The sequence below is a fragment of the Girardinichthys multiradiatus genome, chromosome 15, assembly GCF_021462225.1.
Source record: "Girardinichthys multiradiatus isolate DD_20200921_A chromosome 15, DD_fGirMul_XY1, whole genome shotgun sequence".
NCBI lineage: Eukaryota > Metazoa > Chordata > Actinopteri > Cyprinodontiformes > Goodeidae > Girardinichthys > Girardinichthys multiradiatus.
In genome coordinates, this window is record NC_061808.1 from 34,778,915 (window position 1) to 35,321,989 (window position 543,075).

General features: G+C 40.9%; 13 protein-coding genes and 1 long non-coding RNA gene across 29 annotated transcripts; 5 read left to right on the forward strand and 9 right to left on the reverse strand.

Moving 5' to 3' along the window:
- The first annotated feature begins 8,287 nt into the window (after positions 1-8,287).
- Positions 8,288-20,040, forward strand: LOC124881503 (probable ribonuclease ZC3H12D). Of its 2 annotated transcripts, none has more exons than XM_047387087.1 (6): positions 8,288-8,437; positions 9,529-9,993; positions 13,849-13,988; positions 16,644-16,878; positions 17,001-17,116; positions 18,792-20,040. In XM_047387087.1, exons 2-6 carry the CDS (start codon positions 9,695-9,697, stop codon positions 19,625-19,627), a joined length of 1,626 nt encoding a protein of 541 aa, XP_047243043.1. In that variant the 5' UTR covers positions 8,288-8,437; positions 9,529-9,694; the 3' UTR covers positions 19,628-20,040. The 2 variants fall into 2 exon arrangements, with proteins under 2 accessions (XP_047243043.1, XP_047243044.1); XM_047387088.1 differs by having other exon boundaries at positions 8,308-8,437; positions 9,591-9,993.
- Positions 20,041-24,249: 4,209 nt separating this feature from the next.
- Positions 24,250-69,086, reverse strand: tab2 (TGF-beta activated kinase 1 (MAP3K7) binding protein 2). 4 transcript variants are annotated; one of them, XM_047387878.1, is made up of 8 exons: positions 68,286-69,086; positions 35,200-35,362; positions 30,837-32,490; positions 28,369-28,529; positions 27,814-27,907; positions 27,493-27,570; positions 27,139-27,234; positions 24,250-26,291 (listed from the first exon to the last, which is right to left on the reverse strand). In XM_047387878.1, exons 2-8 carry the CDS (start codon positions 35,269-35,271, stop codon positions 26,152-26,154), a joined length of 2,295 nt encoding a protein of 764 aa, XP_047243834.1. In that variant the 5' UTR covers positions 35,272-35,362; positions 68,286-69,086; the 3' UTR covers positions 24,250-26,151. The 4 variants fall into 4 exon arrangements, with proteins under 4 accessions (XP_047243834.1, XP_047243833.1, XP_047243835.1 ...); XM_047387877.1 differs by having other exon boundaries at positions 35,170-35,362; positions 68,286-69,082; XM_047387879.1 differs by lacking the exon at positions 27,493-27,570 and having other exon boundaries at positions 35,170-35,362; positions 68,286-69,072.
- A 7,913-nt stretch (positions 69,087-76,999) lies between these two features.
- Positions 77,000-82,789, reverse strand: LOC124882515. Its single transcript, XR_007041920.1, has 3 exons — positions 82,626-82,789; positions 77,154-77,364; positions 77,000-77,078 (listed from the first exon to the last, which is right to left on the reverse strand). It is a non-coding gene; the product is annotated as an uncharacterized LOC124882515 (long non-coding RNA).
- A 10,787-nt stretch (positions 82,790-93,576) lies between these two features.
- On the reverse strand, positions 93,577-164,919 carry cdk19 (cyclin-dependent kinase 19). 6 transcript variants are annotated; one of them, XM_047388200.1, is made up of 14 exons: positions 164,790-164,919; positions 164,570-164,715; positions 150,869-150,944; positions 126,561-126,671; positions 126,163-126,303; positions 112,358-112,415; positions 110,548-110,679; positions 109,781-109,924; positions 109,496-109,565; positions 107,777-107,849; positions 107,115-107,212; positions 106,862-106,940; positions 102,183-102,413; positions 93,577-99,715 (listed from the first exon to the last, which is right to left on the reverse strand). In XM_047388200.1, exons 1-14 carry the CDS (start codon positions 164,790-164,792, stop codon positions 99,590-99,592), a joined length of 1,488 nt encoding a protein of 495 aa, XP_047244156.1. In that variant the 5' UTR covers positions 164,793-164,919; the 3' UTR covers positions 93,577-99,589. The 6 variants fall into 6 exon arrangements, with proteins under 6 accessions (XP_047244156.1, XP_047244155.1, XP_047244153.1 ...); XM_047388199.1 differs by having other exon boundaries at positions 93,577-99,718; XM_047388197.1 differs by having other exon boundaries at positions 126,561-126,704.
- An 888-nt stretch (positions 164,920-165,807) lies between these two features.
- Positions 165,808-176,252, forward strand: amd1 (adenosylmethionine decarboxylase 1). The gene is made up of 9 exons (XM_047388544.1): positions 165,808-166,075; positions 170,590-170,676; positions 171,148-171,274; positions 173,474-173,576; positions 173,727-173,769; positions 174,073-174,217; positions 174,315-174,407; positions 174,490-174,645; positions 176,090-176,252. Exons 1-9 carry the CDS (start codon positions 165,963-165,965, stop codon positions 176,231-176,233), a joined length of 1,011 nt encoding a protein of 336 aa, XP_047244500.1. The 5' UTR covers positions 165,808-165,962; the 3' UTR covers positions 176,234-176,252.
- Positions 176,253-179,744: 3,492 nt separating this feature from the next.
- On the forward strand, positions 179,745-193,213 carry rpf2 (ribosome production factor 2 homolog). Its single transcript, XM_047387382.1, has 10 exons — positions 179,745-179,912; positions 181,499-181,631; positions 183,209-183,246; positions 188,984-189,023; positions 189,109-189,190; positions 189,300-189,376; positions 189,614-189,713; positions 189,808-189,910; positions 190,046-190,190; positions 192,741-193,213. Exons 1-10 carry the CDS (start codon positions 179,890-179,892, stop codon positions 192,924-192,926), a joined length of 927 nt encoding a protein of 308 aa, XP_047243338.1. The 5' UTR covers positions 179,745-179,889; the 3' UTR covers positions 192,927-193,213.
- Positions 193,214-202,502: 9,289 nt separating this feature from the next.
- slc16a10 (solute carrier family 16 member 10) lies at positions 202,503-254,834 on the forward strand. Its single transcript, XM_047388225.1, has 6 exons — positions 202,503-203,021; positions 231,489-231,633; positions 233,247-233,670; positions 244,925-245,068; positions 245,406-245,634; positions 251,716-254,834. The coding sequence occupies exons 1-6, from the start codon at positions 202,685-202,687 to the stop codon at positions 251,943-251,945; spliced, it is 1,509 nt and encodes a 502-aa protein (XP_047244181.1). The 5' UTR covers positions 202,503-202,684; the 3' UTR covers positions 251,946-254,834.
- Positions 254,835-256,580: 1,746 nt separating this feature from the next.
- On the forward strand, positions 256,581-275,466 carry mfsd4b (major facilitator superfamily domain containing 4B). Its single transcript, XM_047388710.1, has 4 exons — positions 256,581-257,085; positions 265,344-265,512; positions 265,686-265,802; positions 273,432-275,466. Exons 1-4 carry the CDS (start codon positions 256,813-256,815, stop codon positions 274,733-274,735), a joined length of 1,863 nt encoding a protein of 620 aa, XP_047244666.1. The 5' UTR covers positions 256,581-256,812; the 3' UTR covers positions 274,736-275,466.
- Positions 275,100-354,040, reverse strand: rev3l (REV3 like, DNA directed polymerase zeta catalytic subunit). 2 transcript variants are annotated; one of them, XM_047388709.1, is made up of 32 exons: positions 353,420-354,040; positions 330,194-330,383; positions 330,009-330,083; positions 327,033-327,193; positions 320,149-320,281; positions 319,978-320,072; positions 319,405-319,509; positions 317,702-317,786; positions 303,309-303,445; positions 302,874-303,002; positions 301,101-301,338; positions 300,810-300,952; positions 295,521-299,277; positions 294,233-295,128; positions 291,732-291,817; positions 291,430-291,555; positions 290,765-290,957; positions 288,463-288,574; positions 288,221-288,336; positions 285,921-286,039; positions 284,550-284,668; positions 284,220-284,361; positions 283,078-283,322; positions 282,153-282,261; positions 281,734-281,940; positions 280,917-281,026; positions 280,305-280,419; positions 280,062-280,199; positions 279,670-279,860; positions 278,913-279,159; positions 278,212-278,430; positions 275,100-276,018 (listed from the first exon to the last, which is right to left on the reverse strand). In XM_047388709.1, exons 1-32 carry the CDS (start codon positions 353,556-353,558, stop codon positions 275,878-275,880), a joined length of 9,018 nt encoding a protein of 3,005 aa, XP_047244665.1. In that variant the 5' UTR covers positions 353,559-354,040; the 3' UTR covers positions 275,100-275,877. The 2 variants fall into 2 exon arrangements, with proteins under 2 accessions (XP_047244665.1, XP_047244664.1); XM_047388708.1 differs by having other exon boundaries at positions 320,149-320,284.
- Positions 354,041-363,931: 9,891 nt separating this feature from the next.
- traf3ip2a (TRAF3 interacting protein 2a) lies at positions 363,932-369,554 on the reverse strand. Of its 3 annotated transcripts, none has more exons than XM_047388365.1 (10): positions 369,493-369,554; positions 369,028-369,080; positions 368,454-368,918; positions 366,975-367,071; positions 366,692-366,879; positions 366,521-366,609; positions 366,373-366,441; positions 366,189-366,293; positions 365,932-366,006; positions 363,932-364,819 (listed from the first exon to the last, which is right to left on the reverse strand). In XM_047388365.1, exons 2-10 carry the CDS (start codon positions 369,041-369,043, stop codon positions 364,673-364,675), a joined length of 1,251 nt encoding a protein of 416 aa, XP_047244321.1. In that variant the 5' UTR covers positions 369,044-369,080; positions 369,493-369,554; the 3' UTR covers positions 363,932-364,672. The 3 variants fall into 3 exon arrangements, with proteins under 3 accessions (XP_047244321.1, XP_047244323.1, XP_047244322.1); XM_047388367.1 differs by having other exon boundaries at positions 369,028-369,061; positions 369,493-369,511; XM_047388366.1 differs by lacking the exon at positions 369,493-369,554 and adding an exon at positions 369,307-369,484.
- Positions 369,555-376,605: 7,051 nt separating this feature from the next.
- LOC124881899 (probable G-protein coupled receptor 139) lies at positions 376,606-380,083 on the reverse strand. Its single transcript, XM_047387807.1, has 2 exons — positions 380,005-380,083; positions 376,606-377,615 (listed from the first exon to the last, which is right to left on the reverse strand). The coding sequence occupies exons 1-2, from the start codon at positions 380,081-380,083 to the stop codon at positions 376,606-376,608; spliced, it is 1,089 nt and encodes a 362-aa protein (XP_047243763.1).
- A 3,228-nt stretch (positions 380,084-383,311) lies between these two features.
- fynb (FYN proto-oncogene, Src family tyrosine kinase b) lies at positions 383,312-475,549 on the reverse strand. 4 transcript variants are annotated; one of them, XM_047387803.1, is made up of 14 exons: positions 475,379-475,549; positions 447,395-447,467; positions 418,310-418,566; positions 410,416-410,512; positions 400,014-400,112; positions 398,794-398,897; positions 398,454-398,603; positions 393,740-393,904; positions 393,267-393,422; positions 391,887-392,066; positions 390,140-390,216; positions 389,027-389,180; positions 386,741-386,872; positions 383,312-384,753 (listed from the first exon to the last, which is right to left on the reverse strand). In XM_047387803.1, the coding sequence occupies exons 3-14, from the start codon at positions 418,554-418,556 to the stop codon at positions 384,545-384,547; spliced, it is 1,770 nt and encodes a 589-aa protein (XP_047243759.1). In that variant the 5' UTR covers positions 418,557-418,566; positions 447,395-447,467; positions 475,379-475,549; the 3' UTR covers positions 383,312-384,544. The 4 variants fall into 4 exon arrangements, with proteins under 4 accessions (XP_047243759.1, XP_047243762.1, XP_047243761.1 ...); XM_047387806.1 differs by lacking the exon at positions 393,740-393,904 and having other exon boundaries at positions 475,379-475,548; XM_047387805.1 differs by lacking the exon at positions 393,267-393,422 and having other exon boundaries at positions 475,379-475,546.
- On the reverse strand, positions 451,632-454,047 carry LOC124881853. The gene has a single exon (XM_047387673.1). It carries the CDS (start codon positions 454,045-454,047, stop codon positions 451,957-451,959), a length of 2,091 nt encoding a protein of 696 aa, XP_047243629.1. The 3' UTR covers positions 451,632-451,956.
- Positions 475,550-508,217: 32,668 nt separating the features above from the next.
- si:dkey-119m7.4 (uncharacterized protein LOC560629 homolog) lies at positions 508,218-533,023 on the reverse strand. Its single transcript, XM_047387108.1, has 10 exons — positions 532,413-533,023; positions 531,493-531,596; positions 531,202-531,356; positions 529,502-529,670; positions 528,991-529,114; positions 523,341-523,447; positions 514,160-514,371; positions 513,940-514,048; positions 512,018-512,230; positions 508,218-510,693 (listed from the first exon to the last, which is right to left on the reverse strand). Exons 1-10 carry the CDS (start codon positions 532,761-532,763, stop codon positions 510,618-510,620), a joined length of 1,620 nt encoding a protein of 539 aa, XP_047243064.1. The 5' UTR covers positions 532,764-533,023; the 3' UTR covers positions 508,218-510,617.
- Between the last annotated feature and the right edge of the window lie 10,052 nt (positions 533,024-543,075).

The window sequence follows — 543,075 nt, forward strand, 5'->3', positions numbered from 1 at the left end:
GGTTGTCCAGTAAATCCCGTATCATCTGCAAACAGTTTTAAATCACCAAATAATGTAAATCTGTTAGTCACCAGCTGGACAGAAGCTCAGAAATCAAACTTTTCATCCTACCTCATCATAACAACCTTTGGAATGAGAAAACATCCTAATCAATAGGCAGCAATTATCATCTTTGTAACTGGTTGTGCTGCTCTAGTTCTTGAAATGGTTCTTAATGTCTACGACACTACAATTCCCCAACATACACAGTTCTATATTCACACCTTTTATGGTACAGCCACAAACTTCAGTTTATTTTAAAGGGATTTTGTGATAAAGCAACACAAAGTTGTATCCAGCCCCCCTGAATAAAGGAAGATAATACAGTATCGTAGTTTCTGGAGCAGGACCACACCTCTTATTACCCAGCATTCTTCTTATACCCACTTCCATTCATTACAGTTCACCATGTTGCTTTGACCCCACCCTCCCTTACCCTCAACTGGACAGCACCTCATCTCTTCCTCTTTTCCATCCCACTGCCCCCATCAGTTTCCCTTGTTGTAGAAAAATTAGTTTTTACCAAGACAGAGGCCGATGATGGTCACTCAGAATCAGTTTATTATAATCTTGCAAGAGAGAAGGATTTTTTACAGCATTGGAGATGTGCTCAGTAGTGCTGCCAAATCGTTCTGACTAGACGAAGCAAAGGTTCTCCTTATAAGCTATAACAGTTTTCAAGGTAACTCTCATGAGACCCAGAGAGACGAGGTCCCAGACATAATCTTAACAGTGTGGCATACATATCATCTCACACAGGTGCAAGGAGAAGGCTGAGATACCATTACTCTAAGACTATATAAGAGAAGAATGGAACAACACTGAGGGGTTCTAATACTTTTGTCAGTTCCTGTAGAGTATCAAAGAGCAAATCAAGCAAGGCACTAAAAATTTCCATAACACCCTGGTGTCTTTCTTTATATCTGTCCACTATTCTTGTTGTTGCGAGAAAAGCTCATTTCCTGAGACTACACTCCTAGGCAGAGACTGGCCAAACTCTCAGAGGGAGCAATCCATCCCTTTCTGACTGAGGACCATGGCCTCAGACACATAGGAGCTCACTCTCCACATGGCTGTGAACCACTTCAGTTTATGCTGAAGGTCGTGGTTCTGAAAGGCCATAAGAACCAGAAGTCCGGTGATCACTCCCTGCCTAAACACAGCTACAGTTCAATGTCCAGACAGTTACAGACAGTAAATCTCCAGTCATTGCAAATATGACCACTGAAATTTTATAACAATACCTTGAAACATACTCTGATTTTCATAAAATGCTGTTAGGCCTGTACTCATTTTCCCATTTCCTGTCAGTAACACAAATCTGCATTGATGCAAGCAGAGCTGTGAGGCAGCCACTCTGAACTACCTGAGTATCTTCAGATTATATCTGGTCAGCTTGAGCAAATTCTTAACATAATGTAGACCATCATTTTATTGAGCCAAAGCTGCAAAGTACATCACAATCCGTGCAAGAAATGTACTTATAATCCTTTAAAAGTAAAGTCATTACAGAGTTAGTTGTACTTTTTAAGTTTAGGGGTGTGGTTTTTTTCTGTATATTTCCACTCCTACAATGCATATCACATCTTTCGCATGAAATTTTCCCTTGACTTCCTGGTTTGTGCAGCCTGCCTTTAAAATAAATGTGCATAATTATGAATAAAAAATCCTGAACAGCAGGTTCCTCACAGATTCCAACCCCGCTCATCTCTTTACATCAGATAGCCTTCATCTTTGGCTCTGTCTCAACAATAAAGAGTGTGTATTAATCTTTATTTTAAAACAGGCTGACCTTCCAGTTACTTGGTTTTCTCCAACCAACCCTATTGATCAGTCAGTCATTCCATAGTGGGTCGCAGGGGAGCTGGTGCCTATCTCCAGCAATCTATGGGCGAGAGGCAGGGTACACCCTGGACAGGTCGCCAGTCCATCACAGGGCAACACACACAAACAACCATGCACACACTCATTCATACACCTAAGGGCAATTTAGAGAGACCAGTTAACCTAACAGGCATGTCTTTGGACTGTGGGAGGAAGCCGGAGTACCCAGTGAGAACCCACGCATGCACGGGGAGAACATGCAAACTCCATGCAGAGAGACCCCAGGCCGGGAATTGGACCCAGGATCTTCTTGCTGCAAGGCAACAGTGCTACCAACTGTGCCACTGTGCATCCCGTACAATGTTTTAAACTGTGCACACAAAGTATGGATCGAATAATTTGCACATGTGCAGGCATGTATCTATTGATCAGTTTATTTTTATCCAACTTTCTAGTTAGTAGTATCAAAATGCTCTGTTGTACTGAGAACCCATTTCATGTTTCTTGCTGTCAGATTTAATGTGATATCATCAGTCAAGCATTACAGAGGCAGCAGCATTCCTAATTGTGTGATTTGTTATGTAAACATGTTAAACTGGAGCTGTGAGCAGGTCAAAAATAGTTTTGTGTGCCACACCGGAACTGAGGAACAACAAACAGCAGCATACACTGAGCTCCTTGAACGCTGTACTTACAGGTAAGCCATCCCATTCTAACAAGTTTGTGTTGTTGGCTTATCTCTAAACATACAGATTCCCAATAATCTAAACAATCTTTTAATTCATTATTTTAATAAAATCTCACTCATATAAACATAGAATTTTATTTTTATTTTAATCTATGACTTGAGAAGGTTTTAAAAGACCCCTAATGCCCGTGTCTTTCCAGGACTTTTGTCTATTTGCTTGAACCACTGCAGGCTGAGCCCTGCTCAGTATGGGTGGCTCAAATAAAGTCTGACTTTAGTTACAGAGCATCTGGGGGCACAAAGTACCTGAACATTTCATTAAGAAGGAAGGTTTATACAGAAAAATATATGATATATCAACAATATAATAAATGCTAATTTAGACAGAGTAAATCTATTGTGTGTTTACAACATCTATTGAAATCTATTGAATACTGTAAATAAGGGGATGCTTTAGTCCTGGTCAGATTCATGGTATTCGTAACACAGTCAGCAAGATTGTTATCTGTAAAAATCCAAAACAGAGCTGCAGCTCTTTTGGGGCCTGTGACCAGAAGTAATCTTTTTCTCTTCCTGATCAAGAAAAAAATGTTAACAAGAAAAATGACCAAATATGATTTCAGATAACAAGCAATAGTAATACATGTGCCTTAATGCCTATGGAATAGGCACTGAGACTACACAGAAAATGAAAAAGAAGGAACATTAGGCTGTTACACTCTGCAGTTTTATTTACAAATTCAAACAGTTACCATTTAAACTGAAACATTCTTGAAAATTTTACTTTCTTGTGAGTCACTGGTCTAATAGTTGGTTGTTTCTGAGTTGGTTGTTTCACAGTTTCTGAGAACTGCTTCACATCTATGTTCACATGGAGTCAACCAACGTCTGGTACCTGTGAACAAGAAATTCCAGCCCAGGATGGATTTGACAACATTCCACAGTTCCTCAGGACTTCCAGCTTTTGCCTCAAAAAAACAACATGACTGATGTCACCTTACAGGTTTTCTAATGGATTAAGGCCCAGAGATTGCACTGGGTAGACAACAATGTTAACATTATTGTTGTGGAACCAAGGCAAATCATCTGCCTCGAGGCTCCGTTTAATTCTGTTTTAGCATACACTACAATTTACTACCAATTTTTATCTCAATAAATCATCAGAATAATCGACAGACAATACTAAAATAATTGTCAGCCAACGAGTTTGGGGTCGTTGTCTTGTTGAAATATCCTTTTCAAAGGCATTTTCTCTTCAGCATCAGGCAACATGACCTCTTCAAGTATTTCGTTGAATTCACACTGATCCATGATCTCTGATATGCAAAATATAGGTCATCATAGTATAAAAAACACCATAATGCCTATGTCATCATACTTCAGAGTATACTGTATCTCGAAATCAGTGTTAGAGGGTCATCTGGCAAACTGTCTAGACCCAGAAAAACAGTCTTTCATTTTTTTCAACATTGGGATGTTGTGGGGCATCTTGACGATATCATGGCTTCACATAGGCCCCTTCTAGTTGTTCCAGTACTTACAGGTAACCGCAAACCTTTTTTGACCATCTATTTAAATTGTAATTTTCTATTTTCTTCCACGTCTATCATTTATTTGCATTTTTTTTAATATGTTTTTCTTTCTCCAATCAACTGTTCAATCACACTTACTCTGAACATTGCCTATAAGGACCCATTTGACTCAAATTAGCAGAATGCAGCAGTTTGTTTTACAGGATGAATGACCACACTTATCGAACTCCACACTGATGTAATTATGAACATGCCTTATTTAATTAATAATGTAATAACACAGAATCAGGAGCATGTATGTCATCGCTGTTGGTGTTTTATCATCTTGTCTACCAGTAAATGTAGCATATATAAATATAATCTATTCCAAGAACATCAAGAAATGTAGTCAGTGATGCTGGTTTACCATTATACTGAAAAAAACTGTAAGGCAAAAGTGACTCATGATTATATGTTTAAAGTGGACACGGCAAGGCAGACGAGGAAGCAATGAAGGCCATGAATGTACCAGAAAATAACATTCAAAACATATAACCAGGGTATGACTTGTGATTTTTATATTTTATCTTTCCATAAAAACATGACATCTGTAGCCATTCAAAGAACAGGGACATTTTTATTGATTAGAGTTGTCAAAGCTAGTTTTGGGACCCCTCCCGGAGCTGCAAATCAGCATGTTTGTGGTCCTCTTCAGAAATCAAGGTAAAATACAAAAATGATCATTTTAAAAGCATATTTAGATTTTTCAAGATATTAAAAAACACAACTATGAACTTAAACCAGATGGTCAGCACCACATTAGCAGAAACATCAGGGAAAACTTGAGAAAGAAAGCAGAAGAGTTTCAACCAACACTAAGAGAAACAGTTAGGAGCCAGCACATTTAAAGCTTCAATAATATCCTCAGTAGATTCTTAAAATGTTTGCTAGTCTAAAATAATGAAGATGTTTACAGGGAGATGTTACCTTCAGATATAAGAGGTCTGTTCATAGAACCTGTTGCATTTTAAGGCTACACAAGGTTTCAACACAGTCAAAATGTAACCTATTAGAGGATAATTCAGAGTGAATTTTGCCATGCACCAACATCTGGTTTAGTTTTTTCTGAAGACCCTCCTACATTGTTTGCTTTCATTCTGTAACTTGAACTTTACTGATGCTTGCTTGGTCATTTTGTAATATGACAGAAGATGAGGTGATAAATATGAGTAGATTCAAAAGATTATGAATTATAGACCAAAAGTAACGGATCTGCTGTTTAATATGTGAAATTATAAATGGTTCAGAGTTTTCTTTCTCTTATTAAACCAGGAAACATTTGGTCACTGCGTTGTTGTCTAAATAAGGTTATCTAATGAATAGGTCACGGTCCGTACTGTGCACTGCAAATAGAACATAGGACGCAAGAGTTGACCTGACCTCTTGGGCTGAGTAAATTATTAAGTAATTTCTTCACTCGCTAATATTTCTGTGGTATTGTTTACAGCTCTTCAAACTTCTAAATTCAATTCAATTTAATTCAATTTTGTTTATTTATATTTCACTGAGTGACTAGGCACTTTGCTGGATAAATAATTCAGATTCATATTCAAAATTTATAATCAAGTCAGTCTGCTTCAATACCATTACAAAGATATATTCAAATCTAACTATATACATCACCATTCGATCCTAGTCATAATACAACTCAGTCTGTTATGGCAAATGGTAAAAAGATACCTATCTAAGGAAGCCCAGCAAGTTGACTGATCATGAACTTTGCAGCAATCCTGCCTTTTGAGCAAAGACTCAATTTTAACAAGAAGAAACCTCCAGCAGAACATGGTTCAGTGTCACTGGCAGTTGAAAGGGTGGAGGAGACACATAAAAACCCACAGATACACTGGCTAAGGAGTACTTTCTGTGTTACAGAAAAAATACAGAATAAGTGGCTTTGTTTAGGAGAAATTCAAAGCTAAACATACAAGCTCTAAGCTAGTGTTACAATCTATGGTGATGAGAAACACAGTACATATTCTCTAGTTAGTGGCAGCAATAGCTGCTTCAGTGGCTTCATACAGGAAATAGACAAGCTAGACACAGAAAAACAAGGCCGGGTGTATCATCTGTATAGAACATGAAGGTACTGGCACCAATAGCTCAGACGATGGCCATTTCCAGGTAGGTGACACAGCAACCCACATAAACAGTCAAACATAAATACTGACTTAATCTCTCAGTTCTTTCTCTCCGTGCCCCAGGCTTCATCATCCACCCATTTCTGTTTTCAGAGATATACTTCTGACTCTTTACTGATGTTCAGAGGTTGGTTTTCTATTGGGTGGCTCATTGGTGTTAATTTTGGGTCAACCTGTCAGAGCACATTTACATTGTCTGGACCAACCACAATACAGTTGTGTTGCAATTTTTTTCCCTCATGCTCTGAGCGGTCCTTATCTGATGCGTCATCTTAAAAAGACCCTAAAGCAGGACCAAGACCTACATGTGGTCACCGTTCCTACAGTTCAGATATAGAAGACAACAGAAATCCTAACGTCCAAACACTGGATGTCCATGGGCAGCTTTTTAAATGTTGGCCAGTTAAAGATATTTATTTAGCCCAGAAAATCATATTAAAAATGTGACTCCTCCATTCAAATGTAGCTTACAAAAGAAGGTTTAAAGTCATGCTTGGTTAGCTCATTTGATCAACCAAATTTAGACATCATCAGGTGTCTTTAATTTGATATCTTTTCAGTTTCAACCACATGCTCACATTACTCATAAAGGTTCAAATGTCTCAAAAGCAACATCCCCTACGTCACGAGTTTATCAGTGCGCCCACGTTTTTTTTCACCATTTTGCTTTTCTTCTTCTCTTGTTCCTCCACAGGCCTTCTAGTTTTCATCTTCACTTCCTTCCTGTCAGCTCCACATGCATGTGACCAAACCATATCAGCCTTACCTTTTCACCTGTTGCCCACCCAGCTTACCCTGAGCTGTTCCTCTCGTTCCAAATGCTGTTTACTTCAGTCTCTTCCATTTTGAATGAAATAGCTTCAGCTCTACCTTCTGTTTGGCTGTAAAAGAACATCTTCCATACAGATGTCTTCACTTTTTGCCATTTGTCACTTAAATGTTTCAGACGAGCAAACACGTTTTTATATCAGACAAGGAGAACCTGAGTAAATACAAGATCAGTTTTCAAATGATGATAGAGAGCAGAGTTCATGGTTCCATCAGCTATGGCAAGTTGTTCAGGTACTGAACCATCACACTACTACCACCATGTATGACTGTTGGTATGATTTTCTGATATGGACACACAACTACTAGCAAGTTGGACTTTTGTCAGGTCAGTCCACAGAAACCTTCCCCAAAGGTCTTTATCAAGATGAGATGGATGAGTTGTTGTATGGTAGCCTCACTTCTGTCAGTCTGGCCCAGGGCAGCTGTGGCTACAATGTAGCTCACCACTGTCAGTGTGATTGTGTGTATGAATGGGTGGATGACTGATTGTAGTGTAAAGAGCTCTGAGGTCTCTTGTATGATTTAAATTGGGGTACTTTTAATTTAGGACCAACTAGGTTTGGATGGAATTTTTTTCCTTGATGAATAACATCATTTGAAAACTGCTTTTTCCTTTTAATCGGGTGATCTTTGTGTGTTGTTAAAATCATCTGAATGATCTAAAACATTTAATGTGACAAAAAAGCAAAAACAGAAGGAATCTGTAAGGGGGCAATACCTTTTTATGTCACTGTTCTTACTGATGAACAGGACCATATATAATTTGATTAATTTGGTATAATTTGGATTTGACTTCTTTCACTCCATTGTTAGTCGTCGTGAAATGGTCCAGTTTAAATAAATACATTTGAATTTAACTGACTGCCACTCTTTGGTTACCAAATGAGTTACTGAACTTGCTGTTTCTGAGCTGAGGACAATATATAGTTGTACAGGTCTCTCTAGGCCCTTCCTAGGTATAAAGGAAATGTTAAAACTAACAAACCTAAAATAAAACACCTACAGTATTTATTAATCTTCTGCCTCGGAATAACCCTGGCATGTTTCCAGGTGCTGCACACTTTTATCCAGCGTTTATTACACTACACAAGGAAGTGCTCGCACACATAAAATCCCTCAGGCTTGTCACGAACTGATCCCAGATCTGCTCCTGACGAGGAAGTAAATTTGCTGAGAGCTCTACCTTGCTGGTTAGAGGCAGTTTTTTCTGTTCCTCCTCTGAGTAATAAGGGCAGCCTAACACATACCGGTGTGTTTGTCAGAACGGCTGACTGGTAGGAGCAGTTCACACACATACGACAGGCAGGACAGAGGGATCCTGCTGCCATCTGGTACTTACCAAGCGTGTAAGTCTACAATAATGTTCTACTTTAGCTGTGTGAAGGCAGTACTCTGCATTTTGTGTGCTGTAAATGGGGTTCCCTTTATTTTCTGTAAGGAATCTTAACTTGTTAGAGCTTGTCATGTCACATTCAGACAAATGGAGAAAGAGGTAGGTGTTTGAGGTTAGGCTGTGGTCTGTGCTGAAAGCTGTCTTACAGAGGGCAAACACAGTTGGAGTAGTGAGGCAAAAAACAGAGTTAATCAGTCTCAGATAAAAAAAATGGACTAGGAAATCTGAATTTCAGGTGAGAGCAAAGGATGTGGTTTGGTGCACTTTGTAGCAACAGTTTGCAAGCACAGAGAATAAAATGTCAGAAAAACATAAAAACAGAGAACCTTTTTTAAAAAGGTATTTTTAGCTTCTAACTAAAACTAAACTAAAACTATTTTTTTCCTTATTCTTTAAACATTAGGCTAACATATTATCGAGCCATCTTGTCCGACAAGGCTGGAGAATAATTGAAAGCTTCGAATAATGATTGTCATCTGGTGTGTTGAGAATCACAAGCATGCTGTTTTAAAGGCGCACCCTTTAGGGGTGATTTCAAATGCATTGTGTTTTTTAACTTCCTTCAGTTGTGACATAGTTGTTCAAATTTTCAGGTAAGAATACTTCTTCCTATAACAGGAAAGCTGAAGGCTGCAGGTTGAGTCACTCAGGGGCTCTCGCCCTCAGATCACATTAGTGTGATCCCTCTTTGTGTGGGAGCTTCAGGGAGTTCCAAGACAGAGTAATAAAGACACTGGTGGAATGGGGGCGACAATGAAAACATTGCTGCCCATGCACATTGTTTCCATTCATTCATGTTTTGGTGGCTGTTTTCAGTGAGTCAGGAGGTAAAATTAGACCAGAGATCACAGCGGACCCCTTTGCTTCCTCTCTCTGGTTGTGAGGGGCTTTCTTTGCTCAATGTGACGTAAACTGATGTTTGCGCTTGCGTTGAAAGTCATGAGGTTGTGGTAACCAGTGCAGATTCTATCGATGCACATAACACCACAATCTGATTGTCTGAAAACCCCTTAGAAACCACAGATGTGCTTCCTGTGTTTTCAGTGACAGAGCTCATCAGTCTGAACCAACAATCTTTGACACCTGTCAACTGTTCCAAAACACAGGCTGTTACCTTGGAGACCACCATCAGCCAGAATAAGGAGGCGAGACGAGGGATTCCCAAGACAGACAGTCCTCAGAAGACGAAGGAGAGGAAGCAGCTAGAGCGATGGAGCGCCAGCAGCAGCATACCAAAGTGGAGCGATTTCTCAAGTTAGGATACTCTCACAATGACATCGTGAGGGTGCTCGAGACCCTGGACCATGACGCCCAGACCAATGACATTCTGGAAGAGTTGATAAAGACCTGTCACACTCGCAGTTATGGCAACACAAGTGTACCAAACAGTCCGAAACTGGTGCCCAGAGGCTGCAGTCCCGGACCCAGCAAGGCCAGAACCGGTCCTGACAGAGAGTCAAACGCAGGCTTCAGACCGGTGGTTATAGATGGCAGCAATGTGGCCATGAGGTGAGTCAGCTAGATTTATCTGTTATTTAAAATACTTACCTTGTGTTTCACTGCACATGTCTTGGTGTATTACTTAGGAGGAATTAACAGCAGCAGTTGTGCTTTAAATTTTACTTTAAAACAAAAACATTAGTTTTTTCATGTCAGTTCGATTATAGCTATTTATTGTCATAAAGTACAACTGCTTTTATTGCTTATCTACTGCTGTATTACCTAATCTACATATTGGCGTCACATTGCCGACAATTATGTGCAGGACAGGTCGTGTTGCTCACACAGTGCAGTAAATATGGTCTTATCTTTAAAGTGATAATAGCAGAACAGAACAGAGAATCACACCCAACACAGTTTCACATTAATCATTGCATTTAATTCTCAAGGATTTGTTTTGACATTGTTATTCTTTACTTCCTCGAAAAATTCTTTATTTGGCGGTGATGCATATAGGGAGCAGCAGTGTGTGTCTACATACTTTAGCAGACATTATCGAACATTAGAATTCAGAGACAGTATTTTGAAAATACATTTTAGTTGGTTTCTATCATCTTTAAACTTGTTCAGTGTGGTTTCAGTTCAGGCATGTGATCAGAGAACACTTCCTCTTTGCAGATGATGTGTTACTCTGCCTTGTGCTTCAGAGCCAGCGTGACATGTCGCTTTCATACTTACTTTTGATCTGACATGTTTGTTCAGGTTTTAAATGTTTTTTTCCATTATTCTGAGAAGAATAATGATGTAATGGCTCCTTCCAAGACTTTGCCTTTTAATCTCCACACTGAGTAATGTGTGGGAAACTGCCAGCTATCCTAATTTTTGTCTCTTGCATCATGTAAGCACTGAACAACCTTGTATTTAGCAACAGTTTTTGATATGGGCAATATGGCCCTGTGTCCAGTTATTGTGTTAGGGGATGCAAAAAACAAATGTTTCTCTTATTGTAATTTTTAGCCATTAGTGAGCAGGTACCAAGCTACTCATTAATAAAGCTGGTATCTGATCTGTGATTTCTACTCGGTTCTAAACGTAATCTGGACTGTGTCAAATCAGCTCAACTTCAAAGTCAAAAATGCTGTTTAAACAAATGATTCTGGACTGAAAAGAGATTATTTGAAAACTTTATGTGAGATTTGTGCAACCTTTGTTCTTAAAGACTGATAAAACCTGGACTGAAGCATTTTACACCAATTACAGATTCTATTCTTGTCACTTCAATTAGTGGAGCCTATTTGTGAAAACAAAAAATGGAAACCTGGAGATTCCTCCAGGAGAGGCTCACCCACTAATGCTGTGCTTACACAAAATGTGAAACACAATAAGAATTGCTTAATAACATAATTGAATGGCTGATAAATCTTCATTACCTAGCTTGATGAACAAGGAAGTTCAAAACTTAAACAGGCTCACACAGAAGGTGGAGGAAATGGTTTGAATTAAAAAATAACGAGGGATGATTACATATTCCTGTAAGGACATGGAGTGAGTCCAAAGAGGAAGAGAACTGAGCTATTTACTCTCTGACTTTTTTCCCAGGTAATGCAGAGAGTTCTTAACTCCACCTCAAGGAAGTTATCCTAAACTAACGACACAGTTGTAAACTTTCCTGAGTAATTCAATTTATCCCAATCATTGGTTTGTTACAGCATGAAGAATTCCTTTAGATCAGGTGACTTATGAGAAACTTAAACAGGCTTTTGGCTCAAACCTAAAAAAAAAAAAAAAATCACATCTTCCAGTTCCCATGATGCAATCAGTTCATGTTGCATAGGGCTATATCTGGTAAACGCCAACTTGTTTTCAGTCTCAGTCCCACCAAGCACTCTCTCAGTAGTAACTTAGATCTCACTAGACTAACTTTCTCACACTTTTGTCACCAATAAAGCTGTAGAAGCAGTTGTGCCACTGGTTACATATGTACAATCAACAAAATTTACATTTACTACACATTTACTACACAAATTTGCAATACAGACGATATGGAGGTGAAAGATTCCCCATTGTAAAAAGGTTGAATGCTGTTTTGAGCTAAATCCTCGATAAAAAAGCTGAAGTTTAGAGATTTTACTCTTTTCAAACAATATACTCACAAGACAATACTGTGAATTTCAATCAAATACATTTATAGCCACAGGTTTTCACTATTTGTCAGCTAACAGTACAAGAACTGAAAGACAGAATTTAAACCTGCACTGATTGTGATGATGAAGCAAAACATTAAGGTATAAACAAACTGAAACCACGGGGAGCTAGAACCTCAGTCTGTTACACTCAATGCTTTATAAAACTTTTAAGCCAACTTGCAGGTTTTTTTAAATTCCACATTTAGAGGAATCACAAACAGCTATCTTAATAAAACTCTAATTTGCTTATTGTTCATTTCCTGCCGGGAACCAATGAGGAAATCATGCTGAAAACATGCTAGCCAATGTAGCATTTGGCAATAAATGAAGCAAAAACCTTCCAAACCTTTTAGAGGGCCGCAGCAGAAGTAATCAGAAAGTAAATTTTTAGGAAATAATTTGTAACAAAAGGCAAAAGAAAGACATTGGCTTTCTGCTGCAGGTGGAATGAGCTACATTTTAGTTAGCACCATTGCTGTGCTTCTTTTAGTTTATTCTCCTTACAAAAAGCTCCAAAACAGTTATTATGCTGCTTAACTAAATAAAATGGCAAAAATAATGAAGAAGAAAGTTATATCTTTAGCCGCAGTAAGTTCACCAAAGGCTGAACATAAAATAGATATCATAAACATGACATTTGACTGCCACCATCTTGTGCTTTTAGATGCTGTTTGAATCATTATGAGACCTATGTCACACATTTGCATCCTAATTTTATTTAAATTATGGAATTATTTTTAAAATAAAAAACCCCGATGGAATCAAAGGAGACACTTAAATACCCACGTGAAAAAGAAGTAAGAAAAAAAGTTGCATTTATATTCAAGAAGCCCATTTAAAGAAATGTAGTTAAAGTCAAGGTGATGAAAACTATTAAGTGGATATAATAAAGTGATTCAAGCCACAATGGTTTATGCAGGGAAGATCTGAGCAGGTCACAAGTAGCTTGCGTCAAATATGATCTTTTTACCTGTTGTAAGCAAAGCAGCTCACCACTTCCTGCTTATGGAAAAAAGGGAAACTCCCACACATACACACAAGTGAACACATACCCACAAGCATGTCTCCTGCATGTAAAATGATCCAGTTTACTTGCTCAGTAGCTCACGCCTGGTAATGTAAGGTTGACAGCTGGAGTCGGTCCAAGAATAAAGATTTCTAAAAACAGAACGACTCTCCTGTGTCGTTGCGAGTGCATGAAAAGATTTAGATTTTCACCAGGACTGAATGAAGTGGATATGTGTTGTTTTGGGTGAAATGTTATCACATGAAATTAATGTGTAAAGCTGCTACATTAATAATGTATAATGTAATGTTATATAATGTAAATGGTTTCTATTTACATTTTAAAATACAGACAACTCAAATGACATCCAGTTGGAATCAGTTTACATCTGGCGCTACAAAGATTGCTGCCAATTGCACTGTTGTTATTCAGTGTTACATCAGTACAAGAAAACAAATCTTCTTTAAATTACAGGCATGTCCTTAGTTACAAAAAGAACCACAGGTTTTAGTTCTCATAGGCAAGTACCTTATTAGAGAAAGCACATGTGAAAAGTTTCAGTTCGGCATCAGATGACCCAAATGTGCTTGGACACAAATCTGAAGCCATTTGTCTTACGACACCAGTGGTTTCCTGAAAGTGTGAGAGGAGGTGTATGTGTGACTAACGCATAAGGAAATGCAAAAGCAGAAGTAGATTATTTTTTGTTGACACTGACTTTTGTCTCCGTAGCCATGGTGACAAGAAGGTGTTTTCATGCCATGGCCTCCGGCTGGCGGTAAACTGGTTCTGGGACAAAGGGCTGCGTGATATCACTGTGTTTGTGCCCCTGTGGAGGAAGGAGCAAACGCGACCTGAGGCGCCCATCACAGGTAAGATCATCTGACTGCGCTCCAGTGGCTTTGTCCAGTCACTCTGTCACACTGAGAGGGAAATGCCACTGTTAATATTAGAAATCCCTGCAAGGTATCTAAACTGTGGAGGCTTTGAAATATCCTGGTCCTGCTAGCGCTGATGGACCACACTTCAATTTGTATCTAAATGCACTGTGATTGTATGCAAGACAGTAATATGTACTTATAACTGAATGAAGGTATGTCAGTCCCTGGGTTTTAATGAGAAACGCTCAAATGAGAAGTGTTCAATCAAATCAGTAAAGCTAAAAATAAATGCTTTTATTTCCCCTTCATATATTTAGTGTTACATGTTGTATTGGTCACTAGTAACATCAAGTAGCGAAAGCTGTTCTTCTATCAGGTCTCCTAGCATTCATCCACAGTCAAGTTCTGAACAAAGTCCGGAGAGTTGCATTGGTGGATCTGGCCGAAATCCACTCAAGCTGAGTGACCTATGCTTGACCTTTTAGTTTGCACACAGCCATCTGAGCTCAGTCATGCAGGGTTGTGCTCCTTTTAGGGCGATGCATGTACAGCATCACTACACTAGGGGCAGCCTCAGTCCGGGAGCCTCTTCAATAGTGGTTCAGTAATGGAGGATGGTTGCTAAATTCTAGCAGAGCAAATGTGTTTCATTCATCCTCGTAACATCTTATGTCCTGACACCTCTAACAAACACCTTGTATTTTGTTGATGTTTTGTTCTTTTGAAAAAACATATAACACTTTGAACATTGCCTGAAACTATAGTTCACAACCAGAAAAGAGTTAATTGCTCCATCTATGATGTGGGTGAGTGTCCATCTCAAGCAATTCAAGAACCTTGGTGTCCTGATATAAGGGTGATGGGACAATAGAGTGGAGAATGGATACATGGATCCAGGGTTTGGTCTCATAGCAGTTTGGGCACTGCAGTGGTAAAACGAATACCACGCAAAAGGCTCTCAGGATATCAGTATACTGTATCTACCTTCAGGGTAACACACACTTATATCTAAGGTCAATTTAGAGAGACCAATTAACCTAACAGCTCTCCCTAATGAGAAAAAAATGCAAACTTATTGTAGAAAGACCCCTGATGGAGATTCAAAACCCGGGACCTTCAGCTGCGCCACACTGCAGCCCGCATAAAAGCATCAGCTTAAAAAGTAAATGCAGCTTAGAAGCAACATAAACTACAGGTTCAGATGATACACAAGTAGCTTTAAGTTATTTTCTCAATGTTTCTCTGTATGTATTACACACACTGAAACACCTGACCCATGTACAGTGGCACTTACCATTCTAACGGGAATGAAATCATGTTACTCAGTGCACTTCAGCAACGTCTAGCTGAGAGCCACGTAAAAGGTCTCAAGAAACCAACCTGAAACTCTAAAGCACGTGACTCAAAACTCAAAGCTTGTGAAATCAGAAAAACAACTTGTTTTTTTCAGTTTTCTTTTTTAGTAAGTTGTTCGACCCCGGTGGAAACAAGTGTACTTTCATGGAGATTGCCCACATCACAGGAAATAATACAGTTTACGGGTAAAGAGGCAAAACAAGCTGGTTAATTTGAATGATTCAACAGAGGAGCTAAAGATGTGTTGTTCATTTAGTATGTTGAGACAGTGCCAACTTTAACTAGTTATATGATGAGTCATAAAAATCAAGGAAGTAAGTTGTACCATCCTTTGAATTGTCTAGACATGCAATGTGCCACTGAGGCATTTAACTGATTACTGCAGGTAAATTCCCATCTTTCCATCCTGTCTGTTGCTTTCATCCTGTTTGGCATCTGCAGCCAGTAAGGGACTCAAAGCGCCTTCAGCAACTTCCACTGTCCTCCGGTGGTTGAAGCAGAACCCAATTTCATACACAATAAGGAAGTGTAAACACCAAAATGAAATCCAGTATGCTGTTTATCTTAGATCATGTGGACAAAAATTTACTTATTCCAGGAAAGTGCTTATCAGCAGTTTGCAAAGAAGCTGTGTAGAAGGTAACTTTATACCCTTTATATTTCCTGCTGTAAAAGGTCGCTGTCAAAACAAGCAGTGAAAACTCATGTAAAGGATTTAGGTCTTCTGGTTCTGAAGATCTAACTCACAGCAGACATTTAAACATGTTAACAATGGCTCAGATTCATCAGCGTTTCCCAGTAAACCAAGTGAGTCAAAGCACTACAACACGTGGAAACGTGGATTTGATAACACACGGGGTAGAGGCCAACCATTTACAAAAGCAGTTCCAGAAATAATTAGCTTCTTGCTAACATTTCCAAGGTAGGAGGATTACTGTTAAATGTTTGTCATCCTCTGCTACATGCTAGAAGAAATCCTGTGACAAGCAGAAAATGTTGATTTTAATCTGCCTCTTGGATAGCCATAATAACAACAAGGAACCTGTCTTCACTGCACTACAGCTGGGGCTTTCTGTTATTAGAGGTTTTGAAATCTTCCTCTAAAGTTGTTTGCATTGGTTAGGGCCAAATAGGCTGGCAAAACCTTTGGAATACATCTCAGATGGTGCAACAGCATAAAACATTTTAGAAACTGAAGTAGGAGCTTACTTAAGTCAAAGATAGGATTTTTGAACAACTCTGCCACAGAGTTTGGCTTTGTACTAAACAGCATTGTCCTGTGTCTCATAGATCAACATATTCTCCATGAACTGGAGAGAAGGAAGATCTTGGTGTACACGCCGTCCCGCTGCGTGAACGGCAAGAGGGTGGTGTGTTACGATGACCGCTACATCATCAAGCTGGCGGTCGAGTCAGACGGAATCATCGTGTCCAACGACAACTACCGTGACCTGCAGACAGAAAATCCCCAATGGAAGAAGTTCATTGAGGAGAGGCTCCTGATGTATACCTTTGCCAATGACAAGTAAGGCTTCCTCAGATGTAAAAAAAAAAAAAAAGGAACCATGTTCTGCAAGCCTGGTGTAGATCTGAGCTCTTCCTTCCCAGTAGTCATTGACCTGACTTTGTCTGTGTGGTGCTGTGCAGGTTCATGCCTCCAGATGATCCCCTGGGTAGAAATGGTCCCACCATTGATGACTTTCTGAGAAAGAAGCCATGGACCCCAGAAAACAAGCAGCAGCAGCAGCAGCACTGCCCCTACGGTTGGTTCATCCCCCCTTTAAATACTTCATTAATCATGTTCCTCATTCTGCCCCATGGAACAGGATTAAAAAACATACCCATACTGTAACAAGCAGCACCAAAACCAACGCATACAATCAACATCTTAGATGGTGACACTTTTATGTAAAAACATGTCAAGTTTCAGTAATGTTGGATGGAACGTTTCTGATTAGCAAAAATGTTCACTCTCCAGGGATGCATGCAAACAAAACATCCCCACATATTTCCACTCAGGGTTAACCATTAAACATTCACAGAAATAGAGACAAAAACCAAACATCCAGTTAAAGCACCACCTGTTTTAAAGTTCCATTTAGTTTCAGGTTAAACTGGGCAACATGTTAGAAATGCCCAATGTGATTGCCTGCAGTGACATCCAGTGAGATGCTTTTGTTTCCAACTCATGGAATTATGGGTAGTATTTAATAACGGGTTCTAGCGATGAACAGCACTGATGCCCCACATTTTTTCCTGTATTATAATTATTTTTTTTATCTGGCATGTGGTTGTGTTAACCCATTCTCTGCTTACAAGGTGTTCACTGTAAATACAACCAATTTTTCAACTTAGTTGTTTCCACATTTTTTAGAACAATCACCTCATTAAAAAAAAATCACATTTTTGAAGTACCACCATATTGAAAGCTTAAAAAAAGATCTGCAAGAAGATGTGAGCTTTTTTGGTTTATTGTGTCATGTCGTAAAACAGAAAAAATGAAAAAAATTAATCAATTGTTGGACTGTTTAAAGAATATAGTTTAATAGTTTGTTCCCTTTTTAATTCAAAAGTTACAATTTCCATGTTTAATGTTGCAAAAACAACAAAAAGGTCAACAGAAATGCCAAGTGGGAATATCGAGGGTTTCTTACAAGCCCTAAATCATAAATCCAATATGGCTGCTTTGCATATAAAATGTATGGATAGCTGGGGTAAAAACTATTTATTTGCACTTCCGATGGTTTTATCTCATGTATTCTGTCGTACACTCCTTTAGTGAACATGCTGCTGTGTTTGAAAGTACAAAATCCATTGTTATTAGCTTGTAATGCTAACTGTAGTTATCCTGCTCACTGAGCCAATCAATTAGCAAGTCCCACTAATGTTCACACTAAGTCAAGTTTTAAATTCAGAATATAAGAGCCATGGGACTAAACGATGAGGAACAGCAATGAAATGTCAATTTAGCTTAGCGTTGCGACCATAAAGAACAAAAATTCAGAAATACAGCTTCGTTTCTTGGTGATATTTTTCTGAATTAAAGATAACCTGGCCAGGATAGAGAAGACAGAAAGAGAGACTTGTTTGGAAGGATTTCATGAGACCAAAAGGTTCTCCAAGCCCAGAGAGGAAGTGTTAAGATTGAAATGTCAAATAAATGTTCTCTGACAGGTGTTCCCAAAAAAAAATATAATGATGTGAGTTCGGTTAAACTTGCATGTTCACCCCCACTGAAGAGCCCTGCAGTTCACCCAGAAAGAAAGATTACAGATGTTACTTTTTCAATTTCATTTTTGTGTAACACTGTGTAAACAGGAAACAGGAAGAGTTCACCACCTAGTCAAACACAGAAACATCCTGTGCTGACAATTTTTTAAAAGCAACATACTCATCTCTGTGGTGTTCAAAATTAACACAGTTCTCCCTGTTTTTCAGGAAAGAAATGTACTTATGGAATAAAGTGCAAGTTCTACCATCCAGAGAGGGTGAACCAGTCCCAGTTGGCTGTAGCTGATGAACTGAGGGCTCTCGCACATCAACCTGAACACAGATACACCCCACCCACTCCTCCGCTTGGAAGCAGAGATGACCTGTCTCATTGCGACCCCTCCATCTGTCACAGGGAGAACAGCATCCTGAGAAGTCAGATAAACAAGAGTCCTCCTTTTTACCAATACTACAGCTTGGATGGAGATGAAGCCTTCAGCTCCATGGGAAGCTCCATGTCAAGGCTCAGCATCCAGGACATGTCCTATGGTGACCTTCTGACCAGCTACAGCAGTGGCAGAGGCAGCTACCAAATGTCTGGCTCATACGCCGGGAGCAGCCCGAGGCTTTCACCTAGCGGACATAATTGCTACCCTCCCCAAAACGGCTCTGTGTCCTGTGAGTATCACATGTGCAGCCAGTGTGGGTGTGGACACCAGAAGATTAGGATGCCTGCCAACCATCACCACCATCATCAGCCAGTGTGGAGCTCCTGCCCTGCTCTGCCTCCACACAACCCGGAGCAGTCTGTTTCTGCCTTTCACAGATCGAACGGCTGCCGGTCCCAGCACTCCTTGGTGCAGCCCAACCTCTCTGTCAACAAGGTGAACAGCCAGGCCAGTAACTTGTCCAATGAGCAGAGGAATGACCTGAGGAGCCGGCTGAGTACACTCTTCCCCCAGGGCACGGTGGAGCAAGTTTTGAATGCTAACCCACACGTCTCAGACATGCTTGAACTGATTAGCCTCATCCAGAACTACAGAACCAGCAACATCTCCTTCTAGACTGCTAACATATTTGGTACATTCAAACAGAGCCCATGTTGGAGTTCTCATCTTGAAAATAGTGAAACCAAAGTGAGCATTTACAGAAAAGATAAATTGTATCTTTATTTGTTAGAAAGTTTGATTTTTTCCATGAACACATTATTTTAAGCATTAAAAAGGAAGTTAGTCTGATAAAACTACATCAGCTATTCCTTTTATCCTAATACAGAAGTGCAATGCACTTAGCTCCATTCCAGCTACTTATTGTAGCAATGAGAAATATTTATTGAAGCAACATGTGTTGTTTTCTCATGTTGCCTCAAAATGAGGAACACTATAGTCTGTACTTTTGTAAAGAATGTCCCAATATGAATATAAACTGTGAATCCTAGTGTTTTTGTTGCACCTTTCAAATAAACGTTTTTGAAGCACTCTGGGTTCATGTTTGTACTGGGCATACAAATTATAGCAATTTTTCTAATCATATCGACCACTCAAAGCACTTTACACTATAGCCACATTCACACTCACAAACACACACACACACTCACACAAATCAGAATGCAACTTGGGTTTAACTGCCCTGCCCAGGGTGGGGCACATTGCCATGTGGCAGGAGAAAGCTGGAATCAAACCCACAACTTTCAGATTGTAAAACGACTATTCTTCCCACTAAGGCACAGTCACATGTCAAAAAATGACAAAACTAGATTATAATTGAAAGGTTAACTCATTTAAGAATTCAATTTAAACAGAGAAACTTATATAGATTTATTACTCACATATTGATATATTTCTGATAATTTTCATCAGTCAAATATTACATAAGACCAACAAAAAAAGAAAAATAATACAGGAATGTTATGTCCTTCACAATCATGGATATCCTCTACAAGGAGGGTAAACCACCAAAGATCACTGCTAATTAAGCTGACTATTTAAGTGTTTTATCAAAACATGATAATAGAAAATTTTGTGGAAGGCAGAAAAAGGTGCCCAAGCAACAGGAATAACTGCTGCCTTGAGAAGAATTTGAAGAATTTTCAACAGCTGACAAATTTCTTATGTTAAATCATTCATAAACCTGAGGCAATATGAGAAGAGTCTTACCTGGGTTAAGGAGAAAAAGAACAGAACTGTTCCTCAGTCATCCAAGGTCTTCTTTTGAGATAAAAATTAATTTTGCATTTCTTTAAAAATCTAGTGAAAGGCTGAGAATCCAAGCTGATTGAGGTCCAGTGTGACGTTTCCACAGTCGGTGATGATCTGAGGAGCCGCGTCCTCTGCTGGTGTTGGTCCAATGTGTTTTATCAAGTCAGAGCAAAGTCAGAGCAGCCATCTACCAGGACATTTTAGAGCAGTTGATTCCCTCTGCTGACAAGTTTTGTGGAGCTCCTGATTTTATTTTCCAAAAGGACTTAGAACTTGACCACACTACCAAAATAACCAAAACCTGCTTTAATGACCATGGCATCACAGTGCTTGACAGTGAGCCCCCCCTAGAGAATCTGTTGAATATTGGCAAGAAGATGAGTGACACCAGAACCAACATTGCAGATAAACAGTACATACAGGGGTAAGAGCACAGTTTTGCTCAAAATATTGAAATGCAGACAACATTATGGGTGACATACCAGAGTTCAAAAGAGGACAAATTGTTGGTGCACGTCTTGCTGGCGCATCTGTGACCAAGACAGCAAGTCTTTGTGATGTATCAAGAGCCACGGTATCCAGGGTAATGTCAGCATACCACCAAGAAGGACGAACCACATCCAACAGGATTAACTGTGGATGCAAGAGGAAGCTGTCTGAAAGGGATGTTCGGGTGCTAACCCGGATTGTATCCAAAAAACATAAAACCACGGCGGCCCAAATCACGGCAGAATTAAATGTGCACCTCAACTCTCCTGTTTCAACCAGAACTGTCCGTCGGGAGCTCCACAGGGTCAACATACACGGCCGGGCTGCTATAGCCAAACCTTTGGTCACTCATGCCAATGCCAAACGCCGGTTTCAATGGTGCAAGGAGCGCAAATCTTGGGCTGTGGACAATGTGAAACATGTATTGTTCTCTGATGAGTCCACCTTTCCTGTTTTCCCCACATCCAGGAGAGTTACGGTGTGGAGAAGCCCCAAAGAAGCGTACCACCCAGACTGTTGCATGCCCAGAGTGAAGCATGGGGGTGGATCAGTGATGGTTTGGGCTGCCATATCATGGCATTCCCTTGGCCCAATACTTGTGCTAGATGGGCGCGTCACTGCCAAGGACTACCGAACCATTCTTGAGGACCATGTGCATCCAATGGTTCAAACATTGTATCCTGAAGGCGGTGCCGTGTATCAGGATGACAATGCACCAATACACACAGCAAGACTGGTGAAAGATTGGTTTGATGAACATGAAAGTGAAGTTGAACATCTTCCATGGCCTGCACAGTCACCAGATCTAAATATTATTGAGCCACTTTGGGGTGTTTTGGAGGAGCGAGTCAGGAAACGTTTTCCTCCACCAGTATCACGTAGTGACCTGGCCACTATCCTGCAAGAAGAATGGCTTAAAATCCCTCTGACCACTGTGCAGGACTTGTATATGTCATTCCCAAGACGAATTGACGCTGTATTGGCCGCAAAAGGAGGCCCTACATCATACTAATAAATTATTGTGGTCTAAAACCAGGTGTTTCAGTTTCATTGTCCAACCCCTGTGTGGGTGTGTGTGTGTGTGTATATATATACACATATACATATATATGTTGTAATGGCTGTATTACACAGTTATTGACAGGCCTGTGGGTTTCTTACACTGGTCTGTAACAATGACTTCCACATGCAGAATATGGAGAAGTGCATTCAGCCAGTTAAAACATGTTGCACTGTAAAATGTAAATATTGTTCACTCAAACTACTATGGTATTCTTTAACTTTATATTGCATTACCTTTCTAAAAAATATTTACTTTGGCCTACAGCATGTAGTACGTGTTTCAAATTGGTCCTTGTTATGGACCATGGACAAACACAGTCTTCACCATCTAATATTAACATGACTGTTAAACGTTTCTAAAACAGCAGTTTCGAACAATTTGGAGGTACAATTGTTTTAAGGTGATAGCAGTTCCTTTGGTCTCAGGTCCAGGCTGACAACTGCTAGCTTTAGTTTCTAAACAAAAATTCCTAAAATCTTATTTATTCTGTGTTCTTATGCCCCATAAAATCAGAACTGAAATCCTCACATGACCCAATTTAACCATCTTCTAGCTGTAACGTAGAAAAACAGCGGGACTAGCTAATTCTTTTACTCAGGTTAGGGTATTATTAGAAGAGCAGACCAATATTGTAATAAATTATTTCTCAGCACTCTCAGCAAAAATAAAACATGTTAAAACAGAGGTTTTGCAATACTACTTGCATCACTGAGTTATTGAGATTAGACGTACAAATACTTTATTTCAACAGATTTCCCCTATTTTCATTTACAGAGCAGGCATATTGTTTTTGAGGTCAGGGTTGCTCAGGGTCCTAAAAGTTTTCAAGCTGAAATTTAGATTTCAGGGTTAGTTTCAGCTGAGTTTTCAGGAATTAAACCATACAAGTGCAGAGGTACTGAGTTAGCTACAGCAGGGAAAATAATGATCGCTCATAACCTCTCAATAGAACCCAAGTAAAAAATAAATAAAAAAATCACTCAACTCCCTTTAAGCCAGACCTAATTACATTGTCTAACTGTGTCCACGGTTTTTAAAATATCGATAAGGAACACGGCCAAGTTGTTTAAGCAATTTATATTCAGATATGATAATGTTGTATCTGATGATTTTAGAAAAGGGCATTAAAGTCTGAAAATAAATGTTCTCTTCCACATTCATATTCCTTTTTAATTCTCCTATCCAGATCAGACAAAATCTAAAATCCAATTTAATACTGTTTCAACTTTTTTATAAATAATATCTGTGAAACCCGGGTGTATTAAGGCTATAGGATCTTTAAACCAGTTTGGACAAATGCTTGAAAAACATCCCCAGACTGGACCTCAAGCAAAATGAAATGAAAACTTTACTTACAGCTGAATAGAGGACTTGGGAGAGTCCAGTTTTTTCTCTCCTAAGCCCAGGTAAATATGTAACTTCTCTGATTAAGTGGTGGTTTAACACAAGGAATGTAACAGCTGTAGTCCATGTCCTGGATATTTTTTGCTGTGGCGTCTCCTGAACTTCTGACTCCAGCTGTATGGGCTTTGCATAACCATCTCCAAGCTGCAGTTATCCCTGTTGCACCTTTTTCTACAACACGTTCTCCTTCCATTCAACATGCTTGGATACAGCACTCCTACCAGCTTCATCAATGACCTTTTGTGGCTTACCCTCCTTGTGGAGGGTGTCAATGACTGCTGAAATAGTCAGCAGTTTTCCCCATGGTTGTTTGAAATGGACTTATGTGATATTCTAATTTTCTAAAAACTGAATTTTGGGTTTTCATTAGCTGCAAACAAAAATCAAAAAAATCTAAATGAACTAAATTACTAAAGTAAAACTACTTTTAAGTGATATTCTAATTTCCTGAGCTCTACCTGTATAGTATTTCCAAAGGCTGGTCTCTACTGCCATCTAGTGGAGAGAGCATCCAGAAGGCATACCAACAACATTCAGAATAGATTTTTTTTTATTTTTACAAATAACTTATCTGTTACAAAGACAGTTTTCCCAGCTAAAATCCAAAGAATATTTTAGATATCCAAATTACTTTTTCCTCCGTTTAATAAAACATGAATAAACTGCCTCTTCACACCAAGGTGCAGATAAAGCTGAAAACTGGATTCTTTGGGTTGGAAAAGGAAGAACAATGATGTAAGTGCTAAAGAGACAATAATTCATCTTCTACTTCTAAATGGGATTACATAATACTAAGAATTTGGTTTGAAAAAAATGGCACTTGAAATTTTACTGAGATTGTCAATATAAATTCAAAAGGCACTACTGCAAGGCACCAGTTCAAAAAACAAGGAAAAGCTTAAAAGTAACTATTTCAAGGTTACTATATCTTAATCACATTGAGTAAACTTTAGAAGCTCCCTCTTTGATAAAAAGTTAAGAGGATAAAATGAGCCAATAAAAATAAGGAAATACAGAGTGGACAATCATGTGCTTACATTGTGAGGGGGTGTAACAATTCTAACCTGTGTATAAGGCACAAGGGTCACAGAGGAATCATTCAAACAGAGGAAAGACACTTTAATCCAACACCAGTTCATTTTTAAACTCTGGAAGCTCCACTCAGGCACATGGCTGCATGGGAACTTCAAATCCAATAGGCTTTTCCTTGAGCACTTGGAAATCAATCTTGGTGTGTTACAAAATGAGTCTCTTCGCACTGAGGTGTAGTTGTCCCCAAACATCAATCCTACATTCCAGTTGTCAGATAGGATGGCAGTTTGTCATTTTCTTTTTCTTTTTTATTTGACACCCAGCTCTTCCACCCCAACCCTAGAAAGTCCCCAATATGTCCTGAAGAACAAAACAAAAACAACAAAAACTTGTCCATCGCCTTTACATCAACAGATCGTACACAGGAAACTCAGCAAATACACAAGCGATGAACGGACCGACACGTGTAGCTTCATGATGACTGTGAGGGTTTTACCAGCTCTGCTCGTCTTCTTCTGCAAAGCTTCAGCTCTCACAGATATCAAGTAAAAAGCTTAAAAATGGAGCATGGTGCTTGTCTGTTTAATGAAACAAACAAAATTGTTGATAAAAGTCTATAAAGCTATACTTACAGGAAATACACGTGATTCATAGTGTGAGGAGAAAGGTTTAAAAGCACATTCTAAAGTTATGTACAGCAAAGAGCTCAAGGAAAGCTTCTGCTTCAATGTACTGTACACAAAGCATGCAACTTGTTTTACCATTTTTCATTGAGCCATGACTAAAAAGACAGAAAGGGGGCACTGAGGAGACAATAATAAGAACAGAAACATGGCAGCAACAGTGGCCGTTTGCCCTTTGGCATCCTCTAGAAACAGCAAACCAAGTTCATGAGTAGTCTTTTTCCTTCAGTGGCTTAGCACAGTTCCCATCACCAGGTCAGGCCATCACGGAGGAAGAAAAAACTCAAATATGCAATAAGGGAAGGGCACACTGGCACCTGGATTGTTAGTGCATGTGTGCAAATGTGTGCTGTCACTGCAGGGCCATGCTCATAATACTGTGAGTGGAAGCAGCGAACTATCCTCAGGGGTAGAGTGTCACCCAACGAGCAGAAAAGGGTAACATGATCCCATTTTCTAAGGTGAGGTATCATCCGACTGTTGGGAACAAACATGAGCTGTAAACACTATCCAGTCAGGCCTTCAGTGGACAGAATTACACTAACCTTAGAGAACAGGAAAGAAAATTAAAAACTGGGAAAAAATAGGCTGCAGGATTTACGACGACAGCCAGCCATCCGTTTTCTCTATCAACCAAAAGCAAAAGGAAACAGAAGTCTTGTCTGCTCGAATCTGTGAGACGTCAGGTGTGCAGAGGAAGGGCGCTGCGCCCCGTTGGCTCAGAAGTGCCGCGGGAACTCGCATTGTTCACAGCGGTTGAGGGCAGGGTGGTTGAGGAAGGTGCAGGCTGTGCAGTTCCATTGGGTGCCCTCATCTTCCTCCTGCTCAGGGGTGGGCTTCACAATCTTACTTCCTGGATCTTAGCGGAGAAGGGAAAAGACAAGGCAATTAACACATTTGGCCTAGGGTCTCAGACATGTGTCATCATGGCTGGTTCAGTGTAGCGTTAGTCCAAATATGGCTTTTTGCATGTAGTACAGAAACTCGTGGTCTTATTTGAGCAGAACACCTTCTTCCACATGTTTGCTGTGTCCCTACATGGCTTCAGGAAAACTGTAAACTTGCCTTCTTATGACTTTCTTTTTGCCAACCTTCCATAAAGGTCAGATTTGTGGAGTGCATTACTAATACTTTTCCTATGAACAGATTTTCCCACCTGATCTGTGGATCCATGTCTTGGTAGATCTGCAGTTGGTCCATCCTCAGATGATGGATTGAACAGAGCTCTGTGAGATGTCCAAGGCTTGGCATATTGTTTTAGAACCTAACCCTGCTTTAATCTTCTTTCTGACCTGTCTGCTGTGTTCCTCGGTCTTCATGGTGCTGTTTGCTTTCCAATTATGTGACTTCTTAAGGCAAATGATTGCACTAGATTTTAATTAGGGATATTCGAAAAAAATGGGGCTGAAGACAATGCACCCCTCAGATTTTTATTTGTAAAAAATGTTGAAAACCAATATTTTCCCTCTACTTCAGTCAGGAGCTAAAATTGTTATTCTACCACAGTTTTTGGCGGTAATATGACAAAAAGTGAAACGTATTGAGGGGTATAAATACTTCTGCAAGGCACTGTACATGCAAACAGGAATGATGATATTAGAACACACAAAGGTGGCTTTGCTTAAAGAAATAAGGAGTTCATGCAAACATAAGTAATTCTAACAAGATGCCAGTAATGACTAGAATGTATCCAGGAATAGCCTTACCAACAGACGAAGTACCTTTGGGTTTGGGTGGGACAGGACCAAGGAATCCAATGTTGTCATAAAAATTATGGATTACACTGGGATTTAAATGTGGTCCTGCACACAAATGGAAACAGAATGGAAGCAATAACTTTTTTATCTCTGATATCAGACTGATGGTGGTGAACATGCACCATCAGTCTGATAAAAAAAAAGCTCGATTTGGGTCTCAATGTAGGATGTTTCTTTAGCCTTCCTCTTGTGCTATTTTTAAGTAAAACTTTAAGATCAACTTAACTGATGTGATTTTTTTGTTACAGAGGACTTCAGCTCTTGTGCGCTAAACAAAAATACTTTCTCATGAACTGTATTTACCAATGAAACATTTCTGAAAGAGGGGCAGCACATCCTCCCTGAACCTCTGTAGGTTGCTTGGCCTGTGGAAGTGCGGTCCTGCCGTGGGGGCAGTAAATCTCTCGTTACCCAGCAGCAACAGGATGTAATTCAGGAAGAACTGCTAGCTAACAGTACTGTGCGCAGAGAAGATGAAAGCAGGCGGCAGCTGTCCTGCTTTATTTAACAACTTACTATCTAATAAAAATGATGTAAAAAACCAACCTTCACAGAAAATGCATCTTCATATTGATTAAACATAATGAGTATTACACAGGAGACAGAGAAGTCAGCGATGCATACCATTTGTTTGAAGGAGATCAATTTCTTTGCTAAGGCAGTCAATGTCAATCTGCAGTGTTCTGTTTCTGCATCGCAGGTTCTTCATTTCATCAATCTGAAGCAACAGAGGAGAGAAAGATTGTCAGCATCCAGAGCTTTGTTTGTCTCAACAGCGCAATATCAATAAATTCACAAATAACGGCTGCATTTACATGTGCCATACAGAGGAAAAGATCTCCTGTTCTTTTGGAAGATCTTGAAAACATTTTTGCATGGCTTCAGAATGAAACCTGAGTGGCCTGTTGCTCTCTTTCTGCTTTGGGTTCATAGTAAACAAAAGGCCCAGGTAATGAGCAGTGTAACAGCTATTTGAAAAAAAACCCATTAATTTCTTCACAAGTCTACTAATCTCTCAACAGAGAATAAAGTCTACAGACATTTTTCCATATTCTTCTATTTCTATACTTAACCAGAACGGGATAATGAAGGAATACAATTTCAGAACCATGTATTCAAAGAAATCAAAGTAGCAAAGTAGTGAAAATAATCTCTATAATGTGTGTGAAAGGATCTTACAGAAGGAATTTGGGAGGCTGAGTTGGACCTCTCCAGCCTTCTCTTGGTCAGGTCATTCTCCATTTCATTAACTTCTTCTTTTAGCTTCTCCAGCTTCTTCTTCTTCATTTCCAACTTATGCTCCAGCCTGTCCTTTCGAGCTATCTGATGAACCAACAACGCTGAAGGCAGAAAGAAAAAGCAACAAATTATCAGAAGCAACAGTTTCATGAAGCAACCTGGCAATGAGAATCAAACATGAAGAAAAGAGAAACCCATGGTGATTAAATGACAGAAGCGAAGTCTAAAACATTCAAATGTCATAATTACAAGTTAAAACACTTCTAACTGTAGTGTTTAACCACAGCTGTGCCAGGATCTAGTCAGGGTTCTTCTACATCTCCCATATTTCACAAGAACAGCTGTATCTATTTATATACCCTATCACTGCCATTCAGATATCACAGGCAGGGTTTAGAAAGCAGCTCTACGACGTGATGCTCGTGGACCTTCCTTAGATTGGTTGTGGGGTTGTAGGGAGTAGTTAGAATCAGTGAACATCTTACCAGCAGGACACAGCAGACACTAATCTCAGTCTGAAGAATAAGCAAAACATTCCCATGGTGGAGTCGAACTAAAAGCTCTACAACCATTTTAGTTCAGAGTGAATTTTACTGCTATAGCAACTTTAAGTTAGGAGCTTTGATCCAATGCTAACTGTGTTTCTAACTGATTTAAAGGGACAGACACAAAGTGCTCCAACCTGCAGGGAGGTGACTCATTGCAAACACAGCTCTTTGAAAAAAAACTGTTGGAACTTTTATTTATAAAAATAAATACAATTATGAAATTATAAAAATAATGAGTTGACTAAAAGATTTTTACTCTCAGTCCAGCTGGCTTAAGAGTTTAATGTGATCTCAGATGAAGCTAATTTTCAATGCAAAATTTCAGGGAGAAGGAGAAGCTGTGTGCTCAATGAGCCATTAAAGGTGATCCAGTTTAAATCTGAATTGTTGCTATGGTGATTTAGGTGTTTTTGGTGGTGGGTAGTCACAATATTACCCAAAGGCTCTTTGCTCAATCAAGTTAAACAAGTTCTAGCAATTTTCAACTTTGGCTGTGTTACTTTATGTGGATCTGAACACTTTGTTAATTTCAAACTGAACCAGTCTTGCAGTGCAACTACATTTCAAACAGGTTTTCACTTGCATATCAGGAAAAATGTTGCGTAACACCAAAAGGGATCTTCTGCTGCCAAACAGTGAGAGATATGATCTCGACGACTGGTGGTAAAAACATTAGTGTTTAATTAACCGTTATGTGGTGACAGGTGTGTCTGTATCAGGTGGCTTTAAATGGGGCTCAGCCAGGCATAACACTGACGATCAATATACAGTGTTTTCAAACAAATGCGCATAAAGTGTTAAGTGTGGTAGTCGCCATAGAGCAAGAGCCAAAGTCAGTGACTCACACACGATACAGTCAAAAGTCCAAAAAAGGAAAGAGCCGTGCGCTGCCACATGTTTGACTCACTACAGGGTCTGTAGTTAGGGGCTGATGGGGGCAAACACTGCATTTACTGTGGAGGACTCACACTATAGTCATCACACTGGTCCTTACTTAGAGAGTCACCTTTGCTTGTATCTACTTTGTGGAAAAGACCATGAAGAACATGCCTCCACCACAGCATTGACAGCAGGTATACACAGTGCCACTCAAGAAATACTTTTGTATTTCTGTAAGTCTGTGTTTTAATGAGAAACTTTTTAAATTATACAAGATAATCTTCTTAGTAACTTAAGCTTCAAGGTAGACATTTAAAGTGAGTAGAAAAGCATTTAGGGATAATAAAAGGGTTACTACAGTTCAACCTTAACACCCGGGGAAAGTACTCTTTAGCTCAGTACTAGGATAGTTCTCAAACAGATTGGGCCGGTCCAATATTGGTGTCAGACTCCATACTGGCACAGGTTTTTTTTTCTTTTAAAATCATATAAAACATAGTAACCTTAGAAGCTGTATGTACAGAAATGTTTCAAATAGATGTATGTTTTTAGATTTGCAAGATTTAAAGCTCCAGGAAGTTCCTGCTGTCAATCTGCTGCTGCAGAGGGAGCATTCTGCTGTGCAGCATCATCTCCTGCAGAGATATTTTCATGTTGAAAAGAAAAGTAAATACAAGATCAATGTTATGTTTTCAATGTAAACCTTTAGTGTGGTGGAAGCTTTCTGAAACTGTTAGGAGTAAGGAGCTCTAGCAGACAACAGGGAGGCTAACGGGCCTTATTTGATTTAGGTTTTAGCATTTATCTGCCACGGATCATTAGGGATTTGCAAATGCTGGCAGCCTTGTAGACGACCAAAATATTTACATCACAGGAAACACACAGACTGATGTTCAAGGTAGCCTTCCTAACCTCAATAATGAAACGGCTCAAACAAAGCACTGGATCAGCATCAGAGGGCTGACACTCAGCATTGCTCACCTTGTGTGTATGCTGCATCCTCGGAACCCGTGCTGAGTCTGCGCGGCTCGCTTGGCCGCTCTCTGTGCGGTGACAGCGGGTCGGACAGATGCAGGGGCTCTGGCTCCACAACGTGGTGGTCTGACGGCAGGCTGAGGAGGTTGTTGGGCTCAAAGGTTGGGGACACGACTCCGGGAGACACAGCTGGAGGTTTATTAGGAGAGACAGTGATTTTAAAAGTATATTTGGTGTTGGGCTGAGTCACTACCACGCGAGGTGAAGAAGCGGTGCCTCCACCTCCCACAGAGGGACGAGTCTTAGGTGGGTGGTGGTGAATGTAGGCAGGCCCCATGCTCACTTGCCCCCCCATGTTCCTGGCTCCCGAAGGCCCCTGTATTTGAGGGTTAGCTGAGATGTAGACTGTAGGAGGGTTTCTGGCTCCACTATCATCACTTGCAGAAATGTAAAACTTGGGCTGGGAGCGGGAACCTGGCGGGGCCATGATAGTCTCCTCTGACGGGGTTGTAGCAGCAGTGGGCGGGCTGGCAGAGATGTAAACAGTTGGCTGGTTGCGGCTTGAGCCGGGCCCTCCGATGGACAGAGGGGTGCTGGATACAGTGGCCACTCCGGTTGAAGAGGAAGATGAAGAAGGGCAGGCTGAGGAGGAGGAGGATGACCAGGGCCCGCTGCTTGTCCGCAGCACAGCTGTGGTGGAATTGCTCCTTTGAGGAGATTCAAGTTTGATCTCAATCTGATTTTTCCGAGGGCCAGTGGAGATGTTCTGGATGTTGTACTGGCTGACAGCTGACATGGAGCAGGGCATGACAGAGGAGGAGGATGAAGGGGGACAAGAAGAGACACTAGAGGAAGAAGCCATGCTTCCACTGGAAGGAATAGCAGGCGCCTGGGGATTAGTGGGGGAACTAATAGGCATGTAGACGTGAGAGGTCCTTGAGGTATGTGAGGAGGAGTGCAGGGGGACAGACCGCGAGCTAGGAATGGGGGAGGGATGGGAGATCTGATAGATCTGCTGCTGGGGCTGAGAAGTGGGGCTGTACTGGGCCCGCCCACCTGGCTGCTGGCTCTGCCGGGTCGTGCTGGACTGGCTAACATACGGCCGGATAAAGATGGAGTTGCCCTGTGGACTACCCAGGCCTGACTGTGGCATACTATGTATGTGTAAAGAAGTGGGGGTGTTGCGGCCTGAATGGAGATTTGGGGCTAGTGTCACTGTAATGGGGTTGAAGCGTGGGGTTTGCTGCGGACCCACACTCGGTCCTTTCGGTCCTAGAGTGTAGAGTGCAAGGTTCTGTGGAGGCTGCGGTTTACGTGATGGCTCCATCACATTAAAAACATTGAGAGTGGAGGGTACCTGCACTGGGGCTGACTGGGGCTCGTGCGGAAAAAAGTCACTGTTGGGGGCCTGGCCTGTCTGGAGGGGCCCGTCACTCATGCTGTGGGCCAGAGTCCGGCTGCCATTCATTCTCAGGCCGTCCTGAACTGGGGCCACATGCACATTCTGAGACTGCAAGCCCAGGTTCAGCTGGGTCATGTGCTTCTGGAGCCGGGCGAAGCTGGGGTCCTCAGAAAAGCTCAGATTGCCGTCGTCACTGTAAAGGTAGCCTGGACTGACCTGGGACAAGTATTTGCAACAGGCGTCTAAATTGTTGTTGCACTGCAACAAAAAGAGAAGAAATTAGATGTAAATTATTGTGCTGCAGTTTGACCTTAAATGGTGTTTACTAGCAAATTAAATGCTAAAAAACATATCAAGTGACCTATTTACAAACATGCTCTCTAACTTAACTGAAGCCTTGAGTCTGAGATGGAGCGCTTTGATTTTATGCAGTTTGCTTAAAAAGTGCATTGCCTGATGTTACATAGAGACTATAGACCCTTAAAACCCACCTCAACAATTATAGTTTCTCCAGATCAGTGTTAACCGCTGTCCATTATGGTAATAAGTTATGACACATGCCCTCAATTATTAGTGTAGTAATATAGTAGAGAGTCTCATCATAGGGATTAAAAATAAACATCAAGTAAATAAATAAAACGCTTAAAGGTTAGACTTTCAGCAGTTCTGGTCTAATTCCAGTAAAGTTACTCTATGTTATCCAACCTGTGTCATGGAACATGATGGCTCTGAAATGAGAGGATGTGGAAATGATTCTGTTATTGACCTTGGAGTCACCATGTAAACTCTGTTCAGAAACTCCCTAAACAACTCTTACCTGGACTCTTAAGCAAAGGTTGCACAGTATATTAAACAATAATAATCATCACAATATCAGTTTGTGCAATATTGCAAAGGACTGCTTTAATGCAGTATTTAGCATAGGGCATGCATTGTCACTCTGCATATGGATAATATATCCATATGCAGAGTGACAGTTGGATGGACTAACTGCCTCTAATTCCCAGACCTGATGAATATTTTAGTGGTGGAGACGCTGGAGCTCATGAAGAACAGTGAGGACATTATGCGTTTACAGAGAAGGAAAAGAGTCAACAAATGTGAGTTATTGTAACCAATTATCACAAATCTAAGCAGGGGTATTGCAATTAAATATTATCCTACAATGGTTCACCTTTATTCTAAAGCTAAACTAAAGCAAATAAAACTAGCCACTAAGTGTATATTAATACCAATATGAAATATAAACAAGTGTTTATAGTTTTAAGAGTAGCATGTTCATTCTGCCTGTCCTCTTTCAGCAGGGTGGTCCAAAGTGTGGCCCGGGGGCCATTTGCACTGATTTTGTGCAGCCCTCAGCTGTAACCCAACAATGACACACATTTGGCTCGCCAGCAAAAGGTGGTTGATCCAAATGGAGACCTTTTATTTTTAACGATGGCAAACGTCTTCCTGATAAATTCAAATCTTTGCACAATGTTAGCAACAGCACAAAGTATTTGTCTTTTAATGACTATGCTTTTATTTATTTCTAAGTAAATAGGACCCATCTATGCAGTGACCTTTACTAAGAAGCAGAGTTTGGTTAAACCACATCAGCTACTAATTAATTAAATAATTAATTCAGGAAGCTGTTTCAAAGGAAGATTGATACAAATCATATTCTTATTGCTCAGAATAGACTAAACTTTTTTGTATTTTCTTTAATCAAGCTTAAATGAATTAGAAAACTGCATGCATTTCTCTTAATAAACAAAACATGATAAACCCTTTAGAGGTCTGGGATCAACAATGATTAGCACATCCCTTTACTACAAAGATTCTGACTACTTTATTTGTTTAATTAAAGTATTGCATGCTTAGTTTATTGTTGAGCAGGTACAACAAATAATAATCGCAGCATAATGACAAAAGGTTTGGACACCGCTGTCTAACAGGATGCACATTATCCTGTTTGACATTCAGCAGTAAAGATAAGTATAATTTAGTGATGTAATTTAACAAACCACAGCCTGATAGAAAGAAATGCAGGTCAGTGATGAGCAGAGAGCATAAATACCATGAAACACACCAACTACTCCATTAACTGGTTTTCATACCTAACTGAAAAGAATCACTGTGCCCATAAATATACCCTGCTCTACTGCCCGTTCAATAGTTACAATGTTTGCTTTGTGGACTCAGTAGGCAGAGGAGCAAAGCAACAAACACAGATGCATCAGGATACATGTAGAGATTCATGCACACAGGATGGTACCTAATCTCGTTTCACAGAGAGGTTCTGAAAAAACATGGCTCATGTTATCTGATCTGAGGTTGCGCCTGGATAATTCAAAAAGTGCTAGCTGTTAGCAGACCGTTTACTATGTTGTCAGATTGAAAGCCGTGAAAGAGGGCGTTTTTACAGTGACCTGCAAATAAATCCAACCAAAAGGCGTCTAAAAAAAAGTTGTTTTTTCAACCTTACATTCACCTACAACTTCTCTAAACCGAGGTTTAGTATGAATCTGTTATGTTCTGTATTCTGACTGAGACAACCACATTCTGATAATAGTTTTTCCCCTCAAGAAAACAGAACTAGCTATAAAATGCTATAATCATATTTAAGGTTACACACAAGCTCACAGACAGAAACACAAAAAGATAGAGCAGTTTATGGCAGGGGTGTCTAAAGTGTGGCCCTCAGAACGATTCTATGCAGCTGGATTTATTGGAGTGCATGTCACAAAAAAAAAATGTTTTTGTGTTTTTAATACAAAAAAAATCTTTGTGTCCTGCAGGTACTTTCAACTTGATGATAAAACATCAGTTTTTATTGACAAATTAATAAATAAGTAAATTCAATTCTACTACTACTTTTATGTTAGCATTTTGTAAACCGAAAGGTTCCGGTGATGGGTTGCGTTTTAAATAATGTGGAATTTTAAGCCTCTTTACCTCCAGAACGCACTGAGAGACGACACCTACTGGGACTTCAGGGAACTTCTGGCGCAGGTCATGCAAAACCTGAATGTCAATCTGCTGGCTTCCCTGGGCCATTCGTATGGTACCAGCTCAGGACTGATTGTTCAGTTCAGCAGACTGGAGCATCAGTTGTGGCAGAAATCCACCCTCATTCTGAACATCTGACCTGAAAATGAGAAAAAGGGAAAAACTAAGTGACAGATGAAAGATAGTTCAAGCAGGAAAAAATATTAAGGGTGCACAATGTTTACAGTTAGTAACTTTAAGGAAACGTTTGCATGGACATTCAACTAGATAGTTTTTCCATTTATAAAAAAACAGGTTGTCCTAGAGGCCATCCATTTAATTAAGCTTTAGAATTTACAAAACAAGATTTCTGAGCCTTGATGAGAAGAGGCTGCATTCATGACAGAGTGCCTCCTCCCCACAAAGCTCCACAATAAAGGAGAAGCAGAGGGAGGAAACCACCTCTGACTGACTGTACAGGAAACAAGCCGTTCCAACTCCCCTTGACATATTAATTCACTTATTATAGAAACAAGGAGGTTGAACAGTAGTCTGGTAGAGACATATTTCTTTATTTAAAGTTCAACAATAAAGCGGTTCTGCAAAACAACTGGTTCCCGACAAGTCTCAAATCTCAAGCAAGCCAATATATCAGCAAGATAAAAATGAGCAAAATCAGCAGATAAGCACTGAACTGTGCTGCTGTGACTGTGCAGGCAGTGAAAAATTTAAATCTGTGATACTAAACTCTCCAGCCATTCAAACAGCCAAAGGCACTCTACAAGGCGCACAATGGTGCACCAGTCTCTGCACTGCTGGATTCATCAAAGCTTTCAGTCAGCAGAGGCTCACAGAGCTTTGGCACCGGACCAGCAGCAGGTTTGAAAGCCAGGAGCTCAGACGTTCTCATCTGCACTGGGGAATCCTTCTCCTTCAGAGGCTGAGTGTGACAGAGCAGATCTGTGAACCTGATCCATGTAAGACACCTGAAATGTGTCTTCCACCACATCTCAGGAGGAACAGGAGCTTCCTCAGACTTGAGAGGGTGTCTCAATAATTACCTAAGGCAGGACAGCTAGTAGTCTTCAAAGTTAAAGAGCAGCCGTTGAAAACTGACAGAAGTTCAGCAATGTTACCTTCATGAAGCCAATGACCTTCCTGTCAGTTTAAGCCACATGGACAATGTAGCAAACTGGTAGCTTAGTATACATTAGAACTGTTTGTCATTATAAGCAATACAGGCTGAAACAGAATAGAGTGAGCTCTCAGTAAATATATAAACTAAATGCATATCTGGAAGCTAGCCAAAACAACCATGGCCTTTTAGGACTGTGCAGTTTCACAGTGCTATGTCTCATTTTCTTTCCAGATCCTAATTTAAAATCCAAACTCAGAGGGGAAATGATCTGATTATAGCACAGATTTAATTTCACTTCTTCAACCATCACAGGGTTAAACGGTGAGAAACACAGAAGCCTGATGTGAAACAGAGCTGTCCTAAGAGCTTGGAGTGCATGTCAGCCATGTTTTCTGTCTTCTGACACTTTTCTCCTAACCACACACTTTCAAAACATCCTCCTGTGGGAGGTTCAAACATGCCAATCAAAACACTGACACAAAAAGCTCTGCCGTATTCTGATCAGCGCTACATGACGCAGAGATACAAACCGCAAGGAGGCTCACTGCAGACCTTAGCTGCAGAAATAATAGGAATTTTTAGGAGACAAAACCCAGGAAGATATTAAAACTTATGATTAAATTGTAAAGAGTCAGACGTGTGCCTCCAATCACACCTGCATCAAGTTTTCATGTAAGCAGCTGTATCCGTGTGGTCAGAGCTACGAGGAAGTCAAGTGTCATAACTGAAAAGTCATGAATCAGCTCTGCAAAACATCCAGCTGCTGCTGATAATAGGAGGAGCAACAACTTAGCTAATGTCAAACAAGACGAGCAGGAAGGAAAAGCGTTAAGAAAGGGAAAGACCTTTTAAAAGGACAGCAACAGGAAGAAGGTTGTAAGAAGGTTGGATTCAGCTGGATGGAAAATAAAACAGACTGAGAGCTCCCTCATCACTGTACCTAACAGTAATGAGAACCAAAGTAAATGGTAAATGGACTGAACTTATATAGCGCTTTTCCAGTCATACAGACCGCTCAAAGCGCTTTACACTAGCGCCACATTCACTCACTAACGCTCACACATTCATACACCGATACGCAGATCGGTAGGCAACTTGAGGTTAAGTGCCTTGCCCAGGGGCACATCGACATATGGCAGGAGGAAGCTGGAATCGAGCCCACAACCTTCTGATTGCAAGATGATTACTCTTCCTACTGAGCCACAGTCGCCATAAAGCCATGCCCTCCACAGGGAATACACTCTTTATGAGAGTTTCTCCAGTTATATAATTCTGAATGAATTTCCAGACAAGTCAAATTGAAACAAACTCATTAAAAATGTAATAATAATGTACTCTGAGTTAAAAGTAGGGAGGGGGGGGGGGGGTTATAAAAGTACATCATACATGCTGCTGATCAAATTAGAACATGTATATGAAATATGTCCTGACAGCTGCACATTTAGTGCTTTGTATATTTGCCAACCACAGTCACTCTAGTCATTTATCAAGCTAGATAGCTAACGGGTTAATACAAGAATATACTCACTCAGTCCGGGGGAGCGAGCTGCTACCTCGACATCCCAGAGTTGCTTATTATATCATTATTAGGACGATCTTGGATGTAGGAAAATCGGTTAATGGCCAGAACTGGAGGATATTTTAGCAGGACAGAGCCTGACCAGTAACTATGTGAGTAAAAACAAAAAACTTCACTTTCTACAGAGTTATTCTGGCCATTCATTCATATATCTATCGGCTGCTAATTTTAAACAGAGTTTAACTGTAGCAGCTATCAGGAAGGCTGAACATATTACAGCAACGTTGCTGATTTGCTTTTCAGATTCCAACCTCTGTGTATTATGGGACATGTTGGACAGATAAATGTTAGTAGCATTTTTGAACTCTAGTATTTAGATTCTGATGGAAATACAGAGACTGATGTTTATAGTTGCTAATGCAAACTATAAATTTCAACTTCAGTTATTTTGTCACTTGGTTTTAAAATAATTATAAAACAGTGGTTTACAACAACTTAAAACTGATTTCGGTGCTGTTCTCATGTTATTTTATAGTTATATAGTAGTCTGTTAATCATATTCTGACTCCACTCAGAAGGCCTGGAAGCTGCAGAGCTGTGGGAAAGATTTACTTGTTGACAACTGGCCCAGTTACAGGTCAAAATGTGGATACATTGTTTCCCAGCCTCAAAAAAACTATAGAAAAAAATGCATACACACCTCTTCACTGTAGGTAATTATAGGCTTGCATGGAAATGAAATGCAGGGATAGACTGAAGCTGGCAGATTAGGGCCTGCTTCCCCCTGAGGGCTGTGGTGGAACAGGGCCTGAGGAGGTGCTGCACAGCCAGCTTTGATAGAGACAAAGCTCCCTTTGCTGAGGCTTTTATTCACAGAACCGAAGCACTGACCTGCAGCTCCATAGTCACTCCTGCAAGGAGAACGCCTGCCATACACCATCAATGAACTCATTCACTCCAGAGTAAATGGATTTTAAAAATGTCCAAAGAAATAAAAATTAAATCAGTCTTGAATATATAATTATCACCAACCTTTGGAAGAAGTGTTGTCTTAATGGCAGATATTGAGCCTGTGAGCTATCCTTTACAGAGTATACTGATTTAAACAAAGATACTCATGCAGTATCTCACAAAAGTAAGTATACCCCTCATTCTTTTGTAAATATTTTATTATATCTCTTCATGGGCCAACATATGACATGCGACACAATGTAAAGTAGTCGGTCTGCAGCTTGTAAAACATTATCAATTTGCTGTTCCCTCAAAATAACTTGACACAGCCATTAATGTCTAAACTGCTGGAAACAAAAGTGAGTACACCCCTAAGTGAAAATGGCAAAGAACTGAGGATCAGATAAAATAATTGTTAATCTGCATAATGATGGCCAAAACTAAAAGAAAATTCCTGGCAACGCAAGGAGAGCATTAATCAGAGAAACAGTCAAGAGTCCCATGGAAACTCTGGAGGAGCTGCAGAGATCCACAGCCAAGGTGGGAGAGTTTGTTGCCAGAGCAACTGTTGATCTAACAATGCAGCCTTTTTGAAAGAGTGGCAAGAAGAATGCCACTGTTAAAACAAAGTCCTGTTTGCAGTTTGTCATAAGAGATATAGGCGACACACCAAACATGTGAAAGAACATGATATGGAAAAAATGCAAACTCTGCACATTGCCCTCAACCTATGATCTACATGGTAATACACAGTGGTGGCAGCATCATGTTGTGGGGAAGCCTTTCTGTAGTTAGGACAGGGAAGCTGTCATGGGTGGAGCTAATTACATGGCAATCCTGGAACAAAACCTGCTGAAGCCCGCAGTAAACCTAGTATTGGAGTGGAGGTTACATTTCTTGCAATGGCAATGTAAATATACAGCTAGAGCTACAATGGCATGTTTTAGATTATATTAATGTGTAAGACCACCTAGGATTAAATCCAGCTGACTGATATTAACAGATAATCTCCATTCTGACTGAATCCGAGCTGCTTTGCAAAGGGATAGGCACAGTTTCAGTCCCATGATGACGAAAGCTGGTTTAGACATATCTAAAAAAAACTTGCCACTGTAACTTCTGAAAAGCTGCTTCCAGAAAGTATTCATTCATGTGGGGCTCAATACATATGTATGACTTAGTTTTCAGCTTTTTATTGTGGAAAACCCTAAAAGCCACGTGTGTTTTTCCTTCCACCAATAATGCACTACTTTGTGCCAGTCTATCACGTTATCTCAATAAAACTCATTGACGTTTTTGATTATAATGTGACAAAATGCGGAAAAGGTCAAGTGGCATCAATAAGTTTGTCAAGCACTGTAATTCTAACCAGTAAGGTCATGTAAATGACAGCTTCAGTGGCAGTAAAAGAAACCTCACCATAACTCAGTTCCAAGGATCAACGCTCAAATTTAGATTTATTATTTTATTTTAGATTTTAAGAGGTTTGTTTCTGAGAATAGATGACAGTCATCTCTTAACAGATAATACAACTATTTAAACATTTTACAATAAATTTTAAAATAAACTAACATTTACATTTTAGTTTTAATTTTAATTTAAAAAATTGCATGTCAAAAAATTATTTATCCTCTTCTCAATATTCTATGGAACAATCTTTACTGTCATTAAGGCAAGCAAACCTTTCTTAAAAATGCCAAGCAGTTGGAAGGTTGGGAGCAAGGTTGGAAGGCCTCCTTGCCATCACCCTAATCTTTAGCTCTCTCCACCAATTCTTTATCACATTCAAGTCAGGACTTTAATTCCACTTTTCCACTAGCACCTGCTCAGCGCGGTTCGGCTTGGTTCCATTAGTAACAGTTATGTGGATCTTTTACTATTTTTAGTAACTGCTTGCTTGCGGTTCCAAGTGAGTCGACCCGTGCTAAAAATGCTACGTCAGAAGACTGTCACTGATTGGGTAGGGGGCAGCATGGCTAGCTACAGCATATTTTAATAACTAATATCTTCAACCGTTAAATCGCTGTACGTTGGGCTTATTTTGTATATGACCAATGCAGCGAGCTAGCATTAGGTAGTGTCAGCTTACCCTCAGCCACTCCTTGGCTTCCATCTCTTTCCTGTACTTATCAGGGGGCTTTGTCTTGCTGCCTGCAGCCTTTTCTGGCTCTTCTTTCACTCCGGGTCTGAGAACAGCCATAGACTGAGCCGGAGGTCCTCCATTGATGTTGTGCTTGTGTCATTCCAAATCACATCATGTTATTTTTGACTGTGCTATTGACAACCCGCCCACATTGAGATGGTTCTGTAAAGCTGACCCAACCCGAGACGGTACTAATGGAAAAGCCTGGGCCTTACTAATTGTTAATATTACTTCTAGAAGAGACATGTTGGTAAAATTAAGACTTCTTTAAACCAAAGTCTTTCAGGGGTACAAACAATTATGGGCTTTTCATTTTTAAGGATTGCAACCACACTTGACCTTGTATGATTGTTTTTGTTCTGATTGAATGAGTGAGGAACCACAGGCATTCCCTTGTCCATCACAGAACATAGGAACGAAGGGACATTTTTCTCAGGACACTAACAAAAAGTTTGAATCCCGAAAAAGATGTGAGCAACTGAATCAAAGTGATTTGCTACTGTATTAATGTCAGATGTCTGGAAAAACAACAGATAAAACTCAACTGTCTTGAATGAACATGCTGTGCATCTTTAAATAAAGTCTTAAGCTTTAGGACAGGGGTTCCCAAACCCCCGACTCTGGTCCAAATCCGGACCCAGAAAGCGCTTTGTCCAGACCGCAAAGCATTTTCTCATTTACTATGTAGATATTAACATTTTATTCCTGCTGGCTGTCGCGATTGACTTTACAACAGGCGCGACGGGAAGCTATGTGGGTCAGCGACATTCTGGTTCACACTCCAAACCAGCTGGTGGCGGTAATGCACCACATCGTTGTATGCCAACTGCCAGAAAACGACAAAGAAGCAGAATCAGAATTAGAATCAGCTTTATTGCCAAGTTCGTACATACAAACAAGGAATTTGACTCCGGTACACTTTGCTCTTTTGTTCTGTTTTTGTATTACAGAATATACAAATTTACAATGTACAATATACACATATCTAATAGAAAAGGTGCATTTGCAACATCTGTATGCTGTTGTTCTGTACTCTATTAAATGTTCAACATAGAAACAGCCTGGGGGAAGAAACTGTCTTTGTGGCGGCTGGTTTTAGTGAACAGTGCTCTGTAGCTGCGGCCTGAAGGTAAAACTCTGAACAGTTTATGTGCAGGGTGTGTGGGGTCTGCAGAGATTTTGGCAGCTCTTTTCTTGACCCTAGACCTGTATAAGTCCTGGATGGAGGGAAAGTCAGCTCTGATTATTCTCTCTGCAGTCCTGATTATTCGTTGCAATGCGGGTCCTTCAATGCGGGTTGCTAAGTTATTAGGTTGGGAGCTCATGCTGGCTAACAGTACAGTGACTTGGTGGTGAAAAGATGAGAGCGTATTTTTGATGAACCCATCTTCTTTTACTCAAAGTGGACTATAAAAATCACACATTTAAAGATAAATAGACAGAAGCGTACGCTTTCCTTTTAAATTCTGTAGGGGGTAAGACCAGTCTGCCTTATATGTTCTGAATCAGCTGGACTTATAACGAGTGGAAATCTAAAGAGACACTATGAAACTAAACATAAGAACTTCAACCAAAGCTATCCGCCTGGGTCTGCCAGCAGGAGAAGGAGAATAAATGAACTGAGGGGACAGTATGAGCGAGCTACACAGCTGATGACACAGTCTGTTACAGCACAACAGTGAGCATTCGAGTGTTCACTATAAGTACAGTGGATTTTAGGAAAACACAAAGCATTTCACTGACTGGGAAATGATCAGGGAGTGCATGTAAGCTGTGGCAGAAACACTAGATGGAAAAGGTCAACAACTTAAGGTAAAAGTTAAGCTAATTAACCTGCCTGCCACAAGCACAAGGAGAGCAGAACTGATCTACCAAGATGTACTGACCCAGCTTGACTGAGCTATTCAAGGTGCGCTTAATATAGGTACTTAAATTGGATTGCACTTTTCAGTTCGGCAGACCATAACATAGACATATGAATAATTGATCAGTAGTTTAAAATAAAACCAGAAAATCTAGTGTTACTTTTTTTTTTATTTAACATTTAATTATTATTCTTAGTTGATTTAAAATGTTCTGACCTCAAAATGTTTGGATGATGAAGGTAGTGGACCTCCTGCTAAATTAGCTGGGGACTAGTGCTTTAGGGTAAATGGGAGAGGTGATGTTAACGTTATAGAATATCTAAGACTGTGATAATTTGATCTTCAGTAATGACATCTCTTTGAGAAGACATATTTGAGAATACATTCACTAAGTAGGCAGTACTTACAGAGGAGCTGAGGCAGTTTTGTTCAGAGGTAAGGTTGGCAGAACAGCAACAAACAAAACATTATGTGCAGAGCCCTAACTGTGCTAAACTCTGGGCCTCACAGCAGTGATCCCAGCTCTGCGGGACTGCCTGCTATGCTTTTAGTTTCCCACCATTTAAACACGGGTACGAGAGTGATTGTGTGGACGCATGTGTGTATGCATGGTGGGGAAGTGTCTGGTGTGTGTGCGTGTGTTTGTGTGCAGGAAATCAGAAATTCTTCAGCACCACAACCAGCAGATGGTGGTTGATTGGAAGCAGGCAAAGGCAACAGCTCTCCAGGTTGGCCAGCCCCTCCTACTGCATTGTGGGAAACTGGCAAGTTTTGGAAACATGGAGGAGCAGCTTGCTCCAGGCCGACTCACTCCAAGCCTCTCTGTATCATCAGCACAATTTACCCAGTGCTTTGTTTGTCAGAATAAACAGTTTTTTCCACAAAGAGAAAGGTCTGCATGGTTGTAACAGGATGGTGTTTATTTGAGAAAAAGAAGGAGAAGTTCTAAGGCACTTGCTGCAGAGCAAATCTCTTCCCAGCTCAGTTCACCATGACCTCCCTCCTGCTTGCTCTGCCCTCCTCTTTTACTCTTTTCTTTGTTTTTCTTTTTGTTTTTAAACTGATTTTTTTGGAGCAACAAAAGACAGAAAATGTTGAGTTCACTGGGCAGCTTCTGAAACTTTGTGTGTTCAACGATGGATCCTACGAGCTACTAGCAGAAGTTCCCATCTCAACCATAAGCAAAATATCTGCAGCTTTTCTGTGTATTTACTAGCTAAAATAATAAGTTATTAAAATGATAAAACATACTGATCGTATTGTTACAGTAAAATGTTCTACAAGCACTTTTAATCCTGTATGATTCTTTGCTTTTGAAGGCTGTTCCTAGGGCTGGGGGCTGGTACAAACTGTGTCTTTGCCCTGGTTTTCCACCCAGATGCACTGAAATAAATTGGCCAGTAACCAGAAGAGGATTATTTTCAGCTTGACTACTGGATGGGATTTGTTTTGTTGGTAAGATTTTGAATGGCACTAGTGGCCATTATTGAACAGTAATTTGACAGGAAAGAGGGAGGAGAGAGAAGGGAAAGACATGCAGCAAAGAGAACGAGACAGGGAATGGAACCCAGGACAACTGCGTCAAGAAGCACAGCATCTTCCCATGGTGCGCCTGCTCCACCAACTAAGCCACCCAGAGCCCCAGCTAGTAAGGAAGCTGGGTGGCTGTTTTTTTTAAACATTTTACCGATCAGTATATCCACAATGCCTTTGCATTTGAGCAAATCAGGGAGGCTTCAAAGAAGTCTATGATTTAAACTGACACTCAGGCATTTGGAGCTAGTTCCATATTACAATAGATTTTGAAGAAAAATCCGCTTCAGTCCACTCAAATCCAATATCAAGTAAGATAAATACAGTAATAACTTTCTAATATTGTTATACTCCAACTCGGCTTTCTGTGGGTCAGCTTTAATATATTTCTGATAGGAATTAGGAAGATGGTGATACAACATTGTAAAATGAGTTTAACTTTTGGAAAAAAAAACTCTCTATTTAGCTATATTGTAATAAAGAGAAAAATTGCATGTCTTGGGAGTATCAACACAGTTAAAAAGCAGAACACAACATTCTTATCAAAATCATTCCAACATGCTTTTCCTTTAAATGGTTTTGCATTATCTGTATCATTTGATTTATGTTTTTGTGTCTTTTTTAATGTAATCATATTTTAATTTTCACGCTCTGTTTCGAACTCTCCGGGAGCTGTACTTGAAAGGTGCTATATGAATAAAATGTACTTATCTATATCTGAAAAATGTGTACCATTACAGCAATTAAACCATTTATATAATTTCTGGAGAACATTTTGCTTGTTTTCACTGGTATTTATATGATATCTCTTTGGTGATGAGCTCCAAGTCTTGGAGGTTGGGAGGGACCCTGATCTTTAACTCCCTCTTATTCTCCATCAGGGTGAGGTCAGGACTTTGACTAGGCCTCTCCAAAATGTTAATATTACTTTTAATCAGGTTGGTAAAATTACGGTTATCACAAGACAAAAATTTCAAACTCAATACCGATGCAAAGAATAACAATAACATTTTCAATATTGAGGTAACCTTTTTTAAAACACAGGGATCAGAATGACATAGCCAATTACAGTGTGACAATATTTTCATGGTCTTAATAGTAGAAAAATATAAGTTAAAAATGTTTTTCTGTACATCAAAACAGTGAAGGTGAAACTATGACTCAGCTGTGCAGTTAATTGGGAAACATTTTGTTTGATGTGGACACGTGGATCTACCCCATTTTTTGTAATGTAAGATCTGATCTATGCAAAAGTATTTAGGAGCAGCCCTGTTCACTTTCCATGTAATTGATGTTCTGCAGCATATTTCCTAGGTAATAGTAGGGTAGGTTGCCAAGCATTTTGACTAGTTTCTGTTGTAATAGTTAGTTTCAGTCTGGGTTCACTGTTAATTAGCTGTTACTTGTTTTATTATCAGCCACATTAGTTGCAAATTTCTTTGCCACTGAACAGAGGAGTCACGCTGGTTAGTTGTCTGCCTCACCACTGTGTACCCGATGTAGCCGTCTGCTGCTGGACTTTCCTCAATAACAATTTAAACCTGCATTTGATGGGGCCTAAGTGTTGCAGAGTTGTTGGGAAACATCTCAGCGAAGGGAACATAGGGTGACTTAACACCACCAGTAACGTTAGCTTATGCTGTGTGGCAGGTTTACTATTTTATTGCTGCAGACACAACTTTAAATTTAGAGAACTTTAGAGACCTCTTTAAATCCCTCTCAAGCATTAAAGCATCAGCGTTTAAAATGCTTCACCAGGGTTGTGTTTGTAGTCACTGCTCTGTGAGCAAGTGTCAGGGCATCCTTCGGCTTTCTATCACAGGTACGCTATTGTCTTTTCCTTTTTGACTAAAGAGGTTCTTCTCTGGGTTTACTTCCAATGTTACTACTAAACTCACTAAGCTCAACGTTTTGATCATCAGCCATGATTGTCCAGGTTATCCCGCTGCTGGGAGGGCAAAGGCTAGGTGTGTGTCAATAATTTTGACAACCCTCCTAGGAACTAATTTTGAAAACAAGGCAAAATCGCAAAAGTTGAACAAAACATTTATTCTAAAGGATCTTCTTGTTTTCTTAATTCTAAAGAGAGGCCGTCTTGCAACAATACAAATAAAGGCTGGGAAATAAACTTAAGGAATATACACAATATAGAGCAAATTTCTCAATGTATGAAGCACCATGCATTTAGGCATTCTATGCTAGCAATCTTATTGATGATGCTTGTTGATTAAAGCAGTATAAAAGGTTTTAGAAGATAAAATGGTGGTAAAGAGGTCAAATCATTAAGTGACATGTTATGTTTGTTTGCAATGAAACTAAGGGTGTATTCACACCAGGAAAGTCCTTTGGTCTGCTTGTTTGGCCCGGAGCAAAAGCAGACTTTATTTTTTTTTTGTTTGGTGCGGTTTGTTTTCACATTGTACTTTTTGCAAGTGAACTATTACTGGTAAACAACGCCACGCGGGTGACGATCATTGCTCCCATTGGACACAAATGACGGGGGCAGGACAGAGCCCAGACCCGGAAATTTAGGAAAACAGCTGTAGACGTGCTGCATATTTGTGCCGTTATTACAGCTGCAATATTATCGAGGGTGAAGAGCAGCTCAGTCAACACAGATTTTGCGACGTTCTATTTATAAGTTTTGAACAGCGTTGAGAATGTGTGCTGAACAGTGAAGAAGACGGTGTGCTCTGCGTGCCTTGTCCAACATGCCCGGTGTTGCAACAATCAGCTGGCCAGGTATGATTTGAGTAGAACTAACACCTTTACTACCGGCTACAGTGGCTTGTTAAGTCCACAGAGACGTACGTTTTCTGCAGTTGGTTCGGATTGGGGCTGGTTCGTATTCAAACTATAAGTGAACCGCACCAGAGTCCGTTTGGAAGCGGACCGAGACCACCTCAAAAAGTGGGTCTCGGTCCGGTTGTTTGGTCCGGACCAGGATTTGCTTGAGTGTTTTCACACCTGCACAAAAGGTCCGGACCAAGGGGGGAAACGAACTCTGGTCCGTTTAAAGCGGACCAAAAGTGGCAAGTGAGCATTTTACGAAGTCAAAAATTAATAAGTTGAAAGGGCGTAGTGATGGTGTTTTCAGCACTTTTTTTCCTTACATTGTGGAAACATTAACTGGCAGCCGATAAGCCCTGACAGAGAATCATTGAGCATGCACCATATAACCTATAAACTCCATTTTCCAAATCTAATTTCAGGAAACATTTGTTACAAATAGCGGTTGCTTTCCATTTTGAGTGCATTAAGCAGGACAGCAATTTCCCAAGCATGTAGATTGTATGATGTTTTCATGTAAAAAGGGGATAATGTGCTTTGAGGAAAACAAATGCACAAACCAATGGCCATCATTACAGTTAGTGCAGCTTCCCCTTCCATAAATCACAAGGAAGGTAAAGGTTAAGCTCAACAAATCCCCGCTAGAATGTGGGAGACTAAGAGCAGAAATGGTAAAAGCTGCTAGATGAAGCAGTTGTTTGACAGTCTGAATACCACATAACCCAAAAAGTCACAAGTCAGCCACGGACAGCGGCAATCCTTTCCCTCACAAACAATGTTAACAGCACATGTTGGCTTGTCCAGCTGTGTTTGGTAAAGGGAAGATATTCTAGAGGAAAAACAACAATGAAGCTATACAATTAGTTTGCCATTAGTCGTGGTATCACTGTAGTTCAGAGGGGAAATAAATGATTTAGCTGCATTTTTACATCTTGTACCCCCCCCCCCCGTGTCATCAGAATGTCACCATCTGCAAATGAGCTGAAGCTGCCAGAATGGAAATAAACACTAATTAGCAACAGGGCTGCACAAAACTAAATGGGTGATGTATCCATTCAGTATCAAGAGGGGGACTTGTTTCTAAAAAAAACAGGGAGGACCTGGTGGCAGCGCATTAATACAATAATAACCAGATTACATGAATAAACTCCAAACTAAGGATAGCTGATTTGAAAAGTTAATGAATGAACAGTTAGCGATCACATTAAGAGTCTGCTGGAACCTGCAATAAGGGAAAGTAAAGACAGTCTGTTACTTCTAATGAAAACTAAAGAACATCAATCAGAGTTTCAACCATCACTGGGTTCTAAGGGAAACACTGAACAGCAACAGCTAATTTAAAAAGTCAGTTAAACGTTCACTGACTCAGAGTCTGGCAATGTTCCTACTCTTAACTGTGCTTCTTGTCATATTACACACAGAGATCTCAACTGAAGGATGTTTGCTAGGAGTGTAGACGAGGACTGTGGTGGTAAGGGTGGGAGGTGAACCTGTGAGTTCCTTCTGTGCATGATTCACAGTTTAATACCATTATTACAGCCATAATATTGTCTACTTAGGAGCTCAGACTCTTTGGATTATCAATACCTAATAGCAAAGCAGCCACACATTTCTGGATCTGTCAGAAGGTTTTAGCTGACAGTGACAATTTTGCAATATGTAAAGTTAATAGGAAGAGTAGGAATTACAAGAGTGGAAGCATCCTTACACCTATCTCTGTGTCAATCTTATTTTTGGGAGGTAGAAGTTAACACTGACTTTTCAGTCAATTCTCAATAACTTGACTGCTAGTAATCACGAGATCAGTCTGCGCTCTGACTAATACCTGGTGTGCTGTCTGGTGATTTAACTATGTCCTGTCCTTAAGATGAAGTTGATAGAAGTCATAAATACCAGACATAACTTCCCTGTCAATCCCATTCCACAGCCCCAACTTCAAGAGGAACTTTTTCACAAATTCTTTCACTGACATACAGCTCTTTCTTCAGGCTCAACAATGCAGAAACACAGGTCTGCATCTCCCACTATCTCATTAATACTTTCTAATTCAAGAAATTAATATATACTTCACAATTTATGTCTGTATTTAAATTGGATGTAATTTTGTTGTAATCATAGTTTCTATGGCCACCACTTATTAAATATTTTCTGCCTAGTTCATAGCCTCTATGCCACCAAAGAAATGGAAAACATTTATCATTCACTCCCTATTTACTCACTCAAGGTGGCCTCGGATTCAAACGGTGACTGTCCAGGCTGCAGCTACAGAGGCGCTGGCAGTGTCGTCCCTCAACTCCCTTTAGGGGACAGTTATATACAATAAAGCTGCTTACATTAGGTAGCTTACTGAGAGAATTGTAAGTATGCATTAGTCATCACACAAAGAGACAGAAAACATGTCCTATAAAGCTTCTCACTGCCAATGCAAATTCTAAATCTGAATAAGGTAAAAAAAAAAAAACTGCTGTAATGAAACAAAAAGATTTGATAAAAGTGGGGCCTTCAAATTGTTACCAGGCCAAAAGTACACTTTCACCAGGTGTATGCATAGAGATGTATATAGTGGTGAAAATGGAGGTATTGCTGTATGCATCCCTGCTGAAGTTTTTTGCTGGATCTCTATCTGCCTGGCTGAGCAGAAAACCCTCCACCGGAAATGCTTCTTGCAGCTGTTAGGAGTATCATTCTCCACCATGAGGCCAACCAAAAGACACATAGCAGCAAAGTCACATGACTCCCCCACTCAACAAATGCCATTCAGTCCTAATCCAGCCATCTCAAAACATTCAAGTCATGCTCTGCTACTCAACTTGAATGATCTTACCAGCAAAAGTAAGTACTCCCAGCCTTTTGCCGCTGCCATAAGGGCAACACTTCACAGGGACCAGGAATAATTAGTCCCTCTATGCAATGAAATAATAGGAGAAATCCCACTGGAAAAGTTGCAGAGTGTTCCTGTTGGACCACTATTAACAGAAACACTGTCCTTCCCATACATGTCTCCCATAGCAACAGGTCCACATGAGTGAATAAAAAGCCTATCAATATGTGACTATGAATATGTGCATACTGGATTTCTCAGAGAAATCGCGTTGTTTTTAGGCAGCCAATATGGCTACGACTACTCCGCTGATGAGAGCCAGTAACTACCAGAAGAATTTGAAAGAGAAAAAATTCACAAAACTGCACACAGTCACGTGATAAGACAAAAAAGGAAACAAAATGAGCTGATAGAACAAGGTATACACCCAATATTTCTTGAGAAATTCTACAAATTTCAGTTATCGTCCTTTTCATCAACCGGAAGAGACGTTCAAACCAGAAGCTTTTTTTTTTTTTTTTGCAGCACTACTAACCAACCTAAAATGAAGCTTGAAATCAGGTCAAATACTGAGAGAAGTAAGGATAACCCTAACCCCTTTCCCGGTTATCAAATGCATCCACAATACAACACAATATTGTTTTTGTGAAACAATCAAAAGAGTCACAAGATATCACAAAGTATTCGGTGAAAGTTCACCCAACAGGCCAGATATATTTTTGGTATGCAGAACCTGGATGCATTGCACCTCAAATATAATATACTACTTAATATTGCATCGAAGCAGTATTTTGCAATGGTGATATTGCAAATATTTGATATTGCAATGTCTGTTGCAATTTGATATATTGCACCACTCTAGTTGCCATAATTTGTAAACGGTTTCTTGCTAATTTGGCAGCATCTGTCGAACACCACTTGTTAATGTTGAAATATGTAGCAGTACAACATGTTCTTTAAAGTTACTTGTTTTATTATTAGCCAGAGCTGCTGATTCCTTTAACACTGAGTAATAATACCACTACAGAGGAATAATATGCTGGTCGTTTTAGCCCAGCATCATTTTTACCCTACATCCACTCATACTCCCAGGGGGATTAAGCTTTAATGGCGCTAGCAGCAGCGAATATTTAAACAAATAATGTTATCTTATGCTGTCAAGCAGGTTTGCCAGATAGCTTGTTGACATACTTCTGCTTTTCCTGTTCTTTCACCTCATGACCAAAATAACTCAGCAATGCTTTTATATTTTGATTAAGGAGGGTTGCAAAGACTCTTCTCCAGATGTACCTGCCATGTGACAGGAGTTTGAAACCTGCAGCCTACTGTTGTGATCATCAGCCATTAGGGACGCTCCTAAAAAATTGTGTGCCAAATTATGATCTGTAAATGCATCCACAAACAGCATGTTCTTTAAAGCTCTTTTTTGAGTTTAATAAAAATCTGATTAGAGGTTGAGGTTATAAGCCTTGAGCAATTAATAGGAATAATCTTGTAAATCTTTCATTTTCTGTTAGGGTTGAAATCCGATCATGTCACCTACACCATATTTTTCCCTTATGGCTAATGTTTCTTGCAGTTCTCTGCTGAAATCTAACACAGTTTACACAAATGGCTCTGTACAGGTCCTTCTCAAAATATTAGCATATTGTGATAAAGTTTATTATTTTCCATAATGTCATGATGAAAATTTAACATTCATATATTTTAGATTCATTGCACACTAACTGAAATATTTCAGGTCTTTTATTGTCTTAATACGGATGATTTTGGCATACAGCTCATGAAAACCCAAAATTCCTATCTCACAAAATTAGCATATTTCATCCGACCAATAAAAGAAAAGTGTTTTTAATACAAAAAACGTCAACCTTCAAATAATCGTGTACAGTTATGCACTCAATACTTGGTTGGGAATCCTTTGGCAGAAATTACTGCTTCAATGCGGCGTGGCATGGAGGCAATCAGCCTGTGGCACTGCTGAGGTCTTATGGAGGCCCAGGATGCTTCGATAGCAGCCTTTAGCTCATCCAGAGTGTTGGGTCTTGAGTCTCTCAACGTTCTCTTCACAATATCCCACAGATTCTCTATGGGGTTCAGGTCAGGAGAGTTGGCAGGCCAATTGAGCACAGTGATACCATGGTCAGTAAACCATTTACCAGTGGTTTTGGCACTGTGAGCAGGTGCCAGGTCGTGCTGAAAAATGAAATCTTCATCTCCATAAAGCTTTTCAGCAGATGGAAGCATGAAGTGCTCCAAAATCTCCTGATAGCTAGCTGCATTGACCCTGCCCTTGATAAAACACAGTGGACCAACACCAGCAGCTGACACGGCACCCCAGACCATCACTGACTGTGGGTACTTGACACTGGACTTCTGGCATTTTGGCATTTCCTTCTCCCCAGTCTTCCTCCAGACTCTGGCACCTTGATTTCCGAATGACATGCAAAATTTGCTTTCACCCGAAAAAAGTACTTTGGACCACTGAGCAACAGTCCAGTGCTGCTTCTCTGTAGCCCAGGTCTGGGGAATGCGGCACCTGTAGCCCATTTCCTGCACACGCCTGTGCACGGTGGCTCTGGATGTTTCTACTCCAGACTCAGTCCACTCCTTCCGCAGGTCCCCCAAGGTCTGGAATCGGCCCTTCTCCACAATCTTCCTCAGGGTCCGGTCACCTCTTCTCGATGTGCAGCGTTTTCTGCCACACTTTTTCATTCCCACAGACTTCCCACTGAGGTGCCTTGATACAGCACTCTGGGAACAGCCTATTCGTTCAGAAATTTCTTTCTGTGTCTTACCCTCTTGCTTGAGGGTGTCAATAGTGGCCTTCTGGACAGCAGTCAGGTCGGCAGTCTTACCCATGATTGGGGTTTTGAGTGATGAACCAGGCTGGGAGTTTTAAAGGCCTCAGGAATCTTTTGCAGGTGTTTAGAATTAACTCGTTGATTCAGATGATTAGGTTCATAGCTCGTTTAGAGACCCTTTTAATGATATGCTAATTTTGTGAGATAGGAATTTTGGGTTTTCATGAGCTGTATGCCAAAATCATCCGTATTAAGACAATAAAAGACCTGAAATATTTCAGTTAGTGTGCAATAAATCTAAAATATATGAATGTTAAATTTTCATCATTACATTATGGAAAATAATGAACTTTATCACAATATGCTAATATTTTGAGAAGGACCTGTATGTCTTATGTAGTCGGAATCAGACAAAATCAGAATTGGCAAGTCAGGCTTATAAGCACAATGGGAATCATTTACAGTCAACAAAGACTGATGATTGCATCCAGGAATTCAAATCTCTAATTTTCCCACATTCATACAACACTATACTGGTTAATGATGAAATTAGGCTTATTTGCAGACTGTATGTTTGAAAAAGATGGTCTGCTTTGTCCTCTTCTTAACTCAAACAGTAGAATATTTTCATCTGTGTAGCCTGGTCTGCTCCCAAAATGTTTCATTCAAAAAGCATAGAAACTAATGGATTCACTTCAAAAGATTCTGTTTAAAAGAATCTTATAATCCTGTATGCAACTCTTTTAGTACAAAATATTGCAAATGTTTTAAACCAAGAGTGGGAGAACAACACTTTCCTTCAAGTCTCATATAGATAAGGTTCTCTTCTGGTTCACTGAATAAAGATTGTGGAGAACCCTTCCAGAGAATGGAGGGTGAAAATAAATATTGGGTTTAACGCAAGAAACAAGTTGTGAATGTTATCAAAATTCCTATGGGAAAGCAACACTTAACCACAACAGACAAGATTTGGAGTTGTGTGGAATTGGTTGTCCACTACACCCTGACAGTGTTTTCAAAGTAAGACAGTAAGGGAGTAGGAGAGCCTGAGCAAAAGTCATGAAGTTACTGATGGGATACCAGAATGCAGGAGATATGCTGAAGGACTGAGCAACCCCTCATACTATTTACAAACAACAAGAGAAGCTTTCTGTGCTTCACCACAGAGGAAAAGTTGGACAAGCAGAATGGCAGAGGACCAGGGACTTGTCTAAAAGATAAGCAGTGAAGCGATACAGCAGCATGCAGCTTTTAGAAATCATGCAGCTAGGAGATTAACCCAATCTGTAACTGTTAATTACATCCATTCTGTGGATGTAGTAAAGAACTAGCAAGGCAACCAATCTTAACTTACAGGGGCCCATATAAAAACTGTTGTACTGCTGAAGCACTATACTGGAACTTCATTTCACCCTCATGAGGTTAACCAAAGTAGTGTTCTAGTTTCAGTCCCAGGGCAGCTCATTGGTGAGTGATTAAGACAAATGCTCTGGTAGACCTGGGCAATGTAAACTTTTGATTCAAATCAAAAGTTTACATTGCCCGGTGTTGCAACAATCAGCTGGCCAGGTCAAAGTAAAATAAAAGATCAGCAGGTAACCTGAATCACTTCAGCCATGAGTGTTGACCGGCCCGTAAAAAATATCCCACGTTTTTCCAAACACTGAACACAATGCACCAACATAACAGCACTTCTCAGTGTGGCTGCTGTTACTAAGGCAGACTCACTGTTGGCTTTGTTTACCGTACGTAATGTGCTTAAAATGAAGTCAGAGGAAGCACAGAGTTGTATGCATCTGTTTACAGGGTAAATTCTGTACAAAATATCGAGACATGTCTGTGGTTAAATTAGGCTACGTTGTTTTATCCCTTTGTGTTGTCTGTCACAAAACATGCACTTGAAAATGTTGACAGCCTTTTTAAAATCTTAGAGTTAAGATAAGGGTCTACATTCTCAAGGAATATGGTTTTAGTGATGCTAATGGTGCCCAACATCTAATAGAAGTAACTAAAAACAACAGACAATGTCAACTTCATAACCGTTTCTTTTTCATTTTTAAATACTAATAAAATCCAGTCTTACAGGGACTGATCTCTCTATCACAGAGGGACTAGAGAATATTGTTAAAGAGAAGCCAGAATCTGCTCAAATCTGTATGGTCAGCTCAAAGCTTCACAAAAAACTGATTTCTGAAACTGGCCTGAAAACTCTGATTAGTGGATTTCTAGGTAAACGGTTTCTGTTTATACCAATACAGCTTTATCATGGATAAGACAGCCTGTTATATCTGTAAAACCATGCAACTGCCGTGTTAAGCCCTGCCCCAACTCTGGCTTTGCAGCAAGCTGTAGATCTACCCACAACTTGGAGACTTTCTTGTCCCTGTGAGACTTGCTTTCAGTCCAGTACATCTCTGCTTGCCCTGCTTGGTCTGCATGCAGTCAGATGTGAACTAGGACGACACCTGAAAAACAGACTGGGCTGGATATGCCACACTCAGACTGTTCTCAAGAAGAGGACAACTTTTTGAGGAGACTTAGGTTCATCAGCAGAAAGATATAGAATATCTTCCACAAGTGAGCTATGCAAGGCTCTGCTCTGGAGGTGTTGATACAGAAAGAAGTGCACAGTGGTGAGGTTTGCACAACATCTTCAAACTACACAAATAAATGTCTACTTGAAGACTTCTTCAAAAGGAGAGCGTAGAAGCATTCATTCTTCAAATAATTAATGCAGTAGCAGAAGGCCCATAGTGAAATCTACCTTTCTTATACTTTTTCCCCATTTAGAGATTTATATTATCTGGCCCCCAAAGTACTGCAACATTTTAATGTCCCCTTGGGCTTATTAATTTCCTTATTATGAAATTACCGCCAAGCCAACGATTTAAACAAATAGCATGTTATGTTTAGAGCATGCACACGTAGCATTAAGTAAGCGGCCTCTGTCGCCTCAAACTATAACTGTCAAATGTGAAAATGCAGTGAAGAGCACGGTTTGTGAAAGCAGTACACACAGAGGAAGCGTTTGTGTCACACACACATATATCCTGCTGCACTGACTTCTGTCTGCAAAAGGAGCACAGAGGCCAAAGATAACTATTGACCCATCTTCCTGTAAGCTGTCACGGAGCTCATATTCAAACAGTGGCTCATGCTGTAACAGCAGTGTGGTTAGGTGCAAGAGGACGGACAGGAAGATTTGTGAATGAAACCAAGTAAACAAGTAACTGAACTCAATTTAACAATTCAATGATGTATTGCTTGTTTGTGACTAAAGATTAAAAAGTCTAACAGGACCTTTTTGAAATCTGAGATATGGAGCTAATTTTACATTAAAGTAAATCCCATCAGACTGTTCACTTCAACAGGAAGTAAGCAAGCTTTCTGAAGCCTGAACTCCTTTTATCCTACAAAGATATTGTTGAAAGACTACATGTCTTCTATCCTAGATTTTGTGAAGGAACTCATTCCCTGGTCTGGCAGTTCCATTGACTTCCATTTTTATATCATAAAAACGAAGCATGGGTAGAAATGAAAGCTTGTAACAATACTAAAGAACTCAAATGCTGTCTTTCCAAAGGTGCCTGTTTCACACACCAGCAGCTCTGTTTCCAATTAGTTTAAATGGTACAGCCAGAGTGAACCAGCCTAGGAGCGCCACTATGTTCTTTTAATTGATGCCTCTGCTACTATCCCATTTCATAGCTGTGTCTCTGCAGAGGCAACCTAAGAAAAAAAATGGTACACAAAAAAAGCTGGTCTTCAGCGACTTCAGTGTTAACATCAGCTTTACAAGCATGATCACAATGAACGCCTATTTTGACTTTAACAGAAAAAGAGTAATTCTATTTCTGTGTAAAAAACTACAATAAATACAGCAATTAACATCTTTAGTCACAACACAAACATGGTATTTCTCTGTGTTTTTTCAAATATTTTAACTTAATGCTAGAAGTGCTCCAATTAGATATGTGGCTAATTTCAGTTTTTTTGTAAAGTTTGGACCTTGTATTCCTGAGTTTTAACCCCCTATAAAATATTTAATTTTAGCCTTCCTGCCATGAGTGGTCATGAATTATTCATATTCTGAACAGGGGTTCTGTCTGACTGTGTGGGAGAAGGGTTGTTGTAAAACAGGGTTTTCATTCTTACGTTAAAACTGTAAATATTATTCTCTGTGTGAATAAATCCAGAATGTTTCATGACAAACAGTGACTGAAAGCCCCAAAGGATAAAACAGGGAAACTTTGCTGTAATATCTTCAGACTGTCTGGTATCTCTCTAAAGTCTGCCTCTGGTCAATTAGCCTTTTTGCCAAATCGACGATACATTCCCAAAGCAAGTGACGTCCTGAGGCAGACAGGTTCTCTTTGTAGCTGAATAAGTCAGATAGGAAACAACCAAAGCTCCAAATGGTTGCAATGGTGAAGGCACCTCCTACATTCTAGGCATCTGTTGGAACAGCCTGAGCCAAGGGCTGACATGTTTCTGTAAAAAACATGGTTTCCGTCAACACAGCTTCTTGCAACTTTTAAGCCTCCTCTGACTTCATGGCCAAACAGTTGTACTGAAAATAGCCAACTTTAAATCTTCTTCCTCAGTAACAACTTCCACACCACCAGTGTTTTCACACAACTTGGTGGCACTTACCTATGATGTGTTCACCAACAGACTTATCACCAGTCAGGGCCATTTAAGATGAAAGTGGACACCAGTCCCCAGCTGATTCCTCTGTCTCTCTACTTAAAATATAACTTCTGGCTATGAGATAAAAATTAAATAAAAAATGGATTTGGTAACTGCTGGTCAACTAGTCTACAAGTTCATTACCTAAGCCCTAAATTGTTATGTAGTGAAGCTTTGTAAATCAAAGAATCTGACAAATAAACGGTTGACCTGATCACAGAGACAGAAGCATGAGGTTGAAGATTATATTAGCATTTTAACATCGTGTTTTTTATGCTTTTTCCAAGCTTAAAAGACTTTCGTTATCATAAGGTTTTTCCTTAAAAGCGCTTTGTATTCCCTGGTGTATGAATGGTGCTATAAAAAAAAATAGCTTCGCTTTGGCTTGCTCACATAACAGGAATAAACAGCCTTCTCATACAATTTAGATTAAAATAAAGACACAATTTGGTGGGTGAATTATCAAGAATCCTTGAAATCGACCATGTTGTAAGACCATATTCTACTGCTAGACTGTAAAGCAAGTTAACACATGCTTCTTGGTTAAGACCTGAAGTGAAACAGGGCAGACACTGTATTTCTGTTGTGACTTCTGTCTACCAGGCTTCTTTTAAGTTTACATATACTATATTGAGGATCTGGAAAGTTTACAGCAATTAGACCTGCCCAAGTTGTCCAAATTGTGGACATCTTGTTTGAGATGATGTGTCTAGAAATATCAAGAAGCTGTAGAGGAACAGAAAGGCATAGAAGATTAACCCAGGGCCCAGGTCAAGGGAACTAGCATGGGGGATGGGTAGTGTGCACAACCATACTGTAGGATGTGGTTATTGCTACCTTTGTTTACCAATACATTTCAAACAGGAAAGTGAAAGAAGCAGAGGGTAAACTACAAGTCCTCTGTTAACTTAATGTCAGTGTAATGTAAGAAAACAGAATGGACAAAGTGGAAATGAATATGGATCTTTCACCAGAACTGTGTCAATTTTTGCCATAAAATGTATAAGAAATTATAATGTCTGTTGTTTTACACATTTCATATATAGACAATAGATATAACTACTGAAACCTATAAAGAAACTCATCGGACTCAGACCCCGTTTACACAGCAACGTTTCCTGGTGAAAACAGAAAGGTTTGGTTGCGTTTCTACTGTTCGCTTAGACGACAACGACGCCTATTTTTTCTGAAAAAGGAAAAATTTGAAAACAGTTTCCAGAATATAATGGTTTGAAAAACATCCCAGTCTCTGCTGTCGTGAAAACGGGTAGAATTACATCTTTCTTAAGGAGAAGCCCTGGCTCGTATGACTGAAATCAGTAGAAATAAATGCACACGCGTAGGCCTGTCGCAATAATTCAATCGTATGAATAAGATTTATTGCATGATAAATTAAAATGAGCTTGATCATTTCGGTTTGCATTCTTGCTTGTTTTTGTTGAGTCTCCCTCTCTTTCTACTAAAGGCACTGGATGACAAAAGGTTTCACTTCCGTGCATCGGTCGCGACTCAGCCCTCCCGCTCTCGTTTAGCATAGGAAGGAGTGGACCCCTGCGTCAGGTACTTGCCAGGCGCATGGTCTCGTTACGTACCTCAGAGTATAGCATGAGAGCCCCATGAGGAGTATCAAGCCAGAGAAACTGCAATTGAGAAACTTCGGAAACTCTGCTGCCGTGACATTTTCTGAGTGAAGCCAACAAGGTCACGCATCAGGTGAGAAAACAGCTAATTAATATGATGACTCGAGTGGTCAAGGGGATGAATTGCAATATGTCAAAATGACATGACCTTCAGCTTTTCCATCATCGCTTAAAAAAAAACATAACGGTCAAAAACGGCAAACATTTGGTTAACGTGACCCCTGCAGTCAATACAACTAACATGCATCTGCACCTAAAACAAGGGATGCACGATATATAGGCCTTAACATCGGTATCCGCCGATTATAGTCATTTTCAGTATCGGTCTGACAAGTAAAACTAATTTTGTTTACCGAGCCTTCATAATTAATTGTATTTACTTTTTGTTGGTTCTTTGTTTAATTTGGATATTTAAAATGTCTTCCAGTTCCAGAGTTAAATGTTCTTTAGAAATTACAGCTTATTGATCTTGAGAGGGTATAGCTACTTGCACTATTATGCAGTTATCATTATATTAGTTGAAAATGGTCTCCAAACGACAACATATCATTTATTGCTGGGACAGTTTAACGTCCAGCAAAATTTGTTATTGTGGCAGGTCTATGCATGTGCCTAACATCTCGACTGCTGAACAGTTTAAAACCCACAGAAAATAAACAATAACAATGCCGGAGTACTGACTCTACTGAATCTAGTGCTCATTTTCAACCCTTTATTGTAAGGAGGAAACACATGTTAACTTTCAAAGAACATACCGCTTACTATTGGCATGATGGGGGAATTACACCATGTTCACCTCTTTACTGATGCTGTGGGAACGGAGACTGTATTTAAAACGTTGCCGTGCAGAGGTGTTAACAGAAATGGAAAACAACAAAAAAAATCAGTTTGTGTAAATGGGACACAAGTTATTTGGAGGTGAAGGCGTTGTTAGGTTAGTTTACCTAGGGCCTACTGCAGGGAGGGGCCCTTAAAAGCACAGAAGTTCTCTTATTATGACCTACTGTTGATGCATTTGAATCAGGTTCAATGTTTGTGAGAGCTAAGAACAAGATTTTGTTTTATGGTGACAGATCTAATGAGACCAACATGTAATAACATAATAACCTAAACAGCATATTAACTAACAATCCAAGGCTTTACATCAGGACTTCAGTGAAAAAGTACCAGCTTAGTGCAATATCTGTGATTCTTTTCAGAGAGAAGGTCAGTTAAAAAGAAATAACTCCCAACGCATAGCATAAATTGGTGCCACACAGACTAATGGGACCTACACAGGTCTGCTTTACAGCTCCAAGCATAAACTGTTTTCCAACTCTTTGCTTCTACTGTTGCACATCATGTTTTCTCCAGCATGCCGTAGGGGCCCGCTGCTGCTCTCATTGCAGAAAGGAATTATATATGCAGGTAATCCTGTTGTAATCAAAAAACACATTTGTATAAATTGTTGATACAACTTAATTCTAGGAAATCCTTTTACTTCCAGAAGATGCACATAGACAAGAGTTTAATCAAATTAAATTTATAAGTCAGGCAGAACTTTTTTGAATGTTTTTTATATATCCATCCATTTTCTATACCTGCTTCTTCCATATTGGGTCGCAGGGGAGCTGGTGCCTATCTCCAGCAGTCTAGAAGCAAGAGGCCATAGACTGCCTGAAAGGTACACCTTCGACAGATCACCAGTCCATCACAGGGCAACACAGAGACACACAGGACAAACAACCATGCACACACCCATTCACACCTAAGGGAACTTTAGAGAAATCAATTAACCTAATAGTCATGTTTTGGACTGTGGCAGGAAGCCGGAGTACCCGGAGAGAACCCACGCATGCACGCGAAGAACACTCAAACTCCATGCAGTAAGACCCACGACCGGGAGTTGGACCTTCTTGCTTCAACAGTGCTACCAACTGTTTTTATACATGTACTAAATATTTTGACAACCTATGTGCTTTGAGGCCCAAAGCTGGGAAACGGTGATTCATGACATCAACACATTTAAGATCCTTAAAACACAAGACTGAAATCTATGCAATATATGTAAAATTCCACAAATGGCAAACAGTCAAAAACAGAGTCAGGGAGAAACAATAATGTGGTAGGCAACCTAAATGGAAACTAAGAGAGGCACTTATCTTTATTTTCCAGATCAGATGGAGATGGAAACACACTGCAGGAGTGGAAAGCTCTTGTTTTCAGATCAGGTCGCTCTGCGTACAAGTACAACAGTAATATGACTGTTGTCTTTTATAACACTCCACAACTTAATCTTACACATTTATCAAACACTTAAATGTTCTCATCAACTATTACCTAATCTCAATGCATCTTCATTTCCTTATCTGAACTGGTTCCTTAAAATTTTAGCAGTTCGTCCAGTGGACAAAACTTGGCTTCTCATTCTGTGTGCTAAACAAACGTCTGAATTACAGATAGTACAAAGGGAAATTTAGTTCATGTTGCCCAAGCTAACTAGTCATGCATAGCCTAAAACTGCTGGTGATACACAGAGAGAGGTCTTCTTTAAGCCCAACATAAGGAATTATCACAGTGGATCATTTCTTTTTTTAAAGTTTCATTTTGCAGCATAAGTGGCCTTTATTTAGTCATTTCTTGAAAGGAGGCAGACAGGAAATGAGGTGGAAAGAGGGGAAAGACCTACAGCACAGGTCCCCGTGGCTGGGACTTGAACCAGGTGACACCTGCAGAGCAGGGCCAAGCCTCTCTATAAATGGGTCGCACCAGCACAGCGTCCACAATGGATCATTGCTAAAGATACATAATTATGTAATTAACCAGCTAATATGAGCTCGTTCTACTCTTGTCTCTCTATAAAGACTAGAATAGCAAAAAGTTATAGGGTCCTGGGCAGCTGACACATTTGCTTAAAAACTAACAATTTTGTAAGTCTATAACTATAAAAAATAAAGTATTACAGAGAGCATCATTATAACTTTAATAAACAATATGTTACATTATTTTTCAGCAGTAAATTGAACTGCTTTTTAGTCAGTCAGTCAGTCAGTCATTTTCTACCACTTATTCCATAGTGGGTCGCGGGGGAGCTGGTGCCTATCTCCAGCAGTCTATGGGCAAGAGGCGGGGTACACTCTGGACAGGTTGCCAGTCCATCGCAGGGCAACACGCAAACAACCATGCACACACTCATTCATAAACCTAAGGGCAATTTAGAGTGACCAATTAACCTAACAGGCATGTCTTTGGACTGTGGGAGGAAGCCAGAGTACCCGGTGAGAACCCACGCATGCACAGGGAGAACATGCAAACTCCATGCAGAAAGCCCCTGGTTGGGAATCGAACCCAGGACCTTCTTGCTGCAAGGCAACAGTGCTACCAACTGCGCCACCATGCAGCCCCTTTTTAGTTGCTCAATATTATTGGACCATATTATAGAATTTCCACTTTAATAATTGTGTAAATACAGTGAAACAGTGATATTTTCACTGAAAGTTATCATACTATGATAATCTCATACTGGCCAAGGCCTATGTCCATCAAATCCACTTCCGTTTCTAATTTTCATGGCTTTGTTTAATTGACCGTTTTAGCAACCTGCTGTGTTAACCACACCAAGTATGTCAGCTGACTCTCACTCAGGACAAATGATTTACTTCTAAATAAAATATACATTTACACTACAGAAGGCAATTGTAATATATTGAATATCCAGCAACAGAACTGAAGCAATTATACTTCTTTAGTTTCCAAGATAGTTGGAGTCAAAATTATACTTGAAATGCCACATCATAGTGAAAGTTTTAACTTGCACATATTTTATGCATCATGCACTGAAAATGACATCATAAACATCCTGTCAACATCTAGAGTTGACTCACTATACTACAGAACCAGTCAGCTAAAGGTGGTCAAAGTACTGAATTACCTCTGACAGAGACAAAGAAATATATCATTCCACAAAGATGGGGGCCATAAATGTTCAGAGACTCCAAACTGTCTACATGGTGTGGGAAAAACTCACTGGCCACTTTATTAGGTACACCTGTCCAACTGCTTGTTAACACAAGAGGCAAATCACATGGTAGCAACTAAATGCATTTAGACATTTAAACATGGTGAGGATGAATTTCAAAGTGAGCATCAAAATGAGGAAGAAAAGTGATTAAAGTGGCTTTGAACGTAGCATGATTGCTGGTCCCAGACAGACTGGTCTAAGGATTTCAGGAACTGCTGATCTACTGGGATTTTTACAGTCAACTATCATTTGGGTTTACAGAGAATGTTCCGAAAAAGAAAAACTATCCGATCTGCGAAGGTTGTGAGGATAAGAATGTATTGATGATGCCAGAAGAGAATGGGCTGATTGGTTAAACATTAAAGAAAAGCAACAGTGGTGTTATAATGGGGTTTCCTGACCCACTTTGCTAATCATTATCAAGCAGCCCATTCCTTAAATGCAACAGACTAAGTACTGTCTAACCATGTCAATCCCCTTATGATGCCAAGTGAACCAATCCTCTAATGATTACAACCAGCAGGCTAAAGTACCATGTCACATAGCTCAAATCATCTTCAACTGGTTTCTTGAACATGTCAGTGACCTTACTTGGCTCCAGTGGTCTCCACAGGCAACACATCTCAATCCAACTGTGCAACGTTGGGATGTGGTGGAACTGGAGACTTCCTGCTGATAGCAGCTGACAAATCTGCAGCCAGGGTGTCGGACCAAAATCTCTGAGGAATGTTTCCAACACCTTGTAGAATCTTTGCCACAAAGAATGAAGCCAGTTGTGAAGGTAAAATGGGGTGTTGTACCTAACTGGGTGGCCAGTAAGTGTATGCTGAAATGTTGCAAACTCTTGAAAACAAACTCTAAAAGATTAGTTGTTGTCCAGAAGACGTTACATAACTCTGTGTTCTCAGATTTATTTACTCCGAACGCACCTACATCTACTGTAATGAGAATACAGCGCATTTACCTTAATCTATGTATCATGGAGTCCTAGTATGTTTAACTTCACAGTGTCTGTTCCAGCCAATGCAATTTAACCCTAGGACCAACCAGGCGCACGAGCAGCATGTAATGGAAGCCTCCTTTTAAAGTGAAGAAGTCAACAGGGGGAGGGGGCTCCAATAGGAGCCTCTCTTCCTGACAGCCACTCAGCTGGGAGGGGGAAGGGTTAAAAACACCAAGCCCTCTTTCGTAATCTGCTGTAATGGGTATGTGATGGATCCTTCCTTTCTACCTAGTTAACTATGAGTTCGCTCTACAGCACTACCAGAAGTGACACTTTAACTAGGGACAACATACACCCACTGTAATAAGTTAACTGAAAAAGAGACTGAGCACCGAGCAGTCTGGAGGTCATGTGACAGGACTTAGCTGGAAATATACTAAACCGGTATTTGCAGCCTTAAAGAGAAACTGAAATGACATAGCAACTGAGAAACCATTTTCCAAGGTTAAACCGACATTGTGGATCGGAACACGTTTTTGATTCACTCCAAGTACACTCGATGCAGTGATCATCTTTCCCTTTCTAAAAAAAAAAAAAAAAAAGAGGTAAATAAATACATACATACAAGTGTAACTTTCAATTAACTTGTTTTTCATGGGTAGCACATTGTATAAATCAGAAATGATAAATGAGTCTTCCTTCTGATTAAATCTTTTTTCCTGAGTATTGGCACAACAAGCCACAGACGTGGTTTGTACTTAAACAAGTGCTGAACTAAGACTTGTTATTGTGCACAAGCACATCTATATCAACAAGCATCAAGGAAACATAGGAAAGAAAGTCTTACTGATCAGCACATTTCTTTTCAGTGTTCATTCAGCCTTTTAAGCAGACACATCCTGACATCCAACTAAAGCAATTAGCAGCCCCTCATTCTGCGCAAAAAGTCTGACTTAGCATTTATCATAAAAGCTCTGAACAGCTACTACGGAGTCTCTGCAGAGTGGCAAATCAGCGAGGTCTCCTGGCAACATGTTTGCCCAGCTACAGGCACACATGGTTTCAGTTAGGGGTCTGCACCTATAAACAGTTGGCCATGGCAGCTTTTTGGTCAGGAAGTGCAGTGTTCCCTGCAAGTCAAGACAGGCACAAGCTGCTAATGAAGGACATATACTCTCACAGTTTAGCTGTTACAGCAGCTTTGGATTGGAGACATTTGGAGTTCGGCAGAAAAATGACTTGGAGCTCCTAAGGAGTTCTGAATCTAGGCAAGGTTTTAAAAGTAAAGGGTTAGTCAGCCTCTGCGGAGAAGAAGGCCTAATTTATCCATCCCTTCAGAGTGTGATTTATATGCATCATGTCTGAAGACATCATATTGACAAAAATTAAACCATAAAGATAATTGAGTTTCCTAACTGGACCTTAAAAAAATAAACAGACCATTTCCAACCAAAATCCATAAACAACATTCAGCATCATCTCAGTGATATCAATGTGAATATGAAGATGAGCTGCAGGAAGAAAACATGAGTTAAGACAATCAGTCAGAGCACAAGCTGAATGTTTCACTAAAACTAGTATTCAAACATTGCCAAGAATTAAAGCACAACGAGAAAGAAATATATAGATTTGATCAAAGTGGAATTATTTTATTTCACAGCCACAATAATTATCCAACAACAACTACATAAAGAAGAAAACCTTTTTTTTGAGGGGTTATTTTCAACCAAAACATTATAATAACTTTCTCGTCTTTGGGCTAACTTAAAACAGCTCATTCTGTACCACCACACCATCCAGCCAGACAGACACTTTCAGTGGTTACACAGGTATAAATAATATGATAAATAAGTCATAATTCCCTGGTAAGGTTATCTCAGGCCAAACATCAATCTGAAAGCACAAAGAGCAACAACTGAGTGGTCCTATCAGTGGCGTTCAGGAGGTCAAAACCAACTCATCCTACATAAATCTAAATCATAACCGTCACATTCAGACAACTAGAAAAACATACGTTATAAACGCCGACAGTTTCACCTATGACAAAATATTTTATTACCTTTGCAACACAAACAAGATTATTTTTCTAACTGCTGTTAGTAACTTTCATATAATAAAGTAGTCAGGTGTTTACATGACGACAATACAGTATTATTTGAAGGTTGTTTTTTTTTTATCTATTGGATCCTCTATCTTTTTTTTGCAGCACTATTGGCCTTTATTTTTTCATTTTCAGTCAGCGAACTAACTAAATAGGGTTGGATAATGGGGGGGGGGGGGGGGGGGGGGGGGGGGGGGGAATACGCAGCAAAGGTCAACGGGTCAGGACTCGCACCCGTGTTGGCCTGTGTCCAAGAACTAAGGCGTCCGAACACGGGTCACACATTTTTACCCCTGTATCATGGCCACGCCCCAAAACTATTTATATCTTAAATTGAATTTTAATTCATTCCAAATGCGTCAAAATGAGACATACAAGCTCAAATATATACATACATTCACCTAAATCTTTTCATAAATGATGCTGAAGGTTGAGGCTGCACAATATATCGCAGACACGTCTTTATCTCAATATTAGTGTGTGCAATATTCACACCAAAAAGGACTGTTTGGAGTGCAATAATAGTTGAGTAGTATATTCCAACTTTTATGAATTTGCATGCTTCATGCTAATGTAATGCTTAGTTAGTAGAGTCTCACCGCAGCACATCCTCACACCGGACACAATGACACAGCCTCAAATATTAAGGTCACAGAGTGATGGATGCACAGATGACAAAGAAAACTAAGAACAAAATAGGCATATATTGCAACTGATATCATCACAATAATTACCAACATCATCACCATCGCAAGATTTTCTAATCTCCTGCAGCTCTAATGAAGGTTCTAATCCACCTTTTACCTTGACAGTCCTAAGACCTATAAACTTCTCTTTGAAAAAAATCTGTTTGATTGGATTGTACAATAGGAACAACGAGAAGCTAGGGAACTCAGTGAGGACCCAGAAGAACTGTAGATTTACCACCAGTTGGGGAGAACAACTTCATATTCCAAGACCAATTTAAACAACTGCAACCAAGTGCAAATTCACAACCCTGACAAGTCTGGAAGATGACAAATTGTCACGGTCAGAAAAAAGTTAGTTAGAATGTTCCAGAACAACCCAGGAAGCACCAAAGCACGAGTCTGTCATGGACTGGACACACTAGAGTGACAGTCCACAGTAAAAACAAAAGGTTTTACATGATCATGAACCAAGAGGATGTTTCCCAAGAAAGATTAAACTGTGTGTACTATAAAGCATGGTGGTGGTGGGATGATGCTGTGGGGATAGTATCCCTGCCAGCGGTACTAGTTATAGACTTATTATAGGAGATAGAACAGGCTAACAATAAACTACTGTAATGTTTTACCCAAAGTCTGTGCTAGAAAACCAAACAATGTAAAGTAGGAGTACACAAGAACACACTCAAATATTTCTCAAATTCTTGTTAATGGATAGTAAAAAGTAACCTTAAGCAATAAATCATTATTATATGTTGCATTATCATTCCATTATAGAAAAGATAGGTTTAAAAAAAAAAAAAAATACGCCAAAAAAACATATATGGCCATGAGGAGTAGATGTAAATACCCGACCTGAACTGTCTATCAGCATAAAACAGAAAACAATCTGTATGGAGACACATTGTACATAATACCATCTCTCACTGTTTGACAAAATTACTTCGGTGCTTAGACAGAAGAACTCCTTGATTATAAGAAAACAACCCAGGCCAGAGAGCTTAGGTAGTTTTCAGTTTTATGATTGAACCTTTCCATCTTGACTAATTTTTGCGAGGTTTCAACAGAGACCTCAGTGGAAAAAGTAGCCTGGGCTAACGAGCTACAAAACATGCATCTGTGTAACACTCTGAGGAGGCGCTAATAATTACCACATTGACCCATTAACACTTTAGTTAAACTTTGAGAAAATGTTTAAACGTTTTTGATTACTTGTTTACTCGGCCAAGAAGGCAGCAGTCTATAAACCCTTAAAGTTAGCCGACTTTGCTAGCTGTCTGCTGGAGACAAAAAGTTTTTCCACAGATCAAACTTTTCTTCTCTGGCTGTGTGGCTCGTACGTAACACCGCTTACCGTGGAAGACGCTCAATTTGTTTTTCTACTCCAGAAAAACGCGCCCAAGTCTTTTAGTCTCGGCTGTCGCTAAATGGAAAAGTATTGGAACTTAAATGGAACTTACCTTCCAGTCTCTGCCGCCGCTCCCCGGGCCGTCTTCAACACCCGACACCGCAGCCGGACCTCCGAAGGGCCGTGGAGCTGGGAGAGGAGAAGCCGTATGGGGTCCAGGCGCTGACTGGGAGAAGAACTAACAACACCGAGGCCCCGGGCCTGTGTCCTCGAAACAGCAAGGAGCGCAGTCAAAGCCGAGCCACAGCCCTCCGCTGTGTGACAGAGACTGCGGGAGAACTTTTTGACAGCTCCTCGTCTTCGCCCCCCCTCCCCTCTGCAGCCCTTCACTTTTCTCTTTTTCCTCACTTCCAGCAGATACGAATCAAAATACTGTCACAGAATATGGCGGCTGCTTCAGCGAGCTGTTATCGCGAGATGAAGAAATTGTTTTCCTTTTTTCCCTAGTTTCCAAAGTTGTGTTGCTGAAGGAGGAGACCGTTCACGGTCGCTAAATAGGCCCGGCGGCTTGCAGGTCCAGAATTTGCAAATAAAAGAAAAACTAGAGGAAGTGTTTGGTTTAGGGCTGGAAGGATGAAAACTATTTTTCTAATGAAGTTAGCTCTATCACCAGCATTTAGCGATCTTATTTGAATTTTATCCTAATTGGTACCTGTTCCAAAACCTGGAGCTGGAATGTTTTAACGCAAATGAGTACATTCATAGAGCAGAAACAGGCAAACAAGCAACAATTTACAGCAGCTTATTTGAAAATGGATCTCAGATTGTTGTGCTGAGTTCTCTACAAAAATTATTATAACTCGGTAAACATATATTAGAGTTACTAGAGTGAATGATTTAAAACATTTTTTACAAATAAAAAAACAAAAGTGCGGTGTGCAAATGTATTCACCCCCCTTTACTCTTAGTGCAACAAATTGCCTTCAGAAGTTGCCCAAAAGATTGCTAATGACTACATAGAGTCCATCTGTGTGTAATCTAATCTCAGTACAAATACAGCTGCTGTGTGACGGCCTCAGAGGTTGGTTAAGAGAATATTGGGGAGCAAACAGCATCATGAAGTCCAAGGAACACAGCAGACAGGTCAGGGATGAAGTTGTGGAGAAGTTTAAAGGAGACTTTGGCTATAAAAAGATTTCCCAAGCTTTGAACATCTCACAGAGAACTGTTCAATCCATCATCCGGAAATGGAAAGAATATGGCCCAACTGTAAACCTACCAAGACAAGGCCGTCCACCTAAACTTACAGGCCACACAAGGAGAGCACTGATCAGAGATGCAGCCAAGAGACCCATGGTGAGTCTGGATGAACTGCAGAGATCCACAGCTCAGGTGGGGGAATATGTCCACAGGACAACTATTAGTCGTGCACTGCACAAATGTGGTCTTCATGGAGTGGCAAGAAGAAAGTCCTTGTTAAAAGAAAACCATAAGATGTCCCGTTTGCACTTTGCCAGAAATCATGTTGGAGACACAGCAGACATGTGGAAGAAGGTGCTTTGGTCAGACGAGACCAAAATTGAACTTTCTGGCCAACATGCAAAACATTATGTGTGGCTGAGAACTAACACTGTACATAACTCTGAACACACCATCCCCACTGTCAAATATGGTGGTGGCAGCATCATGTTCTCTTCAGCAAGGACAAGGAAGGTGGTCAGAGTTGATGGAAAGATGGATGGAGACAAATACAGGGCAATATTGGAAGAAAACCTGTTGGAGTCTGCAAAAGACTTGAGACTGGGGTGGAAGTTCACCTTCCAGCAGGACAACGACCCTAAACATGAACCCAGGACTACAATGGAATGGTTTAAAACAAAACATATTCATGTGTTAGAATGGCCTAGTCAAAGTCCAGACCTAAACCCAATAGAGAATCTGTGACAAGATCTGAAAACTGCAGTTCACAAACACTCTCCATCTAATCTGACTGAGTTTGAGCTGCTTAGCAAAGAAGAATGGGCAAAAATTTCAGTCACTAGACGTACAAAGCTGGTAGAGACATACCCTAAAAGACTTGCACCTGTAACTGCTGAAAAAGGTGGTTTCACAAAGTATTGACTCAGGGGGCTGAATACTTTTGCACACCACACTTAAAAAAATTTTATTTGTAAAAAATGTTTGAAATCTTGTATAATTTTTGTTCCACTTACAATTGTATACCACTTTGTGTTGGTTTTTCAGATAAATTCCCAATAAAATATATTTATGTTTGTGGTTGTGATGTGACAACACGTGGAAAAGTTCAGGGGGTATGAATACTTTTACAAGCCACTGTATTACAACCCCTCTTGGCTGCTACTCTGTTAAATGCTTTCTAGACGTTTCCGGTTAAGTGGAGGGCCAGATTTGAGTAAATTTTCAGTTGCGGCCATTTTGAGGTGATTTACTGAGAACTGCGTCGTAAGACATTAAAAGCTTGTTTAATGACTTGACCCTGCCTTAAACTGCTCCATAATTTCATTGGTGACCTGTCTGCTGTGTTCCCTAGTCTTCTATATATTGTTTATCATGTTCTCTAACAAACCTTTGAAGCCTTCAAAAACATTTACATTTATAATGAGATTAAAGCTCACACAGGCATATTGTGCAATTGGTTACATTTGATTTTTAGGTGTATCAGAGTAAAGAAGGCTTAAACAAATGTATGTCATATTTTCTGGATCTCTTAAAACTTTTAAAGAACAATTTTCCTTCCACTGGGGCTTATGCAGCTCTCTGAATGATTTTGTAGTGACCTAATTCTTGCAAAGCACAGAGAGACGGACAGTTTATTATTTTTTATGCCATAACTGTCACTGACCATTTAAGAATCTTTTTAAAATGGAACAAATTAGATACAACACAAAGTAATGGTCTTCTATTAACCATGCTGTTTGCTTTAGTAAATATCCCCGCAACCATCCAGCGACGGTTACTCAAAAGCAGACTTGGTTGCACCCAATTATTAAAAATGACTGAATTCAGCAAGTCCTTTAAAAGAAGGAGGGACCCATGTTCTGTTGTTGTTGCTGAACCGACGATAAAATTGTTCTCAAGACTAATAAATAAAATATTTAACCCCCCACCCCACCCCACCCCCATCCAAATTTGAAAACTATGCCTTTCCTTAAATAATCCAAATTTATGAGACCCTATTTATGTTTTTAATCTACAGGGATTTACAGATGTACTTTTTTATTTCCCCTAAAGTTTAAAATTAATTCACAATAAAATTATTTTTGCATAAGTATTAAAAAAAGAAAAAGTCAAATCTTTGTGAATTGCAATTGCTTTCAACTTGGTGATTTTGACCCTCGTAGTCTGGACACCACTGGGTTGGAGTCAAATGATTGCAGTTTTGCAACATACATACAGTACATGTTGTAGTCTTAAGAACTTAACAGAGTTATGTATCAAAACAGTGTATGAATTCAGAATATATCTTAACTCAACATCAGGAGGAATAATTCATCAGTGAACTATTGTAGAGTGTTTAATTTGATTCATGGATTGTCTCATGGCAATCAGATTTTTATTGCCAAGAGGTTTAGCAATGTTAGGAAACACACTCAAGCTCCAAAAAGACTCCAATGAGTTATGAATTAAAACAAAAATGAAGAAGTCAATGTCATGATTTTACAAACTACCACTGATCATAAAAAATAATAATTATATTCAACGGCCTGGACTGAACCACTCCAGCAACATAAACATCCAAACAGACTTGAACCTGAAAAGCTCTTTCCAGATCATCATCGTAGGGAGAAGAAGACCAAACATGATGAGCTCCCTCATCGGGGGATTGTAAACACACTTTGCTGAACCACTCAAGCATCTGAAGGGCTGCCAGGTAGTATAAGAAAGTGCTCCACTGTGAAGTGATTTTTACCTTTACATCTGAAGGAATTTTTTCATTTGGTTTCTGCTGGTTTTAGTCTTTCATCTTCTTTTCAGTCCAGAAAAATTTATTCAACAACTGCTACAGCGATGCCATTGAAGGTTGAGCCAGAGTTTTTTTGTCTCAAGAAACCCTCTGATTTTCTCTTTTTTGTAAAACCTGATTGAAAGTAACATTGACATGTGGACTGGTATAACGTAACCTAGAAGATTAAGTTGGTGTTCCTGTTAGGGTTTTTGGGGAATTATTTTAGCATCTTGCAGTCTGCTTTTAGAGTTAACCTACTTGTTACGTAGTTGCATGTAGGCAGTTGTATTGAATGTCCCCCACTTGTGTTTTTGTACAGTTGAATGGAGGATTTAAATCTTCTTTAAATCCCTTACCAGACTCATAAACTGCTATAGTCTTCTTTCTGAAGGCCACAGAAAGTTCTTTGAGTCTCACCATCTTGTTCTCTCTCATTTCAACAGTAATCAGAACACCAAACTAAATCTTTGAAGTTGAAACAGGGAAAACCTTCAAAATGCAGATTAGCAATGTATTAAACATGCGCATCTGATATGATACACCTGTGTGTAATTCTAGCCATTTTAACTGGGAATAACTGTGGAGATGTCCAAAAATATTCCTGACCACAAATTACATTTTCTTAAATTAGCAGCACAGCAGACAAAGATGCCACATGTCGTTTTTAAATCTGGGGTCTTGAGCTGACCACTTCTAAAATGTACAAAAACTATTGTGTTAGATATTAAATTGCTCCAGTATCACCTCATTACTTTGCAAAATCTCATTAGTTTCCGGCGACCCAAACAAAACACAACTTCAAAGGCCTTCTCTGCCCACCATGAAGCCATTGTGTCCTCCAGTTTCCTTTTGCAATGCTGTGGCCAGTTATTTTCAAAAAGATACTTTTTTTTGGTTCATTCTGCAGCGACATCATAAACAGGTGGCCCATTTAACTTGTCTTTTACAAGATAATTGATGTGAACCACATCTCTTGCTTGCTGCTTCTGGTTGCATGAACCCACACATGGGGCTGAGTGAGAAAACAGAGGCTTGTGGGAACCTTTGTGAAAAATCGACTGCACATTTGTTCTTCAGTGAACTGGGTGGAAACGTGGCGTCTCGTGTGTTGGCGTAATGCGGTGACTAACACACAGAAACACTCACTAGGATCGTGCCCCCTGCTATCTCGCAGAGACCGTGACCCTTGACTCTTGAGTTTAAAGCCTAGGGAGCAGAATTCCCCTTCTCTGTGAGCAGTAAACTGTGGGGACAGTGCAGCCTCTTATGCTCTCTGAACACTGCTCTAATTACTTTGCACAAGGCCTACCACACTTTGTGACAAACCCGTAGCATGCAGGGTTTAGTGTCAGCTCAGTGAATCAGCAGGAAAACTAAACAGAATCAAAATTCTTAAGAATTTCCAACTACTTAACTTTGTGAATCTGGCCGCAGCTTCTGTCTAATCCAGTGTCAGTCACCTTTAACAAGAAGCCCAAAAAGGGGGCCTCAATGCCTTGCTGTCCTCACCAACTTCATTTGTGTGAAAACATGCCATGCCAAGATAGAGAATACAGAGCATGGCAAAAGTATTAACATGCCATGAACCTCTCTACATTTTGTCACACAACAATCGCCAACTTCAATGTATCTGCACTGGAATTTTATGTTTTACAACATGCATAATTGTAGTGAAAATAAAGTGACACATGGTTTTCAATATAGCAAACAAAAAACAATCTGACAATCATGACATTCTTTTATAGTCACCTAGTACCAGTTTTGCACATCTGGAGATCAAATGTATTGTCCATTCTTGTTTGCGGAATAGCACAAGCTCAGTCAGACTGGATAGACAGCATCTGTGAACTTGAATTTTCAATTATTGCCACAGATTCCCAATTGGATTTAGTTCTGGATTTAGCTATTGGCTATTTTTTAACACATGAATCTGCTTTGATTGAAACCATTCCATTGTAGCTTTGGCTGCATGTTTAGGGTCGTTGTCTTGCTGGAACGTGAAAGTCTTTTGCTGTCTCTAACAGGTTTTCTTCCAGGAATGACCTGTTTTTAGCTCCATCCATTTTTTAATCAACTATGTCCAGCCATACTCCTACATGGCTTGTGGCAAACATCAACTAGGAATTCCTTTGGCTTTCCTTTAGCAATGGCTCAATTCACACAAATGTTCTTTAAAAGCCAGACTTGTGAACTTTTTGCAAGGCACTGTAAACATACAGTGCCATGCAAAAGTTTTCACCCGCCTTGGCATTTTTTATGTTTTCTTGCCTCACAACCTGAAATTAAAATTGATTCTTTGAGAGTTTGCCCCCTTTGATTTACAGAACACGCCTACAGAACACGCCTACAACTTTGAAGACGTTTCTTTTTTTTTTTTTTTTTACTGTGAAGCAAACAACAAATAGGACAAAATAACAGAAAACCTCTGTGTGCAGAACTGTTCACCCTCCCCTACAGTCAGTACTTTTGCAGCAATTTCAGCTACAAGTCACATCGGATAAGTCTCTATAAACTTGCCACGTCTTGCCTCTAGGATTTTTGCCCATTCCTCAAGATAAAACTGCTCCAGCTCCTTCATGTTGGATGGTTTTCACTTCTGAACAGCGATCTTCAAGTCTAACCACAGATTTTCAATTGGATTGAGGCCTGGACTTTGACGACGCCATTAAACCACTCAAGTGTTGCTTTAGCAGTGTTCTTTGTGTCATGCTGGAAGGTGAACCTCCATCCCAGTCTCAAATCACAGGCACACTGATAGTTTTAACTCATGAATATTCATGGATTTATGGATTTTTGGATAATTTTTCCCACAGCATGATGCTACCACCACCACGTTTTACTGTGGGAAAGGTGTTCTTCGTGTGATGGGCTGTGTTGGGTTTGCGCCAGACAGGGCATTTTCCTTGGTGGCCGAAAAGTTCAATTTTAGTCACATCTGGCCACAGCACCTTTCTCCATTCATTTGTGGAGTCACCCGCATGCCTTCAGGCAAACTCAAAACGTGCCTTATTATTTTTAACACCAAGTAATATCTTTTTTCTGGTCCCTTTTCCATAAAGACCTACTCTATGGAGTGTACGCTTTATTGTGGTCCCATGGACAGATACTCCAATCTCAGCTGTGGAACTCTGCAACTCCTTCAGAGTTACCTGTGGTCTCTGTGCTGTCTCTTTGATACACGCCCTCCTTGATCAGTCTGTGGTTTTAGCGGGCGGCCCTCTCTTAGCAGGTTTGTTGTGGTACCATGTGCTTTCCATTTGAAGATTATGGGTCTGATGGTGCCCCGGTGAACATCAAAGATTTTGATATATTTTTTTATAATGCCACCCTGACTTATTTTTAACAACTTTGTCCCCGACTTGTTTTTAGAGCTCATTGGTCATGGTGTGATGCCTCATACTTAGTGGTGTGGCAACCTCTGGAGCCTTTCACAAAAGGTGTGTTAATACTGACAGATCATGTGACACTGAGATCACAAACAGGTAAACTTAATTCTGTGACTTTTGAAGGTGATTGGCTGGAAAAGAAATGTATAGGGGCTTCATAGCAAAGGGGTGGACACTTATACCAATTTTATGCTTTTTCTTTTTATTATATATTTTTCTCTTTTCATTTTATCAACTTAGACTTCTTTGTGCAGTTCCATCGCATAAAATAGAATAAAAAATATTTAAATTACAGGTTGGAATGTAACACAATAGGTAAAAAGCCAAGGAGGGTAAATACCTTTGCAATTCATTGTACAAAGCATGATGTGCCAACTTGACCAAAGGGGAACATGTGCATTCGACAAAAACAGCCTGTAAAAAAAAAAAACAACCAAGCACGCTCCTCTGATATGCTTTCAGGAGAATGAAGACTGGCCACCCACATTCTTGGCATGGAAAGAAGCCCGTTTCTCACGGTCTGAGAACAGCTTGTCGTGGCTCAACAGTTTAGATTCAGCTCTGCAGTGGTCCTCTGGTCATTGCTCCTATCCTAAGCTAACTTCTTTGCTTGTCTGCTAGCCACTAGCAGAGGGTCATGCCGGCGCTGCTGTACAAACAAGCTCCATGCAGAGATACTGAGGACAGAGGAAATGCGGGCAGAAGAAAGTTGTTCTTTTCTTAGACATGCAGAAATGACAAATCAAACTGCAGCTTAAAACATTCACAGGAATTTTACATATACTCATGGACAAAAGAAAGTTAATTTTTATTTCAGTTTTACACAAAGATAATGACAAAAGATCCTCACCGATTGGAAAAAGTCCAATCTAATTACACCTTGCATTGCTTTAGTTAGTAAGTAGAAATTAGATGATGCTACTAAAATATTCATATGTTACTGACTGATTAATTAACGTGACCATAATTAAAGAAGCAGATGTTGCCAAGATGAAAAGACATTAGCATTGAGCTTAAAGAAAAAACTGTTAATGCCATCTTTTCGGGAATTGTAACAATATTTTCAAACTGTAGTGCCGAGGAAAAGTATTCCTGCCCCCTGGGATTCTTTGTGACCAACACAAAGTAGTGTATAATTATGACGTGGCACTGAAATGGTTTTCAACATGTGGTAAAAATAAAAATATAAAAAGTGTGCATTTGTATTGGACCCCCTGAATCACCACTTTGTACACCCATATTTTGCTGTAATTACAAGTGCAAGTACATCTGATACCTCTAAATGAAATCCATTGCAAACAATGGCCTTCAGAAATCACCCAATTATGAAGCAACAAAAAAACCCTTAGTATCTCTGGAGGAGGTCCAGAAATGCACAGCTCAGGTGGGAGAATATGCTGATAGGACAAAATTAGTAGTTGCGCACTCCACAAATCTGGCTTTCATGGAGGAGTAGCAAGAAGAAAGGCAGAGTTCAAGTTAAACAGGTTTATTGACAAACAAGAAAATGCAACAGGTTCGTCAGAGAATCCAAGTTCTCCTCGTATGTGCACTGAGGAAGAGAGGTAAGTGAGTACAGGTGGCTGGAGGTAATGTGCGACTAGAAATGTTCGAGGACAAGTCTTACTGTTACGAAGAATTGGAGTTTCCAGGGAAAGGTGAGTAACGCCACAGAGACTGAGTTTGACAGGTGAGGTTGTGGTGAGGTGGTGATTGTTCCTTTGTGTTTCCTTACAAGTGGTGTATGTGAAGTTGGAGGGTGGACAGGCAGGAGTCTTGCAGGCAGGTGATCCAGAGGAAAGGTTAGTGCCTTCTTTGGGTTCACAGGTTCCAGGAAGCTGAAGAAGACTCTTGGTTGGTGAGAGAGAAACCACACACACACACAACACAAACCTGTGCTCAGCTTTGTGACATTACAGTCAAAAGAACCTGTCCTGTTTGTCGCTTTCCACAAGTATGTAGGTGACAAAGCTAACATGTGGAAGAAAGTGCTCCAGTCAGATGAAATTAAAAGTTTAACTCTTTTGGCCCACACACAAAATGCTGTGTGCAGTCAAAAACTAACACTGCACATCAACCTGAGAATATCATACGTGTAGTGAAACATGTTGGTGCCAGCATCATGCTGTGGTAATACTTTTCTTCACACATGGAAAGTGGTCAGAGTTAATGTTAAGGTGAATAAAGCTAAATACACTGCAATGCTGCAAGAAAATCTGTTAGAAGCTGCACAAGACTTCAGTCTGAACAGAGCTCCACCTTCCAGCTGGACAATGACTCTAGATATACAGCTAGGACTACAATGGAATGGTTTGTATCAAAACATATCCATGTGTTAGAATGGCCCAGTCAAAGTCCAGAACTAAGTCAAATCGAGAACCTGTACCAAGATTGAACGTCCATGTTCCCAGATGCTTTCCATTCACGGTAACTGAACTTGATCAGTTAATAAACAAAGAATGGTAGAAGTCCCTTGCGCAGAGCTGGTAGAGAGTCCCCATAAGACTTTAAGCTCTAATTGCTGCAAAAAGTGGTTCTATAAAGTATTCACCAAGAGGGACTAAATACAAATGAATGCAGCACTTTTCAGATTTTTATTCATTCAGATATTTCAAGTTTTAAAAACCCTGTAAAAATCTCCTTCCACTTCACAATGATGCACCAATTTGTGTTGTTCTATCACACAAAAGAATAAAATACGAAGTGAAATTTGAGGGCATGAATTCTTCAACTACATGAGTTGTAACAAATCTCTTAAGTGAAGATCAATATTCATGAAACAGGAGGAAAATCGTACTCGTTGTCTTCCGCTTTATCGGGGCCCGGGTTGTGGGGGCAGCAGACTCAACAGAGACTCCCAGACGTCCCTCTCCCCAGACACAGACGTCCCTCTCCCCAGACACCTCCTCCAGCTCCTCCAGGGGGAGCCCAAGGCGTTCCCAGGCCAGCCGAGAGACATAGTCCCTCCAGCATGTCCTGGGCCGTCCCCTGGGCCTCCTCCCAGTGGGACGTGCCTGGAACACCTCCCGAGGAAGGAGTCCAGGAGGCATCTAATATACAGGTCCTTCTCAAAATATTAGCATATTGTGATAAAGTTAATTATTTTCCATAATGTAATGATGAAAATTTAACATTCATATATTTTAGATTCATTGCACACTAACTGAAATATTTCAGGTCTTTTATTGTCTTAATACGGATGATTTTGGCATACAGCTCATGAAAACCCAAAATTCCTATCTCACAAAATTAGCATATTTCATCCGACCAATAAAAGAAAAGTGTTTTTAATACAAAAAACGTCAACCTTCAAATAATCATGTACAGTTATGCACTCAATACTTGGTCGGGAATCCTTTTGCAGAAATGGCTGCTTCAATGCGGCGTGGCATGGAGGCAATCAGCCTGTGGCACTGCTGAGGTCTTATGGAGGCCCAGGTGCTTCGATAGCGGCCTTTAGCTCATCCAGAGTGTTGGGTCTTGAGTCTCTCAACGTTCTCTTCACAATATCCCACAGATTCTCTATGGGGTTCAGGTCAGGAGAGTTGGCAGGCCAATTGAGCACAGTGATACCATGGTCAGTAAACCATTTACCAGTGGTTTTGGCACTGTGAGCAGGTGCCAGGTCGTGCTGAAAAATGAAATCTTCATCTCCATAAAGCTTTTCAGCAGATGGAAGCATGAAGTGCTCCAAAATCTCCTGATAGCTAGCTGCATTGACCCTGCCCTTGATAAAACACAGTGGACCAACACCAGCAGCTGACACGGCACCCCAGACCATCACTGACTGTGGGTACTTGACACTGGACTTCTGGCATTTTGGCATTTCCTTCTCCCCAGTCTTCCTCCAGACTCTGGCACCTTGATTTCCGAATGACATGCAGAATTTGCTTTCATCCGAAAAAAGTACTTTGGACCACTGAGCAACAGTCCAGTGCTGCTTCTCTGTAGCCCAGGTCAGGCGCTTCTGCCGCTGTTTCTGGTTCAAAAGTGGCTTGACCTGGGGAATGCAGCACCTGTAGCCCATTTCCTGCACACGCCTGTGCACGGTGGCTCTGGATGTTTCTACTCCAGACTCAGTCCACGGCTTCCGCAGGTCCCCCAAGGTCTGGAATCGGCCCTTCTCCACAATCTTCCTCAGGGTCCGGTCACCTCTTCTCGTTGTGCAGCGTTTTCTGCTACACTTTTTCCTTCCCACAGACTTCCCACTGAGGTGCCTTGATACAGCACTCTGGGAACAGCCTATTCGTTCAGAAATGTCTTTCTGTGTCTTACCCTCTTGCTTGAGGGTGTCAATAGTGGCCTTCTGGACAGCAGTCAGGTCGGCAGTCTTACCCATGATTGGGGTTTTGAGTGATGAATCAGGCTGGGAGTTTTAAAGGCCTCAGGAATCTTTTGCAGGTGTTTATAGTTAACTCGTTGATTCAGATGATTAGGTTCATAGCTCGTTTAGAGACCCTTTTAATGATATGCTAATTTTGTGAGATAAGAATTTGGGGTTTTCATGAGCTGTATGCCAAAATCATCCGTATTAAGACAATAAAAGACCTGAAATATTTCAGTTAGTGTGCAATAAATCTAAAATATATGAATGTTAAATTTTCATCATAACATTATGGAAAATAATGAACTTTATCACAATATGCTAATATTTTGAGAAGGACCTGTAGATGCCTGAGCCACCTCAAATGGCTCCTCTCGATGTGGAGGAGCAGCAGCCTCCTGGATGGCCGAGCTTCTCACCCTATTTCTAAGGGAGTACCTGGCCACCCTACAGAGGAAGCTCATTTCAGCCGCTTATAAGCAGGATCTCGTTCTTTCGGTCATGACCCAGAGTTCATGGCCATAGGTGAGGGTAGGAACGTAGACCGATCGGTAAATCGAGAGCTTCACTTTTTGGCTCAGCTCTCTCTTCACCACAACCACTGCCTAGGGTGTCCTGGTGCCAAGTGCACTGGTGGACGCCCTTATGCTTGAACATAGTGTTCATTATGGACAATCCGTGACTAGTACAGAAGTCCAAAAACAAAACACCACTCGGATTCAGATTGGGGAGGCCATTCCTCCCGATCATTGAGGAAAATCAATAAGGTAAACTGCAATTGTGACAATTTGATTAAATAAAACAGGGGACACAGACATATAATGGGTCTGACTAGAAACAGGTGGGAATACTTAGAACATTTCTAGGAGTAGACCTGCAGGGATAAACTATCAAGATTAGGTGAGAGCTAGGGGGAAATGCAACTAAAACCAGGTAACCCACACCAAAACCAGACACTTAAACAGGAAACTAACGCTGAGGCATTTGAAGTTGCGCATTAAAGAGTTTACTTGGAAAAGCCTTTAACCAGAGATGGACAGCACTATAAAATCCCCACAAGGTCAAACTGGGCATTGGTCAGAGGAATGGCAAATCCCCCAAGAGCTCCATGTCAGACTCTACAGTCCTCAGTTAGCGTGTTAAATGTTACAGCTAGTGACAGAACAGTTGTAAAAAAAACTGGCCACACAAAGCTGGTTTGGAAGGGTTGGCCAGTGGAAATCCACCACCATACCTTCTATTGTGAGTGATGACTTAACTTGCAGCTAGACTTTACCATATTAATGTAAATTTTCCACAATACCCTGTCCACAACATTACTGTACCATTGCACTTTACATGTATGTGTCATCCTTCTCTTTTAAATCTCAGCATTTAACCCACTGGATCTTTGTATTTGGATTTCAGGTTTTATAGTCCCCTGTTCCCCAGTAAAAGGAAGCAACGATAAGAAGAGGAAATATCTCACATTTTATTTGCATAGTGTTTGATGTACCAAAGCAGTCAAATATATTCCTAGAAGTCAAACTCTGCGTCTGAAGTTCTTAGTTTTTACATAATAGGCAGATCACTTTTTTGCAGTACGGCTTTTAAATCAGCAGACTATGCAACCATTGTTACTAAGGCTTGTCTGGCAATAAAATAAAAAGTTTGTGGAACAGAGTGCTAATTGTTTGGTAACAATTTCAATGCAGCATCGTCTGTATTGTTGAACATTTCCTTCACTGAACAATGCGGGATGGCTTGTTGAAAGCTGCATGTTACAAAGCATTATTTGGGATCTTGGTTGATTATCTAGGCAATGAACCTTCAGCAGTAGAGGTTGGGCTAAAATATACAAAGACCTCCTTTAGGATACATGTTGAGCCAGAATGTCTGATTCCTCCCTCTTAAGTCTTAAGTCACAATTCCACCTTGTATATGTGTATATTGTATATATGTATTTAAGGACATAAAGATATATGCAGAATATATCTTATAATGCAAAAAAAAGAAACCCAGAGAGCAATAAAGCCGATTCTGATTCTGATTAAAGTTATGTGGTGTATTATGAAGACTTTTTGCACCTTTAACTCTTCTGACTGATACTTTCATCATGGTATTAGATGTAGTAAAAAATATATACAGTATTAACCCACATGTTGTTTTCCTGAGATTGTTAAACCATGCAAAGTCCATACATGGAAAAAGAGCTCTTTAAAGTAATGTTTGTTTCTGCTGGTTTAGAACATTGTAAGCTTTCAAAATAAATGCATTTGTGTCTTTCTTCTGAATGGGTTTACATGTCAGAAGACCTTGAATTAGACAGTTGCTTTCAGCTGGAATGCTATCTTACCCAGATTTGTTTTGGAATGGTCTCTTCCTGAAAACTTAAACAATAAGGTTTGGAAAAAAATAGTAGATCCTTTTTAAGACTAAAGCTGGAGTCACACCACCCATGTAGTGCCTATGTTACTCCTGATTCTCATGGATAGTCTGTGTCAGTCTGCATTAGTTTTGGTCAGTCCACAGGAAGAGTTAGCATAAAAGTCTATTAATGTGAGATGTGATGAAAACTGGCAAGTATGTGAGGGGAACCGACCCGAATTCAGTCACAGTCAAACCTAATTTTTTGCTTTTTATTCACTGTCTGTTTTTTTCAATTTTGAGAGAGTGGGAAAGCGAGAGGGAAAAAATGAAAAAAGTTCAACCTTTCATGTTTGGTTTTTAAAGGGCTCAAATGCAGGCAGAGCAATAAAGTGAAATATCTCTTATCTTTAAATAAAAACAACTTACAGTGTAGGCATGGAGGAGACAGAACATTAACCAGATTGGCAGAAACAGGCAGGGTAGCAGAGCGTCAGAGAACATGCAGTCAACAGAAGAAACCAGCAAGACTAGATGAACTAATCAGAGGAAATGAGTTGCAGCTGAGGCAGAGAGACAAAAGGCAGAGCAGCTGAAGGAGGGAGGCTAATTAACATGAATGGAGCAGAAACAGATAGAAACCCAGGGATGCATCTAATAAAATCTAACAGCAAAAAAACGTCTAGATATGTAAAGAATACTAAACAAAAGAGAATGACCTAATAACAAAAACACCTAACAATAAGAAGCATATGGAAATGATGTAAGCAAGACCCTAAGAACATAATAAACAACAACAAAATAAGAAAAATACATACACAGAAGACAATGAAAACCCAACACCTCAAGATTGCAACAAAACATTTATTTAACAAATAATACTTTGATAGTTCATTACTAGTACCCTTTAGAAATTGCTTTTAAGTAGTTGTATTAGTTACATGAGTTTATTTGTACAATTACTAAGGGATATATTAAAATATAAATATAATTTATTCCTCAGTATGCAAGGGAAACAATAGACTACTTCGGATCAATTATTGATTTTTTTGATGACTTGAATAAAAAAATGTAATACGTTATTTGAATTTAGGTGATATTTTAATTGTTTTTATTATACATATAAAATTATACAACTTATGCTTGTGTTGTATTTTCAACTAAAGATACTGTATGTGTGTAAAATCAGGAAAATTGATTCATAAAAATATTAAATGGAGGAGGAAAAAAAACAATCTCAATGGTGACTTACATTCACATTCAGAGTGTCTGGTAAGTTTTCAGCAGAGTGGAGAGTTTATTACCAATTGAAAATGTCAAGGTCTGCAGAGTGTAAGCATCTAGTCATGGTTGGACCCTCCTCTGAAAGCAGACTGGGAGTGAGTGGTGCGATGGCGGAGCTCCAGACTCCAATCTCCTACCCTTAAGGTCAAACTGACTCTCTGTGTATGGGCCGAGTGCTTTCCAACCAGAAGTGCAGCAGATAGAACAGACTCATGCCTGAGGCGAAGCTTAAATGGCTTCTATAAGGCTCTAAACTTTTGAACCTTTACTGAAGTGATCAGTAAAAACAAGCAGCCATCACTGAAACGTTATTGTTCCCTATAGGTAACACTTTTGCTGACCTCCAAAGATAGAGATATTCTGCATTGTTTATCTTATCTACAGGAGACAACTCTCTTAGGATCTTAAATTTGGGGGAAATTGAGACTAATTTTAGGTCTAATAGCTTGACTGAGTCGGGCTAAGACAATAGTTGCTAAGTTAAAACAACTTAAGCCCTCAACTTTAAATAGTATATTTTAAATGTTTCAATAGATTGTAATCACAACTTTACATCTTAATATTTTATGCAAACACTAATGTAAATCTTACTACTTTATGTGCACTAAGCTGACTGAATATGAATGCACAAAATGCGGTGTGCTTGGAGATGGAGGCTGGAGTGCAGAGCTGTTAGCTAGGCATAATTTATCACTGTCCTGCATGAAACAACAGCACTGCTGCCTTCCTTCTAATATTCTTTACCTAAATAACAGGATGAATTATTTATAGCTGCACGGATGCACGCAGCCTGCACACCTGCATGTAAAAGAAGTTTTTTGTTTTTGGACTAGCTGCTTAGCTCACTGTGGTTGGATGTACAGCAGGCCAAAAGTCAGCTAACATGCTTCCTCCCAGACGACAAAGCAGTTTGTTAGCTGCGATTGAACCATCAATCAGTTTGTTACCGTGGACTCTGAATGTGGGCAGGTAGATGGACATTGCTGACCTTTTCTCTGCCATTAACACAGAAATTTAAATGCAAAAAAAGTAAGAGAGACGTCCGCTGCAGGCAAGACATTTTTCATGACCTTTGTACAAAAGTCTTCTTCAAAATATCTGGACTATCAAACAAATTCTCAAAACGTTGGTATTTAGCTTTTAGACAATTTGCCTTCCTGTTTACTGTAGCAACATCAACCATGTTTTGTGTCTCAACAGCCAATATATACAGTCATATTCAATAAATTAGAATATGCATTCTGATGAGGCTCATTTGTCAGTACCTTTTGAAAATAACAACCTTTAGGCAGGTAATAAACATACATCTTACATTTCTGTGTTAAAATGTTTTTTTTTTTATTAGTCTGATGTAATATTCAATCTAAAATGTCCTGTTTTCATTAGCCGCAAGCAGGAAATCATTATCATTAACAAAAACAAAGGCCTGAAAACATCCGTCTGTGTGTAATGAATCAATATAATGCGTTTCACTTAGTGAATTGAAAAAATACATTTTATTTAATTCACCAAGCAAACAGCAGGTTTACAGTTCAAGCAACACATTCAATGAAGGCAGATAAGATGTTTTTCAAAGTTGTAGTGTTTGCACTAAATTTTATGACCCACATGCAGGAAATCTCTCAGAAACAGAATGTGACTAATTAAATTGGTCTTTTATTGTACTTATTACAGGGATCTGTTCTGCTCATTGGACAGCTCACCTGGGAGAGAAAATGGGGATTAACAGCAGGTAGGATGGAAGGTGGGGGAAGGAACTGGCTTATTGTTTCCAGAAAAAGGTATCACAAATCCACCATCCCAGCAGCTGTTGGACTGTATAACCATCACTGCTCCTAATAAACTCAAACTCAGTAAGTTTACATCCCTACTGTTATTTGCACAGTTTCCATTTGGTGTAAATAGTCTATTTTCTTACATTGCAATTTTGCTCTTTCTGTCTTGTCTTTTCCTCTAATTCTTCAAATTATTATTATATTATTATTGTTTTTAATTTTTTGTATCTTTTCTGTGAATCTGCATGATTCTGTTTGTGTTTCACTTTGCTGCTGGTACACCTGAAATTCCCCACTGAGGGACAATTCTATTCTATTCTATTCTATTCTATTCTATTCTATTCTAAGTTAGGAACATTGAAAGGTGCCACTCAGAGAAAGGACTGAGCGTTGAGTTTCCAAGAGCAGTGTAGGAGAACGGACATGCAGAGGACAACCGTGGATGTCGCCTTGATTCCAGGAAAGTGCAGAGAACTTGAAAGGTCAAATGTATCAAGAAAGAAGGGTTCTTCAGGCACAAAATATCTCTGAAATTCTCCCTACAACACCAGAATACAGATAGAGTGGAAGATATTCTCTGGTCAAACCAGTATAGTTGACTATAAGGCATGGTTGTCAGGCAGCTCTTTATATCCTCCATAGGCTGATGAGAAGATGGCATTCAAATGTGAATGATTTGCTCCAGTTCAGCCACATCCAACACTGGAAACGTACAACTCCGAATGAAGCAGATAGGCAACCCAGCTCATTAAATCATCAACCATGACAGTTTTTGTCGGTCTGAATGAAAGCCCATAAAAGCTTGTTGGATTTAAATAAAATAATCAAAATGATGCTAATGTTCTGTTTAAAGCACAACAGAGGCTTTAAACAGAGGCTTTAAAAAAAAAGCTGTCAGGATTTTCTTTCTTCATCTATGAAGACAGGCTTCTAAAATAAAATGTCTTGTGTGGAAGAGCTGTTTGTAGAGCAAGGATGCACTTTTTTAATAACCTCATTGTTCATTTATACATGGAGTGAGGAACAGACATGATAACAAAACCTTGTTAATACATCACTAATTACAATTAAAAAAATAATAAAGTGATTCACCAGAGAAATAAAACACACCAAGATTAACACAAAAATCTAAAACAAAACATAACCTGATCTAAAGGAATTCAAGAACAGATCTGCTTCAGGAACTGCATCTATCAGCATGGAAAGGGTGACAAAGCGTTTTCTAAGCTTTAGGACTGAGTCATTGGCCAGGAAAGGAGAAAATGGAAGAGCGATGAACCTTCTCAGGAGTGGTCAGCCTACCACAGTCTCTCCAAGAGCCTATTAACAACTCATCTAAGAGATCACAAAAGAACCCAGAATATCTAAAGCTCTGCAGGCCTCAGGTGGCTCAGTGAAGGTCAGTGTTCATGATTAAATAATTAAAGACATTGTCTGGGCAAATATTGCGTCCATGGTAGAGTTCAAAATATTTAGTGGACTAATGAGACAAAGAAAGGAAAGGTGGGCATCCCGTTCTGACCCTTAGATGTTTGAGGTTTGGATTTCTTTAATGTCTCTGTTTTCTTCATTCCTTGTTGTTTATATTCTCTAAGTGTTGCCATTTTAGTTCATTGCTTGGTATACAATTCTGTGTGTTCTTTGTACATTTAGATTTTCTCTGGCAGAATTCTCTAAGGTTTTATCTCCATTCTGCTCCTCTGTGTTAATTATTATTTAACTCCCGGCTCTCTCCTTGTTCACACCTGTTTGCCCTTGCTCCACACCCTCTGTACATAAACTGTCTGGTCTTCATTACTCACTGCTGGTTTCTTCCGTTGTACTTCCTTATGTTGCCTCACCTGCTATGTTTTTTTTGTTGTCCCGTTAACCTGCTGTAATTTTTCCTTTTTATTAAAAGAACTTCAAATCGTGACTAATCTGACCACAGAACAGTCTTCCATTTTGCCACACTCCATTTTAAAAGACCCCTGGCCCAGTGCAAACGTCTGAGCTTGTGCAGCTTGCTTAGAAATGGCTTCCTCTTTGCACTGTAGAGTTTCAGCTGGTAACGGCGGAAGGCACGGTGGATTGTGTTCACTGACAATGCTTTCTGGAAGTCTTCCTGAGCCCATTCTGTTATTTCCTTGACAGTGGCATTCCTGTTTGAGGAACAGTGACGTTTAAGGGCCCGGAGATCACGAGCATCCAGTAGAGTTTTACGGCCTTGACCCTTACGCGCAGCGATTGTTCCAGATTCTCTGAATCTTTTGATGATGTCATGCATGGTTGATGATGATAACTTGAAAGTCTTTGCTATTTTACGCTGGGTAACACCATTCTGGTATTGCTGCACAATCTTTCTGCACAACAATGGTGGAATTGGTGATCCTCTTACCATCTTGGCTTCAGAGAGACACTGAAACTCTGAGAAGCTCTTTTTATACCCAATCAGTCTTTCACTACTTTTTATTAAAATAGATCATCAACGTGGATTTTAAATTAGTTTCATATTCTTTCTGATACTTATTTGAAAATTATTATTTGTATGAAACACAATTATGCATGCTACTGTATTAAGGCTAATTCAGAATAATGTTCAGACTTCTGTAACACTGGTAAAATTGTACTTTTGAAAGGACACTATAAGTTGAGAGGACTTTGCAAAGTAAAGATGTGTAACAAGGCCATCAGATTTTCTACCAGGTGAAGGGTGATTCTACTCATTCTGTTTCTGGAGCTCTCCTCCCTCAGCAGGCTGGTGATCGCTCAGACACCGTCTCCACCAGACAGGAGTCTCTGAGGAGTACACCAAGAAATCAAGGTAACATCCCACGCTTGCTGCTAATCACAGAGACAGCATTGGCAACTGGAGCTGCATTACTGTAAATGAAAAAACAAATACAAAGTAAGGGTCTAAGAAAAAAATGGCACGCTGTTTAACAGATACAATAAATCAGGAAAGGAGAATAAAAGTAAATACAAGTTTCAGTTCCAATTGTTAAATTTTTGTTTACTATTTGGGTTATAGTAGAGTATACAGATGTATCTAAATACACTGAAGTATTATTGAAAAGTTTATTTATTTCAGTAACTCATTTCACCAAGTTGAACACATTATATAGATTAATTATACACAGACTGATGTTTTAAAGGCTTTACTTTATGTTAATTATTATGATTTTTCGCTTACAGCTAATGAAAACATGACATTTTTTATTTGAATATTACACCAGGCCAATAAAATAACTTACTGAAAAGTATGTTTAATACCTGCTTAAAGATTGTTCTTTTCAAAAGGTGCTTTCAGTCTGACAAGGATGCACCTGTATCTCAGCTTTACATCTGAAAGTTGATAAACAAAATATTTTATCATATTGAGAACATCAGTTGGACATGCACAACCTGCTAACAGGTTCTGTCTGCTCTGCAGAATTCAGCAAAATCTTTCCACTGATAACCTAATGCTAGTCAGGGTGTCAGGTGCATGGTGAGGGAGGCTGAAGTGGACAGAAACTGCATACAATCTAACAACTGAGAAGCAGTGTACACCCTGGACCAGTAGGGGGAAAATACTGACTGTTAATGGTTTGGCTTTTATGTCATTGGGATATCGTCAAGGTAGACGTAAAGAGTGAGGTTACAAAAGGATATTATTTCATGCAGGTGAAGAGAAGGTTTTAATAATAATTTATTGTAAAAGCAATGAAAGGCTGAGTATTTAGGGAAAAAGCATAGGCAACGGTTTCCCACTCCCAATGAAACAAGTCTGCTGTGTTCCTTGGTCTGCATGATGCCGTTTGCGCTAATGTTCTCTAGCATAGTGAGCATAGTGAAGATTAAAAAAATTAAATGGAAATCCTACAGGAGTGCACAAAGAGATCAGGACATGATGCACGGCAGAGAATAACGTAGTGTAACAGGAACAACGGAGGAACAAGCAGGCAACAGAGAGTAACAGGAGGATCCAGAAATGAACAATCAGAACCACTGAGCTTATTTACTGAGGGAAGGGTGGAGAATGACATAGAATTCAGGTGAGTAAATCAGGGGAAAATGTGAAGCAGCTGAAGTAGTAGGAAACCAGGGAGGCTGGGGGATGGCACTGAGAGAAATAAATTAGAATACACAAAGGACAGAGCAATAAATAACCTAAGAAAACAAACACAAAGGAATGAACTAATATGGCAAAAACCTAAGAACATAAATAAGAAACGAATGATGAAAGCACAAACACCTAAGGATAATAACACTACATTTATACTGAGATTAAATTACATTTACTAGTTACTAATTAGGTGACATAAAGATAGTTGGTTGTACTGGATTATAAATGCATTAAATACAGCAGAGATTTTAGAACAATATCTGGTACCTTAGAGACAACATCTATTCCAGGGATGTCCATTCAGCCTTTTATGCCAAAACCACATTTTGCACACGCTACTCACTGTAACTAATGAAGAAGATTGTATTGGTACTGAATAGGACTGTCTGCAGTGCACAATAGAGATTTGCAGAATTTAAAAATTATAAAAATGTAATAAGAAATAGATTTTTCAGTGTTGTAGGAGTGATTGATTCCATTCAGCTTAGATTATTTCTATAGCACAAATTTGCAACAAATGTTGCCTCCAGGCACTTTTGAAAAAGTCACTTCAGTCCAATCATACAAAGAGATTCCAAGTCAATTACAAATATTCCAAACTGATCCTGTTTATCCATCAATAAAGTCTACTTCAGTTTATTATTGATAGCAGAGGCTTACTGTTCCAATTTTTCTGGGATCTGTTGCACGTCTGAAATACAGAAATGGGCAGACAAGATAAAACATGAAACACTTCTAGATTATATTACCTTCCTTAAAATCAAAGTAAAAAAATATGCCACAGCTTTATTTATTGCAATTTTCATACCGTTCAAGCATTATCTGACTTGAGGTTGTAAAATAAAACTGGAGCTTTAAGTCCATTGTTACTCATTATCAAATTCATTAAAGATATTCAATTGCAGGGTATAATCCATGTGTACCCTGATGAGCAGTGAATTGTAGTTTATTTCACTCAACACATCAGTTCTGCTGCTAGAAGTGACTTCATACAGCATCGGGTGTAAATCCCCGACTGGTGAAAATCTCTGTAAAGTATTAAGAGTTTCGGGTAATTATTGACTGATTTTCAGCACAATGACAAGTTTTTCATTTGTTGAAATTATGTTGTATCCTGATGTAGTCTTAGTCAGTGCAGTCTTGTGCACATCATGCTTTTTCAGTCTGTTACAGTGTGTTGTGCAAAATGCATTATTATACTTTGAAAGTTGCTTGTGATTGTTTGTGAGTAATGATGGTCTCAACATGTAGATTCGTCATCTGCAGAAACCAAAGTAGATGACACTCACCAGAAACACCCCTCCTTGCACCACCTGCACATCCACCCAGCCATCTTGTGGGTTTAAGTCTGTTGATGTACAGGGAGCTTGTGTTGCTGCAGCAGCACTTAAAGTAGGACACAGGATCTATTTTATAAGCACATTCTGCTGAGCTCTCTACATGTCAGTCATAAATTTTTATGGGGTGGCAGCAACACCGGAGGCTCATCCGTCGATGCAAAGCCAAGCCAGAAGTCGTGAGGGCATTGCCAAGTTTTAGCTTGTTTGAACTGGCTTCTCTTTCATTCCAGCAGGCTGTAATGACAGATCTTGATGCCTGATACTTGATCAATGTATCAGACATCATTGTTTGTGATAGACCAACATAAAGTTGTCAATAACTGGGATGTGGAAGAAAGCCAATACATGGTTTTCTATTGTTTTTACACATAATATTTAGGACATTGTTGCATATTCAGCTCCCCTCAGTCAACACATTGTGGAATCTGCCAACCTTTGGTTTATGTCTTTAACAGGTTTGAATATATAAAGAATCATATTTTTGACTCTTCTTTGCAAAATAGCTCGAGCTCAGTCAGATTGAAGAGTATCTGTGGACAGAAATGTTAGAATTTAAACATATTCTCAATTGAATTTCGGTCTGGCTTTTGACTGGCCCAGTCTAATGTATGAATATGCTTTGTTTTATGCTACTCCATTGTAGTTCTGGCTGTATGTTTAGGGTTTTTGTCCTACTGAAAGGCGAACCTCGGCCCCTGTCTCAAGTATTTTGGTTATCTTCTGGACTACCCTCCATTTAGTTCCACCCTCTTCCCATCAACTCGGTCCGGCTTTCCTGTCCCTGCTGACACATGCTTGGTCAAACTGACCTTTTCAGGCTTCCTTTCAACAATAACTCTCTGTTTGCCTCAATTTCATAAAGGCCAGATTTGTTGAGTGTCCAACTGATAGTTCTCCACCTGAACTGTGGATCTCTGCAGCTCCTCCTCTATTAAACATAGCTCTGTGGAACGTTCAAACCTCTGCATATTGTTTATTTTTATTTATTTATTATTGCTGTAAACGTCCCCACAACTTTCTTCCTGACCTGTCTGCTGTGTTCCTTGGTCTTCATAGATGCTGTTTGTTCACTAACGTAGCTCTGAGGCCTGCATTCATGTTGAGATTACTTCAGTAATGTACTACTTTATGTTGGTTTGTCACATAACAGCCACATAAAATTGGTTGAGGTTTGTGGTTGTAACGTGAAAATTAAAATAAGTAAGGCATTATACTAGCACTCAGATCAATCTGACATTCAGTCTGGGGACTTGAGAAAACATAAAAAGAGGTCAGTGATAAGGCAAAGTTTAAGATTTAGTTATCTGAACAGCAGAGATTAAAGGCCTTGCTGAAGGAAAGGGCTTTGTTAAGTATAAACAAAACTTTCAGGCACCCTTTGGGTCACCATGAGTACGTACAGTATAACGATGAACAATATACAATGCCAAACTGGTACAATAATGTCAATCTTTTTAAATATATGCCCTGTGATGGACTACCAACCTGTCCAGGGTGAACGTCGCCACATTGTCCTGCCCTGCAGGACTATTTGTGTATAGAAAAATGGCTGGACTTTATCAAGACAGTATCATATTCTTAGCATTAAGGTCACTGTTATGTACAATTTCAGACAGAACAAAGGACACAAGTAACATTTTGAAAGCTTATTGATGTGTTCTTCCATTGTTTCCCAACAAGCCCCCATAAAATCTGATTAGATGTTTTAACTTTTATACAGCTAATGGCCTCCAGTGTCAGCAGTGACACCAAAGTTTTGTTTAGCAAACTCTGCAGCTTAATTTACAATGTTTTTAGAATATTACAGATATTTACATATTAATGACATGATTGTCCAAAAAACAAGAATGAACTGAAAAAGAAAATATAAGGATGGAGAGAAGAGGACTGGTCCAAAATTATCTCTGATGGATCCTTGTTCTGACTATTTGGGACATGTTTGTTGGGAGGTGAGGTGAGAGCCAACATGGGTCCAATGTAGTGGAACAGTAAAGGAAACTGATGTGAACATAAGACAAAAAACTGATCTACTCCAACCACAGCTACAGGGTGGTACACTTGTTTGCATGAATGCTTTGCAGCCACGCACTGGGTTTGAATCTCTGCATGTGTCATTCTTCGTGGAGTTTGACTGTTCTCACTATGCAGGCGTACTCCCACAGTCCAGAACCATGCATGTCGGGCTAACTGCTCTCTCTAAATTGCCCATATGTGTGCATGGTTGTTTGTTTCGTAGCTATGTTTTTGTATACATTCATATGTTGAAATATAAATAGAAAATTACCCAATCACATGGCAGCAACTCGGTGTATGTAGGCATCTAGATGTAGTGAAGACGACTTGATTTCAACTTCAACACTTGGATAGCAGGTCCAGAAATTGGTGAAAATAACATGTCTCCATCTTGCCTCACATCAACAGTTCAGGCAGATGATATAATAGTGTGGGAGGATCCATAGGACACCTTAGGCGCTATCCCTTTATGACCACATCTTCTGATGGCTACTTGCAGCAGAATAATGCACCAGGTCATGAAGGTCAAACTCATTTCAAACTGGTTTTCTGAACATGACAAAGACCTCACTGTGCTCTAATGTCCTCTAGTGACACCAGATATCAATCCAACAGAGCACCTATGGGATGTGGTGGGATAGGAGATTCATATCATGGACTTACAGTCCATATTGACATGCTACCATGTCAATATGGACCTCTGAGGAATGTTTCAGGCACCATGTTGGTTCTATGTCATAAAGAATTAAGGCAGTTCAGTTAAAATCTCCTCTTGCCCTTTTTTTTAATGGAACCCAGACAGTAAACAGTTACCCTGGGGCGCCATCATGTGGTCAAAGGTGACATTAACATTTTCTAAGGAGTTTACAAAAGAAAACAGGTCAGACAAAAGAGGTTTTTATTATAGAGGATATAAAATAAATATACATGACCTTTTTCTCATTTAACAGTCATTTGTACAGTGACTTTTGGACAAGTTTGCTAAAAGCAGCTAAATAAACATCTTCTGATTTTCCTGCACTGAGCTATTGCTGCCTTATCTATAAACGCTATGAAAGGACAACACATTTAGGCCATATGTAGATTCCAAAGTCATGTGCACATGTACAGGCCCACTCACACTCACACACACTCATACAAAATACAGATAGGAGAGTGGACAGATGCTCCAACCCGCAAAACCCTGTGTTTCCTGCTGCAGCTCACTGGGAGCTTTTTGGGGCATCCAGCAACGAGGGAAACTAGGGCAGAGATTTATGTTGTCGTTTTTTCTGCAACAGGGGCAACACCACTAATGACAAATAAAAGCACTGATGAATGCCTGGCACGACAGGAATGGCAGGAGCTGAGCTGTGTGGGTGGAACATCTGTCCGTCTGTACAAACTGTGAGACAATAAGTGCTAATGTTCTCCACTGGAAAAAAGGCAGGCACATGCAACACTATCAAGAAACAGCAAGAAGAGAAGGAGAGTGGCCTACAGGTGCACCAGACTTTAATAGTGTGCACCGCCAGGAACTTTAGTGTCCAAAGCGAGACAATAAAGAACAGTAAATACTTTTTTAATCGTATCACTATGTAGGTATCTTAGTAACAACAGTGCATTAGAAGACAATTATCTCATTAGTATCTCAATGTTGAAGTCTTAAAATGTGTTTATATACAGCATCTCTAAACAGATTTATAAGTGCGCTTCAGTAATGTGTGGCAATAATATCTGTTAGCAGAGAAAAGACACGCTCAGCCTCCATCAGGACTCTGCAGTCCTCTGAGGTGAGACGAGTCAAAATGAAGTCAAATGTGGATGCTTAGCTGCTAGTATTAAAAAGGGCAGAGAAAACAAACTGAAATGGCAAGTTTGGACAACAAAAAAGGCACCATCCACACAAAGTAAAAGGTGGATCATCATCATTCAGTACTAAGAAGATAGCTGTGGGACTAAGGTGGGATGGGAGCAGGACAAGGTGGAGAGTGATCCCAAACTGCATAGTCACCTTCTGATTGTTACAGAGAGGTGCCTGGCACATATTCAGAAACTAATCATTTTAGAGGAGCTCATGGAAAGGAGCCAGCCAATATGTATGTGTGTATGTATGTGTGTATATATATATATATACACACACATACACATACACACACATATATACACAAACATATATATGCATCATGTGCATCATGGCCCAATATTAACGTCCTATAAAAGTTTGATGTAGGAAAATGAGGACCCACATGGGTCCTAGTTGTGTTGACTATTTTGAATAGTTTTACTCATTACAATTAGAGACCCAGCCAGGAGATATACAGGGTTCCCAATTAGGATACACTATAAGGCTTTCCGTTTAGACAACCCAAGTGGACCCAATACAGAGAACTCATATTGAGCTCAGATCTACCCAACCAGTACCCAACCTGCCTGACCAAAACCCATATGGGGCCCATACACACATGCTGGCAGTGGAAAAGAACCAAGGCCCAGTGTTACAGCTGTCATAGTTAAGGCAGAGGACAGTCCACTAGATGCAGATGTATGAAAATAATAAATATGATTGTATAATATTGATATATATGCATTTCTTTAAAATAGCTCATTTAACATACATTTTAAAAGGAAGTGAAAAGAAGACAAAGGGTAGCACTGTTAGCGTGCTGGAGTCACAATCACAACAGGAACGAAGACACATCAAACATGTGATCTGCAGAAGCTAAGCACAGGTGAAAGCTTTAGTCTGGGATTTCTTTGCATAGGAGTAGTTTGACGGTAACCTGTCACTCACTTGTGCCTAGCGCTCAGTTAATACTTGTGACACCTCGCTTCTTTTGGAGAGAGAAATGTACAACAAAGTGTATTCAGATATCTTTGCTGCAGCTCACTTCTCCTATGAATGCTGAAGGGAGGAGGAAAACCTTCAAATGTAGCTGCTGGTTTTGATTCTCGGCGTCATGCATGACCCAACCCTGCCTCCCCCCAGCCTGTGGGACCCGTCTGCCAGAATGCCACAACAGAAGAGGAGAAACATAAAAACACAACATACAAAATAACTCAACCATACAGACTTCAGAGAGAAAAACTAAATTTCCAGTTTCTGCCTGGAAGCTAAGAAATCTCAGTCAAAACAAGTAAAAGCAAACAAAGCCTAGGGAGACAACTTTACAGATGACATATGGCAATCATGATTATATGCCGAGAGGTGTGAATTTATGATCAGACTTTATTGTTGGGTATTAATTCTATCAAACAAATTTCATAACCGTAAACTTTTTCCTGGTTTCACTATGGTTCTCTGTTTACTGTCAGAGTTTTGTTTGTTGTTCATCACTCTGTTCACCAAATCAATTCCTCCAAATTCCAAGATTCTGTCAACGAACAGACAGATAAACCTCTACCTGAAAAGGAAATTATGTTATGGTTTATTATGAAACGTTTAGGTCACGCTTCAACTCCTGCAGCATCTAACGAAAATGGTTTCATTAAAAGCTGGGGTTCAGTTCTGTTGTCAGCCACCAGGTGTCAGTGTTTTTTCTAATTCTATAACAGGCAACATATCTGGTGGCCTGTAATATTTTGGGTTCACGTCTGTGAGAAGGCAAACACAAACACACCCACAGTCCACTCACTGGGTGCGTTCTTTAATACGGTCTGAATAGCAGCTGATCATGTGACCAGGCAGAAGGATGAAGAAAATGGTCAAGTCGTGATTCATAATGTTCAGACAATATACAACAAAAATCACACTACAGCAGTGTAAAAACACCAAGCATGATTTTGTATCTCACTAAGGCTGTAATGTGTTTACCTAATTTAAAGTAGTTAGCTAATATAAAGCTTTGAATGAGGTGGATTTACAGCTCACCTGGTACTAAGGATGAGGTTATCATTGGGGCCTGACAACAGAGGCCAACAACATTATTATCACCCTGAAATGCAGAGTCACAATAAAGTGGAAACACTTCAACAAACTAAATCTCCATATAACCACTATATCGACTGCATGCTTCAAACTTGCAACCTTCTTGAGAGTTATACTGTGGAAACACAGCCTCATTGAGTTCTTAGTATTATCACATTAGGGTATGTTCAGCTCCAAATATACCCATGCAATGCTCAGAAAAGTCCTAAATACCCAACAGCTCCATCTCAGGTTCTGCAAGCATCAGATAGCATGTTAAATGCTAATGTTTGCAACAAAACAGTAGAAAAAACTAAATAAGAGTAGCTTGCTTGGCAGGGTGGTGTGTAGGAAGCTTCTCTGAAAAAAACATGGCAATGTGACTTAGGTTTGCAAAATTGCATCTAAATGATTTTTGGAACAATGTCATGATATTTAAGACCAACATGGGGATGGCTGGTCATAATACACTGCATCATCTCAGACCAACTGTGAAGCATGGAGGTGCCGGGGTCATGATATGGGCTCCTCTGTATACCTACGTTTTCCAAACTCAAATGTAAGGCCATCTGCTGACAGAATGACACAAAAAAGAAAGGAATCAAAGTGTTGGAATGGTCCAGTCAAAGTCCAGACCTCAACCAGAAAGAAAGTCAGCAGTGTGACCTTAGACGAGAACTAGTCAGAAATAAAGGCTCATTTCCCTCAATGAATTTAACATAATAGAAAAAAAGTTTGCCGAAATTTCCCCAAAATAATGTGAGAGACTGGCGAAGTCATACAGGAGACAAGTCCTTTCAGATATTACTGCTAAAGGTGGTACTCCAAGCTGCTGACATCTTCATAAACTGCTTCTGCATGAGGAATTAGCGTTTATTCAACAATAGCAAAAGGTAATATTTCATGTGTTGTTACTCTGAGGTTGCATTTACCTCATTATAGGACCTGTAAAGACCTCAGAAATAAAGCATGGTGCTCTTACGTCTTAACAACTGCACAAAATAATTAGTCCAAAAAATTATTTAGTGTCAGTCTGGCAGTTTTCTACCTCTACCCTTAATACTAGAAAAACTGTAAATAGCTACAGGTGGCAGCTCTGGACACTTCTTACAGCCACATGTAACTCTAAGGAAAGCTTTCCTTATAAGTCAATACATTAGATTTGGGTCCACCTTATTCTCACACACAGGTTTTGTCAATGATGGACTCAAAGTAATTAAATACAAAACAACAGCAGTGTGGGTCAGACGTTTACATTAACCCATCATGTCCAATAATGTCATATTAATTTTAGACTTTTTACAAAGCAATTTTTACAAAAACTGCTTTTACAAGGCAGGCTTTTTCTGGGTTGTGTGGCAATACAACAAACAAGTTCGGCGTACATTTTCCCAAATCCACACAGTGTCAAAATGACCCATGCTGGCTCAAATAAATACATACACCCCAACTAAAATGTGGTTAAATGTCTCTTGCAAATTCCAAAGAAACCACAAGTCGAGCTTACAGAATATTGGTTAGCTTCCTAGAACTGACTTCACTTTCAGTAAGCAGAGAGCATTTGCAATAGGGTTACTAAAAATGTTTGCCTCAAAATTCACTGAAGTTTTAAACCCTCCCTTAAAAAAGGAATGGCTCAAAAAATAATATTGTATTCATTGTGATAAAAGGGGAATGTAAGCTTCAGAGTTTAAAAGATTAGACATAATAAAATAGTAAAGAACACACCAGTTATCTATAAATGTGGCCAAATGAGAACAATTGTCTAAAATATTTTGGCAAATTAGGCAGAGGAGAAGAAGGCAAAAGCTCAGGTGACAAAAACTCACCCAATGTTTGTTCCAGCTCATTGCAGACAGGTTCAGCGCTCAGTGCAATTCTAGTAGTTTTAAAGGCTTAAAAACATGCAAACAAAAGTCATACATGCACTCACACTCACACACACTCAGCCTAACAATAATAATAAGACCTTAAAAAACAACAACAAAATCTTACATTAGGCATTAGACAGTCTCAAGAAGCATATGTTGGGGAAGGCAGGGTAATTTTAGCTGCCCTGTACGTAATGCGCACGTTACATCTGTGTTTAAAATACAACTTAAAAAAAAGGCCTTCGAAGTTCTGACGATGGGTATCAGAACAAAAGTTCTACCGGCACAAACAGGAAGTGTCCGGGCTCCTGAAACCGCTGTCATCATCATAAGGAACAAACTGCTTATCTCCAAAAGCGCTGGACTGATCAGAATATCCAGAAGGTAGCACTATATAAAGATGACTGCTTGCTTTCCAAATCCAGCTTGAGATGAATGGATCTAAATATACACATTCTATATTACAAAGCTTCCAATAAACTGCGCTTTAATATTTCCCTGCACTGACGTCAGCTCAAAAGCTGACTTTTTCCCCTGTGTGGAACCAGGAGTTTCTGTGTTAGTGTTGCATTTAAAAGGACAGGGTTAACTCCAGCGTTTGCTCCTTTCCTTCTGATCATACAACAGAGATGAGAGTGAAGGTCTTCGTTGCATCCTGTTGCGTAACATGTGTAACAATATTTAGAATGACATCAACTATCAAGGTAAACTTGAAACCTCTAGCAAACAAGCAATGGAACAAAAAATCAAATAAAAAAAGGTGCTATATAATATACATATATGAACACAGCTGCAAATCTTCCTGCTGAGGAACGTTGCATCTATAAGTGCCATGATTCTCAGTCTGCATGATGCCTTCACATCCCTTTTGCGTTTAGTTTTAGGTTGCTTTAGAATTGTTTCACCAGCCCCCCCAGCCAGAACCTTATTTTTTTTGGGCTCCTCCTTGTGTTTGCCTTCATGTTTCAGAAAATAAGATGACATGTGAGAGCAACTTGAAATGGAGGAAGGCCAAGATGGAATGATGTCATCTAAGAATACGGTCCAACCAAGATGAGGAAGGCTGCTGGGTGTTGGTAAAAGATGAGGAGTTGTATCCTCTGCTGGTTCCAGAAGCGGGGGGCAGCTTTAGGACTCTTAGTAGCGGTGCGTCTGGTGAGAGTACTGGGAGCTCTGCTGGGATGATGAGGAGTATCCCATGGTACTCTGAGACTGAGTGGACCCCTGGACGTTGCTTTGGTAACCAAGCCGGGAGCTGGAGTGCTGCTGAAGACAAGCAGAAGATAATAAAGAGAAAAACAAAGTGTTCAACTCTTTCAATCCCCTCCAGTTTAAAGGTTAACTGTAAAAACATCACACTCAGATTTTAAAGATCTTGGGTCTCTTTTTATATTTTATACTGCGTAGGATCTATTCTAAAAGTCTCCTAAAAAGCTGAAAATGGCTTACGGTAAAGAAAATCCAGACTTATAAAACCAAGCATATGCACACCAGCAAGGAAATGCCCCTTTCTAACTCACAGCTGCAACTCAACTTTTGCCTACAAAGTTCCACCTCATGTTCTGCCCTCTACACACACACATTCAACCCTAAATGGTCAAGGCAAAGTGCGTCATGAATGCCAATGTGCATTTAAATGAGCCAGCTGATCAATGTCATTTCATGGTAAACAATGGCAACCACAGAGGACAGAGCAAAGTTCACGAGGGCAGAAATTGATGTGTTGTATGGTGAGGTGGAGTGGAAACATACCATGTTTGGTAGCCATAGTAGTGGTGTGACAAATAAAAGAAAGTGTTGAGTATGACCACGGTATTTAATTGCCTGACACCTTGTCATAATATATCTGTTAATCTGTGGTACACATCATTCTTGTGATCCTCAGGGAGATGAATGTGATGGTGAGAAAACTTAAATAAAATGTTTTGTGGATGTTGATTTAAGATTTAAAGTGGAACTAAACCCTGTGTAAAAGTATAACCCTGCGCACAGACACATTAAAAAAAAATGCCACCAAAGTGGGTGGTGCCAAGAGACACTGAGAGGCGTGTGGGGATGAGCAGGGGGGGGTTAAGTAGGGGTGTGGTCAGGAGGACGAGGGAAAGTGGCAGCTAGCTTAATTTGGTATTTGAAACATGGAGATTGAGCAGAGCGATGCTGGTAGTTTCGCCACGAATAGGTCTTTTGAGGTGGAGGACTTTTCACACCCATTGAGCTGTATGCTAAAAGATATGTTTCTGTAATGGACTGTATATAGCTGAGCTTTACAAAACACCTAAAGGAGAAGTTTAACTGGTACATCAACAGTGAGATTTAAAAATGTATCTTCTTCCTGAACAAAGTCAAGAAACAGCAGTTCACGACTTTCTGTGGCCTTTTCAAGCTCGACTTCTTCATGTGTGTTGATCTAATGGAAACACGGTGCACAGCTGGACGGTCAGAAGAATGAACTCCTCCAACTTTTCATAAATATCTTCCCTCACCCTGGGTAGGAGGCAGCATGAGGTCAAGGAAACAATGTAGAAGGCATTTGTTAGGAATTAGAGAAAGATCAGAGGTGCAATGAGAATCAGATGTTAGTTTTGCTTTTTGGAAGCAGAGACACGGCTCTCCTGCTGTCTCAACATTTTTCAAGTAGGACTTTTAAATATGGACTACTTGGTCAAAGCTGTCAGTTTAAAAAATCACAAAAGTGAAATATAATGTCAGAGTCTGTTCAGTTATCCTGGTGAATTTTATGAAATGAATCCCAGATCTTCTCCCGAAGAAGGCAGTAAAGGATTCCTTCTGGCCGCCACTAACTTGCAAGAGCAGAGATCACAGTTTGGACTAGGAAGACTGATAATAACCCAACACTTATTCTCATGATCGAGTGTCTTAGGCAGCCTTTTATGATATAAGCTGTCACTGTCCAGTCATTTGCTTTATTTAACACATGTGATTAGGCCTAGATGTCATTGCTCTCTGCAGCACTCGTAGATCTCTCCACTTATTGACGCAGCGATAAGGGTCAGCCCACCGATACAACAGGGGCCCGAGTGGAAAACAGTGATTTCTCATCAGCTCTGTCAGCAGAGCAGTGTGGAATGCACCACTCTTATCAGCAGCCATTGTTGTCTGCTGTGTCAATGTTTGTGTCACTCAAGAGTGGCTGCTCCAGCTCCTTACAAAGTGAACAGGTCACTAAGGTCAAAACTAACCAGAATCTCGACTGAATAGACTTTAGGTTGATCATCATTTACAATATGTAAATTATTAGAAAAAAGTAATAAATTGATTGCAACAATGCAGCAGGATTTGCTAAAGCTCCAAATGCCCCCAGCTGTTATGGAGAACTGTCTACTGAGCTCTCTACTAATGTCTGCCGTCTGTCCTGCTCAGGTGCCAGCCAGAGACGGACAGATGACACGCATTTTCAGAAAATAATATTTCCTTTCTAAAACCATCAAACAAGTTTTGTGCTTCGTTAGGCTTCATGTTAAACATGTCAGTAATACTTAAATAGCAAATTTAAGACAGATTTCCTCACTCAGTACAAACCTTTACCCCGAGGAGAGTTGTTGTTATCTTTGTTAGTGTTTAGATATGATGCGTTCACTGAACAGAAAACAGATTGGATTTGTTGTTTCTGACTGGCCAATCAGTGAATAAGGGCCAGTCAAGCATAACATTTCCTGATTGCAATAGCCAGACGATTTTCTTCAGTGCACTCAACTAAAATCTTACAGACCTGATACTCTGACTGTAGCACTCCTGTGCCTGAGGAGGCCCCAGGGGGCCCGATCCGAGGTTTCTTGTTGGGCTGGCCCTGATCCTGACCGTGTTGCATACCGCCTCCGGCGGTAGCCCCCGTGGCGCCGTTGGTTTGAGCCGAGGTCTGCTGGGAGGGGGCCTGCTGAGCTGCCGCCTGCTGCTGGGTCTGGGCCTGGGTCTGGCCCGTTGTCTGCTGGTGCTGCTGGGTCTGGTTTTGCAGTTAAGGGGGAGAGAGGCAAAAGTGAGAGAGCCAAGTAAGTGTAATAAAACCTCAAAAAACTGGACTCTGTGAAATTTGGTTACTGACTCCCAGCGGACCTGCTCGTTTGCTCAATTTTTATCTTTCAGCTTTTCTTTCTTGCACCTGTGACCCATTTTTTCCTGGACATAAATAAAATGACCTGTAAGGATAACTTTGCAAGTGGTTTTCACTTGTGAATCAATTTGTTCTCAGAGCAGAATGATGCACTTTTAATTGTTTGGAAATTGCTTTCTAATCTTTTCCAGATTGGAGGACAGCAACAGTTGCTTCTCCCAGGTCACTGCTGATGTCTTTCTGCCTTGGAATTGTGTTAACACACTTCTCTAGCCCCAGACCTACTCCCCTTCATCAATATAAAAGGTGAGATCACACTGATAATGGAGATCCTTTTAATCACAACCAGTGTTTTAATTTATTATGCTTCAGTTCAGAGCAGTTCGTTTCCTTTGCTGTGTTTGTGTCTGCATATCAAAATTCCAACCTTCCTTATTCCTGAGCAAAGGACTACACCAGACTGGCAGCTGTTTTCTATCTCCTTTCTATCTCCTTCTCAGTACTACAAGACCCTTCAGATTACAGCACAGAGAACTGTTTCTTTAAACCAACAACTTATCTTGATGATTGGCGCATCTTTTCTGCTGATTGTAGTGCAATAATCTCAGCCACCTGCTGCAGTCTGTCAGCATCTGGTACTTTGAAATTATCCACAATGCTGTAAATGGATCCAACCGAGTCCCAAAAGATTCTAGAATCAAAATGAATTTGAACCCTGGTAATCTCAACAAAAGCTGCTGATGCGTAGATCCTGTGGCTTAAAGATGTCAGAATTAGGTAGGAAATATGCAAAAATTACTTATCTTCATTTCAGACGTGATAGTTTGGGTTTTGGGTTCATGGCTGATCACATACACCAATTTAAAAAGAAAATCAACAATATGACATTTTCTGCAGCCTTCATATATGACTACAATAAAATAACAGCATGATCGGACTCTGAAAAAAAGCAAGAAAGAAGCATGGTGTTCTCAACTCAATATGCAGCACTGTTGCATCACAAGAGACCAATCAACCAAATGTATGTAAAGTTTCCAAAATCAGCTGCCCTAATGACAAAGATGCTGATTGGTAAAACTTCTGGTATTTCAGAATGTTAACAGAACAGTAGTGCACACACATGCTTCCTTAGATTTAATCTTTCCCCTACTTTAACGGCTTTTCTTCAGGGCACTTCAAAATGTCCTCAATGGACCACAGGCATGGTGAAAACAACTTCTTGTTTTCACCATGCCAAAATCTCCAAGATATGAATGTTTTTATGACCTCCACAGATGTGGAGTCTCAAAAGTGAAGGTTAGAATGCCTGTCAATACATGCCAAAGTTGCTTTTATATGAATAATCTTACTTTGCTAATTTAGAAAGCTTTGAAATAATCCATGATTATTAAATATAATATATATTATAATGTACTATATATATATACACACAGGGGTTGGACAATGAAACTGAAACACCTGGTTTTAGACCACAATAATTTATTAGTATGGTGTAGGGCCTCCTTTTGCGGCCAATACAGCATCAATTCATCTTGGGAATGACATATACAAGTCCTGCACAGTGGTCAGAGTGATTTTAAGCCATTCTTCTTGCAGGATAGTGGCCATGTCACTACGTGATACTGGTGGAGGAAAACGTTTCCAGACTCGCTCCTCCAAAACACCCCAAAGTGGCTCAATAATATTTAGATCTGGTGACTGTGCAGGCCATGGGAGATGTTCAACTTCACTTTCATGTTCATCAAACCAATCTTTCACCAGTCTTGCTGTGTGTATTGGTGCATTGTCGACGTTTGGCATTGGCATGAGTGACCAAAGGTTTGGCTATAGCAGCCCAGCCGTGTATATTGACCCTGTGGAGCTCCCGACGGACAGTTCTGGTGGAAACAGGAGAGTTGAGGTGCACATTTAATTCTGCCGTGATTTGGGCAGCCGTGGTTTTATGTTTTTTGGATACAATCCGGGTTAGCACCTGAACATCCCTTTCAGACAGCTTCCTCTTGCGTCCACAGTTAATCCTGTTGGATGTGGTTCATCCTTCTTGGTGGTATGCTGACATTACCATGGATACCGTGGCTCTTGATACATCACAAAGACTTGCTGTCTTGGTCACAGATGCACCAGCAAGACGTGCACCAACAATTTGTCCTCTTTTGAACTCTGGTATGTCACCCATAATGTTGTGTGCATTTCAATATTTTGAGCAAAACTGTGCTCTTACCCTGCTAATTGAACCTTCACACTCTGCTCTTACTGGTCCAATGTGCAATCAATGAAGACTGGCTACCAGGCTGGTCCAATTTAGCCATGAAACCTCCCAAACTAAAATGACAGGTGTTTCAGTTTCATTGTCCAACCCCTGTCTAATATAAACTGATTAATGCGTTAAACGTTAATGTGAACCCATCTTTTATTTGAAGAGTGATTGTTGTAGAAACTTATTTTAGTTTATGATCTATCCTCTTTATCCTTTTGGAAAAAAAACCTTGTCTCTCAACATTAACACGGCAACATCTTCATTTTTTTTTTTTTTGCCATTCTGTTGCAGATTTGCTGCTGAGTTTAGGATCACTGCCCTTTTCATGACCCAGTTCCAGCTAAGTTTCAGCTTCAGGACAGATGGTCACACGTTTGGCCCTAAAATACACAGGGGAGGTTTGTGGGCATTATTTTAACTTCCCATCACAGCATCTGTCAATGTGGGATCTGGACTTTGACTGGGCCATTGAAACCTGTTAATTCTTCTGTGTTTTAGTCTATTCTAGATTTGTGACTGTTTGAGATCATTATCCTGTTGCATTATCCAGTTTTTAAACTGACAGATAGATGGACTTTAACAACACAGAGTGAGCTCTTAATGACTGCAAAGTGCCTGACTGCTAGCAGGAGGTGGTATGCTGATGTGTGCCAAACAGCTCTACTGTACATCATTCCATAGAACATTGTAACATACACTACCGGTGAAAAGGTTTAGAAACACTTTCTCATTTAATGTTTTTCTTTATGTTTATGACTATTTCCATTGTACATAGATTCTCACTGAAGGCATCAAAACTGTGAATGAACACATGTGGAATTATGTAGCAAAATTGTAAAATAACTTTAAATATGTTTTATATTTTAGTTTTTTAAAGTAGCCACCATTTGCTGTGATGACTCTCTGAATGAACCTCTGGGAAGTTCTTTCAAAACTCTGGAAAACTTTTAAGGTGACCACCTCAAGAAGCTCATGGAGAGAATGCTAAGAGAGCAAAGCGGTAATCAGAGCGAAGGGTGGCTATTTTGAAGAATCTAAAATATAAAAATGTTTAGTTATTTCACACTGTTTGTTTCCTACATAATTCCATGTGTGTTCCTTCATAGTTTTGTTGCATTTGGTAAGAATCTACAATGTAAATAGTCATGAAAATAAAGAGACCCATTAGGTGAGAAAGTGTATCTAAAACTCTTGACCAGTTGTATAAGTCTTGTAGTGCATTTGAAGACAATTTTGCAAACCAAGTTGTGCAATATTCTATTTAGAGATAATATGCTTTCTCCTGGCAACCCAGCCAAACAATCTCTACCATCATGAACTTTAAGATTTAACATGCAACAACAAGTGGAACATGCACAGTCTGATATAAAGCTATTGGGTTTTCTACAGTTTCTCTGTGCATTGCTTGGTCTGACCTGAAGTTAATTTGAATATATGCATATTCCTGGGAACACTGGCAGCTGTCTCAAACTGTTTCCACTTGTGAATACTCTTTGCCACTATAGAATGATGGACTTCATATGGTTCTCTAAGGTCACTGCTGGTGTCTTTCCTCTCTGGTATTGTGTTAACACACAACTGTATGGCCCAGGCCAGCAAACTGCCAAAACACCTGCTTTTAGGGGCCCTGGGCAAGACACTTCACCCGCTTTACCTGCTGATGGTGTCAGTCTGCCCCAGGGCAGCTATGGCTACAATGTAGCTTACTACTGTCAGTGTGTGAATGTGTGTATGAATGGGAGGATGACTGTAGATGATTGTAGTGTAAAACGCTTTGGTATCCACAGACTTGATAAATTGCTATACAAATGCAGGCCTTGTACAATTTTTATTGCTGATAATTTGTTAGAATTAATTTATTTGAAATAACGTAAATCAAGTGGATTAGGTGGAGTCTTCTGCTTACACTTCAGGAGATGACACTGACCAATCAGTGAGAAACAACTTCATGGTATTCAAGAAAAACAGGCTTCCCAAATACTCTCACAGTTCCCAAAATTGCTATAAAACAAACAGGTTCATGTGACTTCCGTTATTTTAATTGCAATGACATATCAACCATGTATCTGTATGAATTAATCACCTTGTCTGTTTTCTCCTCAGGCTCATCTTCATTAAGAAACTCTCGCTTTGGGTAGGGGATCTGACACCCAGCAAACACACTAGAGAAAAGCACATTAAACCATTAAATAAATATTTTCTGCACCAGCATCCTGTACCAACATGCAGAATAAACAACAGTAAGTCAAGATGAAAGGGAAAGGGGAAATTCTCCACACTTATAGAGCTAAATCCCTGCAGGTCTTGGCAAAAAAGACACATTTACAAAGACTCACTCTGTGGTTGGTAATGGCTCCTCCAGGAAGTAGGGGTCCTGCAGCGCCTGCTCTGATGTGATTCTTTTGGTGGGGTCCATAGTAAGCAGTTTTTGGAGCTGGGGACAGACAGCAGAAAGTATTACATAATAAACAAAGTTTCAGATCCCAGTGCCTTAATGTCCTTAAACTGGGAGCTCTGTATGAAGAGAACAATTCCCCCACTGTTTATCTGATATTTAAAACACAACTGAAAGTCAATAACAGGGTCATTGTTTCACAATAAGCCACAGTGCTGTGGGCCAAACTTTTCTGGCTCCAATTTGAAATGACTGAATTTATGAAAAAACCCATTATTGCCATCCATTTCTGTATTGGAGGGAGCTCTTTCATTATTGTCATGCTATTATTTTAAACTTTTAATATGGTCAAAATATGAGGGCTTCCCAAACACTCACTGCTCCTTGTGGGGACCAATGCCTGGTCCCCATGGGGGAAAATGCTGTTGTTGGGTTAGGGTTAAGCTAAGGACTACGTTGTGAATTGAGTTTAGGTTAGGGTTAGGTATGTACTGGTAATGGTTAGGGTGAGTTTAGTGTCAGGGTTAGGCCATATAACTGAATGAAAAATGAATGGAAGTCAAGGACTGAAAAACCCAAGTGTGTGTGTATGTGTGTGCTTACCAAGAGGAAAACCTTGCTGTCAGGCTTCACTTTATGCTTCTCCATGTACTTGATTAAGCTGCTGTTTGCATACCTGTTAGGATGAAAACAGTGCTGCTATGTCTGATACTTTGCTGAAGAGGTTCTGAGTTCATCAGAGCAAGCTGATATTTGATATATTTGATATCTATTTGATATCTGATATTGTTTTGCTGAGCAAGCTCCAGCAAAACAATATCAGAGATGTGTGGACAGGGATGAAGAAGATCACGGGCTTCAGGCAGAGGGATGATCGGACCGATGGAGGTCTGGACAGAGCCATGAACTGAACACAAGCTTCTCATCCTCCTCTCCTGCTCACAGCCAAACAGACATTCCACCCTCCTTTGATCCACAGGACCCAACGCTGTCCAGTAACACCTCAAATTTTTTATCTTCCACCTCAGCCCTAGACCCTTCTGCTTCTACATGTTTGCCTTCAACCATATCAGAAGATGCTGATGCTTCCTTTGCTTCCCGCTTCCACCTGTGAGTCTCAAGAAGTCAAGTGAAGACGCAACTGGAGAGACTGAATCGGAATAAGGCTGCAGGTCAAGATCATGTCAGCCCTAGAGTCCTGAAGGGCTGTGCAGAGCAGCTCTGTGGGATTCTGCAGCACCTCTTCAACCTTAGCCTGGCCCAGAAGAAGGTTCCGGTGTTGCGGAAAACCTCCTGTCTTGTTCTGGTACCAAAGAAAACTCACCCATCAGTCCTCAATGACTATAGACCTGTTGCCCTGACATCTCACATCATGAAGGTCCTAGAGAGACTCCTGTTGGCCCACCTGAGTAAGCAAACAGTAAACAGCACAGGAGCACCACAGGGGACTGTACTCTCACCATTCCTTTTCACTCTGTACACCTCAGACTTCCAGTACAAGACAGACTCCTGTCATCTGCAGAAATACTCGGATGATTCTGCAGTTGTGGGGTGGATCAGAGATGGACAAGAATCTGAGTACAGGAAGGTGGTGGAAGTTTTGTGGCATGGTGTGGAAACAATCATCTCATTTTGAAGGTGACTAAAACAAAGGAGATGATTGTAGATTTTAAGAGAAACAGGAATAAGTCAAAAACTATTTCCATCATGGGAGAAGAAGTGGAGGTGGTGGAGGAGTATAAATACCTCGGTGTTCACCTGGACAACAGACTAGAGTGGAGATGCAACTGTGAAGCCATCTACAAGAAGGGACAGAGCAGACTGTACTTCTTAAGGAAGCTCAGGTCCTTTGGTGTTTGCAGCAAGATGCTGCATATCTTCTATAAGTCTGTTGTGGAGAGTGTGATCTCTTCTGCCATCATTTGCTGGGGAAGCAGCATCAGAGCCAGGGACTTAAAAAAGCTCAACAAGCTGATAAAAAAGGCTGGCTCTGTTCTGGAGACTCCTCTGGAATCTCTGGAGATCATTGTGCAAAGATGGATTCTTCATAAAATGAAGAACATTATGGAGAACCCTGAGCATCCTCTTCATGAGACTGTCCTACAACAACAGAGTGTCTTCAGTCAGAGGCTTCTTCAGATCTGCTGTAAGACGAAGCGCTACAGGAGATCCTTCCTGCCCGCAGCCATCAGCATCTACAACGGCTCTTTGAGGAAACCTTCATAATGAGCTACAACAACATTTAATTTCCCTTTGGGATTAATAAAGTATTTTTGAATTGAATTGAATCATGATGGTCAGAACATCTAAACGTTCACTCACGTTGTCCTTCTGAAATCCTTCTGCAGTGTGGGGTACTCTGGCATCTTTCTAATGTCTTCCCAGTCTTTATCTGCAGATGCAACATGGAGCAAACACATGCATATGGGTGGTTTAGGGTTAGAATTGATCAATTTAGCATATTCCTCCAACCTTTGTGCCTCTGTATTTGTGTTGCCTGTCCAGAGACAGATTAAACTAAAACGTCACAATGCAAGCTAATGCAGCTAACGCAACAGCGATGGGATGGTTTGCTTGGAGTTGTAGCTGTGTGTTCTTTGTGCAGACCTGCAGGGAACCCCATCACACTGAATATCCTGTCGAGCTGGTCATGGTGGAAGGGGTTACTGGTTTTGATGTCCTCCTGGCGACAGTGGAAGATGGGCTCCGACGTTAGCAGCTCCGCAAAGATGCAGCCGATTGCCCAAATATCTGATGCAAAGACATAGTTTTTAATCTGTATTGTCTTGCTTACAATTTTTTATCTGACATCAGATACAATTCAAAGTTAAAGTACTCAGCTTAATTTGGTTCTAAATTAAATATTAGAGAACATATTTTTTTTGAAAAGGTATCTGTAAATCTAATTGTGGTGATGTGGTAACTGATGTTTTATTCTTACTGTGTTGCTGTTGAATATATAGGTTTCTGTGAGTACACTGTTTAGAAACAAAGGAATGATTGCTATGTAGTCCAACCTTCTAAAACCACAGCCTTAGAAATAAACTACCATAGTCCGATATTTTTTAAAACAATTTTTCTTCGCCAGTAGATGATCCATTTCGGATAATATCTGTTAGTGTGGACAGAAAGTAAGTTTTCTTTATTTGTTAATTACAGTTTTTGCTTCTGCCTTCTATAAAAGGTTCCTCCATCCAGCCTCACTCTTGGTGGTATAGGGCAGATGGATTTGTCTACTGTGGCGATGGGCACCTCCTGGGCACCCCTTGGCTCCACCCCTGTTTAGGTCCCAGAATCATTAAATATGGACAAGCAGACACTTACCTGTTTCTCTATTTCAAGGTTGTTTCACCTGTTGGATAAATCGCACTCACCAATAGCTTTGGTGTAGTGCCGGGCCCCAAGGAGCAACTCAGGGGCCCGGTACCAGAACGTCACCACCACAGGGTCAAGGTCCGCCAGTGGCTTCAGAGGAGAGTTGAAGAGTCTGGCAAACCCCATGTCAGCTATACATGTAAGTAGAAAGGAGATGATGTGCTAAGCAAACAAAGGCATTATGTAACGATGATATGAGTGGATTGGAGGATGCTGTCAGGGTCACTGACGTTATCACATGTGACATTGATCTAAAACCCTCTACAAAACGTTCAGACACATTATTAGGATTGTACAATGTTGCGGATGTCCACTATGACCTCTTTCTACATCAGAAGAGCTTTTAAACTTATAGACACTTTCCTAAAATGCTAAATAAAGGATAATTTAATGTAGTAAGGCACAAAGAAATTGGCTATTGGCCCTTAATATGTGAATGTTCATATTGATTTGTGCTGACTAATGTGTGGCTGCCTAGAAACTCAAAAATCTGATCTATTTCTTATTAGTGAAGGCAGCATGAATAGGCACTCACATTATATGAAGTTGTTACTGCAGGTAGAAGACTTGAAGTTAGCTATTATCTGTGTTGTTGAGCACACAGATGAAAGAAGCTATTTAAAAACTAATTGCAATATCTACAACATGTCAAGCTATATTCAAGCAGAGACAGAACGCAATACAGATAACAGGAAGGTTGAACATCTTCCAGCAAAGCTACTCTGTTTATCCTTCAGAGCCTTCAATCTCTGTCTATTACAGAAAACACAGAGACTGCTGTTATAGTTACGCCAGTCAAGGTAATCAATAACATAATATGCTATTAACAGTGTGAAGCAGGGGTTCTTAGGTCCAGTCCTGAATAGCTACTATGATTTAACTTTTAGATGAATCCTTTCTCCAACACACCTGCATCAAATGGCTGAATTTCCTCATCAGCAGTCAGTAATTCAGCTGAGGTCTGGTAAAGAGCCATTCATTTGATTCAGATGTGTTGGAGAAGTGATGCATCTCAGAGCTACAGGATAATAGCTCTCAAGGGCTGGATCTGGGAACCCCTGGTTTAAAGTATAAACTTTGTAATCACCTTGTCATCGATTTTAAATAGTAAATCCCTTTCCAAATCCCTAATTTACAGTGGCTTCTAAAACTATTTAATGACTGCTTACAGCAGGAAGGCCACACAAAAACAGTATTCTGACGTTCTTACATCTTATATAACAGTTTTTAAGAGAAATTGGAATTTCCAGAAACTGCCATTAAGGAAGTTAATGGTCACACAATTCTGATCGGTACATCTCTAATTTAGAGAGAAAGAAGCAAAACCCTAAAAATGATATATAAATTTCAAGAAAAACAAGCCTGTTCAATTCATAACTTTTGACAACATATAAAACTGAAGATATAAACTTGTTAAGAACAGTCATTTGCTAAGTTCATATCTGCTGACTTGTGATCTGGTCCCTGCACAGTCAGCCCTGTAAAGCTGGGGTCAGTGTGTCCAGTGAAATCCTCCCTAGCAGCAGCGTTACAAAGTCTGGCTGCACTGAGACAACACCTTAGTACTATTAGTGGGAGGGTTTAAAAATAGATTCCAGCTCTGCATCATTACCCTTCAGCAGTCCCTGGCCAGATGGCTTATGTAACACTGATCTGAGCTCCCTGACAACCTCTCAAGGGAAGGGTTAAACGTTGCAGCTCATACACCAGTCAAAAGCATGGCTGACCCACTGGTGATATCAACATCTCTGCATTGTGTTTTAAAGAGATGTAAAAAAAAAATAGCAGCTTATAGAATATTTTTATTACCTATTTTAACTCTTCCTCGTTCAGGACCTTCTCCCATCACCAGGATGTTGGCTGGTTTCTGTGGAAAACAAGGACAACACACTTTAAGCACACACAGTACTGTGAAATTCTGTTTCTGCAGCTAGTTAAGAAGCTCGTTGCAGAAGGAAAGGCCAGACAAGATAAAGCAGTCTTTGACAAGAGATGGGGGAGGATCTTGTTTGAGGGTCCGACACTGGCGACTCAGCCAAGCAGGGTCTGGTACCGCTGACCTTTCGAAACAGTGAAACCAACTGCCACACTGGTTACTGAACCGTGCGACCACATGACCATTTGAGTCAGCTATTTTATGAGGGTGAACCAAACACAGATGGGGAATGAGGTTAAACTCACAAGCACACAGCTATATTCTTCTAGGTTTAGATTAGAAACTAAATAAAAGCATTCCTTTGAGTGTACGTTTTTTTTGTTGTATTTTTGCTTTTTTCACATGAAATGAAATCACAGGTAAACAAAGAGACAGTTAATGGGACACAGAGAGAGATCATCCAAACTCCATTCAGAGGGTCTCAGACACGTTTCAAACTGGAAGCCTTCACTTACAGTAAATTTATTTCCATGCATTTCAAGGTGAGAAGAATTATAAACCCTCTGATGTTGGAAGAAAAGATGCATAACAAAAAATGGCTGGTTTTCATCTGTATTGGCACAAAATGGTGGCTGGCTGGTTGGAAACTCAAAAATCTAACCTTTTTTCCGATCACTGAATGCATCATTTCTGAGTTCTAATAGCTCTTGCTTACAACAGTCTTTGGTTTGAAGTCGTTATTGAGAGAAGAATACAAGAAGTTGCCCATTTTGGTATTAATGAAGTGTTTAAAAATATCCTAGAAGCATTTAAGTTGTAAGAAACTATTTAAAAAGAAAACCTTTGTTTTAAAGAAGCATGTCTGCTGTTTATTTAATGCTGCAACAGACACCGAGACAAGCGGGTGCAGGTCATTTCTCTTGAAATTTCAACTTTTCCAGAGAAGTGGATTCCTAGAAGTGATAAAGAGGTGAACTGACCCTGATCCAACTCCAGGAAGAATGTAAAAAGTACGGCAGAGTTCCTCTGTTTTATCATTTTAGGTTTTAACTTCTCTTTGTCATGGAGCAGGCTGGATTTGGAAATGTTGTCATCCTTTTGTAGCCGTCACAGTTAAAGTAAGGGTCCACATTCTCTAGGGTTATATTACTGCTATTGCCAATATTACTGCTACACTTTTCTAGAATCAGTTTTCCAGATTTTTCTATTTGTCATTATGACATTATTGACACTTTCCCCCAGTTTGGTTTTATTACCTGTTATTTTCTTAAAATCATGACACAACATAGCGCTGAAGCTGGCTTCTGATTGGACAGTGTGGTAAAGGGCTCTCGCAATAATTTTTTGGCATCTGGATAAAATTTATCAGATCCATCAAAATCTATAAAACTGAAAAATCTGGACAGGATTATCCTAAATCAGATGTAGGAGTTTGTGTAACAGTTTGTGATCAGGAATAAAATATTTTTACAAAATTCTTAAAAGTTGATATTTTTTTATGTGAAAGTAAACCCAGATTGTGAACCTTGGTTCCAGTTTAAAATCCTAATGGAAAGCATCTGGAAGCCAAAAAAACAACTACAACAGTGAAATCAGGATAGAAATTTCCATATATTTCTATTTATTTATCCAGTTTTGTGCACTTGCATAAGTAAAAAAAACAATTACTAACTTAAAAACTAACATGTGTAATCAGATCAATTCAAGTTGTGATTTGGCAAACCAAAATAAGGGTTATTATCTTAATATAGATCAATGTGAAAGCCCCAGAAATTCTGATTTTTATCTTTTAGATAATGGGATAAGATCTAAAAATTTTGTTATGCTCAATTTTAGTTTTCACATACTTATCCAAGCATGAAAATGAAAGATTTTAGGAATCCTGATTCTCTGAGTAAAACATGCACTGTGGTGTTTACAGCTGCTAATACTAACCAGAACAACCATACTCATTGGGAATATTAGATTCTAAAAACAGTTTAAAATGTAAACTCAGAATAATTTTGTCGTTATAAAAACGCAAAACCCTATTTAACAGCAAATGCTCTCTTGCACACACGTGTGACGTTGCCTCTGTTTCTAATATAAAGAAAATTAATTGTCTTAACAGTTAATGTCTGAAGGTCTGCATTCTGCATTTCACCAGTTAACTCATGTAACATGAGCTCACAAGTACCCAGTGGTCACAAAATGATCCAGTCTCAAGGAGAAAATCCTGCTGCATGTTTACTGCAGGGAGAACGTCATCAGGTCTGTGTTTTGGATGTTCACAGCTGCCCTCTCTAGCAGGACGACTCAGTATCGGCATCTAATCAAACAGTCTGTTGAGTCTCCCAGGCTGTCTGCGCATCCATGAACCCTCTGACTCGCCAAACACAGACCTGCCTGGCAAACACGCTTTGTTTCTATAGAGACGGCACTAATAAGGACATCTATTATTCACGCCTAATACACGACCCGCTGTGATCAGAAAACACAAAGAGGAGCATCTCTGAAAAGATCAGACAAGTTCAAGCTCACCGGCTCCTCTTTAACATTCTCAGCAGATTCTGTGAATTCATTCTAAGACCTGAGGTGCCTCCTGAACAAACATAGAGCTGAACAAAATCAGATCATGTGGATAACAATTGAACAATGATAACATTGACATAAAAACTAAATAAATGTATCATCATTGGTCCTTGATTTAAATAAAGTACAAGTTGAACAGAAATTATTAAAAAAATGAACCAAAACTGAGATTGCCTTTTGATCCAGGGAAGTTCATTATTTGCAGTTGGTCAGTTTTAGAAATGGATCAGAGGCTGAGGGAAAACCTTCTCTGTCCCGGTGGGGAACTTGGTCCTTAGGGAAACGGATTCCTTTTTCAGAACCATCCACATCTTTGTCTGCACAAATAGGTCAACCAGAAGCCAGAAGCTTACCGACACAACTGATAAACTGGAAATCCTAAAGCTTTTAATGTGGAACAAGCAGCTCCATCAAAAACCAAATGGCAAGGTAATTAACCCCTTCCTGCTTTGTATGTATAACCATATAAGCCTCAAATGGTCATTTCCGGTTTTTACTGTTCCAATTAGTATCTACCTAACATAGAGCACTGTGGTATATCTGGGAGACAGCTTTCTTTTTTACGTTTTCAGCCAATCTGCTGGATAAATGGCGCTTGATCTTTCTGTAGCTATATTTAGTTTCCTTGTGTCTCCTTTGCAGTATCCACACTTCATGCTGTTTGCAGAGATGAAGACAATTCTGTGTCCAGTCAAACTGAACAGAAAACCTGTCGATCAGCAAAGGCACTTCTTTAAATATGAGAAACATTAATCCTTACACTAAAGCGCTTAGTTTTAGTGTGAGGATTGATGTTTCTCGTGTTACTGCATATTTAGACATGAAGTCATGTTAAACTTCATCGTTTCTAGTAAAAACTCCTATTCAGTGTTCACAATAACTCAGTCGCATGTGACCCAACACCCAGATTTAGACAGGAGTGAAAATATGACCTCAATTCAAGCATAATTCTGCTGAGGCTTGTTTGCCATGTGTCTTCAAGGTCAGGCTGAAAACATCTCAAAGGGCTGATGTGCACAAATATCCCAAAAGCCCATCCTGTCCGATTTTATTTTCATAAAGTTGTAACAAGTTGTGAAAAAAACTAAAATTGGCTTTGCACTCGATAAAGGTACTTCTGTAAAGGTCAGACAGAATATGGATGGTTGTTGCTGGGATTTTGTGAGGTTCTCTGGGGAAAAGAGAGAATGTATGGGTCTTAAGTCGTTATCTCTTAAAAGAAATAGTGAAACCTGTAAACTTCTGAGTGGAACACTACTGTACAGCTAACCTGAAAACAGTATGAATAGGGCTGTGGAGAGATATGTCAAGGCCTTAAGAGAGCTGCCATATCATGATTGCCACCGCAATAAAAAAAAGGTTTCGCAAATTTGAAGCAATCTACCTGTTCTTGTGTAGGTCATAGAGAGCATAGGGGGCATTCACACTCTTCCATTGAGAAGGCACATTAATGCAGTTTTACAGTAAACGTGTTTGTGTAACATTTAACCCACAAAGACCAGGTGCAACATGTGAAAGTGCCTGCGACCAACTCTACAGAACAGCCCAGCCTACACTGGGCTAATATTTTTGTAGTCACATTCTGTTCTATGTGAAAATGGTAAATGTAAATGATTTGCACTTATATCCAGTTTTTTTTTTATTTTTTATTATTTCAGGTTTGACAGGAAGACTTGATGTATTCCTGATTCAACAGGGTTTTAAACTCAAGTGAGGCTTTGGATCCACATCTGCAATCAAACATGCCACAGCTGAGGTGGTATTCCCAAAACTAGCTACCTTACACTATAAAACAAGATATTAAAGGAATGTCAAGGAAGCAGCAACATCATCATGCCAAGACTAAACACTGAATAGAAATACTCCCCTAAAACTGTTCAGGGCATGTATTGTGAGGTAAAAACAAATAATCTCAGACGTGTTGCAGCAGACGCACGTAGAAGGCAGTCAGAGTAAGGCGGGACTATTTAAACTACCAAACAGGACCAAGTAGTACATTCAGCAGAACTCTGGACTTTACAACTGCAAGTTAAACAACTGAATATGCAATATGCATATATTGGTACATGTATAGCATGCTCCCCCCTCTACCTGCTCTGGTGGGCCTTTGGATGTCTGTGGCTCAGATCTCCTCCGTGTCTGTCTCAGGTCCAGGGGGGCAGATCTGTGGCTACTCACACTCGCTATTGCATATTTTTATGGAGGAACGTTATGTACACAAGCGAGCTTACACTTACCCCCCACAGGTGTTTAGATTCAGGTGTTAACAGATACACTTCTTTTATAAATATCAAGCAGTATTATAGCGTTAGCCATAATGCTCCACTTGTGAAAGTAAATCTGTCGGACTTCTTCTTGGCACTCGACAATAATTCTGAGTCCTACTCTGCCAGACAGGAGACGGTTAAAAATAATAGTAAGCTCTAGGTGTTTAAATCTCTGTGTCTAGTGATATTTATAGCCCATGGAACAGAAAGTGGTGGATGAGCCACTAGTGGAAGTTCCTAGAAACTCTAATCAACTTTCCTAAAAGTAAAGAGCATAAATGAAACAATGCTTCTGTTACATTTATTCAAGAGGCATTTTTAGGGGTACCTAGATTTTTGTCCTCAGAATAAATATTCCAGTGTTAGAATACGCTACTGCATAAAAGATTGATCTCTAAAGGTTCTCTTCACATCTTTACCAACAAATTTGTCCACCTCTGTAAACAAATACATTTAAAGCAGAAAGAGCAAAAGCTTCAGATTACTGGCTGCAATAAATGTTCTTCCCCTCTAAATGAATGCATCTTAAGTTACTGCTGTTTTAATGTATCAGTCTAAACTTGACCATTTCATAGATGAATTGTTTCTTAGTGACACTCTTCCTGTCTCCTGTCATCCAGGTGAGCAGTGATGCTACATATAGGTCATTTCCATGTAGCAGATGACCTTAACCTGGGTTACCCACTAAGTCGACACCTTAGGAGGGCTGTTATTGTGGGGTTGTCAGCTCCGCACTGGCTGGAAGCTCGTAAATAATCCCTAAGGGATTCGGGTGAAACAGCTTCGGCTGAGGAGGGTGGCTGGATGGACAGCAAGAAAGGAGGTGGGGGGGCGAGTAAATAGACGGATGGGCACTGTGCAGTTGTGCACTGCAGAGCACATGCCTGTTTCCAGACAGCCAGAGCATGCCACACACCAGCACAAACAGAAGCTTATGTAACAATGCTGCAGCCGTGAAGGAAGTGCTGGTGGGAGCACCGCTCACCATGGATACACAGAGAGCTACAGATTACATGTCTGCCGTGTTGTTCCTATTTTCTAACTCTTCAGAGGATTTCTGTTACAGAACTATGTGGCATTTTTTACAAAGTACCAACAACCACTCATGTTTCTTTTCTTGTTACACTGAGAGAGAACTAAACAAGCACCTGCAAGAAGGACAAGAATCTGGCCAACAATGAAAGCTAAAGAGGAGAAATTACACAAGGTAGTGTGAATAGATGGTGGCTACAATGGCAGGAAGCCCTGGCAATGAAACATTACAATAACAGCACTAAGGGCAATACATCAGAGTTTTATCTGGCTGCAGAGAAAATAGTTGAGTGGACGGAAGTGTTGGTGCACCGATAAGACTGGTGTGACCAGAGTAAAACAACCACACTGCTGCTGTGGGAGACAATACATCAAGCAGGTTTCATTTTTATTACCTCACAGTGGGCTTCTGTTCAATCTATTTTCATCCAATTCACAGGAAGTCCAAGACATTACGGATTAGATTAATATATAAAATGCAACATGTTTCCATAGTGTTTGCCTCAGCTGTCATGAAAGTTAAAAACAGATTGACAAACAATGGTAGCCTTCTGGATATTATTGAATCAGTCTGAGGTGGGAGCACCTTGAATTTGGGAGCCACTCTGTTTTATTTGAGCATTTTCCACAGCAGTGATGTGGTGGAGGTGTGCACGGCTCCAGCCACACTGCAGCACAGCCATTAATTTGTGGTTCTAATTTCCCAATGCGGTCGCTGCAGTTTGTTGCGTTACAGGCGTAAGTTACGCACATCATTTTGTGCAGAGCTGTTGGGACCAACAGGAAATGTTGGTCCCACTGCTTTGCTGATGTGACGCTGCTAAAATGAAGAAGCAGCAGCAGAACGAATCTGCTATTATATCTCCAGTAATTCAACTCTGCTACTGCAGGGCTGTGAAGGAGAGCTGAGGCCATCTTCATCTTGTTTTCTCCATCTAACTCAACTACAGTAAATAGAAACTGTCTATCTTTACTGAATACATCAGCTGATACAGAAGGCTGGCTCTGTTGTGGGGATTCCTCTGGAACCTCTGGAGATCATTGTGGAAAGAAGGATTCTTCATAAAATGAAGAACATTATGGAGAACCCTGAGCATCCTCTTCATGAGACTGTCCTACAACAACAGAGTGTCTTCAGTCAGAGGCTTCTTCAGATCTGCTGTAAGACGGAGCGCTACAGGAGATCCTTCCTACCCACAGCCATCAGCATCTACAACGGCTCTTTGAGGAAACCTAAATAATGAGCTACAACAACATTTAATTTCCCTTTGGGATTAATAAAGTATTTTTGAATTGAATTTGAATTGAATTGAATGTGGATGAATTATTCACCAGTTGAAGATGCAGTGACTCTTACAGCACCACTACTGCAAAGAGTACAAAGAACGCACAATATAAAACTCACTTTGATCATTATTTTTTGATCACCAGATATTCCTGCATTACATTTCTCTATGCATACTGACTCCAGCATAAACATGTAACATTGTGATATGGTGCATATCACTTTGAAAGAAAGCTTAAACAACATGCAAATTAAGCTGTTAGTGGATCAAGCACGTGGAAATATCAGAGTACTGGGAACTGCACACTGGAAAGGCTTTCAATAACTATCGACTAGCATGACAGCACATGTGCCTGGCAGCAGCCCGGCCCAAAAGGACCTATAGTCATAGGTTTAGAGCACCTGACTCTGAAACAGAGCCGAACCACTGCAGTGTGGCTGAACATTCCCCATTGGACCACATGTTCACTATCCATGTACAGCTAGAACAACCTCAGATCAGCCTGCTGGAAACAAAGACTTGAACCAAACCAGGACCAGTATCTGCGAGGAACTCAGCACACAGTCCACATGAAGGATCCACAGCTTCAACATGAGGTAATATTCCCACAGGGCAGCATTATGACGACAGTCACCTGTCTACAGCAAAGAACAGACACCTGACCATAATAATGTTGTTTATTTGGAAAAACCCTTTCAGACAGCTAATTACACTGGGGATGCTCCCAGTCGCAGCCTCCTGTTAAACTGTTGGCTGACACTGGTTCTGTTCCAGTTCTGATCAAGTCATTGTGCCTAAGGCAGATATTGAACATATCTATGAATCAATACAAGCTATTTAACTCAGTCACATCAACTGATGGGTGACAGACATGTATCTGATGAGTTTGGAAAATAACACATAAATGTAAAGTCTATGTAACTAACATTACTGTAAGGGTTGTGGAAGTTTATATCTGCGAATGACTTGATTAACTTACTAGCTGGATATCTGAAGAGTAAGAGTCAGCTCATTTTTACTGACAGGCTGTGATTTCAATTTGACCGTGGTTCTTATTACAGTCACTCTCTCTCAATTTTTGAGGTTTACACATCAGGACAAAGTCCACAGTAAGGTTCTGTCCTGTTTAAGACTCATCTGTCACTTTACCAGGTACACACCAATTGCTTGTTAGCACACATAGTGGTTCAGAAAATGGTGATCTACCAAGATTTTCACACACACATAGTTTTACTGCGAATGGTCTAAAACAATTTTAAAACATTCAGTCAGCAGAAGCTGTGTTGATGAAAATGCTTTGTTGACGTCATTTGAGAATGGGCCGACTGGTTCCAGATGATAATAGTGTCAGATATAGCAGCAACATTCAGAAAGGGTCAGAATTTGCCATAAACAACATGAAAGCATGGATCCATCCTGCCCTGTATCAACGGTTCAGGCTGCTGGGCGTGGGTTGGTGGTTTGGGGATATTTTCTAGGCAAATTTTATAGCAACTGAACGTTGTTTAAACGACACAAGGTCCTGACCATGTCCATGCCTTTATGACCACATCTTCTGACGGCTACTTCCAGCAGGATAATATGCCGTGTTGTAAAGGGTAACTCATCTCAAACTGGTTTCTTAAACATGACAATAAGCTCACTGTTCTCTAATGTCCTCCACTGATGCCAGATGTCGATCCAATAGAGCACCTTTGGGATGTGGTGGAATGGGAGATTCACATCATGGACGTACAGCAGACAACCTGCAGCAACTGTGTGATGCTACTATGTAAATATGGACCATTATCTCCGAGGAACGTTTCAGGCACCATGTTGGTCCTATGTCATAAAGAACTGAGGCAGTTCTAAAAAAAAAAAAAAAGGTTCAACCCCACTAATAGCAAGGTGTACTTAAATAAGTGACCAGTGAATATAATTTAATAAAGTAATTATAGCTGCCCATCAATTTGGGAAGAGTTAAAATGCCATAAAAAATTATATCCACCATCTTACACAGAGAACGACTATTCACTATAGCAACAGTAAGCGACCTGGGCACCTTGCAGGAATTATCTGATAGCTGAGGCTTGGCCTAAATATCGACAACAGAATGGTTCCAAACACAGCAACAATAATGGCTAGCAAATAAAAGAATGAAGGCACTGCAATGGCACGGTCAAAGTTCAGAGATCAACACAGATATGCTGTGAGGGGAAGTTGTGAGGGCAGTGCCTAAAATAAAGCCCACAAATCGCTATGAACTGAAATGTTGAGAACAAGGGGTTCCAAAGGTCCTCTAAAAATGATCCAAGTTAAGGTTATACAAAAGATCACTTCCATTTACTGCTGTTGAATCATAATATTTCTTTTCATTATCAAACAGGCGTTTATTCTCTTAAATAGTGTTCTTTAAAACTAATACATCATTTTACCACTGGTTGCAAAAATAATCCATGAGATGCTCTTTCTCATCAACTGAAAGTTTTAAAACTAAACGCGCTCTCTGATTGGTTTAGAATATGTGACAATCATCAGGGATTATTGAGGATTCCATAAGATCTGATCTAAATGTTGACAGAAACAGATCTGCAGACAAAGGCCTGAACTGTTCACCTCAGTCCCCCGACCTCTGAACCCAACTTATCCACAACCGACAGCTCAGCTGTTTTAACTCACAAAGCATAATATCAGTCTGTTGGGAATTACGTGAAGACAGCCTCTGTTCTAACCATCTGACATCAAATCAGTGACGGCAGCAATCAAATTAAAGTTCTCCCAAATAATCCGCTCTGTTTGCTTAATTTCTACTGTAGAAAGACCCAACTGGTCCTTACCAGGAGTGGCAGATGTAGAGAGAGCTGATATGGAAGCGTGGGAGCGGACATGCAGATGGACTGTGGGAGTTTACAGTGTATGAGTGAGAGGCAGGGAAAGGAAATTAGTCCAGTTCTGTTATTTTAATCTAATGTGACAGATCTGTTTTCTAAGAAGCTGCAAGGATCACTGATGTGTCTGACTGTTGGTACTCCTGCTTATATAACACACTTAGATCTCTAAGCTGACTGTCAGATATGAGGCTGCTTACACCTTGAATCAGTTGTTTTTAAGACATCACACTTACACACATTTATTATAATAGCTGTTTAGTACAACACAGTAGAGCTACACAGAAACATTTCACATCTAAATCTCACCAAGCATGTAAATAAAGGAACAAATCCAGCCAGTATTTTACATAAAATATGCAATGACAAATACTTGGAGCAAGAAAATGCACTAAAACAGCCTCCACATACGGATACTCCTTTTCAATAACTATTATTGTTCCAGAGGTTTTAATTCTAAAGAAAATGCACAGGATGAAGGTTACAAAAGAATTGGTGCAGTGCTGGAACTGGTTCAGTAGGAAGAAAAATAGCGTGGTCACTTTACTTTGCACATCTTGTCTACTACCTCAAAGCCGTTAGTATTTCACAAGGTTCATGCATTTGTTTAATTTCATTTTCTTGATTTTGGTGGTACTCTGGATATTTGAATCTATCACCAGCCCTTGTTATAGTTTGTTGGCCACAATGTTGTTCAGTTAATTGATCATGGCCAAACTGAAAATGTTGTGATTTACAGCATAGATATTTCTGTACACCATGGTTGCCGTTATGTGTTGGACTCTCTAAAGGATCGCTACTGTCTACTAGGGAGGACTTCTTACTGTCACCAGCCAGTCATCAGAACTGAACTTCAATCATATAAATACTGGTTAGGGCAATGAGTTTCCAAAACCAGATAGCACATGAAGGAACTAAAGATCTCCCAACTCTGATATTGTGTAGATCAACAAGATGTGCATCAGATGAACCTTCAAAGAACCAAAAGCTATTGAAGAGAAATGGAACAAGATGATCAAGAAGCTCTTACTTTAAAGAGAAAAAGAGCCAAGTTGCCCTGTTGTGTTGATGGAATCAACAAACGACGACAGCAAAGAAGAAGCCCCCCCGACATGTTGGGTGGCCAAAAAATTGAGAAACATGATACAAATGTTTTGTAATTATCGGCTCCTATGAGGCTGTAGTGGAAACTCTTTATCTCAGAGTGGAATGCTGTGGCTGACCTGAGCTAAAATAGTCTGAAAACAGGGGGTAGGGTCGGCTCACGTTCACGGAGTCTTACCGTAGTCTTTCCTCTGACACAGTTTACCACTTCTTACCGATAGTGAGCATGTGCACAGCCCTTTACATCTTTCTCCAAGCGTGCCAACGGGGATGAAAGAAATTTTTTTTTTTCCCAAGGTAGTGGAGAGGTATTTTCAGGCCTTAAAGGGCTTTTTTCCAATTTTTCAGTAATCTGTACTGAGTTATGAGACTTTACTTCCCTTTATAAACCATATTTACAACAATTTGTTGGTATTAGGACTATATTAGGTTGAGGTAATTTGAAGACCTAGAAAGGCCAAACTTGAACTGAATTATTTTTCCAAAAAGGCTCCTAAACCTTTCAGCTTTCAAACCACAAATCAACTGTTGAACTGTGTACTTGTGACACTAGCAATCAGTTGAGTAGACTACCATTACATGTAATAAAACTTGTATGAAAGTATCTGTCCATCTCCTGTCTATACCTGGGTATCCTTGCTGCAAGACAACAGCGCAAACCACCGTGCCACTGTGCAGCCTAGACAAAAAAATATGAAAGCAATTTATAGTCTAAATATATGATGTCAATTAAATAGGTATGATTACAACACATCAATCAACAAAATGGTTTTATTTATACTACTAGTGAAAGGTTTGGACACACCTTTGTCATTCAGTGGCTTTTCCTTATTTTTATTACTTTCATTGTAGAGACAGCGAAGACATCAAACTATGAAGCAAAAATATATAGGATTATGTTGCTAACAAAACGTTTTTTAAATGACTCAAAACATCTTTTATATATATATTTTTTTTTAAATGGCCCCACTTTGCTTAGATTGATGCTTTACACCTGGAATGGTTTTCTAACGGTTTCGAAGGAGTTCCCAGAGGTAGGAATGAAACAAACCACTGAATGAGAGAGCGTATCCAAATATTTGACCTAACCTAAAATTTCGTAGTGTCTCATTTTGTCAGCAGGAAGCATTGTCACACCCCTGCTAATTACCCAGTAACATTTCTATTTATTAATCCAAGTCAACAAACACGCAAGAATTCATTGTGTTAACACATTCATCTCGAGTCCCAGTGCATACACAACAATTTCAGTTTAATCCTGGCAGATTGATGTTGTTTCGGTCAGAGTCTCACAGAGAATGAACCCTCCCTTTAAAAAACAGCAACAAAAGAAGTGGTGTGGGAAGAGAAAGGTGTGAAGAATCTCACAGGAACCACTGGTGTGCTGTAGTTAGATTAGATGTTTGTTCTGCTGCTCACACACAACAATCCCACTCCTTCATTTATAAAATTACAACACACACAGAGACAAAACAACACCTGCACTGTAGCAAACACACAGCTCTGCTGGCTGCGCTGATTCACTGTGACAAACTGGAGAGTCTAATAGTTATTTTGTTTTAGTATTACTGTTTAATGCAGAGACAGCGCAGAGCTGGTTTATGCTAATGGAGGCTAACTGATAGTAGAGTTTCATTCAATTAATTTTAATCAGAAGAAAATCTATTTCTTGTAAACATTTCTTCTAATACAATAATGTGGGGCAATTACACATAAATATTTATATGCATAACAAGGCACTTCTAAGACAAAAGATGGCTGCTGTGCTCTTAATTGAAATGAAGACTAATGTATATGAAGGATAAATATATGAATGCATTTCTAATGGTTCCATTATATTGATGTTTTGGATCCAGCATTCACAGTTTTGTTGTACTCTGACGTCCTTATGTTCTCGAAGGTTTTTTCTTGTCCTTTCCGGTGAATCCATTTTAAATTAGTTATATAAAATTCCTGAACTATATTGGTCTATTAGTTTTGGGCTAAATTAGCCAGCAATGCTAGCTGATAATGACTAACTCGGCCGGGTCAGCATTAACAGGGATATTTGGTGTACATGTGTTTTCTGTAAGCTTTGTTTTTGCAAAATGGATTTCTAAGCTTAGATTTTAAAATATAAATCTAAATAAATAAATCAAATTTTGAGAGTGTTTGTACACAAATATTCTGAAAATTAATATTTTTAGAAACAATATAGCCACCTAATCTACATGCTGTCTTTCACTTTCTTCGTTAAAACCAGAAAGATTGAGAGGAAATGGTAAACTGTGTCCAGGAAAACACACTGCAAATGTTTCAAGGGAATCTTTAGCCTAGCGCTGCTTGAGCCATGTTTTGGATGCAGGTACTGCAAATGCCTACAGGCTCAGCACAGCACAGGTATTTGACCAATTTTGGTGGATTTTCCCAGATGCAGACAACAGATGTTTCTTTTTGGATGGGTTCCTAGTTTTTATTAAAACCTTTATATCCATATTTTGATGACATCATGTCAAATAACAACATCTCTGTAGCGCTGCCACTTTTAGAAATAGCTCCGGGAAGTGAGTGCTTTGGCTAGAGTGTGTCAGCGAAGAACAACTGGAGCAGTGAAGTTAATATAGCTGCTTACCAGATCCCTGTGGAGCACCCAGTTGGCGTGGAGGTAATGGATCCCATCCAGAATCTGATACAGGAGAGATTTCACCATCCCTCGGGGTAGCTGCATGGGCTTTTTGTTGGCTTTGGAGGCGCGGTGGAATTTAATGATGTGCTGCAAAGGTTCAGATGATGGAATTTAAAAGGCCTTACCTCCACCTCTGTGTGTGTTTGGAGGTTACAGGAGTAATTTACTCTAACAGACAAAATGTCTTATCTTTTAAATGCCGCGTGATTTGAAAAATAAAATGCAAACAACAATCCAGTTATGGAACATGTGAACATATTTAATGTGGTCAAGTTACCGTTTCTGTACAAAGAGGGCTGGTTTGGCTGACATCACTGCTGATGCAGCAGTGCAGAAAGACTCACCCACAGATCATGTTCAGCGTAGTCGAAGAGGAGCCACACCTTCCTGTCACTGTGGGACAGGAACACTTTCTGAAGGGCGATCACATTCGGGTGCTTCAGTTCTCGTAAAAGCTGGAACACACACATCAGAAATATGTGAAGAATCTGCAAGGAAATAGGTGATACCCTTTAAAAGTATATCATATATTTGGGTCTTTTGCTCAAATATTGACTTGTGTGACAATAACGCATTCTCTTAAAAATCCGCTTTCTCTAAACAAATTGCTAGTCATGCTTTAATTTACTGAACATGCATTATTTAACAGTGATAATGCAGTTAACCTAGATTTACTACATTGTAGCCAGTGACTTTTATTTATTCATGTTTATATGCAATAACATCTGTTCTTCAGTGCATCTGTCTACTCATACTAGATGAGTGGATTCAAATACTAAAGTTCAGACTTTAAGTAAAGCAGAGTAACAGCTGTGAAACATGGTGCCCCATTCATTGCTCCCTCAGTTAAAATGTAGGTTATTAATGAGCCCAAGCAGCAGAACAAACAACAGCCACCAGGATCCTTACATGCACCTGTCCCTTTCACCTCATCCAGACAGTCTGCGTCTAGTCCTTCATAAACCTTGTAACAAATCCTGTGCCTCGAAGTGTGAAAACTTTGGCTCTGGCTTCAGTTTTCTGTTTTTCTTTTTAATTTTAAATTATACTTTTTAACAAGATTTGCTGATGTGCTTAATGTATTCATACGCCCTCAATCTTTTTCCCCATTTAGTTGTGTTTGATAAAAAGAGATGCACAGTTTTCCAAATGAAAAATGTAATACACATTTGTATACTTACTTTGATACCCCTAATTAAAACTGTCAGAGATAAAATTGAAGACAAGTTTAATGTAAAGCTAAGTAATAAAACATGAACTTTCTGGACTACTTGCAACTACTATATGTGGCAGAAAACCCTATGGAGACACCAAAATCAAAACACGACGATGACGATGGGGACATTGTTCTTCAGAGGGGAGAGGGAAAGTGGCCAGAACTGATGGAAAGATGTCTGCAAAACAGACTGAGGTAGAGGTTCACCATCCAGCAGGACAATGACCCTAAACATACAGCCAGAGCTACAATGGAATGGTTTAGATCAAAGCATATAGTTGCATATGTGTTGGAATAGCCCAGTGAAAGTCAAAACCTAAATCCAAACATGTTCAGTCTCTAGAGGTGCAAAGCTGGAAGAGACATATCCCTAGAGTTGCAGCTGTAATTACATTGAAAGGTGGCTCTACAAATGCTTGAAAAAAAAAGACTACTCTGTGTTAGTCTATTACATAAAATCCAAATATAATACATTGAGATTTGTAATTGTACCATAACACGTGAAAATACTGCCGTATGATAAAACGCTACTGTAAACAGCAACAAAACACTAAATTTAAAGCAGAAACTAAAGACCATATGTAAAAATCAGATTACTGAACCAGGTATGAACACCTTGACATTTTACAACCTAGGCCTTATTTTGATTCCATAGAAATGAGAACCCTGTTCCCTCAGTCCACTGAAATGACTGAATTACATAGACAGAGATTGTTTCATGCGTTGCTGAGAGTCTAGATGTAACAGCAGCTTAGGACATATTGGATGTAAACAGCGAGAGAGCTGCAGAACTGCATCCTGGGTAATGTTGGACATTGTGCTCCACCTTTGTAATGGGTCACTAATTTGAACAACTCTCACTTACTCTGTGTCATTCTCTGACACATCAGTGCAGAATCAATCATTTCCTTTAAGCGGGCTATCATTATTGCAAACTGACTCAGTTAGATGGAAGCTACAACTGGAACACTTTCTAGTGAATCCCATCATGTACATACCTCGGTGTTCACCTGGACAACAGACTAGAGTGGAGATGCAACTGTGAAGCCATCTACAAGAAGGGACAGAGCAGACTGTACTTCTTGAGGAAGCTTAGGTCCTTCAGTGTTTGCAGCAAGATGCTGCATATCTTCTATAAGTCTGTTGTGGAGAGTGTGATCTCTTCTGCCATCATCTGCTGAGGAAGCAGCATCAGAGCCAGAGACTTAAAAAAGCTCAACAAGCTGATAAAGAAGGCTGGCTCTGTTGTGGGGATTCCTCTGGAACCTCTGGAGATCATTGTGGAAAGATGGATTCTTCATAAAATGAAGAACATTATGAAGAACCCTGAGCATCCTCTTTATGAGACTGTCCTACAACAACAGAGTGTCTTCAGTCAGAGGCTTCTTCAGATCTGCTGTAAGACGGAGCGCTACAGGAGATCCTTCCTACCCACAGCCATCAGCATCTACAACGGCTCTTTGAGGAAACCTTCATAATGAGCTACAACAACATTTAATTTCCCTTTGGGATTAATAAAGTATTTTTGAATTGAATTTGAATTGAATTTGAATTGAATGTGGATGAATTATTCACCAGTTGAAGATGCAGTGACTCTTACAGCATCACTACTGCAAAGAGTACAAAGAACGCACAATATAAAACTCACTTTGATCATTATTTTTTGATCACCAGATATTCCTGCATTACATTTCTCTATGCATACTGACTCCAGCATAAACATTTAACATTGTGATATGGTGCATATCACTTTGAAAGAAAGCTTAAACAACATGCATACAGGGAGCTCACCGATTAAGCATTGGTGCTGCCGGTGGGGGGTTAATGACTGAAGCTGAGTTGTCCACATGTCAGCGAACGCACATGCCTTTTCCGATTACCAGTCAATGTAGCATCAAACCATGGTTTGTGTTGTCCTGCTTATAAGGTTTTAAGTAACTTGTTTCTACTTGTGTTGTTATAAACCACAGCTCTGTATAAATAATAATCGTTTGAGCTGTCGGCCTGGTAACATGTATAACATGGTAAAGAGGGTAAGCCCGGTAATCTGTATAAGACAGAGTCCGTCATGCACTACAGGTGCTGCAGCTGGTTCCAACCAGCTTGTGAGTTGAAGTAATTTATTTAGCCTTTTCTGGATGATGAAAGCCTGATTGTGTTCTGTTGTTCTGTCAGTTATGTTGCTGGGTCTAATATGTTCGTTTTGAAATGGATGCAAACTGTCTATATGTATATTACAGCTTGCATATATGTACCCTTGGCAAGCGTAGCGAGGTATGTCATTGTGTAGATTTATATTGTTCTTAATTTTAGTTGTGAGGAACAATGCATGTCATTCTATGTAAAAAAGTGTTTGGTTTTATGACTTGTGGCACACATCATCTGGTTTATTCGCCTTCATTTTGCATTTTATGACAAAGCTACGTCCTAAAGGCAGAACTGTCATGCAGTTTTCGAGCTCGCCACTAGGTGCACGGCCAGTTAGTGAGTACAGTTAAGAACAGATGTAGTTCAAAGAAGTGATAGTTGCCAGAAGCTGAAATGGCAAAGTTTCACTGGCCAGAGAGTTTTTGCTTCGAGAAGCTGGCGGAAAGAGTATGAAACTGGACACAGAGGATGGCGCAGTTCAAGCAAGCACAATGGTTTATGTGCTCAGAAAAGAAGTGGAAAATATTCTGGGCTCCTTTTCATATGGACAGGGGGAGAGTGAAGACGATTATGATGTCGTTGACAAAGTTTGATGCCTATTTTGTTCCAAGATGGAATGTTGTTCATGAACGTGAGCGGAGACATTTATACGCGCTCTTTATGAACTGTCAGAGCACTGTGATTTCGGCAGAAACTGCACAGAAGACATTAGGGACCGGATTGCTGTCCGCAAAATAGATAAGGTATGATCCCAAAAGCTGCAAATCATACTGAACCTCATTCTAGAAATTATGGTACAGAAGGAGCGGCAGTCGCAAAAGGTAAACGAACAAGGAGAGCAGTTCGGCACAATTCAGGAGGTGGCGCAGCATCATGGCAACGGTGCACGTGCAAGATAACGGCGACCACACAGCAAAATACAGAGGCCCAAAGTAGGTGAAAGTAAAAAGAGATGCGGACGGTGCGGGAAAACACCACAAAGCCAGCAGGATAAATGTCCAGCTATCAATTCCATCTGCAACAGGTGTGAGAAAAAAGTACATTGGGAGAGGATGTACAAAAGTAAGCTGGTGAGTGAACTTACTGAGTGTGGAAAACATAATGAACCCTATAACCTGGGATCAGTTCATAGCAAATCACAGGATGATGAATGGACAGTTACTGTAAATATAGACAAAGGTACCTGTGAAGGTTAAGATAGGACCTGTAGCTGACTGCAGTGTAATGAGTGAGGCTGCATATAAAGAACCAGAGCCGAAAAGACTGCTGCAGGAAGCACAGAAGATCCTGAGCAGGTCAGACGGTGATTTGAACTGTTTGGGACAGTTTATAACACAGACCAGCTACTAAGACAATGCATATTCACCAATAGTTTATGTCATCAGAGGTGATAATGTAAACAATTTGCTGAGTAGACCAGCATCGTTAGCAATGGGACTAATAAGGAGAGTGAATATAATAGAAAGATGTGAAGGTCAGGTTGCCCTTCTCAAGAAGCAATTAAAAAGGAGTTGGGTGAAATGGAAGCCAATGGCATCGTAGAAGCAGTAACAAAACCAACTGACTGATGTGCCCCAATGCTTCCAGTACCTAAAAAGAATGGAAAAGCCTGCATATGCGTATAGACTTGAAAAGACTGAATAAAGCAGTTGAAAGGGAACGCTTTATCCTACCAACATCAGATGAGATGACGGCAAAGCTGAGTAGTTCAACAGTTTTCTCATCACTGGATGCAGCTTCGGGTTTCTGGCAGATCCCTCTGGATGAGGAGAGCCAAAGGTTAACCACCTTCATAACACCATTTGGAAGATACTGCTTCAAGCGTCTTTCCTTTGGGATCATAACTGCCCCAGAGATTTTCCAATGGAAAATGGTGGAGACCCTGGAGGGGCTGTAAGGAGTTGCTGTCTACATGGATGACATCATCGTCCATGCCAAAGACATGAAAGAACATGATCAGAAAGTCATGGAGTGATTAGATTCAGCTGGCCTGGAAATGAACACGGACAAATATGAACCGAGGAAGACAGAGCTGAACCTTCTGGGCCAGGTAATCAACAAAGATGGAGTGCAGCCTGACCTGGCTACGGTATCAGCAATTAAGGACCTCAGCCCACCAGAAAATCTCCAGGAGCTAAAGAGAGCTCGGGATGATCAACTACTTGGAGAAATATATTCCAAACTTCACCACAGTGAGGAAACCCTGTATGAACTCCTTTGATTAAAGTCAGCATAGATCTGGGGCTCAGCACAGCAGGCTTCTTTTAATAAAATCAAATAACTTCTTACGTCACCACCCACCCTAGTGTTCTATGAGACAGGAACACTTTAGTTTCTGCAGATGCCAGCAGCTACTGCATTGGAGGTGTCTTGTTGCAGCTATATGGTGAGGCCTGGCAACCGGTGCCATACTGTTCAAAAAGGCTGAGTGATGCTGAAACGCGGTACGCCCAGATTGAAAAGGAATGCTTGGCTGGGATGTGAGCATATGAGAGGTTTGAAACACTTTTAAATTTGTATGCATAATCTTTACAATGCATTGTAAAGAGTATGCATTTTCTGGGTGGGGGAGATCCCCTCCCAGAAAATAGGATTTATGTGAACGTGACAAAGAGAACTTCCTTATCATATCTGACCACTACTCCAGATACTAAGAAATATTACACATAACTTCCACAACAAGCACACAAGTGACATTGAAGCTAAGAGCTACATTTGCGGTTATGTTATGCCTGTCTTTGCATACCAAGTGGTTGTCAGCGATAATGGAACACAGTTTAGCGCCGATGTCTTCAAAGATTTTGCATGTGACATGGACTTCAAACACACAACCTCTAGACCCCATAATTCACAGGGAAACAAACATGCTGAGCGAGCGGTCCAGACAGCTAAGATCCTGAAACAGAAGGTCCCTCTTCTTGCACTCATGATCTACAGATCCTCTCCACAGAGCCGTACCGGTGTCAGTCAGCCAAAGTTTCTGATCGGCAGAAAGATCCAAACAATGTTGCCTACCCTAACCAAGAACCTGCACCCACAATGGCCTAACCAGCAGCACATCCAACCCAAGGACAGGGAGGAGAAAAGGAAGCAAGCCTTCTATTACAACAGACGACATGGTGTGAGACAACTTCCACCCCTGCAGCGAGGAGATGCTGTCCTCACAAGATTGGACAACAAAAGACTTGGTCTAGGCTTGCTACAGGGACAGGTGAGAGTGCCACAGAGAGGTCATACATCATTGAGACGGAGCAAGGTGCTTCTTACAGGCGAAACAGTCGTCATCTCCAGTTCCTGCCTTCGACTGGAGAACAAAAAAGAGCCAGAACTTTCAACAAGTCCACCTGGTCCTACAGTGACCCTCAATGGACAGCTTCGGATGCGGTCTGGTAGAATTGTTAAACCAGTTCAGGGACTGAATTTGTGAATAGGACATTTACATTATCTGTTCAGTAAGATGGAAAAAATTGAGTTATTGGAATTCACTGTTCTTTAAAAGCAATTTGAGTTGGCCATTTAAGCCCTAATGAATTGCACCGAGGATGTGATATGGTTCAAAATGTGTTCTAACCTTTTGTAAAAGGGGATGGTGTCATATAAAGGGTTTTATGACATCTGCTTTATGTCAGGACAGTAGAGGGGATTCACGGGCAAAAAAATTTTTTTAATATGTGGTTAACAATCTCTATTTACTCTATTAAACTTTTACATACCAAATGTTGTTGGCGTTCGTTTGCTACGACTGATTGAACAGAACGGAGCAAGCACGGAGGATATGGAATCTGGGCTTTGTTCAATAAAAGTCCATTGTTGCACAAGAAATTTCTGAGGGCCTCTTTAAAATAAACAGACAAGTTTATTACAGGCTGTGATAGGTTTGTTTGTAGTTCCTACTAATAGTACAGCACCACAGCATTTTTAAAGTCAGTCATTGTTTTGACTTTGGTTTGCCACCCTGAGATTTTTAATGGCCCATGTGGCCCCCCCTGTGAAACATTACTGGGGGCGCCACTTTCAGTAGGTTTGACCTGTGCAGTGAGGAAGTGTGATTTCAGGATTCAAACAGCATGTCGGGATATTTGTAAGGCTATATGCTTTCTTTTCAATGTGTCTGCAATTTTCAGCGATAGAACAAGTGAGAGTAAAAACACAGAATCTTGCTGTTAAACTAAAAATGTCAGTGACTTCCTGCCATACATTTACATATTTGCTCTTCACTTTGTAGCCAAGGGCAACCCTAGTTTGAATGTGGGAGGAGCTAGGAAGGGCAAACCCAGGGAAATAATGCTAGAATTGTACACAAGTTATTTCATTCACCCTCTGGCTGTGGAAGTGGGGTTAGTTTTAAACTACAGCCTTAATCCAAAAGCTACAATGTAGCATTGTGGTAATGGATCCATGGCTTAGTGGTTGTACGGTCCCATCACAGGGTCCCTAACCCTGATGGACACATGCTAGATGAGAGAAGGACTGTAAGTTCAGTCACTAACAGCAGTGTCACACGACAAAAATCTAGAAGTCTAAAGGTCTGTTGGGGATAAATTAACAGACTTGCAGACTTGCACAAGGAAATCAGCTGGTGATTAGGGCAGTAATTTTCCTTTTTATCTTGATCACCTCTTTAAATTTAATCAATGTTTTGAGTGGCTGAGCCAGAGTCCCGACTTGATACTGATCAAGAATCAGGAATCAGGGGGCTAAATTTGATGGTGATGGTAAGAAGACCTTTCAACCACAAAGACTTGGAGTAGGGATGTGCAGTTCATACTGGTCATATTTAATCAGGAAAAACATTTTATAGCAATCAGATTTGTGATTTAGCAAGATAAGGTTAAAATCTGATTACTTATGATTGCAAAGCAAATACAATGGTTGAGGATAAATATCGACTTATTTAAAAATATGATTAAATGCAATTATTATGTGCTGTATACCTGTAATATTTCAAAATCGTTTCTCTGTCTACATTATGAGATGTACAGATTTGCACCTACCGACCACACAAAAAGAAAAAAAAACACCATTTAAAAAACAGTTTTTAAAGTATTAAAGTAAAGGGTTTTTAAAAGTAATGTTGGAGTCCATCCATCTATCCTTGCAGGGTCATGGGTGGGCTTCTCTCCAGCACTTATTGGGCAAGAGGTTGGGTACACCCTGTACAGGTCACCAGTCCCTCACAGGGCAACATGTGAAAAACAACCATGCACACACCCACTCGTTCCTAAGGACAATTTGGATAGACTGGCTAACTCAACATGCATGTTTATGGACTCTGGGAGGCAGTGGGGGTTCTAGACCAAATTTACCAGGGGGGCCAGGGTGGGGCCAGTGTTTTTCATGGGGGCAAAGAATAAAAAATAAATAAATAAAGAACATGTCAATATTTAATCGTTTCATATATTAAGTGAGCCACGGAGAGACTTGTGGCTCTGGAGCTGGATGTTGCGGACCCCTGATCTAGCAGATGAAAACTGTGATCCCATCTCAATACGGCTGAAGCTAAAAGTGCAACATCTTCATTTTTAATTCATTGTCAAAGTAAAACTGTGAAGGTAAAAAATAGAATTGGTCCATGGCACCAATCCGGTACAGTGTCTGTGCCTTCACATATAATCATAAGAAATTTATTTAGTATTATTCTTTCAGCAGAGGGGCCATAACAGGGGCACTGGCCCCTGTTGGCACCTGTCTAGAACCGCCCATGTCGGGAGGAAGTCTAGCACTGTGTTTGCTATACTCCTTATAAGGGGAGTGGTGGCCTAATGATTAGAGATTGCCATTGCCTGCCATTCTGGGTCCGTGAGCAAGACGCTTAGCCCCTGAATGCTCCCCAGGCAGCCCACTGCTCCCTAAAGGATGGGCTAAATGCAGAGGATAATTTCTCCACTGTGAGATCAATAAAGTCTACATTTATTTTATTTTATTTTTATTTATACTCAGGATCCTCTTCTATTGATCCTCGATGTGGTTAATGTTGATGCTATCGCTTCTTGCTGATTTAATATAGTGCAGATGTTTTTCAGACACAGAATAAATATATTTATATAAAAACAAATCTGGAGTAGTGAGGCTGGAGCATAAAGGTAACAAGTGTAATGAAGTAACCTATTTGATAATGGGTAAGTTATATTAGAGTAGTTTTTGTGTTTGTAGGGTCCAGACTGTATACAGGGACATACAGTTACATCTTGACAATCTATTGCAACAAAGCAATTTGACACATTTTTAAATACTTTTTATCATCGCTCTCATTGACCATTCCTTACTTTGAGCTAATTGGAAAGATAAATTGTCAAAAACAGCAGTGGAAACATGCAAATTGCTTGTTAACATTATAAAAAGCATTTGATATAATGCAACTAAAGTGAATAAATGACCAATGACTCATGGCAGGAAGAATAGAATGCTTTTCTAAGATATTCTTCTTTTATAGTTCTTAAAAAGAAATCTGCAGAAACCGGTATGAGAAATCAGCTTCAAAATTCTGAATTGTGCGTCCTTAATAGGTTTGTGCTCATTTTGGAAGAGGAGATGCTGCTAGAGAAACATTACAGCAAACCAACAAAACATTGCTGCAGGCTATAATCACACGGCTGTAATCCAGCCTTGGCCTGAGTGAGTTGGGTGGAAAAATTTTCCATGTGCAGAAAATCTTGTGACTCGCTCTCATGCACTATTAAGCAAAGACCATTTTGGCCAATTCAAATGAGGGGGGACAGAGAGCATACTGGGAACAAACTGGTGGGTGCTCTGTCCAGTATAGGATGCCAATCACCAGCAAGGCTTACAGAAGTAAAATAACTCTAACAGGTGTAAGATTGTAGTGTATTATTATTTAAATCTTAATGAACACCCAATAAACTGTGTAACACACAAATATACAAACAATACAAACTTCATATTAAAAGAAAAATGTGTTTATCTGCTTTCAGGAAACATACGTTTATTTTTTCTGATTTAGAGGACATAATGGGGGATTTCTGATGATGTATGGAGGATGGTGCACAGTCTGGGTTGGGTAAATTCAACATTTTGATTCTATAATGAAAGCGCAGGAAAATACTGCCACCCACTGGCCAGTACAGTCGTTGGTTACCACGGAGACTGGACAGGGAAGAGACATTGCTGACCAAGGAGCCACCCTGATTCATTAGCCAAGTCCTCTTTCTGGTTGACATCAATAAACAGGTCATTACCTCTTCAAGAGTCCAAAACTGCTTTCCAGCCTCTGATCATCACAGCATGTTGATCATCACATGTTGAGTTTATTCAGATAATTTTTATTATTCTATTGTATTCTATTTTTTCCCTGGAATCTCCTCACAGTGGTTTCACAAATATGTTTGCTGCAAGACTGAACCTTTATGCCAATATTGGACAATAAGTCATAAATTATTCATAAGGAACTTTAATACATCACATTGCATGATTCTGCTGAACAATCTCTGAGCAAAATTTCTGCTGTGGGAATGGGAAACTCCAGGGAAGACATACAACAGGGAAGGCTGCAGAAATCCACCCATCTACATTTTTCAAAGGCCAGTTTATTGCTGCACCAAACCCTCCGGATTTGCATCACAGTGATGGAGCATTTGGAGAGAGAGAAAACATGCTGTCCTGCATCAGCCTGTGTCTGTGGACTGATTAATGACTGCTCTCAGGCTGCTGGCCAGCAATGGATCGATGAATGCACAGCAGAGTGCTCCGTGCCTGCCACTGCTTACAGACTGACACAGTGCAGGGAAAATCAAGCTCTCTTCCCTCAACACAGCAATGGCCCTGGTGAAGCAGGCGGCTAGTATAGCAGCAGACATTAGGTGTTATTATTGCATAAAAACCACTGACTAATCTACAGGCTGTAGCTCCAAGTATAACAGTGTGGCACTGGGCAGAAGCAGTAATGCAATAATACATATTACTGACAGATTAAACACATGAAATATGGGATTATGTGATTTTACTGCAACAATGAATTCTTAAATGGTTTACCAAACTTGATCTTCTTAGAGAAGCCTAAATCATGTGTTTAGTAGTCATTTGCTCCATGGTAACCACGTTTTAGGGCTTTGTAACCGCTGCCCTTTACATAAAGCTGCGGTCCTATTTGCACAGTGATGTGCATGCTTAGGAAGAATTGTCAACATAGACCAGAATAAACAAAGCTTCTCAGCCTGGGGCAGTGAAGATAAAACCTCATTATTTTATGTGTCTACCTTTGAGGTGAAAGGCCACTAAGGTGGTGCAGCGCTGTGCAATTAAATAGGAGAAGTCTTTTTAAACTGTGGTCTGATTGGACTTCTCCTAACCTGGAACAAGGTAAGAAAAAACAAATAAACATCTTTCAGTCATGTGTGCAGTGTTTGCTCTGTATCTGCCATGTGCTTCTGGGGCCAGGAGGTAAAAGAACATATTCATGAGGCCAGGCCTTTTAGCAAAACAAAAGCCATTGTGAAAGAACAGGGACATGGCCTGGGAATTACAAAATTCAGGAACAATGTTTCAATTCATGAAGGTCAAACATGCAACAAAGGTTGGTGGAGATGCAGGAGAGGGGAGAGCTGGTGAGAAGACTTTCAGAATAACGATTAAAAACTGAAAGACATTTACTTATACAGTACTATAAGGAAAATTCTCCAGATGTGAACCAGGGCTCAGGTTAGAACTGATTATGAACAGGGACTGGTTTGGTTTTCCACAGCCGGAGAACCAGCTTGAAGCTACATCATTACATTATTTCAAACAATTCTTCAAGCAACTGTCTCATCGCCACTCTGTTGTAATCAGTATTTCTGTGCAGATCAAATTCCTCATGGAGAGTTTATTCAATTCAATTCAGTTCAGTTTTTATTTCAGCTTATTTATATGGTGCGAATTTACAACAACATTGATTCACAGCATTAATAACATTAGTTGTGAATATTTTTGTGGGTAAAAGACAGTTTTCATTTATGTAGAGAAATATACAATTCAATCCAATCATACAGACAGACTGCAAGTCAGTTACATACATTCCAGTTCAATGCAGTCTGGTATAATTTATTATGCCAAATGATAAAACATTTTCTGTTAAAGGAAATAAAGAATAGAATAAAGTTGTCTTTAAATCTTTTAACTATAAGAGTGCCAATATTAGTTTTAAAGGAAAGAGATGCACTCAGACCCACTTCCTGCCAATGTGGAGCAAGCTCTGTACTGGTGGTTACCCGATTCTGTTTCCCCTTTTGCCAGGACGAGGTGAAGACTTGGCTGTACTAATGCCCTATTCCCGAATAGAACCTCTCACCTACACATTCCTGATGATCTGTAATACTGAAACATTAAAAATTAAAATGTTTTGCTTGTGAGGCTATTTTGATGCTAACACTTCAACACAAGGAAGCCAAACACATCTTCCAGTCTGTTCCCAGTCAGTGCTCTCTCACAGTTTCACCTTATGATATTGCTAGACTAAAATGATGTTAGATGATCGGTTTGTGTCTGGCAAACATAGTAAAAAACATAGTAAAAATAAGTTTTGGGAATAGAGTAAACTTTTAAGATTTTTGCTGACAGAATTGTCAGCAAATACATGAAGCATTAAAGTTTGTTGAAAACTCCATTTGCTTCCCTACAGCAGGTTTTGGGCATGACAGTATGCTGACTTTAATAGGCTGAGGGGAAGAATACTTATGTTATTTTATCCTTAGTTCTTGTTTCCCTAAATAATAATGTTTCACACGGTGGTGCGTTCAACACTGTCTGTGAGAAGATGCTTTCATCAATACATTTTCAAGAGACAAACAAATAGATCAACATGATAGCTTCCTTCCTGAACCTATAGCAAAATTAGAAAGTGTTTTTATGTCTTTGCACCTGAGCCCCTCCATCCATTTTAAGCTCCCTCCACCCAATTGAACTCAGCTTTGACCAGACCGATCACCTCAGACAACCGGGCGACTTACACAGCTCACCTAAGCATTAGTTGAACCCAGGCTGTTCTTGTCGCAGAGCTTTAAAAGGGTTGTGAAATCCACTGCACTGAGTTATGCAATCTTTTGTTGCTGCCTACATCTCCTCCCATGAATAGGTGGATGATTAAAAATGAAAGTATCAGATAAACTAATGAAATGTCATATTTGATTTATGTCTGGGGCCCAAGGTTTTAATAAATGCCTGAGTAACCAAACTTAAATAAAGAAACAAAACAAATTATTCACTTGTCAAAAAAGGAAAGAAAGCTGCCGAAACAAGCTCCAGTTGCATAAAACCCCACATTTCTCCCCTGAAGAAACTCAAGAGAATAATTTAGACCGGTCATGAGAATTCAGTCCGTCAAAGTAAATTATTAGATGTAGGTTTTAGCACTTTGATTAGGACCAATACAATTAGGTTTTAGCACTTTGTGTTTCTGAGAATATACCAGACGTGTATAATAATTTAGTATTTCTTCCATTTTAATCTTGGCTCCAAACCATCGCAAAAAACAATGTACTGGAAAAAAAAAAATTAAGTTACTATTTTGGCATATTCCACTTTGCAAGTTTCCTCTTATTTTGTTATATCTCCCCGCTGATGCAGGCTTGCACCTCTTTGAAAGGCTAGACCTACATGATAGGGTTGTTGTGGTTTACCAAGTCAAGGAAAGATGGAAGCAAGAGCAGAGCAACAGCAACATCACCCTGGGAACCCCCACCGTAGACAGAACCATCTCATACTTGGACAAAGTTGGCCATGAAGCAATCAGAAGTGGGTGGAGGAGTTAAAAAGTGTAATCAAGTATGACTAGCACTACTTTAACATATTTTTACTTAAGTATAAGTAAAAAGTAGCCATCCAAGAAATTTCTCAAAGCAAAACGTTTTTGGTACAAAGGCAACTTTGTACCCAGAGAAACTTATTAAAACACTTGATATTTACAAAATTATGTAATCAGAGAAACAAAAGAATAAAGCCTAAAATAAGAAAATATACAAATTAATAATATAATTACAAAATTTAAAAAATCCATAATCAAGCAGACCCAGACTATATTATAATTATGTCACTGGAGTTAATTTGGTATGGACATGTTCACTTCCTGTCCACATTCAAACAATGTTTTAGGGACAAAACAAAAGATTTGGAAAATCTTTCCAAAGTGAAGATTTATTTCGGAAATCAGTTTGTTGTGTATTGGTGTGGATTACATATCCAGAGATTAATATGATGATTCCTTCCCGGTTTCCTTGCTGATATATACTACCGGTCAAAGGTTTTAGACACACTTTCCCATTTAATGGTTTTCTTTATGTTAATGACTATTTACATTGTACTTAGATTCTCACAGAAGGCATCAAAACTGTGAATGAACACATGCAATTATGTAGCAATCAAAGAACTGTAAAATAATTGTAATTATGTTTTATATTTTAGATTCTTTAAAGTAGCCGCCCTCTGCTGTGATTACTGAAATATTAATCTTTGGCTGTCTCTCATAGAACCTCTGGGAAGTTCTTTCAAGACTGTTTGGAAAACCATTTCAGGTGACCACCTCATGAAGCTCATGGAGAGAATGCTAAGAGAGCAAAGCAGTCATCAGAGCAAAGGGTGGCTATTTTAAAAAATATGGTGAGGATCTACAATGTAAATAGTCATGAAAATAAAGAGACCCATTAGGTGAGAAAGTGTGTCTAAAACCTTTGACCGGTAGTGTACATCAAATTTTGAAAAACAAAAAAGAAGGGTAAGCAGAAAACAACTAATTGTGGAAAAATGCTGCCCAGTGCAATGATGAAAAGCTGGTCACCATGCCCAGGACGCTTTACCCATGAACTGATATCTTTCATTGGAGTTCTTCTGGTAGGTTCTCCTCACCACTAAAACACAGCACATAATCCCTACTTTCTCAAAGTCAAATTCATATCCTCTTAAAACATCAGCTCTAGAAACTGATGGATGACAGAAGTGCAACTTTTTACTTTGGGTTCTTCTGAGATACCCGCTGGTTCAGTCAGCTAAGCAGCAGTCTCATACAACAACATCAAACCTTTCTCAAGCTACTGAACTACTATAGTTGAGCACCCACAGTGAAGATTCACCTTAGCGGTCACTAAATACAATAAGGTTTGAAGATCAGATTCGTCTACGAATAGACAGGTTATAACACAGACTCCAAATAACTAGGTAACCATTCCTGATACCATAAGTAAACCAGCCTAAGACCCTTTGTTAGTGCTTAGCTTTCATATCTTTAGGAAAGACATCAATATAGAAAAGAAACTACCAGCTATTCTGCAAAGCCAAAATACAGTGCAGCCAAACAAACATCTCTCCACCCGTCCCAACTTAACTCTGCTGCATGTGGTTTGCCATTTGCTGAACTGTACTGTTTGCTAAACAAAGTGTGGAGGCGGTCTGGGAGCCACAAAGACTCTTTTGTTGAGCCAGCAAGGCAAAGAGATGTTTTTGAGGAAGATAAAATTCTGGTGACTGTGACATTTGAGAAAGAAGGGGTATGAATCACTGAATCCTGCTGAACAGGAGCTCATTACATCTGCATATAATTTAGTGTAAAAGCTCATGGCCGTCACAACATGCAGCTTTTTTAATCATTAACAACATTTCAAGACACACTTCCGCTTTGTTGTAATGTCTGTGCAAACCTAATCTGTCTTAGAGACAATAATGGAAATAAAAACACTGCATCTGTAAACAGGATCTGTTGTCTGTCACTTGTCATCACACCTATACCCACAAAAAACTAGAGCGATGCTTGGAATGAAAAAACTGCCAGAAAAAAACTTGAACAACATAAAGGGCCTGAGTCACCTTAATTGTTTGAATAGCTTTATAGATTTGCTCTTTAAAAAAACAGCCCCTCACATTCAATGACCTTCTGAAAAGCAAAGTATCATTTGTCTTTGTGAACATCAAAATGAGAAGATTCTTAACTGGAAGTTCACATTATTTACAGCGCCTGTGGAAAATATGAATGTATCATGATGCAGATTTAATCCAAAATTGTTTAAATTCCCTTTTCCCCTTAAACTTCTGCACACAAAACCTAAAACTGGCAAAGTAAAAATGCTTTGCTGGAATGTGCACAAATTTCCTTCACTCAATACTTTGCTGAAGCACCTTCACTACCAATCAGTCTCAAGTCTTCTGGGGTAACCCTACAAGCTTGGCACACCTGTTCTGGAGTATACTTTACCACTTTTACCCCAGAACCTCTTAACCTCAGTGAGGTTGGATGGGCGGTGTAAGTAAAACAGGCATTTTTAGGTCTTTACACAAATGTTCAACTGGATTCAAGTATGTTCACAGATTGCTCCATTGTTATCTTGGATGGGGGTTTTTAGCCATTAACTTTGGCTGCTGTCATCTTACTGTCTATGCAGACTAGTTGCCCTTTTCCTTCTGCATAAAAACATACCCACAGCATGATGCCGACACCTTCATGCTTTACAGTAACGATGGTGTTTTTCTCCAGATATGACACCTGTAGTTCATGCCAAACAGTTCCATTTTAGTTTGATCCAAATTTTGTTTCTCCTGTTCTGACAATCTCTGCAAACTTTAAAACGACAGCCATGCCAGCCTGGCCACTTTACTATAAAGAGTTGATTCCAGTGCAACCAGTGCATTACATGGTTGACCCTCAGGATGGTTCTCAAAGCTCCACAAGGGAACACTGAAGCTCCACTTAAGTGACCACTTGGTTCTCTGACCAAGGTCCTTCTTCCTCGATTACTCAGGTTGGTTGAGCGGAGATATCCAGGAGGGATGACGGTTCTGAACTTCTGCCAGTTCTTAGACACAATCTGGTCTTGGAGCTCTACAGAGAGGTTATTTGACTTCATTGCTTGGTTTCCACTCTGTGTAAACTTTGAGACATCAAATGGACAAGCAAGTCCAATCAGTTGGATTTATACACTGTAGGTCAAACTGTATGAACATCTGAAGGTTGATCAGAGGAAACAGGATGTGAATACTTATGTACATGTGATATTTTTGGAGAAATAAGTCTAACCAATTTTGGCTAAAGGTTGCAACATAAAAATAAATTGTGAAAAATGTGAGAAGTAGTTAACAATTTGTGAATTCACTGTACATGTTTGAGCATTATTCCCATAGATTAAACTCATCTCATGTTTGCTCATGTTGGTAGACATATAGAAACAGCAGCTTCAAGAAATAATAGATGATTACAGAAAAGCCAACCAATCTGTCGGCCCACATTCAACGTTGAACTCAGTGAACCACTGACGAACAGTCACAAATATTTTGAAGCCAACTTCAGTTGAAAGCACGATATATTACCCAATAATATTTACCCAAAGAGTTTTATAGCAACTTCACTGGTAAAACACACAAAGATCTTGAGTGTTCTGATTTTTATTAGTTTTTATGTAGATTGAATACTTCTCATTCTCTATGACCTTACATTTTTTCTAACGTTGGGAGTTAGTGGCTCAGAATCAAAAAACAAATATGGAGGTCAAACAGAAGCAAATCAATTTTCTGGGATTGACCTATAAATCAGTCAATCTATCCAGGCTTAAGGGCCAAACCCAGACATCCATATTCCCAGTCACATTCTCCAGGCCTTCATGTGACCACCACCCAGATGACTCAGCCACTCTTTCAGCAGAGCCCGAACATATTTTTATATCTGACATCTAATTCCTTAAGTCATGATTAATCTCTCATCACCATAGGTGAAGGTTGTAATGTAGATGGATATAACTCAGCTCATTCTTCACCATAACAAACCAGATCAATGATCTCTTTTGATAGCAGAAGAAGCCCTGATTCTTTTGTCCATGTCCCTCTCCATTCTGCTAACACCTCTGTTCAAGAAACCCCAATACATCTCTACTGGAAGCAGAGACTCACTCCAAACCCTGAGGAAGCAGTCCACCAGATGATGACCATGCAGGGTTACCACTTTTAAGGTATACCAAGGTTTTCATAAATTATGGTTTCAACACCACTAACATTTCCCATTATACAGTTCCTATAATTTAATGTACTTTTAATGAGATACCTTTGATGATAGTCATTACTCCCCTACGTGAGACAGTTTTGGTCACATCTTAACCGACTTTTGGGGTAAAACATGGTGCCATCTTATTTTGGCCATGTGTCAAGATGTAGCCACCAGGGAGACATTTCATGCTCACTTTGACACCTGACCATTTAAATTCATTTTCTACATTCAACTCATAAATGCTCATTCTCATTTATGAGGTTATGGGATTCTAGTAATTAATAGCCAGCCAACAACAGGCCGGCTACCTGAGCTGATAGCCTGAATAATTAACCAGTAAATAACTGCTTGTTACACTTGTGTTGCTCTATAAGGAGAAGAAGAGCAAAAATAATTTTCTTTGTGTAAAAGGTGCTTAAAAGCCACTAAATTTAGAGGGTGAATAAATATAATATATAACAGTACTGTAATGATCAATGAATTGTATTATTTTATTACCATTAGGAACATGTTTTTTGTGTTTTTGTTTATGTTGTGTTAATAATGTGTGTCCATGAATTTTAAAAGCATTTTACTCAAGGTTATCATTCAGTGAGAATCTCATACCAGCCCATGAATACGCATCACATATGCCCCTTTTCCATTGAAGGTTCCAGCTCCGCATGGCTCTACTCCACTTGGACTTGTACTTCTACCCTGTAGTTTCCTTAACTTTTCCCTGTACTACATTTTCTAAAACCTCATTTCTCCTGGTCCCATGGCCCAATTAAACAGCCGTCTGTCCACATCACATGTACAGGTCCTTCTCAAAATATTAGCATATTGTGATAAAGTTCATTATTTTCCATAATGTAATGATGAAAATTTAACATTCATATATTGTAGATTCATTGCACACTAACTGAAATATTTCAGGTCTTTTATTGTCTTAATACGGATGATTTTGGCATACAGCTCATGAAAACCCAAAATTCCTATCTCACAAAATTAGCATATCATTAAAAGGGTCTCTAAACGAGCTATGAACCTAATCATCTGAATCAACGAGTTAACTCTAAACACCTGCAAAAGATTCCTGAGGCCTTTAAAACTCCCAGCCTTGTTCATCACTCAAAACCCCAATCATGGGTAAGACTGCCGACCTGACTGCTGTCCAGAAGGCCACTATTGACACCCTCAAGCAAGAGGGTAAGACACAGAAAGAAATTTCTGAACGAATAGGCTGTTCCCAGAGTGCTGTATCAAGGCACCTCAATGGGAAGTCTGTGGGAAGGAAAAAGTGTGGCAGAAAACGCTGCACAACGAGAAGAGGTGACCGGACCCTGAGGAAGATTGTGGAGAAGGGCCGATTCCAGACCTTGGGGGACCTGTGGAAGCAGTGGACTGAGTCTGGAGTAGAAACATCCAGAGCCACTTTTGAACCAGAAACAGCGGCAGTAGCGCCTGACCTGGGCTACAGAGAAGCAGCACTGGACTGTTGCTCAGTGGTCCAAAGTACTTTTTTTGGATGAAAGCAAATTCTGCGTGTCATTCGGAAATTAAGGTGCCAGAGTCTGGAGGAAGACTGGGGAGAAGGAAATGCCAAACGTCCAGTGTCAAGTACCCACAGTCAGTGATGTTCTGACTGTCGTACATCTTGCCGACCAAAATCGGCAAGATGTACGATGGTGAAAAGAAAAACAAACTTGAGATTTTGGTGAAGGACTCGCCCAACTATGTTGCTATAACCGGAGATCATTGGACCTCAGCTGGCAATCACAGCTATTTGGGAGTGACCGGACACTTTATTGATGGTGAGTGGAACCTCAACTCATTTGCACTGAACGTCATGAAAACAGAAACCAGGCACTTTGCTGATAAATGTGCCGTACAGTTCCTCAAGGTGGTACATGACTGGGGAATTGAAAACAAGATATCCACCATTGGTACAGACAATGCAGCAAACATGCTGGCTGCTATGAGAACCCTTCCATACGAGCACATCGCCTGCAATGCTCACCTTCTCCAGAGGACCATCACGGTCTGCCTCGATAGTAGTGGGTTTGCCGGTGTACTGGCAAAGTGCCGCAAGATTGTTGGCCATTTTAAACAAAGCCCTGCGAGTACCACAGAACTTAACCAGCAACAAGTAGCACTTGGAAAAAAGAGCGAGCAACTTGTACAAGATGTACCGACCAGGTGGAATTCGACACTAGAAATGGTCTCACGCCTCCTACGCAACCGAGAGGCTGTCCAGGCTACATTGGATCAACAGAACCACAGATTGGTCATGCCAAACGAAGCTGAGTGGGGGAAACTGCAGAGGCTGTAGGTCCTGCTTGAACCATGGAGGTAAGCCCAAATAAACACGTCCATTTTAACCAAAAACTATTGTCACATGTTAGGTAGTTACATTTCAGAACAATTAAATTGGAAATCAGTGACACTTTAGTTTAAATATCCAGCTAAGTTTATTTTTGCAAACATATCCACCTCTGTAGGTATTTGACTGAGCTGCTGGGTGGTGAGGCCTACATCTCTTGCTCTGTAGTGCTGCCTGCTTTTTGCCATCTGGACCGTGTCATGCACATCACTGATGATGATCCAGCCTATGTGGTGAAGTTCAAGAACGGGTTCCAGAGGGACCTGGCAGCACGGCGAGTTGATGCCAATGAGACATGGTTCAAGTTGGCCACAGCACTGGATCCACGTTTTAAGGATTTGAAATGTCTTCCAAGAGAAAAGAGGGAACAGGTAAAGACTATAAGGATAAGCTGGCAAAGCCCAGAAGAGAAGCTACTCTCCAGCCCTCCACAGAGTATGATGAAGCAGCTCAGAAGAAGAGGAGCATTCTCCTGCTGGGGTCTGACTCTGACTCAGAAGAAGATGGAATGATGTCTGGAGAGCTGCAGCGCTACAGAGGAGAGCCCAGCATCAGTATTGATGACTGTCCCCTGCAGTGGTGGTATGCTCACTCAGGAGCCTATGGAAAGCTGTCAGCCTTAGCACGCAAGTACCTGGCCTCCCTGGCAGCCTCCATACCTTGTGAAAGACTGTTTAACCTTGCAGGCCACATAGTACAAAAGAAAAGGGCAGCTTTGCTCCCAGAAAATGTGACCAAGTTGGTCTGTCTCAGCGACTGGCTGAAGAAGAAGAAATACAGGTCCTTCTCAAAATATTAGCATATTGTGATAAATTTCATTATTTTCCATAATGTCATGATGAAAATTTAACATTCATATATTTTAGATTCATTGCTCACTAACTGAAATATTTCAGGTCTTTTATTGTCTTAATATGGATGATTTTGGCATACAGCTCATGAAAACCCAAAATTCCTATCTCACAAAATTAGCATATCATTAAAAGGGTCTCTAAACGAGCTATGAACCTAATCATCTGAATCAACGAGTTAACTCTAAACACCTGCAAAAGATTCCTGAGGCCTTTAAAACTCCCAGCTTGGTTCATCACTCAAAACCCCAATCATGGGTAAGACTACCGACCTGACTGCTGTCCAGAAGGCCACTATTGACACCCTCAAGCAAGAGGGTAAGACACAGAAATAAATTTCTGAACGAATAGGCTGTTCCCAGAGTGCTGTATCAAGGCACCTCAGTGGGAAGTCTGTGGGAAGGAAAAAGTGTGGCAGAAAACGCTGCACAACGAGAAGAGGTGACTGGACCCTGAGGAAGATTGTGGAGAAGGGCCAATTCCAGACCTTGGGGGACCTGCGGAAGCAGTGGACTGAGTCTGGAGTAGAAACATCCAGAGCCACCGTGCACAGGCGTGTGCAGGAAATGGGCTACAGGTGCCGCATTCCCCAGACCTGGGCTACAGAGAAGCAGCATTGGACTGTTGCTCAGTGGTCCAAAGTACTTTTTTCGGATGAAAGAAAATTCTGCATGTCATTCGGAAATCAAGGTGCCAGAGTCTGGAGAAAGACTGGGGAGAAGGAAATGCCAAAATGCCAGAAGTCCAGTGTCAAGTACCCACAGTCAGTGATGGTCCGGGGTGCCGTGTCAGCTGCTGGTGTTGGTCCACTGTGTTTTATCAAGGGCAGGGTCAATGCAGCTAGCTATCAGGAGATTTTGGAGCACTTCATGCTTCCATCTGCTGAAAAGCTTTATGGAGATGAAGATTTCATTTTTCAGCACGACCTGGCACCTGCTCACAGTGCCAAAACCACTGGTAAATGGTTTACTGACCATGGTATCACTGTGCTCAGTTGGCCTGCCAACTCTCCTGACCTGAACCCCATAGAGAATCTGTGGGATATTGTGAAGAGAAGGTTGAGAGACTCAAGACCCAACACTCTGGATGAGCTAAAGGCCGCTATCGAAGCATCCTGGTCCTCCATAAGACCTCAGCAGTGCCACAGGCTGATTGCCTCCATGCCACGCCGCATTGTTGCAGTCATTTCTGCAAAAGGATTCCCGACCAAGTATTGAGTGCATAACTGTACATGATTATTTGAAGGTTGACGTTTTTTGTATTAAAAACACTTTTCTTTTATTGGTTGGATGAAATATGCTAATTTTGTGAGATAGGAATTTTGGGTTTTCATGAGCTGTATGCCAAAATCATCCGTATTAAGACAATAAAAGACCTGAAATATTTCAGTTAGTGTGCAATGAATCTAAAATATATGAATGTTAAATTTTCATCATGACATTATGGAAAATAATGAACTTTATCACAATATGCTAATATTTTGAGAAGGACCTGTAAGAGGCATGAGGTCAGCAAAGCTGCTATGTCCACTGCCTACTAGAATTGATTGTTTCAGCACTTTATTTTTGCTATGATGAACAATTATTTTTGGTATGCTTGCTTACAGCATTGTGATTGATAGGTCTGTTTTATTTATTTTGTTATCTGAAGCAGAGGAAAAGCAACAAGTTCAGTGTTCAATAATTTTATTGTTCATAAAAGTGTTCTTGCCATTTTATATGTTAACTTACAGCATTTTATACGGACCTGATGTTTTAATTTTTAAATTATTTGGAGAAAAAAAAAAAAAAAAGAGCTCAGCAATATTTCTGCCCTAGTGACAGAAACTACAAGTTGAAAGCAGCACTTGGGACTAGTCTCAAATACAGCGGAATGTAAATGGCTAGAACTGCATCTGTTCAAAACAATAAATTACTTCATAAAACCACTTTTTTGTTATATTTCAATCTTTTGATCTACCACAATAATGTAACAAATTGAAATTGAAATATCTCAATCAAGTTAAGGGCCTTTCTCAGCAATTTTTAGGTGAGATTAAAAAGGAGATTAATTAGATCAATTAATTACAGATCATAGTTAATTAATCTCTAAATTTTTTTAATCTATTGACAGCACTAGCTAAAACATCACTTTATTTAACAAACATTATTACTAAAAATCTCCAAAACAAGTCTCTACCTAGGCTTAAGTCATTAACACTAAAGACTAACATACACACAGTTTACTCCTCCCCTTCAATTTATAATGGTCTCTTCCGAAACCTTTAAAAGGTGCTCAGGCCCCCGGGGAATCTTTTAGCCCAAACACCCTACAGAGGAAGAGACAGAGGTAAGTCATTTGTTTAACAATACACTGGAAAACAATTAATTCCAAAGACTGGTCACAATACTGGTATTTTATCCATTTGTTATGTTTATTTACCAAGACAGGTCATCATCAGTACCAGCTGAGAAGAAGCTGCCTAAAACAGTCACAAACTAAGAATAAAAGACTCCAATCTCTTTCACAGTGTAATTTGTTCTTTCAACAATATTCAAAACAGCATTTTAAGTGTTCCAGCATACGTAATGAAGCTATTCATTACAAATGGGTATAGAAATTCTCCTCATCTGTAAAAGAAAAGAATAGAATAGAATAGAATAGAATTAAGCATTATTGTCCCTCAGTGGGGAGATTCAAGTGTACCAGCGGCAAACTAAAAGGCATATGGAAGCACCCAGATTAACACAAAGAGAAAAAATATATATGTAAAAAAATAAGCATAAGAAACTGTACAGTAGGGGCAAAGTTGCAATATAACAAAATAATGCTGTAAAGTAATGTAAAAATTTGCAAAATGTATATGTATATTTGAGCATAAAAAACAATATATTTTTTTGAAACAACTGGCTAATATACAATATTATCTGTATAACATGAAAGGAAAGCGGAGAGTTAACTTTACGCTTCTATTTGTGGCTATCAGATGTCTAAACCTGACCCATCTGCTAATGCATGTCCACGAAGTGTTTTAAAATTCTGATGTTTGACTCCATGAGATTCTAATGAGCAAAGTCTTCTTCAACGATGGAAATCTTCTTCTCAAATTGTCGCCTAAGGCCTCTGTAAGAAAACATGGGACTTACAGCAATTTCTCTGCAGGCTGACATAGATATTCCAGTGCCTTCAATTTGTTTCAGTGCATATTCCTTCTCATCTTTCCTGTGGAGAGAAAAATCAGAAAGTAGGAGCTATGTTATTAGCAGCACAATAGCCTCATGTGAAAATAATCTCACATGATTGCAATAATACAAACATTAACCACACTAACCAGTGTTATTCTAACATATCTAGGTACGTAGATTTTGATAAAATGTTAAGCATACTGAGAAATACACCTAATATATAACAATTCAAACCAGAGAAAATACTTAAAACTCAGTAAAAGGTAATAAAATTTTTATCTCTGGTAAGGAATAAAGGAGGACACCCACAAATTTTTTTCCAATTTAAAATAGCTAAAATTACACAGGTTAACATGATTAGAACACCACTGCTCAGCCTTTTAAAGGAGGCTTGTCATATTTAAACCTTAGACATTTAATGTGGTATGCTAATGATTGTTGAAGGGAGAGTAAAGATCATTGTTATATCCACATAGCTGTCTGAGGCCTTCAGAAACAGGACTGAAGTAGCTTATGAGTCTAGCTGAGGGATTTAAAAAGGGCTTCAATATGTTTAAAGAACTAAATCTTTAATGGCCTGTCCTATTTTTTTCACAAATGTATATCAAATCCCTATTGGCTTTGCAATGTTAATGTGTGCAAAATTGCAATCACAATGGACTGCTTGGATGCAATATTTGATAGGTTATAACATCTCAGGGGCAAACTCTGCTTGCCAATAATACATTTGGACACTTGGATGGACTTTTAGTGTATGATATGCACACACAGACATGGACCTCAGTGACAAAAGCTATAGTTCAAGGGGAATGGCATCTACATTTTAATAATGGATAAGAAAGGAAGAATTGATTAAAAATAGATCAACTGATTGAAATCAATATTGTTAATGCAATATTAAACAATAGTATCATATTTTAATGTTCTCCTAATATTGTGCCACCAAATCAAAAGGCTAACGTTTACTTAAGAAAGAAGTTAGTTGAACTCAAACTGCACGCAGGCCTGACTGCAGCGCACAGCTGGCAGATTTCCCTTTTTTGTCCATTTGCCCTTGTGAATTAGATCTATGCATGAAAATCAGTTAATAAGTGAAATGTGAGCCTGCAGGGCTGAGCACATTCAGCAGGCAAACAGTGATAGCTTGAACTGAGCAGCATCCCTGTGTTTAGGGGCATAGGTTGAGTGGCAGCCCATTAGAAACTGTGCTAAGAGACATAATCAAAGTGTAAACACAGTCTGTGGCCAGCATCCACAAAATACTTGACAGATCAAACATTTCCTGGGGGTTCTCACATCAAACCCTCTTCAGCCTCACTTGCATCTAAGATGAACTCTGTTTAAAAGCAGCTCTCAGGCACACTTGGCTGACACCAACTGAACAGCAACAGACACTCGTTACATTCATTGTTTGGTCTGTAAACAAGATCAGTACACCTCATTTAAGCAAATTCAAATCATGAAATACTTTAGCACTGTGCAGGGTGAGGGCAAGGCTATCCAGAGTTTTTTTCTAGGTACAAAGTGCTTTGTTGTAGTCTGTTGTATTTACTCATGCATGGATAAAAGCTATGAAGAAGCTACACATTTCCTTACAAAAACATAACCTGAGTCTAAGTACATTTATTAGGTACAGCTCAAGCAGAGCAACTTGCAATATAATTGAGACTTTTTTCTTTCCAGCTACTGTAAGATAAAACATGCTGGGCCATCAGAAAGGGGACTAATACTGCAATGAAAAATGATTTGTGTTGCATTTTTAAATTCTATTGAATTAATGCCACATACAATTCAACCTGGCTGAATGTAGTGGCTAATAGTGAATATATCGTGACAAATTTAGGATCCCTCGGAACCTCAGGATTGTAAAGATTCTGCTATCTGGAAAAACTAAATGCAGCAGACCTAAAAACAATGTTATTACCAAATGATCCCCCATCATTTTACAAGGTGTTAACATTTGTCAAAGAAAATGGAAAAGACAAATATTCCAACTTTAAGACCATAGTCAATTAAGAATTATTATTATGACGACTGCTGACAAATTAGTGATATTATAAAAACAAATTCACAGTGAAAAATTATTGGTTTATATTTAACATTTGACGTCATTCAGTGCAATAGTTAAAAAGATTTTTCAGGAAGTGCCATTAGAAAGGTGTCCAGTCTGCATGGGATTATAAGATATAGGTTCACAATAAGACAGAAGACACAATACAAAACCTGACTTATATGCCTTTGTAGGCATAGCCTAGCAAATGGTTATTGCATCTCAAACAGAAAGTAACATTTTAGATGCACTGTAACATTGTAATAAATCCGTCTTAGCAAAGTTTAAATCCTGAGCCACATGAGCCTTATTTTCAGGCACAGCAGTAGCTGCATCAGCAGCAGCAGTACGTCCCTCATCATGTCTGCCTGATAGCACTGGGGATGTGAGATCCTTTGAGTTTGTCTACCTGAGCTCACCTAGTCTAAGCAACATTTACAGGGGTTGGACAATAAAACTGAAACACCTGTCATTTTAATGTGGGAGGTTTCATGGCTAAATTGGACCAGCCTGGTAGCCAGTCTTCATTGATTGCACATTGCACCAGTAAGAGCAGAGTGTGAAGGTTCAATTAGCAGGGTAAGAGCACAGTTTTGCTCAAAATATTGAAATGCACACAACATTATGGGTGACATACCAGAGTTCAAAAGAGGACAAATTGTTGGTGCACGTCTTGCTGGCGCATCTGTGACCAAGACAGCAAGTCTTTGTGATGTATCAAGAGCCACGGTATCCAGGGTAATGTCAGCATACCACCAAGAAGGATGAACCACATCCAACAGGATTAACTGTGGACGCAAGAGGAAGCTGTCTGAAAGGGATGTTCAGGTGCTAACCCGGATTGTATCCAAAAAACATAAAACCACGGCTGCCCAAATCACAGCAGAATTAAATGTGCACCTCAACTCTCCTGTTTCCACCAGAACTGTCCGTCAGGAGCTCCACAGGGTCAACATACATGGCCGGGCTGCTATAGCCAAACCTTTGGTCACTCATGCCAATGCCAAACGTCGGTTTCAATGGCGCAAGGAGCGCAAATCTTGGTGCTGTGGACAATGTGAAACATGTATTGTTCTCTGATGAGTCCACCTTTACTGTTTTCCCCACATCAGGGAGTTACAGTGTGGAGAAGCCCCAAAGAAGCGTACCACCCAGACTGTTGCATGCCCAGAGTGAAGCATGGGGGTGGATCAGTGATGGTTTGGGCTGCCATATCATGGCATTCCCTTGGCCCAATACTTGTGCTAGATGGGCGCGTCACTGCCAAGGACTACCGAACCATTCTTGAGGACCATGTGCATCCAATGGTTCAAACATTGTATCCTGAAGGCGGTGCCGTGTATCAGGATGACAATGCACCAATACACACAGCAAGACTGGTGAAAGATTGGTTTGATGAACTTGAAAGTGAAGTTGAACATCTCCCATGGCCTGCACAGTCACCAGATCTAAATATTATTGAGCCACTTTGGGGTGTTTTGGAGGAGCGAGTCAGGAAACGTTTTCCTCCACCAGTATCACGTAGTGACCTGGCCACTATCCTGCAAGAAGAATGGCTTAAAATCCCTCTGACCACTGTGCAGGACTTGTATATGTCATTCCCAAGACAAATTGATGCTGTGTTGGCCGCAAAAGGAGGCCCTACACCATACTAATAAATTATTGTGGTCTAAAACCAGATGTTTCAGTTTCATTTTCCAACCCCAGTACACTTAAGCATAATATGATTCATAACCCTGTCAGATTTACATTTAAAATTATTTTCACTCAACCAAGAAGTTTGTTTCTGATAGAAATTTAGACAGGCATCTATACAAATTTATGAGCTGGAATCAGTTTGGAAAAAAGTATTCTGTGTGTTGTTTATTTACATCATTAGTTTTTCATTTACATCAACAGCATCAGTAATGAAACTCAAAAGGTGAAAGAAAATAATTTCAAAGAAAGCTGCATTTTCTACAGAGGCATGTTCGCTGTTTATAAAGGACACAGTAAGTGAAGATTTGAAAGATAACTGGAACGCTGAATGCATTACAATGAACTTTGACAGTTTTATCCTGTGGAGAGATTTCTCTGTCATGAAAGAAGCTGGATTTGGAAATAACGGCCGCCTTTTGGAAATCTCAGAGTTAAAGTAAAGATCTGTTTTCTCTGGAGAATACAGAGACTAATGTAGTAATGTTAACCACCTCAAATGCTAATATAAGACGCTTAAGACAAATAACATTAGTGATTTCTTTTTGTTTTAGAATAATAATGGATCCATCCTTTACAGTGACTGTCCTCTCTCGTGCAGCATGACGTCACCTCTACTCCTAACATAAATAAGATCAACGTAGCCATGGAAACACATTTCACCCAGGGGGTGCTGTGGTGACACACATTATTTATTAGGCTTATGTGTATAAATATGCAAAGCACATTTCCTGTCTATTGCAATTAGTCTTAACTGTGACATCTATCCTTGTATCAAATTGTATTTATGACATAAGCATACACAACACTGGTCAAGTTATTGAACTTTTATTCAGTGAGTTTTGTTTGGATATCTTCACGTGTGTCACCTGTCATCCAGAGACCCTCCATACCCCTACTTTCTACGACCTTGATGACCGGTTAAGGCAGGACAGCAAAAAAATATATACTGACCACTGTTAACAGTTCTTAAGAAAAATTGGAAACAATAAATAAAAGCTCAGGTTAGTAGCATTCATCATTTAATGATTGAGAAAGGAAAAATAAGTTGGGCATTTCCATACCTTCTCACATTGTGATATTAGTATGATTGGTTAGGTAAATGCAACAAACAGAAATAAGAAATGAACATTTTATTAAAAAAGAAGAGAGAAAAAGAAACAAATATGTCAACAAAAAATGACTAAGAAGACAAAATAAAACAAGACTAATGTAAAAGTTTCTTTTTAAAAGCACTTGGCAGCAATAGAACCTATTAGATAAGATTAAGATGTAAATATCTGAAAGTGAGTGTTTACAATTTCCAGGTTGGGTTCTTTAGGTTCGTGGAGTTTCAAGGCAAATAAAGTAAAGAGTTTGGAGATAAATACTACAGTGCCTTGTGAAAGTACTCGGCCCCCTTGAACTGGTCAACCTCTTGCCACATTTCAGGCTTCAAACATAAAGATATAAAATTATAAATATTTGTGAAGAATCAACAACAAGTGGGACACAATTGTGAAGTGGAATGAAATTTATTGGATGTGTCAAACAGGTTTAACAAATAAAAAACTGAAAAGTGGGGCGTGCAATATTATTCGGCCCCTTTACTTTCAGTGCAGCAAACTCACTCCAGAAGTTCAGTGAGGATCTCTGAATGATCCAATGTTGTCCCAAATGACTGATGATGATAAATAGAATCCACCTGTGTGTAATCAAGTCTCCGTATAAATGCACCTGCTCTGTGATAGTCTCAGGGTTCTGTTCAAAGCGCAGAGAGCATCATGAAGACCAAGGAACATACCAGGCAGGTCCGAGATACTGTTGTGGAGACGTTTAAAGCTGGATTGGGATACAAAAAGATTTCCCAAGCTTTAAACATCCCAAGGAGCACTGTGCAACCAATCATATTGAAATGGAAGGAGTATCAGACCACTGCAAATCTACCAAGACCCGGCCGTCCCTCTAAACTTTCATCTCGAACAAGGAGAAGACTGATCAGAGATGCAGCCAAGAGGCCCATGATCACTCTGGATGAACTGCAGAGATCTACAGCTGAGGTGGGAGAGTCTGTCTATAGGACAACAATCAGTCGTACACTGCACAAATCTGTCCTTTATGGAAGAGTGGCAAGAAGAAAGCCATTTCTCAAAGATATCCATAAAAAGTCTTGTTTAAAGTTTGCCACAAGCCACCTGGGAGACACACCAAACATGTGGAAGAAGGTGCTCTGGTCAGATGAAACCAAAATCAAACTGTTTGGTCACAATGCAAAACGATATGTTTGGCGTAAAAGCAACACAGCTCATCACCCTGAACACACCATCCCCACTATCAAACATGGTGGTGGCAGCATCATGGTTTGGGCCTGCTTTTTGTCAGCAGGGACAGGGAAGATGGTCAAAATTGATGGGAAGATGGATGGGGCCAAATACAGGACCATTCTGGAAGAAAACCTGTTGGAGTCTGCAAATCTACAATGGAATGGTTCACAAATAAACGTATCCAGGTGTTGGAATGGCCTGAATCCAATCGAGAATCTGTGGAAAGAGCTGAAGACTGCTGTTCACGAACGCTCTCCATCCAACCACACTGAGCTCGAGCTGTTTTGCAAGGAAGAATGGGCAAGAACTTCAGTCTCTCGATGTGCAGAACTGATAGAGACATACCCCAACCGACTTGCAGCTGTAATTGCAGCAAAGGGTGGCGCTACAAAGTATTAACGCAAGGGGGCTGAATAATATTGCACGCCCCACTTTTCAGTTTGTTATTTGTTAAAAACGTTTGACACATCCAATAAATTCCATTCCTCTTCAAGATTGTGTCCCACTTGTTGTTGATTCTTCACAAAAAATTTGAATTTTATATCTTTATGTTTGAAGCCTGAAATGTGGCAAGAGGTTGAAAAGTTCAAGGGGGCCGAATACTTTCGCAAGGCACTGTATATTTAGACTAACAAACTCAGCCAGAAGTGCTTGGCTAAAGTTAGAGGACCATTAGTATAACAAAAAACACTTGGTTCAGTTTAAGATAAAAGCTCCATCTTAAACAACTGGAGAGACATCCCATTAAAACAAGAGTTCCTCATATTAGCGTCTAATAGCTAGCTTCCCCAACTGTTGCAATTAAGAATGCTCAGATTTGATCCATTAAAATTAAATTTAAATGACTGAAAACAAAAAGCTAAGCAGGCAGACAGAAGTGAAAATGAAATGAAACTGAACATGTTAAAAGATCATGGGACTTTATTAAAACTGTATGGGATTTCAGACATTTTAGGTGGGGGTAAATGTGGTTATTTACAACTTAAATTGCATTTTTAATCACATTTTACAAAAAGCTTTAAAAAGTATTTTCTTCGGTTATAATTTATTTATAATTTATAATTTTTTAACTTATAATGTTTTAGTATGGTTATTTGATATTAAATATCCATTTGTCCACATATGTTGATGTGAAAAACAAATCCAAATGGAACCACTACTTCTGGGTCCTGAGCTTTATTTCTTCAGCGAGTATAAATGAACTAAATTAAAAAGATAAACAGCATTTCTAGACTCTCATCGTTCTTTACTTGCTCAAGTTGGCACATTCTTGAGCCTTACATTTCTAATCCTGACTACTTACATGAGAACAACTCCAGGCTGGATACACATGGAGACTATCCATCAATTCCTGTTAAACACATTAAACAGAGTTCACACCTTGTTGAGCTCTGCCATTCCTCTTGTGGGATTAACTTGCTAAAGATGCATATTGCTCAGGCTTTAGCTGTGAAGCGCACCAACGTTAAATAAAAAACATGAAGTATGTTCAGATTACGTAAGAGGCTGGAATAATTTATTCCTGGTGTTCCACACAGAGGGGACAGAAGCAGCAGTTTTCACTTTAATGAGCTCCACAGGTTTGGTCCAGTGGGAATAAGTGATGCTTTCCTTTCCCTGAGCCTCTGACAATATAATCCAGGCTCAAGCTCCATCAGGAGGAACTAACTCCTGATTCCACTGACTGCTGCAGACTTTGTCCGCTCCTATACTGTCACAGTTGTTGACAAGTACTGGCAGCTGAGAATTACCTAAGCTGGAGCTGAACACTGGACTGGCTTGCTGGCAGTGTTAGCAGGCCTCTATAAATACTGACAATGAAAACACTGCAGCAGTTTATTCAGTGACAGATGTGTGATCCGTATGTGTGCTCAACAAAAGCAAGTGTTAAAATTAGTTTGTCCAACAATATAATAATAATCTCACACTGATGCCTTAAAGTTAATTACAATTAATCAGAGGAGGAAAAATCTCATGTTAAGGAAAACCTCTTCTGAGTTCAATTCCCAGGGGTACAGTTATGGAAACCCCTAAGAATCCCTACTAAAAATGTAGCTGTGATTTTTAAAAATTGATCAGATTTTCTATAACCCTCTTATTAGTCATCCACGACTTTGCGTGTCTCGTTTCTTTTAGCCTTAGTCCACTAGGCTGGATGAGGAGCCTTACACAGTAAGCAGGATGGTAGGGGAGGGAAAACAAATTTCACTCTTGGGGACACCAAAGTCTCCATAACAACACTCTCAAACCTTGAGCACTCCAAGGCATAATCAACTCCTTGAAATATCAGGAGAGTTTATATAAATAAATGGATTGTTATTAGGGCTTTCCTCAGGACAATAATCTAAAGATATGGTCAAATCAAAAGAGAAATGGTTCACCAGACCTTCTTTCATCATTATCTTAGTACCCATACTTATATCCTACTGAAATCTGTGGATTGAGCTGAACAGAAGAGAGCATCAGAGTGGACCAAGGATGCTAGATGATCTAGGAAGAGATTGTGCAAAACAGAATACTCAAAGATCCATCTCTATCTGTATGGGTGGGACAAACTATTGACAACAAGGTAACTGACAATCTGCCAATTTAATATAAAAACAACAATTTCTTTACATGGATTTTATTTTCTCTAAGTTTCAAAGTTTCTCAGAGAGAGATGATGCCTGATATTTCCAGGCATTAAGCTATGACTCTCTATTGATTACTGTCCGGAGCTGAAAAGATTATTATAAATCTGGACAGAGTTAAATGAAGAAGCTTAGAACTGATGAGGCAGACACGTGTAAAGTCTGATGAAGTGACCAGATGAATCTGATCGTACAATAATTCTGTGCCCTCATAAATAGACCTAATTATAGAAAACCAGGTGATTCAGTACATTTACTTGTTTATTTTATTGACACTCTTCTTATCCTATCTGCTCATCCCCCTGGAACAGAGTAAATATGGCTCCATTACACCACATGACATTTTTCCATTGCTACAAGCTCTAAGCTTTTTAGTCCCTGGCAAACTGAGGCCTTTTGTCTTGATTTACCACACTGATGGGTACTTTTCTATTAGCTACACAGCTGTTTCATCTCTGTCTGCTGTTGAATATTCTCAATTTCATAGACCCAAAAGTTCAAGTTCATGATCATAATTATTTAATTACTTTTTCCAACCACAGTAATTCCTCAAAGACAAAAGTGTTCCTGGTTTTAAAGCAATTCTTGTAATTTCAGAAATGTTCTTCTTCACTGGGCAAATCCAGGAAGATAAAGATTAATTGCATTTTAATTTTAACAGAATCCTACTTAGAAATTCATACACTCCTGATCAAAATATTGAGACAGGGACAAAAAGGGTAAAAGTATTCGCTTCTCACACTGCTGGATCCTAACCAGGTTTTCAGCAGAGCTTTAGCATGAAGCTGGAGACAACTCAAACTGCATGTACTCTTCAACTTTGTGGTCATCAGTTCATTTTCTTTCCTGATATTGATCTAAGCATATATTTACAGGGAGTTAATCTGAGGAAAGCACAATAGGCTTTAGAAATTTTCCACATTCATTATATTTTGCAATTTTTTTTAATAAAAAGCTGTTCCGCACTGAGTATTATGTAAAATATACTTGCTCAGAGGAAGTTAATGCCGCTCCATATTATCAGGTATTACAGCTGCAGAACAGGCTGCTGGTGAGCTCAGTGTGTTCACTTCTGACCTGACATCCCATCTATACTTTGCTCACAGTGTAGCAACACCTACAATAAAACGCTACCTGCAGCTGACACTTAGCTTTGCAACGTAATAAAGGATGAGCTGAAATGTTTGGATCAGTGGGAAAGTTTCCATCCTACTCTACTTTTAGTCCCAGATGGACTGAAAGCTTCAGCTCAGGACACAGACTGACACTAATGAAACAGCTGCGCAAATACAGCTTCTTAGCGAGCTTGCCAAACCACGATGACGTACGTCTTGACAGTTTGTAAAGTTGCAGCCTGACATTTTAATCAGCAACAGTCATGTTTAGGTTTGTGTAAGTATACGTCATGGCGTGACATTTAACTGGTTTATTATGGATTTTATTTTCACAGTGACAAAGAAATGAACACAGTCTCAAACTGCTGTTTATCGGGTGTGATTTCTTTTAATCGTCAACATAAGAAAGCTGATGTTTATATGAATCAAAAATAGGCATAACAATAATAATTCCTGCTGCTTTCTGCAATATCTTTGAAAGTATTGTGGGAAGTTGATGGAATCAGTTCAAAAGGAAATGAAAACAGACACTGTTGTTTGTAATACTGCAAGACTGAAAGATCAAGTGATTATTATAGAAATCAAGGTCATAGAGGTAAGCCAGACGGTACCTTAGAAATATGTGAAAAAATGTTTGCCATAAAAAAAAAAACGTTGTAAGACATTATGCCAAGGTTTGAAAGTCTCGGTGCAAACTGTTAAATCTCTCATCAGAAAAACAGAAATAGTATGGCACAACCGTAAACCTGCCAATACATGGACGTCCACCTCAAAGAACAGGTTGGGCAAGGAGAGCATTAATCAGAGAAACAGTTACAATAACTCTGGAAGAGCTGCAGAGACCCACCGCTCAGGTACAGTGACTGCTGTAACAAAGCCATAAGAAGTCCAGTTTGGAGTTTGCCACAAGCTATGTAGGAAACACAGCAAACAGGTGGAGGAGGGTACTCTGGTCAGGGGGAGACCAAAATGGTCTTTCTTGCTTTGTGAAAACTGAACGTATTTGGGGATGCTAACACTGCACATTGCCCTGAAAACACCATCTCCACAGTAAAACATAGTGGTGGCAGCCTCATGCTTTTCTTCTGCAGGGACAGGATAGTTTGTCAAAGCTGATGGGAAGATGGGCGGAGCTAAATACAGGACAATGCTGGAGGATAATCTGTTAGAGGCAGCAAAATACCTGGCTGTAGGGTGGAGGTTCATCTTCCAGCAGGACAGGGACAGAGCTACAATGGAACAATTCACATCAAAGCATATCCATGTGTTAGAATGGCCCAGTCAAAGTCAGATCTAAATTAAATCAAGAATCTTTGGAAACCCTTCAAATTTGCTGTTCACTGACGCTCACCATCTAAACTGGCTGAACTTGAACTCCTAAAAAAAAGAGGGGACAAGTATTTCAATATCTAGGTGTGGAAAGCTAGTAGAGTCATACACTAAATGCTCTCAAGCTGCAACAGGGAATCCCATAAAGTATTTACTCAGCGAGGAATTCATGTGATCTTTGAACCTTTCAAATTTCTATTTGTAAAATGCTTTGAAAACCACCTATAATCTTCCTTCACAACTTTTTGTTTGTGGTTGTAAAAATGGGAAAATGTTCAAGTAGTATAAATACCTGTGTAAGGTCCTGTAGATCTTTCATTACCAAAGGAAACAACAAAATTTGGATCTCAGGTCATAATGGCGGAGCGATGGGAAACAAACATGAGCCAAATAAAAGAAATAGACTTGGACTAACAGCTATAGGCTGTCCTGATTTTATAGTATCAACACTGGCACTGAAACGTTTACCAGATTAAGGTCATTATGACCACCAAAGGCCACTTGCACCTGAAATTAGTCAATCACCGCTACAAAGTGGGTTTACTGAAAATATATCTAAACTAACAATTGGTTCCAATAAACAAATCAGATAAAAATAGCATAGATACCTTAACACAATTAAATTAAAAAGAGATGTCACATAATGCAACTTTTAATGACTAATACAGTCTCAAAATTGTTCCTATCTTTCCATGACAAGCATCTTTAGAGCACCCTTTCACTGTTACAACTTGTTGCAAGCATGATTCACAGTCACACAGCAACTTCTGGCAATGTCCCTCAGGAAACGTAGCCATCCCCAATGGGCAAATGCCTCTGGTTCATTAAGATTAGTTTTTTCTGCCGCAGCTGTCTTTTTCAGATCCCACCAGAGATTTGAAAGAGTTCACTCTAGTACCTTCCAGGACTTCTTCAGAAACTAAGCCTTGATGGACTTTGAGACATGCTCGGGATGACTGTGCTGTTTGGAGGTCCAATGACACCCAAGCTTCAGCTTCCTCCCAGGGAGCATAGCATTTTCTCCCAGGATTTCCTGATACTTGATTGAATCTATCTTGCCCTCCACACACTGTTTGTTTCCAGTGCCAGAGGAAGGAAAGCAGTCTCGAAGCATCAATGAGCCACACAATGCTCCACTGTAAGCATGGTGTTCTTTTTGGTTTGCCTATTATTCTTCCTTCTCCAGACATACTGCTGATCCAGAGGCCTGTTTTGATCTAGTTTTAATTCATCACTGCACAGAACAGAACCCAAAACCCTTTTAGCTTTGTTACATAGTTGTGAGCAGATTGGAGTTTACTTTCTTGTGCTTTTGGGTGAGTAGTGGGGTACACCTTGGAGTACAGGCAAAGAGCTTTTCAGCGTTCAGTATGTTCCTTACTTTCTGGAAAACTTTCTGGACAAGTCCCTTAACTTTCTAACAACTTTACCGTCAGCGGACTCAGTATTTAAGGTATTTTATCTTAAGTACACCTGATAAAACAAATGACTCCCTAAGTTAGGTTATCTGAAACCACACCTAGTTTGCAAATATGTGCTCTTATGACGATTTCTGAAGAATTATACTCCTTTCAGGGAGGTGGAACAATTTTGAGTCAGCAGCAGTCATCGAAAGTAGGATATTATGTTAGATTTTGATAAAACCTTTGAATATTTGTTTGATTCAACAATTTAAACTCAATTTGCTGTTGGTGTTAAATAATTTTAGGTGCAACTGTAAGTGTGTTGTATGAGCCTCTTATTTCACATTTCATCCCACAGAACTGGCAGAGTATGACAGGAGGAAAAATAGCTGATCTTAACCTTTTAGAACCTACTGCCAAGTCTGCCATGCTATTTTCCCCTCAATACTGACAGGTCAAAGCGATTCACTTCTTGGCTAGGATACAAATGTCAAATAAAAGCCTACAATGAGGTATAAATTGGGTCTGGATAAGTACTGACGGTGTGGAGTTGAGCAGGAACGTGAGAACACATCTCTCACTTTTCCTTCTGTCTTTACATCCCATCCCAATGATGCTGGGCTGATGTTTTCTGTTTCACAAGGATCGTCAAGAATCAAAGCAGCCCTTCATAATCTACTGTGTGTAAATAAAGCTTGATATTTTTCACTGTTGAAGCTGGGGTCACCAAGACCCGCTTATGTGTCGCTAGCAGTGCCCTTCTCTGCGCTGCAACACACCGAGCTACGTTCGCCGCCACAGCTAACACTTTCAAAGAGATAACCAGCTGCCGTGGTTTTAATGTGCTGTTTGGGGGTGTTGGAAGAGAACTGGAGGAGGAAAGGGAGGAAGTTTTTGCGTGTTTATACGTGAGTGTGTGAGCGCGCGTGTGTGCAAGGGGGACAGTTGGTGAGTGAGTACGTGCGTTACATGAAAACAAAAACACAGACACACACGCACGCACGCACAGGGTTATTGCTTCGGGGAGGTTCAAATCTAACGCTGCGTTCAAACACACAAGCAGGACTCGCGGTCCCAAAATGCATCCTGAGATGGGCTGAATGTCAGAACAAACAATACCGATCACGGTTATCTTACCCGTCTTTGCGCTTAGCTTTATAAACGTGCCCGTAGGTGCCTCGACCCACTTTGCAACCTTCATATTCGAACAGATCTTCGACTCTCTCCCTCTCGGCTGCCAGCTTTGTTTTGAAGTCGTAATCCATTTTAACCCATAAATACGTCTTAAATTACAATAAAATAAAATATTAATTATTACATGCATTAATTAAATAATCTAGTCGTTTTATTCCCCCACCATTTCCTTGTTTGGGATTTTGGTCTGCTCCGCTTAATGTTCACTGGCTCGTTGACGTTTCTAATTGGGGCGCGCTGCTTCCTGGGTAAAGTAGTCCCTCTGGGCAGTCGCCACGCTCGCAAACTCTCAAACTGAAGACGCAAAAAACTACAACCCGCGTTTCTCGCTGCAGTTTAGTGCACTTTGCGTACTCCTGAACGCAGTTCAAAAATGTCTGAGTTTATGGATAGCTTCAGTTGTTAAATTATATATAAATATAATTTAACAACTGACATTAATATGTAGTCTTTGTTTTGTGTTATACAAGTTACGTATATGTAAAAAATAAAAAATTAAAAAATATATATATATATATTTTAAAAAATTCTTTTTTTTTTTACATATGCGTAACTTGTATAACACAAAACAAAGACTACATTTTGAATTCATATCTTGAACGATAAATGAAATTTTAAAATGATTTCCATTTTAAGTATTATTTACTGTTTGTATTTGTTTAGGTATGATAAAATACAGTTTTAAATGTATGCTATAATATGTGATATTCCAAATAAACTTAAGCTGAACATTAATGGTAACCTTGCATGAATAAACAGAATAATATTTTCTGACTTCTAAGATATTTATGTTTCTCGGGAAAAATCATTTTGCGTTTTAAAGCATTGTTTTAGCTTATTTATAATTATGTTATTAACTTCATTTATAGCTTGCAAAGAAAATTACACAACACACATAAAAAACTAAAATTGAAAAAGACAAAAAGCACATTAATACTAATACTATTGTGTCATGTAAAAATACCAAAATCCGTAGAACGCCACGTGAGGAAACCCTTCATTTTGCTATAAGTGACATATCCTTGGACCAATCATAAATCACAAGATGTGGTCCTGCTGCCAGATTGGCCTGACGCAAGAGTGACGTAGTTGCAGCTTTAGTAGAAAAACAACGCACGCACTTCATTCAGTGCTTTACACAGTATGGCCGGCGATATTAGCTAGCGCTCGCTGAAGGTGTTCTCTGTTAAAGGGAAGACGGAAACTCAAGAAAATTAACACCTGGATTGCTTAAAGGACTGTACCTCAATAAATTATACCTAATCGAGGAAGGATTAAATAAGCTGTAAACGTTGTAACTGACGTTCCAATAATTCTGTTGGGTGTCTGTTGTCTCATGATGGAGGATAACGGTGCACATTTCTTCGAGGGGACCGAGAAGCTGCTGGAGGTGTGGTTCTCTAGTCAGGACGAGACCAAAGGGACCGGGGACCTCCGCACCATCCCGAGGTTTGAGTCATTTTACTGTCTCGGCTGTACTGTCAGTCCTGTATAGCTTATTGCGGAAACGCTGACCATGCTTTGGGTCTTCGGCAGCATGTAGCTAGTAATGTGTTCTAAAGTCTTGGCTACCAGAGACTGTCATTGGTTTACCCGAAGCTGGCCTGCTGGGAATCGAAGCACTTTCTGGCCTTATAGCTCCCTATCAGCGTGTTGGCTAACGCCATTTCTGGAAAATGTCACCTCTCCCTTTGCCTGTGCCACTCTAATGGTGATTCATTCATTCATCATACTCTAAGTTTATCAGTTTTGTCCATTTTATTACTTGAAGCTTTTATAGTTAGTATAATAGATATTTGGTGCTGTGTTTAATAGACATGTAGACTGGCAGGTGGCCAAGCGGTTACTAGCTGACTAACTCGTGCTACTTCCTGAAAGAAAACTATGCGAACCTTAAGTTTTGTACAGCTGACTTTATTGGCTGTACAGTCCTAAAATGATATTTACGTGACTCATTCATCCATCACTGATATTAGCGTTTGTCTTTAAGGCTATTTCTCTGCGTCATTCAACAACGAGGGGTGGGGGGGCGCTGTGAGCGTAAAGCATGTGGTCGGCCTTAGTTTGACTCGGTGGTATGGCCACTGCTGCTCTCATCGTCACACAATCAATCACAGGACTGTTTCCTTACAATTTATCAGATACATCCTTTAATTGTGGCTTGTGTGTTTTCTGACCGGGAAATCTGTTTCTCGGGTGATCTCGATCGGGCGCACACACACCGGGAACTGGGTCATCAGTATTTTGTTCTGTTAAAGGCCAAAATCGGGCATTTCAGTCCAATCAAATGCGAAGCTGAACATCTACTTTATAGGGTTGTCAAACATTCCCTAAAGTCCTTGCTTGGGTCACGTTTCCAGCCATGAAGACTCTACCCCGCCCACTCCTCTGATTGGTTAAAGTGTTCTTCTCTCTGATTTGCTCGGTAGCACCCAGCTGCATTTAAAGAAGAGCTTGAAATGTGAGTTTCAGAAAGATCCATGTGAAGGATGAAAAGGGCTGTTGACTCTTGCCCAGGTTCAGTAGAACAAAATCTATTTCTTACACCTGCCTCAAAAGAGTTGATGAAAAAATGCCAAATCTATAGCAGGTTAGTTTTGTCAGCATCTGAGAAAAGGGTTGTGAATAGAAAAGTGATGCACAAATCGGATCAGAATAGGCCTAGCTGACCTGCAGCTTAAATACTGAAAACTGTTTGGTTGTTTCCTCTTATTCATTAGATGCATCAAAACTAAGAATTCTCAGCATTTCCAGCATATAAACACTCCAACCAACAGCATGTGCTCAAATGAGTCAAAGCTACTACCTCCATCAAAGACCCTGCAGTCTCTCCTCGTGTATTACATTTCTTTTCATCTACAGCGACTATGTCAACTTTTCTAGCCATTAACCAGAAAATACACCCCTAAAAGCAGAAAGTGTGTGGCCAGTGGTGGAACCGAGGACTGGCGTTAATTTACAGCCAAGGTGGCAGATTACCGGCTTACAGGGACGCAGTCAGTGGATCAACCACACTGGACATCAGCCAGTGTCCAAATAAGTCCACAAGGTCATCTGATTCACCGGCTGGACCTTGCTCAGATTACCTCCACTGTCATTCCTCAGATCTTATGGCCTGCTGCAAGTGACTGGGGCAACTTTGCTAAAGGCAACATGGGGTCAACTTGAGATCTTTTGAAGTGGCTGCTGACTGAAAACCACTTCTGCACTTGTTGCTTCAGATAGTGAATGCTCTGAAGCTACAAACTTTGGCCGAGTGGTTAACACCTTTTTTCTGCTTTCAATTCAGAAACCTGGAGTTTGTTTTTCTTGTGCTGATAAAAGCATTAAAGGATCTTACCATCTTGGTAAACCATGTCCTAAGTGTACGATTGAACAGCTCCTGGTTGTTACCAGCAGTTTAGTCTTGTCCTGTTTTCTTTGAGGAAATCTGATCCTGCTGAGGTGTCCAAAATAGCCTCTAGAGTGCATTTCAGTGAGAAAGCGAAGCTGACCCTGGTCTCTGGTAACGTTGTTGTAGTGGAATGAAGCTGGAAAACAGGCGTGTTGCAACAGCCTTCCCGTGCCATTCTATGTGAAGTGGCAAACTATTGCACCATCCCTGTAGAGCTGTCACTTTAGTTGAGCAACAGTCACAGATCTTTGGACTTAATATTTGCCAAAAATAAGCAGCAACCAGTTACTTCCAAGCCTTAACTTGTTTGTTGGTGGAGATGATTAGGAGAATCTGGTGAAGATGGCTTTCAGTTTAGTTTTTTTTGTTTTCATCAAATAATTTCTAAGTGCTGTTTCCAGTCTGTGTGGCAAGCAGCTGAGAAAAGTGTTGAATAGTTTCTTCCCCCAAAATAAGAGAAATTCTTTTGAGTCCCTCAAAACATCTCAAGTATCCAGTTTGTGACAGTGAGCCCTTAAGAATGTGCACCAAGGTGTTATCCACAAGAAAACTAGTCATTGTGTGTGTTTTTGTTAACGGCAAACTAAATCTTTAAATGCCACATTTTGTTCACATAATGAGCAAATTAAAGGTGCACCAAGAAATTGTTTGATGGCAGGTATTTGCTCATCTTCCAGCTTAACCAGCTTCTGTTGGTGACCAGACTTCTAAAGTAAAAGGACCAGTTTCTTCTGATCAGTGACCAGGCGCAACAGAACGTTACCAGGTGGCACTAAGAACACCATTCAGTGTGGAAGTCGTTACTGCAGGAAGATTTAAAGTCTGCTTTTTTCATTTTCAGTAAGGTGTTTAAAATGAACTCTATGAAAAAACAGAAATGAGGAGCTTTTTAAAAGGAAACGATTTAAAAGTTTAATTCAGTTGAGGGAGACATGTGGCAGTTACCACGAAGACTGAGTGGAGAACAGCAAAGTTGCTCTACTTGATCCTCTTGAGCTTCTAAATGGAACATGCTGGATTTGGTCTTGTAGAAATTTAAGAGTTTAGGGTTTATGTTCTCTAGGGAATAGGCCAGAGATCAAAAATCAGTTGCAAAATTCAGATCTGTGCATTTCTTATACGTCATAGCTCCACACACAGGCCTGGTGAGTCAAAATCCTGGCTTTATGAGAGATTCATTATCCGTTACATCTATTCCTGTTCAGTCCTGGTGATAGAACAGTGCTGTCAAGTTCAGTTGATTAAAACCTTTTCTCTGGCTAGCTGCACTAAATCACTAACTTTAGAGCAATCTTTCATACTAAGCACAGATGTGCTACAGAGGACAGAAAGTTGCTTTTAATGGGAAGAAACCTTTAACAGAACCGGGCCATCTGCTGCAGACGACTGTGAGGTGGAGCGCAGTTGTCCAGGAGTACTTTCCATGTTGAAGAACAAGCCAATGACAGCAGGAGCTCCTTTAGTGCCCTAGGAGAGAAACATGGCTAAATGCAGAAGCCCTGATGCAAGCTGCATGTTTACAAGTCTTAAATCTTGCCACCTCCCTTAAAATCAACCATCTTACGTTGGGAATTATGACACTTCACCCAAAATTCCTTCTGACGATTACAGATTTGTAAAATTAAACATCCAGGGTGCTGTTACAGGATAGTGGTAGTCTTGGTTGACACAAATGAATGCAAGGTGTTCCAACTACCAGCAGTCCCCTCAGTAAGAGTGCTTTAGAAGACATCTGCTTATTGCTAGTTGGACACATCTTTTTTTTTTTTTTTTTTCTAAACATGTTCATCCACAGTGGACAGCAATGGCCTGGGAACTACATGTTATCCATTAATCTGGTTTAATAAACAATTGTGCTTCACCATATCATTACATTTATTAATTCTAAAGGTTTATTATTCCTGTTTATTGTGTAGAACTATGAAATGTTAAATTTTTCATCCTAAAAAAGACCAGATTCTCCCTGAGAGAGAGAGAGAGGCACCTGCACACACAAACTCTTTTAAGTATGTGTTACTGAGAATCGGTCTGAGATGGGACCATAACCCGCTGAGGGTCGGTAACCATGCAACATTAGCTGCTAGTACATTCCCCACTGAGCTCTGGGCTCTCCTCGCGAGCGTTCTCTAGTGGTCGAGGCTGAGCTGTGAATAGGCCCAGACTGTTCTTCCAAGGTTGTACTGGAAAACGTGACGCAGCTGCTTTTTGCACTGCAGCTGCTGCTCTTTTTTTTTTTTTCTGGAGAGGTGGTGGGAGGGGAGGAGCAGCAGCAAGTAGCAGCCCTCCTGTGTTTCTCTGCTTTACCGACACTGATCTTTAATTTCAGATTGTTTATGCGTCCAACTTATTGGGACTGTATTTTTCAGGCCACACAAAGGCATGTTTTTGTGAACTATTATCCATGCAGCATGGAATAGAACTGCGTAACTTATAAAAACTCAGATATTGGGTTTCTTGTATCGTGATTGAGAAACGTTTTGCTTCCTACATCATATTTTAGGTAAAGGTAGAACTGGAAAATGAAACCTGTGCATAATAATCCTAACCTGTATCAATTTTTTCTTTTTAGGTTTGAGTGGGACAAACTTTTGGAAAATGTGCATTGTTTGATCATAAGTGTGACAAAGACTGACAAGCAGGAAGCTTATATACTCAGGTAAGTGCGGCTTTTCCTCTCCCAACCACGTCTAGCTCAGTGGTGTCCAGTTCCAGACGTCACTGGCTGGTGTCCTGCGTGTTTTGGATATTTCCTTTGTCCAACACACTTAAATCAAATAACCGGTTCATTAAAGGCCTTTGCCGAACCCGATGACATGCTGAGTAAGTCAATCATTGAAAGTCATTGAAAAAAGCTGTTGGAGCACCAGCACCTCTGAAACATGCAGGACACTGAGCCTGGAGGACCACAGTTGGACACCCCTGTTCTAGTTGAATACATGATGCTTATATGTGAGCTGTATGCCATTGACTGCATCAGACTCCACCTGATTTAAAGTTCCTGAGTTGCCCCTGCCTTAGCTGTGGAAGCATATAGTGTATGTGGCAGAAAACAATGATTTGCCTGAAGTATTGTTCTAGATCAAAGGTTTAACATTAGTCTGTTTCTTTCTTCTTCTCTGTGCCACAGTGAGAGTAGCATGTTTGTCTCCAAGAGACGTTTCATTTTGAAGACATGTGGAACCACCCTCTTACTCCAAGCACTGGTGCCTCTGCTGGAGCTCGCCAGGGAGTACTGTGGCTTCGATGCCATTGAGGTTTGACCTTATGACACTTCTAATGTCTAATGTTTTCCACAACTTTCGTGCATAAAGGCCATATTTGTAGAGCGCACGGCTAACAGTTGTCCCGTCTACAGATTCTCCCATCTGAGCAGTGAATTCCTGCAACTCATCCAGAGTAACCATGGGCCTCTTGGCTGCTTCTCATTAACCCTCTCCTAGCCCAGCCTTGGGTTTTAGGAGAATGTTTAAACATTGGGATATTGTTTTAGAACCTAAGTCCTAGTTGTTCATGATGCTGGTTGGTCTCCAACAAACCTCTGAGGTCTTACTGCGGTTTGCACTGAGACGGACACAATTTACTAAATACAGGTCCTTCTCAAAATATTAGCATATTGTGATAAAGTTCATTATTTTCCATAATGTAATGATGAAAATTTAACATTCATATATTTTAGATTTATTGCACACTAACTGAAATATTTCAGGTCTTTTATTGTCTTAATACAGATGATTTTGGCATACAGCTCATGAAAACCCAAAATTCCTATCTCACAAAATTAGCATATCATTAAAAGGGTCTCTAAACGAGCTATGAACCTAATCATCTGAATCAACGAGTTAACTCTAAACACCTGCAAAAGATTCCTGAGGCCTTTAAAACTCCCAGCCTGGTTCATCACTCAAAACCCCAATCATGGGTAAGACTGCCGACCTGACTGCTGTCCAGAAGGCCACTATTGACACCCTCAAGCAAGAGGGTAAGACACAGAAAGAAATTTCTGAACGAATAGGCTGTTCCCAGAGTGCTGTATCAAGGCACCTCAGTGGGAAGTCTGTGGGAAGGAAAAAGTGTGGCAGAAAACGCTGCACAACGAGAAGAGGTGACCGGACCCTGAGGAAGATTGTGGAGAAGGGCCGATTCCAGACCTTGGGGGACCAGCGGAACCAGTGGACTGAGTCTGGAGTAGAAACATCCAGAGCCACCGTGCACAGGCATGTGCAGGAAATGGGCTACAGGTTCCGCATTCCCCAGGTCAAGCCACTTTTGAACCAGAAACAGCAGCAGAAGCGCCTGACCTGGGCTACAGAGAAGCAGCACTGGACTGTTGCTCAGTGGTCCAAAGTACTTTTTTCGGATGAAAGCAAATTCTGCATGTCATTTGGAAATCAAGGTGCCAGAGTCTGGAGGAAGACTGGGGAGAAGGAAATGCCAAAATGCCAGAAGTCCAGTGTCAAGTACCCACAGTCAGTGATGGTCTGGGGTGCCGTGTCAGCTGCTGGTGTTGGTCCACTGTGTTTTATCAAGGGCAGGGTCAATGCAGCTAGCTATCAGGAGATTTTGGAGCACTTCATGCTTCCATCTGCTGAAAAGCTTTATGGAGATGAAGATTTCATTTTTCAGCACGACCTGGCACCTGCTCACAGTGCCAAAACCACTGGTAAATGGTTTACTGACCATGGTATCACTGTGCTCAATTGGCCTGCCAACTCCCCTGACCTGAACCCCATAGAGAATCTGTGGGATATTGTGAAGAGAATGTTGAGAGACTCAAGACCCAACACTCTGGATGAGCTAAAGGCCGCTATCGAAGCATCCTGGGCCTCCATAAGACCTCAGCAGTGCCACAGGCTGATTGCCTCCATGCCACGCCGCATTGAAGCAGTCATTTCTGCAAAAGGATTCCCGACCAAGTATTGAGTGCATAACTGTACATGATTATTTGAAGGTTGACGTTTTTTGTATTAAAAACACTTTTCTTTTATTGGTTGGATGAAATATGCTAATTTTGTGAGATAGGAATTTTGGGTTTTCATGAGCTGTATGCCAAAATCATCCGTATTAAGACAATAAAAGACCTGAAATATTTCAGTTAGTGTGCAATTAATCTAAAATACATGAATGTTAAATTTTCATCATTACATTATAGAAAATAATGAACTTTATCACAATATGCTAATATTTTGAGAAGGACTTGTAAGTTGGCTTCTGCATGTGATCAGTTGCACTGGATTCTATGGAGTAGTATGGGAGTAAAGGGGATTAATTGAAATGCAAACTATATTTTTCAATTTGTTAGTTTTTGTTTTTTTTTACATTTCGACTTTCCATAAAATGTGCCACTTTCTTGGTCTATCACATAAAATCTGAATAAAATATATTGAGGTTTGTAACATGACAAAATGTGAAGAATTTTAAGCCAATGGGGTAACTTTTGGGTGTGTTTGTTGCAGAATTTCTTCTATTCCCGTAAGAACTTCATGAAGCCGGCCCACCAGGAGTTCCCTCATCGAAACTTTCAGGAGGAAGTAGATTTTCTCAGCCAAATTTTCCCAAGTATGTATGTATGTAAGGCAGATTTAACCCATACTAGAGTCCTAAAACTGATATTTCAATATCTCTGGCGTATATAAAATGTGGTGATTTAAATTCTGAGGTTTGGGATTAAGGTTTAAACTGAGAAGCCTGATTTCTTCTTCCTTCCAGATGGTGCAGCCTACTGCATGGGACGTTTGAACTCTGACTGCTGGTAAGTGTCATAATTCTCACAGTCTGGAACTAACTATATATCCAGTGTTGCATTCATCAGAATTGAGTAAGCTCCTCTGCTCCTAATGACAAAATATTGGAGAGATTTTCATGTTCATCTCTGAACAGATGAATCAGCTAGTTGTAGAGTCTGCTGTGTTGCTGCAGCATTTCTGATAACTACTGCATCCTGTACAGCCACACCATGGTGGCTGAAAAGGTCTGTCACTGGGTATTCTTCAATGGCAGCACATTCAGGTGCCTTATCCCTCCGGATGCTCCTGACTGTTCCGTTGCCCTGCAGGTATCTGTTTACCCTGGATCTGCCAGAGTATTGGGAGAACAAGCAAGCAGATCAGACGCTGGAAGTTTTGATGAGCGACCTCGACCCAGCCATTATGGACCAGTTCTACATGAAAGACGGTGTTTCCGCAAGTGAGGTCACTCGTGTAAGTAGTAAGAACAGTAAGCAGGCACCAGTGTTTGTGTTTAGAGCTACTTCAGAGGAACCCTGACTGTCTCCTTTACTCCCCCCCCCCCCCTCAGAGGAGTGGAATTCGTGACCTGATACCAGGTTCTGTGATCGACGCCACAATGTTCAACCCTTGTGGATTCTCATTGAACGGAATGAAGACTGACGTGAGTGGTGATGTTGTCGTCCTCTTTGTGCCAGCTAACGTGAGCATGGCAGTAACATGGCTGTCCTTTTTGCTGCGTGCAGGGAACTTACTGGACCATCCACATCACTCCGGAGCCAGAGTTCTCCTACGTCAGCTTTGAGACCAACCTGTCCCAGACGTCCTATGATGATTTGATCAGGAAGGTCGTTGATGTGTTCAAGCCAGGAAAATTTGTGACTACACTTTTTGTCAATCAGGTGTGTGCTGTAAGGTCGTTTATGGCAGGCTATTTAATTGGCACCAGTTGATAACTAGTGTCATCTGAAGGTATAATTATTACCCAAAAAGGTTTGATCCAGGTATATGCAAATATGACTGACAAATACTTTTAACAATATTAAAAGTAATCCGTGCCTTTTTTTTTTCACTGGCACCTCCTGTTTTAGGTCAGATATGACGGCCAAACTATGACTAGAGTCAGACGTTTCTATACACTGAGATACTGTGCCTTCTAAAACAACTCTGAGGCGCTGGCTTTATAAGCACACCACAAACACTCTGCTCTAATGTGACGTCATTGGATAAACTGATAACAACATGAGAGTAGTGGACCTCCTCGAGTCTGGTTCAATTTTGGGTACAATTTCCAGATGAATGACGGTGTCGTGTTCATCTCTTCAAACAAGTAAACCAAATATAAACAAGCATGAGAATGTCCAGCCATCAAAGTGTTCTGGAGGGGGACGGGTTCTGTTTCCCTGAAGTAAAAGTGTTTAAGGGCAAAATGTGAGCATCCTCCCCAGACAAGTCATCTGGTCTGAAGGGCCAATCAATTCAATTCAAATTCAAAAATACTTTTTAATCCCAAAGGGAAATTAAATGTTTTTGTAGCTCATTGTGTAGCTATAACAATCCACAATGAAGAATCCCAATTATCCAAAAGCTACATGAAAAGAATAAAAAAGATGAGTTTGTTTATGCACTTGTATATGAAGGAAGGAAGGAAGAGAATGTGTCCGAACTGAAGTATGGGGGTATTGTCATCATATTGTGTGCATGTTTTACTGCTGGAAGGTCTGGAACACAGAATAGATTGCATCACGAGGAAAGAACATTTTGTGGAAATATTGACTAATGAAGAAATCAGCCAAAACGTTAGTTTGACCCTAAATGACCCAAAGCATACCATAGTATTAATTACAAAGTGTCTTAAGGGCAATTAAGTTGATGTTGGAGTTGCCATCACAGAGCCCTGCTCTCAGTCCAATTAAATCAAATTGTGGGCGGAACTGAAAAGGTGTTTGATCAAGGGGGTGTACAGACCTGACCCGCTTAGACTAGATCTGTCAGGAGGAATGGGCCATATTTCCTGCCAACTATTACAAGAAGCTTGTGGAAGGACAGCCAAAACATTTGACCAAAAATCATACGGTTTAGGAGGCAGTTCTACCAAATACTAAAGAAATGTATGTAAGCTCATTACTTCTAGAAAAGTAGCAAATAAATGTCAGTCCAGACCTAGAACAGGCAGTGTTTAGTCTCCTTTAATGAGGGGCAGGGGCTTTAATACAGTATGTAAAGTTTGAATTTAATCTGTGTGTAATTGGATCAATGCAATTCTTAAAAACAGGTCCAGGTTTAACTGCATGTGGTCCAATTTGACCGCTCTATTTATTATTTCCCTCCATTTTTCTTCCACAGAGCTCCAAGTGTCGCAGTGTCTTCTCTTCAACCCAGAAACTCGAGGGCTTCAAGCGCCTTGACCGCCAGTTGGCTCAGTTCAACGATTACAATTTTGTCTTTACAAGCTACGCCAAGAACCGCCAGCAGAACCAGCAGAGCTGAGGGTTGAGGATGAAGAAGAGGCGCAAAAAGAAAGGCAGCCTCTCGGGGCTTCACCCTTGCGCCACATCCTCCTCTCTCCCCATCTGCTCAGCGTCTGCCCGACACGCCCTGAGTTTGCCCTCCAGTTTGAGTTGTTTGCATTGTCGTAACTGTGACTTAAGTCTCTTGCATGAAAGCTCTTCTCTCTGTCTCGATATTCTAGCTCACTCTTGCTGTGATCCTGAGGTGCATGTAGAGGAATTAAACACGCACTGTTCGAGGCTGTCCATCTGTACCCAGTACACCGGTCCCTTCCTGCAGGTCTCGCCCCTCATCCCTCACAGACAAGGCTTCCGCCCACACTAGAGTATGGCCCTGACATGCTCAGATTGGTCAGCTTCTTGAGGGCTCAGCATCTCTTATCCTCGAGTTAAAACTTCAGACTCGACCAAAGCGGCCTTCCTCTCCTTCTCAGTCTCTTCCAGCTACAAAGCATACTTAAGGGCTGTACTGAATCATTTACCCATTGTAAAGATCAACCTTCTTCTGGTATGGACATAAAATTCTCAGCAATTTTGTCTCTGTCCGGATGTTTGCACTACTAGTGTGTGGTCTTTGGTGCTGTGCTAGCACTACAGCAGTGGATCTTTGCTTTGCTGGGCTGTAAAGTGTCATTTTCCGCTGCCATCTACTCAAACGTTCCGTGTCTCTTTTTTTTTTCTTCTTTTTTTCCAAGAATCCTCATCATTGGAATTAGCAGCCCCTATTGATTTGGCTTCTTTTTACTAATTCTGCTGGCTCATCATATTTTCCACCGTTGCCCTCGTTGGGTAAATGGGAATGGGCTGATGGGATTTGGCCAACCTTCTTAATGTACGTGTCCATGGAGAAAAGCCTGGAGCATGTTGAGCTGAATGTATGACTCCAGGAGAGCAGCCGCCACTCTCTCAATGCACTCTGCTGACCAAACATTTCTCAGTTCTTGCAGACGTGTGCCCCCCACCCCAAGGCCACACAGACCAACGGGCCAACCCTCCTGGTTGTCCCTGTGTCCCACCCTTTGAATGGGGGAGAGTGAATCAGACACATTTTGCTTAGTTGCCCAGCAAAGCGTTTTTCTCTTTTCGCTCATAGTGTCCCTCCTCTGTCTCTTTCCGCCCCATACAGAAATCTGTAAATGCACAATAGAGGCCCACCAGTCTGAGCATGCCAGGGTGAACCCGGATCATTCCACATGTAACTCCCACCTAAACTGCCATTTTATTACATTTATTGTGCCCAAACATTTTTTTTTCTCCTCCCAATGAATCAATTGAAAATAGGACTTCGTAGCAGTTTTCTTTGTTTAGATCAGTCCTTTTGTCTATTGAGGGGGACATCCTGTGACACTGTGGTGCATGTGACTTCTAGTACCGTGTTGCTTGACAGCGTAGCGCATCTTCCTCATTTGTCTGTGTGCTTCATCTTCCTCCGGTTTCACCAGCTGGAAGCACACGTAGAAGCTGCTGCATCCTGACATGTTGAATGGGATTTTTTATTTTATTTTAGTCTCTTAGATATTTTTCAGGGGTTTGGTTAAATTGTAATTAATCCTGAAGCTGTGGGTGAGGGCTGAGAGCAGACTGGGCTTTTCTTTTTTTTTTTTTTTTTGGTAGCAGAAGCTTCAGTCTGCTTTGAGCCGTTTCACATGTTGGAGAAATATTTCACCGCCTAAAACTCAACCTACTGGTTTGACCAGATCATATGAGAGCTGGAACATGAGCTGTAGTTTGAACTCTACTTGCTGTCCTGAGCCCCACTACACCCCTCAGGACTTTCTACTGCCAGTTTTCAGGCAAATTTCTTTGAAAACAGCTACTGTGGGATTAAGTACATTTTAACTTTTTGGGGATCATTGTTTTTGTTTTTTTGTTGCAGTTAATTAGAGAATTTTATACAAAGCATTTTGTATATCTGCTGCGGACCAATTTTATTTTATTTTGTGTTCAGATGTTAAAGCCAATTCCCCAAACTGGTTTGTTCTGAATTTAAGGGTTGACATTTTTCTAAGTTAAGAATAAATCGTTTTTGTGTTTTTAAAAATCTGATTTTCTCCTTAAGAAAGTCAGAGGAACCATCCCCCTCAGGGTCTGAGAGGGTGCTGTTATCTGGATCTGTCAGGATGTACTAAAGGAGACACTTTGCCGTTCTAATTTCTTTTGCTGTTCTTTGGATGGTCAAGATGTGCTAACTATATCTGTGCTATGAGCTTGATGCTTCAATAAAAGATATTTACCTGTTCACTCAGTTTGTTGTCATATATTTGAAATGTATCCCCGTTAGGTTAAAATTTCAACTAAGTAGTACCTGCAGCCTTGTGTGTGTCAGCAAATAAATTATGTCTTGCTTTACCTTTTTAAAATTAGGTAAATGTAGCCTAAGATGGACCACATATGATGTATTCCTGCAGTGTCTTAACAAAAACTGCCAGAAGACAAACTAGTTAGGGAAGGGTTGTATAATACTTTTCATTTGAGCTTATCAGTTCTTCTAAGTACTACAGGACTTCTGGCTCAGCCCTCAGTTCAAAACTTGCTTCAGCCTGATGAGGTTTATGAATGGCTCTCTAAAGGTCACTCCACAGTATCTTAGTATCTTAACATCAGGAGTCACTAGGCTTCTAAACACATCTCCTCTTCAGGTTTTCTGTATAGATTTGCTCTTTGGGATTATCCCAAAATCACTAACAACTGAGGAATTGAAAGGTTTCATGGTCCTATGGCCGCAAAATAGCCCAAATCAGCCTTCTGCCACTATGTTTACAGCTGTGTGCATTATGTCCATACATGTCCACTTTGTTGGCATCTGTCTATAAGATTGTCTCTGTATTCTAAATGCCTTTATTGCAAGCTGTGCTGTTCTTTCAGACAAGTCATACTTGAGTTTTATTTTGTTTTTTAATTGTCCTGTCATGAATGTCAACACGTGTCCTGTATTCTAAATTATAGCTCTTTATTTTATTTTTACACTTTTCAGAGCATCTCTCTCCTTGGAGTTGTCAGCTCTCTAAAGTGCTTCCACTTTCTAGTATTTATCATTGTAACATATAGTTAACAAACCATATAGAGTTTTTCTTCCTTTTCACAACTATACACTACGTTATGGCGGTCTAACAAAATCCAATTAAAACATATTTGCCCGTTTGTGGTTGTAACGTGATAAAATGTGAAAACGTCCTAGATCAAGGTATTTGGCAAGGCTAATTTTAGTCAAACTAGTCCGAATTAAATAGATTTAACTTTTTATATAAGAGCGGACTAAAGTGAATCATGTGTGTCAACATGATAAACTAGTAAGTAAAATTAATTTAAGACCATACAATACAACGTCTTTCTATTAAAGATCGAGTTACCAACAGCAGTTTTAATGAAAAAGACCATATCGCCCTCTGATGGACAGAATGTGAACTGTTTACTGTTATTCTGACAAACCGGTATTTCTTTGTCTGGGTAAAACTGCGAATTTAACTGCAGTGTTGAGCCTTGACAGTAGATGGCAGTGACACAGATGGAGGATGGATATTAGCCAAAAATGCAGGAGCAAAAAAGAAACACTTCTTGTTGTCTTCTGGTGCAAGGTTTCACGTGGAGGAGCAGCACGAGCGCAGCAGCGCCGAACAGACATTAAAAGGCTAAAAAATGACGCAGTTAGACGGAATAGTGTAAGTAAACCATAAGAACTGTTTCATGGAAAGTTGTTGGGTTTAAATGTGTGTTTGTTCTTTAAAAGAGTTTCCACGTTGGTGTAACTTGCTTTGAAAGAAAGCTTATGCTAACCTGCTCGCCAGTTAGCTTACTCTTGCTGTAATTAGTAGCTAATGTTTCACACCGGTGGAATTAAGACCACATTCAGGAATTGTATCTAATCTCTAGATCCGAAAAATATCGAGCCCAAACGGAAGTGGCTTTACTTAAGATATGTGATAGTTATGTATGTGTCTGACAATGTTTTCTCTAAACGATTGTAATACTTACAGTTATGGCAAACTGGTTTCTAAAACGATATAAGTGGTGAAAATGTATTGTCTTCAGATTTTTATTCAGAACGATGAGATGTGAAGCGCTTTGATGAGTGGTCCGTTAACTGATCATAAACTGTGTGATCTCCTATAAAAACAGGAGTTTTGACAGTTTGCAGGTTGACATTATAGTCAAGTCTGTCAACACAGTGCCAGAGTGGAAAGGGATCAGCAGTGACCTTAGAGAAGACCCTTTCGGCCAAGTGTTGGAAGGTTTGAAGTTGGAGCCAAGTTTGAGGCTCTGGGGATGAGGGTCAGTTTCTCCAAATCTGACGCCATGGTTCTCTATTTGAAAACAGAATATTACTCTCATTGGTTCGAGGGTCTGATTAACCTCATATGGAAAGGTTCGAGCATGTTGGTGTCCTGTTCATGAGTGATGGAAACTCATCGAAATAGCGGAGTAAAAACCAGAAGCTCTCAATTTACCAATCTGTTAACATTCCAACTCTTTTTCATGGTCATAAGGTATTTGATGTTTACCAAAAGAACAGGTTCCCAGCTACCTGGACATGAGCTTCCTCTATAAATTGGCCAGACTCAGCATCAGAGTTTGAGTGAAAACCAGGGGGGGCACTTAAAGTAGAGGCACCGCTTCCTCCACAACAAATGGAGTCTGTTTTTAAGGAAGCCTCCCAAGCACATCCCAGTGGGTGTAGACCCCAGGGCAGACCCAGATCTCGCTGCAGGGGCATTTCTTCTGGGTTGGAAACCGCTTAGGATCACCAGAATTAGCCAGAATGTGTCGCTGGAGTATCCCGGATGTCCCACCAAATTCCTCGGCAGCGTCACTTAACTGGACTAAAGTTGAAGACCAACATAAAATCTCTTTTAACCTTCAGGTTTTACATATCAGGATATAATCACAATGATCTGGTCCTTTAGTATTTTCTAAGATTATTTTGTCAAACCTCAAGTTGGCAGATTTCAACAAATTTCGTGCTGCCAAAGATAAAGTCAAAATGCAAGTTTTTTTTAAATGAAAAGTAAGTACACGTTGACTTCTTCTATTGGATTTAAGAGGGAAAGTAGCTTGTGGATAGTACTTCAGAAAAATCTGATGTATTTGCTAAAAACTGTTTTTTTTATTACCATTTCCTTAAAAATAAAATAAATAAAACTATGAGTTGTAAATGCGTGTTTGCTTAAACATCTGGCCATAACCATAATGCAGCACTCTGGTAGTCTGGTACCTTTGCCTAATCTTGCCTTTCGTTATGTCTCCTCAGAAAACCAAAGACAAAGCGCTCAAAGCGTTTCTTGGAGAGCAGAGCACCCAAACTGATTGAGGATGTGAGGAGCACCATGATCATGAAAGGAGGAAACACCAGTCAGACCATCACTACGGCCCTCAAAGACATAGTGAGTACCCTCCTGTTGATGAATTTATTAAGTAAGTTAAAGTTTTTTACTGTTTTTCTGTGAATTTCCATATTATGAATAAATCATTGTAACATCAACTGAATAAAACTGTCAGAATTAGGCTTTTAGTTGTAGATCTACAGGGGTTGGACAATGAAACTGAAACACCTATCATTTTAATGTGGGAGGTTTCATGGCTAAATTGGACCAGCCTGGTAGCCAGTCTTCATTGATTACACATTGCACCAGTAAGAGCAGAGTGTGAAGGTTCAATTAGCAGGGTAAGAGCACAGTTTTGCTCAAAATATTGAAATGCACACAACATTATGGGTGACATACCAGAGTTCAAAAGAGGACAAATTGTTGGTGCACGTCTTGCTGGCGCATCTGTGACCAAAACAGCAAGTCTTTGTGATGTATCAAGAGCCACGGTATCCAGGGTAATGTCAGCATACCACCAAGAAGGACGAACCACATCCAACAGGATTAACTGTGGACGCAAGAGGAAGCTGTCTGAAAGGGATGTTCAGGTGCTAACCCGGATTGTATCCAAAAAACATAAAACCACAGCTGCCCAAATCACGGCAGAATTAAATGTGCACCTCAACTCTCCTGTTTCCACCAGAACTGTCTGTCAGGAGCTCCACAGGGTCAATATACACGGCCGGGCTGCTATAGCCAAACCTTTGGTCACTCATGCCAATGCCAAACGTCGGTTTCAATGGTGCAAGGAGCGCAAATCTTGGGCTGTGGACAATGTGAAACATGTATTGTTCTCTGATGAGTCCACCTTTACTGTTTTCCCCACATCCGGGAGAGTTACGGTGTGGAGAAGCCCCAAAGAAGCGTACCACCCAGACTGTTGCATGCCCAGAGTGAAGCATGGGGGTGGATCAGTGATGGTTTGGGCTGCCATATCATGGCATTCCCTTGGCCCAATACTTGTGCTAGATGGGCGCGTCACTGCCAAGGACTACCGAACTATTCTTGAGGACCATGTGCATCCAATGGTTCAAACATTGTATCCTGAAGGCGGTGCCTTGTATCAGGATGATAATGCACCAATACACACAGCAAGACTGGTGAAAGATTGGTTTGATGAACATGAAAGTGAAGTTTAACATCTCCCATGGCCTGCACAGTCACCAGATCTAAATATTATTGAGCCACTTTGGGGTGTTTTGGAGGAGCGAGTCAGGAAATGTTTTCCTCCACCAGTATCACGTAGTGACCTGGCCACTATCCAGCAAGAAGAATGGCTTAAAATCACTCTGACCACTGTGCAGGACTTATATATGTCATTCCCAAGACAAATTGATGCTGTGTTGGCCGCAAAAGGAGGCCCTACACCATACTAATAAATTATTGTGGTCTAAAACCAGATGTTTCAGTTTCATTGTCCAACCCCTGTAGGTCTCATGTGTAGAAAGCACATGTAAGATGTGGATCTCGGTATTTTTCTCCTGTAGCCACATTAGTGGGATGTGAACAATTTAAGCAATAATTACATAAAAGCAAACTACTGGCATGTTAAATGATCTCACAGAAGTGTTTTTTTTTTTTTTTTTTTTTTGTAGTATTCCTTGAAGAAACCAAATGCGGTGCTGTACAAAAAGTAAGTGATCCCACAAACCTATTAATGATAGATCCAACACTGTTAGGAGCATAAATCAAACATAGCTGGAATTTCCTAACTGCTTGTTGAATCTTATTGAAGCTGCATGGTTTTAGGAAAAGACAACATTGCAATATTGTTGAATATTACATTGACAATGTTGCAAATGATTATGTACTCTCTTTTAGGGCTGACGCAATTAATCGTGATTAATTGATTATTGAAAAAATCGTCAACTAATTTAGTAATGGAATAATGGTTAACTGGAGTATACAGACTCATGTCAACATGTCATTTGCTGAAAGAACAACCCACTCAGGGCAATAATTAAGTCAAAACTGTACAAGAAATATATACATTTTGCATTTAAGATGAAAAATCTTTGTCTGAAAATATGCTCCATCCAGAACTCCTCAAATGGCATAGCTTTAGCTTCACCTGGTCTCCTATTAAGCACCTTCTTCTATCAGATTAATAATTGGGTAATCGAAAAAATAGTCAACAGATTAATTGATTAGCAAAATAATTGTTAGTTGCAGCCCTACATTCCTTTTCATGGTGGAAATGTCTCCAACATGTTCCCGGATGTTTCTGATCTTAGTCACCTAGGTCTGTATCAGTTGTGGGCAAAAAGAACAGTGACGTTACTCAAAGAGACCATCAAATGTACCAAGGGTTCTTGTCGTGTCTATTTGGATGAAAAATACTACGTAATATGTTTTCAGCAAAGTCATCAATGGCACACCTATTGGTACAGTCCCTTTTTAAAGTAAATATCACTGAGGAATGAGCCCCATTCCTTTTACCTGAAACTTTGCTTTTTGGTCAGATGAGACCAAGATTGAGCTTTTCAGTAACAAACACCTCACGTGGGTTTTGGTGTGAAACAAAAGAAGAATTTGTGGAAAAGCATCTCATACCCATTGTTAAATATGGGGGAAGAGCTATGTTAGTGCATGGCATTATGAAAATGTGTCAATGGGCCAAATCAATACAGAAATGGTTCCAGGCCACAAATTCACCGTCTTCCATGGCCATCTCAGTCTACAACCCTAAATCCTACAGAAAACCTGTGGGCTGAACTGAAGAGGAGTGGACCAGGACTCTGGACGATCTAGGGAGAGACTGAATAGTCAAATGCATTCTCCAACCCTGTGAAATGTTAAAGGAGAAGACCAAGACCTGTCCTGTGCTACAAGGGGATGCATTCCCAGCAGGGGTACTAATAACTGAGCTTCCCTCAATTTTGTTCAAAACAATTATTAATTAACATGGGATTTCTTTTCCCCTGCTGATGAATAAATGTAGGCAAATAAAAGGTCGGATTTTTCCAACATTTCTAGTGAAATTATGCCATTAGAATAAAATATTCATTTTTTAATGCTAAAAACATGTTTTTTTTTTTTGCAAGTTTACAAACTTGTTTGTTTCACAAGTAAGGAATGCGAATTACAAATGACACGACTGCAGTTTGATAATTGGCGAACATTTTGGGGAAAACCTAGTCTGATCCGGAGAGACGGCATCCATCCCACTTTGGATGGAGCAGCTCTTCTTTCTAGGAATCTGGCCGAATTGATTAGTTCTCCAAAACTCTGACAACCCAGGGTTCAGACCAGGAAGCAGGGTCGTAGTTTAACACTCTTCTCTACAGCTTCTGTACTGCTACCTGCGCATTACCTTCTTAACACTGTCTCGCCCACGGCCAAAATTGAATAGATAAAAAAATAATGTAAAAGGAGGAAATCATGAAAATCTAATAAAAATAAACACAACTCAGACTAAAAAGAAAAATAAAACAATTAAATGTGGCTTACTGAACATAAGATCTATCTTTGCTAGATAGTGACCTGATTTGTGACAGATTGATTTATTTTGCCTCACAGAAACCTGGCTGCAGCAAGAGGATTATGTTACTATAAATGAGTCAACTCCTACTAATTATTTAAATTTTCACATTCCTCGAAATACTGGGCGAGGAGGAGGAGTAGCAACCATCTTTCAGTCGGATTTATTGATTAGTCCCAGACCAATCAATAGCTACAACTCTTTTGAATATTTAATCCTTAGTTTTCCTCATCCAAATTGCAAAGCACTAAAACCACTTCTGTTTGTTATTTTGTACCGTCCACCAGGCCCTTACTCTCAGTTTTTAGATCAGTTTTCAGACCTTTTATCTGCTTTAGTGTTAAATGCAGATAAGGTCATTATAGTGCAGGATTTTAACATTCATGTTGACAATGAAACTGAGCCTAAATATAGCCTTTAATGCCATCTTAGACTCAATTGGCTTTGCTCAAAACATTAACAAACCTACCCACCTTTGTCTTCAGTCTCTGGACCTTGTGCTGACATATGGCATTGAGTGTAAAGACATAATAATATTTTCTCATAACCCTGTCCTGTCTGACCATTTTTTAATAACCTTTGAGTTTAAGTTAACCGAGTACTCCACACCTGAAAGAAAATTTCATTATAGTAGATCATTATCAGAAAATGCTGTAACAACCTTTAAAGAATCTGTTCCACTTTTAATTTCATTCATTATCACTGAAAAGCACAATGGAGGGCAATAATTTAGTTTCTTCCCCTTCACAAATTGATTATCTTGTTCATAGTGGTACTTCATCATTGCGTGATGCATTACACAATACAGCCCCATTGAAAAAGAAGGTAATCATTAATAGGAGAATAGCTCCTTGGTTTAATTCAGAGCTGGGTACTTTAAAGCACAATGTTAGAAAATTGGAGAGAAAATGGCGCTCTACACACCTAGAGGATTCCTACTTAATCTAGAAAAATAGCCTACTGTTGTATAAAAAGACACTTCACCAAGCTAGAACAGCTTATTTCTCATCATTAATAGAAGAGAACAAGAATAATCCTAGGTTTCTCTTTAGTACAGTTGCTAAACTTACACAGAGTCATAGCTCTGTTGAGCCATCCATTCCCTTAGCTCTTAGTAGCCATGACTTTATGGGATTCTTCTTAAATAAAATTGATTCTATTAAAAAGAAAATCTTTGACATACTCCCGAAAATGATTACTTCATCCTCAGCAAGTGAGACAACATTGGAAATAACTGTAGAACCTGATTTGTGTTTGGGCTGTTTTGATCCTGTGGAGCTTCCTGAGTTATCAGAAATATTAGCTTCCTCTAAACCTTCAACTTGTATGTTAGACCCAATCCCAACCAAATTATTTAAAGAAGTGTTCCCTCTGATTACCAGCCCCATTGTAGATATGATTAATCTATCTTTAGTCAATGGATCAGAACCACAGGCTTTTAAGTTAGCTGTAATTAAACCTTTACTTAAGAAACATTCGCTTGATCGAGATGATTTAATAAATTACAGACCTATATCCAATCTTCCATTCTTACCTAAAATTCTCAAGAAAATAGTTTCTAATTAAATGTGTGAGCATTTATACAGCAATGACCTGTTTGAAGAGTTTCAGTCAGGCTTCAGAGCTCATCATAGCACTGAAACAGCTCTGCTGAAAGTCACTAATGATATTCTTATGGCCTCAGATAATAGACTTGTGTCGGTACTGGTTCTGTTAGATCTCAGTGCTGCATTTGATACAGTCGATCACAATATTCTCTTAGAAAGGCTGGACTATGCTGTAGGGATCAGGGAACAGCGCTAGGCTGGTTTAAATCGTATCTGTCTGACAGATTCCAGTTTGTTCATGTAAATGATAAATCATCTTTAAACTCCAGGGTTAATTGTGGAGCACCACAGGGTTCAGTACTTGGGCCAATTCTCTTTACTATATATATGCTTCCAATAGGTAAAATTATCAGGCAGCATAGGATACATTTTCACTGTTACGCTGATGATACTCAGCTTTACTTATCCATAAATCCTGATGAGCCCAACCAGTTAGATAGACTACAAGCATGTCTTGAAGACATAAAAACTTGGATGACTTTAAATTTTCTGCTTCTAAATTCAGACAAGACAGAACTTGTCGTCTTTGGACCGAAGTCTTTAAAAAATAAACTGCTTAGTCAATCACTTAACCTAGACGGCATTAAATTGACCTCCGGTAATAAAGTAAAAAACCTTGGTGTTACTTTTGACCAGGACATGTCATTTAAATCCCATATTAAACAGGTTTCTAGGATTTCCCTCTTTCACCTCCGGAACATTGCTAAAATTAGAAATATCCTATCCAGGAGTGACACTGAAAAACTAGTCCATGCATTTGTTACTTTAAGGCTGGACTATCGTAATTCTTTACTATCGGGATGTCCACAAAATGCAGTTAAAAGCCTTCAGCTGATTCAAAATGTTGCAGCAAGAGTTCTGATGAAAATTAAAAAGAGAGATCATATTTCTCCTATTTTAGCTTTCCTTCATTGTCTCCCTGTTAAATCCAGAATAGAATTTAAAATTATCCTTCTCACATATAAAGCCCTTAATGATCTAGCTCCATCATACATCAGAGATCTGATTAGTCCATATGTTCCTAACAGAGCACTTCGTTCTCAGACTGCAGGTTTACTGGTGGTTCCTATAGAGTCTCTAGAAGTAGAATGGGAGGCAATCCTTCAGGCTCCTCTCCTGTGGAACCAGCTCCCAGTTTTAGTCCGTGAGGCAGACACCCTGTCTACTTTTAAGGCTAGGCTTAAAACTTTCCTTTTTGATAAAGCTTATAGTTAGAGTGGCTTAGGTTATCCTGAGCTATCTCTGTAGTTATGCTGCTATAGGCTTAGGCTGCTGGAGGACATAATGACCACTTTCACTCTCTTCGCTACATTCTCACACTACTCTCCAATTTTGCATTATTTGCTGTTATTTCAGCTTTTAACTTTATGCTCTCTCTCTTTTCTCTTCCTAGAAGTTACACCTGGCCTGACTCTGTGTCTACCTGTGACACCTTTCTGGAGAGGGGCATTGTCCAAGCTTCTGCTGCCAACAACTTAATGCTCACCCTCTACCGATGATCCACATGGCCCTGTCTTTCAGTGTTTAACCCTTTCTCTCTCCTAGACATGGAAATTGACTGAGCTTTTATTGTAACTAACTCTATGTGCTCTCTTTCAGACTCTAACCTTGAAAACTGGCTCAGAGTTTATCTGTTCTTTCGTTCTAGGTGAAACAACAAAAGGAGCTACATCCATTAATATTTACTTTTCCTTCCCATAGAAAGTACTCCTGGATCAGTGCTTCTGTGTTCTTTTTGTGTCTCTGCTCTGTTCTCTCAAACCCCCAGTCGGTCGTGGCAGATGGCCGCTCACACTGAGCCTGGTTCTGCTGGAGGTTTCTTCTTGTTAAAAGGGAGTTTTTCCTCTCCACTGTCGCTACATGCATGCTCAGTATGACCAGGGATTTCTGCAAAGTCAACGCCAGTGACTGTCCACTGTCTCTACATGCTCATCCGGGAGGAGTGAATGCTGCAAGTCACTGACTGGATGCAATCTGCTGGGTTTCCTTAGATAGAAAAACTTTTTATCCAATTTGAATAAATAACTGAATCTGACTGCACTGTTCAATGGTTAGGACTAATTGGAATGTATGTACCTGACTTTTGTGAAGTGCCTTGAGATGACGTGTGTTGTGAATTGGCGCTATATAAATAAACTGAATTGAATTTACATTTCTATAGTTAACGTTTAAGTTAAGTTGGCTATATATCAGCTAATAGCTGCATAGCATAACAAATAAATGTTAAATTAATATTCAGCAGATGATTTTATCTTAATGGAGCTAATGTTCTGTGTTTTCAGAAAGAATATAACTCGGCCTTTTGAGGACTCAACCTCTCTGGTAAGTTTTGTCACTGTTATCTGAAGTGCTTCATTTACAGTTTCATTTGTGTTATTTACGGTGATCCTTGTGGGTTCTTTTTCAGGAGTTTTTCTCCAAGAAAACGGACTGTTCTCTGTTTCTGTTCGGCTCCCACAACAAGAAACGGCCAAACAACTTTATATTTGGTAAATTCGGACCCCTGCTATCTGTTTGGAGTGTCGTCAGCATCGAAAAAAACCTGGCACTCTAGTTCAGTGTGACAAATGTCTCATTGGTCCGTTTTGTATGTTGTAGGTCGAATGTTTGATTTCCATGTCCTGGATATGTTTGAACTTGGAATTGAGAAGTTTGTCTCCCTGAGTGAGATCAAGGTAATGGTTTGGTTGGATTTACTTTGTACTATGTAGTGATTCTGTAGGTCTGACTGTGTCTCTTATCTGAGTAAAATGATACTAGAAGATTTCCATAATGATTGAAAACCAGCATTTTGTAGTTAAGCGAAGCATTACTAAACCATTTTCCCTTTGCATTATAGGTGGGCCAAACATTTAGCTTTGCTAGAATGAATGAAACAAATCAAAACATGACGCCTTTATGTTTGATTCCAGACCAGTAAGTTTCCTGAAGGAACCAAACCGATGCTCGTATTTGCTGGGGAAGCTTTTGATACCGACAACGAATATAAACGACTGAAGAGCCTGCTCATAGGTATGCACTGAGCACACTGAAGCAGAGGAGCTCCTTCATACCATGCACTATTCTGCTGAAGTCAGAGCTGAAGTATTTCTTCTTCATCTCCCAGACTTCTTCAGAGGCCCCACTGTGTCTGCAGTGCGTCTCGCAGGTTTGGAGCACATTCTGCATTTCACTGCCCTGGAAGGAAAAATCTACATGCGTAGTTACAGGCAAGAAAACTAAAACGACTTTAGAGCAAATCATGCTGATGTCACACCATGAGCCAAAAAGATTGGTGTATAGCTTTTAGTAAACACAAGAGACTCCATTCTAACAGGGATGTTGATGTAACGTTGGGGCTGCAGGTGTCTGTTAAAGAAGTCTGGGTGCCGCACGCCGAGGATTGAGCTGGAAGAGATCGGCCCATCATTCGATTTTATCATGAGAAGAACACACCTGGCATCAGATGACTTGTACAAGCTGGCTCACAAACAGCCCAAAGCTCTGAAGGTAAATATTGTCTGCATGTTTCTTCATGTGGAGCGTAGGGTGTTAAACCCGCCTCAAACAATTAATAATACAGAAGCATCTCAGTAAATTCAACGGAAATCAAAGTAAAACCAATAAATACAATTATTACACACCCAGAAAGCAGCATAACTACAGAGATAGCTCAGGATAACCTAAGCCACTCTAACTATAAGCTTTATCAAAAAGGAAAGTTTTAAGCCTAGCCTTAAAAGTAGACAGGGTGTCTGCCTCATGGACTAAAACTGGGAGCTGGTTCCACAGGAGAGGAGCCTGAAGGATTGCCTCCCATTCTACTTCTAGAGACTCTATAGGAACCACCAGTAAACCTGCAGTCTGAGAACGAAGTGCTCTGTTAGGAACATATGGACTAATCAGATCTCTGATGTATGATGGAGCTATATCATTCAGGGCTTTATATGTGAGGAGGATAATTTTAAATTCTATTCTGGATTTAACAGGGAGCCAATGAAGGGAAGCTAAAATAGGAGAAATATGATCTCTCTTTTTAATTTTCATCAGAACTCTTGCTGCAACATTTTGAATCAGCTGAAGGCTTTTAACTGCATTTTGTGGACATCCCGATAGTAAAGAATTACAATAGTCCAGCCTTAAAGTAACAAATGCATGGACTAGTTTTTCAGTGTCACTCCTGGACAGGATATTTCTAATTATGGCAATGTTACAGAGGAGAAAGAAGGAAATCCTAGAAACCTGTTTAATATGGGATTTAAATGACATGTCCTGGTCAAAAGTAACACCAAGGTTTTTTACTTTATTATGGGAGGTCAATTTAATGCCGTCCAGGTTAAATGATTGACTAAGCAGTTTCTTTTTTAAAGACTCCGGTCCAAAGATGACAACTTTTGTCTTGTCTGAATTTAGAAGCAGAAAATTTTAATTCATCAAAGTTTTTATGTCTTCAAGACATGCTTGTAGTCTATCTAACTGGTTGGGTTCATCAGGATTCATGGATAAGTAAAGCTGAGTATCATCAGCGTAACAGTGAACATTTATCCTATGCTGCCTGATAATTTTAGCTATTGGAAGCATATATATAGTAAAGAGAATTGGCCCAAGTACTGAACCCTGTGGTACTCCACAATGAACCCTGGAGTTTAAAGATGATTTATCATTTACATGAACAAACTGGAATCTGTCAGACAGATACGATTTAAACCAGCCTAGCGCTGTTCCCCTGATCCCTACAGCATATTCCAGCCTTTCTAAGAGAATATTGTGATCAACTGTATCAAATGCAGCACTGAGATCTAACAGAACCAGTACCGACACAAGTCTATTATCTGAGGCCATAAGAATATCATTAGTGACTTTCAGCAGAGCTGTTTCAGTGCTATGATGAGCTCTGAAACCTGACTGAAATTCTTCAAACAGGTCATTGATGTATAAATGCTCACACATTTGATTAGAAACTATTTTCTCAAGAATTTTAGATAAGAATGGAAGATTGGATATAGGTCTGTAATTTTTATCAAATGCAGCACTGAGATCTAACAGTGCTGCAAAACTTTTAACGTTAAATAAACGTGAAAAGTTTAACGTTTATTTATTTTCTTAATACACTTTACCTCATTAATTTTGTTGTACTTTATACCTTAAATATAAACATCTTTACTCCTTAGACTTAAGAATAAAGGTTTTAAATGTAGATTTAGAAAACAAGTTCCCAATATTATTAAAACTTCACTCAAAACCAGATTAATGCAATATATAATGAAGTAGAGGACAATATGAAGACAGGGATAAACAGCTGTTAACTTAGTCATTACAAAGACAGAAAGGTACTTTGTTTAATTCATTCAGAAACTCCTCATTACCAGGTTTTAATATCTATTATTTTTATTAGAGCATTAATGCCTTTATATATTTCTAATAGGATAAATGTCACATTTGACCAACTTTCGAAATAATATAAATCAGCCTTTAGCAGATTTTTGGATTGTAAATTAAATGTTGAAAAAATAAAAGGTGACTGTTCTGTTTTAATGTTTTTAATATATAATAATTATTAAATGTTCATGTGGTAATTCAACTCAAAAATACTTTATTAATCCCAAAGGGAAATTAAATGTTGTTGTAGCTCATATTATGAAGGTTACTTCAAAGAGCCGTTGTAGATGCTGATGGCTGTGGGTAGGAAGGATCTCCTGTAGGTCTGTTGTACAACAGCCTCATGAAGAGGATGAGACTGGTATATGCAGCATCATGCTGTAGAATAAACCTAAAAAACACAAATATTAACCTTTAGTTTCTTCACCTATAAATGTAGGGTACTTTTAGTGGGTTTCTCTCAAAAGTAGACTAAATTGTATATAATAGGTGTTTATAAGTTTTTATTCCAAATACAGTGTGAGATTTTCTGTGAAGTATCTGTAAATGTCCTCATGGTGGCAGAAGAGGGTACCCCATGATTCAGATTAAAATGAAAACCTTGTACAGGTCCTTCAGGAAGCTGGACCCACAGTAAAAACAGTTCTAATATTAACACACCTGCTCCTTTTATTGCTACAGCCAAAGAAGAAGAAGAACATTTCTCATGATGTTTTTGGGACCACATTTGGCCGGGTGCACATGCAGAAACAGGATCTGTCTAAGCTGCAAACACGAAAGATGAAGGGCCTGAGGAAGAGGAAGGGAGAAGTGGTCGAAGAAGGCCATGAGGGGCAGGAACCCAAAGTGGCCAAAGTGGAGAGCTGAACCTGTGGAGATTCATGGACATCATTTCATTGGCTGCCTTTACCACCTCACAGGAACATGGCCTGGGAGCAGCCTCCAGGCCACTGGAGACAGATATGTTGGTCTTTTGTCATGTGACTGTCAGGATGTCCTGAATGTGTCTAGAGGTGTTGGATGGTTCTGACATCACCTAATTATCACTCTTTAGTCACATTTCAGTCAGTTCTTCTTTCTTTATACAGAGCTGTTCAAACCATAATTTCATGTCCTGTTTAGAAGGAAAACAATAAAACAATTTCTCAACTTTCTTAGGCTTTGTAATTTTATTTGCTTCAATTTAGTTGTTGGAAACAAGGGTCCCTGCTCCTAGAAGAAGTCACCATCAATCCAAGGTGGACCTTGAGTTTTTTTACTGCACAAACATGCTAATCATAAACTGTTTAAAAGAATCTGTAATATTGTAAAATCATTCGCTTTGATTTCTGTTAGTCAGTTCATGCTTGTCTCAATGTAAGGTAGTCCTAAAGTAAAAGCATTGAAAATGTTTTTGGTGTGTTTTGATAAATAGAGGGTTTTTTTAACGTCAGTCTAAATATTTAAGATTTTCATCTAGAAATGGTCAAATGCTAAAAGTCCATAAACATGAAATACCACTTTGATTTAGTGTCAAACCACAAGCAGTCAATCAGATACAGACTTCTGCAACATCTGTAACTGTAACCAGCTGTAACTGGTATATAGCAATATTTACTTGCATTGCTTTCCCTGGACACACCACAGGGGGGCGCCTATTCACCATGTAACGAAGCTTCTTCCTTCCAAAACCACCTCTTGCTTTTGATTCTTTACATTTTCTGCACAATCAGAATATGTGTTTAAGGTACAAGTACATTTTTGAAAATATTTTATATGTAAAAAAAAAAGTCATTTTTCTACCGCTTATTCCATAGGCACCAGCTCCCCCGCGACCCACTATCTCCAACTGCGCCACCGTGCAGCCCCCCCCCAAAAAAAGAATGAAAACCTAAAAGGAGATGGAGCTTCCTGAAGAAATCAGGACAGTAAACCAAGGGAGATACAACAGTGTCCAATCACTGCAGATACTGCAGACTGGAGGCTTTTCACACTCATTTGCAATATGCCTCAGCATGAAATTAAGTTCTGCTTTATCAATGATGACAAGTACTTTCAAATTAATCTTAACGCATTTGCCTTTCTTGCTGATTCAGCCATCTAATCCCTGAACAGATGGAAGCAGGTTCACTGTTTATTAGTTTCTTTTTATAGAAAGGAAAATATTCTTAAATATTTCCAGTAAATGCTCCAGATGGTTTGCTATAAATGTCTGCACAAACTTGGAAGTAGAAAATGGTATGCAGCAATAATATTTCTTATAAATAGGTGGTTTGTAGGTTTAAAAAGGTTTGGGAGCTCAAATTCTAAAAAGCTGGCTTTCCCCTTCACCCATTCTGAAGTATTCTGCAGCCTCTGAGAACTTGTCTCCCAGGATTGTCCTGTACAGGTCCTTCTCAAAATATTAGCATATTGTGATAAAGTTCATTATTTTCCATAATGTCATGATGAAAATGTAACATTCATATATTTTAGATTCATTGCACACTAACTGAAATATTTCAGGTCTTTTATTGTCTTAATACGGATGATTTTGGCATACAGCTCATGAAAACCCAAAATTCATATCTCACAAAATTAGCATATTTCATCCGACCGATAAAAGAAAAGTGTTTTTAATACAAAAAAACGTCAACCTTCAAATAATCATGTACAGTTATGCACTCAATACTTGGTCGGGAATCCTTTGGCAGAAATGACTGCTTCAATGCGGCGTGGCATGGAGGCAATCAGCCTGTGGCACTGCTGAGGTCTTATGGAGGCCCAGGATGCTTCGATAGCGGCCTTTAGCTCATCCAGAGTGTTGGGTCTTGAGTCTCTCAACGTTCTCTTCACAATATCCCACAGATTCTCTATGGGGTTCAGGTCAGGAGAGTTGGCAGGCCAATTGAGCACAGTGATACCATGGTCAGTAAACCATTTACCAGTGGTTTTGGCACTGTGAGCAGGTGCCAGGTCGTGCTGAAAAATGAAATCTTCATCTCCATAAAGCTTTTCAGCAGATGGAAGCATGAAGTGCTCCAAAATCTCCTGATAGCTAGCTGCATTGACCCTGCCCTTGATAAAACACAGTGGACCAACACCAGCAGCTGACACGGCACCCCAGACCATCACTGACTGTGGGTACTTGACACTGGACTTCTGGCATTTTGGCATTTCCTTCTTCCCAGTCTTCCTCCAGACTCTGGCACCTTGATTTCCGAATGACATGCAGAATTTGCTTTCATCCGAAAAAAGTACTTTGGACCACTGAGCAACAGTCCAGTGCTGCTTCTCTGTAGCCCAGGTCTGGGGAATGCGGCACCTGTAGCCCATTTCCTGCACACGCCTGTGCACGGTGGCTCTGGATGTTTCTACTCCAGACTCAGTCCACTGCTTCCGCAGGTCCCCCAAGGTCTGGAATCGGCCATTCTCCACAATCTTCCTCAAGGTCCGGTCACCTCTTCTCGTTGTGCAGCGTTTTCTGTCAATAGTGGCCTTCTGGACAGCAGTCAGGTCGGCAGTCTTACCCATGATTGGGGTTTTGAGTGATGAACCAGGCTGGGAGTTTTAAAGGCCTCAGGAATCTTTTGCAGGTGTTTAGAGTTAACTCGTTGATTCAGATGATTAGGTTCATAGCTCGTTTAGAGACCCTTTTAATGATATGCTAATTTTGTGAGATAGGAATTTTGGGTTTTCATGAGCTGTATGCCAAAATCATCCGTATTAAGACAATAAAAGACCTGAAATATTTCAGTTAGTGTGCAATAAATCTAAAATATATGAATGTTAAATTTTCATCATGACATTATGGAAAATAATGAACTTTATCACAATATGCTAATATTTTGAGAAGGACCTGTATTTATCTCCATTAACCCTGACCATCTTCCATTTCCTTCTGAAGAAAATCATCCCCACAACATGATACTGCCACTTCCACAATTTTCACAGTGGCGATGGTGTTTCCAGGTGTTAGATTTCTTACTTAGTAAGTATGTAGGGCATTACGTTTAGTTTTGGTCATCTCTGACTAGAGCACCTTCCACATCCTGTCTCCCAACATGTCTTGTGGCAATCTGGACTTCCTGCTTTCTTCTTGTCATTTTTCTAAAGGCAGATTCTAATACACTGTTAAAAAACTATTTGTCCTGACTCAGTTGTACTGACTATATCAGTCAAGTCCCAAACACGTAATGCATTCTGTGACTGCTATTTTCAGTAAATTGAGTCCATCTTCTTTGGTTTTTATATTGCTTTAAAAAATGGTTGGCCAGCTTATTATTAATAGCATCCCTGACTGAATTAATGGACTTATTTTATCACATTTTTACAAATGTTTGGTTTGTTGCTCAAGTTTCTAAGTTATTATACTTTAAAATGTTTTTACATTGTTGAAATAATTTAAAACAATATTATTTATGTTTTACTGCAAATTACAATATGAAAGCCTACATTGTTTATGTAGAATTATATAAAGTAGTCAAAATTGAATTTTGTTAAATATGATTCTAAAGGGTCATATTTGTGGAGTACATGACTAACAGTTATTTGGTCAACAGATTCTCCCACCTGAGCTGTGAATCTCTGCAGCTCTTCCAGAGCTACTGTGCCTGCTCATCTGATTAATGTTCTCCTTGCACAGCCTTTAGGTAGAGGACATTAGCCATCCTCACTCCATATTGAGATGATGGATTGAACAGAGCTCAGTGACATGTCCACAGTTTGGCATATTGTTTTTGAACCTAAACCAGCTTTAAGGTTCTCCACAATGTTCTCCCTGTCCTATCTGCTGTGTTCCTTGGTCTTCGTGGTCCTGTTTGTTCTCTGATGTACTCTAACAAGCCTCTCAGGCCTTCACAGAACATCTGCATCGACACAAATTATATTACAAACTAACTAGGTGATCTCTAAAGTCAGTTTATTGCATTTTATTTAGTGGTATCAGAGTAAAGGAGGCTGAAAACAAATGTATACCACAGGTTTTTTTTTATTTGTACACCACTCATCAGTTTCTTTCCTTTTCACAATAATGCATTTCCTTGTGTTGGTCTATCACATAGAATCTCAACAAAATTAATTGAAGGTTGGTGGTTGTATTGTTTTATGTTACAAAATCTGAAAATATTAAAGAGGTGTCACCATTTTTATTAAAACTTAATCTCAGTGTTTTTGAACAACGTTGTTTAAAGTACATATATCATGTCTTCTCAGCATGGTCTGACAGTCATCCAACCAAGTGTTACCCAGAAGTCTGGAAACAGCTTTTCCCTAATAGAGCTGTTTGTCTGTTTAGACAATCCTGCACTGAAGCTTCCATTAGAACATTCAGATCACTTTAATGGTCTATGGTGTGGTATAAAAAACTATCTATCCTCTCGCATTGGTATCTTAAATACTTCATCCTCCGGCACCTGGACTCCACAGGAACCTACGCCAGGATCCTGTTTGTGGATTTCAGCTCTGCCTTCAACACCATCGTCCCAGTTCTGCTACAGGAGAAGCTCTCCCAGCTGAGTGTGCCCGACTCCACCTGCAGGTGGATCACTGACTTCCTGTCTGACAGGAAGCAGCGCGTGAAGCTGGGGAAGCACGTCTCTGACTCCCTGACCATCAGCACCGGTTCCCCCCAAGGCTGTGTTCTCTCTCCTCTGCTCTTCTCCCTGTACACCAACAGCTGCACCTCCAGTCACCAGTCTGTCAAGCTTCTGAAGTTTGCGGACGACACCACCCTGATCGGACTCATCTCTGATGGTGACGAGTCTGCGTACAGATGGGAGGTGGACCATCTGTTGGACTGGTGCAGCCAGAACAACCTTGAGCTCAACGCTCTAAAGACAGTGGAGATGGTTGTGAACTTCAGGCAGAACCCAGCCCCACCTGCCCCCATCACCCTCTGTGACTCCACAATTGACACTGTGGAATCTTTCCGCTTCCTGGGAACCATCATCTCCCAGGATCTCAAGTGGGAGCCAAACATCAGCTCCCTCATCAAGAAAGCCCAGCAGAGGATGTTCTTCCTGCGGCAGCTGAAGAAATTCAACCTGCCAAAGACTATGATGGTGCACTTCTACACAGCCATCATTGAGTCCATCCTCACCTCCTCCATCACCATCTGGTACGCCGCTGCTACAGCCAAGGATAAGGGCAGGCTGCAGCGTGTCATTCGGTCTGCGGAGAAGGTGATTGGCTGCAGTCTACTGTCGCTCCAGGAACTGTACACCTCCAGGACCCTGAAGCGGGCAGGGAAGATTCTGGCTGATCCCTCCCACCCCGGTCACAGACTCTTTGAGACTCTCCCCTCTGGCAGGAGGCTGCGGTCCATCCGGACCAAAACCTCACGCCACAAGAACAGTTTTTTCCCATCTGCCACCAGCCTGGTTAACAAAGCCCGGAAACCACCCTGACACTCTCCCTTTCCCCCACACCCCCCCTTTTTTTGCTGACAGGACACCTGTAACCTGTAACTCTATGTGTTACATTAACGCTCAGCTTGGACTCCTGCTTTACTTGCACAATGATCACCTGCACTGTTGTATTGCTCTTGCATCTTATACTGCTCTATATTTACTCTCACTCACTTAAAACTGTGCACATATATTTATATTATATTGTAGATATGTTTATACTTTTTAATTTGTACTGTATTGCACCGACTACGCCAAAACAAATTCCTTGTATGTCCAAAAACGTACTTGGCAATAAAGCTTTTCTGATTCTGATTCTGATTCTGATTCTCTGATTCTGAATGTGTGCATTTTAGTGAGTACAATTGGGGTAGTGTGGCTATAATGTAAAACGTTTGAGTGGTTGTATCACTAGAAAAGCGCTTTATAAACTCAGTCCATTTACCATTTTAACCCAACATGAACCATCGTTACAGCCAAAACAAAAGTACTTAATATTTTTAGGCATGATTGGATGAAATTATATCTAATAGCTTTAGTTTTGTTGGGGTCTAAAGAAACCAATAAAGATGTCTGAGTGAGAACAACAGTCACATCTGCATCACTGAAGTCATTTTTGCATTGCAATATCAAGTCATAAAGCCATGTTGGAGGATCAGTATAGGTATACTGTAGAGTTCTTCCTTCTACATAGCATTAAAATTGCCCTAACACAGTAAACAGATTTTGCATTGTAGTTTGTGGACAGTTGCTAAAATGATGATAGCTTGTTCTGTATGAAAATATCTTTAAAGTGAAACTATACCAAAGCTGAAAAATACCACCCCGGGTGGAAGGTGGAAATAAGTGATTAGTTACTCTTGGACTATAAAGTGAGAAACTCCAAAGTTTGACATGTTTCCTGATCTGAGCCGACACCTTTTAGAAGTGTCACTGATCACTGGCTTGTCTAAATGTTTCTAAAACATGGAGAAAGAGAAGAACCGAGTAAGGAGACAAGGGACATGTCCTAAATGGAATTCAGTAGTCGGACTTACAGCGCTGTAAAAAAATGATTTTTTTTGCCCCCTTACAGATTTCTTCTTTTTTTCACACTAAAATGTTTTCAAATGATGATTTTCTTTATTAAGGGAAAAATTATCCAAACCAATCAGGCCCCTTGTGAGACAGTAATTGCCCCCTTAAATCAATAACATGCTGTGCTTCCTCTGGCAACACGAACAATCAAGCAATCAGGCTGCAAATGAGTCTTTTCTGCCTGATTGGTGGAATTTTAGCCCATTCTTTTCAGAACTGTTTAAATTCACCCACATTGGAGGCTTTTTGAACATAAATGGGCTGTTTAATGTCACGTCACAGCATCTCAGATCAAAGTACATACTTTGACTACACCACTTTAAAACCCTTAGGATCCTTGCCCTATTGCATCCCCCATGTGTCCTGGAACTTTGGGTAAGAAACTCAAAACCGGACATTATGCTTCAGGAATTTTTGTGGTATTGTGCAGAACTCATTCAATTCAATTCAAAAATACTTTATTAATCCCAAAGGTAAATTAAATGTTGTTATAGCTCATATTATGAAGGTTTCCTCAAAGAGCCGTTGTAGATGCTGATGGCTGTGGGCAGGAAGGATCTCCTGTAGCGCTCCGTCTTACAGCAGATCTGAAGAAGCCTCTGACTGAAGACACTCTGTTGTTGTAGGACAGTCTCATGAAGAGGATGGTCAGGGTTCTCCATGATGTTCTGCATTTTATGAAGAATCCTTCTTTCCACAATGATCTCCAGAGGTTCCAGAGGAGTCCCCAGAACAGAGCCAGCCTTCTTTATCAGCTTGTTGAGCTTTTTTAAGTCCCTGGGTCTGATGCTGCTTCCCCAGCAGATGATGGCAGAAGAGATCACACTCTCCACAACAGACTTATAGAAGATATGCAGCATCTTGCTGCAAACACCAAAGGACCTAAGCTTCCTCAAGAAGTACAGTCTGCTCTGTCCCTTCTTGTAGATGGCTTCACAGTTGCATCTCCACTCTAGTCTGTTGTCCAGGTGAACACCGAGGTATTTATACTCCTCCACCACCTCCACCTCTTCTCCCATGATATAAATAGTTTTTGACTTATTCCTGTTTCTCTTAAAATCTACAATCATCTCCTTTGTTTTAGTCACGTTCAAGATGAGATGATTGTTTCTACACCAGGACCACCTGGTCCATCACCTGGAAGGAAGGTGATGGACCACAAAGCGGTCCATCACCTTCCTGTACTGTGTTTCCATTGATTACAGCAAGTCATCCGGGTCCTGACGCAGCAAAGCAGCTCCAGACCATAACACTACTACCAGCATGTTTAACTGTTGGGAACTCTTTTCTAGTCTGATAAATGGCAATGACTTTGTTTATCATGTTTTTTTGAACTTCTTAAGATCCAATCATGATGTTTAACTTTTTAAGATCTTTTGGCCTGCTTCATATTGTCAGGCATGCTCTATTTAAGTGATTTCTTGATAGTTCAGTACACACAATAATCAGGCTTGGATGTAGCTAGTAATATCAAACCAAAAAACTGTGGGTAATTACAGATAATTTGTGATCTAACATGGAAGGCAATTTTACTACCACATATAGCCAGGTTGGTTTGGATAGCTTTCTTCCCATAACAAATAAAATCATCACTTGACAGCAGCATTTTGGACTAACTCAGGTTATCTTTGTCTGATATTGAGATTTGGTTATTAATCTGATGCATTTAAGTGTAACAAAAAGAAAAAAGCTAAAGAAATCTGTTTGGGAGCAAAAACTTTTTCCTAGCACTGCATAGCCTGTCTGGATTTGCCCAGTCATTTCAGGAACATTAACTGCCAACTGACAGAAGATGAAGTTAGGGAGTCCCAGTTCTCCTTTTTCTGGCACTATTGGCTTCTGTCGTACAGCAATCACACAGGACAGAGAAAGAAAGACATGCAGCAAACGGCCCGAGAGCGAGAATCGAACTCAGGACTACTGTGTCCAGGACTATGGCCTCTGTGCATGGTGCCCATACAAAGTTCATTTTTCTTTTTAAAATTCTGCAAGTCCATAGACAGACAAGTGTCCCGACTAGTGAATTTTAAATAACTACAGTACTGTGCAAAAGTTTTAGTTAGGTGTGAAAAAATGCTGTAAACAAAGAATGCTTTCAAAAATTGAAGTGTAACTCATTTATTTTCATCAATCAACAAAATGCAAATCAATATTTGGTGTGACCACCCTTTGCCTTCAAAACAGCATCAGTTCTTCTAGGTACACTTGCACACAGTTTTTGAAGGAACTCGGCTGGTAGGTTGTTCCAAACATCTTGGAGAACTAACCACAGATCTTCTGTGAATGTAGACTTTCTCACATCCATCATGTAATCCCAGACACACTCCATGATGTTGAGATCAGGGCTCTGTGGGACCATACCGTCACTTCCAGTAAGTCTTGTTCGTTTTTATGCTAAAGATAGTTCTTAATGACTTTGGCTGTATGTTTGGCTTTGCTCACTTAGCATTTTGTAAATTGATAAAAATATATATTTCTGAAAGCTTTCTGGGTTTACAGCATTTTTTCATACCTAAAACGTTTGTACAGTACTGTATATATTCTTGTCATAACATATTTCTACATTTCAAGCCACTAAAATTAATAAAGGAGCATATTTTATTGCATGAATGTGAATATGACTGTACTGGACTGAGCTGTAAATAGAATGAACTGGACAGAAAGTAACAATCCGGTTTGATATGCTGGGAATTGGCGCTATAAACTGAACTGAACTACCTTGTTCTTACTTTTGCATTAAGTGTCTGCTCACTGCATTTCCTTTTGACATATGTGATCTTTTGCAGGCTTGGCAGTTTTTCTATTTATAGTAGATGGACACATAAAAATTTTTGATCGGTAAACGAACTGTAGTAGAAGGAAGAACACTTTGATTCTGCAGGGTGCTAGTGTTCGGTACTTTTCTGATGCAATGCGTGGCTCTTTGAGTCCAATGAGCTGCAGGATGCCCCGGAGCCCCGCCCCTCAGCGCTGTCTATTTATAATACTGCAACAACAGGTTTTTGGCAGTTATTACCCTCTCTGATAGGGCTGTAGAAACCACAGCCTGATCTCGATGAACGCAGCTTCGCCCTAACTCTGAACAAGTCACTTTTCATACAGCTTCAGCTTCATCTCTCTGAACCCTGTCAGAAACTCCTCCAACTTTTTCCTTCTCTGAACTGGTCCATCTTAAGAGAAACAATGACAGATGAGAACAACATGACAGAGGGTGACAACAGAGAAACCCCAGCCGGAGACATGCCCTCAGAGCAGGTCCCAGTGGAGGAGAATAAAGCGGAGGAGGAGAAGCAGGAGAACGGGGAGTACAAAGTGGACTTCTTGGAGAAAACCTCACCTCCTGCGGCGGAGGAGGTCGAGTTCATCCACCCCGAGGGCGGCTGGGGGTGGGTGGTCATGCTGGCATCCATGTGGTGCAACGGCTCGGTGTTCGGGATCCAGAACTCCTTCGGCTTACTTTTCGTCTCCCTGTTGAAAGAGTTCGGCTCGGAGGACGACCCGGACCTGCGCTTCAGAACCTGTGAGTACAGCTTACTGTCAGCTTTCTGGAGTTCTCCGAGAGGTGACTCAAGTGAACGTGGAGACCGTCCTGCTCAGGGAGACACGGGACGTAGTTGAACCAGCAACCTTTATAGCAACAGCGTCAACAAAAGCACTCACTCTGTCCTTCGTTCTCCAGCTGCTGATCTTTATGGCAAATTTCACGCACTTCGTCATTAATGTACTTACTGTAAGTGGGCTAATCACAGCTAGCAAAAAAAAGTATGTCGTTTCCTGTTGAGAGAAGAGAAACACCACAAGTCAAATAGAACAGTGGTAAAAGGTAATATGACTACATGAACTGTGGACATGAGGGGAAAAACTTCTGAAACCACACTGTGCATTTCAGCTTCATAAAGTTAGACATTCTCAAATATTTATTTTAAGCTTTTACTATTTCTTTTCATTACACCGGTGTTTTAACAGCTCTTTAATGGGAGCTGCAGTTGTACGTCATTATTGCCGCAGCATCTATACACGAAAATGGTAATTCAAAGTGTTTTACAGAAAACAAAAGTAATCACCAAAAATACCATGAAAGAATAACAAAAAGTTAAGTATCACATTAAAAGAAACGTTAATTGCACATTTAAAACAGATAAATTGCTCAGATATGATAAATTCTACTCATAAAGTAATGTTTGACCGTCATGGAAAAGCTGCAGCATTCCGTCATATTTTCTGCACATCTCAGGTTTCAGGGACTTGGTTCCAGAGCCGAGGAGCATTGAAATTATATATATATATGCATCTGCTTGTTTAGTTTTGGGTCCTGGGAACACAGAGTGAACAGGTCTCTGATGGTCTAATGGGTCTTGATATCCGACAAGCATGATAAAAACAAAAATTGTTTAACAGACCGTCAATAACATCCTAAACTTTATGTTTTACAAACAGTGGCTACTGCAATGACTTAAGGTCTGGTGGGATAAGATAAATTGTCCCGGTCCTAGTCAGGGCTTTTGGGTGAGTTGCATCAGCCTGATTATATTTATTTATTAAAGAAACCAGTAAAGACACCATTACAATAACCAAACCTACTGAAACTAAAAGCATGGAGTGTTTTTTCTATCCTGTGTGTTCTTGTTTCTAAGATTTACAGGTCCTTCTCAAAATATTAGCATATTGTGATAAAGTTCATTATTTTCCATAATGTCATGATGAAAATTTAACATTCATATATTGTAGATTCATTGCACACTAACTGAAATATTTCAGGTCTTTTATTGTCTTAATACGGATGATTTTGGCATACAGCTCATGAAAACCCAAAATTCCTATCTCACAAAATTAAAAGGGTCTCTAAACGAGCTATGAACCTAATCATCTGAATCAACGAGTTAACTCTAAACACCTGCAAAAGATTCCTGAGGCCTTTAAAACTCCCAGCCTGGTTCATCACTCAAAACCCCAATCATGGGTAAGACTGCCGACCTGACTGCTGTCCAGAAGGCCACTATTGACACCCTCAAGCAAGAGGGTAAGACACAGAAAGACATTTCTGAACGAATAGGCTGTTCCCAGAGTGCTGTATCAAGGCACCTCAGTGGGAAGTCTGTGGGAAGGAAAAAGTGTGTCAGAAAACGCTGCACAACGAGAAGAGGTGACCGGACCCTGAGGAAGATTGTGGAGAAGGGCCGATTCCAGACCTTGGGGGACCTGCGGAAGCAGTGGACTGAGTCTGGAGTAGAAACATCCAGAGCCACCGTGCACAGGCGTGTGCAGGAAATGGGCTACAGGTGCCGCATTTCCCAGGTCAAGCCACTTTTGAACCAGAAACAGCGGCAGAAGCGCCTGACCTGGGCTACAGAGAAGCAGCACTGGACTGTTGCTCAGTGGTCCAAAGTACTTTTTTCGGATGAAAGCAAATTCTGCATGTCATTCGGAAATCAAGGTGCCAGAGTCTGGAGGAAGACTGCGGAGAAGGAAATGCCAAAATGCCACAAGTCCAGTGTCAAGTACCCACAGTCAGTGATGGTCTGGGGTGCCGTGTCAGCTGCTGGTGTTGGTCCACTGTGTTTTATCAAGGGCAGGGTCAATGCAGCTAGCCATCAGGAGATTTTGGAGCACTTCATGCTTCCATCTGCTGAAAAGCTTTATGGAGATGAAGATTTCATTTTTCAGCACGACCTGGCACCTGCTCACAGTGCCAAAACCACTGGTAAATGGTTTACTGACCATGGTATCACTGTGCTCAATTGGCCTGCCAACTCTCCTGACCTGAACCCCATAGAGAATCTGTGGGATATTGTGAAGAGAACGTTGAGAGACTCAAGACCCAACACTCTGGATGAGCTAAAGGCCGCTATCGAAGCATCCTGGGCCTCCATAAAACCTCAGCAGTGCCACAGGCTGATTGCCTCCATGCCACGCCGCATTGAAGCAGTCATTTCTGCAAAAGGATTCCCGACCAAGTATTGAGTGCATAACTGTACATGATTATTTGAAGGTTGACGTTTTTTGTATTAAAAACACTTTTCTTTTATTGGTCGGATAAAATATGCTAATTTTGTGAGATAGGAATTTTGGGTTTTCATGACCTGTATGCCAAAATCATCCGTATTAAGACAATAAAAGACCTGAAATATTTCAGTTAGTGTGCAATGAATCTAAAATATATGAATGTTAAATTTTCATCATGACATTATGGAAATTAATAAACTTTATCACAACATGCTAATATTTTGAGAAGGACCTGTACAGTAATAAGCTGATTTAGTAACAGATTTTATGTTGTTGTTAATATTCATTTTTCTGACCCATTTACACATTGACATTATACACAGATTTAGTAAATGTAATGGTGCGGTGATGCAGAAATATAAGAGTTCCATGTCATCAGCATATCGTAAAAGGTGTTATAACTTTCTTTAAAGTGGGCCAAGAATACAACCTTGAGGAATCCCACGTGATCTTTATTGACTTAGATTTATAATAAACAAAGTAGTGCTGGTTTCCCAAATAAGGTTTTAATCCCAGTTTTACATCCACACTTTAGAAGTAAATTACTTTTAATTATTTTTTTAAACATTCTTATTTAAGGCTGGAATTAATATATTTTTCTGTATTTTCTCCAATCCCCACAGGCTCAAATACGTTCCCCTAAATATTTTAGAAAATGGTGCATTAGATTCTACCATTTTTGTAACTTGTCAAGGCCAAGGAATGAAGCTGGAGTTGTGTTTCTTTTTATTTGCAAGGCGAACCTAATGTATCCTGGAGAAATGTTTTTGTACAGATAAGAGAAAGATAAAACGTTTTACCCACAATTATAAAAGTTTTGAAAGATTGAAGGGGAGGCTTTTAAACCTAAAAATACCATCAATTGTCAAACACGGTGGTGGTCATATCATGCTTTGAATTTGCTAGACTATTACATTATAGAAAGTGGAAGGAATAATGAAAAAAAAAAAATCACTTCAAATCAGCGATTGAATGAATAAAAGCTAGGACAAATTTAATTACAATTTCAATTCAGTTTTATTTATATAGCGCCAATTCCCAACACATGTTGTCTCAAGGCACTTCACAAAAGTCAGGTACATACATTCCAATTACTCCTAACCATTGAACAGTGCAGTCAGAGTTAGTTATTTATTCAAATTGGATAAAAAGTTTTTCTATCTAAGGAAACCCAGCAGATCCAGTCAGAGATTTGTAGCATTCCCTCCTCCTGGATGAGCATGTAGAGACAGTGGACAGTCACTGGGGTTGACTTTGCAGCAATCCCTCATACTGAGCATGCATGTAGTGACAGTGGAGAGGAAAAACTCCCTTTTAACAGTAAGAAACCTCCAGCAGAACCAGGCTCAGTGTGAGCGGCCATCTGCCACGACCGACTGGGGGTTTGAGAGAACAGAGCAGAGACACACAAAGAACAAAGAAGCACTGATCCAGGAGTACTTTCAGATAAACTCAGAGCCAGTTTTCAAGGTTAGTCTGAAAGAGAGCACATATAATTAGTTAAAGTAAAAGCTCAGTCAATCACCATGTCTAGGAGAGAGAAAGGGTTAAACACTGAAAGACAGGGCGAAGTGAATCATCGGTAGAGGGTGAGCATTAAGTTGTTGGCAGCAGAAGCTTGGACGATGCCCCTCTCCAGAAAGGTGTCACAGGTAGACACAGAGTCAGGCCAGGTGTAGCTTCTGGGAAGAGAAAAGAGAGAGAACAAAGTTAAAAACTGAAATAACAGCAAATAATGCAGAATTAGAGAGTAGTGTGAGAATGTTGCGAAGAGGGTGAAAGTGGTCATTATATCCTCCAGCTGCCTAAGCCTATAGCAGCATAACTACAGAGATAGCTCAGGATAACTTAAGCCACTCTAACTATAAGCTTTATCAAAAAGGAAAGTTTTAAGCCTAGCCTTAAAAGTAGACAGTTTGTCCATCTAGAGCCCACTGATGGCCATTGTTATACTAAAAACCACAACGACTGGGATACCTCTCTCTGTCAGACTAATTATGACTATTGGAAAAGAGAGGGGTCATACAGGTAGCAGAAATGGAGTGTGTTTGCACCTCAACCATAACTGAGCCAGTTTAGGCTAAACCTGACTCCATCCAACAGGGAGGGAAGAAGACGGAGGTAAAAAATAAGGAAGATATCTCAGGATAACCTAAGGCACTCTAACTAAGCATTTTCAAAAAGGAAATTTTTAAGCCTAGCCTTAAAAGTAGACAGGGTGTCTGCCTCACGGACTAAAACTGGGAGCTGGTTCCACAGGAGAGGAGCCTGATAACTAAAGGATCTGCCTCCCATTCTACTTCTACAGACTCTAGGAACCACCAGTAAACCTGCAGTCTGAGAACAAAGTGCTCTGTTAGGAACATATGGAACAATCAGATCTCTGATGTATGATGGAGCTAGATCATTAAGGGCTTTATATGTGAGGAGGAGAATTTTAAATTCTATTCTGGATTTAACAGGGAGCCAATGAAGGGAAGCTAAAATAGGAGAAATATGATCTCTCTTTTTAATTTTCATCAGAACTCTTGCTGCAGCATTTTGAATGAATATTTCTAATTATGGCAATGTTCCGGAGGTGAAAAGAAGGAAATCCTAGAAACCTGTTTAATATAGGATTTAAATGACATGTCCTGGTCAAAAATAACACTTTTTTTACAGGTCTAACTGGACAATGATCCCAAACACATGTCAAAATTTGTTTAACATAAAATTTCTGGAATGGCCTTACCAAAATCTTTTTCTGCACATCTCTTCAGTATGAAGGCATAGACAGTATAAGACTGATGGGAGTTAGAGACAAGAAAAGGTCACTCAGGGGAATTTCTGTATCTCCATCTCTGTGTGTGTGTGCAAGTGAGAGATGATGGATTTATCCATGAATAATGTAATTATGACCCTGTAGAGTTCCACTGTGATCATAGCCACCTGTTATTGATGTCACTGATGAGCATGTAAGAATAAAACATCATGGGAAAGCCTCTGGGTGTCTGTTTCCTGAACATTTTAGAGATGCATTGGCGTGCTGCGTCTTGTTACATTTGGATTAGTCTGGCTATACCACTGTCTTTGAAATGTTGAACGTATCCTTACTTCTATTAGAAATTAAGTTACACTGCAACAGAAATGTGAAATTCAAGATGATCTTTTCAGTAAAATGTTGGGATGTTGCAAATTGCCTCATGATTTCCTGGATAATGTCAACAATATAATGTTGCTTTCAATAAGACAAAAGAATCCTGGAATCCCCAGCTCCGGCTGAAAGCCCTTTATACGACTGTTAAAATGTGCAGTATCTCATATGATGACTCGACGCATGGTCATGTGTGGAGAGGCCAATGACACCAGGGATCAAGGTTCTGTTTTCTGTTATCTTTTCAAACCCAGAACCATTCTGGGAGATGTAATATAGAATTGAACATGAGAACAGGACTGTTATTTTTATATTTTTTAAAAGGACAGTCCTGTTTATAATCCTGGTTATAGTATTTTAATTCATTATTATGTGTAAAAGCACCAGAAAAGGGTAAAAAAACAGTAAAGGTTTAAAATGCAACAGAATAAGCAAGGCTCTGTTTTTATTTTATTCAGAGTACCTTTACAAAGAACTAGAACATGTTGTGCCTTCAGAGTTGGTCCAATTTCAGGATCTTATGTAACAGTTAAGAGTGACCTGGGGGACCTCGAGGGTTCATACCTGGCAAGTAAGATTTATACACCTGAGTCTGATAGACCAATAAGAATAAAAATAATTTTGCAGACAGGAAACCAGTGCAGTAATTTTAAAAATTGGGACAAGTTTTGTGTCTTGTTTTGACAGGAATATCTTTATTTTGGATGTTTTTAAGATTGTATTACACTGAGTCTATAATAGACTGTAGGCAGGGGTTACTTTCTGATGCATAACTTTTCATCTTCAGTTTCTGTCTTTTCTTTTGAACAAAGAAGTTATTGTTCTCTGCATTGTGGTCAAGTTTTGATTTCATTTAAATAAAAAAACAACGGTTGTTTTTTGCAGTTTTTATTTAAAAGTCTGTAGATGGTAAGGGATTTCTTGTTCGTCCTGTCCAAATGCAAGCAGCGTTTTTTTCTGTCTGTGCACCACCTGTGTAAAATCTCCAAGTCCATTAAATCGAATGCATCAATCTCCTTGGCAACCGCTCTGTGTTGGAGGTAAGCGCGCATGCGCGCTCGTGTAGCATATGTGAAATCTCTGGTCATAAGCGGTGTTTTCAAGCTGTACTGTGTTGTTGTAATTCAACAAAATAACATGAAACACAACTAGTTTCTCACCGTTTGTTTTTAACTGGGGTATTTAGCAGCGAGCAGACAGAAATGAAACGTAGCGGTGCTCGTTTTAAAGGCTGGCCGTTCACAAAAGCCTCGAGTTCTGAGGGGAGAGAAGCAAAGCAAGAGCATTGAGGCTCCAGCATAGCAGAACAGTTCAGAAACTATTTGGAATGAGGGGAAAAAAGCTATATTTATAAACAGATTCAGTGGTGTTTTAGACTGACTATTGGTAGCGGATCTGATCTTCTTTGTGTGCTCGTGAGTTTTTGCAGCTGTAACTGGTTCTGGATGACGGCTTCATAGCAGACAGCCGTTCTTCCCTCTTCCCGGTACTGTGTACCGGCACAGAATCTTTTAGTGATATGCAGTACCGGACCGTACTGACTCACTGTCACCCCTGGCTGTAGGTACAATGTAGTTCTGAGGCCGTAACTACACCTAGGCTTATGACATGCACTGCCATTTTTAGCTAACACATCCACTGAATGATGTTATGGATACACTTTCACTCAGTGCATGTAGTGTTGCAGCACATGATGAAAAATGAAATGTTCTGTAATTAGATTATGTAGGTATTAAATAATAAATAAAAGTGGCTTGAGAATAAAGTCCTGAGGAACCCCACACCATATATTTGTTTGCTCCGATTTATAATTGCGAAATGACACAAAGTAGTCCAGGTCTTCCAAATAATACCAAGTACAAGGCGCTCTTGTTAAATTTCAGGCTTCTATGCTTTAATGTCTCAGAGGATTAGTTTTTCTCTGAACTATAAAAATATGCTGTAATGTTACATTCAGTGAAATTTGAGCCAGATGTAAAGCTGGCAGTTAAAGCTGTGAGCTTCAGAATTTGTAGTTTTTGTTGAGTGCTGATGGTTGAAGGGAAAATTCATGCACTTTGCTTGTTGTGGACAGTGTAGATCAGTCTTGGAAATGTGAGCTGCAGAGGTTCAAGCACTTGGGGACTTCCATAGTAACATTTGAAATAGTTTGTAACTGTTCGGCACTTTGGCGGAACTCCATGTGCGTTATTTAGCGTGTATTATTTTGAGTAACATTTATTTTTCGGTTGCTGTGACATTGAACAGGAAAGATGAGCTTTGGGCAGGCATTGTTATTGATATTTTTGCAGGGTTCTACATAATCATTATATTTTATGTGTTATTACATTACATGTTGCTGTTCACAGTGGCCCACTGACACGTTTAAAATTAATTTTGCCTTTATTCTGTTGTCCTAAAGAGATATGTAAAATCTCTTTAGGACAATCACTTTATTTATCACCTGATGCACAGGATGTACATCTACAGTTTCAAAAGGAGATTGCACATTATCTGATCAGTGTTTTTCTTTTTTCTTTTAACATCTGTGTGAGAACACTCTTATTTCCAACTGCTCTGCAGTTGTTCACTTTCATCTTCCCGGTCCTACTTTCAGAACTTTCCTTATGCAGAAATCACCAACCCAGAATTCCAAGGCTGCTACATTTTCTTCTGTTTCTATGGTTAATTTTTTTCTATTTCACACACCTTTTTCATAAGGTGATTCAAGCTTTGTTTAGCTTTGAAACACCAGAAGCAGATACAAGATGTACTGTAGTAAAATATTAACACCTTGGTATGAATCTGCAGAGTTCGAGAGCGATCACTGGTGTGAGTGATGTCCAACAGAAATGCAGCAGCAGTTATGTAACAGCATGACTGACACTCAGAGTGGGAAGTCTTGATTTATAAGTAAGTGTTAAGTGAAAAGATAACCGTGCATTTCCGGTTACATGTAGTTATCCTGCTCTGGCTTGCTCACTGACGTAAGCACACATTTACTTGGTGCGTTGTTTCTAAATGCCCTTTCCTGCGTGAAGTACTACTTGAACGTTCACAGTCAACAGGTCGCCTTCCTGTCATGAAAATAGAAAGTCAAAAGGAAATCACAGGTCACTTAACTGGACTAAAGTTGGAACACCGGAGTAAAGGAAGTGCAGTGAATGCCAAGAGGCATGATATAATAAACATAGTGAATCAATGTAATGGAACTGGGGTATGTATGTCTTAGTGATGAATAAAAACATTTGTACCAACAAAAGCAAAAGAGATAAACTTTTTTAGATAAAAATTAGGACGCCCCATTAAATATATAGTTGTTTATGAAAAGATTTTCACATCCCGATGTCAACTGATTTTTTTTTTCTATCTCTGTGGAAAAAAGTGATATGGACCTTGTTTTTACGGATTCAATGAAAAATGTTAATTAAAATGTGTTTTCCATCCGAGGAAAAGTCATGTGACCCTACCCTCTGATAGCTAGTGCTATCCTCTTTAGATGAAAAAACCCCAGTGAGAGGCTTCTTGCAACCATCTACCATCTCTGAGATTGCTCTCAGGAAAGTTTGACCCACTCGTCTTTTAGCTCTGAGATGTTTCTGGGGCTTCTTGCATGATCTCAACCAGTCCCTGGTGGATTTGCTGGTATGTTTTTGATCCAGTGTGCATGTTCCAGGGTCCAGTTCTGCTTGAGCTTATTTCATTTTACAGAGGGTCCTCACTTTTTCCTGAAGTGCCCCCCTGATAGAGATCATGGTCCTTCTGCAGCAAAGCATCCCCAACCCATGACACTTCCACTTCCATTCTTTACAGCTGTTATGAGGCTATTTTTCTGCAAGGCTGTATTTAGGTTTTGTCAAAGATGCCCTCTGTTCTAGTGTCCACATTGTTACTTTTTAGACTTGTCTGTCAAAAGAACAATATTCCAGATGAGCAAGGTTTGGTTTTCATTCTCTCTGGAACGTTTCTTACAGAGCTAGGTTTCCTTCTTGCACACCCCCTATGGAAGTCGGTCTTGCAGCACTCCCTGATTGTACAGGCATGCACTTTTATATCAGCAGTAGCAACAGTCTGCAGTAATGACTTTTAGGGCTTTTTGAGATTTCTTTTAACATCTTGTGATCTTCTCTTGTGGTCAACTTACTTAGGAAACCATGTTAGCAGATGTTTTCAATGTTCTCCACTTGTAGACTATTTTCCATACAGTGGAATGACTGATTTCCAATTCTTTTAAGACCTTTTTAAATCCCTTACCAAACTCATACTTCTTAATGAAGGCCTCAGGCAATCAGGACATCACCAAACTAAATATCTCAGATTTAAAAAGGCCAAACCTCCTTCAAAATGCTAACAACTGCACGTTTTACAGGAAATACAATATATTTTCATTAGTTTTTTATAGGTCATTTATATTACTTAAATTTTGAAATATCCACGAAAGGTTGAGTCTTTGAGTAGGAAAAATATGGCTGTTGAATCATGGTAAAAAAGAAAGTACATCCTCTTTCATTTTTCAGGTTTCATGTATCAGGACATAAAAACAATAGTCTGGTCTTAGTGGATTATAAAATGTTTTAATTCTAAAGTCAAGTATTTTTTAACGCTCTCTAAAATACCATATTTAAAAAAAAAGCCAAAATAAAAAGCATTTTATGGAAAAGTAAGTACACCCTTTTAAAATTGGTAGAAGGCAATGGTTGTTAATCAAAACAATTGTAAGGGACCGTTGTATGCTAACATTGCCAAGGAGAAAAAACATCAACAATGACCATAAAGCAGCAATTGTTGCTGGCTGGAACAATTAGTCAGACTTGTTTGGACGGTTGCCATGAGACAGCCTTTTCTCTGTAGAAAAATGATGGCAGCTTGGCTTAGATTTACAATGTTGGATCTACACTAACCGCATGTTCTGCTAAACTTTAACAACAGAATATCAGCACAAATGCATCATACTTACTATCAAGCATGGTGGTGGAGGTGTCATTACTTGTTTTGAAGCCACAAGATCTGGGCCACTTAAAGTAATTTAGTCAACCATGGAATCCTGTGTATACCAAAGTATTTTAGAGCCAAATGTGAGGGTATTTATCTGACAGCTGAAATTTGGTCCAAACTCTGTTTTGCAATAGGACAATGAATCCAAACGCAGCAGCAGATCTACAGCAGAATGACTGAAAAAAACAGATTGGCCCAGTCAAAGTTTATACCTCAACTTTACTGAAATGATATTTCTGACAGAAATACCCAACAACACTTTTTCCTAATTTCTGTTGTTTTTTTTCTCCTGGAATAACAAATAGTTTGTTGCAAACAAACTATTACTTCATCCTCAGCAAGTGAGACAACATTGGAAGTAACTGTAGAACCTGATCTGTGTTTGGACTGCTTTGATCCTGTGGAGCTTTCTGAGTTATCAGAAATATTAGCTTCATCTAAACCTTCAACTTGTATGTTAGACCCAATCCCAACCAAATTATTTAAGGAAGTGTTCCCTCTGATTACCAGTCCCATTTTAGATATGATTAATCTATCTTTAGTAAATGGATATGTACCACAAGCTTTTAAGGTAGCTGTAATTAAACCTTTACTTAAGAAACATTCGCTTGATCGAGATGACTTGAAAAATTACAGACCTGTATCCAATCTTCCATTCTTATCTAAAATTCTTGAGAAAATAATTGCAAATCAAGTGTGTGAGCATTTACACAGCAATGATCTGTTTGAAGAGTTTCAGTCAGGTTTCAGAGCTCATCATAGCACTGAAACAGCTCTGCTGAAAGTCACTAATGATATTCTTATGGCCTCAGATAATGGACTTGTGTCTGTACTTGTCCTCTTAGATCTCAGTGCTGCATTTGATACAGTCGATCACACTATTCTCTTAGAAAGGCTGGACTATGCTGTAGGGATCAGGGGAACAGCGCTAGGCTGGTTTAAATCTTATCTGTCTGACAGATTCCAGTTTGTTCATGTAAATGATAAATCATCTTTAAACTCCAGGGTTAATTGTGGAGCACCACAGGGTTCAGTACTTGGGCCAATTCTCTTTACTATATATATGCTTCCAATAAGTCATATTATCAGGCAGCATAGACTAAATTTTCACTGTTTCGCTGATGATACTCAGCTTTACTTATCCATGAATCCTGATGAGCCCAACCAGTTAGATAGACTACAAGCATGTCTTGAAGACATAAAAACTTGGATGACTTAAAAGTTTCTGCTTCTAAATTCAGACAAGACAGAAGTTGTCGTCTTTGGACCGGAATCTTTAAAAAAGAAACTGCTTAGTCAATCACTTAACCTGGATGGCATTCAATTGACCTCCGGTAATAAAGTAAAAAACCTTGGTGTTACTTTTGACCAGGACATGTCATTTAAATCCCATATTAAACAGGTTTCTAGGATTTCCTTCTTTCACCTCCGGAACATTGCTAAAATTAGAAATATCCTGTCCAGGAGTGAGGCTGGAAAACCAGTCCATGTGAGACAGACTCCGTGAGACAGACAGCCTGTCTAATTTTAAGGCTAGGCTTAAAACTTTCCTTTTTGATAAAGCTCATAGTTAGACTGGCTTAGGTTATCCTGAGCTATCTTCCTTATTTTTTACCTCCATCTTCCTAGAGCACTTTGACTTTTCAAGGCAGTCGGTCCTTCAAACTGTTCAGCCTTTTCCTACATGCTGACACATCTCATGTGTGGATTGGAAAGAGGAACATCTTTCCATGACACAAGTTAAACCTCACCCTGTTTGTCTTTAAGACAGCACTTTTCCTTCCATGCGCAGCAGCAACACTGCCTTCTGCTATTTTTTTCCATTTATTACTAGCTGTTTTTCTGCTTCCATTTTGGTAACATGTAAATGTAAAGTTATCCTTTTCCCTCATTCTTTAGCCTGAAATCTGTAAAATATTTAATAATAATAATTACTAAAAATTTAAACTGTATTGATCTAACAATAGAGAAATTGTCCTCTGCATTTAATCCATCCCTTAAGGAGCAGTGGGCTGCCATTGTACGGCGGCGGGGGGCATTCAGGGGCTAAGGGTCGGGGCTAAGGGTCTTGCTCAGGGACCCAGAGTGGAAGGCTGTGGGATTCAAACCAGGGTACTTGTGGACTCTCCAGGATGCAAATACCCTGCTCACTAATCCACCACTTCCCCTTTAGGGTGGTCTTTTGGTACATGAGGCTGAATTTGCAAGCAGTTGGCTTTAAAATGTAAAATATATGTGAATGCCACTGTAGTGATATTAATCTACCAAAAATAACTTTATTGATCATAAATCAATGATCAGAATTTATCATAAATCCATCTGAAAGATGAATTGTTGAAAACTGATCTCAATTAAACATTCAAAGAAAAATCAGGAGATTTGTGTATATTTCTTAGGATTAGGGATTAGGAATTAGGGAATAAACATTTAAGATGCCAACCATTTAAACTGAAAAAAACTTGTAAGAACTACCAGAACCTTATGAGGTTCTGTCAAGTTTAAAGAAAAGACATTTATTAATAGTTTATTAGTCTCTCTAAATACTCTAATGTGCATAGAGGAGATAAAATCATGCCGAAACCTTACACCAAAAATAGACAAATGGAATGTAGCTTATAATGCAAAGAGAAAACACGTTTATCCCAGCGTGGAAAGGCTCATCAGCGGCCTCTCTGACTCAGTTGGGCAGCCCTTCTAACTTAGCTCTCTAGGAGTATGTGCTTTCAGGAGAGGAGAGGCCACATGGGACTGATCAACCAGCCCACAACAGACTGGAGGTAATGGGAGAGATACCTCACATTAGACATCCATAGAAAAATGGGTTCTGCCATTTTTCTTCTTTAGACTAGTCCCTGAAATGTCAAATATCTGTCAATGAAGCTAAAATAACTGTGTCATTACTGAAGTTGTTTTCTCATTCAACTATTTAAACATGCCATCATTGCACTGAACAAAAGATTGGTTCACATTCAAGCCTCCACATCAACAACAATCATTATTAATCAGTAAGTTTCAATGCATTCAGAATTATTTTCAAGATGTTTGAGATTCTAAATTAGACAAACAAGGAGGACTTTGGGAATACCTTCAGGAATAAGAAGTTGCTTCTAAACCTTTTGTTCTATGAGGACATTTTGAATGGACCTTCGTGTAGGTTGTAGTCTAAGTCCAAAGAAGACAGTCCTTACTACACCACCCTTGAGCCTTATCAAGACACCTTTATCTGAAACTCAGACCAATTGCGACGAGCAGCACTGGTCTTTTAACTTATCCATTGATCAGTATAATTCCTAATACAGGGAACAATGATGCATCAGTGAAAAATGACTTCTCTGTGTTTCAGTTAGTATCTGTATCTTTACCAGTGTTGTTGTATTTCTCTAAGGTAATTTTACCTACCTTTGGGGTAAGGTCCTACCTAATATCTAAATGCATCATTCATCAATAAGCTGCAAGATAAACCGGCCTCATCATATCTTCTTATTATGGGTCAGTTGAGACAACGTTTATCCCACCTGCCCTGTGTACAGATAGAAAGGATGTCATCAAAAGGTCCAATCTCAACAACCCAGATTAAGTTATCACAATAAATAGTAAGATTTCCTAATGTTCCTTACTGTTTGACGCCAGTAGCTGTAGGTATTTTTATTGTCTTTCTATCTTTCTAGAGTGTTTGCAAACAGAACCTGCATAATTCCCAGGCTTGTTGGCTGCCTGAGGCACCTTAATGTAGGTAGTTACACATTGAAATCCACCCGAGCAGGCCAAATAATGGCCAAACTCTAACACTCAGTAGTTTAATCAAACCTCCACAACAACCCCGCACCATTCCAAACCCTTTGTGCAGAGCCTTGAGACGACGTGTGTTGTGAATTTGCGCTATATAAATAAAACTGAATTGAATTGAATGTGTTGCAACATGATTCTTTTTCATGTATTCTACCACTCATGCTTTTAAAGCAGCACATGCTTAAATGTTGCCGGGTGTTCAGTTCATAACTGAAAGACTTGTTTCAGCTTGTTCGTCTGGCTTTGATAGAGGGGAAATCCTCATGTCTACCTCCTGCTTTGATTCCAAGAGTCAAAGCAGTAATTAGGTGGTACATTTACTGTAGCAATTCTGTAGTTTTAGGTATATGAAACCAAGAAAAGCGTTGGCTTAGGGAAAGGTAATGTAACTCCAGATGTATAACAGCACATGACATATAGTACATGTTATGGTTATGTTTGTAACCAGGCATAAGCCAACGCCACATTACTTATAGATTGTTTAATCTTTGGCTTTGGCTTTCAGAAATATTACCTCTGGTTTGATTTTAGATTGCATTGCTATTTAGGCGAGTTCCTCTTTGGTCTTTTCTGTCCAAAGGTCATCGAACTCCCATAGTCTTCAAGTTCATATAGAAGCATGCTGTGTTGTCATTTATTTAACAAGGTGAGAGATTTGATGCAAAATCGGTGTTCATCCACCGATTAAGTAGGTTGTATAACCAGTTTTATCAGCTGGAGCCCAATGTATTTGTCCTCTGTCAGTCTATAACATTGTTGTGGAGGAATTATGGCTCACTCTTCTCTACAACATTGCTTTACTTCTTTGAGGTTTTAAGAAATATATTTCTGCACACCTCTCATAAGGTCCCACAATAATATTTTCACCACGTTACAGGCTGAACTTTAACTGGGTCATTGCAACACTGATTCTTGTCTTTCAGAGATTCTTTTGTAGGTTTGCAGCTTTTGTTCATATCATTGTCCTGTTGCTCAGTCACGTTTAGGCCAGCCTTCTGGTTTAATGGTCAGATGGCGGTTACATTTGAATAGTTTGGTGTACAGAGGGGTTCATTGTCAGCTTAATGACTTCAATCTGCCTGGGTCCTTTGGATGCAGAACAAGCCCATATCATTAATCCTCCACCACCGTGCTTTACAGTTTGTCTGACATGATTCAGGAATCAGAAATCATGTTTGGTTGATGCTATACATTATGACTAAAAATCTTCACTTTAGCCTTGTCTCTCTGAAGGACATTGTTTCAGGTCTTGTGATTTGTCCAGACACAACTTTGCAAACCTATGCCATTTAAACAGAAAATATATTTTCACTCTTTTTTTGTCCTGTCACAAACTTTAACATTTAACAAGTGAACTGAAGCCTGAAGAGTCTGAGATGGAGCTCTTGGGATTTTTCTTGGAATCTCTCTTATCATTGCAGTCTGACCTTTCATTGAACCTGCTCCTGGGAAGACGGGCAGCTGCCCTGAAAGTTTTCCTTTTGTAAATAACATTTTCCTTTTGCCTTGCCTGAACACAGACCTAAATACTCCACAAAAAATGCACAGTACCCATCTTTCTTCTCCAATAAAACTGCTTACATTTGCTGGTAATCAGTTACTCAGCAGATTTGGTTTACTGCACCAGATTGACACTTTTTTTGCAACTGAGGGAAATGAGGTGTATGTGTTTGCTACATAAACAAAGAAATTTTATAATGTTTCATGCTGTTGTCATCTGAAGTTATTGTTACATATGTCTGAGACCTTCTAAGGACCAAACAATTCTATCTAGTGTTCTGATCCATAACTGCTCAGAATTTAAAGAAGGTGTACCTCCTTAAAGCCATGTTCATGCATGACTTTATCCCAATAGGACATAGTGTATAAAGAGCTATTGCTCCCACATGACAGTTCACCTCTGTTGGCACAATTCATGTTGTCGCAGACTGGAAAAAGTAATTCACGCTCAGCCAATCACAAAGCGGGATGCAGGGGCAGGAACATCCAGTCCATAGATTGGCTTCAGATTGTCAGCCTTAGTGGTCTTCAACATCTGTTACTGGTTCCAAGCCCCTCCCTGTGGGAATACCACATGGGTTTATTGATGGGCCTCGTGCCATAAAAAGCCACACAAAGCCAAAGACCTTTGAACTTACCTGAGAGAGTTTACAGACCTCAGCTGCACTGTTTTAATGATGCTAACAGATAGTCATCTCAATAACAAGGCGTCACCTCACCATATCTTGGCTGAATATTCTTTTCAGTAGGCCACAATGAAAGCATAAAAAAGGAAGTGAGAAATGTGATGCTGATGTTTTGGCTGAGGATGTGACTGTACAGTTGGGTAGAAAATATTGTTTTAGTATCAATGCCTGGGAACGCTGTTGAGATACTGAAACCTAATTGTGTCCCAGTACACATAAACAGGAGGGGATGGGCTTTCTTTCCCTTTGTGCTGATGGGCCACTGCTTTCCTGTCCCAGTTCTTTTACTGTTTCTTAATGTAGAAGCACCAGTTAAGCCAAGTTAAATGTGTCTTTATAGAAATATCTATTAGATCAACTCAAAGAAGAAGGGTGCTCAGTGTTCAATGCTCTTTCTGTTGTTTTGTTTATTGATTTTCATTCCAACGTACCATTGAACAATTAAAAGCAAAATAAGCAGGATGCATAGCTCCAGCAGAGCTTAGCATGTTTGACGCAAACAGATTAATATTTAACTGAGCATTTGATCTCAGGCGAGGGTAGACTACACGTGAGTGGAGGTGAAGGTTGTCTACAGATAAAGTCTTGGGAAGTTTGGATCTATCAGAAAATGTTAGATACTGAGAGTCAATGCTAATGCTGCACAATGTCTCTAGTCACTGTCATCATGCCAATGTGTGAAATGTTGCATTATTTATTTTTACAACTTTTAACATGAACAGACAGCTTCACATCAAATCTTTCCCATCAATTTCTACGTTTGGGCCCATTATCAATGACAAAAAAAATACATTCAGACAAAAAATAGATACAAATATATCATTTGCCTATATATAAAAACGTCCCCTCTAAGATACTAAATAAAACTGAAATAGAAAAAGAGGCACTTTTAAAGAAACTATGAAATATTGCATTTTCACAGCACTGCTTGAATGGAATATTTGGTTGGTAACATTCATTGTATTCTGAAATGCTGTGTTAGTTTTTCAGAAGATATGATGGTAAAAACTGCCACCTTTGAATCTTCAGGCCACAGAATACTTTACCAAAAGTTTTGAGGATTATTAAGATGTTTTCCTGGCCAATGTGAGATGAACCTTCGTTCTGTCAGCAGTGGTTTTGGCCTTGGAAGTCACCCATGCATGCCACCTTGGCCCAATCTCTTACTTACATCTAAATCATGAACTCTGACCTTAACTGAGACAAGTGAGGCCTGCAGTGCTGTAGATGTAGTTCTGGATTCTGGGTGACTTCCTGGAATAGTCAACAAGGCACTCTTTGATTTAATATGGTAGGCCATGAAGGTTCACAACTGTTACATGTTTTCTCCTCTTTTCATAATGGCATAAATGGCTTTGTAACCTTTTCCAGACTGACAATGACTTTTGGTTCTTATGCTCTTGAATTTTGTGATCAGGTCATAATGTGTTTCTTATGAGATTTTATAGCCTACTTCATGACATGTTCAGACATGTTCTGTTTAAGTGATTTCTTGTTTCTACAATTCTGACAGTAATCAGGTCTGGCATGTGTGGCTGCTGAACTGAACCGAAGAAATATGTGTTAATAATAGGACAAACAAGGCCTTTTTCACATTGGGACAATTTCTTTCCCTTTATTAAATTAGATCATTATTTAAAAACTGCTTTTCTTTGCCTGATTATAAAATTAGTTTGATCATCTGAACATACTTTCCTTTCATGACACTGTAGATTTTAGCAGAGAAGCTAAAGTTCATGGAGAGTGGTAGGGACATTGTGATGACAAAAAAGATAAATGGCAGACTGTGGAAACTTGGGGATGATCACTACCAATAAAGTCACTGCAATTCTCAACAATTATTTCACAGTTGTATGTTTTCCCTATTTAATGTTGCCCAGGTAAGACACACACAGCACACAAAATCACTGCTGCTTTTCCTTTGTGTGGGTACGTAGTATTAAATTGGGTGAGACACTAACCAGAACTTTAAATGTGTTCTCTAATTTTTGACGTAAAACAAAAATATAAATGAAATCATAGATTTGTGTTCACTTCAGGAAAATCTCTGTACTATCTAGTTTTGAAACAAATACTTGCATGGAGGAAACATTAATGGAAATGACTGTAATCATTAAGGGGACCATATATCACGGACAGCGCCGAACATACGGACACAGATCCAACATAACAAGATTCAGAGTCATGTGAGAGGACAATTAGTCTGGACTGTGGATGTCTGCAGATAACTGCAAGATACATCATGAACAATACATGCCTTATATTGACTTTACTCACTTTCTATATTTTCTCATTTACCATGGTTCTCTTCATGTTTTTATCAAGTTTAACTTGGCACCAAATATTTTGTATATGACTCCAAATAGGAGTTAATAATATGTGCATCACATATTATTTTGCATGTTTTTAGAAATGTCTATAATACATGACAACTATAGAATCTAGTTATGATATAAATGATATAGTTAAAAATCTTAGCCATTATCATTATCAAATCAATTATCAATTCTTATTTTTTATTTTGAATTTTACTCCACTTTGGCTCCTTTAACATCTATTTAATGTGAGTGAGAGTGCTAAACCTTTAGCCTGCTCACACAGGTGAAGAAGTAAGACTCTTTTTGCCTAAAGATTAGAGGTCAAACCTGGAAATAGCTTACATGTGTGACAAAATGGAATAAAAGATTTAAAAAAAGATCCAAAATAAGCATAAAGTTTATGACACTGATTTGAGAATTATTGAAGTAAATAAAATGTTGAATAATATTATGACTAAAGTTTAGGGCTTGGCAGTAAATGTAAATGAAAGATTCATCTGCTGTCAATTTGGAATTTGAGTTAAAAATTAGGAAATCCTATTTGATTCAATAATTTCGATGTTTGGCATACTTATCTTGAAGTATGTCTCCCTGGGCTTCCTGCTAATGTTTCCTTGTTGATACGAAGCTGCCAAGAATGGAGTTGCTGCCAAAGTTAGCCACAGATAGCTTAGCAACGCTGCTTTAAAGTCTGGTAAATACCAGGAAGGAAGAATCGTGACGTGCTTCTGTAATCTCAGAGATGTGCCAAACAAAACTCAAGTGTTTGTAGAACACAGCAAAGGTTGTGTTAAAGAATTTGAGCATAATTTCTTCATGCTTTTTTCACAGGCAGTGTGTCATGTTACCAAACCATGTCTAAATTGTGAACAGGCAGGTAAAAGGTCAACATCGATCGGTTTTAGAGCTATACCTTAGCTTAGATCATTAATAAAGACCATGCATCATCATAAATAGCTTATATTAATGGTGTCCAATATATGTGCATATATAATAACAGCATTGTTAAAAATAATTATTGCCCTTAAAAAGGAATTGTGTCTCAGGCTGTCAGTTATCAATGAGAGCTAACATGGAAAAATCAGGAACACTTGTGAAAATTAAAACGACCTTACAGAAACTGTAAGTGCTCTTTACTTTGCATTCAGGCTCACATCTGTTTATGGATGTGAAGATACATAAAATCTGTATTTAATTTCAGAACCGTTTTGAATTGATTCTTCTAAATCAAACTGAATTTCTACATTTGAAATCGTCATGTAACAAACAGTTTAAGATTGGGTTTCAGAAGCATGTCAAACATCGGTAAAACACTCAGAGGTTGGTGAGGTTACCTTACCTCTAACGGAAAGATATGACATCACTGTGAGCTTGTTGGATAAGTAACTAAATCCTCTGGTATTTTCAAACAACTACGAGAGCTGGAAAGCTCAGGAACATGCCATATTTAATGCTGAATCACAACTGAAGCAAAATCTGAAAGTAAACTCTGTTCTTGGAGGATCTAGAGCAGATAAAAGGTAGCTGATCAGGTGAATTGATGTAGCCGGCATGCTCAACCAGCTCCAGATAGAAACATGGATGTTGTTCTGCTAAATGAAACAGCATCAACTTAACAATGCTCTGTGAGAAACTTTGGACTGTTAATATCTGCTGACACAGCGTTCTGTGCTATTGATATAAATGCTTTCAATTTGAGTTCGTAAAGCTGAGCTCAGCTAGAACAGGCAGTGTTCTGACTAGCTGTTAGCTCCCACTAATGTGAGGATTTCATTACTTTTCAACTAGCTCAGATGAACTGACATCTTTGTACTAGGTAAGGGAGCAATTTCCTCATTTAAGTAGGGCGGTCTGCACCTTTTTGCACCTGTTATCCATTGCATGTGGAATCTTTGAAGATTGCACGCAACACACCCACTTAGTGCAAGTGCAATTTTTATTTTGGACAAGCAATTTAGTGCCCCCTATTTGGAATGTGTGAAGATTAGGCCCATAATCTAAATACAGCTAACATGCAATATATATTTTCTATACTGACTATCCTAGTATTTTGCCTCTTTCATAGGGGTCCAACCTTTAATTAGGGGGGTCAGAATCCTGCTTGTTCCCCTTTTAATCCCCCCAATCATGGTTTCTCATTAAAAGGACTTCAAATAGTAGGATGACTGTGGTTTAAAACCCTAACATTTTAATTCCTTGGTATACCTTATGGTAACCAGCCCGAGTCTAATCTAAACACATTAATGGTAGAACAGATTAAATTTGGTCAGACTTTGAATTTGTACTGATGGTAATCCATAACTACATCCATAATTGTTTATGTAGACTATTTATACATTCCAGGCCTTTTGCTGCTTGGTTTTTAGTTTTCATCGGTGTAGTTTGTCTCTGATCTGCTGGATAGGAAACAAATCCAGCAAAGACCTGAGACTAGGGCTGAGACATGTCCTTCAGTTGATCCATCCACTTTATGCCACGTTTTCAGCTGGTAGCTCTTTGGGAATTACTTTGCTGGTGGTAAAACTTAGCCTTCCCTAAAATACACAAGAGATCACAAAGGTTTTCAAGGCAAACTTTATTTAAAAGAGGACTTAGGGGACCATTTTTCTGTCCTATAAGTTAAACACCAGACTGCCATATTTGTATACAAAGAGTTAAAACTCTGGCAGAGGTGTGTCTACACGGTTATAGCTTACTATCTGTAGATTCTGCATTTAAAAAGTGGGTGGATGATAATCTCCCCCAATCACCAACCTGCTTCAGCAAACCACCCCTCTCCCTTCCCCCCACATGAAACACAACTCCCATTTAACGTTTTTCATATGGTCCTGTTCCAGCCACAGAACTCCGAAGTAATTCCAAGAATGTATATGAAGTCTTTTCATCTCTATTCTATACTCAGCTAGAAATTACTCTGTGGCTTTCCCAGACCTATTTGCTGCGTCATCAAACAGGAGCTTTCACTTCCTGCAGTACGAGACCAGAAAACACATATCAGACATAAGCTAAAAACACACAAAATGGTACCTCTAACTTCCTCTCTTCCATCCTCTGTTTTAAGCTCTTTATAAATGCTTTCAGCTGCTGATGTCGAACTACAGATGCTTTAAGGTACACTACAGCCCAGATGTGTAACTGCAGCACCAAGAGGCCCTGATGGGGGACATCTGACTGTAACTGAACAGCAGTAGCTGCATGCTCACCTAGTAAAGGCGACTGCAGCTATAAAATCCTCCTGATATTGAATTAAACAGATGGAGACAGGACTGGGACAGTGTAGCTGATAGGTATTATTTAATCAACTCAGAGGTAAGGAAAGACACAGAGTCAGTTTTACTTGCAAGGGTAGCTGTGCACTACAGACTACGAAGTATTAGCCCCCTCTCTCTTTATTTATACATGCTTGGTCACACACAGTTCAAACATCATTCAGAGTGGGGGTGTGTGTATGTGTGTGTGTGTGTGTGTGGGGTCAGAAAGGGTAGGGTTCATGTGTCTTGATTTTAGAGAAAGGAGTGAGGATTGGTGCCAGTCCCTAGATGTTGCTGATAATAGCATAACTCACCCTTCTCTCTTATCTCTTTGTCTATGACATGTGGGGGAAGAAAGCACTTAGAGCAGACACAAGTGATAAACAATATAAAAAGTCGTAAAACCCTAACAGTTCCCCCCTGTTTTATCACGAATAAGTCATGAGTAAATACATGTAAAATGAAACACTCTGTGTAAGCACAAACCCACAGGACGGAAAACAGATTATTTTGTGGGAAACACTTACACGGTCCCTCCGCCAGGCGACCACCAATCATGGCAGAGTAAAACAATAATAAAGCAAAGAAACAAAATGTAAGAATAAAAAGTAAAAGAATTCAAACAAGCCTTGTTCATATCATCATTGCATTTTTCTCACTTCACTTAAACAGCAACTTCTTTCAATTTTCTGCTATAAGGTCATTTTATGAAGTACAATTATGAATACACTCAGGCATGGAAGATATATTCAATTACAACATGTCATCATAATCATCTGCTTTTGGGTTTAGTGTGGTGTCAACATTTACACACAGTATTTAAAGAGTATATGGGTGTTATCACCACTTAAAAGAGTTTGTGCTTTATGACCCTAGACCGTCCTCGGGTTCAGAGGTGAGAAGGTTACCTAGGAACAGCATCTGCTCTTCCAAAAGCATCACCCTAAAAAGTGGCCTTAACCATTAAACGTCTGATAATGGCTTTTACAGCTTCCTCCACTAAAAGATGTTCAGGGGAGTGAGGTAACCCAAAGGTCATACACTTTGGAACACTTAATAAAATAATTTCCATTACAACTCCTTCCTTCTGATACTGAAAGCAAACAGTTTTTTCCTCAAAGAAAACAAATTATTACAACGGCGGAAATGAACACATTTCAAATTTGTGCCATAATGATAGATATCAAGCAATAAACATGAAAGTTAGATAAAAGCATCCAAGATTTCCTCCTCAGAGTCAGTTTCGCTGTCAAAGTGGGAGAAAAGAATTTGGCTGACCCTCGCCGTCCAGGCAAAGGAGCGCCTAGTAGCCACCAAATATTAAGAAATTAAGGAAAATAAGCATCATGGCGCATGTTTGACTGTCTTTCTGTTGCAGACGTCGCCAGTCCATCATCCAGAGAAAGGTTATGTGCAAATGTGTAGAGGTCTTCTATGTGTGTCTCACTGTGGTGTGTGTGCAGTGAGGCAAATGACCTTATGATTTCTAACTTTCAAGCAATGCGATGGCCTTAAGTAGATTCTGAAATAACGTGGCACTGCCCAAGGGATTATTGTGCCCTTGTAAGAACAGTGTTCTTCAACCACCTCTTCAATCACTCGCCAGTGATCAGCTTACAGTTCTTTGTCTTGTGGTGGTCCGCTGTCCTCACACCTTTCAGCCCGTGGATGATCCAGTTGGAAGATGACTTGTGTCCTGGAAGCCAGATGAAGCTGGAGGAGCTTTCCTGCAGCTTTCCTGGGTGTCCAGTAGGATCTGATATGGGCCATTCCAGCCCTGGACTTCCTGTGTTTTCTCCTAAATTCTCTGACCAGAATCCAGTCGCCAAGAATAAAGGACCGGAGGGTGGAAGTGGCTGTTTCTGGTAATGCAGCCGTCACCGTCTGTGAAACTTGAGAAAACACAGTGGACAGGTTTTGACAGTAACAACATCCTACCTTCACACAAAGATTATTATTATTAGACAAATATGACGAGTAAATACAAAATGAAGCTTTGAAATGTTAATTTCCTTTATTAAGGGTAAAAAACTATCCAGCCTTGGACTGGGATAGTCATTAGTGGTCTTGGATGTTAGACTATAGATGACATCTATAGTCAATAGATTCTGATAATGGACTGTTGGGACTGGCTGTTTATTCAAACCTGCCACCTCATGGCATTATGAGCCAAGTGTGCGAACCATTAGCTGTTTCCATCAACTTCAGTTAATAGATGACTCATCAGCCTATGGCTTTTATAGTAGCCCTCTGACTTTATTCACAAAATGGCCTGAGATCAAAAAGGAGCCATTAAACCCTTTTATTGGGTGTTTCAATCTGTCTTATTTAATAGTTAAACCAGTTACTGCCAAATGGGTCTCCTAAAGGTGCTTCTGTACATAGAGAAACAATGGTGACTTAGTTAGCTAAAAATAACTTCAATGGATTATAGCTACTAAAGTAGTTTTGATGGGAATCCACATCAGCTTTTAGATAATCAGGTAATAGGTTTAAGATTTAACAAAGTGAATTAAAAAGTCTTGATGTAAACTTCCAGATAACCAATCAAGTCATTTATTATTATTTGTTTAACATTATTCAGTTTATTACCTACTCACGGGAATACATACACTCACAGGCTACTTTCTTAAGTACGCCTTGATAGTATTGGGTTGGACCGTTGTTTGCCGTCAGAGCTGCTTTAATTCTTTATGACAGAACCAACATGGCATCTGAAACATTCCTCAGAGATTTTGGTCCATATTGACATGATATCATCACAGAGTTGCTGCAAATTTGCCAACTGCACATCCATGATGTGAATCTCTTGTTCCACATCCCAAAGGTGCTCAGTTGGATTGAGATCTGTGGCTGTGGAGGGTGTTGGAGTACAGCGAACTCACTGTTATGTTCAAGAAACCAGTTTGAGATGATTTGAAGCACCCATTAGAAGATGGGTACACTGTGATCATAAAGGTATAGACACTGACATGGACACTGGCAATACTCAGGGAGGCTGTGATGTCTAAACCATACTTATGTGGTACAAAGGAGGCCAAAGTGTGCCAAGAAAACATAGCTTCAGTCTTTCGTTGTTAGCTGTGCCAGAAGTGACGCCTGGTGTGATCCTCTGCTGCTGTGGTCCATCTGCTTAAAGTTTTCATTTCTAGTGTGTTCAGAGATGGTGTTCCACACACCTTCGTTGTAACCAATGATCAAGAAAGCATTTTCACCCACACAGCTGTAGCCTACAGAATATTTTGTCTGCATTCAGATTATTCTCCATATACTGCTGCTGCTTTTTGTGTTAACTGAGCAGGTGTACCTAATAAAACGGCCAGGGAGTGCACTAGATTATGACACTGTTTTAAAAAACAGTTTAAATGGAGGGTCTTGTTTAACTTCAATTAGATAAGAATCAAAGTGAATCCAGTTTAAATGTATGTTAACCACAGAAAATATGGCTGCTAGTCTTACTGGTGTTCCCTCTGTGGTTTATGAACACATTCTGTCAGGCTGACAGGCAGCAGTAGGTCAAGCAGCTTTTTTTGCTGCTGCTTTTGTAATTTCAGGGTAACCAAGTTCACATCACAGTAGTTTCCAGCAAAACCTGTGTCTTAGCAGACAGACCACACTTGGCAACCAATTTAGAGCGTGTGGCTACTGATAGATGTCATCGGGGCAAAAAGAAAACCTAATATTACATTTTTGAATTTCTTTTTGTCTGAAGCGTAAATGCATCTAAATCGAGACAGCCACAGTAGCAATTTCCTGTTGTCTTTAAGGCATGTTCACAGCCATTTATTACATTATATAGCTTAAAGGGGGATTTCCCCACAAAAATGAGAGCAGAATCAACTCCATCGAATTAAGGGTATTTTCCTTATTCTGTGTGTTGTCTGGGCAGGCTTTAATGAGGCTTTGACAGGTTTATTGGATCACAGTGGGAATCTAGAACACAGAATTAGGCAACAGATGCAAACTGAATGAAAGGTGTCCCATATGTATTTTTACATGCACTTCCACTGTACTTCCTGGGAAGTTGTTCCCTCAAAATAACTCATACAAGCCTTCAATAATTGATGTCCTTAATGACAGGGTGTTGTTTAAGTGTTACGAGACAAATTACAATATTACAGTCTAAAACAGTCCAAGTTGTATTTCCCCCTAAGAGTCATAAGTTTAAAAACAATCATACTGTTACAACTGTTTTCATAATAACAGACTACTACCATGAACTATAGTTGATTAACGTCTTCCTTCAGGTGAGCCATCACACCCTGCTGAATTACACTCTCTTCAGAGTATTTAACAAAGTTTATATAGATGCTGTAAAATATAAGTTTTAACTGAGCTGGATTCTTATTGAAACTTGACCTAACTCAATATAGATGATAAATGTTTGAGGTGAATCTCTTTAAATTGCCACAATTGTTTTACTTGGATGAACTGAGTAGAACCAACATTTCTGTGACCTCTGAGCAAATATCAGTCTTCACTCAGTTATATGTGTAATATGAAACTGAAAAAACACCCATCAAATGAAGTGATGGCATTTGACGTTTAAATCATCAAAGATATCCCAAGAACAAAACAACAAAACTAAATAGATAACCGACTGGCTGTTGAGTCTTAGCATGTGTCTTTTAGTTGGGCTTGAAACAGAGGTAAGCTGGGGTGTAATTAGTCCTGTTTTTCTGTTAAGTCTCATACCATCAGTACTGAGTGGGTGTAGCTCTGATCGCATGGGGTGAGATGAGGATTCAGAGAAATTAAAGACACATCAATCAAGCAGACAACAGCCCTGAAACCGGAGTTCTTCTAGGTCATCTCTAGTTACTCGCATATGAAGCAGTCTCCAGCTGCTTCCTTATTTATTCTCACAGGTTTCATTTGACTGAACTTTCATCTGAGAATAACAACTATACATGTAATCCTGAGATGTTTTCCTACCTACAGTTTGCTGTATTTTTAAGGCTGCGTGGACACCAGTTAGTTATGTCTAAATGTGTCACTCCTGACTTCTCCATTTTACTTAATTGGGTTGTTAAATTTCAGAAACACAAAGGGTTTTCATTTTAAAACTCTTTGAGTCATTTTTATTTGTCCTTTTTTTTCATGCTGTTTAGAATTTGCCTTTGCAATGCTAAGTCTGTGCCTTGTGTTTACAGGGGGATCTCTTACAGTGTGACCCTGTGGTCTTTAACCTTAGACTCGTATGGTCCTGCTGACCAAGCATCCCGATGTTTCCTCAAATGGACACAGTTCCAGTTCTGCTAAAATAATCTAAAATGTCCTTTTCACCAGACTTAAAGTCTAAAACATGGTATTAGCTGACATATCTACAGTTTTTAAAAAAAGTGTACTTTTTACTTTCCATCAAGCTTCTTAATTTATATTTAGGGAGGTTTTTTTTATATTTGAATTTCCAGAAGTACACGTCAAATACAATACAATCAAAATAAAACGTTACGTAAAAAATACATATTTACTTACATATCACTTTTTGTCTTATTAAACATGATTTATGATAAAATTGTATTATTTTATTGTATAATCAATGCACCCACCCTTAAAAAAAGCTAACCATAAAACACAGGAAAAGTTGTTCAAAAACAAAAAACAAACGCTCACAAATTATTTGGTGAATTGTATTTCTTGACAACATGATTTATTATGGAGCATCCAAAAAGGATGAATCATTCAGAAGTTAAGATGGGGACATTTTTGTCCCTAAAATCATGATCCGTGGTGTGTAAACTATGGTCATAAAGGGATGGACATGGTCAGCAACAACACTCAGGTAGGCTGTGATGTTTAAAATAATGCTCAGATGGCAATTAGCGGCCCAAAGTGTGGCAAGAAAATATCTGCCACACCTTGACACCACCACCAGCCCGAAATGTTTGTATTAGGCAGGAGCTTTCCATCATTTTGTATTGTTCAATTCAATTCAATTCAGTTTTATTTATATAGCGCCAATTCACAACACGTCGTCTCAAGGCACTTCATAAAGTCAGGTTCATACATTCCAATTAGTCCAAACCATTGAACAGTGCAGTCAGATTCAGTTATTTATTCAAATTGGATAAAAAGTTTTTCTGTCTAAGGAAACCCAGCAGATTGCATCCAGTCAGAGACTTGCAGCATTCACTCCTCCTGGATGAGCATGTAGAGACAGTGGACAGTCACTGGCGTTGACTTTGCAGCAATCCCTCATACTGAGCATGCATGTAGCGACAGTGGAGTTTACTATACTGTTACTTCAGAATGTTTTTTGTCTTACACATTTTAAAAAATATTATTTATTCATATTTGCTCTATATGTGTGTGTGTGTGTGTCTCTTTCAGCATGGGTGGGCTCCCTCTCCATGGGGATGATCTTCTTCTGCTCCCCAATCGTCAGCATCTTCACTGACATCTTTGGCTGCAGAATTACTGCTGTGTGTGGTGCTGCTGTCGGTCTGGTTGGCCTTCTGGCCAGTTCATTTGTCAAGTAAGGAAGCCATGAAGTTTATCAATGCATTGAGAAATGTTCCAGTCGATGTGGATTTTATTTAGGAGTATGAGGGGCTGGTTACACACGATTGCTACACTTTTCAGACTACTGTTTGGAAAAATGCTGTGTCCTTTTCATTGTACTTGACAACTCTACACTATTTTGTTTTGGTCCCAATAAAATTCATTAAAGGTGTTTGTAACGTGGTAAAATGTTCAAAGGTTCAGTGTGTATGAATACCCTTTTCAGGTAATTAGTAATGAGCTCATCCAGGAGGAGCTCAAATTGAATCTGGAATCTGGAAAATAAAGGTTCAGTTGTTGATATTTTCTGACTTTGTTTTATTTCTGTTTAATGTAATGTGCCTGGCTAAATAAGCCTTTAGATGAATTTTGCCCCAGTACGTGCAGTAAAAAGCACATTTAATGACATAAAGCTCAGTTTGATCCTGTTAAGTAGAACTGTTTTTATTTGGTGCCTATTCATTAAAAATAGTATAACTACAAAAGCTAATTTCACACATTAACTGAAACTTACATTTTATTCAGTTCCTGAACGTGAGCTTGGACAGGCAGAAGGGACACCCAATCAAAACCAATAACGATTACAACTTTCAGTTGCTCTGTTTTTAATATCATTATGTTTTAATTAATTATGTCTTTATACCGCATAACACCTTTACATTTCATTGTCATGGAAAGATACATTGCCTTAGGTTAATGAAGCTCCTGCATTACTTTCCTTTGCATGTGATACTGTAGTAGGTGAACTGAGTCAGGCTGACATGTTTGTTACCCTGAGCATTGCAACTCTGATATGCCATATATATACTGCACTGAAAGTCACACAATTGCTACTTAAAAGTTGTGAATAAATAATAATATGACTTAATCTTATGCTGTATTGTGCAGATGTTCCGTCTGTGCTAATAAAGATTTACTCACCTTAGCATGCCGGGGACTTGAACGGCTCCAACTGATGGCAGTCTGACCTACTTCGTGATTAATTCAGCTAATGGTTATTCTGCGTCTTGGGAGCACTCAAAGACTGTGTATACATCATTGAACTCTTTATATATATATATATATATATATATATTTTTTTTTTTTTTTTCTTTGCGGCACTAGAGGCCTTTATTTTCCATTTTTTGACAGTAGGTAGACAGGAAAGAGGGCAAAGAGGGTGGGAGACATTTGGCAAAGGTGGCCAGGTCCAGGACTCGAACCTGGACAGCTGCAATGAGGACTATAGCCTCTGTTCATAGGCGCACGCTTAACCCCTACACCACCAGCACCCAGCATTGAACTCTTTTCCCAACTTGGTCAGGCCTCTTTAAGTATGGAAAAAAAAGAAATAAATCTAGGTGGTAATGCCATGGCAAAGGTAACCTACCTTGTCCTGATGCAGCAGAACAGTGTAAATTTTATTTTCTCTCTACCAATACATATGCAGTATACAATGCAGTAGTGCATCAAAAACATGATGTTCCACCGCATATGCCTAATCTACCTCAAAACGTGTTCTTAAATGTGCCAACAGTGTGACAGCAGCTTTAGTATTGACTCAAAAAGCTTTCCTTTGAGTTGTCTTTTGTTTTTCTTATCCCATAGGACCCTTGGTGTGATGTATTTCACATACGGCATTGTGTTCGCCTGCGGCTGCTCTTTTGCCTACCAGCCTAGCCTGGTCATACTGGGCCACTACTTTAAGAAGCGCCTGGGCCTGGTGAACGGCATCGTGACTGCTGGCAGTGGTATCTTCACCATCACCCTGCCCTTTATTCTGTCAGGCCTGCTGGACAAAGTGGGCCTCCAAAACACTCTGCGTATTTTCTGCATCTTCATGTTAGTGCTGATACTAGTCAGCTTCACCTACAAGCCCCTGCTGCCAGCCAAACCCACTGAGTCCCAAATAGGAGGATTCCGCATAAGTCGAATCTTCAACATGAACATCTGGAAGTCTGTTGGATATCGTATTTGGGCCTTCGGCATACCTGCTGCTCTTTATGGGTATTATGTACCCTACGTGCATCTGGTAAGTTGTGGATTTTACTGACCTGTCCTCATTAATTTAAATGTCCTGTTTGGAAAAGAACCCAAATGGCAGAAACCAACAGTGGTTCTTGGTGAAAATGAAAAACATGTTTGATTTGTTTACCAGGATGACAGAGAAATAATGTTGGGAGGTTAGCAATGGAACAGCAGCTTGAGTCATTTTGATGTGAAAGTGAGAAAAAAGAAGTGAAACCACACCCTCACATATGGTGAGGGGGAGATTGCCCATTATTTTGGTACTTCATTATACTGAATACTAAACTAAAAATGGCCAATATTTAACAGATATTATTAAAATAAGGTTATGTTTGTGCTGCAGTTACAGAAATGTTTTTATTGCATAATAATGCCATCATACATGTCACTGATTTAGAAAATGGGGTAAACATTTATTTGGTGATGTATATATGCATCCTTATGTATGCATGTTGGCTAAAGGGATAATTCATAATTTAGACTTTATGAGTTGGCACAAGGTTCTAACATACATATAGCTGTATTAACTATATATAGCGATATAGCTAATATTTCTGTGTTTACTCATCATGAAAGAGAGCAGATTTTGTAGTTTCTAGCATCTTACAACTCTCCCAATGTGTTGTTTATGTTTTTAACTAAGGCAGGTCTATATTGGGATTGGATGCAGAAAAAGCCTTCGAGTCTGTCAGGTGGAACTTCTTATATAAGGTGTTAGAACAATTTGGCTTTATCAAAACATTTATTAAAACTATACAATTGTTATATTATCAACCCACAGCTAGGATCAAAGTTATTGGGAATCTTTCAAATGCTTTTACGTTACAACGAGGTTGCCACCAAGGCTGCGCCATTAGCCCACTTCTATTTGCAATATATCTGGAACCTCTCAGCCAATGGATAAATGGAATGGAGGGAGGGGGGACAGAAAATAGCCTTATTTGCAGATGATGTATTGATTTACTTATCACAACCAGATAGGTCACTTCCAGCATTAATGAATACAATGGATGAGTTTGGTTTGCTGTCGGGATACAAATTAAATGCAAAGAAAACCCAAGTTCTCTCCTTTAATTACTCACCGGATTTTATGATTAAGAAAATATATTATTGGAAATAAGTTTCAAAATCTCTGAGTTACCTTGGAGTAGTTTTGTCTCCAGCCATATATGAATTAAAATCTATAAACTACGGCCCTTTATTGTCTAGAATAACTTCGGATATGGGAAGGTGGAGTTTAGTCTCCTTTATAAGTTTAACATCAAGAGTGGAAATTATTAAAACTAATGTCTTACCAAGATTACTGTATTTATTCTCAACTCTCCCTGTTGAAGTGACAGACGAAGAATTTGCAGAATGGGATAAAATCATTTCGAGATACATATGGCAAGGAAGGAGACCACGGATTAGATTTAGAACCTTGCAGTTACCCAAGGATAGAGGGGGGTTAGCCCTGCCCTGCCTGAAAAGCTATTATTTAGCGGCTCAGCTAAAACCTCTCCTTAACATATGCAATCTATCATGTTCAGCAAAATGGAAAGACATAGAATGTGCTATGTCACCCATGATACCACTACAAGCCAGTATAAATGATAGCAAATTGAGAATACAACTTGGGGAGGAGACAAATCCATGGTTGGGCTTATCTCTTGACATATGGAACGGCATTATATCAAAATATGGGTTGACAGAGCAAAGTTGAGTACTGAGTTGGATTGCACATGAATCAGATTTCAAGCCTAATGTATCATACAAAACATTTAGTAAATGGGAAAAGGGTCCAAGTATATTTGGGGAGGTGGTTAACAAAAATACTGTACGAAGCTTTGTGGAAATGAAGAACAAATATGGTTTAAATAATAAAGACTTCTTCAGGTACTTAATTTTAAAGCACTATATGGAGAAACTATTAAAAAAGATTAATTTAGTTGAGCTGGAATCTGGGATAATTAAGATGTTTATGCTAGCAAATGAATCAAATGTGGGGGGGGAAATAATTTTCAAATTATATACAGGTTTGGAAATTTTGAAAGGAAGCAACACAATATACATAAAAGTGAAATGGGAAACAGAAGCTAACTGGAGGCTTTTAAAAGAGAATTGGGAGGAGATATGTAGGCAACAGTGGAAAACATCTCGTTCCCTCTCATGGAGAGAGTTTGGCCGGAAGAATATTGTAAGATATTTCATTACACCAGCACAAAGAAAATACCAAGATACAAGATGTTGGAAGAAATGTTATTTTATCTCTGCTTGAAGAAGAAACATGCTGACTTTGAAGTAAACATGCTCTGAGGAGGGTAGTGAAGGAGAAGGGCCTGGATGTTCTGGAGAGCCTCAGGGGTGACTGTTTATTTGGACACCAAGACTTTGTTATTTGAGAGAGATCAGCTGTGTTTTTACAACACTTCTCCAGTTTCAGCTACTCAGACTGGGACACCACAGGGGCTAAGCTGCGGCCTCAGCACATACGCTGGCCTTGTAGCCTAAGCAGCCAACCATCCGCTGTACTAACAGCTTAGCCAACAGTCTCTGTGTCACCTTGAAAATGGGAAGAAGTGGAACAAAAATTCCACCAGTCAAACGGCGCATTTTAGATTTACAGGAAAGAAAGTACTATCAGGTATTAATTGTGCATAATGTGTTATGCAGTTAGTTTTCCACCACAGAAAGAATTTCTTCTTTTTTACTCTGAAGCTTTTGCTGTTTTTGTTTTTAATCTCAGTTTTACCATCAAACAAAATAGATCCAGAGAGTTTGTGTTGAAGGTTACTGGCATGTAACCTAAGAATTGTTTGTCAGTCAGTCATTTTCTACCACTTATTCCATAGTGGGTCACAGGGGAGCTGGTGCCTATCTCCAGCAGTCTATGGGTGAGAGGCAGGGTACACCCTGGACAAGTTGCCAGTCCATCACAGGGCAACACACAAACACTCATTCATACACCTAAGGGCAATTTAGAGTGACCAATTAACCTAACAGGCATGTCTTTGGACTGTGGGAGGAAGCCGGAGTACCCAGTGAGAACCCACGCATGCACAGGGAGAACATGCAAACTCCATGCAGAAAGACCCCTGGTCAGGAATCGAACCCAGGACCTTCTTGCTGCAAGGCAACAGTGCTACCAACTGCGCCACCGTGCATCCCAGAATTGTTTGTGTGTAGCTAAAAGGCTTTGTGCAGATTTGTAAAAACCCAGCTTCTTTGTGTTTATGTAGCAGGATTGTGGTATTCTAGCAGCTAGCCCATAAGACCCGCTGTCTGGTCAAGGGATGCATGATGCATCATGAGGTATTGTTCATGAAAACATGATAAAAACACACACACTGTCAACAGCAAACACCCTGCAGTAATATATGCTAATCTTTCAACACAAACCTCATAAGCATCAGTGCTCTTTTGTACTACTGTTTTAATATCTTTTAAATTAGGAAGTGTACTTGTACTTAACTTCTCTGTGTAAAGGTGCAGTACTTTGCAAAAGTATTCATACCCCTAAACCTTTCACATTCAGTCCTAACACAACCGCCAACACAAATTACATGGAAGGACATGGGTACATGTTTTCTTAATTTGAGTGCAAAACATTATCTGAAAGGTGCGGTGTGAAATAGTATGCAGGCTGTACCCTCTCTGTGTCAGTACTGAGTACAACTACTACTCTAAAAGCTGCATTTACAGGGTCTTTTGGGGTATGACTTGACCAGCTTTGGACATCTAGAAACTAACATTTCTGTCCACTGTTCTTTGCAAAATAGCTTAAGTTCAGTCAGTCTTGCAACAGATTCTCAGATGTATTTAGGTCTAGACCAAGATTGGACCATTCTAATACATGAATCTGTTTTGAACAAACCATCCCATTGCTACTCTGGCTGTCTGTTTAGGGTTGGTTTTATTGTGGAAGGTGAATTTTAATCCCTGTCTTAAGTCTTCTGCCTGTAGCGGGATTTCTTCCAGGTTTATCCTGAATTTAGCTCCCTCCATCTTCCCATGAAATCTGACCAGCTTCCATTTCCTTATTGGAAAAAGCATCCCCACAGCATGATTGTGCCACCATCATGTTTTACTTCCACACATAGCATTTAAAAAATGAAACGGTACTGAGAAATTCAAGTAACATAAATAAACAGTTAAAGTTAAAAAAAAAGCTTTGAAATTTGCTGTGGAAGTGAAACATCTCAATGACGTTTTTTCAGCCTAAAGGGGTAACACTGCCTACAAGAGCAGGGGTGTCAAAGTCACAGAGGAGGCCAAGACTTGAAACATGGAGTATATTGCAGGCGAAACAGGATACATGTGAATTTCAATTCAACATATTTAAATAGTGCTGACTGAAATAAACAAATAGTGCCTTGTCATCTCCAGGCACCTCAAAAATATAAATAATAAGAATATTCCAAGTTATACACAGGAATATTTATTCAGCTCAATCCAATGCTACAAACAGATTGTATGTCAATTACATACACTCTAATTCAATCTTTGGCCTAAAACAATGCTGTTTAGTTCGGTTTTTTGATTTATAATAAGTTTTAAGTTTTATATCTAAAAAAGCCTGGCTGATTGCATCAATACATGGACTATGAAGCAATCCCTCCTACTAAATGAGCATGTAGTGACAGTGGACTGTCGATTGCATCAAGTCATTAACTTTGCAACAATCCCTCATACTGAGCACACATATGGCGACAGTGGAGGGGAACATTTCCCTATAACAAGAAGAAACCTCTAGCTGATCCAGGTTCAGTTTTAGCGGCCGTCCGCCATGCCTGACAGTGGGATTGAGAGGACAGGGCACACACACAAAAATATAGAAGCACTGATCCAGGAGTGCTTTCTATGTTAAGGAAAATGTCAATTGTTAAGGTCAGTAGGAGCTGCTTTAGTGGTTTCATCTAGAAGAGATACACAGCTAAACAGATAAGTTGTGGGGTAGTTTTAAAGTCTATTAGATGAAAAATAATGCATAACAATGTTAGTCGCAGTAATAGCCCCTTCAGTAGCTTTGTCTAGTAAAGAGATGGGGTTAATCCTAGAAAGACAGAGTCAAGTGTATTATCTAGAGAAACAGAACATGTTATAGGCAGCAATAGCTCAGTTGATTGCTCAGTCAATAGAAGGTGGGACTTATATAAAGGACACCAGGCTAGGTGTAATTTCTATTAAGAAAAAATAGATAGAGAACACGAAGTTAATGGCAGCAATAACTGCAGATAATGCATAACTGGAGGGGAGAAAATAGGAGAGTGAAGAAAAGTGGTCAGCGTGTCCTCCAGTAGCCTTACCCAATAGCAACGTCACTATAGAGATAGTTCAGGATAACCTAAGCCACTCTAACTATTAAAGATCTGCATTATGTTGTAGTTTTAGACACTGTAAGAATCACCAAAAAAACTGCAGTCTGAGAGCCAAGGGCTCTGTTGGGATCATATGGAGCTTCATTAGGCTTTTAATGTTTGGTGTGAAACTCGAATACTTTGGATGTGTGCATGAGTAAAATAGCTTCTGTGTGCTGCCTTGTTCATTTTCATCACAGATAATAGGTGCTTGCACAGTATGTACTACATACAGGTATGTACATGTATTTGAGCAGCTTGGAGCTGGAATAGAGGCATCGTCTTTGGGATGAAGGGGGAAAACTGTGTCGGATCAACAGAGCCATACGTTGTCTTGATTTTGCGTGACGTTCTTGATCAATCCAATCCATCCATCAATCAATCTCCATCTGGATGTTTTCAGGTAATCTGTCCATGTCAAAAACAAATGAGTTACACAAATGTGTTGCATTTTTGGCGCTTCCTGTCAACAGATTTTCCCACCTTGGCTGGGGATCTCTTTTGCTCCTCCAGACTTACCATTAGCAACTTGAATGCTTCTTTGATTATTGCTCTCGTTGCTTGGCTTAGGTTAGATGGTTGTCTTGGTAGGGCTGCAGATGAGCCATCCTCTTTCCATCTTCAGATGATGGACTGAACAGAACTCTGAGAGATGGTTAAAGTTTGGCATATTGTTTTACAACCTAACTCTGCTTAAACTTCTTTACAACTTTCTGACTTGTTTGCTGTGTTCCTTGGTCTTCACCTCTGAGACCTTCACAGAACAACTGCATTTATACTGAGATTGATTTGCAAACAGGTGAACTTTATTTACTTATGAGGTGACTTCTGAGGGCAATTGATACCACTTAACTGTATTATGCATGCCACACTTTTCAAATATTTATTTGCAACAAACCTTGAAAAACATGTACAGGTGCTTCTCAAAATATTAGCATATTGTGATAAAGTTCATTATTTTCCATAATGTCATGATGAAAATTTAACATTCATATATTTTAGATTCATTGCACACTAACTGAAATATTTCAGGTCTTTTATTGTCTTAATACGGATGATTTTGGCATACAGCTCATGAAAACCCAAAATTCCTATCTCACAAAATTAGCATATTTCATCCGACCAATAAAAGAAAAGTGTTTTTAATACAAAAAACGTCAACCTTCAAATAATCATGTACAGTTATGCACTCAATACTTGGTCGGGAATCCTTTTGCAGAAATGACTGCTCAATGCGGCGTGGCATGGAGGCAATCAGCCTGTGGCACTGCTGAGGTCTTATGGAGGCCCAGGATGCTTCGATAGCGGCCTTTAGCTCATCCAGAGTGTTGGGTCTTGAGTCTCTCAACGTTCTCTTCACAATATCCCACAGATTCTCTAATGGGGTTCAGGTCAGGAGAGTTGGCAGGCCAATTGAGCACAGTGATACCATGGTCAGTAAACCATTTACCAGTGGTTTTGGCACTGTGAGCAGGTGCCAGGTCGTGCTGAAAAATGAAATCTTCATCTCCATAAAGCTTTTCAGCAGATGGAAGCATGAAGTGCTCCAAAATCTCCTGATAGCTAGCTGCATTGACCCTGCCCTTGATAAAACACAGTGGACCATCACCAGCAGCTGACACGGCACCCCAGACCATCACTGACTGTGGGTACTTGACACTGGACTTCTGGCATTTTGGCATTTCCTTCTCCCCAGTCTTCCTCCAGACTCTGGCACCTTGATTTCCGAATGACATGCAGAATTTGCTTTCATCTGAAAAAAGTACTTTGGACCACTGAGCAACAGTCCAGTGCTGCTTCTCTGTAGCCCAGGTCAGGCGCTTCTGCTGCTGTTTCTGGTTCAAAAGTGGCTTGACCTGGGGAATGCGGCACCTGTAGCCCATTTTCTGCACACGCCTGTGCACGGTGGCTCTGGATGTTTCTACTCCAGACTCAGTCCACTGCTTCCGCAGGTCCCCCAAGGTCTGGAATCGGCCCTTCTCCACAATCTTCCTCAGGGTCCGGTCACCTCTTCTCGTGCAGCGTTTTCTGCCACACTTTTTCCTTCTCACAGACTTCCCACTGAGGTGCCTTGATACAGCACTCTGGGAACAGCCTATTTGTTCAGAAATTTCTTTCTGTGTCTTACCCTCTTGCTTGAGGGTGTCAATAGTGGCCTTCTGGACAGCAGTCAGGTCGGCAGTCTTACCCATGATTGGGGTTTTGAGTGATGAACCAGGCTGGGAGTTTTAAAGGCCTCAGGAATCTTTTGCAGGTGTTTAGAGTTAACTCGTTGATTCAGATGATTAGGTTCATAGCTCGTTTAGAGACCCTTTTAATGATATGCTAATTTTGTGAGATAGGAATTTTGGGTTTTCATGCAGCTGTATGCCAAAATCATCCGTATTAAGACAATAAAAGACCTGAAATATTTCAGTTAGTGTGCCATGAATCTAAAATATATGAATGTTAAATTTTCATCATGACATTATGGAAAATAATGAACTTTATCACAATATGCTAATATTTTGAGAAGCACCTGTATGCTTTTCTTTCCACTTAACAGTTATATACTGTCTTTTGTTGCTCTTTTGCATAAAATCCCAATAAAAAATCTTGAAGTTTGTGGTTGTAACATTACAAAAAAAATGTAAATCAAAAAGGTTCTGACAAATTAGGAAATACAGATAAACCGAGACATCATGAGAGGAGATACTAACACAAGGCAAAAGCAGGATGCATCATATGTAATCAGAAGAAAACAAGTCATTATGCAATCCCAAAAAAAAACAACTGTTAGAACATAGAAGTCAAACAGACCTTTCAGAATAAAGAAGAAAGTATGAAACCAAGAAACTGTCCAGTTGGAATGCCAGACGGATCTGCTTTCTTTGTTTAATTTTTCCCTCTGGGGAATCATGTATCATGAGTTACTCTGCTGATGCATGGAAAGTATGCATACACACACTCTCACCCACTTGGCATCCAGTTAGGCCTGCAGCATTGGCTCTTGGTGTTCAGATCTCTCTGAGCAGGAAACCTCTGAACACAGAGCATCTTGTTGTGGCACATTGATGGAGACAGTAAGTCACCCAGAGGTGGATGCAGATGCTTGTGAGACCTGCAGAGGGCTGGAGGGGGGTGGCTGTAGAGGCTGCAGACAGATAGGCAATTTGAGCAGGATGGATGTAGCATGCTTGGAGGTAGAAATAGCTGGCAGCACACCAACCTTTTGTATCTGAGTGTTAAACAGTAGGCAGGACATGACTACAGTACATTTTCTGGAACAAAAACATCTGCACTCCTTTTTTTTTTTCTATTTTCCTGCAAATAAAAGCCATGTGTGAGCCAAGCCAAATGAGCTATGGGAAATGTGGACAGATTCCTGCTACCAAATGTTTATAAACTACTATGTGTGATCATATCTATTTTTATAAATCAGTTTATTACTATCATGTCATTTCACAACAAAACCCCTCTCAATGCACTTTGCAGTCAGGTCCAATATGTTTTCAGTGGATCTTAAACATCTATACACACCCTTTTAAAACGCCAGATGAGACGATGATAAATCATTTAAAAATGTGTTTTATTGTCAATTCGACATTTATCTTGTATAATTTAGGTGAAAAACAAACAAATCTGTTTGAATTAAGATAAAGATTGATTTGTTGCATTGTTTTTGTGCCAGACATATCAGTTGAAATTATGACCCAAAAGTTCAAATTTGGTTTCACCAGACTATAACACATTCACCTACAATGTTTTGGGACATTTAGGACAGTCTTGGATGTTTTGTTTGGAAGAATATAATTTTGTCTTGTAATGTTACTCCTGAGCCCAGACATATGGAGAATACAGAGTATTGTTGACACCTGTGGTACATAAACAGTACTTGTTGATCATTTCTGCAACTCCTACAGTGTTATCAGCATATTGGCCCCTCCCTGGTTAGTTTCAGTCTTGTCTTTTCATCAATTCTGGATAAACCTCCCGATTTTGCAATCTCATGGTGCATACAGAACATAATGTTGTTGGATGTTGGATTTTTTGTACACTTCTCCTGACTAATACTTTGTACAGTGGGACCCTTTTGATTCATTTAACATCAATCCAAACTATAGATTTAACTAAAGGATGCAGCTGAGCAAATATCAGAAAACATAATCCGGGTCTGCATGGTTCTGAAATTGATGCTGATTTTGAATTGTCTCTCATATATATATATATATCTCATTTATATATTTCTGCATAGATATATGGTCTGCTTGTCTTGTGAAGTGCCTTGAGATGATGATTGATGTGAATTGGAGCTCTACAAATAAACTGAATTAAAAGAAATCAGACAGAGTAAAGCATCTCATAGCTGACCAAACAGCACATTGGTGGACATTATAAAAGCTATAACTGGTTTCTACTTTACAGGAAGAATGGCACATTTTATCTGTTGTATGAACTTTTGTTGGACCACTTGTTTGCTGAATATTGGACCATTTGTACGTTGCTGGACGCCAGCAGGCCTCCTGGCGTTTTCGCCCATTTTGTATACAGGACAGGCCGTTCCTACAGATCCCTTCGGCCCCCGCGGCTGATAAGACAGGGGCGTCGCAGCCCTGAGGCCACCGTCAACTATATAACAGAGGATGAGACGACCCACCATTTGCCTTCAGCTGGAGACTGTGGCACGGTTACCAACATCTGAAGCATCACCTGGAGAAGAGTCCCGAGTGGATTTCATTTATTCTCTCTCGTTGGCCAATGAAGAATTCATAACTGAGGTTTCTGGAATAAGAAGGCCAGAAATTTCACTTTGCCGATCGAAGACGTGAGTTTAACACGTAACTAAAAAAAACACAGAGTTTCAAGGAGATGAATCGCCACCTTGTTTTGTCCTAGTTGACTGTGATGGTCAGATCATATTTTCCCTTTCGCCAAGGAGGCCAGAGGACGAAGATTGACCGCTTTTCCTGAAGTTAACTGTGGACGCATTGTAACTTCCAACTTCCACCCCATTCTCTCTCAACCCTGCTCAGAAGGAAGACAGCGACAAGTAAAACCCATCCTTTATTTATGTTTCTTTCTTAGAAAGCCTGGGCAGGGTACCGGAGGTTTTAGTGCGATGAGATTCACTATTTAATCTAATGTGTTCTGAATGATATGTGCATGTAACCTTTTATTGAAACTTTGATGTGCCGTGTTGGATGCCCGGAAGCCGCTGCGCTACCCAGCTTTGTGTGTGTCTTGCGGGGTTGTTGGACACCTGAGAGTAAGCGCAGGTGCGCTGTGAGACTGGACTGTTATAATAACCTCATGGTGAAATTCACCATTTTCTTTGTCTTCAACCTTACTGCTTACTAGCTTGTCGCCAAAAGTTTTATAACTCTTTGTGTGCTCAGCCCGCGCAGAGTTGGGGGAGGTTTTATGACTGAGTATAACTGAGTTACAGTTGGAGCTGCGCCCCCAACCTCCACTCACCACCACATCCCTTTGTCATATTATCATTTTTGCCATAGCTGCTGGTTTGATCCCACACTGCTGTTTTGCTTTATTTTGTTTAGTTAGATATTTTACCCCTTTTGTGTAGAACTTTGCATGTTTGAGTAGGTGAAGATTATTAAATCGGAAGAGCGAGTGTATCAGGGCTGTGATTTAATAAATATTCACATAGATAAAGAGAAGGCGTTTTGTGTTTATTTTGTGCAAGAGTGATTTATCAGTCAAGATAAGGTTTAAGTTCCACAAGTTTCGGCAGAAACTGTTGATTAAACAGTGACATCTCTGGTAATAGTTATTCATTATTACTGAGTATTTCACGGTTGTAATTATCAAAGGCAATTACAACACCAGAAGACATCTCTGGTCTCGATTTGTGGTGCTGTGCTCCAACAACCTCACTAAATACCAATAAAGTTTGTTCTCATCTGCTTCACTTGTCATCTTTAGATGAATCACGTGCAGGAGCGTTTTGGACCCGACACAAACAAAGAGATCCTGCTCTTGTGCATCGGCATCACATCCTGCTTGGGCCGATTTATCTTCGGGAGTGTAGCAGACTTTGTGAAGGGAGCCAACAAAGTATTTTTGCAGGTGAGGCTGTGTGACTCCAGAGAGAAGGTCTGACCACTGAAGACATCAATAAACCATTGTATTGATCATAGACCCCATGATCATGCAATATTAAAGCCTGATTTATGGAGATTCCTTACAGATTTATTCAGGGATAGGTATTGAAGAGACTTAGCAAAATGGAAGATTTGAAAGGGGAAGACAAAAAGTGTAAAAAGAAATAAACATTTAAATTTTTGAGAAAAACTTAGCAAGAATTGAACCAAACAAATCATAGTACATCAAGCTTTACACAAAATAAAACTCTTGTGACATGGAAAGTGTAAATATAAAGTATTATGAATAACTTCCCTTATAGGTCATTTCATTCCTTATCATCGGCGTCATGTCCATGATGATCCCCTTGTGCCACATCTTCGGAGGGCTGATTGCCGTGTGCCTGCTGATGGGGCTGTTTGATGGCTGCTTTATCTGCATCATGGCCCCCATCGCCTTTGAGCTGGTCGGAGCCAAAGATGTCTCACAGGCTATCGGCTTTCTGCTCGGTCTGATGTCTGTTCCCATGGTTGCAGGTCCCCCAATTGCAGGTAAAACCGAAAGACAAGATTAATTGTGGACATGCTCTGTTGGCTTGTTTAGTATTAAACCTTTTTGCTTGTCTATAAAGTAAACGTCTTCCTGCAGATGTTCATGCACTTTTAACATCTTTGGTGGTATCTTTGGACACCCCTCACTGTTCTGCAAATAGATTGCTTCTCTATGTCAGCCAGAGAAAACTTGTGCAGCAGTCTAATGCAGCTCAGTTATCACACAGCCTAAAGAGAGCAGCGATCCTTCACTCAATTGTATTTTAGGTTTGTCTCCATCTAGTGTCTTTATTCCACCTCAGTTGTTCTAAATTTGAAGACTGTAAAGTAGAAAGATGAAAATGGCCAGTAGATAGTCATGGTGCTGTGAAAAAGTAGTTATATCTTGAATATTTGTTATGTTTTTGTCAGAGAATCAGACAAATTTGAATATCAGACAAAGATAGCCAATGTAAATACAGAATGTTGTTTTCAAATGAAATCATCATTTGAAGGGAAGAAAACTATTCAAGCTGGCCTTATGTGGAGGACTACAAATTTTTTAAACACTTGACTTAAATTTTGATATTCTAATTAATGCCAGATTGTGAGAATAAAGAAATCTGTTAAACAGAACCTGTTTGACAACACGGAGTAGGCTAAAATACCTCAAAAACCAACACATCATGCCCCAATCTCAAGGAATTCAATAAGCAATGAAACACAAATTCATTGACATCAATCAGTCTGAAATGGTTAAAACACCATTTCTAAGACTTTGGGACTCTGGAGCTGGGTCAAAGTATCAGGCCCAGGTGGTCACAAGACAACCAAGTAGGGGGTCCCATGTGATTTTCAGAGTCATTGTGATGTAACCCCTGAGGTGTATGGAGTGCCAAAAGGGACCGAATTAAATACATATATCATGAGATAAATAATTGTACCATGAAATAAACGTACCATTAAATGTTCCATTAAATAATAAATGTACCACTCATTTATTTAAAACATTATTAAATAAATAAATATACCATTCAATTATGAAATACTTAATTAAACAATTGTGTCATATTAAATAATTAAATATATATTTGAAATAATGAAGTTATATAATTAAAAGTTCTTTAAAAAATAAATTCATTTAAAAATACATATAATTATTTCACTCTAAAGATACACTGCCTGGCCAAAAAAAAAGTTGTCACCAAAAAAAAAAGGTCACACACTCTAATATTTTGTTGGACCGCCTTTAGCTTTGATTACAGCACACATTCGCTGTGGCATTGTGTCGATGAGCTTTTGCAATGTCACAAGATTTATTTCCACCCAGTGTTGCATTCATTTTTCACGACAATCTTGCATTGATGATGGTAGAGTCTGATTGCTGCACAAAGCCTTCTCCAGGACATCCCAAAGATTCTCAATGTGGTTAAGGTCTGGGCTCTGTGTGAGAAAGATGTCTCATGCTTCCTGAACCACTCTTTCACAATTCTAGCCCGATGAATCCTGGCATTGTCATCTTGGAATATGTCTGTACCATCAGGGAAAACAAAATCCATTGATGGAATAACCTGGTCATTCAGTATATTCAGGTAGTCAGCTGACCTCATTCTTTGAACACATACTGTTGCTGAACCCAGACCTGACCAACTGCAGCAACCCCAGATCATAGCACTGCCCCCACAGGTTGGTACAGTAGGCACTAGGCATGATGGGTGCATCATTTCACCTGCCTTTCTTCTTACCCTGATGTGCTCTTCACGCTGGAACAGGTAAATCTGGACTCATCAGACCATATGACCATCTTCCATTGCTCCAGAGTCCAATCTTTATGCTCCCTAGAAAATTGAAGCCTTTTTTTCTGGTTAGTCTCACTGATTAGTGTTTTCTTAAGGCTACACAGCTGTTCAGTCCCAATCCTTCGACTTCCCTCCCCATTGTGCGTGTGGAAATGCTCTTACTTTCACTATTAAACATAGCCCAGAGTTCGACTGTTGGTTTTCTTCGATATGATTTCACCAAATGTTTAAGTGATCGCCGATCACGGTCATTGAGAATTTTTTTCCTGAATGATCGTGATAGGGACGATGGGTCCCTACTATCCTTTCTGTTATTAATAATGTGTTGGACAGTTCTTAACGCAATTTTGGTCATTTCTGCAATCTCCTTAGATGTTTTCTCTGCTTGATGCACGCCAGTGATTTCACCCTTCTGAAACAGACTGGCATCTTTTCCATGACCATGGGATGTGACTTTCAACATGGTTGTTAAGGAAATGAGAAGCAACTCATTGCACCAGTTAGGGCTTAATAACTTGTTGCCAGATTAAACATGATTGCCCATGCAGTAATTATCCAATAGGAGGCTCATACCTATTTGATTAGTTAAATCCAGCTGGCGACTTTTTTTTTGGTCAGGCAGTGTATATCAAATAAATACATATAGAGTGAAATAAAGTATTTTTAGGGGGTTGCCGGTCTTTTGGACTGTTATTTTGGGGGTCACAGGTTGAACTGTTTGGAAACCCCTGTTCTAGAGAACCACAGTGAGAATCTTTATCTGTAACTGGATAAAACATGAAACAGTGGGGAACCTTCCGACCTTTTGCTTAACAATCCTTCCAGTGTAGCTGAATTCAAATAGGAGAGTGACCCAGAAATCCTTGGATCTTAATTTCTTAATTTCTTCAAAAAAGAAAAAAGAAATCTTTAGGAAGCAAATATTTTTTCAAAGCACTGCATATCAACCTTGGTTCTGTACAACCTTTTCAATATTGAAATGCATAAGTAAAAAACCTGCAGAGTGTGAACTCATAATATTGATGCAATGGGGTCAAAATTCAAAAATCATATGTCATTTCCTGTTTTTTAAATGGCCCATGTTAGTGCACATGATAATGTGTGCACTAACATGGGCCTCAGTTCACTTGAGAAGCTATGCCCTGTAGTCTTTCTTTATGCACTAGTGGTCATTATTTTCTCAGTGTTTTTTCTCAAAAAAGAGCTGACAGGAAATGGGGTGGAGAGAGGGGGAAGACTTGCAGCAAACATCAACAGACCAGGACTAGAACCCGTGACAGCTAGGTTGAGGACTAAGGCCTCTGTACATGGGTCACAAACTTAACTCTTGCTCCACTGCCGCACCCACGTGTGTGTTCTTATTTCTCCTTTTTTTCCAAACCATAATTCAGGGAGTGTACTAGGGGCCAAATGTAAGGACTCCTTATTTGCAGTGACAACTGTCTATTGATACCACTTGTTGAACAATAAGATAAGGTGCTGTCAGATCTCTTAGTAGGATAGATTACACACTGAATTAATTCTGGAAATAATATTGTGACATTAACTGTTTTTTATGCATTAGCCTATATACTACATGAAAGCAAAGACATGATGTGAGTTAAATGTTGGATGGACCTCTGCTCCCTGCTACAATCCAAAACAAGGTGCTGTTCTTGCATCTGAGTTTGCAGTCGGAGGTCATTTTTGTTATATGTTTAAATTAAATCTATTTCCCAGGTTTGATAGGAACACAAAGAGAAACAGAACCAGGTGTTCCTAACCTCATTCTAGTGTATTAGAACCTTAAATGGTTTTTCTGAGGGTCAAAATCTTGTTTCCATGTTCAGTTAGGACAGTTAGGGGAAGAGATTAGAAAATCATCATGTCTGACATCATGATTCCTGAAAGTCAGAAAACAGAGGTGTGTCTTTAGTGGCAATTGGAACTTAACTTTAAAGGATTAAGGTTAGATTTTTGGGAATTTTGGAAATGTTTTGAGAGTAGGCATGGACTGGTATGTATGGAGGACCGATCCTGCCATAATTAAGAATAATTATATAAATAAATAAATGACTCAATAAAATAATTAATGGGTCAAAAAGTAGTTAGAAGTATAAATTAGTGAACCATCAAATGCAAAAACATAATAAAAAGAAGAGATTTATTAAATTATTGATCAATTAATCAGATATAAATATATATATTTCTATTTTAATCTACTATTTTTATTTAAACCACTAATTTTCAAAACATAGTTTTTTTTCTTGGAACTCTATAGTTTTCCTTTGTTTATTTAATACAAGTGGATTTCTTGCTGTTTTATTTTTCCTACCCCTTTTATTTCTTTAACATTTATTACCACTCTAATATATTTAAAAAAAAATTTTTTCCTTAAAAATAAATAATTTTTCAAATTATTTTAACGTCCTTTTGTTTCTTAAGCACTGATATATTTTCCCCTCTAATATACCCCTGTTGTATTTTTTTACCCAACAGATTTCCCTGAGCCCATTTATTTCCATCTTTCTGTTTTACATTACTTGGTCGCTGTATCGTCTTTTCCTCCTCAACGTAAGGAAGAAATGTAAATACGAATAGGGCGGGACTGAGACAGAGGGGGCGGTTTTTGGAATAATAATAAGATATACAATGAATTTCCACATCAGATAGGAATGAAGTTACATATAGAGATGACGTAGCTTAGTTCTACAAAGATACAATTTTCTTTTATGGTGTTTACCTCCCAGTATAACCTCCCTTCCAGGTTTACCTTTTAAATTGTAACATCCTAATCAGATGTCCCTAAGTTGTCGTATGACAGCAACATTAAGCTGTTGTGATTTACGTATTGTGAAACATCCCGATGCAGCAGTTCATTGACGGCTCTCTGATCTACAGGTTTAACAGATCAATATGTTTCATAGTCTATTTATCCTAAATGTTTTAAATCAATTCAATTCAATTCAAAGATACTTTATTGATCCCCGAGGGGAAATTAGAATTCCAGTACAACCCATCCAAACATAGATCATGACACAAGACAAGGGGGGGACGGGTCACCGAGGCTTTGCTGCCCACTCACAGGCGCTGCCCTTGCTAGATGAGAAAAGAGGCCACATTAGGTAAGTAGAGGGAAAAAAAAAAAATCATATTTCACACTTTATCCTTAGCAGGATACAGTTTGAGATAGCAAAAAACCTCAGAACAAAGAAGCAACAAGTTGACAAAACAACATCCTGCCGGGAACGGTGAAGGTGGTGTGAGGGGGTGCATATGTTTATCTTGAGCATGTGTGTGTGTGCAAGTAAGTCCATGAAGCACTGTCCCAGAGGCCATTGTCCTTGATGGTACCTTGGAATGTTCATCAACTGGCCACAAAGTTCTGAGCAGGTCCTCAGGGAAGGGAGGGGGCACAGGGAGCAGAGCGTCATGTTTACGTAACTTCCAGGAGAGGTTGAAGATAGCCAGCCATCAAGGCCGTGCAGGGGAGCCAGATTCAGAAAAACAATAATTATTTGGGTTTGGCTGACTCTTAATTTTCCGTCAGCCTTGAGAGTCTCGCTGGTGCTTCTCAAAGGCGAATCCAAATGACCAAATTCCTGGTCTTTCGCCAGATCCGAGCGAACAACTTTCTCCAAGATTTATCCCATTTCACCCCTGAGTCCAGGAACCGCAACCTGCCTGCAATCCTGTATAAGGATCACATCCAGTCTGTGATTCGGCTCACGTAACATCTCAGTCTGAGTGTTGATCGCTATGAAGATCCCATCACACATGCCAGGCAGCCTCACAATGGCCAGAACAGCTGCTGACATTCTCCAAATTTCTCGATATGCCAGGTAACCGCTGACTCCAAAAAGCAGAAATCCTGATATCAAACATCCAATTAAATACATATCTTCCACGTCCTCGACTGACAGTATCGACAGACACACAATCCTCCACTTCTGCCAGGAGTTCATTGTGTATCCAGAGAAAAACGTCCCGTCCGGGCAAGTTGGGCTCTCCTTCACCCTGTCTTCTCCTCGAGAAAATTTGATCAATTGCATTGAGAGACCAGCTGACCAAATCCATAACTAAGAATTTGGAAGATATGCAAAAAGAGGCTCCAAAAAGAAGACAAGACACAGAGCTGAAGCAGGGCAGATATGGGAGGGCTGCGCGAGACAGAAAAAGCGTCCTCCTCCACCGAGAGCAGAAAGAAAAAGAAAAATTGTGATTGCTTTATTTTAATTTCTATTTTGCCAAATCAGGCTACATTTGCTACCATCTAAGTAGCACCTGTATATATATCTATGTAACCTCCTGTGTCCTTTTGCAGGGTTCCTGAGAGACAAACTGGGTAGCTATGACATGGCCTTTTACCTGGCAGGCATCCCCCCGATCATTGGGGGGATCCTGCTGTGTCTTATACCCTGGGTGGAGGCCAGGAACAAGAGGAAGCAAAAGAAGGAGGGCCTGAGCAAGGAGCAAGACATCAGCCAGAAGATGATAAAGCATGAGAAGGCTCAGGAAAATGCAAAAAACAAAATAGGAGATTCTGTCCTCTAAGGGCCTCTCTATGTCCACCCAAACAAACTGAAAGAGACAATCATTGGGTCAGTGCTGACTGGCATGTGTTAAAATGCTGTTTCTTTGTGTTTTTAGCCAAAACTCTAACAACTGCTTCCAGTATGATGAAATTCCAATGCAATGAAACATATCAAAGTATAAGTGTTTGAACTAAAGCAGGGATAAAAATGATCCTGAGATCAGAGAAATGTAACCTGACATTAGACCTCACTATAAAGCTGCTCATTGAGGTCTGATTTGACCAAATTACAGAAGTCTTGCCTCGCAGGTTAATGTGGAAAGGCACTTCCCGACACTACCATGTAGCTGTAGCTGTAGAAATGTGGCATAAAACAAGCATTTACAGGGTAAGGGGTTTAGTTTGCTTTCGGCTCTGTTTTCTGTCAGTAGGAATGAATCGGCTACATAAATTCCTTCTTAACTAGTCTAGCTATATCTGTTTGTCTCAAAGCATGCAAGGTCTGCACAGACAAGGGTCATTAATATCTTAAAGGGACATTTGTTAACTAGACAATTGGAAAATCTTGAAGGTTTATCTTCATTTGTGATGTAAACTGAAGATACTCCGAAATTTTAAAGTAAGCAGCCCATGAAATTATAGTTTTGCTGTTTCCATTTCAGACTGGTTTGGCACACATACACAGGTTATGGTGGATAACTGGAGACTTATAAGAACAGCTGAAGCACAGCACAAACTAACCTGGTGTAGACAAAACAGGAGAGCATCATTAATCATCCCTTTTCATTTGGTTTTACAAGTTTTAAAATGAAGTAATGAATTTTGATATATATTTTTAACAGATGCAAACAAAGCAGGAAACAGGAGGAAGCTGTTTGCCTTGTCCTGTCCAAACCCTACATAACCAGCATTTAACTAGCAGTGAAGCTCAGGAATTTACAGTGTTACTCTGAACAATTAGACATTTCTTGTTTCATAAAATGTTGGACTATTCCTTTTATGAATTGAATATTGATTCAGAATGAAAATATTAGCTTGGTCTTTCTCTACATGCCCTTACATTACCTTATGTGTCATTTATTTTTACATGTTCCTTTTTTTCCTGTGATTTAGGCTAAGGTTTTACACATAAACACCGCCTTGCTAAAGTATTCTCACCCTTTAAACATTTCCACATATTGTCACATTGCAACCACGGCCTTCAATATATTTACTTGGGTTTTTATGCGACAGACTAACACACAAGCATCCCCACAGCATAATGCTGCCACCACCAGATTTCACAGTGGGGATGGTGCATTCAGGGTGAGGTGCACTGTTAGCTTTCCACCATAAATAGCTTTTTAGGTCCGATGTTCAATTTTGGTCTAATCTGATCAGAGCAATTTCTTCCACATGTTGCTGTCTCCTACATGGCTTGTGGCAAATTGCAAATGAGAATCACACATTTCAGATTTGAAAGCCCCGTATGATTCTCTCTCTATTTCACAATTTACACACTACCCTGTTTATAATAATGTACATGTAATAAATAACAGACAAAGTCCGGGTCATAATGCCGCTGTCAAACATCCACAGGGTTACCTGCTTGGTCAGAAGATCAAATTATGTTGCACCCCATAAAATTAGACTGAATGTGATGAGTTGGTAAAACCGTTATTATTCATTCACCTGTAGTATCTTATCATTTTAGAGTTCCCCCTTTTGAATGGACGTGTGACTTAATCATTAACTATATGACCATCAGGAGATTTCGCACAGTAAATCAGTAACTTTGTGCCCAGTCCCATGACATATAAGAGAAAAAATATGTCTTGTATTTATTTTTTTTGTTTTGTTTTTGTATGAATTTAATGCCATAATCAACCAGGATTCACCTCCAGCCTTTATATTATCTGCTTAAGACCAACATGTGATGAAATGAGTGTATCTGAAAGTGTGTTTGTCCTGTTTGTCTGCTGTCATACCTCTCTGTGAGGCCTACCTGCTGGTAGTGGAACCATCTGAACATGCCAATCACTGCTCTGTAGACATCATCAGTGATAAGACCATTTCCTGGATATGCTTTTGGAAAACTGAGAAACATCGTTGTTCTGCAGCAATAACATGCCAGCAGATCAAGAAGTGTGACTGAAGAAACAAGGCTATGTCCTAACTTCCCAAAGCTTGAAGCTATGAAGCTCTTTCTGCACACTCACCAGAGATGCCTTTTTTAATGCAAGAAGTGAGAAGTTTATTCATGTTTACCAGTTGGCTCTCTCTAAATAGATATTGCAAATATAACTGATTCTTCAGCATACACTTAGCTTATTGTACCACTATCTGATAGCTTTTGAATTGTGCTGTTTTGCAGCCTTAAATACTCTAACTTCTTTTCACCATACAAGCATTTAGAACTTGTACTGTGCTGTTTATTCATTTTAGTTTCTCATTCTGTTTAGCTGATTTTACAAAGAAGCTAGCACAATCTGTGCCATTCAAAAAGACATCTTTCTAGAAAGAAGTGAAGTCTTTGGGAGGGGGGGTTCTATCTCTTATAAGTCTATGAAGTATCTGTTGTGTTGGGCTCTTATCAGCCCCGATGCTTTAAGCATTTTGTTGTTTACTAATCCTGAATCTTTTGGCAGCCAATCTGACCACTGGCCTTATGCAGAATATATGCTCATATAAACGCATTTGGCTATTCTTTACTATCTTTATCTTAGTTTTGTATATTTTTGTCTTAATTTTGTTATTTTAATGTTCTATGACTGAAAATCCAAAATGAAGCCCAACGTGATTCCCCCACACCCACAGTGCTCTGCCTGGGTTGTACTTCATTGCAAAATGTGTTAAACTATAGAATATTTGATTTCTGTAAACAAAGTCACATTTCAGTATTTTAAAGAGAGTAAAAAAGATGCTCAGGATTTTATTGACTTTTTGCTTTATTTGGGTCCGTGTCACTTTATACTGCATGAAATCACTCGTCTCTAAGTTTGCTTTTTCCATCATATACAGCCATATTCAATAAATTTGAATATTATTAAATTGTTTATTTATTTCAGTAACTCAGCTTACTAAGTGAGACACATTATATAGATTAATTACACACATAATGGTGTTATAAAGCTTTTTTTTTATTATGATGATTTTCTGGTTATGACTAATAAAAACACGACATTTGAGATTAGAATATTACATCAGACCAATTATGACATATTTTCAAAATGTACAGTGCATCTGTAAAGTATTCATGGCGCTACACTTTCTCCACATTCAGTTATGTTACAGCCTTTTTCCAAATGGTATCAAATGAATCTCTTTCATCTAAATTCTCCACATAATACCCCATTATGACCATGAGAAAGAAGTTTGTTGCAAATTTATTACAAATAGAAAACTAAAATCACATTTAAGTGAGTATTCACAGCCTTTACCATGAAACTCAAAATTGAGCTGTGGTGCCTACCGTTTCCACTGATCATCCTTGAGATGTTTCTACAGCTTAAATGGAGTCAATTCTGTGAATGGACATGATTAGGAAACGCACACACCTGTCTATATAAAGTCTCACACAGTGACAGTGCATGTCAGAGCATAAACATCAAGCATGAAGTCAAAGGATACAGAACAATTTCTGCTGCTTTGAAGGTCCCAATGAGCACAGTGGTCTCCATCATTAGTAAAAAGAAGAAGTTTGGAATCACCAGGACTCTTCCTAGAGCTGGCTGGCCGTGTAAACTGAGCGATCAGGGGAGAAGGACCTTCATAAATATATATCTATATATATATATATATATATATATATATATATTTTTTTTATATATATTTTTTTTTTATTTTTTTATTTTTTTATTTTTTATTTTTTATTTTATTTTATTTTTTTCACTGGGAAATTATGGACTCCAATTTACTTCTTCGTCTTCTTCTTATTATTAATGATATATCTGAGGTCGATCATTTGGATTGCCGTATTTCAAGAGCTAGTGAATAAATGTTTTTTTCAATTCGCTTTGGTTTGTTGAAAAGAAACAACCGTTCGCCAAACACTAGATGTCGCCAATTTATTTAACTGCAAGTTTTATAAGGCAAATCTCCAGGTACTTCCTGTAGCTCTAGAGCATTTTAACGCATCAGCTGATATTCGGATGCTTAACACTGACAGATGTAGTACTCTGCTCCGAGTTCAGGATACAAAAGAAAAAAAGTCATTTTCTAAACCGCTTCTTCCATAGTGGGTTGCGGGGAAGCTGGTGCCTATCTCCAGCAGTCTATGGACGGGAGGTGGGGTACACCCTGGACAAGTCACCAGTCCATGGAAGGGCAACTGACGAGAGAAAAACAATAAGTCATAATAAAAATAAATAGAATATTTATGAAAAGCTACATTTGGTAAAAAATAAAAAATACTGAAGATGAGTGCACATAATAGATTTCCTAAAAAAAAACTGTAAAAAGAGCAAAATTTACGATAGATTTCAGATTGACAAGAGAGAGGTGTCTGGGCAAAGGATGTTTAACAGAACGGAATTCGAGCATCATCACTTGAAGCACATTTGGTAGATCTAGGGGACTTATTTAATTACATGAATTATCCATTATAATGGCAAGCATCACTTTCGACTCATACTAAAAAAATCATGTTCCCTCTCCATCTTGGATAATAGACGATCTCTGCAGACCTCCAGCAGCCATAGACTGGCTGTTGATATTTACGTACTCCGCGGCTGCATAAGTGCCACTCAGCTGTCACTCTTCATTTCACGTCGTTCGTTTAATATGACTGCGCTAATTTTAGTGTCGTAGCATTCATCAATACCCAAATAGGAGGTTCTGGTACCTAAAGGAGGTCGTTTAGAAAACTATTTGGAGAGCGCCGGTTGCGACAGTGATAAATATCCAAGTATGTCTTCATCCGTCGTGCACGACAACTTCGCCAAAAAGAAGCACGTTCGTTTCGCTAGCATGGAGGAGGAGAACGACAACGACGAACCGGAGGAAAACACGCTGTTTGACAAGAGGAAGGAGGCTGGTCGGGGGCTGAAGAGCTCACTGAAGTTGGCGAAGAGGAGCAAAAAACCGGGAGGAGACAAGCGAGTGAAAGTGGTCGGCGGAGGAAGCAGGACGTGTGGCCGTTGGATGGTCACGCTCGCGCTGTGTGGGTCATCCCTAGGCTTGGTAAATATCAGCACATTATAATCTGGAACCAACTAAAATATGGTAGCTAACAGCTTGGTTACTTGATAGTTCCATGCATGTGATGGTTTCCGCAGGCCTGTTGTAATTATTAGAATTATTAAAGCTATTTCCACTCAAATATATCAAGCTATCTTTAGGTTGCTTTGATCTCTTAGTCTGACTCAATATTTTTCTAACAAGCACCACCTCAGTAAATACCAACATATTGGCAAAACAGAACAAAAAGCGACAGAAACATTTCCTGTTCATTGGAACTGAAATGGAAATTTCCAAAAATTGAGATGGAAAAATTACTAGAAATCTAAATTCCTTGTAAAAAAGCTAGAGTCGCTCAACAACCTGAGCTCAAAATCTTATATGGCTGCATTGGATTTAAAGATTAGTGAAAGCCACAGGGAAAAACTGTTATTTTCACATCTGACAATTTGTATTGCTTGAAATCTTCGGCATGTTTAAGAGAGTTCCTAATGTAAATAAACGTTAAGAGTAGTGAGGAGGACTTTTGTTGAGGCTAAGAGTGTCTTAAGCAGGGATGATGGTGGATAGACAGAGAGAAAGCAGATATAGATCTAGATACAATGAACGACAGTTAATTAATAAAACACTGTCAACTCATGCAGGGATCCACCTGCTAAACAGCCCAGTAAATGAACACATAAACTTCTATAAAAATCATACATATATTGATAAGATCAACCTTATCATCCCCCTAGGGGTATTAAATAGTTTCAGCGGCAGAACAGATTAAAGGTGCACCTCTAGTAAGATAATGTTAGGAAGGATGAATAAATAATAGAAACAATAATAAATAACTACAAATAAAGAGTGAAAAAAATGCAAGCAATATTGTTCAGAAGAATTGCAACATTATTTACAGACTGTAATATGCTTTCAAAAATAAACATTTAGAAAAAAATATACATAAATACACACTCTAGACAAGATCAAGTACAATAATCTAAACACTACAGGTCCTTCTCAAAATATTAGCATATTGTGATAAAGTTCATTATTTTCCATAATGTCATGATGAAAATTTAACATTCATATATTTTAGATTCATTGCACACTAACTGAAATATTTCAGGTCTTTTATTGTCTTAATACGGATGATTTTGGCATACAGCTCATGAAAACCCAAAATTCCTATCTCACAAAATTAGCATATCATTAAAAGGGTCTCTAAACGAGCTATGAACCTAATCATCTGAATCAACGAGTTAACTCTAAACACCTGCAAAAGATTCCTGAGGCCTTTAAAACTCCCAGCCTGGTTCATCACTCAAAACCCCAATCATGGGTAAGACTGCCGACCTGACTGCTGTCCAGAAGGCCACTATTGACACCCTCAAGCAAGAGGGTAAGACACAGAAAGACATTTCTGAACGAATAGGCTGTTCCCAGAGTGCTGTATCAAGGCACCTCAGTGGGAAGTCTGTGGGAAGGAAAAAGTGTGGCAGAAAACGCTGCATAACGAGAAGAGGTGACCGGACCCTGAGGAAGATTGTGGAGAATGGCCGATTCCAGACCTTAGGGGACCTGCGGAAGCAGTGGACTGAGTCTGGAGTAGAAACATCCAGAGCCACCGTGCACAGGCGTGTGCAGGAAATGGGCTACAGGTGCCGCATTCCCCAGGTCAAGCCACTTTTGAACCAGAAACAGCAGCAGAAGCGCCTGACCTGGGCTACAGAGAAGCAGCACTGGACTGTTGCTCAGTCGTCCAAAGTACTTTTTTCGGATGAAAGCAAATTCTGCATGTCATTCGGAAATCAAGGTGCCAGAGTCTGGAGGAAGACTGGGGAGAAGGAAATGCCAAAATGCCAGAAGTCCAGTGTCAAGTACCCACAGTCAGTGATGGTCTGGGGTGCCGTGTCAGCTGCTGGTGTTGGTCCACTGTGTTTTATCAAGGGCAGGGTCAATGCAGCTAGCTATCAGGAGATTTTGGAGCACTTCATGCTTCCATCTGCTGAAAAGCTTTATGGAGATGAAGATTTCATTTTTCAGCACGACCTGGCACCTGCTCACAGTGCCAAAACCACTGGTAAATGGTTTACTGACCATGGTATCACTGTGCTCAATTGGCCTGCCAACTCTCCTGACCTGAACCCCATAGAGAATCTGTGGGATATTGTGAAGAGAACGTTGAGAGACTCAAGACCCAACACTCTGGATGAGCTAAAGGCCACTATCGAAGCATCCTGGGCCTCCATAAGACCTCAGCAGTGCCACAGGCTGATTGCCTCCATGCCACGCCGCATTGAAGCAGTCATTTCTGCAAAAGGATTCCCGACCAAGTATTGAGTGCATAACTGTACATGATTATTTGAAGATTGACGTTTTTTGTATTAAAAACACTTTTCTTTTATTGGTCGGATGAAATATGCTAATTTTGTGAGATAGGAATTTTGGGTTTTCATGAGCTGTATGCCAAAATCATCCGTATTAAGACAATAAAAGACCTGAAATATTTCAGTTAGTGTGCAATGAATCTAAAATATATGAATGTTAAATTTTCATCATTACATTATGGAAAATAATGAACTTTATCACAATATGCTAATATTTTGAGAAGGACCTGTATAGTCAGAGAAGATGTGAATAAGTTTTTGCTGTATTGTACATGATTATGTCAGCAGCCTAAATGGTCATCTACAACGCTCCTCTGTCTGTGGAGAAATTTTCTGGTGTTCTGATATCTCCTCTGTAGCTTCTGATCACAGCAGGTACCAGAGCTGCTCACAGTCCAGGCTGGTGCTGAAAGCAGAGGGAACGACACATTGATCTGCTGGGAATGCACTTCCAAGTCTGCCTCTTTGCACTGTGATCCTGGGACCAAATCTGCCTTTCAACACTGCTCTATTCTCCTCTACCAGCTTTGCCAACAGCAGGCTATGCTCCTCTGTGCAATTTGGTTTTCTCCACCTTTTTTCTCGTTTTTGTTTTGGTCATTTTACCAAATCAGACCTCTTTGTACAAGAAGGTAATCAGTAAAATGCTGACAGGGGGGTGTACACATTAGTAGTAAATTGGTGGATTGCTGCAGAGAAGGCTGTCCTTTTGGGAGGCTCTCCTGTCTCCACAGAGGAACACATGAGCTCTCACAGAGAGACCATCAGGTTCTTGGTCACCTCCCGGACTGAGGCCCTTCTCCAATCTCTCAGTTTAGATGGCTGTAGCATGATGGAGGCCACTGTGCTCATTGGGACCTTCAAAGCAACAGAAAACGTTTAGTAGCCTTCCCCAGATTTTTTCCTTGAGCCAATCCAGTCTTTGAGGTGTACAGACAATTCCTATGACTTTATGCCTGGCCCGTGCTTTGACATGCACTGTCAGCTGTGGGACCGTTTATAGATAGGGTGATGTCTTTCCTAATCCTCTGAACTGAATTTACCACAGGTGGACTCTGCTCAGGCTGTAGAAACATCTCAAGGATGATCAGTGGAAACAGGATTCACCTGACATCAGTTTTGAGCTTCATGGCGAAGGCTGTAAATGTTTATGTTCATGTGCTTAGTTAATGTTTTATTTTTAACATACAAGGGTTGGACAATGAAATTGAAACACCTGTCATTTTAGTGTGGGAGGTTTCATGGCTAAATTGGAACAGCCTGGTAGCCAGTCTTCATTGATTGCACATTGCACCAGTAAGAGCAGAGTGTGAAGGTTCAATTAGCAGGGTAAGAGCACAGCTTTGCTCAAAATATTGAAATGCACACAACATTATGGGTGACATACCAGAGTTCAAAAGAGGACAAATTGTTGGTGCACGTCTTGCTGGCGCATCTGTGACCAAGACAGCAAGTCTTTGTGATGTATCAAGAGCCACGGTATCCATGGTAATGTCAGCATACCACCAAGAAGGACGAACCACATCCAACAGGATTAACTGTGGACGCAAGAGGAAGCTGTCTGAAAGGGATGTTCGGGTGCTAACCCGGATTGTATCCAAAAAACATAAAACCACGGCTGCCCAAATCACGGCAGAATTAAATGTGCACCTCAACTCTCCTGTTTCCACCAGAACTGTCTGTCGGGAGCTCCACAGGGTCAATATACACGGCTGGGCTGCTATAGCTAAACCCTTGGTCACTCATGCCAATGCCAAACGTTGGTTTCAATGGTGTAAGGAGTGCAAATCTTGGGGTGTGGACAATGTGAAACATGTATTGTTCTCTGATGAGTCCACCTTTACTGTTTATATAACATCCAGGAGATATTTTGTCGATAGCCAGTTAGCAGAAGTTACCAAGGCCACATTGGGGAGCCAGATTTAGAAAAACAATAAATGTTGTGGTTCAGGCAGTTTATGAATTTCCAACTACCTTAAGAGTTTTACTGGTGTGTCTCAATTGCGAATCCAAATATCCAAATTTCTGGTACTTTCTGCAGATCTCATGCGTTTATAAGATTATATCCTTTCACCTCTGAGTCCAACCGCTGCCAGGCTGTGATTCTGTTCAAGAATTGTGTCTAGCTTGCGATTCTGCTCTCTTAACATTTCAGTCTGAGTGTTGATCGCTCTACAGACTCCATCCAACATCGCAGGCAGCTTTGGAACGCTTTGAACAGCCGCCCACGTTTTGCGAATCACTCGATAATCCAGGTAACCACCAACTCCAAAAAGCAGAAATCCTGTTATCAAAAGTCCAAATATGTACACATTTTCTATGTCCTCGACCGACATCGTAGTCAGGCACACAATCTTCCACTGCTGCCAAGAATCCATTGTGTATCCAGAGAAGAACGTCCCATCTGGACAAGAAGAGCGCTGTCTTCCCGTTGAAAAAAAAATGGATCAATTACGTTGAGAGTCCAGCTGACCAAATCCATAATTTACAAGTTTGGAGGATATGCAAAGCGAGGCTCTGAGAAAAATAAAGACAAAAAGCAGAAGCAGGGATCGGCAGGGAGGGAGGGAGAGAAAACCGAGAGCAAGATGTCATCATATTTAACTTGCAAATTATTAATACCAAAACATGGTATGGATGAGTACTATTAACTACAGCCCAGCTACCACCAGTGGTTGTTGTCCACACTTTCAATCCGAGTCTATTCATTGTAGAAACTATGACTGGCTTATAAACTTGTTCTGTGTTTTGCACTTGATTATTTTTGCTTGTTTGAAAATCAAATTTTATTGGTTTATATTTCAACCTGAACTGTTTTCACTTGCTAAAGAAAACCCACTCACAGCTCTTGGATGATATTGTACAAGCTGTAATATGTGAGTGTCAGGTTATCAGCTAGCTATAGGACACTACTGGGTGAATGCAGCAGCGTCCTGCACAGACAGGATTTTCATAGTTGCAAAACTTGCTCTTCCACAGCTCAGACCACATCAGATTACAGAAGCCCTTCAGCATGTACACCTAGGTGTCTGCCAACTGCTGTTTTCTTAACATCTCCACTTCCACTTGGAGAACCGACACATACTCAGCTCTTTGTTCCTACTGCAGCCTTGGTGTTAGTTCTATACAAGTTCATCCTTCACAAGAACTAGTTCAAAGTTCAGCTCCCACTGATTACATCTAAATTAATTCATGTTTATAGATCACAGCTTGTACATTCTGACCTAAATTCTCATTCTTATAATAATGCCAGTGTTACCCCCTTCCACATTCTTCTATTTTTGTTGTCAGAAAGCAAAATGTTCTTGAGGAATAGCTGTCCAGATTTTCTTTGTTTGGACTTTGCATGCTTGTATACTTAGTTTTAGTCAGCTTTTTTCAGAATTGCTTAGCTGGTCCGCTAAAATCAAGCACCTTGTTCCAGAATTACCAAACATTGCAGATTATTATCATTATTCTGGAGAAAGGTTTGATGGACTGGTGAAACAAATATTGAGCTGTTTGGCCACAATGATGAGATTAATGTTTGGGTGAGAAAAGGTGGGGCTTTCAAACCAAAAAACACTGTACCAACTGTCAAGCACGGTAGTGGTAGTATCATACTGCCTGACTCCCCCCTTCTTCTGCTACACACTGAAATCACAAGCTGGAGGGTCGGAATCAGGACACTGATCCCAACCATACTTTAAAACAAGCTAACATGAAAGCACTACAAGTCTATATAAATGAAATCCTGATTCTATTGATGTGAAAGCAAACCAACATGATAAACACATCATCTTTGCTGTTATTTGGCTAGACTTCCATGATGATCGGAGAGAAACATTAAGCAGGACCCTGTTTTCTCTGATTCACTCTGCATCCCAAGCTGTGTTGCCAGGAGCTTCTCTTGAGGGGGATACCTACAGTATGTGTGTGCTGAAGCTAACTATTGTTCAGAAATATTTTCTGAGTTTAGAAGATTAACATAAGAAGAAAATACACTGGTCAAAAAAAATAAAGGGAACACTCAAATAACATCCTAGATCTGAGTGAATGAAATATTCTCATTGAATACTTTGTTCTGTACAAAGTTGAATGTGCTGACAACAAAATCACACAAAAATCATCAATAGGAATCAAATTTATTAACCAATGGAGGCCTGGATTTGGAGTCACACACAAAATTAAAGTGGAAAAACACACTAGAGGCTGATCCAACTTTGATGTAATGTCCTTAAAACAAGTCAAAATGAGGCTCAGTATTGTGTGTGACCTCCATGTGCCTGTATGACCTCCCTACAACGCCTGGGCATGCTCCTGATGAGACGGCAGATGGTCTCCTGAGGGATCTCCTCCCAAACCTGGACTAAAGCATCCACCAACTCCTGGACAGTCTGTGGTCCAATATGACGTTGGTGGATGGAGCGAGACATGATGTCCCAGATGTGCTCAATCGGATTCAGGTCTGGGGAATGGGCGGGCCAGTCCATAGCTTCAATGTCTTCATCTTGCAGGAACTGCTGACACACTCCAGCCACATGAGGTCTAGCATTGTCCTGCATTAGGAGGAACCCAGGGCCAACCGCACCAGCATATGGTCTCACAAGGGGTCTGAGGATCTCATCTCGGTACCTAATGGCAGTCAGGCTACCTCTGGCGAGCACATGTAGGGCTCTGTGGCCCTCCAAAGAAATGCCACCCCACATCATTACTGACCCACTGCCAAACCGGTCATGCTGAAGGATGTTGCAGGCAGCAGATCACTCTCCACGGTGTCTCCAGACTCTGTCACGTCTGTCACATGTACTCAGTGTGAACCTGCTTTCATCTGTGAAGAGCACAGGGCACCAGTGGCGAATTTGCCAATCCTGGTGTTCTCTGGCAAATGCCAAGCGTCCTGCACAGTGTTGGGCTGTGAGCACAACCCCCATTTGTGGACGTCGGGCCCTCATACCATCCTCATGGAGTCGGTTTCTAACCGTTTGTGCAGACACATGCACATTTGTGGCCTGCTGGAGGTCATTTTGCAGGGCTCTGGCAGTGGTCCTCCTGTTCCTCCTTGAACAAAGGCGGAGGTAGCAGTCCTGCTGCTGGGTGGTTGTCTTCCTACGGCCTCCTCCACATCTCCTGGTGTATTGGTCTGTCTCCTGGTAGCGCCTCCAGGCTCTGGACACTACGCTGATAGACACAGCAAACCTTCTTGCCACAGCTCGCATTGATGTGCCATCCTGGATGAGCTGCACTACCTGAGCCACTTGTGTGGGTTGTAGAGTCCGTCTCATGAACCACGAGTGTGAAAGCATCACCAACATTCAAAAGTGACCAAAACATCAGCCAGAAAGCATCGGTACTGAGAAGTGGTCTGTGGTCCCCACCTGCAGAACCACTCCTTTATTGAGTGTGTCTTGCTAATCGCCAAAGTTTTCCCCCTGTTGTCTATTCCATTTGCACAACAGATGTGAAATTGATTGTCAATCAGTGTTGCTTCCTAAGTGGACAGTTTGATTTCACAGAAGTTTGATTTACTTGGAGTTATATTGTGTTGTTTAAGTGTTCCCTTTATTTTTTGAGCAGTGTACATAACCAGCTTGGATTCCATGTTGTTATAGTGCAAAGATGTACAGGTGGGGGAACCTTAGACCCTGATGGTAAGAAGATGGAGCTGCTCTGTAATGGCTGACCTGGTTTGAATACACTTGACTTGAAAGATGCAGGGCTAATTGATGGTAGGTTTATTCTGCCTTGAACTCCTAGGTGTTAGGATTGATTAAAAGCAAAAAGGGATGAACAACAAAACGACAATACACAACAGCTTACAGAGTAGGGGATGTTAACCCTGATTACATTAATGCAGATGTTTCTCCTGCACTGATTACCAGCTCTAAGCATTCCACTGTCTCTCCTCAGGGGATGGGTATCTCCGTTCTCGGCCCCACGTTTGAGGATCTGGCTGCCAATGTGCACAAGAACATCAGCGACATCTCCTACATCTTTGTTGGCCGTGCTGCCGGCTACATTGGTGGATCTCTCATCGGAGGCATTCTGTTTGAGATGATTAACCCTCACATCCTGCTAGGTAAACCCCTCAGCCTCATGTTTTTCTTTCTGGCTGCTGGTGAAGAGATGTGTCAACACTCCCAGCTGCATGCGTGGCGGGTGTCTGCAGCAGCCAGTAGACTTAGCAGCTGTACAACACTGTCCCCTTCTTCCCCAACATTAAAAGTTTCCTCTGACTTTCTCTTCTTCCAGGGATTTCCATACTGCTCACAGCATTTGGGATGTATGCTATCCCTTTCTGCAAACAGGCCCTGTTGCTTGCTGGAATCATGTCTTTTGTAGGGATGTCTATGGGAGCTTTAGACACAGGTAAGGCGTCTAGGGAGCTAAATGCATCAGTGTATCAGAAAATGTACCGTAATTATTGTCTGAGTTCTGATCAAAGTCCAGCTAGGATGAAATCCGATAATGCAGGCTGAACTGCCTTTGGGAATTAGTCTGTTTTTGTATTTTATTGCAGGGCTCTGCTTTAGAAAATACTTAAAATATGTGTGAAATGGAAACAGAACACAGGGAAGTTGCATAAAGCAATATTGTATTCACTATAGAACATATTGAACCAAGTGAATGCTCAAATAGACTATTTTGTCAACAAATGCTTCATCTTTTTTTCTTTTGGAAGGTCTGGGCTATGTTCAGGTCAGCCCATTTACGGGACTCTTCTGCTGCTGTTGTAGAAGGTGCAATTTGTATGGGAGCAGATGTTACTATAAAAGATGCACATGGTGATGACCATGCAGTTGGAAACGAGCTATTACACTGAGTGCTTACAGCATCAAACCACATGGTCCTGCTGTCCTTGGTTCAGAGGACTCTGCACCCTTTGTTTCTAAAAAAAAGACCTTCAGACTTTAATGTGTCTGAACTAATTACGGTTTTCCACTTTGATTCATTTCAATTCTATTTATTTATATAGTGCCAATTCGCAATAAATGCCATCTCAAGGCACTTTACAAAACAAACAGTACATAAAGTCCAGTTGATCCTAGTTCTTAAGCAATGCAGTCAAGGTCAGTTTATTCTTCAAATAATTATTATTTCAATTGAAAACCATTCAAAGTAGTTTTCCTTCTAAGGAAACCCAGCAGATTACATTATCAGTGACTTGCAGCATTCAGCATTTAGCCACGGTGGACAGGAAAACTCTCCTTTTAACAGGAAGAAACAGCAGAAGAAGAACCTGGCTTTGTGTGAGCCACCATCTGCTTTGACCAACTGGAGGGTTGACAGAGCAGAGCATACACACACAAAAACCCCAGAAGCACTGATCCAGGAGTACTTTCTATGTTAAAGAAAAATAAAATGTTAATGGAAGTAGGAGCTCCTTTTAGTGGGTTAATTTAAAATGAACTGAAGCAATATTCTGAAACATGTTCTGGTGTGCTTTCTTTTTAGGATCCTCATGATCAGGATTTTTTGTCTTGGATACCGATCCAAGTCGTTTAATAATTCTCTAAAACTAAGTCCTAGTTCAGTCTTTTGTAAAATCACTGCCATGTACAGTACAGACCAAAAGTTTGGACACACCTTCTCATTCAAAGAGTTTTCTTTATTTTCATGACTATGAATATTGTAGCTTCACACTGAAGGCATAAAAACTATGAATTAACACATTTGGAATTATATACTGAACAAAAAAGTGTGAAACAACTGAAAATATGTCTTATATTCTAGGTTCTTCAAAGTAGCCACCTTTTGCTTTGATTACTGCTCCGCACACTCTTTTCATTCTGTTGATGAGCTTCAAGAGGTAGTCACCTGAAATGGTTTTCACTTCACAGGTGTGCCCTGTCAGGTTTAATAAGTGGGATTTCAAGCCTTATAAATGGAGTTGGGACCATCAGTTGTGTTGTGCAGGAGGTGGATACAGTACACAGCTGATAGTCCTACTGAATAGACCGTTAGAATTTGTATTATGGCAAGAAAAAAGCAGCTAAGTAAAGAAAAGTGAGTGGCCATCATTACTTTAAGAAATGAAGGTCAGTCAGTCTGAACAATTGAGAAAACTTTGAAAGTTTCCCCAAGTGCAGTCGCAAAAACTATCAAGTGCTACAAAGAAACTGGTTCACATGAGGACCGTCCCAGGAAAGGAAGACCAAGAGTCACCTCTGCTGCAGACGATAAGTTCATCCGAGTCACCAGCCTCAGAAATCGCAGGTTAACAGCAGTTCAGATTAGAGAACAGGTCAATGCCACACAGAGTTCTAGCAGCAGACACATCTCTAGAACAACTGTTAAGAGGAGACTGTGTGAATCAGGCCTTCATGGTAAAATAGCTGCTAAGAAACAACTGCTGAGGACAGGCAACAAGCAGAAGAGACTTGTTTGGGCTAAAGAACACAAGGAATGGACATTAGACCAGTGGAAATCTGTGCTTTGGTTTGATGAGTCCAAGTTTGAGATCTTTGGTTCCAACCACCGTGTCTTTGTGCGGCGCAGAAGAAGTGAATGGATGGACTCTACATGCCTGGTTCCCATCGTGAAGCATGGAGGAGGAGGTGTGATGGTGTGGGGGTGCTTTGCTGGTGACACTGTTGGGGATTTATTCAAAATTGAAGGCATACTGAACCAGCATGGCTACCACAGCATCTTGCAGCGGCATGCTATTCCATCCGGTTTGCATTTAGTTGGACCATCATTTATTTTTCAACAGGACAATGACCCCAAACACACCTCCAGGCTGTGTAAGGGCTATTTGACCAAGAAGGAGAGTGATGGGGCGCTGCACCAGATGACCTGGCCTCCACGGTCACCGGACCTGAACCCAATCGAGATGGTTTGGGGTGAGCTGGACCGCAGAGTGAAGGCAAAAGGACCAACAAGTGCTAAGCATCTCTGGGAACTCCTTCAAGACGGTTGGAAAACCATTTCAGGTGACTACCTCTTGAAGCTCATCAACAGAATGCCAAGAGTGTGCGGAGCAGTAATCAAAGCAAAAGGTGGCTACTTTGAAGAACCTAGAATATAAGACATATTTTCAGTTGTTTCACACTTTTTTGTTCAGTATATAATTCCACATGTGTTAATTCATAGTTTTGATGCCTTCAGTGTGAAGCTACAATATTCATAGTCATGAAAATAAAGAAAACTCTTTGAATGAGAAGGTGTGTCCAAACCTTTGGTCTGTACTTTATTTGCTTGAAGTCTGTAGTTTTAAATTGCAGTAATATTACTACATTTCGTCTTTATTACATGGTGTACATCCGAATGATTGTATCCCACTTGTCTCCCTCACCAGCTACGTTCTGGACAAAGTGACCGATATTACAGGTCCTTCTCAAAATATTAGCATATTGTGATAAAGTTCATTATTTTCCATAATGTCATGATGAAAATTTAACATTCATATATTTTAGATTCATTGCACACTAACTGAAATATTTCAGGTCTTTTATTGTCTTAATACGGATGATTTTGGCATACAGCTCATGAAAACCCAAAATTCCTATCTCACAAAATTAGCATATCATTAAAAGGGTCTCTAAACGAGCTATGAACCTAATCATCTGAATCAACGAGTTAACTCTAAACACCTGCAAAAGATTCCTGAGGCCTTTAAAACTCCCAGCCTGGTTCATCACTCAAAACCCCAATCATGGGTAAGACTGCCGACCTGACTGCTGTCCAGAAGGCCACTATTGACACCCTCAAGCAAGAGGGTAAGACACAGAAAGACATTTCTGAACGAATAGGCTGTTCCCAGAGTGCTGTATCAAGGCACCTCAGTGGGAAGTCTGTGGGAAGGAAAAAGTGTGGCAGAAAACGCTGCACAACGAGAAGAGGTGACCGGACCCTGAGGAAGATTGTGGAGAAGGGCCGATTCCAGACCTTAGGGGACCTGCGGAAGCAGTGGACTGAGTCTGGAGTAGAAACATCCAGAGCCACCGTGCACAGGCGTGTGCAGGAAATGGGCTACAGGTGCCGCATTCCCCAGGTCAAGCCACTTTTGAACCAAAAACAGCGGCAGAAGCGCCTGACCTGGGCTACAGAGAAGCAGCACTGGACTGTTGCTCAGTGGTCCAAAGTACTTTTTTCGGATGAAAGCAAATTCTGCATGTCATTCGGAAATCAAGGTGCCAGAGTCTGGAGGAAGACTGGGGAGAAGGAAATGCCAAAATGCCAGAAGTCCAGTGTCAAGTACCCACAGTCAGTGATGGTCTGGGGTGCCGTGTCAGCTGCTGGTGTTGGTCCACTGTGTTTTATCAAGGGCAGGGTCAATGCAGCTAGCTATCAGGAGATTTTGGAGCACTTCATGCTTCCATCTGCTGAAAAGCTTTATGGAGATGAAAATTTCATTTTTCAGCACGACCTGGCACCTGCTCACAGTGCCAAAACCACTGGTAAATGGTTTACTGACCATGGTATCAGTGTGCTCAATTGGCCTGCCAACTCTCCTGACCTGAACCCCATAGAGAATCTGTGGGATATTGTGAAGAGAATGTTGAGAGACTCAAGACCCAACACTCTGGATGAGCTAAAGGCTGCTATCGAAGCATCCTGGTCCTCCATAAGACCTCAGCAGTGCCACAGGCTGATTGCCTCCATGCCACGCCGCATTGAAGCAGTCATTTCTGCCAAAGGATTCCCGACCAAGTATTGAGTGCATAACTGTACATGATTATTTGAAGGTTGACGTTTTTTGTATTAAAAACACTTTTCTTTTATTGGTCGGATGAAATATGCTAATTTTGTGAGATAAGAATTTTGGGTTTTCATGAGCTGTATGCCAAAATCATCCGTATTAAGACAATAAAAGACCTGAAATATTTCAGTTAGTGTGCAATGAATCTAAAATATATGAATGTTAAATTTTCATCATTACATTATGGAAAATAATGAACTTTATCACAATATGCTAATATTTTGAGAAGGACCTGTATGTCCTAAAATAAATTTCTGTCTTGTCTCTAAACATATCACTGACTCCACACACAGTGTTGAACTCCTTACCTGGTTCTCCTGATGATGGCTTGAGGAGCATTTTGCTAAGGTGTCTAGCTAACATGTTTACCCTGTTTTGATATGACTCTTTGGTAATTTGACTACTAACATTTTTAAAGGAAGTTCCAGTTAATCGAGTAAAACATGCAGAAGTTGTCCTTTTTCACAAACTTAGATCTTTATTTTGATAGTCCTAAAATTAAATAATGGGTGTTTCAGCTACTCTTCGTGTAGCGCTCTCTCCTACATAGCCATTTTTCTACTGCTGGGGTCCGCAACCCTTACCATCCAAAGAGCCATTTTTGCCCTCAGTCCAGCTAAATAAAACTTGTTAAAAAACATTTTCAAGTTTTTGATAAATATCCGCTAAAGGAAATGCGTTATAATTTTTAAAGAACCACCATTTTATTTCTATTTTTAGGTTTTAAAACAAAGAAAAACATACAACTTTTGCAAAAACAATCTATATTGGATGTTGATATTTGTGGAAAATAATGGAAAAAAAGTACATAGTTTCCAACCTGAAGACAAGGAAATAGATCTAAAAAATATCACTGGTAATTTTAGTGGTATTCTGGTGTGGAAATTTAGTGCAATTGTTTTAGAGCTGGTCACATAACAGATATGAAACTTAAGCAGGCAGCAGTTTTATTGAAGAGGGAAAATCAGAGAAAACCCAGAGTTGGTAGATCAACCAAATAATGTGTGTGGTCCTTTAACACAGTTGTGGAAGCTGTGAACATGAAAATAGGCTGTAATTTAGTTTTTATTTATTAACTAAGCAAAGTGTGGCTACACAGTTCAGAGTTCAGCACAAACACAAACAGTATAACTGTTAAAAGTTTTTTTTGCAAAATACTTTTTAAGCAGTTGTTTTTTTGGACCACAAATTACCCCAGTGTCAGTCACGTCCTTTCTTGACTTTGCTGTAAAGTTCCTGCAGTTCTCCTGATGAAGCATGGACATTTTCTGACGTTTCTTGAATGTGTTTGTATCTATCTCGTTGCTCCCTTGGTTGTATTTGGTTCTCTCAGCTCCTCATGATAAAACCTGGTAAATAATAAACAACCACAACATTATGACTGCCCTCCTAGGTGCAGGCTGTGGTAAAACAGGCTCATGTTGAATATTTCCTGGTTTTGTGAAGTGCTCAGCGTTTGCAGCTTTGAACTTCTGCTTTCTCTGGACTGGACCACAGCCTCTGCTCCTTAGCATTGCTGTGGTCAGCTAAATGTTTAGTTTTTCCCAGTGATCTGAGCAATGAAACTTTGTAAAAGATGCTGAGATGCTTCTTAGAGCTGAGGACATTTCTTAGTTTAACATGCAGCACCTTATTGGTTCCGTTATTAGAACCATTTCTTTATCCTTCTGCTGATGGATTGTTGGATTTTGAGACCTGGCTGCAGTTTGTTGTGCCAGCCTGAGAGGGGCCTTAGATCTCTGATCTAGGGCAAATTCTTCAACATGATGGAATAAGTAAAGGTCAGTCAAGTTACTGAGCGTTACTGACCATTTCACCTCATTTATGAACTTATACTAAAACTATTGTACACACAGTGACAAAAACACCTAGAGGGACAGATGGGATGCAACCCTCTCATCCACTGGGGTAAACGACACGGCTGAGCTGGGGGGCAACAAGCAAACCCACCCCAGCCTGCCGCGTCTCCCTGTGGGTCACTCCAGAGTAGAAGAGAGTCCAGCACCTCTCGAGGAGATGGGTTCCAGAGGTCCACGCTGTGCGTGGAGGCGAGCCCAACTATTTCTAGTCGATATCTCTCGACTTCCCGCACAAGCTCAGGCTCCTTCCCCCCCAGCGAGGTGACATTCCACGTCCCTAGAGCCAGCCTAAGCATCCGGAGATCGGGCCACCAAGGTCTCCACCTTCGTCCGCTGCCCGATCCTATTTGCACCGGTCCCTGATGGTTCTCCCTGCAGGTGGTGGGCCCACTGGGGGATGGTCTCGCGTTTCTCGTTCGGGGTTGGTCCAGCTGGGTCCCGCGAGGAGCAACCCAGCCACCAGGCGCTCTCCGACGAGTCCCGACCCCAGGCCTGGCTCCAGGGTGGGACCCCGGCTCTGCCGTACCAGGCGACGTCACGTGCCTCGATTTTGTGGTCCTTATGAAGGTGTCTTGAACCGCTCTTTGTCTGACCCGTCACCTAGAGCCTGTTTGCCACGGGAGACCCTACCAGGGCCATTTAGGCCCCAGACAACATACCCTCTAGGATCATTTGAGCACTCAAACCCCTCCACCACGTTAAGGTGACGGTTCAAGAAGGGGTGGATATGTAATAGAGATCATTAAATGGAAATGCAACAAATAGAATTTTTGCCATTTTTGATAAATTATAAGACATATTGGTATATGATCAAAATATCACCACATTCATATACAGCAGATGTTCACCAATCAATAAGCTATGATCAGACTACCAACCATTACCATTTCAGTAAATCTGCTGATTTAGGGTTGGATTTGAATAAACATAGGGCTGCAGAGTTGGTAGCACTGATCAGAATACAATCGTTTTCCCTTGAAAGGCCTCAAATTTGTTATTGACAAATCTATTTTTCCTGAACCAATAAATGCATCAGAAGTCCTGCCTTCATTTTGGTTCTCTAAATGCATCAGTGTGATTTCTCTGAGTGAATTTAATACACGGGTCCGATATATTGAGAAAATGGCAGTAGGCTCCTGCTTTTGTTAATCATGGCTTTACGTGTTTTTTAACAGCACTCTCAGTAAGCTAAGATATGAACTTTACTGATCCCACAGGAAATTGTTGTCCCAGGGTTTCAATACAAGAAACTCCCATGATGTATAAAACAACAATATTATGGAATAAGAGGAGAAAAAAAAAAAAGTCACCAGTAGTGAAAGGTTTATTCCTTCTTCCACCTCTTGTACATAATGTACTACTCTGATAACAGAATTTGTGCCTATTGTTATTCTCAGCATGTTCAGTAAAAATGTTTAAATTTTTCCTGTCTGTCAGGTGGGAATGTGCTCATCCTGAACACGTGGGGTGAGCATTCCGGCCCCCACATGCAGGCTTTTCACTTCACCTTTGCAGCAGGGGCCTTTGCATCCCCCATCATAGCCAAGGTGCTGTTCGGCCATGATGGAAGCACCAGCGCTTCGGTTACACCAACTAACCCTCCTATTGTCACCACAACTTCGAACACTGACACCATGATCCACCACATCCAAGCCAAGAGCATTAACCTGAAGTCCATGTGGGCCTACATCGTGATTGGCTCCTTTCTCCTCTTCATCTCCTTCCTCTTTGTCCTCCTCTACTGCCGTGGCAGCACGTCACGAGACAAACTGCAGGCAGCGCCAGGGAAGCCTCAGGTAGCCAAACACCACTTAACTCTTGTTGTTCTGCTTTTCTTCTTCTTCTTTGCTTATGTGGGTGCAGAGGTGGCGTACGGCTCCTTCATCTTTACATTCGCCAAAGATTACGCCCAAATGCCTGAGACCCATGCAGCTGGGCTCAACTCGCTGTTCTGGGGCACTTTTGCTGCCACTCGAGGGTTTGCCATCTTTTTTGCTGCCTGCTTGTACCCTGGCACCATGATCTTTCTCTGCCTGGTGGGCACCATCATCTCCTCTCTTCTTCTCTGCCTCTTCAATCATAATGTGGCATTGTGGATCGGCACCGGCCTCTATGGGGCATCCATGGCCACCACCTTCCCCAGTGGGATCTCTTGGTTGGAGCAGTACACCACAGTGACGGGCCACACAGCGGCAGCTTTTGTAGTGGGGGCTGCGCTGGGAGAAATGGTTCTCCCTGGAATTGTGGGCTACCTCCTTGGAAGTTTCCCAAAGCAGCCTCTGCTGATGTACCTAACCCTCATCACAGCCATCTTCACCGCCATCCTCTTCCCAGTCATGTACAAGGTGGCCACAGCACCCAGTGGTCAGAGCAAGAAGCTTCGCGTCAGGGACCTAACAGACACAGATGACAGCGAGTACCAACAGGCCCTGCTGGACTCAGGAACCACTGAGGAGGAGGATGAGGAAGAAGAGGAGCAGAATGAGGCTGATCAGTGGAATGACACAGACTTTGAGGTCATTGAAATGGATGACACATCAAGTGCTATTAATTCACCCAGCAAGGGGTCGCCTCCTGATTGTGGCACTGTAACGGGCCCCTCTGCTGCCTCAAGTACAAGCAGCCTGCTGGCAGAGGCTGCTGGTGCAGCGTCGTTCTCAGACCCTGTTCTGACGGGAGGAGACTCTCCCAGCAGCAAGCTGCAGCTAAAAGAGACTGAAAACTGCAGCGCCACCTGCTGATCCTGCACTGAACATTACAAGAGCCATGCTTGTTTTCATTTGTTGCCCAATGTTTCTGTGGAGTGGTTTAAATTTGAACCCTGCATCAACATCAGCTCAGTTTGGGTTTGGCACTCCTGTTGGATGATGGGTCATCTACTACACATGGTTAAAAATACAGACTTGTTCTGATCTGGCTCCCTCTGCTGGGAGCCCAGCATCCCAGAGCTAACAGTTCAGTGCCTTCCTGAGGGCACATCATCCTGCCAATCAGCTGCAGTGTCAAGTAACTTTTGTTGCTCTTACATGAAGAATTGTTTTGTTTTGTTCTTTCATCACTGAGTCACTTACTGAAGGTAAACTCTGAATAACTGAACAAGGCGGCTTATGAATACCAGTTTTTTTATTATATCAATCTCAAACCTCCACCCACAGCAAAGTCAATTATAAACAATCAAAAGCACCTTCAATATCTTCATTTTTTACATTTTTACAAACAGAGCCTGTGTACAGCTGTATGGGACCTATAGTTTGTGCAGGAAACTGGACATGTACATAAAACCATATGTGAACAAAGACTCTCTGTGACAAATTATAATACAGTATTGCAACAGTCCCAGATTGAAAAGAAATGTTTCCAGTTTTTATACTCTGAAGTATGATGAGTCAGATCTGCTAAAATCAACATCAGTACAACCAGTCAGAAGAAACATGGCACCCTTTGAACACAATGTAATAAATGGTTGACTGCCTCCATGGCTGAAGCTTCAGTTGTCATGCTAATGCACAATGAGACTGTAGAAGGATCTGTACAGGAAATATTTACCAAACACTGCAGTCTACGTAAGCATGAAGTAAAGTCGGTTAGAGGTTTGAAAGCAAGCTGTCTTAGTAGTTATGAAGAACCAGTGATGTCAAACTGCTGCAGATCATCCCAGCTCAGACAGCACTCACTTCACCCGCTGAATCAGACACCAGCTTCACTCAGCACTTTATGGAGGTGGCAGTAAACAAACATGACTAACTCTGTAATAAGTTAGTGTTAATTACAAGTAATACTAAAAGAACAAAACACAAGAGTTTAATCAAAGCAGCGTTTAAACAAAGTGAAGCATTAGCTGTTAGCACCAAATCAGTGGGAGCCCTAGATGTACAGGAGCCAATCAGAACTGCTCCAGCAGCTGTCTGAGGTAGGGGGCCTTAGAAAGCTGCCTGTTGACCCGGGACAGCTGGTAGAGGACGGGACAGTCCAGGGACACACAGGGCACCTGCCGTTCAGCACAGCCGCTGCAGTTCCTGCAGATCTAAACACACAAACACTCATCAGGAATGAGACTGCGCAACACCTCGTACTCTGATTTAAACAGCTCTAAACTATTACAACAGAACACAGAGACCGGGTCACTGGACAGTAAGAAGAGATATTTAGTGAGACTGAAAAACAATCTTCCCTATTTAACTAGTCTTCTTTTTGTGGAGACTTTCTCGGGACACCCGAGAGGGCTACATACTGCATCCTGATTGGCTAAACGTAGTGACGTCCCAATTAAACATGTGAACACAGCCTTGAAATAAGTCCAGCTTTTAGTGCAGCAGGACAACCTTTATCTGGACGACATCTATTCAGAGAGGAAAAAAGTCCCAGGTTCTGATTTTAACAAAATCCTTGGTGGGGCAGTTACTGGTTCCCCTGCTGGGAATACTTTGTATATCCTCCTTTACCAATAAGACATTTTCCTACTGATTTTTATTCCAAAATTGCACACTTTTCTAAACTTAAATTTCAATGTTTTTTGGAGGTTTAAAAAAAATTTACAAAGATATAAATACAAAATCTTTATTTCATTTATCACGTAATCTGGATTATTTTGTGGATTCCAAAATTTAGAAAACAAAATGCTAAAATCTAATTCAGATTTTGTAATGAGGTACAGGACCATTTCACAGCCTATTTGGCATCTAGACTTTCTAAAGCCTGTAAATAAGGACTGAATTATTCTTCATTAGATTCAGATCCATTAAATCATATTTTATACACACTGGTGCCTTTATTCAGTTTTGTTTAAAGAAAAAAAACTGGTTTAGTAAAAACTAGAGTAGTAAAGAAAGTAGTAAAGTCACCCTTATTTTTGAATGACTGCATTTGACTGGTAAGTGAAAACCTTGAATATTGATTTATTGAAATGTTAAAATCTAATCTAGTGATGTGTCAAAGAAACAGGTTTGTCATGTCACTCAAAAATAAATCACATCACAATCTTCGGTTTATTATTAGATTTTTGTTGTTTAGTAAATGGAAAAAGGAAAAAAGTCTGGAAAATGAAACAGATTTCCTTACAAAATTAAATACTTATCCAGTCCTGGAAAAAGCTAATTCTAGACTCTTCAACACGAGACTGCATAGGAACCGTGTTTCTAACAAATCAAATGGTTGGAGCAGAGGAAGAGGAATCTTTGACCATTCATCTCTACATAAGTGGAGATGCTGAGATGGAACACTAAGGAAGGTGGATTTTGTGTCTGGTGGACCATTTCTATATTGATGTGGTCATTTTGCAACCTAAAAACCTAAAAATGATCCACATTCAGTTAACTGCTAGTGTCACAAAGATTTGTTTTTAAATGTTCTGGTATTTCAAAGAGTTCATGGTGGTGCTCAGGTCCTTTGGAATAGAAACAGGCCCACAGCATCACAGATGGCTGCTTTTCCTCATATTCATCCTTTGTTTCACACCAAACCCACCTGGAATGATGCTGCAAAGCTCGATCCATGTCCTTTCTGACCTGTGGAGTTAATGTTTGTGATGGTAGAACAGAGAAGACTTTCCTGGCCTCACTCCCAAATAACTGCTTGTCATGTAGACATCATCTAATGGTTGTTATGGAGACTTGGTGACCCCAAAATGCCTCTCTCTTCTGAGGTTCTCTAAAGTGAGCTTTGGAGATGTTTTTACTCTCCTTACCAACCTGTCAACAGTGCATGATGACATATGTCTCCTCTTTGAGCCTAGGCGCCAGTTGCTATAATAACTGAACCTCTGTATCATGTCATACAGGGAACCAAAGTCATTGATTACAAACCTGAACGTCCATCTCCAGTCCTTGAGGGTCACTGTTCTGCAGCTTTTCAGATGCATCTCTGTTCCAACATACTTAAATCAAACGAATGGCTTATTAGTAGATAATTCAGCCATGAGATTTAGGTGTGTTGAAACATCTAAAGGTTGCAGGACAGTGACTCTCGAGGAGTTGGAGACCCTTGAAATTAAATCTCCATTTAACTTGAATAAAAAACTGTGCTGAGCTGCAAGGCTGTAAATGACCTACGTTACACGGATGAAGAAATAGACAGAGGGTTAATGAAATCCAACAAAGAGAGAAGCTGAGGAAATTAAAGATCCTGTTTTCAGATTAGTGTTCATCCTTCTGTGCTGCCCAGCAGTTATTTAGAGGACCGTAGTGCATTAATGGCAGAGAGGTCTTCAGGGTGGACTCACCTTGAGCAGCTGCTCCTGCTGACTATCCCACTGCCTCATGTCCTGGTACAGGGTCACGGCCACTCGCTGGGGGTCGGCTCTGCACCGCGAGCACACCCCCAGCTGGGTCAGTTCGTCACAGACGGGGCAGTGAAGTGTGGTGAAATACTGGGAAATAGTTCCCTTCCTCCCAGTGGGCTCCTCCCCACCCACTCCAGAGGTGCAGGAAGCTTTCTGGATCTGATGAGGGAAGACAGACAAACAACTGTCATCCACCACCCAACCTGACTGATCTCAACATTCCCGGGTAAAATAGGAGCTGCATCCCAGTCACTCTGGCCTTTTTCTTTTTAAACTATGCAGTAGGATCTTTTGTTACAATACCCAAAGTCAAAATCTTGGAATAGAGCAGTCAGGACAGTCAGGATGTTTACCAGCAGATCTGCCAGCAGGTGGCAGTAGAGCTCTGCCACACAACAGCACTGACTTAAAACTGAAAAAAGCATTACAGTTTAATGACTGACTGGATTGTCAGCAGGAAGCAGAAAAGGTTTTTCCTCCTGTGTCTCCGCCCGAGGTCTGAAAACTCTGACAACAATGGAGGCTGGGTTCTTATTTGGTAAGGTTCTGTCTTTTCTGGATGTTTCCATGTGGGTTGAACTGTAAAATGACTGAGTTGTGTTCTGATCTGCAGAAAGAAGCTGAAGCTCTAAGTTGCTTACCCTGGGCAGCTCCTGGTACCAGCTGAAGACATCCACTCCAATCAGCTGGAACAAGCGGCCCAGTGGCGGCAGGATCTGCTTGGTGATGTAGTAGGTGGCGTTGAGGCGCAAGCTGGGGTCCTGCAGCACCTCAATGGGCCGGCGCACCAGCTGGATGAGGGGCACACCAGGCATCCCGTAAACGATCACATAGGGGACTCTCTCGCCCACACGTGGCTCCAGTCGACGATCATACCCCATCATACGCCTGAGAACCCACAGAACACAAGAACCTGATGGGTTGGTCTGTCCGCTGTAACACTGCTGTCTCACTGCTCTTAGAAACAGGATCAGCTCTCCTAGTCTTTAAGGAATGTCATATTTCCTCCCATCTGTCACTAAAATCTCATCTTTTTCACCCATTAGGGGCTGGGTTGCCTAGCAACAGACTCAGGTACTATAAACCAGGCTGCTGCAGGAAGACAATAAGCAGTGTTGGGAAAAAGAGTAGCTGGATTCATGCTGAGTATGAGTAAGAGCCTTTTCTGACTATCCTGCTTATTTCTATTCTACCAGCTTGGATTTCAGTGTCCATTGTTAAGGTTAGGAATATACTGGTAACCCCTAACTATTAACTGGAATATACTCTGGTTAATGGTTAGGAAAACATGCAGTTACTAAAATTAATGAAATTAATAAAAGTCAAATCTAACTCCTAAAATAGTTATAAATACAAGTGTGTGTGTGTTCTGATTTTAAGTGTTTTACAGAAACACACCTGGTGAGCTCCAGGGCAGGCACGCAGGATCCGGGCCGGTATGACCCACTGCCTCGGTACTCCTTGGCAAAGATCAGGTCCTGCATGCTAGCCCGGCCGTCCAGAACCTTTACACACTGACGCTGAACAAACTGCTTCACCTGACTGATGTCCCGCGTCTCAAACAGCAGCTTAATGGAGCGCTCTAGAATCTGGGACACACAGGAGAACAAATGAAGCTGCATCTCTGGAGAAGTTCCAGTCAGCGTGGTCTTTGGGTCACATTTACGCTTCCACATTCCCCTGAATGACACGTTTGCAGATCTAGGAAAACCCATGCAGGAAGGACTATGGCATGGCTGTGAATGGTGAAAAGCACTGTGACAGAGGGGGGAGAATGGTTTTCCTGTTACCTTGGAAACAGCGGGGCATCCATCACGGCGCACTGTTTCTATCCCTTTGGCATCAAACGTTGGCTCTTTTTGGTCAAGGCTCTCGTACATGTAGCCCACGTAGCGCTTCTTTGTCTGCAGCACGCAGGGGAGATACACCTGGCATACAGAAACAAAGTGAAGATCCCGCTGAACAACCCAGATCTAGAGCTGACATCACAGACAAGCTGCTGTCTGTGTATTTCTGAAGCAACTGGAGCTTACCTTTTCAAACTTGAGCTTGACAGGTTTGGGGTTGGTTGCAGTCACAGCCTCGGCGATCTCCTGGCCGATCTTGAAGGCCTGCTCCTTGGTGGCTCCTTTCAGCAGAACAAACATGCTGCCGATGCGAGACAGAGACAAGCATTTCACTGCCTGATCAATGGGAACCTGCAGTCGGATCCACTAAACACGGAGCACAACATGGCTGAAACATCACTGGCCTTTAGAGCTCTGTGATGAAAGCTTATTCTAATCTAAATGAGCTGAAGCTTCTGCTCGACCTCCATCTACTAGCGGCTCCTAACTGGTTTAGAACTGATTGGGATTTATAGAGGAAAAGCATGGCTGCTCATACTGAGCCTGGTTCCACTGCAGGATTGTTCCTGTAAAGGGAGTTGTTTCTTCCCACTGTCGCCTCATGTTTGATCAGGGGGAGGGATTCCTGTAAAGTTGATGCAATCAGCTGGGTTTCCACAAAAATGACCTCGATTGTCTCGCACTATAATACGGATCATTCTGGACTGTGTGCACTGGGATCTGCATATGACTGGACTGCACTGTAGTAAACAGGATTCATTAGAAGTAGATGTTTGACCAGTAGATGTGGCTACATACCTGTCTGTGTCTCCATACACAACACGTGCTCCCCACTTCTTAGTGTCATTGACCAGCTTGATGGCTCTTTCCAGGGTCTCCCTGGCTTTGTGGACAATGCTGTCTCCCACCTGCAGAATTACCAGATCCTGATGAGATTTGTTTTAAACACATTGGCCGACTACTGTCGGGACAAACTGTAATCATTTTGGTTCTTATAGAAATACATTTACAGAGCCTTGTTTAAAGGGATTTTATGTGACAGACACAAAGTAGTGGATAATCGTGAAGTGGAAGGAAAGTGATACATGCTTTTCAGATGTTTTCACTAATGGAAATATAAAAGTGTAGCAAATTGGTCATCATAAATTTGTAGTACTATGTTTTGCTGCAGTTCTAGCTGGAAGTCTTTCGGGGTATGTCTCTACCAGCTTTGCACAAGTAGCAACTGACATGTTTACCTTCTTTGTGAAATATCTCAAGCACAATCAGAATGGATAGAGTGCTTCTGTGAACATCAATTTTCAGCTATTGCCACTGATTGTTATTTGGCTGTAAGAGTGGACTTTGCCTAGGCCATTTTAATACTTAAACATGCTTTCATACAAACCATTCCATTGTCCTGCTGGAGGTGAATCCAACTCAAGACTCAAGGCTTTTACATTATCTAACAGTGTTTGTTCCAGGATTACCATATGCAGCAGAAAGATAATACGTTTCTAAGAGTCTACATATAATGTAGAACAACAGAACCTTCCTGTGTGGTGAGCTCTGGGATCAAAGCTGTCCCTCCTCTCCTCTGCAGGCAGCTCACAAGAAACACTGATGATGGACTTACCTCCACGCTGGGCATGCGTCCGGAGTAGTTTGCTGAGGTGTAGCCGAAGGTGACGTTGGCGATGAGCTTGAGTCCGAGCTGCCGGGCATGCAGCAGCCTCATCAGAGCCTTGTCCTGTTTGTAGTTTTTCATGGACTGCTTCACCATGATCCTCGTGTTGAGGATCTCCTCCAGCATGCTGGGCAGAACGCCTTTACGCACTGACGACTAAAACCACACGGGAATAAACACATGAGTCTTAAACAAACTTCTGACTGGAAAGTGGGTCATTCCCAGACAAACGTCTCATCACACATTTTGACCAGGACCAGGTTTCTGTCTTCTCACAGGGAGTTGTGAGCCTCCCCATGGAGAGAGTTCTGAATAAGATGAAGTAGCTTGTTTTCAGGGCTGTGTCAGAGTATCAGAGAGTGCTGTACCTTGACGAAGGCAATGCCGCTTGGGGACACGGTGATGTCATTACGGAGCTGGTGGAGGAGCTCCGGAGGAACCCGCAGAGATGTGCAGCCAAACTTAAACTCATCCGGCCTGAAAAAGAAAACAGAGACATATATAATCATTTCCACGACCTTCACTTGATGAGCTCTATATTCCAATTCTGCTGCTGCTTTAAACAAGAACAACTCTGGCATGGCTGGGAGACTGCATTTAACAAGACTGAACATATTACAGCAAGGTTTATTATTATATACAGGTATACGTTCACCAGATAATACCCACAGAGGTTGCTGTTAATACTCGATAATGCTATCTGCACTAATGCTCAATATAAAATTCTAAACCCAGTTTAAAATGTCTTTATTCTCAAATAATAGTACAGAATAGTCCTGACAGGTCAGAGATTTACAGAACTGACCGGTGCATCCCAAAGGCACTACAGTCACATCAACAGCAGCATAGATGAGGTCCTGTTTCTCTGTTTTTAATGAATATTAATTCATCAAAAATAATCTACAAGCTAAACTAGGCTAAAACTACAAAAACCATTAAAACTCTTGAAACGGAGATGATTTTATTTCCTCCTCTGCTGAGAATGTGGAGCATAAAGCCTGTCTGTGTCTACCAGACACTATTTTATTGTTATTATTCCACAGCAGTTACAGACATTTGCATTTTGGGAAGAAGTGCTCACAGCTCCTGCTGTTGCCATGCAACAATATTTAGCCAACTGAAGAACTAAAATAACCAGTAAGTTGTGTATGAGCTGCTCTGAGCTGTGAACACCATGCAGTTTGTTCCACTCAACATAATTAGGGAAGGAAGGCGTCAGTGGAGTGAGGCTTTCATGGCAGAAACCTCAGCAGGTTCTGTGCCAGTGTAGGTGTGAGCCTGTCATGTCCTTACGTTCCCAGGCTGTCCACATGGCCGAGGCATGTGGAGAAGCAGTAGTTGTATGCGATGACGATGGACGGATACAGCGACTGGAAATCCAGCACCACCACAGAGTTGCTGTAAAAGCGCGACTCCGGCTCCATCACCAAAGGGATACACTGTGGCGCCCTCTGCTGGGCTCGCTGCTGCATGCTGGGCGTCACAGGGATGTAGTTCAGGGGCTTTGCCACACGAAGCATCATGGACTCAACGCGATACTTAAAGAAGAAGAAGAAGAGGCACAGGCAAGTTTTTAAGGACTGATGTTAATGATTTTATAAAGTCAGTGTTAAAGTTAGTCAAAGTGCTGCTGATTAAGCATCACTTACTTTCAATATTTTCCTTACTGCGAATAAGAATAAGCCAAGCCTAGACTGGTTCATTTTCACTACATACATTTTTAATAGGGACAGGTCAAAGGGCAGTAAAGATAAAACAAATTCTATTACTGTAGAACAAAAACTGTCTAAATTGATCAATTTAATTTCTGTCCCCAGATGAGGAAACAAGAAAAGCTAAAATATTTTAAACATTTACTTTAAAATCAAGTTTTATGATTATATTGTTCATAATCTATTAGCTGCTAGAATAGGACAATATTTGTGATTGGCTGATTAGAAAGTAAAGAAATTGGGATCTTCTTTCAACAGGTGCAAGATACCCAGGGGTTACTTCAACAACACTCACTTTTGCTTTCTTATACATGGTGTGACGCTGCCTCTGCTCACAATATAAATAATTAATGACCGTTCTCTGCTGCTGCAATTCTACTTCAAACTCAGTAAATATAGCCCCACCAAAGACTGGAATTTACTGAATATGATCAGAAGTAGTTTTTACAGGGCTAGAAACTAAACATCTTGCTTTCTGAGTGCAGCGGTGTTTACAAGACATAACTTTACAGAACCAGAGAAGCTAAATGTTTAAAAGTCTTGTATATGCTTGCTATTGGCTGTTTTTCACTCTCCAACCCATCTGGTAAGAAGTGTGCTGAAAGCTGTGAGCCTGTTTAACCCACTGACATTTAAAGCTACAGCACAGAGTGCATGTGTAACGTGTGTCTATAGAGGCTTTCAGGACTCAAATTGACCTTGTGTGTGTTTGTGTGTGTGTACCTGGGACCCTCGAGTCAAGACATGGAGGAACTGAATTCCAAAGAGTCGGGCCAGCTCGCTGGTTCTGCCGATGATATCTTGTTGCTGCAGGAGCTGCATGGTGCCGTGTAAACGACTCACATAATGATCCACCATCTTCCACCTGCAGCGATATGAAGATCAGAGAACATAGCCTGTTTTATTAAAGAACAGGTGATGTAAACGTTTTCACTGCTTCTATTCACCCAATCATGCATAACTAACTCTTAGATACTGAGCTATATAACCTAACTCCTGAGCAACCCCATGAAACAGAGCCTGACAGATGGAGTGTGTTTGATTGTGCCGGACCTGTATAGGTCTGTGATGTGGTCAAACCAGTCAGACAGCGAGCGGGGGCTGTAGAGAGGGAAGCGCTGGTGGAGCACATGGAAGGCCACGTTCTCAAAGCTGTAGTTGTTCAACGTCACCTGGAGGAGCAAGACAATCAGAATGAGACCTTTTCCCTGGGTACATTCATGGAAGGAACATTACCTTCACACAGGCCTCCCTTTAACTATAGGTTCCTCTCATTAATGACAATTTCTCAAAAGATTATTTTTAAATATTTTTACTGCATTCAGGTCTGTGATATTTCAATGTGCTTGTTCTGATTTGTCATAATTTTGATTCTAAAGTGAAAGTAAGACAATCGTAGTTTGGCAATATACAGTATAAGTTAAAAAGGGTGCAGTGAAAAAACATGTGAACACAGTGAAAACATTGTTAACATTTTACACTGTTGTACCCACAAATGTAAATGCATTTTATAGGGGTTTTATGTGCCAGACCAATGGCAGAAGGAAAAGGATACATGGTACACATTTTTTTCCCTAGCTAATAATTTAAAGAGTTGCCCCCAGCTAACATGGGAGGTTCTCTAGTCAGATGAAACCAAAGGTGGACGCAGTGTGTGCCAGAAACCTGACATTGCACATCATCCTGAAAATGCAATCTTCACGGTGAAGACAGTGGTGGAAACACGATGGTGGCACCATCATGCTATGAAGATGTTTGTTTTTTTTCTCCAGCAGATAAAGGGAAGCTAGCCAGAGTTAATGGGAAGACAGATGAAGCTAAATACAATTCTGGAAGAAAATCTGTTAGAGGCCATAAAAACCTTGAGACTGGAGCTGAGGTTCACCTCCCAGCAGGCCAAATGACCCCAAACATACAGCCAGAGTAAAACTGATCAAAGCATATTCATGTAGCAGAATGGCCCAGTCAAAGTCCAGACCTAATTCCGATTGAGAATCTACAGCAAGGCTTTAAGATTTCTGTTTACAGAGACTCTCCATCCCATCTGAGTGAGATTGGGCAATTTTGCAAAGAGGAATGGGAAAGAACTTCAGTCTCTGGATGTTTAAAGCTGACTTCCACTTCATAATTCTGCACTATTTCTTGTTGGTCTATCACAAGGTTGGGGTTAACATGACCTTGTAACTCTCTCTTTTTGAGAAATTGCCACACACTGATCCAATATATTTCAACTCCACTTTGCTGTCTAAAGATGCTTCACATTTCTGTGACATTTAGAACTCTTTCTCATACATTGATTCTGAAAGTGAGCAAAAACTTGGCCCGAAAGAGCTGAGGGATGTAAACACTTAAATCACAGAAGCCTGAATAGAGAGAGTTAGGAGCTGATAGGAATGTGTGCAGAGGCCATGCAGAGAAACCTGCCTCACTCTTCATCACCCTCCACAGGTTGAGGGTGACGCGCCCGATGATGTTGATCTCAGTCATGGTGTCAGCGCCGTACTCGTCCCTCTCAGCAGCAAAGCGGTTCTCCTTGGAGTCACCTGAGGACACGCACAGAGCCAGACAGAAAGATAATTACAGAGGCTGGCAGCCGCCTAAAGCTCTCCACTTAGCTGGAGCACACAAACAAACCCGCTGTCAAGGAGACACACATCCATTCACACAACACACATGGCACCTTCCACATGCTCAATCCCAGGGAAACCCACATTAAGACTCACAGTATGTTCAAACATAGAAACGTCTCTCTCTCTCTCGCATGTACACACACACACACACACACACACACACACACCTCCCAATACTGATTCTAGGATTTTCTTTAAAATGAACGGTGGCTCACATAAAACTCATTCTCTGCAGAACAAAACCATGAAAGTAAACCACACATCCAAGTGCCCATTTTCCATTAGTACCTAATCTATTCGGGTCGGGCCAGTTTAATATTGTTTTTTGATTCATTTTGTATTACAATTAAGTACCACCTCAATATCAAGGCGGTCCCACGGTCCCAAGTGATGTAATAGAAACAGAAAAAACACAACAGCCTTAACTGCTGCTCCATTTATGGCTGTTGTCAGACTCAGAGTGAAAGAGGAAAGTCAAAAAAGGTCCAGCTGAGACCCGAAGCACTGTGCATAGGTGAAGGCTGTGCGGTATCAAATGAAAGGATACAGACTAGAGGATGTGTGACGGTAAGCTAAAGCTACCCTGCTTTAACTGTGCTCATAAGTGCTTTAAGTCCAGCATTAAACAATTTAGCAGTTGAAAATATTAGTTACTAATAATGAAAAAGCCGAATAAGCAAGTCAACCCATAGCAACCCGCTCTAAGTAAGGACCAGTGGAAAAGGGGCATTGCACACGGATCAAATGCACAATGCAGAAATCTTTTCCAGGAACCAGGGTGGTTTTCTTGGGGACATTTTCTTACCCAGAAACCAGAGATAAAATTAGATCAGCAGAGAAGTTTTCACCCCAGAAAACGTTCTGGTAGGGAGGTCTTAGTTTCTGAATATACCCAGATCTGGTTGGAGTTCTGGGTGCTAGACATGTCCTGCTTGTTTTATATTCCCAGCGTATTGTTTCAGTCATCTCCCAGGTTAAACTCTTCTACACGTCACATTTTCTGTTAACTTTAAATTATACAGCAGGACTAAATGGTATTTTTATTTGCAAACAGTCGCCCATGTGATTTACAGGGCTTACTTTCAAATACCTTAACATCACTTAACCTTAGTGGAAATGTTCATTAAATGAATTTATTAAGGCGTAGTGTTGTACTTTTAGTGTCTGAGAGGGCGGAGAGACTAAAAACCCTTTTTAGGGATTTCTACTGGTAATACTGGAAAGTGTAACAGTGTTTATGTTCCAGGACATAAATTAAGACAACAAGATTGTTTAATGGTTAACTGATTTTAATTTTGAATGTGTGACTGGTTAATGCTATTTAGTTATAAAATAATCTGCGAATGCTACAATCTTCTTTTGACTTAAAGGTGATTTTAATTTTTTTCTGGAGTGTAACCACAGTAAAATAATCATATTATGACTAACTAAAGATCTCTCCTCTGGACCATGGAACATGAAACTAGTTCAATTCATTTTTTAATTTGTCACAGTTACACTTATATACAGTTATAAACTGTAATTGATCTGACAGAATAAACACTTATAGTTTTATTACAGCTGAGAGAAAACAGTTTTGCATGTTTGCAATAAGAGGCTTTTTCCTCTCTCTCCTCCCCAAACACACAATGCCTGGACAACATGTCCAGCCATTGCAGATGTTTAATTGTGAAATGAATTGTGGCATGACCCCCACGATTCATTTCACATCTATTACACTCACATAGCAGTTACAATTTGGAGTGACTTTACTTTGGTTTTAAACTGTAACTGCTATGTAACAACAGGGGATTCATGCTGTGTTGGTCTGATTTCACAGTTTTTAATGCCAGTCGAGGCTGTAGGTTTGCAAAGGGGGGTGGGTCCATCTCCTCAGATCACAGCAGCTGAGGAAAAGTTTGAGTTTAAAAATTGAGTTTGCAAAGACAAACAAGCATTCCTTCGTACATTAAAAAAATGGAAGGTGTTATTAGTGGCTGTATTTCAGCCACTAATAACACCTTCAGCACCACTTTCAGCAGCTGAAGTGACCTCGCTGTTCAGAAACTGGAGCAGCTGACCAACAGGCAAAGCATGACCCTCTGTTGTGGTTACCTGGGATGCGGGACAGCTGCTGGCAAAGGTCCACACCAAGTGCAGCGGCACGCTGAAGAAGGTAGCCCCATGAATGCATCTGAACCTCGTAGCCCAGTAGGATGTCTGGGTCAAACCTGGAAGAACAACATGCAAACAGTTTGAAAGAAGGCACAAAAGTCCTACTCCACCTGACTGATTCAAGGAGAGTTCTGTTAGAGCTGTAGCACACACTGTCTCAGCCTCAGAGTATGCACAGTCACCTTCTCATGATGGTGATGATTTCCTGAAACAGCATCTTCTCGTCACTGGCATAGATGACTTGTAGCCCAGAGACTCCTGACCTGACTAGCAGTGGTGCTGTTGCTCTGCGACCTGCAGAGGGGAATCAAACAGATTCAGCAGGTTAATGTAAACACAACCTTTGGTCCACTATTGCCCCTTTTCCACAGGCTCGATTTGGCCCGACTCGGTTCCACTCGGCTCGCTTTGCGACCGTTTCCATTATTGTTATTTCAGTACAGTACGTACTTTTTTGGTACCTCCTTCTTAGCAGGGCTAAGCGAAGCCGAGTCGTGACGTGAACAAACGGCTGTTTACTGATTGGCTGTAGGCGCGGCCAGCCGTAAGAGTCGACCAGCGTAAAAAAAACAACTGCAATTTTCAAACGTGCATTCAAGCGAGTGAGAGAAACATATGATGGAGTTCGCACAGTTATCCGGAAAAGTCACCCCTTGGAGTAACGACGAGGTGCAAACATTTCTGCCGATCATAGGATTTCAGTTTATATTGGAATTGAAGAACCCCAATCAAGCTCGCAAATCCGACACATAATGCTTTAAAGCCGCGCCTCCAGGAGCTGTTCCCTTCAGCAGAGCGAAAGCAGGTCTAGGGAAATGCAACACACAACGTGCAGAGCCGTGCGGAGCTGTTCCGGGCTGGCCAAACTGAGCCAATGGAAAAGGGGCATATGTGTAGGAACTAAAGTTTAAACAGCTCATGGAAACATGTCAGTACTGCATCAACATGATTTACAATCGTCACAAAGTTTGTAATGTTCCCACTGCAGCCAAATTCCAAAAAATCAGGAATCAGATTTCTTTGTGTGGTCGTTCACATTACTTTGAAAATGTTGCAGCTCCAAACTGACCTGCACAGCAATAAGAACAATACGAGCGTCGTCAAGCGCAGCACAACAGTGAACAGAGAGAAAGAGGTGTTACGGTTTAAGTGCACAACACAAGCCATTTCTTGTGTCAGCAGGTGCTGTGTGGGAAACACATGAATAAAAGAAGAGTGAAACTCTTTACTGTTCTGTTTTAGGGAGGTCTGACTGCCAATTCAGCACAACAAACTGTTTGGATGCGGAGACAGAGCCCGCAATGATGTGGCAGGGATGTTAACTTTACAAGAGACGGAGTTTATTCAGAAATTTATCATGTGGAGGGAACCTTTTAATCATATATGTCAGCGCTTCTCCTCTCAAATCCACAGGCAGAAGACTTGATGTATTCCAGTGTAGCGGACTTCGGCAGGGGCGGATCATCACATACTCAGTAACCTTGATAGCATTTTAAAGTGTTTAAACGGTTGTATACGAATTTTACAGTACAAACTACATCCCACATCCAGACTGTTCCTATGAGCCTTTCAATTAGGGTTGAATAAAGTTTGATCTGTTTATTACTGAGCTCTAACGTCTCGCCGTCTCTCCACTGTGCAGTTCTATTCTAGCCTCCCGTCTGTTTTGCTAACTGCTACCGTTTCCTGCTTGGGGGCGGAAAGTTGTGATGAATGCAACGGAAAATGACGTCAACATCACGTCTAATCCTCCTTGGTCATTCCCACTGCAGTCACATTCCAAAAGATAAGATACGAGTTGGATTCAGGACCACATATAAATGTGGCTCAGATGTAACTTGAAAAAGTCAAATACGGACCAGATCTGAACGTTCCCACTTGCTTTAAACAGCCTGACCTGATCACTTGACCCCAAAAAAAGTCAGATTTGGGCCCCATTTCCCTGCAGTGTGAACGGGGCCTAGACATTCTCACTAACAGACTGGTTTTTGTTTCATGACTCAAAGACTGGGGATCACACTGAAGAACTGGACCAACAGTTTAAAGCAGGGGTGTCAAAGTGCTGGTGTCCTGCACATTTTAGATGTGCCTGTGATACAGAACGCCTGAATCAAAAGGCTGAATTACCTCCTCAGTATACATTCAGTTCTCCAGAGTTCTGCTAATGACCTAATTATTGGACCCAAGTATGTTGAAGCAGAAACACATCTAAAAGTTGCAGGACACCTGCCCTTGAGGCCTGGAGTTTGACACCTGTGGTTTAAAGGAACAAACATACCAGTAGGTGGCAGTAATCAAAGTTATTCTCAGAATTCAGACAGGCTGTATTAAATTTTCTGTTACATTCCCCATAAAATATATTAAAAAATCCTGTGGTGCGTCTCCAGCTATAGTCAGGTATAATAAGTACAACACATGATAGACATGATGCTTGAAATAGGGAAGCAAAGTGAAATCCATGTCAACATGTAGGCAGGACTTTACCTTGGCCACAACTTTCATAGTCTTTGTCCACCATGATGGCACCTGTCAGCTGAGTGCTGTCTGCTCCTTGCAGGGGTGCATCAGAACTGAAGCAGTAGAATAAGGCACAAATGGGGTCAAACTCTGGGTCAGGTTCCAGGTCACGGCGGCTTCTTGCGTGGAGCTCCATTCCCATTAACGTTAGGTGCTGGACCTGAAAAGTAAAGACAAACTCTACTTTAAACTAAATATGGAACTTTCAAAAAATGCATATAAATCTGAAGCCAATTAACTATCTGTACAATAACAAGTATTATTTGCCTAGTTCTTGTGTGTTTTTAATGTATTTATTTTCTTTTCCCATGTCAATAGACCACTGATATTGAGCTTGGTTCTGCTGGAGGACTGGAGTGGTTCCTGTCCACAAGCGCCACATTCCTGCTCAGGATAAGTGGTTAACGCAACATCGATGATTCAATGGATGTTGTTGGTACTGAACCTGACCATTTCATTGGGTTGAATTAATGTGAAATAAATGTCAAATCAATTGGACCCATTAGTCAAATAAAGTGTGTTGAGAAAACTAAAGAAACTGAGCCAGTAAGGAAAAGAATAAGGACTCATTGACCCTTTTGGGCCCAATCAAAGAAGCTGCAGGACCGAACATGTCCTGAAAAGCAGCTCACCTCATGCAGAGCTTTGGCATCCTGCAGATTCTGCATGCTAACTTTGAAGCCATATGAGTTGGCTATACTGGGCCCTTCAATCTGGGACTGTTCTTTCTTTGGCACATTTATAGCAGCAAACTGGTTCTGTGGAGAAAACAGGGAGCACAAAAAGCACTGCAGTGACCCAGACAACACAGGTCAATTACAAAAAGAAAAGCACCAGCTCTATAGAAACAGCAGGGAATGATATTGCAGTGTCACACAAAGAACTGTGAACTGATACTTTAATCTGGAAGTCTCACAGACAGATATGCTCTCACCTTCATTTGTGTGGTAAGTAATACTCTTCTCAAAGGATCAGCCTGGCTTCTTCTTCTCTGCTGGAGTCTCGGAGAAACAGGATCTTCTGCATCAGGAAAAGATCGGGACACAGCTTCAGTTCCAAGGAATGTTACCAAGGGAACAGCTGGGTTAAATACAGGCTTGTGCACAAATGACAAAAATCGGATTTTACTTTTTAGTTGGTACCAACAAATTATTAAAAACAAACCCATCGATTTACTGACAGCACTAAGTTCAGAAAAATGCCTAACCAAGAATGAATCCAATTTTCCAGGATTAGCCCTCCCTTTATCCCTTGTTGTCCCACTGATAAATCATCTTCAGTTCTCACCGTTTCTCACCAGTATTAATATGCCCATATGGGCGGAACACCAGATGTAACAGGGTGAATATGTTTTTTATTTCAACTAAATTTCATTAAATGTTAACATTAAAGAGATTATACAACACCATACTAAAATGCTTTAAAATCAGACTTTCATTATACTAATCTTTAAACATTTAGTATATGAATAATTAGTGTAACGACACCAAAGTATGTCCAACTTAATATACTTCCTATATTTAATGAACATATCTAAAGACACCAGATTAGACATTACACTGTTAGTTGTCTTTGCATAACTCTGGCAGTATAATTTAAATGGGCTAATCTTTCTGTCAGCTATCGCTGTTCTTTTTTTGAAAGGATGTTATTAAAACTAAGAATCGCTTAAAATAATGAAAGGAACACTTTATAATCAGAGTATAATATTAAGTCAGTTAAACTTCTGGAATATTGATCAGGTCAGTTCAGTAGTAGAGGAGCTAAAGGAGCAACAATGAGACGAGCCCAGAAGCAGGAATGGTTTTCCAGGTGGAGGCCACATACATTTTCCCCCTCCTCATTTATCTTTTAATGCTTTTCAGTAGGTTTCCATTGAATCAGGGTCAATGTCACTACTGGTAGCACGAGGAGAAACCTGGATCCTACAGAGGTTGAACAGGCAGTCCAACTCCACCAGGATGGTACATTAATACAGTAAGTGCCAATGGTGAAGGTTTGCTGTGTCTCCCAGCACAGTCTCAAGAGCAAGGAGGAAATTCTAAGAGAGCTGAACAGGGCCGTCGGCTCCTTTGTGCAAAGAGGAACAGTACAAGTACAAGTACTACCATAAACCAAACAGAGGGACCTCCAGCAGGGCACTGCCAGGATTCTCAGCAGCGCATTTTGTCACCACTACGCTGAAATTAGGCTACTATGCAAATGTTTTCTGTGGGTTTGGTGGTGGGTCAGTGTTGGTCTGGGGAGACTTATCTATGGAGGGACACAGTGACCTGTACAGGATAAACGATGACACCCTGACTGCCATCAGGTATCAGAATGAAATCCTTAGACCAATTGTTAGACCCTTCACTGGTGCAGGGGGTCCTGGGTTCCTCCTGGTGCATGATAATGCCTGACCTCATGTGGCAGGAGTCTGAAGCCAGTTCCTGGAGGATGAAGGCATTGATACCACTGGCTGGCCTCCACGCTCCCCTGAACTAAATCTGGTAGAAACATCTCTAAGACCTGATGTTTAAGTCCATCCAACAGCACTAGGTTGAACCTCAGACTGTCCAGGAGCTCAGTGATACCTTGGTTAGAATCTGGGAGGAGATTCCCCAGGACACCATCGGTCATCTCATAAGGAGCATGACCAGACGTTGACAGGCATGCATACGAGCACGTTGGGGACATACGAACTACGGAGTAACATTTTGAGTTGCTGTCGTGACATTTCAGCAAACGGGACCAGCCTGCGGCATCAGTTTTAGAGTTTAAAGCCCTCTGTGGGTCGATCGTTTTCATCGAATAATGTAGAATCCTTTTGTTCCTAACATATTACAACATCTGTATAAAGTACAGAACAACAGCATACAGATGTTGCAAATGCACCTTTTTATTATATATGTGTATATTGTACATTGTAAATTTGTATATTCTGTAATGCAAAAACAGAACAAAAGAGCAAAGTGTACCGGAGTCAAATTCCTTGTTTGTATGTACGAACTTGGCAATAAAGCTGATTCTGATTCTGATATTACCCAATCCATATCGGCATGGACATCTAGCATGATGTTTTTTTCCAACTGAGATCTGATGTGTTTTCAAAGTGCTCTTTTAATTTCTTTGAGCAGTCCACATCAGTCTGTATTGAACCATATAATCTAATGGGTTCTGCTGGTTCCAAGTTGCCACATATATTATTGAAAAGGAGAGTTTTAATGGTAAGTGCCTGAATTACCAGAGCTTTAGCTTTCTTATTCTTTATTTAAAACTACAAATTCACATTAGAAGTTGTGTATTTCTGCTGCTTTCAGTCAGTAAGGAACTAATAAAGCTACATCTGTACTCTGTCTAATTTTTAGGTATCATGGCACGGAATGGTAACTGAATATGTCTCCTTACACGCACCTGTGACACATATTGAAGCTAGAATGAAACTTATGTTCTTACTGTCACTTAAGGGTGTGCTGCACACTGGATCCAGATCTTCTGTGCTCCTCCGCCTTTTCCTTAAGAAAGGGGTGCTGTGTAGGTAGTGTGAACTGTTGCTCTCACCATCCCTGTGAATGCCATGGAAAGGAGATGGGGATGTGTCCCCTCCAAGCCTCTCCTGTGAATTAGAGAGCCTGGGTGACAGTGGTTCTGGTGAGTTTTCACATGGCTTCCTGTTGCTGAGACGGTCAGGTGCTGATGGGCTCAGCTGATGAGATTCCTGCCATGGAGGCAGGTCTGGGGATTCTGGAGAAACTGTTTTAAAAGAATCATCATCCTCTTTTTCCTCAGGCTCAAGGCCCTCACTGCTCTCATCAGAAACTGGACTCACTTCTGTAGATTTAGACTGACAGCCTGAATTCATTAGAGGAGAAAGGACTAAAGAGAGGTTGAGTTTCTTTCTCCTTTGAGTTCTCATGCTGGAAATGTTCCCACAATGTTCCTTATTAACTGAGGGGCATCTGGAAACAACTGGCGGCTCAGTTCTGTCAGGGGTCTCCTGCTCCACATCAGCCTTATCCCTCTCCTTCCCCGTCTCTCTCTTGTCTTTCTCCAGGATGTCATATTGTTTCCTGGCTTCCAGCCACAGCTGCACACGTTCACGGCTCGGTGGGTTTCTGCAGGGGAGAAGGATGACCTTGTCGCCGGCTGAGGATGCGGAAAGCTCAGTCTTTTCTTCTTTTGTCTCCAAGGCCTCTGCTCCCTGAGGTGAGGTGATGGTGGCAATGGGGTGTGTCATGACCGAGAAGGCAGTCTTCCAAAAATGAAGGCCCTCCAAAGACAGGTCTCCTCCAAATTCTTTGAGCTCCTTCACTAATCTGGTTCCAACTGTGAGCTTACGGCCCCCGACTTCCCTGGAAAAAAAAGCAGGCAGATATGAGTATAAATCAAACTTAAATCGGACAGAAAGCAATCACAGCTCCGGCACAGAACTGGAGGAAAAATAAAATTAAAATCAACAGGTTTATATTTACAATAAACTTAGCAATAATGAATTCATTAATAAGTGTGAAAATGAAGCATCTTTTAACCAGATATTAGATATTATATGTATTTGTGTCCTGCTTTCTACCACATTCAAATCTTTTCTTGTAGTAGGATGAGGTGTAAATATCCTGTTTTTTTAAGTTACATTTCTTAATAAGTATTTCTGTGTACCTCCAACATAATGTTCTAAACACAAACTCCTAACTTTAAGCTTCAAATTAAACACAAATATTACAGGTAACAGTGCTGCTGAACTTACATAGGCTTGCTTGGGATGTCAGAGGGATCGCTGCAGAAGGGGTCCTGGAAAGTGGCTTCCGACATCTCCAGGTCCATCAGAGTGCTGAGGATCTCCTCCCGACTCGGGGGGGACATGAGTGGCTTGAGGATATGGGCTCCACCTCCAGCCCCCCGCTGATGCTGGCTTGCCCTCACCTGTGACAGCGAACTGATGGAGTGAGGAGAGCTGCTGGGTGTGTTGGATGTAAGTCCATCAATGCTCTCCAGAAGTTCGCTTGTTGGTGAGCCCTCCTGGTCGACGAACGACACTGAGCTTAGAGACAAAGGTATGACAGGGTCAAAGGCGGAGAAGAGAAACTCTTTTCTCTCACAGTGAAAGTCTTGGAAAGGGCTGAGGATGTGGGATTTACAGAAAGAGAGGTCCCACTCTCTTTGTCTTTCTGCTCTTTGCTTCTCAGAATCATCCAACATGAGGTTTGTCGTCGGCTCCCCATTCCCAGATCTGTCAAAAAGTTCAGGACTGGCACGCCTGGCTTCGCACATGTCAGAACCTCTCTCAGTATGGGCCTGGGGAAGATCTTCTAAGCCCTGTGTCTGTGCAGATGGAGTTTCCTGACAGATATCACTGAGGAACTTGACAGGCAAGTTTTTATCAGTCAAAACAAACTGATTGCCACTGTATGGACTGGAGAACTCTGCCTGATGAATAGTGTTTATATCGAAGGTGTAGGCCTGTGGGAGCTCTGGTGACAAGCTGTCCTCTATGAAGTTGTAGCTTTCGAGGCTCGGGGCAGAGGAGAAGAGAAGGCAGTCATCAGACACACTGCCGTCCTGCTTCACTGATAGGTTTGGCTGAGTGCTGCTCATCCTGCTTTTCTTGTTTCTGGGCTTTTTCTCTTTGGGAGTGGTCGACTTTGGGACCCGGGCTTTACGTGGAGCTGTGGAAGGTGTTCTTATGGATTTTGTATGTTTAGCTGATGGGCTTAGTAGCACTGCAGCCTGAGCGAGGGCAGCTGCATGTCTGTCTGTCCCAACCACTTGTAGAGGAAGGGCCTGTCCCTGCTGCCTCTTCTGGAGGAGCTGCTTAAGGACAGCTAAGCCGGAGGTCTCTGGGAAAACAGGTATCTCTCCGTTTTTAGGAGCTGAGGGGGAGGAACTTTTGTCTTTCTGTGCATCTTTAGAGTTTTCCAGAAATGGCTGAACAACTGCAGGAGGCTGAGGAGCAGTGCACTCTTCTGGATAAGATTCTGCTTTTAGACCAGTGGTCTGACAACCCTGCTGCTTCATCTCAACAGGTGCCAACATGCTTTGGTTAACTTCCAAGATTGAGGTCTCAGAGTCCTCAGCCTTCGGTTCAATAAACCGGGTTGAAGCAGGCATCAATGTCACCAAAGCTGACAACATGCTCTGGCTGGTGTTATTGGTGCCTATTGGCTGCTGAAACAGAGGAACATCCTGAGAGGAACTCTCTGATGGAGCAGACCTGCTATCAGAGAATAAGAGCTGGGAGTCTTCTTTGCATAAATCATCCCTTTTAGGTTTGTCAGTTTTCTTTTTCCGGGACCTTCTGGGTAGTGGAGATGCTGCAGGACTTTCAGTTGCATCTTTAGCTTTCTTTCTCTGCCTTGGAATAACAGCAACACTTTTTTTTGATTTCTCCTTTTTGGGCTCTTGTTCCTCCAAGGGCTTAGAAGCAGACTTGCTTATTTTTCCTTTAGAGTCTGTGGACCTCTTAGGTTTGTTTGTTCGTCTTCTACTTTGGGCTCTTTTAGTCACAGATGGCTTTTGAGAAGCAGAACTAAGACAAGGGTCACTAAGTGGATTCATCAGCTGTTCTGAACTGTTCAGAAAAGGGTCACTTGGGGACCAACACCGTGGGGGTGTTGATTCTGTGGGGCTTGAGGATCTGTCAGAAAGATAGCCCAGTTCTACCATGACATCAGCATAGTCTTTGTCAAGGTCATCTGCTAGCTCACAGTAACATGGCTGAGGAGGAGGCAGAGAGGGCAGAACTGGGCGCCTCTGACAGCCTGCAGTCCTTTTAGTTCTTTTACCTCGTTTGATTAGAGGCTTTTTGGGAGAGCTGTTAAACATTTTCTTACTCATAGTGTTGACTCTAACTTTTCGTTTGGGCGATTTTTTGGCTTTGGGTTCTTTGACGGGAAACCTGACAGCAGGGGACTCTGCCACTTTAGGCCAGAAATTCTTGAGAGGGGCCAGCTTATTGTAATGCTCCATTTTATCAGGAGTCAACACAACCAACTGTTCCTCCGCATTCACTTTGGACATCTTCACCAACATGTTTTTCTGTCCTTTGAACCTGTTGATTATAATGTACTTGATAATTATGGGAGGTTCTTTCTTGTGTCTCTTCTGGTATTTGGTCTCCTGCCCCCTGGGAACCTTGCTTGGGTTTTTATAACGAGTGGAACCTGGACAGTCTTCCTTATCACCATCAAAGTTCATTTTCCGTTTAGTCCTCAATGCGTATTTACTCCCTGGCAGTGCTGATGGTTGAGTACAGCTAACTTTGGCGGATAAATCTGAATCAAGGCTCAGACTTTCCCGTGTTGCGTCTTTGGCTTCTTCACAAAGAGAGGAAACAATGGCAGAACTGGAGACACCAGCCACTAAGACCGGTTCTGTCTGCTCATTGACAGTCTTTTTCTCACAGTCCAACTCCTCGTTTATGACTGGCTCAACTTCTTTATTTGGCTCATCTTTATTTATCTCAGTCAGTTTTGGTTGATCCTCTGAAACTGGCTCCTCTGTATCTGCAGTCTGGTAACTTGCAGATGTTACTGAAGAAAGGTCGGAGGTCGGGCTTTGAGCCACTGCTGCTTTGTTCCTATGTCCTGCCATTCCTAACCTTTTTTTAGGAAGTTTTAGCTTTAACTTGCAAGGCTGGGGCAGCTCTGGTTTATTGCATGTGTCAGCCGGCTTTTTATTACCTGTTTTCTTTCTATTGAGACAGTTAGAGAGAATGACACTGGGGAAGAACTTGTAATGGGCCTCCTGCTGGGCCACAATAGTTTTCTCAGTTTTATTTTCTTGGTAGTCTTCATATCTGATTTTGAGTTCCCCAACATCTCCTTCCTCACTTTGCTGGGCCATCTCCTCTTTGTGATCGATGAAATCGCTGTCCTTTATGAGAGATGGGGTTGAGGTGACACTCCTCAGGATTGGGCTTTTTCTCTCCTTAGTGCTCAATTCCAGCTCTTTCTTGGCAGAGCAGGTTCTGAGGTCAGAGTAACAAAGGGAGATGGTACTGTGGTTCTGAAAAATGGACAACCGGTTAGCTTCTACAGTCTCTAGGCTGCTGAACCTTTTCCCGTTTTTTGACACCTTTCCACTACCAAAAGTGAAACCTTCGAGATCACCCTTATCCACAGGTTTGGAGGTTTTTTTGTTATATGCGTACAATGGTCGGATGTCCTCATTGTCCATGCAAATAGGAGACACCTCAGAGTGATTGGCTACTTTGCGAGGAATCGGGTGTTTTACTGGCAAGATGTATGGGATTTCTTTTTTAACCCTAAACCCAGCTGAACATTCACTAGTGTTGTCCTGACTGCTTTTTAATTGAAAGGGGTTTTCAAGTTGTTCCTCCACGTGAACTGGCCTGAGCTCAGGATGCTTGCACAGCAGGATCTTAGCCGACGAAGGGGGCTCCAGGTGGACAGTCTCTCCTGTGCACGGATTTGTTTTCCCCAACAGCTTCTCTGTGACTGTAAGTGAAGACTGAGACATGGAGCCAGTGTCTGTTAAGGAAGAATCTAGGAATACAAAAGAGAAGAGAAGATGCATCATTTAAAGGAAAGAGAATATGAAATATTTACCATAAAACAGTAAAACAAGAGAAAGGTAGGGCGGTAAAGCTGAAATGATGGAGAATAAATCAGTAGCTATAAGATGGGAATCAGAACGTATTCATATACATCATATAGGCAAAAACATTTGCTCATCTGCGTTCAACATAAGAACTTAAGTAACATCCCATTCTTAATCTATTGTATTACCCAACTCTTTGCATCTACAACAGCTTCAACTCCTGAGAAGGTTTCCCACAGGCTTCAGGAGTTTCTTCATGGGTATGTCTTAGCCCACACAGGCACTTCTGAATGTGAGGTCAGACACTGATGTTGGACGAGAAGGTGTAGCTTCCAGTCTCCATTCTGATGAGGACAGTCAAGTTCTTCCACACCAAACTCCCTCATCAATCTCTTTAGATATAATTTTGTGCACTGGTGCACAGTCATGTTGGAACATAAAGAGACCATCCCCAATCTGTTCCCACAAAGTTAGATGCATTAATCTGTCCAAAATGTCATGGTATTCTGAAGAATTAAGATTTGTTTAGCTTTGTTTTTGATTGGTCAGACAGAGGAAAACAGCAAAAATAGTGTGTTTTAACAAAATTAAAATGTTGGATTAACATCAGATTAACTCAATCTGACAGTTTAAACAGATTAATGCCCCGTTCACAGCGGATCATTTTCCACTGAACCAATAAATCTTATATCGAACTCAGTCTTTTACCAACATCAGTATTTGAGTTTCTTAAGGTGCTGTTAATAAATCTTGCTCTGAAAGCTGTTTATAACTTGCTTGTCGTTTGAAGTGTTAATCATCTAAGGTGCTGATATTAGAGCATGGATTTGTAGGGACAAACATTATTATTTGTGTGGTTAAATTGTCTCTATGCGCTATGACCCTTCACAATAACATTATCATCGGAAGGAGACATTTATAATGATGTGATGACATGGCTCCACCTTGTAAAGTAAACCGGCTCTTTTACTGAACCAGTTAAGACTGGCTCTGGTACCAGCCCTGGTTAATATCTGGAACCTCTTTGGTAGAAATGTCGTGTTTTTTAACTAATCTAAAGGTAACTTGTAGTTTGGAGGTCTGTAGCTATTGATTCTGCAGAAATATCTGCACACTCTGTGCCTCAGCATGTGCTGACTGCACTCTGGGATGTTACATGGCCCACCACTTTGTGGCTAAGCTGCTTTCATTCCCTTTCACTTCCACACTAGTATAACGCCACCAACAGGTCACAGTTCACTTTTAGCAGAGTGGAAATTTACCAACTGGGAATATTGTCACAGTGCCCTGTTTTGAACTCACTGATCCCCTGAGACAGACCAGTCCTTTTATAAATGTCTGCAGAACCATTCTGCTGGATTTTAGACACCTGTGGGCATGGAAGTAATTGGAACACCTGAGTCCAATGATTTGGATGGATGAACACTTAATATAGTGTATCTCAGTGCTGAGGATACTTGAGCAGAAGATGTCTCACCGCTGCTTTCGTCTGCTGCCCCATCCAGCTGTGGGATGGACAGGTTGGCAAACAAAGAGTGATTCCCACTCCACTCCATGTCTTCATCAGAGGACTCGTGCTGCTCATCACTCAAGCAGTCCTCTGCCTCCCTAACTCCAGGCCTGTGGACACAGTAAGAACAGAAGCACTGTAAGCAGCCATCTGCCTCGACCAACAGGGTTTGATCATTTTAAATAAAGATAACATCAACAGATCATTAAGAAACCTTTCTTGCTCTAACACATTTTCTCTCTCAGGTATAAAACTGGCCTTGGTGGGTTTGTTCTCCCATGGTGTTCGCTGTCCCACTGCTGTGACATGATCATACTGAGCTCTGCTTCTTCTTTTTCTAGCTCTGGTCCAGCTTCTTCTTCATCACTGTTACAGTGGTAGGTTGTTACACCAGGGAGAGAATGAGACTGAGAGTTCTGCCTTAGTGGGGTCCTGTGGAAACCATCATCTTCCAGGCCTACCAGCAAATCAATGAGGGCATGATCTTGACTGCTTTCTACAGAGAAAAGACGACAGAAATGTACTGAGCAACATTTTATTTGGCATTGTGCTGCAAGTCCACCTTGAGCAAAATAGATGAAAATTACATCAAAATCTCCTAATCAGTTAACTCCATTAGAACATAATGCTTAATGACCTCCGTCACAGAGCAGTTCTACATTAGTGTTTTTAAAGCTATCAATCATTCATTTTGTAAAACTTACTTATAACTTAAAATAAACTGTGTAATTAGTGGATTTAATTCTTTTATATTGGTCCACAGTAGTGTGGCTCCGCTCCTATACCTTTTGTAGCCTCAAGGTCATGTTTAACTACTTTTATAAAATATTACCAGCTAAAAGATGTAATCCTTCTTCACCAGCCAGAATTTTAGTGTTAATTCACAGATTCTCCATGCTGTAAACAAATTCTTGGAATCTGAGTTACATCCACTTAGAACAGGGCTACTAAGAGGAGATAAATACCCAGAGGTCAAGAGTGTAAGCTGTACCTGCATAACTGCTGCAGGCTGTGTTGGATAACTATTTCTGATAAGAACAGCAGTCTGTTATAATAAGGCTAGTTCATCCTTTTGGACTAAATCCTGGATGTAAATCCACTATAGTGAGGCCAAGATTAAATTCATTCACCACTGTGCAAATGGCTAAAACATCAATCTTGTTTCAATTTGTTGTTTTCTCATTAAATTCAATGAGGCCAAACATTTCGAAAATCAGTTTAGTTGCAGTTCACAACTACACACTACGTTTTCTTAGTCTGGCACATAAACTCCTAATCAAATACAATACAGTTTTTGGTTGTAATGTGACAGAATGTAATAAAAGTTCATGTGGTGTGAAAACCTTTGAAAGGACCTGTATGTCTATTGTTGCCGTCCAGAGTACAGCGCTAGAATTGATAACAACAATGTGCACCTGAGTTTCTCAGTGACGCTTCCCCTGAATGAATGTCCAAAAGTCATGGTACTGAAAGTTGAACAAACAAATTCCTAGATAACATAAAGCTAGATTTCTACATGCATTGGAGCTCTGTTATGCAGGTTAAAAAGTTTAATCTGGATGTGTTTAAGAAAGAGACTGGGTGAAGTCTTATTCCTAAACACAACTGTTTTCAAGCCTTCCTTCTCATCGTTTCAGGATAAAGTGAAAAGAAAAAGATGCAGAGCCACATATAATATCAATGCATTAAATGATGATGGATTCTGCCTCATCTCAGTAGGTCTCATAGGTGAACTACCATCAAAAGTCCTCAGGGACAGAATTTTGTGGAATATTCAGCTTAAACTCCACTCAAACATAAAAAACTGCCATATGAGCAGAACAGAATTAAAGCAATATTTAATTAAAGTGTTGGTGTGTTAGTCCCAAGGCAGTGCCAACAGACACACTGGGCAAACACTGAAGAACCACGGACTTGTAACTGCATCAGGGCACAACTTCTAAGGCCTGCACAGATCATTGTAACTCTACAAACAACTGTTTAAAATTCAAATGATAAAAGCAGCTAGCAGTAACTGGTTGGGTACTGTACCTAACAGGGGTGAATGGTTGGACGTCTGAGAGGGTGGCAGAAAAGTCTGACTGTTTTCCAGAAGACTTAGGATTGCCTCTTCATCAACAACAGCCTCTTCTGGGACTTTCCCACTGCTCCTCACTGAGTCTGTACACAGGAAAGAAATACTGTTAGCTTGCGGAAAGTCCACTCTTAAGATCAAAATAAATGAAACAAACTAAAACTGAACTGAAATGACTTAAGATGGTTAGTTGGAGATGTTATCAGTCAAAGACAAAGTCAGCTGTAAAGGCCGCTTTATGATCTTGTGCTTACTGCAGAGATGTGATCTGAAAAGGGCTTGATTTACCTTCACAACAGGAATCTTTACGTTGTTAGACGCCTAACGTCTCAAATGTAGTTTTGTAATTCATGAAGTTGCACTTTTACTCTCTTTTGGGTTTTTCCTCTCACCTGGTTCAGAGTCCCTGTGCACCTCCACAGCATTAGCCGCAGTGCATGGCAGCCCGTTGGGGGTCAGGTGGTCAGAATGCAGAGTGAGTTCGGCTGAGAAACTCTCCTCTTCATCGTCTTCAAACAAATCTTGTGTGCTGAACAAAGAAGCATTGAAATAAATGACACTTTACTCAGATGGGAGCACAAGAACACAAAAACTTCAGTCCTACAGATGCAGAAGATCAGGCTCTCTACTGGCAAATACAGATTTTCAGTTTTCTTAAAGATCTCAAATGAAGATTTTGGCTAAGTCAAATTAATGTTTCTTTCCAAAGGACTACAGCACATAAAGACAAATCTGCTGCAGGTTCTTTAAAAGTGGTGGTAGCTTTGAATCCATCACAAAATGAAGAAATTTGAATGTTATACTATTTATGCATGAAAATATATGTTTTCTATGTCCCTTTATCTCAAACTCAAACAAGGTACAAGGCATTGATGTGTTTATAGTCTAAAAAAAGAGGGAGCCCCTAGTTTTCTATACATTAGGCTCACAGGTGACACACGTTCAGAAATAAAACTGCTTCAGTCCGTGATCTCAATTCTTCGATCGTGATCCATATCTCATGATCATAAGTTAAGTTCGGAACATAGACGGTAAGATGGGACCAGTAATTCAAACAGCTTTGCTTTTTGGCTCAGCTCTTTCTTCACCACAACAGGCCAGAGCAGCTCCGGCATTACTGCAGAGGAAGCCCCAATCTGTCTGTCCATATCCCGTTCCATCCTACCGTCATTTGTGAACATGACACCAAGATACTTAAACTCCTCCACTTGAGGCAGAGACTGACCCACAACCCAGAGGCAGCAGTCCACCTTTTTCCAGACAAGAACCAGAGTAGCTGACTCTCACCCTGACCGCTTCAGACTCAGCTGCAAACTGCTCCAATGCACGCTCGAGGTCATGGCCAGAAGTTGGCTTTTAGTTTTTTATGCATTTATTAAATAAAAAAACAAAGCCCATTTTTTAATATTGACACTCAGATCACTGATCAGAGCCAAAAAAGGGAAAATTGTGGACTATTCGGATCTCTGGCTGATTGATTGGTGCACTATATGCAAATCACTACTTAAAGAAATAAGACACACAGATAAAACTCATAAAAACACATTTGATCTTTGTCACATCATATCTATAAAGTGGACCAATTTGTACATTCTGGCCAAATCTGAGCAACACAGAGGCTGTCTGTTTATCTGTGACCTCTTTGTTTCTGCCTTCCCTCCCACTGTCATGTTTTATTGTCAGTCTTGATCAGGAGAAGTGATCTGTTTAGTGTGGGAGGTCCACATAGCTCAGTAGAGTTCCTGTTGTCCAATGAACTGTTGGTGTGCATATGAGTGAGTGACTCTATGTCGTTTGAGTGCGCATATAGAAAAGGGGAATATGAATGGAAACTGGGCAAGCAGCCAACTGGGCTTTGTATCCCTCCAGATTGCTCTCAGCTACAAGCTGCCAATTGTGCTCCTTTACCCATGCTGCTCCCCTGCAATGCCTAACAATTCACCACTTAGAGGCTCTAAAATATTGACACGTAGACAAGGCTGTAACTCACAAGTAGAACACATTGCTCGGGTATGCACATATAATGAAACAAATGGCTCTTTTAGCTGCTGTGACAATATGGAGTCTGATATTTAAAGATGGCCACACCTGATGAATAAAAGCTTATGCCCAAGAGATTATAGGTTTAAACCCCACACCGAGTGGTGGAGGCTCAGTATGAAAAGTCCCCCAGCTACTGATCTGAACCTGTGCTTCTTCCCCTGGCTGCAGAAATGAATGGGCAGGGTTAGAGGGGTAAATCCTTTGAAAACTGCTGCTGTGGGCTGCTGTGACAGACATGTAAACATGCATGAACACAGGGTCTGAGCCCAGGCAGAACAGAGGAGAAAGGTTAAAATGCCTGTTGATTCAGGCACACATGAAGGGTCCAACAAAATAAAAGAAACATTTTATTTTACAAAGTCCAAAAAGGGGGCTCACTTTTATATAAATGTACAGAATTAGGCACACTGGCTAGTGATGGACCAGGAAATTGTCTGGCAATAAGTATCAGGAAAATTTTCAGCCTGACCGATCAGAAACTCTAAAATCCAATCTGAACTGGAACTAGAACAGCAAATAAAGAAACGTATGCTAAATCCCAGAAGAAAAGTTGTTAAATGAAAAAAGAAAACTAGACTTCTGGTTCGGGTCTCAATCAAAATGGTTGCATAGGAAAGATGTTTCTCCTAAAAATATAAACCCTTCCTGCAGACCATTGAAAGCATCTTTGAAATTTACAATAAGATTGGAAAAGTAGGACAAGATGGAAACACGAGATAGAAGCAAAAAAATACTTTCCATAAATGGCTGAAGGCGAGGACAAACCGCAACACAAAGATAGGCAAGCTAACAAAAAGGATGGCACCGGAAGACCAAAAGGTAGTGAAAAATCCAAGATAAATCGAAACTGATACTACGAGAGATACAGGAGTTTAGACACAAAAATAGGCAACACATTGACCTCAGAGAGGATATTAATAAAGCAAACCAAAGAATTAAAGAAGAGGAAGAGCGCATTGGGGCAGCAGAGGCTAAGCTAGAGAAAATGGAGCTACCTGTGAGAAGAACGCTAAAAACCCAGACAAAAGAAAGAAATCTACATGAACAACCAGAGGATATACTTCGACCATGATTACCAACCCGCAATACTCAACTGTAGCAAGGAATACAATGAAGCAAAGCGTGTGCTAAGAGAGAAGGGGATCCGATTCCAGACCCCATATCCAGCTAAGCTTTGTATCTTTTACAAGGATGAGACACACCTTTACCAAACAGCTCATGAAGCAATGAAAGACATGAAAGACAGAGGCTTTGCGGTACGGGTGATCCCACCATGACAAGATCATTGAAGCTACTGGACACGGAGCCATGGTGCACCGCAGGCAGTAAAAAGACTTTTCCTAAGAAGCAACCTACAGGACAAGATGCCATTATATCCAAACTCCAGGCCTTCAAATTTCAACCCTCATTAACGGAAAAGACCAGTGAAATTAATGTAACTCTAATAATGTCTCAACAGATTTGCTTGTACTTTTGTATCCATTGAATGGCTTACAAGAAATGTACATGTCTCTACCTAAACAGAAAATAAAAAGAAAACTAAAATTAGAACTGTATAGAATATTAGAGGCATTAATACAATTCCAAATACAGAGATCTCAGTTGGAGAACTTTGATCATAATAATAAATCTAGCAAACCTCTTGCAAGTCAACTGAAAAAGAAAAGACAACAATTTCAACAATAACTGACAGTAATGGCATGCCAACTAATGACCTTAAATAATTGAATACAATTTTTAGAAACGTTTACAAAAATCTATACTCAAATAATAGTGATCCTTCTAATTTTGGTGTAGATTGATTTTTAAATAGTATAAATCTTCTTTAATCTTAAATTAAATGAGGAACAAGAAAAGGCTCTGGAGTTACCTTGATAATCTCTCCAAACAGGAATTTTACAGACAAACATTGTCCTCAAGCCGCATAAAGATCCCACACTTCCATCTAGCTATCTACCAATATCACTCTTTAAATCAAGAAGACTCATCAATTTACCATCAGAATCCGAATCAGATTGAGGGTCAGAATCAAAAATGGACTTTATTGCCAAGTTTGTACAGACAAACAAGGAATTTGACTCCGGTTCACTTTGCTCTCAGTGAGGACTTTTTATTTATTTATTGTATATATAACAGTGGAAATAAAGAATATCTTTTTAAATGTACATATACACTCACCTGCCACTTTATTAGTTACACCTTGCTAGTACCGGGTTGGGCCCCCTTTTGCCTTCAGAACTGCCTTAATCCTTGGTGGCATAGATTCAACAAGGTCCTGGAAACATTACTCAAGAGAGTTTGATCCATATTGACATGATAGCATTACACAGATGCTGCAGATTTGTCGGCTGCACATCCATGATGCGAATCTCCCGTTCCACCACATCCCAAAGGTGCTCTACTGGATTGAGATCTGGTGACTGTGGAGGCCATTTGAGTCCAGTGAACTCATTGTCATGTTCAAGAAAGCAGTCTGAGATGATTCGAGCTTTTGACATGGCATGGAAGTAACCATCAGAAGATGGGTACACTGTGGTCATAAAGGGATGGACATGGTCAGCAACAATACTCAGGTAGGCTGTGGCATTGACATGATGCTCACTTGGTACTAAGGGGCCCAAAGTGTGCCAAGAAAATATCCCCCACACCATTACACCACCACCAGCCTGAACCGTTGATAGAAGGCAGGATGGATCCATGCTTTCATGTTGTTGGCGCCAAATTCTGAGCCTACCATCCTACCAGTGTTGCAGCAGAAATCGAGACTCATCAGACCAGGCAACGTTTTTCCAACCTACTATTGTCCAATTTTGGTGAGCCTGTGTGAATTGTAGCCTCAGTTTCCTGTTCTTAGCTGACAGCAGTGGCACCCGGCGTGGTCTTCTGCTGCTGTAGCCCATCCGCCTCAAGGTTCGACGTGTTGTGCGTTCAGAGATGCTCTTCTGCATGCCTTGGTTGTAACGAGTTACTGTTGCCTTTCTATCAACTCATTCAATAACTGTTGGATGAATGCCGCAATGCAGAGCATTCTGAACTTGAGCATTGCCAGAAAGGTTGTGGCTCAGTATCCTGAAAAGGTCTTTGGAGCTTTATCAGCAACTCCAATATGTGCCAGCCTTCTTCTAACAGCCATGCACCATCCAGGGAGATATTTTCCCCCAGAGGAAATCTACCAAGTTCTGATGGAAATAAGTGAAAGTGTACCATCACACTGCTTGGCACAGCAGAACCACATAGTAGAACCACATAGTAGAACAATGTAAGGTGGCTACACCGGTCTTGTCAGAACTAGGTCTAGTAGTTTACCTGCCAAATGCAAAACTAAATGACATCACAGCTTCTCTTCTCAACAGTTTTGTTCTTGAAGACTGCTATGAGAAGCAATGTAACATCTGCTTCTCCAATATTAAAAGAAAAATCTTTCTCAACCATACTGACGTCATAACTCTGCATCTCCAGCGGCCCAACAATCAGGGAGACTTGAGAGTACCTGTGATTCCTAGTCCAACCATTGAAATTCCTTTAATAAACGGAGCTCAGATGTACCATCTGTCTTCAGTCATTTGCCAGCATACCCTGAACTCAGAGACTGACCACTTTTACACATATCTGATGTGTAGAGACCTGGCATTTAAAGCTGATGATGACCATGTAAATTTCACATACATGGACAGTGCAGAAGACCTTTATCAAAATGGGTTTATCTACATCTACAAGAAGTATACAGAAGGACAACACTGAGGAATAACATGAGAAACAACCCAAGTTACAAAAAGAATCAAAAATAAATAAACTGCTCTCATAGCAGACAAAAAAAGAGCCTCCCAAGTCTAAACAAAGAATAATAAATGAAAAAAGCTGACAAAAGCTAATAATAATTTAGAAAAAACAAAATGAATAAAAACATACTGTTTCTTTATTGGAAACAAACAAAATAACTACCATAAAAAGAACGAAAATAAATAATTAAAAATATCAAAATAATCCCATTCAAAAAAGATAAAAAAGGGATTTTGTTTTTTTGCTACAAAATGATTTTTTATATACCAAATTAGAAATAAATGGAACAGAAAAAACCCCACCCCCATAGCAACTAAAAAAAACACTACAAAGAAACAAAAAAGAAACTAAATGTAAAGAGACAAAAAAAAACAACCTTTTTTAGGGTGCACGGTGGCACAGTTCTTAGCACTGTTGCCTTGTTGCAGTAAGATCCTATATATGCTTCCTATCTGGGTCTTTCTGCATGGAGTTTGCTTGTCCCACCCGTGCATGCGTGGGTTCTCTCCGGGTGCTCCGGCTTTCCCCCACAGTCCAAATACATGCATGTTAGGTTAATTGGCCACTCTATATTGCCCATAGGTGAATATGTGCATGCTTTATCTTATTTCATTAATTTCTTAAGAAAAATACTGAAAAACTCTCAAACAAAAAAACTATTAAAAAAAACTACCCACAAAAGACGACAAAAAACAACTTCCTGGCTCCTACTGCCCAAAGAACAATAAAAAAAAAACTGAAAAAAACTAATAATAATAATAATAATAATGATAAACTAGAACATTCCTGAAGAAATTTGAGGGGGCCTGGCACTTGGTGCATGCTTCTCAGACCAGAGCTAAAGGTTCTATGGCTGAGGTTGTCCTAGTGCGCTTTAGGTTTGAGGGTAAAACTGTGAAGAGATGTTTACATTAAAATAAAATGTGTGAAACGATCAAAAATTAGATTAATAAATAAGAAGAAAATAAAAACATAAAATACAAATGTTTGTATTGTTGTATATGCAAGAATATCTTGCATGCTTTTTTCATGTATAAAATGATCCACTGGGATAATTATCTGGCACATAGCCAGAAATTAGACAAAAAAAAAAGCACAGGGGATTTGAAGTGAGGAGGTCGTGGCAGTAGAAGCAGAGAAAAGAGACGCTGCTGTCTGGATTGGTAATGCTCCAAAGTTTGCCTGAAGTTACAATTTTGGGCTTTATGAGGACGTTTTTGTCTCAGCAAAAGCAATAATGGGGACACTGACTTTAAAGCGCAAAACCACAGACTTTTGGCCATGGTGAAGTTTGTTTGGGCTTTGATATTTGAAATTCGTGTTCCACATATTCAGCGGGGTCTTCCTCCCATTTAACTCGATTTAGGCAGTCTGATTACAGGCAGCTGCTCTCTGCCTGCTTCCTCCTCCTGCAGACGCTGGTTCGTTTAAGGACCGCCAATAAATTTCCGAACCAAACGCGCTGGTTCATGGTGGTATTGTTTTGTGTGTTTTGGAGGAAAATGTTTGTGAGTCTATACAGCTAATTTTATGTGTGATCAGCTGATTTAGAAAGTTATTATATACAGCACGCCCTGCCTGCGTGTAATTCAGAAAGCGGACATGGTGACCTTTTTCTTTTCTTTCAGCCTTCAGGCGTGATTTGTGATTTGTAAATACTCGTACTCGTCGTCTTCCGCTTATCCGGGACCGGGTCGCGGGGGCAGCAGACTCAACAGAGACGCCCAGACGTCCCTCTCTCCAGACACCTCCTCCAGTTCCTCCAGGGGGAGCCCAAGGCGTTCCCAGGCCAGCCGAGAGACATAGTCCCTCCAGTGTGTCCTGGGCCATCCCCTGGGCCTCCTCCCGGTGGGACGTGCCTGGAACACCTCCCGAGGAAGGTGTCCAGGAGGCATCCGGTATAGATGCCCGAGCCACCTCAACTGGTTCCTCTCGATGTGGAGGAGCAGCGGCTCTACTCCGAGCCCCTCCCGGATGGCCGAGCTCCTCACCCTATCTCTAAGGGAGTGCCCGGCCACCCTACGGAGGAAGCTCATTTCAGCCGCTTGTATCCGGGATCTCGTTCTTTCGGTCATGACCCAAAGTTCATGGCCATAGGTGAGGGTAGGAACGTAGACCGACCAGTAAATTGAGAGCTTTGCTTTTCGGCTCAGCTCTCTCTTCACCACAACGGACCGGATTTGTAAGTAGTAATATTATATTTCTGTTTGACCTGCTCCTGCCATTGTGGTTCTTAATACTGGCCTAACTAGAGCCAGTGAAAAAAGGCATTCGAGTCCTAAACAGGGTCTGAACAACTGGGCGCTGTACGAAAACTGTACATGGTTTTGGAAACTTTTACAAACCGTGGTCGACAGCCATCCCTTGACCACAATTATGGATTTTAGTACCTTTATTTCATTTACAGTAAAATATAGGATGAATTCCTGCTCTGTCAGTCACACGAGAAAGGCATTCAGAATTCTTTTGACTTCTAGCAAACTGGATGGGTTTGAACACAAACTGTCAGACAAAGAACAATTACAAAAACATTATAGGAAAACAGAGGCTCGATATTACAAAAATGACCTAAAATGTTACTGTAAGCAAAATATATGGCAAGTGGAAGGGCAAGTGAAATATCCGCATTTGGTAGAAAAATCAGCTTACCTGAAAAAAAGAAAACCTTCATCCACTCTACAACATACCAAAACTTTCTTTCTATTGGAAAACAGCATGACATAATTTTGACTGTGTACCCCCTCCTTGAACCACCACCTTAACGTGGTGAAGGGGTTTGAGTGCTCGAATGATCCTAGAGGGTATGTTGTCTGGGGCTTAAATGGCCCTGGTAGGGTCTCCCATGGCAAACAGGCTCTAGGTGACGGGTCAAACAAAGAGCGGTAGAAGACACCTCATGAGGACCATAAAATCAAGGCGCATGATGTCGCCCGGTAAGGCAGAGCCGGGGTCCCACCCTGGAGCCAGTCCTGGGGTCGGTACTCGTCGGAGAGTGCCTGGTGGCTGGGTTACTCCTCATGGGACCCGGCTGGGCCAAGCCCAAACGAGAGACGCGAGGCCATCCCCCAGTGGGTCCACCACCTGCAGGGGGAACCAAGAGGGACTGGTCCTAAGAAGACTGGGCAGCAGACGAAGGTGGAGACCTCGGCAGCCCGATCCCCGGATGCTTAGGCTAGCTCTAGGGACGTGACATGTCACCTTGCTGGGGGGGAAGGAGCCTGAGCTTGTGCGGGAGGTCGAGAGATATTGACTACAAATAGTCAGGTCTCCTCAATCCTGAATTCGCAGATCTCCTCAATCCTGCCATCACGCGTTCACTGGTGGAAGCAGAGGCTCGGGACTCGGGGATTAGACTCTTTCATCACCTAGGCCGAAGTCACCAAGGTGGTTAAAAAGGTCCGCAGAGGCAGGGCTTCGGGGGTGGATGAGATCTGCCCTAAATGTTGTGGCGCTGTCATGGTTGTCACGCCTCTTCAACATTGTGTGGTGTCTGGGACAGTGCCTCTGGACTAGCAGACTGGGGCAGTGGTCCCCTTCATGAGAAGGGTGATCAGAGAGTGTGTTCCAACTACAGGGGGATCGCACTACGCCAGGGTATTGGAGAAGAGAGTCCGGCCGATAGTCGAACCTTGGGTTAAGGAGGAGCAGCGTGGTTTTCGTCCCGGCCTTGGAACACTGGACCAGCTCTATACCCTCTGCAGGGTACTCGAGGGTTCATTGGAGTTTGCCCAACCGGTCCACATATGTTTTGTGGACCTGGAGAAGTGATTTGACTGTGTCCCTCGTGGTGCTCTGTGGGGGGTGCTCCAGAAGCATGGAATCGGGGGCCCTTTATTAGGGGCCATCCGGTCTCTGTACAAGCGAAGCAGGTGGGTATGCTTCCCTCTTGACCTCCCAGGGGCTAGCTTACCAGGTGGAGTGGTAATGTGCCCTCCACACCTTGGTCCTTCCAAGTTCCAGCTGCCACAAGAGTGATCTCTCCTGTTTGGTGCTTGGCAGTCTGCCGGGGGTTGATGCAGACCTCTCTGGCCTGGTGGCTGCTGCTCCTTTACTGACATCCTTCCTTTCTGGTGGGCGTATGGCTGGTCTGGGGTGATGCCTTGTGTCTGTCTGCCTGGGGCTGCTGCAGCCCTCTGGAGCCAAGTGAACCTGTCCTTTGCTGTTCTTGGATACTGTGTGTTGCAGGCTTTCTCGCCTCTCTAACAACTGTGCAACTCCAGGTAACTAACAAGCTCACTTCCATCTACTCAACAGAAACAAAAATAATCTAAATGGTTGAAGGTCATACAAACACGGGTTTACTATTTCAGCAATGTGGCCTGCCTACTCGGATGCTGGATGCAGTCTTGATTTAATAAAGTCAATCACGCTATTTGGGTTTTGTCTTGAGATATTCTTTTTGTAGAGCAAAACTGCTCTGGCGCATGAAGCTCCTCTATATGGTATGCCGAAAATGCCATGACTGGACATGCGAAAAAGAAAAAAATACTGGGGCGCGGCGTAGCAGTAGAGTCCACGACTCATATATGGAGGACTCAGTCATCGATGCAGCTGTCCCGGGTTTGAGTCCCGACCCAAGAGGCTTGTGCTGAATGTCTTCCCCCTCTCTCCACCCCACTTCCTGTCTGCCTATTTTTGAAAAATAACAAAAATGAAGGGCACTAGTGCCACAAAAAAAAAAAAAATCCAATCTGTGAACACACCATACATAAGCACTACCAAGTCATACTGATGACTACACTCAAAGTGTGTGAAAGTCGTTACTGAAGGAAGACTCAAAGTTTGTTTTAAAAACCTCACTAATGGTGAAAATAACTAAGTCAAATATAAGAATCCATTTAAAAGGAAACAGCTTTTTACAGTGGCATGTCTGCTGTTTATTCAGGCTGCCACTCAAGGAGAGAATGAGGAATCAGTACCTACCAGGAAGGTTAAATATATTGCAGCATAGTTGCTCCTTTTAATCTTTTGGAGCTTTCAGTCTTTATCTGACATAGAACAGATAGATTTGGCAACCTTTTGGAAATCTCAGAGGTAAGGTAAAGTGTTAATTATATTTATTAATGCTCCCACACTGGCATTTTCACACCATGGGCGTGCGTGCATACTCGAGCTGGACTGAATATGGACTCAAAGCAAACGTCCTCCTGACACGTCTGGGCCACGTACTTGTACTCTGTGTCACACAATAAACTGCTTGGCAAAAATAAATACTGCTCAGTGGGAAAAGGTCTTTACATCAAACTGTTTTATATGTAACACCGAGCTGGTATCCTGGTGGAGAAGAAACGGGGCTAGGCGCCAAAGTAGTTCATCAAACCCGGTACTAACCATTCAGTAATACTCAAAGTGTTTCTCGCTGTCCATGTCTTCATATCCTTCACCAGTGTATTGTATTCCCCTTCTTTGTCCCAAGTCTGATTTACTAGCTTTATAAACCACATTTTGTTCTTTTGTTTTTCCATAGCTACTAGGCAAATTAGCTCTTTCTTCTCTTCCTCTGACAGCATGGCAGGAAGTGGGGGAATGTAGGAATCTTTCACAAGAAATGTGGGAAATTGGTGGGCTCAACTATATAATCTCAAACATCTGCAGACAGTATGTGTGGAGTCTGTGCTGCTCACAGTACATGCACAGCATGGCAGACTCTGTGGGAACCTTTAAACTGAAACTGGAATTGGCTAAAATTGGTATTGACAGATAGAACCTTTGCAAAGGATGTAGACTGAAAATCCCCCACAAAACTCTAATGGGTTTGTGGCCCAAATAAAAACAATTATTTAAAGTTTTTCAATGAAGCGTCTATACTAGAGTGAGAGATTTAGGTTGACATAAAGATTTTACTGCAGTCTGATTGTTATTCAGAGACTTTATAATGAAGAAAAGGCTCCAGAGAGTCAGCGTGCATGTGCCACAGTCTAGCTCTTAATTAAGCTGTTAGTTAATGACTTTAGAGGCAACGAGGGAGGGAACCCAGCAGGCGTCTGGATATTGCTGCAGTGATTAACACATTTTACCACAAAGCCACACCCCTTTTCACTCTGTCACAGGTTTGGAGAAAAGGAAATTAATTAATTTAATTCATAAATCACAGTCACAATGTTTTCTATAGGATTTAGTATTTTGATTGAGATAGACTTAAGCAATTATATCCGTAAACCCACCACTTAACTGAGTAGAATATTTTTTATTTTGCGGTTTTACAAGTGTAACAAGACTGTATTGGCGAGTTGACTAGTTTCAGCTCAGGTATCAAGCCTGTACTCCGCTGCTTACCAGACTAGTAAGGTTTTTCCTAATTCAAAGTGAGGAGAGATGCTTGTTTGTATTCCACACCATAAATGCTTTTATGTTTAGTGAAATATTTACAAATTATCACATTGGTCTTCTTTGCGAAATGAGAAAATATAGGGGCCTTCAATCATCCATCACTGACCAACTGTGCATAGCAACAGATAGGGGAGGGGCAGCAATGCACCACTTCATAAAGCCTGTAAGAATTCCAGTCACTCCAGCACCTTCCTTGATATATCAACAAGCTGGTAACTGGCCCATGCCTTGTACTGGCTTTAAAAATTAAAGGGGACATATCAAACAAAGTCCACTTTTTGAGCCTTTAAATACAGGAGTCTGTAGGAGTGCATTGAATTTAGTTTCTGCAGGTTTTGCGGAGTTATCTTTATATTATGTTTGGGTCACATTTTTCAGTTCTTTTAGTTTTCTCTATCATCTGTTACGTTTTTCCAACTGTTACGTCACAGCATTTGCTGCTGAACAGCTAAATAAGGTCATAGACTTCTGGCTGATAAATTTCGCGTATCCGCCATTTTATTTCTTGCATTTTTTAGTTCAAGCTCAAGTATGCGCATGCTGAAAGAGGATTAGTTAGGTTCGGTTGTTGGTAGGAATGGGTACCGAATTCGGTACTTTTATAGCTACCGATAGATTTCCGTCGGTACTACCAAGTACCATTCACGTAAAATCAAACGGTACCATGTTTCGGTACCTAAACGCATCATTGTAACACAGAGGGAGTGGAAGAGTGCGAGTTTTCCATGCTGGACATGAACACAGCATTGCCCGTACAAGAGTGAAATGACGTCAGTAGCCGCTGCTACCGTTAACAAAGCCTGGCTGATAGAAACGCTCGAAAGTAAGGCTCCACTTTTCAAAATGTGATGCAGGTTACGCTCGCTGCAATATTTGTGACGCCAAGTGCAAAGCCGGTGGCGGGAATACTTCTAATCCGAGGAAACATCTGTTTAAGTGTAAGATTTTTCTCAAGGCTGAAGAGTGCATAATATTCGTCTGCCTCAGATCTACTTCTGCATTCGGCACCGTTAGCACGCCTGGATCCGCTAGCGACCTGTCTGCAGCCAGCAATATGGGAGAAGGTTTGAATCAACGGAGACGTTACAATACAAACAGCTGGATGTTGTTATGATATATTCAATAAAGTTTATATATTGAGGAATAAATATGTTGAAAAATTTTGAGATTTTATTATTAAGCGAACTAATATTTATTACCACATATACACACACAAAAGTACCAAAAACTGGTACCATTGAGTACCGGTATCGATTCCCAGATAATGGGTGTCTCTACCGTATCGGTTCAAATGTGAAAGGTACCCATCCCTAGTTGGGTTAATACACCCAACAACTAGGGATGATAGGCATCAGAACCTCTTTGAAGTGCCTGGTTAAATTTTCATGGAAATCTACCCACATCAGTGGAGAATTTTCTATTTTCCCAGTTCAAGGACGAGCTCTTCAGCAACCTCCTCCAGTATCAAGAAGGATTTACTGAAAGACTTCATCTGATCAAGGGGTCAGTTCCTTCTGTGTGGAAACGACAGACACAGCAAAGGGGTGGGCTGCAAATAACGCTAAAATGACAACGAATTTTATTTTAGACATGAATGTATTGTGTGTTGATATGACATCCTGGCCATTGTTTTAATAGCAGTAGCATTGTGCCAGTAGCATTTATAGAGACCGCGCCAAAATGAGTTGCTCTCAGACGCACCTCACAACAGGTAAAAAAGGAGCCTGTGGAGCTACAATAACAAGGAATTCAGACCAAAACATTGCAGTTCCACTTTTTATAGACACCACCTGAATGATTTAGGGGTAAAAAGAATGGATTTAAAAGTATAATATGTCCCCTTTAAGGGAGTTCTGACAAACTTGTCTAATTATCAAATGTACAAAAAACCTAAAATAAATGAACATCTCTAGCTAAATAATACCAGTCACAGAAGAAAACATGAAGGCAGCAACAGCAGCAAGGCATAACAGAGAGAGGAAATGTAACAGACAGTGTGAACATGATCAGCATGATCATGTTCTAAGTAAGAAAGCGTGTCACTGTTCCACCTCCTAACTTAAGCCCATATTCAGATGAAAAGCCCACCCGGCAGTGCTCTCCCTCTCCCCTCTGCTCCTATTAGATATCAGAGGTTATTGGATGGAAGCTATCTGGATCTAATAAAGCAGCATGTGCAGATGTAGGGCCAACTGTACTTTAATTTATAACAGGAAATACTTTGAGGTTGTACATTGTCGGGGAAGGAGGGGCATGTAGGTGACCTACGCAACTTAATTTCAACCCCATTTTCTCTAACATCTGCTCTGACTTCACTTTCTCTAGCCTTCCATTCCAGTTTCAGCCGGCCTCTGATCTCCACCCCTTCTTCTCTACACTGAGAGGAAAGCTGGCAGGGCCAAAGGAAAGAAAGAGAGGACATGCTTCATTATAAATACTTAGTACACAAGAAATGTTTGATGTCTTGTGGGAAGGTTTTTTATCAAGCTCGGGAGCATCTTGTGCTCATTCCAGTAATAATTAAATCCAACCTCTACTCTATACGCTTCAGATTGCCTCAGGGAAATGAAACAAAGATCAAACATTTTATTTAAACACAAGACAAAGTAAAGGAAAAGGTGGAGAAACTTACACGTCAAACTTGTTCTCCCTCAGAATCTCTTTTAGTCTCTTCATGAAGGTTTTCTCACTGTCCGTTGAAGGGACCACGCCACGATCTGGAACAGAGACAAAGGAGTTTTTCAGGGATCCTTCTTCTCAGCTCAAATTGTATCTTTTTACTCTGTAATGTTAAACCAAAGTGTACAAATACTGCCTGTCAGTAACAGCTAAAAACAATATGATCCTCGACAGCGACTCTGTATGGCAGATCTTTCTGACCTACACATTGTTTCTGTTCACCGTACACACTGTGGTAAGACCTGGTAATTAGTATTTCCTTTCATTGATCAGAATTGAAACTCAAAAACTTGGAAACCAAACATGGTTAATTTATCAACCTGCTTCCATAGCAGCTTCCTATGTTAGGTTGATGACATTTTCTGATTATTTGGGCCACCAAAAACCTTTTCTTTTTGCAGCACTAGTGGCCTTTAATTTCTTAGTTTCTGACAGAGAGCTACCAGGAAAGGGGTGGAGAGGGAAGACGTGCAGCAAAGGCCAACAGGCCGGCACTCGAACCCTTGACAGCCTGGATCGAGGACCAAGGCTTTCGAATATGGGTTTTACCCCTGCATCACCACCTCGCCCTGGGGCTGAAATCTTAACCTGAATCCAAATTGACTTAATTGTGCAGCCTCAAGTTTGTCATAATTGTTTTAGGAGAAATATATGTAAACAAAGAACTATAAAATTAAAAACTAACCACACATCATCAACCTTCCAACTTCAGAAGCTGTTACTTTAAATCATGATTAATGTGAAATTCTAGTTAGTTGCTCAAATTGATGTGAAAGCCCTACTCTTATTTAGAACATTGCTTTACCATATTGGTTTTTGCAGGCCTTGTTTCTGTACAGTTCTCTTAAGTTCCCACCACTGTATTTCAATCAGGCTTGAGTCTGAAGTTTGACTGGACCATGGCAAAATCTTTTTCCGGTCTTTTTCTTCTTTTTTAGTAATGCTGTTGCAGATTAGCTGATAAATTTTGGGACTGTTGTGCTGTTGGTGACCCAGGTTTGTCAAACTGCAGCTGACAGCCTTAGAACTCTTTGTGTACAGAGGAGTTAATGGAGGGCTTAGTGACTGTCAGGTATCCAGGTCCTGTAGCTGGTATATTGTTTGTGTTGATATACGGTTTTTAGCTTTTTACAAAGTGCTACTGATTAAAGCCAAACATCCTCACTTTGATTTTATGTGACCAACATGTTGCAACATTATTATGAGAGAGAAAATGCTTTCTTCCAATAAGTCCACCAGTTGTTTAGGCTTCTAATTGTCCTTCCAGGAACGTTAACGTGCCAACTGTGGCCTGTGGATTGTGAGATAGAGCTGTTGTTGTTTTTTGTAGGTACGTGGTGAACTTACCTGAACGTTCACTTTTGTAAGGGGAAAAAAAGTAATGGGGTGGTATTGTGTAATGTTGTTAATCTGAAGTTTGAATTTGTCTCATTGAAAGATCTGGTAGAGAACAGAAGGTTTTTTTTTATAACAGTATGTCCTGACAAAAACCAAAAATTGAAAGAAAGTGTTTTTTAAACTGCAATTGCCTATACAACCGCAGCTCACAAATATGTCACAAAGTAAGCAAATGGTACAAAGTGAGGAAGAAGAACACAGGAACACCACATCTCAACAGCAGATGATACTAATAGTTCCCATTGAAGTATTGTTCACCTTGTGAATCAGGGGTTTCTATCTGGGAGATCTGGTTTTTCTCTCTCCTCCTCTGCTTCTCATCCTCCCAAATAGCCTGTAGTCCAGGGTTCCTGCCAATCTGATCTGCAGAAAGAAGCAAAATCAACAGACAAGGTTAGCTAACAGAATCCTTACACTTCTCATTTTTAAACCTATTTCCTTCCCTACAGCTGTGCCAAGGCTAAGGTTAAGGTTAAGGTTGCATTTGACTGAAATGAAAACAGATCCCATTACTGATTCCAGCAGGATAATCGTACCTGTTTGATCGGTGTTACACTGTCTGTAGATAAACAATCAGGCAGTTAAAATGTTCATCTTTGATGACAGAGCAGGTGGTCATAAATACAGCTTTCTCTTTCCCATCATAACGAAGAAAGATGTAGAAAGAGTGAGGTCCGCTGCACAATGATCTTGTTCAGAACTGCTAATGGATGTGATGTGTGGAGGCATTACCACTGATCTGAGCTCAGTGTGCTGAACCTTTATTCACCGTGGGTTTTTCGTCATGACAACTAGCGTTGCAAAGAATAAAAAACATCTGACATCACCTACTTTCAATATCAAGGCGGTTAAGGATGTCTACGGCCACAGCATCCACCTCCAGCTCACAGGTGCTCTGTCTCTCAACATCGTCCAGGACTAAAGAGCTGCAAACAGAGCAGTGTTATCATTTGGACACCTAATAATTTAGTGCAGGCTAATGTGTGAGAAGGTAGGGCTTACCAGGGTAGAGCGTTCTCTTCCCAGCGGACAAAGGTGCCTGCAAGGCTGCTGTTGTTCAGCTTAGTGGTACAGGGGACCTTCCAGGGACTGATGCTAGGATGAGAGCTGGAAGATTGTTGGTCTGCAGCGGCTCCTTCTAGAAACAATACAGATGTATTAAGAAATGATGGTCAAATATTGGTATGACGTGATTTATCAAGAAAGCCTAAAAATCCTTCTTCTTCTATTTCCTGTTTTTTTAGCCCACAGTAGAGTTGATAAAAATGAGATTGCATAATTTTATTTAAAAAAAAGAAAATATTAAATGTATACAGAATATTCAATAAATCGTATTTGCACAAATCTCTGGGAGATCCTCACAGTATTCAAATGTACATAAAGTTGTTGACAGAGCTGTTCATACCAAGTAAAAACACAGTATAAACTAAGTAATTTAATCATTTCAAAATAACTTCTTGAAATGAAATGTTTTAGGAAATCAGGTTAAGGTCATTGTAGATGGTGATGTCTGTTGGCAGAAAAGGGTATCCTGAAGCGGTCTGTATGACAACAGATCTGAGGAAGCCTCTGGTTGAAGACTTTGTGTCGTCATGTTACTCTCTGTCTGGAGGACCTAAACTTCATCCAGAAGTAGTCTGCTCTGTCCATTCTTGTAGACAGCTTCACTGTTGTGTCTCCAGTCCATGGCTACATTTTATTGGTCTATTACATAAAGGTTCAAATGAAATGCATTGAGGTATTTGAGGTTCTAATGTGCAAAGTCAAGGGTTGTGAATACTTTTACAAGACACTGTGAGACACTCAGATAACAGCAGGAAGAAACTGGGACAATTCTCAGTATAAAGATGGGACCAGAGCTGAAGTGATCCCTGATCTTTCTCTAGTCATGCTCTCTCCTGGTGGTTGACCTTTAAACCCCCCTAGTGGAGGCTGGAAGCAGTTGTAGTCTGTTTTTTGTTTGCTTTAAAAGAATTAGAATCAATACACCAACAAAAATGGAAGACTCTGCATGATGTCAACCACTGCAAGCACAGTTGGCCAGGGGGTAACCAGTTAGAGATGTTAACTCAGAGATGTTGACACGGAGGTTTTATTTTTCTAATGTTTGTGAAGCAGTTTGATTAGAATTGATTTAGGTAACAATAGTTTTCTGATAAAACCCAACCTTTTTTAGTTTAGTTAAATCCCTGCTACTGTGTAACTTATACAGAATAAAGAGGCGGAATGATGTTGCCTGACCTGGTTTGGGTTCTTAGGGGGACCAAAGACTCCTCTTGTGGTGGATACAGTTGATTTTTTTTGGACAACTGTCCTCTCTGGTGTCAGATGCTGTGCAGCTTGGAGGATTTTTCCTAATACTTTCTATTTTTGGACATTTGTTATGATGCATTGCCATGGCAACGGGGTTGTTTCTTACAACCAAGAGCAGCTGATTAATATCTCAAAAGCTCAAATAATACTTCAACTACAACCCCAAATCCCTGATGAGTTGAAAAGGAGACGCCGTGGATGCAGAGCAGGAGCTAAGAGAAGAGAGAGACGGAGGAAGTTCAAACCATCTCTTCCGTCAATTATGATGGGCAATGTGAGATCGTTGGGAAACAAGTTGGATGAACTCCAAGCCCTACAAAGGACCCAGCCAGAGTACCGGACATGCAGTATTATGTGTTTTACTTAGACATGGCTGCAGGATCATATCCCAGACTACAGCGTCTCTCTGCCGGGCTTTTTAACCATACGAGAGATTTAAAGAGGAGCGGCAAATGTAAAGGAGGTGGACTGGCAGTACTTGTGAGCAACAGATGGTGTAATCCAGGACATGTTACTGTGAAATGTCATCTCTGCAGTCCAGATATTGAACTGTTGGCAGTAAGTTTTCGTCTATATTACAGGTCCTTCTCAAAATATTAGCATATTGTGATAACGTTCATTATTTTCCATAATGTAATGATGAAAATTTAACATTCATATATTTTAGATTCATTGCACACTAACTGAAATATTTCAGGTCTTTTATTGTCTTAATACGGATGATTTTGGCATACAGCTCATGAAAACCCAAAATTCCTATCTCACAAAATTAGCATATCATTAAAAGGGTCTCTAAACGAGCTATGAACCTAATCATCTGAATCAACGAGTTAACTCTAAACACCTACAAAAGATTCCTGAGGCCTTTAAAATTCCCAGCCTGGTTCATCACTCAAAACCCCAATCATGGGTAAGACTGCCGACCTGTCTGCTGTCCAGAAGGCCACTATTGACACCCTCAAGCAAGAGGGTAAGACACAGAAAGACATTTCTGAACGAATAGGCTGTTCCCAGAGTGCTGTATCAAGGCACCTCAGTGGGAAGTCTGTGGGAAGGAAAAAGTGTGGCAGAAAACGCTGCACAACGAGAAGAGGTGACCGGACCCTGAGGAAGATTGTGGAGAAGGGCCGATTCCAGACCTTGGGGGACCTGCGGAAGCAGTGGACTGAGTCTGGAGTAGGAACATCCAGAGCCACCGTGCACAGGCGTGTGCAGGAAATGGGCTACAGGTGCCGCATTCCCCAGGTCAAGCCACTTTTGAACCAGAAACAGCGGCAGAAGCGCCTGATCTGGGCTACAGAGAAGCAGCACTGGACTGTTGCTCAGTGGTCCAAAGTACTTTTTTCAGATGAAAGCAAATTCTGCATGTCATTCGGAAATCAAGGTGCCAGAGTCTGGAGGAAGACTGGGGAGAAGGAAATGCCAAAATGCCAGAAGTCCAGTGTCAAGTACCCACAGTCAGTGATGGTCTGGGGTGCCGTGTCAGCTGCTGGTGTTGGTCCAGTGTTTTATCAAGGGCAGGGTCAATGCAGCTAGCTATCAGGAGATTTTGGAGCACTTCATGCTTCCATCTGCTGAAAAGCTTTATGGAGATGAAGATTTCATTTTTCAGCACGACCTAGCACCTGCTCACAATGCCAAAACCCCTGGTAAATGGTTTACTGACCATGGTATCACTGTGCTCAATTGGCCTGCCAACTCTCCTGACCTGAACCCCATAGAGAATCTGTGGGATATTGTGAAGAGAACGTTGAGACACTCAAGACCCAACACTCTGGATGAGCTAAAGGCCGCTATCGAAGCATCCTGGGCCTCCATAAGACCTCAGCAGTGCCACAGGCTGATTGCCTCCATGCCACGCCGCATTGAAGCAGTCATTTCTGCAAAAGGATTCCCGACCAAGTATTGAGTGCATAACTGTACATGATTATTTGAAGGTTGACGTTTTTTGTATTAAAAACACTTTTCTTTTATTGGTCGGATGAAATATGCTAATTTTGTGAGATAGGAATTTTGGGTTTTCATGAGGTGTATGCCAAAATCATCCATATTAAGACAATAAAAGACCTGAAATATTTCAGTTAGTGTGCAATGAATCTAAAATATATGAATGCTAAATTTTCATCATGACATTATGGAAAATAATGAACTTTATCACAATATGCTAATATTTTGAGAAGGACCTGTATTTACCCAGAGAGTTCACCAGTGTTATTTTGGCAACAGTTTACGTTCCACCTTCCGCTGTTGCCAACACTGCATGTGATGCCATCAGCTCAGTTGTTGCTAAGCTACAGACACAAAACCCCAATGCTTTTGTGGCAATTTCTGGTGATTTTAACCACGCTTCACTCTCTGCTACACTTCCAACGTTTCAACAGTTTGTCAACTGCTCTACCAGAAAAAACAAAACATTGGATTTGTTTTATGCAAATGTCAAGGACTCATACATCTTTACAGCAAGACCTCCTCTATGCAAATCAGATCACAATCTTGTTTTTCTCTGCCCGAAATATAAGCCCATTGTTCAGAGGCAACCTGTAATAAAGAGGACTGTGAGAAAATGGTCACAGGAAGTTGAAGAAGCTATGCAAGGTTGCTTTGAGGCTACAGACTGGGACGCACTGTGCCAGCCACATGGAGAGGACATAAATGCCATGACTGAGTGTGTAACCGACTATATAAACTTCTGTGTGGATAACATCATCCCCACCAGAACTGTGAGATGCTTCCCCAGTAACAAACCTTGGATCACCAGAAGGACCTGCTTAACAAGAAAAAAAGAGACTTCAGAGAAAGAGACAGATAATTATTTAGGAGTATAAAGAAGCAACTTAAAGTCAAGATAAGAGACAGCAAGGAGGTGTACAAGAAGAAGCTGGAGAGCAAGCTCCAGCAAAACAATATCAGAGATGTGTGGACAGGGATGAAGAAGATCACAGGCTTCAAGCAGAAGGATGATCAGACCGATGAAGGTCTGGATAGAGCCAATGAACTGAACACATTCTTCAAAAGGTTCAGTTCAGAAACAAGCTTCGCATCCTCCTCTCCTGCTCACAGCCAAACAGACATCTCACCTTCCTTTGACCCACAGGACCCACAGCTGTCCAGTAACACCTCAAATTTTTTATCCTCCACCTCAGCCCTAGACCCTTCTGCTTCTACATGTTTGCCTTCAACCATATCAGAAGATGCTGATGCTTCCTTTGCTTCCCGCTTCCACCTGTGAGTCTCAAGAAGTCAAGTGAAGACGCAACTGGAGAGACTGAATCGGAATAAGGCTGCAGGTCCATATCATGTCAGCCCTAGAGTCCTGAAGGGCTGTGCAGAGCAGCTCTGTGGGATTCTGCAGCACCTCTTCAACCTTAGCCTGGCCCAGAAGAAGTTTCCGGTGTTTTGGAAGACCTCCTGTCTTGTTCCGGTACCAAAGGAAACTCACCCATCAGTCCTCAATGACTATAGACCTGTTGCCCTGACATCTCACATCATGAAGGTCCTAGAGAGACTCCTGTTGGCCCACCTGAGTAAGCAAACAGTAAACCATCAGGACCCCCTTCAGTTTGCTTATCGCTGTGGAGTTGGAGTTGAAGATGCCATCATACACCTGCTTCAACAAACCCACTGTCATCTGGACAAAGCCAGCTGCACTGTGAGGATCATGTTCTTTGATTTCTCCAGTGCATTTAATACAATCCAACCTGATTTGCTTTGTCAGAAACTTCAGAAGACTCAGGTGGAGGCCTCAACAATCTCCTGGATCAAAGACTTCCTGACAAACAGACCACAGTTTGTGAGACTGAAGGGTTATGAGTCTAACCAGGTAGTCAGCAGCACAAGAGAACCACAGGGGACTGTACTCTCACCATTCCTTTTCACTTTGTACACCTCAGACGTCCAATACAAGACAGAATCCTGTCATCTGCAGAAATACTCGGATGATTCTGCAGTCGTGGGGTGGATCAGAGATGGACAAGAAGCTGAGTACAGGAAGGTGGTGGACCGTTTTGTGGCATGGTGTGGAAACAATCATCTCATCTTGAACGTGACTAAAACAAAGGAGATGATTGTAGATTTTAAGAGAAACAGGAATAAGTCAAAAACTATTCCCATCATGGGAGAAGAAGTGGAGGTGGTGGAGGAGCATAAATACCTCGGTGTTCACCTGGACAACAGACTAGAGTGGAGATGCAACTGTGAAGCCATCTACAAGAAGGGACAGAGCAGACTTTACTTCTTGAGGAAGCTTAGGTCCTTTGGTGTTTGCAGCAAGATGCTGCATATCTTCTATAAGTCTGTTGTGGAGAGTGTGATCTCTTCTACCATCATCTGCTGGGGAAGCAGCATCAGAGCCAGGGACTTAAAAAAGCTCAACAAGCTGATAAAAAAGGCTGGCTCTGTTCTGGGGACTCCTCTAGAACCTCTGGAGATCATTGTGGAAAGATGGATTCTTCATAAAATGAAGAACATTATGGGGAACCCTGAGCATCCTCTTCATGAGACTGTCCTACTACAACAGAGTGTCTTCAGTCAGAGGCTTCTTCAGATGTGCTGTAAGACGGAGCGCTACAGGAGATCCTTCCTACCCACAGCCATCAGCATCTACAACGGCTCTTTGAGGAAACCTTCATAATGAGCTACAACAACATTTAATTTCCCTTTGGGATTAATAAAGTATTTTTGAAATGAATGTCGTCTCAAGGCACTTCACAAAGAGTTTGGAATGGTATAGGGTTTTAAAGATAAAATCTTACCTTCCTTGGACTGACTTTGAATGAGCAATCCATACATTTATAACACCGTGTTTGAATTATTGTAATTCTTTGTATATAGGGTTGGACCAGGGTTCCCTGGACCGTCTACAGAGAGTCCAAAACGCTGCAGCCCGCCTGCTGACCAGAACTAAGAGTCCTGAATCTATCACCCCTGTTTTATTCCACCTAGAGCCCTGAGGTCAACCGACCAGCTTCTGTTGGCTGTTCCTACAGCCAGGTTAAAGTCCAGAGATGATAAGAGTTTCCTTTGTGGCAGCACCCAGACTGAGGAACAGTCTCCCTTTGTCAAGTCCTCTCAGTCCTTAGGTCAGTTTAAGTCGAGAAAATTGATCTCTTTTCCCTGACCTTCAACAATAGCTGAAATAAGATAAGAAAGATGTATTTTGTTGTTCTCAGAATTGTGAACTTCTTGCAAGTTACTTGAAATGGAGTATATCTTGGTCTGCTACTTAAAGTAGCGGCTTATAATGCAGAATTTACGGTAAATAAATTTTGAATTAAACTGAATCCCAAGCATTTAATTTCTTTCTACCCCCAATTTATCCTACTCTGCAGGTCATATTTTCTGGTACTGTGTTTTTATTTGCAAACAACATGCAACACATGCTAAATAATAGTGTTCTGTGATGTTTGCATTAATAAAATCCTCCAACATTAGTGGACATATTTAATTAAACAAAGCACAGATTTGACATAAAAAGAGCGAGCCAAAATATTGTAAATATAAACTTGTGGCAGAAACTCCAGTTGAACAAAGCACAGATTATGAGAAAAGGGGCAGATCCAAGCAGCTGACCTTACCTTTGATATGGATTGTGCGGAACTTCACAGCTCCCATGTTTATCAGGTTCATGCCATACAGGTTATAATCCATGAAGAGCTGCAGCAGGTAGGGGATGTGGCCCTCATGAGGCTGATAACACTTGTTCATCACTGCTCCACTTTGTAAAAGCTCGCACACTCTGTAAAGAACAAAATAAGGAAAAACTAGTTTGGTAAAAAGGATATTCTGCTATCTGGTGTAAAAAAGAAGCACAATGTGTTGATTCTAGCTACTTCTAATAACCTCAAAACAAGCAGGATGCTCAGCCCCTGAACTGGGACACAGCCTTAACTACGTCTTGAAAACATCCTGGTGACAGGAAAAAAGCGCAAGTATGGGGGAAGCCATACATGAAGGTTTCGTCACCAGTTTGGAGAGTACCACCACCTACTCCAGGAGCAGCGTCTGGATTATGGTCACTTTTGGCGGTACTTCCGTCTATCCAAGACCCAGTTTGAGGACGGACTGTCCCGCGTTGGGGGACGAATGAGCCTCTAGGACACCAACTACAGGCGCTGTATCTCTGCTGCAGAACGCTTGCCCATTTGTCTTTGGTGAGTAAATAAACCTCAGCTCAATTGATAAACAGCCAAATTGTACTGTCCACATCTTCTAAATATAATGAACATTTTTGTGCCTAAACATGTGGACGGTGACCGCCAAAATACACCAGGCAAGAGCTGATATTGCATCAGAATGTAGTATAGAAGCCATACGTATTGAATAATTATGTAATAACGGCTGATTGTGACCTAGAAATCAATCTTGCTGACATATGCATCTGAAAATTAAATACTTATGAATAAAATATTATTTTGTGCATGAACATAGATGTACTCTGAGCATCTGCTTTGAGTTTCATACTTGTATGACAACTTTTGAGCTTGACCAGCGTTTACCCCGCCTGCGTCTCTGGTAAACGCCACAGAGAGCTGTCACCCTTCTAAACAATATTCTCTTAACGTTTAGTATTCAGACAAACAAAAAAAAATGCATAGACTTTTTCTACACATTAACATTATTACCACAATATTGGAACTGAAAACAAGATAAAACTACTGCACTAATTCTGAATCAATTTAACCTCTAATTGAGCTTCAGTTTAGGCTTTCTGGCATTTTTGTATTGTTTATATGCTTTTTGGTCCTTAGGATGTCTAACTTGATCGTATGGGGAAAAAACATAAAGATATGCAGTCAAAACTGCTAAATGCGATCCAAACAAACAAAATACAGAGGTCTAGATCAGAGCGATGTACAGATTAGGCCACTATTAGTCCTATAACTGGGTAATTTATATTCAAAATTATTTCCATTCAACCAAGAAGTTTGGTTTGGATAGAAAACATATTATTACTGATGTAAAAGCAGTTTTACATCAATTTTAAAAAACAACAAACCTGTTTTTATTTACATTTTATTCAAAAATACATTTAGAAAATTATGTGTCGGTTTCTCAAAAATCAGTGTAAAAATCTTTATTGGCACTAAAGCAGTCTGACAAGCATCTTTTTGCTTGTTTCCTCTGATATTTTGTTCATTTGCTTTTGGTGATGAGCTCCAAGTCTTTGAGGTTTGGAGGTCTCCTTGCCATCACCCTAATCTTTAACTTCGTCCACAGATTCTCTATCGGATTCAATTCTGAATGTGCCACTTTCAGTAAGAAGAAACAGGTTGGATTAATGGGGGGTTTTCACATGACATCATCACCATCTTGTGTGGCAGCTGCAGTCTGTTTTCCTTGTTTTAGCGTGATCAGTGAAGCAACACTCCAGACCATTCATTTAACTATAGGGAAAACTTGCTTAATTGTGGGTTGTGCTGCGCGTGGCGGTCAAGACCAACATTCAGTCTATTGTCTGGCAGCCATGATAGAAAATCAGTATGAGAAAACTAAAACACAGTACACAACGTACACAACGTCGACTACTGTGGCTGGTTCGAATATTCAGGGCGGATTTGGACGGCTTGAACCTCACGCCCGAATGTGCAGTGCATATTTTGTGACAGGAAAATAAATAATATTCGTCTACATTTATTGTAATAATAATATTCTGAAAAAGTAGTGGCAGCACTCAGCACTGCCACTCGTCAGTCAGCGCTGTGAACTACTTCAGTTAGCTGCGCTCTCACGCCTTGACCAGCTAGATGTAGGCTGCAATTTACCTTTACTCTTATTCTGTAAATGTATTATCTAGTTATATAACTATTATGTAATAATCCAATAAAAGGCAATATTGAACTTGTGGATTTTTGCGGCCAGTCGTCCTGATTTGCGCTAAACAAACCAACAGGCAGTACTTATGGATCCACCTTGTTGATGACCACAATTTTCTTGAGGTACATTGCCTTCTCAGGAGGTTGTAACAACTCTACATGCTTATCCAGGGTCGAAAAAGTATTCAGTGTTGCAGTGTTGTGAAAAGTGCGAAGCGATACGGAGACACCCAAGATGGTGGACTGGATGAGAGGCTGCGTCTTCAGTGACGTCAATGAAACCCCGCATTAAAACCTGGATCTGCCAGAGGTACAAATATTCGCCTTAACTTCATGAACTTAACACACATTCGTCCCTTAACTATGCTTACATGCAGCCTCTAGGTTGAAATGAGGTTTGTTTCTGCTCTCTTCCACATTTGTCTTCCTTCTCCAGTCTCATCCTACTACTTTCTTCCTTCACCACCTTTCTGTGCAATTTCAGAAGCTTCATTCACATTTTTAAATAGTTAGTAATTCTGATCAATGTGGTAAAAAATCCTTTATAATAGCTCAGTTGTAAATCTGCACACAGACACACTAACTAATCAATGATCATAACCCGAAACTCAGCAATAGATTTCAGTTTAGGGAGCTGCTAGAACCTTACACAAGGTGTAAGGGATTCAGTAACACTGGACAACATTACCTCTGAGGATTCCTTTTGCATTTAAATGCATCTAACAGTAATAACCTCACCTTTTCACTATCTTAGGATTGTACAAGTAGATCTTCATAAAGTGCTTCTCCTTGGCATGATAACCATAGAAAGGCCTACAAGATAAGAACAAAATAAACACAAAGGGTATGGTAAATAAGAGTGTGTGTTAGTATAAAACTGTGTTGATAGTCACTAGTAAGACCAGCAGCTGGAAGACACCTACATGCCAGAGACCAGAACCACCTTAAAGACGTGTTGGGTGCTGGCGGCGGGGTTTCCCATGGCAACGTTGAGGGCCCTGTCGATGCTGAAGGCCACCTGCCGCATGTAGCGCTCTGGCTGCAGTCCACAGCCATCATATGGCACATAGATGTATGGGAACACACCGTGGAGGTGGAGACATGTCTTCTGACCTGGAACACAACAGGAGCATAACATCAGGCTTATGTTTTTTTTCATTCTGTTACCTTTGTTCTGCATGCGAACACTGCAGGCAACAAGTTGAAGTCAAAGTGATATTCACCCTCTAAACCAGCATTATAAGCATCTTCTACTCATAGTTTGTCCTAATCCATCCTAAATGTTTTCATACGGTAACTAGTGCAGCTAGAGTCTTTGGTCCCCATTCTGCTAAAAAATCCTGTTAGGGTGACAGGCTGGGGATGGCAACTTTTCCCTTCTTACTGACCATCACTAAAAAGCTTCATGAGTAAGAGCGAAAAAAACGTTTCTAATGGCAAAAAAAATAAATAACATAACTCAAAGAAAAACAGGTTAAGATTGACAAACAGAGCTGACTAAGGCCTTGTCTAGGCCCTCCAGGCTAGCAGAAGTCCTTTAAAAGGAAATTATTAACCAACATAAATGAATTATGAAAATTGTTTAATATAGAGCTGCACAATTTATAAAATTGCATCTGTCATTGCATTATCCATGTCTGCAATATCTCCACTGCAAAGGACTGCTTGGATGTAATATTCAGTAAAAATATATATTTTTATATTTATTTATTCTTATATTTCAGGTGTCCTACATGCAAACTGTTTATGCAAAATCATAAATTTGTTCCGCTGGATGGACTTTCACTGCCCTTGGTGCCGACATCTGATATATATTTTTAGTGGCAGAAATGCTAAAGTTACAAAGTGTGGTGGGAGCATTGTGATAAAGGAAAAGAAAGAGAAGACTCAGGAAAATGTGGGTTACACATAGTCGGTAGCTTCATCCCAATATTCAGCTATGGTATCGCCATACGCGTTGTCCTGTGCAGCCCCAATTTAAATTCATTTTAGATGTAGAAGAATCCACAGGTGCTCCATGTGTTAACATACAAAATAAAAGTTTCATAGCCTGATAGTTTTGTTACTAGACCAACTTAAGGTTACTACTCTAGTTTAATCCTTTCATGCAGTGGTTTGAAAATAAATTCCTATGTGTAGCTACAATTTTCCATATGTCCTTATTTATATGTGGTGGTCTTTTCTGTAAGTGGGCTCCAAAATCAGATTCTGCTTAGGATCCCATTCAGCCATGGAATGGACCCGGGGTCTAATTTATAAATGTGGCGTACGCACAAATTAGGGCCTTAAACTGGCGTACGTCACTTTCCACACAAAGGTTGTCATCCATAAAAAACAAACTTGAAGGGAGAGTGTGCGGTCCCTCACACAAACTCTGACCCACTCGTGCATGTGTTTTTAAGCAATGAATCAGTTAAACGAATGAATTAAATTAATCACATAATAAATTAAAATGAGCGCTATTTTGGAGTTAATAAACCAATTTAGTATATTTTCAGGGTATAAAATAAATTTCTCTAGGTCTGAGATTATGCCACTAGGTGACACTCCTCAACCCATCTCCTGTCCATTTAAATGGTCACTCACAGGCTTTACTTACCTTGGGATTTTCATCACCCCATCATTAGAAACAATATACAAAGCCAGCTTTGAACCTCTGCTAAAACAGATATGTGATGACTTGAGCAGATGGACCACTCTCCCACTGTCAATGATGGGTAGAATTGCGTCGTCGTCATCTTCCGCTTTATCCGGGACTGGCTGTATCAAGGTATCAGCTGGCTGACTCAGAATCTGTATGGGTAGATCTGGAATCGGTGAATGCAAGCCACGGCCTCTCAAGTCTTCTATTTGCAATGGACTTCTAAGTTAATTAAGGACACAACAGACAATAACATCCTAATTAGAACTAATCTGCAGGCCTGGCAAGCAATGAGAAAGCTAGAGGGTCGCTCTAAAACATTGTCCTCACTAGCTCCACTATACGGCAACACAGATTTTGTCCCGCCCAATTGGATAGGGGATTTGGGATGTGGGAGGAGAACGGGATTCTAACATTAGGACATTTATTTGATAAAGGAGTGATGCTAACATTTGAACAAATTGGACAGAAATATGGTCTCCCTAATAGTCACTTCTTTAGGTATCTCCAAATTCACAGCTTTATTCAGAACCAGAGCAGGTATGACTGACTGTGAGATTTCGCAGTTGGAACAATCTCATCGGTTGTTCGGTATCCTGTCATTTGCTGCCTGGAAAAATCTATTGCTTCATTGGATTGATAATGCTCCGCCTACAATCAAGGGTTGTCATAAAGTGATTTTTGATTTATTACCAATGGAATACTTAACACACAGATCCAAATGTGGGATGGTCGATTTTTTTAAGACTTGGACCCCATTCTTTTATTATGTAGGTAAAAGACTTGCAACCATGATACTAAAGGGGATGCCAGATGGGGAGGAGGAATACTGGCTAATTAATGTTTTTGGAACTTAAATCCCTTTTTTTAATTATTATTTATTGATATGTTGGTGCCACTTCATTGTCATTAGCTTTGGGATTGAGTGTTTCTATATGTATGTGTATGTACAGGTAGTTGGTGATGTCATTCCCTGTGGCCTTGCTGTTCTGTTGTGTGGTGTTAGCTTCAAAAAGTAATAAAGATATGATATATATAATGAGCGACTCGGTCATCCTCTTCTCGTTCCCTTAATGTAGGGAGGAGTGGACCCTTGTGTCAGATACGTGCCAGGCGTCTTGTTACATAGCTCAGAGTGTAACATGAGAGCTCCATGAGGAGTATTTAAGCCGGAGAAATGCTAGTTAAAATTTGGAAAAACAGAGATGGAATTGGTTTCAAAGTCGAACACGACAGCTGCAGTGTGGGAGCACTTTGAATTCAACCCGAAGGAACGTGGTGAAGCAGTTAACCTGTGCGAGCCGGTATGTCGCATTTGTTGTAAAACAGTAGCAACTAAACATGGCAAAAAACCAAACCTGCATCTGCACCTAAAACATAATCATCTGATGCGGTTTTCCCAGCTGGGAAAAAAAAACACAATCACAATGGAGGGTTTATACTGCCAGACTAAAGTAGCTACAGATTCACATATGGCCTGTTGAGGCATCTTATTCAAATGAGGTGCTTTTGTTGTTAGTTTGCACGTTTTGTTTATAAAACTGGCAATTTTGTGAGTTTTTTCTGTATCAGCCTAATGATTAATATTTTGTTTACAGAGACGTCATAATTCAATTTATTTATTGTTTTCGGTTGTCTTCCAGTGTTAAATTTTCTTTAGAAAGTAAAATTTATTGATATTTTAAAGGGTGTAGCAACTTACATTATTATGGCATCATCATTATATTAGTCAAAAATGGTGTACAAACCACAATATTATCTTCTATAACAATAAATTCTGGGCCTATTTATCATTCAGCAAAATTTGTCATTGTGACAGGGAACGTATTTTGAGGGATCACCATAGTTTCCTAGCCCATGATGACAACTGGCTAATATGCCGATTTAGACTACCTAGAGCATTGCTCTTGGATCTATGTGCTGAACTGGGTCCAAAATTGGAGAGAACGACCTGCCGGAACCACTCCATCCCTGTTCATTAACAGGTGTTCCTGGCAACCAGCTCCTACCAGACTGAATTAGCCGACAGGTATGTGTTTAACATAGTCAACTCTGCCTGAAGCCACTTGTAGGAATAACATAATTCCATGAAATTATCTATAAGTTTGGGATTTTGCAGCCAGCGCTAAGAGCAGTAATACCTGTTGTCCTGGATGGCATTGTTAATACGACTAGTCGATACATTAGATTTCCCTACATGGTATTTTTCAACTCTCCATCACACTCGCCAGCATATCCATTTCTGCCTTGGTAAAATGCCGTCTCTATGCTCTGTCCTCTATGGTTGCCATTGTTAACCATGAAATGACATTGATCAGCTGGCTCATTTAAATACACATTGACAATCATGAGGCGCTTTGCAATGACCATTTAGGGTTAAATGTTGGGTGTGTAGAGGGCAGAACATGAGGTGGAACCTTGTATGCAAATGTTGCGGTGCAGTTGTGATTTAGAAAGGGGAACTTCCTTGCTGGTGTGCGTACGATTGGTTTTATAAGTCAGGATTTTCTTTGGCGTGCGCCATTTTTGGCTTTTGGGCATACTTGTCCAGTCTTCATCCATCTCAGTGTGGTTTGGATCATCCACAAAACAGGACAGGTCCAGACTGCAACGAATAATCAGGACTGCAGAGAGAATAATCAGGGCTGACCTTCCCTCCATCCAGGACTTATACAGGTCTAGGGTCAGAAGAAGAGCTGCAAAAATCTCTGCAGACCCCACACACCCTGCACATAAACTGTTTAGAGTTTTACCTTCAGGCCGCCCCTACAGAGCACTGTTTACTAAAACCAGCCGCCACAGAGACAGTTTCTTCCCCCAGGCTGTTTCTCTGTTGAACATTTAATAGAGTACAGAACAACAGCATACAGATGTTGCAAATGCACCTTTTTATTTATATATGTGTATATTTGTATATTGTATATATGTATATTCTTTAATGCAAAAACAAAAACCAGATAGCAACGTGTACCAGAGTCAAATTCCTTGTTTGTATGTACGAACTTGGCAATAAAGCTGATTCTGATTCTGTACACTTTTAGTATAGATCCAACTCAATGTTTTAAAAAATGAGACCCCTGGTGATGGTTATGGTTGTGGGTGAAGGCCAGAGGTGTCATAAAATCATTTAACTTAAAATCTGAGTGAGAGAAGCCCATATTTCAGAATTACAATATTTCTAACAATGAAAAACAATAATAGTCTTGGTCTGCACACTGCTGAAGGAACCAGGCTCAACATTCACTCGACTGATACCCACAGGTGTGTACAAGAAAGAACATCAAGGCAGAACATGAAAGCAATCAGAACTTCTGCCTCTCAGCTAACCTTATTTTACACCAGGGAAATGCTGACTGATGAACAGGATGAGGCAGTACTGAGCAGGGCCCTGACTTTTGTCCAGACTTGTCTGCACATGTGCAGAAACAATTCCCCACAACAACAAACAGTAACAACATTAGTCCACTGATTGAGGAACAGCATAGAACCCTACTGAGGATGGTCTCAGAACCAAGGTGGTACATATAATGTCTTCATGTAAATGGAGCATCTGATCAGGAAATAAACAGTTTTATTACATTTAAGTAAAGTAGTAGTTATTTTAACCTGACTAGATAAGTCAATGATGATCCACTGCAAACTATGACAACTCTCACCACAGGTACAATGTGGCAAACATTAAAGTAGATCCACAGAACAAGTCAAGCATCCATATCAGTGCTTTATTGAATGTAAAGTTATCACTTCAAAGTACAACCACCTTTATATTAAAACAATAAATGTAAGTTGTTTATTGTTCAGCCAGTTTAGAAACTTTAATATCCAGCTCAACTCTTGCTGGAGATTGCTGTTTGTGTTTCTGGAGCGGTTAAATGGAGATGCAGGGTTTAGATGGAGGGTTTTTTTCTTTGGCTGATGCTGGCGCCTAACAACCAAAACAGCCAACTGCTCATATTTGGCATTGATTAATGTTATTTTATGTGGTATAAATGTTTTATTTTCCTCATCTGCCATTTTGTTTGACCATCGATGAAAACGGCGACATCCGTGTACTACGCCTCTGAATTAAGCTGATTGAAGATATTTGATAATTCACAAGCGTCTCGTTTCCAGAACATCCTCACCATGTGGTCGGGAGAAATTGTCCACCACGGAGACATTAAAGCTAGCTGCAGGCTGGAACCCGCAGCAGACTGAAGAACAGTACTTAATGAAGCAACACACAGAGACCGTTACCCTTCCTAGAGTCCTCAAGGGTCTGTCTATAGGTGTGTCTTTGTCAAGTGTTACACTTTTAGCACTTGGCGCTCACAAACACACCTCTATTATCTGCTCAGTATGCTGAAAAAATATCAACCTCATTTATTGGCTGGTTGATATATTGGCCTTACTCTAATAGGTTTATGCACACCACAATGCTTAAAATGTTCTTTACCGCAACTGTTTAACCATATGATTGTGCAGGAGATTATATATATATATATATATATATATATATATATATATATATATATATATATATATATATATATAGATAGATATATATATACACAAAACAGCTTTAGAGACTAATGTGAAGGACAACCATATTCTAGGCTAATGAAGGGAAAGAGGTAGAAATGTTTGATGGACAAAAGAGACAATTTTTCTTTAAAAAAAAATCTTTTCACTGACAGAAGCAAGGCGTGACTGCAGAGGAGGAGAAGAGAGGGACTCTGGCCTGGTCTGAAATGTGGATTTGTCTCTCTGGTGGACACCACCAACGTGTGCTTAGCTCCTCGGCGAGTCACACAAAGGCTGGCCGTGGCACAACGCTGAGGAAGCAGCGAGCACGGCATGCGTCTGTCTGTCCTCCGCCAAGTCAACGAGAAGCAGTTCTCTGTCTCAGACACACATACACACACGCGCAGAGAACAAGCAGCCAATACCAGGTTCTCCTGGAGTTGCTAGGCAACGACACCAGCAAAGCAAAAGCCCTTGACGGACAGTGGGAGAGATAAACAAGTGATTCTTTTCACCCAGCTGGTCAGGAGGTGAAGAAGTGTCAGTGCAGAGAATAACAGAAAGATGGAGATGAGAAAATTAAAAGTATCTCTCCATGAGGGGAAAACATTAGGCAAGGAGAGAAGATGGAGGAATAAAATGACAGCACAGTGCATGTAATCAGGAGGGTGTGTGGGTGTATATTTTCATGTGAGAACGCCTTAGATGTTACTGAAGTAATAAAAGCCAGTTAAAGCAGAGAGGGATCGGACTGAACAGGTTTTTACCTTTAGGACAGAAAGAACATTTGCTGCTTTTTGAGCAGATGCTGATCATCCTGCTCTCATCAAGCTTTGGCCCAAGCAGCGGAACGATATCTTTAAACTATGTGGGAAATTATTCCCACCACAGACTGACACACTGCTTCTGGAAAACAGCAGCATCTACTTATTAACGCAGCAGAACAACCAGCACACGTTTATTCTCATTGTAGTAACTCAAACTAAGAAGTAACAATCTAAGAAGCCTCTGACTGAAGACAGTCTTGTTATATTACAGTCTCATGAAGAGGATGCCCAAAGTTGTCCATTATGTTCTTCATTTTATGAAGCATCCTTCTCTCTACAATTATCTCTAGAGGCTCCAGAGTCCCTGGCCCTATTGCTGCTACCCCAAACAGATGATGATGGCAGAAGAGATCTGTAGCATCTGAAGGACCTAAGCTTCCTCAAGTGCTACAGTCTGCTTGTATTCAGCTTTACTGCTGTGTCTTCGGTCCAATCTGTCTACCACGATATTCATACTTTGCCAATATTTAGTGAATACATAAATAATAATTACATAACATATAATTTACCAGATTTGACCCAGCATTATTCTATCATTCACTCAACCAACCACTTGCAGTGAATTTCTAAGGTACATATGAAGAGTATCTGACTATTGCCTACCATCTGTCCTGGAAAATAGTGACTACACCAAACACACAGACACACAAGCGCACTAAAGTCCTAAGCCTGTCAGTGAAATCAGAAAAGCAGGAAGCATCTGTGTGTGACCCAGTAAATGTATGAATGCAGTTAATGGTTGACAGAAATGGTCATACACCATCACAACAGCAGCCAACCAATAGCTTCTATCAAATGTCCTCAGCACTTGCTTTACTGAATTAAATGCCAGTGGTGTTTGCAGATACGATCCTGTTTAGCACTGATGTCACTCCAATGGATTAAAACAAAGACTTGATGCAGTGAAGTGCCCAGATTACCCTGCTGGAAGTAAGGCTTTGTGTTTACTCACTGAGGGACAGTAAAATATCCGGCATGAGCAGCTAGATAATTAGTATGGTTCAGTGTTTGTGTGTGAGAGGGTCTGTGTGTTGCTCAGCAAGAGAGCATTAAGAGGGCAATGAGAGCAAAGGAAGTGAACAAAGGACGGAGAAAACCCTGTAAATCACAGGCTTTCTAATGGATTCACTGCCATCATCTGCTCTTCAAATGAACTGCTGCACAGGAACAAATATACAGATGAGCAGTTGGCACACGACTTTATGCTCTCTGCTTTGTAATTACACAGAGCTGCATTGTATGACCTCTGGTCGGAGTCAGGCTGGAGCAAGTATGGCTCTGTTGAGAGAGCTGGCAACACACTGAAGCTGATTCATAAAAGGGCATCGTGTGTGTTAAACTCACTTTCTGAAACCACTGTTAATGTCTGCTCAGGTGTAACATAACACCTTTAGGACGGGTGAATTTAACTAACCAAAACTTTTTACAAATCTCACATCTTTATGTCAAAGTTTTTAAACCTATTACAGTAGACTATTTCCTGCTTCGTCTATAGAATTGTGTCTTTTTCATCAAAAATCACTAGAACTCTTGATGCACTGGTTGCAGTTGTGAAATGAAAAAATTGCATGTTTGTTGTAAAACATTTACAGCAAAAAAAAAAAAAAAACACCCAACTTTTCTGCTAGATGTGCTAGTTTATTAAATCATCCATTTTATTTAGGGATGCACCAAGGAATCGCCTGGTTGGTGGAATCAGACAATTTTCAGCTGTTTTCAAAGTCTGATCTTATTCTGAAAAATACTCAAACTTAGCTGTTTTCTGTACAGGTGAGGTGTTTACAGTGAAATCAAAGAAAGCCCAGAGATGTAAGCAATTATTTGAAAGGAAACTATTTTCTACAGAGGCATGTCCTTCAGGTCCTTTAGACTGAACAGAGTTTTGGACCATTTGTTTAGGACAAGGGACTGCATTCTCTAAGGAATACCGTAAACAGATTAAATGTCTTATTTGGTTAATGTTGTCAAAGTAAAAAAATAAAATAAAATCTTCACAGCGATTTGCCATTTTAATAAAGGTAGTCACACAAACAAATGTTCATCACACAAGAATCCTTCTGGCTGGCTCTATCCAGCCTGCTTGTTGGACAAAATGTGGGTTTCCCTTCTATTGTGACACCAGGCCTCTACTGGCTTAATGGTGAAAAAGTATGCTCAGCAGAGATGAGCAATAAAGGAAACCAGGGTGCAGTCAATCTTTTTTGGTTTTTCCCAAAGTTTGTAAATTCTTCAGGTCAAAGGGCAAAGAGCATAGCCTTTAAAGGGCAGCAGCACACATACTACACACAACTCATCAAGCTCTGATAATAAACTAAATCTTGGTGCTGTGCCATTCACAAAAACCCAACCATGGTGCCTCAGAGTCAGCCCCCACTCTGCACTGTTCTGCTCCAGATTCAAGACAGAAACATCTCCCTAACTTTCTTTAATCACTGTGTAACCACCATATCCCAGTCATACATGTTGAGCTTAAAAAGGAAAGAAGTCCACACCTCCTTGCCAGCTATGCCAGACATGTCCCTGGCAGGGCACAGACAGACCACTGTGGAGCCAGTTCTCCGAGCAGAAAGGTTGAAGCTGACCAGATGGTGACTTGGAAAGCACAGCACACCAGATCGTCACTTTGCAGAATAGGCAAGAATTCATAAGTCTTCAGAGATATGAGAAAAGAAACTGGCTACAGCAAGATGCTGGTTAGCGACGGCATGTGATTCTCTTCCTGCTGCTCCATGTCTGCTTGGCTGAGGAGTCTGGATGTAGACGGAGGATGCAGGCTGTATAGCTAGAATTTGCTGAGGGTGGAAGGACTCAGAGGAAATGAGTGGAAGTGAATCAGGAAATAAGAGGAAAGATCTCCACCTTTAATTTGAGGTTACATTCACCTGTGATGCTTTCTCTACATTGAATGTTTGCAAGGTTGGAGGTAAGACTGACAAATACTACAGTGCCAACCAGAGCCAGTCAACGGTTTTATGAGGCCCTAAGCCAGATCTAACGTGGGGCCCCACTTCCAGTCAAGTCCATCACACACCACAGAGCCACCAATATCTATGAATTATAAAAGACTGTTACTGCATTCAACATTCCCAAGTTTCATGAATAACTAGTAAGGCACAAATTACATTACATTAATAATCAGAGACATGTTTTCAACATTCAAAGCAAATGTAAATCCAGGCTCATTCTTCATAAACATAAGTACAAAGTTTTAAAGTGTGTATTCTGTATGAGAAGTTGAGTGCTCTTGGGGGCCGCCAAGATTAGTCTGTTGGTACCAATTAGTCTGTTGGTACCCTTGGTACCAACAGACTAATCTGTTTTCAGAGTGAAAAAGCAAGAGCCTGCACCAATCAGAGTGGTGTTGATCTGTGCAGCAGGAGCATAGCTAGCAGATGAAAGGTTTACAGAACAGTGTTAACTAGCACACTTTATTTACAAATCATGTCTTTAAGAAAACTCTTCATTAGAGCAAAGACAGAATGAATGGAGGAAGAAGTGGGTCTTTCTGGCCACAGCACTGCGCATATCAATACTGAGCCCCATCAGCGTGGGCCATGTAGGCCAAGCACAGCCTTAAGGCAGCAGCAAGCCAGAGCGCACATACCAACAGAGGTGGAGGGTGAAGAAGACAGGCGCATGGCCAAGAAGCAGAGGGTACTGCAGACAGAACAGAAAGGCAGACTTTTACAAATCACTTCATATTTAGCTGCACTGTATATTGCACATAGCATTGATACACCAGTTACCCTTATCTTTTAACTGCCACAAGGACAGTTTTTCACATCTGTTAGTTTCCTTCACTGACTTCTACAAGCTATTCCACGTTTTAACCTTGTATGTCATTCTGGCCGGTACATGCTCCACCCCTCCTACAAAAGGACTCTTCCAGTTCACTTGGATTCACTTTCAATTTGTACTAGATAATGACTGCGACCACCTAATGTTAAGGAATGTGATTGTGGGGCCACAGAATGAGTGAAGGAGGAGAATAAGAGAGACTTAAAGGCACTGGATGGGGAGCTCTGAGTTCAGGAGGTCTGTAAGAAAGGTCTAGGGATTTCAGGGGGGCAGGTTTGACAGGCTGAGGGTAAAGGCCAAAGGAGCTCCAGTTGGAAACACTCCGTCCCTCTGTGCATGTGTCCTGTGGTGGCAGTCTGGGACAATTTCAGGGGCAAGAGAGTCATGGGTTGGAGCAAAAAATGAACAAAATTGAGGTGATTCATTGAAAACAAATAAAATTCACATACCTAGAATAAGCATGAGTCTGTTTCAGGTTTCAATGTATACCTAGGATTTAAGAAGTTTCATTTTTAAAACTGCTAAACATTTTAAGTCACACTGAAGCTACGATTTCAAGTCCATGAGATTCTAGAGAAAATGCTGCAGTGACTTGAGTTTTCTCGTGGCTCAACCTAGCAGCTGCTGAGCATTGCTGATCAGCTGGCTGAAAGAAGGCTATTACACTACTACTCTTACAAGAGAGCCAAATTTGTGTGTTTGGAATAATGTTGTCAAAACAACTGAGATTTCGATACGATACTAAATAAACAAATTATTTAAAAAAAACATATTTGTGTCAAATTAGGACAATTTGAGCAAGAATGGGTCAGTTTATATCTATTTCTTCCAGCAGCAGCGCTGCAATAACAGACTCTCAGCCCCTCCCCTCCCTGAGCTGCTGCTGGAGTTAGCTCTAACCAGGCTAAAATGGCGAGTAGAGCCAGAAAAAAAAACATATGCTAACCTCTCTAGCCGCCAAGGCAAACACAACAGCATTGTACAGAGGCACTTTCTCTATGAGGCAGATGGACAGGAAAAAAAATGAATTGCTGAAGGTTGCCACATGATAGCTGTGCTAACGCTACAAGTAGTAAACCTCCAAGACAACATAAGCTAACACTTAACACAAAATCAGCAGCAGCAAGAATAATTGTTGCTTATGTCAAATCAAATAAATCACATCACAGAACACATTTGTGTATTAAATATTTGTGTAAATACTGAAACTCTCATATTTTTATTCAAGGTTAACATATTGTGGGGCTCTCGTAATGGCCCATGCTTAATCTGGACCAGAATGTCAGGGAACACAAGAGGAAGAGAGATGCAGGCTGTGACCAGAAAACAGGGAATCCAACAAGCTGCAGATGCTGTTAACCAGCACACACACTTGAGAGAATTTACACAGACCACATTATGCAAGGAAAACGAGTTCTAATAGAACTGTTAGAGCTAATAAAGAACAATCTGTTGGTTGATACCAGCTTGTCTGCATCTAGAGACCAGCTCATTAATATATTGATCAGAGGACTGCTATGGACTTTCGCTACACAACAAGAGAGATTTTCCAAGCACTGCCTGCCCTCCTTTTCTCGGCTTCTCGAAATTTGATATTCATGGCGCGTCTCGCTCTCCGACACATATCATGAGAAGTGGGAACGGCAGCTCTGCTGGCGCATTGGTTGAGCAATGCTTGCACGTATGCCTGCTCTCTTTAACGGTACCCTCTCCTCTCCATCGCTGCTATTCCCACTCGCACACCACAGTAGGGATCGCCACACAAACAGACAGCAAACTAAAGCAGGGACGTTGCTGCAACATTAACAGATTAAAGTCTGAAAAACAAACGGGCACAAAAAGAACCGAGAAAAGACATAAGGTTTTAATTTTAAGAGATACATAATTTTGTGTAAGATGGTCACTGAGGCTTAGAGAAGAAGTTCACACATGAAAGTATACAGCATAAAGATTTCATCACCTCATTGGAAAGGTTCTTAAAAGATTCCTAAATATGCAGAATTCAACCTGAAGATGACAATTATACAGTGTTTAAAGGCTAAGAGAGATAAACACTTCCTCATTTATGTTTTTCCCTTTTTTAAGAGCCAGGTTTCCAGAAAGTCCACCTACCCCTTCCCTCTGCTCTCCCTTTTTAATAAGCCTGCCTCAGACTTAGTGTTCACTGCTATGGAATTAAAAATTGATCCTAAGGACTCCAGCTACAGCTACAGCTAAAAAGGCAGAGTTTGATACATATTGGGTAAGGGGTTTTGCTACAACAATGAACTGTAAGGAGGTGAAAGAGTTCACTGACTTGGACAAATACACTCTGCAGCTTAAATGCATGCAAGCTGCTCTTGTAAAGACCTCAGGAAAGAACAAAGCATATTTGCTCAATTACTCTTCTTTTGATTCCAAATAATTGCTCTACAACGCTTAACAAGACTTCACAGAAATAAAGAACAAAAGAACAGCAGTGGTTCTTTATAAACTATCTTCACTGAAACACTTTAAATGTAGTTTAACCACACAAATGTGTTTGTACTACAATTATTTAATTGCATTGTTAGGGCATTTGTGCACATGCATGTATCACATCCACACTTTTAAACCTAATTAACATCAATGTTAAACGGCAGAGCGTCACAGTTTCAATGCTAACCTGCCTCAGCAGTGATTCAGAAGTGTGTTTTTGGACCTCTTACCCCCTCCTTTACTTTCAACAAGGTTTTACTCAGCTGCAAACTTCTGCTGAATTCTCCTGCAGCAACAACAATGGCCTTCAGGGACCACCAAGTGGGAAGCCTTCTATTTGGCTTCCAAGGCTGGCCTCCTCTCTTTTTCCTCTTTGAAGGGCAATGATGCAGGAGAAGAGCCAAGGGACCTGAAATCACTCAACACCATGTGCCAACATGGGCCTCTCTCCACACAGATGAACATCAGAAGACTGGACAACTTTAGTAAAAACCTGCTTAGCAATGGCCTCACTATTAACAAGCAAATCATATGAAATGCTGGCACTTTCATAAAATTAAATTAAAGGAAACATACTTTCTGTTAGTTGCTCCCAAAAGGCCACCTTTCTCACCATGGAGATAAATCAAGACAGGGTTAAGGTTACCCCACTAGCAACAATTCAACAAGGAAAACCCGTAACATCCAGCCTCAAGGCGTTGTGAAGTGTTTAATATGAGTTTTATGCATATACAATAGGATGAATTTTTCATTTGAAATGTAAATCTGCATTTGTATTCTGGGTAAAATACTGCATTTGTGATAAAACACGAGGGTTTTCAAATGACGATTACAGGAAGTACTTTTATTTTGTAAAACCAGAAGTACGGCTCATTTGTGCAACTTCCTTAGTTTAACTGCGGAAAATGTGAGATGAGCTGCTTGTTTATGTTGAGTAATGACCTGAATTCAGCAATTAAAAATTTCACTTCTGCTGCATTATTGAGGAGCTCCAGCTAACCAACAGAAGTATAAAGTTTTAAACTAATGCATAAATATGTCTACACTGATGTGTGATGTAATAAACTCATAGTATGACTCCCACTTTTACTGCATTAACGCAAAGATCTAAAACAAAAATTATAACGTGATCTAATTGCTTTTATCTAAAGAGAAAATTAAAACATTATTCTTACAGATAGCTAAAGTAATAAACCACTGATTCTTGTTAGCAGTAATTTTAAAATAGCATAATTTTAATAAGATAGGAGGCACAGAACAGCATTCAGTGCAGTTTCCACACCATGACATGATGTGTTTTTTTGACAACAAAAATATTTCCAAACAGTGCCTTTGCTTTTTTTTGTGCTTTGTGTTGCTAAGCGACAGAAAAGTCTTGGAGCATTTTCTCAGCTAGCTGATCTGTAGTGCACAGCAAATGATGGGGGAGGGGCAGTGCTACACTAATCCACACAGCAGGAGAAAACTTCGGTCATTACAGCACTTCATCATTTTCCATCTTGTGGTTCAAACTTGAAACAAAAAAATACCTTAGGTCACACTCTAGAACCTGGGTTCAACTTAAGCGTGCATTTGAACACACCACAATATGATGAGGAGTACTTCATTGCCATTTGGTGCCTCTGCACAAGCGATAACACAGCCAAGGTGCTTACTTCAAAACAGAATTACCAGGATTTGCCTTAATGCCTCTCTTCACATCTTTATTTAAATGATGACTTTCAGAAAGAAAAAGACAGAAGCATCAAGTAACTTCTGAAGTAACTGAATAATCAGACCCAATCTGCATGGCAACCGCAAACCATAGGGTCTCAATACTTTTAGAATTACTTGATTCTAAGAAAATCACAAAAATATTTTGTGATGAAAATCAATATATATATATATATATATATATATATATATATATATATATATATACACTCGGCTCCCTTGAACTGGTCAACCTCTTGCCACATTTCAGGCTTCAAACATAAAGATATAAAATTCTATTTTTTTGTGATGTGCAAAACTGATAAGAGACATACTCCAAGTGACTTGCAGCTGTAATTGCAGCAAAGGGTGGCGCTATAAAGTATTAACGCAAGGGGGCCGAATAATATTGCACGCCCACTTTTCAGTTTTTCATTTGTTAAACAAGTTTGACACATCCAATAAATTTCATTACACTTCACAATTGTGTCCCACTTGTTGATTCTTCACAAAAAATTAGACTTTTGTATCTTTATGTTTGAAGCCTGAAATGTGGCAAGAGGTTGAAAAGTTCAAAGGGGGCTGAGTACTTTCGCAAGGCACTGTATATATACATATATACAGTACAGACCAAAAGTTTGGATAGACCTTCCCATTCAAAGAGTTTTCTTTATTTTCATGACTATGAATATTGTAGCGTCACACTGAAGGCATCAAAACTATGAATTAACACATGTGGAATCATATACTGAACAAAAAAGTGTGAAACAACTGAAAATATGTCTTATATTCTAGGTTCTTCAAAGTAGCCACCTTTTGCTTTGATTACTGCTCCACACACTCTCCTTCTTGGTCAAATAGCCCTTACACAGCCTGGAGGTGTGTTTGGGGTCATTGTCCTGTTGAAAAATAAATGATGGTCCAACTAAACGCAAACCGGATGGAATAGCATTTCTGAGGCTGGTGATTCGGATGAACTTATCGTCCACAGCAGAGGTGACTCTTGGTCTTCCTTTCCTGGGACGGTCCTCATGTGAGCCAGTTTCTTTGTAGCGATTGATGGTTTTTGCCACTGCACTTGGGGACACTTTCAAAGTTTTCCCAATTGTTTGGACTGACTGACCTTCATTTCTTAAAGTAATGATGGCCACTCGTTTTTCTTTACTTAGCTGCTTTTTTCTTGCCATGATACAAATTCTAAGTCTATTCAGTAGGACTATCAGCTGTGTACTGTATCCACCTGCTGCACAACACAACTGATGGTCCCAACCCCATTTATAAAGCTTGAAATCCCCCTTATTAAACCTGACGAGGCACACCTGTGAAGTGAAAACCATTTCAGGTGAGTACCTCTTGAAACTCATCAACAGAATGCCAAGAGTGTGCAGAGCAGTAATCAAAGCAAAAGGTGGCTACTTTGAAGAACCTAGAATATAAGACATATTTTCAGTTGTTTCACACTTTTTTGTTCAGTATATAATTCCACATGTGTTAATTCAGTTTTGATGCCTTCAGTGTGAAGCTACAATATTCATAGTCATGAAAATAAAGACAACTCTTTGAATGAGAAGGTGTGTCCAAACTTCTGGCCGGAACTGTATGTTGCATTTGACTGACAATAATGTAGTTAATTAATATAACTTTTACCTTAAGGCTTAACGTTTCAGATATGTTTTGAACAGCGTTAGGAACTGGAATCATTATGACAGCTAGCATGTGGTAGCCTTCAGCATTTCTTTTTATCGAGTTTAAACTCCCAGCAGCAGCTCAGGGAGATGAAGGGGCTGAGTGTCTCTGTTATTGCAACGCTGCTGATGGAAAAAGTGCAACAATTTGGGCAAATAAGAATTGGTCAGTTTATACTGATTTGGACACAAATGAGTATCTTTGAATAACTCATTTTTGAATATTGATTACATTGATATTTTGATTAATTTGACAACCCTACAACAGAATCCATGAGAACGGAGCCAGCAATAAACAGTGGCTCACTGGAGCGTGTCATCCCTGTAGTCTTCAATGTGGCAAATTCAAGTACCTTAAGAGGAGCTGTACTGAGCCTTAGAACCATCAATCTGATTTAATGAACCAAAGCATCAGCAAGGACAACAAGGCAGCCATTGTATGCTCACATACACACGAACCCTGCTAAAGAAGGGGTAATGTTGGAAGCACACCAGCCTTGAGAAAAGGATTAAAGATTTATTTGTGCTTTATGCTTTTGTTTTTCCAGGTATGACAGTGTAAGACGTGTTAAAGGAAAACATGATTTGTGTGACAGGGCTATTACTCAGAGAAGGTGGCATTGTTTGTGGTTGGAGCATTACAAATAGGGGCTGCATAAAGAAAAAAAAAAAAACAGACTGAATTTGAGATAGCATTAGCTGCAATCAATAAATCACATAGCTCCAATGTTGACATGAGTGATACGACTTAACTTGGATTCTTTTGTTTTGTTAAAGTTAATAGAAGGCAAATAAAATGACATTTTACTTAATTTGTGTTGTTGGAAAAGATTTATTCTAAAAGAACACAGAAACATGACATGAACAGTATAACCCAAACATTATGGACATTTAGCAGTAGTGGTGGTTGTTCTTCCATCTCTAACCCCAGTATACAGGTCCTTCTCAAAATATTAGCATATTGTGATAAAGTTCATTATTTTCCATAATGTCATGATGAAAATTTAACATTCATATATTTTAGATTCATTGCACACTAACTGAAATATTTCAGGTCTTTTATTGTCTTAATACGGATGATTTTGGCATACAGCTCATGAAAACCCAAAATTCCTATCTCACAAAATTAGCATATTTCATCCGACCAATAAAAGAAAAGTGTTTTGAATACAAAAAACGTCAACCTTCAAATAATCATGCACAGTTATGCACTCAATACTTGGTCGGGAATCCTTTTGCAGAAATGACTGCTTCAATGCGGCGTGGCATGGAGGCAATCAGCCTGTGGCACTGCTGAGGTCTTATGGAGGCCCAGGTTGCTTCGATAGCAGCCTTTAGCTCATCCAGAGTGTTGGGTCTTGAGTCTCTCAACGTTCTCTTCACAATATCCCACAGATTCTCTATGGGGTTCAGGTCAGGAGAGTTGGCAGGCCAATTGAGCACAGTGATACCATGGTCAGTAAACCATTTACCAGTGGTTTTGGCACTGTGAGCAGGTGCCAGGTCGTGCTGAAAAATGAAATCTTCATCTCCATAAAGCTTTTCAGCAGATGGAAGCATGAAGTGCTCCAAAATCTCCTGATAGCTAGCTGCATTGACCCTGCCCTTGATAAAACACAGTGGACCAACACCAGCAGCTGACACGGCACCCCAGACCATCACTGACTGTAGGTACTTGACACTGGACTTCTGGCATTTTGGCATTTCCTTCTCCCCAGTCTTCCTCCAGACTCTGGCACCTTGATTTCCGAATGACATGCAGAATTTGCTTTCACCCGAAAAAAGTACTTTGGACCACTGAGCAACAGTCCAGTGCTGCTTCTCTGTAGCCCAGGTCAGGCGCTTCTGCCGCTGTTTCTGGTTCAAAAGTGGCTTGACCTGGGAAATGCGGCACCTGTAGCCCATTTCCTGCACATGCCTGTGCACGGTGGCTCTGGATGTTTCTACTCCAGACTCAGTCCACTGCTTCCGCAGGTCCCCCAAGGTCTGGAATCGGCCCTTCTCCACAATCTTCCTCAGGGTCCGGTCACCTCTTCTCGTTGTGCAGCGTTTTCTGCCACACTTTTTCCTTCCCACAGACTTCCCACTGAGGTGCCTTGATACAGCACTCTGGGAACAGCCTATTCGTTCAGAAATTTCTTTCTGTGTCTTACCCTCTTGCTTGAGGGTGTCAATAGTGACCTTCTGGACAGCAGTCAGGTCGGCAGTCTTACCCATGATTGGGGTTTTGAGTGATGAACCAGGCTGGGAGTTTTAAAGGCCTCAGGAATCTTTTGCAGGTGTTTAGAGTTAACTCGTTGATTCAGATGATTAGGTTCATAGCTCGTTTAGAGACCCTTTTAATGATATGCTAATTTTGTGAGATAAGAATTTTGGGTTTTCATGAGCTGCATGCCAAAATCATCCGTATTAAGACAATAAAAGACCTGAAATATTTCAGTTAGTGTGCAATGAATCTAAAATATATGAATGTTAAATTTTCATCATGACATTATGGAAAATAATGAACTTTATCACAATATGCTAATATTTTGAGAAGGACCTGTATTGGCTATGTTTGGTATGAAAGCCATTAGATGCAATTCGTTAGCTGAGAAGCTCTGGGTGCCATGGGACACTTTCAGTTGCAAAGCTGTAGCTCAAAAGCATCTGATAAAAATCACTAAATGTGATTCACAGAATTGTAGCATTAGATAACCCAGTTCAATGATTTCTTATAAAATTGCTGTGTCTAATTTAACACCTCTGGCTAGATGTTTTGTTATAGTTGAAGGCTTTTCCTGGTCTCCATCAGTAAACCAGACTACGGTACTGAAGCATTCAGGGATAAAGCCTCCTCTCAAATATTTCTGTGATTTACACAGACGTGTGCAAATGGCAGAGGGAAGATTTCAGTGCCTGTTTACCTAATAATCTCTCTGCTGTGTCAGCCCTGATTGTGTCTGGACAATCCTCTTTGATACCAAATACCAAACACCACAAATCACTTGGATCCTAACAGAGTAAGGGCACTTTACCAAATCTATATTTCCATTAGCTGTAAACTAAAAACAGGCAACACAGGCAGAAATCAGAGTAGGCTAACTGAACCCAAGTAAACAAAAGGAAGCAAGGACAGTACAAATGGACCACAAAATCAGCTGCTGACTGAAACTGGCCGATTTTCAGCATGATCAGGACTGATCAGTGACCGACCAATCAGGAGAAAAAAAATCGGACCCTTTATCCAGCCAGTAAACGTTCTAAACATAAGTATTTCCAGACCACAGTGACAACAAAACTAATCTTGAGTGTAGATGCACAACACAACTCAAAGTAAGCCATTTTTAGTATCAGTACGGTTCAGAAAGTCAGAAGAAGCACAAAACGTTTAGGAAGCTTTCTAAATGGAAACTGTATTTTCTACTAGTTGTCAGCCATGCCTACAGTTCTTTCAGGCTGCAAGAGAGAGGTAGACTTAACCACGTTAAGTCCTGAAAGGCTAAACAGAGCAAAGCTGTCCATTTCATCCTTTTGAGCTTTCAGCCTGCGTCTCATGGAACATGTTAGACCTGGAAATGTTGGCGGCCTTTTGGAAAATCTCAGAGTTGAAGGAAGGATTATTCTTCTACAATTACTCTACATATATACAGGCAGTTCTGTTTTAGTAATGTTAGCAGTGCTAATTGCTAATATAAACTGCTAAAGGCAGTTTAAAATGGGAACTCTAATTATGCTGCCTTTGTTTTAAAATAATGATACCTTACTTTGCCATAATTGCTCTCACACACACAGTGTGATGTCACCACTGCTGCTACTATAAATAATTAGTGACAGGGGCCTTCATGACAAGAAGGCTAGAAAAAATATTTTGAATACTTTTCTTAAAGATTGTTATTGGCAGGTCAAATATTTACAAGAAAGTGGAGATAAGATATCAACTTAAACTTGTGATTAGTGCATTCCTAAAGGAAGGTAAACAGTTTTATGGACAATGGCCTTCTGTCTAATGAGCCCTTTCAGTCAGCATATTATCCTATTAATAGTTCCAGGAGTAATTCCTTTACATAACATTAAGGGTTACTCTGGAGAGGGAGCTTAAGCCGTCCCTGTTTGGCCCCCCACTCAGGTCGACTGGTGAAGGAGTTCCACTTTCTCTGTTTATACACAGTTAATAAACATTTTGATGCACAAATAAAGAACCAAAGCAACAGGCCTCGCTCTGTTTGAAGGGCCAGAACCCATCAGCAACATCTGGGTCGAGCCTGTGAGCACTGAGTGTGAAAATCGATGCTGGCAATCCTCAAAAGCTTGCAAACACATTAGCAACAGCTCTTAGTGGGGAAGTTTGCTGTCCTCTGAGTCTTTGGCAAGCCTCAGTGAAACTGCTTAGATATGAAGTAAAAACTGATCAAGAATTTTCCTTCACAAAAATTTTTTTTTGCTATCTCCTCTCCCCAGGAATGTGCTTCTATGTAACAGTCTGCCACACCAGCAGGACCACCATTGCATACTTACAAGAAGGGGAAGGGAGGGTGGGAGCAGGAAGTGTGGCATCAAATTACACAGGCCTAATGGGTGGGAGGTGTTCACTGCTTAGGTCAGGGAAGGACAGGGAGCACAGGCCTGGGGATGTAGCCAGAGCCACATGGTGGCTAAAAAACGGGGATTAGCTGTCACAGATCAACCAAAACTGGTCAGGTATTCCCCAGTGCTCACTAGTCAACTAAACTCAATATAAAGACAAAAGAAAAGCATAAAGAGTGAATGGTCCTGATGGGGTGTGGTCTGCATTTCAATGAAGAAAGAATTTTGGAAAATACTGTCTGCTTCACTATGTTCCAGATGGTGATTTTATTTTATTTCTGGGAATAGAGTCATAAAAGGAACATCAACTGAGCAGGAGGAGGATGAAACTGTGAGAATGAGGAGGGAATCAGCCACAGAGAGAGGTGAATCCAAGCTAAATGTTCCACACAAAGGAATGTTAACCAGGAAAACAGATCAAGAGGTGTTGCCATTATTAGAGAATGGAAGCAAGAACATCTACTTGAAATATTTTCAATGCTTTATAAGTGTGGTAGAAGTAGTGATTGCAGAGTTCTTCGAATCTTTTCCTACTATATTCTCCTACATACTTGATGGTGTGTAAAAAAATTTTAAGAGGTCTAGCAAAACATTTCAGGAATTGGCTGTTTAGTTACTAACCTGGTCACACAGATATTGTCACCCACCTAGAGTAAGGAATACTCAGACGTTACCAGATAGATTCTGCATCTTTGGGTGTGATACTTTCTCAGTGCGCATGCTAAGCAGGTTGGCCCTTTCTATTGCCCTTCCTGTCATAGATCTTGTAAGCATTTTTAAGCACAAGGTAAAATTCAATCCAATGGGAAACCAATCATAATTGGGACTCAACTGTTCTAAAAGCTTTATTTTGTTTTGATATGGTGGCAAGCGAAAATCCTTGTTTTAACACAACTGAACTCAAATAGATGCAAACAGGCCCAAATTAGAACCGACACTCTGACCCACTCCATTCTAAATCCTTTAATCCTCAATGAAGATAAATCCTTAGTGGAAGTTGCAATGTAGTGGGCTGATTGGAGGGCATAAGTTTAACTCTAATTTATACAACTGGGGGGCTAACCCAGATAAAAATACAGTTAATTTGTCTTGATCTGTCAGAAAAATTAGGATGAAAAAAAACAAGGCAGTCTGGCAATGGGTGCTGATGCTGGGCTATTATGCAAGGAAATTATATTGTTTTGCAGTGTGTAGGATGAAGGTAACTTCAGTGTTCTACATGGATTTAAAGCTGGGGAGGTTACGTGTCAAACATAAGGGAGATGCCTAAATTACATATTACAAGCTGGTTCGTTTTGTTTCTTTGACATTTCTACAGATGGGTGTAATTAAAGCCTGTATTGTAAAAACAGGATATTCACAAACAAAGGACTCTCCTTTTATTTGATCATGACAACCATTGTTCTAGGCGGCCTGTTACTGTTGAGGTACTGGCTTAACAGCTCTGTTCTCCACATCTGGATGCTGATCGAGTGCTGTCTCCTACATCCTTTTGTATCCCTGCATTACTTATCGGTTTTTCTTAATCGCATCGTATTCAGACTGAATAAAGACGATGTGGCAGCATGCTGTCCACACTCCACAGGTTGCAGTAAGCACAATTAAATCCCCCACAAAGGCATGGACAGAGTTGCTCCTGAACAGCACATGTGTGCCGCTGCTACCAGCAGAAACATGTCCACCACCACACCGTGATGGAGTAGGGGGAGAAAACAAAGCAGCGCCGAGGGGAGGAGGGAGCGGAGGACTAGCACCGCAGCCAGCAACAGCGGTTCATGTCGCGTCGCCACAACGTGTCAACACCCAAACTACACCTTCCTGCCGTTTTGCATACAACACCAGCTAAGTCTTCTTTATAGACGAGCAGTATTGGTGTGCGCGAGAGTCCAAACAGCAGCAACAAGCTCGTTCCACGCGCGTGCGCGTTCAAAGAAAGCACGAGTTTGTTTTTTTCGAAAGGAAGAAAAATGACTGACTAACCTGCTGGCGTTGCTCCAAATATCCGCACCACTGGTACCTTCTTCACCTCACTCTCCCTGAATTCAGAATAACACACGTCCAGGCCTTTAATGGGACTTGCGAGGTAATAGTCTGCGGTGACTATTCGCACGGCAAACATGACTGCCGCGTCCGTCAGAGAAGAAGGGAAAGCTACAAAACTATTGTGGGGGGTCCATAAGATTCCGGGACCTTGTTGGCCAGTCGAAGTCAGCCAAACGGGGTGCTGTCACGGTGCAAAAACGGCGGCAGAGCGGGAAGAAAGCCCAGCTGTGTCCCATTAAAAAACAGCAACAAAGATCCCCGTGTCTTCTGCGCGCCCACAGTGTCACCGCCGTATAAGGTTCGACTTCTGCCGCGAAACCTAAGCTCGACGGCCGAAGGGTGCCGCTGATTCTGGCGCTGCTGCCCGGGGCTCTCCAGTTGCTGGCCCCATGCTGGAAATTAGTGCCGCTTCGTGATTTTAGCTGTCGGTGGTGTTATTGTTTTGAGCCAAGGAAGACCTCTCCCAGGCTTCCGGTATATGGCGTTATCTTTCCAAATCACGTCTCAGAGCTAATCCCAGCCAGTCCTGCTCAGACAGTCCCCAGCTTGTGCTCCCCCTTCTTCCATAACAGGCTATATACAAGACGTTAACTAACGCAAAAATGATTAAGTTGGACACAATGATACAGTACATCCGGTGTATGTTTCAAAAATAAAGCAATGTATCCAAGTCACAAGCAGAGTGTTACAAAGTAGGAATTATTTCGAAGACTTATGGTGTTCAGTTCCTCCACTTATAAAAGTGCCTGGTTTGAACAAATACACAGCAGCCATAGAAGCTCTGTCAAAAGTAAGAGGTACAATTTATTTCTACTGGAACATCGGTAAGGAAATTATGTCACAGCCCCGACGGAAGTACCGATAAGGGCAAATTTCAAAGTTAAGTTGAAAAATGATGTTTATCTCCTGAAGATTCACTATCACCTTAAAAGGCTTCTTAGTTCAGTTGAATCAGTTGAACCGAAGTTTATTCTTCAAATTCTAAAATCATTTGGTTTTAGTGAAATTGTACAAAAATTATTGAAATGACTCATTAGTCTAACCCACACTATAACCTCAGGATTTAAGGTTAGGCTCCCAGACAAGGCTGCCCCGTATTTTCCTGCTCCTTGCTAATGCTTCTGAGTTACTCTTTATTCTAAAAAAAGACGGATTTAGACTAATTATTATATTATTTGGAAATATCCAGTCACACATCTGTTAAGATCCTCAAGTTTGCAAAGGACATGTCAGGTAACAGGATAGTGATGAGTCTGCAGGACAGAGGTTGCACAGCTGGCCACATTGCATTACGAACTACTTGGAGGCTCCAAGGTGGAGCTTAATACCAAGAAGCCTGTGGAGATGTGAACACTGCAAACTTTGGGAGATTGTCAGTTACAGGGGTTGGACAATGAAACTGAAACACCTGTCATTTTAGTGTGGGAGGTTTCATGGCTAAATTGGACCAGCCTGGTAGCCAGTCTTCATTGATTGCACATTGCACCAGTAAGAGCAGAGTGTGAAGGTTCAATTAGCAGGGTAAGAGCACAGTTTTGCTCAAAATATTGAAATGCACACATTATGGGTGACATACCAGAGTTCAAAAGAGGACAAATTGTTGGTGCACGTCTTGCTGGCGCATCTGTGACCAAGACAGCAAGTCTTTGTGATGTATCAAGAGCCACGGTATCCAGGGTAATGTCAGCATACCACCAAGAAGGATGAACCACATCCAACAGGATTAACTGTGGACGCAAGAGGAAGCTGTCTGAAAGGGATGTTCGGGTGCTAACCCGGATTGTATCCAAAAAACATAAAACCACGGCGGCCCAAATCGCGGCCGAATTAAATGTGCACCTCAACTCTCCTGTTTCCACCAGAACTGTCCGTCGGGAGCTCCACAGGGTCAATATACATGGCTGGGCTGCTATAGCTAAACCCTTGGTCACTTATGCCAATGCCAAATGTCGGTTTCAATGGTGCAAGGAGCGCAAATCTTGGGCTGTGGACAATGTGAAACATGTATTGTTCTCTGATGAGTCCACCTTTACTGTTTTCCCCACATCCGGGAGAGTTACGGTGTGGAGAAGCCCCAAAGAAGCGTACCACCCAGACTGTTGCATGCCCAGAGTGAAGCATGGGGGCGGATCAGTGATGGTTTGGGCTGCCATATCATGGCATTCCCTTGGCCCAATACTTGTGCTAGATGGGCGTGTCACTGCCAAGGACTACCGAACCATTCTTGAGGACCATGTGCATCCAATGGTTCAAACATTGTATCCTGAAGGCAGTGCCGTGTATCAGGATGACAATGCACCAATACACACAGCAAGACTGGTGAAAGATTGGTTTGATGAACATGAAAGTGAAGTTGAACATCTCCCATGGCCTGCACAGTCACCAGATCTAAATATTATTGAGCCACTTTGGGGTGTTTTGGAGGAGCGAGTCAGGAAACGTTTTCCTCCACCAGTACCACGTAGTGACCTGGCCACTATCCTGCAAGAAGAATGGCTTAAGATCACTCTGACCACTGTGCAGGACTTGTATATGTCATTCCCAAGACAAATTGACGCTGTATTGGCCGCACAAGGAGGCCCTACACCATACTAATAAATTATTGTGGTCTAAAACCAGGTGTTTCAGTTTCATTGTCCAACCCCTGGAGGTCTCACCCCTCACCAATTTCAGCAAAGAGGCTGATGTGGTGTCATTCAGCATTCTGGATGGAGTAGTTTCATCACCACTTGAAGAGGATAGCTCATCTGAAATCATTTGCGAAGAAGCCCAGTAGAAATTGCACGTCAAACCCCAGTTGAGGAATTTTAACCTAAGATCTTAATGTAGTTCTATTCAGCTGTCTTTAAGTCTGTTTTGTTTCTTTAACTACTGTTGAGTTTGCTTTGGCCATTACATCTGACACCTGAATGCTGCAAAGAGCAGTCCAGACTGCCGGCAGAATCATCAAAGATCAATGTTTTCCAAGGACAAGGAAAAGAGCATGAAAAACCAACCCCTTAGACCCAGGACATGAACTATTTGTAGCACCTGGCTTCAGACAGCTACTGAAAACAAAACCAGCTTTTCCCCACATTCTGTCCACAGTAATTCACAAACAATTAACATGTCCCATTAGGAATCAAATAACATATGTACACATATTGTAAACTATATCTTTACATAAAAAGACATGTAATGTTTTTCCCCACTATCTGAAAATTATTTAGAGTCTACAGGTCCTTCTCTAAATATTAGCATATTGCGATAAAGTTCATTATTTTCCATAATGTCATGATGAAAATTTAACATTCATATATTTTAGATTCATTGCACACTAACTGAAATATTTCAGGTCTTTTATTGTCTTAATACGGATGATTTTGGCATACAGCTCATGAAAACCCAAAATTCCTATTTCACAAAATTAGCATATTTCATCCGACCAATAAAAGAAAAGTGTTTTTAATACAAAAAACGTCAACCTTCAAATAATCATGTACAGTTATGCACTCAATACTTGGTAAGGAACCCTTTGGCAGAAATGACTGCTTCAATGCGGCGTGGCATGGAGGCAATCAGCCTGTGGCACTGCTGAGGTCTTATGGAGGCCCAGGATGCTTCGATAGCAGCCTTTAGCTCATCCAGAGTGTTGGGTCTTGAGTGTCTCAACGTTCTCTTCACAATATCCCACAGATTCTCTATGGGGTTCAGGTCAGGAGAGTTGGCAGGCCAATTGAGCACAGTGATACCATGGTCAGTAAACCATTTACCAGTGGTTTTGGCACTGTGAGCAGGTGCCAGGTCGTGCTGAAAAATGAAATCTTCATCTCCATAAAGCTTTTCAGCAGATGGAAGCATGAAGTGCTCCAAAATCTCCTGATAGCTAGCTGCATTGACCCTGCCTTTGATAAAACACAGTGGACCATCACCAGCAGCTGACACGGCACCCCAGACCATCACTGACTGTGGGTACTTGACACTGGACTTCTGGCATTTTGGCATTTCCTTCTCCCCAGTCTTCCTCCAGACTCTGGCACCTTGATTTCCGAATGACATGCAGAATTTGCTTTCATCCGAAAAAAGTACTTTGGACCACTGAGCAACAGTCCAATGCTGCTTCTCTGTAGCCCAGGTCAGGCGCTTCTGCTGCTGTTTCTGGTTCAAAAGTGGCTTGACCTGGGGAATGCGGCACCTGTAGCCCATTTCCTGCACACGCCTGTGCGCGGTGGCTCTGGATGTTTCTACTCCAGACTCAGTCCACTGCTTCCGCAGGTCCCCCAAGGTCTGGAATCGGCCCTTCTCCACAATCTTCCTCAGGGTCCGGTCACCTCTTCTCGTTGTGCAGCGTTTTCTGCCACACTTTTTCCTTCTCACAAACTTCCCACTGAGGTGCCTTGATACAGCACTCTGGGAACAGCCTATTCGTTCAGAAATGTCTTTCTGTGTCTTACCCTCTTGCTTGAGGGTGTCAATAGTGGCCTTCTGGACAGCAGTCAGATCGGCAGTCTTACCCATGATTGGGGTTTTGAGTGATGAACCAGGCTGGGAGTTTTAAAGGCCTCAGGAATCTTTTGCAGGTGTTTAGAGTTAACTCGTTGATTCAGATGATTAGGTTCATAGCTCGTTTAGAGACCCTTTTAATGATATGCTAATTTTGTGAGATAGGAATTTTGGGTTTTCATGAGCTGTATGCCAAAATTATCCGTATTAAGACAATAAAAGACCTGAAATATTTCAGTTAGTGTGCAATGAATCTAAAATATATAAATGTTAAATTTTCATCATTACATTATGGAAAATAATGAACTTTATCACAATATGCTAATATTTTGAGAAGCTCCTGTATTTAAAGTCAGTCAGCAAGGTATTTCTTTTTTATGACTACCTGAAAAAGGAAAGATAGATTACTTTCTTCAGTCAGAAGTTTACATAAACACAAAATTGTTATGCTTTTAAACAATTTGGGAAAGTGCAGGTGATGATGTTATGACTTTTTGAGCTTCTGATATGTTAATACACAACATTTCAGGTAAATGGAGGCACAACTGTGGAAAACCTTTCAGGCACTACCTCAAACACTGTGCTTTCTCATCCGACATGGAAAAGTCAAAAGTATTTAGCCACAACATCAGGAAGGGAATTGTGGAAGTCTCCAGCTCAGGTTCATCCTACAATTCATGAAGGTTCCAGGGGTTCAAACAGTTGTACACAGCATGGGAATCTCCATCCATCATACTGTTCAGGAACACATGTTCTGTGTCCCAGAAATGGAGGTGTTTTAGTGCAAAACGTGTGCATATACACCAGAGCAAAAGCTAAAGACCTTGTACAGATGCTGGCTGAAGCTGGCAAACGAGTGTTAGTATCCACAATAAACAGAGTCCTGTACTGACATGAGCATACATGTTCCAAATAACAGTATAAGCACTGGACAAAACTATAGGTGAGACGCAGGCTAATCTAAAAAAACTATAGTTTGTGGGGTTTCATGAAAGTTCTGTAGTAAAATATCTAGATACAAAAAGACAAACATTACAAGGAAGAGGTATGTACAGCCTTTGTACTGAGTCAATAATAGCATAAATCAAAGAAAGGCTGTTCCTTCCTAAATGTAAAACTCTGATTATATACAATAACCTGTCCCAAAAATCTTTCCATCCCTTTTCATCAGGTAAACCTCAATCCCAAAATTCCAACTTGATCCTGAGAGGCACAGAGATTTATTTTTTAGATTCCCAATTCCTCCAAAAGTTCTCTTTAAATCCCTTTAAAATGTTTTGATGATATCTATACCTGAAGTAATAATGTTTGCATGTGAATGTAACAATTATATTTTGGGTGATCAACAGATAGAAACAATAGTACACATACTTTATAAATGCAAGATATCCATCAGTTCCTCTCCTCCTAAAAAACTGGTTTGAAAAAACACGAATGTCTTTTAAAGGTTTTTGTGATAGATTAAGGCAAAGTAGTCAATTTTGGTGTAGTGGAAATTAAAATTATGCATGATTTCAAAGTCAGTAAAAAAATTAAATAAATAAAAAGTTAAGAATCTGTAAATGCATTTGTAACAGCCTGGAAGTGGCATACATTTTGAAGACTTGGAACAGAATATCTGTTGTATTTAGGTCTTGACTTTGACTGGGCCATTTAGATGCATGATTATGTTTTAATTTAAATCATTCTAACGTAGCTCTGGCTGCATGTTTAGGAACTGCTGAAAGGTGAATCTCCACTGCAGTTTCAAGTCTTTTGCAGCCTCTAGCTGGTTTTCTTTCAGGATCATCCTGGATTTAGCTCCATTTATGCTAATCAGCTTCAGTGTCCTTGCTCGAGTAAAGTATCCCTGTAGCATAATTGTGCTGCCATGTTTCATGGTGAGGATGGTGTTTTTTTCAGGCCGGTGTGTAATGGTAGTTTTTTCCACATATAGGGTTTTGTGTGCACCTGCAGTTAAATTATTGTTTAGTTTCAATGATAAATGAAGCTTGAAATTATGTCTTCTAACCAAACTGGGCTTTCAATTGTATTCAATGCAATTACACAAAGGTGGACTCTGATTACTAACCAAGTGATTTCTGAAGGCCACTGGTTGCACCGTATGTTAATTAGAGTATGAGAGTTAAAGAAGGCTGAATAAAAATGCACATCACACTTTTCAAATTAGTTTAAACATAACCGTGTATCCTTTTTCTTCTCCTTCAAAATTGTGCACTACTTTAGGTTGGATCATCATGAAAAAATTAAGTAAAGGTCAAAGTTTGTGGAAATACTTTTCCAAGGCTCCATATACTGAAAGAATACTAATGACTTCCTTATGATAGAGGGACCGTTGTAGATTTGGGTCAGAATGAATGTTTCTGATCCTCCACCATATTTCTTTCATCTCATAATTTACATGTACCATACTGGTTGGCTCTAGAGTCTGCTTTCCTGGCATTGCTGCCTTTATGCCCCTTCAGAATTCCACTCAGACTAATGTAACAGCCTGGAAGTGGCAGAAAGCAGAGCAGGATGTACTCGGCACCCTGGGCTCTCCTCCCCACTGGAGTAGTTATCATCCTCTCCAAACAGCTGATTCGGTCCAGTTCATCCTAGGGACATCACATTTAACGTCTTCCTAGTGATGGAAAATGCCTCATCAGCACCCTTACATTGATAGAGAGGGAATCTTAGCCTGACAGAGAGCAGGCTGACCTTGAGTGAGAGCCCAACTCTCCTAATGAGCCAATCAACAAGCATCTGCTCAGGTTTGCCAGCAGCCAGTCTGAGGGCTGAGAGCGCATCTGAGGGACAAATTTATTATCAAACTAATCTAAAAAATATGATATATGCCACTGTTAATGGAATGTTTGGTGGGAACTTTTATCTAAAGTGCTTCACAGCACACCAAGTGCAGTGTTGATGGTCCCAGAGGGAACAGAGCCATTTTCTGCTCAAATAAGTCCTCTGGTATAAAGACAGTGATGGTGATGTAAAGAGGCAAAGACACTTTTTTCACCATTTTTTCCTGAAATGAAAACTGAAGATGTGCTGACTGAATGGATGTTCTCCAGTACATTGATGTAATAATTGCTGCAGAGGTAAAGATCAGAAATAGATAGTTTGGATAACACAAAGACTGTTTTCGCACTAATCCAACCTTATTTTATTTCCATCTTTTATTTAAATGCAACTCTTCTGCTATTTAATAAAATTAATCAAAATAAAAAGTAATTAGATCAATTAGGCAGAAAGTCAGCCTCTTTGTAAAACAAAACATTTGAAAAAGCTTGCTGCACTGATACAGAGGGAATGCAATTATTATAACTTTAAAAAAAATTGGTTGTACTAATCTTACAGAAACATTAAACCACAGGCACCTCTTTCTCATTGCTCTGTAATAGAAATGCATAATAGAAACAAACTTTTGTAAAATGGTTCATTTGCTGTGACGACACATGCAGGACTACCAAAAGTGTCAGTTTCCTTCTCATGCATGTAAAGATTCATGTTGCCACCAGAGCAGAGCTTGCTCAATGTTAACAGCAGGTGGGTGTGAATGCATCTGGAAGAGGCATGGGATGGTATGAGATTATTATAGCATACCAACCTTGACTAGAATTACCACAGTTTAGAAAAACGTTGAGACACTGCGAATCTGTAAGAAGTTGAAGAACAGGACAGCAGGGGACTGGTGCAGATGTATTTTCTCTCATGAATCAACCTTCAGATTGTTTGGGGATGTCTTAAACATCATTTATCTGGAGAAGAAAAGCTAAGAGCTACCATGAGATCTGTGTGGTGCTAACAGTGAAGCATCCAGAAAGAATCCATGTTGGAGGTGGATTCTCATCCAAGGCAATGAGTTAATAATCACAATTGCCCAAGCACACTACCAAGACAAGAGGGATCAAAATGTTCTCCAACAACACCTGAGGAGCGATGTAGTGATGATTTGCTTTTTTTCCTAAACCGTGTCAATTTTGACCAGGTCAAAAGTGATAAGTAAGTTTAAGAACATTAACATTCTGGACCTATAGGCAAAAAACTGTCCAGATGTGAACCCTACTGAGAACATGCGGTCACATCTAAAAAAATCAAGTTTAGAAACAGAAGCTAACACATTGTGATCAACTTCAAACACTAAAAGGATAAAAATGGTTCAGCATCAGTCAAGGTTTTGTCCAAAAGAATATATTTAACAAAACAAGAGAACTACATTATCCAGATGAAGGATGAACAAAAAATCTAAACCAAACATTTCAACCTCTTTACAGTAAATGAATCCACATTAAAGCAATTATATGATGATAATTAACAGAATTTATCATCATCATCATCATCAAGCAGCTAAACCATTACTGGTTGGTAAAACACAAGACAGTCCCCCTGGTTTAAGGTGCATTCATAGCACATGAATAAAGCTGATCTGTTTCCAATCAAATGTTGTGCTTTCAATGCCTGGGGCACTTTTTTGTCTGGTTTGCTGGACCAGAAGTGGGAACACAGTGTTCATTTCAATGTTAGCATGTCTCTTAGCAAGAAACCAGAGTTATCTGGAAAAAATGAAAGAAAATATGCCGCAAAGGGGACGTGAGTAATATTTCCTTGTACAGTCCTGTGCAAAAGTATTCATATCCTTTGAACTAAAAAGTTTGTTTTATTAAAACTCCCAATATGAATGTATTTTATTGGGATTTTGTATGGTAGACTTACACACAGCAGTGCATGATGGTGGAGTGGAAGGACAATAATACGAGGTTTCAACATTCTTTTACAAAAAAAAAATCAAAAAGTGTGCACGCATTTACATTCAGCCCTCTTTACTCTGATATCGTCATAAAGACCAAGGAACACAGCAGACATCAGGGAGAACGTTGTGAAGTTTAAATCAGAGTTAGGTTAGGTTAGGTTCTAAAGTAATATCCCAGCTTTCAACATCTCACAGAGCTCTGTTCAATCCATCGTCTGAACACGGAAAACATAACTGAAATCCTGTGAAAACATGGTCGCCCACCTAGATAGAGTGATAATCAAAGAAGCAGCTTTTTAGGCAGAAGACACTGCTACAGTTTCTGGAGTAATCAATGCAACACACCATTCCCACATGAAACATGGGGGTGGTAGCAGCATGCTTTGGGAATGCCTTTCTTTAGCAGGAACAGGGAAGGTGATCATAGATTATGGAAGTGTGGATGGAGCTTACTAAAAGCAAATCTTGGAAGAAAACCTGGTGGAGGCTGCGAAAGACTGGGGCAAAAGTTTACCTTCCAGCAGGACAACAATCCTACACATGGAGCCCGAGAATCGTTTACATCAAGGCATATTCATGCTTTAGAACGGTGCAAACAAATTTCAGACGTAAATCCAGCATCTATGCTTCCCATCCGATCTAACTGAGTTTAGAATAATCTGAAAACAAACAAGTATGTGTTGTAACATGTGAGTCTGTGGGAAGAGTCTGTGGTCCAGTCCTTAAATGAGGGAAAATGCCTGCATCTGGTAGCTTTGAACACGCAAGATAAGGCTGAGTGGAGTGGCCTGCAAGTCCTGCAACACCATAACAAAGGGTGGATTTATTGGTTCTAGCTGCACTGGTGTTTACAGAAAAACGACCCAGTGTAGATAACACACACACACACACACACACACACACACACACACACACACACACACACACACACACACACACACACACACAAAACAAACATGCAAAAACAGAAGTGAGCAAATCATCTATTGCTAACAACCTGCTGAGTGAGTCCAAGCACAGTGACAGGAGAGAGAGATGAGGTTCAGGATGGAAAATGGTCGTTACAGGTGCCCCATAAACACTGGCTTATCAGAACGCTGCTGTGGAACATCTGGACCGGATGTGTGAGCTGTGGCCTGTCTGCAGATCTGTTAACATGCGGATGTGATGCCGTACTAGACCACCTATTCTTTTCTTCTCTCTCAAAATAAAAATTGTCATCAGTTAGCTCTTATTCATTATTTTATTACAAAGGCAAGGTAAAACAGCAAATTTCAAACACTCCTATTTCTTGTAGTGTTTCCATTAATACATACTGCCACCTATTGGTCAATTATCCCAAACATTTACAGAGTGTAAAGTAAAGCTGATACAAGCTATTAAAATGTAAAAAAAAATAATTGTGTATTTATGGTTCCAGTAAAGGTGTGTTTTGCTTTTTTAAAGTGTTCATACATTACATTAGGGATGAGTGCTAGGGTTAGAGAGCCACAGAGAGCTTTCATGTACCTGAATGGTCAAATGTTTAATAAACAAAAGCAATAAAAATGATTCCACATAAATACATATGTCAATAAGTACTGACGTCTTTGCATTTTTGTCTAGAGGGCACTTATAAAATTGTTCAGCAAAGAATGTTGTAAACTAATCAGATTTGAGATTATAGCTTCTTCTGCTGCCCCTGTTGGTCAAAATCATTCTTCATAAACAGATCAATGATCAATGGTTAAAATTACATACAGTAAATTCTTACATTCTTGGACAGTTTTCATCTATTCTAAGAGTATTGTTTGAGTAATAAAGTACTGAAGGTGAAACAACCACAAAACTATAAATGTGAAAACAGACTAACAAAAGACAAAGATTCAAATGGAATGAGACAGTATTTGTTAATGATGTATGATTCCGTATGCTTAGCTTCTGTGAATTTAACCTGTTTTCCAAGAGTCCGTTTTTGCATCTTCGCATCATCACAAAGGACGAACAGTGAGGGTGAGGTCTGTGCCTCGCTGTGGGATGATGTAGCGCTCCTCCCTAAGCAAACGCAGGAGCAGGTCCTGGGTGTCACTGGGCCAGCGGTAGATCCTGGTGTTCTGCAGCCAGCTGGGCACATGTCTCTAACAGAAATAGAGGCAGCAGAACAGGTCAAGGGGCTATCACTCCCTCAGAGTAATTTTATCTCAGTTGTACAGACTATTAACTTCTTTACTTTTTTTTACATTTTAAAATTAGAATGAAGATGCCATTTGGTCTATACTATTGACAGGACATACCATCATTGCTGTTATCAGCTAAAGTTTAAATTCCATTCTTTGTTGTGGTAGTCCCAAGGAGTCCACTTGGTTCACTTCACTAACTGATAGAAGAGGGGATGGGTATTGGCTTGGTCTGCCTGCTTTACTGACACGCTGTCCATAGACAATGCATGAAGAGTTTTGAAATGAAAAATGGCTTTTACACTGTGAGAGAATATTTCCACCGAGAGGTTATAGCTAGTTAGTATCTTACCTTCAGTAGTGCTGGGCAAACACAATAGCAGACTTCTGCCTTGTTGAACCTACTGTACCCCCTTTTAAAAACTATATAAACCTCTAAATCTTCATGTTGATATTAAATAGTAAATTAACTGGTGATGGTATCACAGAATTAAGTACTGTTGCCTTGCAGGTTCTGGGTTACAGTCCGAACCTGGAGGATTTCTGCAGGGAGGTTACATGTTCTCTCTGTACATTTGTGGGTTCTTTCTGGGTTCCTCCCACTGTCCAAAAACATGACTGTTAGGTTAGTTGGTCTCTCTAAATTGCCACATAGTGAGTGTGCGTGTGTGCATAGTTTTCCTGTGTGTTTCTGGCCCACACACACACGTAATATGATGTTTTCGCTTTTATCTCAGGAGATAGTTGCATGGTGTAACAGTTGTTAGCACTGTTGCCTTGCAGCAGGAAGGCTCTGAGTTCATATCCTAGCCTTCATGCATAGAATTTGTATGTTCAACCTGTGTGTGAGTTTTCTCTGGGTATTCGGAATATCGGGTTAATAGGTCAATCTAAATTGATCTTAGGTGTGCATACATGATTGTTTGTCCTGTTTGTTTTTGTGTTCTGTATTGAATTAGCACACTGTCCATGAAGTACCTTATCCACAACTTGATATAGGAAAGATCTCAGGAGATGCTTAATACTCAGATGAAATAATAGAAAGTGTCACAGAACCTGCAGTTTGTTCTTACCTTAGTTGCATTGGGAAACAACACCGGAACCAGTCTGAAGTTCAGGCAGCCTTGTTGGATGAACTCATTTTGAATCTGTGACAGAGTAAATAAAAAAAAGTGATGATACAGTAGTGACAAGGGTCATATAGGTAATCTACTGCTTGGTTTTGATTTGATACATTAGGAATAAAAATTGTCCAGGATGATTGCAGATTGCCACAAGAGGGTGATGTTTACATCAAATACTGTCTGCAGCATGTGGACAGCCAACTCACCTGGTTGTGAATGTACTTGGTGTGGAGGCCGTGCTCGTCATCCCCGCCTCCCTCCACATCCTCCTTATACTTGGGGCTGATGACCACGATGATGAGCACCGATTTCTGTCAAACCAAACCACACTGTCAGCTTTTAGAAAATACTTTGCTGCAAATATGTTGACAGGCCATAGGTCAGGCTCACATCATTCAGGTAGCGATCCATCCATTTGTTGATGCCCATTCTTCGGATTGGATTGTCAAACATGTCGATCTGTGGAGATTCATGGCAGGTGAGTGTGTAAAATATGTGTGTGTGGATCAAACATTGATGGAAAGGTTAGGAGACTTACTGCTGGTTTGAACCCTTGGCTGATCAGAAACCTGACAAATTTCATGATTTCCTCAGCCGTGTCCACTGAATATGTGATGAAAACATTCCCTGGAATTGAGAGGTGAGTGAAACACCTTGAACCAGGAGACTGAAACATGACAGGCACCTGTTATATCAGGTTATGACTTACTGCTTTCCTCAGGCAAGCTGATGGTCTTCCTGACCTCCCCGGTGACAGCTCCTGGGCCTGCAATAGCTGAACAGTCCACGCTGACTTCACGCATCACATCACCAGGAGGTGGCGCACACTGAGGCAATAATCCACCGGGGAGGACATTTGGAGCTTCTTTAACCTGAGGCCTGATCTGTCGGCCATTCCTGCAGAAAGACAAAAGTGCTAATTCATCAGGAAGACAAAATGCAGAAAGTTTTATATACAACAGTGCTAAAAAAGTAGAAGTCCAACGACGAACTGTTGTTGAGGGGGTGGAGGGTCTTGATTGTGATGACAGTAATTGTTCTGGTGATGGGGTGTAGAATGGCAACACAGTCTCTGCACTGGAGCAGGGCCTGCAGACAAGGATGGCAGAACAAACATGAATCTCTTGTAAAGACAATGTGCACTAATGCCACACAGGATTTACAGAAATACAAATTTTCTAAGAGCTGACATATGAACAGTCTCTGGAGAGTATTATGTTCAGTAACATTGAATTCAGTGTTGTTTTGGAGCAACTATTGCAGTTACAGCAACATGACATCAGATGAGATACAGGACAGACCATATACAGTAGATCCATCTCAAAGTGGGTCTTAACTGAGAGTTTTAGTGTTTCATGACACGGTTTCTAAATAACATTATCAGCAAGGCCAGCCTTTTAGACCCTACTAGCCATGCAGCTCAAACTCCACCTGACCTTGACATACCTCTCTGCCATCTGACCGGATCTTTACTTCTGCTGAGTTAGTGAGAGACTTGTTGGAGTGTGATTGTCCTTTCCATATGAGGACTTGCAGAAGTCTCACGATTCTGTCTTGTGAGGCATTCTGTGATTGGTATTGTGAGACTGTGAGGTGTCAGGGTGCCCCTTTACAAAAATTACGAAAAAGGTTTTTGTGACAAAGTCAAACGTCCCTCAGAAACATGGTGATCTTGGATGAGCAGAAGATGGATGGATACATTTGTAAAATTTGAATAGCAGTTGGAATAATTGTTGTTTTTCTGTTTTTTGGTTTAAATGTTATTACAGTAGGTGATGTTTCACACTGTTTTGTTTGAAACAACCTGATGTTTTTTGTTAAACTTAAATGTTTCACATATCAAAATAAATTTTTGACAGACCAAAATAACTAGAGTAAAAACAAAACATGGATTTCAAAGAATGATTTCATGTAAAAAGTAAAAACAAAAACCATCCAACTCATCTCATATGTGAAAATTTAACAGGATTAACTGAGTCATCACATTAACTGTACCATCACATTAAAATGTACACTCAAGCTGTATTACTGCCATACCTGTAGAATATAAGGTTTTGGGACTTCAGAGAACCACAGTGAGAGTCATTATCTAGAAATGAAATGCGGGGAAGCCTCCAAGGAGTGACTGGCACACCAAAATTACTGCAGAGCGCATCAATAACTTGTGAATTTTGGTACTGATATGTTGAGTCATCTTTGGTTATAATTTTTTTATTGTAATCAAAGTTTTGAGGTACAAATGGACGATTCGAGAATATAATTTGTTTAACAAAACATTGTATGTGTTGGCTTTCTTATTTAAATCTTGACTTGAATTACATATTTACCAATAACAGTAACTATTCAGTCTAGTTGATTGAATTGAATATAGTGTTAGCAAAAAGTTTCTAACTTAATACAAGCACACCTTAATGTGTTTATCCTGATTGTTAGACTGGGCATCAAGTGACATGCACAGCAGTTCCACTGACCTGGTATACAAGGTGATTTGTATCCTGGCACATTGTACTGATCCCAGTTCACGTTTGACATGAGCGGTAATGGGGGCTCCAAGGATTCTGTTTCTTCAAAAGAATGGCAACAGAACCTGTCTGAAGGACCTGTAAGGCCCCTCCTGTAATCGTTCATGGGTCCTCGTTCATAGAATGGCTGTTGCTGTCTGACAAGGTGACCTGGCTGAGCCTCTTGTTGAGGTGCAAAGTGAATGTTAGGACAAGCCTGGAAAGCTGCTCTTTGTTCATACTGGCAAACGCCCTCAGGGAGCCTCCTAGGACCCATCCCACGCATTTCCCCATGAAAGCCATCCTTCTCAGCTTTCCTGCTGCTCTCTTCATGTCCGCCACATTGGTTACAAGAAGGGAGCAAGTCCAAGGCAACACTAGAGACTGCCATCCTCTCATCAGTCTCAATGGGAGTGCTTTGGTGAGAGCAAGGACCTAAGAAAACAAACCAAAAGCAAAACAAGGAATTTGACAGGGAACAAATTTTTGATCAGCATGACTGATCTGCAGGCACAGCAAGACTAAACAACAAAGTGTCACCTACCTTTGCGATTGTCCATTTTCTTCACAGTAACCTACTGTAGGGGAAGAAAGAATCTAAGAGAATAGAACAACCATAGTGACAAACAGATGTTACATAAGAACAGCCATGACAAGAACTGCAGTGACAGAGTCAGGATTAACAAAAACAAACTGCTGCTGCTACTAAATATGTCTATTCCATACTAAAAGTTAGACTATGAACATGGAAAAACCTTTGTCAGGAGTACGTTTACTCTGTCATTAATCTTTGTTACTGAACTGTGTGAAACATTACCACTACCTGTTCAGGCTAGCTGGAATGTAACGTGATCACACCGAGACTTGTACAAAGGTCAGAATTACTGATTTAAAGCCATGGCAGGTATGTCTTTTAGAGTAGAACAAAATCTCACAAGTTTCCTGTGTGGTCCAAACTTTAAAATAAGAACAAAAAACAAGAAACAAAGCCGAATGTGATCGTTCCCACCTTAACTTCAGTCTCCTACTGAGCAGACCTGTTCCGAGACAAACAGGAAACATTCCTGTTTGTCCCTTCCTGGTTTATGCAAAGTTTGCAAGTCTCATGACCCATTTATGCAAATAACATTGGGAAATGTATCCAGTGCTGTCCATCAGGTTGCTTCTTCAGCAAATACACACACCCTGTAGGGCAGACTGTTTGTTTATCATAAAATTGACCTGATTTTGTAAATGGGGAAGAACATTTAAAACGACATTACTACTCAGTAACACAGTGTGCACAGTGTGGAATGAGATTCTCTAGAGTTAATCTTGACTTGAAATACCACGGTATCATGATATTGTTAAAATTTAAAACAAAAATGCACAATATAATCTAACTGCTTTAATTCAAAAAAGCTTGCCAGCTAGCTCATAGTTGCCAACTATAGCTTTAAAACAGCTTTACCTTGGTAAGAGTGATGGGTGGCGCTTCTCAATACTCTAGTACACTGTAGTGCCTTCCTGAGGTTTGCTGTCAGACAATTTTCTGTCTTGCCACAGATGCTGACGTTTTGAAAAGTACATGTTAGGAAGTCTAAACTTGAGTAGATTTTGTGGAACATTAAGTGCTTGCATATCTTCAAAGTTATATACAGTACTGACCAAAAGTTTGGACACACCTTCTCATTCAAAGAGTTTTCTTTATTTTCATAACTATGAATATTGTAGCTTCACACTGAAGGCATCAAAACTATGAATTAACACATTTGGAATTATATACTGAACAAAAAAGTGTGAAACAACTGAAAATATGTCTTATATTCTAGGTTCTTCAAAGTAGCCACCTTTTGCTTTGATTACTGCTCCGCACACTCTTGACATTCTGTTGATGAGCTTCAAGAGGTAGATGGCAGGTAAAATAGCTGGTAGGAAACCACTGCTGAGGACAGGCAACAAGCAGAAGAGACTTGTTTGGGCTAAAGAACACAAGGAATGGACATTAGACCAGTGGAAATCTGTGCTTTGGTTTGATGAGTCCAAGTTTGAGATCTTTGGTTCCAACCACCGTGTCTTTGTGCGGCGCAGAAGAAGTGAATGGATGGACTCTACATGCCTGGTTCCCATCGTGAAGCATGGAGGAGGAGGTGTGATGGTGTGGGGGTGCTATGCTGGTGACACTGTTGGAGATTTATTCAAAATTGAAGGCATACTGAACCAGCATGGCTACCACAGCATCTTGCAGCGGCATGCTATTCCATCCGGTTTGTGTTTAGTTGGACCATCATTTATTTTTCAACAGGACAATCACCCCAAACACACCTCCAGGCTGTGTAAGGGCTATTTGACCAAGAAGGAGAGTGATGGGGTGCTGCGCCAGATGACCTGGCCTCCACAGTCACCGGACCTGAACCCAATCGAGATGGTTTGGGGTGAGCTGGACCGCAGAGTGAAAGCAAAAGGGCCAACAAGTGCTAAGCATCTCTGGGAACTCCTTCAAGACTGTTGGAAAACCATTTCAGGTGACTACCTCTTGAAGCTCATCAACAGAATGCCAAGAGTGTGCGGAGCAGTAATCAAAGCAAAAGGTGGCTACTTTGAAGAACCTAGAATATAAGACATATTTTCAGTTGTTTCACACTTTTTTGTTCAGTATATAATTCCACATGTGTTAATTCATAGTTTTGATGCTTTCAGTGTGAAGCTACAATATTCATAGTCATGAAAATAAAGACAACTCTTTGAATGAGAAGGTGTGTCCAAACCTTTGGTCTGTACTGTATATCGGTAAAAAAAAAGAAAGTTATAATGTTGCCTGGTGTGGAATTCATAGTGTTCTGCTACGTCATGACTAAGTATATTTTTATGGTTCCACTGACAGGTTTATATACTTGTCATAATAAAGCATCAACATGGTTGTGACTTGGGAGAGGTGTGATGCTTAAGTGGTGGGTTTCTTTGATATATCCAAATAATCCATGGCAAGCTGGCTCCTTTGGAGAGAAGATTTTGTATGCTACAGTGTTAAATGTAAAAAAAAGGTGTTATGTGAGTGTTTTTCCAGTGGCTTCATGTTAACGCCAGGGGTTCACAATCACCGCATAAGCCAGACTGGAATTTTTGGACTTGGTGAAAATTTCTGCCACATAAGCACTGCAGCTCTTACATATCATGTATGATATATATGTACCACTGCTACACAATAAACCATGACTTAAACACAAATAATGATAATATAAGCTAATCTCCCCCTCCTTGAACCGCAGAGACATAGTGAAAGAAAGTAGTGGAGGGGTTTGAGTGCTCAAATGCTTCTAGAGGCTATGTTGTCTGGGGCTTAAATGCCCATGGTAGGGTCTCCCATGGCAAACAGCCTCTGGGTGAGGGGTCAAACAAAGAGCAGTTCAGACACCTTCATGAGGACTATTACAATGAGGCACGTGACGTTGCCTGGTATGGCGGAGCCGGGGTCCCGCCCTGGAGCCAGGCCTTGGGTCGGGACTCTTCAGCAAGTGCCTAGTGGCTGGGTTACTCCTCGCAGGACCCGGACTGGGCCAAGCTTGAACAAGAGACGTGAGGCCATCCCCAGTGGGCCCACCACCTGCAGGGGGAACCAAGGAACCGGTGCAAAGAGGATCGGGCAGCAGAAGAAGATGGAGATCTCCACGACCCGATCTTCAGGTGCTTAAACTGGCTCTAGGGACGTGGAATGTCACCTCACTGGGGGGGAAGGAGCCTAAATTTGTACAACATGGGCTCTGGAACCCAGCTCCTTAAGAGAGGCTGGACTCTCATCTACTCTGGAGTGGCCTGCTGGAAGAGGAAGTGGGCTGGGGTGGGTTTGCTAAAGGCAAAAACTTGGGCCTGGGAGGAGTTTGGTGAGGCCATGGAGAAGGACTTCTGTTCGGCTTTGAAACAATTCTGGCAAATCAATCCGGCGGCTCATGAGAGGGAAGCAGTGCTTCGCCAACACTGTTTACAGTGGAGGTGGGGAACTGCTGACCTCGACTGGGGACATTATTGGGCAGTGGAAGGACTACTTTGAGGATCTCCTCAATCCTGCCGTCACACCTTCCCTGATGGAAGCAGAGACTGGAGACTCAGAGTTGGACTCGTTCATCAACAAGGCTGAAGTCACAGAGGTGGTCAAAAAGTACCACGGTGGCAAGGCCTCCGAGGTGCATGAGATCCGCCCTGAGTACCTCAAGTCTCTGGAAGGAGGGGTGTGTACCAACTACAGGGGGATCACACTCCTCAGCCTCCCTGGTAAGGCCTACGCCAGGGTATTGGAAAACATTAACTGACTGATTGAAATCAACAAGTTTTATCCAGCAAACTACTTACAACACACAGGCTAAGATTAGTAGCGACAGAACATGTTAATATCACAAATAGTTAAATTTATTATGCTAACACTTGCAAACCACATACAAAATACAGCTTTGTCATTCACTAAAGTCTGGTTAAACAAATGACCATTAAATAAAGCCAGGATAAAAAAAGTACACCCCTTTAGATTTGCTGGTTTTACACATTGTACAAACTTTTCTCTTCTGACATCATCCTTATTTAAAAAATTAGTAATGAGAAATTTGTGTTTTGTGGTTTTGTACGCTTAGGGTTAGCTTTAAGTATTTTCAAAACCTCATAAAGAGAAGATCATGTATTTGTAAAAGTCACTAGAATTGACAGCAGCTGTACTTTATTTTTAACAATTACTTATTCAGAAAGATCATGTCGCATGTCCAGAACAAGCATCAGAGGGCATAAAAAGTTAAACAATGTACTGCAGGCAACCAAAGCCTCCAACAGTCAGTGATCGACAGATGATGCCACGAGAATCTACTAGACATCACGATTAGCACTTGACAAACTTTGAAGGTAATAGGAATTTGGTTGTGTTGTTTATACAAACATGGTGGGTCAATGTTGGAACTATATATGAGTTACCCCATTCACATTAAGCCAATCTGCATCATGTTGTAAGGAGTAGTTCATATATTATGACCATTACCCTATGCAAGCTGCCTCAGGGCAACCTAAAATGTGACCCTTATGAAACTCTGTGAGATGTTTGTGATAATGATAAATGCATTAAGGTTCAACAGTGATGTGCCTGACTGTCGGCCGGTTGCCCTCACCCTGATAGTCATGAAGGGTTTTGAGACACTGGTCATGTCCCTCATTAAGGATGCCATTTAGGTCACTATGCCTACCGTGGAAACCATTCCACACAAGATGCTGTCTCCTCTGTGGTTCATAGAGCCCTAAGGCATATGGATAACAGGGACTCTTATGTGTGTTTGCTTTTTGTGGACTTGGTCCATAAATTCCCCACACTTGGACAGGTCTCCCCCTGTGCAACTGGGTTCTGGACTTCCTTACTGACAGACTGCAACTTGTGTTGATCCACAACATCTCCTCCTCTCCCATTACCCTTAGCACAGGCTCCCACCAGGATCACGTGATGAACCTCCACCTGTTCACCCTGCTCACATATGACTGCTTGGCAAAATACCCTGGCTGTCATATTGTGAAGTTTGTAGATGACACAGCTGTGGTCATGATGCATCAAGGACATCAATAATTCCGACTATAGGCAGGAGCTGGAACATCTGGAGTGTTGGTGCAGAGAAAAAAATCTCTGCATCAGTGGGGAAGACTGAGGAGGGACAGACGTTTACCTTCTTCTCTGCACTTTGGAGAGGCAGACGTGGAAGTGGTTTCCAGCTTCATGTACCTTGGTACATCTCACTAATGACTTCAAGTGGAGAGGGAACACCTCCAGCCTGGTGAAAAGATACACCACCTCAGGAGTCGGGCAGGACTGGGGAGCTCAGTCCTCACTCCACTCACAGCTGTGTGGTGGAGAGTGTTCTGTGATCCAGTGTCACTGTGTAGCGTGGAAGCTGCTCTGCAGCAGAGAGGAAGGTGCTGCTGAGGGTGGTGAAGGCTGCAGTAAAGACTGTGGGAGGGAGCCTACCATCCACCTCTGACATCTACACCACCAGATGTAGGAACATGCCCTCCTGCATAATTGAAGGACCCCATGCACCCCCACACACACTGTTTGTCCTGCTCCCCGCAGGTAGGAGGCTGAGGAGCATGATAGCAGAACTACTAGAGATGCAGCTTCCACCCTGAAGCTGTGAATCTCTTTAACACTGATGGAGCTCTGCTCTGCTAGAATAGACATTTACATTTTGTCATGATATGTCAGAGGTGTTCAAAGTTGATCCTTAAGGGCCGGTGCTCTGCATGTTTTAGATGTTTCCCTGCTTTAACACCCCTGATTCAGGTGATTGCAGTCAGCAAAAGCCTGTTAATCAGCCATAGAAGGAAATCAGGTGTGCTGAAGCAAGGAAACATCTAAAACATGCAGGAAACCAGCCCTCGAGGACTGACTTGGAATTCTGTTATTTTTGTGTTTTATAAATGATTTGTATTACACTTTTTTCAATTTTCTGGGACCAAAGTAACCAAATTCCATTCCGCACCATGTAAATCGGACAGAATGTTAATAAAGGATCCTCGAATCCTTGAGTCCTTGAATTAATGAAGTATACAGGGGTTGGACAATGAAACTGAAACACCTGGTTTTAGACCACAATAATTTATTAGTATGGTGTAGGGCCTCCTTTTGCGGTCAATACAACATCAATTTGTCTTGGGAATGACATATACAAGTCCTGCACAGTGGTCAGAGTGATTTTAAGCCATTCTTCTTGCAGGATAGTGGTCAGGTCACTACGTGATACTGGTGGAGGAAAACGTTTCCTGACTCGCTCCTCCAAAACACCCCAAAGTGGATCAATAATATTTAGATCTGGTGACTGTGCAGGCCATGGGAGATGTTCAACTTCACTTTCATGTTCATCAAACCAATCTTTCACCAGTCTTGCTGTGTGTATTGGTGCATTGTCATCCTGATACACAGCACCGCCTTCAGGATACAATATTTGAACCATTGGATGCACATGGTCCTCAAGAATGGTTCGGTAGTCCTTGGCAGTGACGCGCCCATCTAGCACAAGTATTGGGCCAAGGGAATACCATATGATATGGCAGCCCAAACCATCACTGATCCACCCCCATGCTTCACTCTGGGCATGCAACAGTCTGGGTGGTACACTTCTTTGGGGCTTCTGCACAACGTAACTCTCCCGGATGTGGGGAAAACAGTAAAGGTGGACTCATCAGAGAACAATACATGTTTCACATTGTCCACAGCCCAAGATTTGCACTTCTTGCACCATTGAAACCGATGTTTGGCATTGGCATGAGTGACCAAAGGTTTGGCTATAGCAGCCCGGCCGTGTATATTGACCCTGTGGAGCTCCCGACGGACAGTTCTGGTGGAAACAGGAGAGTTGACGTGCACATTTAATTCTGCCGTAATTTGGGCAGCCGTAGTTTTATGTTTTTTGGATACAATCCGGGTTAGCACCCGAACATCCCTTTCAGACAGATTCCTCTTGCGTCCACAGTTAATCCTATTGGATGTGGTTCGTCCTTCTTGGTGGTATGCTGACATTACCCTGGATACCGTGGCTCTTGATACATCACAAAGACTTGCTGTCTTGGTCACAGATGCGCCAGCAAGACGTGCACCAACAATTTGTCCTCTTTTGAACTCTGGTATGTCACCCATAATGTGTGCATTTCAATATTTTCAGCAAAACTGTGCTCTTACCCTGCTAATTGAACCTTCACACTCTGCTCTTACTGGTGCAATGTGCAATCAATGAAGACTGGCTACCAGGCTGGTCCAATTTAGCCATGAAACCTCCCACACTAAAATGACAGGTGTTTCAATTTCATTGTCCAACCCCTGTACTTAGTGCCTGGTGACCTTTACTCACTGTTTCACTGACAGTTGGATGTTCCAGTAACTACCTGGTAACACAATCCCTCCACTGGTGATGCCACCATTCATCTTATCTAGTGTTCATGCTGAATGTGCCAGCATGTTGAAATCTGAATGATTTGGATTTAATTTTTGGACCTTATCTCGATGTTTAAATTTTCTCAGTCAGCGAACTAGAGCAATGGATGAAAACCCATGTTGGCATTATCATGGCAACTCAGTCAGAGGGAGAGAGTCTATGAAGGCCAAAATCCATTTGAATTTAGTTGTTTTCTATTCTGTCTGTTTGAGACTGGTTAGCACCACAGTCATAGGGTTGGTGGATGGTGAAGCTCTATGATTTACAATTGAGAAAACTTTCATAGTAGTGTGGTTCAGGAGAGTACTCAGCTCATGGGTCTTTGCCTTGCAAGTCATGGTCTTAACCAGCTCCTGTCGGAAGCGGCGGCTGACCATGCAGTAGAGCAGAAAGTTGGTGGTGGAGTTGAGGTTCTGTAGCATGTTAGCCAAGTCCCCAGCTACATTGATCGGAATGCTGTAGTCATTCCTGTTGAAGTTTTCACCATTGTACCTGGTCCTCAGGATGCAGTATGTGACAAAGCGAGGCAGACTAAGTACAACAAAGGCTGCAGAGACAGTTCCCAGAAGGAAAATAGTTCTCTTCATAGGACCTCTGGTGTTCTTTCCATACATGAAACGACGTTCCTCCTTAGTGAAGAGGTTGCTGGCCCGGCAAAGATGGTACCCAATGAGGTAGTTGAATATGATGACTAACACAATGGGGACTCCTCCAGAGAGGAAGGTAGCTATCCACACTGTAACTGTAGAATAAGTGTGATTGCGATATCGACACCGAGGGAGTGTCATGTTCTCTCCATCTATGGTTAAGTTTGCAGGCGTGACAATGTTGATCCAGCCCATTGGCACGGACACCAGGTGGGACAGCAGCACAATAGCTGTACAGATCATTTTAGTAACCCAGGATTGAGAAAAGTTCTGTTTGGAAGCTGTGCTTCTGAGGACGAGGTAGCGTTCGATGGTAAACACCACCACAATCCAGGAGGAGCTGTAGAGAGAGCCGTACTGTAAGAATCCAAGAATACCACACCATGGGTAGGAGTGCCAGAAGGGTTGCAGGACCCAGAAGGTCAGAGTCAGGTCCAGAAGTATAACCCACACCAAGTAGAAGGTGTCTACAATAGCCAGACAGCTTAGGTAAATGATGGCTGTGTTGGACATTCCACATTTACGAAAACAGATCATGTAGAATGTGAAGAGGTTGGCTGGAAGGAAACACAAAACCAAAAAGTCCCATGATTGATATCAGCTCATAAATGTCTGTTCTTTTATTTCTGGAATTCTGTTTCCCTTGTATTCAAAAGCAGTTTGTCTGGTGAAAACAGCTGCCTTACTGTGCTGATAGCCATGATTTCTTTACAATTCTTTACAATTCTTCAGTCTGATTGCAGCTTCTCCAGCATAGATTTATACTATTTTTGTCATGTTTTGATGTGCTGGAGGGTGTTTTGAAGAATTTCATTCTTAATTTCCAATCAAATTCTTTCCACCCTGGACTATGGGTGGTCTCATAACCCTTTTCACAAACCTCCTCTCATTCCCCATTGTCAACCACAACATTCATTCCTGGTTCCCACTTTTGCTTTAAATCTAGAGAGTTGTCAGAGAAATGTATTTGTAAATGCTTGTAGATATTTTCCTCTTAATATTTTCCTCCACATATTTTATCATAAATCTTTTTAAAGGTGATGGGTGTTGTTTCAAAGTAAGCCATTCCATGTGTGATGGAAGGTGATCCCTTAGTTGCAAGTACTGGTAGAACTGCTTAGAACATTGTCCATATTTGTCCTGTAGCTGATTAAATGACTTAAACGTTTCTCAGTTAAATAACTGATAAACTGTTATTAATCCTTTCCCTGCCGATCTCCGATACCCAGAGTCCAATTTGTTTGGAAAAAAGTCAGCAATCTTAGCTATTTTCACTATGCGTGATATTGTAATAGGTGCTCCTATTTTCTTCCTTGCCAGGGAGAAAACCCTTTGAGTACAGACAACCCATTCATTTTCGTTTTGTAGATCCTTCCATTTCTTTCTCTCTCTCCATAAGTGGCATATTTTCAAGAGGCACCAGCGGGCAGGTATTGTTCTCCAAACTAATGTAATTTGTCTTCTCATTCTGTACAACCCTTTTGTCCACATTTGAGTTGTGCTGCCCTTCATTGCTTTCTCTATTTTGCCTAGTAGGGAAAAGTGGAAAATCTGCCATCTAGTCAAGTTTGACTTTATTTGTGCGATTAGTCTACCATAATTTATGTTAAACAGCTGTGATATTTGTGATGTAATCATCACAACCAAATACTTGACTCATTTTTTGGACCAATTGAAAGTAACTTCTTTATCTTCTTTATCTATCTCTGTTTGCCATTTGCCCACCAACATCATAGCCTCTGACTTTGTTTCATTAACTTTGTTGCCTGATATTTCCCCAAATTCTCTTAAACTGGTTATAAGCATAGAGATTGAACTCAAAGAGTCAGAAGTATACAAAATAACATCATCTGCATATAATGACATTTTATGGATCACTCCTCCTGCTGTTACTGACTTCTAGGGTGTGCCCATATACTTTCTGCCAGGGGCTCAATACTAATGGCAAATAACAGGGGCGAAAGGGGACATCCCTGTCTAGATCCTCTTTTCAAACCAAAGTACTTTGAGGTGTATCCTTTTACTCGCACTTTGGACGTGGGTCCAGAATATAGCAGAGCAATCCAGTTAATGAAATCCAAATGAAAGCCCTTTTTTTTCAGTCAGTCTGTGCTCCAAGTATTGCCAGTCCACCCTTTAAAACGCTTTCTCAGCGTCAAGGCTAAGAAGCATTGAAGGATCCTTTTTTTGTCTTGCCACAGAGATCACATTTAAGGTTCTTCTAATATTGTTTATCTGTAGATGCCCCATATAAACAGTGTTTGGTCTGATGTTTCTATTGTGTGAATACATTTTTGAATTTGCTTTGCCAGTATTCTAGTTAAAATTTTCACATTGCAGCAGAGCAAACTTATTGGTCTGTAAGATTAACAATTTGTGGGGTCCTTGCCTTCTTTGGGAATTATAGATCTTATTGCTTCCGACCAGGACTTTGTGGCTGATATTTTTTCATTAAAAATCCTTTTATTATTTGCCCTATAAATTTTAGGTTTTATTACCTATAAGCCATAATCATTAGAATAAACAGGAAAACACATTTGAAATACACTATGTTGCCAAAACTATTAAGTCACCACCAAATCAATTAATTCTGGTGGCTGCAGGTGTATAAAGTTTGGTGTGGATAAACTTGACAGGCCTGCACAGAGTTCTGACCTCAACCTTATAGAACACTTTTGGGATGAGTTAGAACAGAGGCTATAATTCTGGTTTTCTCAACTAACTATGAACACACTCCTAAACCTTGTTGAAGATATTTATGGAATAGTTAAAGTTGCTATTGCTGGCAAGGTTGAGTCCTTCAACATATTGGACCTTTTAGATTAAGAATAAGATGTCATCAAAGTCAATGTACATGTAAAAGTGGACAGAAATACTTTTGGCAATATAATGTATATCAGTCTGTGTGTAATGAATCTAAAGGCTATATAGTATATAAAGACAAACCTGGAATACCCACGATGCAAAGTAAAGGGTAGTAGATTTTCTGCACAGTTACAAACACAGCAACACTGGCTTCTTCCATCATTCATCCACTTCGTACATGTAACACCTGCAATAAAGCCATTAAAAATACATTCATTAAATGTAGTCCTTTTATACACATAGACACAATTTACATACTAAATCCCAAGGCCAAAGTTTTTAGATGATTTCTAAGGTCTTTGAAACAGTTAATATTACATAGCCTCTTGCTGAGCCATAACCTAAGAAACTTAACGAGGTTATATATAAAACATATTTACTTAATGACTCATAAAAACATTTGAAAAAAATATTATTTTTCCTAGTGTTGCTTTCATCTATATGTGACTAATGAGGAGGAAGCAGAGTAAATTCCCATAGAAATATTTTTTGCTTCTACTAGGGAAGCTCTTCTGGCTTTGTTACACAATACCAGTAGAAAAATAGGCATTAATATCTTTATCATTGCTTGGTTTTCTTCCACCATACTTACTATTCATGGTTCTTTTCAAATCATCTGAACTAAAGCTGGCTAATCAAACAGAAAATATTATTTATTTTTTATATTCTAATTGTTTTAAATCAGTCAAACCTGTTGGACCTTGGGCGGTGCTCCTTCAAGCTATGCAGATGCCATTAAGGGGTCTTGTACACAGGTGCCTCCAGGCTGATTATGGCTCCATATGTACAAGGCTTTGTTAAAGAGAAGGAGGGATCTAACAGACTGAAGGGCCCAGAAGGAGGGATTCATTCCCTTTATAGCTGAATGGAAGAATATGTTCCCCAACTGATGCTAATTGCTAGATCACATGAAAAGGGAGAGAATGATGGAATCAGCCATGTGTTCAAGGTGCATCATTTATTTGATCCTGTGCTTGATGGGTGTTTGGTGCTGAACCACTCCCACCAGAGCTTCTGGTGAGCTAGTCATATTTTCCCCAGGATACATACTTGTCCTTCTTCCTGACCATTGTGACTAAAACGAACAAACTTCATAAAATCTAAAACATAATGAAATCTAAAATCAAAAGCCTCAAATCAATACCATGGACCATAGTCCACATAATCCTCAAAAGTATCATCCCATTAGGTCAAATATTCAAATTTTAGTTTCTTGTTTGTGAAGGAGAATATAAAAATATCAAGTAGGACTGATGCCACTACAGGGATCAAAGCAGTCGTGGCTTTGCGACTCGATAGCGCAGGAAATAGAAGCAGTTTCATCGTGTATGTCTGGGATGTTGTGTAGTCCTACAAATACTGACAGGAGCTGAGGAGGACTTTAGGTCACATTTAACAGTGAAAAAATCAGCATGAGGATAAGACTGTCTCGTTTGAATTGTATTTATTTCTAGTCAAGATATTTATGAGAGTAATCAGGAGACGTTTGGACAGATAGAAAAAGAATTAGAAACACAGCTTTGCTCTCTTGATCAGATGGTTTGTTTAATCAGGGAACAGCTGCCCTGTTGCTTGGTAAACTTTGACTTTTGGATTGATACTGGTACAAGGTGTAAAGAGTGCACCCACAGCCCATTAAACAAGGTAAATCAGTTCAGGACAAACAAAGGAGGGAAAATTCCCATTTAGGGAAATGAAACACATAACACTTACAGCAGAACTTGAACAAATAAGGTCTGGAGATTTACATGATCAGTATAATTTTCGTATTACTTCTTCTATTTCTTAGTCATTTTTCCAGCTCCAAAACTGGTAGAAACCCCAGTTAGTGTATTCTGCAACTATAACTGGGTAACAAGCCAAGCCATCATTTATCACAAATCTCTTCCCTTTATGTTTTTATATTAAGAAGAAAAGAAAAATAGAAATTGAATTTTTGGTTTATAGAGCTGCGTTCACACTATTTCCTTTTCCTTTTTGGTATATCTAAAAGCGAACATCTACACATGAGCGTAACAGATCTGACCTTTCACATGCATTTTAAATATCCTTGTTTTGCTTTTAGATAAGTAACAACTTCTTGTTCCACATCAGTGGCGTCTCCAAACCTCCAGAGCATGAATGGTTTTATAAGCCTTGACGTGTTATGTTAAGCAGAAGTCCGGTCTGAATGCTAGTGATTACACTTATCCCTTACATCAATTGTTTTATTTACCAACTGAAAAATATAGCAAATCCATTTGAAATAAACCATGATTAGTTAACTTCAAATAATAATTATTGTGTTAAACTCTGAAGTGATCTTGTCTTGTCATTCAACAAAATGATTAAATGTTGAAAATCGTCGACTCTTCCTCAGAAAGCTCCCATTGCAGTTTTGTACCTGAATGCTGACCCAGCAGACCCAGAAACAACATCAAAGCCAACAGAGAGTCCAGTCAAGTCTGAACCAATCCTGAGCAGTTTGTCAGATCCAGTTGCTGTTAGTGTTCTTGTGTGCATTGAATGCTTTGCTGGATTTGACAACTTTTTGCGTGTAGTTTCTGCAGAGATGTATGTTTTTCCTCCTGCTGGAGGCTGGTGACTATCTCCAGGGGCCATTGGGCAAGAGGCAGGTGGACAGGTCGCCAGTATCATACCTAAGAGACCAATGAACCTAACAGTCATGTTTTTGGATTGTGGGACTATGAATCTTTATTGGACAGTTTAGAAGGCAGGAAAAGGGAGGGGGGGGGCAGACATGCAGAAAATGGCCTGGTCAGTAATAATCAAATTCAGTTTTATTTATATAGTGCCAATTCACAACACATGTCATCTCAAGGCACTTTACAAAGTCAATTCAATGGAATCATACAGATTTCAAGTCGGCTACAGTGACTTGAAATCTGTCACTGTACACAGCTGTTTTTAGAACCCAAAACAGCTGCATAAAAGGACTAGTCTCTGTATAAAGGACTCAGAAGTTCAGAAGTTTAAATACTACACCTTGGGAAGTCAGAGATAATGACATCTTAGTTTGTAAGCTTGTGATTACTTATTTTAAAATATCTGACTTTAATGGACCACACATCTGTGGGTGCGTTTAATGGCAACACCTCAAACATGGATCAAAATTCCGCCAGACTGGGAACTTTACGCAAATACTGAGAAAAAGTATGTAAGCTTCTGAATTTGAAGAAAGTTACAAAAGATTCTCTGAAACATTCTTTGTCTCTGTTCTGTCATTTAGCGAATAGAAATTATTTTGGTCATTCTAACTAAAATAAAACAGAAGAAGTTTAGCCTGATTTAATTTTATACAGTGAGAAAAACCTGATGTTTTTTTTTCAGTGTAAATACTTGGTTTCAACTGTAATTCCAGCCCACAAAGTCATAAATGAGTCTCAGAAAGAGTGTAAAATGTTTATTGGTCTTTTCCCGAATTCCAAACGCCAAAAGTCACTGAATTAACAAAACAAGAATGTTAAAAAAATGGAAATGTCAGATATAAAGGAGCGAGGTTAGCCACACTTAAAAATCATTCAGCTGTACAACTGAAAAATGAGGAATATCCAGCAGTCATCAAACCATCTGTGATGAGACCAGATCTTCTCTGGGCTGAATCCCACTCATTTCTACTAAGTCCACTTTCAGACTTCTTCACAAGATACCTGAATTGGTCCCCGAGCTTTTCCTGACTAAATATTACAATGACCCTTTAAAGAACCACCTGAAATAAAGACTTGGTACATAATTTATATCATGAAATTAGAAAAGGGGAAGTAACTCAGCAGGTAAACTGGTTTATGATCAGCTGCAGTCCTGAAGTAATGGATGGATGGTGTGCAGGAGAAAAGTTGAAGAGCCTTGGACCTCTTCATAAATGAACTTCTCTCAAAAAAAACAAACAAAAAACAAACACGTGCAATAGACCAAAGTACTCAGATGAGTGAGAAGAACGTGCAAATTCTTCCTTGCTAATCACACGTGGCCCAAAAGGACAAAAGGAAGCAATGTGGCTGGGTGGGAATGCAGCGAGCTTGCTTAAAGAAGCTCATATAAGACAACAACTGAATAAATCAAAAAAGTAGGGATGATGTTTTATGAGGTTTTTTTCAGACAGAAAAAAATGAGAGAAAATATACTATGGCATCAGATTTTAAAAAATAACACTGGAGCTGAACCATGCACTGTTTGGTGCCTGCTCAGGTGCTCGTCATTCCTCTCTGGTATTTCCATTATTATTTTTGTGCAGGAAAAAAATAAAATCTGGAACAGAGGCGGACAAACTAAGACAAGCTTTTCTTATTTACAGAGAATAAAGATTATTTTTTCGCATGAGCACCCCCACTAGGTCCAGTCTGTAAGCTTTCATCTGCAGAGTTCAGACACCCAGCGAGTCAGAGAGTCAGGGGTTTTTTTCAGGAATGTGGATCTGAAATGCTCGAGCTGAGCTGAGGAAGCTGAACAGATTCCTAAAACAAAAAAAGGCTGGCTGCTCCACAGTTTTTTTTCTTATTTAAATACAGCACTTCTTGGGCCAGTCCTGCCCCAGCCAGAGTCATCCCGAGCCCTGGAGGGTTGCAGGGTTGAGGGGTGGGGTGGAGGGGGTCAGCAGGTGGTTTTTGGGGTCAGCAGGTGTTTAAAGATTATCCCCAGGTTGGTACTGAGGCTCGGTGGCTGTGAAGTAGTCCTCCAAGAAGGCCTGCAGGTACTCGAATGTGGGCCTCTCCTCTGCGTCCTTCTTCCAGCACTGCAGCATCAGCTCGTGCATCGAGATGGGGCAGTCCTGGGGGCACGGCATCCTGTAGCCTCGCTCCACCTGCTCCAGAACCTCACGGTTGTTCATGCCTGGAAATCAAAACGAGAGCAGGGGGTGAGTGAGGGCAGCCACAGGCTCCAGAACAGATCAATAGCAGACGCTTTAATGTTTGTTCAAACTGAGCATTATCATGTCTCCTGGGTGATCTGATTGTGTGCGTAAATACACCCCCACATGGGCACTCATTGAAACCTTCAAATCAGGTGTTCAGAGAAGCAATGTGAGAAGAAAACAGTGCCAGGGGAGGGTTTATACTGTGAAAAATTATTTTGTGTCTCCAAAAAACAATTTAAACAATCAAACACGTTTTATATTGTAAAAATATCTGCAAAACTAACAAAAACTGATTCAGTAAAATCATTGGACAATAATTTATTTTTAGGTACAAAATATTCAATTTACATTCTTTGCAGGACAGTGATGTGGCGTTATGTTTTAAATTAGCAAAGCTATAACATGCAGCTAGTCAACTCCTACAACAAACTATTTTTATGTTGCTAATCTTACATTCGGGCTTGAATATTGTTGCTGTTAACAAGCTGTGCGCGCTCCTGTGGTGTTGTCAGCCTAGAAACAACACTGACCAGCTGTCCTGTGTGTGCACCGATGGCGGAGGGCGCGCGCTACTTTGAACAAAGCTCTGGCCTCCTACACAGTGGCCTATAAATCAATATTTTGATTAAAGGCCAAGCAGGATGTAGTCTTTGCCTCACTGGGTCCTTCTGCATCACAAACACAAAGCATCTGCTCACAGAACAACTTCAAACTCAGCCTTCTGCATGCACAATTACACACTCAGAAGCCCCCTGTTCAAATGAACAGAGGAGAAATAATCTCGTCAGGGCAGAGGGTGCAATGGCAAACCTGCTGCTGTGAATAGTGACAACAAAGGTTAACTGTCCAGAAAAGCAAGATGCAGAATGGAACCGAAGGGAAAAAAATCAGCAACTGGACCATTCATAATTACGCAGTATAACAACAACTGCATCTTTCAAGCAACACAGCAGAGAGGATCTGTTTTTTCCTCTAGTTCCACTGGGGGCAGTAGCAACTTGACAGTAGCACACGCAATTTCCTCATTTAAGTAGGGTGGTCTGCACCTCTTTTGCAGCTGTTATCCATTGCATGCACAATCTTTGAAAATCGCACGCAACACCCCCACTTATTGCAAGTGGAGTTTTTATTTTGGACAAGCAATTTAGTGCTGCTTTTTGGGATTTTTTATGATCAGGGCCATAAGTATTTAATTTTTGTCTCATCTGACCAGAGCCTGTTTGCTGTGGTCTCTCCATGTCTTGTGGCAGGACAATGCACCTTAATCAATGAGACCGTTTCTGTCCACCAGTGACTTTGATTTGCGACAGATGTTGGAGCACAGAATGGGAATGGTGCGACAACTGAGCTTGTTCTAGCTGCAAGTTAGAAAAAACAGTGGGATGCTAAGTACCATTAGCATGAAAGGCGATAACAATGCATTTCTTTCCATTTTATGTGTTCAGTGTCAGGGATTGTTCTTGTTTTATCGTAGAAACAGACCTAAAGGACAAGCAGGTTTCCAGTGAATGATGTCTGCTGTGTGTGGATCACAGCTCATCAGAGCCTTTTAATGAGCCAGTAGCTGAGGAGCTGTGTGTGTTAACCTTCCTCACCTCTCCCTGCAGCACAGTCAGTCCAACAGGATCATCACCACCACCCTACCTCCCTCCTAGCATGAGATACACACAGCCAGCCCTGGGACAGGCTGTGATGTCTTCCTCTCTCTGTTTCTGTTAAATGAAGCTGTCTCACAGGCCAGAGGCAGCAATTAAGTGTTATCTCTCAGTCTTCTTCTGGCAGTGAGACAAAGCTTACTCAAGCTGAAAAGAAGCTTTTACTGCCATAAACAGCAGAAAGGGGTGGATGGTACAGTGTGTGCTTTGGTAACAGCTCTGTGTTCTGTACAGCACAGATTTTTCCTATTGGGCCATTTAATCAACACGTTCAGTGAAGGTGGAGCGATGAGCTGGGCCCTCTCACCTGGGTAAGGCACGCGGCCCTTGGTGACCAGCTCCGTCAACAAGATGCCGAACGACCACACGTCTGACTTGATGGTGAACCTGCCGTACAGTGCAGCCTCCGGGGCGGTCCACTTGATGGGAAACTTAGCTCCTAAAAACAAAAAAAGATAACAGATTATACAAAAATAAACTTCAAAAGTAAAGTTTCTCAATTTTAGCTAGGACCATCTGCCCTCTAATGAAGCAATTTGCACTGATTTAAGCAAACAGAGTAAAGACACTCAGTTTACACTCAGACAGTAAGAAATTGATATAAGAACTCCTTCTTTTTACTGACACACACAAGAGTCTGTACAGCCTGGAAAGGTATTCACACCATTGGACCTATCAATGTAGCTTTTTATATTTTATCACATAATAACTACAGACTCTAGTGTATCTTATTGGGATTTCATGTCACAGAACTCAAACACAAAGTATGAAAAGGAAAAGGATGAATGTTTAAAAAATTGGTTTACAACCTGTTGCATGTTTTTGTTTTCAGCTCTCTTTACTCTGATAAATAAAATCCAGTGCAACCTACTGGCTTCCGATATCACCTGGGCATAATTTAATCTCAGTATAAACACAGCTGTTCTATGAAGGCCTCAAAGGTTTGTTTGAGAAGAGCAGAGGTGAGACAATCTGTTGGCACAATTATTAGTCGGGCACTCCACAAAATCTGACCTTTATGGAAGAGGGGCAATATGAAACTCGTTGCTGAAACAAAACTATAAGACGTCCTCTTTACAGTTCGCCAGGAACCATGTAGGGAACACAGCACACGCACAAATAGATGAGACTAAAATTCTACTTTTATGCCTACATGCTTAATTCTGTGTGGTAGAAAACAGTGCACAACAGCCTGAACACAGAATCATCCCTGCAGTATGATGCTGCCATCATCATGTTGCACTGTGGGGATGATTCTCTTTAGTAGGCATGGGGAGGCTGAGTTAACGGGGACACGTATGGGGGTAAATACGGGAAAATCCTGGAATAAACCCTGTTAGAGGTTGTAGAAGACTTGAGAGTGAGGCGGAAGTTCAACTTCTAGCCAGACAACAAGCCTAAACATACATCCACCAGTCTATTCGTTCAGCTCGCCAAACCATCACAGGGCAACACAGAAACACAGGACAAAATCTAGGGTTCAGACAAATGTTTAATCAAATAAAATAAATAAATAAATAATTGTAGATATTTTCCATGTTTAAAGTCAAAAATACTTTTTTTGACCTTTGCGTTTTTTTCAAAATACTGAAATAAAAATGAAAGTCTGGAAACGTATTTCTTTTCTATACTAAATTTTCCTTTTTCTTTTCCAGGCTTGGAAAATGATTTTCAACACTGAGTCATAACCTTGATCTTCACTTTTCAGTTTTTATTTGTAAAAACATTTGAAAACCATGTGTCATTTTCCTTCCACTACACTAGAGAACCACTAAAATCCCAAAACATACATTAAAGCCTGTGGCGGTAATTTTACAGAATTTGTTAAAGTTCAGTGGAAGGCGTAATTAGCAAGGCACGGTACGCTTGCAGAGAGGTAAAAGAAGGAACAGGCAGACAATAATAGGGCATAATTTTCTGGCAAACGTTTAAAAGAGCTCATTCAACTGCTGCAATGTTGGACATAAAAGTGGGCCAAATTTCTTCCACAGTCACAAGACACACTGATGACGTTCCAGCTGCATAAGGAGGTTGTACAAGCCCAGGCTCTATCTCTGTTTAATAGACATGGTGTGGAATCTGCTGTGTGTTTCTGCACAGTTGATGTCCGACTGAAGCAATTTGACATTGTTATTTCTTACAGTTTCCAACATTCATTCAACCCTCCTAAGGTCGCATACAAACATGTTGGCCTGAACGCCAGCTTGCAGCATCTGTCAGCTGCAGAGGAGGCCTGAGTCTTCAAGATGATGACTCCAATCATAGCCAATCATAGTTTGATTCTCAATGACAAAAAATACTTGTTACTTCTTCTTAGTTAATCCTATTAGAAGACAAAAAAATATCTAAAGCTCCATTAACCCCAGATAGCAGGCGAAAAGCCTTTTAAAATCAGTTTCTAAGGGGAGGAGGATGTTCTGTTTTAGTGTTATGGTGAGCAAATATTGAGATCTGGTGGCTGGTTTACTGACTTTTTGCATTAATGTGGATGTGCTTCCCTTTTTATCCATCTGAAAGGATTTTCTCCATGTGATCTAATGCATTCAGGCAGCATTAGTGTGTGTTAATGCGAGAGAAGCAAGGGAATTCCCACCTTGTCGAGCCGTGTACTCATTGTCCTCGATTAACCGGGCCAGTCCGAAGTCGGCAATCTTGCACACCAGGTTGTCCCCTACCAGGATGTTAGCGGACCGAAGGTCTCTGTGGATGTAGTTCATTCTCTCGATGTAGGCCATGCCTGCTGCCACCTGAAGCACAGAAAAAATGCATGGAAAAAGTTGAGTGGAAGGAAAAAAAAGTCTAGTAGAAAAAAGTACACAAGCAATGGGGTTAGCTGCAGCACTGAGAGGATTGTGAAGCAAAGCACATTCAAGAGTTTTGGTGAGATTCAGAAGTTGTGGACTGCAGCTGGAGTCAGAGCTTCAAGAACCTCCACAAAAGAAACAGGGGAACTGTAAATCTTACATGGGACATTTTATGATATGGTGATGATAGTGGGTGCAATCAGCTTCCAACAAAATAAAACATATTAAAGAAAACCAAGCATCCCTGTAACTGACTCATCAGAATGGTTGGACAGCATCTCTGAACATCTTTTTTCAAATCCAAACACAGATTCTGAATTGGATTTAGAACTGGACTTTAACTAGGCCATTTGAACACATGAATATGCCTCAATCCAAACCATTTTTGTACGCTGGTTCAGTTTAGGCTTGTTGTCCTGCTGGTACCTGAACCTCCACCCCCAGTCTCAGTTGACCTCATGTTATTGTTGGTTTTCTACTACACAAAGCATTTTGAATGTCGGCCAGAAACTTCAACCTGGCACCTTCCACGTAGCAACCGTAACAGGACTCCTAAAGTTTGTGTTAAAAATGGCTGTCTTCTTCACACTCTTCCATAAAGGCCAGATTTGAAGAGTACACTGTAGTTGTCTTGTGAATCCATTGTCCCAATGTGCTTTTATACTGAGATGAATTCACACAAAGCAGAACTCTAAAATTTTGAAAACTTCTCCTTCCACTTTACAATTATGGGCTACTTTGTGTTGGTCCATCTGTACAAAAAACAGATGTTTGTGGTCGCAACCTGACAAAGTGGGCAAAAGTTCAAACCCTATGAATATTCTTTCAAGTTATTTTATACGTATAAATATATTTGGAAATTTGAATGTGAAATCATCAGCACAGAAGAACACGAGACACACCTGTGCTGCCATGTCCACCAGGTTTGGAAGTTTTAGTGCTCGTCCCTCTCCGTCCTTCAAGAAGTCCAGTAGGCTCCCTGCAGCACAGAAACACGTTAAGCTTTATTGTCTACACGTGTAAATTTGTCTTTGGCTTCACATGGTGGTTAAAACAAAACATAAAAACAAGGCACAAAAGAAACATTAACACTGAATGACACACAGATAGCTGATAAAGTCATTGGTGTCCTTTTTCAGCTTGTACAAACCGCATGTAACAATGACTGAATCTGAGGGGTTTGGACTGTCTGCTTCAGCTCATCAAAGCAGTGAAAGCTCCAAGGTAAAACAGGATTGGTTGCTTTATTAACACTTCATTCAGAAAGCTTTACATTGCTTCAGCTTGTTTTAAAATGACACTCTTTAACATTTAAGTCTACAGAAATGGATGTTCATCAGACACGATGATGCACATCAAAGTTTCCCTTCATGCGTGATCTGGTGAGTCAGGAACCTCCACGGCTCTTTCTTGTGTGGTTTCTGAAAATTACTGCTTTGGTGTTGTTAATGATCTCCAGTCTGTTTAACCACACCGGAGCAGTTAGCGCACTGCAGAGAAACAAAAACAGCTCGGATTAAATGAAATTGACTTCACAGAGTCTGCCAGGGGACATTGTTTTCTACTTCTTATTGGGCTGGTGTATCAAACAGCAGCTTTGGGTAAAGGTTAAACAATCCAATGTCTTTTTGGTCCTCAGATGATGATGTTCAGACTCGAGTCTTTCTGTTTGCTCCAGCAGATGCACTCAAGAATTAATGTTGAAGGTTAATGTAACTTATATTCATTTTCTATTAAGGGAGATTGATTTATTGATTATTAACAGTTCTACTTCCTGGCAAACTACATACGTAAAAAAACTACGTAATTGAACTGGCTTTGGAGTTATGCAGGGCAGCAATATTCTATATCGTGCCAACTATGAAATAAAGACATCTACCCGTTTATTATTAGGAGTAAGAGTGGGGTCATTGTCAATGCTAAATGTTGTAATAAATGGCAGCTGCAGTTCCAAAAACGTTCAGCATGGCTGAAGTCTGATCACAGATAGAGATTATATTGTTTACAGGATCAATTCCTTGGAGGCTGTTCTCCTTCTTCCATCCACCTCCTGTAAAACACCCGCCCCTCTGAGTGTAAAAACAGCACCGCAGCATGATGCTACCAATACCATGCTTGAAAGCTGCTACTGTGTTCTTAGGTTTAAATGCCGCAACTAGACTCCTTCAAACATACTTCTAATAACTGTGACCAAATCTGTCTTGTTCAGCTTTAAACTTTTCACCAGAATGCATTTGGCTTGTTCATGCGGACACATTTCAGTTGAGTCAGAAAGGTTAGCTTTGGAGTGGAGGCTACTTTCCTGGTCAGCACCCTCAAAGTCGTTTTTGCTCATATAAATGAAGAGATTGTTTAATCCAGAGATGTATATAAAGGAAAAGAATACTGGTATGCACTAAAAGAATGGAACATTCATTTTTTCTTCTTTGTAGAGCAGGAAATATACAAACAAGGAGCGAAGTTAAATTTACACCCTACAAGACCTGAATCTAACTAGTTCGTTTTACTAAATATTTACTAAATACGTAATGATCCTCCACAGTGCAACTACCATAAAACAGAAGAGAGGATGAACAGCTGTAACAATAGAAATCTCCATGACAACAAAACATGGAGACACGGGAGTTGCATTCACATGTGTTAATATACCTTTGCTCATGTACTCTGTAACGATGTAAATGGGCTCCTCAGACACCACGGCGTACAGCTGCACCAGCTTGTCATGGCGGAGCTTCTTCATGATCTGAGCCTCCTCCAGGAACGACTCTGGGGACATGGTGCCAGGCTTCAGCGTCTTCACCGCCACTTTAGTGGTGCCGTTCCATGTTCCTGGTTACATGCACAAAAATGCTGGGATCAGCACAGCAGAAACATCAGCTGCCATTCAACAAAGTCTCACTCGACAGCCCTGCTGTCTAACGCAAGGAGGTGGAAGGCACACATGCGTGAGGAGAGCAGGGGGCTGGGGGTGGGGTTTTTCTATGACAATGAGGTAGACATGAAATACAAACCAAGGTACACTGTGAACAGGGTTCCCACATGTTTTCCATATCCAAATTCAAGACTTTTCCAGACCCAAATTTACCTTCTTCAAGTACAACTACTTTAAAAATGTGTCCTTCTGCTTAAAATGCATGCTTAAATTGACCTTTAATTGTGTCTGTTCTAAAAAGACAACAAAGTAAAGACTCTGGAAACACACACAGTTTATTTTGTTTCCATACTTTAAGACTGTGTAGGAACCCTGGGATAGCACAAGATCTAGCGGGAATCACAATGCACCAATGTGGGAAGAAATCATCTCTGCTAGAATAATTAAAACGTAACCTAGAACATCTGTATCTCATGGAATGAGTGCAGTAGGGAGTTTCTCCACTGATCTCACTCTGTGAGTCAAACATGCAGTGTGGAGTGAGGGTATTAGTATGGCATGGACTATCAGAGGGATTTATTTAGTAATTAGGGTCCTTATGACAGCAAGCTTCTGTGAGCTGAGTGGCTGTATGAAGGTCTCCTGCTGATCAAACAGGCTGGGTGTCTTCTGGGAGAAGACCCAAGCTGACCACTTCTCCTCCCTGAAGTGTTGACATATTTATACAATCACAATGCTTTGCAAAAGTATTCACACCCCTTGAACCTTTTCACATTTTGACTCATTACAACCAAAAACGAGTATGTATTTTATGTATTATGTATTTCATACATAATACATTAAAATGTTTTGACAAAGAAGAACGGGGCAAAAACCTCAGTCTCTAGATGTGAAAAGGTGGAAGAGAATACCACAAGACTTGCATCTGGAACTGCAGTGAAAGGTGGTTCTACAGCGTGCTAAAAACAAATGCAAGCCCCTCACTTCAGTTATGTTCCATGTCAACATGTGAAAAAGTTGAAGAGGTGTAGATCATTTGCAAGGCACTGGTTGCAGCGAGGAGGGCATATTGCTGAATGCCTGAAAGCCTCCAACCACTGTATCAGAGAGAGTTCCTGAGTAACGATTTAGAAAGGAGACTTTTTAGATTCTCTTACCGTAAAAAACTTCAGCAAAACATCCTGTCCCCAGCTGTACTTCCATCTTAAGTGCGTCTCTGCTGATCTCCCAGGCATCATGACTCAAGCCCACAGTGTCAGGGATGTAGTTCATGCACACACCCGTTAAATTAAAGCACAAACCATCCGCACTCTCTACAGGGGGGAGGAAGGCAAGGCACAAAGGGTTAACTACGGGGGAGAGGAGCATGCACTGAGGCTCACATGGAAGGAGGCCATTTTTGTTAGGAAAGCAAAATCTCCTGACACACTCATTGTTTCTTCAGACAGGAAATGGTCAGGCAGGAGGAACTCCTGGGTAATAATCTTATAATTTTCTCAGTTTTCACATTTTCCCTTTTAACCAGTACAGAATATCTGTTTGTATTTTAAGGTGTGTCTGGTGTCTCCGCTCCTTGTTTGTGGCCCCCCATCCACGCGGCCTCGTCCTCCAGAGGCGACTAGATCCGTACCCATCCAGACCTCCCCAAACTGCCCGTTCCCAAGGCGCTTGATGAGCTGCAGCGACTCCCGTGGGATCTCCCACACATCTTTGGTTTTCACCGACAGGTCGGCGAGGCGGGGCATCCCTTTGTGGCAGGGAACCACCAAGCGACAGCACAGACCCGCGGCTCGGTCTGCAGCGCGCCACGCAGCAACACACAAAGAGGAGCAGAGGGAGACATGTGCACAGAGTTAGCAAAGTGTCCTGCTGGGAACAGAGGATGAAAGCTACAGAAGAATCAGACAATACAGAGGAGCAAAAACAGCAAAAGTGAAATCAAAAGCCTTTTGTTAAATTCCGGAGGGAACGTGGACCAAATCCAGGTCAGAGAGTCAAACAGGACAATGAGGCAGCAAGAAGAAGAATTGATTTTACTCCCCAACAGGAGCAGCAGGTGATGAACCTGCAGGAGCTGCGTCAGGAACATTTTACAGTGGTGTTGAAGTATTCCCCCCCTTGTAGATTTTTTCAGTTTGCTTTTTTGTCACCTAAATGTTTCAGATCATCAAGCTAATTTTAGTATCAGATAGATTTACCCTGAGTAAATATAAAAAGCAGTTTTCAAATAATGATTTCATTTATTAGAGAAGATCAGCTATCTAAACCAACCTGGCTCTATGTGAAAAAGTAATTACCCCATAAACCTAATAACTGGCTGCACCAGCCCTGTCATGAAGCGTTACCTGACAATAAGTCTTACATTACCAGGGAGGAATTTATAATTTATAATTGAACAAGTAGGGCAGGTCGGTCTGGATAACTTTTTTCCTTTAATAAAGAAAATCATCATTTGAAAACAGATTTTTTGGTGTTTTACTCAGGTTATATTTATCTGATATCAAAATATATTTGATGAAGGCAAATACTTAATAACTGCACATAAGGGAAAATACTCAATAACTGCACTATAAGTGCAAGCTGAAAAATCTTGGCAAGAAAAATTCCTTCTGCTCATTACAGGAAACATTTAGTTTATCACTCACTTGTCTTGACTAATGGCTCTGTCTCATGTGCATTTTATGGTACTGCCTCTTATCGATGTGAAGAGAACATTACATCCTGCTCTCGCTCATGTGCAGCTGTAGTTCAGTCAAACATGAAGCATTAACAGCCATGGCTGTTTCCATTCCACTGACCTCACATCAGCTGATGACAACACGCTGGCTGGGTCATGGAATCAAACAGCAGCTTTTCCTCTGCACAACGCTCTAGTGTTTGCCCGGGATCGATTGAACCAGTGAATTAGCGCAGAGTTTCCGCTGGTATCTAGAGAGTAACCCACCCCCACCCACCAATAATGGGGCCCTCAGGTGTTTGCACTCAACAGTAAAGAAAAGATAAAGGCCTGCATCTCTCTCATGGGAGGATTAAGCCTGCAGTCTGGCCATCAGAACTCATCTGGGCCACCTAAGCTCCACTCAACAATCAATACAGCCCTGTGTTCACTCTGCTTATAAAACCTGCCAATGTAAGGATTGTTGTCACACAGGAAGAGTGAGAACGGAGCCCAGGGAGAGGTGGCAGCTTAAAGAAATCCACCTCTGATGTCAGCTTTAAACGTCTGCACATCGCCTCAACTATTTCTTGGGAATTTGGAAAGCTGGTATGGAAAGGTCCATCAGAATCCTGGACTTTAAAATGTAATAAAAACATACAGGCCAGCTGCTTTAAGTCATTTAGATTCAAGGATCTGATAGAAAAATAACAAATGAGTCCTTAGTTGTTACCCCAGCAGTGATGCTACTAATCTGTGTGAACAACTGGAAATGAAGACAGTCAGTTTTCTAGCAATCCTGATCAACACTGCAAAATGTCTTCACTTATAAAGACAAACATGCTGTTTTTGTAGATTATCCTTCATGTTTATTTCATGCAGAAACAATTAGAAGTGAAAAAAGCTTAGCCCCAATACATCACTGCCATGTAGAAGTGGGTTTAGATATGAACAGCACAGCAGCAACCCAAAGCAATATCTGCCAGTTGAGCCCTGAGCCAATATTTTCTGTTGTTTATTTGTAGTTCCGTCAATAGGGAGAGGGCTCCCCTTCAGATGGGGACAGTGGAAGCACCTCAAATATATGGCGATACTTTGCAGATGGCTAATGATGCTAAAGCTGGCATCTGATTTAAAGCTTATGACTTGGTGATGATTAAAAGGGCTTTTCAGTTTGTTTAAGGCTTTCCAACAACACTGTATCATCTATAGTCCAAAATCTTCCATTAGCCTGGTCAGACCTCTGATTATCGCAATCTACCCAGATCAATTCATATCAGATCTTTTATTTTGTTTGTAATCATCTATTGTTATGCTAAATGGCCTTTGCTGGGAGAGTAGGGAGGTTTTTTGGGTTTTATGTGGGTTGGCAGAAAGAGGGGCTTACAGCAGCTAGTGTTTAAAGTCATGAGCGTTTGGTGTTATTTGCATTTGTTTTCGCTTCATAGACCAGTGCTGGATTATGCTTCCATGTTCTACAGAACATGAATGTTATAGCAGGTTCAGATTTAAAGAACAATGTCCATATGTGATGACTGTCAAAGCAGGAAAGCCAATAAACAGCAAGATGCCAAATAAGCAGAAGCCCTGAAAAGAGTTAAGGTTATAGGTTATATACTGTATCTGTAATCAGATCCACACGTCATCTAGAGTGTCAATAAAATGCAGAAGGATGGTTAGTGCGCCATGACACAAGCACAGATAATCCATGGTGTTGACTTTACGGGTCGATATGTCAATGTGCCAACTAGAGCGTGTCAGAAAAATCACCCTTTTCCCTGTGAAGAGAAGCCAGTGGATGGGAGGGCTCATAGTAAACAACTGAAGACATACTATCACATGAGTCATCACTGGGACTCCTCATGGAAGCACAAATAGGAACAGACCTGAGTGAAATGTTAGAGGATAAACATGACGCATGGGTAAAGACTAAAGCAGTAATGGTCACATCATCATCTGGATCTAATTTTCATCTCTGAGCAGCGTAAAGCCCATGTGGATGGGCTCCAACTGAATCGGACTCTTACTGGAGCAAAGTCAAAGAAGAAGAAGCACATAAAGCACAAGTAATCTGACGTATGCTACCTCTAAAATCTCTCTTTCATTTCTGGCTTTTATTCTGAGCTCTATGTTCCTCCTATATGAGCACCTAATATTCAGGAGTCTCCGCTCGGTGCATTTGGGACCAGTTCATAGAACTGGGAGTCAGAAGGAGAGGACTTTGAAGCTGTGGTTTGTGGAGAAAGGGACGCTTCTTTGAAGCTCATTCTGCCTGTTAATGCAGTACTGCAAGTTCTTCTGTAGCATTCTGGCCACATTTATGTGCACCTCTAAAAATCTGAAAAGAAATTAATCTTTTATTGCAGCAGCATAATCTCATACTGAAAAGAAAAATTCTGTGGGGAAAAAAATATGACTTTATCAAATAACAGTTTTTCACAAAATCACAACTGGCACAATTATTGGCACCACTAACAATCCCTTTGAAAGAAATGTAACGGAGTCCTTTATTTCTATTTGGAGAAACAGAACGTAAAAATTATCTTAAAACAGGGGCCCATTTTGTTTGAGCCACTGGCCAATAAGCTGGACCAATACCCACATTTATCCTTGCACCACATTAAGTGAGCAGGACTGTGAGGGAGGTAAAAAAAAATCCCCAACGCTTAACGTTGAAGAACAATAGCACAAAGTGGCATCCTGGGATCGCCAACTCTACCTGACAACAATTACATGCTAATTGGTTGCTATGGAATGATACCAGAAAAAAAAAATCTTTTGTGTCCTATCATCACAAATCACAAACACTTAAGAGTTTGGTGAACTTTGCTGGGATTTTAACTGTGGGTTTTCCAGGTTGGTTACAGTGGAGAATCTGTAATGCTGTGGGCCTGTTTCTCTTCCAACAGCCCTGGGAGCCTTATTGAAGTGGCATCATACAGCCAAATGAATCCAGAGATATTTCACCAGACACCAAATCAGCTGTCTTCCATGGCCATCTCAGTCCCACAGATCCAGATCCTACATAGAACCTGTGGCTGAGTTAAAGAGAAGAGAGCAGAGAGGACTCTGGAGAAATCTGGACCATCTAGAAAGATTGTGTAAAGTGAAACAGTAAAAGATCTCTCTCTCTCTCTCTGTATGCTCCAACCTTCTGAAAGGTTGCACAAAAAGGGTCCCAATACGTGTGTAACTTGTTAAAAAATTTAATTCTTAACATTTCATTTTTTACCCACCTGATAAATGCACTTAAAGATTGAAATTTTCCATCTTCTATATTGAGTGTAAGATTAATCTACTAACTGCATATTGATATTAAATATCAATGTAAAAAGAGACCATAGACAAATCAGACTGCTCCAAGCATTGCTACATTATGTCTCCTTGCAGAGATGTTGGCCACATGAATGAGGCAAAAATGGCCAGAGGTTAACCATCCAATGAAGAAACAGTAGGAGGCATGTGTTTTTCAGAATCAGCCTATAGAACTGCTGTGTGATGATTAAGTTAGCACCAGAACCATTTTCCAGGAATCATATTACACCACAAAGTATATTTTTCTTAAATTCCAGCTCTTATTGTGTCATACAGACGTTCACAGGAAGTCCGAAAACCGTGCGGAACCTGCTACAAACTGAACATGCTCCCATTAACCAGTAAATGTGGATGAAAAGCTCTGCAGTTTTACCTGAGTAGTGCTGAACCAGCTGCTGCAGCATATCAAACTGAGCTCTGGTGGTGATGTAATAGCCTCCGCTGTCCAGCTTGCGAATCTTATAGTGCTTGACATGATCTCCTTTCACATCATCCCAGTCCCGTATGGACAGGGAGAAGGCCCCTGGAGGGGGACAGGTAATGGGTTAGGGGTAGGAGATGCTCTCTAGGCTACAGAGACAAGTAGTGAAACTCTCAACAAATGAGGCCTGAACAGTTCAGACCAGTAACCAGGTAATCCCAGGGTGGAGAGCTGTACATATGAACTCTCACACACAAATGGTTGCAGGTGTTTGTGTCTTTGCTTTCTTTACCCTTTGTGGTTTCGCTCTCTCGGATCAGATAGGTGCCCCGAGGATTGCCAGTGGACAGCAGCTGTCTCTCTGCATCCTTACGACCCAGCTTCCCGAAGTACCAGCTGTGGTAACGCCAAGAGACCAGTCAGCCCAAGCAGCTCAACTGTACTTTAACTTTACAAAGGCATCTGAGAAGGTCACAGTGTGAAAGAAGCAAAATACCCTGCAAGCTGTCTGCCACTTATACTTACTGAGCAAACATATGTTACAAAGCAGAAAGTCTATCTGGGATCTCCTAAAACTAGACAATACCTGGAGTAAAAGTGTGTCAGCCAGACATAGAAAAGATATAGATGCTTGAAATCCTCAAACATCAAAGCTGTAAATGGATTAAAAAACATTAAAATGGATAAAATGAGTGAAAACAGACCAAAAGAGAGTTTATAGCTATAAGAAATAAAGATTATTTCCAGACATTTTCTAAAATGCCAAAAAAACGTTGAATCTTTTCTTCAAAGAAGGTAAATCGAAACAGTTAAAATATTTTTTCTAGCATCTTCATTAATCAGTTGTTTCCAGCATTCCCTTTAATAGCTGGGATTTCCCAAACATCTTTCATTTATTTTCCAGCTTTTCATAAAATGGCTTTTCCTCTGGTCTAAACTGACGGACATGTTTCCATCAGAGATGCACCAATCAGGCGTTTTCCTGGTTTTCTGTCAGGGCGATTCTGGTTTTGAAGGATTTCGTTTTTTTTCTCAGGACTATGAGACATAAGAGAAAATGTGCTGAAGGTTCTTGGACAGAATTTGTAGTTTGAAATCAGACAGAAACTAACATTAAGAAATAACATTAAACACTCTGCATATTTATTTAGTGTAGCAGTTTTTGGTTTGCTTGTTTATGTTTTTATGCCTGTTTAAAGGTCTGTAGTAGCACTATGTGTCACATTCGATTGTATGATAAGTGCTCTAAAAATAAAGCTTAATAATTGATTGATTGATTGATTAATAAATTGGACAGAGGCTAAACTAAAACCCATCTGAGCGAGCTATCCTAACTGACTCAGACTAAAGCCTGGAACTAATCCCTTCAGTCAGGCTCTCAGTAACAACTCTAATTCCATTTTTGATAGAGTCCCATTAAAACCATTAATGTCCAGCAGAAACTCCTGGCAGCTACAGATAGTGGGATGAATGACCTTTTCTTCAAGCAAACAGCACAGACACAACACTTACTCTTCAGCTTGGATGGAGTCCACAGGAGCCACGTAATTACTAGGAATGTAGCCGCTGCCACCGGTGGTCAGAGAGCGGGCGTCCCACCAGTCCCCCTCACTGAAAGGGAGGCAGGAGAGAGCAGAGACGGACATTAATGCTCCTGATGCTTGCTTCTTCTTCTGCAGCAAATATCTGAATCCCAATGGGGAATTCTCTTAATTTTCATCCACCCATTCATTCTCCTGTACTGTCATTAAAGTCTTACCTCATTATTTTCAAACAGTTAAGCCTTCAGCCTTCATTGGAAATAAGTGACTTTGCCCACATGTTTGTTGTTAGAGAAACAGTACTAGTTACCTTGAAGCCTATTGTGCAAGTTGCTTCAGGCTTAAAACAAAACCAGCATGCACATTTTGCATGAAATCTGCAGCATTACATTTACAGATCTTTCAGCAGATGATGGAGGGCTTGATGACAAAAATAATTCAAAAAAGAGACACAGGTGAAAGATGGCTGAGTGATGCTCAGATACATTCTCAGTGTGTTGTCCCAGCTGGTTAAAAGACAGGTTTTCCAACCAATCATGCGCTCTTGTTGCTCAGAACTTCCTCCAGCTCAATAGAGCCAAAGCTAATTTTAATAATGCTCTCCGTCTCTCTCAGCATGTGTCAGGACAGTGTCATTGACAAGGTTTACTTTATCAAAAGGAGGTAAAACTGCAATGTCCAGATTTTGCATGAATGATGCTGCTTTACTTCTCTCTGGAGTCATTTTTCCTCATAATTCACATTCTTGTGCAAACATAAATGAGCTGAAGCTACAGAAACTGAGAATTCCTTTAGTTCCCTTTCCAGTATCTAGCTAAAGTATTCATTTCCTTTGAACGTTTCCACATTTTGCAACATTACATCCACAGGAATTCCTTTTGGCTTTCTTCAACATAACTTCATTCTTGCCCTTCTTCCAGCAAGGCTATATTTGTGCCTCTTGGCTGCTTCTCTGATAAATGGACTCCTTCCCTTCCCTACGTTTAGAACCATGACCATTAATGGGTACGTGAGCTGTGGATTTCGCAGCTCCCCCAGAGTTACCGTGGACATCTGGAGGATCTCTGCAGCTCCTCTAGAGTTACCATGAACATCTTAGCTGCCTCTCTAATTAAATAACAAAACAGGTTAACTTTATATACCAAATACAGGGATCCTACACACTACTCTGGTTTCTTTTCTTTTTTCCATGTGTCCCGTTGCCCATTTCAGTCATACCACATGGAGAAGATGGTTGCCTACATGTGCCAGGGCAGCTCTGCCCTACAAAACAGATATCTGGAGATGGCATCCTAATTGCTTAAAAGACTTTATTAAATCAGGGTCGCATTAATAAAATATGAACTTGTGTTTCACCTGTCACGGTGGGGTTTTGGGGTGGACCAAAGCGCAGACAAGAGCTGGGCAACAGCATTTTGAAACGGTCTTCAGCTTTATTCAAAAGATTACGAACGTAGCAAAAATCACTGCAGGTACAAGCATGAGATGAATCCAAACTTACTTGAGTACTCACTGCAGGAACAGGGCAAAAACTGAACTTAATCAGCGGTTGTGAATGGAGGAACCAGCGACACACAATAAAACAAAACCAACTAATATACTGAGGGAGACAAAGGCAGGTAATCAAAGGAACTAAGAATAGGTGTGACAAGGAGGCAGTGGAGGCTGAAGGAACGGGTGGAACTAATGCATAGAGTAACACATGGCGAAGGGACTAATTAACAATTAAGAGAAACACTGACCAAGCAAACCTATAGATAAAGAAAAATAATCAAATGAAGCATAGGAAAACTAGAATAACCATGAACTAAAGGAAACAGAAGAACAACAACAACCTAAGACCTGGCAACCTAAGTATAAACAAAGAACCCATAAAGAACCCAGATTACAAAAGTAATCAAACCTAAAACCATACTGACGGAAACAAGCAGAGGACATGAGGACTAGAATAAATACAGACAAAATGTAAACAATAACTGAAGCTGACCTAACAGGAGGGAGAACTAGAACTATAGAAACTAAACATAAAGAACCAAGCTAAAAAAGGGACTACAACTATAAAGGAAACTAACACAGAGGAAGTAAGACTAATAAACTAGAAAAGTGCAAAAGAGAACAAATACCTAACCATAAATAAACACAGAGAAAACCATACTAAGTCATAACTAAGAAAGCAACAATAACCAAAGGAGCTAAGAACGAGGAGAGTGACAAGAAACACTAGGAGGAAATAAACAATCAGGAGTAAGAGGAAGTAACCAAAACAACCATGACTACCAACATACTGGCAGCATACATCTTAGATAACAAGTAACTAAACACAAACAAAGTCCAAACCCTGACATGATCTGAGTATGACCTCAACCTTTTAGATTATTTCTATGGGTACATGAGTGTGAACGTGTGTGTATAAAAGGTCTGTGTGTGTATGTATGTGTGTGGATTAGGTGCAAGGACTTGTGAAAGATTTGTCATTTCAAAAGTCCATAATATTCTGGAATCACAGTTTTTCAGCAGTTTTTACAACATTCTGAACATTTGAGTATAAAATCCTCACCATGAACTGCTTAAATGGTAGTCTTACATGTCGGTTCCACAAATCACACAACAACACATTGCTAAAACTGGCCTCCAATTTTCACAGCTTTTTTGCAACTGAACTAACTTTTAACTAACTATTAATTAATGCAAAAATACTGTATTTATTAAGCATTATTAGATGTTTGTCCATTAGAAAACTAAAGATGAGAAAAAGCTCTGGAAATAAAAAATTATTTCTATACTTAATCATCTTTTTTCCATACTTGAAAATGATCAAATAAAAGACCATTTCAAACTTTTATAGGAAGCCTGATAATAGGTGACATATAAAGGCAATTACTATCATTTATTTCAGAGTGTTAGGGGGCTGAATAAAAACAAACACTTTTCAGATTTTTTATTGAAAAAAAGGTGAAAATAAAACATCCTTTTCCTTCCACTAAACAACTTTTACAATAAAATACATTGAAGCTGGTGGTTGTAAGGGGTATAAATGCTGTTACTGAACAATGCATGTATCTCCTCCTTAATACATGTCCTCTCAACTCCTACTGGCCACTTATTTAGGTAGACCTGTCCAATTGTTTGATAACACAAACAGCAAATCAGCCAATCACATGGCAGAAACTCAAAGCATTTAGGCATATCCAGATATGGCCGATGGTCAAAATGGAGAAGAAAGGGGATTTAGGTGAATTTCAACATGAAGGGATTGGGGATCTACTGGGATTTTCACCCACAACCATCTCAGATATACAGAGAATAGTCTGAAAGGGATAAATATCCTGCTAGCCTTGCTGATGTCAGAGGAGAATAAACAGACTGGTTTCAGATGATAGCAAGGAGACTGCAGCTGTACGTTCAGAGAGTACCATCTCTGAATGTACGGCAGGTCGAACCTTGAAACAGATGGGCTACAGCAGCAGTCCACACTGGGTGCCACCCCTGGCAGCTGAGAACAGCCTCACCTACCCCGGACAACAAAAGTCTGGAAAACTGTTGCCTGGTCTGGTAAGTCTCGAAATCAGCTGCAACATTTAGATGGCCGGGCCAGAATTTGGTGCAAAGAACATTTAGCTGTTTTGAAGGCAAAATGAGGCCCAACCCAGTAATAGCAGGTTGTCCCTAATAAAGTGGCCTTTGAGTGTATTCAGGTGGTACCTATCTCCAGCCATCATTGGACGAGAAGCAGGGTACACCTGGACAGGTTGCCAGTCCATTACAGGGCAACACAGAGACACACAGGGATATTCATACCCAAGGACAATTTAGAGAGACCAATAAATCCATCAGTCATGTTTTTGGACTGCGGGAGGAAGCCGGAATACTCAGAGAGAACCCACACATGCACAGGAAGAAAATGCAAACACTGTGCAGAATGACCCCAGGCTGGGATTTGAACCCTGGCTGCAAGGCAACGGTGCTGCCAACTTCTCCACCATGCAGTCCATCTGATAAAAAATGGTCTCAATATAATTACGTGTGCACAGCGCCACCTTGAAATATTAAAATGCAACGTTTGTTTTCATTTGAAAGTAGTTTTTCCCACAGCCATGAAATAAACTAAAATATCTGTGACCTCTTTTATTTTGATTCATAGCCAACTGTCCTCTGCTGGAGGAGCTGCAAGCTGAGCAATCAGTGTGGATGAAGAAGGCAGCAACATACAGGTCCTTCTCAAAATATTAGCATATTGTGATAAAGTTCATTATTTTCCATAATGTCATGATGAAAATTTAACATTCATATATTTTAGATTCATTGCACACTAACTGAAATATTTCAGGTCTTTTATTGTCTTAATACGGATGATTTTGGCATACAGCTCATGAAAACCCAAAATTCCTATCTCACAAAATTAGCATATCATTAAAAGGGTCTCTAAACGAGCTATGAACCTAATCATCTGAATCAACGAGTTAACTCTAAACACCTGCAAAAGATTCCTGAGGCCTTTAAAACTCCCAGCCTGGTTCATCACTCAAAACCCCAATCATGGGTAAGACTGCCGACCTGACTGCTGTCCAGAAGGCCACTATTGACACCCTCAAGCAAGAGGGTAAGACACAGAAAGAAATTTCTGAACGAATAGGCTGTTCCCAGAGTGCTGTATCAAGGCACCTCAGTGGGAAGTCTGTGGGAAGGAAAAAGTGTGGCAGAAAACGCTGCACAACGAGAAGAGGTGACCGGACCCTGAGGAAGATTGTGGAGAAGGGCCGATTCCAGACCTTGGGGGACCTGCGGAAGCAGTGGACTGAGTCTGGAGTAGAAACATCCAGAACCACCGTGCACAGGCGTGTGCAGGAAATGGGCTACAGGTGCCGCATTCCCCAGGTCAAGCCACTTTTGAACCAGAGACAGCGGCAGAAGCGCCTGACCTGGGCTACAGAGAAGCAGCACTGGACTGTTGCTCAGTGGTCCAAAGTACTTTTTTTGGATGAAAGCAAATTCTGCATGTCATGCGGAAATCAAGGTGCCAGAGTCTGGAGGAAGACTGGGGAGAAGGAAATGCCAAAATGCCAGAAGTCCAGTGTCAAGTACCCACAGTCAGTGATGGTCTGGGGTGCCGTGTCAGCTGCTGGTGTTGGTCCACTGTGTTTTATCAAGGGCAGGGTCAATGCAGCTAGCTATCAGGAGATTTTGGAGCACTTCATGCTTCCATCTGCTGAAAAGCTTTATGGAAATGAAGATTTCATTTTTCAGCACGACCTGGCACCTGCTCACAGTGCCAAAACCACTGGTAAATGGTTTACTGACCATGGTATCACTGTGCTCAATTGGCCTGCCAACTCTCCTGACCTGAACCCCATAGAGAATCTGTGGGATATTGTGAAGAGAACGTTGAGAGACTCAAGACCCAACACTCTGGATGAGCTAAAGGCCGCTATCGAAGCATCCTGGGCCTCCATAAGACCTCAGGCAGTGCCACAGGCTGATTGCCTCCATGCCACGCCGCATTGAAGCAGTCATTTCTGCAAAAGGATTCCCGACCAAGTATTGAGTGCATAACTGTACATGATTATTTGAAGGTTGACGTTATTTGTATTAAAAACACTTTTCTTTTATTGGTTGGATGAAATATGCTAATTTTGTGAGATAGGAATTTTGGGTTTTCATGAGCTGTATGCCAAAATCATCCGTATTAAGACAATAAAAGACCTGAAATATTTCAGTTAGTGTGCAATGAATCTAAAATATATGAATGTTAAATTTTCATCATGACATTATGAAAAATAATGAACTTTATCACAATATGCTAATATTTTGAGAAGGACCTGTAATAGCCTGAAGCAGAACAACCCTGTGATTGGTTTGTGTTACAAATTCCTTTGCCTGAAGTTCAACTTCTGTATGGAAGAGAGGAGTTTTCCATCTGTTTTATTTCATTCACCTTCTCTCTGCTTCAACATTCAGGCTGCTAAAAAGGAGTCAAAGATTCTCTATCATTAGCAGTGCTCTCACATGTATGCACAATCACACACATTATCCTCCACCCTCCAGAGCCCTGCTCTGACCCAGTGAAATACTTTCTGTCTCATCTCTCACACACAGGGCAGTGAAGGCTCTGGGTGTGGGCTGGTGTGGGTGACTGGGATGCTAAAGATGGAGACAGCAGATGATGAGGAAGGAGTGAAGAGGAGATGCTGGTCCTTCAGTTATGTTGACTGAAGCCACAATGGGCATCGCCTGGGGACATCCCATGGCCAACCCGGCATGCCTGCTTGTGTTCTGAGAGGATCCCTCGGGTGTGGAGGGAAAGATGGCGTCTCAACCAGGGTTCCTCTGCATAATAGTGCAAAACTTGAGACTTTTCCAACCTCAACGTTCCAGAGTTCTCAGTCATTTACATTCATTCTAAAACATAAAGTGTTGAAGTTCAGCATGCATGAAGATGAGTCAGATATTTCCACAGTGGACATTTCATAATCTATGAGTGTTTGTGTTTTGGTTTCCTTTCTGAACCTTTCTGGGTTTATTATTGTAATTTTGATCTTTCCGTACCCAGTCCATTTCTCTGTGTTCATTATTGCTATTAGGGCCTTGCCATATTAGTTCATTTCTTTCTGTTTAGTTTCTTATTTTATTATTTCTTATGTTCTTTCATCTATGAATTTGGGTTTGTTCTCCCATGTTAGTTTCAGGCCTTTCCCCTTTTAGTTTGAAAATTATTTTGACTTTTAGTTCAGCTTCCTCTGTGTTAATTAGTGTTTAGAGCAAGAGGACATGTTTCTGTACAGTCTCCTTCAGTACAGTCTGTACTGAAGGCGCTGGGGAGACATAAACAGACGGTGCAGGGCGCACCCTGCTCTGTCCCCCTTTAGCCATCTCCGCAGTGCCACATAAAGAGAAAACATCAACAAGAGTAAACAAAGAGCCTCCTGCTGTCTCCAAATGGATTCAGAGCCTCCTTCCCTGTGGGGACTACAGATGAGAGTATAATTAAATACAGTACCGTTGACTGAGACAAGCCATTCACAGCACCGCTGTGTTTATTCATAGTGTTCAGTCGGATCAGTGCAGCTCCGGCTGAATGTCAAACAGCTGAGATGTGTAAGGTTCGGTGGATCACGAGCTGGTTTCTGAACACGCCTTTGCTTTAATGCTCAGGCTGATCTGAATGCAGCCGTATAAAAACATCCAGGGATGCAGGTCTGTTTCCTGAAGGATGCCAGCATGCAAAACAACGGTACAACAGCACATTTGTGACTCTGCTTCATTTGTGCCTCACTTTCTCAGACTGCCGGTGGTCCCTTCCTGCCAGCTCTGACAGGCCGGGCAGATGAGTTCTTGTTTTTTGTTGTTTTTACCACTGCTGTCCAGCAGGTGGCACTACAAGTGGCAGAAAGAAGCCAAGTCCTTGTGTGAGGCTGGTGGGTAGCACAGTGGAGAGTGGGTGGAGGAGTGATGGAGCGAAGATGCAGCTCTGTCTGTCTCCTGCTGAGGAGGAGGACGAATGACAGAAAGGAGGAGGAAGAGTGTGCCTTCCTGCTTTGGCTGTGGGCCAGCAGGGACTGAGCAGGAATGTGAAAGGCAGCAGCTGGGACAGGATACTAAGAGGGTGTGGTGACCTTGCAGAGCTAAAGGCCGAGGTGATGAAGCGGTCAAGGAAAAGGTGTGAACCCTTCAGCAGATGCGGCAACTGGCTGCTGGACTGACATTTATTATTCAGTGTGTGCCAGCTTGGTACATGCTATCAGCAAGATAAAAAACACCTATACTGCACAACAGTATTAGTTCTATTACTACCTTCAGCACTGTGTAAAGGTCTTACTCCATTCAACTTTTCTTTACTCAGTGCCTTGCAGGTATTCATTCCCCTTGAACTTTTTTCCAATTTGTTACAACCACACACTTCAAGGTGTTTACTGGGAGTTTTTGTGACAGACCAACACTCAGTAATTCACTACTGTACAGTTGAAGGAATATGATGCAACATTTCTGACAAAACTCTGAAAAGTGTGCTGCGCATTTATATTCAGGGTATGTCTGTAACCAGCTTTGCCCATCTAAAGACTGATGTTTCATTTTTGGCCATAATTCTTTTCAAAATAGCTCAATCTCAGTCAGATTGGATAAAGCGCATCTTTCAATAGTAACATCAAATGCTTTGATCTAAACCTTTCCTCTGTAGCTCTGGCAGGATGTTTAGGCTCATTGCCCTGTTGCTGGTGAATCTCTGTCCCAGTATCAGATTTTTTTGTAGCCTCTAACAGGTTTTCTTCCTGGATTGTCCTATATTCAGCTCCATCCATCCTCCTAACAACTCTGACCAGTTTCCCTGCCCCTGCAGAAGAAGCACATCTCCACAGGGTAACATGGTGGTGGCAGCTTCATGCTGATAGTGTATTTAGGGTGAAGTGCAGAGGTCACCTTCTGCCACACATAGCAGTTGTAGGCTAAAGAGTTCAATCTGACCAGAGCATGTTTTCCACAGGTTTCTGTGAACCCTACATGGCCTTCCTTTTTACTATAAAGTCTTGATTTGCAGAGTGTATCATCAGTCTAATGTTTACACTAATTTGCTTAGAAATGTCCTTTTACCAGATTTTCCCAACTGAACTGTGGGGGTCTGAAGATCCTCCAGAGGGTCGTATTGGGCCATCCTCTTTCCATTTGTAGACAATAGACCGGTCAAACCTTTTAGATGCACTTTCTCACTTAATGGGTCTCTTTATTTTCATGACTATTTACATTGTAGATTCTCACCAAAGGGAACAAAACTATGAAAAGCTATGGAATCATGTAGTAAACTAAAAAATGTGAAATAACTCTAAACATTTTTGTATTTTAGCGTCTTCAAAATAGCCACCCGTTTGCTCTGATAACTGCTTTGCTCTCTTAGCATTCTCTCCATGATCTTCATGAGATGGTCACCTGTAATGGTTTTCCAAAGAGTCTTGAAAGAACTTCCCAGAGGTTCATTGAGAGACGGACAGAGGTTAATATTTCAGTTATTACAGTAAAGGGCAGCTGCTTAAGGAATCTAAAATATAAAACAGGATTAAAGTTTTTTCACAATTTTTAATTTGCAACATAATTCCAAATGTGTGCATTCATTGTATTGATGCCTTCAGTGAGAATCTACATAAAATATAGTCATAAACATAAAGAAAACCATTAAATGAGAAAGTGTTTACGTATATTTTACCTTCCACTTCACAGTTACTCTGTGTTGGTCACTCACAGAAAATCACAATAAAATGGGTGGTTGCAATGGGACATAATGTGGACTAGATCAAGGGGTGTGAATACTTTTGTAAGGCATCGCAGGTTGAAGATCCATTCAATCCATCAATTCGTAAAGCATAGAGACATCTAACGTTTACTAGCAGCTTGGAATATTTGTTCAAACTCAGAAGTGAACAGTGAAGAGATTTTTACGCAGTTTTATGCAGCAGACGTTCTCTGCACCTTCACTGCTGCAATGGTCTAACCGTAGAACTGAACAGAGAGCAGAGCAGGGTTAGTGCAGCCCCAGTCGTTTCTCTGCCTCCTCAAATGTCACCGCACTGCTGCAGAGAGCACATAAGCTGCATGCTCGGTCTCTGCCTGCTGGAGTGAAAAACATCCACAGACTAAAACCAGGATGGGCAAATAGCAGGAGGATGATAGGGCATCTACTCTGAACCCCACACACGCACGCACTGCAAGGTCTGCACTTCTGCCGACTAGAAGGAGGACGAGCCAACATCCCTCTGGGTGTAACTGGCCACTTCCTGCTCAAGTTCAAATGGAAGTCTGAGGCAACGCCACACTCTTCATTGCTGGCTGGAGACCCTGCTCCACCCTCTGCAAACCTAAAATAAATGTTGTTTACTCCACGTTGTCATAAAGCATGTTTAGCCGGTCATTTTAGCCTCGTGAAATTCTGCATTGGATTTAAGCCTTTTTTCCATGTGTAAACCTGGAATTAACAAGCTATTTTGGAGATCTGCACTAAATTTAACAAGCTACGCCTTTGTCCAAGCTCTAAAAAACCACCAGGTTTAACAGAAATCCATCTGGTGTTCTTTTCATATCTGACTGACTGACTCACATGTGGTAGAGAAAAAAAAACATTGTTTTCCTTCTTGGGATTTTCAGGCTAGTATTATACTTAAACATAACATTTATGGTTTTACAGCTCCACAAACACCAGCAGACTTATTTTGGGCTATATCCTGTCCCAGATTATGAAACCATAACTTGGGCTGTCTCATGCAACCTGCCACTTTAACCTCGGCTCAGTAATGGAGCGTGCCTGCTCCCCTCCCAGCAGCTTCCACTAAGTCCTTCAAAATTTGCATCCCACCTGGGTGCAGACAGTGTGATCAGCAGCTCCAGGGACTTACGTGCTGTTAAGGATTTGGAACCTTTCTCCTTTCCTGAAGCTGAGGTCATCCTCTGTCCGCGCCTCATAGTCATAAAGTGCCACAAAGAGAGTGACTCCTGCAGGAGGGATAGTAGAAGAAGAATAAAAAACCGAGTCAGCTCTTAGAAAATTAGCAAGAGAAAATGAAGCTTAAAATTGTTGATTCAGAGCAGTGAGTTTCCAGCAGCAGGTCTGCTCTGAGTGAACAGTCATGGTGAATGTTCAGGCAGCTCATACTGCTGTTCAACCAATGAAACAGCAGTAAGAAGAAGAGCTATGCCATATTAGTAAATCACACAAATGTAATATTAGATTTGAATATTGCAATCACAGTTTCAGTTATGATTAACCTGTATCTTCTTCACATTGTTCCCACCTATCTCAGCATCACACCCACTAAGGTCTGTGTCAGGTCTGGGAATCAAGGGTAATGACACCGGCCAAACACATTGGCATGCAGAGGTAAGGTAAGGTAAGTTTATTTATATAGCGCCTTTCAGCAACAAGACACTCAAATCGCTGTACATACAATTACAAAGCAAATAAACACAGATACAGACACAGAAAAACAAATCAAATAATAAAATCAAACAACAGAGGTAATTTAAAAAAGTAAAATAAAATAAAGAGAATAGAATAGAATGATGGACAAGAAAATGAAAGGAAAATTGGACTGAAAACGTAACTAATAATGTTTAGATAAAACAGTCAAAGGCCACTCTAAACAAATAAGTTTTTAATCTTGATTTAAAGCAACTTAGGGTTTCGGCGCTTTTACAGTTTTCTGGGAGTTTATTCCCGATTAGTGGAGCATAAGAACTAAAAGCTGCTTCTCCATGTTTGGTTCTGGTTCTGGTTCTGCAGAGTAGATTTGAGCCAGAAGACCTGAGAGGTCTGGGTGGTTGATACACTGACAACAAGTCTGTAATGTATTTTGGTGCTAAGCCATTCAGTGATTTATAGACTAACAGAAGTATTTTAAAGTCTATTCTCTGAACTACAGGGAGCCAGTGTAGGGACTTTAGAACCGGGTTGATGTTCTCCACTTTCTTAGTTCTAGTGAGGACGCGGGCAGTAGCGTTCTGAATCAACTGCAGCTGTCTGATTGACTTTTTAGGCAGACCTGTGAAGACACCGTTGCAGTAATCAATTCTACTAAAGATGAACACATGAATTAGTTTTTCAAGGTCCTGCTGAGACATTAGTCTTTTAATCCTGGAGTTGTTCTTTAGGTGATAGAAGGCCAACCTAGTTACTACCTTTATGTGTCTCTGAAGGTTCAGGTCTGAGTCCATCACTACACCCAGGTTTCGAGCCTGATTGGTGGTTTCTAGCTGTATTAAATTAAGCTGTTTGCTAACTTTTAAACGCTCTTCCTTTGGTCCAAAGATTATTAATTCAGTTTTGTTTTGATTCAGCTGAAGAAAATTTAGGCCCATCCATGCATTGATTTCTTCTAAGCATTTACCCAGCACTTGAATGGGTTCATAGTCACCTGGTGACATCGTAACGTATAGCTGTGTGTCGTTTGCATAGTTATGATAACTTACATTGTTGTTTATTGAAATCTGAGTTAGGGGGAGCATGTAGATATTGAATAGGAGGGGCCCTAAGATGGACCCTTGGGGAACGCCACAAGTGATTTTTGTGCTCTCTGATGTAAAGTTACCTACTGACACAAAAAAGTCCGTCCTTCAAGTAGGATTTAAACCAGTTGAGTGCTGTACCAGAAAGGCCGACCCAGTTTTCCAGGTGTTCTAATAAAATGGAGTGATCAACAGTGTCGAATGCTGCACTAAGGTCCAATAATACCAGCACTGTGGTTCTTCCACAGTCTGCATTTATACGGATGTCATTGAACACCTTGACAAGAGCAGTCTCTGTACTGTGGTGAGCAGGAAGCCTGACTGGAAGACATTGAAGCGGTTGGTCGTTGTTAGGAAGTTGTTTAACTGCTGAAGCACGGCTTTGTCAATAATCTTACTGATGAAGGGGAGGTTTGAAATAGGCCTGTAGTTCTATAGTAGCATCTTTTTCAATAGAGGTTTGATAATTGCTGTTTTTAGGGCCTGGGGAAAAACACCTGACAAAAGGGAGGTGTTTATTATTTGAGTTAAATCAGATGTTATTACAGGCAAAGCTTTCTTAAGGAAAGCTGTAGGTAAAAGATCGAGACAGCAGGAAGAAGAGCTTAGTTGGTGTACGATTTCTTCTAAGATTTTGTAGTTTATTTGGTGAAATTGGGAAATTTTGTCAGAATCAGTTCTAGTTGGAGACAACATTGGTACTGGAGTTGATGTGGTTGTTCTGACTGCCCCTCTGATCTTTTGGGTTTTTTCAGTGTAGAAGTTAGCAAATTCATTGCAGGCCCTGGTAGAGTGGAGTTCAGATGCTACAGTTACAGGAGGGTTTGTTAACCTGTCGACCGTGGCAAATAATGCACGAGCATTGTTAATATTTTTGCCGATGATCTCAGAAAAGAAGGATTCCCTTGCATTTTTCACTTGTAGGTTATATCTGTATAGTCTCTCTTTATAGATAATATAGTGAACCTGGAGTCCAGTCTTTCTCCACCTGTGTTCAGCTTTTCGACACTTCTTTTTTTTCACTTCTGACTGGTGGAGCACTTCTCCACAGAGACATTTTCTTCCCAGAAATGACTTTCACTTTAATTGGAGCAATTGAATCAATGATGTCCGAGATTTTAGAATGAAAGTTATCTACCAGCTCATCTACAGTGTTACAGGGCAAAGTGGAGGTAGAAGAGTAAATCTGGTTAAAGGTTTCAGCAGCACCGTCCTTAAAGATGCGTTTTCTTATCATGTCTCTTTGGCAAACTGAGTCATTGGAGATGATGCTTTCAAAAATAACAGAAAAGTGGTCAGATAGAGCAACATCAGTTACAGACACCTTGGAAATGTTTAGACCCTTAGTGATGATCAAGTCCAAAATATGTCCCTGTTTGTGCGTTTGCTGTTTAACATGTTGAGTCAAACCAACATTTCTAAGAGTGTCACATAGATCTATTGTACTTCTGTCTTCAGGATTGTCCTTGTGAATGTTGAAGTCTCCCACAATAATTAAACAGTCATAATAAACACATATCACAGATAAAAACTCATTAAAATCACTGATAAAGTTTGTTTAGGACTTAGGAGGCCTGTAAATATTCAAGAACATTGTTAGGACCGGGCTCTTTACCTGGAGAGCCAAATATTAAAAAGAGTCAAATTTGCCCAGAAATACTTTTTTACATTTTAGTAAAGCTTTAAACAAAGTGGCCACCTCTCCACCTTTTCTTTATTGTCTTCTCTCACAAAGAAAATTGTAGTTGGGAGGCGTCGCCTCTATCAGAATGGGAGCTTCATTAAATTCATGTAACCATGTTTCTGTTAAAAACATAAGGTCAAGATCGTGTTCAGTTATGAAGTCATTGATTAAAAATGATTTTCCTGACAGAGATCTAATGTTCAATAACGCCAGTTTATATGACTTAGTTGCTGATATTAACTCTGTATCTGGTTGTACCTGACAGTTTATGGCTTTTGTTGATTGTTTATTACTGTCTCTTATCCTTTTGGCTTTGTTCTTTCTGTCACATATAATCACAGAGATTTTACAACTATCTCCTATTAGGGGCCCAAGTTTTTCCTGGACATGCTCATTTCTGATAGTTACCACTGGGGCCCAGACTGTATCACAGAGAAGTGATTTGAAGGTCCTGATTAGGAGGAGATAGATTAGGAGGTGGTGGGGCTCTGCGGCATTTGGAAGATGTTGGTTCGGTAGCAGGGCCTCGGCCACGGGGGGTGTTGAATGGAGAAGATGTCAGAGCCATTTGGGTCCTGCTTTTAAGAGCTCCTTTCATGTTATCAGAATCCAGTAAAGCAAAAAGCGGGCTCAGTGGGGAGATGGGAGAGTTCTGTGCGGTCTGGGTCAGGGTCTGGGGTGAGGGGGGTTTACCGGGGGTGTCGTCTGGGTCTGGGGGATGGGGGTATAATGGGGTGTCCACTTCTCCTGTGGATTTCGACGGGGAGACCTTTTGTGATGACCTCTCTTTCTCAGCCAACAGGCCGGTTGTCTCTGCTGGAGCTGTTGGAGGCAGCGTTATCATTGTTGGTGATACTCCATGTTCTCTGCTGAAGGTCAAAGCTGCTGGCGGATTATTTACTGAATAGAAGAGATTAGATGTGAGACGTCTGGCTCCCGGCTTGTTCAAACAGAAACCATCTTGCTTGAAGAGTTGTCTTTTTTCCCAAAAAATATTAAAGTTGTCGATGAAGTTCACAGGTGTGGTGGCACATGTTTTTTTCAACCACTTATTAATAATCAGAAGTCTTGAAAAAATCTCATCTCCACAGAAAATCGGTGCAAAGGGTCCGCTGAGAAACACCTTGATGTTGAGACCTCCAACAATATTCAGAAGACGAGTGAAATCCTCCTTCAGTCTTTCTGATTTTTTCTTAGCTACGTCATCCATGGCTCCACAGTGTATAATAAGGTTTTCTAGAGACGGGCGCTTTTCTGTGATTGCGAGAATATTCTCTGAGATATCAGACATCAGGTTACTGGTACCAATCATAACTTCTGTGTTTTTCTTGTTGCAGACGTTTTTAATCCCATCCGCAGCTTTGTTGCCCACTATTAGGGTTCTTGGTCTGGTGGAGTATAAATGCAAGACACATGAAATATTATAGCCTACCAAATATTGCACCCGAGCGGACCTTTGGGATTGCAGGAATTGACAGCAAAGCAATATAATGTGCAGCTGTAGTATAAACAGTCAATCTTTCAGAATAATTGCTGGATCCCTACATCAAAAATATTGGTAGATTTTATTTTTTTTGGGTCATCTGACAAAGTTTTATCATCTTTCTGTATGTTATTTTATGAATCCTAAACAAAAGAAGCACAAATAAGAGCATTAGCCTTCGAGTAGCACTTTTCATATAGGAGCACGTCCCCACCACCACTACTGTAAGAGCTTGCTTATAAAATGTGCTTATTTAATTTAGACTAATAGGGGTCACATGTTTGTTCCTATTTCTTTAGTTGAATCTATAAAAAAACAAAGATAACTGTTTGCCAGACAGAAATTGCATTTTATCTCGAACAAGGATAATGTTCCGAGTTATCAGCTAAAAACATGGCATAGAGTAGATGATCCAACTGAAGAATGATACAGTTGTCACGTCTTTGCTAGATTTTTTTCTAATTTCTTAAAGAAATTGCTTTCAGATATTGATCATCTTTCAGCTGTCATGGTCAGGTTTGATTCAGATTGGACAAAATAGAAGTGAAAATCCAATCAGAGTTGAAAGACAAACCCCAGCACCGTACACTATGAAGCTGCTGTGCATTTTCAGGTGTCAATGTGGCCTAAATTACAGCTCTGTTTCCAAAAAAAGCTGTGACTAACTTGCATCAAGTTGAAATAATGCAGAGCTGCAGCGGTTAGCGGCTTGCAGACTTTCACAGTAAGGGGCTGTTTGTGTTCTGCAACAGAAACCAAAATATTTATAAAGCACTCATTTTGAGACTGTGTTTATTGCTAGTGATCCTTGCTAAAATGGCACATTTTCGTTTCTCAATAAATGCTTCACTAGAATGTCTCTCCGTTCGTGGCGGTTCGTGCCAAAGATCCTGCTTGCCTTGACTAAGTTCACCACCTGAAGTGAATCTAGCCTTGAAGGGCAGACCTTTTTCAATGAAATGTCCAGTAGCACACGCTGAGATTTGGGCTAAGTCAGTCCAGCCTTATTCCGTTCATACAGGCACAAAAGCTTGAGATTAAGACTAGCGGCCTGAAAAACATTTTCAGTCGTTCCTGCATTATCTCAGCCTGGCTTAAATAGAGCAAGAAGCTTCCCCACAAGGTCTGTGGTAACAGAGACAGACTGCAGCAGTCACAGCAATACAAAAATGATGAAATGAAGTTAAGCGGTCTTACATCAAACTCTTTATAGCAAGACTTCATATAAGGAGGTTATGAGGACTGCACAGAGAAGAGCTGCTGCTATTAGTGTGACATTTTACGTTGTGAAGCAGGATGATAGAAACCCTTTGGGTTAGTAGCAGCCGCATTCAAATGTTCCATTAGATCAGCAGAGGTTATTTAGGTTGAAACTCATTCATTGATTCCTTCCTGTGTTGTCTGCTGAAGTCAATATGTTACATAACGTCATGGTAAAGGCTCTGTATTCCAGGTAGGGAAAAGACATCAGCAAATCCGCTGGAGATCAATAGGATGGCTGATGCAAACAGAAGCCTGGATTCCAGGGAAGGGTAACTGGGGTAACTGGGTGCTGGCAGATGCCTTCTAACAAGCTGGAACAAAGTGAAGGTTTACGTCCAAATCTCTCTCACCAGGACTGCATTAAAAAACTAAAAATTCCCTTCAGCTCCTCTGCCACTCTGTGGATTTGGATTATACAGCGCAAAATATAATCCACACTTTGAGTTCAAAGTGTCGTGTTAAAATAAGTTATATAGAAATGCTGAGTTCCTCTGCAGAGCAGCTTGGCTCAGTCAAACATAAATGATTTCCTGAGTAGAAAAATTCTCCACCTAAACAATGAGCTCAGAGCACAAAGACTTGTGCTAATGCCAGCCGGATGTTCCTAACAGGGCTGGTCTGGGGTCAGGGCGAGAGCTGGAGCAGCAGCATCGAGGGGAGGATGCCATGAGAGGCGACTGTGAAGAAAATCCATCCTAGCCTGTGTTGCTACGCAGACAGGTGTGTTATCAATGAGTATCATGTGATCACAACCTAAAACATTGTGTTGTATGGGAACAAAACATAAAAAGCTCAGAATCTGATTAGTCTCTAAGTGTACCCTAAAAACAAACATTTCACATATTTATGAATATTGGAATTCTCTGTATAAAATGAAAATTTTTATAATTTTTATGTGAAAGGATTTTTGCACCTTAGCTTAGCTTAGATGAGCTTACGAAAGAAAAGAAAATATTGGATTTCCTGCAACTAATTGTATCAAAATGTTACTGCAAAGTCGGGCGCGGCGCTGGTGGTGTAGGGTTTAAGCACGCGACCACATATAGAGGCTATAATCCTCAAAGCAGCCATCCCGGGTTTGAGTCCCGGACCTGGCGACCTTTGCCTAATGTCTCCCCCTCTCTTTGCCCCTCCTTCCTGTCTGCCTACTATCAAAATAAAGGCCTCTAGTGCCGAAAAAATTCTTAAAACAAAAATAAATAAAATGTTACCGCAAAGTTAGTCAGTTTAAATGAAATGTAAAACATTCTTTCAGACAACCCTAACCGTATTAACAGGAACTAGGCCTCTTGCTCAAGTTTTTTATAATGTTCGGTAGGAGAATCCATGACGGAACAGAACCTCCAGTACCCTTTGTTGGAGTTATGTGAGGCAAATAAAAAATAAATGCAGCCTACTGATCAAAAAAATAGTTTGATTACACTTTCAGTATGACTGATGTAATAAGGCACATACATACTTCACACTGTAAAGCATTTGAACTGTTGAATTGTATTATAGTCGTGAATATTATTTTGTTCACTAAAACTAGGGTTTTTTTACTTACAGTTATCATACCTGAGAATCTCATACCGGCCTAGGCCTTATTACAGCGGTATTTTATTTATATTAAGGTGACTTCTGAAGGTAACTGGGTTGCACCATGTTCTATTCAGGGGTATCAGTGTGCACACCACACTTTTTTAGATTTTCTTTTGGTTAAAAAAAAAGTAAAAACCCAACCTTCCACTTCACAAAATGCACAACATTGTGTTAGTCTATGATCTAAAATACCAACAAAATACACCGACGTCTGTAGTTGTAAAGCAATTGTTCAAGAGGTATGAATACATTTGGAAGGTGCTACAGGTCCCCTTACCTGTCCCGCCACGGGTCCGCAAGGTTCCGGTGTGAGAGGAAGTGTTGACCCCCCCAAAGACGGTCACCCCCTGTCCAACCGGGGCGTGGAAGTTGTTGTAGTTGGGAATGGTGGTGACCCCGAAGCTGGGATAGGGCTGCGGCGTGGGGTCAGCTCCATAACGGTACCCGGCTCCCTGGGAGATGCTGGCGTCTCGGTCGTCTGTTAGTTTGGTTGCCTCCTTATCCTTGCATTGCACACAGCCCATTATCTATAATCTGTTCACAACAAACAAGCAGAGACAGAAAGTTAGGCAGGCTGATGCTGTCTGACACTGAAAATCAGCTCAATCAAAACGCATGAAATCAAATAATAATGACCGTGCAGTTAGGAGTGTGTATTTGTGGCTTAAAACACTTCCTAACAGAGAGTGACAGGGGAGGTTCACATCACTGATGTCAGATGAAAGTTGATAAAAGAATGGAGGTAAAAAGAGATGTTCTGTAGCTCGGGAGATAAATTCTACCTAAATGCTCCCAGCTTGACAGGTGATAAGAAGCGAGTCAAACGAAGCCGACTGAAGCTGTTGTTTAATTTAAGGTTTCATTTTATGCTGCTTTCTCTACAGTTGGCATCCTTCCACCGATAACCGCCCTTCCCTGGATCAGAGAGGCAGTGACCTGCTCTGATACCCTGAAAGGCCACTTGGTCTCCATGTAACTCACATAGGACCTGCATCTCTCCCTTTCAAGGCCAGGAGAAGATTTGGGCACCGATGTCATGAAGACAAGAGGAGGCGCAGTGACGCAGCAGGCCAGTCAAACCCTCCAGGGTGATTGCAGCAAGCAGAAAGCCAGCCACCAGGTGCTGATTTCATATTGAATCCCAATAATTAAAGTCAACCTGACCAGCCAACCTGAACCTTCCAAATAGTCAACATCTTTCACTGCTTTCCTTCCCTTCACTCCCTCCACAGGTGTCACAGTAGGTCAGGGCTTGGTTTCAGTGCAGGAAAATCCAACAGGTCGTGCAACCAACAGGCTACTTTAAAGATCCAACCTAACACTCATTACGGAGACACATTAGGAAGCGACAACACAATATCTGGGCGGTGTCTTACATATGAAAGTATTCCCTAAGGACCTGATAACATCTAATTGTGTGCATGTAAAATGAAAACAGCTGCAGGAATGATAGATTAAATTGTTTTCTTTTCTCTGTGTTCTCACACTGTTGTTTCCCTCATCTGCCTGCAGTGAGCAGCAGTAAATTTAAGCACTTATTACCCAGTGTGCAGACAGATATAATGAAGCAGACGTGTGGGTTCCCCTCTAACACTGTCAGCAATAAACAAGGAGGAGGACTGCCAGAAGAAGCTTCCGTTTTCTACAAATATCTGAAATATCCACCATTAAGCAATGATAACATCACATGGCAATCTCATGACAGGCTGGTGAAGCCATCCACATGGTGCACCACAGCAGTCTCCAGGCCAACAGAAACAGAAATGAACCTAAACAGATTGACCCCCCCCCTCCCTCCCATGGAGCACCAAGGGAGACTATTACATCAATATTATCTGCACAACAAAATGACATTTCACTTTTTTTAAAGATTTTTTAAAGATGCGGCAGTGGTCTTTATTCACTGTAATCAGAGAGGTGAAGGGAAAGATATGCAGTAAAGTTCGTAAGGTCGGGAGTCAAACCTCAGGCATCTGTGTTGAGGCCTAATAGCATCTGTAAAAATGATTTGTTGGGCTGCAACTAACATTTATTTTGCTAATTGATTCATCTGTTGACTATTTTTTCAATTAATCAATTAATAATTATATAGCACAGGGTGTTTTGCTATTTAATTAATGGTATATAATAATAATAGATTTTGTTTTAATACTGAATTTGAACCAGAAGCTACACAACTATGCCACTTGAGGAGTTCTGGATAGAGCATGTTTACAGACAAAAAAGATTTTTCATCTTAAGTGCAATCTTTATATTTTTTTTGTAAAGTTTTTGCCTAATTATTACTCTGAGTGGGTTGTTCTTTCAGGAAATGGCATGTTTTAGAGTTTGTATACTCCAGTTAACGATTATTCAACGAGCTTTTAACCAGAATCAGCTTGATTGGTCTTCACAAGTGAGTAGCTGATTGATAACATAAAAACGTTTTCCCCGCCAATTGGAAATCTCCAATTTAAGGTAAACCTTTACATTCTCTAGGGATTACACAAATAATGCAGTTTTAGTTATGCTAGCTGCACTAATCTCTACTATAAGACAATTCAAACTATAAATTCCATAATCATTATGTTTTTCATATAAAAAAAAGTTAAACCCTGTTTAACAGTGACAGCAATCTAACACACAGTGAGATACCGCCTCAGATTCTATTAGATTACTACAAAGGCTGGAAAATATAGTTTAATGCTGTCTTATACTATAGCTCTGAAAGAAAAATTGGAATCTGCCAAAACTGATATTGAAAGGTCCAAAAGAAAGAGGAAATCAGAAATTGGCCATAAAACTGACCGGTGTCAGATTTTTTTCTACAGCCATGCAATTGAATTCAGTGGTGGTTCTTCCATTAGGATCAGTGATCAGAGGCTCTTGTTGTATAACCCAGTTCAGACTCTCCTCAGTGTTGGTGCCAGTGCACCTGTGGTTACAGCATTAGCCCCACACTGATTGAGCCACTATGACATACCGTTTCAATGTGATTACATGCCGATCTGACAGATGGCGGTGTCTGCAGACCATCAGACCCAGGTATGCCTGTAAGGGTGCGGGTGGTGGAGAAACCCTGCATCTTTATTAGCACATTTTACACGTTGTGGTGAAAGATTTCGGCCTTTTAACCAGGAAGTTCATTTCTCTTTTTGCTTCATTTTTATGTGCGAGTCATTTTTATGTTTTTGGCTTTTAAGTGAGGAAAATGTCGCTCTGAAAAGTCTGTGCAGGTTATTCACCAGTCCTCTAATAGCACTTATATAAGCCTTACTGAATCCATCTCATGCAGAACAGATGCAATCAGGAGGAGTGCAGTCTGAGCTTTGTGCTCTCTGTAATCAATTTGGTTTGATCTGTGTCAAAGCCGTGAAACAAGCAGGCAGAGTGAAAAGCAAAGATTCATGCTTGCAGGATGCTGCGGCACACCAAGATATCTCTGTCAATGGACATTATAATCATCTGTGACAGGATGAGGAGAATGCAGGGGAAGGGGGGAGCAACAGCAGTAATGCTATGCTCAGTCCAAAACTGCACAGCATCTCTAATCGCATCTGCTCTCAGCAGAAGCTGACAACTGCTGAGAAAACAAACTGCTCTGTGTTCTGACTATTTATATAAGCCCTAACCGGCAGAGACAGACTGAATTGGCTTTAAAAGTAGGGAAACTAATGTACTGATTCTTCTGAACGGATGCAAAGCAGCTCCTTGCTGCTTTGAGATGTTAACAAAAGCTGAGATGTTAACGTTAAGCACAATACAGACATTTTGAGTCAATGTCAATTATTCTTGTCATAAGAAAAAATACTGACAGGGAACCTAAAACATCTTTCAGGATTCCCAGCAGACCTGACACCTCTTCCCATGGTCCATTTCTTCTCAACATGAAATAAATCCACGCTAGCAAAAACCATTAACACAGCAGCATATGGCCAGTGTTGGAGCCACATCTACAATTAGTTACTGCAAAACGAAGCTCATAAAACACTAGGGGGACCAAATTTATTGGGTTCTTTAATTAGAGGCAAAAACCTAAAGCATCTGAAGGACTAAAAGGTTCATTAAAAGGTTAGACAGAAGAAGACTTATTAAGTCAGCATTAAAAAAAGTGTTGACCACCTGAACTTGAGAAAACAGAGAGCTGAGGGGTCTGATCAGAGGCACCTCATGGCCATGTGCCTCGATGAATTATTCATTGGGTGGTTTTGCTGACCTGAAGGTATGCCATGGTGTGTCAGGGAAAGCTGCTGTGGGGTTTTAAGGTGCGGCTGGGTTTATCCGTTGCCTGCTGGTGGGCCCAGTTAAAACAAAGAAATTCTGGACTATTAAATGAGCTGAACCTACACTGACATGGTATTTTCTACCAAAGTCATTAAAATTTTGAAAGGAGGCTTATTTTCATACTGAAAAAAGTCCCTAAATAATTGTTTCCTGTGACTAGAAGTTCAGTCGTAGGACAAAAAGAAAAGCTTTTTTAAGCTTTTCTAAGGGTTTACTCTGCAAAACACAAAAACAATCTAGATTTGCTGGATCTAAAAGACATGGCGAATACCACCCATGTTTAATAAATAAATCCACAATAAGTCCATTAAATTAGGGGAAAATATTTGATATTACAGGCGCATGCTATTATTTTGGACAAACATTTGGTTAGCCATTTACAGAGCAACCCTTAAGAACATTATTAATAAAAATGTGCTGTACCCAGTCCAGAAGTCCAAAGCCTGTCTGTCGTTTCATGTGTTTCATTGATTCAGGACATGATGACTTTTATTTGCTGGGAATAATGTCTTAGATCAGCATATCCTAGTGGGATCTGCTAAAGGTGGGCAGCCTTGAACTGAGTTTTTACAAGCTACTCCATTTTTAGATGAAAACCTGACTGCTGATTGTTTCTGGTGAGGCTGACAGATGACTGTGCTGTAGATCCATTAGCTGGCTCCTGTTCTTCCTACACATTAGAACCCTCTAGGGTGACATTGATAAAAACATTTAACTGTAGCTACCTAAATAAGGTCATGCTGGTAATGGATTCTTGAACTGTCTTGACAATAGTGACCTTTGAAAAAACAGAGAGAACCAGAATCCAAATGTAGGACACTATCATGACTGCTGGGTAACACCTCCCACAAGAGGTCAGAATTTCAAGAGACAACGTGTCCAATGCTGTAGATCTTTGTGATGCCTGTGTCTGCAGTGTCCTTGTTTGGCTTGCTCACCCAGCATGACTGCGGACAACACAACCAAAGCTGCCGTTTCTCACCGCGCTGTCAAACAGGCAGCGCATCAAGCATTAATTATTCTCTTCTCACCGTTTCCGTGCTCTGCCCTTCATCACAGGATGAACAGAAGCAGAGGAGGAGGGGAAAAACTGTGTGGAGTAATAATGAGGTAAAAATAAACAGAAAAGCAACAGAGCAGGGGACCTTTGGCAGGAACAATGAAGGTTTAAGGATGCTCTGAGATTCTGATGTGTCTTTTTTGGAAGTTGAGAATTGTGAAAGCCATTTTAAGTATACACCAATTAGACATAAGATTATGACTATCTGCTTAATAGTGTGTTAGACTCCATTTGCAACTAAAATAGCCCCTGAAAGTGTGCTGGGGTATCTGCTGGGAGTGTCATACTGTGCTTCATGTAACCCAGTTTCTAGAAACATGATTCTCCTTGACTCCTGTCAGACTGACTCCATCTGAGGGCTGACCCGGTTCAGGCTGGGCCTGCTTCACCCAGCGGGGGTCACTGGGGCCACCTGGCACATAGCGGAAGAAATGCTGCAGGCACGACAGCTCGGCAGCAGCACCTGCAGCCAGTCCTGCAGCCTCCAGGACAGCCTTCATCTAAATACTTGAAATGGAGCGAGCTCAGGTCTCCAACTGACCAGACCAACAAACACAGCTGATCTGAGACACTTCAGCTGGTCGGAAACGAAAGGGAAAATGTGTCTATTTATGGCTGGCCTGGAAACTGGCAACAGCTGTTCCAACTGTGGGAAATGATTTATGACCACAGGACGGTGTGAATAAAGCAGAATAAAAACATTTCCACCAGCTCTCTGGTTGGAGCTTCTTTGCAGCAGTTAGTTTCAGCTGAGTGTAGAAGACTGACAATCCGGGGCTGACAATCTCATTCTCACTTTTTTCTTTAACAGCATGCCCCCCCCAGGAGCCTGCCTCAGACAACCCATCATTAAAAGTCACAGAGTCAATCCTCCACTCTTTTATCCCCCCCGAATGTTAGCAAGCTGCTTCAGCCTGCTAACAGTCATAAAGCACAGAGGGTGGCAAGAAGTCTAGTTTAGCTGTTATGGATCTATGTTTTTAAGATGCTACCCATATTTTAGTGCACAGCATGTCCTTTTTGTTTGAGATTGCAGCTGTCAAAGCTGGAACAATCCGTCCTGCCTCTCTGCTTAAGTGTAGTTCTGCTGGAGGATGCTGAGAACTTAGATCACAGCAACACAGCCCTCAACTATATCTGCTCCAAACTTTCTCTCCCATTTCTTCTGCAGCTCGTTCCACATTGTGCAAAGGACTCTGGCTTCCAGCTCCTGCCAGTCAAAACACGGTGAGGTGGTGTCAGCCATGACACCATTGTGTCACAATGGCTCAGTGTCAGAAACACCAGCAATGGGGTGAAGAGTTCCGATATGGACAATGGAAAAGAAAAGTCCTCCAAGGTGGCGACTCAGAGAACTCTTGATACAAGACAAGTTTAAAGATGAAAAAACTTTAATAAACACCAAAGTACAATGTCCTTGATGACTTTGAACTGGAAATAAATCTCCCTGATGGCTCCAAGATGGTTCAACATGAAACCTTAAACTTACAGGTGGAAGAAAAAGATAGAAAAACAAACAGTATTCTTTATTATCTGTATTATTAAATAAATCAATAAATCCCTTGCTGTTTCTCTAATAAAAATCAATAAGAACGGTAAAACAAACTTTGATCAGGTTACATTTAAGACGGAGAGCTGAAGAGCACAGGAAGAGGACTCTATTAAGATGTTAGGCTTGCATCAACATCAGTTCAATATCAATAAATAAGGACTAATTCCATTAAAAACCAACCCTGTAATGATGATAAGCAGTGTTATTAGAAATAAATAAGTCAGTCTCATATCTATCACACATCTGTCTGAAGGATAAACTCTGCACTGTTCCAATGAATGAGCTCATCACACAATGAAGGAAGCACAGAGATTTCAGGTATTTCTCAGATTAACATTTTATTTAACATACAGTGCCTTGCGAAAGTATTCGGCCCCCTTGAACTTTTCAACCTCTTGCCACATTTTAGGCTTCAAACATAAAGATATAAAATTTTGATTTTTGTGAAGAATCAACAACAAGTGGGACACAATCGTGAAGTGGAATGAAATTTATTGGATGTGTCAAACGTTTTTAACAAATACAAAACTGAAAAGTGGGGCGTGCAATATTATTCGGCCCCTTTACTTTCAGTGCAGCAAACTCACTCCAGAAGTTCAGTGAGGATCTCTGAATGATCCAATGTTGTCCCAAATGACTGATGATGATAAATAGAATCCACCTGTGTGTAATCAAGTCTCCGTATAAATGCACCTGCTCTGTGATAGTCTCAGGGTTCTGTTCAAAGCGCAGAGAGCATCATGAAGACCAAGGAACACACCAGGCAGGTCCGAGATACTGTTGTGGAGAAGTTTAAAGCTGGATTTGGATACAAAAAGATTTCCCAAGCTTTAAACATCCCAAGGAGTACTGTGCAACCAATCATATTGAAATGGAAGGAATATCAGACCACTGCAAATCTACCAAGACCCGGCCGTCCCTCTAAACTTTCATCTGGAACCAGGAGAAGACTGATCAGAGATGTAGCCAAGAGGCCCATGATCACTCTGGATGAACTGCAGAGATCTACAGCTGAGGTGGGAGAGTCTGTCCATAGGACAACAATCAGTCGTACACTGCACAAATCTGTCCTTTATGGAAGAGTGGCAAGAAGAAAGCCATTTCTCAAAGATATCCATAAAAAGTCTCATTTAAAGTTTCCCACAAGCCACCTGGGAGACACACCAAACATGTGGAAGAAGGTGCTCTGGTCAGATGAAACCAAAATCAAACTGCTTGGCCACAATGCAAAATGATATGTTTGGTGTAAAAGCAACACAACTCATCACCCTGAACACACCATCCCCACCGTCAAACATGGTGGTGGCAGCATCATGGTTTGGGCCCGCTTTTCGTCAGCAGGGACAGGGAAGATGGTCAAAATTGATGAGAAGATGGATGGGGCCAAATACAGGACCATTCTGGAAGACAACCTGTTGGAGTCTGCAAGAGACCTGAGACTGGGACGGAGATTTATCTTCCAACAAGACAATGATCCAAAACATAAAGCCAGATCTACAATGGAATGGTTCACAAATAAACGTATCCAGGTGTTGGAATGGCCAAGTCAAAGTCCAGACCTGAATCCAATCGAGAATCTGTGGAAAGAGCTGAAGACTGCTGTTCACGAACACTCTCCATCCAACCTCACTGAGCTCGAGCGGTTTTGCAAGGATGAATGGGCAAGAACTTCAGTCTCTCGATGTGCAAAACTGATAGAGACATACCCCAACTGACTTGCAGCTATAATTGCAGCAAAGGGTTGCGCCACAAAGTATTAACGCAAGGGGGCCGAATAATATTGCATGCCCCACTTTTCAGTTTTTTATTTGTTAAAAAAGTTTGACACATCCAATAAATTTCATTCCTCTTCAAGATTGTGTCCCACTTGTTGTTGATTCTTCACAAAAAATTAGAATTTTATATCTTTATGTTTGAAACCTGAAATGTGGCAAGAGACTGAACAGTTCAAGGGGGCCGAATACTTTCGCAAGGCACTGTAAAATGAAACATTTCCATTTAAAAATTTAGGGATTATAAAAAAAATCCCTTGGAGGTTAATGTAACCGAGGACTAATTTTCTTATTAATCACACGGGAGTCTATTTCCTAATAATCAAATTAGGTCAAAAGAAAGCTAAAAATGAGGATAAACTAATACGTTAATGCCAACTATGCTGCAATCTATTACTACGCATAAGAATGGAAGTTTTATGAATAAGAAACTAAAGGTTTAGTTTATTCTCCAAGGGTGACCACAGACCACATTACCAAATAACTTATTAAGATTCTTTCACAATGACAGAGTCTTGTCTGAGGCAGCCAATAAGTGAGCTTCTGCTACCAAACGTTTTCATACGTGGTTGTTCCAGAAAGCCAGAACAGATCTGCAAAGTGCCGAGATGACTTGGTATGCAAATTCATTTGCATTATGCGTTTTAACAATTGCTATTTAGAGACTAATACACATATTATTGTTCATACTATTGCAAGTTTCCTAATGTCTGCACAGGTTTTTGTGTGTCCTAATCATGAGTTGATAAGATTTCCATTTGCCTGCTGTATGCTCTGTGTGGTTCTCTGTTATTGAAGCTGAAAGTGTAAAATCTGTGAGGGAAGCTTCACAAGCCTTCATTAAATGGCCTAAAACAAGAGAGCCAGAGGCCCAGAAATGGTCCGAGCTGCTTGATGTGCAGACGTGTGCTGACAGCTGACCTTCTGTTCTTCTGTTAATAATGCAGCTGTGTTCAAGACTTGACCTGGCAGCCCCCGCACTCCTGTTTTTCCCTGGGTGCTGGATGAATCAACACCAACGCGAATGGCTTTCTCCTCTCTAGATTTTTATTAACGTCAGAATAAGAGGGAACCTAAGCCTTAATCGCACTTTCAGTTATGCTGTGAGACTCAATCCTTTACTGTCAATATTAGGACAGCTCAATGAAAATGATAGGTACAACATGGTATCTGGAATAAACTATTCATTTATGTTTTTGCAAATGAAATAAATGTGTTTTAATTTTTTTTACCTAACACGTCATTTTGAACTGTGTAATTCTTCATTCTGTGAGTAAGTTCTCACACTCTGTCATTTTTAAGGTGCCTGTTTAAAAAAATGAAGGTGATGGTGAAAATGCCACCGCGCTGTCAAGTCAAGGCTTCAAATGGTCATCTCCAGGACAAACTTTCAGGCTCAATTTATAAGTATTCCTAGAGGGAAAAGGTTTCCTATTTATCTGCACCAAACATTTGCTGATTCAAGGTGAGGGGGAACAGACAGGTGAAACACCTGTGGATAAGACTTGCTGTACAGGGACATTTAAAAATGCCAAAATATGATTTCCATTAAAAGCTGTTCATCTTACTAAGTCTGTATGGACACAATTAACTTTTTGTTGACTTTTGAAGTAAAAGACAAACCATGCATGTAACAGAAATCACTAAACTACCTGCAATGCAGAAATGTTAAATTTTTTCCAGGTCCAAGTCAGGTGTCAAGTCTATTATTTGTGCAACTTTGTTGCCATGTCTGTTGTAATGATCCAAAAACTGCATGCAAGCTGTGATTAGGGTTGTCAGAATAATTGCAATTTTGATAATAATCGATACTAATGAATTAAACAAAGATACTCATTTTGCATAAAAAGTGATGCAAATGGACCCATTCACATTTCCCCAAATTGTTGGACCTCTTCTGGCAGAGGTGCTGCAACAACAGAGACACTCAGCCCCTCCCCTCCCTGCAATCTCACCTGACCAAAGCAATGAGCTGCTTTGGTCACAATATGTACGGTTTTCCTAACCTTTACTGTCAAGTTTAGTAAGTTGAGAGTTGGACCAAAACGCAGACATGAACTGGGAATGAGCTAGAGATTTTAATGAAGAAAAGCAGAAAAATCTACAGGGCTTGAATGAGGAGCCCAGGACATGACCATGGGCAGAGGAACCACCAACAGAGAGCTTCTATACAGAGGAAAGGAGGGAGAATGACCCTGGATGCAGGTGATCTGGGGGATTTGGAACAGCTGTGGAGAAGAGCAAAACAGGGAAGCTAAGGAAAGAAGACTAATCAACACAGAGGGGAACTAAACTAAACACAAAGGAAAACTGCAAACCAAGTAGGAAAATGTATTAACAGATCAAATAAGAACGCAGAAGTGATCAGGGATCATAACATTTACCCAACTGCTTCTTATGTTGGGTCAATATAGTTAGCTTAACGATTTGGTCCACCTCAGTAACAGGTTCTTTAGTCAGAATCAGAATCACCATGTTGGATATGGGTATGCATTGCTAGCTACCACTCCCGTACTTATTATTTATCATGTAAATGTCATTGGTTCACAATTATACATAAAAATCACAGAGACTCAAACCAGCAGCCAATTATGCAGTGTTAAACTCTACGCTGTAACACTATACTACCCACTATGACAACATAGCAGAGAGGCTTATCTAAACCGAACTTAAAATATACACCATACAGGTTTGACTAGCCACTGTCTTTATAGGCCAGTGACTTTATGTTCCATGGTGTACTAAGTTCTCCAGCAGAAAACAAATTAAACTAGATTATAGCTGTTAAGAGACTACTGATAACCATGCTTCCTAATGTGCAGCATTGTGTGAAATAAGCTGGGAGGGAAAGCAGAATGCATGCTGGAAATCTCCAAAAGAACTAACAACAACATGTGTTAAAGCTAAACTCTGAGAGTAAACAATTAGAATCTACAGGGGTTGGACAATGAAACTGAAATACCTGTCATTTTAGTGTGGGAGGTTTCATGGCTAAATTGGACCAGCCTGGTAGCCAGTCTTCATTGATTGCACATTGCACCAGTAAGAGCAGAGTGTGAAGGTTCAATTAGCAGGGTAAGAGCACAGTTTTGCTGAAAATATTGAAATGCAGACAACATTATGGGTGACATACCAGAGTTCAAAAGAGGACAAATTGTTGGTGCACGTCTTGCTGGCGCATCTGTGACCAAGACAGCAAGTCTTTGTGATGTATCAAGAACCACGGTATCCAGGGTAATGTCAGCATACCACCAAGAAGGACGAACCACATCCAACAGGATTAACTGTGGACGCAAGAGGAAGCTGTCTGAAAGGGATGTTCAGGTGCTAACCCTGATTATATCCAAAAAACATAAAACCACAGCTGCCCAGCGGTGCCGTGTATCAGGATGACAATGCACCAATACACACAGCAAGACTGGTGAAAGATTGGTTTGATGAACATGAAAGTGAAGTTGAACATCTCCCATGGCCTGCACAGTCACCAGATCTAAATATTATTGAGCCACTTTGGGGTGTTTTGGAGGAGCGAGTAAGGAAACGTTTTCCTCCACCAGTATCACGTAGTGACCTGGCCACTATCCTGCAAGAAGAATGGCTTAAAATCCCTCTGACCACTGTATATGTCATTCCCAAGACAAATTGATGTTGTATTGACCGCAAAAGGAGGCCCTACACCGTACTAATAAATTATTGTGGTCTAAAACCAGGTGTTTCAGTTTCATTGTCCAACCCCTGTATTACCGAATGAATCCAGGGAGAGCGACATCCACGCAGAGCAAAAGACAAGTGGCAGCAGCCAGTCTGCTGATCAACATCCGAACTGTTGCTTTTCTATTCACTTTAACGACAAAGGGAAACCTGACTGTCAAGAAGACATCCTCTCATTAGAGTTTCTGAGGCTGCTGCGATGCTGAATGCATGCTCCACAGGAAACAGAGCAAAAAAGCATTGTTACAGCACACTGCTGCAGGTTCCCCTCCCCAGCCTCCAAGATTCAGGGCAAAGAGGTTCTGTTTCAATACAGTTAGTAGAAACTGGTTGCACAGAAAGTGATGGACAGAACCTGTAGCATCCTTTTCGTCTCCAAATTGTTGAGTACATTTGTATTCAGTTGCCCTGCGATGGACTGGCGATCTGTCCAGGGTGTACCCCGCCTCTCGCCCATAGACTGCTGGAGATAGGCACCAGCTCCCCCGCGACCCACTATGGAATAAGCGGTAGAAAATTACTGACTGACTGACTGACTGACTGACTGACATTTGTATTCAACTCCCCTGAGTCAATACTTTGAACCAACCTTTGCTGCAACTACAGCTGCAAATGTTTTGGGGTATGTCTCTACTGGCTTTACACATCAAACGATCATTTACTCTTAACTCTTGCCACAGGTTCTCGTTTAGGACTTTGACTGGGCATTTTGAGAGAGTTTAAAGCATGTTTCTTCCATGATTTCCCTGTATTTAACTCCATGAATGATCCCACCACCCCTCACCAGCTTTCCTGTCCCTCCTCGAGTAAACCAGCCACACAACATCCTACTGCCACCACCATGTCTCATGCTGTGTATGGTGTTTTCAGGGTGAAGGAGCAGTGGTAGTTTTGAATGCTTGCCAAAGCAGTTCTTTTTATTTTCACCTGACCAGAGAACCTCTTGCCACATGTTTGCTGTGTCCCCGACAGCCCTTATGAGAAACAGCAAACAAGACTTCTTCTGGTTTTCTTTCAACAGCGGCTTTCTGCTGTGCTCCTTGGTTATCATGATGCTGTTTGTTCACTAATGTTCTCTAAGAAACCTCCGAGGCCTTCCCATAACAGCTGCATTTATACTAAGGCTAAATGACACATAGGTGGACTCCATTGCCTAATTAGGTGACTAGGCAGTTAGGCAGTTGACTGTTTTTATTTAGAGATAACAGAGCAAAGGGCATGCCCAACTTGGTTTATGTGAAGCACATCCCAGACATTGACATGTGCTGTTATTAGAAGCTAAGGAAACATCTGATTCTGTGAGGCTCATCTATAGAAGCTCTAATGTTAGACAAATAATAGATTACAGATATAATTTTTTTTTAATGTACAAAACAAAGACACTAAACCTGAAAACTTTAAAGTTCACTAAAAAAAATAGGTATATTTCAGCTGGTGCGTGAGGCGTCTTCCTGTAAATGTGCAAATGCAGAGAAAAAGCAAACCTGCGCTCTACAACCTGACAGCCATGTCGGCATCATCACTTACCCGGCGGCCTACAGGATGTGGTTAAAAGCTTCAGATACACCTCCAGCAGAGCTAAGTTTCCACTCACCCCATTAGAAGATTCTTCAGAAAGCAGTGTAACAGAATGGCTGCTCAACTGAACCACATGGCAGGCAGCAGTTCTGAACAAACAGTCACCAAATAAGTTCTTCTTTCTATGAACAGGCTTCTTTGACTGGCCAGCCTGGTGTTACACTATGGATTCAGTTATACAGGTCCTTCTCAAAAAATTAGCATATTGTGATAAAGTTCATTATTTTCCATAATGTCATGATGAAAATTTAACATTCATATATTTTAGATTCATTGCACACTAACTGAAATATTTCAGGTCTTTTATTGTCTTAATACAGATGATTTTGGCATACAGCTCATGAAAACCCAAAATTCCTATCTCACAGAATTAGCATATTATTAAAAGGGTCTCTAAACGAGCTATGAACATAATCATCTGAATCAACGAGTTAACTCTAAACACCTGCAAAAGATTCCTGAGGCCTTTAAAACTCCCAGCCTGGTTCATCACTCAAAACCCCAATCATGGGTAAGACTGCCGACCTGAATGCTGTCCAGAAGGCCCCTATTGACACCCTCAAGCAAGAGGGTAAGACACAGAAAGACATTTCTGAACGAATAGGCTGTTCCCAGAGTGCTGTATCAAGGCACCTCAGTGGGAAGTCTGTGGGAAGGAAAAAGTGTGGCAGAAAACGCTGCACAACGAGAAGAGGTGACCGGACCCTGAGGAAGATTGTGGAGAAGGGCCGATTCCAGACCTTGGGGGACCTGCGGAAGCAGTGGACTGAGTCTGGAGTAGAAACATCCAGAGCCACCGTGCACAGGCGTGTGCAGGAAATGGGCTACAGGTGCCGCATTCCCCAGACCTGGGCTACAGAGAAGCAGCACTGGACTGTTGCTCAGTGGTCCAAAGTACTTTTTTCGGATGAAAGAAAATTCTGCATGTCATTCGGAAATCAAGGTGCCAGAGTCTGGAGGAAGACTGGGGAGAAGGAAATGCCAAAATGCCAGAAGTCCAGTGTCAAGTACCCACAGTCAGTGATGGTCTGGGGTGCCGTGTCAGCTGCTGGTGTTGGTCCACTGTGTTTTATCAAGGGCAGGGTCAATGCAGCTAGCTATCAGGAGATTTTGGAGCACTTCATGCTTCCATCTGCTGAAAATCTTTATGGAGATGAAGATTTCGTTTTTCAGCACGTCCTGGCACCTGCTCATAGTGCCAAAACCACTGGTAAATGGTTTACAGACCATGGTATCACTGTGCTCAATTGGCCTGCCAACTCTCCTGACCTGAACCCCATAGAGAATCTGTGGGATATTGTGAAGAGAACGTTGAGAGACTCAAGACCCAACACTCTGGATGAGCTAAAGGCCGCTATCGAAGCATCCTGGGCCTCCATAAGACCTTAGCAGTGCCACAGGCTGATTGCCTCCATGCCACGCTGCATTGAAGCAGTCATTTCTGCAAAAGGATTCCCGACCAAGTATTGAGTGCATAACTGTACATGATTATTTGAAGGTTGACGTTGTTTGTATTAAAAACACTTTTCTTTTATTGGTCGGATGAAATATGCTAATTTTGTGAGATAGGAATTTTGGGTTTTCATGAGCTGTATGCCAAAATCATCCGTATTAAGACAATAAAAGACCTGAAATATTTCAGTTAGTGTGCAATGAATCTAAAATATATGAATGTTAAATTTTCATCATTACATTATAGAAAATAATGAACTTTATCACAATATGCTAATATTTTGAGAAGGACCTGTATTCCAGTTCACAACAAATGTTAAGTCAAGGCCCTTTACAGAGTGACTTATTAAAATCTGTGTCAATCTGAATGCCATGACCCCGGACACCTGTGCTGCATGTCTTCCTCCTCTCTCCACCCCACTTCCTGTCTGTCTACTTTAGAAAAAAATAACAAAAATAAAGGCCTCTAGAGCTGCACAAAAAAATATAAAAAAAACCCACAAGCCAGCAGAAAATTTTGATTAATTTCAACTATAACAGATTTTAAATCATCTATGTTTGTTAAGAGCTGTTAAGAGCTGCCTGTGGAAAAGAGTGAATATATCCTCCATTCAAATGAATCATTTAGGGTTTACAACCCTATGCTCTGAGGCACAAATAAAAAAAACCACAACTCATGTGGATCCTTCACAGATTTCTAAGAAACGAAATGCTGATGCGTATGTGATGTTAATGCTCCTTTGGAAATCATCCATCAGGTTGTATTAAATATTTGTACTCCACAGTGGAAAGGCTCACAAAAAAACAAAAAAAAAACCTCAGGAAATGAAGTTCTGTGTCTGTAGGTTCAGCTTCGTGGATATTTTTGTTATTCCCAGTAGGTATCATCATGGTGAAATGTGCTTTAAGCAATTAGTTCTAAATTGTAACTTGATTTCAGGACATCAGATGCAAGCTTAAAACCCTCTTTTACCCCACTTTGCAAACGACTACACTGATCTACTTCTTACAATAAAAAGCAAGCTTGAACTCTTTGATTACAGCCACTTTCTCCATATGATAAGCTCTAGAGTTAATAATACATTATTCCTTCTAGTGTGGCTTCTAAAGATCAAAATTCCCCACTCTACTATTGTATCTACTTTTTTTAATTCAACGTTTAAGTTTGAACACTTTATACAGGTGCTTCTCAAAATATTAGCATATTGTGATAAAGTTCATTATTTTCCATAATGTCATCATGAAAATTGAACATTCATATATTTTAGATTCATTGCACACTAACTGAAATATTTCAGGTCTTTTATTGTCTTAATACGGATGATTTTGGCATACAGCTCATGAAAACCCAAAATTCCTATCTCACAAAATTAGCATATTTCATCCGACCAATAAAAGAAAAGTGTTTTTAATACAAAAAACGTCAACCTTCAAATAATCATGTACAGTTATGCACTCAATACTTGGTTGGGAATCCTTTTGCAGAAATGACTGCTTCAATGCGGCGTGGCATGGAGGCAATCAGCCTGTGGCACTGCTGAGGTCTTATGGAGGCCCAGGATGCTTCGATAGCGGCCTTTAGCTCATCCAGAGTGTTGGGTCTTGAGTCTCTCAACGTTCTCTTCACAATATCCCACAGATTCTCTATGGGGTTCAGGTCAGGAGAATTGGCAGGCCAATTGAGCACAGTGATACCATGGTCAGTAAACCATTTACCAGTGGTTTTGGCACTGTGAGCAGGTGCCAGGTCGTGCTGAAAAATGAAATCTTCATCTCCATAAAGCTTTTCAGTAGATGGAAGCATGAAGTGCTCCAAAATCTCCTGATAGCTAGCTGCATTGACCCTGCCCTTGATAAAACACAGTGGACCAACACCAGCAGCTGACACGGCACCCCAGACCATCACTGACTGTGGGTACTTGACACTGGACTTCTGGCATTTTGGCATTTCCTTCTCCCCAGTCTTCCTCCAGACTCTGGCACCTTGATTTCCGAATGACATGCAGAATTTGCTTTCATCCAAAAAAAGTACTTTGGACCACTGAGCAACAGTCCAGTGCTGCTTCTCTGTAGCCCAGGTCTGGGGAATGCGGCACCTGTAGCCCATTTCCTGCACACGCCTGTGCACGGTGGCTCTGGATGTTTCTACTCCAGACTCAGTCCACTGCTTCCGCAGGTCCCCCAAGGTCTGGAATCGGCCCTTCTCCACAATCTTCCTCAGGGTCCGGTCACCTCTTCTCGTGCAGCGTTTTCTGCCACACTTTTTCCTTCTCACAGACTTCCCACTGAGGTGCCTTGATACAGCACTCTGGGAACAGCCTATTCGTTCAGAAATGTCTTTCTGTGTCTTACCCTCTTGCTTGAGGGTGTCAATAGTGGCCTTCTGGACAGCAGTCAGGTCGGTAGTCTTACCCATGATTGGGGTTTTGAGTGATGAACCAGGCTGGGAGTTTTAAAGGCCTCAGGAATCTTTTGCAGGTGTTTAGAGTTAACTCGTTGATTCAGATGATTAGGTTCATAGCTCGTTTAGAGACCCTTTTAATAATATGCTAATTTTGTGAGATAGGAATTTTGGGTTTTCATGAGCTGTATGCCAAAATCATCCGTATTAAGACAATAAAAGACCTGAAATATTTCAGTTAGTGTGCAATGAATCTAAAATATATGAATGTTAAATTTTCATCATGACATTATGGAAAATAATGAACTTTATCACAATATGCTAATATTTTGAGAAGCACCTGTATTACAAAGCAATTTAGAATTAGATGTCTAAAACTGTCCTAAGACCATCTAAAATTTTAATAAATATTAAATGACTGTAAAAACAAAGACACTCAATGTTCACATTTCTTTGTAAGGCAATGGCAAACTAAAAGCTTGGTCTACAACTGAGGACTTGATGTCTGCAGTCACAGGTTAACCACCCAAGAAAAACAGAAGCCAAATTACTGGTAAAAAGTGACGAAAGAGGGCTAGCTGTGAGTGACAGCATGTGATACGCTCATCACTGACCTAAAGCACTGATCTGTCTCTCCGAGCCCGTTGCTAGGATACCACGTTCCTGAGCACAGTGCTATAAGAGTGCTTTATGTGCCCGTGCAGCCAGACCCAAGCTGGCATAGCTTAGAGAGGGGAAATGATAAAGCAGCTGTAATCATTTGAGGGGCCCAAAGAGAATTAAATACAAGCCACAGACGTAAAGAGAGTGGAATATAAATGATATACATGCCAGATAGGCTCAGAGTGTGTATCGTGACGACAATAAAAAGAAGCAGAAAACATGCAAGTATTTGCCCCAGTGTGTGCTGCTGCACTGTGTAGCAGAATCCTGCAGAAAGCAGACTAGATATGTCTCTGACCAGCAGCTCCAGAAAATACTCTGATCCAGCAGGGGAAGGTCTTCACAGTTTGTCATTTCTTAGTATTGTTTGCATTTCTTTTGTACAAGGCACACACACACCCACGCCCACACACACACACACACACACACACACACACACACACACACACACACACACACCTGTATAAACTCCAGTGTATGGCATGCACAAGCTTAAACAACTCTGAAAGCATGTTAGCCATGTACAAAAATATTTCTGTTTTCTTCCACTCTAATTCAGCAAATATTATTAAGGTCTTCTTTAATTACTGACTTTCCAGTTGCCTTGTCTTCAGTTACAGTCATTTAATATTCATTGAAAATGAAATTTTTTATATTTGCTGTACAATTTTAGACATCCATTCTTTACTGTTTTAGTTTTTGAAATATGAAGTGTTTAAACCTAAACACTTTAGGGGTTCAAGACATTTCAATGAAGTGAAATCAGTTCACTGTTTTTATATAGGGTCACTTCATAACTAGTCATCTAAAAAAGGACAAAAAGAAACAGGTCCATTTCTGTCACAATAGTCGAGTTCAATTTTCATTCAATGACGAAGTAAAATGTGAAACAATAAAATTAAATTCCAAACACATTCAGCCCAATTAGTAAAAAGACTGAAGAATGAATTAACTCTTCACTTCAATGCAAACCTCCACCCTGAGAAAGCATGAGGTGACAGTGGAGAGGAAATACATCTTTTTAACAGCATCACATGACTGAGAGTGTAAAGGACAGGAACATGGGGTGCTCAGAGGTGTTTCAGCTAGCTGCCCTCTCATTTACACTTTTCCAGGCATATCCACCTTATTTCTGCTAGTGTAGGTTTGATTGAGGGTGCAACTTCTGGTAAGATAGTGGTGGTACCAGTAAAGTGGTGGGATGCTTGGACAGGTCTGGACATGACCACATGTTGCACTGTTCGCAGCTCCACCTATAATATGAAGAAGCTTAACATCAATGGGTGTCTTCAATAGATGTGTGTTGAACATGTACTCAAAGTGAAATGTAATTTCTTATGTGGTTTATTTTAACCGTTATGAACAGAAGAGAAATCAAGAAAAATGTGGCTGAAGAAATTAAAAGCCAGCGTTGAAAACTTTGTATATTTGCTCCTTTTAAACGTTGGCTCCTAAAAAGACTAACAGCTCTGTGGAGAGCAGATCGGATATGATGTCAGGTTACAGAACTAAATAGTTGTAAGTTAGGACAGGTAATAACTCATTGCATCACGTCCTGGACTTTTTGCTCCATGACTGCATTGTCCAACGTAACACTTCCTGCCATGGCCAAGTAATGCAACTTAATGCACTCCCAGCAGAGTAGAAGGAAATAAAAAGCCAGATAAATGTTAAATAGATTAGATGTTTACATACCATAATACTGATGCAAAGTGGCTCTGGTCCCACAACATATGAACAGCTTGCCACCTGTATTTCTCCTGACAAAGCCCAATGGTGTGTGATGTTCAGGCTCTAACTGGGCTCATCTACTCTGAGGTACACAAGGTTGTACAGACTTCTTTTAAAAACGTGACCAATCTTATTACAGTATACACGCAATCATGGGTTATAGGAATAAGGAGGACATTCAGTATACCAGTCTCTTGGTTACTGCCTGAGACAGGTAATATATGTTTTCTATGCAACTTTTTCCACAATTCTCATCTCAGATGTCTCTAGAAAACTGAGATGTCTTACATGTTTGCAGTGGCTGTAAACACTTAGTTTAGCTTTGCAAGGACTGCAAAAGGGAATTAATCTGTAGTTAGTAATGAGAGCTTGTGGAAGAATGGGACCAAATAACACAGCAACATCTCATTGCCTGGCAGCATCATGAAGTGGTAAAAGCTCTCTGTGTGGGCTTAGAATGTCTCAGACCTGAACTAAAGCCAAAAAGACAAACATGGACACACAGACTTTATGTGGATTGTCTGCGATAAAATCAAACTCATTTAAAAGAGTTGTATTTTTTTAGAACATGGTGTTATATTAATAGCACCAAACTGTGACAACCTATCACTCTATGGACTATTACTCCTATATTTATATATTTGGGTATCTTTTGGCTTTTATTGAAGAGCAGTACAACATTTGGTCCAATGAAAGAAAAACAATAGTTCTATCAGAAGCTGAGGTAGATAAAAACTCCTTCATGTGAAAGCAGCCTCCACCAACCAGAAAGATGACTAAAAATGTGCTCTCAGTTTCCTGTGTTTCCTGTGCAGAGGAAGATCAATATGAAGTAACCTGAAACTGTATTACTGTCGCTATACTTATAAATAAAACGTAGGCGCCTCTAATTATAACTGATTTGGGCCTGATCTAATTTGTCTCCTGCTGTTTACTCTTTGTTTTCACTAAGGCTACAGAATGCCACCAAAAGTGGGCACGTTAACAGTCAATCAATTAATTATTGTGAACTGAAACAGCATAATGGGGACAAGTCAGTGAAAAAAGTCAGCTTCCAGGGCTACATATTAAATATCTTTGCATTGGATTCTATCATAAAACTGAAACAAATGCTTTATTTCCAAATTATAACAATGGCAAAATGCATTAGTGTTTGTTTCAATCAATTAAAAGGCTTTTTAAAAAGGAAATAGAGGTGCATCGAGAAAGGCGAAAAAGTGATGTGTGACATTTATAAAAAGATTCTTGGTAATCAGGTCATGTTTTCTTCCTCCTATAAACCACAGACAAATGCTGTGTGTCAGTCCAGTGGCTGAGTGAAAGCGTGTCACTTCAAACAAAAATTACTGCAACAGATTTTTACGTTTGTTTCTCTACATGGTGGATTTGGTTAAAAAGTTGGGTGGTGTGGTCCAGTGCATTTCTTTGTTTACCAGATCAGGTCAACACGAGGAGACTCAGCAGGGGGTGGTTTATGTTCGTGGATGTCATTTGTATGTTTCTGGGTTATAATAGTAATGGAGGCTGAATAAAAATGTATGCTGAACTTTTCAGTTTTATTTGTAACAAATGTTAAAACAATGGAACTTTCTTAATTCCACCTCATGGTTATGCACCACTTTCCATTGGTCTATCACAAAATCTCAGTGAAATACATCACATTATGTGGCTGTAACGTGACATGTTGTGTAAAAGTTCAGGGGTATGAACACTTGCTGTAGCCTAGCTTCTTTCCTCTGTGCATTGCAGAGAATGGTTGTGCTGTTTTCCGGTGTTGCTGTTTCTCATATATGGTTTGCTTTCAGGATTTATTTGTTTAACACTGCATGGTTTTACCTACTTCTGCAGTATTCTTTAAATAAAAAAGTGACTGTGTTAACAGTCAGAGATTTGTCAGAAGAAACTTTTTGGAGGGACGCCAAAGGTGTAGCGAAATGTGTGGTTCTAAAATGTACAGATGAACCATTATCAGTACTGTATACAGTAGACTGGATAATTGGTAATTAACCTGGTTAAAACGGCATAGCTTAATGTATTTAATAATTAGATTATTGGAAAAATTAATAATTACAGTATGTGTTTTGACTACGAAGGGGTCCGGACCGCTTCATCCACGCTGTGATTTCCACCTATGATTCAGAAAAAGTTGGATTTTATAGTCCGACGTGTTTGTTTTTATCACCAAGTGATAAATTCTGGTTTGAAATCCCTCCTGAAATGTATAAATTGTACTCACTCTGTTATTAGCGTTTGTTAAAGGGGTAAAAAAAAACTTATTGCAGGGGTTTATAGACATAGAAAATTAACTCTGGGCCTAAATCTCAGGGGTGAAGAAGATGGAGTCTAGTTAAAAGTCTTCACATTGGTAGACAGGATGGGATCCCAATCTTCTCCACCCTTCATGAGCCTATCCCAGCAGTCAAAACACTGCGGCTATCTAAAGCAGCATTAATTCCTGCTGGGATGCTCATTAAGCTGCTACTTTAGTCCCTTGGGACTGGAGCATGGCATATGGCTGCAGCCCCACCCCAGTTATAATTAAACCCACAGTACTGCTAAACCTCCAACATGTGGGGGGGTTGATGAAAATTGTGGCCGATTACTGACAGGCCAAAGTGCTCTCCCGTTGGTGATTAACTGCGGTGAACCTCTCTGCAGCCTAGTGTTGGTAAACTGGTATATAACACTTCATGAGAAGGCAGAGCATGAACAGAGCTTGAACTAAAGAACATTTTGACTTTAGATAGCTCTGTGAGATGATCTCTGTAGCCCCTCAGATGTAAAAGTCTTGGCCATGGAAGTTTTCTTAGAGGGATCAACGATTTTCATGCCTGTGTGGGAAAGATCAGGCTAATTTACTAAGCAGAAACGTTTCTGTGTGAAGCCTTTTTGCCCTGAAGAAGCTGATTGACTCCTTTGTTGGCCTCTTTCAGCCCATGTCTACAACACCCCCCCGAGTGTGAGGAAAACATGGTGCAACCAGTGCTTCCAGCAGCTCCTGCAACAACATACCTGTTAGAGTGAACCAACAGGTCAGAAGCACCTCAGGAAGAAGCAACGGCTGCTGCTGCTGAGACTGCTGAACTCCCCACCCCTCATTATCTAAACTGGCCATCGAAATACCTGCTAAGACGACCTCGGCCCATATAGTGGACGTGTCACTTGAATGCATGAGCTCAACCACAGTCAAAACTTCTTTCAACATGTTCATTCAGTTCTTAATAAAAGTTGATTTTAAAATCATCTCAGAGGAACCACATGTCAATGTAAAATATGTACTATGTAAGAAATAGTGTTAATAAATCTGTCCTTTCTCACTGCTTCCATTGGAATCATCAGCGTAAGCAGCAAACAAGGGCTCATCATCAAATGCATTGATTAAACTGATCGTTAGTTGTGTGAGCTTCTCTATAAAAGCAGAGGTCAGTGGGAAAAGCATCAGCAATGATCTTAGTACAGATATTCTATTCATCATCTTGGAAAAGTTGCAAGACTAGTTCTTAATCTACAATAGATTATTCATTGATGGAAAACAGGGGTGTAGAGGTACACAAAATCATGGTTCTGTATGTATCCCGGTTTTAAAGTCATGGTTTGGTAGATTGTCTGGTATGCTTCAATCTTTTTCAATTTCTGAAAATGATTTGATTTTACTATGTTTGAAAACTTGTGCAAAGTAGTATAAGAAGGTATAGCCACTGCCTAGATTATACAATATAACTATTTAAAAATGGTCAGTGTCAATGTTTTAATAAGACTATGCCCATATTTAACAATAAAACATATTTAAATCACTTCATTATATATGAACAACCCAGTGTCCCAGCTGTACCTGAATGCAGCCTGTTGGGAACCTGCTGGGAAAATCCCCCAACCAATGGAGATTCCTCTGACTTGCAATTTAAAAGTTGCATCTGAACAAACAAAACTATTTCTGAACGAGTGTTTTTGGACAGAAGAAATGAACAGTGAAAATCCAACCCAGGATATCAGCCATCAGAAACACCTCAAATTGACTCTAAAGCACGGTGGTAGAGGGTTGATGACAAGGGCTTGTTTTGAGTCGACCATTAGCTCAAAATACTTATATACGAGGTCATTGATCTGAAAGCTGAAATGTTGTCCAAGTCCATTTAACAGGACAGTAACTCCAAACAGGAGCAAATCTACAACAGAACAGCTGAAAACCTAAGAGAAACAAAGGGAGTCATTTTTAACCATGACTGCAGCCAGATGATGACGTGTTGGCTGCTATTTTAGTCAATTAACAGGAAAGATAAGAGCAATGACACATAAAGAAAACAGAGACCTCCTCCGCTTTACAAGGAGACACATAAAATAAGAGCAAGAAAGGAACCGTTTAACATCTCCTACGCCTCTCTTCAGCATGTGTTGAAGGGAGGGCAGGTTGGTGAGTCGGTAAAACAGGATGAGGTTAGGGTACTGCAACATCTACACAGTAGGATCTCTCAGTCACACAACCACATGATCTTCACACAGCCAGTTACAGCCTGCATGCCACACAGAAACTCGGGCGCACATCCTCAGAAGCCAGCTGTTGGTGAGCCGTACGGAGAGCGAACTTTAAACATTCTCAGTCAAACAGCCGAGACAAACAAGCTCCAGCAGATGACACACTCATAAACATCTGTGTCTGAAGCAAACCTCAGCCCGGTGCTCTTTACCTTCTGCAGGACAACTTCCTCTATTACAGGCTACACTGGGGATTCAAAGACAGATCACTAACCTGGGTCTGTTTTACTTATTTCCTTATGAGTTGGGGGGAAAATTGGATAAAATATTTTTCTCTATATGAGTAGGTTAAAATCAGTTGGTTTCTTGTAGCTTTTCCTCTGATGGGTTAAACAGAAGCATTCTGGGGTAAAGCCGGAATTTGCTGGAGTTTTGGAACTTTCCTCCAGACAGATCTGCTGTCAGGTTTGTAGGCTGCCTTGCTTACACACACCTTTCCCCTGTTACCTGTGTAAATTCCTATATTTAAGAAACAAATAAAAACATCTGTAAAAACTGTCTCATTATTCTGGCATTCCCCAAGCAGAAACAACATGGGTAATAATTCTAACTGAGCTAAAACTGCAAATGTTTAATTTCAATGTCAGAAAGCGAGAACAAAAGGATCTGCATCTTTTTATGCAGTGCATGTAAATATCTGTTTTCAGATGCATTTAGCTTTTCATATGTACAACAGCAATTGCTCATTTGGAAATATTTCTAGTAACTATTAAGAGGGAAATGAAAGTGAATCCAATGATTGCTGTGTTTGGTGTGGTTGATCTAGTGCCACAAAGTGATGTCTGAGCATTTTCTGTTTTATTAGCAAATGATTTTAATCAACTAAAAAAAAATAACTAAATGATACAAGTGGTCCTCCTTTCAGCCATGCAAGGTGTGGATCTTGGCTGCATGTCTTCCCCTCTTCTCTTTGTTAGTTTCCTGTCTGATAACTGGGAATAAAGGCCACCTGTGCCACAAAATGAAAGTAGAAAAAACACAGCCCTGAAATACTCCTAATGGAGCTCTGTGGAAATGTTTAGAAGCCTTTCTTTTCCTGTTTTGATGAATGCTTTCATCTGAAAAGGTTTGTATGAAATATTAGGGTCCAGACAAATGACTGTCGGTTTTTAATGTTTACTTATTTTTCTTTTGCTTGCAGCTGTTTTATTGTATTATTGTCATTTCTGTGGTGTTTTGTGTGTTTTATTGTGCCGTGTATTTCTGTTTTTACGACACTTCTCATGTTATTTTATTAGTTTATTTGTCCTCCCTTTCTTCCCCAACTCGATACTTCCTACCTTTATTGTGTCTTTCCTACCTCTGCTGTTTCTGGTTTTTCCAGCTTCCATATTCAAAGCCTAGTAAACCTTACTATTAAAATGAAGGTTAAATGACTGAGAACTCTGGAAATCTGTAGTTTTTACAAAAAAATATTTTCAGAAACCCTGGCACACTTATTTGTTTTATTTAATAGATTTTTTCTGGTTTGAATCATGTTTTATTCTTATGTTCTTTCTCTGTTAAACACCTTGTGATGTTCGTGTGAGAAGAGCTATTTAAAAAAAACTTCGCGACTTTATTTTACCCATATTTATGATACGGTGAGACAGGAACATGTCAGCAGATAGATCACTTCATTCCATGACGAAGGGAAAGTGAGGACATGAGAAAGACCGTTTTCTGTGACAGTGTAATGGAACAAACTTTCACAAGGTTCATTAGCGGCGCTCCGTCTGCATCTCTCTACCATGAGGCAAACTGCACAGCCCTCATGGCTGCCAGGAGACGTGAGGAGCGGAGCTAACATCCAGCAAAAGCAGAACACAAGTACATGTTGGTGTTAGCGAACGGTTCCAGTGAGAATCATCAGTGCCTGGCATGATGGGACTATAATTACCTCTACCGTCTCTGCTGATTTTCTTCTGCATGGAGCGGAAACTCTCTGCGATACTAGAAGTGTTTGAGTTGTACAAGATGATAGGAATCTGTGACTCATTTGCTGTTTGTCACCAGCCTTCTTGCAGTGGAGGCCACACACACACACACACACACACACACACACACACACACACACACACACACACGCACGCACACAGAAGGGCTGCATTTGATGTGCTGCAAGGCTTCTTCTGATGCCTGCCGCACAGAAAACAGTGATATGTATTCCCTTTCTGTGCATCAGCGGCAGACGCTCTGACAGGCTTTCTAAAACAGTGTGAGTCACACCCTGAACCACAACGGCGCCCTGCAACAAGCCCACGCTGCCGTGCACCGGGACACAAAGACAGGAGCGCACATAATACAGGAGCTATGACTGAGCCCGCATAATGAAAACACTTTCTGTGAATGTAAGAGCTGACTCCTGTTTCCTGTTGCTTATTTCCACTCATCCATTGAGGAATTCTGTCCCAATTCCCCCCATCCACCGTCGGTTTGATTGTTTTCATTTAAATGAGCGTGCAGGTCATTTCACCTTTTCACCATTTCCTGCCTGGTACCTGACTTCTATCAGGTATGAAAAGGAGAAGACATTTTATATTGACTATGGGGTTGTTCAGAGGTCATTACCGGTGGTATTATAAATTACATGTGAGATTTGAGAATGTACTCTTTATCTGTATATTTCATCAAAACACCTAACCGCCACGAGAAATAAGCAGACAGGGAACAGTTAGATACCTGTGTATGAATAAGAAGGTAGGAAAGGATGAAATAGTGATGTGTGGAGTAAAGACCTGGAGCTTCTAGAGTGTGATACACAATGTTTGAAGAAGACTTTGTTTTACAAAAACTCTTAAGCTAACAGGTTGGTTGGTCTTTTAAAGAAAGATCAGCTTGATGTTGTCAAACATACCTTTACAATTCTCTAACGCCGCTTTTGTCATCATCTAACTTCTTAAAACATATCTGCTGAAAACTGTTGCAATATTGGATCCTGCAAGGCCATTCTATAACCCTATAATAAGAGCCATGAATCCTCAAAGATGTTAGGCTCGGTGTGACTGGCAACAGTCTCGAGTCCTTCCTCTTTACTGATTCCAAGGAACCTGCCTGTTGCTGTCATCTTTTAAAAGGATCTTCAGCCATATGAATGAAAGGGATAGTTCAGCTTTTTTGAAGTGGGATTCACCATGCAAAGTGCCATATTAGTGTCTATGATTGCTGCTGAAGGCGCTATCATCAGAATCAGCCTTATTTGACAAGATAGTGCACAGCAACAAAGAATTTGACTTCTGTTCCAGCTTGCTCTTAGTAAAGACATTCAAAATATAAAAACATAAAAAAAGAAATAAAAATAAAAGTGTTTTGTAAATATGTATATATACAGTGTTTTTATAAAAGACAACGACATGGTTGAATTAGTGCAAATATGCCTGGAATCCATCTGGGTCACTGATTGTGAGGGTTCACCAGAGAGACTGCCCGGGGAAAGAAACTTTCTCTGTATCGCCGCCCTGAAGGTAAAGTCCCTAAATAATCTTAGAATGTTTTACAGAAATTATGGTTTAAAAGATGCGTAAAGTCCTTCCAGCCTTTTGTAACGACTTATCTATAAGCTGCACCAAGCAGGATGTCTCGTGCCAGTGTAAGACAAATAAACAAGGTTTTCATGTAGATAATCAAAAAACATGATTTTAAGAAATAAAACTTTAACTGACGATTCAGTGTGATTACACTTTATAAATTATATAATGTGACTCCGAACTCAATGGAAAAGTGTACAGCTGTAAAAAAAGACTTTGAACAGACTTTGCTGAATTGATGTTTACTTCCATGCAGAGTCTGGGTAGTCTGGTGTTCTACATTGATAACCTGAGATTTTTCCACAGAGGGAGTTCCCAACATTCACACAGATGTTTAATAGTTAAAGCCGGTCCCAAAGGAGCATTAATCACACACATGGACCATTAGCTCTTAGAAAACTACCCAGTTTCCTGGAGAATGTATGTAAAAGGGAAAACGTACCTTTAAAGACCGGACAGTTTTCCTTTTTCCTCCACTTTTTTTTTATTCTTTAGTCTTACAGCTGGTGACGTACACGAACTGGACAGAAAACGAGTGACAGAGAAACTGAGGGAGACCTTTAAAAAGCCTGGAGAGAATTTCCATTTCGAGTATTACAAGGAAGTCTGCTACTGTATATGATGAAATGTAGCGTTGCATGAACTTCCTGATCAGGACTGAGTCAGACCTGATTGAAGCAGAACTGAGGAGGGGGATGCAGCGTGTCACTTCTGACCTCACATTCACTCGCAGGGGAGTGTTATAGGTTGACATCAATTCTGCGCTGTGCTTTACAGAAAGCTTTATGTCACAGAGGAATACAACACTTCAGCTTTAAGCTGGTTTCATCTGCTGACCTGCGAGTCAAACCTGAACCAACAGATAACAGTTCAGTAAGAAGAACAAACCTTCTCTTCTCTCTTTTCTGATCTACAGTCTACACTAATGTACTACAGGTACGGAGCAGCAGGCTGCCCTGTGGCAAACAGTCTCTGACCTATATGCTTTAGAAGAGAAGGAAGCTCTCCAGGAGCAACAGTTGCCATCTGCTGCTGCTTGCTACAGCATTCAGGATATATTTTAGCACAAGCATGAAAATAAACATGCCTGGATTTATGGATGTTCTGTGTGTGAGATCAAGGTGGTGTGAAGAGCCATACCTCTGGTTTATGCGGTGTATCAGGGTCTTTATTTCCTCCACATTGCTTTGTGTGCTGCCGAAAAACACAGGCCCTGCGGGATACAAAGGAGCTCAATGATTTATTGCTGCATTTAATAAAATATGAAAAATCATCCGTATGTCCCAGTGGTAGTCACTCACGCTTCCTTGTGAAAATGGAACATGCTAATTTTTTCCCCAGAATGCTTTGGGACAGCATCATGGGACTGTGGGCCTGTCAGAGCTACTGTTTTAACCTTGTATCCCTATGATGGTGGATTATACTGAGCATCCAGGCTACAGGGTGACAGGGGAGAGACAGAAGCTGATGAAGGCAGGATAGAGCAGCTGGGATGAATACCTCCATCCACAGGGGAGAATAAAAATATATCACTAACATGTCAGCAGCTGTATTTCATTTGGTTAACAACAAATACCTGCAAAGCATGCTCATGTTGTCAACTTCAAAGTGCAGCAATGTGCCAATTTCAAACCATGTCCAGCAGGTGGCGATCATCAATCCATTCACTCACTGCATCCACACATAAACATGACAGCCTGGTTTAAAGGCTGAACATTCTAACATTTTAGAGCCTAAAAATCTTTAAAGTATGAACCATAAAGAAATCACAATAGTTTAAGTGATGCCCTCTAAAAACAGGACGGTAATGTGAAACATTTTCAATCCCTTCTTGAGGTGCCGGTTTGTTAAGTCTTGAGGCTACCGCTTTCAGGAAACATTTGTCCCGACTTCTTCCTCTTCCCCTGATAGGTCACCATATAGATCTTCACTTTCTAGACTCAAACTCAAGCTGCACCTCTACTGGTCTCTGTCCGAGTGATGTTCCAGAAATCACGTGGTTTATTCAGATACAACACTGCAAACCTAAATCATAGCGCTATACTCTTTAGAGAAAAGAGGCTTCTTCTGAATGACTTGATCATTTTAGAAGCCAGGTATGGCCCTGTTGAGCCTAAGATATAGCTCTTATTTTTCTTTTCAGTTTCTCTGACAGTTGTTGGCCCGACTGACCATAACGTGAACTTGCTGGGACATCCACTTTTGGGAAGATGTCAAATGTTTTTCACAATCTTTTGAGTTATATTGAAACCAAAACTTCACTTCTGACACGTTTTCAGGTCAAAAAACAAGTGTTCTGGAGTTTTAAACACAAAAACAATAAGAGTCAAAGGTTAAATATATCATTTGTATTCTAGTACTTTATAAGCATAACTTATACAGTACTGTGCAAAAGTTTTAGGCAGGTGTGAAAAAATGCCATAAACAAAGAATGCTTTCAAAAATGAAATGTTAATCATCTATTTTCATCAATCAACAAATGCAGTGAATGAACAAAATAAAAATTCTAAATCAAATCAATATTTGGTGTGACCACCCTTTGCCTTCAAAACAGCATCAGTTCTTCTAGGTACACTTGCACACAGTTTTTGAAGGAACTTGGCTGGTAGGTTGTTCTAAACATCTTGGAGAACTAACCACAGATCTTCTGTGAATGTAGACTTTCTCACATTTTTCCGTCTCTTCATGTAATCCCAGACACACTCCATGATGTTGAGATCAGGGCTCTGTGGGGCCATACCATCACTTCCAGTAATTCTTGTTCTTCTTTATACTGAAGATAGTTCTTAATGACTTTGGCTGTATGTTTGGGTTTGCTCACTTAGCATTTTGTAAATTGATAAAAATAAACAATCCTTTATATTTCTGAAAGAATTCTTTGTTTACAGCATTTTTTCACACCTGCCTAAAACTTTAGCACAGTACTGTATATGCTCCTCCAAAAAGCTGTAACTTTTAATGTTTAAAACAGTTAGGAAAGCATTTTAAGTAAAAAAACAAGGAGGAGTATAATTTCCCAAAGGAGGAACAATCCAGCATCGACAGTCCCTGCCTTCAGCAGATGCCTTCGTTGCTTTCATGAACTCCTGCAGCTCAATGAGATCATTGTAAGTCTCAGATCTGCAGAGCAAAAAAGTCCAAAGAACAAAACAGCAGAAAAAAACATCAAGGAAATTTATGATGTGCACCCATGGCAACTTTTGTTCACAAGATAAATAAACTTTTCAGATGCTGCCAGCTCTCTGACTGAGAGCAGAGTCGGCACAGTGGAAACACTGTGTTGCAGGTTGGCCAGGGTTAAATGCACACCCTGCTTCCCAGCTGACCTTTATTTACAGAAGATGTGCTGCCACTGCTGCCAAATATGCTCAAAGTCATTAGCCACTGATTTGACTCTGAAGCTCAGCCTCCCAAGCCTAATTTAATCTGCCTCTTTAGATTCACCGATTGCCGGAGTGGAACATTAATGCAACCGAGATTACGAGCTGGCTTTACTGTAATGATGACAGCAAACACCTGCACAGAAAGCTGCTGCAGCTAGTTCTGGTTTGTGTTTTTGAGGTTTTTTTTTTTTACATCAGCTCTTCCTGTTATTGGCTGAATGATGCACAAGATCAACAACAACGAAGTAAAGCCGGCTCACACTGGGGAAATGAGAGAGAGAGAGAGAGAGAGAGAGAGAAAGGACACAAAAATAATGAGGTGTGCATTTGGTTTCCAAATAGGTTTCCTCTTCAGTCTGTGGTGGTATGTTCTCACATCTATAAATGACATCAGACACATGTGGAGTGCACAGCCCCAAACGACCATAGCAGTTTATCAGATCCTTCTAAGAGTCACATATGTTGGAAATGATGCATGCTTTACAACAGATTTTGAAAATAAGAATCTGAAAATGTGGCATGGATTTGTATTCAGCCCCCTTTACTCTAAGATCTTTAAAGAAAATCCAATTCAAACAACTGCCTTTAGATTTCAGCCAATTAGGAATTATAAACTAATTGTGCAAAATGTTATGCAGCGGTTCTGTGAAGGCCTCAGAGGTTTGTTAGAGAGCATCAGTGAACAAACAGCATGTTGAAGACCAAGGAACCCTGCAGAAAGTTCTGGGAGGATGTTGTGGATAAGTTTAAAGCAGGGTTAGAACATACCAGTTTGAACAAAACATGGAAAGAGATGGACCAACTGCACACCTACCAAGGCATGGGTGTTCACCTAAACTGAAGGGCAACGCGTGGAAATCACTGGCCCACGTGCAAAATTGCTTGTGTGGAAAACTTTAGGTTAAGGATTTAACCCCGGTTCTCTGAAACATGAGTGAGGTATCTCACTATGGGACACGCCTCCAGCGCCTGTCCCCCAGAAGCTCTATTACATTACGCCAGTCTTGACTGGCAGGCGGAAGTGACGTCCGCTCCCATGGGTGGACTTCCCCCAGTATAAAAGTCTACGTCACGTAGGTGATCTTCAGTTTAATAAGCACACCTCTTCCTCGCTCCCTGCAAGGAGGGTGATCTGGTGAGATACCTCACTCATGTTTCAGAGAACCGGGGTTAAATCCTTAACTTAAAGTTCTTTTTCAAAATTCGTTTCGGTATCTCACTATGGGATATTTCTGCTCCCGTATTGCCAGATAAGCTCACTCGAAGACCAACAGATTGCATCTTGCATTCATGGCAATGTGGAACCCACACCCAGAACCGTGTGAGCCAGTGTGGGCCTGGTGACATCCAGTTTATAGAACCTAGTGAAGGTGTGAGGGGTCGCCCAGTTGGCAGCCTCACATATTTCCTCCACAGGTATACCCTGGAACAGTGCCCAGGATGATGCCACACCACGAGTGGAATGAGCCCGCAGACCTGCAGGGGGTGCAAGGCCTCTGCTCTCATAAGCCATAATAATAGCCCCCACTACCCAATGCGAAAGACGTTGCTTTGTGAGAGGCTTTCCTTTATGTGGTGAAGCCCATGACACAAACAGCTGCTCTGATTTACGAAAATCTGCTGTTTATTTCACATATAACCGCAGAGCTCGTACTGGGCAGAGCGTATGCAGTCGTTCATGCTCCTGAGAGGAGAATGGTGGTGGGTAGAAAGCCATTAATTCAAGGGCACGGCATGGCAGAGCCGTAGCAACCTTAGGTATAAAGGCAGGATTAGGTTTCAGTAAAACCCTTGACTCACCCAGAAACTGCATGCAGGACGGGTTAACTGAGAGCGCTTGAATGTCACTCACACGCTTAGCAGAAACCAGAGCAATCAATAAGGCCGTTTTAAAGGAAAGCACTTTGAGCTCAACCTGCTGCAACGGTTCAAACGGTGCACGTGAAAACGCATCGAGTACCATAGGTAAATCCCATGAAGGAGTGAGGCTCCTCGACACTGGACGGAGCCGTCGTGCACCTTTCATGAATTGACACACCAGGGGGTGCTGCCCCACTGTTTTGTCACCAAAGCCAACGTGACAGGCTGAAATAGCAGCCAGGTACACCTTCACAGTGGAAAAAGCCAAGCCTTTATCCAACAGTGCCTGCAGAAAAGTTAAAACGTCCGACACAGGGCTTTGCATTATGCTCACCATAGGTTTTGCGCACCAACCCACGAATGCCTGCCATTTACCCTCATACACGTTACGCGTGGAAACGGCCCTTGCATTTTGAATTGTGTCAATAACGCTCTGGGGAAGCCCACTGGCAGCCAGATTTAACCCCTCACAGGCCAGGCCCATAGGGCCATGCGCTCTGGATGCGGATGAAATATTTCTCCGCGTGCCTGCGTCAGGAGATCTCTGCGGAGGGGAAGCCGCCATGGCTCGCCATGTAGCATCTGAAAAATCTCCGCTAGCCAATGTTTCCCTGGCCAGCGGGGAGCTATCAGAATGAGTGAGTGTTTTCCCTCTCGCACCCTGGCGTGAGTAGCAATGATCAGTTCCAGCGGGGGAAAGGCGTACAGTAGGGCCGGCGGCCATTTGTGCGCTAAAGCATCCAGCCCAAGCGGAGCTTGTTGCTCTGTCAGTGAGAAAAACATCGGACACTGAGCATTTTCCCCTGATGCGAAGAGGTCGACCTCCGCTCGGCCGTACCTCTTCCATATCTGGGTCATCACCTCGCTGTGGAGTTTCCACTCTTTGTAGCGGGGATTGCCCTTTGACAGCAGATCTGCGCCTCTGTTCATTACCCCTGGCACGTGAGTCGCTCTTAGCGACAGCAAGTGTGAGCTGGTCCAGATTATCAGTCTGTATGCCAGCTCGTGTAAATGACGTGAGCGCAGACCCCCCTGTCTGTTGATGTAAGCAACCACTGTTGTGTTGTCCGTTCTGACCAAAACATGGTGCCCTTTGATAAAGGGCAGAAAGTGTCTCAGTGCCAGCATCACGGCCAGGAGTTCCAGACAATTTATGTGAGCTGTCTGTGTTTGTGGACTCCAAACGCCGTTTACCATCATTCCCTCGTGAGTGGCTCCCCAGCCTGTCAGCGAGGCATCTGTGGTAATTACCTTCCTCGTCAGGATGGTTCCCATGGTAACGCCGGTGTTGAGAAAACCGGGACGCTTCCACGGGCTCAGCGCGCGTGCACATATGAGAGAAACCAGGACGCTGCGGTGAGCATGGCGTGTGGGGCTCAAGCTGAGTGACGCCACCCACCTTTGAAACGGGCACATGTGTAGACGGCCGAGTGTGATGACTGCCAGCGCAGACGCCATCAGACCGAGCAGTCTGAGGCATAACCTGAATTTCACCTGTGTGCCTCTGCGAAAGAGTGCCAGACAAGCCTGAAAGGCTTTTACTCGTTCCGCTGAGAGGCGCGCTCTGAACTCGACTGAATTCAGGGACAGGCCAATGAAGGTGATTGTTTGTACTGGGGTTAAAATGCTCTTTTCCCAGTTTATTGTGAATCCCAGGGCTGTCAGATGTAAAGTAAGCATCTCGGCATGCGTCCTGAGCTCCTCTAAAGACTGAGCTGCAATCAGCCAATCGTCTATATACGTCGCCAGACGCATCCCCCTTTCCCTCAGAGGCGCGATGGCTGCCTCGGTGCATTTCACGAACACACGTGGGCTCAGTGAGAGGCCAAAAGGAAGTACCAGGTACTCGTATATCTCTCCCTGAAACGCAAATCTGAGGTATTTTCTGTGAGGGGGGTATATAGGGATATGGAAATATGCGTCTTTCAAGTCTATGGAGACAAACCAGTCTCCTTGACGCGCAAACTTTATCAGAGCTGCGTGTGTTAGCATCCTGAACGAATACCGTCTCAGATGTGTGTTCAGAGCCCGCAGATCCAATATCGGTCGCAGACCCCCGCCCCTTTTTGGCACGAGAAAGTATCTGGAGTAAAACCCGTCTCTGCTTTGCTCCTGCGGTACCAGCCGGACAGCTCTTTTGTGCTGCAGGGAAATTATTTCCTCTTGCAGGACGCGAGCGGACTCTCCCCGGGCGTATGACTGTACTATGCCCTTGAAACGGGGTGGGGCTGTCACAAATTGGAGCCTGTATCCCTTGGATACAGTCTTTATCACCCAATCTGACGCTCCACACGCTCGCCACAGCTGAGTGTTGTTTGCCAGTGGACCTAAAGGTGCTTCTGTGTAAACACTGCGCAACACCGGCTGAGGGATCTGCTGTTCCGCTACAACTGCCAGCTGCGCTCGTCCCAGGTCTGCTTCTTCCACAGAAAAAACAACCTGCTGTGTTAGAGGTAGGGTGAGAGCTCCCCCTTGAGGCCTCATGTGCAGCTGTGGCAAGGGTGGAGCGGGAGCTCCCCCTCGTGGCCTCATGTGCAGCTGCACGGCCATGTCCTGTCCTTGTGTTATTTTTAACATATTTTTCATGTTTTTTTGTTGTGGCTGCGCCCTCGGCTCCAGGCCTAGATGCATGCCACAAAACAACTTTATTGAACATGTTGTGAAGGGGGAAGGTCGTGTTTTTAGACACTGGCATGTGTTTGTGCACTGGTGTGTGGTTTCTGGCCACAGCTGCGGCTCCACTGAGCTCTCGGTGGCTTTGATCCTCCTCCGCTTCGATCGGCTCTGAACGATGAGCTCCAACGTTGGCTCTGCAGGCCATTTGAGTTGCCTTGAACGTGGCGTTCTGAACTCGAACTGGGACAGGACGTGTCCTGGTAGGGCGGGTGCAGGTGTCTGGCAGATCCTGCTCTCCCACCCCGAAGACGGCTCCCTAGGTAGCGCGCCTCTTTTTCTTTGCGCTCACAGTAGCGGAAGGGGTCGCTTGGTTCCCCGGCGTTGTTGGGGGAGCGAATGGCTTCCTTCCCCAAGCACCTTTGAGCTCGGTTTGTTTCCCACGGTCCGCTGACTGCGGTTGAGACTGGCGTTTGGGGATGCGGTAGGCCGGTCGAGCCGCCGCTTGAGCGAACGGCACACGGGGTGCTGGAGGGGGAGGAGGCTGCGCTTTCCTGGGCAGACACAGCTTTAGCGCTTCACCTTCCCTCTTCTTTTCCTCACAGCGTTTTTGCATGGCTGCCACAGTGGGTCCGAATAAGCTCTTCGGGTCCACGGGGGTGTCGAGGAGCTGGTTCTTTTCCCTCTGAGACAGGCTAGAGAGGTTCAGCCATCTAGCTCTCTCCTGAGTGACCATCAGGGCCATGGCTCTCCCGGATGCTTGGACAGCACTTCTGTGGAGACGCAGGCATAGGTCTGTCACCACGCACAACTCGTCCCACAAATCGTCCATCGGTGTGCCAGTCATCTGCTCCTGTAATTCCGCTTGGTAAGCGAGGAGAAGAGACGAAGCGTTTAAGGCTTTAATAGATGCAGCCACCGCCTTGTAGCTTTTCTCATTCAGAGTGGACTGAAAAGAGTCAGCTTTGAAGGGAAGGGTGGGTCCTGCCGCTGTCATGGCTGACTTCTGCGATGGGTGCAGGTGAGATGCCAGCAGAGGTTCTACGGGAGGCAGATGTGAAAAACCGCCGGCCTCCATGCCCGTCCAGTCCAGCGCCGACCCTCCCAGGGCGGGGTTCTTGGCGGTGAGAGGATTGCTCCAAGAGACCGGGTCGCTTCCTCGAGGCACTCGGGAAAGACCGGCAACAGCTGTCTGCCGGAGGATTTGGCTCTCGGAAGCCGCTTCCCCTCATATCGAGATGTGGTAGTTTCGGTGAGGGTTTCCGGCCACTCGATGCCCAGCTTCTTTGCTGCCCTTCTGCAGACATCATGCAGGTCCGTTGCCGTCGGGTTTGGGGAACCGCAGCGGCTGGTGTCATCCGTCACCGAGGGCTTTGCAACCGACTGGATGACATAAGGCCCGCAGTCCAGCTCGTCGTCGTCAGACCCGAGACTGATGGACTCCATTTCAGATTCGGACTCGGCATTAGCAAGAGTACTGAAACCTGGAAGTGCGGCCTCGTCTTCCTCTGCGTCGAGCTGATCACCCCAACTGGCTCCAGCCAAAGTGGGCTCTCTCTCATCAGTACCAGGAAGCTCCGGTGACGGGGGATTGGCTACCCCCATCATAGGATCAACCTCCGACAGGCTAGCTTGGCGTGCTAGCCTGCGCCGACGAGACTTAAGGGAGAGCCGTGCACAGTGCTCGCAGCTCGCCGGTGACGCCAACGCGTCCTGGGCATGTTGCAGCCCCAGACACGAAGCGCAGACAGAGTGGGTATCTGCCCCAGCTATGAGATTGCCACATGTGCAGGTTCTAGATGGTGGCTTGACTCTGTTCATGGTGAGAACGAGTGCAAGTTACACAACTTCGTAAGCTCCATTAAGGTTGCAGCTAGTTTGGTGACCAGTTGCAGGGCTGCTGTTTGGCGACAGACCAGCGTTGAAAGCGACTCAGAACAGTCGAGCACAGTTATTGAGAAGCGCTCGGCGACCGAGTTGTTAGCTCGCTCTGTGAACAGTTAAGCTAGCTCAAGTTACTGTAATGACCGTCTGAGAGGTGCTTCTGGGAGCGAGAAGAAGTGTTAGACTGGTTTTACTCCAGATACTGAAGATCACCTTCGTGACGTCGACTTTTATACTGGGAGGAAGTCCTCCCATGGGAGCGGACGTCACTTCCGCCTGCCAGTCAAGACTGGCGTAATGTAATAGAGCTTCTGGGGGACAGGCGCTGGAGGCGTGTCCCATAGTGAGATACCGAAACGAATGTTGAAAGAGAACTAACACATACATACCAGCCTGAACACTCCACCACCTCAGTGAAGAAAAGGAAATGGTGGGGGCAGCAAGCGGCCTCAATCTGCCCTGCTGCAGCTCCAGACAGATGAGTGAGGTGCTGAAGTTGGTGAACACAGCAGGATTCACAGAAAAGTGTCCAGATTCTAGGTGTTAAGGGGCCAAATGGTGGCAGTGGAAGGAAAGGCAGGGCCCCCGTCTACAGGACTGCGCAGCCATGGTTCCAGAACAATAACCAGTGCTTTGTCTCTCTTGCTCCTGGTCTGATTTTTCTCAGCTTGAAGCCCTGCGATTTCAATCTGATCTCACAACAGTTTGTCTGACAAATGTGCTGGTCCACTTTAGAAAATAATACAGTTTCATTTCAGGTATTCAAAGTGCAGCATAAGAACAATTGGTGTCCTGTAACATGACAATGTTCAGGCTTTAAAGCTTTTATTAGACTACAAACTATAACTACTGGTAGGACTGTAGAGATCTGCACTAATTGTTCAATATTTAAGTTGCAATCCTGGTATAGAAACTGTAATAGTTCAACAAGGTGGGGGTAATATACAAGTTGCCACAGCAACCGCTGGAACTGCGCATGTCGGCTGCAAAATACTAAAAACCTCTCAGTTTGAATATGTTCTGTTTCTTTTTCAATCCTTCTCAGTATTTGAGTATTCTGTTCCTGATGTTTTGATCGGTTTCTTCTGTCTCTCGGTGTAACTCCTGCATCCTGCTCCTTTTTGGTTCTGAATTCCAGACTGATTTTCTGACCTGATCTTTTGGCTTATGGACCTCAGATCAGTTGACTTAAATTTTACTACCTGGATCACATGCTGGATCTTGAGCTGTGTTCCTCATTAAGCTAGCCAGCCTTCCTTGTTTGGGTTTGGATACCACCTCCTGTGCTTAGACTGCATGTAGTCCTCTTCATTCTCATCATTCCCTTACCTGGTCTCCTGACTGTACTTCACATTTCAGGCTAGGAGTTCAAGTTAGCACCTCCACAATCACTGGTTGCTCCATCTCTGCAGCATTCTAGGTAGATTACGAGCATCAATAAGGTAATCACTTTTCTTGTGTCACTGAGATCCAGTTTTCTTACCACTGCCTCTAAGCTGTCGGTCTCTCTACATGGAGATTGCTGCCAGACGTTGCTGATTCAGGATTAAATAATGACTAGGTTTTCATGTTTCTAAGTTTTGTTTAGGGGTAATACAAGGTAAGGTTCCTTAGATGTTACGTTCATACAAGGCACCACATCAAGAAAAGTGTTAATTCAAGTAAACACAATAACTGAAGATTTTTCTGTATTGAGATTTGTAAAGTAAAATGGTTGAGTGTTATGGTCTTTATTCCTGTGTGACTGATCACTAACTATCTGCATTCTTGTTTTCAGTGTAATATAGCTACATTTAACAAATGCAATTTTATTGACATTGATGAGCAAAGCTAGAGATGCATCGTTCAGTCCACCAGGGATTGGAATCAGACAAGCTTTCCTCTGATCTGTGATCTGCTTTTTTGCTATTCGTTGTATGCATCAAAACTAAGAAATGAACACAACCCAAAGCACCAACAGCCTGTACTTTGATGCACTTTTTATCACTTTCATAAAAGCTTAAATACAGGTTTGATGCATTTGTATATATAACATACATAAGAGAAGTAATTGTTTTTTGCCAAACTTAATTTCAGCTGCCCAGGTTTGATTGGGACGGGCCAGGAAAAGCCTGCATTTCTAGCAAACACATGAACACAAGCAGGTTAAAATATAATTGCCCTGACCTTTACTCAGAGTGAACGTCTGGAGGCGTTCTGGACCGTGTCAGAGATGGTTGTTTGCTACAATCTTTGCAGGGTTTGTTTAACCATTCCTCAGAAGTCCAAATGGTATGGAGACAATGTGACGTTTACTGAGAAATGTTAGTTTATTTCCAAGAATACCTTTTATTGCCACAAGATGAGCAGGAACTTATTTTCTGTATTTCTGTAATCTGACGAATCAATGAGACACATTTAACTGAAGCAACTCTTAATAAGATACATACTGACCAAGCACTGATATGCAGTATTGTCTTCATTATAGGTGATTCTGGTTGGAAGAAAATACTGACAGCAGCAGTCACTCGCTGATTTTTGTAACCTAAAACTTTAATACAATATGAAATTAGGCATATATCACAACAGATATTGCGTTATTTACCAATATTATCAGCATCACAAGATTTCCTAATATTGTGCAACCCTACAGGAAAAGCCATGGGTCCAGGCTTACATTGAGAATTAAATATGGAGAAACAGAGCTGCTGAATTAGCCAAACAGCAGAAAATCTAATTAGGAAAGTTGATTCTGACATGGTTTGACTATGGAAAGAGCCCCATGTCCTCTGTCTGACACAACCTGTACAGCTACCTTTTCTTTCTTTCTTTCTTTCTTTCTTTCTTTCTTTCTTTCTTTCTTTCTTTCTTTCTTTCTTTCTTTCTGTCTTTCTGCTCCTCATTTCCTCTGTGGTCCTTTAGTTAACCAGAGCAGGAAATGTAGAAAGAAGCAGGAAATCTTGCTGTGCATTCCGTGGATTTTACCACCTCTGTGTTTGTTAGTAAGCATGTAATTCTTAGTTTTTGGCTCACACAAAAAAACAACTAGCTGTGCTCTTGTAAGGGTTCTGGCTCAGTCGGACAAATCCCTGCTGGGATGTGAACCAAGGTCGGCAGGATGGTGGGTGACTGATGAATTGAATATCAAGCCAGCCAACTACTTGTGCTTTTCTCAGGGTTAGTTTCTGAAGGTCAAGCAGGGCACTTTGCCAGTTCAATAACAGATACATGTGAAAGGCATCCAGCTTCAGGCTACGGTATTTCCATGGATTTACAGCAACCCTGCAGACTGTGTACTGGATCAGTCATGTTGGTATAATCAGCTGCTGTAAGTCTTTTTCTGAAACTCGGACGCAGTGTAAAGCTATTACATGCTCCCGTGAGCCCAGACAGCTGTGATTTGACTGACACATCACTACCTCCTGCGGGCTCCAGCTCAGTGAAATACCGACCAGTGGTGGCTGCTGAGGAGCGGATTAAACTGAACAATTACCCCCCTCGTCCCAGCTCCACACTGGCTGTCTGCCTCAGCACTACATTGGGAAGGATTTGCAAGTCAATTAAAAGACAGCCTCGCTCAGGATGAGGAGTTCAGAGGCAGATGGATGTAGAACTTTTTTTGTTGAAGTACCAGAAATCTCAACATCTTAGGTTATGTAACCTTCCTGTCTCTATGACAACAAGTTGTCGTCCAATAGTCAGATCTTGATAGTTACTACAAATATGTGCTATCCAAGGCCTAGGTTCCCAAACTGTGGAACAAGCACCAAAGATGGTACTTGTGCTGCCTTTAATAATATTCACGTTTGCTTTTCCACAACATGAGAGCCACATCATTGCATCCATATAAACATCTCATCCAGTTAATGTTTGAGTTTTTAAGGATGGGCATGGTGCAAATAGGACAGTTTAGCTACACAAATCCCAGTATTAATCTCAGTAGCCCTCCCTACAAAACATGTTTTACAGCATAAACAATGATTTGGTCTATGCAGATGTATTCAGCAGCAGCTCTGTACAGGTTCTGTCTTTCTGGTTTCTTTAGTGATCAGCTACAGCAGCAGGTAGATTGCCACGGGTTCCTTCTTTCTGCTCTAATTGTCAGCTTCAGTCTGGCTTCACCATTTTTTTATGTCTACCTGTGTTATTAATGGCTATTTAGGCTCTTTTCAACTGTTCAAAAGTAACATGAGAAATTGTAGAAAAGGTTTCTAACAATGTGTATGTACAATAAAATACAGCCATCCATCATGTCATATAGTAATGCGAGAGGTTCTGACTCCTTTCATTACCATTGTGTCACCATTTGGGCACAGAAACAGAACTCTCTGTTAAACCACCCCTGATCCCTGTGGTAACTCTTTTGACCAAACAGAAGCGGCACACTACCTCTGACCTCTGAGATTTAAACAATCCATGCTAGTGTTCAGCATCTTAAAATATTACTTTCATCATGTCTTTTCCAACCAATTAGTTAGCTAGTTTCACTTTGAATATTTAAGACTTGCATTTATACACTTGGATTCACCAGCGCATTGGGACGGCGAGCATGAGCTATGATTTCCTTAGTCGACATCTTAAATCAGCCTGAGCAATGCAGAGGAAAGAGGCTGCAGTCAAACGGAGAGCAAAGTGAGATGCTGAGAACACACAGATCTGGAGGCGGAACGCTGCAGAGGAAGCTGGCTGCAATTCGGAGCGCCTGACGTACGGTTCATTTCAGAGTAGTAGTTTAAAGCCTCCCTCTGCTGAAGCTAGAGCACATCGTGTATATATATATATATATATATATATATATATATATATATATATATATATATATATATATATATATATATATATATATATATTGCATCACATCCAGGAGTTGTTTAGTCAGACTGCAGCGTCTACCACTCCCACTGTTAATTACTGGTGAAAACACCCACAGCAGGTTAATTATGGATGAAATCTCAGGGAGCTATAAACAAGCATGCATAAAGGACTGTTGTTTTCCCCTCCAAACCCAAACACTTGTTGACAGTCCGCCTCCCACCAGGATAAACATATCATTAATAAGTAATGAGGAACAGCCAGATGTACTGTATAGCTCACCTGTTCAAGCAAACAAAAGAATGCAGAGCAAAAGCTCCACAGATAAGGAGGTTACAATGTGCTGCTGGCGTGATGCAAACCCAAACGTCCATCCATTGATGAACTGCTCCAAACTTTCACACAGCTTAGATGTTAAACTGCTCTCTCTCAATAGAGAAAGTGTCTAATGTTAAATAGAAACGCTCACTGTGTTTAATCACACTGGAACATTTGTTCAGGCAGCTACTTCCAGATGAAACATCTACATATTACTTGTGAACATTATAATCTTACTACTTATAGCTTGGCTTAGATGTTTGTATACAAATGGGCATGAATGTCATTTCAGTTGTGTTTTGGATGATTTACTTGAACTGTTCTTTATCCAGAGTGGAATAATTACAGGATGTAACTTTAATCATTTTTTAAAGACAAGAATTGGATGCCCAATGTCTCCCCTACTGATATATTAGAGGGTGCCCTATTCTCTCAGTGGCACCTCCTTCTTAAAGGTCAAGCTACCTTTATTTTCTACATAGCACCAAATCACAACAGAGGTCACCTTATGTTACCTTTGCTACACACCAGGGCCCATATTCACAAAGATTCTCAGAGAGCTCCTATCTTCTTTCATTGTTGATTGTAGGAGAATAGCTCTACTTTCTCTTCATCTTTCCATCATCTTCTCTGATTAAGACACTCTTAGGCTCACTAAAACTCCTCCTCACTACTCTTAGCATTTGTTCACATTAGGAGCTCTCTTAAGGCCTAAGATTCCTCGTGAATAACTATTATCTTACCGAGGGAAAAGTCTAGGAAACAAATATTAAAATTCGAGAAATTCTAAGATTTTTCTTAGAATGAGTCACTAGGAGCTACATTTAGTTTTAGGATTATTTGTGAATATGGGCCCAGCTAGCCTAGTTGATCCATTCCAAAACCAGTTGTGATGTGTATTTGGGACAGTTTTAGCCTCAGCTGTGTCCATTGCTCAACTGTTCAACTTAATCTGAGATAAAGCTGAAGAATTTGAAAGTGATCCTTGTTCCTCATTATTTAACCTAGTGAAACAGTCCCACAGCATGATGCCACCACTGCTGTGCATAATAGCTGTTACAGTGCCCTGTGGTTTAAAACAATTAAACTTCTCTCTAGAGGAAACCTGGCCATGTGGGGAACTAACATTTCTGTGAGCTCAAAGGTGTAGCTTTTGTGAGTGGGGGCTTCTCTCTTGTTCATCATTCGCTCAGTTCTAGTTCATTCAAACTGAATTCTAACTTGTGAACCTAATTCATGTTTAAGAAAATGATTGCAGTTGCATGTTGTATAATCATTCCACCCTGGAAAAAATCCCAAATTAATTTTACATTCATGTCTATAAGTTTACATAAAACTATGTGCATTCCCTATTTAATACCACAGGATTATAACGCCAGTGCTTTTATATTCAAACCTGTCATCTGAGCGTTTTGTGCAGCTGATTTTAGAGGCTGCTAGGAATCGTTAGTTTTCACTTCTCCCCTCTTTTCTACCAGAAGAACAGGTTCAGATTCTTTAAAGACTGCATGACAACCCAGAGTAACCTAAAGGATAGTTGGGTTGATAAACAGACCAGCCAAGCTCAGGTAATAATCTTTTTTTCAATCTGAACCTCACCGTGGGTTATTTCCTCCATTTTCTTCAGGCTGTTCCGGTCTAACATTTATACCTGGAGCTTAAAAGGGCTAATTTTAAACAATAAAGGCAGGCTGAACATTAGGATATGAACGTTAGGATATAATTATTGCTTTGTCCAGTTCATTTGAACCAGATGCTGAGAGGAAGCAGTTATATACCGCAGCTAATTATCACAAGTATCCCCATGAATGAGGAAAGTTTGCACAGAACAATTATTTATTACTTAAATAAGGAACAGTGTCAGCTTCCTCTGATCAGCTGATGGAGAAGCCAGATTAATCAAAACTAAGTTATCTCAAACATCTTCCCTCACACCAGCACAGCTCCTGTTGGTCTTTCTTCAGAAGGACAGGAAGTAGGGCCTATATTTAAAAAAAGTTGAAACCAGAGGTAAAAATATGCTGCTTTCTAAGACACAAAACATTTTATTTTCAGTGTCTCACAAGTAAATAGAATACTGCTTTCCAGTTTTAGGTCAGTTTAAGTCCAATATGATTACTATGTCTATAGACCATGTGAAAAGCCAAAATGATGATATCTTTCTAAGCTGCTGGTAGGTTCGTTCAAAACATCTGAGTTCAATGGTGGCCCACCTTGGGTGTATTCAAAGGCAACACTTCAAACACTAATTCCTTATGTGACATCATGGGGCAACCGAAAGAAATCAGATATCAAAAGGAGAATTGTTCAGCTTCACAGGTCTGGTTCATCCATGGGTACAATTTCCAGATGCTTGAAGGTGCCCCATGCATCTGTTCAAATAGCTATACACAAATATAAGCACCATCCAGCCATCATATGTTCAGGAAGGAGACTGCTTCTGTGTCCCAGAGATGAATGTGTTTTGGTGCAAAATGCGCGTATCCACAAAAGCAAAGGGGGAGTGGTGGCCTAGTGGTTAGAACAGGAGGTTTGCGTTCCAGAGGGGCCAGGTTTGTATCCCACAGATTGCCAGTCAGGGTCCCTGAGCAAGACCCTTAGCCCCAGAATGCTCCCCGGGTGCCGCACAATGGCAGCCAACTGCTCCCTATAAGGGATGGGTTAAATGCAGAGGACAAATTTCGTTGTAATGTACATGTGCAATGACCAATAAAATGATTATTATTATTAAAACGACATTGTGAAGATGCTGGCTGAAGGTGGTAATAAGAGTGTCATTATCTACAGTGCAACAAGTTCTGGACCATCATGGGCTGAAAGGCCCCTCAGTGAGGAAAAAGTTGTTATTCTAAAAGCACCATAAAAAAGCCTGGTTACAGTTTGTTTATACACTTAGGAACAAAAAACCATCATGTTTGGAAGCCTTACCTGTACTCTGATGAAACTAAAATAAAAAAATGGCCCATTTTGGCCGTTGTTACATTTGGAAGGAAATGGGGGAAGCTCACAAGCCTGAAAACACCGACCCAACTGCAAGGTATGGGGTTGGCAGGAGGGACTGGTGCACCCCACAGAGTAGATGGCAGGATGAGGAAGGAACATTATGTAGAAATATTGAAGCAACATCTCAGGATAACACCCAGGAAGTTAAAGTATGGGGACAAGTGAGTCTTCAAAGTGGACAATGTAAGTACTTTAAAGATCTGCTTGGTGTCAAAGTGGCAACAAGTTAATGTTGAACTAGCCATCACAATGAGCTGGTTCAGTCCAATGTAACATTTTTGGCAGAGCAGTAATAGTTTGAACAAGGTCACCTGCAGACCTGAGTCCATTACAAAACTTCAGTCAGGAGGAATGGGCCAGAATCCCAGTGAAATATTGTCAGAGGCTTGAGAACGGATTCCCAAAATGTTTTGACGTAAGACAGCACTGAATAATGGGGAAGTGTGTGTAAACCTCTAACTTCAAATTATATCTAAAAAGATTCTCTAAAATATTCTCTCTCTCATTATTCTAACATGTAGCAAGGAGAAACCTGTTGTCAGTCCTAACTGACCTAAAACAGGAAAAGCTTAGTGTGATTCAATGCCAGATAAAGAAATAAAAAGGGTGTGCTTTTATATGGTGTACGGAAGCTTCTAGTTTCAACTGTGTATTTAGTCAACAGTCACCAAAGTTGTTCTATCATCCCATTGTCCTCTCAGGTGGACAACATGCATTCAGACTGTGAAACATGTATGTGACAAACAAATTAATAACACAATCTAACAACTCTAAAATATAAACAAATTAGTGTGGCCACATATTGCAGCATTTTCTAAAGTTCAGTGTAATAAAATCATGAATTCTTCTTGAGGATCCCTTCATCAGCTCTCGACTCTTTAGACACTTCCTGTTCAGCATGCATTTCTACAAAAAAAAGAGTCCTCAATGACATACAGAGCTAACAGTCCAATCTGTCAGAACATCTGAGAAACACAAGGTTCATACGCTGCGACAAGTTCTGTTTGAGATTTCAGTCTCTGATGTTTGTACTCTGTAAGATTCACTTAGATAGCTCCTCTGCTCTACCTGCAGATCTTTCTTTCATATGCTCCACTTCACCTTTATAAAATCAAATACACAAAGTTTTCCTCAAACATTTGAATAAATCTAAATATGGCCTTGGTAACATAACCTCCCTGTTACAAGTTAACAGCCACAAGTTTTTACTGAAGAAATGCACATGATTCTAGAATAGAGAGTAAAAAGGTAAAAATGTGAGGTAAGACCTAGCCAGTGATACATGGATAAAATACATAAATACAAGTATACAAGCAACCCCAACCATGTACAGAACATACAATAAAAAAGTTTTTACAAAGCTGCTCACTTTAGTGACCACTATGTAGAAAAGGGTTAAGATGACTAAGAGTTGTCCCTAAAAATGGAAAAGGGAGATTAAAAATGGAAAAATGCAGCAGGGTGAAGCTCTGCATGCCGGTGCTGTTGTGGCTTGCCTGTGCACCAGATGCACACGAGCAACTGTGATTCCTTTCAGAGGAAATGAAGCCACAGGCAGAAGGCACTGACTGACTTTGCACATTTAGAGCACGTGGTAATCAAGCAAAAAGCCAAGCTGTTGTTGCAGGTGGAAGTGCAGGGACGCCGATAAGGGAGCGTGTCACATGATGTGTGTTTACCTTTGGAGCAAGACAAATGATGTCTGATAATTGAATCCAGAGAAAACGCTGTTCTGAGTCTTACATGCTAGTATATTAATGTCATACAACTATACCTCCCTAGACATTCCAGTGAAAATGACCCTTTGGAACAATAAAGGAAGTTTGTTTACTAATTGCAAATCTAACTTATGCTTTTAATCACCAGCCAGTTTTGCGGTTGTAAGACAGGGCCACAGGAGGGACCTCAGACCCATCAGAGATGATCACATGATGGGTACCTCCCCAGCAACTCTGTGACAGCTCGCATTCATCCGTGGCTCACCATTTACTCATCTGTAACAATAACTTTGCTTCAGCCTGTGAGAGGACCACAACTCAGCAGGAAAAACACAGAGAGAGACTAAGCGAGAGAGAGGCACATATTTTTCTCTCTCCACTGTAAGCGTGACACAAAGAGCAACATTGTTGTGGTCTCTTTTCTGACCTCCAAGGTTTAAGCATGACGTGGAGCAGCACAGAAGAGCTGCTGACCGGACCTCCAGCCACCAACGCACAAGTCGTGTTCATCTGACCCTCTGCTTACTCCATGTGACGACATCACCTCCTGGGTGCTCATTAAGAGAACAAATGTTGATCTTAAGCAGAAAACCACATGTGAAGTATTCGTCTATGAAAGCATTCTTTGATGTGGAAATCATCTTATTTGTGAGGGAAGCTTAGATGTAATATTCTCCAGCTGGTTTTGTAGCTTCAGACAGGGACATATAAGGGAGAAGTTATTTAGCCAATATACTGTAACTATGCTATGTATGGTTATGTGTTTGGCTTTAATGACTATTTATTAGATGTTTTCTTTTATTTTCCAAAGTTTCTGTGTCTTCTACCATCTTTGAAAATGCATCTATAAAAAGTTATTTTATTTCACACAGAACAAACCTTAATATGCCCAGCCACTTTAAGAGGGAGAATCACAAGGCAGTTAGGGCCAAGATGAAGAAAACGTTTTAAGTTTAAAATTGGGGTAGGGTATAAAACATCTTATATAGCTCTGGTCAATCCATCGTCTGAAAACGGAAAGAGAATGGCAAGACCTGCAAACTTGGCAGGCTGGGCAAGGAGAGCATTACTCAGAGTAGCAGTCTGAAGGCAACTCTGGAGGAGCAGCAGAGATTCACAATCCAGGTGGGAAAATCCATTGCGAGGAAGACTATTAGTAATGCACTCCAAAAATCTGGATTTTACAAAAGAATGGCAAGAAGAAGGCCATTGTTGAAAGAAAAACAAAAGAAGTCCTGTTTAAGTTTGCCACAAGCCACACAAGGGACATTTGGAACAAACGTGGGGGAAGGTTGCTCTGGTCAGATGAGGCCTGAATTGAACTTTTTGACTTACTTGCAGAATGCTATGTGTGGCAGAAAGCAAACAGTGCACATAACCCTGAACACACCAACCCCACAGTGGAATATTGTGGTGGCAGCATCATGCTGTGGGAATGCTTTTCTTTCACATACATTGCATTCAGCTGAAAGGGGCTAGACACTGGGCAATTATGGAAAAAACAACTCGTTAGAGGCGGTGAAAGATTCCAGACGGAAGTGGAGGTTCACCTTTCAGCAGGACAACAACCCTACACATTACAGTCAGGGCTACAATGGAATAGTTTAGATCAAAATGGTCCAGTCAAACCTAGACCTAAATTCAACTCAGAATCTATACCCAGACTTGAAAACTGACTCTATCAAGTCTGACTGAGCTTGAAGTATTGTGCAGACAAAAATAGGGAAAATCTGTGTCCAAAGATGGCAGAGACCAATATCAAAAGACCTCAAGCTATACAGGTCCTTCTCAAAATATTAGCATATTGTGATAAAGTTCATTATTTTCCATAATGTCATGATGAAAATTTAACATTCATATATTTTAGATTCATTGCACACTAACTGAAATATTTCAGGTCTTTTATTGTCTTAATACGGATGATTTTGGCATACAGCTCAGGAAAACCCAAAATTCCTATCTCACAAAATTAGCATATCATTAAAAAGGTCTCTAAACGAGCTATGAACCTAATCATCTGAATCAACGAGTTAACTCTAAACACCTGCAAAAGATTCCTGAGGCCTTTAAAACTCCCAGCCTGGTTCATCACTCAAAACCCCAATCATGGGTAAGACTGCCGACCTGACTGCTGTCCAGAAGGCCACTATTGACACCCTCAAGCAAGAGGATAAGACACAGAAATAAATTTCTGAACGAATAGACTGTTCCCAGAGTGCTGTATCAAGGCACCTCAGTGGGAAGTCTGTGGGAAGAAAAAAGTGTGGCAGAAAACGCTGCACAACGAGAAGAGGTGACCGGACCCTGAGGAAGATTGTGGAGAAGGGCCGATTCCAGACCTTGGGGGACCTGCGGAAGCAGTGGACTGAGTCTGGAGTAGAAACATCCAGAGCCACCGTGCACAGGCGTGTGCAGGAAATGGGCTACAGGTGCCGCATTCCCCAGACCTGGGCTACAGAGAAGCAGCACTGGACTGTTGCTCAGTGGTCCAAAGTACTTTTTTCGGATGAAAGCAAATTCTGCATGTCATGCGGAAATCAAGGTGCCAGAGTCTGGAGGAAGACTGGGGAGAAGGAAATGCCAAAATGCCAGAAGTCCAGTGTCAAGTACCCACAGTCAGTGATGGTCTGGGGTGCCGTGTCAGCTGCTGGTGTTGGTCCACTGTGTTTTATCAAGGGCAGGGTCAATGCAGCTAGCTATCAGGAGATTTTGGAGCACTTCATGCTTCCATCTGCTGAAAAGCTTTATGGAGATGAAGATTTCATTTTTCAGCACGACCTGGCACCTGCTCACAGTGCCAAAACCACTGGTAAATGGTTTACTGACCATGGTATAACTGTGCTCAATTGGCCTGCCAACTCTCCTGACCTGAACCCCATAGAAAATCTGTGGGATATTGTGAAGAGAACGTTGAGAGACTCAAGACCCAACACTCTGGATGAGCTAAAGGCCGCTATCGAAGCATCCTGGGCCTCCATAAGACCTCAGCAGTGCCACAGGCTGATTGCCTCCATGCCACGCCGCATTGAAGCAGTCATTTCTGCCAAAGGATTCCCGACCAAGTATTGAGTGCATAACTGTACATGATTATTTGAAGGTTGACGTTTTTTGTATTAAAAACACTTTTCTTATATTGGTCGGATGAAATATGCTAATTTTGTGAGATAGGAATTTTGGGTTTTCATGAGCTGTATGCCAAAATCATCCGTATTAAGACAATAAAAGACCTGAAATATTTCAGTTAGTGTGCAATGAATCTAAAATATATGAATGTTAAATTTTCATCATTACATTATGGAAAATAATGAACTTTATCACAATATGCTAATTTTTTGAGAAGGACCTGTATATCTCCAAGTAAATCAAACTTCTGTGAAATCAAACTGTCCACTTAGGAAGCAACACTTATTGACAATCAATTTCACAGTTGTTGTGCAAATGAAATAGACAACAGGGGGAAATCTTTGGCGATTAGCAAGACACTCAATAAAGGAGTGGTTCTGCAGGTGGGGACCACAGACCACTTCTCAGTACCGATGCTTTCTGGCTGATGTTTTGGTCACTTTTGAATGTTGGTGGTGCTTTCACACTTGTGGTAGCATGAGACGGACTCTACAACCCACACAAGTGGCTCAGGTAGTGCAGCTCATCCAGGATGGCACATCAATGCGAGCTGTGGCAAGAAGGTTTGCTGTGTCTATCAGCGTAGTGTCCAGAGCCTGGAGGCGCTACCAGGAGACAGACCAGTACACCAGGAGATGTGGAGGAGGCCGTAGGAGGACAACAACCCAGCAGCAGGACCACTACCTCCGCCTTTGTTCAAGGAGGAACAGGAGGACCACTGCCAGAGCCCTGCAAAATGACCTCCAGCAGGCCACAAATGTGCATGTGTCTGCACAAATGGTTAGAAACCGACTCCATGACGATGGTATGAGGGCCTGACGTCCACAAATGGGGGTTGTGTTCACAGCCCAACACCGTGCAGGACGCTTGGCATTTGCCAGAGAACACCAGGATTGGCAAATTGGCCACTGGCGCCCTGTGCTCTTCACAGATGAAAGCAGGTTCACACTGAGCACATGTGGCAGACGTGACAGTCTGGAGACACCGTGGAGAGCGATCTGCTGCCTCCAACATCCTCCAGCATGACCGGTTTGGCAGTGGGTCAGTAATGGTGTGGGGTGACATTTCTTTGGAGGGCCACAGAGCCCTACATGTGCTCGCCAGAGGTAGCCTGACTGCCATTAGGTACTGAGATGAGATCCTCAGACCCCTTGTGAGACCAAATGCTGGTGCGGTTGCCCCTGGGTTCCTCCTAATGCAGGACAATGCTAGACCTCATGTGGCTGGAGTGTGTCAGCAGTTCCTGCAAGATGAAGACATTGAAGCTATGGACTGGCCCGCCCGTTCCCCAGATCTGAATCTGATTGAGGACATCTGGGACATCATGTCTCGCTCCATCCACCAACGTCACGTTGCACCACAGACTGTCCAGGAGCCGTCTCATCAGGAGCATGCCCAGGCGTTGTAGGGAGGTCATACAGGCACGTGGAGGCCACACACAATACTGAGCCTCATTTTGACTTGATTTAAGGACATTACATCAAAGTTGGATCAGCCTGTAGTGTGTTTTTCCTCTTTGATTTTGTGTGTGACTCCAAATCCAGGCCTCCATTGGTTAATAAATTTTATTTCCATTGATGATTTTTGTGTGATTTTGTTGTCAGCACATTCAACTTTGTACAGAACAAAGAATTCAATGAGAATATTTCATTCATTCAGATCTAGGATGTGTTATTTGAGTGTTCCCTTTATTTTTTTGAGCAGTATATTTAAATGACATAATTCTGTGTGTCCGCTGCTTTGTGTTAAATTAGTGAAAACATGAATTAATCGAGTTCATTATCAGCTGAGCGATTAGTCTTTAAAGTGGGTTCTGTTATATTTCTTAATCACAAGGCTCAGTCAATCCTAGTTCAAAACATTTATGATTCCACTCATCACTGGTATGAAGTTATTGATATTGCTACAAAGCAAATTCAAGAGAAGGAGCACCTCACTGTTGCTCAAAGAGTGGAGTATTGCAGAGATAGTTTGAAAAACAAAAAAACCAGAAGTACACGACAGCAAACACAATGCAGTCTATAGCTGTTATTGTTTATTATCAGGGGATTAATGGCATTTGGGTTTGGGGGCATTGGGTCCTGGTCATGTTAGGGTTCATGGGGTGGGGAGCTCATGGGGTTGAGATCAGAATTCATTGCGGCATTGGAACTGTTTTGTCCTGGGACGGTTCTGGATGGCAGCCTTGTTTGGACTAGGTAGACCTCTTTTTTATTCCTGGGGCTAATTGTCCCTCAGGGGTATCAGTAGCTGGAACTGGGAGTATAGAGTATGTGAGTGAGTGTACAACATCCATTGTTGTTGTACGTTGGGATGGGAATGCTTTTATGTGTATGGATAAGGATGGTAATGTGTGGTTGTAACTGGGTCTCTGGGTTCATGACTGGATCTGCTCCGGCATAGATGGCTGCCGTTGGGGCCTGTAGTTGCCACAGCTCCTTGGGGTTTCTGCACTGTGGCTGCTGGGTGGTTCCCCTGGGGGTCTCCTTTGCCCTTCTCTGGAGGGGTTGCAATAGTCCCAGCGGTGGTCCCCTGGGGGTTCCCGTGCTCTGGTGGGCCTTTGGATGTCTGTGGCTCAGATCTCCTCAATGTCTGTCTCGGGCCCAGGTGGGCAGGTCTGTGGCTCCTTTCACTCGCTACTGCATATTTTTAATGGAAAAACTTTTTATACACAAGCTCGCTCACACACACAGGTGTTTGGATTCAGGTGTTAACAGATACACAGATGTCATATATTGAGCCGCAATTATCACTAAATACATCTTGCATTCATTAGTACCGTGCACGTTTTGGTAACAATGCTGTTGTTATATACGCTCAATGGCCACTTTATTAGGTACACCTATCCAACTGCTCGTTAACGCAAATTTCTAATTAGCCAATCACATGGCAGCAACTCAATGCATTTAGGCATGTAGACATGGTCAAGACGATCTGCTGCAGTTCAAACTGAGCATCAGAATGGGGAAGAAAGGTGATTTAAGTGACTTTGAACGTGGCATGGTTGTTGGTGCCAGACGGGCTGGTCTGAGTATTTCAGAAACTGCTGATCTACTGGGATTTTCACGCACTACCATCTCTCTCTTTACAGAGAATGGTCCGAAAAAGAGAAAATATCCAGTGAGCGGCAGTTCTGTGGGTGCAATCTGTTGATGCCAGAGGTCAGAGGAGAATGGCCAGACTGGTTCGAGCTGATAGAAAGGCAACAGTAACTCAAATAACCACTTGTTACAACCAAGGCATGCAGAAGAGCATCTCTGAATGCACAACACGTCGAACCCTGAGGTGGATGGGCTACAGCAGCAGAAGACCACACCGGGTGCCACTCCTGTCAGCTAAGAACAGGAAACTGAGGCTGCAATTTGAACAGGATCACCAAAATTGGACAATAGAAGATTGGAAAAATGTTGCCTGGTCTGATGAGTCTCGATTTCTGCTGCGACGCTGGTAGGATGGTAGGGTCAGAATTTGGCGCCAACAACATGAAAGCATGGATCCTGCCTTGTATCAACGGTTCAGGCTGGTGGTGGTGGTGTAATGGTGTGGGTGATATTTTCTTGGCACACTTTGGGCCCCTTAGTACCAAGTGAGCACCGTGTCAATGCCACAGCCTACCTGAGTATTGTTGCTGACCATGTCCATCCCTTTATGACCACAGTGTACCCATCTTCTGATGGTTACCTCCAGCAGGATAACACACCCGACAAATCTGCAGCATCTGTGTGATGCTATCATGTCAATATGGACCAAACTCTCTGAGGAATGTTTCCAGTACCTTGTTGAATCTATGCCACAAAGGATTAAGGCAGTTCTGAAGGCAAAAGGGGGTCCAACCCGGTACTAGCAAGGTGTACCTAATAAAGTGGCCGGTGAGTGTATGTTTCTGCAAATGTAGGAGCAGTCTTCTGGGTGTTCGCTTGTATTCTTTCCATCCTTCTTTATCTCCTCTATTCTTTTCTCCTTCTCTCCCTTTCTCCTTTTTGCCCAACCTCTCTTTCTTTCTTGCTTCTTTTTTTTCCTTTTCATTTCCATCTCCGTGTTTTTTATATATATGAAGCGAAGCATTATGGCTTTAGCCGTAATGCTCCACTTTTGAAAGTAAATCTGTTGGGCTTCTTCTTGGCACTCAGACAATGATTCTGAGTGCTATTCTGCTGGACAGGACACTTAAAAAAATAAAAATAAAAATCAACAGCTCCTATTAATGCATCAACCGCATGTGTTTTAGTGCACCCGGATAAAGGTTAGGGACAGATGCTTTGAAGCATAAATAGGGAGGATCTCATAAATTCTATTTTATTAAGTTGGAATGAAAACTACTACCTAAATATAACAACCTGCAGCATGTTTTTCGTCTTCAAAATTGGAATTGGCATGTCAGACCTTAAAGAAAACGGGAAATCAGTATCAGCAAGGAAAAGCCTGATCAGTGCCTCTCTACTGAGATTTTGAGGATTTTTTTAAATGCAAGAAATCAGCAAATGATTATTTATGTGCAACTTCAAAATATTTTAAACATTTTCAAAAAACCTTTTTAATGAGTACTTCTGCCATTCCACATGCATATAATTATTGTATACAGCTTTCAAACAGGAAACTACTATCCTTCTGTTTAGCACATTGCTTTCCAAGCCTACTCGTTCTGCACAGAGCTCACCCCTGGAGGTTGCTGACAAATCCTTACACAGATAAATCTACTGCACTGCTACTTGCTGGACCTGAACTCAGAGCACCTTACCACAACATGGCTAGAAAGCACAACCTCCTTGCATTTTCTGCACTGAGAGGAGTCAGTAAGCTTCATGCCCTGTTTAGCAAGAAGCTAGTAAACCTAGTGACCAAGTTGGTCCACTGTGGTCAAATGAAATAGAGATGATGAGAATATTTTAGCCCAATTAGAAAAGACAGACAAACTGCTACTGCATGATGAAAAACATAAGGAAAATTACAGGAAATCATTTAATACTCAGGGTTTACATGCCCTCTTTCAAGGTTAGGAATTTACCTGAAATAAAGATACATTTAACTGAGAACCAGCACAGTTATTGCTTTTTAAAACAAAAACTAAACCAAAATGGAGAAACAATTCCATACCAAGCAGTTATGATGGTTGAGAACAGCCTACATGCTCTTAGTTAAGTGGGTTCCCCCTGCACCCAGCGCAGCATGTTGGATGCAAACTAAACACTGTGTTTCAACACAAAGATTCTCAGACTAACTGTCAAGCATGGGGTGGAGGGATGATGATTTGAAGTTACAATATATGTACAACTTGCTAGCACTAAGTCAGCTAAAGAACTGCAGTGTTAAATGGGAAGTCATCTGTCAAGTAGAAGAATATGACCAGAACTGGGTCATTTCACAGGACAATTAGGTGTGGGCTCAGTAAAAATACCAGGTTAACAACACAACAAATAGATCTAAACATTATTTAATGGGTTTTATTCAAAGCAGAAAAGAAACAACCACTTCTGCTGCTGAAAAATAATACAAAATAGTGATTATTGGTATTAGCCCAAAAACTGTTCGTTTGTGTGAACATCAGTACAGCACAAATAGGTCTACTCAAGATCCCCAAATGTATGGAAACTTACAACAAACTAGGCCTGTGTTATATGTGGACAATTTTCAGTTATGCAATGCTATTAACTACAATTAAAAAACATTCCTTTCTATGCAAAATCAGAGTTTCCCATCCCTTGTTTAGGTTAGGCATTTATGTGTGTAAAACCTGGAAAAGTCCTTCTAATTGGCCGCACATTAAAGTGGTGCTAAGTTTAAATGGACTGTCCTTGAAATATTAGCCTATCATATTTAGTATCCAAACGATCCCTTGGGGTTGAGATTTTGCACATATTGATATTGTGATGGGGACTGCAATTAGATGTAGTGTACCACAAACCTAACTTGTTAAGACAAGCCGGGCCAGCCGAATCATGTGAGGATGTATCCTTCATCTGACTCCACGAAGCATCCCTATGAGATGTTGATGGTTTGATGGGAGGAAAGCCAGGGATGGAGGGAAGCACGGTGGTAAATAAGAGGATCTAAATGCGTCAGTGCTTTGGGAGCTGGGAGCCCCCCCTCAGCAGCCTGAGTGTGTTGAGAAACATCTTCTCTGACCGAAGAGAACCCAGCAGTTTAATTGGCTTCGTGCTGTTTCTTACATTAAGTCACAAAGATGAGGCGAGCTGCTGAAACAGCGCGCAGGGGATCATGTTAAAAACAGGACGACGCCTCAGCTCCACCACCGACCCTGATGGAGGAGGAAAACACTGGCGGAGCCAACTAACACAGGCTAAGTGCCTTCATGTTTAAGGAAACATCAATAAAGGGATACAGTTTGGGAAAATAAATCCTAGCCATTCACTGCGCTTTGCAGACAGGAGAGAGCAGAATGATGTGGAAAAATTGAAAACAGCGTCACTTACCGATATAAACGACACTAATGGCCAGCAGCGCCGTATTCCATCGCTTTGGAATGAATAAAAGTGTCGGTAATAAAGGCTGGGCTGCTGCGGTGGCCCTGTTGTTCTAACACCCTGCTGCTCCGTTGTAACCGCTGAGTGTGATGGCGTTAGATCTGCAGGGCCACAATGAGACTGGCGGTGCCTTCACGAGCGGTCGGAAATCTCAATGAAGACATTCATCAACAAATGTAGGTTACAGACATCTTTAAGGAAAAAAAGCAAACTTGTTTTTAATATTATTAAGAAGTCTTGAGCTATGTTGTATGAAAAATGCTATATAATCTGTTTGCAATTTTTACATACTAAGCAAACGAATTCAAACTGTAGGCAATTTAAAATTGCCCCCAACAGCTAGAGATATGCTGGTAAAATATCAGAATCAACATGTTTTATAAGATTTTGAGCCACTTATAATCAATTTATTTAAAAATATTAACTTCTCACAGTCTGCTTCGATTTTTACCTGTTCTCTCACTGGTGGCTGAAAAAAACAGTTTTATAGAACTACACAACGAAGATGTGACGTTTGAGTGACAGCAGGTCTGTCCAATTGGGTAGAAGAGTGGATGTGCATACACAGATTTCTATGCCACAAATGTGAGGTAAATTTCAACATTGACTGTATTCCTAAACTGAAGTAAACAGTAATCAGCAGTAAAAAAATTATTGAAGCAGGATAGTTTGTTGGAAAACTTTCGATTTTTAAAAAAGTCGTAATTTGTTTAGGGTGCAGAATAAGATGCTGTCTTAACTATGGTCTGTAAACAGTCGTGTAAACCGCGGAGGGTTTTAACGTTTGGATGCCATCTTCTGTCTACTTTTAGTACTGCCACTTTCTGCTTTATTGCACAAACTGCAACCCAGCCGATAGGTGTAACCTCCGCCGCAGTTTAAAGTTTTTTACAGCCTCTAACACGTTTTCTTACAGTGTCACCCTGTATTTAACCCTATCCATCTTTCCATTACCTCTATCCAGATTCCCTGCTGAAGAAAAACATTACAACAGCATGATGGGTTCACCACCGTGTTTCGTTATGCGGATGCTGTGTTCCGGGTGAAGTGCAGTGTTTGTTTTGCAGCACACGTAACTCTGTAGCTCGTCCAGAGTGACCAGGGACCTCTTGGCTACCTTTACAATTACATCTATCCGCATAGGTCAGGGGTCAGACACATTTGCAGTTATAAGAGCATTTTTTTCCTTTGCTTTGACTAAATGAAGAAATGTCTAAAGCTGTAAAAACCTACATCTGTATCAGCCCCCTGAGATCCTGCGAGGATAAGGGAGGTGTTGGGACCCCAGCCATGTGGCAAAACATGGATGAACATGAACTCTGAACATAACCAAAGGCCGGGATTAAATTTCCTGGAACTTTCAAACTAAATCACATTAACCTACTTCCAGCTTGGTCCAGGAAGAGGAGGAGCCAGAGCTGAATCGCTGACAAACTTGCTCTCTTCCATACAGATCTCAAATGAGAGCCGCATCATGCTCGACTGTCTCCTTGCAGGCCAGAAGACATATCTCTTCAACTTGGATCCACAAAGTTAAATAATGATCTGCTGTTAGAGTATCCAGCATTCATTCATAAAAATGGAGTAATTAAGAAAAGCTTGACGTCTCTTTTGAGGCCTAGAGAAGCGACCTGTGTCCCAGAGAACTTCATACAGCGGCCACAATGTGCCTTTGTGTTCAGTTCAGTCCACACATGGATGAACGGACAATTCCACTCCTCAACCGGTATCGGCTAAGGCTAGATGCGTGACTCAGGTGATAAATAGTTAAGGATCATCAGGGATTGGGCGCTCTGTTGGGACTGTTGGAGTCATCCATTTTGGTCGCGCATTTTGACGTGCTGCTCAGCAGACGTCGCTGCTCTGACGTCACCCGGGATTGTAAAACCCACAGGAAATAAAGTTTCGTTGCCATCTTCCGCGTGTCTCACGGGACGACGCAACGGAGTCGCATATCTGGAGAGACAAGAGCTCGCAGGCGAACTTTTGCTCCACAAGGCCATTCCCGGAAGAGCTTGAAAGCTGGAAATCTGTCTGATACAAGAAGACCAACAGATTTATTCGCCGATCGAAGACTGCGCCGACACCCGACGCAGGTGAAACCCACAGAAGTTTATTTCCAAGGAGATGAGTTTTCCTCCTTGTTGATTCAGTCGACTAAACGGTTCTTCATATTTTCCCCTCCTGGACGGATGAGAAGTTATCGGGGTTTTTTTTCTTGATTTGATCACGGACGCGTGGTTCCCCCTCCGCTTTATTTTCATCTTCAACTGGTGGAGAGAAGAAATTAACGTCAAAAGTAATTTCGTTCTTTTTATATTAAACCGGATAGGTGCATTTAGAGGTCTGGACAGGATGAGGCATAGTGAAGGTGATTTAGAATCACCAGTAGTTAATCCAAGGTATCAACTTGTTGCATCCAATACTAATTGAAGTGTTTTATGCTGAGCTGTGTTTTGATTTGCTGCTGAATCGTGTGTGTTCATGTTTGTCCTGCTGATCCCAAATCAGCCAGGAGTTAGAAGTTGGACTTTAAAAGTTTTTCATTCAAAGCAACTGCGGTCTGGGCCTCTTGGTCTGACCATTCTTTTGTTCCAGTTTTATTGCTGGAGTTTTTCCACTGAGTTCCCGCCTCATAGTTTTATGACCCTTTGTCAAGATTTGGGGACGATCACCTGGTAGTGGCTAAAGGGGCGTGGCCCCACTGTTTTATCAGCTGATTGCTGTGATGGAGACATCAACACCCCAGGAGGACTTCTCTTTCCATTTAACCCAAATTACACATTTTGTCCATAAAACTACTGGTTTGATCTTCATAGACACTAAATGCGCATATATGTTTTTCTTTTATTATTGTTAGGTAGTCATTTTTATTCCCTTTGTGTAGGATAGTGCTTGTTAGTTAGGTGAAGGTTTTTGGACCAGAATAATGGTATATCAGGATTATTTGGCTTCAATAAATCTTCATATATATAATTAAGAGAAGAGTTTGTGTTTGTTTTGTGCAAGAGTGATCAATCTGTCAAAACAAGGTCTAAGATCCTCCACCTTCGGTGAAGTGGTTGAATAAACGGTGACAGTTTGTGGTTTTGATTAATAATTTATCAATTATTAATTATAAATAACTAATTGTAATTATTATAGAGCTTTGAGCCCATAATCACAACACCAGAGGACATCTCTGATTTCTATTCGTAAGTAATGATGTTTGGTTAAGAAATACATTTTTTTTTCAAATTATGATTTTTAAATTATAATTCTTGATAAATATTGATTAATCAATAATCATAATTCTTACAGCACTTTCAACAAATATAAATCTGGGCCTGTATTCACAAAGAATCTTAAGACTAAAAGTAGTTCGTAGTGACGTCAGTCTAAGAAAAATCTTAGACTTTTACCTTGATAAAAGTTATTCACGAAGTACCTTAGGCCTCGAGAGCTTCTAAAGTGGACAAGTGTTAATCGTGTTGAAAAGGACTTTCGGTGAGCCTAAGAGTGTCTTAAGAAGAGAAGATGGTGGAAAGACTCAGAGAAAGGAGAGATATTCTCCATACAAGAAAATGCTACTGGCTCGATCGCACAGGGATCCACCCTCTAAACGGTCAAGTAAATGAGCACATAAACTTCTATAACAATTGTACGATTATGAATATAGAGATAAGATAAACTATCATCCCCATAGGCGAAATTAAATAATTTCAGAAGCAGGACAGATGAAATTCTAGTAAGGTAACTTTAGGTAGGATAAATAAATCATAGAAAAAATAATGAATAACCATAAATAAAAAGTTAACAAAATTTAGTACAGACAAAACAACAATATAGTACAGAATTATTTAAATATTTACAGACTGTAAAGTGCTTTTAAAAATAAAAATTTGGCAAAAATTGGAAAAACTCAAAAACCAGCACTTCTCACATTCCAGGCTGGTGTGTGATAGCAGAGAGAAACGCACTGATCTGCTCGGGAATGCTTGTGTGCACCATGATCCCGGGACAAAATCCACCTTTCAACACTCATCTCTTCTCCACTACCAGCTTTGTCAACAGCAGGCTCTGCTTCTCTGTTCAGTTCTGTTTTCCCAACCATTTTTTCTCCGTTTTGTTTTGGTCCTTTTACTATATTAAATTGCTTTATAAAAGAAAATGCTGACAGGTGGGTGTCCACATTAATATTAAATATTAAGTAGGAAAATTACCAGCATGGTGAGTAAACATAATAAGAAAATCAAAATAACGATGAGCATATAAGTAAGGTTTAAACATTTTGATCCTGTGTGACAATTAACTTAATTTTGCTATGTTTCATCATGATTCATTATTTTTTTTTTTTCCCCAACTTTATTGTTTTTCAGCGAGGCACAAAATAAGAGCAGGTGAATAGTTAAATTAGTAAACATTGTACCAATTACAATAATTAGTAAACATAGAAAATATACCCCAGTGGGCCCACCACCTGCAGGGGGAACTGTGAGGGACCGGTGCAAAGAGGATTGGGTGGCGGACGAAGGTGGAGACCTCAGCGGCCCGATCCCCGGATGCTTATGCTGGCTCTAGGGACGTGGAATGTCACCTCGCTGGGGGGGAAGGAGCCTGAGCTTGTGCGGGAGGTCGAGAGATATCGACTAGAAATAGTCGGGCTCGCCTCCACGCACAGCGTGGGCTCTGGAACCCATCTCCTTGAGAGGGGTTGGACTCTCTTCTACTCTGGAGTGGCCCACGGGGAGAGGCGGCGGGCTGGTGTGGGTTTTCTTGTTGCCCCCCAGCTCAGCCGTCTCGTGTTGGGGTTTACCCCAGTGGATGAGAGGGTCGTATCCCTACGCCTTCGGGTTGGGGAGAGGTCTCTGACTATCATTTCAGCCTACGGGCCGAGTGGTAGTGCAGAGTACCCGGCCTTCTTGGCGTCCCTGTCGGGTTGCTGGATGGTGCCCCTACCGGGTACTCCATTATTTTGCTGGGGGACTTTAACGCCCACGTGGAGAACTACAGTGACACCTGGAGAGGCGTGATCGGGAGGTATGGCCTCCCTGATCTGAATCCGAGTGGTGTTTTGTTATTGGACTTCTGTGCTAGTCACGGATTGTCCATAACGAATACCATGTTCAAACATAAGGGTGTCCATCAGTGCACTTGGCACAAGGACTCCCTAGGCAGGAGGTCGATGATCGACTTTGTTGTTGTATCATCAGACCTTCGGCCACATGTTTTGGACACTCGGGTGAAGAGAGGGGCTGAACTGTCCTCTGATCACCATTCGACCAGATCCCGGGGGATGTTGGAGACATAGAGTCCGAGTGGACCATGTTCTCCGCATCTATTGTCGATGCTGCTGCCCGTAGCTGCGGTCGTAAGGTCTGCGGTGCCTGTCGCGGCGGCAATCCCAGAACCCGGTGGTGGACACCGGCAGTAAGGGATGTTGTCAAGTTGAAGAAGGAGTCCTATCGGCTGTGGTTGGCTTGTGGGACTCCTGAGGCGGCTGACGGGTACCGTGAGGCCAAGCGTGCTGCGGCCCGGGCTGTGGCAGAGGCAAAAACTCGGGCCTGTGAGGAGTTCGGTGAGGCCATGGAGAAGGACTACCGGTTGGCCTCGAAGCGATTCTGGCAAACCGTCCGGCGCCTCAGGAGGGGGAAGCAGTGCTTCACCAACACTGTTTATAGTGGGGGCGGGAGACTGCTGACCTCGACTGAGGACATTATCGGGCGGTGGAAGGAGTACTTCGCGGATCTCCTCAATCCTGCCATCACGCATTCCGTGGTGGAAACAGAGGCTGGGGACTCGGGGTTGGACTCTTTCATCACCCAGGCTGAAGTCACCGAGGTGGTTAAAAAGCTCCACGGTGGCAAGGCTTCGGGGGTGGATGAGATCTGCCCTGAGTACCTCAAGTCTCTGGATGTTGTAGGGCTGTCATGGTTGACACGCCACTTCAACATTGCGTGGCGGTCGGGGACAGTGCCTCTGGACTGGCAGACTGGGGTGGTGGTCCCCCTTCATAAGAAGGGGGACTGGAGGGTGTGATCCAACTACAGGGGGATCACACTCCTCAGCCTCCCTGGTAAGGCCTACGCCAGGGTATTGGAGAGGAGAGTCCGACCGATAGTCGAACCTCGGCTTCAGGAAGAGCAGTGTGGTTTTCGTCCCGGCCGTGGAACACTGGACCAGCTCTGTACCCTCTACAGGGTGCTCGAGGGTTCTTGGGAGTTTGCCCAACCGGTTCACATGTGTTTTGTGGACCTGGAGAAGGCATTCGACTGTGTCCCTCGTGATGCCCTGTGGGGGGTGCTCCAGGAGTATGGAATCGGGGGCCCTTTATTAGGGGCCATCCGGTCCCTGTACGAGCGGAGCAGGAGTTTGGTCCGCATTGCCGACACTAAGTCGGACCTGTTCCCGGTGCATGTTGGACTCCGGCAGGGCTGCCCTTTGTCACCGGTCCTGTTCATAACTTTTATGGACAGGATTTCTAGACGCAGCCAAGGGCCGGAGGGGGTCTGGTTTGGGGACCAGTGGATTTCGTCTCTTCTTTTTGCGTATGACGTGGTCCTGCTGGCCCCCTCTAGCCAAGACCTACAGCATTCGCATTCGCAGCCAAGTGTGAAGCGGCTGGGATGAGGATCAGCTCCTCCAAGTCCGAGGCCATGGTACTCGACCGGAAAAGGGTGGCTTGTCCTCTTCAGGTTGGAGGGGAGTTCCTGCTCTCGGGGTCTTGTTCACGAGTGAGGGAAGAATGGAGCGTGAGATCGACAGACGGATCGGTGCGGCTGCCACAGTAATGGCGCTGTGCCGGTCCGTTGTGGTGAAGAGAGAGCTGAGCCGAAAAGCAAAGCTCTCAATTTACCGGTCGGTCTACGTTCCTATCCTCACCTATGGCCATGAACTTTGGGTCACGACCTAAAGAACGAGATCCCGGATACAAGCGGCTGAAATGAGCTTCCTCCGTAGGGTGAGGAGCTCGGCCATCCGGGAGGGGCTCGGAGTAGAGCCGCTGCTCCTCCACATAGAGACGAACCAGTTGAGGTGGCCCGGGCATCTATACCGGATGCCTCCTGGGCGCCTTCCTCGGGAGGTGTTCCAGTCACGTCCCACCGGGAGGAGGCCCGGGGCTCGGCCCAGGACACGCTGGAGGGACTATGTCTCTCGGCTGGCCTGGGAACGCCTTGGGCTCCCTCTGGAGGAACTGGAGGAGGTGTCTGGAGAGAGGGACGTCTGGGCGTCTCTGCTGAGTCTGCTGCCCCCGCGACCCGGTCCCGGATAAGCGGAAGACGACGAGTACGAGTATGAGAAAATATACAGAAAATACCCCCCCAACCCACACACAAAAAGGACATAAAGTAAATTAAAAAAAAAAAAAAAAATATATATATATATATAGTCAATTCAATTCAAAAATAGTTTATTAATCCGACTTTGAAATCTATACAAAACATCTGACTGACAGTGTCTGTTGTATCCATGAGTGTAACTCAATGATATCCTATGTGTTTATGCCACTGATTCAAATTCAAATTCAAAAATACTTTATTAATCCCAAAGGGAAATTAAATGTTGTTGTAGCTCATTATGAAGGTTTCCTCAAAGAGCCGTTGTAGATGCTGATGGCTGTGGGCAGGAAGGATCTCCTGTAGCGCTCCGTCTTACAGCAGATCTGAAGAAGCCTCTGACTGAAGACACTCTGTTGTTGTAGGACAGTCTCATGAAGAGGATGCTCAGGGTTCTCCATAATGTTCTTCATTTTATGAAGAATCCATCTTTCCACAATGATCTCCAGAGGTTTCAGAGGAGTCCCCAGAACAGAGCCAGCCTTCTTTATCAGCTTGTTGAGCTTTTTTAAGTCCCTGGCTCTGATGCTGCTTCCCCAGCAGATGATGGCAGAAGAGATCACACTCTCCACAACAGACTTATAGAAGATATGCAGCATCTAGCTGCAAACACCAAAGGACCTAAGCTTCCTCACGAAGTACAGTCTGCTCTGTCCCTTCTTGTAGATGGCTTCACAGTTGCATCTCCACTCTAGTCTGTTGTCCAGGTGAACACCGAGGTATTTATACTCCTCCACCACCTCCACTTCTTCTCCCATGATAGTAATAGTTTTTGACTTATTCCTGTTTCTCTTAAAATCTACAATCATCTCCTTTGTTTTAGTCACGTTCAAGATGAGATGATTGTTTCCACACCATGCCACAAAGCGGTCCACTACCTTCCTGTACTCAGCTTCTTGTCCATTTCTGATCCACCCCACGACTGCAGAATCATCCCAGTATGTCTGCAGATGACAGGAGTCTGTCTTGTACTGGAAGTCTGAGGTGTACAGAGGGAAAAGGAATGGTGAGAGTACAGTCCCCTGTGGTGCTCCTGTGCTGCTGACTACCTGGTTAGACTCACAACCCTTCAGTCTCACAAACTGTGGTCTGTTTGTCAGGTAGTATTTAATCCAGGAGACTGTTGAGGCCTCCACCTGAGTCTTCTGGAGTTTCTGACAAAGCAAATCAGGTTGGATTGTATTAAATGCACTGGAGAAATCAAAGAACACGATCCTCACAGTGCTGCTGGCTTTGTCCAGATGACAATGGGTTTGTTGAAGCAGGTGTATGATGGCATCTCCAACTCCACAGCGATAAGCAAACTGAAGGGGGTCCTGATGGTTTACTGTTTGCTTACTCAGGTGGGCCAACAGGAGTCTCTCTAGGACCTTCATGATGTGAGATGTTAGGGCAACAGGTCTATAGTCATTGAGGACTGATGGGTGAGTTTTCTTTGGTACCGGAACAAGACAGGAGGTCTTCCACAACACCGGAACCTTCTTCTGGGCCAGGCTAAGGTTGAAGAGGTGCTGCAGAATCCCACAGAGCTGCTCTGCACAGCCCTTCAGGACTCTAGGGCTGACATGATATGGACCTGCAGCCTTATTCCGATTCAGTCTCTCCACTTGCATCTTCACTTGACTTCTTGAGACACAGGTGGAAGGGGGAAGCATCAGCATCTTCTGATATGGTTGATGGCAAACATGTAGAAGCAGAAGGGTCTAGGGCTGAGGTGGAAGATAAAAAATGTGAGGTGTTACTGGACAGCTTGGGTCCTGTGGGTCAAAGGAGGGTGGAATGTCTGTTTGGCTGTGAGCAGGAGAGGAGGATGAGAAGCTTGTGTTCAGTTCATGGCTCTGTCCAGACCTCCATCGGTCCGATCATCCCTCTGCCTGAAGACCGTGATCTTCTTCATCCCTGTCCACACATCTCTGATATTGTTTTCTTCTTTTGTACACCTCCTTGCTGTCTCTTATCTTGACTTTAAGTTGCTTCTTTATACTCCTCAATAATTCTCTGTCTCTCTCTCTGAAAGCTCTTTTTTTCTTGTTAAGCAGGTCCTTCAGGTCACTGGTGATCCAAGGTTTGTTATTGGGGAAGCATCTCACGGTTCTGGTGGGGATGATGTTATCCACACAGAAGTTTATATAGTCGGTTACACACTCAGTCATGGCATTTATGTCCTCCATGTGGCTGGCACAGTGTGTCCCAGTCTGTAGCCTCAAAGCAACCTTGCAGAGCTTCTTCAGCTTCCTGTGACCATTTTCTCACAGTCCTCTTTATTACAGGTTGCCTCTGAACAAGGGGCTTATATTTCAAGCAGAGAAAAACAAGATTGTGATCTGATTTGCCTAGAGGAGGTCTTGCTGTAGAGATGTATGAGTCCTTGACATTTGCATAAAACAAATCCAATGATTTGTTTTCTCTGGTAGAGCAGCTGACAAACTGTTGAAATGTTGGAAGTGTAGCAGAGAGTGAAGCATGGTTAAAATCACCAAAAATTGCCACAAAAGCATTGGGGTTTTGTGTCTGTAGCTTAGCAACAACTGAGCTGATGGCATCACATGCACTGTCGGCAACAGCGGAAGGTGGAACGTAAACTTGCGAAAATAACACTGGTGAACTCTCTGGGTAAATAATATGGACGAAAACTTACTGCCAACAGTTTAATATCTGGACTGCAGAGATGACACTTCACAGTTACATGTCCTGGATTACATCATGTGTTGTTCACAAGTACTGCCAGTCCACCTCCTTTACATTTGCCACTCCTCTTTAAATCTCTGTCTGCTCGTATGGTTAAAAAGCCAGGCAGAGAGACGCTGGAGTCTGGGATATGATCCTGCAGCCATGTCTCAGTAAAACACATAATACTGCATGCCCAGTACTCTGGCTGGGTCCTTTGTAGGGCTTGGAGTTCATCCAACTTGTTTCCCAACGATCTCACATTGCCCATCATAATCGACGGAAGAGATGGTTTGAACTTCCTCCTGCTCTCTCTTCTCTTAGCTCCTGTTCTGCATCCACGGCGTCTCCTTTTCAACTCATCAGGGATTAGGGGTTGTAGTTGAAGTATTATTTGAGCTTTTGAGATATTAATCAGCTGCTCCCGGTTGTAAGAAACAACCCCGTCGCCATGGCAATGCATCATAACAAATGTCCAAAAATATTAAGAAAAATCCTCCAAGCTGCACAGCATCCGACACCGGAGTGGACAGTCGTCCAAAAAAAATAATCAACTGTATCCACCACAAGAGGAATAGTTCCCAAAAAAGAATAAATCAGAATCAAAAGTAACAGAGCTACTCCAACCTGCTGCCACCTTGAGCGGCGCAATTCTAGAATCTCTCTCTATATATGTATATATATATACAGGGGTTGGACAATGAAACTGAAACACCTGTCATTTTAGTGTGGGAGGTTTCATGGCTAAATTGGACCAACCTGGTAGCCAGTCTTCATTGATTGAACATTGCACCAGTAAGAGCAGAGTGTGAAGGTTCGATTAGCAGGGTAGGAGCACAGTTTTGCTCAAAATATTGAAATGCACACAACATTATGGGTGACATACCAGAGTTCAAAAGAGGACAAATTGTTGGTGCACGTCTCGCTGGCGCATCTGTGACCAAGACAGCAAGTCTTTGTGATGTATCAAGAGCCACGGTATCCAGGGTAATGTCAGCATACCACCAAGAAGGACGAACCACATCCAACAGGATTAACTGTGGACGCAAGAGGAAGCTGTCTGAAAGGGATGTTCGGGTGCTAACCCGGATTGTATCCAAAAAATATAAAACCACAGCTGCCCAAATCACGGCAGAATTAAATGTGCACCTCAACTCTCCTGTTTCCACCAGAACTGTCCGTCGGGAGCTCCACAGGGTCAATATACACGGCCGGGCTACTATAGCCATACCTTTGGTCACTCATGCCAATGCCAAACGTTGGTTTCAATGGTGCAAGGAGCGCAAATCTTGGGCTGTGGACAATGTGAAACATGTATTGTTCTCTGATGAGTCCACCTTTACTGTTTTCCCCACATCCGGGAGAGTTACGGTGTGGAGAAGCCCCAAAGAAGCGTACCACCCAGACTGTTGCATGCTCAGAGTGAAGCATGGGGGTGGATCAGTGATGGTTTGGGCTGCCATATCATGGCACTCCCTTGGCCCAATACTTGTGCTAGATGGGCGCGTCACTGCCAAGGACTACCGAACCATTCTTGAGGACCATGTGCATCCAATGGTTCAAACATTGTATCATGAAGGCGGTGCCGTGTATCAGGATGTCAATGCACCAATACACACGGCAAGACTGGTGAAAGATTGGTTTGATGAACATGAAAGTGAAGTTGAACATCTCCCATGGCCTGCACAGCCACCAGATCTAAATATTATTGAGCCACTTTGGGGTGTTTTGGAGGAACGAGTCAGGAAACGTTTTCCTCCACCAGTATCACATAGTGACCTGGCCACTATCCTGCAAGAAGAATGGCTTAAAATCCCTCTGACCACTGTGCAGGACTTGTATATGTCATTCCCAAGACGAATTGACGCTGTATTGGCCGCAAAAGGAGGCCCTGCACCATACTAATAAATTATTGTGGTCTAAAACCAGGTGTTTCGGTTTCATTGTCCAACCCCTGTATATATATATATATATATATATATATACAGTACAGACCAAAAGTTTGGACACACCTTCTCATTCAAAGAGTTTTCTTTATTTGCATGACTATGAATATTGTAGCTTCACACTGAAGGCATCAAAACTGAATTAACACATGTGGAATTATATACTGAACAAAAAAGTGTGAAACAACTGAAAATATGTCTTGTATTCTAGGTTCTTCAAAGTAGCCACCTTTAGCTTTGATTACTGCTCCGCACACTCTTGGCATTCTGTTGATGAGCTTCAAGGCCCTTTCCCAATACCCACAGTACACCCTACGCCCTTCTATGAAATGTTTACTTTGTACAAGTGCATGTAGGGGTTGAAGTGTGCAGGTTACAAGCGTGTAAAATTGGAGAATTCGGACAGTAGGGGTTATGTCATCAACTAGCACCTCTGCACCGTAACTGCATCATCAAAAAGGGTGGGAACCAGCGCTGTTTTCACAGTCTTGCTGCTAAAAAAACTATTTAAAACTGCAACAAGCAATTGTTTTGAGGAGAAGAACGTGCAGGAAGTGAAGGAGGCTTCTACACCAGACTCTCGCTGCGCCAGTGTTTGTTTGTAAGGTAACTTCCATGTTATGGCCTACTGACAGCCCAGACTCACTCCAAACCCAGTGGTTTCTTACAATGTTGAGCCTGGAAAACCAGTAAAAAAAATATTTGTCGGCTTGCTGTCTAAAGTTTATGAAGTTCTTGTTATTCTGATTTGATGGTTGATTACGTTGACGGTTGTGATTGGTTTTTGCTCAGAACGTCATCTGCAGCAGTGAATTGTGGGTAATAAGCCCGCATTGAAGCAGACTTCGCCGAAGTGTGGATTGAGGGCACAAAGGGGGCGGGGCTAAGGACCACTCTGGAAAATTGGGACACACTACGCACTCGAACCCATCAACTGGAACACGCAATTCAGGGACATAAGGGTGGAAGTGCGAGTATTGGGACAGGGCCCAAGAGGTAGTCACCTGAAATGATTTTCCAACAGTCTTGAAGGAGTTCCCAGAAATGCTTAGCACTTGTTGGCCCTTTTGCCTCCACTCTGCGGTCCAGCTCACCCAAACCATTTCGATTGGGTTCAGGTCCGGTGACTGTGGAGGCCAGGCCATCTGGCGCAGCAGCCCATCACTCTCCTCCTTGGTCAAATAGCCCTTACCCAGCCTGGAGGTGTGTTTGGGGTCATTGTCCTGTTGAAAAATAAATGATGGTCCAACTAAACGCAAACCGGATGGAATAGCATGCCGCTGCAAGATGCTGTGGTAGCCATGCTGGTTTAGTATGCCTTCAATTTTGAATGAATCCCCAACAGTGTCACCAGCAAAGCACCCCCACACCATCAGACCTCCTCCTCCATGCTTCACGGTGGGAACCAGGCATGTAGAGTCCATCCGTTCACCTCTTCTGCGCTGCACAAAGACATGGTGGTTGGAACCAAAGATGTCAAACTTGGACTCATCAGACCAAAGCACAGACTTCCACTGGTCTAATGTCCATTCCTTGTGTTCTTTAGCCCAAACAAGTCTCTTCTGCTTGTTGCCTGTCCTCAGCAGTGGTTTCCTAGCAGCTATATTACCATGAAGGCCTGATTCACACAGTCTCCTCTTAACAGTTGTTCTAGAGATGTGTCTGCTGCTAGAACTCTGTGTGGCATTGACCTGTTCTCTAATCTGAGCTGCTGTTAACCTGCGATTTCTGAGGCTGGTGACTCGGATGAACTTATCGTCTGCAGCAGAGGTGACTCTTGGTCTTCCTTTCCTCATGTGACTCAACTGGCTTCCTCATGTGAGCCAGTTTCTTTGTAGCGCTTGATGGTTTTTGCGACTGCACTTGGGGACACTTTCAAAATTTTTCCAATTGTTTGGACTGACTGACCATCATTTCTTAAAGTAATGATGGCCACTCACTTTTCTTTACTTAGCTGCTTTTTTCTTGCCATAATACAAATTCTAACAGTCTATTCAGTAGGACTATCAGCTGTGTACTGTATCCACCTCCTGCACAGCACAACTGATGGTCCCAACCCCATTTATAAGGTTTGAAATCCCACTTATTGAACCTGACAGGGCACACGTGAAGTGAAAACCATTTCAGGTGATTACCTTTTGAAGTTCATCAACAGAATGCCAAGAGTGTGCGTAGCAGTAATCAAAGCAAAAGGTGGCTACTTTGAAGAACCTTGAATATAAGACATATTTTCAGTTGTTTCACACTTTTTTGTCCAGTATATAATTCCACATGTGTTAATTCATAGTTTTGATGCCTTCAGTGTGAAGCTACAATATTCATAGTCATGAAAATAAAGACGATATATATATATATATATACAGATACACAGATACACAGATACGAAATAACAGCAATAGTGGGAAACCAAAAAAGTAGTTAAAGAACATCTCTATATGCATATGAACCTTAAAACGAAAACAAAAATTAACACCAGCAGTGTGTGTGCAAGGTCTTTTTAGTCTGATATACCAGGAAAATTGATCTTTCTAAGGACTCTAAACAAAGGGTTCCACAGTTCCAAAAATTTAGCAGAGGAGCCTCTCAGAGTATGTCGAATGTTTTCTAACTATATAATATATAGAACATCTCGAAGCCAATGCATATATGAGGGAGGTTGAGGGGATTTCCATCTCATCACAATCACCCTCCTTGCAAGAAAAGTCAGAAAAGCTAATGAAGACTTTTGTAAAGAAGGCATAACAGGCCCAGAAAGTGTAACTGCAAACTAAGCGGTCAAGGGGTTAGGCTCAACTTTTTTATTAGAGACATCTGACAAGATGTCAAAAACCTTGGTCCAATAAGTCGAGGGCAAAGCCAAACTGTGTGAAATAAATTTACTGGGGAATCCTGACACCTATCACAGACAGTTGGCCAAATTGAAGTGTGGTGAGAGCAGCAGGAACAGAGGTATTTAAATGTGAAATATACAGCAGTAAATCTTCTGCATACAAAGAAACTTTCACTTCCACGCCAATAAGATATCTGAATTTGATCTAAGTGCAATTGCAAGGGGTTCAATTGCCAAGGCAAACAATAATGGACTTAGTGGACACCCTTGGTATGTCGAGCGATTGAGGCGAAAGTAGTCAGACTGAATATTATTTGTTCTAATTGAGGTATGAGGGTCAGAGTAGAGTAGCCTGATCCAAGCTAGGAAGTTCTTACCAAACCCGAATTTCTTAGAGTAAAACAAATATGGCCACTCTACTCGGTCGAAGGCCTTTTCCGCATCTAAAGAAATCACAACTTCTTGAGTACTGAGAGAGGGTGGGCAATATATTACATTAAAAAGGCGTCTTATGTTTGAGAAGGAATGTCTGTTTTGGATAAAGCCAGTCTGGTCTAGTCTGACTACAGAGGGAAGATCGGATTCTAGGCATAATGCAATTGTTTTCGCTAGCAGCATAAAGTCGACATTGAGCAAATGTATTGGCCGATAAGAAGCACAGAGTAGAGGATCTTTGCCCTTTTTATCAAGAAGAATAATAACTGCCTGATTAAAAGTTTGAGGTAAAATTCCAGAAGTCAAGGACTCATTGTACACCTCTAACAACAAAGGAGAGAGCTTGTCCTGTAAAACTCACAAGGGTACCCGTCCGGCCCTGGACACTTGCCCCTCTGCAGGGATTTAACTGCGTCAGTAAGTTGAGAGATGATAAGAGGCCTCTCAAGATTATCAGCCACCTCCTGACTGATTGTAGTAATGTCCAGTTCCCCAAAGTAATTTTTAAAATAAATAGAAAAAGGAGAACATTCCGAGGAGTATAATGCCTTGTAAAAAATCTTTGAAAGCCACATTTATCTCAACTGGATCGCTTGTGACCCCATGGGTAGTTTGAATCTGGGAGATCTGCAGAGAGGATGACACTCATCTGATTTGGTGAACCAATAACTTACCAGGCTTGTCGCCATGTTCATAAAACTGAGCACCAGACTGAAACAGTAATTCAGTTGTACGTTGTGTCATGAGCACGTCAAACTCACCTTGCAACAAAAGACGATCCTTACATAAGGCTAGGGAAGGTGATATCTCATATAACCTATCAATTTGAGAGATGTGACGTTGCAAAGTACTCCGTTTCTCTCTTAACTAATTTTCATAATTCAAACAGGAAATAATTTCCCCTCTAATGTAGGCCTTAAGTGTTTCCCACAGTAAAGAATCTGATACCTCCCGGTCCTCTGTTATTATCAAGGAAAGAATCTATTTGTCGTGCAACAAAGTCTACAAATTTCTCATTCAATAGCAAACGTGTGCTTAGCCTCCACAATGGTCGCCCTGCCGCATACAAGCCAAATTTCATGTTTACCGAGATTGGGGCATGATGTGAAAGAACAACAGCATCATATTTGCACCCAGAAAGAGAAGACAGCAACTTGTTATCAATCAGGAAGAAATCAGTACGTGTAAAAGTGTGGTGGACCGGAGAGAAAAACAAATACACCTTCTGCGAGGGGTGGAGATAATGCCAAGCATTGGAGACATCGTATTCAGCCATGAATGAGTTAATTACCTTTGACGAGCCCGCGGGTGTAGGTACATTTGACGAGGAACGATCCAACTGAGGATCGAGCCAGCAGTAAAAATCCCCTCCTAATATCAAGTGATATGTTGACATATCAGGGAGAAGATGGAAAAGATGCTTAAAGAAGTTCTCGTTGTCGCAATTGGGAGCATATATATTAATTTAAGTCACAGGAATACTACAAATGGTACCAGTAACGATAATATATCTGCCACAACAGTCAAAAATAGTTTGAGAGTGCAAATAGGGGACAGATTTACTGATAAGAATGACCACGCTTCTAGATTTACTATTAAAAAAGGAGTGATACACCTGATTAACCCAGCCTCATTTTAGCTTCACTTGATCTGCATTTTTCAGATGTCTCCTGCAAAAAAGTGACATGTGCCCAGAGTCTTCGCATATGGTGCAATACCTTACAATACCTTACGCTTTACGGGGTTGTTGAGTCCCCTGCAGTTAAAGCTGATGAACCGAATTTCTTGTACTGTCACCGTAACTGGAGTTGGCTGAAAGACAGCCACAGATCAGAATAAAATGACAGATGAAGAGAAAAACCACCCTGGTTACCTGAAAGAAAAAGAAAAACAAAGACAAAAAAGAACACACCATAAAACATACATGTTATAACCCCCTTTACGAACCCCACAACAAACCAATTCGCAGAACCACACTGCTTCTCCTGAAGCCGAGGTTTGTCTATCGGCCGGACTCTCCTCTCCAATACCCTGGTGTAGGCCTTACCAGGGAGGCTGAGGAGTGTGATCCCCCTGTAGTTGGATCACACCCTCCAGTCCCCCTTCTTATGAAGGGGGACCACCACCCCAGTCTGCCAGTCCAGAGGCACTGTCCCCGACTGCCACGCAATGTCAACCATGACAACCCCACAACATCCAGAGACTTCAGGTACTCAGGGCGGATCTCATCCACCCCCGAAGCCCTGCCACCGCGGAGCTTTTTAACCACCTCGGTGACTTCAGCCTGGGTGATGAAAGAGTCCAACCCCGAGTCCCCAGCCTCTGTTTCCACCACGGAATGCGTGATGGCAGGATTGAGGAGATCCGCGAAGTACTCCTTCCACCGCCCAATAATGTCCTCAGTCGAGGTCAGCAGTCTCCCGCCCCCACTATAAACAGTGTTGGTGAAGCACTGCTTCCCCCTCCTGAGGCGCCGGACGGTTTGCCAGAATCGCTTCGAGGCCAACCGGTAGTCCTTCTCCATGGCCTCACCGAACTCCTCCCAGGCCCAAGATTTTGCCTCTGCCACAGCCTGGGCCGCAGCACGCTTGGCCTCACGGTACCCGTCAGCCACCTCAGGAGTCCCACAAGCCAACCACAGCCGACAATAGATGCGGAGAACATGGTCCACTTGGACTCTATGTCTCCAACATCCCCCGGAATCTGGTCAAAGCTCTCCCGGAGGTGGGAGTTGAATACATCCCTGGCCGAGGGCTCCGCCAGGCGTTCCCAGCAGACCCTCACTATGCGCTTGGGCCTGCCAAGTCTGTCCGGCTTTCTCCTCCTCCAGCGGATCCAACTCACTACCAGGTGGTGATCAGTGGACAGTTCAGCCCCTCTCTTCACCCGAGTGTCCAAAACATGCGGCCGAAGGTCTGATGATACGACAACAAAGTCGATTATTGACCTCCTGCCTAGGGTGTCCTGGTGCCAAGTGCACTGATGGACACCCTTATGTTTGAACATGGTGTTCATTATGGACAATCCGTGACTAGCACAGAAGTCCAATAACAAAACACCACTCGGATTCAGATCGGGGAGGCCATTCCTCCCGATCACGCCTCTCCAGGTGTCACTGTCGTTTCCCACGTCGGCGTTGAAGTCCCCCAGCAGAATAATGAAGTTCCCGGGAGGGGCACTATCCAGCACCCCCGACAGGGACACCAAGAAGGCCGGGTACTCCGCACTACTGCTCGGCCCGTAGGGTGGGACGACAGTCAGAGACCTATCCCCAACCCGAAGGCGCAGGGATGCGACCCTCTCATCCACTGGGGTAAACCCCAACACGAGACGGCTGAGCTGGGGGGCAACAAGCAAACCAACACCAGCCTGCCGCCTCTCCCCGTGGGCCACTCCAGAGTAGAAGAGAGTCCAACCCCTCTCAAGGAGATGGGTTCCATAGCCCACGCTGTGCATGGAGGTGAGCCCGACTATTTCTAATCGATATCTCTCGACCTCCCGCACAAGCTCAGGCTCCTTCCCCCCCAGCGAGGTGACATTCCCTAGAGCCAGCCTAAGCATTCGGGGATCAGGCCGCCGAGGTCTCCACCTTCGTCCACCACCCAATCCTCTTTGCACCGGTCCCTCACGGTTCCCCCTGCAGGTGGTGGGCCCACTGGGGGATGGCCTCGCATCTCTCGTTCGGGCTTGGCCCGGGCGGGTCCCGCAAGGAGCAACCCGGCCACCAGGCGCTCTCTGGCAAATCCCGACCCCAGGCCTGGCTCCAGGGTGGGACCCCAGCTCTGCCGTACCGGGCGACGTCACGTGCCTCGATATATTAGTCCTCATGAAGGATTCTTGAACCGCTCTTTGTCTGACCCGTCACCTAGAGCCTGTTTGCCATGGGAGACCCTACCAGGGGCATTTAAGCCCCAGACAACATAGCCTCTAGGATCATTTGATCACTCATACCCCTCCACCACGTTAAGGTGGCGGTTCAAGGAGCGGAAAAAATGTATACCAGTTAAATTATTGGTTAGCGTTAAATAAAAATACAAATCAACTTAATAAAAGAGCATGGGCACAAGCAATTGCAATTATCCAACAATGGATAAAAAATAAAAATACAAAAAATACATAAACCAAGCAATAGCAAAACCAAACACCAAAATGAGTGTAAAGTTATATGTACAAAAAAGGGAAAACACTATACAAATATTAATACTCAACATACTAAATGTACCTGTTAAAACGATAGAGAACTATAATATACAGTAAGGCACATAAAGGACAAGTGGCATCAGTTGGGCCACAATGCACAAGTAAAAGGATCACAGTTAGTAGAATAAGCTACAAATTTGCATCCACACATTTCTTAGAAAGCACTACAACCATTAACAAACTAACTATACTATCAAACATAAATTAACAAGGTAACCTTTAAATTGTCCATATTTATTATTGTGGGCTATAGTAATTGAAAGGATACTGTCCAGTCCGAGTAACCACTAATACCTCAAATTGAATCCGGATTTACCACGTTTTTAATGTTTTTCTCCACAAAGCAAGGGCAGGATCCTCAAATTTGCGGACTTGTCCATCACGAAGGGTAATACGTAATGTTGCCGGATAGACAAGTCCGAACCTAATCCCGGGGCAGGAGCGGAGTTCCTTCTTTACTTTTACAATAGCTGCATGCCATTTAGCCACAGAAGCAGTGTAATCATGAAAATTAACAGTTGTTTTCCTCCATAGAGTAAGGGAGGTGATTCACAAGCCTTTAGTAGAATCTCATTCCGTACCTGAAACAGGTTGACACAGACAACTAACGGGCGCGGCGGGTCTCCCTCTGCAGGCTTGGTCCGTAATGTGCGGTGGGCCCGGTCAAAGACATGTTTAGCATCAAGACCTACCAAATCTTGTAGTAGACCGGCCACAGGTATTCCCACCAAACAGATGTTATTTAATCTGGAGCGGCTCTCCAGGTCCTCACACTTCTTAGACAGCATATCTACTAGCACATTTAGCGAGCTAACTGAGGCCTGTAAGCTAGTTAGCCTCCCGTCTTGATCGCTAGCAGCATGCTCCAGATCTTGAATAGCAGTGCCAAATGAAGCAATTTTAGTCTCTAGTGGTGACACGGCTGCCGAAATGTCCCTCTTAACCACATTCGAAACAATGTTCTCAAACCTGCAGGTGAGGTCAGTGCGTGTATCGTCCAGCATCTGTTTCATCTGGGCTAGCAGTGCACTGTTAACATCCGGCTCGGGTGCAGCCTCGTGGTCCGCTCTGCTGCGAGTAGCTTTGTTAGAGTCAGTTTTCTCCATATTTTACACCGGTATTACGAAGACGAGCAATATAACAAGTAACAAGACTCACACTTAGCAGGTTCACTGCCCTCAGGACAGATAAGGTGGTGTAAAATATAAATTAACAATCACATCCCCTCGGAGCTACCCCAAAACACGTCCTACATGATCAGTGCTCAGTCATCATGATTCATGATTTACACATTTCTGAATCCAGTCTAATTTCTATGATCGGTTAATTTCTGTCCACTGACTATTAAGAGCGGATTTGTTTTTTTTTGTTTTTTGTAACAACCAATCACAGCTCCTAGAGGACAGCATGACACTGCGCAACAAGGTCAATCACAGCTCCTCACTAAGATAGGATTTTCTGTCGTCTCCTCACTCAGTTGCCCTCAGCAGCTGGCTGAATCACTCTTAAACTCCTTGGCAGGAATTTTTAGGCTAAAACAGGAGCTCTCTGAGAGCTCTCTGATAATCTTTGAGAATGTGGGCCCTGAATTGTTAAGCATGCATATGGAGTTAGCCTTCTTTACTGTGATAACCGGCAAATAAAATAAAACATTTTTTGAAAGATGGTCCTTTGGTCAACCAAAACTAAACTTTCTAGCCTACGTGCAAAATCCCACCATCTCTATAGTGGAACATAATCAGAATCAGAATCAGATGGTAATGGCTAATGGTAGCAGCATTAGGATGTAACAATGCCTTTCTTTAGCATGTACAAGGAAGCCTATCAGAGTTGATGAGAAGATGATGGAGCTGCTAAATATAGGCAATACCTTCCAAAAACCTATTTGAGACTGTCTTTACTGGAGACTGGAGTGGAGGTTCACCTTACAGCAGGCCAGTGACCCTAAACACCCAGCTAGAGCTGGAATGGAATGGTTTAGACCAAAGCATATTCATGTGTTAGAATGGTTCAGTCAAAGTCCAGAATCTGTGACAAGATTGTAAATTGGTGTTCACAAACATGTTCCATTCAATCTGACTGAATTTGAGCTATTCTGCAGAACAGGCACAAAGCTAGTAGAGGCATAGTTAAAAAGACTTCTGTCATAGCAGAGTGTGGTGGTTGTACAGATATTGACACAGGGAGGCTAAATACAAATGTAGGCCTGATTTTCCAGACTTTTTTTAATACCATGCATCATTTTATTTCCACTTCTAAATAATGGCTTAGTTTGGGCTGGTGTATTACTCATCAAATATGAATGTGAGGTTATAATGTGACAAAATGTGAAAATGTTCAAGGAAACAAGATTTTGCAAGGCACACAAATATTACTATTTACACATTTCATTGATTTATCCTGTCTCTGTGTGTTAATGGTTGCTGAAGAATCAACCCGTTACCCTTTTCACATTTTACTAAGCAGGATAAATCATGATAGAAGGGAACTGACAGCCCAGCAGTGGGGTGATGTTCTGGCTTTGCAGCCTCTCTGCTTCTGACCCTCTGCTAACTTCAGTGTCAGCTGCTGTGTGATGTCTGTATTTCAGATGGTCAGTAATGACAGACATGTTCACCCTTTGCCAGCTTCCCACAGCTCATAAGCTAAAGCGGTTGCGACTTGGCAATATAAAACCACCTCCCATTGATCGCTTGCTGGCATGTAAGCAGCCCTTTCCTCATGCCAAGTTCTGTCTGCTGAAAACTCTGTGTTAGTCTGAGAATTACAGTACCTTGCAAAAGTATTCGTGCCTCTTGACCTTTTTCACATTTTCTAAAGTTACAACCAAAGACTTTATTGGGATTTTATGTGATGGACCAACGCAAAGTAGTGCATAACTGTAAAGTGAAAGGAAAATGACAGTTCAGCCAAACATTATTCATACCACTGGCACATTTTGATCTAAAATCTTTTAACTTCATCAACATGTTTATTCAGACAGAAGAAATTTGTTCATTTTGTTGTTACCATCTTTCAACTATTTTCTATGTGTGACTTACATTAAATGTAAAAAGCATGTCTCGAGTTATTCATGCCTTTTGCACCTACTAGTCGTCTTGGGTTCGATTGCAGTTATCATGTTAGTAGGAACATCACGCTTTGGGGAATTTTTCAGAAGGGCAATCTAATCAAAGTAAATGGAAGCATGACAAAAGAAGACTACATCAAGTTTCTCATCAACAGCATCAGTCAAACTGCTGAGAAACTTGGTCTTGCGTAACACTGGACCTTTCAGCATGACGGTGACAGACCACACAGCTAAAGGGATGGAGAAATGGTTAGCTGGCAAACATTTTACTTTTTGGAGTGTCCCAGCTAGAGGACCAGCTTGAATCTGAAAGAGATGGAGAAAGCTAAAGATGAGGGTAATGGCAAAGAGGCCTTCCAACCTCGAATATTTGGAGCTTATCTCCAAAGATGAGAGGTCAAACATACAAGTGGAGACATGCATAAGCTTTTCAGCAACTCCGAAGAGCATCTGCCTGCTGTGATAGCCGAAAAAAGGCTTTTCTATTGATTATTGAGAATTTTATAAATAATGTGGAAATGGCATTTTTTGTACCCATGTAAATAAAAATTAATAAATTTTTTTTACACTTTGAAATCCTTTGTACATTGCCTCATTACCACCTGGGAAAATACCTTTGTCATTTCCAATTTAGAAAACAACTTCCTGGTGGAATGAAAATAATTTTAAATCCAAATCTGCTGGGCATATGAATAATTTTGAGCTCAACTGACTGTACATCCTTTTCAAACTCTGAATTTTACATACAGGCACTGAATCTTTTGCCTATTCTTTGTGAAATAACTGAAGCTCTATCAGATTGGATGGATAACTTCTACGAACATCAGTTTTAGTCATGTCTGTGGGGCTCAGTGCAGATCTACTGCATGTGCCTGTGGTTCAGTGTTGCCCGTTCTCAGCAGGTACGGCCGACATTTTGCTAAAACTCATCAGGGACTTGCTTAAAAGGTAGGCTAAGACAGAAGAGAGTTGCCAGTTTGTTCTCCATGTTCCTGTGGTAAAGTGGCTCCAAGTTGCTGTAATGTTTCGTTCTCACTGCTAATACTCACCTGTGGCTCCTTTCTCCTCATCCCAGACCTTTTCTGAGTTCCACCTTATGTTCCTCTGGTCCCTTCCTCGTTCCTAGCTGGCCTCCACACCGACCTCCATGGCGACCAACTTGTTCCTCCTCTGTGCCGCAGACTCTCTTGATCTCCTTGCCGCCTCTCAGAGCACCTCCTTGGGCTCAGTCTGCTGGACTCACCTGCCTGTTGGTCCTCTTCCCAACAATACCTCCTCTTAGAAAACATAAAAGACACACAACTCACTCACAGTCAACTCTGCCAACCTCAGACATTACCGGGTAAATGACACTCAGTTCTCCAGAACTGGAAACTCAGGCACAAAGTAAGACACAAGACCCTCCAGTCTATCCCAGATCTCCTCAGTGCTTGTGCAAAACTGTTGAATAACAAGCTTTCATTCTTTTCAATCCTCCTGAACACCACTCTGCTGACCCCAAAGAAAAGCTTCGCCATAATTTCCTCAATAAAACACTTAAAACTTTATTCTGAGTCTGTAGTTTTATCTGCACCAGAGTTTAACAAACCAACCATTATGGTTTTCTAATGTTGCCATAGATTTTCAGTTGAATTTAGTTCTGAACTTTGACTGGGCCATTCTAACACATAAAGACGATTTGATCTAAACCGTTATATTGCAGCCTAGCTGTATTTTTTTGGGTTCTGCTGGAAGGTGGAGTCTCCAATCTTTTGCAGACTAACAGGTTTTCTTCCAGGATCCCTCTGTATATAGCTCCATTCATCTTCCCATCAGCTCTGAGCAGCCTCCAACAGCATGATGATGCCCCCACTACTAATGTTTATGCTGTGTTCAGGATGATTTGCTTTGTTGCTGAAAAAAGTAAAAGCTTCAGGTCAGTTTTAGAAGAACGTTTAAGGGGATCACAGTGATGCAGCTGTAAATGCTGTTGTCTTGCTGCAAGAAGATTCTGGGTTTGAATGCCAGGATCTTAAGTCTTTCCTTTACATAAAACCAACATTATTGTATTCAGATAACCAAATGCAAATTGAACATAAACCACAGAAAGTAAGGTGGTATTAGTTGTACCTGTGTATGTGTATGAACAATAAACTGAACATTAAAAACAGTGGAAAGGATCTCAAGGTGTAGTTGTGGAGGTTTGGGTTCTGGTACCTTAGTCTATTTTCTTAGTTTCACTAACTAAAAAAATAACCAGCTAAAAAGAGGTTCCTGAACCTGCACAGGGCAGCAGGACTCTGCCTTACAGAAGGAGGTGAGGAGCTCAATCACATGGGACAGCCAGACTAATATCACTACCCCTTCACAAGGAGGTGGCTGAGATTGTTTGGGTGTCTGATTAGGATGCCTCCTCCTTGCCTCCTGTTGGAGGTTTTCTCATGATCCTCCTATTGGGAGGACACCCTGTGGCTCTCAGGGTTAGCTGCAAGGACTACAGTTAAGCCCAAAATTATTAACACCCCTTGAAGATTCAACAAACTCACAAGATTGTGGTTCTTTGAGTGGACCCAAATGCAGACAGGCGGGAGTAGATGGCGTAGTAAGTACAAAGAATTTAATAAACCAAAGTTGAAAACTTACAGGCAGGCATGAGGTGGGCAAAACATGGAACTAAGGCAAAAACCAGCGTGAACAAATATGAAGTAGTAAATGGTCAAGGACAGACTTGGCATGAAATCCGTATAAACCCATAAGGTGAAAAGCAGAACAGAAGGGGATATAAAGGGCATTATACAGGTGAAAACTGTTTTGTAAATATTAATATGATATTATTAATATCATATTAATATTCCCAATATTATGATATCATTTATATATAATTAAAAATAATTCGGTCTGTTAAGTGTTGTCCTGTGAATACCAGCCCAATAAGGAGGTGGTATTAGGACAATAAAGAAAAAGGTGAAACGAGCTCTGACATTACTGAACAGCAAAACTCTACACACACGGAATAAATTCACATTTATTTAAAATACAAAATAAACGAACTTAAAGTCAGCATATTTCAATCAACAAACTCTTTACTACACTAGAACAATCCAACTAAACTACCTAAAAAAATGAAAGAATAAGAAGGACAAATGAACCCTAAACAATATGAATCAAAGATGGTTGAAAACCATGACCAAAGGAGTGATGCAACATTACCATTCAATGTTATTCATGTTTGAGAACCAAGGATTATCTTGAGGAATCTGGAAATGAAGTTAAGTTAGTCTTGGAACTAATTATTACCTTCAAACCACCAACACAATGCAACATCAGAAGAGCTGATAAAACATTATTCTAATAAATAATATTTCAAAGAATGATTTGCTGAATAAAACCAACCTTCTGGTTAACTATTTCTCAATGGTGTTTAATTAGCTGCCATTATTTGGTAAAATAATATTTAAGGAAATATTAAAATGATATTTAAGGAAATTGTATTTTGAATAAGAACCAAACCTTTCTGGATAAATTAATCTTAATGGTGTTTAAATTATCCTTAACCTGCCATCACCTGAGTCACTTGCTTCGCCTTAGCTGTTAGTGGTTAGAGCTAACTGGAAGCTTATAGCTTGCTACCACTCCTTTAAAGTCAAACGTGTACATTTAAAATACCAATAATAAAATGTTTAAAATGCATAAGCATTGACGGCGCCTTATGACCGATCTGTATTTAAAAACCACCCTTTAAATAAAGTTGCCTTAACTTTAAAATACAACAGAACAAATCATTATTAGCGTCAATGAACTGTGTGCTCACAGTAGCTGAGCAGATAGTCTGCTAGCACTTAGATAGCAAACAACAGCAAACGTCATGAAATAAACATTATTCAGATCACTTCATCCTAAACTAATTTCTCTCTGCCCAAACACCACCTCTTATGTGAACCGTGCTGAGGAAAAGTTGCCTTGTGGGCGAAGAGTTGAGTAGCGAAGCTGTTTGGTTATCCACGTGTGGGCATCAACAAAGGACTTTTGCGGCTGCTCCATTGCCGCTATATGGGTGCTTACGCTAGGTCGGCACACTGGACGTGTGCAGAGCTGACGGCTCCTAAGAAGTCAACCTTGTCGTAATTATCCCCTTTTTATGAATGAATGCTGGGTACTGTTGGAGTTGTTCCCCAGAAACACCTGCGTGCTCGTTTGTTTTGGTAAAGCTAAATAACACAGAGTCTGCACAGTTTCTTTTGCCCCGGCCGGAGGAGAGGTGTCCCAGCTAAGTCACCAGAACACTTCTGACTTTTCCTCCCCAAAGACAGGGTTTTTATTCAAAAGCAAGGCGTGTACAATTACAAAGAAAAAACACATATTTTTAGCTGAGTGTCTGTTGAACTCTTACACCTGGCATTCAACTGTCTGTTCAGACCCTCACAACATTCCTGCTATTCTACTTTTGGCTGTTATCTGAGACATGTACAGAAATATGTTCACTGGTGCCGGGCTGACCACAGCCATGTCCGACACACACACACACACACACACACCTGTTTTGAGCAATCCACTAAGTTACACAGTACATTTCATTTCACACATTATTAAACCTAACTTGAGCGTAGCAATACAGACCCTATTAAGTATTTAAAATATTTTCCAACATTTCCCCCTTTTGAAGTCTCAATTAAGACTTCACCCTAAAATGCCCACAGATTATATTGGAAGCAACTTTAAATCTTCAGCATGCCTTCCTGCTCCTCATCATCACCGTCTACTTCTAACAGTGGCATCATGATGGGATGCTGAGAAGCCTTCCCTTATTGGTTGCGCGTTTGAACATTTGCTCAGTTTGGCGGCTGTCAGAGCATGTCTGGAATGGAAGTTCACAAAACAAACCCAAAATCACTGTAATAATGCAAAAAGATATGACACACAAACATCCCATGACCCAACCCTTAGAGGGTTTTGGTCCTACCCTTTGGCTCCCCATGATTATTCCCGGTAATACTCGTGAGTAATATAATCTTTGATACCTGTAAAAAAAGAAATTAATAGAGATACAAAAGTTTTAGTTCAGTTTTTTTCAGTATTTTACAAGTGGGAGGGAAAACTCTACCACTTTCAGTGAGAGGGAAACTCAATCACTGCCACCTCTTCTCCTGATTGTGTTTTCTCCTCTTCAGCTCCCAGGTGTAGACTGACCTGGAGCCTTGCGTTCTCACACCTGGGGATTATTCTGCCCCTTCAGTGGTGTGAGAAATTTGATCTTCCTTCCCGGTATTTTCTCTTAAGTTTTCCTGGACCTCCTCGAGGGATCTCTGCGGAGCGTCTGTCGCTGTACACTGACTCCAGTGGTACCAGGTGTCGCCTTTACCCTTGAGTCTCACCGCATGTGAGGTTCTTTCTGTGACCTGGAATGGACCGGTCCACCTGGGTTCTGACCACTTCCTTTTGATCACCTTCAGCAGGACCCACTGAGCTTCCGAGGTGGTGTTGCCGTTTCTGGTCTCTGGTTCTGCTGGGACCTGTTTAGAGAACGCTGCAACAAGACTGTGGAGAGATCTGTAATAATCACGATGAGACATAGACTGTTCACATTCATTTAGAAAAGGTAGCCTGGTTTGGGGACCTGGAAATGTTCTCCCTGTCTGCAGTTCATGTGGAGTCAGACCATGCCTCTGATTCACGGAGCCTCTTACAGACATCAAGGCTAACGGCAAGGCTGTGACCCAATTCATTTTGAGGGTCTGATTCATTCTTTCCACCTTTCCCTGGGACTGTGGATGGTACACCGTCCCAAAGGAATGTTTAAGTCCCAAACATTTCTCCACTTCTCTGAGCTCCTCGTTTTTGAAGTGGGTGCCATTGTCTGATCTTATTTTGGCTGGAAAACCGTGTTTAGGGATATAATGATTTATCAAACACTTTACCACAGATTTGCTGTCTTAAGTCCTTCTGCATGTCTTTCAACCTAAGAGGTTTAGGGTGTGTTAAAATACGTTGCTTATGTGAACCTGACATGCTCGTGTTTCCTGCGGTAATAACTCCACCCAGGAAGGAAACTTGCTTCCTTGCTATTTGTAGTTTATTTTTACTGACCTTGAATCCATGTTTATGCAGATGTCTCAGCATGAGTTCTGTAGATTGCAAACAGAGCTCCGCTGTAGATGCTGCCAGTAGTACGTCATCCACGTACTGAATTAGAGTCACGTTCTGTGGTAGGGGGCAAGTCTGTAACACATCTTTCAAAACCTGGTTAAATATACCTGGGGAAAGGGCGAACCCTTGTGGAAGACGGGTGAAGCGCAGCTGCTCCCCACAATAGGTGAAAGAAAAAATGTCTGCACTCTTCTGCTAATGGCAAACAGAAAAAGCATTAGCTTGATCAATACATGTGTACCACTGATGTGAAGGTTCAAGGTTGGAAAGAGCAACAAAGGGATTTGGGACAGGAACAGTAGGAGTCACCAGAACTGAATTTATTGCTCTTAAATCATGTGCCATGCGGTATTTTCCAGTACCTTTTTTCTCTACAGGAAGGATGGGTGTGTTCCATGCTGAGGCTGAGGTTTCTAACACACCTGCTGCCTTCAGGCCTTCAATGGTGTCTCTAATGCCTTCCTGAGCTTAGTTTTTGGGCGGATACTGTGGAACCCAAATAAGCGAGGGAGATGCAACCTGAATAGAAACTGGGGCGCAGGGGGTTAATCCTACATCTGTGGGCCCTTCGGCCCATAACTGATAAGATAGGCTCTGCAAAAGAGCTGCAGCTTTGGGATGATCTGTTTTTTCTCTTCCAGGATGATGTATGAGCATCTCATACTGCAACAGAACTTCATCAGTAGCTGTACATTTATACAGTATGTGTCTGTGCTTTTAGGATACCTTAAGTTGGTGACTGAGGTGTCCTGCCAGTCCCCAGCTGCCAGAGAGTGCTTTACCACTCCTCCCAATTCCTTAGCTTGATGCTCAGGATGCAAAGAAAGAGAAACGTGAGGAACAGCTTCATCTGACAGTAAATACTATTCTGCTTGGTCAGGTGTTAAATCAACTGTTGCAGCCACACACCCAGGAGCCACATAAATATTTTTGGATGAAATAAACCATGTTCTACCTTCTACTGTTTCATTAAACAAATCCCGGTACCATTCAGTGTGACAACGGTCGTAAAACAGAGTGACATGGGGCGGGTCAGGCGGAGAGGTGTAGAGGCAGAGACTTTGAATCCAGGGTTTCCACAGCTGATACACAGAGAAGATGCTGCTTGGAGAAGAAGGTGTGGTCAGCAGTCCCCATTAGATTCCTTTTCAACTGGCTGTAAAAAATATTGTCCATGCTGAAGCATTTGTCCACATGCCAAAGAGGAACCATCTGGAAAAGTTTACCACACAACCCTGATGCTCCCAGCTTAGCAGGTGTGCTGGGTGAACACACAAAAGGGTGAGTTACTCTTTGAGTCCCAATCTGAACAGGAAGAATTTGTGCAGCCCCTGAGAAGCCCATCACATAAACAGTCTTGGTAGAGAGCAGTGGTTTAGGAGGTTGCTGTGTTATGGTGGAATAAGTAGCTCCAGTGTCCACTCAAAAATTCAGACAGTTCTCTTCCACCTTTGCAGGAAACATGGTGTCTGCTTTGCCCACGCTGCCTTGGTCCTCCTCAGGGGCGTCCGTATGGGCCGTAAGACGGGTGTCCACCCATCTGTGGATACTGGCCCTGCTGGGGTGGTAGAGGTGCCATACCTGCATTAGGAGGGACCGTTACTCCCTGCTGTTACCCCCAGGTGGGGCCGGTGCGTGCCCAATATCCAGACTGACCGCAGCACACATCTCCCAGTGCCCTGCTGTTTCCACCCCTTTCTCTAGGTGCTCCACACCATCCACCACGACCAGCTCACCACCAACATGCCATCTGCCTCCCCGACCGGGACCACTGTACCTGTAATTATAAAATAAATAGGGTGGAGGAGGGGGTAACCCCCCTCCTTGGCACTGATCAGTCACAGGTGGTAAGATAAACATAGGGGTGTGTGCTGCAGGAGGAACAGGTTGAGCTGTGCTCTTTCTCTTTTCTTTTTCTCTGCCTCCTGAGCTGTATGTAAATGGTGAATTAAATGTTTTTCCCACTTTGTGAATTCTGTTCCTTGCAAATCAGGATTATTTTTCATCTTTTGACACATGACAACAGGAACTCCTTTTAATATGGCTTTTTAAACAGCTGTCCCATTCCTGTCCCGTCACCCTTAGGATTAACTCCTGTGTGTCTCATCCACGTGTCCACTGCAGCACTAAGGTGGTCTTTAAGATGCTGATTAGGGTCCCAATCAAATTGAGGGACTGCAACGGGGGCGGATACTGATTTCTTATGGCCTTCCCTAGGGCTGTCATTACACGTGTCAGGGGTGTGTCATCAGGGTCCTTACTGCAATCAGCATTCTGTTCTATCTCCCTAGCCACCGAGGGACGCACAAATCGTCCCAAAATTGATCTAAAGTCACCCAAGGCCAGTGTCACGCCTTTAGTCAATGTATCTAATTCCTGTAACCAGACACGTCCACATCCTGCAATAGGTGGCAACTTATCCACTAATGCCTGTACATCTCCCAATGAAAAAGGGACATATTTTGTCATTCCAACTGATGAGGGCAACAACGGACATTGAAATCTGGATGGACCGCTCTGGCTACAAGTAGTCATGGTGTGTGTTCTTCCAGAATCTTTAAACTGTTCTTCTGTCATCTGTTGAGAAGCTTTCTCATATAAATCATGCACTTTTGATTCCAATAGTGTAACCCCTCTTAAAAGTCTAAACAGCAGGTCATTACTTAACTTTGTGTGCACGCGATTGTCGGGGATTTGACCGTAGTCACTGTGTTGAAGAGATATGCCTGCTTGCGTGCAAGGAAACATTTACGCACTGTGCCTCTCCTGTCCGGTTCTCACCTGAGATCTGCGTGGAAAGAAGACGCCATGTTGCAACACGGCGGTTTTGTTCAGACAGTGATGTCACAAGGAGTCAGCTATGACTCCTCCTCTTCCTGGGGTGGGTTATGCGTAGGTTGATACTGAAAGGTGTAGAAAAGTTCATACTGGCCTTTATTTATGTTCAGAGTGAACATATTAATAGATAACAGAACAGTGTTAAAGGGGTCGCAATTTTAAGAGAAACTGCTTTTATTTACATTGTTTTAAATAATTGGATGTCAAAAATTATTTAACATTATTTAATTATTATTTAACAAGGAATTTGACTTTGGTTTTCATTGCTCACATCAGTTCAAACAACAACCACAATGTGTAAAATTAAATAAGGACAACAGAATGTGCAAGAGTGAGTGCTTTTTTTTCTTTTCTTTTTTTTTCGAGATATATATAAAATGAAAGGCAGGTTGTGCTAGTGCAAAAATACTTATCTAGTTTCACCAGCTGAGTTGCTGACTACTCTGGCTGTAAGGTGTTCATTCTGTTCAACAAAGAGACAGCCTGGGGGAAAATAAACTGTCTCTGCGGCAGTGGTTTTTGCCATTGTAGTGCTGCCCTGAAGGTAAAAGTCTAAACAGTTTTTGCCCAGGATGTGTGAGGTCTGCAGAGATGTTAGCTGCACCTTTCCCTGACCCTAGACCTGTACAAGTCCTTGATGGAGGAAAGGTCAGCCCTGACGATTCTCTTTGCAGAGCTAATTGTTCATTGCAGTTTGGACCTGCCCTGTTTTGTGGATGAGCCAAACCGTGATGGATGAGCACAAAACAGACTGAATGATGGCAGTGTAGAATATGACCAGCAGCTCCTGTGGAAGGCTGTACTTCTTGAGTTGCTGTAGGAAGTACAATCTCTGCTGGGCCTTCTTCCGAACAGTATCTATGACCACCTCAGGTCTCGAGAAAGGCTGGTTCCTAGGAACCAGATGTTATCCACAGTAGACACAGTTGTTGCGGGTGGTCAGGGGAGGCAATTTAGGGGGTGTTCTCTGGAGGTCCACTGGTTCTCTTGAGGTCATCTCTACTGTCTTTAGCGGGTTTAGTTCCAGGTGACTCTGAGCACACCACTGGACACGTCAATCCACCTCCTGTCTGTATGGAGACTCGTCGCTAATCAGATAAAACTAAACCTAACCTTTTAACCTAACTTGCCAGAAGTATAAATCATTTTGGGCTTAACTGTTACTGGAAGGGCAATATATCCCATTATTTTATCATGGGTAAGTGTAAGATGACACACAAATGGAAAAGAATATTGTGTGTGTGTGGTGAGGCAAATTGAGTCATATTTGATCAATCCAATAGTCAGTAATCTATGCTGGACCAAGAATTTCCCAGTTATCCTGGTAGCTTTCCGTCCACACAAAAACCTAATGACACATACATACTCTTAGAAAATCTTTATTGCAAAGAGACAGTAAAAACATACAATATAAACAACATAATCAGCAAAGTAACATGTGAAAGTTCATAGATGCATGGATGAGACGTGAAACACATTTTTCACATATCAGGTATTTGTTTTTAAACTCCCAGAGAGGAGCTGACGCCCTCTATGCACTAGTAAGTGTTTCCTCAAAGGCACAATTTGCTCTACTGCCTGCCTTTCATCAGGCCAGCGTTAGGTAGCAGGGATGCCTAAAGCTAAAATGGCATTTAGGTCTGCAAATGCAGCAGCAAACCCCTCTGCAAAACAATATAAAGAGACAAAACAAAGAAAATGAACCCTGGCTGATAACTTCCACAGGCGCTCAGTGTTTTGAAGGTTAGAACTCCAGCCAGACAGAAAAAGTCCTTCACAACAGTCTGGGAAAGTAGTTTCTTCACAGTGTCGGCTTTGTTCACAGAGTAACCCCCATGATTAGTGAGGAAGGCGCTGATAACAAGCTACTGACAGAGAATTGGGAGAAGAATACTGTGTAGAATTCTTCTGGATCTCTTTATTTTAACAACATAACCTTGAGACAAAATGATGCAAATAAAAAACCATTCAGATTGCACAAATAAATATTATCAAAATGTGTAATTCACCGAAAGTACAGCTGTATCCAAAGCTGCAGCGTTTCTTATCTCCACAGAGCCTGTTTGCCTTATTACGGGTTCGGATTCTGCATCATGGAGATAATAAAGCAAGTCCTCGGGAAGGCAAAACTCATCTGACACACACTATAATCTGAACGATACTGTTTGCGAGGTGCGAGGTGTTTAAGAGGTGAAACTATCTCAGTTGTCTCTTTAGTTTGGTCTGTGGACCTGAATGGCTTAAAAACACAAGATAATGCGAGCAGGAGGGTTAGTCTATTCTCTCCAGCTTTTCCCTTTTATAGCCACTGCCATGTAGTTTCAGACATGGGCAACTTGTCATGAGACAGTTTTCTACCTGTTTGAGGCTATTTGTTGTACATACATGGATAAAGAAGACTTTTAGAACGTACAGTAGATTACCAAATAAAATGGCACTCCTGTAAAGCTGTGTTAAAATATTAAATTACATTTTATAGCAGCTGAATAATCTTACACATAAACAAAATCTTTAAGAATACAGCCTTTATTTGAAGTGCATTAACTCAGTGGGGTAAAAATCCCATGTTGAGGAATAATTGTTTTTAACAAAATCAGAAGTGCCAATTTATTGGTTCTCCTAACAACCCCTTTAAAATAAAAGTAACTGAAGCAATGTCGTAATTTAGACTTCATTACCTTTTATGTTGATCAGAGTTTCTAAAAAATTCTGAGTGACTTTCAGTTTCCCTGGGGGATAAATATGATGTGACACAAAGGGCAGTTTCTTTTAGCCACTAGGCTGGACAAGGAGCCAGATTTACTTTGCTACCACACCCAGTAAGCAGGAAGGTAAGAAGGTATAAAAATCCCAAATTCTCACTGTTACAATACTGCAGCAAAGAGTGGTATCTTGCAGACAGAAAGTCTCCATGACAACCATTGAACTAGTTTGGGAATGATCCCAGAAACAAAATCTTTCCAGTCCTACCATCCCAAAGGTAAATATGTTGAGGTTACTGGGAAATTGAGACTAAGATTGAAGTTTTTAATAACAACACTCCAGCCGGGTTTGCTGTGAAACACAAGATAAACATGTGAAAAAGGTCATCAGGTCAGCTGTTAGGTATGGTGAAGGCTCTGTGATGCTGTGGGCCTGTTTTAGGTTTAAAGGCAATGGGAAATTTCTTAGATTACATGGAATTATGAACCAGATGGTTTTAAATAAAACTCTGGTGACTTCTACCATTAAACTGAAAATGGGTTGTCTCTGAAAACTGAAGTGTAGTTCCGTTGGTTAAATTACATATTACAAAATATTACCAGCAGGGGTGGCAACAATTGTGCTACTGAAGAAATTGTAAAAAAACAAATATTCCTTTATGCAGAATTTTCTTCCTGACTGAATAAACATGCTCAAATTGAAGGTTAGAATTTCCTACATTTTCCAGTGTGAGAATATGCTGCTGCACAAGAATAATTTATTTGAAGGATTTTAAACATCTTTACCGGCCTGCCACTTTCTAACATATCCACTAAAGATAATACACTGGAACAAGAGTAAGGGCTGCAAAAAAAAATAATCATACAAAAATGATTAAGAAGGAATAAAAAATACTTCCACAAAAACCACAGTTTAGAGTGTTTTAGTGTTTGGGTATCTTGTAAAGACCCATAAATACAAAGTCTAACTGAGACTTCCACTGGAAGCAAAGACTTGTCTCAAGAAAACCGAAATGGAAAAATACTGAATCCCGCATGACATGTCAGCTGGTGCTGCGGTGCTAATCCGTCCTGTGGCTGTCCATGGTAACATTTCTCAGATCCAAGATGGCCGTCTTCACACTGTCCTCCTCATCACTAAAAAAAACCAAAACGATAAAAAAGTAATTTAGTGGAGCAAAACGATGATAATATTTCTCTGGTTAATGCTCTCCTTCCCAGGTCTGTCAGTTTATACAGATGGTCATGTCTTTGCAGGTTTACAGTTGTCCATCCTCTTTTCATTCTCAGATGATGGACTGAACAGAGCTCTGTGAGATGTTTAAAGGTTGCGATGTTGTTTCCTAACATAACCCTGCTTTAAACCTCTCCTTGTTTCTCCTGTAGACACATTATACCATCCATCTGGACCCGAAAGACGTGCAGTGAGACATTCCACTTTAAAACTTGTTCTAAGCTATTTTTGTTTTGTAAAGTCACACACTACAATGATGTGAATAGCTTATTGTGGTTGGAAAAAAGACACCTCAGCTGTGTGATGCTTCTGATGGTACTAGAAAAGCTTGTAAAGAGGTAAATGGACAATGGTCTCTGAGACAATTTGTTTTCAATGGATGTTTACCTGTTGTTGCTCCCTTTAGACCAATTAAGTCAAATCTGGAATGGAAATCCCTACCTTTGGTCCAATCTACCCTGACAGAAACTGAGGCATCTTGTACTGATTTCTTTCTCTTCAGCTTAATAAAAACGTAAAGAAATGTATTCCGTTTCTCTGGTAAACATTCATGCAGCTCTCCCTCAAGAATCTGAGTTGATTTGCTCATTCACCAGTTCATACCTCTATTTTGTACCCAGCCTATATACATTTCATGCCTGTGAACTAACTATTTTGTACCCATGTCCCTTACCATTGTATATCAGTTTATTTCTCACAGTAGTTAGGTATATTTAAGAATTATGGATTCTATTTATTTATATTTTTCTGAAGATTTTATATTACAGCAATTAATTGTGGTTTTGCCCCAGACCAGTCGGCTCCTATTAAATATAAGCGTTTATAACCCCAGATAAAGCTAAAATAACTAAAATGTGTTATAATAATGACAATAATGTTAATAATGTTAATACTTTTAATAATGATCTTTAAATCACTGGTTGTCAATGTTGGTACTAAATGTCTCCAGGCAGGCTAAAATCATCATAATCAGTGTCCAAGCAAGTAGTTGCAGATTGCTAGTCTCCATACCTGAAAAATGTAGGTATGGAATGTTAAAAACTGCAAATGTATGAAACAGAGAAGGGGTGACATGAGCAGTGCCCTCCCTGTCAGAAAACCCTCATGGAAATACGAAATACATCAGTGACTCAGTGAAGATGTTTCCAAGTTTTGTCAGCGTGGCCCACAACCCTAACCGTAACCCTACAACACCTGAATAGATGAGTAAAATCTCTAAAGTCAAACCTGAGGATTTCTCCCTCAACATCCTTGATTGTGTCAGGCAGAGGCTTGTTGGCAGTCTCAGGCAGCATCAGGGTCAGTCCAGCGCCCAGCAGTGGACACAGGCCAGAGAGAACCATAGGAGCATGAGGATTGATGTTTCTTAAAAGGTACATCATAGGAGCCAGAACGCCTCCGATCCGCGCACACATGGATCCTATGCCAATACCATTTTGCCTGTAGATCAGAGTAGTGAGAGATCAGATAGTCCTGTTATACAAACTGTTAATAACTGAAAAGGTAGGCAGTCATCGGCAATTTGTTTCAAAATAGAAGGGAGCTAGATGTCTATACCGTTACACCCCTACCATATCCTGTTATTGACAGGATATGGTAGGGGTGTAACGGTAAACAAAAATCATGGTTCAGTATGTACCTTAGTTTTAAGTCACAGTTCGGTTTTCGGTATGCTTCAATCAAGAGAAACAAATAATTTCATTCATTCATTCATTCATTCATCTTCTAAACCACTTATTCCATAGTGGGTCACGGGGGGAGCTGGTGCCTATCCCCAGCAGTCTACAGGTGAGAGGCGGGGTACACCCTGGACAGGTTGCCAATCCATCGCAGGGCAACACAGAGACATACAGGACAAACAACCATTCACATACTCATTCTCACCTAAGGGCAATTTAGAGAGACCAATTAACCTAACAGTCATGTTGTTGGACTGTGTGAGGAAGCCGGAGAACCCGGAGAGAACCCATGCAAGGTTCTCACAAATAATTTATTTTACTTTATTAATATTACTTTACAATAAACTGACTGTAAATTTGGTTTGAATTAATTAAGGATAATCTGGTTGTTATTTAGGAATGTTTGAACAAGACTGTTAAAAATAAATCAAAACAATTCCAGTTGTCCCTGAATGCACCTTTAATGTTTAGCTGTTGGGATGTCCCCTCTTCTCCAGGGGAATCCTGCCAACATGTCTGCTGCTGTGCAGTGTTTTAGGCTCCGGTTGAATGCTACAGGCAGCAGAATTTGGACCTTTTTTTTCCAGTGCCATTGGTGTGCCAATAAATCTTTGTTCTTTCTTTCTTCATCATAACTGTAGCTGTAAAGGAAACCTTAACTGTTCTTAAATACTTAAATACTAGACCTAAAAAGTCGATCAGACAGCTGCAGCTGATCCAGAACGCTGCTGCCCACATCCTCACTAGAACTAAGAAAGAAGAGTACTTCACCCCGGTTCTGAAGCCCTTCCACTTCCTCCATGTATATCAGAGAATTTACTTTAGAAATTCTTCTGTTTATAAATCCCTGAATGGCTTAGCACAAGAATACATTAAAGATTTGTTGTCAAACTTCAAGACCACTCAGGTCTTCTGGTCCAAGTCTACTCTGCAACACCAGATCCAGAACCAAACATGGAGAAGCAGCATCCAGTTCTTTTGCTCCACTAATCTGGAACAAACTTCCAGAAAATTGCAAAAATGCTGAATCTCTGAGTTCTATTAAATCAAGGTTAAAATCCCATTTGTTTAGAGTTGCCTTTGACTGTTAAACATCATTAATTACAACCTGTAGTCCAACTTTCCTTTTGTTTCATTTATTATGCCATTGCTATGTACTTTTTTTTCCAACATGTTTATTTTATATTTTCCTCACTTTGGATTATCTTGTTGCTGAAATGTGATATACAAATGAACCTTCCAAAACTCTCATTCATATTTAGTTGTGTAATTAATAAAATATTTGGTTTTGACAATGTGACTGAAAGATCCTTGATGGGATCGTAACACATGCAGTAGATTAGGTAATCTGTTCTGGGCACGTGAGCCATCATAGCAGATTCAGGTTCAGCAAAGTTTTTAGAAACATTAGAACTTTAGAAACTTTTTCACTTAGGAGCACCCAGAAATGCCCTGCAGGGCAACACTTACCTGATCACAGTTGGAAATACTTCAGCTGAGTAGACATAAATGATTGACAGAGAGGCTGTAATTCCAAACTTCCCGATCATGGCTAGGACTGTTCTAACAATGGACAAATCTAAAGAGAAGATGATAGAACAAGTTGTGACCAAACATACAAAAACTGTGGAGAATGACTCTTTTTGACCTGACAGAGTAAAGAAGGTCTGTTTGCACAGCGTGTACGTACCGCTGGGGATGCAGGTGGTTAGCAGGCAGGCAGACCCTCCCACTGTTAGAAAAGCCAGCTGAGAGAACTTGCGTGAGCGGTTGAGGGTGAACAACGTGATGGTGCGTGCAGGCATCTCCACCAAGCCAAAGATCATCTGGGTTAAGTAGATGTTCATTCCGAAGTCGGAAATGTTGAGGGACAATCCATAGTACACCAGGACATTGACAAACCTGAAACATGAAGAATGGGATAAAGGTCTGGCTTGGGTCACCTCTCTGTAACCAGGAAACTAAAAGGCCCAAACAATGTATGAAATTATTCTGGCTGGAGATTGTTCCAAAATGACCCTGAAATCCTGTCCAGAGGCTGTGACAGTTAAACAAACGTTTGTTTCTATAATGTTTTTAGGTTAGTATATGTTTCTGTGTTCTAATAAAAAGATGTTCAAACATTTTAAAATGTTTTTTTATTAGCCAGCACATGATTGTTAATTTCTTCAGTAAATCTTATGCTGGATCTCAACGTCTGGACCTGACCCCAGGTTCTCAGTGGGGTTAACATTGATAGCGTTTTCTCAGTGTTGGTCTAAAATATCGTTGAGTCATTTTTATGACCTTGCCTTCTGACATGAAAATTCACAGATAATCACCTAATTATTTCTGGATTGTTGGAAGAAGTTGCTCGTGTAGGGGGATTGCTTCCAGTCTTAATCATAGCAGTATTCTTGGACAAAATTATCATGAGGCCATCCTCACACATGTATTGGATCAAGATACTGTACTGTTGTGTTCATCTTTCCTCTCTGGACAAATTATTTTTGAAAACAATCCTTATTCTCTTGCCTTGAAATTTTTTCAGCTACAATATTCTTGTCAGTTGTTTCTTTACATGCGACACTTTTTTGATGAAGTAACTTTGGCGGCATTTTCTTTGGAGATAACATTACTAACACAAGACAACAATGATCAGACTGATGACACCTTCAGCTGTTCAGATGGTATGACTATGCTGAAGTGAAGTAAGGAGATCATTTCGTATTATGCCACAAATAAAGACTATTTTTGTTCTAAAGTAAGCTTTATAAGCTAGCAAAGCTTTTTGTGATAATTTAATGCAATCTAACAATGTGAATTATTGTTTTAAAAACCAATTCTATAAAACGGAACATTTGTGTCATTCCTGATATAACCACAAGATGGTGCCAGAGAAGGAAATTATAAAACCATACACAAAAGAACTTCCATCATTCAAAAGGTTCTCTGACTTTCCTAAGCCTAAGTCATTTATTCAGCTGCTGTATTATGTATTTTGTTGTTTTATTCTCCTTTATGACTTAAATGGAAAAAACTCTTACTGCATGTTAAAAAATCGCAGATTACAGAGAATTTTACCATACTCTAGCTTGCCTTTCTGTTTTCAATAAGATTGCTGCAATTCTGAAGATTAGCAGTTATAATGTATCACTCATAAGTATATTATATAGTGTAAGAACAATAGAAACCTAAATTCCCTTCAAACTAAAATCTTTGAACTGCAATTTATATCACTATACCAAGTGTATGGGAAATCATGACTGACTCAGAACACACTCAGAAACTGGAGCTACTTCCTTAGTGTATTTGCAGAGAAGTCCCGGACTGTTTTTTCTGGATAGATATGATTTCATTCAAGCAGCTACGTTTCCAAAACAAGGTTTTCTTGCCCTTCTTATTTTTGGGAAGCACATTCTGTGATACTATTATAGAGAACCGGTCTATATTAAATTAGATTATAACTTAACTGAACTTGATTGTCTTTCTTTAGAGCCAAATTTGACCTGTTTTCTCTGCGTAGTATACAAATAAGACCTTTGCAGTTTAAAGAACAACAATTCACCGCCATATCTTGCACAAATAGTAATTTTTGCAACAACAGGTTACACAGCAGCTGTGACACATTAAGCCCCCAGGCCTGAACGTCTCAGTGTCACATTTTGACAGGTTTATGTTTTAGAATTAGCCACATTTTGCAGCTCTGAACTGGCATTCAAGCATGGCAACGCTGAAAGGGACGTTTCAAGGTAAAGTCACAAGGCACACCCAAACAATGGGAGAGATGAAGTGAGTAAAAATGACAATGTTTTAGAAATATCTTTTAAACCTTTTTTAGCAGGGATTTTTCAGAATTTAGTTTAAAAGTTTCAGTTTGTGCCTTGGGGCAGCAGAAATGCCTTTCTGTTGGCTCATCCTATGTACTGAACCATCTATAAAAATGATTCTGCAATGAACATAGCTCAGGAAAATCTGAAAGCATTGTCTGAGTAACAGAATTCAGGTCACAGGAATGTGTTTGGGATGTTGCAAAAACATCAGGTGACCCCAGCATTTCCTGTTTGCTGCTCAGCTGAGTGTTTCTTGCAGGTTCTGTGCTTGTTTTGGAGAGGTGAAGGAACAGACTGAGTTAAAAAGACACATGAAATACGACAACAGCTAATTGGATTGAAGGTGTGAGCAGGTGAGAAGTTTGTGAACATTTACAAAGTATACAGTAACAAGCTTCAGCTTACTGGAGTTGTGATTGGCTAGGAAACTGGTTATTTCTGAAGCTTTGGGATAACAGGTTGGGCAGGTCGAACAGTGGAAGTTACACTTCCACTGTTCGTTTCTATTTACATTATCACAAGTACTAAGAATTAGAGGCAAACACTGAATATCTAAAATGGTCATTATTTCTTTTTTTGTTTTTTCAGTCAGATGCAACAGAGCATCACAGGGGTTCTACAGCAGTATAAATAGTTTGTCCTACCAAAAGTATACAGATTGACTTATTAAACATTCAGTGTCTATAAAAGTGGCATACTAATTTTACTCAGTTGGCCTTTATGCAGCTAGATTTCAATATGTGAGTGTATTGGATTATATGTGGGCAGTGATAGAATGCACTTGTCACGGAGTGACATTTTTGGACTTTGTTTGTGACTTTGTGTTTATTTACCTTTTGCTTAGATTTTTCTATTTTGGTTTTTGTATCATGTTTTCTTTTCTCCCTCTTCCGCCTCCTAGTGTTTACTTCTTAAGTTTTTTTATGGTTGTTTTCTTATTACTTTGTATGGTTTATCATCATTATTATTATTGTAATTATTATAGTTCTTGGTCTTCCCTGGATTCTCTAGTTTTATTTCTCTTTAGTATCTTTGTGGTTAATTGTGTTTTATTTGTTCCTTTGCACTCTTCTTGTTTACTAGTTTATTTTCTGTTTCCTTTCCAGTTAATTCAGTCAGTGTGGTTAGGTTAGTTTACTTTTGTATTCAGGTTTTCTTCATGGGTTCTTTGTTTGTTCTTAGGTTGTTATTGTTGTTCCTATGTTCCCTCTAGTTTCTCTGTTTACTTTAGTCATGATTATTCTAGTTTTCTTATTCCCCATTTGATTATTTATTTTTATCTATAGGTTTGCTTGGTCTGTGTTTCTGTTTATTGTTTATTAGTTACTTTGCCCATGCTCAGTCTTTGTATTTGTTTCACCTGTTCCTTCTGCTTCCCTGCCTCATTGTCACACCTATTCCCTGTTTTCTCTGATTACCTGCCCTTTGTTATCCCTCAGTATATTAGTTGGTTTTTTGTCATTGTTTGTTGGCTGGTTCCTTGTGTTTGTCACACCCCGTTCTCAACCCATGTATTCGTGCTGAGTTGTTTTCCATGTGCCTGCAGAACCTCTTGTAAGTTTTTGGATCAGGACTTTGTTTGTATCTGCAGTGCCTTGTTTGGTTTCTTTTGAAAACCTCTGGAAATAAAGCTGAAAACCTTTTACAACATGTTGCTGCCCAGCTCTTGTCTGCACTTTGGTCCGCCCGCAAACCATATTATGACAGCACTGGATTAAATTGGGTTGCATGTAAATGGAGGCAGGAGGAAAGCAGAGAAACAGAGGGAGGGAGCTTAATTAACACAGAGGGGGCTGAACTTAGACACAAAGAAACTTTAAATCAAGGAGAAAATACTAGCACTGAACTGGGAGGAAGACATTCAGATACACAAAGCACTAATTCAAGAAGAAACTAAGAAACTAAACAAAGGAATGATGTTTATAGCAACAATGAACACAGAGAAATTAAGTACCGCAAGACCATAACTACAATAATAAGAACTCAGAAGACAAAAAAAAAAAAAATCAAACACCTAAGGAATACAACGGAAGCTGTATGTAACATACATATGAAAACATAATTCATTTGAAAGGTGGTTCTATGTCAGGAGGTTGAATTGCATGCACATGTCACTTTTCAGATTTTTATTTGGAAATTATTATTATTATATCAAATACAATTTCAATAAAAGATATGGAGGTTTGCAGTTTGTTGCTGTAATGTGTAATATTCAATATGTATAAAGTAACACTGCAACCTTTTCACAAATCTTTTCAGAGAAATGTAAAATAAAAACTACACATTATAAAAGTGAAAGCGAAAATAGGAATTTTCTTTCTATGCTTATCTCTGTCTTTACTACTACTTACTACTAACTGCTCTTTTCCTTCAGCAGACCAGGAACTGACAAAGTTTGAGAAAAGGAAATGGATGAGAGAAACTTGCAAACTGGGAGGAATGTTGGAAGGCCACAAAACTCCAGGAGCTTAGCCCTCTTATTTTATACAAGAACCAGAAAGCATATGTTGTCTGGTCTTGGAGTGTTAAAACAGAGAAGAGATTGAAAACTGAGTTCATATCCACAACATTTACTGCAAGGTCAAAAATGATCTTTCCATTACTGATATTTTAGCTCTCTCTGTCCTGCTGTATGATAATATAATCACCGTAAAAGGGTGTAGTTAGTCAGCTCCAAAAACCACGCCTGTAAAACACAAAAATCTGAATGTGATACTTAGAACTTGTTCAGTAAGCAGAAAAACAGTCATTGTGGTGGGACATTCCTGTCCTCTGCATCTGCTCAATCTATATGTAACAAGGAAAAATTATAAGAGGAAAGAGTGTTGCTTTTTATTGTTACAAAAAATATTCTGTAATTTCCTTCTTCATAACAGTCCAAAGAAAAAGACATATGATCAGACTATGATCACACTGTTGGGACCACAGCCATGGGTACAATATGATGGGCCAGTAAGAACTTTTCTGGAACTTTCAAAATAAATCACATTTACCTACTTCCAGCACAGCCAGAAACGGGGGTAACAGAGGACTTCTCGTGACGTCACTGTCTGAATAAAAACACCGCTTTTGCAACAAACTGACCTCTTCCATGCAGGTCCCCAGAGGAACTCAATGGAGGGACACAGCGCGCTAATGTCTCTTTGCAGGCAAACAGACATAAACTCTTCAAACTGGATCCAAGAGTGTCATATGATCATGCGATCATATACACTAAGTTAAGTAGGAATGAATTGCTGTTTGTGTGTCCGGTATTCATTCATGAACGGGGTAATTAAGGTACAAGCGTGGCTTGACTTTCTCTCTGAGGTCTACAGAAGCAAACTGAGTTCCAGAGAGTTCCCAGCAGAGACCCTGTCTCTACGACGCCGAGTGGAGCAGTTTTCCCGGTCTGATGGAAGGACAACGGGACTGCATCATGGTGGCTACAGCAGTAACGTGCGGTTTGGCCAGCCCGACAGAGTGAGCCACCCCTCCCCACAGCTACGGAGGTTAGCAAGTTAACCTTTTGTTCACTGTGGATGCTTTCTTCAACTCCGTCGCCTCGGACAACGTTTCCTCAGCACGGTTCACGTAAGAGGTTGTGTTTTGGGCAGAGAGAAGTAGTTTAGAATGAAATAATCTAAACATTTTTTGTTTAATGAAGTTTGGTTTTGTTTGTGTTGAAACTCAGCCATCTTAGTGCTAGCAGATTATCTGCTCAGCATATGTACACAGTTTATGTGTTCTGTGTTTGTTTGTTTTTTTACGTTAAGACAGACTTTATTTAAAGGGTGATTTTAAACACAGAGGATCGGCCATAACGCGCCGTCCACACTTATGCATTTTAACCCTTTTATTAATGGTATTTTAAAGGTATGTGTTTGATACTGATGATAAGCTATAAGCTTCTTTTGTTAGCTTTAACTGCTAACAGCTAAGAACACGTGCTTGCCTGCTAAAGATCATTTACCCAAAAAGGTTGTTAGTTTTCAATGTAGTAAAATAATATTTCCCAAAATATTAAAAAAAATAAAGGCAGCTAATTAAACACCGTTGAGAATCGGTTATCCAGAAGGTTGGTTTTCTTCAGCAAATCATTCTTTGAAATATTATTTTATTAAAATAATATTGTATCTGATCTTGCATTGTGAATGGTTGTCTAAACGTTGATTATTTCCTAAGTTGGTTCCAAGACTAACTTAACTTCACATCCAGATTCTTCAAGATAATCCTTGGTTCTCAAACATAAACATTGCATGGTAATGTTGCATCAATCTTTTGGTCATGGTTTTCAATCATCTTTAATCAACTTGTTTATATTGTACATAGCCCATTAGTCTTCGTTATTCTTTAATTCTGCTAGGTAGTTTAGTTGGATGGTTTTAGCATAGTAAAGAGTTTGTTGATTGAAATATGTTTGACTTTGAGTTGACTTATTTTTGGTAATATGTTTTTGTATTTTAAGAAATTATGTGAATTCATTCCATATGTGTGCAGAGTTTTTGCTGTTCAATAATGTCAGAACTTGTCTTATCCCTTTCTATTTTGTCCTAATACCACCGCTTTACTGGCCTGGTATTCACAGGACAACCCTTAACAGACCAAAATATTATTTAATTAAATATTTAAGTATTAATATTAAATAATATATTCATAATCACAACAACACAGCAAAAGAAAATTCAAACCCACATTTTGAGAAATATTTTGTGTTCTGCTCAAACAATATGGCATGAATCTAAATTATTTAGATGACAGTTATTGTGAAGCACCACAAGTCACAAAACTGTTTGGCATCTAGTAATTAAAAGGTTTGTTAATGGGTTACAGAGTATAGAGGAGGGGTGGAGTTCATTGAAGCCAAGGGAGAAAATATGTGACACAGTTGGATAGAACTAATTCTTTGTTATCGTATTGTGGCATGCATGGCGATATTTTAGCTGGAATTGCATAAAAAAATATTGATCTGGTATTGTGAGATGGGACAATCATTCGATTCAATTCCACTGATTCATCCATTCATTAATTTTCTAAATCTCCTTGTAGGGTCACAGTGGGAGTGGAGGGGTGCACATCTCCAGGGGTCACTAGGTGAGAGGCAGGGAACACTTTGGACAGGTCGCCACTCCATTAGAGGGCTCAGTATAGTTCAATTCAATTGAAATTAATGTATTATGTTTATGTAGTGCAAAATAATGCCAACTTAAGGCATTTTACAAGACAAACAGTTCCATTTCATATCCAGTTATATAGAAATCCAACTTAGTCCAGATTTAACTCATATCACTCCAATTTATTCCAACACAATCTAATCATATAGTCAAAACTGTAGTCCAATCAAAACAAATATGACAGAAGTAGTTTTTTGCATTTAAAACATAACTCATCATTTATAACGCAACATCTAGTATTCTTGCTCCATGATATCAAACCAGCTGTATATTTGTTGTTAAACAGACAACTCTGTAACCCTGCAACTCTTTTTGGGTCACTAGAACATAATGAGATGTTGTTTGAGGTAAATCAATGTTTTAAATTACTTTAGCATTTTAATGCAAGTATTTTTAAGCATAATGGAGATTATTAGCATCTAAGTAATGAACCACAGTACGCAGACATGACTCCCTGTCCTCAATGCATCATAAGATTTTTTTGCTGTATTGATGCTAAAACTGTAAACATGGCGCTGCGTTTATGTGAAACAAAGTTATACAATGTAGTTACTAATAAAGTTTTCGAGAAAATGTAGAAAAGAGGCCAAACCTAATAGCTGATGGTGAAATGTTGTATGCACTAATCATTGATTTAATAAGAAAAACTGATCATCCATCCATCCATCCATCCATCCATCCATCCATCCATCCATCCATCCATCCATCCATCCATCCATCCATCCATCCATCCCTCCATCCATCTATCCATCCATGGTCTTGCAGGGTTGCGGAGGGATTGTCTATCTCCAGCAGTCACTGGGTGAAAGGGAGGCTACACTCTGGACAGGTCGCCAGTCCATCACAGGGCAACACAGAAACACACAGGACAAACAACCATGCACACACTCATACATAAGGACAAATTGCTCTTTTGAAAAAACGGAAACTTTTCATTCATATCATTAGCAGCAACAGCATGGCTGGTTATAAAGTTTGCTGACGCTGTGATATCGCTGTTTTAATAAGTTAAAAGTGATCAACCTCTGCGCTCTCAGTTTCCACCTACAAACTGCCTCAACACGCTAGTTCCTGGATTAGTAAGATGATCTATATCCAAACTAACTAAAGCTAACATTAATAAGTTCTCCTTAGGCTAACAAGAACTTGAGTACACATTCTGGTTGTAAACTGGCAGGATTACACAAACAGATCCCTGACAGCATTTTCTGCTCATATGAAAGTATATTTTGTAATCCATAGTGCAGGCTATGATCACCCCCTTATACTTAATGCACAGCTTTTAGCTGCAAAGTAACAGGAAACCATTTAAATCAAATATTCAAAACTCAACTCCACAAAAGACTGGGATGGAGTAACCCATTTACCATTATACTTTCATTGTTTCTGAAGATGCATTTAAAACACTCTTTTAAACAAATATGCAATGAATTAACAAACGAGGTAGAGGTAGTAAGTACAATCTTTTCCTTATAACCAAATCTCACAGTGATCTACAGATGGATGCTAATGTCTGGTCATGAAAAATTGTTAAAATAAGTCTGTTTTCTTAACAAATAACCCAATAATATTGTTTTAAGGATAGTAATCTGTTGTTGTTACTTTTAAATAAACCTCTGATTCCAACAGAAGCAAGAATGGACCAGTCTACTCAATTATGAACTCCTTATTTTGACATGATGGTGAGTTCAAAGCAGTCAAACGGATGCACCCGTCTTTCAGGATGGCTACATTCTGTGGTACATAGTACTTTAGTATGAACAGCAGGGCATAGCCTTGGACATGACAAGGCTTTGTTACATTTAAGTTTGGGTGTCCAGTGTCCAAGTTTTGATCTGGCGCAGGCTGATTCATTTAAATGCTGATATAAAAGAGAAAAAGACTCTCTAGTTGTGTGAGTACTCACCAAAGATAAAAGACAATCAGGGACTGCTTTCTCATCGTTGGTGTTCGAACAAGGTCAAAGAGTGAGTGCTTTTTCTTCAGTGCAGTTTTGTCTTCAGTCTGATAAACCTGGTGAAAAGGAAAACATGGGTAAAAAGCTCAGAGGAAGCCTGAAACATCTTGCTCTTCAAATAGTTTGTATGTTCAAACAACAGCCTGTTATCATAAGCATGTATTCAAAGTCAGAATGGATGCCACCATGTTGCACAATCATTGCTGTGAATTAACTGTGTGAAACATTGAGTGATCTGTCACAACACCAACACTATCAAGTGTAATATTTGTTGCTGATATGTGTTGGTTTGCAGTTTATCTATATCTTCTTCTCTAATGTATCTCTAATGCTCCTTTCACTAGCTGATAACCTGCATCCCCACTACTGAAATATATGCACAGAGCCTGGGCTGGGAATGTAACATCAGCAGTCCGTTAGCAGATCAGCAGAACCAGATACACATACACTATATCTGTGTATTTGTATTAAGACAGCACTAAGTGCTGGCCATCAGCAAACTGGCAGAATCTATCATATAGTATAAATAGCTTTGCTCAAAAAATACAGGAAATCCAACTTGAGCCATTGAAATAGGTGCTGGATTGAGTTTATGGTCAATTTTAGCGGTGGATTTATTTGTAGCAGATACTTGACCTGAAAATATTTGCAGTCAGAATGAAATCAGACACGTTTAGGTTAACAGCAGTGCCCCCTCTGACAGATAAAACTTGCTCGTCTGACTCTGGAGTCTACTCGGTGGACAAGGACCTGCCTGAATTCTCTCTCTATGTGAACAGAAGAATTATTGCTTATGTTGAGAAAACTGTATAGCAAACATTTAGCCAAGCTAAAACAGAAAATGAGAGGATGTGGGCCTTACCATCACCTTTTGGATGATGCTTAATGTATGAGAGAGACATGAAGATACAGTTGAAACCAGGTGATTCAAAGACATGGCATCACAAAGACCCATATCCTTTAATTTTGACAATAAAGCAGATTAAACCTTTACTGTTTTAAGTCTGTTAGGATGAACAAAATTATACACTCACTAAGACCACTATAGCTTTAAAAAAGTTAGGAAAGCCTAGATGATGAAGGTGGTGGCAGCAGCATGTTGTGTGTGATTTTTGTTGCAGGAGGGACTGGCACATGGCATCGTAAGGAAATAACATTATGTGGAAATATTGACATCTTGATATTAGCTACAATTGTCCAAATGGACAACGACCAAAAACATACCACCAAAATAATTACAAAGTCAATGTTTTGGAATGGCCATCACAAAGTCCTGATCTCAGTCCCATGGTATATCTGTGGGCAGAACTGAAAAGGTGAGTGAGACCAAGGAGACCTACAAACCTTACCCAGTCCCACCAGTTCTGTCAGGAGGAATGAGCCAAATTTCTTTATCAAAAATAACTGTTGTGAGAAACTTGTGAAAGGATACCCAAAACATGTGAATAAATACAGTTAAAAAGTGAATCCCATGAGGAAGTCTGAAATTTCCAGTTCAAATGTGATGCTAACTTTCTGTTCACACTAAACTTAAATAACCCCATCAGCCTAAGTTTTATGGTAAGTTTTTAAGTTTTGTTCTGAAAGGAAACCACAGCAAATAAATAAAAATGCGAGACAAATGGGAAGTTTCGACTACTGGGACCTTTTCCAGGAACCAGGCTAATTTTCAGGGGCTGTTATTAGGCTCTGTGTTTCCATTAAATTTACCAGGGTAAAAACTATCTGGGTAGAACTGAACCCCAGAAAGAGGCATTGGTTGGGAACAATCACAACCCCAGTGGATCCTTAAAAGATAAATTATGCACTGCTGCTGTGTGTGTGTGGTTCTTTTTTTTTTGGAACATATCGCTCAGGTTGATATTTATTAAAAATTTGTGAATGCTACACTTTTCCTTTGACTTCAGTGACTATAAGACTGTCATAGTTTGGTTTTTTGATGGACCAATATGCGGGGAAGAACTCCTGAAGCTCCAGGTTCCAGAAGGTAAGACGAGTCTTTATTTTCCATGGCAGGACCCAGACAGGGTAGCAAGCACGCAGCAGGAAACACACATACACATAAATAACCAGCGGGGAACAACGGAAACAAACGGGCTTAAATACAAAACCGACCAGCATGGGGAACCAATGACAAACCTGACCAGACAATCTGGAAAACACAGAACAGGTGTGGGCTTGGGGTGCAGAGAGACAGAAAACAAAGGACCAGACCAGGTAATCTTACAAAAACACAAGCAGGTATGATAAAGACAGTTTCACAGTGTGAACTCGCTCTGTCTTCTCCCACTTCAGAAGCGATACTGCCATCAGTAACATTCTTTGAAATGTTCTTAAAGTTACACCTTTCTACGGTATTCACATTGACTCAAAGTATAGTCGCTGTGATTCAATCATCAACTACAGTCTTATTTCTGAAAATTATTCTTTTAATTTTGCATGGGAGGCCTTTCTCTTCTACTCTCACCCACTAAATAAGACCTCAGCTGGGAGGGAGAAGTTACTGCTGAGTGTCAGTGGCCCTGTTTTGGATTCCACGGTGGAAACGCCCACAAAAAACCGCCAGGGTGACTGACAGTTCCCGGAAAACACTTTCCAGGTATTATTGTTCAAACGTGCCTAAAATGTAAAGCAAATGCGGGGTACTTAAGGGTTTGCATATATTTGCAAAAATGCATGTCCTTTTTCCATGAGTCTGCTCTTTAACTTAGTCCTCTGCAAAGGAAAAACATCTTCCCCTCTACAAACCACTTCCATTAGTTGGGTGGCAGGTTTTATAAACAATTCTGCTTACAGCTCCCAAAACCTTTGCATGGAGCTTCCCCTCTAGATCAAAACTGCTGGCTGATAATTTGCGATGGAGGGCAACATGAAAGCCCGCACTCTATCCTGAAAACTAGCACACAATCCTGCAATCAGTCACTAGTATGTAGCTCCGCAAGCCAACAACAACCTAAGATAATCATTCCCCTCCAACACCTCAGGCACAATGCCATCGCTCCAATAAACCTAAGTAACATTTGGGAGCTTGAAGCAGCAGGATTGAGGAAAAGCTTTCACATGTCAGATTACTGTAAGTCTGTGTCCAATTTACTTCTGCTAATGGTGCAGCAATATGGTTTTCATTTATCAAAACAGTGAGAGTTATTATGACATCATATGCTGTTTTGGTTTTATGTTTAGTCACTTGATTGTTAAGCAGCACAGTACAAGTGGTTATAACATTATATCACAATACAATTCTAAATGGGACACTTCTCTTTGCTCCTCTGTTTGGTTTGAAACTCTACAGTTCAGTCAAATCTACTGATGTCTCGTGATTGAAATGAAACATCCCAATTTTTGCAATACAGGAAGCACATCACATGAGTGATGCACTGCTTAATCACCAATATGGAGTTACATGATCTGAAACCACAAAAGGAAGAACGTCTTCCTCTTTGGATAAAAACACATTGCCATCTGCACTCTTTCAAGTTTGTGGGATGATCAGAAAGACAAAAACAACATATTTTTCACTTTCTTCACAGACTGATAATAGTAACCTTAAGACAGCTTCGGGTTTGGTTTCTTTATTGAATTCAACCTTAATATGATTGTGTGAATGATACTTTTATAAACCCTAAATACCTCATCTTACCTAAGTATTCATACCTCTTGAACCTTTTCACATTTTGCCACTTGACAACAACAGACCTTCTTGTAGTTTACTGTGATCCAAAGCAGTGGTTCCCAACCTTTTTTAACTGGTGTAACCCCTAAGCCATTTAGCTATACAACAGATATATGTACATATATCTATATATCTTTCTGTCTGTCTATCTAATTACCAAGCTCAGTCTTATAAATCCAGGGGGATTATTTCACAGCCAAGCTAGGTCAAAACATTTTATTCTGTGGTGACCGGACTTTAGCTGCGTGTCAGGGGCAGGCCATGAAACACTTGGGCTATTTTGTGTACCTTCGCCATAAGTACCAGGAGTCGGAGAGTTAGCCCTGCTGCTATCAAAACGATGGATTTAACTGCATGTTTTTCTGTGCGCTCTCTGTCCGCTGTTGGGAGCGTGTGTTCACCTGCTTGCGAGCCCACATAACTCAGCGTGTCAGCATTGGTGACAGAGTATGAGGAATGTGTTTTCAGCTGGCTTTTGTCAAGTCTGGCCATAAAAAGTAGATTAGCGACGACGCAGGGAGAGAAATAGCTTACGCCGTGATCTAATAAAATGAATGACATAACTGTAAAAACGTATAATTACTACCTTGTTGGTGGGTTGGGAGCCCACTTGGATAATGGTGGGGGAAACGCTGCCCTTAGTCAAACATGTTAGTAAAAATAGAATGTAAAACAAATGATTATTAAATGAAGATAATTTTATTTAATCTCTTTAACTTGAATATTTAGTTCTTAGGCATTTTATTAGTTTTAGCTCAAATTAAACAGAAAGATAACTGTTGCTGTGAAAGTGAATAAGTAATAGCGGAGCGTGCAGGTGAGCAGCAATGACACCCCTGCTCTAGTCTTTCGCACCTGTAGTTGTTTTATTGTGCCCTTTTTTGCTCTTTTGGTTGATAAAAGCTTGGTGTATTTTGCACCTGGGTCCTAATAAAGCATCACACATTCAAGAATGCTCTCTACTAACTGATGATATTTACCCCTCATCTTGGAAATAAAATATTAAATGTTTCCATGTACCCCCTGCAATGTGCTCACGTACCACTAGGAGTACGAGTACCCCCAGTTGGGAATTACTGATCTAATGTAATAAACCAAGACAAAACAGTGCATAATTGTAAAGAGGAAGGAAATGATGAATGGTTCTCAAAAGGTTGTTATACATACAAATCCAACAAGTGTGGTGTTTACTTGAATTCAGCCCCCCTGCAAGTACAGCGACAAGACTTTCTACTTGCAGCTGTCTCTCTACCAGCTTTGTACTTCTAGAGGCTTCTTCTTGCAAAAGTACAAATGCTTAGTCAGATTGGGTGAAGAATCTCTGTTAACACCAGTTTTGCCAAATAATTCTCAGTTAGGGCTGTACTTTGACTGGGCCATTCTAACCCACAAATATGGTTTGTTCTAAATCATTCCATTGTAGCTCTGGCTGGATGCTTAGGGACCCACTTATGCCCTGCTTTGTGTTGTTTTGTAACATAACATCCCAATATTGCACATTGAGGTTAAGTGGTTGTAGTGTGACATAATGTTAAAAGGTTGTAGGGCTACGAACATTTCTAAAGGGAACTATATATGGCATCACGTTGATGTACAGTATTACAGCACATTGGATAAAATCATTCAGAACGAAACATGTAAAAGAGTCAAAGAATTCAGGAACAGGGTAATGTAACTTTCAGGGTTGTAGTTTTGTTTGATAGGAACATTTCCAGTCCAGAAAAAAATTTATTGGCTTTCTCAGTCATACACTCCAAAAGGTGTAGCAGCTTTTGTTAACCTACAAACAGCTGCCAATAAAAAGAGGTGGGACTCGGTTACCAAGCAATGTTTTTGCACTGAGCCTCAGTTATAATTGACATTTTGTGAACATAAATTGAACCGTGACTTTGTTAGAAGGATAAATTACAAAACCCACATTCCTACCTGACACATCTCCAGATCCTTACTGATAGGCTTCCCATTCATCTCAGCTGCCTTCAGGATCACTTCCCATGCTTCCTCGTTCCTGTCGTTGGCCATTAACCACCGAGCTGATTTCGGCAAAACCCTGAGAAGGAAAAACGCACAAGGTTAAAAATGAATCTAAAACATCAAATCAAAAGTCCTTCAGGGCATTTTTGAACTGACTTGTTCCATAACCTCACACACTCACAGGACTGAAGCAATTACTCTTTTTTTCTTGCTTGTGTCAAATGTATATGAGAATCATAAATAACTTGCATGGCATGAGGCATGCGAGGCAACCTCAAAGAAGGTCAGCACATTTTCCTGTGGTCTAAGGAATGCCTTGTGGACAGAGAATGAATCACCATAATTCATAAGCAGAAAACAAGTCAGACAATCATTTTTATCACTATATTCTTACTGATGCTGTAAAAAACTTAAGGATTCTGTTTTTTATTTTCCATCCTGGTGCAGACTACAGCCCACTCACCAAATGTAAATGAAGAAGAGGAAGCCAGGTGCAGATATAGCCAGCTGCAGCTTACGCCAGTCTCTTATGAGGTACGCCACTCCAGCCAATATGATGTATCCAAAGCCGAAGAAGTAGTCTGTAATTATACCGGCCAGCATGCGTTGTCTCAGGCCCGTCCATTCAGTACCTGTGTGGCAGGCAGACTCATGAGAACACAACCTGCACTGAGGACTGAACCTACACAGTAACATAAAAAGCCCATTTTACAAGATGTGTTCTGTTGTCAAATTTTAGGTTCTGGTAGTTTTGACAAAGAGGCCAACCCATTGACCTCAATCACAAACTTGTTAAGTCTCAGTCTAATCCATGAGGCCCAATTCTACGCTCCACAGAACTAAAACAAACATCCTAGTGCCAGACACACACAAAGGTCCCGCGACTGTGACCTTTAAGGTCAGCAACGCATGGATGACCGACAACTTTAGACCAATAATTTTGTCTTTATAACCATCTGTGTATATGCATGTGTTAAAGTACTTTATTAGCTCATATGATGAAAAGTTCTTGAATAAAAACATTTCACCATTGAAGAACATTTCTCTGTAGGTCACTGTGAAAACTGTGTGGAAAAGCAGATTGATATAAAGACAACAGTTTGTTTATGCATGTCATCTTGGTTTATAACGACATTTGTCTGAAAGCTGATGGCATTGCTTGGTTTCTGTAATTATCTATGATGTACGTAGAAAGAATTATCATAGTTCTGGCACATCTAATCCTGGCTTAACTTTATAGACGTCATCAAGTATTTGTTTTCCTCAAATAAACTAAGTGAACATTGCCTTTGGAAAGAAATAATACAAAAAGAATAAAACTTTGCAAAACTTTCTTTTTCTCAAATGTGACACTCAGCTCGAAAGATTGTCACCAATACACACACCACTTATACCATTGTGATATAAAGCATAAGTTCTAATGTTTCCCTTTTGTTACAATAGGATAAGAATGCTCATTGTAACACATTACAAGGATAAATGGCCCAAGGTTTGTCATGAATGACCTGAGGCTGGGGCACTGGGTTTGATGGTGGAGCAGCTAGTAACTGGTTTGATTAGAAAGTCACAGCACACTTAGATTAAGGATGGACACCCGCTACTACACAATCTACCAGATAGACACCACAATGGTGAAACATAGTCTAATGATAATCACTGAGGGGGGACACATCCATTGCATTGGAGTGTCAGATATAAAACTTCATGTGACCTTCTTTCGAGGCTCTTCGTCATCCTTTTCCTTTGATCTCTGTAATCATTCCTCTGCCTAATTTAGATTAAAGAAGCTTAAAGTTAAAAACTGTTTGAAAGTCGTTCCTTTAAGAGTCAGTGGTAGATAGAGTGTGTGATCGCTTCTGGGGATCAAGGACTGGAAGAACTCCAAGACGTCTGACCGCCAACAGGGTGCGGTAGCTCGAACAAAAGTCAAGATATTTAAAAATCATATTTTTTGAAGTGGCCGCAGTTCTCATCACTGTCACCTTGCAGCAAGAAGAAGGTCCTGAATTCTGACCTTTCTACAAGGGGTCTGAATGTTCTGTGCATGCATAGTTCTTTGAGCAGTAGCCTGCAGTGATCCTGCATGGGTTAACTGGTTATAGAAAATATATGGAAGGAGACTTTTAACTCTGCCTATATGATGAGGGTTAGCAAGCTACTGACCTAAAACAAAGGCGTTCATTATAACGCCGGAGATAGAGGTTCCGACCATGAAGCGAAGAGCGGTGTAGATGTAGAAATTGGGAGCGAAAGCAGCAGCTACACCAAAGGTTGCTTGGATAGCCAGGCTAATGAGGATGATGATCCGCCGGCCATATCTGACAAACACAAAAAATATAAAAGAACAAATCTTGAAAGCAATACACTAAAACATAAAGTAGGAATACTACACATTAGGAATGGCTACATTTGTTCAAAACTGGTCAATAATAAGTCAAACGGTTGTTAACTTACTTATCAGCCAAGTAACCGAACAAAAGAGCTCCAACAAGGAGTCCAGACATGTAGATGGATGAGCCTAGATTGTTGAGGCTGGCATTGGAACAGACCAAGTTCCACTGGAAGAAGGAAAGACAGAAAAAGTTGATAAAGTCTGAAGATTTCTAAAGCAGCTGCATAACTGGAGCATTAGTGATGAAATCTGTAACTAATTTCTCTCTGAGTTGGATAACTGTAAACCCATATTAAGTTGTTTTTTTGTAGCCCCTTGACTTTTAAGGGCTTTTAGGTCAGACCTGAAGTTGTCTAGTTCCTGGCGCTGATGCACTCTAGCTCCAAAGTCAGTCTGGAATAGTATTTGCTGTAAAACTGTCCGAGAACTCTTAGGATATCAAATAGGTTTGTTCATGTCTGTGTTCATGACCTCTCGGCCTTTGCCTTAAAGAAACGTCATTCGATGAACTGCTAAAAGATTCCTAAAAAAAAGCTCAGTTCTGTTCAGCACTTTCAAAAGAGTAGAGAAAAAAATCTAAAGGTAGAAATTTAGATTTTCTGCGTCAGAGATAGTTCTCCTAAATCAGCTGTAGATCTCTTACTTGCACCTAACTGAATGTGACAAGCTGGTAATTGGGACATTTAGTCAGAGTATGACCCAGCCACATCACTCTGGTCATGTAACTGCCCAACCCTCACCTTCACGTGTTACAAACATACCCTGCTATGGTATGCAGGGAAGAGTCAAAGATACCTGCACTGCATGTGTCCATCTCATCACCCGCTCAGTCTCAGATATCACAGAGCCCTCCGTAATAAAAATGCTCAGCCCTTCCACATTCCACAGCTGCATGGAGTTCTTATGTTGAACACATTAAGGGAAACTGTGGATTTTCAGAGCATTGAAAACATGTGAGGTGCACTGCAGGTTTTTCACTCACCTCAGTTACTATGGTGCTTTGGAATGTCTCCGTGCTGTACTCCCAGCCTTCCTGGCAGCTCATAGTCAGGTGTCCGTCTCCAGGAGCTGCAGCGTCGCTGTGGTTCAGGGCCTTGGTACAGGACAGTTCAGGAAGGCCATCAGGGCTGCTCAGAAGACTGAAGTTTAAAGTGGAAGGGGTTCCCGCTGAGGGCAAAGTAGAGCGGCACAGATGAGGAGGAACAGCCCCAGTAAATACAGAGACCAGCATGTGGAACGCCAAAAAGATCTGAGGTACACAGATCCACACATACAAGAGCTTCTGGAACTTCCCAAAGCCTCCAATTTTACTGAGAACTTCATCAAAATTCATTGTTCTGGCCAATTATAGGTGCACACTTAAAATGACCTTTGTTTGTAACCGATCTGCTCTAATAGAGATGATCCCAAGGTGCTAATACAGTCTAACTGCCAAAGATGAGAGCTCAGCAGCAGTCAAATATCTGTGATAAAAGGCTGCAGCTAGAGCCTGTAGCAGGCAGATAATTAACAGGCAGAAACAATGTCTACATACAGACGCTGTCACACCTGTGCTGAGCTCTGAGAGGAACCTGTAGCTGTGCAGAGTGGGACTGTCTGAGGCTGCTCTAACCTCAGAGTGATGGGAGTGAGTTTAAAGCAGAAGGGAGGTGTCTGCTGCCTGTGGGAGGAGCCGGGGGATGATGCTCTTCTTTCATTTCTCCACCCCTCCTGAAAAAGTTTCATAAGATTAAATTAAGTAACTTGTTTTCAGATGAAACCAAGAGTTTGTGGCAGTCTCACATTTGGGACAGAGATGTATGATTTAGGGTGGGGTAGCAAAGAGGAGGAGTGCAAAACCATTCTGTTTGTGTGGATTATGAAAAAGCAGAGGCATCAAGTAACGGTTGTATAATTTCTGAGATTACACTTGTCCAACTTGTTCAATTGTTCTCTGGAGATTGCTCCTCATATTAAGTTCTTCTGCCACTATTGAATGCTGTGTGGGTGGAGTGAGAGTCTAAGATAATGACACAGGAAGCGGACAGATAGCAGGGTGAGATTAAGTCAGCCTTCAGTCTTTGCTCCCATCTTTAGTCATCATTTAATGAAAATCACCTCATTTCCTGGCTCGTGATGTTTGCTGGTCAGCGTGAACGTTGTAGTGGTTCTTTATGAATAATCCTTGCACATCCTTGCACATGTGGAGCAGAAAACCTGGGGTAATCTGATAGCTCAGGCGTTCTTTGATTAGCATCAGGGCTACAGAGCTCCAGCCTCTATGTGGTTTCAAGTTGAAAATCTTATTGAAAGGTTCTGGAAAGCCAGGGGATCAAACAAGGGGGTGACAAAGAAACAACTCGCTACAGGTCTGTTACAAGTAAAAGCTGGAAATACAAGAACAAATGATGTCGTCTGTTGCAAACTCCAAGTACCCCCCCCGAAACAAACAGTTTATACATCAATGATGCCTAAAACACTGAAATGTCAGCTGAATGCAATTTGTACTGACAAGCAGTTTTCATCCTATATTTTGTTCCCATTCAAGGAGTTGTCTATAAAACCTGTAGCCTGTACTGGTGCCGCCTCTTCTTTCCACTGTATCTTTAAAAAAAAAAGAAGAAAACTTAATCTAATCTTATGAAGGTGACCCAACATCTCTTTGGCAGGTATCAGCAGGCCTTTTCACTACTTTTATTGGAGCATAAAACTACACATGGATAATTACCTGGAGTTACCTGGACTCTACATACTAACTAAATCCCTAACAGCAGCTCTGACCAGGATGTCCTTGAATTAAAATCTCTTAAATCATCTTTTTTTCAGCTTTCATAAACTGGATGCTTCAACATCACCACAGGGTTTACCCCACATACTGGTACTCACGTAACCTGATGTTTAACTTCCCATTTATGTGCCTACACAATGGCATTCATTGGCTTCCCTCCCACTCACTCAGCCTCAGTTGTCGTTAGCTGGCACGGTTTGAATGAACTCCGCCTCCAACAAGGGCATTTAGGTAACTAACACATGTTACAAAAGCCTAAGTGCTCACGTGTGTCAATTATGTAGACTCTGTGGTAATCAGATCCTGAAGGTGAAACTGTGACGAAGGACAATAATACATGGTGTTCTACAGTTTTTACAAATGAAAGTCTGTAGATGTCATGATGTCCCCTAAATAAAATCCAGTGCGTCTAATTGCAATAAATGCGTACATTTTGTGTCACTGCAAGAATCTTTGCTCATAACTAAATGTCTTTCTATCAGGTTCTGTCTCACAAATATTAAATATTGCTCAAAAACAGTCATACTGCAGACAAATACCACTGAATCAGACTTTTTCACTTTCTGTCCTGCTCTCTCCTTTGCGACACGCTCTCAGCTGCACGCTCTCTCGGTGCACAGATGCCACTTCTAACCACTGCAACCGGGGCCACAAGTCTCAGTTTTAATTAGATTACATCAACATGGGCAGAACTGTAGGGGGAGATAGAGTGTTTTTAACACACAGTTCTCAAAGTTTAGGGGGTTCAACATTTATTAGGTTTTCAGCTTCTTAGTGTGTTGGCCAGCTGTAGGTTCTTTCAGTTTACATTGAAATAAGTTGAGAATGAGAGAAGGTGATCACATACATATCAGTGATGGTTGGTCTGCAAACAGCTGAAGGGTTTGTTCTGAAAAATGCAGACGTTTTGGAAAACATTAAACAAGCCGATACACAGAGGAGTACAAGAGTACAAGGGAATTTTCTAAAAACAAGACAATAAAATTCTGCAAACTCTGATGTTCTGAATACGTACGGTGGCTTGTAAAAGTATTTTATAGCCCTTGAACGTTTCCACATATTGTCACATCACAACCACAAATGTTAATATATTTTATTGGAATTTGATGGGAAAGACCAACACAAAGTGGTATACAATTGTGAACTGGAAAGAGAATTATACATGATTTCAAACATGTTTTAGGAATAAAAAACTGAAAAGTGTGGTGTGCAAATGTATTTAACCCCCTTTACTCTTAGTGCAACCAATTGCCCTCAGAAGTTGCCCAAAAGATTGCTAATGACTACATAGAGTCCACCTGTGTGTAAACTAATCTCAGTACAAATACAGCTGCTGTGTGACGGCCTCAGTTTGGTTAAGAGAATATTGGGGAGCAAACAGCATCATGAAGTCCAAGGAACACAGCAGACAGGTCAGGGATGAAGTTGTGGAGAAGTTTAAAGGAGACTTTGGCTATAAAAAGATTTCCCAAGCTTTGAACATCTCACAGAGAACTGTTCAATCCATCATCCGGAAATGGAAAGAATATGGCCCAACTGTAAACCTACCAAGACAAGGCCGTCCACCTAAACTTACAGGCCACACAAGGAGAGCACTGATCAGAGATGCAGCCAAGAGACCCATGGTGAGTCTGGATGAACTGCAGAGATCCACAGCTCAGGTGGGGGAATATGTCCACAGGACAACTATTAGTCGTGCACTGCACAAATGTGGTCTTCATGGAGTGGCAAGAAGAAAGTCCTTGTTAAAAGAAAACCATAAGATGTCCCGTTTGCACTTTGCCAGAAATCATGTTGGAGACACAGCAGACATGTGGAAGAAGGTGCTTTGGTCAGACGAGACCAAAATTGAACTTTCTGGCCAACATGCAAAACATTATGTGTGGCTGAGAACTAACACTGTACATCACTGTGAACACACCATCCCCACTGTCAAATATGGTGGTGGCAGCATCATGTTCTCTTCAGCAAGGACAAGGAAGGTGGTTGGAGTTGATGGAAAGATGGATGGAGACAAATACAGGGCAATATTGGAAGAAAACCTGTTGGAGTCTGCAAAAGACTTGAGACTGGGGTGGAGGTTCACCTTCCAGCAGGACAACGACCCTAAACATGAACCCAGGACTACAATGGAATGGTTTAAAACAAAACATATTCATGTGTTAGAATGGCCTAGTCAAAGTCCAGACCTAAACCCAATAGAGAATCTGTGACAAGATCTGAAAACTGCAGTTCACAAACACTCTCCATCTAATCTGACTGAGTTTGAGCTGCTTAGCAAAGAAGAATGGGCAAAAATTTCAGTCACTAGACGTACAAAGCTGGTAGAGACATACCCTAAAAGACTTGCACCTGTAACTGCTGAAAAAGGTGGTTTCACAAAGTATTGACTCAGGGGGCTGAATACTTTTGCACACCACACTAAAAAATTTTTATTTGTAAAAATGTTTGAAATCATGTATAATTTTTGTTCCGCTTCACAATTGTATACCACTTTGTGTTGGTTTTTCAGATAAATTCCCAATAAAATATATTTATGTTTGTGGTTGTGATGTGACAACATGTGGAAAAGGTCAAGGTGTATGAAAAGTTTTACAAGCCACTGTACAGGTCCTTCTCAAAATATTAGCATATTGTGATAAAGTTCATTATTTTCCATAATGTCATGATGGAAATTTAACATTCATATATTTTAGATTCATTGCACACTAACTGAAATATTTCAGGTCTTCTATTGTCTTAATACGGATGATTTTGGCATACAGCTTATGAAAACCCAAAATTCCTATCTCACAAAATTAGCATATCATTAAAAGGGTCTCTAAACGAGCTATGAACCTAATCATCTGAATCAACGAGTTAACTCTAAACACCTGCAAAAGATTCCTGAGGCCTTTAAAACTCCCAGCCTGGTTCATCACTCAAAACCCCAATCATGGGTAAGACTGCCGACCTGACTGTTGTCCAGAAGGCCACTATTGACACCCTCAAGCAAGAGGGTAAGACACAGAAAGACATTTCTGAACAAATAGGCTGTTCCCAGAGTGCTGTATCAAGGCACCTCAGTGGGAAGTCTGTGGGAAGGAAAAGGTGTGGCAGAAAACGCTGCACAACGAGAAGAGGTGACCGGACCCTGAGGAAGATTGTGGAGAAAGGTCGATTCCAGACCTTGGGGGACCTGCGGAAGCAGTGGACTGAGTCTGGAGTAGAAACATCCAGAGCCACCGTGCACAGGCATGTGCAGGAAATGGGCTACAGGTGCCGCATTCCCCAGGTCAAGCCACTTTTGAACCAGAAACAGCAGCAGAAGCGCCTGACCTGGGCTACAGAGAAGCAGCACTGGACTGTTGCTCAGTGGTCCAAAGTACTTTTTGCGGATGAAAGCAAATTCTGCATGTCATTCGGAAATCAAGGTGCCAGAGTCTGGAGGAAGACTGGGGAGAAGGAAATGCCAAAATGCCAGAAGTCCTGTGTCAAGTACCCACAGTCAGTGATGGTCTGGGGTGCCGTGTCAGCTGCTGGTGTTGGTCCACTGTGTTTTATCAAGGGCAGGGTCAATGCAGCTAGCTATCAGGAGATTTTGGAGCACTTCATGCTTCCATCTGCTGAAAAGCTTTATGGAGATGAAGATTTCATTTTTCAGCACGACCTGGCACCTGCTCACAGTGTCAAAACCACTGGTAAATGGTTTACTGACCATGGTATCAGTGTGCTCAATTGGCCTGCCAATTCTCCTGACCTGAACCCCATAGAGAATCTGTGGGATTTTGTGAAGAGAACGTTGAGAGACTCAAGACCCAACACTCTGGATGAGCTAAAGGCCGCTATCGAAGCATCCTGGGCCTCCATAAGACCTCAGCAGTGCCACAGGCTGATTGCCTCCATGCCACGCCGCATTGAAGCAGTCATTTCTGCAAAAGGATTCCCGACCAAGTATTGAGTGCATAACTGTACATGATTATTTGAAGGTTGAAGTTTTTTGTATTAAAAACACTTTTCTTTTATTGGTCGGATGAAATATGCTAATTTTGTGAGATAGGAATTTTGGGTTTTCCTGAGCTTTATGCCAAAATCATCCGTATTAAGACAATAAAAGACCTGAAATATTTCAGTTAGTGTGCAATGAATCTAAAATATATGAATGTTAAATTTTCATCATGACATTATGGAAAATAATGAACTTTATCACAATATGCTAATATTTTGAGAAGGACCTGTATGTAACATCTATGAAAAATCATTAGGGGAATCAGAAGGTGGTCAGAGAATAACTGGAAACTAGTAACACTATAACAGTGTAAATGACATTCATTAGGATGCCCCGCAAAGGTACACATGGCTTTTTAAATAATATTCCATGTGTTGTATCCACTGAACTACGACCTGGTGGGAACATGCATATCTCTCCTTCTCACATTCCAGGTTGTGACCAGCAGGTGCAGCCTCTGCAGCTGCAGCACACCAAGGCTCATCAGGAGGAGCTCAAAGAGGAGCTGGTTCCCTAAGGCAGATTCCAGATTGTTTTGCCCATGAGTGGTAATCAGGCTCACATTTTTGCTGTTTTCCACCTCGAAGTGCTGGTACTTACCCTCCTTGTTTCTTCTTGGCAGAAACCAGATCCCTCCTTAGATGTTCATTGTCTTGGCTTCAGTGATCTGCGTCCTAGCACCTGGTGTCTGTGTGGAGGAATTTTGTTTGGCTCACTTCTCGGTCTTCTTCTCCTGTGGCAAACTTCCTTTTGACAGCTGTCCAGATTTCCCATAACCTCCCGTGCTTTTCCTGCCTTTCCACCCTCCATCGTGTAACCACTTCTAACTATCAACCTGGAAGGAAAAGACAAACATGACATTCTGCTCTACACCAGTCTCCTGCCAACCTCAGTCTGTGTGGATAAACTTACTTCCTTCTGGAACTCCATTCTCCTCGTCACCAGTAAGACTTAGCTTCTTCTAATTCCTGATTATTATTCAACCATTTTCAATACCAATTATTAATCACCTACCTCTCCTCCTAGTGCTGTCCTGCAACCTGGTTCCAAATGCAGAAGAATAACCTCCTACATATTCAACAATAAACTCTTTAAATCATTCGGGGAGCATTCGGAGGCTAAGGGTCTTGCTCAGGGACCTAGAGTGGCAGGCTTTGGGACCCCTAAAATGTTCTTTACCTGAACATATGCATATGAGTTGGTGTTCACATTTAAGAACAGCTAAATAACCTAAATGTTCAGAAAAACAACAATCCATAACAGTGACTTTGAAATCTATACAAAACATCTGACTGACAGTGTCTGTTGTATCCATGAGTGTGACTCAATGATATCGTATGTGTTTATGCCACTGATTCAAATTCAAAATGCAATTCAAAAATACTTTATCAATCCCAAAGGGAAATTAAATGCTGTTGTAGCTCATTATGAAGGTTTCTTCAAAAGAGCTGTTGTAGATGCTGATGGCTGTGGGCAGGAAGGATCTCCTGTAGCGCTCCGTCTTACAGCACATCTGAAGAAGCCTCGGACTGAAGACACTCTGTTGTTGTAGGACAGTCTCATGAAGAGGATGATCAGGGTTCTCCATAATGTTCTTCATTTTATGAAGAATCCATCTTTCCACAAAGATCTCCAGAGGTTTCAGAGGAATCCCCAGAACAGACCCAGCCTTCTTTATCAGCCTGTTGAGCTTTTTTAAGTCCCTGGCTCTGATGCTGCTTCCCCAGCAGATGATGGCAGAAGAGATCACACTTTCCACAACAGACTTATAGAAGATATGCAGCATCTTGCTGCAAACATCAAAGGACCTAAGCTTCCTCAAGAAGTACAGTCTGCTCTGTCCCTTCTTGTAGAAGGATTCACAGTTGCATCACCACTCTAGTCTGTTGTCCAGGTGAACACCGAGGTATTTATACTCCTCCACCACCTCCACTTCTTCTCCCATGATGGAAATAGTTTTTGGCTTATTACTGTTTCTCTTAAAATCTACAATAATCTCCTTTGTTTTAGTCACCTTCAAAATGAGATGATTGTTTCCACACCATGCCACAAAGCGGTCCACCACCTTCCTGTACTCAGCTTCTTGTCCATCTCTGATCCACCCCACGACTGCAGAATCATCCGAGTATTTCTGCAGATGACAGGAGTCTGTCTTGTACTGGAAGTCTGAGGTGTACAGAGTAAAAAGGAATGGTGAGAGTACAATTCCCTGTGGTGCTCCTGTGCTACTGACTATCTGGTTAGACTCATAACCCTTCAGTCTCACAAACTGTGGTCTGTTTGTCAGGTAGTCTTTGATCCAGGAGATTGTTGAGGCCTCCACCTGAGTCTTCTGGAGTTTCTGACAAAGCAAATCAGGTTGGATTGTATTGAATGTTCTGGAGAAATCAAAGAACATGATCCTCACAGTGCAGCTGGCTTTGTCCAGATGACAGTGGGTTTGTTGAAGCAGGTGTATGATGGCATCTTCAACTCCAACTCCACAGCGATAAGCGAACTGAAGGGGGTCCTGATGGTTTACTGTTTGCTTACTCAGGTGGGCCAACAGGAGTCTCTCTAGGACCTTCATGATGTGGGATGTCAGGGCAACAGGTCTATAGTCATTGGGGACTGATGTGTGAGTTTTCTTTGGTACCAGAACAAGACAGGAGGTCTTCCACAACACTGGAACCTTCTTCTGGGCCAGGCTGAGGTTGAAGAGGTGCTGCAGAATCCCACAGAGCTGCTCTGCACAGCCCTTCAGGACTCTAGGGCTGACATGATATGGACCTGCAGCCTTCTGATTCAGTCTCTCCAGTTGCATCTTCACTTGACTTCTTGAGACTCACAGGTGGAAGGGGGAAGCAAAGGAAGCATCAGCATCTTCTGATATGGTTGAAGGCAAACATGTAGAAGCAGAAGGGTCTAGGGCTGAGGTGGAGGATAAAAAATTTGAGGAGTTACTGGACAGCATTGGGTCCTGTGGGTCACAGGAGGGTGGGATGTCTGTTTGGTTGTGAGCAGGAGAGGAGGATGCGAAGCTTGTTTCTGAACTGAACCTTTTGAAGAATGTGTTCAGTTCATTGGCTCTGTCCAGACCTTCATCGGTTCGATCATCCTTCTGCTTGAAGCCTGTGATCTTTTCATCCCTGTCCACACATCTCAGAAATTGTTTTGCTGGAGCTTGCTCTTCAGCTTCTTCTTGTACACCTCCTTGCTGTCTCTTATCTTGACTTTAAGTTGCTTCTGTAAACTCCTCAATAATTCTCTGTCTCTCTCTCTGAAAGCTCTTTTTTTCTTGTTAAGCAGGTCCTTCAGGTCACTGGTGATCCAAGGTTTGTTATTGGGGAAGCATCTCACGGTTCTGGTGGGGATTATGTTATCCACACAGAAGTTTATATAGTCGGTTACACACTCAGTCATGGCATTGATGTCCTCTCCATGTGGCTGGCACAGTGCGTCCCAGTGTGTAGCCTCAAAGCAACCTTGCAGAGCTTCTTCAGCTTCCTGTGACCATTTCTCACAGTCCTCTTTATTACAGGTTGTCTCTGAACAAGGGGCTTATATTTCGAGCAGAGAAAAACAAGATTGTGATCTGATTTGCCTAGAGGAGGTCTTGCTGTAGAGATGTATGAGTCCTTGACATTTGCATAAAACAAATCCAATGTTTTGTTTTCTCTGGTAGAGCAGCTGACAAACTGTTGAAACGTTGGAAGTGTAGCAGAGAGTGAAGCATGGTTAAAATCACCAGAAATTGTCACAAAAGCATTGGGGTTTTGTGTCTGTAGCTTAACAACAACTGAGCTGATTGCATCACATGCAGTGTCTGCAACAGCGGAAGGTGGAACGTAAACTGTTGCCAAAATAACACTGGTGAACTCTCTGGGTATATATATGGACGAAAACTTACTGCCAACAGTTCAATATCTGGACTGCAGAGATGACATTCACAGTTATATGTCCTGGATTACACCATCTGTTGTTCACAAGTACTGCCAGTCCACCTCCTTTACATTTGCCGCTCCTCTTTAAATCTCTGTCTGCTCGTATGGTTAAAAAGCCAGGCAGAGAGACGCTGGAGTCGGGGATATGATCCTGCAGCCATGTCTCAGTAAAACACATAATACTGCATGCCCGGTACTCTGGCTGGGTCCTTTGTAGGGCTTGGAGTTCATCCAACTTGTTTCCCAACGATCTCACATTGCCCATCATAATCGACGGAAGAGATGGTTGAACTTCCTCCTTCTCTCTCTTCTCTTAGCTCCTGCTCTGCATCCACGGCGTCTCCTTTTCAACTCATCCGGGATTTGGGGTTGTAGTTGAAGTATTATTTGAGCTTTTGAGATATTAATCAGCTGCTCCCAGTTGTAAGAAACAACCCCGTTGCCATGGCAATGCATCATAACAAATGTCCAAAAATAGAAAGTATTAGGAAAAATCCTCCAAGCTGCACAGCATCTGACACCAGAGAGGACAGTTGTCCAAAAAGAAAAAAAAAAAATCAACTGTATGGTTAATTTCCTTGAACATAACTATTGTACACTGCTCAAAAAAATAAAGGGAACACTCAAATAACACATCCTAGATCTGAATGAATGAAATATTCTCATTGAATACTTTGTTCTGTGCAAAGTTGAATGTGCTGACAACAAAATCACACAAAAATCATCAATGGAAATAAAATTTATTAACCAATGGAGGTCTGGATTTGGAGTCACACACAAAATTAAAGTGGAAAAACACACTCCAAGCTGATCCAACTTTGATGTAATGTCCTTAAAACAAGTCAAAATGAGGCTCAGTATTGTGTGTGGCCTCCACGTGTCTGTATGACCTCCCTACAACGCCTGGACATGCTCCTGATGAGACGGCTCCTGGACAGTCTGTGGTGCAACGTGACGTTGGTGGATG

What these genes read in the sequence shown, in the direction of transcription:
- LOC124881503 (XM_047387087.1), top strand. Translation starts at nt 9,695, where the DNA reads ATGGAGCGCCAGCAGCAGCATACCAAAGTGGAGCGATTTCTCAAGTTA. An exon ending in GGCAGCAATGTGGCCATGAG is followed by an intron (nt 9,994 to 13,848) that starts GTGAGTCAGCTA and finishes TTGTCTCCGTAG; the next exon opens with CCATGGTGACAAGAAGGTGT. An exon ending in GCAGCAGCACTGCCCCTACG is followed by an intron (nt 17,117 to 18,791) that starts GTTGGTTCATCC and finishes CCTGTTTTTCAG; the next exon opens with GAAAGAAATGTACTTATGGA.
- tab2 (XM_047387877.1), bottom strand. Translation starts at nt 35,271, where the DNA reads ATGGCCCAGGGAAGCCAGCAGATTGACATTCAGGTTTTGCATGACCTG. An exon ending in TCTCTCAGTGCGTTCTGGAG is followed by an intron (nt 32,491 to 35,169) that starts GTAAAGAGGCTT and finishes TTTTTGTTGCAG; the next exon opens with TGCAACAACAATTTAGACGC. An exon ending in CAGCCTCCCAAATTCCTTCT is followed by an intron (nt 27,908 to 28,368) that starts GTAAGATCCTTT and finishes CTGTTGCTTCAG; the next exon opens with ATTGATGAAATGAAGAACCT.
- cdk19 (XM_047388196.1), bottom strand. An exon ending in ACGCTGAACATGATCTGTGG is followed by an intron (nt 126,304 to 126,560) that starts GTGAGTCTTTCT and finishes GAACCTTTGCAG; the next exon opens with CACATCATTAAATTCCACCG. An exon ending in ACGAGGAAGAGTTAAAATAG is followed by an intron (nt 110,680 to 112,357) that starts GTAATAAAAATA and finishes TTACATGTATAG; the next exon opens with CTGACATGGGGTTTGCCAGA.
- amd1 (XM_047388544.1), top strand. Translation starts at nt 165,963, where the DNA reads ATGATGGAGGATAACGGTGCACATTTCTTCGAGGGGACCGAGAAGCTG. An exon ending in TCTCAGCCAAATTTTCCCAA is followed by an intron (nt 173,577 to 173,726) that starts GTATGTATGTAT and finishes TCTTCCTTCCAG; the next exon opens with ATGGTGCAGCCTACTGCATG. An exon ending in TGAACGGAATGAAGACTGAC is followed by an intron (nt 174,408 to 174,489) that starts GTGAGTGGTGAT and finishes TGCTGCGTGCAG; the next exon opens with GGAACTTACTGGACCATCCA.
- rpf2 (XM_047387382.1), top strand. Translation starts at nt 179,890, where the DNA reads ATGACGCAGTTAGACGGAATAGT. An exon ending in CTACGGCCCTCAAAGACATA is followed by an intron (nt 181,632 to 183,208) that starts GTGAGTACCCTC and finishes TTTTTTTTGTAG; the next exon opens with TATTCCTTGAAGAAACCAAA. An exon ending in AATGCGGTGCTGTACAAAAA is followed by an intron (nt 183,247 to 188,983) that starts GTAAGTGATCCC and finishes CTGTGTTTTCAG; the next exon opens with AAAGAATATAACTCGGCCTT.
- slc16a10 (XM_047388225.1), top strand. Translation starts at nt 202,685, where the DNA reads ATGACAGATGAGAACAACATGACAGAGGGTGACAACAGAGAAACCCCA. An exon ending in CTGGCCAGTTCATTTGTCAA is followed by an intron (nt 231,634 to 233,246) that starts GTAAGGAAGCCA and finishes CTTATCCCATAG; the next exon opens with GACCCTTGGTGTGATGTATT. An exon ending in CCAACAAAGTATTTTTGCAG is followed by an intron (nt 245,069 to 245,405) that starts GTGAGGCTGTGT and finishes CTTCCCTTATAG; the next exon opens with GTCATTTCATTCCTTATCAT.
- mfsd4b (XM_047388710.1), top strand. Translation starts at nt 256,813, where the DNA reads ATGTCTTCATCCGTCGTGCACGACAACTTCGCCAAAAAGAAGCACGTT. An exon ending in GTGGGTCATCCCTAGGCTTG is followed by an intron (nt 257,086 to 265,343) that starts GTAAATATCAGC and finishes GTCTCTCCTCAG; the next exon opens with GGGATGGGTATCTCCGTTCT. An exon ending in TAACCCTCACATCCTGCTAG is followed by an intron (nt 265,513 to 265,685) that starts GTAAACCCCTCA and finishes CTCTTCTTCCAG; the next exon opens with GGATTTCCATACTGCTCACA.
- rev3l (XM_047388708.1), bottom strand. Translation starts at nt 353,558, where the DNA reads ATGTTTGCCGTGCGAATAGTCACCGCAGACTATTACCTCGCAAGTCCC. An exon ending in CAACCATTCACCCCTGTTAG is followed by an intron (nt 301,339 to 302,873) that starts GTACAGTACCCA and finishes TTTTCTCTGTAG; the next exon opens with AAAGCAGTCAAGATCATGCC. An exon ending in TCAAGCTCAAGTTTGAAAAG is followed by an intron (nt 280,200 to 280,304) that starts GTAAGCTCCAGT and finishes TCTGTATGCCAG; the next exon opens with GTGTATCTCCCCTGCGTGCT.
- traf3ip2a (XM_047388365.1), bottom strand. An exon ending in CCTCCACCCCCTCAACAACA is followed by an intron (nt 366,880 to 366,974) that starts GTTCGTCGTTGG and finishes GTCTTTCTGCAG; the next exon opens with GAATGGCCGACAGATCAGGC. An exon ending in TGTTTCCCAATGCAACTAAG is followed by an intron (nt 364,820 to 365,931) that starts GTAAGAACAAAC and finishes TATTTCTGTTAG; the next exon opens with AGACATGTGCCCAGCTGGCT.
- LOC124881899 (XM_047387807.1), bottom strand. Translation starts at nt 380,083, where the DNA reads ATGGAAGAAGCCAGTGTTGCTGTGTTTGTAACTGTGCAGAAAATCTAC. An exon ending in TTGCATCGTGGGTATTCCAG is followed by an intron (nt 377,616 to 380,004) that starts GTTTGTCTTTAT and finishes GTTTCCTTCCAG; the next exon opens with CCAACCTCTTCACATTCTAC.
- fynb (XM_047387803.1), bottom strand. Translation starts at nt 418,556, where the DNA reads ATGGGCTGTGTGCAATGCAAGGATAAGGAGGCAACCAAACTAACAGAC. An exon ending in AGAGAGCGAAACCACAAAGG is followed by an intron (nt 398,604 to 398,793) that starts GTAAAGAAAGCA and finishes GTCCCCCTCCAG; the next exon opens with GGGCCTTCTCCCTGTCCATA. An exon ending in TGAGTACACGGCTCGACAAG is followed by an intron (nt 386,873 to 389,026) that starts GTGGGAATTCCC and finishes TTTTGTTTTTAG; the next exon opens with GAGCTAAGTTTCCCATCAAG.
- LOC124881853 (XM_047387673.1), bottom strand. Translation starts at nt 454,047, where the DNA reads ATGGCCGTGCAGCTGCACATGAGGCCACGAGGGGGAGCTCCCGCTCCA.
- si:dkey-119m7.4 (XM_047387108.1), bottom strand. Translation starts at nt 532,763, where the DNA reads ATGAATTTTGATGAAGTTCTCAGTAAAATTGGAGGCTTTGGGAAGTTC. An exon ending in AATGAACGCCTTTGTTTTAG is followed by an intron (nt 529,671 to 531,201) that starts GTCAGTAGCTTG and finishes CCTGCCACACAG; the next exon opens with GTACTGAATGGACGGGCCTG. An exon ending in CTCTTCTTCATTTACATTTG is followed by an intron (nt 529,115 to 529,501) that starts GTGAGTGGGCTG and finishes TTTCCTTCTCAG; the next exon opens with GGTTTTGCCGAAATCAGCTC.